The 576,716-nt window shown below is 41.8% G+C and overlaps 4 protein-coding genes and 1 non-coding gene across 5 annotated transcripts in view; 2 read left to right on the top strand and 3 right to left on the bottom strand.

Moving 5' to 3' along the window:
• LOC126295046 (RNA-binding protein 25-like) overlaps positions 1–12,561 on the top strand; it is a gene marked incomplete at its 5' end in the record, with an annotated part of 17,862 nt that extends 5,301 nt beyond the window's left edge. Inside the window, one exon of the mRNA XM_049987295.1 lies at positions 11,938–12,561. Coding sequence (XP_049843252.1) covers positions 11,938–12,561 — 624 coding nt within the window. The remainder of the gene's footprint in view (positions 1–11,937) is intronic.
• A 78,642-nt stretch (positions 12,562–91,203) lies between these two features.
• On the bottom strand, positions 91,204–336,728 carry LOC126295388 (zinc finger protein 658B-like). Its single transcript, XM_049987869.1, has 7 exons — positions 336,542–336,728; positions 283,664–283,729; positions 263,118–263,177; positions 141,265–141,309; positions 126,171–126,235; positions 103,321–103,918; positions 91,204–92,655 (listed from the first exon to the last, which is right to left on the bottom strand). The coding sequence occupies exons 1-7, from the start codon at positions 336,596–336,598 to the stop codon at positions 91,411–91,413; spliced, it is 2,136 nt and encodes a 711-aa protein (XP_049843826.1). The 5' UTR covers positions 336,599–336,728; the 3' UTR covers positions 91,204–91,410.
• Trnas-uga (transfer RNA serine (anticodon UGA)) lies at positions 157,241–157,315 on the bottom strand. The gene has a single exon. It is a non-coding gene; the product is annotated as a tRNA-Ser (tRNA).
• Positions 336,729–360,421: 23,693 nt separating the features above from the next.
• LOC126295045 (F-box/LRR-repeat protein 14-like) lies at positions 360,422–422,849 on the bottom strand. Its single transcript, XM_049987294.1, has 4 exons — positions 422,293–422,849; positions 405,116–405,526; positions 380,175–380,819; positions 360,422–361,046 (listed from the first exon to the last, which is right to left on the bottom strand). The coding sequence occupies exons 2-4, from the start codon at positions 405,514–405,516 to the stop codon at positions 360,422–360,424; spliced, it is 1,671 nt and encodes a 556-aa protein (XP_049843251.1). The 5' UTR covers positions 405,517–405,526; positions 422,293–422,849.
• A 1,700-nt stretch (positions 422,850–424,549) lies between these two features.
• Positions 424,550–464,890, top strand: LOC126295224 (triosephosphate isomerase B-like). The gene is made up of 5 exons (XM_049987569.1): positions 424,550–424,816; positions 439,777–439,890; positions 456,513–456,607; positions 458,470–458,688; positions 464,474–464,890. Exons 1-5 carry the CDS (start codon positions 424,708–424,710, stop codon positions 464,681–464,683), a joined length of 747 nt encoding a protein of 248 aa, XP_049843526.1. The 5' UTR covers positions 424,550–424,707; the 3' UTR covers positions 464,684–464,890.
• Positions 464,891–576,716: the final 111,826 nt, after the last annotated feature.

Raw genomic sequence — 576,716 nt, 5'->3', positions numbered from 1 at the left:
TTCATTTTTGTGCACATTTTAGCCACTTTGTGAGAATTAGTTAGACTGTTGGCGAATTTTCAGTCTCATATTAAGACACATCAATAATAAACGCACCTGAATCATAGTGGCGATGGTTTTCATTGATTACAAAACAGAGACTGCATAATATGATTAATTTCTGTGAGAATATTAACATACAAACAATTCATATAATTGCAGCAAATCTAGAGCAGTCAAGTACATATGTGATGGCTTAAAAGCACTGCAAACATTTAGCAATGAAAAGTATGTATAGTACCAGCATTGCCACAATGTCAAAGTTAAAACTGTAAATGCATGTGAGCATTAAGCAAGATTTATGTCCTCTCATGTTAGTTTGTATTGAACACACATCTACAATTTAATCTTTTAGGTTTCTCACAAGTAGATTGCCCGCTCACTTGACTGTACAACCGTCAGGATGTGTGACAACAGCAGGAAATCCAGTAAGACAAGCTATAAGTAATTTGAAACTAACTTTTGGCTCAGTATTTGGCAACACTAAATGATAAACATAATTTAGACACACCTCAAAACAGATGGAAGCAGGCCGTGGAAGCAGGGAAAAACCATATTTTCTAGTATTTTCCAAACAACCACACAAACATAGTTTTATTTCCATCCATACTGGCAGAAATGAGAAAGTTATGGCAGCAGGTTTTTTTTTCCTTCTGTGTCTTAAGACTCAGTAATAAAACACAGCTGCTTAGAGACTATCCCTTGACACTATTTTCAAGGCAATAACTCTCCCAAGAACAGAAAACACAATTGTTTTCTGCCCTGGCACTGAAAACATACCTGTCAATTTATCTATTTATTGAAAGCTGGAGGACACCATTCAGAGAAAAGAATAATGCATCTTACAAGCAACTGTTGCCAATGGATTGAAATACCATGAGAGCAGGAATCATCACATATAGTTTCCATTTTCATGAATGGAAACAGAAATGACATTAACTTGTACAGAGGCCTAAGTATGAACTGCACAGCAAGACATTTATTTGGCAACATTCGGCATGAGAAAATAAGACAATTTTGGCCCCCATGTTAGAGAAAACTAAAGTAGATTTAGCTAAAACAAATCCTGTACAGACAATCTTTACTTTAAAACAGCTAACAGAGAAAATTATAGCAGAAGAGAAGGAATTACATGTTGTCTTTACAGATTTACCTAAAGCTTGTAACACACTTCTGACAACAAAACAGTAAACAGCTTCGAAAGATAGAGATATGGATTACCATCTTTTACACATTATTGTTAAATTGTACAGAGAGAAAGTACAAATTGAAACAGGGTCAAAGTTAGCAGAACCTATCATTTCACAAAAGGTCTGAGAAAAGTGTGCAGCTTGTAACCCATATTGTTCAAGCAGGTCTCTAAAGGCATAAGAACAGCTTTGCAGGAGTGGGAATCACTGTTACTGATGTATACATGTTTTCATTAAGTTTCACAGATGACCACACAATTCTATTATAAGAAGAGTTTGATCTATAGTGTATGATAAGACATTTACCTCATGAATATGACAAATGGGGAATACAAATATCACTAAGAAAAACCTGGTAGCGGATAGTGACAATAGATATAAAGCAGACATCAAAGATGGACCAATTATGAGAACAGAGGTAAAATTTAAATATCTAGGGACATATATTGACACAAGCAGTTAAGCTCACATAATAGTAGGGACAGAAAGCTTATTGAATCCTGAAATTGATAGCACTGAATTTTTTGGAAAATTTAAGTGTATACTGAAAGAATAGGCAAATGGGAAATGGAGGCAATGTTTTTGTTGTAGTAGACAAACTCAAATCTATTAAGACAGAAACTGATGTAGCAGTTGAGATTGTTTGGAAAAGACTCAGTATCAGGGGTGAGCAAAAAATAAATCGATTCTTTTATCACCGACCAACCTCATCACTTAATGTAACCAAAAACTTTAGAGATAACTTGTTTCCCAAGCATACCGTAATCATTGGTGGAGACTTTAATCATCCAACAATTAATTGGGAAAATTATGTTTTGTTAGTGGTGGGTGTGATACAACATCCTGTGAAATATTTCTAAATGTATTCTCTGACAACTACTTAGAACAGATAGTTAGGAATCCCACTCATGAAGGCTCTAATGGCAACAAACAGACCTGACCTCTTTCAGGATGTCCACAACAAATCATGACACAGTTGTAACAACAATGATTACTAAAGTACAAATAACAACTAAAGCAAACAAAAAAGTATTATAATAGAGAGCTGCTCAATAAAATGCATTTGGCTGCCAAGGCAACAATGTGTGATGCCTCCAATGACTAGTGTAGCAGAAGATTTTCGAATGATTCTTCGTGAAACCCAAAGAAATTCTGGTCATACATAAAGTTAGTGCCTAGTTCTTAGTGTATGAGACAAGAACTGAAACTGAGGGCAGCAAAGCAAAAGCTGAAATGCTATTCTGTTTTCAAATGTTGCTTTATAAATGGAAACGCCCCAATTTAATCCTCATACTATGAGAAAAGATGAATGAAATGAGTGTTGGTGTCAGTGGTGTTGAGGAACAGCTGAAATCATTCAAATTGAGCAAAACTTCAGTGCCTGATGGAATTCCTGTCAGATTCTATACTGGATTTGCAGCCAAGTTAGCTCCTCTCTAGCTACAATCTTTCACAGATCTCTCAAACAAAAAAAAAAAAAAAAAAAAAACCTGCCTTGTTCTTGGAACAAAAAACACAGGTCACACTTATCTCCAAGACAGGTAGTAAAAGTGACACACAAAAATGCTGTCCAGTATCCTTGACATTGATTTGCTGTAGAATCTTAGAACATATTCTGAGCTGAAACATAATAAGTTACCTCAAACAGAATGATCTCCTCAATGCCAAACAGCATGGATTCGAAAATATCGATCATGTGAAACCCAGTTGCACTTTTCTCACTTTATGTAGTGAAAGCTTTGAGTACAGACAGTGAGATAGATACAGTATTTCTTTATTTCTGAAAAGCATTTCACTCAGTATCACACCCACACTTATTGTCAAAAGTACGATCATAATAATAATGTCGTGTGACGAGGGCCTCCCGTCGGGTAGACCATTCGCCTGGTGCAAGTCTTTCGATTTGACGCCACTTTAGCGACTTGTGCGTAAATGGCGATGAAATTGATGATGATTAGGACAACACAACTCCCTGTCCCTGAGTGGAGAAAATCTCTGACCCAGCCGGGAATTGAACCCCGGCCCTTAGTATTGACATTCTGTCACACTTACCACTCAGCTACCGGGAGCGGGCAGTACGATCATATGAAGTATCAAGCAAAGTTTGTGACTGGATTGAGGACTGCAACATGTTACCTTGGATAGAGAGTTACCATCCGAGGTAGAAATAACTTCAGATGTGTCCCAGGGAAGTGTGTTTGGACCTTTGCTGTTCATGTTTTATATTAATGACCAAGCGGACAATATTAATAGTAACCTCAGACTTGTTAATGCAATTATTTACAATAAAGTACTCTTTGAAAGAACCTGAATAAATATTCAGTCAGATCTTGATAAGGTTTCAAGGTGGTTCAAACATTGGCAATTTGTTTTAAGTGTTCATAAATGTAACACTGTACACTTACAAAATGAGAAAACATAGTATCCTATGACTGTAATATCAATGAGTCAAAGTTTGGATCAGCCAACTCACAAATGCCTGGGTGCAACACTTTGTACAGACATGAAATGGAATGTCACACTGGCTCGGTCATGGGTAAAGCAGTTGGTAGACTTAGGTTTGTTGGTAGAATACTGGGAAAATGCAGTCTGTCTACAAAGGCGATTGCTTACACATCACTTCTGCAACCTGTTCTAGAATACTGCCCACACCAAATTGGACTAACAAGGGATATTGAACATCTACAGAGAATGGCAGCACAAATGGTCATGGGTTTGTTTGATCCATGGGAGTGTGTCATAGAGATACCGAAGGAACTGAACTGAGAGACTCTTGACAATATACAAACTATCCCTAGGAAGTCTATTAACAAAGCTTTATTAAATGATGATGCTAGCAATAAACTACAAATCCCTATGTATCACTCACCTAGGGATCATGAGAATAAAGTTAGAATAATAACTGTATACACAGAAGCATTCAAACAATCCTTTTCACATTCCATGTGTGAATGGAATGGGAAGGAAGTCTAATAACTGGTATAGTGGGATGTACCCTATGTCACGCACTTCACAGGGGTTTGCAGAGTATAGATGTAGATGCTGAGGTGGATTGCATAAAACATAAGTAATACAGAATACAACAACACAGGAAAGTAATAGGGCATATGAATTCTTATTAGTGGGACACGAAGATTTCAAACAGTAAGAAAAGATATGGTAGGCTAATGTTTGAATCGGTCCTATGCTATGGATCAGAACTATGGATTTTAAATTCTAACTTCAAAGGAAGACATAACTGTGAAAATATATTATTTACAATGGAGTGCCATGACAACATTATGAATTGAGAGCCAAGTTGAAGACAAAGGAAACAGTGAGACAAAGTGTTGGTATGAACATAGTTATGTTGAAATACCAAATCAACAGAATCCAAAGTAAAATTTTTGATGGAAACCAGCTAGCAGATGGGACATGCGGCAGACCGTGTTGTTCTTGGTAAGACAGTATCAATGAAGGAGTACTGCAGTGCATTTAAGAAGGACGCCCTGAATAGAGAGGGTAGTTAACTGATTAAAAAGAATAGTAAACTTTTGTTGTAATTAGATCTTTGTATTAATTTAAGCTGATTAATAATAATAATAATAACCAGCTTATTTCATGAATGGAAATTCAATATTAACATTTTCAAATGGACGAGCCAAACAATGTTCAAATGCTTCTGTTTACTACACAAAACATCCACCAACAAAAAGTATGTTTGGCAATGTACATAGCCTTCAACAAATATAATATCTAAACACATTTTGAAAATGCATAGAAAATGTTCAATGTAACAACTAGTGGCACGTAATGTGAGAAGATTTCTGGTGGCCTTTCAATAGTTACAAGGTTCAGTTCCAAGCTTAACCAATGTCTAAATGAAATGGTGTTCTAGAACTTTAGAATTTTCAATCAGTTTGAAAAGACTATTAATTTAACCTATAAAATTGTAATTTTTTTTACAAATATTTACCAGCAAATATTGATGAACCTGTCAGTGCCAGCTACATAGACAGATGCATGACATTACCAAAATGATGGGGATGACCCCAGATCAGAAACTCCATTGGCATAAAACATGCACCACACTAAGAATCAGTTATTCTCAATCTCCCATTTGTTCATTTCACCAACTTGCACAAAAAGTGATCTCACGAACAATCTAAAACCTAGGCTATGACACACATCATCTATCAACAATAGAAAAATGAAATAAATAATTTGTTCTGTGCCTTTTTGGGTGGTTATGATGATATATGACATTACAGTAAATGTCAGAGCCAATTTCTAGTGTCTGTACATTTTAATCATCTTATTACTTTGTTGTGTTAGATTATATTCCTATAAATGCCACAGAGTCAGTTTAAGATCACAGTTGTGATACTGTTGGTCAAATTAATTCCAAGCTGATCAATTATTTTGTACAGACTAACTATATATGTGTGCAAATGCTGCACTAATGCTATCACAATGCTTCTGCAACTGGGTCCATGAAGGATGCCAAAGGAAACCCATTTGGTCATTTAAGTTTCTGTTTAAGTTGATGTAATAGATCAGAATAACCCCACAACAAGGAAACATACCATGAATACAAATGGGCAGGGTACTAAGAATTTCTGCACATTTACAGAACATTAAATTCAAACACTCCCCTCTGTCCTTATTATGTTTAACATAAACCATACTTTATTGCAGTGTTTCAAGTGTCATATTTAACATTATCAGATTGCTAAACGTTTTATTATTAGACTGAATTGTGACGGGACACATCCCATAATGCACACAAACATTAAGGAAACAATGGTAAATACAATTATGCCACTTACCATGGAGCCTGACCCATTAGCTGCCTCATCTGTTCCATCTGTCTCTATACCCATAGCTGTGTCCTGGTCCATGACTGCAGTTCTACACCTCTGAAAAACGAGCAATCAGAAAATGTCAAAGCCACTTGCTATTGTTTCTGTGGAGCACAGCTCAAAGAGAACATTTTCGGTCCCTACTGCCTCCAGCAAATGAGCCACTACATAGGAGAAAAATCTGACACTGGCTGATAAACACAATGGCCAATAGCATGAACTAATTCACAGTTCTCAGGTTATGAAGAATGAGAACATACAATCCCAAAATTACATGCAACAGAAACAAATCAATATCAACTTTATACCACTGGTTTGTGGTATACAATTCTGTTGTGAAAACTATGGCAGACATATATAATTTTTCCCATTAATACTAAATTCAACATTATGAACCATCAAGGCAAATTAAATATTAAAATAAATTCACTAAAGAAAGCCACTTACTATAGTTGAACTTAATTTTTCAATTGAACTAAAGGTTAAAATGGGAATGCTTGTGGATTTATTTTAAGGATATCATATGTATATTGTACCCCAATAGTTATGTCACTTATATTAATAAAGATAACAACTGAATCAAATTTGTACTGATCTTACTCATACATGTTGCATTTGATATCTGTAATTTGTTCGTTATATTTTGACAGATAAAATGTAAATCCACCCATACAGACTGTTCATCACTCAGTGAACCATATTTTTTGCACATAATTTAGTATGCATTTTTGACATAGCTGTTACTTTGAGTGTGTCTTCGTCTACATTTACTTACTGTTGTATACATAGTTTAGAGCAACTTTAGTTATGATGGAATCTTTATGCATTCACTAAGGAAAGATAATCCACAGTAAAATAATTGATTCTTGAGTATCATCAAGATTTAATATTATTTAGTTTTCTGTGATGATGTGATTACTGAAATGACATCCTTCTAACAGTGCATGTGATGAATGATCTGTTTAGTGCAGATACAGTGGAATGTTTCCTATTGGTGAAAACTACACTTTGTCCTGACGGAATAACATTTTCTCATCTTTCAAGAAAAGTGTTTCACTGTTTCTCAACATAAAAAAAAACAACATTAAAACGCGCAGTTTACTACGAACTGCTGCTGCAACGAATTTGGTAAATTAGATAGCAGAAAGAAGTACACGAATACTCAAAGCACATTGAAAATCTACATAAAATGCAACATACTGAATACTTTCTTTAGAATTTTCTTCTTATAACTGAAATGATGTAATAACCGTAGGCACTCGTATCGGAAATATTAAGCACTACTACACACCTGCTCTCTTTATAACACATAGCAGCGACGCATCAGATCACAAGAAACACTTATTTTTCCTGGTCGCTCTGCGCTCATATTCCTTACATCACATGTGGTGTGCGAGACAGTACAATCATACTACTTATAGTGACTTGGGGAACTTGAATGCGCCCCTGTTCTCGCCAGTCACGAAGCATTTAGCACAGACTTTCACATTGGCTGGACATCACAGAACAGAGAACTGCTCCAGCAACTTCAAATAACGCACCACAATATCAGGCGTTGGTTTACGAAGTCACGGAAAAGAAATGTAACGATTCAATCAGACACGGTAAAACAGAGCGCACTTGAAAAAAAAAAAAAAAAAAAAAAAAAAAAAAAAAAAAAACGCTAATCATACACGACCACCTGACAGTTTTCGTAATTGAGGAACAGTATAGACACATTAAATTCACTAAAAAACTTGTTTAAAAATTGAGTACCTATCTTCCGCAATTCTAAAAGTCATTGAAAACAACCCAATTTTATACTTGTGAAAACAAAACTTGAAACAATTACATACTAAATTTGCATGCCGTCCGACACCATAATCAAACGTGCTAAAGATGATACAATCAAAGGAAATTAAATACGGAATAAAATCACGTACAGCTGTGCCCAGTAACACTGAACCGATACAACTCTGTCACGAAGAGTCACTGGTACCGCAGCATCAGAATATATCAGTAAACTGTTTCAAAGGTTCAAATCAGCTGTAATAATAATAATAATAATAATAATAATAATAATGAGTTGTTAATTCTATAACAAATATTCATGTTGGTAATCCCAACTCGCATATTACCTGGAGAACGTAACATACGAATATCTGCAAAAAACACAAGGAGACAACTTCTTGCTCCAACAACCGAATTGTCACATCGCAGGATTGAGACGCGCCTGTGTCAGGGTGCGCGCCAGTATCTGACGCTGATTGGTTAACGCTCATGACGTCATAGAAAGGATAACGAGTGCAGAGCCAAAGCCGTCTGTCGACGTTGGGGCGTGACTTGTCTTTTAGCGCAAGTGATGTCACACACTTGCAGGGACAGTCACTTGTAGGTGCATTTCAAGATGTGTACCGTGCAGTGCAATGTGTGCAATAATGAAGTTATGCAGCGATTTTGTATGCGCACTCGAGGAATGTGATGATGATGATGATTGGTTTCTGGGGCGCTCAATTGCGCTGTCATCAGAGCCTGTACCAACTTCCAATTTTTACAAAATCCAAACTAGCCACAAGCACGAATGATGATGATGATGAAATGATGAGGACAACACAAACACCCAGTCCCCGGGCTGAGAAAAATCCACAACCCAGCCGGGAATCGAACCCGGGACCTCCTGAGCCAGAGACAGCAACGCTGTCCACTTTTTTTAAAATCTCATTTTGTTCGTTATTCATCGTTGTATCTGTTCGAGGCGGACGTCGCATAACACCCGTTCTAGTTCATCATTGATCCGGTTACTCAGTTTTTTTCTATTACAGAGGGCAGTTAGCTCTCTGACCGAACACGCTGAGCCACCGTGCCTGCTCCACTAGACCACTAGCTGCGGTCTTGAGGAATGTGCATAAACTACAACGAAATGTGGAAGGTAAAATTAAGCGCTCCAAAAACAACTGTAGCTTTTTGAATACCGTCATTTGAGATTACATGTGTCAGAAAAGCATGTTCTTGAAATCTTCAGAGAAACGATTGTAATCCAGTCACTGGACAGTAAGTAGTTCATATAATTATTAGTTTATGATGCACATGTTTTTGAGGTAGTCTTATTTGTCCCATCAACTGACATAGAACAGTAATAAGTATCGTAGTACATTTATTTAATTTCATCCTTTGTTATTTTGCAGTTTTAGACTGAAAATTTATTTCATTGCATGCACTAAGATTTTTCTTTCAATTAACAGCGTATATTGTTGCGAATCTGTTTCGATTCTTGTTAAGACTGTTTATTTAAAACAAACTACAAGTGCGTAAGATATACAAAAACGTGATTCCTCACAGATACACCGTTACAAACATCTACATCTACATCCATACTCCTCAAGCCACCTGACGGTATGTGGCGGAGGGTACCTTGAGTACCTCTATCGGTTCTCCCTTCTATTCCAGTCTCGTATTGTTCGTGGAAAGAAGGATTGTCGGTATGCGTCTGTGTGGGCTCTAATCTCTCTGATTTTATCCTCGCGGTCTCTTCGCGAGATATACATAGGAGGGAGCAACATACTGCTCGACTCCTAGGTGAAGGTACGTTCTCTAAACTTCAACAAAAGCCCGAACCGAGCTACTGAGCGTCTCTCTTGCAGAGTCTTCTATTGGAGTCTATCTATCATCTGCGTAACGCTTTCCCGATTACTAAATGATCCTGTAACGAACCGCGATGCTGTCTGTTGGATCTTCTATATCTCTTCCATCAACCCTATCTGCTACGGATCCCACACTGCTTAGCAGTATTCAAGCAGTGGGTGAACAAGCGTACTGTAACCTACTTCTTTGTTTTCGGATTGCATTCCCTTACAATTCTTCCAATGAATCTGAGTCTGGCATCTGCTTTACCGACGATCAACTTTATATGATCATTCCATTTTAAATCACTCCTAATGCGTACTCCCAGATAATTTATGGAATTAACTGCTTCCAGTTGCTGACCTGCTATTTTGTAGCTAAATGATAAGGGACCAATCTTTCTATGTATTCGCATCACATTACACTTCGCTACATTGAGATTCAATTGGCATTCCCTGCACCATGCGTCAATTTGCTGTAGATCCTACTCCATTGCAGTACAATTTTCCATTGCTACAACCTCTCGATACACCACAGCATCATCCGCAAAAAGCCTCAGTGAACTTCCGATGTCACCCACAAAGTCATTTATGTATATTGTGAATAGCAACGGTCCTATGACACTCCCCTGTGACACACCTGAAATCACTCTTACTTCGGAAGACTTCTCTCCATTGAGAATGACATGCTGTGTTCCGTTATCTAGGAACTCTTCAATCCAATCACACAATTGGTCTGATGGTCCATATGCTCTTACTTCGTTCATTAAACGACTGTGGGGAACTGTATCGAATGCCTTGCGGAAGTCGAGACACACCGCATCTACCTGTGAACCTGTGTCTATGGCCCTCTGAGTCTCGTGGACGAATAGCGCGAGCTGGGTTTCACACGACCGTCTTTTTCGAAACCAGTGCTGATTTCTACAGAGTAGATTTCTAGTCTCCAGAAAAGTCATTATACTCAAACATAATACGTGTTCCAAAATTCTACAACTGATAGACGTTAGAGATATAGGTCTATAGCACTACACATCTGTTCGACGTCCCTTCTTGAAAACGGGGATGACCTGTGACCTTTTCCGATCCTTTGGAACGCTTCGCTCTTCTAGAGACCTACTGTACACCGCTGCAAGAAGGGGGGCAAGTTCCTTGGCGTACTCTGTGTACAATGGAACTGGTATCCCATCAGGTCCAGCGGGCTTTCCTCTTTTGAGCGATTTTAATTGTTTCTCTATCCCATACAATATGTTCGGTAGTGGTGGGCAGGAAATCACATATATGTTACAAATCACAGTGATTCAGAAGTCACTGATATCACAATAACAATTTTACAGAATCTTACTGCGATTTCAGTCATAATTAGCAGTCGGAAGTAGCATTTCACACTCAACGCCGTGTGCCATCTCTTGGCGGAATTTAGTACTTCGTTATAAGAATCTTGGGTCTCACGAGATCAATGTACTGTGAGTGCCTACTGTATGACAACATGCACTTTCAGCATCAGTTATGGTTGGTCAAACACAGCTGTGACTCCAGATGTATTATATCAAAAAGAAGCAACATCGCCTTTTTCTCCCGAAAATATCATTTAGAGACAAGTAACCTAAAAAACGTGTTTGATTCTGCTTCCAAAAAGACAGTTGTAGTTAATACCCCACATGCCTACAGGACTTAGCAATGTGAACACAGCAGAACTCAGACATCCGTATAAGTACAATGAAATGAAAACAATATTATTGAGTCATATGAATGCCTCACTTTTGTTCTGACACAGTTCTGGACTGGAGAAAAATATTACACCTGGTGTTCTACATGGTAACTGCACACCCAAGAACTTTTTTCTGACATTACTGCCACCTACACAATTAAGCATTTTCTGCGTTACCTTCAGGTACTGCACTTACATTCCATATTTAACTGAAAGACCTGTACTTCCCACTTTCACATCAAAAGTCCCAAAACGCATACTCTAGATCTCATGTTATGCTACAGGTCAGTGTCACCACACCAAGGTTGCGGAGAAAGCGGGGGAAGGGGGGGGGGGACACATCACTCTCCAACAAGTCTTTACCATTAATTAAATGGAAGAAAATTTGCGGGTATAGAATGGCTTAAGACGGGAAAAATGACATTTTCATTATTAACTCATTTAAGATCACCTAATAACTTCAATTAAAGACAATTCAGTCACTCATTCCGCACACTTATTTCACAATTATAGCACTTTTAAGGTGCATGTCCTCTAAGAGTGGTGGGCTATGGTCTCAGGCCCTCCCTTGGGTTTTACTCGGCATCCATTCTGCCCACAAGGATGACCTGAGTGCATCGCTGGCAGAGATCCTTTATGGAGAGCCCCTCCTCTTGCCAGCGGAATTCGTGGAAGACGCACCGCCAGTTGACGCCATCGACCTTCTGGCACTTATGGAATGGGTGCGTGCACAAGTCATTCACCTACGACCACCCCCAACTCGCCCTTATACCACACCGCTGTTGTTCGTCCACAAGGACCTGGCATCATGTGAATTCGTGATGCTGCGCAACGACCCCGTGCGTGTGGCTTTGCAACCACCTTACTCGGTGCTGCATCGCACCTTACGTTGCGGAGTGAATACCATCATAATATATCTCAATGGACAACCTCAAACAGTTTCTGTTAACCGCTTAAGACCGGCATGGTCTCTCTCCCAACAGCATTCCGACGCTTCCGATCTGCCTGCCATCGCCGCCGCCACGCCTGCTGTCGCCGCCGACGTGACCTCGTGCGACGTTTCACTGTCTGTGCAGGAGTCCGACACATGTGACCCTGTCGGCCCGGTTTCCAAGGCGCCCACTTCTCCCGCTGGAGGCAGCTTTCAACCGCTGCTCTGGCACAAAGATTTTGTGTTCGAGTGAAGAAGCTTCCCTCTGCAGGTCTGCACTTGCGTGGGAGGGGGGGGGGGGGGAGAGTGGGGGGGTCGGCCTCTGTGGCGCCTCTCGCGTGAAGCACCATATCTTTGGACTCGATCATCTTTGATTCATCTTTGTCTATGCCCACTTGGCCCACAACGTTTGTACTGCCATGTTGTATTCGCTTTCTTCTGTACTCCGTCTTCAGGACACGAGTGGCCTACCGGTACCATCCGACCGCCGTGTCATCCTCAGAGGAGGATGCGGAGAGGAGGAGCATGGGGTCCGCACACCGCTCTCCCGGGTGTTATGATGGTATTCTTGAGCGAAGCTGCTACTATTCCGTCGAGTAGCTCCTCAATTGGCATCACGGGACTGAGTGCACCCCGAAAAATGGCAACAGCACATGACAGCTTGGATGGTCACCCATCCAAGTGCCGACCATGCTCGACAGCGCTTAACTTCGGTGATCTCACGGGAACCGGTGTATCCACTGCAGCAAGGATTCGCTTTCTGCTGTGCTAAAATAAATGTATATTGGACATCTTAAGTGTGTTATTAATGCCGTATGACACATAATAGCCACAAGTTGTCTTGAATCTTCACGATTCTCTCTCAAGAGCCTTGATGTGGATAAATACATACAGCAACGAGTAATCAGAGTCAGAACTGCGTCTGCAAAATCACAAGGATTATTAAACATTTTTGCTGTCACTAAGTAATGTAATTGACAGAGTAGTATTGCTAATATTTGCTGTAATGAAAGCCACTCAATGGGGGGATGTTTAATATTTGCAAGAATGATCTCACTTAAGTAATTAAGTTCATTGAAACACTAACCATTCATCTAACAAAGACAGTCTAAAGTTGCAGTGGCAATTTCTCCAGATCTGTTTTTGACAACGATATTTTGAATTATGGCTACCTGAGTGACTGAAACGTAGTTCAGGTACCTGTGAACATAATAATACATTAGAATTCGTTTTCTAATCATGAAATATTACGGTACTGTATGGCTACTATTATTACACTATTAATATTGTGACAATTGTTTCTTTAATATAAAATTAAAAGCAACGAAAGAACAAATATAAAACATGAACAGTTTTCTTGACATGCAGTTTTCCGTGTGGAAAAGTGTAACTTTTTCATACGGTGATAAATCGCAGGAGTCACAGAAATCATCTGAAGTCGCAGAAATAGCTGTGGTAGAGTGGAGAGAGTTACAAGACCTGGATTCATTAACTGCGATTCTTAACTGCGACAAATCACAGTTAAGAATAACATATGCTGAAAAGTAGCATTCACAGAAATCACTGATACCGGAAAATCACAGTTTAGCCCTTGTTCGGTTTTGTGACAAGCACGAACACCCTCGGTTCTACTGTCCGAAGATTCAATTGTACACATATGACGCAGATATTAGAATGCATCACATTTTTCTTTTAATATTGACACTTCCTCCAAAGAAAAATAAAAGGTGGGTACTGACTTTCACATGGATTTAATCTTCTGCACTTCAGTTCTTTCACACAGCATCCAGAGTCGAACCCTTTCCAGTGCCTTGGTTAGCAGATCAGCTAACTGGTTGGTCCCATCAATGCGTTCTAATTCAAGATCCCCATTCAAGAATCTTTCTCTGACAGAGAAGCGACAGACTTCTATGAGCTTTGATTTTCGATGATATGTTGGTTTTTTTGGCTAGGTTTACTGTAGTAGCATTGTCAAATACAGTGTGGGAGGTTTCACTTATTTGAAAATTCCAACCAGTTCTTGCAACAACATTTTTAACCAGATTAGTTGCTTTGCTGCTTCACTGACTGAAATTATTTTTGCTTCCATAGTCGATGTTGCCAATGTATTTTGTAATTGACTGATGCATCATACACCTCCATGACCGATAGTTGCAATAACACTTGTCGCCGAACGTCTCGTGTCCTTGTCACCAGCATAATCAGCATCACTGTAGACTTTCAGCCTCTCTTTTTTCTCGTACTTTATTCCATAGTCCACTGTATAACTTCAAGTACCTAAAAACTCGTTTTACTTGTTTCCAGTCTTGAACTGTATGATCTTTCATCGCACTGGCTGTTTTGTTCACTGCAAAAACAATGTCTGGATGTGAGACTGTAGTCAAATACATCAAACAACCCACTTCCTGTCAATAAAGAAATTTAGCTGTGATCTTCTCTTTGACATTATTTTCTTCACATCCACTTGGAGCAGAAACTCCATTAGACTCAGTCATTCCAAACCTTTTCAGAATTTCATTTGTGTAGTCTCCTTGGTTCACTGCTATTGACCCATCTTCATTTTGCTGCATCTTCATACGCAAAGAGGTTCTTGAGAGACCCTCTAGTTGTATAAATCTCTAGCTTCAGCACTTTCATAAACTCTTCAATATCTGCTCTGTTGCTGGCTTCAACCAAATCATCATGAACATAGATTGCAACATATAGACAGTTCTTGTTGCTCTGATGGTAGAAGAGACATGGATCAGCATCACTGTTTTTAAATCCAGCTCTCATTATGAAGTCTAGGAAACCTTTCTTCCAACAACATGGTGCCTTTTCGAGACCATGCAGACTTTTCTTCAGCAAACAAACGCGCCCAGTACCATCTTCAAAACCTTCAGGTTGTTCCACGTATACATCTTCTTCAAGTACCCCATCTAGAAAAGCTGTTTTGGCATCAAACTGGTCGAGCTCCAATTTCTCCGCAGCAGCCACTGCCAAAAGAGTTCGAACTGTATCACAAAGCACGACAGAGCTGAACGTTTCTTCATAGTCGGTTTCTAGTCTTTGTACATGTCCTTTGGCCAAAAGTCGATCTTGATGCGAACTTTCCCATTTTCTTCCGGAAGACTCGCCGATTTTAGAAAATCCGTACACCACTTGGACACTCAACTAATATACAAGAATTATTCTCTTTCAGGGAATTTAATTCTTCGTGAATGGTGTCTAGTCACTGATTTTCACTGCTCGACTCGAAAGATTCTGCATATGAGCTTGTATCCTTGTCTCTGATGATAGGACTTACTTTACTTTTTCGTGTCCGGAAACTACAATTTGTTTGCCCCTTATTGGGCAATGTCCAATGCTTCTTCTTTAGCCAGCCTTAGATCGTCGAGGGTGCATCTGACAGGCAGGGCACTGTAGGAGATGTTCCATGTACTGTCGAGTGCCGCAGTCTCATTTGTCGTCATTTTCGTCCAACAAACCCCATTTGATCAGATTAGATTTCACAGGAGCCACCCCAGTTCTGATGCGGTTAAGCATTCTCCACGTTTTCCAATCACCAGAAACGCCGCTTGGTAGGTGCTCTCTCAGTGGATAGTAGATGGGGGGCTCATCTAAGGCGCAACTTAGGAAACGGCATCTGGATTTGAGTCTGCTGGGGCCACACTCTAGGCCAAATATTGAGTGACGGGCATCAAAGGTTTGTTTTAGCTTCTCGGTATGTTCATGGGCTTTCATACGTGAGTCAGGGTTTGTGAAACCTGCGTCCCTGTGAAGATTTTCTATGGGTGTAGGTTTCATGCAGCCTGTCACTATCCTGCATGTTTCATTGAAGCTAATATCTACCTTTTTTGCGTGGGCGGATCTGCACCATACTGGGCAGGCATATTCGGCAGTTGAGAAGCACGAAGCTTGGGCTGAAGTTCTGACCACGGTAGGTTTGGCACCCCATTTGCTGTTGGACAGCTTTCTTATTAGGGAATTTCGTGCTTCTACATTTTTGCGTGTTTTTTCGCAATGATATTTGTATGCCAATGTTCTGTGCAGCACGACGCCAAGTTAGGTGCGAGTATCTGTGTGTTCTAATAATGTCCCATCCCAGGTAACATTGGGCCTGTACTTTGCCTGCCTCGAGTTCAGATGGAATGCCCTCGCTTGAGTTTTGGAGGGATTGGGTTTTAGAGAGTTCTTTTTGTAGTAGGTTGACATTATAGAAAGGGCGGTTTCTAGTTTGTCCTCGATGGCTTCGAACCTGTTGCCTTGAACTGTTATTGCCAGGTCGTCTGCATATACAAAAGTTTTGGTTTGATGAGAGAAATAACAGCCATGCACACATAATCTCCACTGGTCATCCATTCTGGTTTCTTCTTCTCGCGTTTGCTTCTTCGTCTCTCACTCAAAGCTTCGCTTCCTCCAGAACGTGATACCATATCCAAAACCTTCTTCCTTCTCATTACTTCCTCCATACTTGACATTGTTCCAAGTGTTCTTCCATTTCATTTACTCTTTCTGTTCTCTCGTCATGGCTGACAGCTTCTGACTGCCTTTTCTCATCATAAGTCTGATTAGGCTGAATCTGTTGAACAGTGTCTTCACCAGCAACTTCCGCAGAGCCAACAAATTCAGCAGCACTGGTAAGCAGATTGCATACAACTACATGCCTGAATTTTGCGTCATGACTTGGTACAGCTTTTCATTGAGATGGTATCCAGACCCTAAAGCCACCTCTGTCATTTACGCACCCCACCAGATGTCAAAGCACAGCTTTGTCTTCAAAATTTCGAGGAAAATTCTCATTCAGATGCACATAACATTCTGTTCCAAAGATTCTCATATGATCCAGGTTTCCTGCTGGTCGTCCATATCACAGCTCATACGGAGGCCTGTTTTCAGTAGAAGACTTCCCAGTGCGATTTAAAACATATGCAGCAGTATGCATGCTTCTGCCCACAGTTCCTTTGGCACTCCACTGGGGTTCAACATAGAACGTGCACACTCCTCAACAGTGTGATTTTCTCTTTCTGGAACACCATTTTGCTGCGGTGTGTCAGCTGGAGTGATGCAATGCTCTATGCCTCTGCTTGCCAACGATTCCGAGACCTCCTTGTTACCGAATTCTCTTCCTCCATCGCACATGAACTGTTTGACAACATGGTCATTTGTCTTGGTTTCATTCAGCAACTGTTCCAACACCATCCTGACTGCACTTTTCTGCTTAAGAAAGAAAATTTTACGGAACATGCTAAAATCATCTTTGAGACATTAATAGCGAGCGTTTCCGAGAGACTCTGTAGACCTATGCCAATTTATGTCAGCATGGATTTGTTCACCTGTAGCCATTGGTCGATTCATTCTATTCCTAAATGGCAGTCTTTGCATTTTTACGAGGACACATCCGTCACAGAATTCTTCTTTGCGCCCATCCACACTGATGTTAAAAAAAATTGGCTCGGAGCACTATGCGACTTAACTTCTTAGGTCATCAGTCCCCTAGAACTTAGAACTAATTAAACCTAACTAACCTAAGGACATCACACACATCCATGCCCGAGGCAGGATTCGAACCTGCGACCATAGCGGTCGCTCGCCTCCAGACTGTAGCGCCCAGAACCGCACGGCCACCCCGGCCGGCCACTGGTGTTCATCTGCTTCAAAATGCATTTCACAATGTTGATGTCCAAATCTCTCGTGGTAAACTTGCAGCATATCCGACGGTGTTACCAAATTCATTTGAGCTGCCTTTACTGGTTTAACGACATGGAAGTCAAGAACATAGTGAGCATGGCTGACATGACCAGTCATCATTGTTTGCCCAGTCACTTTGTCTTCAGTTTCGACACTTTCTCAACAAGTCCAGAGAAAAAACCTGTTCGCACAGCTGCTTTGACAGAGAACAAGTGAGCACTCAGTTCAGGGACGTATAGTACATCTCCCAATTCACCGACTTGTCTGGCATTATTCAACTGCATTTCATTTTTCACAGTTCCATGTCCATGAACCAACATTCTTACAGCTCTCTTCCCAATAGAAAACTTTTCAAGGATGGCGAATTTAGTATATGATACGAAATATTGTTTATTTGCAGTGATGCGATGTGTGGCACCACTGTCGGAAAACCAACTGTCAATTTCAACACAGTTTTCGACTGAAGCACTGAAAACACCTGAGAAAAATGCAGCATTCTTTTCCATGTTCTTTTCAGAATGGTTGATGCGAGTGTTATCCGTCTTTTTCGGTGGACACACTGCTCCCCAGTGGCCTACCTGCCCACGTTTGTGACAAGGAAATCTTCGTTTCGCACGTTCAGTATCACAGATTTTATTTCGCTGAATTTTCTTGTTAGTGCAACTGCGTGTAACAAACGCAGCAAGTTCGACCATACTTTGATCACGCAATTCAATTGTGCACAATTATTCACTCAAAAGGTTCACACTTTGCTTTTCAGATCGAATCGTGTTCCACAAGTCCTTGAAATTGTCATTGTTTCCTGGGTCTGGAGAGAATTCGGCCACTTAAAATTCTTTCAGACAAAACATTTTCACTGTGCTTCTGCAATTCGTCGTTCAAATCCACAGAAAGCATCTGCAGTTTCGCGGACGTGTGTGCTCTTTGGCGTCACGTTTAACATGAAAAAGTGCTTCTCTCAACAGGTTCATACGTTGTGGACAGCTTCGTTCGTTTTGTGCATGTAACTTATCCCAAATTTCACATCCATGGGTGCATATTAACACAAGCTTGGCAACAGATTTTCCTGATGCACTTGCTAGTAAAGTTGCTGCTTTCGCTTCGACTTTCAACCACTGCTCATGTGCCGCCATTTTCTCGGCGACCGCATCGTGCGGCAATTCAGGACACTTGTACGTGCCGTTTACGGTCTCTTCGAGCTCACACACTCGCAACAGCATCGACACGTGCCGTTTCCACCTCACCCAGTCTTCAGGTGCTTAGGGTTTTACCACTTGTGTTTTGTAATCACCAACGACCGGTTGTCTTTTTCGTCGCACACACAAACAACAGGCAAATTCGAGTTATTTTAGCCACGATCGAAAAGAATTGCTTCGCGGCTGTTCACACGCGGTCTGGGCCAGTAACCTGCTAAGATTATTTATTTTAAACAGACTACAAGGTGCATAACATTTACAAAAACACGGTTCCTCACAGATACACACAATAGGTTCGGATGACCGCCCTCGGCTCTGGGTAGCACTCATTTCAGTCTTATAGGTGAGGAGAGCCGTACGTCAGCGTGACGTAGGCACGCGTCATCATGAGTTTCACGAGTTGCCCTATCGACTGTTGTGTGCATTCTGTATACATCGACTGTTGTGTGCGTCTTGAATCTGCCCTGTTCATTGTTCCTAGTTGATTTACAACATGAAGCAAAATTAAATGGAACTAGATGGTTTAATATTTCCAGCAACATTCGGAATTACTTCCAACTTCAGTTTCTCAGTTTAACTTTTCTGCCCACATGAATTATGTACAATGCGTTGGCTTTTATAAAAATACGAAACACTAATTTCTCCCTATTTCACGTTTTTATCCACATGATTTATCCACGATTAATCGGACGAAAAAATGCCTACACACTTTCATTATAGTTATGATAACTTCATTCAGATATTCGTAATGTTCATGAAACACACAATAACATCACACATTCTTTGGATTGCAGCTTACTAATTAATTATTACATGTTTCTATCCACAGGATTTAGACACGATTCATTGTGTGTGTTTTTTTTTTTTCTTTTTTTTTTTTAATGGGGTGGTATTCATTTCAGGCTAGAAAAGTAACAAGACACTTTCGTTATGGTTATGATTCCTTCATTCAGATATTCGTCATGTTCATGAAACACACAGTAACATCCCACATTCTTTGGATTGTAGCTTAATAATTAATTATTTCACGTTTCTATTCACACGATTTATGCACGATTCATTTGATTTTTTTAAAAATTTATTAAAAGCTTTTTTTTTTACTTTTGTTATGGTTCCCTCGTTCAGACATTCATTTTGTTCCTGAAACACATAATAACATCCCATATTGTTGGGATTACAGCTTAATAATTAATTCAACTGGGATGAGCGTAACAGATAACTCCTGTTACTTCGCTTGTACACGTGTATTTACATTTAGCTTTGACGTTATCGGCACAACCGCAAAGATCGATATACGCACTCATGTAGTACGATTAGGTTATTTACGTCCGATGACGTAGTATTACGTCACTATGACGTAGGGTTCTCCTCACCTAGCGTGAGATGAATGCTACCCCTCGGTTCTACTACCCAAACATTCAATTGCACACATATGACAAAGATATGAAAATTCGCATTACATAGATATTACAACACATTTCTTTTTTCCTTCAGTAGTGATAATTCTATTCTGAAGTCGCAAACACCCTCATTGACAATTATTCACATACTGTTTATTATGTCTTGTTTTTAGAAACGCTTTTGTGTGTACACTAATAGTTCTGAAAGTTTCAAACTACAACTTTAACTGTAGTTACGTCTAAGATTCATACAAGAATATTTTATACTTTGTCAAAACATAATTTGCAAATAAAGCTGTAAGCAGTTTGATATCCTGCTGTATTCTCCCTCCTCAATACTACCAAACTAATGGCAAGAAAACTGTTTGTAAAGTACTGCTGCTTGGTGTAATACGTAGCATGATGCAGTGTAGTCAAAATAAAGCTTGCCTGGAAAATACCTGAGGGTGAAATGAAATGCATTGACTAAGTTAAGTGAATAAAACATAACAGAACTGCTAATGTGGTATGTTGTCTAAATGTTACCTCAAAATGCCTGTCTCAGGACTTTATACCAATTATTTTGCCCCCACTTACTGTCATACTTTTCTTCCAAGTAGCTCTCTCTGGTGCAAGTTAAGTGTATTACTCTTTGTTCTTACGAAGAGTAGCTCGTTGTTGTTGTAGTCTTAAGTCCTGAGACTGGTTTGATGCAGCTCTTCATGCAACTCTATGCTGTGCAAGCTTCTTCATCTCCCAGTACCTACTGCAATCTACATCCTTCTGAATCTGCTTAGTGTATTCATCTCTTGGTCTCCCTCTACGATTTTTACCCTCCATGCTGACCTCCAATACTAAATTGGCGATCCCTCAGAATATGTCCTACCAACCGATCTCTTCTTGTAGTCAAGTTGTGCCACAAACTCCTCTTCTCCCGCAGGCTTGTGTGGCCATGCAGTTCTAGGCGCTTCAGTCTGGAACTGCGTGACCGCTATGGTCGCAGGTTCGAATCCTGCCTCGGGTATGGATGTGTGTGATGTCCTTAGATTAGTTAGGTTTAAGTAGTTCTAAGTTCTAGGTGACTGATGACTACAGATGTTAAGTCCCGTGGTGATCAGAGCCATTTCAACCCTCTTCTACCCATCTAATCTTCAGCATTCTTCTGTAGCACCACATTTTGAAAGCTTCTATTCTCTTCTTGTCCAAACTATTTATCATCCATGTTCCTCTTCCATACATAGCTACACTCCATACAAATACTTTCAGAAACGACTTCCTGACACGTAAATCTATGCTCGATGTTAACAAATTTCTCTTCTTCAGAAACACTTTCCTTGCCATTGCCAGTCTACATTTTATATCCTCTCTACTTCGACCATCATCAGTTATTTTGCTCCCCAAATAGCAAAACTCATTTACTACTTCAAGTGTCTCATTTCCTAATCTAATTCGCTCAGCATCGCCCAATCTAATTAGACTACATTTCATTATCCCCGTTTTGCTTTTGTTGATGTTCATCTTATATCGTCCTTTCAAGACACAGTCCATTCCGTTCAACTGCTCTTCCAAGTACTTTGCTGTCTTCTGTCGGATTTTTTCTTTTGTTTCCTTTACTGCTTGCTCAATATACAGGTTGAATAACATCAGGGAGAGGCTACAACCCTGTCTCACTCTCTTCCCAACCACTGCTTTCCTTTCATGCCCCTCGATTCTTATAACTGCCATCTGGTTTCTGTACAAATTGTAAATAGCCCTTCGATCTTTGTATTTTACCCCTGCTACTTTTATAATTTGAAAGAGAGTATTCCAGTCAACATTGTCAAAAGCTTTCTCTAAGTCTACAAATGCTAGAAACGTTGGTTTGCCTTTCCTTGGTCTTTCTTCTAAGATAAGTCGTAAGGTCAGTATTGCCTCACGTGGTCCAACATTTCTACGGAATCCAAACTGATCTTCCCCGAGGTGTGCTTCTACCAATAAGAGTAGTTCAGTGGGCACTATTTTGTTGATGTGATCCTCCAGTTTCATGTGGACATTATATACATGCAAACATATTAGTACTGTCTCTCATCCACAGATTAAAAGTAAATGTTGTATATACTATTTTGTTTGAAGAAAGGCATAATTTTGTATATCTTACTTAAATTAGAATCAATCTGTTTTTGTGCTCCTTGATGAGCTTGCTGCAGTAAGCTTTATACCTTGCAGCAACTACACATTATGTCAGATGCTCAGTTCAGCCTTTTTGCTGCCAGCCAGGATTCATGCTCAAAGAGTGACGTGCGATGTAAAATATCATACATAGTTAGTATCATCTTAGTGAGATGTTTATCATTTGGCTAACTATTGAATTGTTATAGTTAAAATTGTGGAAAGTGTAACTTTACTAAGGATTTTGACAATGCGAGAGATTCCCACCATACTGAAGGAGTCACCTTTTTACTTGGCAGGATCTCTACACCTGACAGGGAAGTGCTGACAATGTGTGTTGGTTTATACCATAAGAATTAACGTTATCTGCTCTTGCTTCACATCATGGTTTACAGGGAAATTTAGAAAACTCGCTGTATAAAAATAAGTAAAGCATCATGTTTTTTATGGTGATGTGAAAATTAGTGTTTTTAATAAAGGAAGAAAATGATTTGTGTATTTTGTTTCTGTTCATACCTTTATCCTAGTACAGTAAGCTAACAAACCTTAGTTGAAATATCCAGTTGATTATTTCAATATTAATGTGGATTTTGTGAATTTTCTTGGTTTTGCTACTTTTTGTAATTGAAATGTCAGTACCAACTGAAGTCCTGTATGAAAGTGAATTTGTTAACACTGTTGTACAGTATTGTTAGTCTTTTGGCACTCCATACATTGTACTGAAATCTTTATAATGGCTTTTTTGCATATTTATCATTTGTGGCAAAATGTTGAATTGTAATTTTCACATATTATAGTATTCCCAGAAATTTTTCTTCTCTAATACTCCACAGCTATCTAGGTTTGTTAGCACTCTGAGTATAAGGTATATGCATTTGTAATACCACTGAAAGCACCATCAAAGAATGCTAATTTTGCTGTGAGGGATTGTCCTTAATCAGTTATTTTGCAAATGTCATAAACAATATTTCAGACTCAAAATCTGCCAGGAGCAAATGAATATTAGATAGGAAAACTTAAATATTAAGAGCCCAGCGCGATTAACATTTATTTTGTATTTAATTTTGTTAGTGTGAGAATTATGAACTCTGTGTGTTGCAAAACCCACAAATGAAGCAGCTCAAGACAATTGCATCCTAGTTTCCTTTGATTGCAACACAATTAAAATAGAACCATATTATATTAGTATACATGCTGGAACCAAGTTATAACTATGCAAAAAGTTTGTTGATTATATATATTGCAGTTATCCATGCTAGTCTATCCCATGCAAGTCTCATCATCTCCACATAGCAACTGCAACCTATATCCATTTGAACCCGCTTTTTGCACTGAGCTGGGGTGTGCCTCTACAAGTTACCCTCTCTCCCTCCCCCAGCTCCCTTCATCCCACTGTTACCAAGTTATAACTATGCAAAAAGTTTGTTGATTATATATATTGCAGTTCTCCATGCTAGTCTATCCTGTGCAAGTCTCATCATCTCCACATAGCAACTGCAACCTATATCCATTTGAACCCACTTATTGCACTGAGCTGGGGTGTGCCTCTACAAGTTACCCTCTCTCCCTCCCCCAGCTCCCTTCATCCCACTGTTACCAAACTCATGACTTCCTGATTCTTAAAGGCGTGTCTTAATAATCCTGTCTCACAGTCAAGCTGTGCCATAAATTTTGTACTCCACAATTCAATTCAGTACCACCATCTGATCTAATCACATAATTTTCAGCATTCTTCTGTAACACTACATTTCGAAAGCTGTCATTTTACACATTCCAAAAACAAATGAACTTTTAGATTGCAGAACCACTTGTTTCATCTGCCTAAATGAACAGTGGCATAACAGTAGTGATAAGACCAACCTATAGCATTACTTGAGATCAAAGTTAGGTTGAAAAGTGACAATTTGATTGAAAGCTGACATAAGTAACAAAGCAACATAAATAGTTGCAACATGGTGATATGTAATATAATTTGTGTCCTGTTCATGTCATATTTAATGCACTATTCATTACAAAAACAAACTATAAGGCAAATTCAGATAGACTATATTGGATAATAGACAAATGCATACTAAGTGTTTTGGTGCACCTACATATGTCATACGTGAGTGTTTGTTGCATATACATACCTTGTACTTAAAAAATGAAACAGAAATGTGTGGATAGCTGCTGATATATATCAGTATTGGCATAAATTTGTCCACACCGTATATCAGACTGTAATGTTGAGACATTTGGAAAGTTTTTGGTGGAAATTATCTTATATTTTGAATATGCAAGATACTAACTTTTGGGGATATAAATGATGATGTAGTACTCAAGTCGTGCAAGGAAATTAATTTTCTTAATATGCTAATATCATGTGACCTATATTTCATTAATAATTCAAGTAGACAATTTTCATCTCTTACTAATGTAATCATGAATGTTGAGAAAAAATCGGTAAGAACTTGGGTTGTTCAGTATTTCTGTCTTTATCTCCCCCTAAAAGTAACAAGAGTGTTATGGTGGCCCACCTCCAATACACGGGTTTTAGTGACGGACCAACCTGTTGCATATCTTGAGGGCGAGATGTGGTTGGAAGTTGACAGTTTGGTTGTGAGTGCAAGGGGGCTCCGTTATGTAGCTTTTTACCAATAAAGGTATATGGTTAAAATTAAAAACCAAAATGCCTGCAGCACATATCTGTGAAACATAAACTTCTGAATGATGAGAACATTGAGAATTACAGGACACAGTTAAGAATGAAAAATCTTATCTTGATACATTTACATTATTTATCAATGCACTCAGGTAGTAAGAAATAATAAATCAGCAACCAGGCAACATGAGTTCACAGCTGTGTATAAGCGGTTCATATCTGACCTGCAAGGGCTAGAATTATAGTCAGTCATAGTTTCTCATGAAAAATTTAAAAAAGTGATGTAGAAAAGTAAATTACATAGTGTTAAAAAATAAATACAAGGCAGATATTAGATTCAAAGAATGCAAGGTGAATGTTAAGTCCACCAATAATTATCAAATATTGTAAAGGTGAATGAAATGGATAGAAGTAAGAATAGTGAAATACTTCCTCTATAGTTGGTATCACACCATATGCTTTCAGTAGTTACTTGATTAATGCTTGTGATTTGAATAATATTAATGCACGAAAAAAGTAAATTTAAAAACAACATTACAAAAAGGATAAATTGCTACTCACGTAGGAGCTAACATGCTGTGTTTCAGACAGGCACAATTTGAAAGACCGTTACACTACTAGCTATGCTTTAATCATTGCACAGCTTTTTATATTAGTATGACTACCAATCAGCCAGCCATTGGAATGAGTGGCTACCACTAAGAGTAAAGTGAACCATCCTGTGGCCCAACATGCAGCTGAACATAATATGCTTGATTGCAATGGATGCTCACATAACCTTGGTCATGTGAATCCTCCAATCCACCACTAGCTTTCCTGAAATGCACAGATGGCAGTTACCCTTACAACATACCCATCATTTCCATAATCATCCTGGCCTCAATTTCAGGTAACACACCATTCCTGGCCCCTCTACCCAACGGTTTCCCCTTCCTCCATCCTCTCATCCCCTCCAATTCACATCGCCTTCAGCGTGTGCTGCTTTCCATGGGCTGATACAATCATGCCAGCCCATATGCCTGCCGCCTCTCTCTCCTGTATTCCTGGTCAGCAAACCCTCTTAGCTGCTGGCCACCCACCACCCAGGCCCCCACCTTGCCTCCCTCTATCCTCATCTCCTGACACTAGCCCCATCACAAACAGCCCACCTGCCACAATATAGCATAGGCACTGTCAGCTGGCACCATGTGGAGGCATACATTTGTGTGGATGTGTGTGTTTCTCTCTAGATCATCAAAGGATAACTCCAGAATCTAGCAAGTTTTCCTTCCTTTGTGAGTGCCTATTGAAAACCCAAAGCTTGTGCCTTTCATTGAGTGGTCTCCGTTCCTTAAGCCTAAAGTATTTACATTCTACAAGAACTTTCCTACAACATTCAAACCTCTTTTTATAACACAATTCAGTTACAAACAGCCGAAACGCTATACAGCACTCTACCGAGTATTCGTAGTTCTTGGGGAATTCCATGAGGAATGGAATGGTAGATAGTCAATTATTTTTGCAGTTTAGCAATAAAAAAGACCAAGGATCATTATAAATGACATTTTTACTGTTTTTTCTACATAAGCAAAGACAGACAATTTTCTTCATTTAACAGTTTATTTTTTATACATATGGTGAGGTGTAAATTGCATAAGAAAGCCTTCTAGTACCAGAATGACATAATTCAGACATGCATATTCTTCTCATTTATAGTAGCCTATGACAATAAATCAGATCATGAATTTCACAAAACTTCTTTTATGGATAAGAATAAATGGGGAGTGCATGGTATAGAAGATAAATACATTAAACAAATAATTACCCAACGAAATTTTAAAAATATCTCCAGCAATGGAACCGCACTTTCACTTGAAAATTACCAATATCACTCTGCATTACTAATGCATGGGAAAATGATTTACAATTTTCAGAGCGTAGATATAAAAGAAGTTTATGTTGTGACATATTCCACTTGTAATTTTTGCAAAATCCTAATCACCAGATATGTACGTGTTTCCCAGCTTTGCAGATACTTCAGACTGCATGCTTTACATTTTCACCAATCCTATCCATTACATCTTTGCCATGTGATGTGGCAGTCAAGTACCATGAATTACTTATCCCAGAGCATTCTCTGAAAAGTCGCCAGTTGGCAAAGAGGAAATGCAGCTTAAATAGACTGGCTGCACCATCACTACAATAAACTTCCAATGACACACTACATAAAAATGCCTTTATCACTTAGGCTTAGTTCACTGTGACATTCAAAGATAGCCAAGATTCTGCTGCAGTAAATACAAAGTGAGTAAAGGCTATATTGTCAGTGGGCTACATTGAGTTTATTTGTAATTTGGCGTCTGCAGTGTTTCCCTGCAGAAAGTAGTGAATTATGGAATAAGAACTGTACTTCAAAATAAAGGACCACATTGTACGTATAGTATGCATCCATTTACTCATTTTACACCAAAATTTTATTAAAGAGAATTATTAGCTCACCTGTCAGTAGTAACTCTTCAGACAGACTGTATACAGGCTTCTTCTCTCTGAAAATTATGCCCTTTGTTTATGGCACTTCCCTTCTTTACTTACGCGTTCCCTCCAATTTTTAATAACAGTACAGGAAACATATATCATCCTAATATTGCATTATAGCCAACATGTAACTTCATTTGATGTGCAACATCTTAATGGTTAGAGAATATCAGTCATTCAGTTATAAAATTGTCATTCTATCAGTCCATTTATATCATTAAATTAGGATATGTGTGTCATTCCATTACAGTTATAAAATATAGTTAAAACGAATACTTTTTTCCCTGCTGTGAGCCTTCTATCCCATAAATCTGTACTTGCATGTCTATTTTCGGCCTCCCATATAATTGCACTGATAGCCCATTGAAAAATAAATAGCAAAAGATAGCAATAAAAAGTAAATCAACCTGGGGATTTTTTAATTAAATAAAGTCAATGAAAACTATTAAAATGGACTGGCTTAAGAGAGTCATACGGTTTTTCAGATGTAATTTGTTAACACAATTTATTACAATGCTTTGTTGTGTTACTTCATGAATTAGTCTGCAAGCGTAACTAGAATCAGAAATTCTAGACAAGTTATGAAGCCATTTGGTCAGTTCCATCGCTTCTAAACATAACAATTGAGCTTCAGATTTAAGAAAAAATACAGGGTGTTCCAAAAATGACCGGTATATTTGAAACGGCAATACAAACTAAACGAGCAGCGATAGAAATACACAGTTTGTTGCAATATGCTTAGGACAACAGTACATTTTCAGGCAGACAAACTTTCGAAATTACAGTAGTTACAATTGTCAACAACAGATGGCGCTACGGTCTGGGAAACTCTATAGTACGATATTTTCCACATATCCACCATGCGTAGCAATAATATGGCGTAGTCTCTGAATGAAATTACTTGAAACCTTTGACAACGTGTCTGGCGGAATGGCTTCACATTTAGATGAGATGTACTGCTTCAGCTGTTCGACTGTTTCTGGATTCTGGCAGTACACCTGGTCTTTCAAGTGTCCCCACAGAAAGAAGTCACAGGGGTTCATGTCTGGCGAATAGGGAGGCCAATCCACGCCGCCTCCTGTATGTTTTGGATAGCCCAAATCAATCACACGATCATCGAAATATTCATTTAGGAAATTAAAGACGTCGGCCATGCGATGTGGCCGGGCACCATCTTGCATAAACCACGAGGTGTTCGCAGTGTCGTCTAAGGCAGTTTGTACCGCCACAAATTCACAAAGAATGTCCAGATAGCGTGATGCAGTAATCGTTTCAGATCTGAAAAATGGGCCAATGATTCCTTTGGAAGAAATGGTGGCCCAGACCAGTACTTTTTGAGGATGCAGGGACGATGGGACTGCAACGTGGGGCTTCTCGGTTCCCCATATGCGCCAGTTCTGTTTATTGACGAAGCCGTCCAGGTAAAAATAAGCTTCGTCAGTAAACCAAATGCTGCCCACATGCATATCGCCGTCATCAATCCTGTGCACTATATCGTTAGCGAATGTCTCTCGTGCAGCAATGGTAGCGGTGCTGCAACACGGCGAACGGAAACCCGAGGCCGCTGTTGGATCACCTGCTGCAGTAGCTGCGCGTTGCCCTCTGTGGTTGCCGTATGCGGTCGCCCTACCTTTCCAGCACGTTCATCCGTCACGTTCCCAGTCCATTAAAATTTTTCAAACAGATCATTTATTGTATCGCTTTTCGGTCCTTTGGTTACATTAAACCTCCGTTGAAAACTTCGTCTTGTTGCAACAACACTGTGTTCTAGGCGGTGGAATTCCAACACCAGAAAAATCCTCTGTTCTAAGGAATATACAATGTTGTCCACAGCACACTTGCACGTTGTGAACAGCACACGGTTACAGCAGAAAGACGACGTACAGAATGGCGCACCCACAGACTGCGTTGTCTTCTATATCTTTCACATCACTTGCAGCGCCATCTCTTGTTGAAAATTGTAACTACTGTAATTTCGAAAGTTTGTCCGCCTGAAAATGTACTGTTGTCCCAAGCATATTGCAACAAACGGTGTATTTCTATCGCTGCTCGTTTAGTTTTTATTGCCATTTCAAATATACCGGTCATTTTTGAAACACCCTGTATGAACATGAAGAGCTCAGATGGAAACCCAGTTCTAAGCAAAGAAGGGAAAGCAGAAAGGTGGAAGGAGTATATAGAGGGTCTACACAAGGGTGATGTACTTGAGGACAATATTATTGAAATTGAAGATGATGTAGATGAAGGTGAAATGGGAGATATGATACTGCGTGAAGAGTTTGACAGAGCACTGAAAGACCTAAGTCGAAACAAGGCCCCGGGAGTAAACGACATTCAATTGGAACTACTGACGGCCTTGGAAGAGCCAGTCCTGACAAAACTCTACCATCTGGTGAGCAAGATGTATGAAACAGGTGAAATACCCTCAGACTTCAAGAAGAATATAATAATCCCAATCCCAAAGAAAACAGGTGATGACAGATGTGAAAATTACCGAACAATCAGTTTAATAAGCCACAGCTGCAAAATACAGACACGAATTCTTTACAGACGAATGGAAAAACTGGTAGAAGCCGACCTTGGGGAAGATCAGTTTGGATTCCGTAGAAATACTGGAACACGTGAGGCAATACTGACCCTACGACTTATCTTAGAAGGTAGATTAAGAAAAGACAAACCTACGTTTCTAGCATTTGTAGACTTAGAGAAAGCTTTTGACAATGTTGACTGGAATACTCTCTTTCAAATTCTGAAGGTGGCAGGGGTAAAGTACAGGGAGCGAAAGGCTATTTACAATTTGTACAGAAACCAGATGGCAGTTATAAGAGTCGAGGGACATGAAAGGGAAGCAGTGGTTGGGAAGGGAGTGAGACAGGGTTGCAGCCTCTCCCCAATGTTATTCAATATGTATATTGAGCAAGCAGTAAAGGAAACAAAAGAAAAATTCGGAGTAGGCATTAAAATCCATGGAGAAGAAATAAAAACTTTAGGGTTCGCCGATGACATTGTAATTCTGTCAGAGACAGCAAAGTACTTGGAAGAGCAGTTGAACGGAATGGACAGTGTCTTGAAAGGAGGATATAAGACGAACATCAACAAAAGCAAAACGAGGATAATGGAATGTAGTCGAATTATGTCGGACGATGCTGAGGGAATTAGATTAGGAAATGAGACACTTAAGGTAGTAAAGGAGTATTGCTATTTGGGGAGCAAAATAATTGATGATGGTCGAAGTACAGAGGATATAAAATGTAGACTGGCAATGGCATGAAAGCGTTTCTGGAGAAGAGAAATTTGTTAACATCGGGTATAGATTTAAGTGTCAGGAAGTCATTCCTGAAAGTATTTGTATGGAGTGTAGCCATGTATGGAAGTGAAACATGGACGATAACTAGTTTGGACAAGGAGAATAGAAGTTTTCGAAATGTGGTGCTACAGAAGAATGCTGAAGATTAGATGGGTAGATCACATAACTTATGAGGAAGTATTGAATAAGATTGGGGAGAAGAGAAGTTTGTGGCACAACTTGACTACAAGAAGGGATCGGCTGGTAGGACATGTTCTGAGGCATTAGGGGATAACCAATTTAGTACTGGATGGCAGCGTGGAGGGTAAAAATCGTAGAGGAAGACCAAGAGATGAATACACTAAACAGATTCAGAAGGATGTAGGCTGCCGTAGGTACTGGGAGATGAAGAAGCTTGCACAGGATAGAGTAGCGTGGAGAGCTGCATCAAACCAGTCTCAGGACTGAAGACCACAACAACAACACTAAAAAAAAACAAGGGGTAAAAGTAGCCTACAGGACAGACAACTCAACACCGAGAAAAATAAGTACAACCAACACAAGCAGAGACAAATACAACACATCTGGTATTTACCAACTAATCTGTCAGGACTGTAAATTGGTTTATATAGGGCAGATTCGCAAAAACTTAATTACTAGATACACAGAACACAGAAGAGCATTAAAAAGTAACAGCTGTGATTCCACATTTGCTAAACACCTCATGGACAAGAAACATAACCCAACAAACATCAACACTGATTTGAAAATTCTCAACTGCAGCAACAGCCCCCCACAAAAACTGACAATCGAAGAAAATTGTCGGATACAAAAAGCCATAGTGGAAGGAAAACAAGTGATAAGTGTATACACAGCTCTTTGCAATGGGACTCTGTTCTCTGCCCTCAAAGAATTATTAGACAAGACCAACCTATAGAGCTCTCACCCCCCCCCCCCCACCCCCACCCAGCCCCCCACGCCCCCTACCCCCCCCTACACACAAAATCCTAAAACCATTGTCTCTCTCTCTCTCTCTCTCTGTCTCTCTCTCTCTACACACAAACACACACGCACACACACACACACACACACACACACACACACACACACACACAGACTTAACTAACTTCAGACATAGAAATAACAATTTTCAAATTGTAATTTTGACTTAAGCAGTTACCTACTTTAAGGTGTATGTGGTTACAGATGACAAACTGTGGAACAAAACAGTCAATGTAGAAACACAACACATCAGAAAAACCACACCATGTGGTAAAAAGGTATGAATTTATAATTTGTGGTTTTTCAAATATCTGTAATTGCAATTTAAAAACTAATAGATCAAAAATAAACGCCCACTGAAGATGCTGCAACTGCAGTGAAGCATGTTTCGGTTAAAAAAGAAAATTGTGTTTTGCTAAAGACGGATTCTATCCATAGACATAGGTACTTTTAGATTGGCTGTTTGTTGGGCACTGTTGTTTGTCACCGTCATTTAAGTGGGGACCCTGCATCGCTGTGTGATTACTGCAGCCAACTATTGATAATAATGCTGATTTTATAACCATTAACGTTTCCTATCTGAATTATCAGATACTTTAGCAGAAACAGAATGAGCTGTAGACCACATTTTATGTTCTATTTCTTGTAGTAATGGTGCAAAGGAAATTTAATTTCCAACCATTTGAGCAAGCTCCTCAAAGTGGAGATGATTATTTTTAGCTTAGGCGCTGAGTACTATTGACCAATTTCATTCAGTAATTGGCCTTTTAAAGTAATGACATGGATGCTTATGACCTCAGTGGTTTTGCACTCTAAAGCACCAACGAACAAACAAAAAACCCATTGTTAAAGCTTTCAGTAGCTCAGAAAGGAGTTCAGCAACAACAAAAATTGACCATTTGCCCTCTAATAGAAACATTCTGACAGGTAGTAAAGCAAGTTTGGGATCTCATATACAATCAATTCCCCTGGACGTATTGCTACTTAAATACTGATAGCCAGTATAAATAAATGAAAGGCTAAAAAGGAGTTCATTAATGTTAAACAGTAATTACTTGTACACATCCTGTAAACAAACTTGTTAAATCATTTTGAAAAAAGCATTGTAGAAATGATCTGTCGGCCTTGTGATTAACAAATCATTGGTTTGAAACATTCAAATGTAGCATAAATGTTTTCTTTTGCCATGAATATGCGTGATCATTAGTGTTTTGGCCATGTTAGTTTTATGCAAGATGTGTTAAAAAGCTTCCCTCTCCATCACTTCATTCTCCCCTCCCCTCTAAATAAAGACCCACATAAGAAAAATACAGAAGCTTTGACTGCATCACTTTTTTTCCAGTTTTCTGAAGACCTATTAAATACTGGAGAGCCCAGTCTTCATGTAAAGAAAGATCCAGGACCTGAACTAAACTACATATTGGTGGCCATGACTCTGACCATGACGTAAGTTTTTGTATCAGCATTGTATTATGCACGATATTAAGTTGAAATATCATGACACGTAATGGGCCCTTAATAGTATGGAATTGTAGGTAGTGAACCATTGTAGCCTATGATAAAGTACAGGACCCAGCCACATAAATGTGACCACTGCCTATGTTAGATGTCAATGTGCATTAACTGCACACTGATGGCAGCACTGGATGTGAATTGTATATAAAACATGTCGATGGGAAACACCATAGTTGTTTTCGTAATGTGGGAACAGAAAAGGCATGCAAAAGGACATGATGATTGTCTTCCAGCCAAGTGTGGAAGAATTATACAGTTCAGATGCTACTGTGGTGGTTAAAGTATACTGAAGAGCCAAAGAAACTGGTACACCTGCGTGGTATCATGTAAGGCCCCCACAAGCTCACAGAATTGCCGCAACATGACATGGCAAGGACTCGAATAATGTCTCAAGTAGTGCCGGAGGGAATTGACACTATGAATCCTGCAGGGCTTCCATAAACCCAAAAGAGTATGAGGGAGTGGAGATCTCATCTGAAGAGCACGTTGCAAGATGTCCCAGATATGCTCAATAATGTTCATGACTGGGGAGTTTGGTGGCCAACGGAAATGCTTAAACTCAGAAGAGAGTCCTTGGAGCCACTCTGCAGCAATTCTGGATGTGTGGGGTGTCGCATTGTCCTGCTGGAATTATCCAAGACTGTCGGAATGCACAATGGACGTGAATGGAAACAGGTGATCAGACAGGATGCTTGCATACATGTCACCTGTCAGTCATACCATACTTACCAGGGGTCCCAAATCACTCAAACTGCACACGCCCCACACCATTACAGAGCCTCCACCAGCTTGAACAGTTCGCTGCTGACATGTAGTGCCCATAGATTCATGGGATTGTCTCCACATCTGTACACGTCCATCTGCTTGATACAATTTGAAATAACTCTTCCGACCATGCAACATGTTTCCAGTACTCAACAGTCCAGTGTCGATGTTGACAGCCCCAGGCTTTGTGTTGTGTAGTCAAGTGTATACAAAGTGGATGTTTGGCTCCAAAAGCCCATATTGATTATGTTTCATTGAATGGTTTGTGTGCTGACAGTTGTTGATGCCCCAGCATTGAAATCTGCAGCAAATTGTGGAAGGGCTGCATTTCTGTCACATTCAAAGATTCTCTTTAGTTGTCATTGGTTCCATTCTTACAGGATCCGGAATACTCATGAAATGATCGTACAGGAAAATCCCCACTTCATCACTACCTTAGAGAGGCTGTGGCGCATCGCTTGTGTGCATGCTGTAACACCATGTTCAAACTCACTTGACTCTTGATAACCTGCCACTGTAGCCACAGTACCCGATCTAACAAGTGTACCACACACTTGTTTCTTACATAGGCACTGACGATCGCAGTGCCATGTTCTGCCTGTTTACATCTCTCTGTATTTGAATACACATGCCTGTACTAGCTTCTTTGGCACTTCAGTGCATATTGTGCATGGAAAAATTGCACTATGCAAAACCAACACAGAGGCAGCTGTGGTGTACTATGGGCCATAGTTAAAAGGGGTGAACAGTGACTGCGGAGATGTGTACAGGCAAATAGAAGTGCAACTGTCAAGCCGCTGACCACCCAGTCGAATCAAGGGGCTACCAAACAGTGTCCTATCAATGACTGTTCAGCAAATGCTGCTCTCCACAGCAGATTCCTGGTTTATACACCCATGCCGACTGCAGGTCATCGATGGCATAAAAACGTAGCACAGCTGGCCATGGCACTGTAGTTGGCACAGCTCCACATCTCTTAGTACATTCAAGAAATTCATTGATACTCTTCCTGCCTGTGTTGTTATCGTCTGTGCTGCAAAAGGTATATATTCGGAGGTCATATTTATCAGATTGGACAGTGTGTATCAAAAATTTTCAAGAATCTTTGTAAAATTTCAACCAACTGTTACTTTGAGTTGTGTTTTGGCTGCTATGGACAGCATGTTAACATCTTTGTTAACCGTGACACGTGTATTAATTTTACTATGTGTATGCCTTAACTTCATATTTGGTACCAATGTAGCAATGAAGACTCCTCTTAACAATAATATGCCTGTTTGTTTCAGTAGTGCTGTAGCAGAAAAGCATTAAGAGATGAAGCTGTCAGCTGTAGGCAGTAAGATATACAGGTTATTTCAGCGCAGTGGTAACAAACTTTTAGGACAAACAGAGTACACCTGAATGATGGCAAATAAATTACAAATGTGTGGTTGGAAACTCCTTCTTTGGTGGTGATTACACCAAACCCAAGAAAGGAAGTACAAGAACAGGACAAGAAGACATGTTCATTAAGCTTAATACAGCTAAAATGCTGGGACAGCTGTGGCTGCTGTGCACAGTAGATGGTGATTCACTCCAATATCAGATGTTATACATGCCCACTGTGTCCATGCTCGCTTCGAAGCTACATTTTGCCTACCGCAGAGTGGAAGTAGTATGGCACATCGCACAAACACAGAGCTTGCCTATAAGCATCTGACATATGAGGCTGTTGATAGCGGTGGGCGAAGTGCAGAGCACTTGTTTGCCCAATGTTACACCATCTGCCACGCCTTCTTTGCACAATTGCAGAGGTGGTCATCCAGAAGAATATCGTGTGGCTAGAGACAACAGTGTGAGTAAACAGTAACAGCTGCAGCCAATGAGGAGTCTGCGCTGGGGCTGGTACAGCTCCTTATGCCAGTACACTGGTTGTTGGTCGCTTTTGGGCCTCTCACAGCATTGTCTGTCAGATTCTCGATGACAACCCCACACACTTGTACCACACCCAACATGTGCAGTTCTGGATGAAGACAATTTTGCTCCATGAATGGCCATTGCGTGGTGGTATTTACAGATGCACACAGCAGATCCCCATTTCCCAGCCACCATTTTGTTCTCTTATGTGACCTTCGTCAGAGGGAATGTTCAACCCACTCAACTCCCACATTTGGACAGAGGAGAACCCAGAGGCAGCAAGAATCAGCAGCCCAGACAGTTCTCAGTTACTGTATGGGCCATCATTGTCAAACACCACATTGTCAAACTGTACTTCTTGCCCTGTTTGGTGACAAGTGCAGTCTATTTATTTCATGGTTCTTCAGCAAGTAATGTTATAGCTATTGCACGACACGCACATATATGCTGTTATGAATTCTGCCGCACGGTTTCTGCTTGATTGGACCACATTGCACTACAGCCTTGGTGGTAATTGCCATCTATGTGTAATGTACCATCAACACTGGATCAAATGGAATTATGTTTATTGGCCAGCAAGATTACTAGGCCTCCCTTGTCTTGACAACCTCTTCTGGGGATACATCAAGACAGTGATGTACAAAACCTGTGTTAACAGTGGTGTGGACTTTATTGCACACATTGTGGCAGTTACTGTGGAAGTCCAGGACATGTCCAGTTTTTTCCAGAACATTGGATTATCCATTTGCTGGAAATGTGAGGTGTACAACATGGTCTGCAGTCGTAAGTTCATGTTTCATGTTGTCACTAAATCATCAGGAAATCATATCTGACCATGCTTTGCCATGTGATTTTCCATTGTCTGGGTGACCCTATCTTTCCCGAAAGTTTGTAACTGCTGTGCTGAAGCACTCTGTACCTCAGGCTTGCTTGTCACTGAAGTATTTTTAAAAAAACTGCCGTTATTACAGAAATCATGCATCGGCCATAGATAAGGAAGACTGTTATATCCATTGCACATGGCACAAATTTGCATTGTAATGGAGCATTTAATTTTCTAATCAGCATGCACTGAAGGCACTGTCACTGTTTGAAGCTGTGTAAATATCAAGAAATTTGGTAAAGACTGGTGATACTGTACGGACTGCTTATTAATTTGATTGATGACCAGAAAGTGTTGTGTTTTTGTGGGCTTTCACTTGAGAATGCAATTTGCATCTCACTATCGTCTGACTTTAATTTTGAACTGATATATCACTTTGCTGCATATACACCAGGTTGTACATTGGAGGGCGAATGCTAGGTACAGCAGATCAGTGTGCCACTGAAATAAGAGGTTTTTATGATAGGAGTGAAATTTTGAAGTATGCCAAAGGAGGTGAAAACAGACAAATCAGATTTATATCCTGCTGCAAAACACATACAAGAAGAAAATTGAAAGAAATATGCTCAAATATCTGACAAGGTACTCTGGTGCCTTGAAGAGCTAGGAAAGTTCTCAAATGTTGATTTTTCAGAGGCCTATGGAAAGAAATAAGCTGTTCATTTCTCTTTCTGTTCTTAGCAATAATAACCAGCTTTGTGAAATAAGATGGTCTGGGGTGAGTATTGGAATTATTACTCGATAGATAGTCGTAAAATGGAAGGAACCTGCAGGGAAAATATTGACAGGAAAGGGAGAGGATGACACGATATTGGTAAAGACTTCAGGTAATAATGTTCATTGTACTAGAGGGAACTGTAAAAGGAGAATCGTTAAGGGAATACAGAGATGGGAATATACCAACAAATCATCAAAGATGGTGGGATGTAGTTCCTACTCTGAAAGGAAGAGTGTACTAGAGGAGAGGAACTCATGGCAGACTGCATCAAACTGGGCAGAAATTTCTCACCTGCCCATTACTACTACTACTACTAATAATAATAATAATAATAATAATAATAATAATAATACAAATGTGAATCAGGAACTGTAGAAGGGGTGTAGCTAATTTTGTTTTCTTATGACAGTGATAAAATTGGAGACATTTGAGCATATACAGATTCTCTGTGATGCTCATTCTTCCCAAACACTATATTTCAAAGTACATGGACCATCTTTAGATGATTCTACAGTATTCTCTCTGTTGTGAGAAAATGGGAAATGAAGCACATACAGTACAAGTAGTTCTCTTATCTCCAAAGGCCTCTTTAATTTTCCTGTAAGCAGTATCTATCTTACTCCTAGTGAGATAAGCCTCTACATCCTTACATTTGTCCTCTAGCCATCCCTGCTTAGCCATTTTGCACTTCCTGTCGATCTCATTTTTGAGACTTTTGCATTCCTTTTTGCCTGCTTAATTTACTGCATTTTTATATTTTCTCCTTTCATCAATTAAATTCAATATTTCTTCTGTTACCCAAGGATTTCTACTAGCTCTCATCTTTTTACCTACTTGATCCTCTGCTGCCTTCACTACTTCATCCCTCAGAGCTACCCATTCTTCTTCTACTGTATTTCTTTCCCCCATTCCTGTCAATTGTTCCCTTATGCTCTCCCTGAAACTCTGTACAACCTCTGGTTCTTTCAGTTTATCCAGGCCTCATCTCCTTAAATTCCCACCTTTTTGCAGTTTCTTTAGTTTTAATCTACAGGTCATAACCAATAGATTGTGGTCAGAGTCCACATCTGCCCCTGGAAATGTCTTACAACTTAAAACCTGGTTCCTAAATCTCTGTCTTACCATTGTATAATCTATCTGATACCTTTTAGTATCTCCAGGGTTCTTCCATGTATACAACCTTCTTTCATGATTCTTAAACCAAGTGTTAGCTATGATTAAGTTGTGCTCTGTGCAAAATTCTACCAGACGGCTTCCTCTTTCATTTCTTAGCCCCAATCCATATTCACCTACTAAGTTTCCTTTTCTCCCTTTTCCTACACTCGAATTCCAGTCCCCTATGACTATTAAATTTTCGTCCCCCTTCACTATCTGAATAATTTCTTTTATTTCATCATACATTTCTTCAATTTCTTCATCATCTGCAGAGATAGATGGCATATAAACTTGTACTACTGTAGTAGGTGTGGGCTTCGTATCTATGTATCTTTAGTATGTTGCCTATTCTGTGGACCACTTAGTTGTGGACACAACAACCAACACCAATTCTCTATATTCAGCAAAGTGACCACCACCAGCACAGCCATTCACAAAGATTCTAATCAACCGTTTACACACAAACTAGCCCACTTCCAATATATGCTACATAGACTGTACAACACAGACTGAACAAAACCCCACTCACTGAAAACAAAGACAAGAATGAATTACAGACTATCAGACAAATAGCAGTATGGAATGGATATGACACAAACACTATAGATAAACTCAACCACAAAATTAAAAAGGAGAGGAAAAAAACAAAAGCCTCCTCATTAACTTACAAACACACAGAACCCACATATGAGCACACATGAACAAGAAACACCCACAATGAGAAATAAGTAATTCACTCTCACCTACAACAACAAAGCAGTCCACAGAATAGACAACATACTCAGAAAACAAGGGGTAAACATAGCCTACAGAACAAACATCTCAACACAGAGAAAACTAAGGACAACCAACACAAGCACAGACAAACACAACACATCTGGTATTTACCAACTAACATGTCAGGACTGCAAATTGTCTTATATAGGGCAGACAAGCAGAAACTTTAATACCAAATATACAGAACACAGAAGAGCATTAAAACTTAACAGCTGTCATTCCACATTTGCTGAACACCTCATGGACAAGAAATATAACCCAACAAATATCAATAATGATTTGAAAATTCTCAACTACATTAACAGCCCCGCAACAAAAACTAATAATTGAAGAAAAATTATCAGATACAAAATGCCATAGTGGAAGGAAAACAAGTGATAAATGAATACACAACTATCTCTACAATGGGACTCTTTTCTCTGCCCTCAAAGAATTATTAGACAAGACCAACCTATAGAGCTCTCTCTCTCTCTCTCTCTCTCTCTCTCTCTCTCTCTCTCTCTCTCGCCCCCCCCAAGAAAACAAAATTGCGTTTCGCTAAAGACGGACCCTATCCAAAAACATACTTATTGTTAAAGCAAAGATGGAAAAGAGCTTCAACCCTAAGATGATCAATTTAAAAGTATTTCCTTGCAATGAGAGGGGTGAGAGGCACTCGTACAAGCTGCTGGGAGGTGTTTAATTTCCTGGAGTTTGTTCCCATATACATAAGATTAGTATTCATGCCAGAGTGACAATGGTCCTACGAGAAGCAACACAGAGATCACCTGAAGGGACAGTGTACTTAAAAGGCCTACGTAGTCTGATTGCAGCCTTGGCAGCTTTATTTGTAACAGTGACGTGACCAGGGACCCACATCAATATCGTGTTGGATCCATCATCACTCAGGAAGGGGAGGCATTTGTGGATTTGTTGCACTCAAGGGTGATATATGAGTAGTACGCAGAGGCTCTGGGAGACCGATGACCTTGCTGTTTGGTCTCTTCCCCCAACCAACCCAACAGAGGCTCTGGAGGGCACTAAGTAAATCTGAATATAATTCACAACTAAGAAGCCTGCGTGAGATTTACTGTGTGGCCTGCTGGAGGGAGGAAAGCTCTGCAACAAAAACCTAGCACTGTTCTAGATGCTGCAATCAAATGTTCATTACCAGTGACATAGGCGCATCCGATACCATGGTCGGCCTTAAAGTCATCAGTATAGATCATGGTACTGTCTACGAGTTGCTTGCAAAGTTTGAGAAACTAACAGAGGCTGGTCAAATCTAGAGTAGTGCCTTTGAAGTAAGTCCAAGATGAACGCAGACCTCCAGAAGAAGCCAAGGCAGTAAACAGCCCTCACCCATAGGGACCATGGCGGGTAACTTTAGGTTAAGTTTCCAAAGCGCTATATGAAAACAAACTCCAGGAGGCAACAGAGAAAATACACTTACCCCATATTGGCATCCAGGCCGTTATCACAAAAGGACAAATTGGGTGGATGGTTGGGCAGAGGGGACAGATGATATGCATATCTGCTAAGGAGAACATCACACCATATGGCTGCACTAGTTCAGGAGCTTCTGCATGGACTCCAACTGGGCTGAAAGCTCCAGTGCCATACATACATATTTACAGTGGATCATGTTGAGGTGGTATAAAACAGATGGTCATGCAGATGAACAAAAAAAAAAGACACCAATATTCTATTTTTGATCAGACAAGGAACTGGTATAAGTGGAAAAAGTTTGTCCAATCTGCCCCCCATGAAGTACCACCTTAAGCACTTAGGCTATTTAGAGATTGGGTATAGCATGCTGCCAGGTAAGATATGTGAGAAGACCAACAGAGTTTCCTATTGACTGTGAGTCCGAAGAATTTCACAGTTTCAAGAGACTGAAGAGCAACAGGTTCGAGATATAAGGATGTAGAAGGAACTCCTTGTGCCACCAGAAGTTCCGCCACACAGGTTTTTCAGTGGGAAAGTGGAATATGTTGTCAATGCTCCACGAGTAAAGATGGTTTAGACATTGCTGAAGTCATCACTCAACTAAACAGGCTTGAGATGTCTGGAAAGAGATTTTCTGAGATAGGGTTAATTACCTTGGCAAAAACTCTCAAATAAAATAGGGCACGGGGCCTCAGAAACCCAATGTGTGCAAAGTACAGCAAGTATGCCTTCCCTAAATCAAAAAACACAGTTACAGTATGGCATTTCCACAGAAAACTGCTTGTAATATAGGTTGACACAGTGTCAAAATGATCAAACGTAGAGCGATGCTTATGAAATCCACATTGTGCATTTGTTAGTAATTTCCGAAACTCAAGCCATCATACCAGGCAACCACTGATCATACATTCCATCACCTTACAGACAATGCTCGAGAGGGAAATGGAATGGTAGTTGGATGGGAGAAGTTTGTCCTAACCAGGCTTGGGTATGGGGCTTACAGCCCCTTCATGCCAATATCTCTGAAGTGGACCATCCGTCCAGATGTGATTATGCATATGAATGAGAAACTGTTTGCCGTCAAGAGATAGATGCTGCAACATCTGGATGTGAATATCATCTGGCCCTGGGGTGGAAGACTGTGACGAGGTGAGAGAATATTTGGGTTAGCTCATAATAAAATTTTATTCTAGCATTCACAGTTCTCAAAGGGGGAAGGTAATTCCCAAACCACCTCTGCTCTTTTCAGAGCTAAGAAGGTGGAACAGCAATGGGCAGAGCTCGAGAACTCTGCAAAGTATCGACCCAGAGTGTCAGAAATATCAATAGGATCCACAATGGCATTATTTGCTGTCACAGCAGGAACAGGGAGATGTACCTTGTTTCCAGAAAACCCACATAGATTACACCCAAACAGAAGAGGGAGTAAAATCATTAAAAATAAGTGAAACTGATCCAATTAGCTTTGACAGATGGAGCGACACTAGCGCTCCAAGCGGCAGGTAAGGTGAACGTCAGACGCGTCGTAAGCATAATGTTTGTTTGCATCTATTTCCTAAGTAATTTCCGAATTATTCGAGTTATTTTCTTGCCTCCAAGAGTTTGTTTAGTATCAGAAGACATATACGTTTCTATTAATGATTCTAAAATAAGCGCAAGTATGGACAAAAAACATGAGTAGAGTGGCAAGCTACCAACACATTCGTGAAGAAGCACTTGTGACATTGGACAGAATTGCAGCTTACTACTTTGATATCAAAACAAGATAAACACACAGATTCACACGTAAGAAGCACAGACATGTACCTATACATGCAAAAGCGATCGACAGCTCGTTTATCGTTCTGTAGGCCTGCTGTGTTTGTCACTGTCGCCTGTTGCCACAAGTACGACCTTCATCTTTATATTATTCTAAGTGGGTCAAGCAACTGCCAAATAGTGGCAGAAATATGCTGAAAACATTATAATGAGCTCATTAATTACATTTCACGAAAAACCAAATATTTGAATAATTTTCAAACAATCTGTCTGTAGGCACTTTCCTTGTCCCGTAATAGTTTCGCTCGATGTGCACATTCTGACATTTCACACGCTTTTGTAAGACACGAACAGCTGCACTTAATCTAACCACTTCATCGCCAAAGCAGGCCTGTGTTGATGATTCTCACTAATCTGACACTAATATATCGAGAGTTTAACTGGCTACTTATATCTCATAGGACTGTTTTACAGCTTTAAATTGACTGTCGAATGTTTGTGGCAGTTTTCTCTTCATCGCCAGTTGAGGTGGTTAATTTGGAATGTCAAACAGTGTGGGTACTGCATTCCACACGAGTTTGTTATTGTCTGCGCTCATGAACTGGTTTTCTTCGAAATGTAGCGGAGAAAACCTAATATTATTATACAGGTAAACTGGTCGTCTCGTCCGCTATTAACAGGCCATTTCCTGCTCCTAAAACGAAACATTCATCATTTATACATATATAGTTTGCAAGTGAATCCTGACGATACAGTTTAGTAACATGATTGTATATACCTCTCAGGATCCTTAGGAAACCTAAAAAGAGACAGCTGTGGTGTCTTCTTCCTGTTGTTGCTGCAATTTATTCCGCTACAAACGCTCCCAATGGTAAAAACCATTGTATAAATCAAAATAAAGAATCACTATTTACTTTTACGATCGCGCCGAAGTCCCAGTTCAACCTACTAGCCGCTTGGGGCGCTGCTGGCGCTGTAGGCAAGAAAATCGAGGCGAAGTGTCGCGACTGTTATGTTAGACTGTGATACCGTCTCCTCACTCCTTCCTCTGTAATGCGGTTTGTTTCCTAGCTTGCTTTACTGAATGAAGGAATAGGGTTAGTAAGAGTGCTTGAAAGAAATAGTGGTTTGAAAGAGTGTCTTTTACCTACGATACGTTTTATTTAATTATCACAGGTGGAGTTTAAAATACGTTTAATGTCAGGAACAAAATTTCTACATACAGACAAACGCAAACAGTTACGTAAATTTCCATCACTGATGTCTGCTCTTAAGCGAGACTTATTAATTTACATAACAGAAAAAAATCTCTCACAAACGTATGTAGAGCCAAACACTGACATTATCTTCGCGGCTTCACGATGGAGACGAGGAAACACTTGCTCTGGAAAGCCTTGATAAAAGTCTATTTACACGCCTTGCCAAAATGGACTTGTCTCTCAGACGTGAATTACACTGTAGATCTATTAATTCCATTTGCAAATTGGGATATCATCTACGGAAACAGCAAATGGTCTCGAGAACCATTCAAATGCTTGGGATAAATATGATATATCCCCAAATCGCTTGAGAAATTCCTCTTCTATTGCACTAAGTACGGAAACATATTCTTTGCAATTCTGTTCTCGCACAGTAGACAGAGTAGGTAAATGGACTGTGTTCCCTGACGAGAGCTGTCTTTCCCACAGATCAAGCTTGCTAGTGAAAGCTTGCACCTTTTCAGGCATTTCACAAATTAGCTGATTTTATCCTTGTAAACTTGAGTTCAGCGCGTTCATGTGTCCGGTAATGTCCACTAAAAATGCAAGGGCGGCAACTCACTCTGGATCTTCTAACTTGAGGTCGTACCTTCCTTTGTTCTTTAAGAACTGATTTATTGGTATTCTCAGCTCAAAAAATCTTTTGAGTACATTACCGGGGCTAAGCCAGCAGACTTCATTGTGGTAAGGTATGTCACCGTACTCTTCCCCAATTTCAGCTAAGTATGTGTGAAACTATTATATGTGTAAGCCTGTGGCATCTCAAATAATTAACTGCCCAGGTAACCACTTCCATGACGACCCCCAGTTTTGCTGCTTTTGCACAGAGTACTTGTTGTTCTTGTTGTTGTTGTCTTCAGTCCTGAGACTGGTTTGATGCAGCTCTCCGTGCTACTCTATCCTGTGCAAGCTTCTTCATCTCCTAGTACCTACTGCAACCTACATACTTCTGCATCTGCTTAGTGTATTCATCTCTTGGTCTCCCTCTACGAGTTTTACCCTCCACACTGCCCTCCAATACTAAATTTGTGATCCCTTGATGCCTCAAAACATGTCCTACCAACCGATCCCTTCTTCTAGTCAAGTTGTGCCACAAACTTCTGTTTTCCCCAATCCTATTCGATACCTCCTCATTAGTTCAGCATTCTTTTGTAGCACCACATTTCGAAAGCTTCTATTCTCTTCTTGTCCAAACTATTTAGCGTCCATGTTTCACTTCCATACATGACTACACTCCAAACACATACTTTCAGAAACGACTTCCTGATACATAAATCTATATTCGATGTTAACAAATTTCTCTTCTTCAGAAACACTTTCCTTGCCATTGCCAGTCAACATTTTATATCCTCTCTACTTCGACCATAATCAGTTATTTTGCTCCCCAAATAGCAAAACTCCTTTACTACTTTAAGTGTGTCATTTCCTAATCTAATTCCCTCAGCATCACCCGACTTAATTCGACTACATTCCATTATCCTCGTTTTGCTTTTGTTGATGTTCATCTTATATCCTCCTTTCAATACACTGTCCATTCCGTTCAACTGCTCTTCCAAGTCCTTTGCCGTCTCTGACAGAATTACAATGTCATCGGCGAACCTCAAAGTTTTTACTCTTGGTGCAAAATACAGTGGGTGCTGTACAATGGTTCTTCTGTATGCTGTAGCTTTTTTGTGAGTAATCCAACAAATCCCATTTGTTCCCCATTCATTGCAAGTTCTCCGCCTGTTGTCACTCCCACCAAACGTTCCCAGTTTAAGCCAGCTGAATCGACAGCTTCTTCAACGGCTTTTAGGATGTCCACGCCGGTGGCCATGCTTGCTAAAGATATCATATCTAAAAAAAATCCTCTGTTATGTGCAGAGCAGTGTCCACGCCGCGGACATAAATCAATAATTGCGCGCTGTCTGAAATATCTGTGGATTCATCCAAGTGCGGTAGAAAATGCAATAAACTCCTGCACTGCACTCCTTAATTGATTGTAAATGTCACCTGCCATGTCACTTATACCACGACTTACAGTGCGCCGAGAAAGAGTGATAGCTCGAAACCGATTTGCATTCAGTGGGCAAAGTAAATCAGCAGCGTCATTGATGCACTCCTTTATAAACTCAACTTCAGCAAATGGTTTTCCGGATCTCGCTATGTTAAGCGCAGTCTTATAGCTTGCTGGGCTATCATTGTTGTCGTCCTGAAATCTCTCGTGACAACAGCAACTTACGTCAGATTCATCTAGTATCGTCAGATCGCTCTTCTTAAGCTCAGTCAATTTCCCCATCCGCTCAGAATCCGACAATAAATTGTACTCCTCCTTGTGAAATTTATTATAATGGCCGTTCAATACTAAACTTCCGCTGGCCGGCGAGAATACTGCGACATATTAAACGTTTCGAATTTTCACGTTTTTGTACAAAGAAAAATTGATTCTCCCATTCGTTTTTAAAATATAGCAAATCTCCGCTTCTCCGTTTCCTTGATTCACTCTGCATTTTCCGGTACTTCAAATACAAAGTTCATTACCCAGTGGTCGCTTTGCATCAACGTCCGCAGCTTAGCCTGGCACTACACTGCCGTAACCTGCCAGCTGTCGCCACAGCCCCATTCGACGACTGCACACGAGCAGCACACGTGCAGCGCTGTGCGCTCATCAGCCGGATGCAACGTTTGCAAGCCCCTGATATAAATTGTAGTTGCCTAATTGCTTGGGTGCATTAGACGGGAAACATACCGGTATTGAAAAATTGCTATAAAAAATTGTATAAACAGTACCACTCCACAGTGTTCTGGCATGCATTGAGGCTGGTGGTTTATTCATTATCTTTGGAACCGATTATGCAGGTAGAAATAGTAATGAGAGGGGAGGGGGGGGGGCTATTCCGTGATTCAGCGACCAAAGTCTGGATCATTAGGAGTGATTTAAAATGGAATGATCATATAAAGTTGATCGTCGGTGAAGCAGATGCCAGACTGAGATTCATTGGAAGAATCCTAAGGAAATGCAATCCGAGAACAAAGGAAGTAGGTTACAGTACATTTGTTCGCCCACTGCTTGAATACTGCTCAGCAGTGTGGGATCCGTACCAGATAGGGTTGACAGAAGAGATAGAGAAGATCCAACGGAGAGCAGCGCGCTTCGTTACAGGATCATTTAGTAATCGCGAAAGCGTTACGGAGATGATAGATAAACTCCAGTGGAAGACTCTGCAGGAGAGACGCTCAAATTTTCACGTTTTTGTACAAATAAAAATTGATCCTCCCATTCCTTTTTAAAAGATAGCAAATCTCCACTTCTCCGTTTCCTTGATTCACTCTGCATTTTCCGGTACTTCAAATGCACCGTTCATTACCTAGTGGTCACTTTGCATCAACACCTGCAGCTTAGCCACTGCCTTATTCGACGATTGCACGCGAGCAGCACACGTGCAGCGCTGTGCGCTCATCAGCCGGGTGCAACGTTTGCCCGCCCCTGATATAAATTGTAGTTGCCTAATTGCTTGGGTGCATTAGACAGGAAACATACCGGTATTGAAAAATTACTAGCGACGGGTTCAACTACTTTCAGGTATAAACAGTACCACTCCACAGTGTTCTGGCATGCATTGAGACTGGTGATTTATTCATTATCTTTGGAACCGATTATGCAGGTAGAAATAGTGATTTGGGGGGGGGGGGGCGCTATTTCGTGCTTCAGCAACCAAACTCTGGATCATTAGGAGTGATTTAAAATGGAATGATCATATAAAGTTGATCGTCCGTAAAACAGATGCCAGACTCAGATTCATTGGAAGAATCCTAAGGAAATGCAATCCGAGAACAAAGGAAGTAGGTTACAGTACGCTTGTTCGCCCACTGCCTGAATACTGCTCAGCAGTGTGGGATTCGTATGAGATAGGGTTGATAGAAGAGATAGAGAAGATCCAACAGAGAACAGCGCGCTTCGTTACAGGATCATTTAGTAATCGCGAAAGCGTTACGGAGATGATAGCTAAACTCCAGTGGAAGACTCTGCAGGAGAGACACTCAGCAGCTCGGTACGGGCTTTTGTTAAAGTTTCGAGAACATACTTTCACCGAAGAGTCAAGCAGTATATTGCTCCCTCCTACGTATATCTCGCGAAGAGAACGCGAGGATAAAATCGGAGAGATTAGAGCCCACACAGAAGCATACCGACAATCCTTCTTTCCACGAACAATACAAGACTGGAATAGAAGGGAGAACCGATAGAGGTACTCAGGGTATCCTCCGCCACACACCGTCAGGTGGCTTGCGAAGTATGGATGTAGATGTAGATGTAGATAAATGGAAGATTAAACTTGCTATTGCCTTCGAGATTACCAGCTGATGAAAATGAATATTACTTCCGTTATTCCTTTGTATGACAGGAAGCGTTTCTATTATGACGCTACTAGATGAGTCTGTACTCACAAAGGGCACTCGCTAATGTGAAGAGAATTTATTATTATAGATTAAGCAGAGGAAGGAAAATCTGAGGAATGCGCATCTGGAATGCTGACACAGAAGTTCCAAGTCCTGAGCAGTCCTATTCGTTCTCGAACTACCGAATGCGTGTTGACATCATAAAATACGTGCGCATACTGCGTCATTTCACTCGAAAACATGAAGGTATCCAATACAGTTGTGGTGCACAACAATGCAACAACTCCGAAATGCCAACAGACAGAAAACAGCCAAGGAAAGACACTGCATTGTATCCTCATTCTACTACTTATAATGTAAGGAATTATTTAGCCAACTACCTTCTGATACCTCATGCTTCCCTCCCATGGCAGTGGAAGTACTGCATCAACAATAATCAGGATCTACTATAATAGGCTTTCTTTCCAAAATTTATTATGTTTAATCTGTATTTCTGTAAAGCGTACAATTGAATTTCTGTACATTTTTATATACATATTAATACACAATTAAAAACGTTTTACTTATGTATTTATTACATCTATTGTATAATGGGTGTTTATAAATCACAGATTAGTTTTCCAATAAAATGATCTTAAGGCATAGTGAGTAGAATGCATTTATTTTTGTTAAAATTTTAATTACTGATGAACTTACCTGGTACATCCATGACCTTGGCTACTTCATGCCATGTGCTCTGTGTCACCTCTTTTCTTCAAGACCCTTTCAATTTGTAATTATGTATGTAAGTAGGCTGTTTAGTTTTTTATATTGGTAATGCCACGTAGCGCTTTGTATGAAAATCACTGGCTGTGCTGTGTGCAGTCTGTGGCTAGTTTGCATTATTTTCTGCCATTGTAATGTTGGGCAGCTGGATGCTAACAGCGCGTAGCGTTGAGCAGTTGGAGGTGAGCCGCCACCAGTGGTGGATGTGGAGAGAGAGATGGCGAAGTTTGAAATTTGTAAGACTGGATGTCATGAACTGCTATATACATCATGACTTTTGAACACTATTGAGGTAAATACATTGTCTGTTCTCTATCAAAATCTTTCATTTGCTAACTATGCCTATCAGTAGTTAGTGCCTTCAGTAGTTTGAATCTTTTAGTTAGCTGGCAGTAGTGGCGCTCGCTGTGTTGCAGTAGTTCGAGTAACGAAGATTTTTGTGAGGTAAGAATTCATGAAAGGTATAGGTTATTGTTAGTCAGGGCCATTCTTTTGTAGGGATTATTGAAAGTCAGATTGCGTTGCGCTAAAAAAAAAATATTGTGTGTCAGTTTTAGCACAATCATGCATAATTGTTCAAAGGGGACGTTTCATGTAGTTCCGGATATTTCGCCACTTCTAGCACGAATTTCAAATTACACATTTGTTTGTACATTGCCCAGCCCAATGATACGAATGCAACTCAGCGACTAGCACCTCGAGTTGCATAGGATCCAAGTAGACGCTCAGTCCGGAACCGCGCGACTGCTACGGTCGCAGGTTCAAATCCTGCCTCGGGCATGGAGTTGTGTGATGTCCTTAGGTTAGTTAGGTTTAAGTAGTTCTAAGTCTAGGGGACTGACGACCTCAGATGTTAAGTCCCATAGTGCTCAGAGCCATTTGAACCATCATTAGTGTCTTCTAGTTACTCGCCATTTGCATCTATCATGTTAAGATCGCTCCTTGCGCTGAGGTAACTGTAAGACAGCAAATCGCGCTGCCACCTGTCGACGAGGCCAAGCAACAGTGTGTTAGTTGTACAGCTCGCCGTGCGGGAGCAGCACGGACAGACAGTTGATTCCGTTATGCATACTGATGTTTCACATACAAATATTCTAAAAAGCAATCACATTTATAACTACATTAATTATATATTTTTAACTTGATAATTACAAAGATATAAGTTATGGTGTCTTGTATCTATTTCTGATGAGATTGCTTCATACCCAGCAACTTATTATATAATGTGTTCTATATATTAATGGCAACAACGTATTAAGACCCCCTTCATCGGTCCCAGCGCCTTCTCCAGAATCACCTTGACCTTTCTGCCACATGGTGTAGCTCAAAATCAATCCTTCCAACACCCAGGCAATCATCGTAGGTCATACCATTCGCTCCTTCCGCCTCCTTGATTTTTCTCTTAGCATTTGCGCTCGTCCTGTCCACTTCTTCCCCACCCTCACCCACACTGGACTCACCACTGACCGTCACCTCACCTGGATCCCTCATCTCTGCTCTATCCAATCCAAAGCCCACAACTTCCTCCGTCTCCTCAAACTTCTCTCTGGCCGGACATAGAGGTTGGACCCTCTGCCATCTACACCTACAAATCCTTATTCCATCCCATCCTGCATTATGCCAGTTCCACCAGGATATCCACCCCCCTCCCAAATTCCGTAAGCCTCTCCAGATCCTCAAGCACTGTGCACTCTGCCTCACTTTCTGTACACACCTCCTGTCCCCCGTGCAGATCCTCTATTACCTGATCCTCTATTCCCCATCTGCTCCTTTTCCTCGAACATGTCCACGTCCTCTACAACTCCCGCCGACTTGATTCCCCTGATCTCCTGGTTACTCCTCTGCTCTCCAACCCCCGCCCAATGCCGCACCTTCACAGTTGTGTCCCCCAACCCTCCAACTCTACACCCTTCATCTCCTTTCCCGAAGTGGTTTCCATCAACTCCCCCTCTCGGACAATGCCCCCTCTCCCTTCATTTAGCCCTATGATCCTCACCTCCCCCTCCCTCAATCTGTCCTTTTCCTAGGCTCCCTCTCCCCCCTTCCATACCGTATTTTTTCGACCTATCCACTCCATTCTCCCCCACCCTGAGTCCTTTTTCTTTCCCCTCCACTGTCTTCCCTACTCCTTTCTCGCATCCACCCTTCTATCCCCTTTTTTCTGTGCTCTCTCCCTCCATTGGCTCCTCCCTTTTCTGCCCCTTCTCATCTGTCTGGGTCCTCCCCCCCCCCCCCCCCCCCCGCCATACCCATAAGTAGAAGTCTGCGCGGATAAGAAAATCCGCACCGCATCTGCAAGATCCTAATCTGCATCTGCATCCGCAGCAATTAATCTGCATCCGCAAGTTCCTTATCCACATCCACAGATATTTAAGTTTTGAATGAGTAATCAACAGTAATAGACAATAGTACTTAGAATTATCGTATGTAATGACATAGTAATTGTTAGGGTGCCATTTCTGCGACAACTTAACTACTTTTTATATATACTAAGATGGTATCTGTTCATTCGGGCATGTCGGAAAGAACAGATACCATCGGTGACCATGCAGCCCGTTAGAATGAAATTACGATGAAATGAACATCCTTAGTTTCTTACAGGCGTTGACATACGCCGATGGGGACAGATGAAAATATGAGCCCTGATCGGGACTCGAACCCGGGATCTGCTGCTTACATGGCAGACGCTCTAACCATCTGATGGTAGACAGTGGGCAGGTTTGCCACCCAGAGAGCACTTCACAGGCCACACGAAAGAGACGGTCGCGGAAACGGATTAGGCGCAGGTCTCTTGGGTACAGCTACGTCGGTCGTAGCCAGGGGCTGAGGACAACAGACATCCACTCTAGCCGGGCCCTGGAAGATTCCAAGAATGTCAACACACTTGAAGTATCCAAATAACATTGCAACATACGAACTGGGTTCAAATGGCTCTGAGCACTATGGGACTTAACATCTGAGGTCATCAGTCCCCTAGAACTTAGAACTACTTAAACCTAACTAACCTAAGGACATCACACACATCCATGCCCGAAGCAGGATTCGAACCTATGACCGTAGCAGTCGCGCGGTTCCGGACTGAAGCGCCTAGAACCGCTCGGTCACCACGGACTTACGAACTGGGCAGATGCCTTGCTCATTATCCGCAGATGACCGGCGGATATCCGCGACGGTCGCTATTTAATCTGCCAAATAACAAATACCGCGGATATCCGCGGATATCCGCATCCGCGCAGACCTCTACCCATAAGCCTTCGTACTCCATAGTGCAGTGTTTTCCGTGAGTGTTCAGTGTTCTGCGCCCCCATTTTAAAGTGCTGCGATCAGAAATGAGACTGTCGCCGTGTATTTTAATTGTGCCTGTCTCTTCCCTACGTGTTTTTAATCAGCATGACTGACCTCTTTGTTTTTTACCTTTTCTTCAGAACTTTTCGCCATGCACCAGTTTTAAACAGTCACCGCTTTATCACCTCTTTTTTTTTGTTATGTCTCCTCATTATGTTTTTGACATTATCTGTAGGCTGCAGAGCGGTATATTACGCTGCTGCCAGCCCTCCCAGCCTGGTTGGGGTGGGGGTGGGGGACCGAAATACAATAAAGAAGAAGAAAAGAACTAACACTAGAACGCTCTTTAATGTGTTGTATTAAGTACGTGCAATATTTACCAAGCAAGACTGATATGGGCCGTAGTCTGAAAATAATTCGCACTGTGCTAAACCGTGTTGGAAGTTTGTGTAAACATAATTTACGTCTACTCGAAACGAGTTGGGACGCTAAAATTGATTGTGAGGTAACATCCAACGTGGTTCTCTCTTCCACATCTGTGCAGATCAGTTACCTCACCCAAGCATCGTGGCTTCCCAATTGGTGATTATACTCTATGTTGTCACGAGCGTAATGGATATGGTGGTATTTTGGTCATTCGGATTCAAATTTTGCTTACATACTTGCGAAAAACCTCAAACATGCTGCAGACATTTTATCGGGCGATCGTAATGTAGCCAGGAGGCTGTCCACGATTGTGACTGCATACTACAGTACAGGCCACAATACTGGGTTTTTTTGTTTGAATATTTGAAAACAGACTTGTCAGACACCCAAAATTCGCAGTATAAATTTTGACCGCCATTGGTCAATGGGAAGGTAGCCGAAAGCCTATGCACGAGCATGATTGCTTACCATGCTACTGGCCTCCGCAGTTTTGCGTCTTGTCTCGCAATATGGGGAACAGACTTGTGAACCATTCGAAACATGCTGTATAAATTTTGGCAGCTATCGGGCGATCGTAAGACAGCTGGGTTTCTGTTCATGAGCATGAGTGTGTACTGCACTGCATGCTAAATACCACGTCACGAGCATTGATGGATGCCACACTACAGGCTCAAATTTACAAACGCACTCATGAATGACTTTGAATTTGCCGTAAGATTTGGAAGGTGATCAGGCGATCTGTAGGTAGCCAAATGTCTCATCGTGTGCGTGAATGATTACTGTACTATAGGCCGCAATTCGGAAGGATTTTGATGATCATCACATGATCTTAGGTAGGCTGACACCACGGCTCTAACATGAGTGGTGTAAAGTTATATACAGGGTGTTACAAAAAGGTACGGCCAAACTTTCAGGAAACATTCCTCACACACAAATAAAGGAAAGATGTTATGTGGACATGTCTCCGGAAACGCTTAATTTCCATGTTAGAGCTCAGTTTAGTTTCGTCAGTATGTTCTTCCACCTACGCTCAATGGAGCACGTTATCATGATTTCATACGGGATACTCTACCAGTGCTGCTAGAACATGTGCCTTTACAAGTACGACACAACATGTGGTTCATGCACGATGGAGCTCCTGCTCATTTCAGTGGGAAGTGTTCGTACGCTTCTCGACAACAGATTCGGTGACCGATGGATTGGCAGAGGCGGACCAATTCCATGGCCTGCAAGCTCTGCTGACCTCAACCCTCTTGACTTTCATTTAAGCGGGCATTTGAAAGCTCCTGTCTACGCAACGCCGGTACCAAATGTAGAGACTCTTCGTGCTCGTATTGTGGACGGCTGTAATACAATACGCCATTCTCCAGGGCTGCATCAGCGCATCAGGGATTCCGTGCGACGGAGGGTGGATGTACGTATCCTCGCTAACGGAGGACATTTTGAACATTTCCTGTAACAAAGTGTTTGAAGTCACGCTGGTACGTTCTGTTGTTGTGTGTTTCCATTCCATGATTAATGTGATTTGTAGAGAAGTGATAAAATCAGCTCTAACATGGAAAGTAAGCATTTCCGGACACATGTCCACACAACATATTTACATATTTTTCTTTCTTTGTGTGTGAGGAATGTTTCCTGAAAGTTTGGCCGTACCTTTTTGTAACACCATATATATATATATATATGAAAGGAGGATATAAGATGAAGAACAACAAAAGCAAAACAAGGATAATGGAATGTAGTCGAATTAAGTCGGGCGATGCTGAGGGAATTAGATTAGGAAATGAGACAGTTAAAGTAGTAAAGGAGTTTTGCTATTTGGGGAGCAAAGTAACTGATAATGGTCGAAGTAGAGAGGATATAAAATGTAGACTGGCAATGGCAAGGAAAGCGTTTCTGAAGAAGAGAAATTTGTTAACATCGAGTATAGATTTAAATGTCAGGAAGTCTTTTCTAAAAGTATAGCCATGTATGGAAGTGAAACATGGACGATAAATAGTTTGGACAAGAAGAGAATAGAAGCTTTCGAAATGTGGTGCTACAGAAGAATGCTGAAGAGGAGGTATTGAACAGGATTGGGGAGAAGAGAAGTTTGTGACACAACTTGACCAGAAGAAGGGATCGGTTGGTAGGACATGTTCTGAGGCATCAAGGTATCACCAATTGAGTATTGGAGGGCAGCGTGGAGGGTAAAAATCGTAGAGGAAGACCAAGAGATGACTACACTAAGCAGATTCAGAAGGATGTAGGTTGCAGTAGGTACTGGGAGATGAAGAAGCTTGCACAGGATAGAGTAGCATGGAGAGCTGCATCAAACCAGTCTCAGGACTGAAGACCACAACAATATATATATATATATATATATATATATATATATATATATATATATATATATATATAATGGCACACCTTCCTAATATCGTGTAGAGCCTCTCCAAGCACGCACAAGTGCCGCGGCATGGAATCGACTAATGTGTGAAGCAGTGCTGGAGGTTGGCACCATCAATTCTGCAGGGTTGTCCACCAATCAGGAAGAATATGAGGGGGTGGAGATCTGTTCTGAACAGCACATTGCGAGGCATCCCAGATATGCTCAATAATCTTCATGCTTGTCTGGGGAGTTTGGCGGCCAGCAGAAGTGTTTAAACTCAGAAGAGTGTTCCCGGAGCCACTCTAGATATTCTGGACGTGTGGGATGTCGCATTGTCCTGCTGGAATCGCTCAGGTCCGTCGCAATGCGCAATGGACGTGAATGGATGCAGATGATCAGACAGGATGTTTACACACGTATCACCTGTCAGAGTCGTATCTAGACCTATCAGGGGTCCCACATCAATCCAACTGCACAAGCCCCACACCATTAGAGAGCCTCTGCCAACTCGAACAGTCCCCTGCTGACATGCAGGGTCCACGGATTCATGAGGCTCTCTCCATACCCACACACGTTCATCAGACCATCGTCAGTGTTGACAGGTTCAGGCGAGGTGTAAAGCTTTGTTTCATGCAGTCAGCAAGGAAGGGTACACGAGTGGAGCGTCGGCTCCGAAAGTCCATATCGATGATGTTTTGTTGAATGGTTCGCTTGCTGACACTTGTTGATGGCCCAGAATTGAAATCTGCTGCAGTTTTCGGAAGGGTTGCATTGCTGTCACGTTGAGCGATTCTCTTCAGTCGTCGTTGGTCCCGTTCTTGGAGGATCTTTTTCCGACAGCAGCGATGTCGGAGCACTGATGTTTTACCTGATTCCTGATATTCACGATACACTCGTGACAAATGGTCGTAAAGGAGATCCCCACTTCATCGCTACCTCGCAGATGCTGTGACCCATCGCTCGTGCGCCGACTGTAACACCACCACCCTGAAATTCACTTAAATCTCAGTTGCTTCAAATGGTCCTATCATCAGAGAAATGTTGTTCTGGAAATCTCTCCCCATACGTAGGTTGATTGCCATGGTCTTTGCCGCCTGTTAATATGGGTGGGAAATGAACTTCTACCATCTATGTGGTTGAATAAACTGCACTGGGAACCATTTGACGCTACGTGGTTGCGCAATCTGTGATGAATACCAAACAGTTGATGCTTTGTGTTTGATGCTAGTAGGGCAATGAAGCAAGTCACATGTCAACATTGCCCACGTTCGACTGGAAGAATAACCAGTGGCGGTGAATCTGTTGTTGTTGTTGTTGTCTTCAGTCCTGAGACTGGTTTGATGCAGCTCTCCATGCTACTCTATCCTGCGCAAGTTTCTTCATCTCCCAGTACCTACTGCAACCTACATCCTTCTGAATCTGCTTAGTGTATCCATCTCTTGGTCTCCCTCTACGATTTTTACCCTCCAAGCGACCCTCCAATACTAAATTGGTGATCCCTTGATGCCTCAGAACATGTCCTACCAACCGATCCCTTCTTCCGGTCAAGTTGTGCCACAACCTTCTCTTCTCCCCAATCCTATTCAATACCTCTTCGTTAGTTATGTGATCTACCCATCTACAGCATTCTTCTGTAGCACCACATTTCGAAAGCTTCTATTCTCTTCTTGGCCAAACTAGTTATCGTCCATGTTTCACTTCCGTACATGGCTACACTCCATACAAATACTTTCAGAAAAGACTTCCTGACACTTAAATCTATACTCGATGTTAACAAATTTCTCTTCTTCAGAAACGCTTTCCTTGCCATTGCCAGTCTACATTTTATGTCATCTCTACTTCGACCATCATCAGTTATTTTGCTCCCCAAATAGCAAAACTCCTTTACTACTTTGAGTGTCTCATTTCCTAATCTAATTCCCTCAGCATCACCAGAGTTAATTCGACTACATTCCATTATCCTCGTTTTGCTTTTGTCGATGTTCATCTTATTTACTCCTCTTAAGACACTGTCCATTCCGTTCAGCTGCTCTTCCAAGTAATTTTCTGTCTCTGACAGAATTACAATGTCATCGGCGAACCTCAAAGTTTTTATTTCTTCTCCATGGATTTTAATACCCACTCCGAATTTTTCTTTTGTTACCTTCACTGCTTGCTCAATATACAGACTGAATAACTTCGGGGAGAGGCTACAGCCCTGTCTCACTCCCTTCCCAACCACTGCTTCCCTTTCATGCCCCTCGACTCTTATAACTGCCATCTGGTTTCTGTACAAATTGTAAATAGCCTTTGGCTCCCTGTATTTTACCCCTGCCACCTTTAGAATTTGAAAGAGAGTATTCCAGTCAACATTGTCAAAAGCTTTCTCTAAGTCTACAAATGCTAGAAACGTAGGTTTGCCTTTCCTTAATCTTTCTTCCAAGATAAGTCGTAAGGTCAGTGTTGCCTCACGTGTTCCAGTATTTCTACGGAATCCAAACTGACCTTCCCCGAGGTCGGCTTCTACTAGTTTTTGCATTCGTCTGTAAAGAATTCGTGTTAGTATTTTGCAACTGTGGCTTATTAAACTGATTGTTCGGTAATTTTCACATCTGTCAACACCTGCTTTCTTTGGGATTGGAATTATTATATTCTTCTTGAAGTCTGAGGGTATTTCGCCTGTTTCATACATCTTGCTCACCAGATGGTAGAGTTTTGTCAGGACTGGCTCTCCCAAGGCCGCCAGTAATGGAATGTTGTCTACCCCGGGGGCCTTGTTTCGACTCAGGTCTAAGAATTGGAATTTGCTGTACATTCCAACTACAAGTAGTCTTTGTTTCTGGGATTATGAAGAGAAGCAGAAAATGAGCTCTAACATGGAAATGAAGCGTTTATAGGCGCAAGGAGATATAACTCATCTTATTCCTCTAATTGTTAGGAATGTTTACGCTGGAGTTATTCCATTTCTTGTACTTTGTAATCGCTGGTCTACACCTTCACCTATGTGTCATTTTCCTTAACTTCTGAATGTCACATTAGCGTTTTTTGGAAGCAGTTTGGCAGTTATGTCTGACACACGCCCTTTGCATGTCGATGTGAAAAACTTCTTAACTTTGATCTCTTATTCTCATCATTTTTACCGGTAACTCTGTTTTTGAGTTCGGTTAACACACACAAAATCTGGTTCCCTACATCCACTAGCAACTCGTCCACCCTGAATGTTAGTCTCAGGGCTTTGTTGAACGTAGCATTAAAGTATGCTCTTTTATGTTAGATTCTGTTTGCTTGAGGCCGCTCCTGTAACGCTATCTGAGCACTTACCTTCTGTAAAACCGCCGAGAACGTGGCTTCCTCCCTCCATTCTTCGTCTTTACAAAGGACACATGCTGATATCGCATTATGGAAGCGCACACTGAAATTGCACGTTTCTGTATAATAAGCACTGTAGTTCAACATGTCCTTAAATTAAAACAGAAGCTGCGAGGTTAATTTAAAGTAACTTGTTTTTCGTTTAGTGTTGAAATAAACATCAGGCAAGACGGTATGCAGAACTATTCTGAGTATACTAGGTGATAGTCGAGAACAACTGACTGCGTGAATAGTTTAGAGCAGAAATCCTCAGCGTAGAAAGCAGTTTAAAGCACCTAGTAAAGGCAAGTCTTCCAGTTCAGATAGCAAACAAGAAGGTTCCTTTCAGAGCACACTTCGGAATCATATACAACCATACCAAAATAGCGGAAAGTTCTACAAGTCACACCAATACTCAAGAAGGGATACAGGAATGATATGCTGAATTACAGACCAATATCACTAACGTTTATTTGCAGTAGGATTTTGTATTCGAACATCACGAATTACCTCGAAGGTAACGGTATACTGACACAAAGTCAGCATGAATTCAGAAAATATCGTTCTCTCAGGAAACACAACTAGCTTTTTATTCGCACAAAGTAGTTAGTGCTGTTGACAGAGAATCTCAACTCAATTCTATATTTCTAGACTTCCAGAAGGCTTTTGACGTCGTTAAGTACAATAGACTTCTTATCAAATTGGATGTCTGTGGCGTATCGCTTCAGTTCCGAGAGTCGATCCATGATTCCTCTCAGTGAGTCACAGTATGTGACTATCGACTAAAACAGAAGTCATTTCAAGTGTTACCCAAGAACGAGCTATAGGCCTTCTGCTGTTCCTAATCTACATAAACGATTTAGGAGACAATCTGATCAGCCCTCTCTTTTTGCAGATGATGCTGTCTTTTGCCACCTAGTAACGTCATCAGAAGAGCAAAAACAATTCCAATATGACGTACACACGATACCTGAATGGTGCCAAAAGTGGCAGCTGTCTCTCAGTAAGGAAAAACGTGGGGTCACCCACATAAGTACAAAGATAAATCAGTTAAATTTCGATTACACGATAAATCACACAAATCAAGGCTCGAGTTCTACTAAATACCTAGGAATTACAATTAGGAACGGCTTACCAGAATGAGATTTTCACTCTGCAGCGGAGAGTGCGCTGATATGAAACTTCCTGGCAGATGGTAGAGCACTTGCCCGCGAAAGGCAGAGGTCCCGAGCTGGAGTCTCTGTGCGGCACACAGTTTTAATCTGTCAGGAAGTTTCAGGAACAGCTTAAGTTGAATCGATCACATAGAAAATGTTGTGCGGAAGACAAACGAAAGATTACTTTTTATTGGCAGAACACTAATAAGATGCAACAAGTATACTAAAGAGACTGGCTACATTACGCTTGTTTGTACTCTGATACAGTATTAGTGTGCTGTATGGTATCCTTATCACATAGGATCGATGGAGGACATCGAAAAAGTTCAAAGAAAGACAGCTCGTTTTGTATTATCGCGAAATAGGAGGGATTGTCCGTACATGATAAGCGAATTCGGATGGCAGTTATTAAAAGAAAGGCGTTTCTCGTTGCAGCAATATCTTTCACGAAATTTCAATCATCAACTTTCTCCTCTGAATGAAAAAATATTTTATTTTCGCCAACATTCAAAGCTAGAATCTCCGTACATCCATAGTTGAAATGGGCAGTGGGACATCAGCTGGTATAATTTTATATTAAAACTGAAGAAATTCCTTCAGCTGTATTTAAGGTGTCGATTTTATTTTGGAAACTAGTTTCAACGTCGTAACTACGTCATCTTCAGTCCCTATAAAATATACCGTACATACAACAACTAATGTGGCATTAGTAATCTATGAGTTATTATGTAAACAAATATATTATATACATATTACATAATGGACAAATTCCATAAAATTAATTACATTTTGGCCGTGTTCATTAAATCATTCTGGAAATTAACAATTTATGAGGGGCCAATAAGTACAAATGAAATTATATACACATGGACGTTTTTATTACAGATCAATGTCAAGCATTAAATGAAATGGGAGTATATATACACTCCTGGAAATTGAAATAAGAACACCGTGAATTCATTGTCCCAGGAAAAGTTTCCCCTTCCTGGGACAATGACACATTCCTGGGGTCAGATACATCACATGATCACACTGACAGAACAACAGGCACATAGACACAGGCAACAGAGCATGCACAATGTCGACACTAGTACAGTGTATATCCACCTTTCGCAGCAATGCAGGCTGCTATTCTCCCATGGAGGCGATCGTAGAGATGCTGGATGTAGTCCTGTGGAACGTCTTGCCATGCCATTTCCACCTGGCGCCTCAGTTGGACCAGCGTTCGTGCTGGACGTGCAGACTGCTGGAGACGACGCTTCATCCAGTCCCAACCATGCTCAATGGGGGACAGATCCGGAGATCTTGCTGGCCAGGGTAGTTGACTTACACCTTCTAGAGCACGTTGGGTGGCACGGGATACATGCGGACGTGCATTGTCCTGTTGGAACAGCAAGTTCCTTTGCCGGTCTAGGAATGGTAGAACGATGGGTTCGATGACGGTTTGGATGTACCGTGCACTATCCAGTGTCCCCTCGACGATCACCAGAGGTGTACGGCCAGTGTAGGAGATCGCTCCCCACAGCATGATGCCGGGTGTTGGCCCTGTGTGCCTCGGTCGTATGCAGTCCTGATTGTGGCGCTCACCTGCACGGCGCCAAACACGTATACGACCATCATTGGCACCAAGGCAGAAGCGACTCTCATCGCTGAAGACGACACGTCTCCATTCGTCCCTCCATTCACGCCTGTCGCGACACCACTGGAGGCGGGCTGCACGATGTTGGGGCGTGAGCGGAAGACGGCCTAACGGTGTGCGGGACCGTAGCCCAGCTTCATGGAGACGGTTGCGAATGGTCCTCGCCGATACCCCAGGAGCAACAGTGTCCCTAATTTGCTGGGAAGTGGCGGTGCGGTCCCCTACGGCACTGCGTAGGATCCTACGGTCTTGGCGTGCATCCGTGCGTCGCTGCGGTCCGGTCCCAGGTCGACGGGCACGTGCACCTTCCGCCGACCACTGGCGACAACATCGATGTACTGTGGAGACCTCACGCCCCACGTGTTGAGCAATTCGGCGGTACGTCCACCCGGCCTCCCGCATGCCCACTATACGCCCTCGCTCAAAGTCCGTCAACTGCACATACGGTTCACGTCCACGCTGTCGCGGCATGCTACCAGTGTTAAAGACTGCGATGGAGCTCCGTATGCCACGGCAAACTGGCTGACACTGACGGCGGCGGTGCACAAATGCTGCGCAGCTAGCGCCATTCGACGGCCAACACCGCGGTTCCTGGTGTGTCCGCTGTGCCGTGCGTGTGATCATTGCTTGTACAGCCCTCTCGCAGTGTCCGGAGCAAGTATGGTGGGTCTGACACACCGGTGTCAATGTGTTCTTCTTTCATTTACAGGAAAGTAAAAAACTTACGTGACAAACCATTCCGCTTATGGATAACAAACAGTGCTAAAGAGAATATGCACAGTTTATTATCCGTAAGTGGTGTGTGCGCTGATATGAAACTTCCTGGCAGATTAAAACTGTGTGCCGGACCGAGACTCGAACTCGGGTCCTTTGCCTTTCGCGGACAACTGCCCTACCAACTGAGCTACCCAAGCACGACTCACGCCCCGTCCTCACAGCTTTACTTCCGTCTGTACCTCGTCCCCTACCTTGCCCGCAGATGGCAAAGGTCCTTAGTTCGAGTCTCGGTCCGGCACACAGTTTTAATCTGCCAGGAAGTTTCAGTTTACCATATGTCTGCTCTTCTTCTCCTTTCTTCTTCGTATTCTACGGATTCGGAGCAAAAATTATTTGGAAACCCACATTTGTTTCAGTGTTCAAGGATGTGTGCTGAGATTTCAGGCTGACCTGAATGTTATTAGGTTTATGTTTTTCTAAAGTTGTCTGACAGGTTACGATCGTTATCTGTTTCCCAGGTGATTATCTCAGTTTAATTCGAAAATGGCTGATTGTTGCCTTCAGTGTTGCATTTTGTACGTTTTACTAACAGGTGTAAGGAATTTAATTACTGACTTTGAATTCAATACAGAAGCAGCATTAGAAGTAAGGAATTGCTTACAGGGCTCATAGGGAAACATTCAAACGAAATCAGACAGGAATACTACAAAATGTAAAATGTAGTGGCCAGATGGGATTTGAAAATTGCTCTTTCTCGTTCCTCACTGCGGCGACCGGAAAATAACAAGGAAAAAGAACAGAACCAGTCACTGTGTGGATACTGTTTAGTAAAAAAAGGCATTGTTGTGTAACGTGACAAAATACGTTTCAAATGTCAGTTCACAGCATAACAATACAATAAGCTCTTGCATCTATTAATACAGCACCAAACGTAATGAGCACAGTAATTTCATTTCAATTTCAAATATATTATTCTGTAGAGCAACAATGTGGGTGGTATACAAAAATGACTGAAGGGTAAAGAAAATGAACAAATTACATTCAAACACCCCATACTAGGACGCAGAAAGATTCAATCAGTCAGTCAGTCAGTCCTCAAGATAATGAAGGTGTTCTGCAAAAATATAGCGGCTGATAGAATAAGCTCATGTCAAACAGAAATGGCTTCTGTCATTTAATTTTGCACATAGTTTTCTGTCTCAGTTCACCAAAAAAGACGCCATAACACAATAAAGGAGCTGCGTGTTTGTTCTTAAATTTTAACCAGTGTCTACAGTCAGCAGTGCTTGTTTGCAAAACATTTTTTATCAGTATTAGTTACAAGAGAGAGAGAGAGAAGAAATTGAGTATGGCAACAACCCAGCAAAAAGTCAATAAAAACCTTACATATTATTCTGGTATACAGTGTACTGTTACCTATAAAGACAGAGGCAGAAAATCGTCGTAAATTGCAGAACAGCGCATGTATAATGAAACTTTAAAGCTAGATGTGACATTTTCTAATGTGCACTGTTCAACTGCTTCATTAGGTCTTAGCTTCTCAGTTTCTTTGCTGTATTGTTTCAGTGTTCGCACCTTATTTCTGGTTTGTTGTGAAAGTCAAATTCCTGTTAATGATTTACTGTGAAACATTACGTATTTTTTACTATTTCTTATTGTAAACAGGTTTCCATTAATTATTCAAGCAGCATCCCACATTATTATAAATTATTAGATGTTTATAACACGCCGTATGGGATAAAAATGGTTCAAATGGCTCTAAGCACTATGGGACTTAACATCGGAGGTCATCAGTGCCATAGACCAACAACTACTTAAACCTAACTAACCTAAGGATATCACACACATGCATCCACGAGGCAGGATTCGAACCTGCGACCGTAGCAGCAGCGCGGTTCCGGACTGAAGCGTCTAGAACCGCTCGGCTACAACGAATGGCATGGGATGAATGAAAAATGTAGTTTACATCAAAGAGAATATGTTTGCATAAAAATATTTCACTGACTCTCACTCTCTGTGAACATGGATAGGACGAATTCTACGCCAAGGACAACAGGTTTGGATCCGCATGAGGTGATAAGGATTTTCCTCTGTTGAATCACAACTCTGAATGTACAACATACAAATTCCGTTGCACAAACAATGTAACAGATCAACATATGAACAGATTTCGGACAACTTTTAACTGTTTAACAACTGCCGGAAACAGAACTGTGAGGACATCTTGTGGCGTGTACCTGGATAACTCAACTGGTAAGAGTGTCGTCTGTGGAACGCTAGGTCCCAGGTTCGAAACTTTATCTGTTTCAGAATTTGCTCTGCTAGGAACTTTCACAATATGACTCGCCAGTATAGCCGAGAGCGCTAACGCGCTGCTTCCTGGACTCGGGTGGAGGCGCCGGCCCAAGATCGATTCCGCCTGGCGGATTGACGACGACGGCCAGTGTGCCGAACAGCCTAGATGTGGTTTTTGGGCGGTTTTCCACACTCTCCTGGGTGAATACCGGGCTGGTCCCCACGTCCCGCTTCATTTACACGGCTCGCAGACATTTGAACACATTCACACTATTTCACGATTCACACTAGACGCAGACAGCGGTGCTACCCTAATTCCGTCCCGGGGGGTATGGGGTGGCGGCAAAAAGGGCATCCGGCCACCCCTTAAAATTAACCGTGCTAACTCCCTACTTAACCCTGCAGACCCTGCGCAGAATGCGGGATACAGACTGTAGCAAAAGAAAGAAAGGGAACTTTCACATCATGTAACACATATTTTACACTAATTAATGTGCCTATGGTTAATAGATGTAGAACAAGGAAAAGAATTAAAACTCGTTTCTGTTTACAAATTAATATAAGACTTGTCCCTGGTATGTTAATATAAACATACAGACATTATATGTTTACTTATTCCTGATTAAATTAGTGAACTTCTCATCTGAATAAAAATCAGACCTTCAGTCTGCTCTTAAATTGTAAAGTAGTAGTAGCGAAACATTTTATGACTGCTGAAAAGTTATTGATAATGGGTATACCTGAGTGCAAGCCCTTTCTGGGGCAAAGCGAGTGCCTTTAAATATTTGTGTTTATAGTTCTTGTTCCAGTGTTATGCGGACGTCATATCGAAGCAGTCAGCCGCGACGGTAAACAAACGAGAACTGAGACTGCCTGATAGGAGATGAGCGGTGCGGGAAAATAAGCCCCGCCTCCCTCTGGAAGGGCTGCCATCGTACGGCCGCGTTCTGTGGTTCCACTAAAGCAGAACTGCCATAACGGTCACAGGGAGCGCTGATTCCTTTTCTTGTGGTGAGAGTCGCATTCGAGCCCCTCCATGCAGTATGATTAGTCTCTTCACTTTATTAACGGAGATCCGAAATGTGAAACGATTTGGGTGAAGGTCACGGTTAAAGCAGGCTCAGACATGGTAATTGGATGTCTCTATAGGCCCCCGGGCTCAGCAGCTGTTGTGACTGAGCACCTGAAGAATAATTTGGAAAACATTTCGAGTAGATTTTCCCACCATGTTATTGTTCTGGGTGGAGGTTTTAATTTGCCGGGTATAGACTAGGAGACTCAAACGTTCATAACGGGTGGCAGGGACAAAGAATCCAGTGAAATATTTTTAAGTGCTTTATCTGAAAACTACCTTGAGCAGTTAAACAGAAAACCGAGTCGTGGCGATAACATATTAGCCCTTCTGGTGACAAACAGACCCGAACTATTTGAAACAGTTAATGCAGAACAGGGAATCAGCGATCATAAAGCGGCTACTGCATCGATGATTTCAGCCGTAAATAGAAATATTAAAAAAGGTAGGAAGATTTTTCTGTTTAGCAAAGGTGACAAAAAGCAGATTACAGATAGTGTTGAGGATCAGTGGACAAAGTTCAAAACCATCGTATAATATGCGTTAGATGAGTATGTGCCAAGCAAGATCGTAAGAGATGGAAAGAGCCACCTTGGTACAACAACCGAGTTAGAAAACTGCTGCGGAAGCAAAGGTAACTTCACAGCACACATAAACATAGCCAAAGCCTTGCAGACAAACAAAAATTACACGAAGCGAAATGTAGTGTGTGGAGGGCTATGCGAGAGGCGTTCAATGAATTCGAAAGTAAAGTTCTATGTACTGACTTGGCAGAAAATCCTAAGAAATTTTGGTCTTACGTCAAAGTGGTGGGTGGATCAAAACAAAATGTCCAGACACTCTGTGACCAAAATGGGACTGAAACACAGGATGACAGACTAAAGGCCGAAATACTTAATGTCTCCTTCCAGAGCTGTTTCACAGAGGAAGACTGCACTGTAGTTCCTTCTCTAGATTGTCGCACAGATGACAAAATGGTAGATGTCGAAATAGACGACAGAGGGATAGAGAAACAATTAAAATCGCTCAAGAGAGGAAAGGCCGCTAGACCTGATGGGATACCAGTTCGATTTGACACAGAGTACGCAGAGGAACTTGCCCCCTTGTTGTAGCGGTGCACCGTAGGTCTCTAGAAGAGCGTTGCGTTCCAAAGGATTGGAAAAGGTCTCAGGTCATCCCCGTTTTCAAGAAGGGACGTCGAACAGATGTGCAGAACTATAAACATATATCTCTGACGTCAATCAGTTGTAGAATTTTGGAACACGTATTAAGTTCGAGTATAATTACTTTTCTGGAGACTAGAAATCTACTCTGTAGGAATCAGCATGGGTTTCGAAAAAGACGATCGTGTGAAACCCAGCTCGCGCTATTCGTCCACGAGACTCAGAAGGCCATAGACACGGGTAGATGCCGTGTTTCTTGACTTCCGCAAGGCGTTCGATACAGTTCCCCACAGTGGTTTAATCAACGAAGTAAGAGCATATGGACTATCAGACCAATTGTGTGATTGGATTGAGGAGTTCCTAGATAACAGAACGCAGCATGTCATTCTCAATGGAGAGAAGTCTTCCGAAGTAAGAATGATTTCAGGTGTGCCGCAGGGGAGTGTCATAGGGCCGTTGCTATTCAGAATATACATAAATGACCTGGTGGATGACATCGGAAGTTCACTGAGGCTTTTTGCGTATGATGCTGTGGTGTATCGAGAGGTTGCAACAATGTAAAATTGTATTGAAATGCAAGAGGATCTGCAGCGAATTGACGCATGGTGCAGGGAATGGCAATTGAATCTCAATGTAGACAAGTGTAATGTGCTGCGAATGCATAGAAAGATAGATCGCTTATCTTTTTTTTTGGTCATCAGTCTACTGGCTGGTTTGATGCGGCCCGCCGCGAATTCTTCCCCTGTCCTAACCTCTTCATCTCAGAGTAGCACTTGCAACCTACGTCCTCAATTATTTGCTTGACGTATTCCAATCTCTGTCTTCCTCTACAGTTTTTGTCCTCTACAGCCCCCTCTAGTACCATGGAAGTCATTCCCTCACGTCTTAGCAGATGTCCTATCGTCTTGTCCCTTCTCCTTATCAGTGTTTTCCACATATTCCTTTCCTCTCCGATTCTGCATAGAACCTCCTCGTTCCTTACCTTATCAGTCCACCTAATTTTCAACATTCGTCTATAGCACCACATCTCAAATGCTTCGATTCTCTTCTGTTCCGGTTTTCCCACAGTCTATGTTTCATTACCATACAATGCTGTACTCCAGACGTACATCCTCAGAAATTTCTTCCTCAAATTAAGGCCGGTATTTGATATTAGTAAACTTCTCTTGGCCAGAAATGCCTTTTTTGCCATAGCGAGTCTGCTTTTGATGTCCTCCTTGCTCCGTCCGTCATTGGTTATTTTACTGCCTAGGTAGCAGAATTCCTTAACTTCACTGACATCGTGACCATCAATCCTGATGTTAAGTTTCTCGCTGTCATTTAATTCTTCTTCACTTCCACTCAGGATAGCAATGTCATCAGCGAATCGTATCATTGATATCCTTTCACCCTGTATTTTAATTCCACTCCTGAACCTTTCTTTTATTTCCATCATTGCTTCCTCGATGTACAGATTGAAGAGTAGGGGCGAAAGGCTACAGCCTTGTCTTACTCCCTTCTTAATACGAGCACTTCGTTCTTGATCGTCCACTCTTATTATTCCCGTCTCTCCCTATAGCTTACCCCTACTTTTTTCAGAATCTTGAAGAGCTTGCACCATTTTATATTGTCGAACGCTTTTTCTTTATCTTTGGCCTAGCTTCCATTATTAGCCGTAACGTCAGAATTGCCTCTCTCGTGCCTTTACTTTTCCTAAAGCCAAACTGATCGTCACCTAGCGCATTCTCAATTTTCTTTTCCATTCTTCTGTATATTATTCTTCAAGCAGCTTCGATGCATGAGCTGTTAAGCTGATTGTGCGATAATTCTCGCACTTGTCAGCTCTTGCCGTCTTCGGAATTGTGTGGATGATGCTTTTCCGAAAGTCAGATGGTATGTCGCCAGACTCATATATTCTACACACCAACGTGAATAATCGTTTTGTTGCCACTTCCCCTAATGATTTTAGAAATTCTGTTGGAATGTTATCTATCCCTTGTGCCTTATTTGACCGTAAGTCCTCCAAAGCTCTTTTAAATTTCGATTCTAATACTGGATCCCCTATCTCTTCTAAATCGACTCCTGTTTCTTCTTCTATCACATCAGACAAATCTTCACCCTCATAGAGGCTTTCAATGTATTTTTTCCACCTATCTGCTCTCTCCTCCGCATTTAACAGTGGAATTCCCGTTGCACTCTTAATGTTACCACCGTTGCTTTTAATGTCACCAAAGGTTGTTTTGACTTTCCTGTATGCTGAGTCTGTCATTCCGACAATCATATCTTTTTCGATGTCTTCACATTTTTCCTGCAGCCATTTCGTCTTAGCTTCCCTGCACTTCCTATTTATTTCATTCCTCAGCGACTTGTATTTCTGTATTCCTGATTTTCCCGGAACATGTTTGTACTTGCTCCTTTCATCAATCAACTGAAGTATTTCTTCTGTTACCCATGGTTTCTTCGCAGCTACCTTCTTTGTACCTATGTTTTCCTTCCCAACTTCTGTGATGGCCGTTTTTAGAGACGTCCATTCCTCTTCAACTGTGTTGCCTACTGCGCTATTCCTTATTGCTGTATCTATAGCGTTAGAGAACTTCAAACGTATCTCGTCATTCCTTAGAACTTCCGTATCCCACTTCTTAGCGTATTGATTCTTCCTGACTAATGTCTTGAACTTCAGCCTACGCTTCATCACTACTATATTGTGATCTGAGTCTATATCTGCTCCTGGGTACGCCTTACAATTAAGTATCTGATTTCGGAATCTCTGTCTGACCATGATGTAATCTAATTGAAATCTTCCCGTATCTCCCGGCCTTTTCCACGTATACCTCCTCCTCTTGTGATTCTTGAACAGGGTATTCGCTATTACTAGCTGAAACTAGTACAGAACTCAATTATTCTTTCTCCTCTTTCATTCCTTGTTACAAGCCCATATTCTCCTGTAACCTTTTCTTCTACTCCTTCCCCTACAACTGCATTCCAGTCACCCATGGCTATTAGATTTTCGTCCCCCTTTACATACTGCATTACCCTTTCAATATCCTCATACACTTTCTCTATCTGTTCATCTTCAGCTTGTGACGTCGGCATGTATACCTGAACTATCGTTGTCAGTGTTGGTCTGCTGTCGATTCTGATTAGAACAACCCGGTCACTGAACTGTTCACAGTAACACATCCTCAGCCCTACCTTCCTATTCATAACGAATGCTACACCTGTTATACCATTTTCTGCTGCTGTTGATATTACCTGATACTCATCTGACCAGAAATCCTTGTCTTCCTTCCACTTCACTTCACTGACCCCTACTATATCTACAAATATTGAGCCTTTGCATTTCCCTTTTCAGATTTTCTACTTTCCCTACCACGTTCAAGTTTCTGACATTCCACACCCCGACTCGTAGAACATTATCCTTTCGTTGATTATTCAACCTTTTCTCATGGTAACCTCCCCCTTGGCAGTCCCCTCCCGGAGATCCGAATGGGGGACTATTCCGGAATCTTTTGCCAATGTAGAGATCATCATGACACTTCCTCAACTACAGGCCACATGTCCTGTGGATACACGTTACGTGTCTTTAATGCAGTGGTTTCCATTGCCTTCTGCATCCTCATGTCGTTGATCATTGCTGATTCTTCCGCCTTTAGGGGCAATTTTCCACCCCTAGGACAAGAGAGTGCCCTGAACCTCTATCTGCTCCTCCGCCCTCTTTGACATGGCCGTTGGCAGAATGAGGCTGACTTCTTATGCCGGAAGTCTTCGGCCGCCAATGCTGATTATTTATCAAAATTTAGGCAGCGGCGGGGATCGAACCCAGGACCGAAGACGTTTTGATTATGAATCAAAGACGCTACACCTAGACCACGGGTATCATTTAGCTACAAAATTGCAGGTCAGAAACTGGAAGCAGCTAATTCCATAAATTATCTGGGAGTACGCATTAGGAGTGATTTAAAATGGAATGATCATATAAAGTTGATCGTCGGTAAAGCAGATGACAGACTGAGATTCATTGGAAGAATCCTAAGGAAATGCAATCCGAAAACAAAGGAAGTAGGTTACAGTACGCTTGTTCGCCCACTGCTTGAATACTGCTCAGCAGTGTGGGATCCGTACCAGATAGAATTGATAGAAGAGATAGAGAAGATCCAACGGAGAGCAGCGCGCTTCGTTACAGGATCATTTAGTAATCGCGAAAGCGTTACGGATATGATAGATAAACTCTGCAGGGGAGACTCTCAGTAGCTCGGTACGGGCTTTTGTTAAAGTTTCGAGAACATACCTTCACCGAAGAGTCAAGCAGTATATTGCTCCCTCCTACGTATATCTCGCGAAGAGACCGCGAGGATAAAATCAGAGAGATTAGAGCCCACACAGAAGCATACCGACAGTTCTTCTTTCCACGTACAATACGAGACTGGAATAGAAGGGAGAACCGATAGAGGTACCCTCCGCCACACACCGTCAGGTGGCTTGAGGAGTATGGATGTAGTTGTAGATTTCCAGATTTAAAAAAGCAATCTGCAAAACATGGTAAATTGCAGTATCAAAGCATTTGGTAGTGGTTACAGCATAATTGTTAGTTGCGGTTGCCAGTGATAGTACAGGCCCGATCTCTACCGGTATCTTCCGTAACCACAGCCAAAAACATTCCCTGCCTAAAACTGCCTCGATGTAGTGTCCGTATAACACTAATTCCTCCAGCTGAGCATTCGGGAGGACGACGGTTCAATCCCGTCTCCGGCCATCCTGATTTAGGTTTTCCGTGATTTCCCTAGATGGCTTCAGGCAAATGCCGGGATGGTTCCCTTGAAAGGGCACGGCCGATTTCCTTCCCAATCCTTCCATAACCCGAGCTTGCGCTCCGTCTCTAATGACCTCGTTGTCGACGAGACGTTAAACACTAACCACCACCACCTCCTCCAGCTGATGTACTGCTTGTAGGAAGCTATACTTGACTTACGATCAGTTTCATGTGAGGAATACATAGTGTATGTTGATTTACCATGTAAACAATGCGATGAAAAGTTTTCGGACACCCCCAAAAACATAGGTTTTTAGTATTAGGTGCATTGTGCTGCCACCTATTGCCAGATACTCCATATCATCGATCTTAGTAGTCATTAGACATAGCCAGAGAGCAGAATGGAGCTCTCTGCGGATCTCACGGACTTCGAACGTGGTCAGGTGACTAAATGTCACTTGTGTCATACGTCTGTACACGAGATTTCCACACTCCAAAACATCCCTAGGTCCACTGCTTCCGATGTCATAGTGAAGTGGAAACGTGGACACCTAAAGCAGAAAAGCGTACAGGCCGGCCTCGTCTGTTGACTGACAGAGACCGCTGACAGTTGAAGAGGGCCGTAATGTGTAATAGGCGGACATCTATCCACACGATCACACAAGAATTCCAAACTGCATCACATTTGGTGTGAAGTCTTATGGGGCTTTACTGCTAAAGTCAGCAGTACCTAAGCTTACACACTACTTAACCCAAATTATCCTAAGGACAAACACACACACCCATGCCCGAGGGAGGACTCGAACCTCCGCCGGGACCAGGCGCAGAGTCCACGACTGCAGCGCCTCAGACCACTCGGCTAATCCCGCGCGGCCGCATCAGGATCCACTGCAGGTACTATAACAGTTAGGCATTAGGTGAGAAAGCTTGGATTTCACTATACAGCAGATGCTCAAAAGCCACACATCACGCCGGTAAATGTCAAACGACACCTCGCTCGGGGTAAGTGGCGTAAACATTAGACGATTGAACAGTCGAAAAACGTTCTGTGGACTGACGAATCACGGTAAACGATGTGGCGTTCCGATGGCAGGGTGTGGGTATGGCGAATGCCCTGTGAACGTCATCTGCCAGCGTGTGTAGTGCCAACAGTAAAATTCGGAGGCGCTGGTGTTATGGTGTGGTCCTGTTTTTCATGGAGGGGGCTTGCACTCATTATTTTGTGCGGTGCTATCACAGCACAGACCTACATTGATGTTTTAGGCACCTTCTTGCTTCCCACTGTTGAAAAGCAACTCGGGGATGGCAATTGCCTCTTTCAACACGAAGAAGCATCTGCTCTTAATGCACGGCCTGTAGTGGAGTGTTTACACGACAATGTTGTTGCGGTCTTCAGTCCTGAGACTGGTTTGATGCAGCTCTCCATGCTACTCTATCCTGTGCAAGCTGCTTCATCTCCCAGTACTGCAACCTACATCCTTCTGAATCTGCTTAGTGTATTCATCTCTTGGTCTCCCTCTACGATTTTTACCCTCCACGCTGCCCTCCAGTACTCAATTGGTGATCCCTTGATGCCTCAGAACATGTCCTACCAACCGATCCCTTCTTCTGGTCAAGTTGTGCCACAAACTTCTCTTCTCCCCAATCCTGTTCAGTACCTCCTCATTAGTTATGTGATCTACCCATCTAATCTTCAGCATTCTTCTGTAGCACCACATTTCGAAAGCTTCTACTCTCTTCTTGTCCAAACTATTTATCGTCCATGTTTCACTTCCATACATGGCTATACTTTCAGAAAAGACTCCCTGACATTTAAATCTATACTCGATGTTAACAAATTTCTCTTCTTCAGAAACGCTTTCCTTGCCATTGCCAGTCTACATTTTATATCCTCTCTACTTCGACCATTATCAGTTACTTTGCTCCCCTATTTGCAAAACTCCTTTACTAGCCGGCCGCGGTGGTCTCGCGGTTCTAGGCGCGCAGTCCGGAACCGTGCGACTGCTACGGTCGCAGGTTCGAATCCTGCCTCGGGCATGGATGTGTGTGATGTCCTTAGGTTAGTTAGGTTTAAGTAGTTCTAAGTTCTAGGGGACTGATGACCACAGCAGTTGAGTCCCATAGTGCTCAGAGCCATTTGAACCATTTTTTCCTTTACTACTTTAACTGTCTCATTTCCTAATCTAATTCCCTCAGCATCGCCCGACTTAATTCAACTACATTCCATTATCCTCGTTTTGCTTTTGTTGATCTTCATCTTATATCCTCCTTTCATGACACTATCCATTCTGTTCAACTGCTCTTCCAAGTCCTTTGCTGTCTCTGACAGAATTACAATGTCATCGGCAAACCTCAAAGTTTTTATTTCTTCTCCATGGATTTTAATACCTACTCCGAATTTTTCTTTTGTTTCTTTCAGTGCTTGCTCAATATACAGATTGCATAACATCGGGGAGAGGCTACAACCCTGTCTCACTCCCTTCCCAACCACTGCTTCCCTTTCATGTCCCTCGACTCTTATAACTGCCATCTGGTTTCTGTACAAATTGTAAATAGCCTTACGCTCCCTGTATTTTACCCCTGCCACCTTCAGAATTTTAAAGAGAGTATTCCAGTCAACATTGTCAAAAGCTTTCTCTAAGTCTACAAATGCTAGAAACGTAGGTTTGCGCTTCCTTAATATAGCTTCTAAGATAAGTTGTAGGGTCAGTATTGCCTCACGTGTTCCAGTATTTCTAGGGAATCCAAACTAACAATAACATCCCTGTAATGGTCTGGCCTGCACAGAGTCCTTATCTGAGTCCTACAGAACACCTCTGGGATGTTTTGGAACGCCGACTTCGTGCCAGGCCTCACCGACCGACATCGATACCTCTCTTCAGTGCTGCACTCCTTGAAGAACGAGCTGCCATTCCCCAAGAAACCTTCCAGCACCTGATTGAACGTATGCCTGCGAGAGTCAAAGCTGTCATCAAGGCTAATTGTGGGCCAACAACATATTGAATTCGAGCATTGCCGATGGAGGTCGCCACGAACTTGTGAGCCATTTTCAGCTACGTGTCCGGATGCTTTTGATCACATAGAATACGTTCGTTGTTGTCGGTTATTGCCCGTTGCGTTCTAGGCGCTTCAGTCTGGAACCGCGCGACTGCTACAGTTGCAGGTTCGAATCCTGCCTCGGGCATGGATGTGTATGATGTCCTTAGGTTAGTTAGGTTTAAGTAGTTCTAACTTCTACGGGACTGATGACCTCAGATGTTAAGTCCCATAGTGTTCAGAGCCATTTGAACCAGAAATATTACCAAATGACATTTTAAGTTTTATGGTTTGGCTGCTGTTCATCATTTATGCAAATCACATATGCAGGGTCTAAACATTCATCATAGTGTCTGCTTGTTCTATATCGTGTCTCCCTACCATTTTCGCGCAACGACGCTCTGAGCGTGTTTTTTAGGGAATGGACTAGTTTGAACCTGGGACCTGTTGCTGGTAAGGAGACGCCAGACCACACATGACATGTAGAGTTCAGAAGAGTTCAGTGAGACTAGCGATGACATAACCAAATACTTAATTATCTCAGCGTCAGCTCCACTACACTCCCTGTAAAAGAATCTTAATACTAACTAAATTTAGTGGAAGGGGTTCGAGGCTTTCCTATTTTTAGTTAGCTGGTAAAATAACGTCGAAAAAGCAGTTAAGTTTACCATTGCAAATTTTATTCTACTCACAAAACACTGTTTATAAATTGCACTATAGATAAAAGGAAATGTTTTAATACAGGTCGGTAAAAACCAACTGCGTTCAACAAAACTGTGAACGAATATTCCCTGAATGGGTTTCCAAGTTCTACAATGGATCGAAGGATGACCTACGCCATATCACATCTATAATCTAGGTTTAAGTTAAGTTTCACAATAGAGAAAACTATCAAAATTGGTCTACAGTGACCCTCAATTATCTTTAATTACTTATCTAACTTGTTGTACATTACAGTGGCTGATGTGGTTTCTCAATAACTGTATAACAGAAAAATCATCGCATTTCAGGTTTTTACTTCAAGTGGCAAATGTGAACACCATGAGCTTTAATTGACGAACGACACTAGTATTACTCAAAAACGGGGTGTAACAGATGAGACTTCTGCAGTTCTGAATGCGCTCAAAAATGCGGCATCGCGTGCGTTCATTACCTTGTCGGTGTTTAGGCAGCGTCAGGGCGGCGGCGGGCAGCACAGCTCCGCTCACATCGCCATCTCGGAAGCAACTCTTCTCTTAACTTCTCCTTACTACAATTTACAGAAGTTAGTTTAAAAAACTATCTGGCTATGTTTCATCTGACCAATCAGGGTCTCAATGTTAATCTTAAGCTCCGCCTACAAAAATTCTGTCTATCCAATGGGAAACGTTATACTTTTCGTGGTGGGGCAATGTTTTTAAAGTTTGCAACGTAACAGAGACGCTAAAAAGTCTGACGCTAAAACCTGCAGCTAGTGTGGTCCTTTTAGCGTTGTCGTAAGATCTATACTGTTCTTCTGGAGGGCTCTATCTTTTAACATGGGCTGCGGGGTGGTCCTTGACGTACCTGAGACACGAAAAAGTCTCACGCTAAAACTTGCGGGTGGTAGTGGCCCTTTTTGTGTTATCGTAAGATCTATGCTGTTTTTCTGGAGGGCTGTAGCTTTTAACATGGGCTGGGGGTGGTCCTTGACGTACCTGAGACGCGAAAACGTGCGGGTTGTGTGGCCCTACTGGTTAGCTGGCGCCGTAGGTGTCCAGTCCTTCCCTTATCGTAGGGCCTTCTAGCTTAACACGGTTCTGCTCTCGGCTTCTGTCCTCGTTTCTCCCCTCAGAACTGCTTCTGCCTCACGGTGGGAAGGTACGACATGCATTTAGGCATTCTTGTGTTAGTCTGTGGTATTCCATTTGCTCACTCGTTACTCGTATTACTTTGGTTAATTTAATGTCACGATTTATTCGGAGCTATGTGACATACTACTAGATTTGCTTATGATGTCAGGGTTTTCATGGAAGGTGTTGGATTTGCCTGACACCTTACAAGGGCATTAGACGTTTAATTGTCAGTCTGTCAGCATTCGTTCTCAGCCCAACGTCCACCTAGAGAAAATCTCAGCAGAGTACATTGCGGCTGCGGGTTAAATGTGGCAGCGTTAAATAGACCCTGATTATTGTGCGTGACAGTGCTCAATGAGATGTAGTCCAAGTTCCACAGGGAGCGGACTCTTACAACTTAATAACACATCTTGAAGAAAATGTGTTGCATAATTTACTTCCATATTAAACTTGAGTGGCAGCTGGACAGTAAATATCACTGTACAATAATACTACACAGTCCTACTGAATGCTTCCTTAGACTGATCAATAGAATCATGGTATATTATTGTGCCTTATTCAGTCTGGCTTGAAATGTTAGACAATCAAAAATGGTTCAAATGGCTCTAAGCACTATGGGACTTAACATCTGAGGTCATCAGTCCCCTAGACTTAGAACTACTTAAACCTAACTAACCTAAGCACATCACACACATCCACGCCCGAGGCAGGATTCGAACCTCCGACCGCGGCGGTCGCGCGGTTCCATACTGTAGCGCCTAGAACCGCTCGGCCACTCCGGCCGGCTATGACTGAGGACACAACTGTGTATGCTGTAATGACATTTGTTTAATGTTGCAAACTTTTCACAGATATACACACTTTTATACAGTTTACAATGTGACAATGTTAAGACAGTGGTGAAAATGACGCAACTTGTCCTCTGAAGTTTAACGAATCCTAAACACAACAATATTAAATTTTAACTATAAGTTTCTTTACAAAATTATTCTTACAATTTCGTTATGATGTTGGTTAGTACTACGATAAATCATCCGATTCCGGCTCAAAGTGCGGTACCAATTTAGGATGACAATCAAGTCTACAGAGGATGGTTAGTTTTGTGACATATTGAGCAAAAGATTACCCAAGGTCGCTCGGGTTTACAGTGGGCCAAAGCTGGTGAACCAACAAGTTTACTCCTCTGCACGCAAGTATTTACCTTTGCTGTGATGAGCTATCGTATGCATGGCCGCTCTCTGCCCCTAAAATTCCTATAAAAACTTATTTAAGCTTTGCTGAATTTTCCAGCAGAATCTCTCCCTATGTTTCTCGTCATGTGAGAAAACAAGTACTCATCCCTAGTCTTGGAATATGGCGATATACACGCACATGGCTGGAGCAGCGTGCGTATTTTAATGCCCTCTCATTTCTCTCAAGAACAATTAGCTGGCTGGTTCGTTTCTCCTCTGTTGGAGCTAAACGACGCTAGAGCTAATTTCTAGCTGGATGTCAGCCGCTGTGAATGTAGTGTTTACACACGTTTCTCCTTTGCATCGTACAGAGCGTTATGCTACCCATTCTGCACTTGACGCCTGTTCAGAGAAGATTCTTTCTTGTAGCTGAAGTGTCTCCCACCTGGGTTCTTTCATTCTCTGTGTCATAGCTTTTTACGACCAATTGGATCTGAGTCACCTGGTCAGTCAGCCATTAACTCCCGCCTTGGGACGCGCCCTAAGTGCTTTCCATAGTACCCCCTGTGGTGTGGCCTTCTCCTCTCCTCACAATTGCTTATAAAACAAAACGTTTCATCTCGCTGCTTGTCTCGCGTTCTACTCATAGACATGCATTATATGATTGGTGTGTTAATGCCGTCGATTGTCATCCCTTTTGCGTTACATACACTCCTGGAAATGAAAAAAAGAACACATTGACACCGGTGTGTCATACCCACCATACTTGCTCCGGACACTGCGAGAGGGCTGTACAAGCAATGATCACACGCACGGCACAGCGGACACACCAGGAACCGCGGTGTTGGCCGTCGAATGGCGCTAGCTGCGCAGCATTTGTGCACCGCCGCCGTCTGTGTTAGCCAGTTTGCCGTGGCATACGGAGCTCCATCGCAGTCTTTAACACTGGTAGCATGCCGCGACAGCGTGGACGTGAACCGTATGTGCAGTCGACGGTCTTTGAGCGAGGGCGTATAGTGGGCATGCGGGAGGCCGGGTGGACGTACCGCCGAATTGCTCAACACGTGGGGCGTGAGGTCTCCACAGTACATCGATGTTATCGCCAGTGGTCGGCGGAAGGTGCACGTGCCCGTCGACCTGGGACCGGACCGCAGCGACGCACGGATGCACGCCAAGACCGTAGGATCCTACGCAGTGCAGTAGGGGACCGCACCGCCACTTCCCAGCAAATTAGGGACACTGTTGCTCCTGGGGTATCGGCGAGGACCATTCGCAACCATCTCCATGAAGCTGGGCTATGGTCCCACACACCGTTAGGCCGTCTTCCGCTCACGCCCCAACATCGTGCAGCCCGCCTCCAGTGGTGTCGCGACAGGCGTGAATGGAGGGACGAATGGAGACGTGTCGTCTTCAGCTTCTGCCTTGGTGCCAATGATGGTCGTATGCGTGTTTGGCGCCGTGCAGGTGAGCGCCACAATCAGGACTGCATACGACCGAGGCACACAGGGCCAACACCCGGCATCATGGTGTGGGGAGCGATCTCCTACACTGGCCGTACACCGCTGGTGATCGTCGAGGGGACACTGAATAGTGCACGGTACATCCAACCCGTCATCGAACTCATCATTCTACCATTCCTAGACCGGCAAGGGAACTTGCTGTTCCAACAGGACAATGCACGTCCGCATGTATCCCGTGCCAGCCAACGTGCTCTAGAAGATGTATGTCAACTACCGTGGCCAGCAAGATCTCCGGATCTGTCCCCCATTGAGCATGTTTGGGACTGGATGAAGCGTCGTCTCACGCGGTCTGCACGTCCAGCACGAACGCTGGTCCAACGGAGGCGCCAGGTGGAGTTCTTAGCTTTCAATGGAAGGAGAACTGAAACTATGGAAGAAAAGGTGGGTTGAAGAAAGTGAAAGAGCTGAAACAGTAACTGAAGCATTAAAGAACGGTGGCAAGCAGTTTTTCCAAAATGTATATATTTTACTTCGAATATTTGGGACTATTGCTGTCACCACAAGCACTCCTGAACGAAGCTTCTCTACTTTGAGACGAATAAAGACTTATTTGCGTAACACAATGGGGTTGGTGAGACTAAATGGATTGGCTCTTGCACATGAAGAAAGAGATATGCAAATGGAAAATATCATTGACATATTCAGTAAAAAGAAACAGAGGCGAATGAGCATGACAAATTGGGCAGAAGACGGAAATATACAGTGAATTTTGTTACAGAATTTTCTTTTTTTTTACATATTCATGTCAAGTTCAGGTTTTTACATTCATGTCACCTTCTGTATCCAGAAAATTAATGAAAACTTATTTGTTGACAGTTGACCTTTTTCATGATTTATGTAAGTTATAAAATCTCCGATGTGAAAATAAGTTTATTTTACGCTGAACTCCAAAACAGTTGCAAAAAACTGCATTAAGCAACAACAAATTTTACCAATTTGTCGGCGGAGAACCCCAACTCTCCCACAACCTTCCCACCCCCCCCCCCCCCCCCCCCCTCCGTCACCCAATTAGCCGCTCCTCCTCCTTGACCGACTTCTAGAACCGCCCCTGTCTGTCAGTACTTTCCACGGACGGCGCAATGTTTCTCAGGTAGCGCAATGTTATTTCAAAAGTTCTTGATGTGCTCACAACTATTGCACAACCTCTCAGCCTAACCCACACACTTACCGTGTCACTGCGAATCCACAGATATTCAGCAATAATGTTGGCCATCTACAGGCTGCTTTACGATGAACAGAGTACAGTTTTGTAAAAAGTTGCTGACTTGGCATACATTAGACGTTATCCTCAGGATAAATTTCTGTACGATGAAGCAGACTCGCTCGCAACTATTTGGAAATGGGTTATCTGGTAAGACATAAAAACTAAACAGATCAAAAACAAAACACTTGGCTACAAAATATTTGAAGTAAGATTAAAATAATCACGTCTTCTCAGTGCAAAATTACCTACAGAGTGAGAACAGTGTACTAAACACATTGCCAACACCAAACAGAAATTGTCACCTGACTCTATTTTAATGCTGTTTGTTTACATTTTATACTGAGATTGAACCTGTAGTATTACCCTTATTTGTCCTGTTTTTACACATTTATTCATTAGTAACAGCAGTGTTGAAAAATTGTTGCTGCCGTGGATGCAAAGTGAAATATGCCAAAAGAGGGAAAGTAATTTCTCCTAGGTGAGTACCACAAATATCCACTTACACTCATCACACTGGTAAGATGCACTTTGTGCACTGACAGCGTGCATTGACGGATTTGCTATTTGACAAGTAATGTATTTGATTCCATGGCTCTATATTTCCCACCCAAGTGCTATGTAAATTTGGTAAAGCCGGAGATGTCGGCCAATCAATGTGTAGAAGACACACACATTTCGAGCCATTTTCATATGCTGATAATATGTGTGCAGAGTGTCCCAGGAGGAATGGTCAAAATTCAGGGATGTAACAGGAAGAATCTATATTTTCGATAGTTTGGCAGAGGATATTATAGGGCAAAACAAGAAAAAATTGTCTAGTAAATGTGTGCTTTAAAATGCATTACCTTAACACCTATGAGAACTTGTTCAGTAGAAGAGATGTGTTTCACAGTAGTGGAGCAGAACTGGTGCTCGTAACTCTTAAGGTATGCACTTTAGGGGTCATGTTTACTAGACTTTTTCGGTCTGAATGATCGTTCCTGTCATATTCCTGAATACTGACCGTTCCTCCTGGGACACCCTGTATATGACACTCCAAGTCACTGTGTCTGTAATACAGAGATCTCCATAACGTTGTGCTCATTTCAAAGTAGTATTAGTAGGAAAATGCAGTAGTAGTAATTACAATGTGACTAATTAGTAGAGCCAATAAATATTTTAGTTTCCAAGGATAAAAGAAGATTATGATTATATTCACCACCAGAAAGTCAAAACGGAAAAATTTTGTGCTAAAAATGGACAAGAAATATGATTACTGAGCTTAGAAACCCCAGAAGATGAGGGCCATCACCTCGTTTTAATAAAATAAAAGAGTAAAATGTAGAGATCAAAGAATGGAATTCTCTCTAACTGCATTTAAATAATGTGTTTTGCAGTTTCCATTTTACCTACACACTGAAACTTCATGGCAGATTAAAACTGTGTGCCGGACCGAGACACTGGTCCCGAGTTCGAGTCTCAGTCGGGCACACAATTTTAATCTGCCATGAAGTTTCATATCAGCGCACACTCTGCTGCAGAGTGAAAATCTCATTCTGGAAACATCCCCTAGGCTGTGGCTAAGCCATGTCTCCGCAGTATCTTTTCTTTCAGGAGTGCTAGTTCTGCAAGGTTCGCAGGAGAGCTTCTGTAAAGTTTGGAAGGTAGGAGACGGATACTGGCAGAAGTAAAGCTGTGAGGACCGGGCGTGAGTCGTGCTTCGGTAGCTCAGATGGTAGAGCACTTGCCTGCGAAAGGCAAAGGTCCCGACTTCGAATCTCGGTCCGGCACACAGTTTTAATCTGCCAGGAAGTTTCACATCAGCACACACTCCGCTGCAAAGTGAAAATCTCATTCTGTTACCTACACACTCATTACAAACTTCAAAGGAGTAAGTCCACTGCATATGCACTATTTTGGCTGTGTATCTAACAGACTTAATATTCCGCAGCATTTATCAGCTTTGACTTCACAATAGGACAGTGCAAAATAGGTAGTACAGCAATGTTTTGTATTGTCACAATATTAGTGCAAAAACACAAACATTACGTCCCTGAAGCATCTGCTCTTCTCACTTGGCCTGTTTGAAAAGCCACACGAAGACAAGTGTCGCCTCCATTGCATTCTGCTTGCTGATATTGGTTTTATGTTTGACGATGGCTTCGTTTTCCACGCTGTATGTGGCAGATACTTATTTAAATTATTGTAACTAGTGACACCTCTCCAACATCTCACAATAACAGGCAATAATCACACGAATTACAACTCAAGCTTTTAGTCTCTGATACCTTTACCTCTCGACCAACAACTGCCCAAACACAGTAACTAAACATCTAAAATAACTCAGATGGAATCTTCACCTACTAACGTCCAACAGAAAGCCCACGACAGGCTGAAACAACAAGTTGAACATAGGGATTAAAGCAGCCTTCTATTTTCCATGTCAACAATACATTAATGTGTCCCATCCTAACCTGTGTCAATGTTGCATTGAGCAGCAACCCACCTTAATTATTCCTCCTTGACTGCTATAACCATCTACACTTCTCCACTCTTCATCAGTTCTCGAAGTCCCTCATCTCTTCAACCATTTCTCAATGGAGTCTCAGTCTCTTTCAACTGGGAGGAGCACGCCACAGAACTGCTGAAGCGTCTTAACAAATCTCTATTTGTAATGCGAATTGTGTCAGACATAGAGGATATAAAAATTAAAAATCTGGCACACTATGCTTACTTTCTTTCCATAATGTCATATGGTATCATTTTTTGGGGTAATTCATCAAGCCAAGCTAAAGTTTTCCAGGCACAAAAACGTGCAATAAGAGCTGTATGTGGTGTGAACTCAAGAACATCCTGCAGAAGCCTGTTTAGGGAAGTAGGGATACTAACTACTGCTTCCCAATATATTATTCCTTAATTAAATTTGTCATTAAAAATATATCACTGTTTCAAACCAACAGCTCAATTCATGTAATCAGTGCTAGAAATAAGAATAATCTTCACAAGGATTTAAAGTCACTTAGTCTTTTACAAAAAGGTGTGCATTAGTCAGGAACACACATTTTCAATAACTTGCCAGCAACCATAAAAAGCTTAACAACCAATGAAATTCAGATTAAGAGAAGCCTAAAGGACTTATTGGTGGCCAACTCCTACTCTATTGATGAATTTCTCAGTAAAACCAACTGATATATATATATATATATATATATATATATATATATATATATATATATATATATATATATATATACACTCCTGGAAATGGAAAAAAGAACACATTCGACACCGGTGTGTCAGACCCACCATACTTGCTCCGGACATTGCGAGAGGGCTGTACAAGCAATGATCGCACGCACGGCACAGCGGACACACCAGGAACCACGGTGTTGGCCGTCGAATGGCGCTAGCTGCGCAGCATTTGTGCACCGCCGCCGTCAGTGTCAGCCAGTTTGCCGTGGCATACGGATCTCCATCGCAGTCTTTAACACTGGTAGCATGCCGCGATAGCATGGACGTGAACCGTATGTGCAGTTGACGGACTTTGAGCGAGGGCGTATAGTGGGCATGCGGGAGGCCGGGTGGACGTACCGTCGAATTGCTCAACACGTGGGGCGTGAGGTCTCCACAGTACATCGATGTTGTCGCCAGTGGTCGGCGGAAGGTGCACGTGCCCGTCGACCTGGGAGCGGACCGCAGCGACGGATGCACGCCAAGACCGTAGGATCCTACGCAGTGCCGTAGGGGACCACACCGCCACTTCCCACCAAATTAGGGACACTGTTGCTCCTGGGGTATCGGCGAGGACCATTCGCAACCGTCTCCATGAAGCTGGGCTACGGTCCCACACCGTTAGGCTGTCTTCCGCTCACGCCCCAACATCGTGCAGCCCGCCTCCAGTGGTGTCGCGACAGGCGTGAATTGAGGGACGAATGGAGACGTGTTGTCTTCAGCGATGAGAGTCGCTTCTGCCTTGGTGCCAATGATGGTCGTATGCGTGTTTGGCGCCGTGCAGGTGAGTGCCACAATCCAGACTGCATACGACCGAGGCACACAAGGCCAACACCCGGCATCATGGTGTGGGGAGCGATCTCCTACACTGGCCGTACACCTCTGGTGATCGTCGAGGGGACACTGAATAGTGCACGATACATCCAAACCGTCATCGAACCCATCGTTCTACCATTCCTAGACCGGCAAGGGAACTTGCTGTTCCAACAGGACAATGCACGTCCGCACGTATCCCGTGCCACCCAACGTGCTCTAGAAGGTGTAAGTCAACTACCCTGGCCAGCAAGATCTCCGGATCTGTCCCACATTGAGCATGTTTGGGACTGGATGAAGTGTCGTCTCTCGCGGTCTGCACGTCCAGCACGAACGCTGGTCCAACTGAGGCGCCAGGTGGACATGGCATGGCAAGCCGTTCCACAGGACTACATCCAGCATCTCTACGATCGTCTCCATGGGAGAATAGCAGCCAGCATTGCTAAGAAAGGTGGATAAACACTGTACTAGTGCCGACATTGTGCATGCTCTGTTGCCTGTGTCTATGTGCCTGTGGTTCTGTCAGTGTGATCATGTGATGTATCTGACCCCAGGAATGTGTCAATAAAGTTTCCCCTTCCTGATACAATGAATTCACGGTGTTCTTATTTCAATTTCCAGGAGTGTATGTATATATATATATATATATATATATATATATATATATATATATATATATATATATATATATATAACGTCTGCACAATTTCAGTGCAGTAATGTGTTCACTGTAAATATGTATGTGTGTGTGTGTGTGTGTGTGTAAGTACAATCTTATTTCTGCACCATTTCAGTGCAGTAATGTGTTCATTGTAAATAAGTATTATAGTAGTTGTAATTACATGTTTATTACCTTACAAATAAATAAAACAACTTTTTTATTTTATATTCAGTGCATTAGTATTCGTAAAATGACTCTTTCATATAGTGTTCATTAAAATATGACGATCATTCCAGTTGGGACCTGTGAAATGGAACATTAGGTTATTTGTTTTAATTGTAAATATTTGTCATGTATTGTTGTATTTCTGACATGTTCTACACCCTGGAGGACCTCCTCACTATGGGTCAATTGGAATGAAAGTAAATCTAATCTGATCTAATATGACTGTGAATGCATCCTCGAGATCTACCACTTCTTCCAATCATAACATACCCCTTCAATCCGATCCCAAATGAAGGATGCAGCCCACACTTTCCTCATCCAGCAGGCACCCCACTCCTGTCCTAACGCTGCATCCCAATTATCAGTTCCTTCCTATAAATAAATCATTTTCCATTAAACGTTCTCCTCAGTGCCTCCCACATCCAAATACCCAGTCACAGTTTGTGGCAGCTGCACTATATCATCCTCATTATGGTTTAGAGTATACACGGTGTCTCGCAATAAACATCTAGGAGGGGTCTGCAGGTCACACATCATGCTTGCCAGCTGGCTGTTGCTGCTGCATTTGCTGGTCATTGCTATGCGTAGTCCCCAAACACCAATGTTGCCCGTGCTCCCTACACTTTGCGATTGAGTGTACTGGTGTTTTCTTTTGAGTTTTTTATCCACTTCAATCGCTTCAAATCTGTTACTAGACGTCATTACAGCAACTGCCCCAAGTGCATGGCTCTCCCTGCCCCTGTATCGCTGGGCCTGGTTCCCACACAAAAACACCATGAGTGTGTCTTCTATACTATGCAACTGAGTGTTCTCGGTGTTTTGTTTTGAGTTTTCTGTTAAGTTTCCATTCAGTATGGCATACACAAAGGATCAACGAGTGTTTCTTCTGCTGAAATATGCAAAAACAGAATCATAAGTGGAATGTGCATGTTCCTAACGATTCGACAATACACAGATTAGTGAAAAAATTTGAAGAAACTGGAACTGTGATACACAAATAAAGGCCTAGAGAACATAGTGTTTTAACCGAAAAAAATTATGGAAGATAGGAGAGACCTTGAAAGAACTCCGAGAAAATCTGGCCGCCGCTTGTCACATCAAGTTGGTGTGTCAAGAGCATCTTCTCACAGAGCATTGTGCAAACAGAAATTGAAACCATACACAATAACGGTGGCGCATCAGCTGAGGAACTCTGATACTGTTGCTCAATATCGTTATTGCAACTAGCCAGTACAGTCTGTGCACGATGGGGAAGTTGTGCCTGAGATTGTTCTTTTTTTTCTGACGCATGGCTGTGCTTGTCAGGGTACATAAATTCTCAGAACAATCGACGTTGGAGCCCCGAAAATCCTCATCAACTACACCAAAAACCTCTGCAGGATATGAAAACAGGAGTGTGATGTGTAATTAGTGCAAGAAGAATTATTGAACCACTCTTTTCCCACAAAACAATACATTCTGCCAGGTATGTGAAAAATATAACACACCCATTCTTGCCGCGCGGTCTGAGGCGCTGCAGTCATGGACTGTGCGGCTGGTCCCGGCGGAGGTTCGAGTCCTTCCTCGGGCATGGGTGTGTGTGTTTGTCCTTAGGACAATTTAGGTTAAGTAGTGTGTAAGCTTAGGGACTGATGACATTAGCAGTTAAGTACCATACGATTTCACACGCATCTGAACATTTTTTGAACACCCATTCTTTCGGGAACCAACACCTAACGAAAAGATGTAGTTATTTCATGCAGGACAACGCAAGACCACATATCGCTAATGCTTCTCCAACAGCAATACAAAGTGGTTTTGATGATAGGATATCGACTGGCCCTCTGGTTCTCCAGATCTAAATTAGTATGATTTTTATATCTGGTGATTATAAAAAAGACAAGGTGTATGCAACCAATCCCCACACACTCGAAGAGTTGAAGGACAGGGTTTGGCTAGTCATTTACCCAATCTCGGCAGCCAAACTTCGTCCGAGTGTCTGCTAATATGTTCGAGAGATGTCAGGCTGCTCTTAGCACAGAGGGACATAATTCTGAGCACCTACTGTATATAAAGATAAGCTTAAGTTAATCAGATGGCTACGTTGTTGATGCTTAACTCAGGGAAAGCATGTGCACACCTGTCAATCAGCAGATTACTGTCCAAGAGTCTGTAGCCAGTGGATGCGGTGGCAGTGGCCAATGGCCATGCTGCGCAACCCGTGAACCCCTCCCAGGTGTCTTCCATGAGGCACACTGTACATCTCATCAGTATCAGCAAACCACTAGGATAGTTATCAGGGGGTACACCACCCCAGAGCAAATCCATCCTCCACATTAACTATGAGGGCTGGCGGGCTGGCCAGCCTGGATGTAGTTTCTGGTCAGTTTCCCACATTTCACTACATGAATACTGGATTGGTACCCACATCCCGCTTCAGTAACAGGATTTATAAATATTTAGAATACTTTCACACACTTTCACATGAGGTTGCCTAGAAGAAAGATGGGCTGCACAAATTTCATCTGTGGAGGCAAATATAACAACAGGAAGGGAAGGTGTCACTCTCCGCCATTAGCATTGCCAAATCCAAAATAACAGACCAACCCCATGAAGACAAGGCATAAAGGCAAAGTAAGAAGATCATTTCACCATCAACCTCTTTAGAAATATCATTATCTCCATTTCAACCTTGTAAATTGTATGTTACTCTAAAATGAACTAATTTCATTAAATTCAATGGCTGAAGAGTTGAACCTCAGACACAGCCAACTTGTCCCAACTCCACTGGGGAGAAAAGTAAATAACTTTTAAATGTTAAAAAAAATTCCTATATTGTTCACAGCCCACAACCACAAGCTGCCAGAAGGTAGCTGTTGTTTTTCTTGCAGTCGCTGCACTAAGAGCTTCCGTGTGCTTCACAGCATGTGATGCTCCTTGGAGGAACTCCAGTATGCAAGTAATTATTTCTTAGCAGCTGCCATGAAGCTTATTAAAGCTTTTAATTTCCATTACTGACTCAGTTCTTCTGTGATTTTCCACACAATTACAGTTGAAATCTTCTCTCCTAATACGTTTACAACTTCCGAAAGTGCATTTCAGCATTCTCTGAAATCAGACATACAACTAATTACTGCTCCTCAATCTCATTCATCTCTGCCTCGTGATGACTGGGTGTTGTGTGATGTCCTTAGGTTAGTTACGGTTAAGTAGTTCTAAGTTCTAGGGGACTTATCACCGTAGATGTTAAGTCCCGTAGTGCTCAGAGCCATTTCAACCATCAATCTCATTCAGCACCTGCTGGACTCACACTTTCACTTTCTTGTCCCCTCCACATAGGGCATTCAACCCCACACACCTCGATCCTGACCTTCCTCAACTCGCGTCAAGGCACCTCAGTTATACAGCTGTAGGAAGAAGGCAATAGCAGACCACTAGGACTTCGTCGGCAAGAGTAATGCCAAGTTTCCACATGGTCGCTATGATGCACTTATGAATGTACATCTAAGTAACCTAACAGTGACTATGGCAGTTCAGCTGCTTTTGACAATACATACTGAGCATTTCAGCGCTGTGGCTAAGTCAAGGTGCTGGCTTGCTATGCAGTTCTGCATTTGTTCTCTTTGTACATCTGATTGTTGATCAAATGCTTCTTTGTACGTGGTTCTCTCAGGTATGATCTTTTTGTGCTTCTACATTATTTTAGGTATAGAACTTTCGATTACTGATATACATTGGTACACTGCTATTTGGAAACCTGGAAGCAGTGTACTAATCAAAAGTATATACAAATAATCCTTTGTTTACCTCAGTGTTTCCACGAGTCTTTCCACTGTTGCCAAATTGCTTATTTCATTTGTTATATCTGGCTGTATCATCAGAATAAGACACTGATGCTCTAAATACTTAACAAATTCTAGTAGTTATAAAAATGGTGAACACAGTCCATATTTTCCCTTACAGGATGGATGCAGTATTTCCACTGAAGTCTGTACTTCCTTTCCAGTAACATAGCAAAACGAAGCAGTTCGTCATGAGATTTCCTTTCACAACTTACCCACACAAGTGCACAGCTCACATCACAGAGGCTCGGATGAGCAGTTCACCCATGTGCTATCAATATTTGATTGACAGGTTAATCATACAGCAATCATCGTCTCTGTACAATTCGTATATTTCCATAACTTTTATGAAACATTAGTGAAACATTAAATCTTGATAAAAATTTGAAATTCATTAATTTTTGGGTCATTCTTAATTATATGGCTATAAAAGCTTGAACTATAAAATATTACTAAAAAAAAGATTTCAAAATCGCCTCTACAACTCATCTATCATTTGCAACAGCCACAGGAAGTTTCTATCACAGCGAAATGGACAGGATATAGGATTAGAATGCAAGTGTCTTACAAAATCTGTAACTGTGTGATGTATTCACTTTTTTACAGAAGATGAACATAACATTTTCCTACTCTATTTGAAATCTTGAGATGTGCTGAACTTCTCAAAATACCACCTACATATTAAATATACAACATTAAACATGAACTTCTTAGGAGTGAAATAGGCCATTACTGTTTACACTTTTGCTTAGCACTGAAGGTTCCGTGAGGCTGTGTGCGGATGATGCTGTTGTCTACAGGAAGACATACATCTGTAGTCAAGTGCAGGAAGACAATTGTTGCAGTCAGTGGCAGTTGACTCTGGATGTAAACAATATAGCATATTGTGCAGGAGACCCATTATTGTTTGTTACATTACTGGGAATACAGTATATCATTGGAAATAACAACTACCATAACAGAAGTAAGAGTAACAAACTGAAGTGGAATGACCACATAAAATAAACTGTGGGAAAAGTATATGCCAGACTGAGATTCACTGGGAGAACCTTAATTAAATTTAATTAATCCATGAAGTACGAGGCTTATAAAACACCCATGCAACTGATTTGTAAGTTCTATCCATCAGTCTGGAACCCACAATACGTTTGATTCATAGAAAGGTAGAGATATCCATGGAAGACTGGCGAGTGTCATCATGGGACAGTTCAGTAAGCAAAAAACAATTAAGGTAATGCAATATTAACTACAACAGATGCACTTGTAGTTAACAATCCTGAGCTGCTGAAATGCGAAGAGTGTACATTTTGAGGAATGAAAAGGGCAACACAATACTTCACCTACTAACAACAGTGCTGTTTTTCTGGGGGAACACTAGAGGATGCGTACCCCTAAACTTTTTCGTCGACAAAGTAATTTTTTATGATGTTGAGAACTTGGAAGAGCGCCAAAGTTTTATTTCACGGACGTAAATGCCCTCGTCCGCTAATAGTGGGCGACGGTGGTGCTAAACGGATATGCGTACGCTCAAACGCCAAGCAGACATCTTGCTATTGATAGCAAGAGTACAGTAAGAAGGCCTGAAGACTACAGCAGCCATGAACTAAAGTCAGTTTGGAAACTGTTGTAATGCTATTAATGTATGTTTTATAGTTAATTAAATTTTCAGCTGTATTAAAAACTGGGTCAGTTGAAGCACAGGATACCACTCATCATCTATGTCATTTCGGTAGCCAAACAAAGTTACAAAAGATTTTTGTAGTGTTCTTTCTATTGTTGTTGATGATAGGTGTGGATAGTTTTTGTTGTATTGTGTCTTTTAGTGGCGTTTTATAGGTAAAAATATGTGTTCAGTAATATTTCCTTGTATTATTTTGTATGTCGGAGGGTTGATTGGACCCACCTGTTTCATTTGAGGTGTATTACAGGTCAACTGAAGTGTACGATAAATGGTTCAAACAGCTCTGTGCACTATGGGACTTAACTTATGAGGTTATCAGTCCCCTAGAACTTAGAACTACTTAAGCGTAACTAACCTAAGGACATCACAAGATCTAAGTTCTAGGGGACTGATGATCTCAGAAGATAAGTCCCATAGTGCTCAGAGCCATTTGAACCATTTGAAGAAGGATAAAGCTAATGCTATCGGAAGTATCATTCGCTACAGACTGAAAGGTGGCTTGCAGTGTGTTGATGTACGTGATATATCGGCACGTATCCACAAAAAGAGCAGTCGATAAAAATGTTGAGCTGTGTGGTCTTGTTATTTCCGCTATATTCTTTAGCAAGTACAATAGCACATTTAGACTGTAATCAATACATATTAACAATTTCTGGACCTACAGGTATTACCATTTCTGGTTCACAAGTAAAGGCACTGTTAATGGGCTGCGTGTCACGGTCGAGGGCAGCTTCCGAGCTAGCACCGGGTAGTGCAGTGTACGTCGCTGCACTGTGGCCACCACAAGAGTCGGGCACACCCACCTTAGGATTACCAGAGTGTTCACCTACGTGCCTCCAGTAACTAATGGCGTCAGTAAAAGAGCTCCGACAGACGGTACACTCGTAAAATAATGCACTACTAAAGGCACTGCTGTCGTCGGGCAACGGCGGGGCAGCCAGTGACGAACTGGCGTGCTCCCGGACGTGGATGGCGGAGTCGAAGGACACGGGGCAGAGTGTAGAGTCGCGCCCACCAGTGAGGTGCGTCTTCCGGTGAGCCACCAGGTTCCCGGTGCGCCGGAAGCCCTTGCCGCAGATCTCGCAGGTGTACGGCCGCTCTTCGCTGTGGACGGTGTAGTGGCTCCTCAAGTTGGCCGCGGAGTTGCACAGCTTGCCGCACACCTCGCACGAGTGCGTGCTCTCGCCCGTGTGGACCTTGCGGTGGGCCTCGGCGTTGTGCCGGAAGCGGAAGCGCTTGCCGCAGACGTCGCAGGAGAACTGCTTCGGGGTGGTGTCGAGCCCGCACTTGTGCGCGCAGAGGCTGCTCTCCCACTTGAACCTCCGGCGGCAGCTCGCGCACTCGAAAGTCCTGGCCACCGTGTGCACGGTCACGTGCCTCTTGAGCGAGGAGGCGCGCGCGAAGTCCCTGCCGCACACCTTGCACACGTACGGCTTGTCGTGGCGGCAGGCGCGGCCCCCGGCGCCGCCGTCGCCGCACACGTCGCACGGCTTCCGCTTCTTGCTCTCGTGCACCCGCAGGTGCCGCTTGAGCGCGAACGGGTCCGCGAACGACCTGCCGCACTTGTCGCACGAGAAGGGGCCGGCGGCGCAGGCGTTGTGGGCGCGGTGGTCGCGCAGGCCGCCCTCGTCGCGGAACGACCTGCCGCAGGCGTCGCAGGCGAACGGGTGGTCCCGCGAGTGCACCGCCTTGTGCCTGTTGAGGCCGGTGCGGTCCGTGAAGGTCCGGCCGCACACGTCGCAGCTGAAGGGCCGGTAGCCGGTGTGCTGCCGCAGGTGGATCTGGAGGTGCACCGACTGCCGGAACGCCTTGCCGCACACCTCGCAGCCGTACGGCCGCTCGTCCGAGTGCAGCCGCTTGTGGATCGTCAGGTGCACCTGCAACGATCCGAGACAACTCAAACCGCGTCTGCCAGTTCCTCTGTCAAAAACGTTACAGTACCACTATAACTGTGTATCGCTAGCCTCTATGGACGAGTTTCAGAAAACACAATGGAGCAAAATTTTACACGGTCTTAACACCAAAACATGTTGTCCAGACGGTATTTTCATTCTTAAACAACTAACAGAAAAATGGACTGACGGAGCAAACAGTTGATTAATATACAGGGCTATTACAAATGATTGAAGCGATTTCATAAATTCACTGTAGCTCCATTCATTGACATATGGTCACGACGCACTACAGATTCGTACAAAAACTCGTAAGGTTTTGTTCGGCCGAAACCGCACTTCCGGTTTCTGCCGCCAGAGCGCTCGAGAGCGCAGTGAGACAAAATGGCGACGGGAGCCGAGAAAGCGTATGTCGTGCTTGAAATGCACTCACATCAGTCAGTCATAACAGTGCAACGACACTTCAGGACGAAGTTCAGCAAAGACCCACCAACTGCTAACTCCATTCGGCGATGGTATGCGCAGTTTAAAGCTTCTGGATGCCTCTGTAAGGGAAAATCAACGGGTCGGCCTGCAGTGAGCGAAGAAACAGATGAACGCGTGCGGGCAAGTTTCACGCGTAACCCGCGGAAGTCGACGAATAAAGCAAGCAGGGAGCTAAAAGTACCACAGCCGACGGTTTGGAAATTCTTACGGAAAAGGCTAAAGCAGAAGCCTTACCGTTTACAATTGCTACAAGCCCTGACACCCGATGACAAAGTCAAACGCTTTGAATTTTCGGCGCGTTTGCAACAGCTCGTGGAAGAGGATGCGTTCAGTGCGAAACTTGTTTTCAGTGATGAAGCAACATTTTTTCTTAATGGTGAAGTGAACAGACACAATGTGCGAATCTGGGCGGTAGAGAATCCTCACGCAATCGTGCAGCAAATTCGCAATTCACCAAAAGTTAACGTGTTTTGTGCAATCTCACGCTTTAAAGTTTACGGCCCCTTTTTCTTCTGCGAAAGAAACGATACAAGACACGTGTATCTGGACATGATGGAAAATTGGCTCATGCCACAACTGGAGACCGACAGCGCCGACTTCATCTCTCAACAGGATGGTGCTCCACCACACTTCCATCATCATGTTCGGCATTTCTTAAACAGGAGATTGGAAAGCCGATGGATCGGTTGTGGTGGAGATCACGATCAGCAATTCATGTCATGGCCTCCACGCTCTCCCGACTTAACCCCATGCGATTTCTTTCTGTGGGGTTATGTGAAAGATTCAGCGTTTTAACCTCCTCTACCAAGAAACGTGCCAGAACTGCATCAACAATGCTTTCGAACTCATTGATACGGACATGCTGTGCTCAGTGTGGGGGGAACTTGATTATCGGCTTGATGTCTGCCCAACCACTAAAGGGGCATATATCGAACATTTGTGAATCCCTAAAAAAACTTTTTGAGTTTTTTTATGTGTGTGGAAAGCATTCTGAAAATATCTGAAATAATAAAGTTATTGTAGAGCTGTGAAATCGCTTCCATCATTTGTAATAACCCTGTACACTCCTGGCCATTAAAATTACTATAGTAAGAAGAAATGCAGATGATACACGGGTATTCATTTGACAAATATATGATACCACAAATGACACTGGGTATTCCTGAGAAATTAGTACCAGTACAACCACCTCTGGCCGTAATAACGGCTTTGCTACGCGTGCACATTGAGTCAAACAGACCTCAGATGGCGTGTACAGGTACAGCTGCCCATGCAGCTTCAACACGATACCACAGTTAACCAGTGTATAGTGATGAGCCAGTTGCTTGGCCACCATTCACCAGACGTTTTCAATTGCTGACAGATCTGGAGAATGTACTGGCCAGGACAGCAGTCGAACATTTTCTGTATCCAGAAAGGCCTGTACAGGACCTGCAACATGCGGTCGTGCATTATCCTGCTGAAATGTAGGGTTTTGCAGGCATCCAATGGAGGGTAGAGCCACGGGTCGTAACACATCTGAAATGTAACGTCCACTGTTCAAAGTGCCGTCAATGCGAACAAGAGGTGAGCGAGACGTGTAACCAGTGGCACCCCATACTATCACGCCGGGTGATACGTCAGTATGGCGATGACGAATACACGCTTCCAATGTGCGTTCACCGCGATGCCGTCAAACACGGATGCGACCATCATGAAGCTGTAAACAGAACCTGGATTCATCCGAAAAAATGACGTTTTGCCATTCGTGCACCCAGGTTCGTCGGCGAATATACCATCGCAGGCGCTCCTGTCTGTGATGCAGCGTCAAGGGTAGCCGCAGCCATGGTCTCCCAGCTGATAAATCTTACAACCGTCCCCATCTATTCACTCAGGCATCGAGACGTGGCTGCACGATCCGTTACAGCCGTGCGGATAAGATGCCTGTCATCTCGACTGCTAGTGATACGAGGCCGTTGGGATGCAGCACGGCGTTCCGTATTACCCTCCCGAAAACACCGATTCCATATTCTACTAACAGTCATTGCATCTCGACCAACGCGAGCAGCAGTGTCGCGATACGATAAACCGCAATCGCGATAGTCTACAATCAAACCTCTATCAAAGTCGGAAACGTGATGGTACGCATTTCTCCTCCTTACACGAGGCATCACTACAACGTTTCACCAGGTAACGCCGGTCAAATGCTGTTTGTGTATGAGAAATCTGTTGGAAACATTCCTCATGTCAGCACGTTGTAGGTGTCGCCACGTTGTGTGGATGCTATGAAAAGCTAATCATTTGCATATCACAGCATCTTCTTCCTATCGGTTAAATTTCGCGTCTGTAGCACGTCATCTTCGTGGTGTAGCAATTTTAATGGCCAGTAGTGTATTTCTAAACAAGTTCATGTGCCACAAAATATGGATTGTATTTTGCGTAAATCATGCTTTATTTTTTAATGAAACATCTTAGCTTGTTAAACCTGATCATGGATTTAATCACTAGAAAGCCTGTCAACCCCGATTAACTGCAAATGAAAATTCAGCGGAACACAGAAAGTGCCTGTTAACTTTAAAAGCTGCAGGACAAATCACGGGATGATTTGATAAGAAATTAACATCTCAGCTTGATACAGAGATAAAATTTTGGCTCGATGTGTTAAAACGAGTTGCTGCTGTGGTCAAGGACTATTCCACAGAAGGCCCAATGCTCAGGGTTCACAACTGTGGATTTGTTTCACGACTCTGTGGAAATTTCGATATAGCAGAATTCGATCCCTTTCTAGCTGAACACACAGAACTTTTAGTTGAAAACGAAGCACTTCATACATGAAGAGTTTACATCAGTTATGGCAGAAATGGTGGTGAATTATGTTGTTGACGAAGTGAAGGAGACTACGCATTTTTCCACCGTATCAGACATTCACACATGTGGATCACCTGTCTGTTGTTATAAGGTTTTTATAGAAAGACGAATTTCCTGTTGAAAAATTATCTGTTTTTTACCAAATTCAGAACACAAATCATAATACTGCATTTAGCTGATTCAGTGATAAACGTATTACGTAGATATGATTTGGACATTCCTTAGCTGGGGGTCCGCTACACGACACTGCGATCAGCAAAGCTGGTACTTTCTCCGGTTTCCGAGCCAGAACTAAACAAACCAACCCACTTGCTGTGTGTGTTCCGTGTGCAGCTTTACTCCCTTAACCAAATAGCATCGTGTGCATCAGTGTGTTGCTCTCAAGCGGCTCCATTTTTCCGTTTATTCAATAAATTTGCACATTCTCCTCTGCTTGCCATTGCAATATTTTGCAGCCGAATTAAATAGTTCAGTCTCCACAAAACGACCTTTCGAAACGCGCTGGTCAGGGCGTAGCGATGCATGCTACAGCCTTGATGTTGTTGTTGTTGTCTTCAGTCCTGAGACTGGTTTGATGCAGCTCTCCATGCTCCTCTATCCTGTGCAAGCTTCTTCATCTACCAGTACCTACTGCAACCTCCATCCTTCTGAATCTGCTTAGTGTACTCATCTCTCGGTCTCCCTTTACGATTTTTACCCTCCACGCTGCCCTCCAATGCTAAATTTGTGATCCCTTGATGCCTCAAAACATGTCCTACCAACCGATCCCTTCTTCTAGTCAAGTTGTGCCACAAACTTCTCTTCTCCCCAATCCTATTCAATATCTCCTCATTAGTTACGTGATCTATCCACCTTATCTTCAGTATTCTTCTGTAGCGCCACATTTCGAAAGCTTCTATTCTCTTCTTGTCCAAACTAGTTATCGTCCATGTTTCATTTCCATACATGGCTACACTCCAAACAAATACTTTCCTGATACATAAATCTATATTCGATGTTAACAAATTTCTCTTCTTCAGAAACGCTTTCCTTGGCATTGCCAGTCTACATTTTATATCCTCTCTACTTCGACCATCATCAGTTATTTTACTTCCTAAATAGCAAAACTCCTTTACTACTTTAAGTGTCCCATTTCCTAATCTAATTCCCTCAGCATCACCCGATTTAATTTGACTACATTCCATTATCCTCGTTTTGCTTTTGTTGATGTTCATCTTATATCCTCTTTTCAAGACACTGTCCATTCCCTTCAACTGCTCTTCCAACTCCTTTGCCGTCTCTGACAGAATTACAATGTCATCGGCGAACCTCAAAGTTTTTACTTCTTCTCCATGGATTTTAATACCTACTCCGAACTTTTCTTTTGTTTCCTTTATGCTTGCTCAATATACAGATTGAATAACATCGGGGAGAGGCTGCAACCCTGTCTCACTCCTTTCCCAACCACTGCTTCCCTTTCATGCCCCTCGACTCTTATGACTGCCATCTGGTTTCTGTACAAATTGTAAATAGCCTTTCGCTCCCTGTATTTTACCCCTGCCACCTTTAGAATTTGAAAAAGAGTATTCCAGTCGACATTGTCAAAAGCTTTCTCTAAGTCTACAAATGCTAGAAACGTAGGTTTGCCTTTTCTTAATCTTTCTTCTAAGATAAGTCGTAAGGTCAGTGTTGCCTCACGTGTTCCAACATTTCTACGGAATCCAAACTGATCTTCCCCAAGGTCAGCTTCTACCAGTTTTTCCATTCGTCTGTAAAAAATTTGCGTTAGTATTTTGGAGCTGTGACTTATGAAACTGATAGTTCGGTAATTTTCACATCTGTCAGCACCTGCATTCTTTGGGATAGGAATTATTACATTCTTCTTGAAGTCTGAGGGTATTTCGCCTGTTTCATACATCTTGCTTACCAGCTGGTAGAGTTTTGTCATGACTGGCTCTGCCAAGGCCGTCAGTAGTTCTAATGGAATGTTGTCTACTCCGGGGGCCTTGTTTCGACTCAGGTCTTTCAGTGCTCTGTCAAACTCTTCACGCAGTATCGTATCTCCCATTTCGTCTTCATCTACATCCTCTTCCATTTCCATAATATTGTCCTCAAGTACATCGCCCTTGTATAAACCTTCTATATACTCCTTCCACCTTTCTGCCTTCCCTTCTTTGCTTAGAACTGGGTTTCCATCTGAGCTCTTGATATTCATACACGTGGTTCTCTTCTCTCCAAAGGTCTCTTTAATTTTCCTGTAGGCAGTATCTATCTTACCCCTAGTGAGATAAGCTTCTACATCCTTACATTTGTCCTCTAGCCATCCCTGCTTAGCCATTTTGCACTTCCTGTCGATCTCATTTTTGAGACGTCTGTATTCCTTTTGCCTTGATGTTAGCTGTGTAGAAATGATATCAGCCTCGTAAGTTATTGAGGGCGATGGAACTGAGAAGGCTTCCTAAGATGCGAGCTGACTGGGAACACTGAGCTGTCTGCAGAGTCTGGGAACTGCGAGAATGACAACATTTTGTACAGCAATGTTAAAGAGAGTAAATTTTACAACAAGTTATTGCGAAGCGTTGATACAGCACCCAGTCTATAAGGGGTGGTCGCTGATACCGATAAATTGTACCATTATTTATTATTGTATGTTCGAGAGAATCGTTCTGTGTACGGCAACTGTGAAAAGGCTGGAGTCGAAAAGAGTAAGACAAAGATGTACAAGCCGGCCACAAAAAGGAAAAAAAAATCCAGGAAAAAATCGATGGAATAGTCTAGTTACTACTTCTGACGGAAAGGAATATTTTCGGTTGAATACAAAAAAAATGGTTCAAATGGCTCTGAGCAGTATGGGAGTCAACTGCTGTGGTCATTAGTCCCCTAGAACTTAGAACTACTTAAACCTAACTAACCTAAGGACATCACACACGTCCATGCCCGAGGCAGGATTCGAACCTAGCAGTCTCACGGTTCCGGACTGCGCGCCTAGAACCGCGAAACCACCGCGGCCGGCAGGTTGAATACATTTCTGTTTATTATAGACAGCTTGGTTTTTTGAACTGGAGAAACCAAAATAAATCGTTGGAGGAGTTTTAAAGCAGTTTTGAGGTCGTAAATAATTTTTCTGGGCGAGACAAGAGTGAACTATTTAAATGTGTTAGAAGAGTGCAACAGCGTTATAAAGACGACTTGGAAGAATTTTTGAGTGGCGGGGTAATTAATTTTAAAGCTACGTTAGGAGCGACGACAAAAACCTCCTCCCTAAGTACTTTGTGTAGAGTGTAGCATGAAAACCACGTTCACGAACTGCTTCCTCATTTGGAGACTGCAACTACGCACATTTTTTGTCAACCGCTGAAGCCAATAATTGTTCGGTCGAGTGCTTTCTCATCCCTAAAAAGACTCGAGAGTTAATTGCGGTCGGCCATGTCGCAGGAGCGGGTCAACAATCTTCGCGTCCTCTCCATGAATTCTGACATAACACAGGAACTAGACTGCGAAGACGTGATGGGCGACTTTTCTACAAGGATAGCTACCTGTGAACAGCTTTGACATGAGTATGTTGCGCACAGTATGCATGTATTTACTATTATTATTACACTACTGGCCATTAAAATCGCTACACCACGAAGATGACGTTCTACAGACGCCAAACGTAACCGACAGGAAGAAGATGCTGCGATATGCAAATGATTAGCTTTTCAGAGCATTCACACAAGGTTGGCGCCGGTGGCGACACCTACAACGTGCTGACATGAGGAAAGTTTCCAACCGATTTCTCGTACACAAACAGCAGTTGACCGACGTTGCCTGGTCAAATGTTGTTTTGATGCCTCGTGTAAGGAGGAGAAATGCGTACCATTACGTTTCCGACTTTGGTAAATGTCTGATTGTAGCCTATCGCGATTGCGGTTTATCGTATCGCGACATTGCTGCTCGCGTTGGTCGAGATCCAATGACTGTTAGCAGAATATGGAATCGGTGGGTTCAGGAGGGTAATACGGAACGCCGTGCTGGATCCCAACGGCCTCTTATCACTAGCAGTCGAGATGACAGGCATCTTATCCGTGTGGCTGTAACGGATCGTGCAGCTACGTCTAGATCCCTGAGTCAACAGATGGGGACGTTTGCAAGACAACAACCATCTGCAAGAACAGTTCGACGGCATTTGTGATCTCCTAAAGTGACTAGTTTCAGCAACGTATGCAATCAGAATAATTGCCAATTTTGAGGATGTATAAATTAGTAAGCTAACATACTTTGCATACTTCCACTTTCTGATGTCATACAGAATAATATTCTGGGGCAACTCAAAAGGTATTCATTGCTCAAAACAAAGTAGTTAGAATAATGTGTGGGGTTCATAGTCGCACATCTTGTAGGCATCTGTTTAAAAGGTTAGGAATTCTTACAACTGCTTCACAGTACATTTAATCAATTATGAATTTTTTTCTCAACAGCATGGACCACTTTAAAATCAACAGCGACATTCATGATTACAATACCAGTAAAAAGAAAGACCTACACTATCCTTTAGCTAACCTATCTTTGGCACAGAAAGAGGTAAAATATGCTGCTATAAAACTTTTTGATAAATTACCAGATGAAATAAAATGTCTGAGAGACATTCTTGAATATCAGTAAATAAGTCTGGAGATATAACACATGCATTTTGTACCATTTAAGGGAATGGGATAGATAACAGAAATATTTAGGTATAACACTATAATGTAAAAAAAGAAAAAAAACTTGTTTCCTGTGTGCATTTCTTGTGCATTTGACACGTTACACACCATAACGGTTTTTCTGTGCTATTGATCAATGGCACACATAACTGACTAACTAACTAGCTAACTTGTAGCAGAAGAGGCATCACAGAACATTTTAATTTCCGCTGTCTATATTTGTCAGCGTGACCAGGAAGGATTCAGGATGCATACTCATAGCAGTGAAAGTTCAAAAATTTTCTTTACTTGTGAAATTTCATAATTTTTTCTCTTACTATTGGTTGGATTTGTTGCTATACGTACACTTTTCTTCATAAGTAAGAGAGACTCTTCGATGAGTTTTGCACTGCATACAAACCATACTTACAGCTGTATGACACTCTAGAATTTATTTAATTTATGAAAAAATGAATGAGCTGTTACATTTTAAACTTCATGTTTACAAAGAACTCAAATTTTATTGTTGATTATCTCAATTTGTACTGTAGTTTTTAATAGATGTGGAAAATTCTAGGGTTACATACACCTGTAACTGTGGTTTGTATGCTGTGCACAATTCATTGAAGAATCTATCTTACTTATGAAGGAAAGTGTACCTATAAACAACAAATGCGGCCAATAGAGAGTGAAAAAAAAGATTAAATTTCGCATGCAAAAAAAATTATTTCCTTAAGTTTTTGAACTTCCATTGCTGTAAGTGTGAATCCTGAATCCTTCCTTGTCACGTTGACAAAATTTTATGAATTTATTTGTAAAAGAAGAGGCAGTGGAACTTAAAATGTCCTATGGTTCCTGCTTCAAGTCGATCCATTTGCCATCCTATCCCTTTAAGTAGACACGCTTTTTAATATAGATTCACGCTTAGGTTGTGAAGCATCGTTCCCTGCTGAAATCCCCTTTGTTACTCTCAGTGCAAGAAGTGGGTTGCAATCCAGGATCCACTTTTTGCAGATCAGAGCAAGAAGAGTGGGCCACTGCTAGGGTTCCTTTCTCACGATAGAGAGTGAATAGTGGTGATGATGAGCTGAGAGTTCATACAGTAGCCACTATTCGTTACAGAAATACACTACTAGCCATTAAAATTGTTACACTAAGAAGAAATGGAGATGATAAATGGGTATTCATTGGACAAATATATATACTAGAACTGACATGTGATTACATTTTCATGCACTTTGGGTGCATAGATCCTGAGGAATCAGTACCCAGAACAACCACCTCTGGCCGTAATAACGGCCTCGATACGCCAGGGCATTGAGACAAAGAGAGCTCGGATGGCGCATACAGGTACAGCTGCCTATGCAGCTTCAACACGATACCACAGTTCATCGAGAGTAGTGACTGGCGTATTGTGAAGAGCCAGTTGCTCGGCCACCATTGACCAGACGTTTTCAATGAGGGAGAGATCTGGAGAATGTGCTGCCAAAGCAGCAGTTGAACATTTTCTGTGTCCAGAAAGGCCCGTACAGGACCTGCAACATGCGGTCGTGCATTATCCTGCTGAAATGTAGGGTTTCAAGGGATCGAATAAAGGGTAGAGCCACTGGTCATAACACATCTGAAATGCAACGTCCACTGTTCAAAGTGCCGTCAATGTGAACAAGAGATGACCGAGATGTGTTACCAATGGCACCCCATACCATCACGCTGGGTGATACGCCAGTATGGTGATGACAAATACACGCTTCCGATGTGCATTCACCGCGCTGTCGCCAAAAATGGACGCGACCACCATGATGCTGTAAACAGAACCTGGATTCATCCGAAAATATGAAATTTTGCCATTCGTGCACCCTGGTTCATCGTTGAGTACACCATCACAAGCCCTCCTGTCTGTGATGCAGCGTCAAGGGTAACCCCAGCCACGGTGCCCGAGCTGATAGTCCATGCTGCTACAAACGTCGTCGAACCGATCGTGCAGATGGCTGTTGTCTTACAAACCTCCCCATGTGTTGACTCAGGGATCGTCATTTGGATTCACGATCCGTTACAGTCATGCGGATAAGATGCCTGTCATCTCGACTGCTAGTGATACGAGGCCATTGGGATCCAGCACTGCATTCCGTATTACCCTCCTGAATCCATTGATTCCATATTCTGCTAACAGTCATTGGATCCCGCCCCACACGAACAGCAATGCCGCGATATGATAAACCGCAATCGCGATAGGCTACAATCCGAACAAAGTCGGAAATGTGATTGTACGCATTTCTCCTCCTTATATGAGGCATCATAACAACATTTCACGAGGCAACACCGGTCTACTGCTGTTTGTGTATGAGAAATCGGTTGAAGATTTTCCTCATGTCAGCACGCTGTAGATATCGCCACCGGCGCCAACTTTGTGTGAATGCTCTGAAAAGCTACTCATTTGCATATCACAGCATCTTCTTCCTGTTGGTTACATTTCGCGTCTGTAGCACTTCATCTTCGTGGTGTAGCAATTTTAATCACCAGTAGCGTACAAAGGTATTTTGCAGTCACAGTCCATATGCTTACATTTCCGTCTGTCTTTTTGGGTGCAATTTGGAACAGATTGCCTAGTATCCATAGCGTTGGAGTTATGGCCCTGTGGTCGCAGCAGTTTAGGGGGTGTGCCGTGTTTACGTACCGACTGGCGGAAGCGCTTCCCACACACGTCGCAGGCGTGTGGACGGTCGTCGGCGTGGATGGTGAGGTGGACCTTGAGGTGGCCCAGCCTGGCGAAGGTGGCGCCGCACGCCCGGCAGGCGAACGGCCGGATCTGGCTGACGGGCGGCAGCTCCGCCCTCCGGGGCCCCGCGTCCCGGGCCCCGCCCTCGGCCCCGCCCTCACCCCCACCACGATCCTCGCAGCCGCGGTCGGCCACGTGCCGGCTCAGGCCAGCCGCGTCCGGAAACACGTCGCCACACAGCTCGCAGATGGACGCCGGCGCCGGAACCCCGGGCTCGTGGCTGAACACGTGCTTCGTGATGCAGTACCTCGAGAAGAAGGTCTTCTCGCAGTGTGCGCAGCTGAACCTCTCGGCGACCCTCATCTCATTTCCACGAGGGACATCATTTCCGAGAGGATCACTCGCAGAATCTGTCACAAACGGATCGCTTTCGTCGCAGTCTCGCCTCGGTGACCCCAGTGTGCCACACTGCTCTGGGTAGATTACGTCTGGATGGAGACTGCGTGTTGTCCGGTCAGTGCAGTCTGTCTCGTGGTTCACTTCTAGTAACCTGAAACTGCCAGAAGAGTACACACTTTGTAAGTAAACATGTACTCGATGAACAAGGGACACAGGAAGGTGTAGATACAAAAAATCGAACACAAAGTGGAGAGAGAAAGCCTCACAGTAACCGAGTAGGGCACAGGACCCTGTAGCGAGCAAAATTTTCCAAAGAAACGCTGTTCAGAAATGCACTGTTCTTGAGTTATGGTTGTAAAACGACAACCAACCAGTACCATTATCCTGTATGAGGGGTAGTCGAAAGCTTTCTCGCCTGAGATAGTTAGCATAATACCTCGCACAAAAAGTACCACTAACGAGATCCACTCCAAAAGAAATGCACACTATTTTTTTTAAATCCATCTTTTATTCTACATGTTTGAAAGTTTTACATTGTGTTGATACATCCTTTAGGAACAATATTTTCATTTCTCCATGTAATTTCCATCCCTCTCAACTGCCTTATGCCATCTTGGAAGCAGCACCTGTATACCCGCACAGTAAAATTCTGGACCAACCTGTTGGAGCCACTGTTTGGCAGCGTGCACAAGGGAGTCATCATCTTCAAACATTGTTTCACGAAGAGAGTCTTTCAGTTTCCCAAAGAGATGACAGTTACAGGGAGCCAGGCCAGGACAGTAAGGCAGGTGTTTCAGTGTTGTCCGTCCGAGTTTTGTTATCGCTTTCATGGTTTTTTGACTGACGTGTGGCCGTGCATTGTCGTGCAACAGCAAAACATCCTGCCTTTGCTGATGTGGTCAAACACGACTCAGCCTAGCTTGAAGTTTCTTCAGTGTCATCACATTTGCATCAGCATTTATGGTGGTTCCACTTGGCATGATTTCCACAACCGACAGTCCTTCAGAATCAAAAAACACCATAGCCACAACTTTTCCAGCAGAAGGAGTGGTTTTGATTTTTTTTTTTCTTGGGTGAATTTCCATGATGCAACTCCATTGATTACCTCTTCGTCTCTGGTGAAAAGTGATGGAGTCATGTTTCATCACCTGTCACAATTCTTCCAAGAAATTCATCTCCACCATTCTCGTACTGCTCCAAAAGTTCGCTGCATATCGTTTTTCTTGTTTCTTTGTGAGCCACTGTCAATATCCTGGGAACCCATTTAGTACAAACCTTTTTTATCGTCAACACTTTCACTATTCTGCATACACTTCCTTCCCCTATCCCAACGAGGCGTGACAATTCGTTCACTGTGATGTGTCAGTCAGCAGTCACCAATTTCTTAACTCTCTGCACATTGTCTGGAGTGTGTGCAGTACGAGGCCTGCCGCTGCGAGGACAATCCTCAATATTGCCGTGCCCGCTTTCGTCACGTAACCTGCTTGCCCACCGACTGTCTGTACTGCGATCGACAGCAGCATCTCCGTACACCTTTTTCAACCTCTTGTGGATGTTTCCCACTGTCTCGTTTTCACAGCACAAGAATTCTGTGACAGCACGTTGCTTCTGACGAACGTCAAGTGTAGCAGCCATCTTGATGACACGCTGTGACGGCGCCACTCACGGGAACAGGTTAAACTAAGTTTGAAAGCATGCGGGAAGGATGTATCTACACACTGTACAACCTTCACACATGCGGAATGAAAACTGTATTTTTACAAAAATAGTGTGCATTTGTTTTGGAGTGATCCTCGTACTTTGTGGGTATGCAAGTCAAATTTCGAGGCTCCAGCTTCGTTAGTTTTGCCGGATGGACGCGTTGTATGCCTTAGTATAAGCAAAATGGCAAATACCCAGAGAATCATGAACCGTGCTGTGATTTGAATATCTTTATTTGAAGGGAATGGCGGTCAGGGAAATTGCGGAGGAGATGCGGAATACACTGAAGGACGGTGCTCTGTCTTATGCAACAGTCAAAAACTGGTTGTCCTGCTTCAAACATGGAAGAACGGGTGTGGAAGATGCGCCAAGGAGTGGAAGGCCGGTCACAAATGAAACAGTGACTGCAGTTCACGATACGACTTTGCAGGGCGGTCGAACAACGTTGCAGCACATTGAAACCACATTTGGAGTCTCCCATGGGCGTGCTCGTAACATTGCTGTTGATATTTTGGGAATGCCGAAAGTTTCATGTCGGTGGGTCCCAAAAGACTTGAATGTAGATCAGGGACAGGAGAGTGTGCAGTGTTGTGAAGAAACAGTCCGCCAAGTTGAAGCTGATGAAGATGGCTTTCTTGCAAGGTATGTGACAACAGACGAAACATCTCAGGCAAAACAGCAGTCACAACGATGGAAACAACCGTCATTCCCCCCCCCAAAAAAAAAAAAATTCCAGGTGAAAAATCAACAGGTAAGTTGACAGCATCGGTCTTCTGGGATGCAGAAGGGGTAATTATGGTGGATTACTTGCAAAAGGGCGTAACTATCAATGCATCATACTGTTGCCCCCTCCTGCGCCATTTGAGGGAAGAGATAAAGAAAAAAAAAAAAACACGCGGAAAATTGGCATGCGGAGTTCTTTTGCATGGAGGAGGAGATTAGTGTGTAACGTCCCGTCGACAACGAGGTCAATAGAGACGGAGCGGAAGCTCGGGGGAGGAAAGTATGGGGAAGGAAATCGGCCGTGCCCTTTCAAAGGAACCATCCCGGCATTTGCCTGAAACGATTTAGGGAAATCACGGAAAACCTAAATCAAGATGGCCGGAGACGGGATTGAACCGTCCTCCTCCCGAATGCGAGTCCAGTGTGCTAACCACTGCGCCACCTCGCTAGGTTGCATGTCTGCGGTAGTGTTCTCACTTCCCCGGGTTCGATTCCCGGCAGAGTCAGGGATTTTCTCTGCCTTGTGATGACTGGGTGTTGTGTGATGTCCTTAGGTTACTTAGGTTTAAGTAGTTCTAAGTTCTAGGGGACTGATGAGCACAGATGTTAAGTCCCATAGTGCTCAGAGCCAGTGGAACCATTTTTGAAGTTCTTTTTCATTAGGACAACGCACCGGCGCACAAAGCCCTCGCAACACTGGAAACAACGTGACTGTTGATTCGAATTATTACGTCATCCGCCATATTCTCCAGATTTCGCTCCACTACACATTTTTCTTTTCCCAAACCTAAAAAAATATCTCGAAGGACGAAGATTTGACAATGACGGTGCAGTGATTGATGCTGTGAACGCTCGGTTGGACTTGAAATCGTAGACCTTTCATTTGAATGGTTTGCAGAAGATACCTGACCGTACCCATAAGTGTATTAGTGTACACGGGTATTATGTTGAAAAATCAATTGGTATTGTGAAATTTCTGTCATTCTTTACTTGTTAGGCTAGAAACTTTTCGACCCTCCCCAACGTATTTAAAATTATTTGCACCAGCTGATAACCAGTCATGCTAAAGACTACACTTACTAATTAGATCGGCTCTAGACAATAGTTTCAGTTGGGTTGTAAAGACTTTAAAAACTTTTTTATTTCATTTTACATACCTAATGCTGCAGAACCAGCCTGAGGAGCAAATCTCCATGGTCATGGAACGAGTAAGCACGTCAAATTACCATTATAAAAGTTAATAATAGATAAAATGAAGTTCAAACGAATCTTATGCAGGCGACAAGCTGATGCGTATACACTAGCATAATCAACACTGTGACACAGTGATTGGCTTAATTTTATTTGAGCAACTAAAAATGTTGAAATGTGTGTGACATCCTATGGGACTTAACTGCTAAGGTCATCAGTCCCTAATCTTGCACACTACTTGACCTAAATTATCCTAAGGACAAACACACACACCCATGCCCAAGGGAGGACTCGAACCTCTGCCGCGACCTGCCACACTTTTGAGCAACTCCCCAGCAGAGTATGAGCAATAATCCATGAGCCAACCCTTTAATGTTGAACATGAAAGTGTAAGTAGTACAGAATTGTTTTAATTCTTCAGGTAGCCTATCGAAAGTGGATGCAGATACTGCACGCCGTTAAGCATGAGAGTCAAAAAGGTGCAATTCAAATGTAGATTGGATTATTAAAAAGAATTGATATTAAAGAAAATAAATATTGAGAAACAATTGATATTAAAGAAAATAAATATTGAGAAACTAAGTTCAGAATTCCCACAATCCTGAACAGAGCTCAACAGGAGGTTTGCTCAAACTGCTCGTTTTGAGCTAAAAGTACCATCTGCACATGGTACAAGTTGTGCCATATTATAATAACGTATGTCATAAGCAAAATAGACAAACTGTCATATTGGAATATCACTTACTGCATATACTGTTCTAAAGGAAAATGTAGTAGCATTCACTTCTCTAAAAATTGTCCAAATGTTGGTGAAATCTCATGGGACTTAACTGCTAAGGTCATCAGTCCCTAAGCTTACACACTACTTGTTGTTGTTGTTGTTGTTGTCTTCAGTCCTGGGACTGGTTTGATGCAGCTCTCCATGCTACTCTATCCTGTGCAAGCTTCTTCATCTCCCAGTACCCACTGCAGCCTACATCCTTCTGAATCTGCTTAGTGTAGTAATCTCTTGGTCTCCCTCTACGATTTTTACCCTCCATGCTGCCCTCCAATACTAAATTGGTGATCCCTTGATGCCTCAGAACATGTCCTACCAACCGATTCCTTCTTCTGGTCAAGTTGTGCCACAAACTTCTCTTCTCCCCAATCCTATTCAATACTTCCTCATTAGTTATGTGATCTACCCATCTAATCTTCAGCATTCTTCTGTAGCACCACATTTCGAAAGCTTCTATTCTCTTCTTGTCCAAACTATTTATCGTCCAGATTTCACTTCCATACATGGCTACACTCCATACAAATACTTTCAGAACGACTTCCTGACACTTAAATCTATACTCGATGTTAACAAATTTCTCTTCTTCAGAAACGCTTTCCTTGCCATTGCCAGTCTACTTTTTATATCCTCTCTACTTCGACCATCATCAGTTATTTTGCTCCCCAAATTGCAGAACTCCTTTACTACTTTACGTGTCTCATTTACTAATCTAATTTCCTCAGCATCACCCGACTTCAATCGACTACAATCCTTTATTCTCGTTTTGCTTTTGTTGGTGTTCATCTTATATCCTCCTTTCAAGACCCTGTCCACTCCGTTCAACTGCTCTTGCAGGTCCTTTCCTGTCTCTGACAGAATTACGATGTCATCGGCGAACCTCAAAGTTTTTATTTCTTCTCCATGGATTTTAATACCTACTCCAAATTTTTCTTTTGTTTCCTTTACTGCTTGCTCAATTGAGAACATCGGAGAGAGACTACGACCCTGTCTCACTCCCTTCCCAACCACTGCTTCCCTTTCATGTCCCTCGACTCTTATAACTGCCATCTGGTTTCTGTACAAATTATACTTAACCTAAATTATCCTAAGGGCAAACACACACATCCATGCCTGAGGGAGGACTCGAACCTCCGCCGGGATCAGCTGCGCAGTCCCATTCAGTTCTCGAATAAGCTCCTGAACATGGGCTTCCCAAGGTAGCTTACCATCTGTCTCAGGGGTAACCAAAATTTTTACTTTTGTAGCTGCATTGGTAGTAAAAGTTTGTAACCACCCACCATTTCTACAGTAATGGTGAATTAAAAATAGGGATGTAGCTTTAACGTATAAAATTTAAAAAGCAGAGGTTCGACAAGTTAAAGCATATAGAAATAATTACTTACCAAATACTTCATATCAAAATTTTATGAAATATAATGAAAAAAATTTTAAAACCCCTGCCATCTGCTGCTCACTGTGTAAGCTGGTTTGCCCGCTGGAGAGCAGCAGGGACCAGGTTGACTACCACTGATGTATCTCAAGACTGAGGAATTTGGACTGTTCAGACTCACCAATCATAGGCCCATTCTGTGTAACAAAATGCCAGTTTCCGTTTTACTTGAATTGTGGATTACACTCTCCCATCCACAGCTTTGAGGGGACCTTTCTCCTTTTTCGCTGACGTCCTCATTTAATATCTCCATATCAAGACACTCAACACAAAGGTCTTCACAAATATTTTCTTAAAGTGGAAACCGATGTTCTTTTTCAACAGAAGTTTCTTCTTATTCCGGAAGGCGCTCGTCATCAGTGCTATTCTTCTCTACATTTCCTTAAGACACTCACATTCTCTACAATTGTACAAAATGGTTCAATTGGGTTAATTTCTCTAGCTGCTCATTGCCTATTTTTATCAATTGGGTTAATTTCTCTAGTTGCTCACTGCTAATTTTTATGTCAGTTTTACTTGTACCTCTTTTCTTGTCTATAACCAACACATTCGTCTTCTTGATATTAATTTTATGTTTTAGTTTTGTCGTTTCTTGATTTGGAACCTTAAGCATTTTATTTCGTTATTTTCCTGAGTTTGCCACTATTGCAATGTCATCATCAATATCATTAACTTTGATTTAAGGTGTCTTGTCTTTCAGTGTTTTTAATGAATCTTGGATGAACATATTAAATAAGTAAGGCGATAAAAAGCACCCCTGTGTTATGCCTCTTCTGATTTTTGCTTCTTTTTGTTATCATTATTATCCAGTTCAGTACTTTGACATTTGTACATACTCAAAATAAAACGCTTCACTTTCCAGTCACCTTCTACTTTAAATAATAACTTCCAATCAACCATATCAAATGCTTTCCTGGGAAAACAAATGGAATATATGTTTTTGTGTTTCTCTCTCATTTACTTTCGAAAAATTGATGTAGTGACAATATTGGTTCTCTCATTCCTTTCCCTGTCCTAAAGTCAAACTGATCATTGGCTAGGTTCCAATCTATTTTCTTGTTAATCCTCTCTTTAGCTACTGGCTACTGTTGTAAATGCATTTGACAGAAGGGCTAGTACAATTCCTTGTATTTGGCCTATTGCAAAATGCAATACTCCCTTTTGAAGAAGTCAAGTTGTATCATGCCCTCTTCATAAGCTCTGCATGCCACAATAAACAATTTACTTTTGATGTTGTTACTACTGTTCTATAGGAGCTCTCCAAGGGTGTCATCTATACCCAGTGCTTCAATTTATTCTGACCTAATCAGTGCAGGGAAGAACTCCTCCTTTGTTCTTGGCGGTACCTTATTGTTTTCACTGATTAGTTTTTCATCTTCACAATACTTATCTAAACTTCGAATTTTATCACCACTGTGCAGGTCTTCAATACACTCTTTCCATCCGACACTTACATTTTCAATGTCAAATAGCGGTTTTGCATTTTTATCTCTCACTGTGTTAGTCTTGGTTTTCTGCCTGTACTTAATCTTGGAGTAAATTTCATTCTGTTTTCCATGTTTAAAGTCATCTTTCAGTTCTTTACAATGAGCCACTTTTCTATCTCTAAATAGCACATTGTTCGTATCTTCTTCTTTTAATTCCTTTAAATTGATGAGGACTATTTTTTAGTCTATTCCTTTTGTTAATAAGTTCTAATTTTTGGGGTCATCAAGACTTCCTAGGCGGTAACTTCCTTTTGCCTAATGCATCTATACCTGCATCTTACATCTGACTTGATAACATTCCAACAGCTTTCTTCCCTTTCTGATTCAATTATTGCACACTTCAATTCTTGCACAACCTTTCTGGCCTTCAATTTATATAATAACCTTTTATTTGGATCTTTCATGTGTGTTGTTACAACAGATACCGCACTTTGCTACAAGTGTTTGGTCACTATCTACAGGGTGTCAATATTCGGTGATATGACACCAACGAACACTTGTACCAAAAACCTAATATGGGCACATGGTCTAGTCACAGTTGTTTCTGAGACACAATGCATTTAATGCATATTTTTATTTACTTTCTGTATTATTCAATGCATTTTCAGGTTTGCACATGCACACATGTGGAACTATTAGTAAGCATCGCAACATGTGTTTTACAAAGTATTCATTGAAAAATACGTATTTTTCACACTGCAAGCATTATCATACAATCACATTACGCCTGTTGTAGAGTTCACGACAAATGTTGGAATATCTTACCACCAATTTCAGTGCATTTGTGCACTCTTGGGAGAACACAAGTTGCTTGTCGAGGTGGCTCTGGACGTTCCCTGCTCAAGAGCCCATGATGTGAATAAGCAGTTCATCTCAAATATTCATCTTTTGCTTGTACATATCAGACTTAATCCAACCTCATACACAAAAATTTAATGGCTTAAGGTCTGCCGATGTTTTTTTTATTATTTATTTATTTATTTATTTATTGGTAGCTAGTTCACTGTACCACCACAACCAATCGAGAGGTTATGGTAAGACACATACAGTCACGACACTATAACAAAAACAATTGTATATTAGATGTGTTCTATCTCAGCAACCATTCAGAATAGGGCATATACATATTTTTCTTCAAGTGAGAGTTCCTGTCATACTGACCGTTAAGTCTGGGTCATCCTGTATCTTAGCACCTGGGTAACTGTGACTAAATTACAGTTGGTTCCCGTAACCCTGCTTTACTACTATATAATCAACAATATACCATCCCCCGTCACCAGGTGCTTTTCACACAAAATATTTTCTCTTTGGAGGTTTATAGAATGTGTCTTTTATTTACCATCTCATGTTATTCACAAAATTATAATTTATCACCTCTTGAGTTCATTCTTCCCAATCCAAACTTACCAGCACATCTGCAGTTCTCTTGTATGCCTACTGGCACATTAAAATCTCCCAAGAGAATAATATTGTCTTTCATTTTTATCACTTCCATTAACTTTTCAACAGTCTCATATATATATATATATATATATTTGCTTCTTCATCGTTGCTATTTTTCTTTAGTAAACATACTTGAATTATTGTTATGTCACCTGGTTTATCGTTTAACTTTATTATTAACATTCTATTGTTCAAATGGTAGGCGTTAATTATATTATGCATCCATCTCCTTCTTAATGCAACAGATACCCAGTTTTTCCCGGACTGTTGGTTTCGACTATAAATTATTCTGACATCTCTGATCGAAGGTCACCATTTCCAGCTGATTTTGTCTCGCACAGTCATAGAATATCCGGTAGACACTTTGTGATAGCCTCTTTACTTCCTTCAGTTTCCGAAGATTTAATGGCTTTCACACATTCCAAGTGCCAATTTTATATCCATATTTTCCATCTCTTTGTGGTCTTCCTGCTTCTTCTCCGACGACTGAGAAGCCTCATCTCTTCTCCTACCAGGCCTCAGGCTCCAAAACTCTGGATCAGTAAGGATACATACATTATTAGATGGGATGCTTTCTGCACTTCCATGGCGTCGGTCTTGGTGGCTCATCCGCCTTCAGGGATAGTTTCCCATTCCACGAGGCTGGGGGTGGGGGATTCTTACCTCTACCCTATCCTCCACGCCCAAAGTGGCCGTTGGCACTTCATAGAGGTTGACTCGTTATTTTGAAGGCCATCTGGCTCTCAATTACATTGGTCATCTGAAGCGTTAAAAGGTATGTACAGGGTGAGTCACCTAACGTTACCGCTGGATATATTTCGTAAACCACATCAAATACTGACGAATCGATTCCACAGACCGAACGTGAGGAGAGGGGCTAGTGTAACTGGCGAATACAAACCATAAAATAATGCACGGAAGTATGTTTTTTAACATAAACCTACGTTTTTTTAATGGAACCCCGTTAGTTTTGTCAGCACATCTGAACATATAAACAAATACGTAATCAGTGCCGTTTGTTGCATTGTAAAATGTTAATTAGATCCGGAGATATTGTAACCTAAAGTTGACGCTTGAGTACCACTCCTCCGCTGTTCGATCGTGTGTATCGGAGAGCACCGAGTTACGTAGGGATCCAAAGGGAACAGTGATGGACCTTAGCACTGACTCCTGAGGCACACCTCAATTACCCGTGTACCCATCAGTCTGCACTTCATAGCCGCTCTCATTACTCTTAAGAATGATCTTCACTGTCTGTTCTTAAAATATATTAGAGGAACCAGCTGTTACTGTTATCACATAATGGTCCAACTTCTGCACAGCAGAGCATATTAGCTAAATGATAGGAGACGCTTAGTGTTCAGAGCTTTTTGTTCGATCTGTCCAGTGCCTCAGAGACAAAAGAGAGTAGGGCAGTTTTAGTTCGATAACTTCAGCGAACACTGATGGTACATATATAGGTCTACAATTGGATATATCTTTTTTTAAAGAAGTTTCACTGTTGCGTTCTTTATTCGTTCAGGAAACTGACAATTCCTAAAGGAGATATTACAAAAGTTTTTATTTAAATTCCTATTGATGACTAGTTATGTTGCACACGAGGTTTCTGTTATTTTTGCTGGATATTAAGTCATTAAATTGAATGTATCGTACTGCCATGAAGTTGTTAAGGAAATAAGCTATACTGCAGTAACCGGCATTGTACTGAGATAGCCAACATGTCACAGTGTAAGGAGCGCCGGCCGTTGTGGCCGAGTGGCTCTAGGCGCTTCAGTCCTGAACCGCGCTGCTGCTGCCGTCGCAGGTTCGAATCCTGCCTCGGGCATGGATGTGTGTGATGTCCTTAGGTTAGTTAGGTTTAAGTAGTTCTAAGTTCTAGGGGACTGATGACCTCAGATGTTAAGTCCCATAGTGCTCAGAGCCATTTGAACCATTTTGTAAGGAGCAATGCTATTAAGCATGAAATCGAAAGGTCACATGTTTTAAGTTTTGCTAGTGTGTGTACAGCATAAACAAAGACAGACACCAGCAAGTGTAAACTACGGGAACGGTGAAAGAGAAGTAATAAATTGTGCTTTAGGGGGGCGGGGGGGGGGGGGGGGGTTAGGACGTCAAACGGGCAGACTTGGAGCAGGAGAGGCACCACAGGAGATTTTAATTTCCACTGTCTAGACTTTTACAAATAAATTCATAAAACTTTGTCAGCATCACCAGGGAGGAGTCAGTATTCACACTATTAGCAATGGAAGTTCGAAAACATACGAAATAATTTTTTGTTACATGTGAAATTTCTTAATTTTTTTCACTTACAAATGGCAGCATTTGTTGCTGTAGGTACACTTTTCTTCATAAGTAAGAGAGATTCTTCGAAGAATTTTGTACAGCATACAAACCATGCTCAAAGGTGTATGAAACTCTAGAATTTTCCAAATCTATTAAAAACTGTGGTAAAAATTGAGGTAATTAACCAAAAAAATTGTGTTTTTCTAGCATGAAGTTTAAAATATAATAGTTCATTCGTTTTTCCATAAATTAAATAAATTCTATAGTTTCATACACCTGTGAGTATGGTATGCATGCTGCGCAAAATTCATCGAAGAATCTCTCTAACTTATGAAGAAAAGTGTACCTATAGCAACAAATGCTGCCATTAGTGACTGAAAAAATTATGAAATTTCGCACGCAAAAAAATTTATTTTGTTGCGTTTTCGAACTTCCACCGCAATGGGTGTGAATCCTGTATCCTTCCTGGAGATGCTGACAAAGTTTGGTGAATTTATTTGTAAAAGTATAGACAGTGGAAATGAAAATATCCTGTGGTGCCTCTCCTGCTCCAAGTCGGCCCGTTTGACGTCCTACCCCCCTTAAACAACGCTGTTTTCTATTTCTCAAATCACATTCTCTGCAGAAAATGGTCCTGCCTCTAAACCAGCTACACAGCTGACATTGGCACAGAAATAACAACAGCAGCTCAGTCGGCCAAAACCTCTCTGCCGGATACACCCGCATCTCACCCGATCAGCTTAGCTGGCAAACTTTCGCACGCTGGTCGCTGCGATGTAATCATGGCAGTACTTCCGAATCAGCGCACGCTCCGCTTACGCTTATTTGGCAAACGTGGCTGGGTCCGACGCGCCCTCCGTTACCCTTACATTATTACCACGTTCTTTTGTCCAGTCTATATGCCGATGAGAACTCGAAATGGCGGAAGACATATTTATGAGCTGCTTAAACCGCTATCAAGAGGCGGTCCTGGAAGTATCTACATGATGCAGATTGAGGGGACCACACCGTGGTTCAGGTCGAAAAAAATCGATTTTCCGTTTTCATCATGTTTCGATGGATCAAGGGTTTATTTAAGTACTCTGAAAAGGAATTTTGTGAAAAAAAAATTAACGAGCATTTTCCTACCACGTGTGTTTGTGTGTCACGCCCACTTTTTTGTAAACCCACTTTTCTGCATATATTTTAGATCTTTATATCCCCTACTTTACACGTTGGGGATTTATTTTCTCCCGAGTGTCTTGACTATCCCTGGAATGCAACGGTCGGTATTCTTTTGTTTCTGCTTTCAAACACGAAATTAGTTTTATTCAAGTGTGATTGCAAGTAGTTGTTATAGAAAACTTGCAGGTATACTATGGGCAGGCAATTAGGAGAAATATGGCGCTGAGCACTACGGGACTTAACATCTATGGTCATCAGTCCCCTAGAACTCAGAACTACTTAAACCTAACTAACCTAAGGACATCACACAACAACCAGTCATCCCGAGGCAGAGAAAATCCCGGACCCCGCCGAATTAGGAGAAATAAAGAAAATATGGAGGCAACGAAGAGAGATGTTTGGGCCTTATTCTTTCATAAATCCTCTACTGATGACAAGCCATGTCATAGATTGTGTCCACCAGGAGAAAACTCGTGGTGCAAATACAATAGGGCTCAGGCAACTGGAGAATCTCACCAGCATTCTCTTCCTGCTGCTGTTATTACAGCAATTAAACATATTTTCAGAGACTTGGCTCATTCTGACCTACTAAGGAAATGTCTGCATGGGCAGACACAGAACCCAAATGAATGTTTCATCAGCATAATTTGGAACCGCCTTCCTAAAACAGTATTTGTAGGCATGCATACTAGGAGTTCGTGATGCTGTTATTACATTCAGTTGTCTTAATATTGGAAATTGTTGGGTAATGAAAAAGCTGGGAAATAATCCTGGTGAAAATATGATCACTGGGCTGCAACATTGCGATTAAATGAGGATAGCCCATGCAGACAGGTCTGCATCTAATATGGCTAAGAAAGCAAGAGAAACATCCAGGAAGGTGAAAAAGAAGCTGGAAGACCTGCTAGAGAGGCCAAAGAAGGGCCATCATATGCAGCAGGGCTGTTTTAATTAACTGTAAGTAAAAAATTTCAAAAGTTTTTTCTTTTAAGTCAGTTTTCCGCCAACTAAAATTTTCAGTATATATGCCCCATTATATCAGAAACTATCATAGATAAATGAATGAAATTTTCAGAGACTCTCCATAAAATAAAAAGCCACCTCTGGTACTGCATTCATCAATATTCCCTCATTAAGAAGTTCACAAGAAAATATTATCTGCAGAAAAAACTTAATTTTTTTTTAATAAATTAAAAAATTATTAAAAACTATAAAATGGATAAAGTAGATTTTAGTACAGTTGACTCTATTAGCATCATGTAAGATACAGTAAAAATATTAAGCTCCTGCATCAAATAGTTTTTCCAGAAAAGGGTCAAATACTTGCATAAGTTAACATGGGTTAGGTAGGCGCAACCATTCACCCTGAGGGGTACTCGTTTGAGAGTTACCTGACGAAAGAAAACTAACTATTTTGTGTGACATTCAATAGCATTACAAAAATGCTACATTGTGTTGTGAGGTTGTGGGGTGTAATGGATCCATAACAGCTTCTTGTGCAGAACTTTTTAATTTTTAAATCTTTTTCGAAATGGTTATGATCATTACTTTTATTCAATTAATTGGTTTAAATGTAATTTTTTATTTCTATTCCTTTGTCACACCATTTTAATCACTGTACGAATTTTTTCCTTTCTTTCATTTTCTCTTTACATCATTCTTTCTCCAGTCTGAATTTTTGTGAATATGAATTTCATTATATTTATTTATTGTAATACTCAATTATTTGAAAATTCCAATCTATCAGTTAAAAAATAAAAGACGAAATACTTTTTTATGTTTGTGCAATTGTGTGAGAAATGTATTTTGTTACAAGATAATCAATTTTTGCATGTTACTCGTCGTAAAACCTTTAAAACATATCCTAAATACCCATTGCACTATGGACAAAATTACGCAGATGAAAATTTAAATGAAAGACGGGTTTATAAGTAAAACTAAACCCAAGCAGAGTGAGAAATAGATATAATGAACGCAATAATGTGGACGAAAAAACAGGTTGATAAAACAAATGAAATTACATCAAAATTAATACATAAAATCTATTAAAAGCACTTGAACAAAGATTTCAAGCGGAGAAAGAATGATAGGAAGAAAAACGATATCAAACGAAGAAGTCGATATTATGATTAAAGTTATATGACAAAGGAACGGAAATAAAAAAATTACATTTAAACCAATTTATTGGCAAAAAATAACAATCAAAGGAATTTCGATAAAGATTTGAAATAAAAAAAAGCTTTTTGCGCACCTCACAAGATTTGAGCCGCCAATTTCCTGCACATGGAGCTGTTATCCTATCCATTACACTACACTATCCGAACATATAGTACCATTTTTCGCACAGAATTCCGAATTTCTCTTTCGTCAATTACTCGCAAATGATGGCTCACCAAGGTGAATGGCTGCAGTGAGTGATACCTGGAATCGTAACCTACGTCTACGTCTACGTCTACATCTACATCTACATCTACATCTACATCCATACTCCGCAAGCCACCTGACGGTGTGTGGCAGAGGGTACCCTGAGTACCTCTATCGGTTCTCCCTTCTATTCCAGTCTCGTATTGTACGTGGAAAGAAGGATTGTCGGTATGCCTCTGTGTGGGCTCTAATCTCCCTGATTTTATCCTCATGGTCTCTTCGCGAGATATACGTAGGAGGGAGCAACATACTGCTCGACTCTTCGGTGAAGCTATGTTCTCGAAACTTTAACAAAAGCCCGTACCGAGCTACTGAGCGTCTCTCCTGCAGAGTCTTCCACTGGAGTTTATCTATCATCTCCGTAACGCTTTCGCGATTACTAAATGATCCTGTAACGAAGCGCGCTGCTCTCCTTTGGATCTTCTCTATCTCTTCTATCAACCCTATCTGGGGCGGATCCCACACTGCTGAGCAGTATTCAAGCAGTGGGCGAACAAGCGTACTGTAACCTACGTTACTGTGTAGACAGTTTCAAAATTTCGGTTTCACCGCTGGCGACCTCTTCTTGTAAGTAACTTCCGCCCTTCGTATAACTGCTGCGAGGGCGTGCTGAAAAGTAATGCCCCCACATTTTTCATGGGAAAACTCAAAGCTTTTTAAATAAAACAAACTTCATCAACTATGTACATCTTTATTACCCATGTCTACATATTTATTTGTCAACATAGTCATGCCGACAAGGAACACATTTCTTCTAACGAGAGACCAGTTTGTTGAGACTGTCACTGTAGAATCTTTTGTCGACTCTATGCATTGTCAATCCATGTGCGAACATTACGAAACGCGAACTACTCGCGCTTGAGAGGAATGTCGCTACACGTATTGCCAAGTGCACCCAGGTTGACGGACGTCATTTTCAGCACTTATTGCAAAATGTGGTATTTACAGGTAATCACGCTGTAACAGCTTGCGTTCTCAGAAGTTACAAGTTCACGAAGGTACCTGTATCACATTGGAACAACCGAAATAAAATGTTCAAACGTACCTATGTTCTCCATTTTAATTTAAGAAACCTACCTGTTAACAACTGTTCGTCAAAAATTCTAAGTCTTTTGTTTGTGACTATTACAGCGCCATCTATCACAAAGCGAAAAAAGTGGTCTAACTAAAACATTCATATTGCTTTACGTACTACACGAATATGTAATAAAAAACGAGGGTTCCTATTAAAAAAAACGGTGTCGATACCCGTTTGACCTGTGGCAGCGCCATCTAGCGGGCCAACCATAGCGCCATCTGGTTTCCCCCCTCAAGCTAGACAAATTTCGTTCTTTGTAGTTTTTTCGTTTGACGCTTATTTCGTGAGATATTTGGCCCGGTCACTATCAATGTCCACCCTGTGTAAGAGGGTTGAGTTGGGTTGTTTGGTGGAGGAGACGAAATAGCAAGGTCATCGGTCTCATCGGATTAGAGAAGGATAGGGAAGGAAGTCGGCCGTGCCCTTTCGAAAGAACCATCCCGGTATTCGCCTGGAGCGATTTAGGGAAATCACGGAAAACCTGAATCAGGATGGCCGGAAGCGGGATTGAACCGTCGTCCTCCAGTGAGCTAACCACTGCGCCACCTCGCTCGGTAGAGTATATAAGATTCCGTGTACTTGTGGAAAGTTCTACACTGGAACTACCAAGAGAATCTTGAATAAAAGACCGAAAGAACAAAACTCGTTGCCGACTAGGTAAAACAGAAAAATCATCTGTAACAGAGCACGGTCTTCAGTCAGGAAACCATGAAGTGAGCTTTACGGAATCAAAATTTTATCTACTATGACATACTATTATCCACTAGAAACCATCGAAATACGAGGTACATTGAAGTTCTAAGACCTCCGATTTTTTTTCTAATTAACTACTCACCCGAAATCGATGAAACTGGCGTTACTTCTCGACGTAATCGCCCTGCAGACGTACACATTTCTCACAACGCTGACGCCATGATTCCATGGCGAGGGCGAAGGCTTCTTTAGGAGTCTGTTTTGACCACTGGAAAATCGCTGAGGCAACAGCAGCACGGCTGGTGAATGTGCGGCCACGGAGAGTGTCTTTCATTGTTGGAAAAAGCCAATAGTCACTAGGAGCCACGTCAGGTGAGTAGGGAGCACGAGGAATCACTTCAAAGTTGTCATCACGAAGAAACTGTTGCTTAACGTTAGCTCGATGTGCGGGTGCGTTGTCTCGGTGAAACAGCACACGCGCAGCCCTTCCCGGACGTTTTTGTTGCAGTGCACGAAGGAATTTGTCCTTCAAAACATTTTCGTAGGATGCACCTGTTACCGTAGTGCCCTTTGAACGCAATGGGTAAGGATTACGCCCTCGCTGTCCCAGAACGTGGACACCATCATTTTTTCAGCACTGGCGGTTATCCGAAATTTTTTTGTTGGCGGTGAATCTGTGTGCTTCCATTGAGCTGACTGGGGCTTTGTTTCTGGGATGAAAAATGGCATCCACATCTCATCCATTGTCACAACCAACGAAAAGAAAGTCCCATTCGTGCTGTCGTTGCGCGTCAACATTGCTCGGCAACATGCCACACGGGCAGCGGTGTGGTCGTCTGTCAGCATTCGTGGCACCCACCTGGATGACACTTTTCGCATTTTCAGGTCGTCGTGCAGGATTGTGTGCACAGAACCCACAGAAATGCCAACTCTGGAGGCGATCTGTTCAACAGTCATTCGGCGATCCCCCAAAACAATTCTCTCCACTTTCTCGACCATGTCGTCAGACCGGCTTGTGCGAGCCCGAGGTTGTTTCGGTTTGTCGTCACACGATGTTCTGCCTTCATTAAAGTGTCGCACCCACGAACGCACTTTCGACACATCTGTAACTGCATCACCACATGTCTCCTTCAAGTGTCGATGAATTTCAATTGGTTTCACACCACGCAAATTCAGAAAACGAATGATTGCACGCTGTTCAAGTAAGGAAAACGTCGCCATTTTAAGTATTTAAAACAGTTCTCATTCTCGCCGCTGGCGGTAAAATTCGATCTGCCGTACGGTGCTGCCATCTCTGGGACGTATAGACAATGAACGCGGCCACATTTTAAAACAATGCGCATGTTTCTATCTCTTCCCAGTCCGGAGAGAAAAAATCGGAGGCCTTAGAACTTGAATGCACCTCGTATAGAAGCATATTGATTATTTTAACAGAAAACAAGAAGCCATGAAATTCAATGATATATGGTGAGTGGCTCTGCAGAACCGATAGATCCTTTACAGGTTTTTATGTCTGAATGCGGCGGATCATGTATAAAGTCTACCACGCCCACTTCACATAGTATGTCGCTCTCCGACGTCCGACTCAGGTTGAGCGTCGCTGGAAGCAACTCCGACGTCCGATGCAACTCTGGACGAGACGTCAGGAACCGAAAAGTGTCTTCAACGCCGGCTGTATCTTCGACCACGTCCATACTGCTCGGAAGACTCATCAGCAACTGAGACAATGGAAATGAAATGAGCCTTTGGCGCCATTGGCCGGAAGGTCCCTTATGGGGCAGGTCCGGCCGCCTTGGTGCAGCTCTTATTACATTCGACGCCACATTGGGCGACCTGCGCGCCAGAGGGGGATGAAATGATGATGAAGACAACACAACACCCTGTTCCTGAGCGGAGAAAATCTTCGGCCCAGCCGGAAATCGAACCCGGTCCCGTAGGACGGTAATCCGTCACGCTGACCACTGAGCTATCTGGGCGGACTGGACACTGAGACAATAAAGCCAGTAGATGAGTATTGCTTTTTGAGCAGGAAAATAACTAACGAGTGCCAGAGTAGAGTGTACAGGCTGTACATAAAGTCTAGGAACACTTTCAATTATTTATTGCACAAGAACTAAACATTGCACAGGTGTCATACATCTCGCATTTTGAAGAGAAACTCCGATTTTTTTTTAATACAAACAATCGATATGCGAGCCATGAGTGACCTTGCACACGTCAATACGGTAATCGAATTCTTTACATACCTGTCCCTGTATGGAATCGTCGACTGTGGCAGTCGCTTCCCGTATTCTCTCTCAGAGCTGTGCTACATCACGTGGTATAGGTGGAACATACACCAGATCTTTAATGAGGAATGAAATTTTCACTCTACAGCGGAGTGTGCGCTGATGTGAAACTTCCTGGCACATTAAAACTGTGTGCCGAACCGAGCCTCGAACTCGGGACCTTTGCCTTTCGCAGGCAAGTACTCTACCGTCTGAGCTACCCAAACATGTTTCACGCCCCGTCCTCACAGCTTCAATTCCGCCAGTACCTCATATCCTACCTTCCAAACTTCACAGAAGCTTTCCTTTCTTGTAGGAGTCCTAGTTCTGCAAGGTTCGCAGAGGAGCTTCTGTAAAGTCTGGAAGGTAGGAGACGAGATACTGGCAGAAGTAGAGCTGTGAGGACCGGGCGTGAGTCGTGCTTCGGTAGCTCAGTTGGTAGAGCACTTGCCTGCGAAAGGCAAAGGTCCCGAGTTCGAGTCTCGGTCGGGCACACAGTTTTAATCTGCCAGGAAGTTTCATGTCAGCGCACACTCCGCTGCAGAGTGGAAATTTCATTCTGGAAACATCCCCAAGGCTGTGGCTAAGCCATGTCTCCGCAGTATCCTTTCTTTCAGGAGTGCTATTTCTGCAAGGTTCGCAGGAGAGCTTCTGTAAAGTTCGGAAGGTAGGAGACGAGGTACTGGTGGAATTGAAGCTGTGAGGACGGGGCGTGAGTCGTGCTTGGGTATCTCAGTTGGTAGAGCACTTGCCCGCGAAAGGCAAAGGTACCGAGTTCGAGTCTCTGTCCGGCACTCAGTTTTAATCTGCCAGGAAGCTTCAGAGCTATAATGTGTCCCCACAGTAGAAAGTTAAACGGAGTGAGATCTGGTGATTGGGGAGGTCATTTCGTTAAACTGCTGTCCCCTTCTGTAGAGCGGCCGAGACATCGATGCGTCAGCTCCGTGTTCAGGTACCCACGAACTAAAAGATGAAAATGGGGTGGAAGCCCCATCCTGCTGAAAGATGAACATACGAGACCAATTGCTTTTGAGGCATCAGCCATTGCTGCAACATGTCGGAGTAGGAATATCCAGTGACACTGCTCTCGGCGAAGAAGACTGGTCTGCACAGTTTTCGATGTGACAAGGCACAAAAAATATTTACCTTTGGAGAATCACGCTCTCAATGGATTCGTGTGGATGCTTTGTACCCCAGATTCGACAATTATGCCTGATGCCTTCCCCATTAGTGTCAAAAGTGGCTTTGTCGCTAAAAATTATGCGATCAACAATGCCATCCCAATCCTCATTCAATTGTTGCAACTGAGAATAAAACTGGAAACGCCTGTCTTTGTCATCGTCATTGCGCTTCTGCACTAGCTCCAGTTTGAATGATTTCATAGACAGCGTCTGTCGCAGGACTTTACACACTGTCATTGGAGCCATTTCCAGTTTACGGGATGCACGACGCACTGATCTCTTTGGACTCCTTATGAATGTCTCTCGTACGCGCTCCACATTCACTTCGCTCACACTGGGACATCCGCTTCCTTTGCCGGGCACATGCAACCCGTCGTAACGAATTTGTTGTGCCAGTGGTAAATGGACTTCATTGTTGTGGCTTCTTACCGTACTTGGTTCGCACCATCCGTTGAACAGCTGTAGCACACTTGTTTTTGTCGAACTGCAACACACAGAAAGCGTGCTGCACACCTGAACTCGTCATGTTTGCGACTAGCGCTGTCGATAGGCAAAGTACCAAATTACGCTGTGGCGGTAAACAGGAAAAGAAAACTTTCACGCTTTCTCTTCAAAATGACATATGTGTGATACGTGTATCCCCGATGTTATTCCATCCGTATATTGAGCAAGCAGTAAAGGAAATAAAAATAAAAATTCGGAGTAGGTATTACAATCCATGGAGAAGAAATAAAAACTTTGACATTGTAATTCTGTCAGAGACGGCAAAAGACATGGAAGACAGTTGAATGGAATGGACAGTGTCTTGAAAGGAGGATATAAGATGAACATCGACAGAAGCAAAACAAGGATAATGGAATGTAGTCGAAGTAATCGGGTGATGCTGAGAAAATTAGACTAGGAAATGAGACACTTAAAGTAGTAAAGGAGTTGTGCTGTTTGGGGAGCAAAATAACTGATGATGGTCGAGAGGATATAAAATGTAGACTGGTAATGGCAAGGAAAGCGTTTCTGAAGAAGAGAAATTTTTTAACATCGAGTATATATTTAAGTGTCAGAAAGTCATTTCTGAAAGTATTTGTATGGAGTGTAGCCACGTATGGAAGTCAAACATGGACGATAAATAGTTTGGACAACAAGAGAATAGAAGCTTGCGAAATGTGGTGCTCCAGAAGAATGCTGAAGATTAGATGGGTAGATCACATAACTAATGAGGAAGTATTGAATAGGATTGGGGAGAAGAGAAGTTTGTGGCACAACTTGACCAGAAGAAGGGATCGGTTGGTAGGACATGTTCTGAGGCTTCAAGGGATCACAAATTTATCATTGGCGGGCATCGTGGAGGTTAAAAATCGTAGAGGGAGACCAAGAGATGAATACACTAAGCAGATTCAGAAGGATAGAAGGATGTAGGTTGCAGTAGGTACTGGGAGATGAAGAAGCTTGCACAGGATAGAGTAGCATGGAGAGCTGCATCAAACCACTCTCAGGACTGTTGACCAAAACAAAAACAACAACGTGATATGTGTACAACGTTTGGTTCTTGTGCAATAAATAATTGAAAGTGTTCCCGGACTTTATGTACACCCTGCATATAAAATTCAGAATGGTAACGAGGTCAAAAGTATAACATTTAATTTAAATCATTTCTGGAGATATTTGTTTGCGGTGTAGCCTTGTACAAACTGAAACGTGAATGATAAACAATTCAGACAAGAAGAGAAAAGAAACTTTTAAACTGTGGAGATGCAGAAGAGTGGTGAAGGTCATACGTGCAGATCACGTAATCAATGAGCTAGTTCTGCATGGAATTCGGACGAAAAGAAATATGTGGCAGACCTTAACTACATGAAAGGGTAATGGAAATGCCGTATGGCTAGAACCTCCCGGCGGGTAGACCGTTCGCCAGGTGCAAGTCTTTCGAGTTGACGCCACTGTGGCGAGTTGCGTGTCGATGAGGATGAAATGGTGATGATAAGGACAAGACAACACCCAGTCCCTGAGCGGAGGAAATCTCCGACCCAGCCGGGAATCGAACCCGGGCCGTCAGGTATGGCATTCTGTCTCGCTGTCCACTAAGCTATCAGGGGCGGACAATGAGAGGGTCAATTGACAGGAGACACCCTTAGGCATCAAATAACCGTCAATTGGATGATGGAGGGAAGCGCTGGGGTGGGGGGGGGAGGGGGAGGTAACAACTGTAGTGGGAGACAGTAAGGAGGTTCAAATGAATGTATGTTGCAGTAGTCACTCAGAGATGATGATTCGTGCGTAGTCTAGTGTGGAGAACCTAATCAGATCAGTCTTCGGGCTGAAGACAACAAAAATAGGAACAACAACATAAATCAATATCTCCACCAAGTTTGATAATTTTCAGACCGGTGCTCTGTGGTGTAACACTCTCCATTTCCGTGAGTGTACGAGTATAATGTGGCAGAGATCAGTGTGTGTGAGACACAGTATAAATTTTGAGTGCAAAACAATATGATTACCATTTTCAAATGGATCCTTACCTGGCTTGTTATACATGGATAGGCATAATAAAAGTTGTTTAAGCTCAGACTAACCTCCAAGAACTCGGTGAAGAAGCATTCTCATAGTGGCGAGCTCCGAGACTGGCGTGTTCCTTATCCTGAAAGAAAAAGACAAAAAAGGAGTCAATGTTTGTAGGAAAATTCAACAGGCCACTGCACGTGCAAAGTCAGCAGGAGTCTGCGACACGGGTGAGAACATACAGGGTGTCACACAGTTCATGCTAAACACTTATGGAGGCTGTAAAGGGGACTTACTAGATCAAATTTTACGTAGGGACCCACATCCGAGGCCGGCCCGTGTGGCCGACCGGTTCTAGGCGCTTCAGTCTGGAACCGCGCGACCGCTACGGTCGCAGGTTCGAATCCTGTCTCCGGTATGGATGTGTGTGATGTCCTTAGGTTAGTTAGGTTTAAGTAGTTCTAAGTTCTAGGGGACTGATGACCTCAGATGTTAAGTCTCATAGTTCTCAGAGCCATCTGAACCACATCCAGAAACGTCATCCAATGACGCTACACATGTTTGCACATACGTGGTGATTTCGTGATGATGTTACAATTTCTGAAAGATGATGGATAAATCCATCTATTACATGCATCTATTTGAGGTGAGGGTAGTTTGCCGGAATCGAACGAAGTGAAAGTTATAACGAAAACGATTCTGATACCTCTGACAGTGGAATAGACGTACCGGTAGTTCTGCTGCTAAGATTGTACGGCAGGCAACTTCAGAGATGGCAGTGCCTACATCTACATATACATTCCGCTAGCGGAGTACACAATTCGCGCCAAAGTCATATTCTCCCCCCCCCCCCTCCCCCTCTGTTCGACTGCGCGATGGAAAACCGACTGTCTGAACGCCTCAGTACGAGCTCTTATTTCCCTTATCTTTGAATGGTGATCATTGAGCGATTTGAAAGTTGGTGGTAGTAATATATGCTCTCCATCCTCGGTGAAGATCGGATTTCGGAATTTAGTGAGCAGCCCCTTCCATTTAGCGCGTTGTCTATCTGCCATTGTGTCCCACTTCAAACTTTCTATGAGATTTGTAACGCTCTCGCGATGGCTAAATGTAGCAGTCACAAATCTTGCCGCTCTTTGGACCTTCTAAATCTCTTGAATCAGACCCAACAGGTAAGGGTCCCATACAGACCAACAATAAGACTAGACGAACAAACGTATTGTACGCAATTTCCTTTGTTGAAGGACTGCATTGCCAATAAACCGCAATCTAGAGTTTGCCTTGTCAGTTACTTGTGTAATCTGATCATTCCATTTGAGATCATTTCGAATAGTCACAGCCAGGTACTTGACGGATGTTACCGCTTCCAAAGTCTGGGCATTTATTTTGTACTCGTACATTAATGGGGATTGTCGCCTTGTTATACGCAGTAGGTTACACTTCCTAATATTGACAGATAACTGCCAGTGATTACACCGCGCATTTATTTTCTGCAAATCCTCATTGATTTGTTCACAGCTTTCGTGTGATACCACTTTCCTGTAGACTACAGCATCATCGGCAAACAGTCTCAGCCGGCTGTCAATACCATCAACCAGATCGTTCACGTAAATCGTAAAAAGCAGCGGACCTTTTACACTGCCCTGCGGCACACCTGAAGTTACTCTTGTTTCTGTTGAAGTGACCCCGTTCAGAACGACAAACTGCCCCTGTCTGTCAGAAAACTTTCTATCCAACCGCATATGTGATCGGATACACCGTAAGCGCGCACTTTTTGTAGCAAGCGGCAATGCGCAACTCAGTCGAACGCCCTTCGAAAGTCGAGAAATATGGCATCAGCCTGGGAGCCGGTATCTAGAGCCTGTTGTACATCATGCACAAAGAGGCCCAGCTGTGTCTCGGGTGACAGCTGTTTCCTAAAACCGTGCTAGTTTCTGCAGGTGTGATTCTCAGAGTCCAGAAGGGCCATTAAGTCGATCAAAACAACAAAAAATGAACAGTAAACATAGACTCTAGAATGCATACCCGAAGAGCTATGAGCACTTGTTGAATGCGGGAGATGTGTTTCACATTAGCGAAGAGAAACAATTGGTTATAGCTCTTCGGGTGTGCATTTTAGAGCCAATATTTATCAGACATTTTTTCTCGTCTTGATCTATACTACCTCTTCTGTTAGTTGCATCCTTAGCAGCAACAGTACCGGTACACACATTCCATTATCAGACGGTTCAGAACGATTCCCGCTTGTAACTTTCGACACGTTTCTTTTTTTCTGAACCAGGGAGCCTTCCCTGAAACTGACACATTTATCCGTCTCCATCAATCACGAAAGTTTGTACCATCATCACGTAATCACTCAACATACACATACACTTACAAGAGCCGGCACTTACAACTTTGAGGCTCTGTAGCGTTGTTGGACGACGTTTCCTCACATGGGTTCCTACGGTCTCTTCACCCTCTAGATGTGTGCAACTTGAATTGTAAAACACCCTGTATGTGTTTCAAATGGCTCTGAGCACTATGGGACTTAACATCTATGGTCATCAGTCCCCTAGAACGTACAACTACTTAAACCTAACTATCCCAAGGACATCACACACATCCATGCCCGAGGCAGGATTCGAACCTGCAAACGTTGCGGTCGCGCGGTTCCAGACTGAAGCGTCTAGAACAGCCCGGCCACACTGACCGGTCTGTATATCTTTCATCGCAGGTCATCTCCCAATGTGTTTTTCGAGTGTGTCGAAAGTGTGCAGACTGAAAAGCACATCTACAGTCCGATATTGCACCTCACCTATATGGAGGACTAGGCGCTTCAATCTGGTATCGAGCGACCGCTACGGTCGCAATTTCGACACCTGCTTCGGGCATAGATATGTGTGATGTCCTTAGGATGGTTAGGTTTAAAACACTACTGGCCATTAAATTTGCTGCACCACGAAGATGACGGGCTACAGACGCGAAATTTAACCGATACGAAGAAGATGCTGTGATATGCAAATGATTAGCTTCTCAGAGCACTGACATAAGGTTGGCACCAGTGGCGACACCTACAACATGCTGACATGAGGAATGTTTCCAAACCGATTTCTCATACACAAACAGCAGTTGACCGTTGCCTGATCAGACGTTGTTGTTGAGATGCCTCGTGTAAGGAGGGGAAATGCGTACCATCACGTTTCCGACTTTGATAAAGATCGCATTGTAGCCTATCGCCATTGCGATTTATCGTATCGCGACATTGCGCTCGCATTGGTCGAGATTCAATGACTGTTAGCAGAATATGGAATCGGTGGGTTCTGGAGGGTAATACGGAACGCCTTGCTGGATCCCAACGGCCTCGTATCACTAGCGATCGATGACAGGCATCTTATCCACACGGCTGTAACGGATCGTGCAGCCACGTCTCGATCCCTGAGTCAACAGATGGGGACGTTTGCAAGACAACAACCATCTGCATGAACAATTCGACGACGTTTGCAGCAGCATGGGCTATCAGCTCGGAGACCGTGGCTGCGGTTACCCTTGACGCTTGATCACAGACAGGAGCGCCTGCGATGGTGTACTCAACGACGAACCTGGGTGCACGAATGGCAAACCGTCTCGGTCCCCTCTTGTTGCAGTGACGGCACTTTGAACAGTGGACGTTACATTTCAGATGTGTTACGACTCGTGACTCTAGCCTTCATCTGATGCCTGCGAAACACTACATTTCAGCAGGATAATGCGCGACCGCATGTTGCAGGTCCTGTAAGGGCCTTTCTGGATACAGAAAATGTTCGTCTGCTGCCCTGGCCAGCACATTCTCCAGATGTCTCACCATCTGAAAACGTTCTGGTCAATGGCGGCCGAGCAACTGGCTCGTCACAATACGCCAGTGATGAACTGTGGTATCGTGTTGAAGCTGCATGAGCAGCAGTACCTGTACACGCCATCGGAGCTCTGTTTGACTCAATGCCCAGGCGTATCAAGGCCAGAGGTGGGTAGTGATTTCTCAGGATCTATGCACCTAAATTGCGTGAAAATGTAATCACATGCCAGTTCTAGTATAATATATTTGTCCAATGAATACCCGTTTATCATCTGCATTCCTTCTTGGTGTAGCAATTTTAATGACCAGTAGTGTATCAGTCCGATTTAGCACCTTATCTATATGGAGGAAATAACACATGTGGCTCTCAGACATGGCGACGGGGAAGTAAATCAGGCACGTCACTGTCAAATGGAATGCCCTCTCACTCGCATTAACTGATTCGGGGACAGCGTGGAAGACGTGCAGAGGCTTCGGACGATGTAAGCGCAGAATGAGATTTTCACTCTGCAGCGGAGTGTGCGCTGATATGAAACTTCCTGGCAGATTAAAACTGTGTGCCCGACCGAGACTCGAACTCGGGACCTTTGCCTTTCGCGGGCAAGTGCTTTACCAACTGGGCTACCGAAGCACGACTCACGCCCTGTACTCACAGCTTTACTTCTGCCAGTACCTCGTCTCCTACCTTCCAAACTTTACAGAAGCTCTCCTGCGAGACATGCAGAACTAGCACTCATGAAAGAAAGGATATTGCGGAGACATGGCTTAGCCACAGCCTGGGGGATGTTTCCAGAATGAGATTTTCACTCTGCAGCGGAGTGTGCGCTGATATGAAACTTCCTGGCAGATTAAAACTGTGTGTCCGACCGAGACTCGAACTCTGGACCTTTGCCTTTCGCGGGCGAGAGTCGTTCTTCGGTAGCTCAGATGGTAGAGCACTTGCCCGCGAAAGGCAAAGGTCCCGACTTCGAGTCTCGGTCCGGCACACAGTTTTAATCTGCCAGGAAGTTTCATATCAGCCCACACTCCGCTGCAGAGTGAAAATCTCATTCTGGAAACATCCCCCAGGCTGTGGCTAAGCCATGTCTCCGCAATATCCTTTCTTTCAGGAGTGCTAGTTCTGCAAGTTTCGCAGGAGAGCTTCTGTAAAGTTTGGAAGGTAGCAGACGGATATTGGCAGAAGTAAAGCTGTGAGTACCGGTCGTGAGTCGTGCTTCGGTAGCTCAGTTGGTAGAGCACTTGCCCACGAAAGGCAAAGGTCCCGAGTTCGAGTCTCGGTCGGGCACACAGTTTTAATCTGCCAGGAAGTTTCATATCAGCGCACACTCCGCTGCAGAGTGAAAATCTCATTCTGGAAACATCCCCCAGGCTGTGGCTAAGCCATGTCTCCGCAATATCCTTTCTTTCAGGAGTGCTAGTTCTGCATGTCTCGCAGGAGAGCTTCTGTAAAGTTTGGAAGGTAGGAGACGAGGTACTGGCAGAAGTAAAGCTGTGAGTACCGGACGTGAGTCGTGCTTCGTTAGCTCAGTTGGTAGAGCACTTGCCCGCGAAAGGCAAAGGTCCCGAGTTCGAGTCTCGGTCGGGTTTGATGTAAGCACAGTTTGGTTCCCATCACACAAGACTAGACTCTGCCTCAGATTGCATTAGTATTTTTTTTAATTGGGACCAAACTGCTGAGGTCATCGGTCCCTAGGCTTACACACAACTTAATCAAAGTGACACTAACGTACATTAAGGATAACACAGACCCATTGCCGAGGGAGGACTCGAACCTCCGACGGGGGTAGCCACGCGAACCGTGGCAAGGCGCCTGAGACCACGCTTAGTTGTTGCTGTTGTATCGCAGATACGGCTGTCTTGCCCACCCGAGAGAGGACAGGTAAACGTTTACTACAATGAAGTGACGAAAGTCATGGGAGAGCGATATGCAGATACATGCTGATGGTGGAGGTAACGTGTACACAAGGTAGACATGTGAAAAGGTTTCTGACGTGAGTCTAGCCGGACGACGGGAATTAACAGACCCCGATCGCGGAATGGTCATTGGGACTAGACGCACAGGAGATTTCATTTCGGAAACCGTTTGGGAAGTCAACAGTGCCAGATACTCAGTGACAAAAGTGTGTCGAGAATACCCAATTTCTTGCATAATATCTGACCATGGATAATGTAATGGCCGACGTCCTTCACTTAACGACCGAAAGCAGCGGCGTTTGCATAGAGTTGTCAGTGCTAACAGACAAGCAACACTGCGTGAAATAACCGGAAAAATTAACGTGGGATGTATGACGGTACGGCTATGTAGGACGGTACGGCTATGGCAGCAGCACGACATCGCCTGCAGCGCCTCTACTGGGCTCGTGACCATATCTGTTAGACACTAGACGACAGGAAAGCTGCGGCCTGGTCAAAAAATGGTTCAAATGGCTCTGAGCACTAGGGGACTTAACATCTGAGGTCATCAGTCCCCGAGAACTTAGAACTACTTCAACCTATCTATCCGAAGGACATCACACACATCCATGCTGGAGGCAGGATTGGAACCTACGACTGTAGCAGGAGCGCGGTTCCGGACTGAAGTGCCTAGAACCGCTCGGCCACAACGGCCGGCTCCACCTGCTCAAATCAGTCTCGATTTCAGTTGGGAAGAGCTAGTGGTAGCGTTATAATGTGGCGCAGACCGCACAAAGGCATGGATCCCAGATGCCAACAAGCCACTGTACATGCTGATGATCGCTCTGCAAACTGTTTACATGTAATGGATCTGGTCATCTGCATCAACTGAACTGATCGTTCACTGTAGGTTATTATGTTCGGCTACATGGAGGCAGTCTGCAGCCACTCGTGGACTTCATGTTTCCAAAAAACAATGAAATATTTCTGTACGACAGTGCACCATGTCACTGGGCCGCAACTGTTCGCGCCTGGTTTGAAGAGTATTCTGGACAGTTTGAGTGAATAAATTGGTCACCCAGATCGTCAGACATAAAGCACATCCAACCGTTATGGGATATAATCGCGATGTATGTCTGCGCACAAAATCCTGCACTGGCAACACTTTTCCATAGGGGCTACATGGCTCCAATTTGTGCAGAGCCTACTGACTTGTCGAGGCAATGTCTCATGATGGGAAAAGGAGGTACGACATGATATTAGGAGGTATCGCACGACTTTCGTCACCTCGGTCTATGTTACATTTCAAATCTTCTACGATAGCTTTATTTGTATGCATGAAATGTACTCCCAATTACGAATATGGATAAATATCAGTTGAAGAATGGAATGAAGACAGAGAAAATTTGTGCTGGACCGGTACTCTAACCCGGATTTCCTGTTTATTGCGAGCGGTCGCCCAACCATTCAACTATCCATGCACGACTCACGGCCAACCTCAAACATCCGTCCGTCGTCAGCCATGCGGCTACAACCTGTACTCACACATCCATTATGTATATTTCCGAACTGGTGAGACATTTTACTCGAAAGTCACTTTCTCAGTGTCGGCTGATAAACACGATATTGCATGCTTGTTGTGGATGGATGGTTAATGATATATGGAGACGTGCAGGGTAGCCAAACGGTAGGGCGATAAGATAAGATGGAAATCCAGGTAGAGTTCCGGCCCGACACAAATTTTCATTGTCATTCCATTCAAAAACTGATGATTATCTACATTTGCAATTGCGAATGCATTTAATGTATTTCATAAAGCTGCAGTAGCAGCAGTGCCTGTTCCTCTGGACGTACAAGCATGTTCAAACGAACTTGGCATTGTAATTCAGAATAACACAGGCATTGCAACATCGTATCGTCGTTATTTGAATGGGTTAACACAAATGTGTTCGTTTCATATGGAGTAGGTGACAGCCTGGGGCTTCGTCAGTGGATGCGTATCTTGCGTCCTCGCGGCCCAATGAAAAGATGTTTTACGAGCTGAAGGCCAGAGACCGCGAGAAGGGAAGAACTGCATTGCCGCTGCACTTCATTCTGACAATCAAATAATTTTTTTCAGAATCATTGTGACTTTACTCTCTAATTAACGTAATGAAAATGTTCCGCTTTTTAGTGCCAATGATAATGAACGTTCATATACTGATCATATTTTCATATTATGACAGATTTTAAAAATATATACATAAAATCAAAAAGCATCGGACTAGTTGTCGTACATTTACGAAACCTATATCATGGGATTCATACGAAAATGCTTGCGAAAGCATTACATAAGGCAGACACAGAGGACGCACTTATTATAAAAAACAACAAATGTATGAAGATAATGTATGGAAAATAAAAACTGGTAATAAGCGTTCTTAGAAATTTAGAACAAGCGAAGGCGCGATACAAGGCTGCCCCATGCGCCAGTACAGTTCGCAATATACGAGGGTCACTCCAAAAGAAATCCACACTATTTTGTTTAAATCCATCTTTCATTCTACATCTTTGAAAGTTTTACAGTGTGTTGATACATCCTTTAAGAACAATATTTTCATTTCTCCACATAATTTCCATCCCTCTCAACTGCCTTACACCATCTTCGAACCAGCGCCTGTATACCTGGTGGTTCCACTTGGCACGATGTCCACAAGCGAGAGTCCTTCGGAATCGTACAATACCGCAGCCATAACTTTTCCAGCAGAAGTTGTGGTTTTGAATTTTTTTTTTCTTGGATGAATTTGCATGATGCCACTCCATTGATTGCCTCTTCGCCTTTGGTGAAAAATGATAAAGTCATGTTTCAACACTGTCACAATTCTTCCAAGAAATTCATCGCCACCATTCTCGTACTGTTTCAAAAGTTCGCTGCATACCGCTTTTCTTGTTACTTTGTGAGCCACTGTCAACATCCTGGGAACCCGCCTGGCACAAACCTTTTTTAACGCCAACACTTCCAGTATTCTGCAAAACACTTCCTTCCCCTATGCCAACGTAGCGTGACAATTCGTTCACTGTGATGCGTCTGTCAGCAGTCAGCAATTCGTTAACTCTCTGCACTTTGTCTGGAGTGTGTGCAGTACGAGGACAATGCTCAATACTGCCGTGCCCGCTTTCGTCACGTAACCTGGTCGCCCACCGACCAACTGTACTGCGATCGACAGCAGCATCTCAGCCTCTTGTGGATGTTTCCCACTGTCTCGTTTTCACGGCACAGGAATTCTATGACAGCACGTTGCTTCTGACAAACGTCAAGTGTAGCAGCCATCTTGAAGACACGTAGTGACGGCGCCACTCACGGGAACAGGTTGAACTAAGTTTGAAAACAAGCGGGAAGCATGTATCTACACACTGTAGAACTTTGACACATGCAGAATGAAAACTGTATTTTTACTAAAATAGTGTGCGTTTCTTTTGGAGTGGCCCTCGTATATGTCTCAGGAAATGGTCTCGTAAATGTAAGAGGATGTAGTTCGAGCCAGGAGACGGGATACATATGCGACATTTACTATTTCCTGAGTATCAAGTCGTTATAGCACAAGATGGGGAGGATGCAAATTATACCTCTGTGTGTATTCAGTTAGAAATACGAATATAAAAACTGCAGATTAATTATCCAGAAACAAAATGTATTACTAATGATTGGGTGAACTGTAAGTGGAAGGCAAACAAGTCAAAAAGGACAAGAATATTTGCTACCTTGGGTACACTTTAGAAAAAGGTGGGGAATTCAAACTACACAGCCGAGTCACATGTAGACAGTCTGAATATAACCGTCTTCTCCAGCACGGACCGCTGCGAGACGTGCACGAAGAGACTCAGTCAGGTTCGGAAACTATCGACAGGGATATGGCGGCAGGATAGCTCCTGTGTCGTGGCCAGATGCGCTGCGATTCTCAGCTCAATATCCATAGCACAAACAACCTGATCGAGGTGGTCTCACAGATTTTTGATTGGGTTTGAAATCGGGAAGTTTGTTGGCCAGCGGATTATGGTGAACTATAACGAGGCGCCAAAGAAACTGGTATAAGCAAGCGTATTCAAATACCGAGACATGTAAACAATCAGAATACGGCACTGCCAGAGGAAACGCCTATATAAGAAAAGTTTCTGACGCAGTTGTTAGGTCGGTTAATGCTGCTACAATGATAGTTTATCAACATGTGAGTGAGTTTGTGCGTGGTGTTATACAGGTTGGTCCATTGATCGTGACTGGGCAAAATATGCCACGAAATAAGCGTCAAACGAAAAAACTACAAAGATCGAAACTTGTCTCGCTTGAAGGGGCAAACCAGATGGCACTATAGCTCGTCCGCTAGATGGTGCTGCCATAGGTCAAACAGATATCAACTGCATTTAAAAAAAAATAGGAACCCCCATTTTTTATTACATATTCGTGTAGTACGCAAAGAAATATGAATGTTTTAGTTGGGCCACTTTCTTCGCTTTGTGGTAGATGGCACTGTAATAGTCACAAACATATGGCTCAGTATTTTAGACGAACAAGTAGGTTTTTTAAATTAAAATACAGAACGTAGATACGTTCGAGCCTTTTACTTCGGTTGTTCCAACGTGAATCATGTACCTTTCTGAACTTATAATTTCTGAGAACGCAAGCTGTTACAGCGTGATTATCTCTAAATACCACATTAATGCAATAAATGCTCAAAATGATGTCCGTCAACCTGAATGCATTTGGCAATACGTGTAACGACACTCCTCTCAACAGCGAGTAGTTCGCCTTCCGTAATGTTCGCACATACATCGACAATGCGCTGACACATGTTGTCAGATGTTGTCGGTGGATCACGATCGCAAATATCCTTCAACTTCCCCCACAGAAAGAAATCCGGGGACGTCAGATCCGGTGAACGTGCGGGCCACCTGTCATGAAATATGCTATTCAATACCGCTTCAACCGCACGCGAGCTATGTGCCTGACATCCATCATGTTGGAAGTACATCGTCATCCTATCATGCAGTGAAACATCTTGTAGTAACATCGGTAGAACATTACGTAGGAAATCAGCATACATTGCACCATTTAGATTGCCATCGATAAAATGGGGGCCAATTATCCTTCCTCCCATAATGCCGCACCATGCATTAACCCGCCAAGGTCTCTGATGTTCCACTTGTCACAGCCATCGTGGATTTTCCGTTGTCCAGTAGTGTATATTATGCCGGTTTACGTTACCGCTGTTGGTGAATGACGCTTCGTTGCTAAATAGAACCCGTGTAAAAACATCTGTCATCGTTCCGTAATTTCACCTGTGCCCAGTGGCAAAACTGTACACAACGTTCAAACTCGTCGCCATTCAATTCCTGGTGCATAGAAATATGATACCGGTGCAATCGATGTTGGTGTAGCATTCTGAACAGAGACGTTTTTGAGTTTCCCAATTCTCACACAATTTGTCTGCTACTGATGTGCGGATTAGCCGCGACAGCAGCTAAAAAACCAACGTGGGCATCATCATTTGTTGCAGGTCGTGGTTGACGTTCCACATGTGGCTGAACACCTCCTGTTTCCTTAAATAACGTAACTATCCGGCGAACGGTCCGGACACTTGTATGATGTCGTCCAGGATACCGAGCAGCACACATAGCACACGCCCGTTGGGCATTTTGATCGCAATAGCCATACATCAACACGATATCGATCTTTTTCGCGATTGGTAAACGGTCCATTTTAACACGGGTAATGCATCACGAAGCAAATACCGTCCACACTGGCGGAATGTTACGTGATGCCACGTACTTATACGTTTGTGACTATTACAGCGGCAACTGTCACAAAGCGAAAAAAATAGTCCAAGTAAAACATTCATATATCTTTACGTATTACACGAGTATGTAATGGGGGTTCCTATTATTTTTAAAAAACGCAGTTGATATCCGTTTGACCTATGGCAGCGCCATCTAGCGGGCCGACCACAGCGCCATCTGGTTTCTCCCTTCAAGCTAGACGACTTTCGTTCTTTGTAGGTTTTTTGTTTGATGCTTATTTCGTGAGATATGTGGACCGGTCACTATCAATGGACCACCTGCATATTCTTAGGCCTTAGACAGTACCGGAAAACAAAAAATAGGTCAGTAATCAGAAGGTACGGTAGCAATGACCTTCTTAGAAAGCGGTTTAACTAGTTTCTGTTTTCAGACCTTAGGGAAAATGCGGTTAATGAGTGGCTGAAGATATCTATTATAGTGGGTAGTAGTTGATGAATAATATGCTTCATCATTTGGACTGTGATGCCATCACATCCAGTAGATGCTGATCTAATATGTACGTTAGCTTTTTTTGACGGTACTGGAAGTAACGTGCTTTAGAGATTATTCTTTGTGGCTTAAATCATTTACCCCCATAAAGTGATCAACGAGTATCCCCTTCGTATGTGTTTTAATTATGGTTGTAGGTAATGTGAAGTACCGGCTCACTTCTTCAGCTGGGACAATGGTAATGCCTGCAGCTTTTACTCTGCCTATACCACGACCATTTAGGTTTTTCTATAGTGTAGCTTATCTGTTCCGGCTGTCGTTTAATATATGGGCATGTTTGAGTTTTGCATTCCTCACAGCTTGATTGACTCTGTTCCGCTTTTGCTTCTAAGCAATACGATTTTCAGGAACAAGGCACAATTTGTGTGCCTGATGGGTATGAGATTCATGAGCTGTTTTTGTTCTTCGGTTAGCCATATGCAGGTTTCATTCTTACTTTTCCGATCTTTAGGGAAGCATATTTGTCACATAGTTGAGTAAGTTTGTTACATCCACGAAGTTTTTCAAATATGTCCGAGAAGGGAATATAAGATGTCCCCAAAGCTTTTTCTTGTATCTCGGTTGAAAGTTCACATAAATAAATGCGTCTGAAGTTAGTTACAGTACATTAATGAAGAAAGTCACACGCGTCATAAAACAATGTTTTGTTCTAATTGGTGTTGTTTAAGAATGTGGTCAATAAGTATGTGTTATTTGCATAGAAACTCTGTTACTTGTTCGTTTGTTAGCTAATTACTACAGGTCAAGCAAGAATTAATGCCTACGACAGAAATGAATTATGTCAGGCAGCTCAGGGCAGAAAAGGCAGCTGTCAAACAAGTGTCATAGCTTATTGCCTTTTCCTCGACACAAGAAGCCAGATGGACTTTTGGTACCAGTGAACAAGGTACATCTGCAAAGTTCGGTGGAAAGTCTAGCAAGGAACCCTGTGAGTTGAAGGTCACAAGTTCAACCTTTTATGAGGTTCATTTGCAAGTGCTATGTTAACAATTATGACAGCAAACATATTAGCTGCTAATGACTCACCATGTGCATCAGGTTGGTGACAGAAAACGAATGTTGGGGAGGTGCAGAGATCAACCTTCTATGGGATGTATGTATTACACTTCACAAAATGGACATCGTTGACATTCAAGAAAAGTTTAAAACACGCCACTAAGTTGCACCATGAACACTGGATGAGAAATGGCGCGCCACAGTGATCACACAGTTTCGCACCATCAAGATCGATGGCGAACTGCTTCGGTGCTACAAACTAAGCAGGACGTTCACCTCGGTGTCCTCCTATTTCTCGCAGTACAACACATAATTTACCATCCAGATTAACTGTTGGAATAACTGTAATCGAATACCACACATTCCACTGACTCATCTTGCAGAAACGCTGATGTTTCATCTGCCACTTCTTTCTCAGTCTGTAAAATTCCTTGGGTTCCTTTCTGACGAAATGTCAACTTCACCCAGCCACTGTTGTAGGGGGGTCACTCCAAAAGAAATGCACACTATTTTTGTAAAAATACAGTTTTCATTCTGCATGCATGAAAGTTTTACAGTTTGTAGATACATCCTTCCCGCTTGTTTTCAAACTTAGTTCAACCTGTTCCCGTGAGTAGCGCCGTCACAGCACGTCTTCAAGATGGCTGCTACACTTGACGTTCGTCAGGAGCAACGTGCTGTCATAGAATTCCTGTGCTGTGAAAACGACACAGTGGGAAACATCCACAAGAGGTTGAAAAAGGTGTACGCAGATGCTGCTGTCGATCGCAGTACAGTTAGTCGGTGGGCGAGCAGGTTACGTGACGAAAGCGGGCACGGCAATATTGAGGATTGTCCTCGCAGCGGCAGGCCTCGTACTGCACACACTCCAGACAATGTGCAGAGAGGTAACGAATTGCTGACTGCTGACAGACACATCACAGTGAACGAATTGTCACGCTACGTTAGGATAGGGGAAGGAAGTGTTTGCACAATACTGAAAGTGTTGGCGTTAAAAAAGGTTTGTGCCAGGCGGGTTCCCAGGATGTTGACAGTGGCTCACAAAGAAACAAGAAAAACGGTATGCAGTGAACTTTTGGAACAGTACGAGAATGGTGGAGATGAATCTATTGGAAGAATTGTGAGAGGGAATGAAACATGGCTCCATCACTTTTCACCAGAGACGAAGAGGTAATCAATGGAGTTGCATCATGGAAATTCACCCAAGGAAAAAAAATTCAAAACCACTCCTTCTGCTGGAAAAGTTGTGGCTACGGTGTATTTTGATTCCGAAGGACTCTCGGTTGTCGAAATCATGCCAAGTGGAACCACCATGAATGCTGATGCAAATGTGATGACACTGAAGAAACCTCAAGCTACACTGAGTTGTGTTTGACCACATTGGCAAAAGCAGGATGTTTTGCTGTTGCACGACAATGCACGGCCACTTGTCAGCCGAAAAACCGTGGAAGTGATCACAAAACTCGGATGGACGACACTGAAACACCTGCCTTACTGTCCTGGCCTGGCTCCCTGTGACTATCATCTCTTTGGGAAACTGAAAGACTCTCTTCGTGGAACGAAGTGTGAAGATGATGACTCCCTTGTGCACGCTGCCAAACAGTGGCTCCAACAGGTTGCTGCAGAATTTTACCGTTCGGGTATACAGGCGCTGGTTCCAAGATGGCGTAAAGCAGTTGAGAGGGATGGAAATTATGTGGAGAAATGAAAATATTGTTCCTAAAGGATGGATCTACACACTGTAAAACCTTCGAACATGTAGAATAAAAGATGGGTTTAAAAAAAATAGTGTGCATTTCTTTTGGAGTGACCCTCGTAGATATGATGGGACCTTTGCTATGTTTATTGCTGCAATCGATTGCTGTATACCGACACCCCTAGCACTGTAGCACTGTTGTGAGTTACTCAGCGACTAAGTAGTTCACCTACGCTCTGTATCCTCATATTGTGCTCAGAATTGGATGCCATAAACATTACTGGTTTTTTTCGACCTCGTACTCAAGGGGCTGCTTATCAGAAAAATGAAGGAAACAAGAGTTACCCTTATTTCCGTAAACCATTCACCGACATCGCAGACACACCTTGCATTATTCACAGAACCAGTCGGTTGTGTAAGTAACATGTACAGGGAACGTCACACTCACCAGAGGGTCAGAGCGGCTCCCTAGCTGCCCACCACCTGGCAATACCTGCAACAGAAAAGGAGACGCCATGGATTGCAGAAACTAGTTGGACAGAGTGCATGCATGCATATTTGTGTGTGTGTGTGTGTGTGTGTGTGTGTGTGTGTGTGTGTGTGTGTGTGTGTGCACGCAAAACAGTTTATTTGACGTCAGTTACGAGACGACCAGTTGGAGAACATTTCGCTTCAACCACAGTTGTAAGGTGGAGACTGACAACAAGGTCAGAACACTGTAAGGCAAGTCAAACCCAACAAAACTTTCCAAATCTACAGGGTGAACATTAATAAAACTGGCGGAATGCTGACTGGGAATGGAGGAAGAAAGGCCGTATGTAATGTGTCTGGATGGACAGTGTGCGGACACAGTAGAGAGCTGCATCGCATCCACGTCAAAACAGATGTTCTAACTGCCCTGCAAGGGGATTGTAGGTGATTGGGAAAGTAGCGTTTGTCAGGCAGGTTACACATAATCGTATTCTGGCTTGCACCATGTTAGCGAGACACATGCCTCGAGCTTTTACTAAGGTTCGTCTCACTGTCTTGTAGAATTTACACTACTGGCCATTAAAATTGCTACACCACGAAGATGACGCACTGCAGACGCGAAATTTAACAGACAGGGAGAGGATGCTGTGATATGCAAATGATTAGCTTTTCAGAGCATTCACACAAGCTTGGCGGCGGTGGCGACACCTACAACGTGCTGACATGAGGAAAGTTTCCAACCGATTTCTCACACACAAACAGCAGTTGGCAGTCGCTGCCTGATAGAACGTTGTTGTGATGCCTCGTGTAATGAGGAGAAATGCGTACCATCACGTTTCCGACTTTGATAAAGGTCGGATTGTAGCCTATCGCGACATTGCGCTCGCGTTGGTCGAGATCCAATGACTGTTAGTAGAATATGGAATCGGTTGGTTCAGGAGGGTAATACGGAACGCCGTGCTGGATCCCAACGGCCTCGTATCACTAGCAGTCGAGGTGACAGGCATCTTATCCGCATGGGTGTAACGGATCGTGCAGCCACGTCTCGATCCATGAGTCAACAGATAGGGACGTTTGCAACACAAAAACCATCTGCACGAACAGTTCGACGACGTTTGCAGCAGCACGGACTATCAGCTCGGAGATCGTGGCTGCCGTTACCCTTGACGCTGCATCACAGACAGGAGCACCTGCGATGGTGTACTCGACGACGAACCTGGGTGCACGAATGGCAAAAGTCATTTTTTTCGGATGAATCCAGGTTCTGTTAACATCATCGTGATGGTCGCATCCGTGTTTGGCGACATCGCGCTGATCGCACATTGGAAGCGTGTATTCGTCATCGCAGTACTGGCGTATCATCCGGCGTGATGGTATGAGGTGCCATTGGTTACACGTCTCGGCCACCTCTTGTTCGCATTGACGGCACTTTGAACAGTGGACGTTACATTTCAGATGCGTTACGACCCGCGGCTCTACCCTTCATTCGATCCCAGCGAAACCCTACATTTCAGCAGGATAATGCACGACCGCATGTTGCAGGTCCTGTACGGGCCTTTCTGGATACAGAAAATGTTCGACTGCTGCCCTGGCCAACACATTCTCGAGATCTCTCACCAGCTGAAAACGTCTGGTCAATGGTGGCCGAACAACTGGCTAATCACAATACGCCAGTCACTACTCTTGATGAACTGTGGTATCGTGTCGAAGCTGCATGGGCAGCTGTACCCCTACATGCCACCCAAGCTCTGTTTGACTCGATGCCCAGGTGTATCAAGGCCTTTATTACGGCCAGAGGTGGTTGTTCTGGGTACTGATTTCTCAGGATCTATGCACCCAAATTGCGTGAAAATGTAATCACATGTTAGTGCTATTATAATATATTTGTCCAATGAATACCCGTTTATCATCTGCATTTCTTCTTGGTGTAGCAATTTTAATGTGGTGTGAGCACAGTTCGCCGCATCCCTCGACATTCGTGTGTCTAAATAGGCCCATCATCACACATACGTCCGAAAATAGCTTGATATGGTGTGATGTGGTTGTTGTGTGTGACGGCACGTTTTATGGTGTAGCCGTGCTCCCGCTCGACCATTTCCATTTGCTCGCTGGTGCAAAAACACCACCTCCGCTTGTTCCCGACTTGAATACTGGACCACTCTGACGCTTACGCAGCCACCAATACACCAGGAACACGTGACAGTTCCCCACTGTCGCCTGATAAACAAACTAAGAGCCTACAGAATATCAGACCAGCTTTGTGGCTGGATGGAAGAGTTTTTAGCAGACAGGACACAGCATGTTGTTCTCAATGGAGAGACGTCTACAGACGTTAAAGTAACCGCTGGCGTTCCACAGGGGAGTGTTAAGGGACCATTGCTTTTCGCAATATACCAGGTGATCAAAAAGACAGTATAAATTTGAAAACTGAATAAATCACGGAATAATGTAGACAGAGAGGTACAAATTGACACACATGCTTGCAATGACATGGGGTTTTATTAGAACCAAAAAATTACAAAAGTTCAAAAAATGGGCGACAGATGGCACTTCATCTGATCATAATAGCAATAATTAGCATAACAAAGTAAGTCAAAGCAAAGATGATGTTCTTCACAGAAAATGCTCAATATGTCCACCATCATTCCTCAACAATAGATGTAGTCGAGGAATAATGTTGCGAACAGCACTGTAAAGCATGTCCGGAGTTATAGTGAGGCATTGGCGTCGGATGTTGTCTTTCAGTATCCCTAGGGATGTCGGTCGATCACGATAGACTTGCGACTTCAGGTAACCCCAAAGCCAATAATCGCACGGACTGAGGTCTGGGGACCTGGCAGGCCAAGCATGACGGAAGTGGCGGCTGAGCACACGATCATCACCAAACGAAGCGCGCAAGAGATCTTTCATGCGTCTAGCAATATGGCGTGGTTCTAATAAAACCCCATGTCATTCCAGCACGTGTGTCAATTTGTAACTCTCTATCAACATTATTCTGTGATTTATTCAGTTTTCAAATTTATACTGACTTTTTGATCACCCGGTATATAAATGACCTAGTAGATAGTGTCGGAAGTTCCATGCGGCTTTTCGCGGATGATGCTGTAGTATACAGAGAAGTTACAGCATTAGAAAATTGTAGTGAAATGCAGGAAGATCTGCAGCGGACAGGCACTTGGTGCAGGGAGTGGCAACTGACCCTGAACATAGACAAATGTAATGTATTGAGAATACATAGAACGAAGGATCCTTTATTGTATGATTAGATGATAGCGGAACAAACACCGGTAGCAGCTACTTCTGTAAAATATCTGGGATTATGCGTGCGGAACGATTTGAAGTGGAATGATCATATAAAATTAATTGTCGGTAAGGCGGGTACCAGGTTGAGATTCATAGGGAGAGTCCTTAGAAAATGTAGTCCATCAACAAAGGAGGTGGCTTGCAAAACACTCGTTCGACCTATACTTGAGTACCAGGTCGGGTTGACAGAGGAGATAGAGCAGATCCAAAGAAGAGCGGCGCGTTTCGTCACAGGCTTATTTGGTAAGTGTGATAGCGTTACGGAGACTCTGGAAGAGAGGCGCTCTGCATTGCGGTGTAGCTTGCTGCCCAGGTTTCGAGAGGGTGGGTTTCTGGATGAGGTATCGAATATATTGCTTCCCCCTACTTATACCTCCCGAGGACGTCACGGATGTAAAATTATAGAGATTCGAGCGCGCACGGAGGCTTTCCTGCAGTCGTTCTTCCCGCGAGCCATACGCGACTGGAACAGGAAAGGGAGGTAATGACAGTGGTACGTAAAGTGCCCTCCGCCACACACCGATGGGTGGCTTGCGGAATATAAATGTAGATGTAGATGTAGGCATGTCATCAGCAGAACAGTCATTAGTCAGCGCCATCTACCTTGGCAACGATATATTTCTGGACACATGTTCACAGGACCTTGTTTCCTCCATTTACAGTCAGGAATCTGTGGCTGCAGTTTGTTGGTTTTATTACTGTTCACCCTGTGTATCTACTTCTACACACACACTCTGCAAGCCACCACATGATGGATGGCGGAGGGTAGCCTGCACCACTGTTGGTAGTTTCCCATTTCACTCGCAAACAGAGCGAGGACAAAACGACTGTCTATATGCCTCCATACTATCGTGACTTCTTTTTTCTTGACTTCGCGGTCCTCACACAAGATACACTTTAGCGGCAGTAGAACCGGTCTGCAGTCAGCCGCAATAAGCCTGCTCTCTATATTGTTTTGAATACTGTTTCACGAAAAGGACACCTTCCCCCCTCCAGAAATTCCCATTTCGCTTCAAAGAGCCTTTGCATAATACTCGCATGTTGATCGAACCTACCAATAACAAATCTAGCAGCCTTCCTTTAATCCCAGCTAGTGTCGGTCGCAAACACTCGAGCAGTACTCAAGAATGGGTTGCACCAGTGTCCTTCACGTGGTCTCCTCTACAGTGTGAGCTGTACGTTCCTAAAAGTCTCTCAAAGGAAACGAAGTCGACCATTCGCCTTCTCTACTACCAATTTTAGCTGTTCGTCTCATTTCATACCACTTTGCGACGTTACTCACAAGCGACTATTAATGAAGTTGACTGGACTTGTGATTTCCTCTCAGATACGTCACAGTTTGTCGTGGTAAACGGTAAATCATCGAGTGGAACAGATGTGATACCTGGCGTTCAGCAAGGTAGTGTCATAGGCCCTCTGCTGTTTCTGATTTACATAAATGATCTAGGTGATAATCTTAGCAACCCCCTTAGATGGTTTGCAGATGACGCTGTAATTTACCGTCTAGTAAAATCATCAGACGGTCAATTCCAATTAGAAAATGATCTAGAGCGAATTTATGTATGGTGCGAAAAGTGGCAATTGGCAGTAAACAAAGGAAAGTGCGAGGTCATCCTGTAAAGACATTGCTTTCCCAGAAAGTCAATAATATTTTTTTTTCTTTTGTGCATTACCTTGTCATAGTACGTATGTATCATTTATTTCAACTATTCTTTATTTGTTAATACGTCACATTGTTTCTTCATTCATTTTGCTACTGTTTTATATTTTATATTATACGAATATGAATGTTCTGGTTATATATGCTTTGTAAATCTTTGGCTAGGCTCGGAGAAGTCTTGTGTCAGAGAGAGAGCGAACGACTATCGATAGAGAACGTGCGAGTTGTGGTATCGTGGTCGGTTCGCGGGTGAAAAACGTCGCAAATTTTGGCGTGAAAGACGGTGATACGCGGAGGAACAATTTATTACAGTGCGTCCGCTGTATTAATAGAAGATTGTGCATTATTAAGTGAACAGTAAAACCTGAAAAGTATATCGAGAGCTTGGGGTGACGATTTTACAAACTGTGTGAAATTGTGACAATTAGCCATGAATCAGTCACCATTGTCGTGTGGAGACACTAACTGTTAGAATTGCCGTGAAAGTGGATCGAACCAAAATGTTAAGAACAGTGCTGTGATTTGATCAAGAAACATTTATTATATCGTCCAAACTGTCTTAAAGACGACGACGTAAATTGAACTGATGTTTAACAGACTGTTATAGTGCAAAACACATGTGACTGTTTTCCTGTGGCAACACGATGAAAGAACTGTACGAAGTGTTGGCATTAACCGGATATATAACTTAAATGCTAAAGACGTTGCATAATTCCGACCTACCCGTTCCGTGTGATTAATAAACTTTTAATAATAGAACGTCGCGCGCCTAACGACATCGCACACACCGGAACTATTATTTTTGCGCCAGTGCTGCCAGATGATTCGACTACAACGGAGGCGTGGACCGCCGCCGTAACGGGAATATTAATGAAACAGGATGACCCATCATTATCTTCACGCCACGAACCAGGATTTACTTCACACATCGTCCGCGCGGACCACCGCTGACGTCATCGCACTGCCTGCAGCAACAGTTAAGACATTAAAAGAAAATTATTACGCTCTCTCTCATTTCAAAATTAAAGACAATTGCAGTTAAATTAACTATTTTAAAAATACTGTCACAACATCTCAATTTTGCTTAGTTCCAATAAATATTCTGTCCATTATTTCGTCTTGTTGACAGTGTTGAAAACCCGCCAAAGTTCAATTAATAATTTTCTTTCAAAATTCTTCTCAGACATTTTGCTCTTCATTATATTTTTATTTTAATGTTTGTTTGTGACTTCTGTTGGAGGGAGCACATATTTTATTTTTGTGTAGTAAAATTAGCTACCATAAAATTACGTATATTACCAGCTGATGCTGTCCGCCATTACTGCTTGACAACTGTAACTATTTTCTCATTGGCTGTCAGCTTCAAAACAAACTTACGTATTTCGTGGGCATCTAGCAGATGCGCGATGTCTATGTAGGCTTGGTTCAAATGGCTCTGAACACTATGGGACTTAACGTTGAGGTCATCAGACCCATAGAACTTAGAACTACTTAAACCTAACCAACCTAAGGACATGACACACATCCATGGCCAAGGCAGGATTCGAACCTGCGACAGTAGCAGTCGCGCGGTTCTGGACTGTAGCGCCTAGAACCGCTAGACCACCGCGGCCGGCTCTATGTAGGCCCCTACAATGATTTGTTTTTACTTTTGCAGGTTTACTGGAATTTTATTGACTTTAATTGTTCATTTGGCACCCCATTAAAGTTATTTATCGCTTCCATATAATAGTTGTACTGAATTACCTTTTTTTTTTTTCGTCCTCGACTAACAGGGGTAATCAGATTCCCTGTATAGGTCATGTTTTTTATTTAAAGATTTTTTTTTAGAAGTAGAGAACCAGTTTCTTTACAATCCACATGGGTACTAAAAGAAATCCGATAAATTTTGGGTATACGATAAAGCGCACAAAGCTAAGGGCTGTCAGTTCGTCTAAATACCTAGGAATTACAGTTAGGAACAACTTAAATTGGAAAGACCACAAAGGTAATGTTGTGAGGAAGACGAAAGAAAGACTGCGCTTTTGTTGGCGGAACACTTAGAAGATGCGACAAACCCACTAAACAGAGGGCCTACATTACACTTGTGCGTCCTCTGTTGCAATATTTCTGCGCGGTGTGGGATCCATACCAGGCAGGATTGACGGATGACATCGAAAAAGTGCAAAGAAGGGCAGCTAGTTTCGTGTTATCGCGCAATAGGGGTGAGTGTGTCACTGATATGATACGCGAGTTGGGGTGGCAGCCACTGAAACAAAGTCGGTTTTCTTAACGGCGATATCTATTTACGAAATTTCAATCACCAACTTTCTCTTCCGAATGCGAAAATATTATGTTGACACCCACCTGCGTAAGGAGAAATGATCATCATGATAAAATAAGAGAAATGAGAGCTCGAACGGATTTAGGCGTTCCTTTTTCCCACGAGCCAGTAGAGAGTGGAATGGTAGAGAAGTATTATGAAAATGGTTCGATGAACCCTCTGCCAGGCTCTGAAGTGTGAATTGCAGAGTACCTATGTAGATGTAGAATAGACCACTAGACGTAATAGACATAAATGTGTCAAGCAGCACAGCAATAATACTTTTCTGGAGACTAGAAATCTACTCTGTAGGAATCAGCATGGGTTTCGAAAAAGACAGTCGTGTGAAACCCAGCTCGCGCTATTCGTCCACGAAACTCAGAGGGCCATAGACACCGGTTCACAGGTAGATGCCGTGTTTCTTGACTTCCGCAAGGCGTTCGATACAGTCGTTTTATGAACAAAGTAAGAGCATATGGACTGTCAGACCAATTGAGTGATTGGATTGAAGAGTTCCTAGATAACAGAATGCAGTATGTCATTCTCAATGGAGAGAAGTCTTCCGAAGTATGAGTGATTTCAGGTGTGCCGCAGGGGAGTGTCATAGGACCGTTGCTATTCACAATATACATAAATGACCTGGTGGATGACATCGGAAGTTCACTGCGGCTTTTTGCAGATGATGTTGTAGTGTATCGAGAGGTTGTAACAATGGAAATTTGTACTGAAATGCAGGAGGATCTGCAGCGAATTGACGCATGGTGCAGGGAATGGCAATTGAATCTCAATGTAGACAAGTGTAATGTGGTGCGAATACATAGAAAGATAGATTCCTTATCATTTAGCTACAAAATAGCAGGTCAGCAACTGGAAGCAGTTACTTCCATAAATTATCTGGGAGTACGCGCATTAGGAGTGATTTAAAATGGAATGATCATATAAAGTTGATCGTCGGTAAAGCAGATGCCAGACTGAAAAAAATGGTTCAAATGGCTCTGAGCACTATGGGACTCAACATCTTAGGTCATAAGTCCCCTAGAACTTAGAACTACTTAAATCTAACTAACCTAACGACATCACACACACCCATGCCCGAGGCAGGATTCGAACCGGCGACCGTAGCAGCCCCGCGGTTCCAGTCTGCAGCGCCAGAACCGCGGCCGGCCTGCCAGACTGAGATTAGTTGGAATAATCCTAAGGAAATGCAATCCGAAAACAAAGGAAGTAGGTTACAGTACGCTTGTTCGCCCACTGCTTGAATACTGCTCACCAGTGTGGGATCCGTACCAGATAGGGTTGATAGAAGAGAGAGAGAAGATCCAACGGAGAGCAGCGCGCTTCGTTACAGGATCATTTAGTAATCGATAAGCGTTACGGAGATGACAGATAAACTCCAGTGGAAGACTCTGCAGGAGAGACGCTCAGTAGCTCGGTACGGGCTTTTGTTAAAGTTTCGAGAACATACCCTCACCGAAGAGTCAAGCAGTATATTGCTCCCTCCTACGAACATCTCGCCAAGAGACCATGAGGATATAATCAGAGAGATTAGAGCCCACACAGAAGCATACCGACAATCCTTCTTTCCACGAACAGTAGGAGACTGGAATAGAAGGGAGAACCGATAGAGGTACTCAGGGTACCCGCCGCCACACACCGTCAGGTGGCTTGCCGAGTATGGATGTAGATGTAGATGTATTCGAACATTACAGGATTGTTTTTCCTATTCATCTCCAATAACTACTTTTTTCTACAGCTAGAGCCAGCTACCATTCACTTCACCATACAGAAATTTTGTCTAAGATGTACTCTATCACCTACAGTCAGTCAACGACGACACTTTCCCGTAAACTATATCATCTGCAAACAGCCGCATATTGCTCCTCACTATATCCGTCAGATTGTTTCTGTAAATATAGAACAAAAGTACCGTTATCACACTATTCTGTGAATCTCCTGGCGCAGTCCAGGACAGAGCACTCGGTTCTATTGCCTAAAAGAAGTCTTCGATCCACTCACACTTCTGACAACCTACTCCATATGTTTGTGCTTTCGTTAACACTCTGCAGTGCGTCGCGACATCCTCTTACATATGCTGGCAGATCTTCGTCTTTCTGGCACAATATTTCGTCACTACAGCTCACTGCCATTGTTAGACTCTCCTTGGCAGGCAGAAGCAAGATGGAGCTGTTCCTCCAGTATTCAGTTACGTCTGACACGAAATCAGTCCCCCTCTGTTGAGCGGTACGTCCTTATTTTACAGTCAAGGCTTCAGTTGCTGTCTCAAAGTGTGGCGAGTGTCTTTCGTAGTTGTCAATGCTATTGGAATATTATGTGAATGGAGGAGAGTGTATAGTTTCTAAGCTTCCATTGTAGTTCCCAAATCGGATTAGCTTGAAAAGTTGAGAACACATCGTCAACTGAAAAACCATCTCATATACATGGTTTAGAATCAAGAATTCAGACAGTAACGCGATCTTTAGAGAATATTTAGAGAATATGAACCACAGCAGTATAGACCGACTTCGTCCAACGTGTTTATAAAGGGCGTCGTAAATAATTATTGATTTGTGTCAACCTGAGTAGCCCGGCCGCTGTGGCCGAGTGGTTCTAGGCGCTTCAGTCGGGAACCGCGTTGCTGTTAAAGGTCGCAGGTTCGAGTCCTCCCTCGGGCATGGATGTGTGTGATGTCCTTAGGTTCGTTAGGTTTAAGTAGTCCTAAGTCTAGGGGACTCATGACCTAAGATGTTAAGTCCCATAGTGCGTAAAGCCATTTGAACCATTTTTGAACCTGAGTAGTAGTAACACATTTGAATATTCAGGGGATGGAAAAAAAATGAAACATCAAAAATACCACACATTACCATGGGTCACGCAATGAGCAAAATCGTTGGTATTCAAAACAGCATCCAGTAGTTGCACAATGGATAAATATAGATCCTGCATGTTTTTCATGGGGATCTTAAATCACTCTTCGTGCAAAATAGCCTCAAGTTCAGGTAACGATAACAGAGCTGGATAGCGACTTCTCTCCGAACTAGACCACAAGTGCTCAATAACAGTGATATCTGGTTGAGTGTGGTGGCCGCAGGAACTGCCACAGTCCTTTCTTGTGCTCACAGAACCAGCCCTGGGCGATGCGAGCTGCGTGAACAGGTGTCTTGCCGTCTCTTAACACAGCATCACCACTGGCAAACAAACAGCATACAAAGACATGCACCTCACCAGCCAAAATGGCCACCTACACTATGTGATCAAACCGATCTGGACACCTGACTGAAAATGACTTACAAGTTCGTGGCGCCCTCCATCGGTAATGCTGGAATTCAGTATGGTGTTGGCCCACCCTTAGCCTTGATGACGGCTTCCACTCTCGCAGGCATTCGTTCAGTCAGGTGCTGGAAGGTTTCTTGGGGAATGGCAGCCCATTCCTCACGGAGTGCCGCACTCATGAGAGGTATCGATGTCGATCGCTGAGGCCTTGCATGGCGTTCCAAAACATCCCAAAGGTTTTCTATAGGATTCAGCTCATGACCCTGTGCAGGCCAGTCCATTGCAGGGATGTTATTGTCGTGTAACCACTCCGCCACAGGCCGTGCACTATGAACAGGTGCTCGATTGTGTTGAAAGATGCAATCGCCATCCTCGAATTGCTCTTCAACAGTGGGAAGCAAGAAGGTGCTTAAAACATCAACATAGGCCTGTGCTGCGATAGTGCCACGAAAAACAACACGGCGTGCAAGCCTCCTCCATGAAGAACAGGACCTCGCCACAACACCGCCGTCTCCGAATTTTATTGTTGGTACTACACACGCTGCCAGATAACACTCACTGGTATTCGCCATACACACACCCTGCCATGGGATCGCCACATTGTGTACCGTGAGACGTCACTCCACACAACCTTTTCCCCTTGTTCAATCGTCCAATGTTTACGCTCCTTACACCAAGAGAGGCGTCGTTTGGCATTTACCGCCATGATGTGTGGCTTATGAGCAGCTGCTCAACCATGAAATACAAGTTTTCTCACCTCCCACCTAACTGTCATAGTACTTGCAGTGGATCCTGATGCAGTTGGGAATTCCTGTGTGATGGTCTGGATAGATGTCTGCCTATTACACATTATGACCCTCTTCAACTGTCAGCGGTCTGTCAGTCAACAGATGAGGTCAGCCTGTACGCTTTTGTGCTGTACATGTCCCTTGACGTTTCCACTTCACTATCACACCGGAAACAGTGGACCTCGGGATGTTTAGGAGAGTGGAAGTCTCACATACAGTCGTATGACACAAGTGACACCAAATCACCTGACCACGTTGGAAGTCCGTGAGTTCTGCAGAGCACCCCATTATGGTCTCTCACGATGTCTAATGACAACTGAGGTCGCTGATATGGCGTGCCTGGCAGTAGGTGGCAACACAATGCACCCATTATGTAAAATGTATGGTTTTTGGGGGGTGGGGGCGTGTCCGGATAGTTTTGATCACATAGTTTAATCACCGAATCCTCGGCAATCTTCCCTCTTGGGGCATGCTGAATAATGCTTTTCGTGCTGCCACAGGACGTCGTGTTACGACTTAAACTGTGCGCAATAGGCTGCATGATGTGCAATTCCACTCCTGACGTTCATGGTGAGGTCCATCTTTGTAACCACGACACCATACAATGCGATACATATGGGCCGAATGGATCGTTCAGGATTAGTATCATGTTCTCTTCCCCAATGAGTGTCGCATATGTCTTTAACCAGACAATCGTCAGAGACCTGTTTGGAGGCAACCCAGTCAGGCTGAACGCCTTAGACACACTGTCCAGCGAATGCAGCAAGGTGGAGGTTCCCTGCTGTTTTGGGGTGGCATTATGTGGGGCCAACGTACGCCGCTGGTGGTCATGGAAGACGCCGTAATGGCTGTACGATACATGAATGCCATCCTCCGATCAACGGTGCAACCATATCGTCAGCATAATGGGGAGGCATTCTTCTTCATGGACGACAATTCGCGCCCCCATCGTGCACGTCTTGTGAATGACTTTCTTGAGGATAACGACATCGCTCGACTAGAGTGACCAGCATGTTCTCCGGACATGAACCCTACCGAACACGACTGGGATAGATTGAAAAGATCTCTTTATGAACGACATGACCCACCAACGACTCTGAGGGATCCGGGCCAAATCGCCATTGAGGAGTGGGACAATCTGGACCAACAGTGCCTTGATGAACTTGTGGATAGTATGGCACGACGAATACAGGCATGCATCAAGGCTAGAAAACGTGCTACTGGGTATTAGAGATACCAGTGTGTACAGCAATCTGGACCACCACTTCTGGTCTCGCTGTATGATGGTACAAGATGCAATGGGTGATTTTTCATGAGCAATAAAAAGGGCGGAAATGATGTTTATGGTGATCTATATTCCAATTTTCTGTACAGCTTCTGGAACTCTCGGTACTGAGGTGATGCAAAACTTTTTGTGATGTGTGTATATCACTGATGAATGATTTAGGAATTGCAGTTAGACCGGAAATTACCCGCTTCTGTGGCTCCCTCGTTTTGTTTCGGCATTGGCAGGATTCGCGAGAGCGACATTCAGCTCTGCAGTGACTTTTGTAACTTTTGTCCCCTTACTTTTCGTCAATAGCCGGCTGGCACGATCACTCCACAAAGAATTCCGTCCAAATTGTGTCTGAGCGGATGATGTTTTCTCGCTTTGCTTGTACGCACTACAGATTTAAGATGTGGTGTCTATCAAAACACCACATACTCCGGTCACCTTGGTTATCCAAGCAGCCAGCATACGAGCACCGAACATTTGCCGTGTTAGAATTCACTTAGCTCCTACACAGGGCACTCACGACTACACAGAACGCTGTTCTGACACTTGCAACGTACTGAGGGCACTGCACAGGTGCCGTTCGCGCTGACATGCAACATGGAGCTTGGCTGCCTCTTGCATTTACGTTCAAGCATGCATTTCTTGCAGTCGGCCTTCAAAGCTGTGTGCTCAGTACACATGGCTGTATACTGAATCACCCTCCTCTAACATTCCCTTTATTTCATACAGATGACCGATATCATGTATGCTATTGATTCTTGCAAAGATTAACATTATCTCAGGTGTTTCATTAAAATAATTCATATGATTTTGTATACCATTATATTTCAGGCTAAAATGTAGAAAAAAAGAAATAAAATTTTTTGTGTAATACTTAAAATTCATAATATTAATTGCACAATCTAATGTTAATTATTAAATTTATTTCTAGATTGATTTATAAAATAATGATATATTTTAACGGAGATTCGTCTTTGATAAAGAAAGTTTGTAACTCCCTTGCTGTGTAAACTCTTTGGAATAATGCGAGTACTGCAGAAAGTAAATAGTGGTGGTAATGCCTCTGAGGGTAGTAGACGTTTTGTAAGTTTAACACCAACAATGTAATTATTGTTGTTTTTTAATGTGGAAAATGTCAAAATGGTGTGACTTTGAAAGATGTGACAAAGAATAAAATTCAAGAGTAATACAGGAAAATATTCATCAGTTATTCAGTCATCAAGAACCTACTAAATCGAAATATCAGCTGCAAGAATGTACCCCTAGAAGTAAAAAGTTACTCTTTTGTATATCTTACGCCTCTCGAAGCTTTCAAAATTTATGAAAAGAAGGAGAATTTTAATAGTGATGTGTGGGAGGATAAGGTTACAACTTCCTCGTCACTTTGCAGGATAAGTTCCCTACGAGAAATCACTCCCTGGACCATATTCAGAGACTGGTGAGGAGTAATAGACACTGGGACGTTCCCAAGGCGATCACAGGCACTAAGAGCTGTGGACTGGGTGACAGAAGCAGCTTTGATCAACAGGTAGCCCAACCGCATCTTACTAAGAGACTCCACTTTACCAAACTCGTCTTTGATATTTTCCACACACAAAAAAACAATGGTTTTTTGCCGGTGAATGTGCCCCATCCATTCTACTACAGACAATGTAACAGGGAAAGCGTTTCATCGCAATACAGCAAGTCTGGCCCTCCTCCCATGGTGTAGCCAGGGAAGGGAGGGTTGCCGGGTCATATGAAAGCAGCATTCAATTATCCTTCACCATTCGAAGAGACGGCCAGGTTTTTGCAGCTCGATACGCTTCATGCGCCAACCATACATCCTGATACCACCCACTCCGACCAGCGCCTCTCACCACACACTGATTGAATTACTTTTCTTCGACATTTGCATTATATAAATTACACTGTCATCAACTAGGCAGAAACGAATTATATAGAACCATTTAAACAATTGTTAAGTATTCAATTTGCTATAACCTTAGACGTCTGGTCCTGGCGGAGATTCGAGTCCTCCCTCGGGCATGGGTGTGTGTGTTTGTCCTTAGTATAATTTAGGTTAAAGTAGTGTGTAAGCTTAGGGTCTGATGACCTTAGCAGTTAAGTCCCATAAGATTTCACACACATTTGTTCTTTTTTTTAACCTTAGAGAAATTCTTATACAGGGTAGTCCAAGGAGAGTGACCGGGCCAAATATCTCACGAAATAAGCCTCAAACAAAAAACTACAAAGAAAGAAACTCGTGTAGCTTGAAGGAGAAAACCAGATGGCGCTATGGTTGGCCCGCTAGATGGCACAGCCATAGGTCAAACGGATCTCAACTGGTTTTTTTCCAAATAGGAATCCCCATTTTTATTACATATTTGTGTAGTACGTAAAGAAATATAATCCGCGCATCAGTAGCAGACAAATTGTGTGAGAATTGGGAAACTCAAAAACGTCGGTGTTGAGAATGCTACACCAACATCGATTGCACCCGTACAATATTTCTATGCACCAGGAATTGCATGGCGACGACTTTGAACGTCGTGTACAGTTCTGCCACTGCGTAGAAGAGAAATTACGGAACGATGACAGATTTTTTTACACGGGTTCTATTTAGCAACGAAGCGTCATCAGCAACAACGTAAACCGGGATAATATGCAATATTGGGCAACGGAAAATCCACGATGTCTGCGCCAAATGGAACATCAGCGACGTTGGCGGTTTAATGTATGGTGCGGCATTATGGGAGGAAGGATAATTGACCACCATTTTATCGATGGCACAATGCATGCTGATTTCCTACGTAATGTTCTACCGATGTTACTACAAGATGTTTCACTGCATGACAGAATGGCGATGTACTTCCAACATGATGGATGTCCAGCACATAGCTCGCGTGCGGTTTAAGTGGTATTTAATAGCATGTTTCACGACAGGTGGATTGGTCGTCGAAGCACCATACCGTGGCAGGCACGTTCACCGGATCTGACGTCCCCGGATTTCTTTCTGTGGGGAAAGTTGAAGGATATTTGCTGTCTTGATCCACCGACAACGCATGACAACATGCGTCAGCGCATTGTGAATGCATGTGCGAGCATTGCGGAAGGCGAACTACTCGCTGTTGAGAGTAATGTCGTTACACGTATTGCCAAATGCATTGAGGTTGACGGACATCATTTTGAACATCTATTGCATTAATGTGGTATTTACAGGTAATCACGCTGTAACAGCGTGCGTTCTCAGAAATGATAAGTTCACAAAGGTACAGGTATCACATTGGAACAACCGAAATAAAATGTTCAAACATACCTACGTTCTGTATTTTAATTTAAGAAACCTGAAACTTCCTGGCAGATTAAAACTGTGTGCCGGACCGAGACTCGAACTCGGGACCTTTGCCTTTCACGGGCAAGTGCTCTACCAACTGAGCTACCCAAGCACTACTCACGCCCCGTCCTCACAGCTTTACTTCAGCCAGTATCTCGTCTCCTACCTTAAGCTGTGAGGACGGGGCGTGAATCGTGCTTGGGTAGCTCAGTTGGTAGAGCACTTGCCCGCGAAAGGCAAAGGTCCCGAGTCCGAGTCTCGGTCCGGCACAGTTTAAATCTTCCAGGAAGTTTCATATCAGCGCACACTCCGCTGCAGAGTGAAAATCTCATTCTTAAAAAACCTATCTGTTGCCAACTATTCGTCTAAAATTGTGAGCCATGTGTTTGTGACTATTACAGCGTCACCTATCACAAAGCGAAAAAAGTGATCCAACTAAAAGATTCATATTTCTTCACGTACTACACGAATATGTAATAAAATGGGGGTTCCTTTTTAAAAATACGCAGATGACATCCGTTTGACCTATGGCTGTCCCATTTAGCGGTCCAACCTTAGCGTCATCTGGTTTGCCCCTTCAAGCTACACGAGTTTCGTTCTTTGTAGTTTTTTTCGCTTGACGCTTATTTCGTGAGATATTTGGCCCGGTCACGATCAATAGACCACCCTTTATATGATGTTCTTCATATTGTTTAAAAAAGCATTAACAAAATGGCACTGAGCACTATGCGACTTAACGTCTGAGATCATGAGTCGCCTAGAACTTAGAACTAATTAAACCTAACTAACGTAAGGACATCACACAGATCCGTGCCCGAGGCAGGATTCGAACCTGCGACCGGAGCGGTCGATCGGCTGCAGACTGTAGCGCCTAGAACCGCACGGCCACTCCGGCCGGCAAGCATTAACAACTGTATAGCAATAAAAGTGTAATAATTTTGAAGTCTTTGCTGTTAGATTTAGAAGCATCCCACCCATCTTACATTTCGAGGTGATGGCCTACTGTGTACTGTTAATCAAATAAACAAATAATAAATGCCCCCACAGGCACCACCCAGCCACAGCAAGGGTGGTCTGGCACGGCGGCCGTTGCTGGGAATTCCGATGCTCGAAGAAGACAAGCAACCACTTGTTGGCATACATGGGGAGGGAACAACTCATGTATTAGTAGGGTGATCCGTATGTTGTCAGCCGGCCTGTGTGGCCGAGCGGTTCTAGGCGCTTCAGTCTGGAACCGCGTGACCGCTACGGTCGCAGTTTCGAATCCTGCCTCGGGCATGGATGTGTGTGATGTCCTTAGGTTAGTTAGGTTTCCGTAGTTCTACGTTCTAGGGGACTGATTACATCAGATAAATGACTCATAGTGCTCAGAGCCATTTGAACCTACGTTAGGGGGCTCAGCCATATGGGTATATAACAGCCCCACCACATGGACTGGCTAGACATGCTATAGTTCAATTCTTTTATCTTGACGGCTCGCGCATGGCCGCCCAGACGCGGGAGATTGCTCCGTTGCCAGTTGCACACGACGCACGCGCCAATAGAATTAGCGTCATAGTATAGCATAGTTCGCAAGCTTACGTTTATGGAGGAGGGCGCAGTTCATGAAGTAAAGCCACCACGGCCGCATTAACCCTTTCAGTGCTACAGAGACGTGCTCCCTGCATTCTGCGACGTGCGCGATTTTGTCGTCATTTCACTGCTCGCCTGTGAAGACACATGGTGTTCCGACCGCTTTGACACACTTATCATTCGATTCCACAAAATCTATTTGGCCCAAAAATTTGATTTTCACACATCTTCTTGACTGATACCTTTTACCTGAAATCTACATATCTTGTCCACATTCCATCCTCAACATTGTGGCAACTAAAATCGACCATACGGAAAGTATACGCTATGGACCTTTACCTCTGCAAACTCTTCAAAATTTCGTGCAATGGTTTACTACATCTAATGCTGCACAATAACTGGGTTGAACATCGAAACAAAATTAAGCCATTTAAGGGGGAAAGGTATCAGTCAGTAAGATGTGTAAAAATCTAATTCTTGGGTCAAATAGTTTTTGTGAAATCGAATGATAAAGTGTGTCAAAGCAGTCGGAACACCATGTGTCTGCACAGGCGAGCAGTGCAGTGATGACAAAATCGTGAACAGTGCGGAATGTGGGCAGCCCGTGTCTGCAGCAGCGAAAGGGTTAATGAAGAGATGAAGCACTAGAAATTTCAAAAAATTGCACTCAAACGAATATAATTCGTGAAGAAAGGCACTTCGAAATTGTTTTTAAATAATCAAAATATTAAGCACCGCACAAGGTTTGAAGTCACAACCTTTCGCGTAGACACCCAACACCTTAACCGTTATGCTATCGCACTACGTGTGACTACACCATGCAATGAGCCTCTAATATGTTATGCAAAATACTAACAAATGACTATGAATTACTCACGCTTCGTCGAAGTACAATAGGAAATAAACAATTACCGCCGTTCTTTATTCCGAAAAGGGGTTCGTGAGATTGATACAAACACCTTTCCTTGCTGTCGCCTGAATTAGGAATCTTATCGCTTGTTTGGTTTAATTAATTAATAGAATATGTAGCAATTGGTATAAAGAATGCTTTTTCCAAACTTTCTATAAACGAAAGTCTGCCATCAAGACATTGCTTTTGTTCTATTACCTTATTTATGACTGAACGTTTCTAAAACTGAAGACACTCGTCCATGCTCTGCACTGCAGTCGAGATCTGGCAACGCCGTTCTCTGTTCATTGGCTGACTGTGTTTTGTGACGTCCGATGCGCAGAACGAACCTAAACTCGGCCGCCGTCGTAAATGACGCGCACTTAGTGCCCTGGCACGGTGGAAGGGGTCTACAGTGGGGAAGGGAGAGGGGAACGAAGAGGAGTCAACACCATAGATGCTAGGGAGGAAGTTCTTCCTCACATGGCTCATACTAAAAACAGGAAATGTTGAAGTGGAGATCAAAGCTCATGCGGGCACCTAAACACAAAAAACGATAAAAGATCATGCAGAAGGAACAAAATTGCGAGCAACACAGGAAACCAGGTGGACAGCCAGGACGAGAGCGGGAAGGAGAGGGCAATGGGGAAAGAGCGAGGATAGGGTTGGAGGGCAGGCTGAAGGAAATGCAGCCAGCAAGGGAAGACTTGGCTGCAATAGCTCGGGGTCCCATGTGCACCTTGCACGAACTCGTGAAAGAACTGCGTTCATGTTTGACAAGAGAGCAGATTAGGTGGCAGGATGATTCTGGAAGCCGGCCAGAGTGGCCGAGCGGTTCTAGGCGCTACAGTCAGGAATCGCGCGACCGCTACGGTCGCAGGTTCCAATCCTGCCTCGGGCATCGATGTGTGTGATGTCCTTAGGTTAGTTGGGTTTAACTAGTTCTAAGTTCTAGGGGATTGATGACTTTAGAAGTTAAGTCCCATAGTGCGTAGAGCCATTTGAACCATTTTTTTTTACTTGTGATAGAAGAACCACAACAACGTCAACATTTTACAAGAATGACTGATGCAGATAGAAGAAATACTCTTTACTAAAATGGTTCAAATGGCTCTAAGCACTATGGGACTTAACAGCTGAGGTCATCAGTCCCCTAGAACCTACAACTACTTAAACCTAACTAACCCAAGGACATCACACACATCCATGCCCGAGGCACAAATCGAACCTACGACCGTAGCAGCCACGTGGTTCTGGACTCAAGCGTCTAGCACCGCTCGACCACAACGGCCGACTACTCTCTACAACTGGACTCAAAATTACCAATGTAGATACTATTATGCGTAAAGCCATTAGTGTTAAAGACAGACTGCTTGCAGAACATATTTCTAGCATCAGCTATATTTATTCTCTTTAATACTTGGCAAAGTAACAATTGCGATGAAATAACATCACACCAATTTCATCTTCATAGACAGATGTTCAAAACCCAAGGAAGGCAGATAGCTGATAAATAAAATGTTTTTGGATATAGATTTATTTGAACTTATTACTTGTATTAACCTGAGGAATCACTAGCAAATTCCTGAAGATCTGTTTTTGAACAACCAATATAATACCATCGATAAATACCATGTCGTATAAAATTATAGATAAAGCTGTCTTACTTAAAGGTAAGTGGCAATTTTCTGAGTTCCCAAAATGATTCACTTTCGTTTCTCTATTAATTATTCTATGTTACAAAAATACTTTGCCCGATTCCTCGAATTGTGTATATTCTGGTAAATTTATTCTGCAGAGGTGTTAAAAACTGTAGCCATTTCAGTCAATAAACTTCGTTTCTCATCTCACTTGCTTTTGTCCAACACTGGTAAATTTCGTAACTCTGGCCTCTTCATGTACAGGCTAATTAGATTCACAATTTCGTCTCGAGACCACTTCCTGGTAACTTTCTTCACAACTTTTTTTTATTTTTTTTTTAATTTTTGCCAACACACGGCTGACATTTACTGACAGACAGTACGTGCCTATCACATCAGTAGTCCAACTATCCCTACAATGCCGGTACTCCTTTATACAGAGGCGCTCTGCAGTGTCAGGATGGAGCAGTGGGTAGTGTGACGTCCCCTCTCCCCTCTTTGTTGTCGCTGTTGATGTTGAGCCGCTGCTGCTACAGCTCGGTCGGTGGAATGGAGACGCGACGCGCAGCGATGGTTGCCCCGTCGGATAACGTGGAACACCACCTGAAAATCTGTAAAGAAAACTGTTCTTCGCGTAATGTACGAAAGTCCGTCTGCGAGCCCGCACAGTCTTTTCAGCGATGCGAACTGCTGATTTTAATGGTCTGTTATGGTTCTATGATGATTTGCTATGCCCGGTAGGTTAGTTATTGCAGTGTTGAGTGAACCATTCATCATCGGCGTCGTTTCACACCACTGAAGCGAGGACAAATTCATTTGCGGTTCAGTATCAGTAGTTGTTGCTACGTTGCTAGGCAGAATTGTTCACTACAGCACGACGCAACTCCAGAGATAATCTGTAATGCTGTCTCGCTTTCGTGCGTCGTGGTATTGTTCTTGTTGTTGTGGTCTTCAGTCCTGAGACTGGTTTGATGCAGCTTTCCATGCTACTCTATCCTGTGCAAGCTTCTTCATCTCCCAATACTGCAACCTACATCCTTCTGAATCTGCTTAGTGTATTCATCTCTTGGTCTCCCTCTGCGATTTTTACCCTCCACGCTGCCCTCCAATACTAAATTGGTGATCCCCCGATGCCTCAAAACATGTCCTACCAACCGATCCCTTCTTCTGGTCAAGTTGTGCCACAAACTTCTCTTCTTCCCAATCCTATTCAGTACTTCCTCATTACTTATGTGATCTACCCATCTAATCTTAAGCATTCTTCTGTAGCACCACATTTCAAAAGCTTCTGTTCTCTTCTTGTCCAAACTATTTATCGTCCATGTTTCAGTTCCCTACATGGCTACACTCCATACAAATACTTTCAGAAACGACTTTCTGACACTTAAATCTCTACTCGATGTTAACAAATTTCTCTTCTTCAGAAATGCTTTCCTTGCCATTGCCAGTCTACATTTTATATCCTCTCTACTTCTACCATCATCAGTTATTCTGCACCCTAAATAGCATAACTCCTTTGCTCCTTTAAGTGTCTTATTTCCTAATCTAATTCCCTCAGCATCACCCGACTTAATTCGACTACAATCCATTATCCTCGTTTTGCTTTTGTTGATGTTCATCTTATATCCTCCTTTTAAGACACTGTCCATTCCGTTCAGCTGCTCTTCCAAGTCCTTTGCTGTCTCTGACAGAAATACAATGTCATCGGCGAACCTCAAAATTTTTATTTCTTCTCCGTGAATTTTAATACCTACTCCAAATTTTTCTTTTGTTTCCTTTACTGCTTGCTCAATATACAGATTGAATGACATCGGGGAGAGGCTACAACCCTGTCTCACTCCCTTCCCAACCACTGCTTCCCTTTCACGCCCCTCGACTCTTATAACTGCCATCTGGTTTCTGTACAAGTCGTGGTATTATTTCGGCAAAACACTCCTTTCAATGCTCAATGTTCATCAAGTGACTCTTTCAATTAAAATGTTCACAGTTAATTAATTTTGATCACCAAATATCACACAGTTCAATTAATGACGGTGTCAACACGTGAGATTTCCATTGCTGACGAACAATTTTATTGTTGCTTCTTAGCAGTTAGTTTATAATCATCACACCACACGCACACCGATGGCTCAGATCAATTACGATTCTTTTCAGTTCGGTGATCGTGGCAGTTACGACAGCTTTTACAATCGGCGTATTTGTATTATCTTCGTGTGGTCGTATTATTGTTTCCTACTCCAGGCTAATTAGGTATTGCAGTCTTCGATACTATGCCCATTGTTCGTTGTAACTGTTCACTTTGATGAAGGTTGAGTCCAACATTAATATCTCCAATAATTAAACTTCATTAACTCGTTGTACACTATAAGAATATCACTTCAGTCAAGTTCTCAAGTCAGAATAGCTGAGAACAAAGTCCGCGCATCTCTATCACACAATAACACTTTTTTTTTTTTTTAAGAAACAATCTCTTAGCGTTCCGTTTGTAGTACTATAACAAACGGTGGTCTCTCTCGATTTGATAGCAAGCAAGCCAGCAAGTGACTAACTTTTTCATGATCGAGCACTGAATTTCCCTTTCGACGCATTTAAACCCTCTTTCACAATAAATGCTACCTCTGGCCGACATATTACTCTGGACTTAACTTTCGTCGTATTGATTTGCAGTTATTACTAAGATGTTTGATAGCTAATTAAAAATAACCTTTCTTTCTTTCTACCTTTTTATCATGACATACTCAGTAATTATTGAAACTGGTGTTCATCAAAGTTTTAAGGTGTTATATTATTGTCAAAGTTGTCGTACATGTCAGGATAACACTGTTCCCTACTTTAAAATATCATGACATTCTTATTCGGGTTTTAGGGTTTCTTGGGGTGTTACGGTAGTACAAGAGTTTTTCATTCATATTTCAATATTATACAAGTATAGCTATCACACACAACAGTCAAGAATTAACTGGTGAAATTGTAAATTGATGTCTTCCAAAAAATCATTAAGTGGTTCTCTGCAAATGGGCTCTCACTAAACTTTGACAAAACGCAGTATATACAGTTCCACACAGTAAATGGAATGACACCATTAATACATATAGACTTCGATCAGAAGTCGGCAGCTACGGTAGAATATTCAAAATTTCTAGGTGTAGGCCTATATGCATTGATGAGGGGTTGAACTGGAAAAAACACACTGAGGATCTGCTGAAACGTTTGAGTTCAGCTACTTATGCTATTAGGGTCATTGCAAATTTTGGCGATATACATATCAGTAAATTAGCTTACTATGCCTATTTTCGTTCTCTGCTTTCGTATGGCATCATATTCTGGGGTAACTTATCATTGAGTAAAAGAGTGTTCATTGCACAAAAGCGTGTAATCAGAATAATTGTTGGAGCTCATCCGAGATCTCCCTGCAGACACTTATTTAAAGAGCTAGAGATCTGCACTGTAGCCTCACAATATATATATTCACTTTTCAAATTAGTTATTAACAATCCGAACGAATTCAAAAGTAATAGCAGTGTACTTGGCTACAACACTAGGAGAAAAAATGATCTTCACTACTCAAGGTTAAATCTAACTTTGGCTCAGAAGGAGGTAAATTATGCTGCCACAAAAGTCTTTGGTCACTTACTTAATAGCATCAAAAGTCTGACACATAGCCATATAGCATTTAAAAGGAAATTAAAAGAATTTCTTAATGGCAACTCCTTCTACTCATTAGATGAATTTTTGGGTATAGTAAGTGGGTAATTTCTCTACCCCCACCAACACGAAAAAAAAATTAAAATATTGATGTCATGGAAAATTTTGTGTAATCTAATATCTTGTATAGACACCTTTTATTAACGTGACACGTTCCACATCATTACGAAATGTCGTATTTATGATCTATGGAAGAAGTACTAATCTAATCTAAACAGTGGACGGAGTCTCACCAATGACAATTTTTTTTTATTTTCATTTTCTTATTAAATATAACCTGTGCACGATATTTTTACATGTTATTTGTTGCATAGTACTGTTTAAGTCAAATATTTCAAGATAAGCTAACTGCTCGTGCTGTCCGTTTAGGGTGTAAAGTCTAATTTCTTCGCTCAAACACGCCACAGCCACATATTACAGTTCAAAACACACACTTTTGTGGATATTTTTATTTAATGTGTGAATGGGTACAGCAACATAAATTACAAATATGTAGTCGTGTACAAACCGAAATATGGTCAAAATCGGAGATGCAACATGGCCGCTCAGCACTCTAGAGTGCTCTCAGCTCTCCCGACAATGCCGGTGTAGTTTCTCTCGTCCCAGTGTTACGGTGGGCAGCTGTCACAAGACGGAGGTTGCTGTCTACACAAGAGGTCTGGACTCTCACAGTGAGGCTACCTGAGACATTGCCCCTACTCTGACACTGCCGGCGAGCTGACTCGACGCTTTTTACACAAGACACGGCACGAATCTCACTCAGGCATTGACTATGCCAACTGTCTCAAAAAGCAAAACAACAATTAGAAAAACATAGCCCTCAGTCGAAAATACAATTAATTTGTAACCTAGGGGTCGGTGCCACAAGGGACACCTTCTTCGGACAAAATTGAAACTAAGTGTTACAGCATAACGTACCAAAAAAATGAAAGCTGCGATCATACCTGACAGCGACAGATAGAATTAAAATAAAATGCAACAGAGGTCCAAGCCACTAGGGGTGTCTGCTACAGTCAACACAAAACTGAAACATCACGTGACTTGTGCGCCACGGCAACTTCAAGACAATACCGCCATCTGGTGGCTAATTGCTAAAACAAGCTAGTTTGTAAACATCTCTCGTAACTGCAAAGAGGGAAATAAACAAACACCTGAACGGTGTACATGAAGTGATAACGATAGCGGGATACTGCATGACATAAAATACAACTAATGAATGACTGGCTATAGTACAAAAATTCCAGAATAAATGCATAAAAAAGACACATACGAAATAATCCATTAAATAACATTACTGCTTACTGGATAGATACGTTATAAAAACCAAAAAAAGTTTTTTTAAAAAATACTTTACGTATATGAGCCGTAAAAAGTAGGAAGAAAAGGTATCTCTGAATCTGCAAGAAGCAGTTCGTACACCGAAGTGTTAGATCTCGTGAAGCAGCGGCTTTATACTATTTAAATAACTTCTTCTGCGCAACTGCACTTGCTCGTTGAGAAAAAGTCCGTCATTCGATAGTAAATCCTTGAAAATTTCCAGCTCCTCCAATGTACCAAGTTCACACCCTTTTGTTTCAATATGCACAGTTATGAACTTCTCAACCCCTTTAGGAGAGTGCCCTGTGATTAACAGGTGATCTGCAAAAGAAGAATTAGGGGCACACGAACCGTTTTCCCTCAGAAAATGTTGTTTACAGCGAATTGAAAAGTCACGTCCTGTTTAACCAATATAATAGGCACCGCAGGTGTCACATGAAATCTTGTACACGCCAGAATTCTGCAGAGCGCTAGTAGTTGACTTTAAATTATGGATGACATTATTTCTCAAGTTGTTATTTGTAGAAAAGGCAATATTACATTTGTATTTAATCCGAAGCAACCTTTGAATCTGGTATGACACTGGACCTAAAAATGGAATTGAGAAGAGTTTTTTCTCCGATTCTTCTGGGACGCTGATGAAAGAACCAATCTGAGGATATCATCTACCAACCGAGCTTCGTAACCATTATTGACAGCCACAGTTTTAATAACATTAATCTCATTATTTATGTTTTCTTTCGAGAGGGGAATGGAAAGTGCTCTGTGAATAGCCGAGAAAAAGAAAGCATTTTTGTGAGAGGCTGGATGCGTAGAAGAAGCTGGAACAATTTGATCAGTTTGAGTTTCTTTACGGAAAATGCTGAAGGAAATTCTGTTTTCAAGAGGGTTAAAATGATGACAAAATGAATCATCTCCATATTAATCAATTATAATAATCATCGTAATCACTTTGAAACTACTACCTAATGCTTCTTCACAGGTCTAATCTACATACATACTTCGCAAACGGAAGTACAGTGTGTGATGGAGGATATGTTGCATCACTCCTAGGCGTGTCCCTTCCTGTTCTTCTAGCCAACAGAACGAGGGAAAAGCAACTGGCTATATGCCTCTATACGAACCCTGATCTCTCTTATGCTTGTGAAGGGAAATGTATGTTGGTGGCAGTAGGCTCATTCTGCAGCCAGCTTCAAATGACAGTTCACTAAGTTTTCTCTGTAGCGTTCCTCAAAAAGAATGTTGCATCCACTCCAGGGATTCCGATTTGATTTCACTCAGCATCTGCATAACACTTTAGCTGACTGAACCCACCAGTAACAAATTTAACTGCTCACCTCTGACGTGTTTCCATGTTTTCGTTTAATCTGACTAGGTGCAGATCCCAAACACACCAGCAGTATTTGGGAAGGGGTCAACACCAGTGTTCAAAAATGGTTCAAATGGCTCTGAGCACTATGGGACTTAACTTATGAGGTCATCAGTCCCCTAGAACTGAGAACTACTAACTAACCTAAGGACACCACACACATTCATGCCCGAGGCAGGATTCGAACCTGCAACCGTAGCGGTCGCGCTGTTCCAGACTGTAGCGCCTAGAACCGCTCGGCCACCCCAGCCGGCAACACCAGTGTTCTATACACGGTCTCCCTTACAATAGAGCCATAATTTCCTAAAATTCTCCCTATTAAATCGATGTCTACCATTCGCCTTCCTCACTGCAATCTTTACATTCTTGTTCCATTTCAGATGACTTTGCAATGTTATGCCTAGTTATATAATTGACAAATGGTTCAAATGGCTCTAAGCACTATTAGACTTAACATCTGAAGTCAACAGTCCCCTACACTTAGAACTACTTAAACGTAACTAACCTAAGGACATCACACACATCCATGTCCGAGGCAGGATTCAAACCTGCGACCGTAGCAGTCGCGGGGTTCCTATTTAATTGATAAGACTGTCATAAGCAACACACTTTATTCAAATATTATAAGGTTTGTTTATCCTACTGATTTGCATAACTTACACATTTTTCTACATCTGGAGCTAGCTGCCAGTCATCACATCAGTTGGAAATATTGTCTGTTACCTTGTACCCTCCTACTCACTCAACGAGACTTTCCCGTACACCACAGCATCACCAGCAAACAGCCACAGACTGCTGTTCACCATTTCCATCATAACACTTGTGTATACAGAGCATAATAGCGGACTTAACTTCCTTGGGGCACTCCTGATGAGCACGGACTATCAAGTACAATGTACAGGGTTCCATTACGATATCTTCGAGCCACTTACATATCTCACAACCTGTATACTTGTAACTTAGTGAACAGCCTGCAATGCGGTACCGCGAAACCCATTTCGGAAATGCAGGAATATGGGACCTGCCTGTATCCCTTCATCCAACATTTGCAGGATATCACGAAACAAAAGAAAAAGTTGAGTTTGCATGAGCGGTATGTTCTAAAACCATGTTGATCTGTGCATAAAATCTTTTCCATTTCTAGGAAATTTCTTATATTCCAACTGAGAATATGTTCGAGAATTCTGCAGCAAACCAAGGTCAAGGATTTTCGTCTAATTCTGAAAGTCAGTCCTTTTACCATCCCTATATACGGTACTCACCTGTAGTTTTTTCAGTTTCTTAGGACTTTGCACTGTGGGAGAGATTTGCAATAAATGCAAGCTAAGTAAGGAATACTCTTTGTAAAACTAAACTGGATTCCATCCGAACATGGTTGCTTCTCTAACCAGGGGCACCTATTACTATGTCCTCCATATGGGAGGCTGTGTGATGTTCAAATGACGATTTTACTGTCAATGACATTGTCCTCAGAACCATAAAAACATTCACACACTCTTCCAAATCTTCATTCTCACAAAGGAACATCTGAATGAACAATCATCGTCAAAAACTGCCAAAAATATTTCATATATGTTTATTTCCTTCCATTTTCTAAATCTGGCCATCTCTAAAAGCAGGAGGAACTAGAAGACGAAGATAACAACTATTTAAAATATCACAGTGCTAAATAACCAGAAGTACCTAAAAGCAATCAAGTCACACACTGACTACTGGTGTAAACGTCTAAACAGAAGAAATAGTTTTAATATACCACAGCAGATGGTATGTACAAACAGCGTTGAGAAAACCAGAGTTCTCTGGATTCATCTGTGACAGATGGCATGCAAAATAGGAGTAAACTTGGGATATGTCCACGATGTGTAAAGATCAAACTCACCATGTCTCCTACGAATAATGCCAATACACACAGGTAGTGTCTTTCCACGGAACATTATCTTCAGTCACAGTAATTAATTGCTCTATTTAAGTCCACATCATTTCGGAGGCGACATTCAATCTTTAAGGACACCGCTAACATTTCTAAACGTTACATCAACTTCAGCTCACCAATTTTGACTAAAAAAATGTTTTGGTGAAAAGCTTCATTTGCTCTTATACTTGAAATGATTTAACACAGTACTTAATAAAACTACACCTCCGAATCTTACAACAGAAAGAATAAATGTGAAAAAACAGCAGCAGAAAACAGAAAGAATACTATTAGCAAAAGTATGACCAACCTAAGCATTACAGTAGAGTCTCGATAGTTCGAGTTTCCAATAATCCGAGTATCCTAAAAAAAGTTGCAACGATCAACTTTTTTTTATTGTCATGATAAATAATGAAAATATCATTGCAAAAGATAGATAGGGGGAGTACAGTTCAGTGACAAAGCAGACAACAATGCAGTCAACACCGACGATTCGCTCGCTGCCCTGTTGCACGAACATCTGTTGTCAGTATGGCACGAAATACCCCGACTGCTCCCGGCTGCTACCGATCAAAACTGGGGAGTTCATACGCTGCTGTAGTTCCCAGTACATACCTGTACTGTACAGTGTTGTGTGACGTTTTGTTTGTTGACTGTGTGTTCCGTTGCAAACATTACAAAGATGAGTGCTCTAACAAAAATAGAGGAAATTTATCCCTTTGCATCTAAAATTAGAAGCACTAAGACGACTTCCCAAAGGAGAAACAATAAAAAAAACTTGCTCTCGAATATGGCGTCGGCGTCGGCGAAGTTAGTGTAGGTGACTGGCGAAGAAACCGGCTTAAATTAGAACAGTTTTCTTCACAGAAATGCTCACACGAATCTCTCAGTCGCAGAAGTATCTAGAAGTCAGACTTTGAAAAAACAAGTGAGGCATTGTTCATGGGGTTTACCCAACAGAGACAAAAGGGTGCTGCGATTTCTGGCCCAATCTTGCGAGAAAAAGCTATGTTTTTCAGAAACCAGCTGCCGGAAGGAGATGACAATTTCGCCGCTAGTGTGGGCTGGCTCGACAAGTGGAAGAATAGGTATGGAGTGCGTCAACTAGAGGTATGTGGAGAAAAATTCTCTGGTTTCAAAATTTATCGTCGAGTTTAAAAAAATCATAACTGACGAAAATTTGTCTAATTAACAAATATACAGGGTATTACAAAAAGGTACGGCCGAACTTTCAGGAAACTTTGCTCACACACAAATAAAGAAAAGATGTGGACATGTGTCCGGAAACGCTTAGTTTCCATGTTAGAGCTCATTTTAGTTTCGTCAGTATGTACTGTACTTCCTCGATTCACCGCCAGTTAGTCCAATTGAAGGAAGGTAATTTTGACTTCGGGGCTTGTGTTGACATGCGACTCATTGCGCTACAGTACTAGCATCAAGCACATCAGCACGTAGCATCAACAGATTAGTGTTAATCACGAACGTGGTTTTGCAGTCAGTGCAATGTTTACAAATGCGGAGTTGGCAGATGCCCATTTGATGTACGGATTAGCACGCGGCAATAGCCGTGGCGCGGTACATTTGTATCGAGACAGATTTCCAGAACGAAGGTGTCCCGACAGGAAGACGTTCGAAGCAATTGATCGGCGTCTTAGGGAGCACGGAACATTCCAGCCTATGACTCGCGACTGGGGAAGACCTAGAACGACGAGAACACCTGCAATGGACGAGGCAATTCTCCGTGCAGTTGACGATAACCCTAATGTCAGCGTTAGAGATGTTGCTGCAGTACAAGGTAACGTTGACCACGTCACTGTATGGAGAGTGCTACGGGAGAACCAGTTGTTTCCGTACCGTGTACAGCGTGTGCAGGCAATATCAGCAGCTGATTGGCCTCCACGGGTACACTTCTGCGAATGGTTCATCCGACAATGTGTCAATCCTCATTTGAATGCAAATGTTCTCTTTACGGATGAGGCTTCATTCCAACGTGATCAAATTGTAAATTTTCACAATCGACATGTGTGGGCTGACGAGAATCCGCACGCAATTGTGCAATCACAGATTTTCTGTGAACATTTGGGCAGGCATTGTTGGTGATGTCTCGATTGGGCCCGTGTTCTTCCACCTACGCTCAATGGAGCACGTTATCAATATTTCATACGGGATACTCTACCTGTGCTGCTTGAACATGTGCCTTTACAAGTACGACACAACATGTGGTTCATGCACGATGGAGCTCCTGCACATTTCAGTCGAAGTGTTCGTACGCTTCTCAACAACAACAGATTCGGTGACCGACGGATTGGTAGAGGCGGACTAATTCCGTGGCCTCCACGCTCTCCTGACCTCAACCCTCTTGACTTTCATTTATGGGGACATTTGAAAGCTCCTGTCTACGCAACCCCGGTACCAAATGTAGAGACTCTTCGTGCTCGTATTGTGGATGGCTGTGATACAATACGCCATTCTCCAGGGCTGCATCAGGGATTCCATGCGACGGAGGGTGGATGCACGTATCCTCGCTAACGGAGGACATTTTGAACATTTCCTGTAACAAAGTGTTTGAAGTCACACTGGTACGTTCTGTTGCTGTGTGTTTCCATTCCATGATTAATGTGATTTGAAGAGAAGCAATATAATGAGCTATAACGTGGAAAGTAAGCATTTTCGGACACATATCCACATAACATATTTTCTTTCTTTGTAACACCCTGTATAAGTGTCACGAAACTGGGCTAAATTTTAAAATGTTACCAGCGCGAACACTTGCTTCCTGTGAAGAAAAAAGCGCTCCTGGGCGCAAAAAAAGCTTCAAATGCAACTGGCAACCACAAACTAAAACTAGTTGTGATTGGGAAGTCTGCCAAGCCAAGAGCATTCAAGAACGTATCCATCTCAGCTCTTCCAGTTGATTATAGACATCAGAATAATGCCTGGATGAATCAGGAAATCTTCAAGAACCGGTTTTTTAACTCATTTTTAGCTGACTGCAAGAATTTTTTGAAAGAAAGGGGACTGCCATGCAAAGCAATTTTGCTGATGGATAATGCGTCCTCACATCCAAGTGCAGGAGAACTGCAGGGCGACGGTATCCGCGGCATGTTTTTCCCACCAAACGTTGCCTGTCTCATTCAGCCCATGGATCAGGGCGTTCTGGAATGTCTAAAAAGAAAGTATCGACGGCGATTGCTACAGTCAATCCGGCATTCCGAAGACAACGAAAGCATTGTAAGAGCTTTGAAGAAAGTGACTTTGAAGGGCGTCGTGTACTGGATTAGCGAATCTTGGAGCGAAATAAAGTCAGACACAATTTCTAAGTCATGGAGGAAAATTCTACAGGAAAGTATGCTAGACACCGAAACTGAAGATTTAGTAGATGAGGACGACCAACCGTTGTGTAATTTAATCAGAAGATTGCCAGGGTGTGACGAGGCAGAAGAGGTGGAAGTAGGCAAGTGGTTAAATTCGGTCAAACAGCTGGAAGTGACGGACTCTACAGTAATTGATATGGTTAACAAAAAAAAAATGCTTCAAATGGCTCTGAGCACTATGGGCCTTAGGCCGGTATTACACTATCAAATTTCTTTGTCAAAGATTTGATCAAAGACGTGATCAAATATTCCGCCAAATATATTTGACAAAGATCTTTGACGTAGCGCTAGATGCGGTATTACACTGTCATCATATTTTTCGTCAAAGTTCAAGATGGCTGACAACAGCAACTTATTAACCGCAGCAGTTGCATGTACCACAATTCCACTGTGTGAATGGATGAGCATTCATTCCTGTATGTGCTCAATGAAGTGTATCCTCATATCACAAAGCACAATATTCACTTAAGAACTGCTACATCTGCAGAAGACAGACTCACTGTAACACTCAGATTCCTTGTACAGGACAGGGTTAGCTTAGGTTAGGTTAGGTTAGGTCAGGTCAGGTCAGGTCAGATCAGGTCTCCAATCTTCGTAATCTATTTTTGTATTCAGCGTGCTTCACGTTGTAAAGCGCCTCATCGGCTTCATACATCTCTCTTAATTTTGTAGTAGTCGACACACACCAATTGTATTTACCGGCTATGTTTATAAAAACACTACAGACGACGGAATGCAGCGATGCTAGCGCTCCACGTGGTAACACGTCACATTGCAGTGAACAGAAGACAGTCGACTTCTTTGATCAAATTTACGGCGAGGCCCTAAATTTGATCAGATATTGGATGAGATTTGAAAAAGTTCCCTATTACACCATCAAATATCTTTGACAAAGATATTGGACAAAGAAATTTGATAGTGTAATACCGGCCTTAACATCTGCGGTCATCAGTCCCCTAGAACTTAGAAGTACTTAAACCTAACTAACCTAAGGACATCACACAACACCCAGCCATCACGAGGCAGAGAAAATCCCTGACCCCGCCGGGAATCGAACCCGGGAACCCGGGCGTGAGAAGCGAGAACGCTACCGCACGAGCACGAGATGCGGGCATACCAGACACAGAAACTGAAGATTCAGCAGATGAGGACGATCAACCGTTGTGTGATTTAATCAGAAGATTGCCAGGCAGAAGAGCTGGACGTAGGCGAGCGGTTAAATGCGGACGAACAGTTGGAAGTGACAGACTCTTCTAGAATTGACACGGTTAACATTCCATCGCAGTGTGAGAGTGATGAAGCAGAGGCTGCACCGACGATGAGCCACATCGATGGCTACGCTGCTCTCGAGGCCGCCATATGCTACGTGGAACAACAGCCTGAGGCGACACCAACTGACCTACTGCTCCTGAGGCAGTGGCGTGACATCGCCGCGAGGAAACGTTGCAGCTTCGCCAAACAAAAGACACTTCACTATTACTTTTCTACATCAATAATTATTGTTATTCTGCCAACGCAAATGCATGTGTAAATACTTTTATTTTAATAAAGTTCATATTCTGACCTGTATTACTTACAAGAGGGGAGACCAAGAGATGAATACACTAAGCAGATTCAGAAGGATGTAGGTTGCAGTAGGTACTGGGAGATGAAGAAGCTTGCACAGGATAGAATAGCATGGAGAGCTGCATCAAACCAGTCTCAGGACTGAAGACCACAACAACAACAACATTGCTTACAATATCATAATACTTCTTTTTTCCCCATTTAAATTTCGATAGTCCGAGTTTTCGATAGTTCGAGGTGGTTCCGGTCCCGTTCACTTCGAAATATCGAGACACTTCTGTACTATCCGGAGACTGTTAGAAATGGGTTCGATTTAGCAGTTGCCAGAGAGCACCAGAAATCAGGCATTTTGCACGTGCGCACCTACAGTGGTGTAGGAAGCCCTCATGTTCGTATGTATAAAGCACTAAGAGAGCTTATATTTTTTTAAAAAAGGTTCAAATGGCTCTGGGGACTATCGGACTTAACATCTGAGGTCATCAGTCCCCCAGAGGGGACTCCCAAGAGCATCGGAATTTCGTAAACCACACTAAAATGCATAATTCGGCTTGGAGCGCGAACTGGCTTTTTCCAGATTCACAATGAAGTATGTCCCATCTGATATTAAGCTTTTCAGTGTGGTTTTAGGGATGTTAATTTTATTGGAGTAGCAGCACTCTAAGATTTCAGTTTTGGTTCACTATTATGGCATAATGCCATACCTGGCAGCACTTGATATTCAGCGAAAAGCTGGAACTAACCAATACTGTGGAACGAAACACTTCGTTTCAAATAAAACGATTGCCACAGCGGAAAGATTAACAAATCCAAATTTCTTTAGCAAACTTGCAAAAATAGCTCCATTGTTCTGCAAGGCGATTACTGCTTGACTGCTAATAACTTGGAAATAAAATACAATCCAAAAATTGGAACTAATGAAATATTTTTGCCCCCCGCAATTATGTGAATGTATTTCAATTCACATGATAGCTCCAGGCCACAGAAATCCGTTTTGTTTTCATTTGACATGGGAGCTTAAAACATTTCAGCTCCTCAACACCAAATTAAAACGTTCCACTTCAATTTGTTTGCACTTATAGCGATCCCAGCTTCCTCAACCACATTAAAACGTTGCATTAGGAGGTGTCTGCTTCGTGCAAAAGGTCTTGAGTTCATATTGACGACAACAAGTAATTCTTCATTACAGACGTTTATTTACAAACAGAACTGACAGACTTCACAGACTCAACAACTGACTCTCAGAGCTAACCACACTGCATATCCGAACTGGCAACTGACAACTCCTAGGTGTATTAATATATTTCCAAACAATGAGAGTCTTTGACAATGTTTTGTTTACAATACGATAGCAATTCACGACTTAAAACTAAATTAGACATTACAGAATTTTAGTACAGATTAAAGTAAGTAAAAGGATCAGTACATATAAATTCTTACAAGCATAATTTCCAAATAGATTTTATAACATTTTTCTACCAGCTTCTGGATAACCTTCACCAGATTTGTACCGATGTTTCCAGAAATATCTTGACATTTGATTCTGGATATTTCTTGAGTGATTTAGAACAACTATTTATATGTAAAATGATTTAAATCGTGTTTCAAAACGTAAATAAATCTTTTTAGCAATATTTCTTGATACAAATCGTCTTTCGAAATTAGGTTATGAAACAGTTTTCACAAGTTTTCGTATTTTTGCGATCATAATATAGAATTTCTCCATAGAAAGTTCCAGAAGTGTGCATTAAACGTTCATTTTCAGACTTTCTATTTAGCTGGTGAGTTTTTAAAAGTATCTTGTCCATATTATACGAAATAATTTAGCTCAAAACTGATAATTTATACAATTAATCAGAGCTACAGCAAACAGTGAGTCTTTCTTTTACAAAATGAAATATAATTACAAAATTGAATGAAAATAGGTTACTAACACTAATATATATTTACATTAATTTTATTTTTGTTCTTTCTGTGCAAAATGTCCTAATATTGACACAGTACAATATTTAAACATCACCAAAGTTTCCCTTTACATTTTGCATATCTGTATCGACATCCCCTAAAAGTCTACAGTATCGAATACTTCAATATGTCCCAATATGTCCTGTAATGTTACAAGCTGTAAACGAAGAGAAGCGGCGAGTTCACTTAACGTAAGCACGGGTCACGTGGAGACTAACCACCTTCCCACTACAACTCAAGACAACTCGGCGCATGAGCGAATATGGCAGCTAGGGCGCGCGAGAAAATTTTTTCTCGTTTGCATCTGGCTACTTGCTGCTGCTCCCGATAAATCTAACAGCCACACTTCCGCCGGCCGGAGTGGCCGTGCGGTTCTAGACGCTACAAAAAAAAAAAAATGGTTCAAATGGCTCTGAGCACTATGGGACTCAACTGCTGTGGTCATCAGTCCCCTAGAACTTAGAACTACTGAAACCTAACTAACCTAAGGACATCACACAGATCCATGCCCGAGGCAGGATTCGAACCTGCGACCGTAGCAGTCGCACGGTTCTGGACTGAACCGCCTAGAACCGCTCGGCCACAGCGGCCGGAACAACTACTTAAACCTAACTAGCCTAAGGACATCACACACATCCATGCCCGAGGCAGGATTCGAACCTGCGACCGTAGCAGTCGCACGGTTCCGGACTGCGTGCCTAGAACCGCGAGACCACCGCGGCCGGCTCTAGATGCTACAGTTTGGAACCGAGCGACCTCTACGGTCGCACGTTCGAATCCTGCCTCGGGCATGGCTGTGTGTGGTGTCCTTAGGCTAGTTAGGTTTAAGTAGTTGTGCCGGCCACGGTGGCCGTGCGGTTCTAGGCGCTTCAGTCCGGAACCGCATGACCGGTCGCAGTTTCGAATCCTACCTCGGGCATGGATATGTGTGATGTCCTTAGGTTGTTTAGGTTTAAGTAGTTCTAAGTTCTAGGGGACTGATGACCTCAGATGTTAAGTCCCATAGAGCTCAGAGCCATTTGAACCATTTTTATATTAATATAAACCATAAACTTTTCTTAATAGTGTGGTGGTGCTACTTAACAGTGATCTTGCTATTGACTGACTACATCACGATTCGAACCTGCGACCGCAGCAGTCACGCGGTTCCGGACTGAAGCGCCTAGAACCGCTCGGCCACCCCGGCCGGCTAAATTAATACACATAGCTTTCACATATAATATTTGGTTCTAACATTAATGAGCTGGGAGCTTATTAATAAGCTGGAAGAGAAGCTAAGCTTCCACATATAATGTTAATATTTTTTGCGCGTGTTACACTTCAAGATACATTACACAAATGTGCCAGTAAATTTTTAATAACGACGTAAATATCTGATCTTCTGGGCTCGAAATTCTTCTAAATCGTCATCGTCTAAGAGTTGATTTTAAATGACAGTCAAACGCTTTGTGATTTAAGAAATTCATCGTACATTCTCGCAAGTAGTTCATCTTGCGTAAAAAGAAATTTACTTTTTATGTAACGCTTTTCAACCCACCATTCGCAATATTTTCCCACGACTTGTTAGAAAAAGGTTCGTTCCAGCAGTTGCCAGAGATCGCCAGATAACAGGGGTCACCGCGCTTGCACAGCTACGATGATGCAGGAAGCCCGAATGTTCGTACGTGTAAAACATTAAAAGATCTTACATTACGTCATAAAAGAAACAAGACATCAGAGGATATTTCAGGAGCATCGAAATTTCGTGAACCAAACTAAAATGCATAATTCGGCTTAAAGTGCACAGTCGTACGTAAATTTTCTTGGAGTCCCAGTACTGTATCATGTGATGTTTGGTTCGTTATTATGGCATAATGCGGTACGTACACTTGAAATACAGCGAACAGTTGAAACTAGCTAACAGTGTGAAATTAAACACTTCGTTTCAAATAAATTGACTGCCCCTGCGGAAAAGATTAATAAAAGCCAAATTTCTTCAGCAAACTGACAAAAATACCTCCTTTGTTCTGCAAGGTGATTAATGCTTGACTGTCAGAAAGGTGGAGACAAAACCTGAAACTAATAACATAATTTAGCCTTCCGTAACTATGCGAACGTACTTTAATTCATTTGGTAGCTCCCAGCCATAGATATCCGTTTTGTTTTCATTTAATGTGAGAGCAATAAATGAAGAGGAAACTGCAAAATCACTACACGTAAACACGGGCCACGTGGAGACTCCCCACTGCAACTCAGACTGCTCTGTGGATCAGCCCCGGATCTCCGATATTTCCGAACTGGGGCAATACTAGATAGTGGCGCCCAGCTACACATCTGTAGCCCGAAGCAGGAGAAGGTACTTCTCATACGTGACTCTACTGCGCACGCACAAGAGACCGCCCGCAACTGCTCAAACGAATCTAAAGTAAACAGTTGTGACGTCACGCTCATCGGAGGCGATTTGTTGTTAGGAAGCATTGCCTCGTCTTCCCACAGCCTTTGACACACTTTGAAGTTGGCAAACGCTAGTATGAGCCCTGTGTTTTACTGTTGTATGTGGCGTATTTCCTTTGCGACTTAAGTTTTATTTCCTTTTTTTTCTCTCGTTCATGTTTTGTTGCTGCAGTATTGTTCTGCAGTAGCGGGATACAGTGGTATCCTTTATTAGAGTATTGGTTCTTACCAGCCAAAATCACAAAAAATTAACTGAAAACTAAAACAATGAAATCTCCCGGAATTCTAAACAATTCCCGGGTTTTTCCCGGTTTACACCGGGATGAATAAATTCCCAACTTTTTCCCGGATCTCCCGGTTGTTTCGGGTCGTATACACCCTGCTCCAACAGAGGTAGGATATCAAAATGAATGTGACCTGCCACACAGCCCGATACCCAGGAGTGATGGTCTCGGGTGCCGCTTCTTTTCATAGCATGACTTCTCTGGTTGTCACCATGCCACCGTTACAGCACAGCTGTACATCGATGATATTCTACACCCTGTTTTGTTGACTCTCATGGCAAACGATCCTGGGCTTACAGTTTATCAAGATATTGCCCACCCACACATGCCGAGATATTCTACTGCTTCTCTTCCAGCTTACCAAACCCTATCTTGGCTAGCAAGGTCACCACATCTGTCCCCAATTGAGAAAGTTTGGAGTATTATGGGCACACACATCCAACTACATCAGGAGTTTCACCATCTAACTCGCCAGTTGGATAGAATTTGACATGATATCCGTCAGAAGGACACTCAAGAACTCTTATCAATCAATGCCAAGTCGATTATCGGCTTGTATAGGTGCCATACGTCGACCACCATGTTACTGGGTTCCTTGATTTCTGAAACCATTTCTTTTGAATAAATCATCTAATTTTTCTAAAATTCTAAACATTTGTTTGTCTGTACATGTAAGGACATCTACTGATTTGCTTCCCATTCGGACAATGTCTTCATGGTATTTCTTTTCTCAGAAAGTACTTGTTGTTGTTTCTGTTGTTGTTGTCTTCAGTCCTGAGACTGGTTTGATGCAGCTCTCCATGCTACTCTATCCTGTGCTAGCTGCTTCATCTCCCAGTACCTACTGTAACTTACACCCTTCTGAATCTGCTCGGTGCATTCATCTCTTGGTCTTCCTCTACGATTTTTACCCTCCACGCTGCCTTCCAATACTAAATTGGTGATCCCCCGATGCCTCAAAACATGTCCTACCAACCGATCCCTTCTTCTAGTCAAGTTGTGCCACAAACTTCCCTCCTCCCCAGTCCTATTCAATACCTCCTCATTAGTTATGTGATCTACCCATCTAATCTTCAGCATTCTTCTGTAGCACCACATTTCCAAAGATTCTATTCTCTTCTTGTCCAAACTATTTATCGTCCACGTTTCACTTCCATACATGGCTACACTCCATATAAATACTTTCAGAAACGACTTCCTGACACTTAAATCTATACTCGATGTTAACAAATTTCTCTTCTTCAGAAACGCTTTCCTTGCCATTGCCAGTCTACATATTATATCCTCTCTACTTCCACCATAATCAGTTATTTTGCTCCCCAAATAGCAAAACTCATCTACTACTTTAAGTATCTCATTTCCTAATCTCATTCCCTCCGCATCACCCGACTTAATTCGACTACATTCCATTATCCTCGCTTTGCTTTTGTTGATGCATCTCATATCCTCCTTTCAAGACACTTATATTCTCCTTTCAAGACACTGTCCATTCTGTTCAACTCCTCTTCCAAGTTCTTTGCTGTCTCTGACAGAATTACAATGTCATCGACGAACCTCAAAGTTTTATATTTCTTCTCCATGGATTTTAATACCTACTCCGAATTTTTGTTTCGTTTCCTTTACTGCTTGCTCAATACACAGATTGAATAACATTGGGGAGAAGCTGCAACCCTGTCTCACTCCCTCCCAACCACTGCTTCCCATTCATGTCCCTTGACTCTTATAACTGCCACCTGGTTTCTGTACAAATTGTAAATAGCCTTTTGCTCCCTGTATTTTACTCCTATTTGAAAGAGTACTTATAAATTGTAAAATTAAAAAGTTCCCTTATTAAACTAAAAGAAACAATTTTTTGTTTTCATTCTTTCACGCCCATTTAGTACTCGATTAATGCTTATAGGTAGCACATTTTTATTGAAGGAAGAACTATAGGATCATCCACTTCTATGCACTTTCACTAAAAGCTTTTGCAGGCTTCAGGAATTACCTTAACCAGAAGACAATTGTTTCTTCTGTTAATATTTAACACTGGAAGAAGACTCACAAGTTTATTTATATTACAGAGCAATGTCTATATAGCAACTACACTGCCGGAAAAGTGTACCAGCCTGAAGGAGATGGCCATTTCCTTGACGAGTGAAGTGACACATAGTTCATCATTGTGGCAGCAACGCAGGCGTGTTTACTCGTAGGGAAACGATCACTGAGGTCCCAAATGGGATCCTGCGATAGGCCGTTCCAAGCTTCTAGTACCTTTTGGTTGGAGAACCGACTCGTGGCGACGACATATTAGACCTTCTGGTGACAAACAGACCCGAACTATTTGAAACAGTTAACGCAGAACAGGGAATCGTCGATCATAAAGGGGTTACTGCATCGATGATTTCAGCCGTAAATAGAAATATTAAAAAAAAAGGTAGGAAAATTATTCTGTTTAGCAAAAGTGACAAAAAGCAGATTATAGAGTACCTGACGGCTCAACACAAAAGTTTTGCCTCAAGTACAGATAGCGTTGAGGATCAGTGGACAAAGTTCAAAACCATCGTATAATATGCGTTAGATGAGTATGTGCCAAGCAAGATTGTAAGAGATGGAAACGAGCCACCGTGGTACAACAACCGAGTTAGAAAACTGCTGCGGAAGCAAAGGCAACTTCACAGCAAACATAAACATAGCCAAAGACTTGCAGACGAACAAAAATTACACGAAGTGAAATGTAATGTGAGGAGGGCTATGTGAGAGGCGTTCAATGAATTCGAAAGTAAAGTTCTGTGTATTATCCTAAGAAATTTTGGTCTTATGTCAAAGCGGTTGGTGGATTAAAACAAAATGTCCAGACACTCTGTGACCAAAATGGGACTGAAATAGAGGATGACAGACTAAAGGCCGAAATACTAAATGTCTTCTTCCAAAGCTGTTTCACAGAGGAAGACTGCACTGTAGTTCCTTCTCTAGATTGTCGCACAGATGACAAAATGGTAGATATCGAAATAGACGACAGAGGGATAGGGAAACAATTATAATCGCTCAAAGGAGGAAAGGCCGCCGGACCTGATGGGATACCAGTTAGATTTTACACAGAGTACGCGAAGGAACTTGCCCCCCTTCTTAGAGCGGTGTACCGTAGGTTTCTGGAAGAGAGTAGCGTTCCAAAGGATTGGAAAAGGGCACAGGTCATCTCCGTTTTCAAGAAGGGACGTCGAACAGATGTGCAGAACTATAGACCTATATCTCTAACGTCGATCAGTTGTAGAATTTTGAAACACGTATTATGTTCGAGTATAATGACTTTTCTGGAGACTAGAAATCTACTCTGTAGGAATCAGCATGGGTTTCGAAAAAGACGATCGTGTGAAACCCAGCTCGCGCTATTCGTCCACGAGATTCAGAGGGCCATAGACACGGGTTCCCAGGTAGATGCCATGTTTTCTGACTTCCGCAAGCCCGTTCGATACAGTTCCCCACTGTCCCCAAAGTAAGAGCATATGGACTACGAGACCAATTGTGTGATTGGATTGAAGAGCTCCTAGATAACAGAACGCAGCATGTCATTCTCAACAGAGAGAGGTCTTCCAAAGTAAGAATGATTTCAGGTGTGCCGCAGGGGAGTGTCATAGGACCGTTGCTGTTCACAATATACATAACTGACCTTCTGGATGTCATCGGAAGTTCACTGAGGCTTTTTGTGGATGATGCCGTAGTATATCAAGAGGTTGTAAAAATGGAAAATTGTACTGAAATGCATGAGGATGTGCAATGAATCGACGCATGGTGCAGGGAATGGCAGTTGAATCTCAATGTAGACAAGTGTAATGTGCTATGTGATCCCTTGATGCCTCAGGATATGTCCTACCAACCGATCCCTTCTTCTAGTAAAGTTGTGCCCCAATTCTATTCAGTACCTCCTCATCAGTTATGTGATCTACCCATCTAATCTTCAGCATTCTTCTGTAGCACAACATTTCGAAAGCTTCTGTTCTCTTCTTGTCCAAACTATGTATCGTCCACGTTTCACTTACATACATGGCTACATTCCATACAAATACTTTCAGAAACGACTTCCTGACACTTAAATCTATACTCGATGTTAACAAATTTCTCTTCTTCAGAAAAGCTTTCCTTGCCATTGCCAGTCTACATTTATATCCTCTCTACTTCGACCAGCATCAGTTATTTTACTTCCTAAATAGCAAAACTCTTTTACTACTTTAAGCATCTCATTTCCTAATCTAATTCCCTCAGCATCTCCCAATTTAATTCGACTACATTCCATTATCCTCGTTTTGCTTTTGTTGATGTTCATCTTACATCCTCCTTTCAAGACACTGTCCATTCCGTTCAAATGCTCTTCCAGGTCCTTTGCTGTCTCTGACAGAATTTCAATGTCATCGGCGAACCTCAAAGTTTTTACTTCTTCTCCATGAATTTGGAGGGCAGCGTGGAGGGTAAAAATCGTAGAGAGAGACCAAGAGATGATTACACCAAGCAGATTCAGAAGGATGTAGGTTGCAGTAGGTACTGGGAGATGAAGAAGCTTGCACAGGACAGAGTAGCATGGAGAGCTGCATCAAACCAGTCTCAGGACTGAAGAAAACAACAACAACAACAACAACAATGTGCTATGAATACATAGAAAGAAATATTCCTTATCATTTAGCTACAATATAGCAGGTCAGTAACTGGAGGCAGTTAAATTATATGGGAGTAGGCATTAGGAGTGATTTAAAATGGAATGATCATATAAAGTTCACCGTCGGTAAATCAGATGCCAGACTGAAATTCATTGGAAGAATCCTAAGGAAGTGCAATCCGAAAACAAAGGAAGTAGGTTACAGTACACTTGTTCGCCCACTGCTTGAATACTGCTCACCAGTGTGGGATCCGTACCAGATAGGATTGATAGAAGAGATAGAGAAGATCCAACGGAGAGCAGGGCGCTTCGTTACAGGATCATTTGGTAACCGCAAAAGCGCTACGGAGATGATGGATGAACTCCAGTGAAGACTCTGCAGGAAAGACACTCAGTAGCTCAGCACAGGCTGTTGTTGAAGTTTCGAGAACATACCCTCACCGAGGAGTCAAGCAGTATATTGCTCCCTCCAGCGTATATCTCGCGAAGAGGCCGTGAGGATAAAATCAGATTCGAGCCCACACACAGGCATAGAGACAATCTTTCTATCCACGAACAATACGAGACTGGAATAGAAGGGAGAACCGACAGAGGTACTCAAAGTACCCTCCGCCACAGACCGTCAGGTGCCTTGCAGAGTATGGATGTAGATGTAGATATTCATGTCGGGTCTCCAGCCGGAACATATCGTCATCTGGACACAATAATTCGGTGGTACACCTGGTCGAAATATTGTGCCCAGATGACGATATGTTCTGGCTGGAGACCCGATATGAATAGAGCCAATTATTACGCCGGGAATGTTTACGGAGCCACATCTAGTACCTTTTGTTGCAAGTCGTCAAAGATTCTAGCAGGCTGTGGAGAACGACTAAGGTCCCGCTTCATCATCTCCCATAGGTATTCAACTGTGAAGAGATCTGGTGCCGTTAGTGGCTAGGACAATAGTTCCACACCACGAAGAGCCTGTTGTGTTGCAGCAACCATATGTGGACGTGCATTGCCCGACTGAAAAAAGCACACTTTCCAGTCAAGCATGGGGACAACAGCCCCTGCAATTCAGCAAGCTCTGGCTGTTTACTTACGCAAATACCAAATGTAACCGTGTATTGTTAACTGATGGCCCCCACATAATGAAGCCTTTGATCGTAGGGGAGAGCAGGGGCAGAAGTAACAGCGGATGAAAGTAAGTTCCTCACCCCTCGTCCCATGTAGCTCCAAACATCACGTGATTAAAACAATCCATGTTCTTGAAGGTTCCCCACTGCCTAACAGTCGCTAGAAAGTATTGGAGAGGAACTGTTGAGTGTGATGCAGTGAAGAGTCGTTCAGTGCCTCGAGTTAGTTTGCTCACTTGTCTTAATTCGTAGTGAGGGTAACAGAATGCGTAAATATTAAGTCTACTATAATGATTTAACGATGTGCAACTCTCAGTTATATGCTGCCATTATCAATGTGTCTATTACTTATATAGATTGTGCCAAACATACGAATTAAATAGCAAAGCGTAGTCCAGGACAAAAGTAACATTGCTGCTGTGGCCGAAAGTAACATTTTATTGTCATTAGCAGTCAGTAAATTAGGCATAATACTGTTAGTAGAAAAGTCTTACTCAACAACTCTGTTATTCACTTAATTATGCCACGAACACGACTTAGGATGACTACAAGAGGACTAACTGCTGCCTCTTTGTATCAAATTTCTGCAGATGATGTTGGAAATCGTGAGTTAAGAGTTAGACCAGCCACAAAGAAACGTAATACGTGCCGTGTGCCATCGCCACAGTACATCACAAAGAAAGAGAAGAGTGAGTGATGGCAGCGCGCACAATACAGAAGCGTAAAACGAGTGTTCTCTGATGGACAACAATAAATGATAGCTGAATGTCACAAACGTATAAATGATATTTTACAGACTTTGTCCTATGGACATACGCAAATTAGTTCACGAACTGGTAACAGCAAAACATATATCAATTCCACTGACTTAGCTAGATAACCCAACTGCAGGTCTACACTTGTTTTCAGCATTCATGAAGAGGAATCCCGAGTTGTCTTTTCGGTCGCCTCAACCCGCAAATCTCGCTCGAGCGACAAGCTTGAGGTAGGACGACCACTTTATTCGAGATGGTCTTATGGTTGCACTGGAACAGGATACTCGAGTGGTTGCATGCAAAAGAAGAATTTTTGGTGTTCTCACACCACTCTGAAAAATTTACTAAACCAATTCTTGAGCACAAATGTACGCTGGTTCTTTACAACCAAGTATCTCGTACATCCATCAGAAGCCTGAATTTTTGCAAAAGCAAGTGAATTGTCACACTTTCATACCCACCACACTGTATGCACCAGATTCGTCCTCCACACCATTCGGTTTATGGACCATTCAAAAAGATGGTCAATGCTTTTGCTGAAGCTGGATCAGGAATCATCCAGCAGGGAAGACCATAACAAAAAAAGGTTCAAATGGCTCTTAGCACTATGGGACTTAACTTCTGAGGTCATCAGTACCCTAGAACTTAGAACTACTTAAACCTAACTAACCTAAGGACATCACACACATCCATGCCCGAGGCAGGATTCGAACCTGCGACCGCAGCGGTCGCTCGGTTCCAGACTGTAGCGCCTAGAACCGCACGGCCACTCTGGCCGGCAGACCATAACAATTTATGGCATGCCTTCAATAGTAAGGGAAGCTGTTCCACCTGTTATGACTGCAGCATCCTTTCACAGAACAGGCGTAATTCTGATCAATAGGAATGTGTTAAATGAAACACATTTTCCTCCATCACTGATCGCTCAGGACCACAAACTTCCGGTCATGAAAAGCAAACTGTCCCTTGGCAGAGCCACTGGCGATTTTCAGCGAACCATCTAAAGCTTTTGATGAGATCTAATGCTGATCCTGGAGTAATATGTGAGGAATTACTTACAGCTGTCTCAATTGGAGCCAGTGGTTTACAGTCACCTTCTACAGTTCGCCAACCCTTTTCATCTCAAGCTGTTGTTTCCTTCCCAAAACACAAAAAAAGGACGGAAGAGGGAATCTGGAATGCAGACCAATACTCCAGAGAAACTGCTATACAATATTGTTTGACTGATTGATTTGGGAAGAGGGGGATCAAGCAGTGAAGTCACTGTTCCCATCAGATTAGGAATGGATGGGGAAGGAAGTCGGCCATGCCCTTTCAAAGGACCCATCCCGGCATTTGCGTCAAGCGATTTAGGGAAATCATGGAAAACCTAAATCAGGATGGCCGGACGCGGGTTTGAACCGCCGTTCTCCCGAATGCGAGTCTACTGTGCTAACTACTCGCTCGTCAGTTATAAAAGAGGAGCTAAAAGTCTATTCCCATGCAAAGAAAGTGAAGAAGCCAAATTTGAAGAGCCGCAAGCCAAGAGTGCAACAGCAGAAAACACCTGCAGAAACATCGTCGGAAGATGAAGATAGCTACTGCCTTGTTTGTCTCGAACCTCACCGCCATCGTCGTCCCAAGGAGAAGTGGATTCGTTGTTGGCAATATAAGGGCTGGTCTCATGTTGCTTGTAGCGAAGGAGAGGATATACAGGGTGGTCCATTGATAGTGACCAGTCCAAATATTTCACGAAATAAGCATCAAACGAAAAAACTACAAAGAATGAAACTCGTCTAGGTTGAAGGGGGCGACCAGATGGCGCTATGGTTGGCCCGCTAGATGGCGCTGCCATAGGTCAAACGGGTATCAACTGCGTATTTTTTAAATAGGAACTCCCATTTTATTGCATATTCGTGTAGTACGAAAAGAAACATGAATGTTTCAGTTGGACCACTTTTTTCGCTTTGTGATAGATGGCGCTGTAATAGTCACAAATGTATAAGAACGTGGTATCACGTAACATTCAGCCAGTGCGGACGGTATTTGCTTCGTGATACATTACCCATGTTAAAATGGACCGTTTACCTATTGCGGAAAAGGTCGATATCATGTTGATGGTAAACGTCAACCACGACCTGTAACAAATGATGCCCAGGTAGGTGTTTTAGCTGCTGTCGCGGCTAATCAGTACATCAGTAGCAGACAAAATGAACGAGAATCGGGAATCTCGAAAACGTCGGTGTTGAGAATGATACATTGCGCCCCGTAGTGTATTCCTATGCGCCAGGAATTGCATGGCGACGACTTTGAACGTCGTGTACCGTTCTGCCACTGGGTAAAAGAGAAATTACGGGACGATGACGGATTTTTTGCACGCGTTCTATTTAGCGACGAAGCGTCATTCACCAACAGCGATAACGTAAACCGGCATAATATGCACTACTGGGCAACGGAAAATCCACGACGGCTGCGAAAAGTGGAACATCAGCGACCTTGCCGGGTTAACGTATGGTGCGGCATTATGGGAGGAAGCATAATTGGCCCCCGTTTTATAGATGGCATTCTAAATGGTGCAATGTATGCTGATTTCCTACGCAATGATCTACCGATGTTACTAGTTGCACTGCGTGACAGAACGGCGATGTACTTCCAAAATGGTGGATGTCCGGCACATAGCTCGCGTGCGGTTGAAGCGGTATTGAATAGCGTATTTCATGACGGGTGGTTTGGTCGTCGAAGCACCATACCATGGCCCGCACGTTCACCGGATCTGACGTCCCCGGATTTCATACCGTGCGGAAAGTTGAAGGATATTCGCTATCGTGACCCACCGACAACATGCGTCAGCGCATTATCAATGCAGGTGTGAACATTACGGAAGGCGAACTACTCGCTGTTGAGAGGAATGTCGTTACACGTATTGCCAAATGCATTGAGGTTGACGGACATCATTTTGAGCATTTATTGCATTAATGTGGTATTTACAGGTAATCACGCTGTAACAGCATGCGTTCTCGGAAATGATAAGTTCACAAAGGTACATGTATCACACTGGAACAACCGAAATAAAATGTTCAAACATACCTACGTTCTGTATTTTAATTTAAAAAACCTACCTGTTACCAACTGTTTGTCTAAAATTGTGAGCCATATGTTTGTGACTATTACAGCGCCATCTATCACAAAGAGAAAAAAGTGCTCCAACTAAAACATTCATATTTCTTTACGTACTACACGAATATGTAATAAAAAATGGGGGTTCCTATTTTTAAAAAAACGCATTTGATATCCGTTTGACCTATGGCAGCGCCAATCTAGCGGGCCAACCATAGCGCCATCTGGTTTCCCCCTTCAAGCTAGACGAGTTTCGTTCTTTGTAATTTTTTCGTTTGACGCTTATTTCGTGAGATATTTGGTCCGGTCACGATCAATGGGCCACCCTGTACACCTGTGTCAGAATTGTGCATATGAACAGAATTTGAGATATGCATCACTCTTCTGCGATAGCGACTCACTGAACATTTAATCATAATGTCTGAATTCACTCCACGTAATTAACTGCTATTTCAGTTAATTTAAAATTTGTAAATGTGTATGTACAATTGAAGATTGATTTTTTCGTCGGTTATTGATCTTTGTCGAATGTTTTGTAATGGAAAATTACCTTAAGTTACTCAAGAAATCATTTAGATGACAAAATGAAGCTTGACTTATTATGTCGCTATTGCACCCGACCTTTGTTAATATTGCCCCCGCAATGGAAAGAAAGAAGGCGAGACGTATGCTGATTTACCAAAATCCTTATTAGCTAGTTCGGAAATATGGTAAGTGCGGAAGGCAATAATGTCTCTGTCCACAAAACTTTCAAGTCCTGGAACATTTGGTACTCCTGTACCTCCTCGAACAATGGCTACAGTTAACCATCCGTTGCCATGACCAAATGAATCATTTATATCTAAACTAAAATTAAGTCTGCAACTGCAGAAAACAGCGGGACCATCCAACAGGGGGTGAGCAGCGACAGACTTAACTGGAATACGATTCTTCTTGTCTCCAGCTTTTGTAGCGAACTCGATGTTCTCGATGGTCTTGCAGACTCTGTTTAGATCGACGGCGAACACCCAGTGCTCGCGTGCGGTATAATGCTCCGCCAGCAGGCAGAAATCAAGGTCACGCGTGTTCGGACTTGTTAAAATCCAACAAAACCATGCATCTGGAAACCCTAGCTGAGACAGAAGGCATTAAGGCAAAAGCCACAGGACCTTTAAAACTACATGGGCAGATGCCCAGACATGAGCAACGGCAGCGGCTATGTCGCGCTGCTGCTGCACAGGCAACTGCATTGAACGCTGCCAAGATGCCGTACAGAAGATATCGCCGTCAATCTAAACAGACAGTCTACAAGACCATCGAGAACATCGAGTTTGCTACAACAGCTGGAGACAAGAAGAATCGTATTCCAGTTAAGTCTGTCGCTGCTCAATCCCTGTTGGATGGTGCTGCTGTTTTCTGCAGTTGCAGACTTAATTTTAGTTTAGATATAAATGATTCATTTGGTCATGGCAACGGATGGTTAACTGTAGCCATTGTTCGAGGAGGTACAGGAGTACCAAATGTTCCAGGACTTGAAAGTTTTGTGGACAGAGACATTATTGCCTTCCGCACTTACCATATTTCCGAACTAGCTAATAAGGATTTTGGTAAATCAGCATACGTCTCGCCTTCTTCTACATATTACTCTGTTTTGTTTCAAATATTTATAGGAAGCTGGTAAAAAAAATGTAATACGCAAACTGTTATTTTTGTCCTCGGTGCCCCCTAACTGTGTCTTGCAGGAGAATGCACTGTGGGATAGGCAGTTCACGTGTACATGCATCATTTCCATGCACACTGTAACAGCCTAATGAACCCCAAAGCCAGCATCTCGTGGTCGTGCGGTAGCGTTCTCGCTTCCCACGCCCGGGTTCGATTCCCGGCGGGGTCAGGGATTTTCTCTGCCTCGTGATGGCTGGGTGTTGGTATGGGGACTGATGACCATAGATGTTAAGTCCCATAGTGCTTAGAGCCATTTCAACCATTTGAACCCCAAAACCCAATTAGGAAAGGCCATCATGATGTAAAGTAGGGAAAAGTTATCCTGACAGGTACGACAACTTTGCCGATGATATAACACCAGAAAGTCTTGAAAAAACACCAACATTAAGCATTACAAGGTGTGTTTTGGTAGAAAGGAAGAAGAAAGGTCATCTTTAGTTATTTGCGAAACATCTAAGTAATAATTGCATATTAATAGCATGAAAGTTAGTCCAAAGAAATGTCAGTCAGAGATAACTTTTATGTGGAAAACAGTTGTAAACGTAACGGAGAAATTCAATGCGTCTACAATACTGATTCACGGAAAAGGTTAAGTCGCTTGCTGGCTATCGTGCTACCAAGTCATACGAGAGCAGGTCTTGCCGTAGTAGAGCGAACGGGGCGCGACGAGATTGTTTTACTTTCAAGAGTCGTTGTTGTGTGACGTAGACGCACGGATTTTGTGAACTGATATTCAGACTAGAGACTTGAACCGAGATAGTATGATGACTGTGTATACCGAGTTGTTGGACTTTATTAACGGAAGAAGGCAACATTAGACTCAACATTCATAAAAGAGAACTTAAAAAAAGGAATGGACAAAGTTCCAAAAGACTATTATAGACGTTTGGTCTCGAGTAGGAGACATTGACACGAATACATGAAGAAGATACAATCACGCCGAGGGTTAAAGTTGTTGTAATTGTCACGATACTTGAAACTAACAGAACTGCCAGTGCTAATTGACCGTGTGCGCGTGTGGCGTGATGTTTATAAAGTATTTAGCGAAAAGGAACAATGAAATTGTTCATCAAAACTGGAAATTCAATGTGTCACCTCCATCATTGTATGAATATTCGTTAATTGCACATCAAAATGAACAGTGACTATTCAACTTGGAAGTAAATTCGTGGATTGTTAGTTGTGACAAGGAATGTTTGGAAATACATAATATTACGACGCAAGATAATTAAGACATTGTTCAGGAGTATCTGAGGATCTCGCGTCATACGGAGCGAACAATTTTACTTACAAGGGGAGGCCGCCAATTGTGAAATTCGGATTCGATTCATAATGCGCATAATAAAAACTCATGGCCAGAGGTGTAACGTGGTAAAGCACTTCTCAGCCGTTGTCGAGAAAATCGACAGTTAAAAGAAATCGTTGCGGTAAAGTACTCTCTATGATTAAAAATTTTCTACAGCGTCGTGGCGCAGTGGTAAGCGCTCCAGTTCGTAATCCGAAGGTCGCCGGATCGAATCTCGTGCCTCGCAACATTTTTTTATTATTAGTTTTTTTGTAATTTATATATGTATATATACATACTATTAATGAATTGCTTAAGCATGTTGGTGAAAGCGGATCGCTCCCCAATTGTACCGCCGCCATTTTTCCGTTTGTTTAAGACGGTGTACCAAAGCTCTCACGACTGCACTTATTTTCGACGATGTTATAAGTTGCGCTAGGGACCGCATCTACCTACATTCGAAGTTAGCAGGCAACTACGCTGTCATGCAGCGGCTCGTTTCGGCCCATCCAACATCTGTGTAACGAGCGAATAACGGAGTTTATATTTCATACCTGCCACAGGAAATTTGTGTTCGTGGGGTCTCTATTCTAATTCGAACGTTTAACTTAGCTATACGTATTCATTTCGGAATATCGTTTCTACGTCTTCCGTCAACTATATGTGGTTAACATTATGAAGACAATAACATTTGTGAAATACAACTTTGCGGAAAACATAATGATGTTCGAAGTTGCCAGTTTTTCCACTACAAACCACTTTCAACAACTTATTATATGCATGATTGTTGCAACTGTTTGCCGGGATATATATATTACAAAAAACTAATACTAAAAAGAAAGGTTGAATGGGGTGAGATTCGATCCGGCGATCTTCTGATTACGAACCCCAACGCTTACCGCTGCGCCACGACGCTGTAGAAAGTTATTACAGGGTGTTTCAAAAATGACCGGTATATTTGAAACGGCAATACAAACTAAACGAGCAGCGATAGGAATACACCGTTTGTTGCAATATGCTTGGGACAACAGTACATTTTCAGGCGGACAAACTTTCGAAATTACAGTAGTTACAATTGTCAACAACAGATGGCGCTGCGGTCTGGGAAACTCTATAGTACGATATTTTCCACATATCCACCATGCGTATCAATAATATGCCGTAGTCTCTGAATGAAATTACACGAAACCTTTGACAACGTGTCTGGCGGAATGGCTTCACATGCAGATGAGATGTACTGCTTCAGCTGTTCATTTGTTTCTGGATACTGGCGGTACACCTGCTCTTTCAAGTGTCCCCACAGAAAGAAGTCACAGGGGTTCATGTCTGGCGAATAGGGAGGCCAATCCACGCCGCATCCTGTATGTTTCGGATAGCCCAAAGCAATCACACGATCATCGAAATATTCATTCAGGAAATTAAATACGTCGGCTGTGCAATGTGGCCGGGCACCATCTTGCATAAACCACGAGGTGTTCGCAGTGTCGTCTAAGACAGTTTGTACCGCCACAAATTCACGAAGAATGTCCAGATAGCGTGATGCAGTAATCGTTTCGGATCTGAAAAATGGGCCAATGATTCCTTTGGAAGAAATGGCGCCCCAGACCAGTACTTTTTGAGGATGCAGGGACGATGGGACTGCAACATGGGGCTTTTCGGTTCCCCATATGCGCCAGTTCTGTTTATTGACGAAGCCGTCCAGGTAAAAATAAGCTTCGTCAGTAAACCAAATGCTGCCGACATGCATATCGCCGTCATCAATCCTGTGCACTATATCGCTAGCGAGTGTCTCTCGTGCAGCAATGGTAGTGGCGCTGAGGGGTTGCCGCATTTGAATTTTGTATGGATAGAGGTGTAAACTCTGGCGCATGAGACGATACGTGGACATTGGCGTCATTTGGACCGCAGCTGCAACACGGCGAACAGAAGCCCGAGGCCGCTGTCGGATCACCTGCTGCACTAGCTGCGCGTTGCCCTCTGTGGTTGCCGAATGCGGTCGCCCTACCTTTACAGCACGTTCATCCGTCACGATCCCAGTCCGTTGAAATTTTTCAAACAGATCCTTTATTGTATAGCTTTTCGGTCCTTTGGTTACATTAAACCTCTGCTGAAAAATTCGTCTTCTTGCAACAACGATGTGTTCTAGGCGGTGGAATTCCAACACCAGAAACATCCTCTGTTCTAAGGAATAAACCATGTTGTACGCAGCACACTTGCACGTTGTGAACAGCACACGCTTACAGAAGAAAGACGACGTACAGAATGGCGCACCCACAGACTGCGCTGTCTTCTATATCTTTCACATCACTTGCAGCGCCATCTGTTGTTGAAAATTGTAACTACTGTAATTTCGAAAGTTTGTCCGCCTGAAAATGTACTGTTGTCCCGAGCATATTGCAACAAATGGTGTATTTCTATTGCTGCTCGTTTAGTTTTTATTGCCGTTTCAAATATACCGGTCTTTTTGAAACACCCTGTGATTGTAGAGAGTATTTCACCGTAACGGTTTCTTTTAACTGTCGATTTTATCGACAACGCCTGAGAAGTGCGCCTTGGTGCTTTGCCACATTACACCTCTGGCCATTATCTTTTTTTATTACGCACAGTATGAATCGAATCTGAATTTCACAATTGGTGGCCTCCCCTTGTAAGTCTACTAAAGCTATAAATGTAGGTTTGCCTTTCCTTAATGTACATTCTAGGATAAGTTGTAGGCTGAGTACTGCCTCACATGTGCCTGTGTTTCTTAGGAATCCAAACTGATCTTCCCCAATGTCGGCTTCCACCAGTTTACTGTTTACATGTATGAGTGTCATATCAAATTAGGGGAAACTACATGAAATTATTAATGAATGAATGAATTAATCAATGTGGTTGTCATTACATTTAGAGAAATTAAATTGACAATGGTATATTATCAAAATATGGAATCTAACAATAGTTATGATAAGATCTGTCATGGAAAATAGTAATACTCTGGAGTTATAAAGCTATTTATTTTCAGATGATTCAAAGTACTTTTTCAGGGAAATGGGGCTGCCAGACTTTTTGGTGGTTGTGTCTCACATTTCTCATATACTAATTTGCACATAGGGTCTTGTATCATACTGACACCAATCTATACTGCTATATAGCTGTGGCAGGGGAGCACACACAAAAAAGGATTTAACTTTTACAAGCTTTTGGAGCCAGTGGTTCCTTCGTCTGGTAGATCTCGCGTCATATAGAGCGAACAATTTTACTTAGCAACGAACAAACAACGGCTAATACGATCTGCAACTGAACTTTTTCCTCGCTTTTGGTGATGTGGACGATGTGCATGAGGGAAGATTCGTCAATTACGGCACTGAAGCGTTAACCGGGCACGTAATTCATCTTCAAACCATAAGAGACCATCAGAGTGCGCAGCCCGCATTAATCAGGAAACTGTGCGGACTCGCAATCAGACTTTAATCATTACGCGAGGAACGATTTCTTAAGAGCTTTCTCAGACCTTGTCTCTCGTTAACCGACGGAGACATCCACCACCGCGCATCGCGTCTCGACTCCACCGACCGAGCTGTAGCAGTAACAGCCCCATGGCGTCGACACCAGCACGCGACGGAGAAAGGACGTCACAAGACATGTAACTGCTCTCGTCACTGAAGACAGCAGAGGCCACTCCAATCTCTAGTCAGCTGTTTTGCGGCGCTGGAGTAGGTATGCTTGGCAGTCTCATGGTGTCACTGATAACCTGGTCAGATTCACACGGGATCTTAACGCCGCTCCAAGCAGGCAGTTCCCAATGGGCCCTCGTGACGCAGCAGGTGCGACATATGCTCAGATTTCGTCACTGGATGAGGTTCAGTTGCCCACTGCTGTACACTCGATGAGTCGATCTCGACATGCGACTGTACTGCCCGGATATCTAGAACTTGGGCTACAGGTGTGGAAAAGTTCCAGCAACTAATGTTTAAAGCAGCAACACACCACTGATACATTCTGCCCAAAATGTGCAGCAGTCTGTCGATACACCCACCCAACTTCCTGCAGGTCAGTATTGTGGCCCCAAACAAATCGCTTAAGGTGTTCAACAGTAGAACGTATTCGGCATGTCTGTACTCTACAGTGAATTTTGCAAAGTTTCTGCCTGCAGAGTTAAAACAGAGGGTGCACATACTAGCCCCCTCGGCGCCACCTGATCGCCAATGACCACGACAAATGGATGATTAACAATATAGGCCCTCGGTACACACATATTATACCATGGTGATACTGAACACAGTCCTTTGAGTGTGCAACATTTTCTCCCGACAATGTACGAGGCGAGCTTTTTAAGTAAGTACCGTTCTGAAATTAAAAAAAACCACGTACTAAGATATCTCAATAATTTTATTTTTACATGAAAGCCTGTACTTTAATGTACGCTCTGACGCCATTGCAGTCTGATTCTTCCTTGTTTACGTTGTGTACTGAGTGTTTAAGATGCCTCCGATAATCGTGAGTCTCACCGACTGTGAAGTAAGGGCTGTTATAAGAGTTCTCGGTGCTGAAGGCATAAAACCGATCGATATACATAGTGAGATCTGTGGAGTTTACGGAGAAAACTTTATGAGTGATGGAGTAATAAGAAAGCGGGTGAGAGCATTTAAAGATGGCCGCACAAATGTGCATGATTAACAACGGAGTGGACGTCCTTCGTTCGTTAATGAAAGTTTGGTGCAGAAAGTGGACAATAAGGTGAGAGAAAACAGACGTTTTACGATTTCCTCCGTACGGGATGACTTTCCTTATGTTTCTCGTAGTGTTTTGTATGGCATTGTGACCGAACACTTGAATTACCGAAAATTGTGCGCACGTTGGGTACCGAAAATGTTGACGGATGAGCACAAAACCAAACGTTTAGACAGTGCACTGACTTTCCTTGAGCGGTACCACGACGACGGTGACGATTTCTTAAGCCAAACTGTTATGGGGGATGAAACATACGTGGCCTACGTCACACCAAAATCAAAGCAACAGTACATGGAATGGCGGCATTCAGATCACCCAGAAAAGTGAAGTTTGAGCAGACAATTTCTGCCCGCAAAATCATGTGCAGAGGTTTTTGGGACGGAAAGGCAGTACTGCTTGTGGAATTTCTGCCTCGTAATGAGACAATCAATGCAGCAGCTCACTGTAAGACATTGCATAATCTGCGCCGTTCAGTTCAGAACAAAAGACGTGGCAAGTTGAGCAAGGGCATCGTTTTGCTGCAAGACAATGCCCGTCCGCATGTGGCGAATAAGACCAAAGATCTCATCACATCTTTTCGACGGGAAACTCTAGATCATCCTCCGTACAGCCCGACCTTGCGCCCAGCGACTACCATCTGTTGCTGCACTTGAAGAAACACCTGGGCGGTCGGCGTCTTCAAGACGGTGACGAAGTCAAAACAGTGGTCATGCAGTGGTTAACAAGTCAGGCGGCAGACTTCTGTGAGGAGGGTATTCAAAAACTGGTACAACGATATGACAAGTGCCTCAATATTCACGGAAATTATGTAGAAAAGCAGAATAAAGTACAGGCTTTCGTGCAAAAATAAAATTATTGAGATATCTTAGAACGTCTTTTTTTAATTTCAAAACGATACTTACTTAAAAAAACACGACTCGTATTTTAAAGAAGAAAACTCACTGGATTTAGATTTATTTTAAAGATCGTACTACAGTTCAATGACAGGTAACTAATGCTTGAGGGAGGGAGGGTGGCGGAGCACAAACATTTATTGCATGAAGAACTTCGCACGTGGAAATGACTGAGTAACACTCATCCAAAAGATTGCGGATATTTAAACAGCTGACGGAGCTGCAAACTCGACAAATTTTATCAGGTTATATGTGAAACTGTGTGTTCAAAGATCACATAAAATATATTTCCACACACGTGTAGGGGCAACACATCATTAATCGGCACATGGAGCAACAACACACAGAGGAACATCACTACACACTTTGTGATATAATTAATTGTTTACAGGGAAGTGGATACAGCATGCCAAAAATTATTCAAGGGGTGAGAAGATATATATTTCAAACATTAAGTTAATACATACATGTAGCGAACTGACAGTTTTGTACAAGCTTATTTACAACATGGCACATGTTATATAATGTGATTTTCAGTACTAACTTACTTATTCAGCACTATTACTTCTTTAACCGGCAGTCAATAATTAGTTTTAGTTCTTGCATATGTCTTTCCATCAGCTGCTTACTATTAATGGAACAAGAATTCAACATTGAGAAGTCTTTCAAAGAAATTTACATTGTTACTTCTCAATCTATCATTGTTATACTTTGTCTCGCAGATATAAAAAATAAAAAGTAAGGAAATGTAGAAAATACGTACTCGTTCCATTTCATTACCAATTTAATGAAAAGAATAATGATTTAAGTGTAAGGAAAGAGATTCGTATACATAAATAAGAAAGCAAATAAATTTTATACTCTAGTTCTAACAAATTAAAAAAAACAACAAAGACAATTTAGTCAAACTTTCATTCAACTGATGGTGAGCAAAGTACTGGGTGATCAAAAAGTCAGTATAAATTTGAAAACTTGATAAACCATGGAATAATGTAGATAAATAGGTAAAAATTGACACACGATTGGAACGACATGGGGTTTTATTAGAACCACGCCATATTGCTAGACGCATGAAAGATCCCTTGCGCGCGTCATTTGGTGATGATCGTGTGCTCAGCCACCATGTTCGTCATGCTTGCTTGGCCTCCCAGGTCCCCAGACCTCAGTCCGTGCGATTATTGGCTTTGGGGTTACCTGAAGTCGCAAGTGTATCGTGATCGATCGACATCCCTAGGGATGCTGAAAGACAACATCCGACGCCAATGCCTCACTATAACTCCGGACATGCTTTACAGTGCTGTTCACAACATTATTCCTCGACTACAGCTACTATTGAGGAATGATGGTGGACATATTAAGCATTTCCTGTAAAGAACATCATCTTTCCTTTGTCTTCCTTTGTTATGCTAATTATTGCTATTCTGATCAGATGAAGCGCCATCTGTCGCACATTTTTTTTGACCTTTTGTATGTTTCTGGTTCTAATAAAACCCCATGTCATTGCAAGCATGTGTGTCAATTTGTACCTCTCTGTCTACATTATTCCGTGATTTATTCAGTTTTCAAATTTATACTGACTTTTTGATCACCCAGTACATTGTTACTTCTTAACCTAACATTGTTACACTTTGTCTCACAGATATACAAAATAAACAGTAATGAAAAGCAGAAAATATGTATTGCTAATATCATTAGCAACTTATTAAAAGGGATGATGATTTAAGTCTAATGAAAGAGATTTGTATACATAAATAAGAAAGTAAATAAATTTGGTACTCTGGTTTCAAAGAATTAAAAAAAACAACAAAGACGATTTAGTCAAACATTCATTCAACTGATAATGATCAAAGTAAAAACAATAAATAAATTGAACTGTTAAAGAGAGAGAATTTCATTCACTTGTTACTCGATCAAAAACAAAAAGATTAAAATTTCAAAATCTTCATACAAGTCCATTTGTTGTACCTTGTTCATTTTATATAACATACGAGTGGCGTTCAATAAGTAACAAAACACTACTTTTTCTCAGCCAGTTTCAGTTGAAAAAGTGCAGAATTCGTTGTGGGACATCGAGAAATATTCCCGCTTCAGCCCCTGTAGCTTTATGAAGTTCTGATAGGTAGCACCACTGTACGTAGCTTCAAAATGGCGTCTGTAACGCAGGTGTGTCCCAAGCAGAGAGCTCGCAATGAATTTATTTTGACGGACCACAATCAAACACCTCGCTGCATTACTGGACGTCTTTGTCACTAGTGCTGACACAGATGTCCCCCAGTAGGGGCTCTCTAAATTGTGTGCCCACTGTGTTCCTGACCGCCTAAGAGAACACACAACGAGGAACGGAGGAACATCTGTGCAGAATTGCTTGCGCGGTAAAAGAGTATTCGTGACAAATTTTTGTTAAACATCGTCACAGGGGGTGATGGGTTCATCACTTCGAACTGGAAAGAAAGTGGAAATCCTTGGAGTGGCAGCACACAACTTCTCCTCCAAAGAAAAAGTTCAAAACCGCATCGTTAGTCAGTAAGGTGATGGCGACGGGCTTCTGGGCCTCTGAATCGGTTATTCTATTTGATGTCATCCGTCACAGTGCAACGATCAACTCTCAAATGTATTGCGCGACTCTTAGGAAACCGAAGAAACGACTCCAGTGTCTACATCCACATCTACACTACTGGCCATTAAAATTTCTACACCACGAAGATGACGCGCTACAGACGCGAAATTTAACCGACAGGAAGGAGATGCTGTGATGTACAAATGATTAGCTTTTCAGAGGATTCACAGAAGGTTGGCGCCGGTGGCGACACCTACAACGTGCTGACATGAGGAAAGTTTCCAACCGATTTCTCATACACAAGTAGCAGTCGACCAGCGCTGCCTGGTGAAACGTTGTTGTGATGCCTCGTGTAAGGAGGAGAAATGCGTACCATCACGTTTCCGACTTTGATAAAGGTCGGATTGTAACCTATCGCGATTGCGGTTTATCGAATCGCGACACTGCTGCTCGCGTTGGGCGAGATAAAAATGACTGTTAGCTGAATATGGAATCGGTGCGTTCAGGAGGGTAATACGGAACGCCGTGCTGGATCCCAACGGCCTCGTATCACTAGCAATCGATGATAGGCATCTTATCCGCATGGCTGTAACGGATCGTGCAGCCACGTCTCGATCCCTGAGTCAGCAGATGGGGACGTTTGCAAGACAACAACCATCTGCACGAACAGTTCGACGACGTTTGCAGCAGCACGGACTATGAGCTCGGAGACCGTGGCTGCGGTTACCCTTGACACTGCATCACAGACAGGAGCGCCTGCGATGGTGCACTCGACGACGAACCTGGCTGCACGAATGGCAAAACGCCATTTTTTCGGATGAATCCAGGGTCTGTTTACAGCAACACGAAGGACGCATCCGTGTTTGGCGACACTGCGGTGAACGCAAATTGGAAGCATGTATTCGACATCGCCATACTGGCGTATCACCCGCAGTGATGGTATGGGGTCCAATCGGTTACACGTCTATGTCACCTCGTGTTCGCATTGACGGCACTTTGAACATTGGACGTTACATTTCAGGTGTGTTACGACCCGTGGTTCTACCCTCCATTCGATCCCTGTGAAACCCTACATTTCAGCAGGATAATACACGACCGCACGTTGCAGGTCCTGTACGGGCTTTTCTGGATACAGAAAATGTTCGACCGCTGCCCTGGCCAGCACATTTTCCAGATCTCTCAGCAATTGAAAACGTCTGCTTAATGGTGGCCGAGCAACTGGCTCGTCACAATATGCCAGTCACTACTCTTGATGAACTGTGGTATCGTGTTGAAGCTGCATGGGCAGCTGTACCTGTACACGCCATCCAAGCTCTGTTTGACTCAATGCCCAGGCGTATCAAGCCCGTTATTACGGCCAGAGGTGATTGTTCTGGGTACTGATTTCTGAGGATCTATGCACCCAAATTGCATGAAAATGAAATCACATGTCAGTTCTAGTATAATATATTTGTCCAATGAATACCCGTTTATCATCTCCATTTCCTCTTGGTGTAGCAATTTTAATGGCCAGTAGTGTAGATCTACATCTCCGGAAGTCACGATACGGTGCGTGGCGGAGGGTACCCTGTACCAGCACTTGTCATTTCCTTTCCTGTTTGACTCGCAAATAGAGCGAGGGAATAACGACTGTCTGCATGCCTCCATATGAGCCCTGATTTCTCGTATCTTATCTTTGTGGTCCTTACGAGCAATGTATGTCGGTTGGGGACAGTAGAATCGTTTGGCAGTCAGCTTCAAATGCCGATTCTCTAAATTTTCTCAGTGTTCCACGAAAAGAACGCCGCCTTACCTCCAGTGATTCCCATTTGAGTCCTAGAAGCAATTCCGTAACACTTGCATGCTATTCAAATCCCCGGTAATGAATCTAGCAGCCCGCCTCTGAGTTCTTTCTATGTCTTCCTTCAATCTGACCTGGTACTCAAGAATAGGTCGTACCAGCGCCCTATATGCGGTCTACTTTCCAGGCAAACCACTCTTTCCATCGCCACAGAAATACAAACGAACTTAAAAAGGACATCGCACTGAGCGGAGATCACGTTGAATTATAGGGGTTTGTAGCCAAAAGTGTAAGGAGTAATAGGTTTACAAGAATCCTTTAAAAAAAAAACAGCCTACTTTCTGAAAAAAAAAACAACATTGTATTACTTCTTGAATACCCTTCGTATGAAGTGCTATTTCATGAATCTCATGATACAGTCAAGTACCAGAAGCAATTCCAGGCAGTGAGGATAATTTTGGGTCTATTGAAATAGAATTTTGTGAACTATTGGTTGTCTTATAAGTTCATTCACTTTTTGTTACCATGAAATCACAAAGACCGCCTGGAAACGCACCTCCCAACAGCATAGCTACAACAGTGTAGTTGCCAGCCTGATTGCTTACACACTTCACACACAAGGTTGTGCACAATGTAACTAAATAAAGCGGATCTGTTTTCTAAACAAACTACTTATTTGTAAATAATAGATTTCAGCTACTAGTCGTCCTTTGAAATTTTTACTGGCAGATCTGTATGTCAGCTAGAAACTAGCCATTCTCAATGCACTATCATTGTTGGTCAATGCATGTAATGCCTGTTGGTCGGGCTTTATCCACAGTTCAATGAACTGTGGATGAACTGCAGCCGGGCTTGATCCAAGGTTCAATGAACTGTGGACAAAGCCCGACGACATTACTTGCATTGACCAAAAATGATAGTGCATTGAGAATGGCTAGGTACTAGCTGACTTCCAGATCTGCCAACAAAAATTCCAAAGGTCAACTGATAACTGAAATCTATTATTTACAAATCAAAAGAATGGGCGCTGCGTGCAACAACCTCTGAATGGAGTGTAACCTGATGAAAACTACTTATTTCCTGCACCATACACCAATTTTGTCGACAATATATTGCCATTTCTCTGGGAGCTTAAAAATGCCATTACTCCAAAATGTTGGGGATTTCAGGTTGATGAACCCTTTGAGGGTCAGTCTGCAATCCTCAAAGGAGCTAAGGCGTTTGCCATTTAGGGAATTCTACAGTGAACGGAACAGATAAAAGTGGGAAGGGGCAATGTCTGGCAAATACGGCGATCAGGGTTGCACACCCCACTCAAAAGAACACAGCTTCTTATGAGGCATGATGAAGGTATGCGATCTGGTGGTGGTGTGGCGAAAGACGACATTTTGTGCCAAATCCGGTCGTTTGTAATCACTGGCTGTCTTGAGAAAATCCAACTGTGAACAGTATATCTAAAAAGTGAAAAGTCTCATTCAGAGTTAGTTCGTAATGTAGGGCGTCTCTGCAATTCCACCAGATGCATAGCAGAACCTTTCTAGGATACAACCCTGGTTTAGGAAGCGATAGTGATGGCTGCTCTGTCTTGGGCCACGATTTATTCTTCCAGGCATTGTTGTCCACAATCCGCTTCTCATCTCCGGTTACCCGACAGCCCAGGAAAAGAGCATTCTGACTGTGTCTCGATAAGAAGTCAGAGGTGGGCACACGCTGAATCAAATCCCCTTCACTCACTGGCCGGCCATGGTGGCCGAGCGGCCGGCCATGGTGGCCGAGCGGTTCTAGGTGCTTCAGTCTGGAACCACGCTGATGCTATGGTGGATGCTATGGATGTGTGTGATGTCCTAAGATTAGTTAGGTTTAGGTAGCTGTAAGTCTATGGGACTGATGACCTCAGATGTTAAGTCCCATAGTGCTCAGAGCCATTTGAACCATTCACTCACTTCATGATGGACTCGTACATCACAAATATGTACACAACCCAGCTTCTTCAAGTTCCTGGCTACAGTAGCACAAGTTCCAGCTTTTGTGGATTGTTGACTATCATGTCATTAAGCAGTTCCACATCTGTAACTGTTGCCTGTCCAGATCGAAGTTCCACTGTTAGGGCGAAATTCCCAGCTCGAAATCAACTAAACCACTTCTGACATGCTCGAGCTGTACGGCACCATCCCTATGTAGAGCACTAATCTTCTGTCGGCATTGTGAGGCGGTTTTCGCCTTACGATATTAAAACAGCGTAAGATGTCAGAGATGTTCCTTCTTATTTCCCGTAGCTTGTTAACACAGGTTCACGTTGATGCATCCAACGTTTTAGGTGCAAACACACACTGACATATACAATGCACACCAGGTTGTCGACGTCTGTGTCGTAGGGGCGGTTAGGCAGCTGTTACCCTGGGGTCACGATGAGTGCAGCGTTTTCAGGCACTCTAGATGGAACGTGCGAGCAAAACGAACGAACTTACGAGGCGATTCGAATAGTTATTTACGTACGAACATAGTTTGAGGATTCGCCTATAAAGTAGTTTTACGCAATCATTTCGAAGTGCGTGCAGGTTCTTCGTCGGTCCCCCGTCCACGCGCACTCATACAGTGCCGGGGAACTTTGATGAGAGTGTCGCGCGTGAGGGACTGCAGCTGGCCGTGGAAGATGACGTCGGAGATGAGCTTCTCGGCGATGATGCGCTGCGTGTCGTCCGTGCGCGACATCTCGCGCAGCCTGGCGGCCACGCTCATGCCGAACACGTCGAACTCGTCGCGTCGGCCCGGCGACGGCTGCCGGCGCCCCCCTGTCCAGCCTCGCTGTCCCCCTGTCCAGCCTCGCTGTCCCCCTGCCACACCTCGGTGTCCCCCTGTCCAGCCTCCCTGTCCCCCTGGCTCCCCTCGCTGCCCCCTTGCCCCCCCTAGCTGCCCCCCTGGCCCCCCTCGCCGCGCCGTCACAGCTGGGCCCTCGCCTTGGAGGCAGGTGTCATAAGTGGCCGCCTGAGGAGAGTCCGCAGAGTCGTCAGTTGGTCCGAGCAGAGAGCCACTCAGTTCCGACTCATCAGAGACGTCCTGTGGATGGAAAGATAACTTCATTTTAATGTCATTCAAATGTCAGGCAGGAGAAAGATATACAGCTACAACACGAGGCATGACCAAAAAATAATGGTAATTTTTTCAATTTTGCACACTTTAGACATCCAATTTTCAGAACTTTCCTTTTTATGTTATGTTCCTGATGTACAAGGGACATTTCATAAACTGGCATTACTGTGGACTGTTTAATTCAATAACAATGGAAACTTCATCAGATGTAGTTGGGAGATTGACTAAGAAGCACGCATTTCTGTTTTTTCTGCTGTGTACTGAAACACAAAATTGGCGAGGGAAGAGGTAGAAATGGAGCCTGCAGGGGTCTCGGGTACTGAGACTGTTGAAGACCAGAGGTCCTTTATCGAGATGGAAACTTTACACGGCAAAAACAGGACAGAAATCCATAGTGCGTCAAATGAAGTTTGTGCTCAGTTTACAGTTTCACGTTTGGTCAATCGTTTTCGTGGTGGTCGGATGAGCGTAGACGATAATCCCAGACCTGTAAGGCCGGAAGACGTCAACAGGTGGATGAAGTCTGAAATTTGTGCCAGACGCTGTTAAAGAAGATCGGAGTGTAACTTGTGAGGAACTCTCTGAAGCTAAAATGGTTCAAATGGCTCTGAGCACTATGGGACTTAACATCTGAGGTCATCCGTCCCCTAGAACTACTTAAACCTAACTAACCTAATGACGTCACATACATCCATGCCCGAGGCAGGATTAGAACCTGCGACCGTAGAGTCGCGCGGTTCCCGACTGAAGTGCCTAGAACTGCTTGGCCACTGCGACCAGCCTCACTGAAGCCACGGGTAATTCCCCCAACATTGGCATTCCGAACTCAGACAAATTATTTGAAGATGAGACACGTTTCTGCGAGATGAGTTCCACACTGTCTGACTGCTGAAGAGACGTCTGGAGGTTGCAACCTTGCTCACACAATGACTCGACCGTGAAGGTCAAGGATTCTTGTGTCGTTATTGTTGATACGTGGATTAGAGACTTTGAACTGAAGTTGAAATCACAGTCGAATGAGTGGACAGTTTCAGATTCTCCACGTCCAAAACAATTTCGACGCGCTCACTCAAGAAAATGATAATTTCTGCTTACGATGACCAAGGAATCATTATGACAGATCGAGTCCCATGCGGTACAATTATTACAGAAGCATGTTACATTGACGCGTGCATAAAAATGCACAAAACCCGACCCCAATTGCTCGGGGTCTTGGCCACCCATTCTGGACGACCAGCACATCGCCAATGTTGTCCCCAAAAACAGCGCGAATACGGATCCAAAGTGTTGCTGCAATTTCCCTACAGCCAGAAAATGAGCCCACCGAACCTCAACTTCTTCCCGAGGATGAAAAAACCTCTCTGGAAGAGCTTTCTACCACGTTACCTGTGCCATTCGACAGATGGAGAGAAGTGGTGCCCCGGATTGGGGAACAGAGTTTCCGAGACGGTGCAATTCAGTCATAGTGAAGCAGGGAGAGTATATAGGGAGTCCCATTTTAATCTACACCGGCCGATATCTCTGGAGCGGCACAAAACTGCAAAAAAAAAGTATCTAGTAAAAGTAGTGAGGTTTGAAGGAGGTCATGGAATGGTTACCTCTAAATGACCTTAAACCCTGTTTTCAAGCTCAAACCAACGTCATGTTTGAAATGGTAGCCCCTACTTTGTATTCCATATTCGTATTCTACGTTTGTAGGAAACATTTTTTTCGAAAAACCAATGGTTTGTCGCCAGGGGCACTTCATCATAACTTTCCCAGATTACTGGTATCTCGAGAACGAAGCGAGATGGGGAAGAAATTTCAATGAAAACCTTGTAAGGCTTCTGAACTCTGTTCACTGATGTGATTTTCGTGAACTTAGAATGGCCTTGAACTTCTTCAGCAGGGATTGACCTGAAAGCAAATACCTTTGGCGTTAGCGAAGCCCAATGGGCACCAAAAAAAAAAAAAAAAAAAAATGGTTCAAATGGCTGTGAGCACTATGGGACTCAACTGCTGTGGTCATCAGTCTGCTAGAACTTCGAACTACTTCAACCTAACCTAACCTAAGGACATCACACACATCCATGCCCGAGGCAGGATTCGAACCTGCGACCGAAGCAGTCGCACAGTTCCGGACTGCGCGCCTAGAACCGCGAGACCACCGCGGCCGGCCAATGGGTACCACTTGGAGGGTGCCGAATCAGACGCCAGCACTCTGCTTGTGCCAGCGCAATCTGAGAAGAGAAGGGTGGAGCTTCGAGGCTAACCAATAAGTGTCATTGTCGGAGAATTTGAAATCGTATTGTATAAAACTACTGCTGGAGCCAAGATGTGACACGCCGAGTCCATCCTCTCCGTTCATCTTCTTAGGATGTTTAATTATTTCGATGGCCTATCTAATTTTGCGCTTCGTGACAACCGGCTGCTTGGCCAACACACGGGCTTCGCTGAATTTTATTTCTTTTCCGCAATCTTGTTGATGTTCTGCCTCTGCAGAGTTGCTGTGCTGCCCTAGACGAATATAGCGCTCGTGTTTCCGAATGCGCATTGCCGGCAACCTGAGCCCAACAGACGGCCCTGTCAACACGAGGCACGAGCACTACGGGCGAGTAACTGCCGCCGCGCGGCCGACGTCCAGCAGTTGGTAAACAGCAGCCAACTTCTCATTCGCCGGTGACCACAAATCAAGGTCCACAATACAAGTAGGAATTAACATCCATGGAGAAGAAATAAAAACTTTGAGGTTCGCCGATGACATTGTAATTCTGTCAAAAACAGCAAAGGACTTGGAAGAGCAGTTGAACGGAATGGACAGTGTCTTGAAAGGAGGATATAAGATGAACATCAACAAAAGCAAAACGAGGATAATGGAATGTAGTCGAATTAAGTCGGGTGATGCTGCGGGGATTAGATTAGCAAATGAGACGATTAAAGTAGTAAATGAGTTTTGCTATTTGGGAAGCAAAATAACTGATGATGGTCGAAGTATAGAGGATGTAAAATGTAGACTGGCAATGGCAAGGAAAGCGTTTCTGAAGAAGATAAATTTGTTAACATCGAGTACAGATGTGTCAGGAAGTCGTTTCTGAAAGAATTTGTATGGAGTGTAGTCATGTATGGAAGTGAAAAATGGACGATAAATTGTTTGGACAAGAAGAGAATAGAAGCTTTCGAAATGTGGTGCTACAGAAGAATGCTGAAGATTAGATGGGTAGATCACATAACTAATGAGGAAGTATTGAATAGAGTTGGGGAGAAGAGAAGTTTGTGGCACAACTTGACCAGAAGAAGGGATCGGTTGGTAGGACATGTTCTGAGGCATCAAGGGATCACCAATTTAGTATTGGAGGGCAGCGTAGAGGGTAAAAAATCGTAGAGGGAGACCAAGATATGACTACACTAAGCAGATTCAGAAGGATGTAGGTTGCAGTAGGTACTGGGAGATGAAGAAGCTTGCACAGGATAGAGTAGCATGGAGAGCTGCATCAAACCAGTCTCAGGACTGAAGACCACAACAACAACAATACCACAGCAAACAGACAACAGAGATTACGCTCTCCCTCCACTGCAGTAGCCTATTAAAATAGTTCCCTCTCCTCCTTCCTTAACAAACAATGAAATGAACTATCTTTTTAAAATTATGACGTAACGGCATGCGCAGCGAACAGTAATAACCAAATATAAGGGACACTGCATACCTAGAACGCACAAGTAGACCCAGAAGAAGGCCTGGAAGTTAGCGTCGTTTGCGTGAAGCAATTCAAAGGAATATTTAGGAAATATATACAACCACTCGCTCACAGAAAGTTCGGTACCTAAAGGCCGTAAAATTGCTAAAGTCATACCAATATCGAAAACGGGAAGTAATATTGATCCGCTGAATAACAGGCCCATATCACTAACGCCGATTTGCAGTAGGGTTTTGGAACATATACTGTATTCTAACATTATGAAGTACCTCGAAGAAAACGATTTATTGACACATAGGCAGCACGGTTTCATAAAATATCGTTGTTGTGAAACACAAATAGCTCTTTATACTCATGAAGTAATAAGTGCTATCGACAGGGGGTGTCAAATTGGTTCCATATGTTTAGATCTAGAGAAGGCTTTCAACACCATTCCTCACAAGCATCTTCTAACCAAACTGCGTGCCTACAGGGTATCGCCTCAGTTGTGCGACTGGATTCATGATTTCCTGTCAGAAAGGTCTCAGTTTGTAGTAATAGACGGTAAGCCATCGAGTAAAACAGAAGTAATATCCGGCGTTCCCCAAGGAAGTGTTGTAGGACCCCTATTGAAACTGATCTATCTCAACAACATAGGAGTCTGAGTAGCTGTCTTAGATTTTTTGCAGATGATGCTGTCATTTACCGTCTTGTAAGGTCATCAGATGATCAAAACGACTTGCAAAATGATTTAGATAAGATATCTGTATGGTGCAAAAAGTGGCAATTGACCCTGAATAATGAAAAGTGTGAAGTTATTCATGTGAGTACTAAAAGAAATCAGCTAAAATTCGATTAGGTGGTAACTCACACAAATCTGAAGGCTGTAAATTCAACTAAATACTTAGGGATTACAATTACAAATAACCTAAACTGGAACAATCACATAGATAATATTGTGGGTAGGGCAAACCAAACACTGCGATTCATAGGCGGAACACTTAGAAGGTGCAACAGGTCTACTAAAGAGACTGCTTACACCACGCTTGTCCGCCCTATTCTGGAGTACTGCTGTGCGGCGTGGGATCCGCCTCAGGTGGGACTGACGGATGACACCGAAAAAGTTCAAAGAAGGGCGGCTCGTTTTGTATTATCGCGAGATAGGGGATATAGTGCCACAGACATGATACATGAACTGCAGTGGCAGTCCTTAAAACAAAGGTGTTTTTCGTTGGCACGGGATCATCTCATGAAATTTCAATCGCCAGTCCTCTCCTCCTATTGCGAAAATATTCTGTTGACACCCACCTACATAGTGAAAAATGATCGTCACGATAAAATAAGAGAAATCACGGATGGCGCAGAAAAATATGTGTTTGTTTTTCCCGCGCGCCATTCGAGAGTGGAACGGTAGAGACACAGCTTGAAGGTGGTTCACTGAACCCTCTGCCAGGTACTTTATTATGAATAGCAGAGTAATCAAAGTGTCTGGGTTTAGATGGAGGCGTAGCACGGACTGAAACAATCAGATTTGCGAGTCTCAAATAATAGCTTTACTGAGAAACAAGAGCAAAACAGTCACCGGAATAAACACAGTCTCTATACAACTCTGCTCTAATAGATAAACTAATCCGTACAAAAACTTTGAATCAACCAACTGCTGGATAATTGCTCACTAACAAGAAAAGAATACTTCTAAGCCAACCTTTCCGGGGAAAGTTCTCCTACCAAAATGACAACCTCTTTATATATATATGAGCCTCCTCTAATTAAAAAATCTAATTTAATATTCGTTTGAATCTGATCATGTTATCTGCAATAAACCAAAGCTGTATTTACCACAAGTAAATACTTCGCAAACCTGTTCAGGTAAGAATAAAAATAAGTACTATATTGCCTTGCAGTTCTGTTTAATACAGAGATGGGTCCAAAAAATGTATCCACTGTTTAAAAGTCCATAACTTGCAAATTAATTGACGGAGTTGTCTCTGTTTGGTGAAAGTGTAGCTCAAAGTCCAACTTAAAGATATTGCTGTAGGTGTTCCAAATGGTCACCATTAACATCCACACACAAACGATGCCGCCAAACTGCAGCACGAACTACTGAGTGCAACGTGTTCAGCTGGATATTTGCACACGAATGTAAGCTGGATTCTCGAAGTTCATCCAATGTGCGTAACTTTTGTCGATAACCGACGTCCTTTAGTGTTCCCCACAGGTAAAAGTCCAGTGGAGTTAGGTCTGGGCAACGTGGTGGATACTCCACAGCACCTCTACGGCCTATCAATCTTCATGGTCGATTTTCGTCGAGATACGCCCTAACACGATTTTGGTAGTGGGCTGGGGCACCATCTTGTTGAAAGTAAACTCTTCCGTCTCCATACAAGTATCGGATGGCGGGCAAAATGGATGTCTGACGCTTCTAAAGGTACACCTCACCGGTAACTGTGCCGTCAAAGAATGGCCCAATCAAGCCCCAGTAAGACAACCCGCACCACACATTTACTCCTGGCAAATTCACGGCTATGTCTGCATGGACGTTTGGATTTTTCGGCGGCCCAGTAGAGGCAATTGTGGCGATTTACCGTTCCATTGAGTTTGAGGTATGCCTCCTCAGACCACACAATCATCTCTGCAAACTCTTCATTGTTGGGCACTATGTTGGTGAACCACTCGCAGTACCTCATTCTACGACCTGGGTCGTCCTTGTTCATTGCGTGCAGCAATCGCGGGATGCAGCACTTCCACTTTGCTGTCTTCAAAATTAGCCGAACACTTGGGCGACTCACTCCAGTTTCACGAGCACACTGTCTCACAAACTTCTGTGGTGAGTGAGTGAACTGTTGTAGCACACGACGGGAGTTAGCTGGACTTGTTACTGTTACAGGTCGTCCAGATCGTTGTTTGTGTACATCTTTAACACAGCCTTCGGCTTCAAATTTGTCTCGAATGCGACGAATCGTTAAACGTGTCGGTGGCTCTGTTTGATACTCATTTCGCCATTGCCGTTGAAACTCATTAATATTTTCGTACTTAAAATACCACTTCAAAACTGACTTCCTTTCATCGAATGTAAGTCTTGCGCCAGCCACGTTTACTCGAGTAACTAGGTGCACTAAGAACAAAACACTGACTACCTGGCGACTGTCATATCAAAAAACAAAACAACGCAATACAACGCTTGTGTGGCGATTGCCGGAACTACAAACTATTACACTACCAAAGATGAGAAAACTCCGTCAATTATTTTGCCAGTTATGGACTTATAAACAGTGGATACATTTTTTTTGGACCCCTCTGTATATACATTGCCGGAAAAAAATTTAGTACACCTGGAAAGACGACGTCGGTTGATGTACTGATCATGGTTTCATTGCCGTCCGTCAACAGATAGCATAGTGGCGTAGCTACCAGAGCGCCACCCGTGTCTACCCTTTAATAGGTTCAGTGCGGCACAAACGTGTGAAGCAAGCAGGCAACCATGCCACAGAATGCACTCGTGCTTCCTACAGCCAGCTGAGCGAGTTTCAAAGCGGTCCAATGGTGGCCTTCCGAGTGACGGGACGGTCCTTTCGGAGAGTTGCCACACAAGTTGGGCGTGCTGCGTCACTTGCGCAAAGGTGCCGATATCAGTGGTCACATGAACACCCTCACACCTGTGGACAAAGTTCTCGACATCCACGCAGCACAGACGTCTGCCAGGATGGTAGTACTGCAAGGGCAGCAGTGGAAGATTCGTACAGCTGCCACAGCACTCACAAGAGGGCTTGTGAGCCCAGACATGTCATCATCACAAACTGTTGTGATCCGGCTGTTAGCAGTGGGACTACTGGCACGCACACCTCTAGCCTTTCTTCCACTCACGCCACAGCCTGGTCGACTGGGGCCGTCAGAGGGTCGCTTGGAATACGCAGTAGCGCGCCGCGGCCTTCAGCGATGAAAGCACATTCTGCCCGCATGCAAGAGACGGTCATCTGTGGGTAAAACGCAGACTGTCCAGTGCTGTATCTCAGACTGCATTTGTCGGAGACACGCTGGCCCCACCTCAGGCCATCTGATCTGGGGTGCAACAAGCTGAAGCGTCCCCTTAGAACACTTATACACGACTGTGCTTAAAGTGACACACAATATTTTTAGCGCAACGGAATCTGACTTTCAAAAATCCCTACGAAAGAATGGCTCTGACTAACAATAACCTATACCTTTCACAAATCACTTACCTCACAAAAATCTTCGTTACTCAAGCTACTGCAATACAGCGAGCGCCACAACTGCCAGTTAAATAAAAGATTCAAACTACTGAAGGCAGTAACTACTGATAGGCACAGTTAGCAAATGAAAGATTTTAATAGAGAACAACCAATGTATTTACCTTAATAGTCATAATATATATATCAGTTCGTGACACCAATTCTTACAAATTTCAAAACTCCGCCATCTCTCTCCCCACGTCCACCACTGCTAGCGGCTCACCTCCAACTGCCCAATGCTACGCGCTGTTAGCATCCAGCTGCCGCTGCCCGACACTACAATGGCAGACAACAATGCAAACTAGCCACAGACTGCGCACAACACAGCCAGTGATTTTTCATACAGAGCGCTATGTGGCGTTACCAATAAGAAAACCTAAACAGCCTACTTACAAAGCTACAACTCTCGTTCACCTTTGGTGTTCCTGAAGAGGGCGCTAATCAGCGCTCTGTACTTGCAGAATGCTTTTACATACTTTCTTTCGCCGTTCTTGCAACAGGATAGTGATGTGTTGTTCCAACAGGATATCGCTCGCCCACACACTGCCCGTCAAACTCACGGCAGCAGCATCTCTGGCCTGCACGATCACCAGACTTCCCAAATTGAGCACATGGGGGATACGATGTGACTGGAAGTGACTCATGCTACCCGCCAAACAATAACTCCTAGAGAACCACGTGAACAGTTCGAGCGGGTGTGGCACAACATATTCCAGGACAGTATTCTCCATCTGTACAATCGACTTGATGCCAGAGTCAGCGCCTGTATTGCCGCCCGTTGAGGTTACACCACATACTAACATAGGTGTTTCATCATAGGTCGATGCCTGGTACTCCAGAACCGCTTGTGCTATTCATCTGTAAATGTAAACATTTCATATACTCTGCATGCACTGTTATAGCAAAGTGAAAAAGTCTTGAATGAATTGGAAAACTTTGATATGCTGTACGGCTTTTTTTCCAGCAGTGTATATATTTTCAATAGTAATTGTACTATGACACTACCTTGTGGTGCTCCGAATATCTTTACATCTGTCGATTATGTTCTGCCAAGAGCTATGTCTTGAATTCTGTCTGCAAAGAAGTCTGGAATACAGTTGCAAATCTGGTCCAAAAGTCGGTAAGCTCTTTTTCTGTTTTTCACTAAACGGCAGTGTGCAACAGTGTCGAATGCCCCATGCTGCGAAGTCTGATGTGACTCGTGTCAGGGACAGCGAGGTCAAAAGATTAAGGGGATGTTGGTCATCAGCGATTCAAATGTATGGCAAATAATGGCACCCTTAGGGAGATAATTCCAGTCCTAAAGAAAGCAGGTGTTGACAGATGTGAAAATTACCGAACACTTCCTAATAAGTCACAGCTGCAAAATACTAACAAGAATTCTTTACAGACGGTTGGAAAAACTGGTAGAAGTCGACCTAGGGGAAGATCAATTTGGATTCCGTAGGAATGTTGGAACATGCAAGGCAGTACTGACCCTGCGACTTTTCATAGAAGATAGAGTAAGGAAAGGCAATCCTACGTTTCTAGCATTTGTAGACTTGGAGAAAGCTTTTGACAATGTTGACTGGAATACTCTCTTTCAAATTCTGAAGGTGGCAGGGGTAAAATACAGGAGGCGAAAGGCTATTTACAATTTGTACAGAAACCAGATGGCAGTTATAAGAGTCAAGGGGCAATGAAGGGAAGCAGTGATTGGTAAGGGAGCGAGACAGGGTTGTAGTCTCTCCGCGATGTTATTCAATCTGTATATTGAGCAAGCAGTAAAGGAAACAAAATAAAACTTTGGAGTAGGAATTAAAATTAAAATGGCTCTGAGCACTATGGGACTTAACTTCTGAGCTCATCAGTCCCCTAGAACTTAGAAGTACTTACACCTAACTAACCTAAGGACATCACACACATCCATGCCCGAGGCAGGATTCGAACCTGCGATCGTAGCGGTCGCGCGGTTTCAGACTGAAGCGCCTAGAACCGCTCGGGCATACCAGCCGGCGGGGTACTGTTTACTCATGGTGTGGCAACAGGGGCGCTTTACCAGCCGAACCGCTGGCGGCTCGCCATTGATATTACCTGGGCAACGATATCTTGTCACACTGCGCTCAGCCAAACGTGAAAAGTCGGAACTAATTTTAAACACGTTATAGTTGCCTATTTCGAGAGTCAGTAACAAGACTGTTTTTTTTTTCGGGGTGTTATTAGTTTCGACAGTTTGAGTCGAAGTGAAAAAGTGCATTTTGTGGTATTATTTGTGCAACTTATTTACTATGCGGAAGTTTTTTTGCAACGTGAAAAATGGAGAAGCAGGAAGGAAGAGACATTTCCCCTGTACCATGTGTTTAGAGCTTCTGAACAAGACGTTCTTCGACAGCAAGGAAGAATGCGACTAAAAAAAGGCAACTGAGTTTCGGCGCAAAGCAAATCCTTAATGCAAAGTGTCTTTAAATATTTGAAACATCTAGTACGTGATAACTGTGAAGTGTTAACCAGCACGTACGTTAGGAAATATTTGTGGAAGATAGAATCAGTAGCAACTATATCAAGAAATGCAGTGACATCTTAACCCGAAAAACAACCCTTGCTACCGTAGAGGCTATATGTTCTGCAATGTGTGGCGTTGCTTTAAGAACTATCAAGCGCGTGAGTCGTAAGACAAAGTAACTGAAAAAAAAAATTGTTGTATCTGCTAGGTCTGCCAAAGGCATATTTATACGATATAGGATTTAAATGCAAGCGTCAGAAAGACGGTACATTTTTTTTAACTTTAACACAATGACGTACTGCCCTTCAGAAGTTTTTGCTCACGATGAATGCGCTACGCACTTCAAGTGTGTGGATGAAACTTTGGTTACTCAGAACCAGTCACTGAAGTAAATCTTGCGGAATTCAAGCCCAAGTGGGGCCCTGAACGTTCCTGTTGGGAAAAGGGGCCACGTTGATTGTTTTGTATATGGGGTCGCCGAAGAGTGGTTTCCTTACAGGAAGTAAATTAGTTCACAGGTGTAACAAAATAAACAAGTCAGAGGATCACGATTCGGAAATGAACACAGCTAAATCTGGGCAATTATGCACTTTCGTGAGCTTTCTAATGTGCTTAAAAATCCAGAAATTGTAGTAATTTTTACCCTGCTATGCGTTTTTGCAGAGACTTGCGTATAGTTACACTTCACATAAACATGTAATAACAAATGTTCTCTATAATAATTTTGCACTTTGAAGACTGCAGTTAAGATGTGAATGGCAAGGCTTTTGAAGTGCTTTTAAATTTAAATAATGTACACATACATTCCTTCCATACGGATATAACTGAAAAAACGTAAATTTAATATTTTACTGCAAAAACGTAATTACACTCCTGGAAATTGAAATAAGAACACCGTGAATTCATTGTCCAAGGAAGGGGAAACTTTATTGACACATTCTTGGAGTCAGATACATCACATGATCACACTGACAGAACCACAGGCACATAGACACAGGCAACAGAGCATGCACAATGTCGGCACTAGTACAGTGTATATCCACCTTTCGCAGCAATGCAGGCTGCTATTCTCCCATGGAGACGATCGTAGAGATGCTGGATGTAGTCCTGTGGAATGGCTTGCCATGCCATTTCCACCTGGCGCTTCAGATGGACCAGCGTTCGTGCTGGACGTGCAGACCGCGTGAGACGACGCTTCATCCAGTCCCAAACATGCTCAATGGGGGTCAGATCCGGAGATCTTGCTGGCCAGGGTAGTTGACTTACACCTTCTAGAGCACGTTGGGTGGCACGGGATACATGCGGACGTGCATTGTCCTGTTGGAACAGCAAGTTCCCTTGCCGGTCTAGGAATGGTAGAACGATGGGTTCGATGACGGTTTGGATGTACCGTGCACTATTCAGTGTCCCCTCGACGATCACCAGAGGTGTACGGCCAGTGTAGGAGATCGCTCCCCACACCATGATGCCGGGTGTTGGCCCTGTGTGCCTTGGTCGTATGCAGTCCTGATTGTGGCGCTCACCTGCACGGCGCCAAACACGCATACGACCATCATTGGCACCAAGGCAGACGACACGTCTCCATTCGTCCTTCCATTCACGCCTGTCGCGACACCACTGGAGGCGGGCTGCACGATGTTGGGGCGTGAGCGGAAGACGGCCTAACGGTGTGCGGGACCGTAGCCCAGCTTCATGGAGACGGTTGCAAATTGTCCTCGCCGATACCCCAGGAGCAACAGTGTCCCTAATCTGCTGGGAAGTGGCGGTGCAGTCCCCTACGGCACTGCGTAAGATCCTACGTTCTTGGCGTGCATCCGTGCGTCGCTGCGGTCCGGTCCCAGGTCGACGGGCACGTGCACATACCGCCGACCACTGGCGACAACATCGATGTACTGTGGAGACCTCACGCCCCACGTGTTGAGCAATTCGGCGGTACGTCCACCCGGCCTCCCGCATGCCCACTATACGCCCTCGCTCAAAGTCCGTCCACTGCACATACGGTTCACGTCCACGCTGTCGCGGCATGCTACCAGTGTTAAAGACTGCGATGGAGCTCCGTATGCCACGGCAAACTGGCTGACACTGACGGCGGCGGTGCACAAATGCTGAGCAGCTAGCGCCATTCGACGGCCAACACCGCGGTTCCTGGTGTGTCCGCTGTGCCGTGCGTGTGATCATTGCTTGTACAGCCCTCTCGCAGTGTCCGGAGCAAGTATGGTGGGTCTGACACACCGGTGTCAATGTGTTCTTTTTTCCATTTCCAGGAGTGTATATTGATTTAGAAGAAAGTTGGCCGCGCGGTTTAAGGCGCCGTGTCACGGATTGCGCGGCCCCTCTCGCCGGAGGTTCAAGTCCTCCCTAGGGCATGGATGTGCGTGTTGTTCTTAGCATAAGTTAGTTTAAGTTAGCTTAAGTAGTGTCTATGTCTAGGGACCGATGACCTCTGCAGTTTGGTCTCTTAGCAATGTACACACATTTGAACAACAGGTAGCAGAGGCGCATGTGGCTGACTCAGTCTGGCAACAGCGGACTACCAGCCACCCGCCAATACGTCTGACCAGTGCGCAAAGAGCTGTATAAGAAGTCATTTTCCCCGTTCTGCATGCGGCAGTGGAACGGGAATAAGCCCTAGTAATTGGTACGATGCAAAATACCCTTCTACCATGCAATGCAGTCTTTTGCAGGGTACGAATGTAGTCGCTGGAATCGTCGAAGTGTGAACTCGGAAGTCAGGCGACAGGCATCGTGTTCCACAGCCTGCAGTTGGCTCTAACCTCTCCATCATGTCGACTGAGGCCTATAGGCATACACACACAGTGCACCGTTCCATAGCATACTATTACCCCCCTGTTGTTGTTGTGGTCTTCAGTCCTGAGACTGGTTTGATGCAGCTCTCCATGCTGCCCTATCCTGTGCAAGCTTCTTCATCTCCCAGTACCTACTACAGCCTACATCCTTCTGAATCTGTTTAGTGCACTCATCTCTTGGTCTCCCTCTACGATTTCTACCCTCCACGCTGCCCTCCAGTACTAAACTGGTGATCCCTTGATGCCTCAGAACATGTCCTACCAACCGATCCCTTCTTCTGGTCAAGTTTTGCCACAAATTCCTCATCTCTACATGTCCTACCAACCGATCCCTCCTTCTAGTCAAGTAGTGCCACAAACTCCTCCCCAGTTCCATTCAGTACCTGTTCATTAGTTACCTAATCTATCTATCTAATCTTTAGCATTCTTCTGTAGCACCACATTTCGAAAGCTTCTATTCTCTTCTTATCTATGTTTCACTTCGATGCAAGACTACACTCCATTCAAATACTTTAAGAAAAGACTTCGTGACACTTAACTGTATACTCGATGTTAACAAATTTTTCTTCTTCAGAAACGCTTTCCTTGCCATTGCCAGTCTACATTTTATATCCTCTCTACTTCGACCATCATCAGTTATTTTGCTCCCCAAATAGCAAAACTCCTTCACTACTTTAAGTGTCTCATTTCCTAATCTAATTCCCTCAGCATCACCCGACTTAATTCGACTACATTCCATGATCCTTGTTTTGTGTTTGTTCATGTTCGTCGTACATCCTCCTTTCAAGACAGTGTACATTCCGTTCAACTGCTCTTCCAAGTCCTTTGCTGTCTCTGGCAGAATTACAATGTCATCGGCGAACCTCAAAATTTTTATTTCTTCTCCAGCAATTTTAATTCGGCCGGCCGGTGTGGCCGAGTGGTTCTAGGCGCTTGCGCTTCAGTTTGGAACCGCGCGACAGCTGCGGTCGCAGGTTCGAACTGCCTTGGGCATGGATGTGTGTGACGTCCTTAGGTTAGTTAGGTTTAAGTAGTTGTAGGTTCTAGGGGACTTAACATGTAAGTCCCATAGTGCTCAGAGCCAAACAGTACCACGTGGTGTCACGCATTAGGCGCCCCATCGTTTGTCAGCTCTCGTTATAAAGTCATATATTCTCGCACTAAAATGTTCTGTAGTATTCAGGTATAGTTAACAAGTGTTTTCTGTTGACGTTGCAGTAATGACAGCAGTGCAGCACATATGAATACGAGATTTGCAACGTTCTGCTGCAAAACATTTCTCGGAATTCCACAATAGTAATGGACAAAACGCGTACCACGCTGTTGTGATGCATAAGGCTCCGACAGTGCAGTGCAGGAAAGCGGGTACAAAGAAATGTTCCATGAGATAAAGTTTAACCTAGCATATATAAGGTTAAGTTAATGGACCTTGTAGTGTTGTACAAGTCCAAACTCCACACTACCAGATCCGCGAACTGGCTAACGGTAAAGGGCATAGTTTAATCTGGCTTCCTCCGAATCATGCTCATTTAAATCCTGCTGAGGGTATATGGGCGTAGGTGAAAAGTAATGTGGCAAAAAACAACAAGACGTTTACAGTGATTGAGGCTGAAATGCTGACAAAAGAAGCCACTGCAAATTGAGCCGTGCGCGGCATGCGGCCATGCCGTTTGTTGCTCGTCATCTTGTTTTTGTGGTTATGTCGCCTCGTTTTTCTTTTAATTCGGTTTACTGGCGTCACTAGGTTGCTCGTTGGCTTGCCCGTGAGTGGCAGCAGCGGCGCTTATCCATAAGTGCACTGTCGTACAATGTCTGGAGCGACCGCTAGTAGAAAATCATTAAGTGGTTCTCTGCAAATGGGCTCTCATTAAACTGAAAAAACGCAGGATATACAGTTCCACACGGTAAATGGAATGACCACATTAATAAATATAGACTTCTATCAGAAATCGGTAGCTATGGTAGAATATTCAACATTTCTAAGTGTATGCATTGATGAGGGGTTGAACTGGAAAAAAAAAAAAACACACTGAGGATCTGCAGAAACGTCTGAGTTCAGCTACTTGTGCTATTAGGGTCACTGCAAATTTTGGCTATATGCATCTGAGTAAATTAGCTTACCGTGCCTATTTTCATTCTCTGCTCTCGTATGGCATCATATTCTGGGGTAACTCATCATTGAGTAAAAGAGTGTTCATTGCACAAAAGCCTGTAATCAGAATAATTGCTGGAGCTCATCCAAGATCCTCCTGCAGACACTTATTTAAAGAGCTAGAAATCTTCACTGTAGCCTCCCAATATATATATATTCACTTTTGAAATTTGTTATTAACAATCCGAACGAATTCAAAAGAAATAGCAGTGTACATGACTACAACACTAGGAGAAAGGATGATCTTCACTACGCAAGGTTAAATCTAACTTTGGCTCAGAAGGGGGTTAATTATGCTGCCACAAAAGTGTTTGGTCACTTACCTAATAGCGTCAAAAGTCTGACAGATAACCATGTAGCATTTAAAAGGAAATTAAAAGAATTTCTTAATGGCAACTCCTTCTACTCATTAGGTGACACGTTCCACATCATTACGAAGTGGCGTATTCATGATCTATGGAACAAGTACTAATCTAATCCAGTTTCCGACTCGTCGGGTGTCCGGAGACCTGTGAGAGTTCAGACCGGACGCAGCAGCAGTGAAGTCGGGTGTGGTGTCACCGCCAGACACCACAGTTGCCAAGTGGTAGCCTTTAAATCGGCCGCGGTCCGTTAGTATACGTCGGACCCGCGTGTCGCCACTATCAGTGATTGCAGACCGAGCGCCGCCACACGGCAGGTCTAGAGAGACTTCCTAGCACTCGCCCCAGTTGTACAGCCGACTTTGCTAGCGATGGTTCACTGGCTTCTAGCGCTCTCATTTGCGCGAGACGATAGTTTAGCATAGCCTTCCGCTACGTCATGTGAGTACAGCCTGTAGAGCATTACATCCGCCTGAAATGTAACCAACTGTACTGCAAATGGCTGCTTGATTTGTCAAACGATGCTGCAAGGTTACGTGAATAAAAGTGAAGTTTATAAGCAAGCTGAAGCGCGCGGTAATTTCTGTATAATTAGTTTTATACATCCTGGTGTTAATTTGGATGAAATATCAATGCAGTATCATTGTTAAAATCAGTTATAGCGTAAAATGTGTTTAGGACTTGTCAGCCCCATCAGGTCCATGCCAATGACTTCACCAGTTGAGGTTACATCAACTGTTGGTTGCTTTTCTTTGAAAGTTACAGCTTTTTCCACTTTCAGAACCTTTCCCAAATAAAAACATATCCTTCCTGAGAATAATATGGCAACAACATTGTTGTCATTCCAACGTACAACGGAAATCCCAGATGCTGAGTCAGAACAAACTTCATATGATACAGTACAATTCTTAGCTCTGTTTCCTCTTATTGTTCCTGTTGCTTCCCTAAAGAGGTTATCAAAGTATATTGGATATGGGACATGTGGATGTAACTGGTCAACATAAGTCATTACAACACCTTTCGTTTCGCAATCCTTACCACACATGCCAGCATTAGGTGTTTCCTTACCTTTTGATTCTAACATGTCCAAAAGTTCCATCAGTGTATATCGTTTTCTGTGAATACAAAATGACAACATATTACCCTGACGTCCTTCTGGAAGGACGGTTGAAAACATTATTGAATTACAACTGATGAAAACCTTCAATCGTAATATGAACCCGTAAATAATATAGGTTAATTCTTGAAGATATTATATGAGAAGTTTCAGAATTATTGAAGCAATATGAAAGAAAATATACATACACTTAGATGGCAAGGTCAGTCAGTTCGTCCATGGTAAAATAGGCCCTACTTCCAAGATACACGTTCTCTTCAGTCAAACTGACTGTCGCAGCGCGTAACTGACTCTGCCTACTACATATAACAATGCGTCACAGTCCGTTGCAACAATGAGTTATTCGTAACAGTGAGTGACGCCGTCCTTCCAGAAGGACGTCAGGGTTAAGCAGTAGAGCGTACTTCTCAAGCGTTATGAGAAAATCGCAAGATAATTTCGGCCGTCGAATATGTACCTGTGCGTGGCCATTTTAACCGTGAAGCGGCTGCTGCCGAGCGTTGCCGGCACGGTAGCTCAGCGTGTTCGGTCAGAGCGTTAGCAACTCTTCATAATAGAAAAACTGAGCGAACAAATCACCGAACAAACTGAACAGGTGTCATCGGACGTCCGCCCTGAACAAATTCAACTAACAATATAGAACATTTTTTTTTTAAATGTGTTTGGCATTCAAGCCGCTGGATCGAGTTCCGTTCGTCAGTTTTGTTTTGTGTTTTTTTTATTTTCAACACAATAATTTTCTTCATTATTTACATTACAATTGATGTAATGGGGAAAATACGTGCAATCGGATGAAAGTTTAGTAAATTTACAATGCTATGTGGCAATCTATTAATTTTTATTATCACAAATAATGTAATATTCATAACTATCGACTAGTAAACGACCAAACGCATAAAGTGGTGCAGAAAATGTATGCTTCTCTGTGATCTGAGAAATCCCTTATACCTGAAAGGAGCCCGTAGCGACTTGTTACCTCCAAGTTTTGACCGGCACAGACGGCTTTCGAAAGGTGTCGCTTTCGACATTACAAGTTGCAGGATGGTATTTTTCGTAAAAACATGGAAAACAAAGTTAAACGGCACCAGCTGCATGGAATAAATGCTATATTTCCGCATACGCAAGGTCTTTTGACGTTTTCTGTGGAAAAACAAACCTTGTTAACATTTTCAAAAACCTCTCTTTCAAACGATAGTTTGGAAGCAAACCACACATAACGCAGTATTTCCTTAAAAATCGACGCTGATAACTGGTTATGCAGTTGTTGTTGTTGTGGTCTTCAGTCCTGAGACTGCTTTGATGCAACTCTTCATGCTACTCTATCCTGTGCAAGCTTCTTCATCTCCCAGTACCTACTGCAGCCTACATCCTTCTGAATCTGCTTAGTGTATTCATCTCTTGGTCTCCCTCTACGATTTTTACCCTCCACACTGACCTCCAATGCTAAACTTGTGATACCTTGATGCCTCAGAACATGTCCTACCAACGTCCCTTCTTCTAGTCAAGTTGTGACACAAATTTCTCTTCACCCCAATCCTATTCAATACCTCCTCATAAATTATGTGATCTACCCGTCTAATCTTCAGCATTCTTCTGTAGCACCACATTTCGAAAGCTTCTATTCTCTTCTTGTCCAAACTATTTATCGTCCATGTTTCACTTCCATACATGGCTACATTCCTTACAAATACTTTCAGAAACTACCTCCTGACACTTAAAATCTACACTCGACGTTAACAAATTTTTCTTCCTCAGAAACGCTTTCCTTGCCAAGGCCAGTCTACTTTTTATATCCACTCTACTTCGACCATCATGTTATTTTGCTCCCCAAATATCAAAACTCCTTTACTACTTTAAGTGTCTCATTTGCTAATCTAATTCCCTCAGCATCACCCGACTTAATTCGACTACTTTCCATTATCCTCGTTTTGCTTTCGTTGATGTTCATCTTATATCCTCCTTTCAAGACACTGTCCATTCCGTTCAACTGCTCTTCCAAGTTCTTTGCTGTCTCTGACAGAATTACAATGTCATCGGCAAACCTCAAAGTTTTTATTTCTTCTCCCTGGATTTTAATACCTGCTCCGAACTTTTCTTTTGTTTCCTTTACTCCTTGCTCAATATACAGATTGAATAACATCGGGGATAGGCTACAACCCTGTCTCACTCCCTTCCCAACCACTGCTTTCCTTTCATACCCCTCGACTCTTATAACTGCCATCTGCTTTCTATACAAATTTATGCAGTATCGACTGTATTTTAATAGCGTCTTCCGAGAAGCAATTTCTCGTTCTCTTTCGATTAAATACGAACAATTTTCAAGACACGCAAAAGCATGCATTTTCAGTATCACTTTATGCGTTTGGTCGTTTACAAGTCAATAGTTATCAATATGATATTATTTGTGATAATAAAAATTAGTAGAGTACCAAATAACATTGTAAATTTAGTAAAAGTTGATCCGATAACACGTATTTTTCCCTTTATACCAATTGTAATGTAAATAGTAAAGAAAATGACTGTGTTGAAAATAAAAAAAGTGACTAACGAAACTCGATCCAGCGGCTTGAACGGCAACCACTTTTTTTTTTTTTAATACATTTTGTTCTATATTGTTCGCTGAATTTGTTCAGGGTGAACGTCTGATGACACCCGTTTAGTTTGCACGTTTATCCAATCGCTCAGTTTTTTTAATTAGAAAGGAAAACTGACGCTTTGGCCGAACACGTTTTTTTTTTTAAATCTCATTTTTGTTCGTTTTCGTTCGTTGCATCTGCTCGGGGCGGACGTCGCAAGACACCCGTTTCAGTTCGTCGTTGATCCATTAATTCAGTTTTTATTTTATTTTTTACTACAGAGGGTAACGAACCCCCTGACCGAACACGCTGAGTTACCGTGCCGTCAGCATTCGGCTGCAGCCGCTTCGTGGTTAAAATGGCCAAGCACGGCGACCGAAATTATCTTGCTATTTCCTCAGTAACGCTTGAGAAGTAAGCGCTACTGCTTACACATTTTGTTGTACTCGTGAAGTACTACGAGTGTATGAAGTTTACAGTAAAACCGCGTTCCAAACGTCGTGACCTCCCCTTGTAAGTTTCATGACGCATTGAAACCTTGATTAGAAAATGGTCAGCTTCCATTTCACAGCGTTCTTTCAAATCTTTACCCACTCAGTGTTGTTCCTTGTGTTGTTGTGCTAGCTGTTTCACCACTACCAATGATACTACATGGATACAGATCAAAAGACCTAAGCCACCCTGAAACATCAGAAATGAACTTCCTTAAATCCGTGAAAGGTAGCACAAGAGAAAACAAAATAAGAAATGAGGTCACATCTACGGGCGCAGTCATACAGTCATTCACTGTAAAAGTAATCCAATGAAATCAAAATGGCAAAAAATATGTGCCGTCTACGTCATCTCACAGAAGCAATGGAACACAATCCTGCAGGCCGTTATGGTCGAGCGGTTCTAGACGCTACAGTCTGGAACTGCACGACCACTACGGTCGCAGGTTTGAATCCTGCCTCGGGCATGGATGTGTGTGGTGTCCTTAGGTTAGTTAGGTTTAAGTAGTTCTAAGTTCTAAGGGACTGATGACCTCAGTAGTTGAGTGCCGTCGTGCTCAGAGCCATTTTTGAACACAATCCTGGTCCGAGGAGGTGTGTGGAAAGGCTGAGGAAGAGCTGGTGATGTCGGACCAGCCCATAAAGTCTAATGGCGGATTGGCAGCATAAGAAGATACAAAACCTGATCAGAAGTATCCGGACACCCTCAGGTAATACGGAATTGACCACAATATACGAGGGTGAGTCAAATTAAAACATTAAATTTGTAATAACAAATCGAAATTTCGCGCCGTTATCCTGTAAGTTGGTAATCACGCTACAAACAGCGTGCAGAATGGCCTGTATGTGGCAGCATAGTGCATATGCAAACATACCGTCGCAGTATCAGTATAAAGATGGCCGCCCCACTTGCGACTTCCACCAGGGAAGAACGTCGTTCTGTTATTCGATTTTTGCTTAGTGAAGGTGTGAAACGTATTGAAATTCAGCGACAAATGAAGGTTCAGTACGGTGATGCACGTTTGTCACAGCAGCAAGTCTACGAATGGAGCAGGAAGTTCGCAAATGGTGTGACTTCAGTGCAAGATGCTCCTCGTCCAGATCAGGCACGAGTGACTCCACAGAACATTGTAGCAGTTGAAGCCGTAGTGAAGGAAAACCGCCGAGTGACACTTAATGACATTGCAGCGTGTTTACAGATTAGTCATTGGTCAGCACACCACATTGAGCATGGTGTGCTCGAGTTTCACAAAGTGTCTGCAATATTGGTGCCACGGCAGCTGACTCCTAAAATGAGAGAACGACGTGTTGATGCTTGTGAAGAACTTCTTAGGCGCTTTGAACGAGGAGGTGATGGCTTCCTTGCAAGAGTCGTCACTGGGGACGAAACTTGGGTTCACTTCCACCAACAGGAAACGAAAAGAGCGAGCAAGGAATGGCGCCATTCCTCATAACCAAAACCAAAGAAGTTTCGAACAGAAGCATCAGCAGGGAAGGTTATGCTGACTCTCTTTTGGGACTAAAAAGGCGTCATTTTGGAGCATTAGATGCCTAGAGGGACCACTGCCACCAGTGCATCATACACAGATCTCCTAAAAAAATCATCTACGGCCTGCAATGAAATCAAATCAAAGTGACGTGGATTGCTGGCAGCAGCTGTCCTTTTGCAACACGACAGAGTAAGGCCCCACACTGCCCGTACAACAGTTGCAACAATCACAGACCTGCATCCATCATTCTCACAAGACCTTGCCCCAAATTTCCATATGTTTTGGACCGCTCAAAGACGCAATGGGAGGAAAGTTCCGTTCTGATGAAGAGGTACGCCACGCGGTGCACGAGTGGCTGCGCAGAGTACCAAAAGATTTTTTTTCTAAACGAATTTATGCACTTTGTAAGCGCTGGAGGACATCCATTGAGCGTGAGGGAGATTATGATGAAAAGTGATACAGCTTTGTACAACTTTTGCACAATAAATATTTAAAAAATATTTAAATTTTTCATTTAACTCACACTCGTATCACAAGGGGGAGGCCCGCCAGTGTAAATGGCGATGGGGAGTCTTGCATCGTCAGTAGAACAGCAGTATCCACAGAATGGGGCAGTCAGCAGAGCTCATTCACTTCGAATGCGGAGTACTCATTGGATGTCACCTGCGGAACAAGTCCATCGGGGGCATTTCATCCCATCTAAGGCCCCCCAAGACGATTGTTAGGGATGTTATCACAAAGCAGAAACAAGGAGGAGGAACTGTAGCTAAACTGATAGGGAGTCAGACCTTATGTACCGATGGACGTGGAAAGTCGAGCGTTGCTCACGATAGTTGTAAAATCATGACACTAAATCATCCGAAGGAATGACTCTTGAATTGTAAAGCGCTACCAGCAGTGACTTTGTGTAGGGAGTTACAAAGAGTGCACAACAAAGGTCATGTAGCTCCTCTTAAGCCACTCATCTCCGTAGTAAGTGCCGAGTGACGCTTGCGGTGACGTAAAGAGTGATGCCACTTGAGAGGCAGCATATCTGGGACAGTCGTTTGTGGATAATGACGTTGCTGAAATGGACTGTCCTGTGCAGCATCCCAAGCTGGACCCAATCAAACACTTTTGGGATGAGCTACAACACAGACTTCATTCCAGACCCCAGTATGCAACAACACTGCCTTCAATGGTTTCAGTTCTTGAGCAAGAATAGGCTTACATTCCTCCACAGGCATTCAGAAACCTCACTGAAAGTGTCCACAGCAGGGTTCAAACCATCAGAACGGTGAAGAGTGGACAACCCGCACATTAATGTCCTCTAAGAGATGTCCAGAGAGTTTTGATCAGATAGTGTACAGGTACATGAAGTATTACAAGAGTGAGACTGCACAGGTGTATGAGGCGGGACCCAAAAGTAACCGGAATCGTAATGCTGCACATCGTGTACTTGTAGTAGCAGATTGCGCCGCCAGAGGCTTGTAGTAGGAGCTCTGCTGAGTCATTCTGCCACGCGGCGTCACCCAACAGTGAGAAGTGTGGTTTCTTTGGCACTTCTTTGAGTGTGACAAGAGGAAATGGCTAGTTCTGACAAACAACGTCGGGCAGTGAAGTATTGTCTCTTACTCGGCAAGAACGCAGCAGAAACTGTTGCGATGATTATTCAGACAGCCTACAAAGACCATGCTCTTAGTAAACCGCAAGTGTACGAATGGTTTTCTCGGTTTAAAAAGGGAAAAATGGTGGTTGAAGATCAGCCCCAATCTGGTCGACCTTCAACTGCTCGAAGTTAAGACAACATCAACAAAATCCGTGATCTCATCAGTGAAGATCGACGCAGGACAATCGACCAACTCGAGAACTTGTCTGGGTTGTCCTGCAGATCGATTCGGCGCATCTTGACCATTGATTTGGGGATGCAAAGAGTGGCAGCAAAATTCGTGCCGAAGCTTCTTAGCGGGATAGTCGCGTTCGAGCCTGCCTCGAAATGTAGGACGCGTTCAAAGATGATCCACATTTTTTCAACAAAATCATTACACGTGATGAGTCATGGTGTTATGTGTACGATCCAGAAAGTAAAGAACAGTCATCACAATGGAAGTTACCTGCCTCACCTCGACCAAAAGCAGCTCGACAAGTGAAATCGGTGTTGATCTGGTTTTTTTTTTTTTTTTTTTTTTTTTTTTTTTTTTTTTTTTTTTTTTTTTTTGGCGTGTGGTTCCCGCATCACGACAACGCTCCCACGCACACACGGCTCTCAGCGTTCGCCAGTTTTTGGCCTCAACGAAGACGACTACATTGACCCACGCACCCTATTCGCCGGATTTAGCACCCTCGGACTTCTTCCTATTCCCGAGGATGAAAAGAGACTCGAGAGGGAAGCGTTTTGCGGATGTGGAAGACGTAAAACGCAATGTCATGAAAGTACTAGCAGGTATCAAAGAGGCAGGCACTCCGTCTTCAGGCCGCAAGTGGCCCATCGGGACCCTCCGACCGCCGTGTCATCCTCAGGTGAGGATGCGGATGCGGATAGGAGGGGCGTGTGGTCAGCACACCGCTCTCCCGGTCGTTGCGATGGTTTTCTTTGACCGGAGCCGCTACTATTCGGGCGAGTAGCTCCTCAATTGGCATCACGAGGCTGAGTGCACCCCGAAAAAATGGCAACAGCGCATGGCGGCTGGATGGTCACCCATCCCAGCGCCGGCCACGCCCGACAGTGCTTAACTACGGTGATCTCGCGGCCGTTGCCAGGTATCAAAGAGGACGAATTTGGAAAGGTGCATCGAACACTGGAATGAACGTTTGGACAAGTGTATCAAAGCTAATGGAGAGTACTTCGAAGGAGATTATGGTTGTATTTGAAAACAATAAGGTATATGCGTTCTAGAAAGAAATTCCGGTTATTTTTGGGTCCGCCGTCGTATAAGGCGACTGCAGCAAGTGGCTGTCCACCTACCTCCGATGCTCGCCGCTCTGGATGCCGCCTCGTGGACACGCCGTGGTGACGGGTGGCGCCGCGGAACTGCTTGCAGGAGGCAGTGTGGCGCAGCACCGCGACAATCGGTAACGCAGATCCACAGATCGTCTCCTCCAGCATCGGAATTGTCGCACTCACAAGGCAAGTGCGTGACCTCGGACATTAACAGCTCGAAAATACCGGGCAAATCAGTATAAATTTGAAAACTTAATAAACCACGGAATAATGTAGATAGAGAGGTACAAATTGACACACGAGCTTGGAATGACATGGGGTTTTATTAGAACCACCCCATATTGCTAGACGCGTGAAAGATCTCTTGCGCGTTTGGTGATGATCGTGTGCTCAGCCGCCACTTTCGTCATGCTGGGCCTCCCAGGTCCCCAGACCTCAGTCCGTGCGATGATTGGCTTTGCGGTTACCTGAAGTCGCAAGTGTATCGTGATCGACCGACATCCCCAGAGATGATGAAAAACAACATCCGACGCCAATGCCTCACCATAACTGCGGACATGCTTTACAGTGCTGTTCACAACTTTATTCCACGACTACAGCTATTCTTGAGGAATGATGGTAGCCATATTGAGCATTTCCTGCACAGAGAAATGGTTCAAATGGCTCCGAGCACTATGGGACTTAACATCTTAGGTCATCAGTCGCCTAGAACTTAGTTACCTAAGGATATGACACACATCCAAGCCCGAAGCAGGATTCGAACCTGCGACCGTAGCAGTCGCGCGGCTCCGGACTGAGCGCCTAGAACCGCTAGACCATCGCGGCCGGCTGTAGCGCCTAGAACCGCTCAGCCACCCCGGCCGGCTCCTGTAAAGAACATCATCTTTGCTCTGTCTTACTTTGTTATGCTAATTATTCCTGTTCTGATCAGATGAAGCGTCATATGTCGCACATTTTTTGATCGTTTGTGTTTTCTTTGGTTCTAATAAAACCCCATGTCACTCCACGCATGTGTGTCAATTTGCACCTCTCTATCTACATTACTCTGTGGTTTATTAAGCTTTCAAATTTATACTGACTTCTTGATCATCCGGTATTTGTTTAGAATATACGTCACTGACTGAAAGTTTTTTGAACGCCATAATTCTAAAAAAAAAAAAAAAAAAAAAAAAAATTGTATGTACTCGATAACAGCTTTCTCATGTTTACCGCGTTGACCGTCGCCCAGCTTCTTCCATTTGCGACTCGATTCCAAACATCTTCGCAAACCGAACTCAACACGATGCTCTTAAAGGAACAAAATCAACAGATGTAAACATGATTATAGCAGTACCGGAAGGTATCACGTTTACTGTTTACATTATACATTAATCATCTGGTAGAATGCATTGGGAGCTCTTTAAGGCTGTTTACAGGTGATGCAATTGTCTAGAAGCCAGTAAAAATTTGCTGAAGCGCCTACGAATCGTGCAGGGAGTAGGAGATGACACTGATCGCAAATAATGTAACAAGGGTGGTTTGAAAAGTTCTCGGAACATAATAGTAAAAAAGTACTTACATCACTGAAAACTTTTTTTTTATTTCTCAATGTAGTCTCCTTGTAGATTAAAGCAATTGGCCCAATGATGTTCCAGTACCTTGATCCCATCTCGAAATGAGTTTCCTTCAGGCCTGCAAAATAATTGTCAACTCCAGCTATCAATTCGTTTGAAGTGAATCTTCATCCAGCAGGAAAAATTTTTCAACTTTGGGAAGAGATGGAAGTCAGACGCAGCCATATCAGATGAATATAGCGGGTGTGGCAACAATACACTCGTTGTTGTTGTGATCTTCAGTCCTGAGACTGGTTTGATGCAGCTCTCCATGCTACTCTATCCTTCTTAATCTGCTTACTGTATTCATCTCTTGGTCTCCCTCTACGATTTTTACCCTCCACACTGACCTCCAATGCTAAACTTGTGATACCTTGATGCCTCAGAACATGTCCTACCAACGTCCCTTCTTCTAGTCAAGTTGTGACACAAATTTCTCTTCTCCCCAATCCTATTCAATACCTCCTCATAAATTATGTGATCTACCCGTCTAATCTTCAGCATTCTTCTGTAGCACCACATTTCAAAAGCTTCTATTCTCTTCTTGTCCAAACTATTTATCGTCCATGTTTCACTTCCATACATGGCTACACTCCATACAAATTCTTTCAGAAACGACTTCCTGACACATCTATACTCGATGTTAACAAATTTCTCTTCTTCAGAAACGCTTTCCTTGGCATTGCCAGTCTACATTTTATATCCTCTCTACTTCGACCATCATCAGTTATTTTGCTCCCCAAATAGCAAAACTCCTTGACTACTTTAAGTGTCTCATTTCCTAATCTAATTCCCTCAGCATCACCCGACTTAATTCGACTACATTCCATTATCCTCGTTTTGCTTTTGTTGATGTTCATCTTATATCCTCCTTTCAAGACACTGTCCATTCCGTTCAACTGCTCTTCCAAGTCCTTTGCTGTCTCTGACAGAATTACAATGTCATCGGCGAACCTGAAAGTTTTTATTTCTTCTCCATGGATTTTAATACCTACTCCGAATTTTTCTTTTGTTTCGTTTTCTGTTTGCTCAATATACAGATTGGATAGCATCGTCGGCCGCGGTGGTCTCGCGGTTCTAGGCGCGCAGTCCGGAACCGTGCGACTGCTACGGTCCCAAGTACGAATCCTGCCTCGGGCATGGATGTGTGTGATGTCCTTAGGTTAGTTAGGTTTAAGTAGTTCTAAGTTCTAGGGGACTAATGACCACAGCAGTTGAGTCCCATAGTGCTCAGAGCCATTTTTTTGAATAGCATCGGGGAGAGGCTACAACCCTGTCTCACTCCCTTCCCAACCACTGCTTCCCTTTCATGCTCCTTTACTCTTTATAACTGGCATCTGGTTTCTGTACAAATTGTAAATAGCCTTTCGCTCCCTGTATTCAGAATTTGAAAGAGATTATTCCAGTCAACATTGTCAAAGGCTTTCTCTAAGTCTACAAATGCTAGAAACGTAGGTTTGCCTTTCCTTAACCTAGCTTCTCAGATAAGTCATAGGGTCAGTATTGCCTCACGTGTTCCAACATTTCTGCAGAATCCCAAGTGATCTTCTCCAAGGTTGGCTTCTACGTCCTCCTTAGTTCATGTAACTTTGCTACGGTGACCGCACATGAGGGCGGGTGCGCGCGCTGTCTTGATGGAAGATGACTTTCTTCCTTGCTAAACCTCGTCTCTCTTCACGTATCTTTCGTTACAATTTGTCCAGGAGATTTGCATAGTATTCTCCAGTAATTGTTTGCCCAGAGGGGAGATAATCTACAAACAGAATACGCTTCGCTTTATTTGTTCATGAGACCCAGAAAATATTAGATACAGGCTCCCAGGTATATGCTATTTTCCTTGAATTCCGGAAGGGGTTCGATACAGTTCCGCACTGTCTCATGATAAACAAAGTAAGAGCCTACGGAATATCAGACCAGCTGTGTGGCTGGATTGAAGAGTTTTTAGCAAACAGAACACAGCATGTTGTTATCAATGGAGAGACGTCTACAGACGTTACAGTAACCTCTGGCGTGCCACAAGGGAGTGTTATGAGACCATTGCTTTTCGCAGTATATATAAATGCCCTAGTAGATAGTGTCGGAAGTTCCATGCGGCTTTTCGCGGATGATGCTGTAGTATACAGAGAAGTTGCAGCATTAGAAAATTGCAGCGAAATGCAGGAAGCTCTGCAGCGGATAGGCACTTGGTGCAGGGAGTGGCAACTGAACCTTATCATAGACAAATGTAATGTATAGCAGAATAAACACTGGTAGCAGTTACTTCTGTAAAATATCTGGGAGTATGCGTGCGGAACGATTTGAAGTCGAATGATCATATAAAATTAATTGTCGGTGAGGCGGGTGCCAGTTTGAGATTCATTGGGAGAGTCCTTAGAAAATGTAATCCATCAACAAAGGAGGTGGCTTACAAAACACTCGTTCGACCTACACTCGAGTATTGCTCATCAGTGTGGGATCCGTATCAGGTCGGGTTGACGGAGGAGATAGGGAAGATCCAAAGAAGAGCGGCGCATTTCATCACAGGGTTATTTGGTAACCGTGATAGCGTTACGGAGATGTTTAGCAAACTCGAGTTGCAGACTCTGCCAGAGAGGCGCTCTGCATCACGGTGTAGCTTGCTGTCCAGGTTTGGAGAGGGTGCGTTTCTACATGATGTATCGAATATATTGTTTCCCCCTACTTATACCTCCCGAGGAGATCAGAATGTAAAATAAGAGAGATTCGAGCGCGCACGGAGGCTTTCCGGCAGTCATTCTTGCCGCGAACCATACGCGACTGGAACAGAAAACGGAGGTAATGACACTGGCACGTAAAGTGCCCTTCGCCACACACCGTTGGGTGGCTTGCGGAGTATAAATGTAGATGCAGATGTAGAACACTCATGCCCTGACCTTTCCCGTCAAAGGGATTGCCTTTGCTTTCGTTGGTGGAGGAGAATCAGCATGTGTCCACTGCTTTCACTGTTGTTTTGTCTCTGGGGTATAGCAGTGCAACCAAGTTTCGTCTGTGCTCACAAACCGGCGAAAAAATCTCGCCCGTTTGTACAAAAATTGGCCAAACATTGTTCTTGTTATGTCCATTGTCATGCGTTTTTGCTCCATCATCGAGACTCGCGGCACTCATCTTCCAGATAATTTTTTTTTCATTTCTAATTCTTCAGTTAAAATGTGATATACCCTTTCACATGAGATCTGGCAAGCGTGAGCAAATTCCCGCAGTTTCAACTGGTGATCCTCCATGACCATTTTGTGCACTTTTGCAGTGATTTCTGGAGTAGTGACATATAGTGGCCGACCACTGTGCAGATCATCATCTAAGCTCTGCCGACCAAATTTAAATTCATTTGTCCACTTGGCAACAGTGTGTTCTGGAAATCGGCATCAATGTCCTTTGTTTTCATGCCTTTCTTTACAAAGTACTTAATCACTGCTCGAATCTCGATTTTTACCCACCTTAGCAAATCACTTCGCGGGAACGGCAACAGAGCCACGTCACCGCCACAGCTCTCTCCCAAGAGCACTGACGTGGCACGTTTTTACAGCCAACAGTCCAATGAATATCACGTGAACAACTTGTTGTACTAATGCTGACATCTCGTGGTGATTCCGAGAACTTTTCAAACCACCCTCGTACATACGAAAAGATATACATTACTATACAACTGAAATATTGAGAAATTTCTGGGAACAGTAACCACCATGAAATATCTGTAGACAGATTAAAATTACTTGGCAGCTGATATCTGTCACACTGCTACAGCGTTGCCAAATCCGCTGCCAGCTATCGCTCGCTTACAGGCAACACACGTTGCCAAATCCGCTGCCACCTATCGCTCGCTTACGGGCAACACACAACCATGGCGGATCAGTTCACAAACACTGTTAATGTGTTACGCGGAGCAATGGTGGGAGTGGACGTATGTCGGAAGGGCGAGATGCTTAAGTTATCACTCACTGAACTGCAGCAGACAATGCGTTTTGTCATCCTTAATTTAAAATGCATGCCGTAACGTAATCGCAACCTCGTGATGTGCGATGGATCTGGGAGACGGCGATGAATAGCACGCGACGGAACTAAAATCACACTCGCTTTGTTCACGGCGTTAAAGGCTGATCCATTTGTTGTGGGTACCTTCCCACTCTGGTATCCTCTATAATGATAAAGTTGATGCATCAGCCAAACAAGCGGCAACCTTAGGCACCGTCCTGGATCTGCACCTTCCTTATACAGACTACTTATGTGAAGTCAAGGATCACGCAAGACAACAATGGCAGGAAATGTGGAACGTTTCTCGACAGACAAAAGGCGGTTATTACACAGTGCTACAACCTCGGACTCCTTCACAGCCGTGGTTCATGAAGACACATCTGGAACTATCCACGATTTCTACCATCATAAGACTCCGCTTCAATTGTGCCTCTTTCCCACATTATCTCCATAGGACCAACGTTTACAGTTCACCAGCATGTGAGTGTGATCCTGATTTGGAAACTGATGTCCATCACATCTTATTTATGTGCCCCAAATTTGACCGTTAACGGTTGGTCTTTCTGAAGACATTTGTTGAGTATGGGCTACGATCTTCCTCAATCAATTTCTTCTCTTTTGTGTACTAAAGACGCTCGTCTATATAAAGTGATAGTTAACTTCATCAAGAGTACTGGTTACAATCTGTAGGTTTCTATTTTTTATTTTATTTTTTTATTTTATTTTTTATTTTATTTTTTTATTTTATTTTTTTATTTAACCTGATCAGATTAGGGCCATCAGGCCCTCTCTTACATCGGACAAGTGTTTCACACATGCAGCATTTCACACATCAGAGTTACATCATGACAATACTTTAAATAAGAAAATTAGATTACTCTAGTCACAATATGAATAAAAAATAATGAGTAAGACCTAATAAAGTAAGTACTGGCAGTATTTTTACAACAGGTGCTATACACACAAATTATGATAAAAGTAATAATAGTAACTGTAAAAAAATAATGATAAACATGAGAAAAATGGCAATAGTAATGAAGAATTGTGCAGATGTACATTAATATCTTGGTGTAAAGTAGCTCTTTACTAGTAGAAGGAGTTTTGGGGAAGGGAGACTTAAGGAGGGGGAAAGAGGGAAGTAATGAGGTGAAGTGCATTCGTGTACAAAGGAAGGCATTACTGTTGCTTAAGTAGATACGTCATTAACTGTTTTTTGAAGCTGGACATGTTTTTAAGTTCTCTAACATACCGAGGGAGGTTATTCCATGGTGTACATAAATTATAAATATGTCTTACTGATGAAGATATTTCAGAATTGATATGAATTGTAAGCCAAGACACTTTTAATTATTTTCCAATTCAATTCAATTTTTAAAACATTATGTACAAAACTATAACAGTTAAGCTTTTTATTCTTGTAAATATGCATTTCTCTATTTGTTTATTCAATTATGTGTATATTGTCACCATGTGTTGTCGATGGCTAAATTGAGTACACACTCAAAGGACAAATAAACAAACAAACAAACAAAGTCTCAAGACAGAAAAATTTCATGTGTTCGTTTGCATAATCACATTTGCAGAAAAATTGCAGTTTTAGCGGTAAATGCAAACTGTAATTTCTCGCTGTCATTGGTTACCTGAAACTACCCTCACATTGGCTACATGGTGTGTCACATTACCAACCGATGCGCAGTTGGTTGCTGGTTATTGGCGACACAAACAGATTTCAAACGAAAACTGAATGACAGGAAGAAAAATAACAGCACAAATAAAAAAGTCAATACGTCATGAAAATGACAGAGAAAAGTATTAGATATAATAAAATAGTACATTTAAACCAATTAACTGAATAAAAATGATAATCAAGGTCTTTTGATTAGATTTAGAAAAGTTTCGCTGTATTTGACAATATTCGAACCTTTGATCTTCTAAACGTCAGATTTGTACGCTTTGATTAACGCTGCGTCTGTATTTCATTAGCGTCGTTGTGTGTGTGTGTGTGTGTGTGTGTGTGTGTGTGTGTGTGTGTGTGTGTGTGTGTGTGTGGTGTTCTTGCTGTTGGGGTTGGGTTGGGTTGGGTTGTTTGGGGGAGACCAAACTGCAAGGTCATCGCTCTCATCGGATCAGAGAAAGATGGGGAAGGAAGTCGGCCGCACCCTTTCAAAGGAACCATCCTGTAATTTGTCTGGAACGATTTAGCGAAATCACGGAAAACCCAAATCAGGATGGCCGGACGCGGGATTGAACCGCCGTCCTCCCGAATGCGAGTCCAGTGTGCTAAACAATGTGTGATTACCATGTCTGATGAAATACGAAATAAAAGGGTCAGACCCACGATTTGGTATCCAAACACATCAAGAAAGAAAGCCAGACAAAGAACTGACAGCGAACTAATTGTTGTGGCAGTCTGGCAAAGGCGGAAGGTTCGCCCGTTGAGCGCTCGGATTCGAGAAAACCAACTACAATGCGTGAAGTGTCAACTATGAAGCAATTTTAATCCGACTACAGAAGTAACCATCCAGGGCGACCTTAAATGGGATGAGAACATAAAACAAATTAGTAGCAAAAGCAAATGTCTGGCTGACAGAAAGACTCTCAAGGAAATGTAACTTATCCAAATGACGAAGTAGCTTACAAGGCACTTCTTTGACAAATTCTTGAATACTGTTCATCAGTCTGCGACGCGTACCAGGTAGGACTGATAGAAAAGATTGAAAACAACAAACAACAAGCAGCAAATTTCATTACGGGCTGGCTTAGTCGACGCGGGGTTGTTACAGAGTAGGTGAACTACAGGGACAGACGCGAGAAGAGAGGTGATGTGCATTACGGTGAGGTTCACTATTGAAATTTCCCTGAAAGATGGTTAACATATCACTTCCTCCTACGTACGTCTCGCGAAAGGACCACAACGAGAAAATTCGAGAAACTAGAGCTAATACAGAGGCTTGCCTTTCAGGAAGGGTGACAGGAAAGTATGTGACAACTAAGAAGGCATCACATTCATATCCCAAGTAGCAAAAATAATGGAGAGGATAGAGGAAAGAAGAGTGAGAGAAAAAGTGGAAGGGCAGTTAGAAGAGGAGCAGTATGGCTTTCGTCGTGGTGGATCAACAGTGAACCCAATCTATAGTATGAGATAGTTGATGGATAGATATTGCGAGTATGGGAAGGATCTGGTGATGACATTTCTCGACCTAGTGAAGGCATACGACAGTGTTACCAGGGAAAAGGTGTGGACAATCTACATCTACATGACTACTCTGCAATTCACATTTAAGTACTTGGCAGAGGGTTCATCGAACCACAATCATACTATCTCTCTACCATTCCACTCCCTAACAGCGCGTGGGGAAAACCGAACACCTAAACCTTTCTGTTCGAGCTTTCATTTCTCTTATTTTATTTTGATGATCATTCCTACCTATGTAGGCAGGTATGTAGGTTCGCATTCGGAAGAGAAAGTTGGTGACTGAAATTTCGTAAAAAGATCTCGCCACGACGAAAAACGTCTTTGCTGTAATGACTTCCATCCCAATTCGTATATCATATCTGCCACACTCTCTCCCATATTACGTGATAATACAAAACGAGCTGCCCTTTTTTGCACCATTTCGATGTCCTCTGTCAATCCCACCTGGGAAGGATCCCACTCCGCGCAGCAATATTCTAACAGACGGCGAACGAGTGTAGTGTAAGCTGGCTCTTTAGTGGACATGTTGCATCTTCTAAGTGTCCTGCCAATGAAACGCAACCTTTGGCTCGCCTTCACCACAATATTATCTATGTGGTCTTTCCAACTGAAGTTGTTCGCAATTTTAACACCCAGGTACTTAGTTGAATTGACAGCCTTGAGAATTGTACTATTTATCGAGTAATCGAATTCCAACGGATTTCTTTTGGAACTCATGTGGATCACCTCACACTTTTCGTTATTTAGCGTCAACTGCCACCTGCCACACCATACAGCAATCTTTTCTAAATCGGTTTGCAACTGATACTGGTCTTCGGATGACCTTACTAGACAGTAAATTACAGCATCATCTGCGAACAACCTAAGAGAACTGCTCAGATTGTCACCCAGGTCATTTATATAGATCAGGAACAGCAGAGATCCCAGGAGGCTTCCCTGGGGAACACCTGATATCACTTCTGTTTTACTCGATGATTTGCCGTCTATTACTACGAACTGCGACCTTCCTAACACGAAATCACGAATCCAGTCACACAACTGAGACGATACCCCATAGGCCCGCAGCTTGATTAGAAGTCGCTTGTAAGCAACGGTGTCAAAAGCTTTCCAGAAATCTAGAAATACGGAATCAACTTGAGATCCCCTATCGATAGCGGTCATTACTTCGTGTGAATAAAGAGCTAGCTACGTTGCACAAGGGCGATGTTTTCTGAAGCCATGCTGATTACGTATCAATAGATCGTTCTCTTCGAGGTGATTCATAATGTTTGAATACAGTATATGCTCCAAAACCCTACTGCAAATCGACGTTGGTGATATAGGTCTGTAGTTCGATGGATTACTCCTACTACCCTTCTTAAACACTGGTGCTACCTGCGCAATTTTCCAATCTGTAGGTACAGATCTATCGGTGAGCGAGCAGTTGTATACGAGTGCTAAGTAGGGAACTATTATATCAGCGTAATCTGAAAGGAACCTAATCGGTATACAATCTGGACCTGAAGACTTGCCCGTATCAAACGATCTGAGTTGCTTCACAACCCCTAAGGTATCTACTTCTAAGAAACTCATACTAGCAGATGTTCGTGTTTCCCATTCTGGAATATTCCATTCGTGTTCCCTGGTGAAGTAATTTCGGAAAACTGCGTTCAATAACTCCGCTTTAGCGGCACAGTCGTCGGTAACAGTACCATCAGCACTGCGCAGCGAAGGTATTGACTGCGTCTTGCCGCTTGTGTACTTTACATACGACCAGAATTTCTTCGGATTTTCTACCAAATTTCGAGAAGAGAAAGGGAGTTGGAAAGCAAACACTTGAAGTCATCCAGACAATGTATGAAAAAAGCTCTAGTTGTGTGCAGACACCAGTTTGAAGAACTGAATGAATGGTTTAAGAATGTCACGGGACTAACACGGGGAAGGCCTCAGACACGGCCAATCGATTCGGCTCAAATTTGGCAGGTCGCTTGTGTACAACCTAAAACGAAGGAATCTCAGATATTTTGGGTCAACACCCCCGCGTTCTTGAGAAAATCGCCCCTAAAGGTTATGACGAGCAATCGACTCAAAATTGGCGGGATCGATAGATAATTGTAAATAGAGCATTTTTCATCATCAGGTATGGGGTCCGAAAACGCATACGTTTCCAGAAATCGAGGTAAGAATCTTTTACAACTGCCGCTCCTATAAATCTAGAACGCCGAGAAACAGAACTGCCTGCTTCCGGTAGTGCATTGATCTGTCTTGCAACACTTTTACAAACCAAAACACAGCGTCTGTAAATTCCGGCTTGCCATCGTCTGTGACAGGCGCCCAACTACACAGGGCGATTCAAAAAGAATACCACAACTTTTAAAATGCGTATTTAATGAAAGAAACATAATATAACCTACTGTTATACATCATTACAAAGAGTATTTAAAAAGGTTTTTTTCACTCAAAAACAAGTTCAGAGATGTTCAATATGGCCCCCTCCAGACACTCGAGCAATATCAACCCGATACTCCAACTCGTTCCACACTCTCTGTAGCATATCAGGCGTAACAGTTTGGATAGCTGCTGTTATTTCTCGTTTCAAATCATCAATGGTGGCTGGGAGAGGTGGCCGAAACACCATATCCTTAACATTCCCCCATAAGAAAAAATCGCAGGGGGTAAGGCCAGTGATGAAGTGCTCTGTCACGGGCTGCCTGGCGGCCGATCCATCGCCTCGGGTAGTTGACGTTCAGGTAGTTACGGACAGATAAGTGCCAATGTAGTGGCGCCCCATCCTGCTGAAATATGAATTGTTGTGCTTCTTGTTCGAGCTGAGGGAACAGGCAATTCTCTAACATCTCCAGATACTGTAGTCCAGTTACAGTAGCACCTTCGAAGAAAAAGGGACCAAAAACTTTATTGGCTGAAATGGCACAGAAAACGTTCACCCTAGCCGAGTCACGTTCATACTGAGCTGTTTCCCGCGGATTCTCAGTGCCCCATATACAGATTGTGACGGTTGACTTTCCCGTTACTGTGGAAAGTTGCTTTATCACTAAACACAATCTTTGAAACGAAAGATTCATCTGTTTCCATTTGAGCAAGGATAAAATCACAGAAATCGATTCTTTTAATCTTATCAGCTGCAGACAGTGCTTGAACCAATTTCAGACGATAAGGTTTCATAACTAACCTTTTTCGTAGGACTCTCCATACGGTTGATTGTGGAATTTGCAGCTCTCTGCTAGCTCTGCGAGTCGATTTTCCTGGGCTGCGAACAAATGCTTGCTGGATGCGTGCTACATTTTCATCACTTGTTCTCGGCCGTCCAGAACTTTTCCCTCTGCACAAACACCCATTCTTTGTAAACTGTTTATACCAACGTTTAATACACCACCTATCAGGAGGTTTAACACCATACATCGTTCGAAATGCACGCTGAACATCTGTCGTCGATTCACTTCTGCCGTACTCAATAACACAAAAAGCTTTCTGTTGAGCGGTCGCCATCTTAGCATCAACTGACGCTGACGCCTAGTCAACAGCGCCTCAAGCGAACAAATGTACAACTAAATGAAACTTTATAGCTCCCTTAATTCGCCGACAGATAGTGCTCAGCTCTGCCTTTTGTCGTTGCAGAGTTTTAAATTCCTAAAGTTGTGGTATTTTTTTGAATCACCCTGTATATTACAGCCCTAGTCGAAGTGTGTACATCCTCCATTATTCAGATTATGCACTTGAAAGATATGACAACAAACAATAACTAGTTACTACGTAATAAACAGACGAGCTAATTACTACAAACTACATACAGTACTCGTCATATGTTACTTACGGAAGAACACTGTTTTCGTTCACAAAACTTACTGCATTCGGTGTATTAAAGATGGAAAAATCACTAGATGTATTGGCGAGGTTCGCGGCAGCCTAATGACGGAAAACAACTCTTTCCGATTGATTTCTATAAGGCTCGTGCTGGACACCTTCTCTCTTCCAGATTGACAACTATGATATGACGAAGAGGCAACCGGGACAACATAACTCACCCCGCGTGCATTCTGCCCCCGTGCCTCGCTGTAAACAAGCGTCGCGCTGTTGGCTATCTCTGATCCCTCGTGAGGAAGTCGCAGCTCTCTTACTCGGAGCTGTTTTCATGTGACAAGGCTTAAAAGTTAAATACTTTCGTAACTCACGGCGTTTGGGAAATTAGTTTGCCTGCCTTATTATTACCATTCCTTATTGATTTACTTACCTTATTAACCCTCCTATTCCTATTAATTGAGATACGAAAAAAAACGAAAAGAATAACACCAGCTAGGTTTCTTCGAGATTCGAACCCGGGTTCAACGATTCCCAGCCAGTTACCTTGGCCGCTGCTCTATCGATGATGGCGGCGAGATGTGTTTACCATGTGGGTAAAAAAGCGGCAGTTCTAAAAGTTTCTTACCACGATTTCTGGAACAGTTTGCGTCTGAGAACCCCATACCTGATGATGGAAAATGCTCTATTTACAATTATCTATCGATCCCTCCAATTTTGAGTCGATTGCTCGTCATAACCTTTAGGGGCGATTTTCTCAAAATTGCGGGGGTGTTGACCCAAAATGTCTTAGAGTCCTTGGTTTTAGGTTGTACACAAGCGACCTGCCAAATTTGAGCCGAATCGATTGGCCGTGTCTGAGGCCTCCCACTTGTAAGACAAGGAAGTGCGATATCACCACTACTATTTATAATTTTATATTAAAAATGAAGAAATTCCTCCAGCTGTATTTAAGGTGTCGATTTTATTTTGGCAACTAGTTTCGACGTTGTAACAACGTCATCTTCAAGCCCATACACTTGTTGACGTCAACTGCGTGCAGCTGACACTAGAAGTCAGTGGTGAGATACGGACGTGATCCGTATGGAAAGTTAGTAACTACTATGAAGTTTAGACCGGTAGTTCCAACCGGTCTAAACTTCAAACTAGTTACTAACCACCTTCCACACGGAGCACCATTTAGATAGCCAACGATAAAATGGGGGCCAATTATACTTCCTCCCGTAATGCTGCGCCATACATTAACCCGCCAGGGTCGCTGATGTTCCACTTGTCGCAGCCATCGCGGACTTACCGTTGCCCAATACCGCATATTATGCCGGTTTACGTTACCGCTGTTGGTGAATGACGCTTCGCCGCTAAATAGAACGCGGGCAAAAAATCAGTCGTCGTCCCTTAATTTCTCTTGTGCCCAGTGGCAGAACTGTGCACGACATTCAAAGCCGCCGCCATGCAATTCCTGGTGCATAGAAATATGGTACGGGTGCAATCGATGTTGATGTAGCATTCTCCGACGCTTTTGAGATTCCCGATTCTCGCGCAGTTTGTCTGCTACTGACGTGCGGATTAGCCGCGACAGCAGCTAAAACACCTACTTGGACATCATCATTTGTTGCAGGTCGTGGTTGACGTTTCACATGTGGCAGAACACTTCCTGTTTCCTTAAATGACGTAACTATCCGGCGAACGGTCCGGACACTTGGATGATGTCGTCCAGGATACCGAGCAGCATACATAGCACACGCCCGTTGGGCATTTTGATCACGATAGCCATACGTCAACACGATATCGACCTTTTCCGCAATTGGTAAACGGTCCATTTTAACACAGGTAATGTTTCACAAAGCAAATACCGTCCGCACTGGCGGAATGTTACGTGATACCACGTACCTGTGACAATTACGGCATCATCTATCACAAAGCGAAAAAAGTCGTCGAACTAAAAAAATTCATATTTCTTTACGTACTACACGAATATGTAAGAAAAAAATGGGGGTTCCTATTTAAATAACGCAGTTGATATCCGTTTGACCTATGGCAGCGCCATCTAGCGGGCCACCCAAGCGCCATCTGGTTTCCCCCTTCAAGCTAGACGAGTTTCGTTCTTTGTTGTTTTTTGTTTGATGCTTATTTCGTGAGATATTGGGCCTGGTCATTATCAATGGACCACCCTGTCTGTATATGAGGACCCCAGAGGTCAAGGTGCCTAAGTGACATTTTTGACGAATATGGGTTAAGTACAGGAATGGGACGTGATAATACTAATCTGTTCGGTGGTAAAGTGATCCTAGTGATTTTATCGATAGTACATGTCATCTAGTGTGAAACCCCTTGACTACTTAGTGGGTTGTAGTTAAACAGTGGCTCACTAGAGGTCCAATATCACTAGGACCCCTTTACCACCAAACAGTGGAACCAGACATCAGTGCTAGTGACAAACCGTGTCACCACATTATCTTTTGTACATCACTAGCTGACACGTGACTATTTGGTGCTGTGTTTAGTCACATTTGGGTGTTTCATACAAAGTATTTGTAAATATATCGTTTCTACATAATGAATGGGAACGAGAAAGACGTTCAACCTAAACTGCAAATGGTCGGCGTTGTGTTACAATACCACAATACTGGCCACTAAAATTGTTACACCAAAAAGAAATGCAGTCGATAAATGGGTATTCATTGGACAAATATATTACACTACAACTGACATGTGATTACATTTTCACGCAATTTGGGAGAGAACTCAGTACCCAGAACAAACACCTCTGGCCGTAACAACGGACTTGATACGCCTGAGCATTGAGATAAACAGAGCTCGGATGGCGTTTACAGGTACAGCTGCCCATGCAGCTTCAACACGATAACAGAGTTCATCAAGAGTAGTGACTGGAGTATTGTGACGAGCCAGTTGCTCGGCCACCATTGACCAGGCGTTTTCAGTTGGTGAGAGATCTGGAGAATGTGCTGGCCAGAGCAGCAGTCGAACATTTTTTGTACCCAGAAAGGCCCGTACAGGACCTCCAGCATGCGATCGTGCATTATCCTGCTGGAATGTAGGGTTTCTCAGGGATCGAATGAAGGGTAGAGCCATGGGTCGTAACACATCTGAAATGTAACATCCACTGTTCAAAGTGCCGTCAATGCGAACATGACCGAGCGTGTAACCAATGGTACCCCATACCATCACGCCGGGTGATAGGCCAGTATGACGATGACGAATACACACTTCTAATTTGTGTTCACCGCGATGTCACCAAACACGGATGCGACCATCATGATGCTGTAAACAGAACCTGGATTCATCCGAAAAAAATGACGTTTTGCCATTCGTGCACCCAGGTTCGTCGTCGTGTACACCATCGCAGGCGCTCCTGTCTGTGATGCAGCGTCAAGGGTAACCGCAGCCACGGTCTGCGAGCTGATAGTCCGTGCTGCTGCAGACGTCGTCGAACTGTTCGTGCAGATGGTTGTTGTCTTGCAAACGTCCCCATCTATTGACTCAGAGATCGAGACGTGGTTGCACGATCCGTTACAGCCATGCGGATAAGATGCCTGTCATCTCGACTGCTAGTGATACGAGGCCGTTGGGATCCAGCACGGCGTTCCTTATTACCCTCCTAAACCCATCGATTCCATATTCTGCTAACAGTCATTGGATCTCCACCAACGCGAGGACCAATGTCGCGATACGATAAACCGCAATCGCGATAGGCTACAATGCGACCTTTATCAAAGTCGGAAACGTGATGGTACGTATTTCTCCTCCTTACACGAGGCATCAAAACAACGTTTCACCAGGCAACGCCGGTCAACTGCTGTTTGTGTTTGAGAAATCGGTTGGAAACTTTCCTCATGTCAGCACGTTGTAGGTGTCGCCACCGCCGCCAACCTTGTGTGAATGCTCTGAAAAGCTAATCATTTGCATATCACAGCATCTTCTTCCTGTTAAATTTCGCGTCTGTAGCACGTCATCTTCGTGGTGTAGTAATTTTAATGGCCAGTAGTGTATGTAACATGTTTATTTTTGTGTTTATATTTTAATACAGTTTAAGGTACCACAACGTTGTTAGCCGACATTACAAAAACGCTGATTTAGTACACATTATTTTTAGATGTCAGGAGAAGCAGAAGCAGCAGAACGAAGAAGCTGGTCAAGTTGAGGACTTGCCGGTCGGTGCTATTTTTCATGAAACTCAGCCCGGGAAGAAAACGGTAAGAAGGGAGCACACCTGGAAATCTCAGATGAGGAAGACACTGAGGAACACAGGACAGACTTAATGTTGATCGTAATATGTTGCTGCATGGGGCTAAAAAGTTGCGTGAATACAATCACCTGTGTCATTGCGAATGTAATGAAAATATTCTCCATGAGCAGAGGGAAGTAATATTTAGGGATTATTGGGAACTAGGTAGCTGGGAACTTCAGAAATCGTTCTTGAATGGTGCCGTAGACGTACAGCCTGTCTTGAAGAAACGCACAAAGATTATCATGTATTTATAAACTGGGCGGTTTAGGAGTGTGCAAAATCTTTTTTGTAAAAACGCTTGACATTTGTAACAAAAGGGTAAGAAACGTTATCATTAACAAGAAATCAAACCCATCTGGCATTTCGTCACGTGACTAATGGGGAAGGAAGGAGCCCCCAAATAAAATTCCAGCGAATAGAATTGCAATAATCAAGGAGCATATAAGAAGATTCCCGATGTACTCAAGCCATTATAATAGAACAAAAGCTCCAAACAGAAAGTACTTACATTCAAACTTAAGTGTGACAATGATGTATAAAATGTATGAAACACTTTGCCACGAAGACAAAAAAAGTGAAACCTGAAAGTGAAAGTTTGTACAGTCATATATTCAGGACGGAACATAACCTAAGCTTTCTCAGGCCTCATACCGATACCTGTTTAACCTTGTGACAGGCTTCAAATGAAAGTTGTACATGGCACCTGATGAAAAAAAGGCAGCTGGAGCTGAAAAAAGAATTTCATCTCAAGAAGGCAGAAACAGGGAAAGAAGCCAAAAGGAAATGGAAGGAATTGAAGAACAACCATGCTTCAATACGCTTTGATCTTCAAAAGACGTTGCCCTCACCACACGTGACGAACTCGAAAGCTTGTAGCGGGACTTTGAATTTCGCCGCGCTACACTCGTTCCCTCAGACACAAATTATACCGTCGCAGCGGTATGAGCGCTCGACGGCAGAGGAAATACTAAAATTGTAACTCTTTTCTTGTTTTTCTATCCGTTTCTTTATTGTCTCTCGAGAGCGGAAGCTTAATGCAGACGTGATCTGATGCTGATGTTAAAAAACAATATAGCTAGTCTTGATCTGATTTTAATGTGTAGACATATTGAGGAAGTTGTTATGAAATTTAGAAGAGGGAATCATCATCATCATCATTTAAGACTAATTATGCCTTTCAGCGTTTAGTCTGGAGCATAGCTCCCTTATAAAATTCCTCCATGATCCCCTTTTCAGTGCTAACATAGGTGCCTCTTCTGATGTTAAACTCATTACTTCAAAATTATTCTTAACCGAATCCACGTACCTTCTCCTTGGTCTACCCCGACTCCTACCTTCTACTGCTGAACCCATGAGTCTCTTGGGTAACCTTGCTTCTCCCATGCGTGTAACATGACCCCACCATCTAAGCCTGTTCGCCCTGACTGCTACATCTACAGAGTTCATTCCCAGTTTTTCTTTCATTTCCTCATTGTGTACACCCTCCTGCCATTGTTCCCATCTACTAGTACATGCAATCATCCTAGCTACTTTCATATCCGTAACCTCAACCTTGTTGATAAGGTAACCTGAATTCACCCAGCTTTCGCTTCCATACAACAAAGTTGGTCGAAAGATTGAACGGTGCACAGATAACTTAGTCTCGGTACTGACTTCCTTCTTGCAGAAGAGCGTAGTTCGTAGCTGAGCGCTCACTGCATTAGCTTTGCTACACGTCGCTTCCAGTTCTTTCGCTAAGTAGCCATCCTGCGAGAATATGAGTCCTAAGTACTTGAAACTGTCCACCTCTTCCAACTTTGTTCCTCCTATTTGACACTCAATCTGTTTATATTTCTTTCCCACTGACATTACTTTCGTTTTGGAGATGCTAATCTTCATACCATAGTCCTTACATTTCTGATCTAGCTCTGAAACATTACTTTTCAAACTTTCAATCGAATCTGCCATCACAACTAAGTCATCCGCATATGCGAGACTGCTTATTTTGTGTTCACATAAGGGAAGCAACGTAAAATAAATTGCATTTAATATCAAGACGGTTTTGTGTACATTAGAAATTCCTGGACAATGAAACTTATTGCAAGATTTCGGAGCTGACTTCTCACGCCGAAATAAAATAGGACATTATTGGAGACCTGGACGCCGCACGAAACAAGAAGACATGTTAACACGGTAAAGAATTAACTCTAAGCTACGCCATTCCCCCCTGTCAGTTACATTCCCCCCTGTTCTTTTTCAATAATTTTTGTAGTGGAAATTGGTTCAACTTTTGCTCAAAAACGCCACAAGGACAATCCCAACAATAGCTTTCCCCTAACACGAAGTTCGATTTGCCTTTCATTCTCTGCCTTTTTCACGGTCATTTACGATTTTAAAACCCCTTTTTTACTCACCATTTCTTCCCCACATTTTCTACTTTTTCTTTTCTTCTCATTTTCTTTTTTATTAACCACTACAAGCTCAATATATGCGATAGTTGTGGGCGTACAACCTCAATATTCACAACCTAACCAGTGCTACGGTCCGTATGTTTATGTGGCACGAAGGAGAGGCAAATAGGGGTTGCCAGGAGATGGCATCTTGCCTGCTTAAGTATATCCAGAGTCTTCCTCACACTGTGAAGCACACCTCAGCCTTTAGTGACAACTGTGGAAGCCAGAACAAGAGCCATCTAATAGTAAAATTTGTGTGTTATATTGTTACGAACACTCAAATTCAAACTGTTGATGCACAATTCCCTCATTTCTGGACATCCGTACAATGAATGTGCTCAGGACTTCGGGATCATTGAACTTAAAAGAAAGAGGAACCAAACGTGACGTTTATATACCACAAGACTGGATGAATATGGCTGCCGCAGCGAGTCGAAAATTTGTTGTTACTAAAATGACGGATAAAGACTTCACATTGATCTTCAACCACTAATCCGATACTTCAGGAAGACTGCCAGCGATTCGAGGAATGGAGGTACTTCATTTTGAAAAGGCAAATCCAAATATCCTTTTTTAATATGACAACATCAGCTGAAGGTATTCTGCCTTACCAGAGACTGCCAATGAAAAAATAATAAACAGGAAAAATGTCTAAACAACTTCCCTGTCTACAATCCATTGCTGTGAAAGCAACAATATACAAAATATGAAAACCTGATGGAAATTCTGCAATTTTTGCCACCGATACACCACCGATTTTATAAACGTTTATCCCACGAAACATAGACTGGTAAACCATTTGCACCTAGTACTCATGTGGATGATGATGATGATGATGATGTCACTACGGACTTGTGTAACAACACCTACGACACAGATGATGATTGTGATACATGTTGATGAGCGTTAAACCCGAGTATTTGTATTTTGTAAATCAATCAGTACACTATTCGTGCAATAGTGTATCCTGTTATAACAATAAATGCCTGTTGCGTTGACTATGTACTCTGAGCATTATCATTTTACGAGGCGTGTTTTTTAAGTAAGTACCGTTTTCAAATTAGAAAAGACTTCCTAAGATATCTCAATAATTTTATTTTTACATGAAAGCCTGTACCTTAATCTACTATTCTACATAATTTCCGTCAATATTGAGGCACTTGTCATAACGTTGTACCAGTTTTTGAATGCCCTCCTCAGAGAAGTCTGCCGCCTGACTTGTTAACCACTGCATCACCACTGTTTTGACTTCATCACCGTCTTAAAGACGCTGACCGCCCAGGTGTTTCTTCAAGTGCAGGAACAGATCGTAGTCACTGGGTGCGAGATCGGGGCTGTACGGAGGATGATCTAGAGCAGCCCTTCCCATCCTTTTCAGCTGGCGGAGCCCTTCTTCAGTCGAAAATCGATGGCGGACCCCTAGTCAGTCAAGAGCACAGTAACTTCAGATTTCAGAGCGAAACCCATGGGAACAGAAAGCTTCTTAATGGAGGTGCCATGTTCCCAAATACCTCTCCCCCCCCCCCCCCCCGAAGTATCAATAGTCTTTGGTTTAGAGATGAATGAAAACTTGAAATTAACGATCCAATTTGAATTTCCACAGACAATAGCCTGATTAAAATTACTTGGTAATTGAAATTTCACACGATGGAGCTTTCTTCCTCCAAGAGCAATCAACGTCACGTCCAAACTGTTCGCTGTTGACAAGCTGTCGCTTATGGTCTGTTCACATCCACTATTTTGCTACTGTTGTGTAAGGAACATGCATATTTCGTAATAGTAGTGTGTGTGTGTGTGTGTGTGTGTGTGTGTGTGTGTGTGTGTGTGTGTGTGTTTTTGTGGAATTCGTAGAAAAATGTTAAAATGTATGTAAAATCTTTCTTTGGCCGTCCTCCCTCCTCATTCATTTCAACTGGAAACTTCCCTTGTTGTGAAGACGATGGAGAAACTGCAGCCTTCTTCAATGATCCTGACTTCAGAGACCGATCCATGTTAGAAGTAAATAAACTGGTGAAAATCGACTTATGAAACAGGCAGTGCACTGACAAGGCAAGTTTAACATTTAACGATGCCTGGGGCCGCATACGTGCCAGCGAGCGCTGTGATTGGTCGACAAGGCTCGCTCGGCGCATGCGTAAAAGGTTTCAGCGCGTCTAGCGCCGTGAGCCGGCGGAACACGACCCCCGTATTGTTGCGAAACAGTCGATCAGAGAAGCCGCATTCTCCAGCACTAAACTGTGTATACGTTCTCACTTAGGAACCGCAAAGGCTGCTTGGGGACACGACCTGAAGTAAAAGTACACATGTTGTTGACACGAAAAAACAGTGATGAATTTGATTTTCACATTTTTATTCAATAATTTTACTCATTATTTTACACGATTCGGTGAAAGGGGGCTGCGGACCCCCTAGAAAGAGCCGGCCGACCCCTAGGGGGTCGGCGGACCACACGTTGGGAAGCCCTGATCTACAGTTTCCCATCGAAAAGATGTGATGAGATCCTTGGTCTGATTCGCCAGATGCGGACGGGCATTGTCTTGCAGCAAAACGTTGCCCTTGCTCAACTTGCCACGTCTTTTGTTCTGAATTGAATGGTGCAGATTGTGCAGTGTCCTACAGTGAGCTGCTGCACTGATTGTCTCATTACGAGGCAGAAATTCCACAAGCAGTACTGCCTTTCCGTCCCAAAAAACTGTGCACATGATTTTCCGGGCAGAAGTTGTCTGCTGAAACTTCACTTTTCTGGGTGAATCTGAATGCCGCCATTCCATGTACTGTTGCTTTGATTTTGGTGTGACGTAGGCCACGTATGTTTCATCCCCCATAACAGTTTGGCTTAAGAAATCGTCACCGTCGTCGTGGTACCGCTCAAGTCAGTGCACTGTCTAAACGTTTGGTTTTGCGCACATCCGTCAACATTTTCGTTACCCAACGTGCGCACAATATTCGGTAATTCTAGTGCTCGGTCACAATGCCATACAAAAAACTACGAGAAACATTAGAAAAGTCATGCCGCAAGGAGGAAATCGTAAAGCGTCTGTTTCCTCTGACCTTATGGTCCACTTTCTGCACCAAAGTTTCATTAACGGCAGAAGGACGCCCAATCCGTTGTTCATCGTGCACATTTGTGCGGCCATCTTTAAATGTTCTCACCCACTTTCTTACCATTCCATCACTCATAATGTTTTCTCCGAACACTGCACAGATCTCACGATGAATATCGATCGGTTTTAGGCCTTTAGCACTAAGATATCTTATAACAGCCCGTACTTCACATTCGGCGGGACTTACGATTATCGGAGGCATCAACACTCAGTACACAACGTAAACAAGGAAGAATCAGACTGCAATGGCGTCAGTGGGTAAATTAAGATGCAGGCAGTCATGTAAAAATAAAATTATTGAGATATCTTAGCACGTCTTTTTTTTAATTTCAAAACGGTACTTACTTAAAAAAAAAACACGGCTCGTATTCTACTGTAAGTGAGATGTAAAGGGTTCTAAGTTCGTATTCTCCATTCTTTGTACCCATTAACTATGAACCGGGTGTGTTTAGTAATAAAAGGCTAAAGACTCGAGTATTCGTCTGAAATGTTCGAAATGGCGAAAATCTCATGTCCCCCTCCTACGAAAAAAGTTAAACTTTGACTTGTGTTTTCTCGAAACTATGATTCTGTCACTGACACCCCTTGACCTCTGGCGCCCTCACATGCTCGACTGTGTGAACAATGTACACGAGGAGAACAATGACGACGGTATATGCTTAACAAGTGAAAGTGGAACTGAAGCAGGTGTCGAGCGTGTAGTTTATCACCCTTGTCAGACAGGGAGCCACAAGTCGCCGCTGAAATGTAGCAAGGGAGCCGGCCGCTGTGGCCGAGAAGTTCTAGGCGCTTCAGTGCGGAACCGTGCTGCTGCAGGTTCGCAGGTTCGAATCCTGCCTCGGGCATGAATGTGTGTGATGTCCGTAGGTCAGTTAGGTTTAAGTAGTTCTGAGTCTAGGGGACTGATGACCTCAGATGTTAAGTCCCATAGTGCTTAGAGTCATTTGAACCATTTTGTAGTAAGGGACAATTATTGTCCAGGGAACGGGGACTAAACGTAATTACGTACATGTGATACCATCCGCAGAAAAAAAAAAAAAATATGAACAGATTTCGAATAAGTCCGCAGCAATATGACCATGTAGTGCATAAGAGAAACGATATTCAGCGGTGGGGAAGGCACACTTGTTACAAAAACTGGTGTTTGCATATTTCAATGATGCTACACACTTTAAAGGATGTGCATGACAATGACCTTACTACCTTGTGTGCATCAAATTGTTACCGACATCGATTACGACTGCATACCTTCAAAGAGTGCTACAGAATTGAATGACGTAGCATCTACATCTACATGTCTACATGGATACTCTGCAAATTATATTTAAGTGCCTGGCAGAGGGTTCATCGAACCCTCTTCGCAATTCTCTATTATTCCAATCTCATATAGCGCGCGGAAAGGATGAACACCTATATCTGTCCCTACGAGCTATGATAATTTTATTGAGCTATGATAATTTTATTGTGGTGATTATTCCTCCCTATGTAGGTCGGCGTCAACAAAATATTTTCGCATTTGGAGGAGAAAGTTGGCGACTGGAATTTCGTGAGAAGATTCCGTCGCAACGAAAAACGCCCTTCTTTTAATGATGTCCAGCCCAAATCGTGTATCATTTCTGTGACACTCACTCCCATATTTCGCGATAATACAAAACGTGCTGCCTTTCTTTGAGCTTTTTCAATGTACTCCGTCAGTCCTATCTGATGAGGATAACACACCGCGCAGCAGTATTCTAAAAGAGGACGGACAAGCGTAGTGTAGGCAGTCTCCTTACAAGGGAACCTCCCCAGCGCACCCCCCTCAGATTTAGTTATAAGTTGGCACAGTGGATAGGCCTTGAAAAACTGAACACAGATCAATCGAGAAAAGAGGGAGAAGTTATGTGGAACTATGAAAAAAATAAGCAAAATATACAAACTGAGTAGTCAATGCGCAAGATATGCAACATCAAGGACAGTGTTAGCTCAGGAGCACCGTGGTCCCGGGGTTAGCTTGAGCAACTGCGGAACGACAGGTCCTTGGTTCAAGTCTTCCTTCGAGTGAGAAGTTTACTTTTTTATTTTCGCAGAGTTATGATCTGTCCGTTCGTTCATTGACGTCTCTGTTCACTTTAATAAGTTTAGTGTCTGTGTTTCGCTACCGCACTGCGAAACCGTGCGATTAGTAGATGAATGGACGTGCGTCTACAATGGGAACCGAAAACATTTGATCGCAAGGTCATAGGTCAACCGATTCCTCCACAGGAAAACACGTCTGATATGTTCTATACGACACTGGCGCCGGCAGGTGCGTCACATGACAGGAATATGTTGTCGACCCACCTAACTTGTACACTTGGCGAATGGGTGAAAAGATTCTTCTACCTTGCCTGTTGATGTGATAACCACTCCGAAAAATGTGATGAAAACATAAGAGTTTGTCAAATAATAATTGTCTGAAAATAAAAAAGTGAGCCTTTCACTCGAGGGAAGACTTGAACCAAGGACCTCTCGTTCCGCAGCTGCTCAATCTAACCACGGGACAACGACGCTCCCGAGCTCACACTCTCCTTGATGTTGCCTATCTTGCGCATGGACTACTCAGTTTGTATATTTTGCTCCTTTTTTCGTAGTTGCACACAACTTCTTCCTGTTTTCTCGATTTATCTGTGTTCAGTTTTTCAAGGCCTATCCACTGTGACAACTTATAACTAAATCTGAGGGGGGTGCGATGGGGAGGTTCCCTTGTTAGTAGGTCTGTTACATTTTCTAAGTGTCCTGCCAATGAAACGTAGTCTTTCGTTAGCCTTCCCCACAACATTTTCTACGTGTCCCTTCCAATTTAAGTTGTTCGTAATTGTAATACTTAGGTATTTAGTTGAATTTACGCCTTTCAGATTAGACTGATTTATCGTGTAACCGAAGTTTAACAGATTCCTTTTAGCACTCGTGTGGAAGACTTCACACTTTTCGTTATTTAGGGTCAACTGCCAACTTTCGCACGAATCTGATATCTTTTCTAAATCGTTTTGCAGTTTGTTTTGATAAGACAGAGAAATTTCAAACAAAGTGTCAAGTTGACGATCCACAGCAAACTGGGGAATCAGCCCGAAAATTTGTAGACGGGGTAAACAAACTTATCCCCTCATTCAATGAGGAATTGGTTTTCAACTGCGTTGCATATGAAATGCATATGAAGGGAACCCTGGAAATCAGAGGTACCAAGAGAGTTGTATAAAGGGTCATTTAACATCAGTGCCTTAACGCATTCACATACAAACTGGGCCGGCCGCGGTAGTCTAGCGGTTCTAGGCGCTCAGTCCGGAGACGCGCGACTGCTACGGTCGCAGGTTCGAATCCTGCCTCGGGCATGGATGTGTGTGGTGTCCTTAGGTTAGTTAGGTTTAAGTAGTTCTAAGTTCTAGGGGACTTATGACCTCAGTAGTTGAGTCCCATAGTGCTCAGAGCCATTTGAATACAAACTGGATGGTAAATTGAATAGAAAGTTGTTTATTGTACTGCGGGAAGTTGGAGGTGCTCTGCCCCCTATGAATCTTCTTCGCGTGCGCGATCTTGCAAGAGCAGTAAGGAATACTAGGTCTACAACTTTGCTTCCGCCGTTTTTTCTCGAAGTTCGGGGCTTTATTGTGAAAAACTTACCAAAAAACAAAATTACGATTCATAGTATTGCCCATCGCTGGCCACCACATTCTCCCAACTCTCGGATAGCATACGAATCCCGTGGCGGAAGAACTGGACGCCTTTTGTGAGGATCCACGAACACATTCAACTTTGCACTTGTTCATATGATCGGAAGTGCCGGTCAGCCAGACTGTTTGCCACTGATCGAAAAAGGTGGTAGTCACAGAGAGAGAAACGTATGGAGAATACGGCGGGAGGACTTCTGATTTCAACGTTTCCGTGTATAGTTTGACGGATTTTGCGACATTGGGTCGAGCACGGACCTGCTACAAAATTACCTCTACGTGCCTATCGCTTTATTTTGGCCGTTTGTGTTGCAGTGCTGGGCTCGAACGCATCAACTGCTTTCGATAATGGTGTCGTGTGACTGTCTTTGTCTGTTTCAGTAGCTACCAAAACGTTCTGTCTTCCCTTGCCACGCCGGTCTTCGACATCAAAATCACCGCTGTTAAGGCGTTGAAATCATTGTCTGCACGTTCTTCCACTAGTTGTTCCCTCACCATTGGTCTTACCCAGCATAAGAAGAACCACAGCCACAGATTTCTTCATGTTAAAGCAGAAATATTTAAACTTCCCGCAAAGGGCGAGAAATGGGCACGTAAGTTAATGTACTTAATCGAGAATAACCTTATGATGCAATCGCAAATCGACGGCATTACGTTTACAGATGCATTGCATAAGCTTATTGTCCTCCCCCCATGAACCATGGACCTTGCCGTTGGTGGGGAGGCTTGCGTGCCTCAGCGATACAGATGGCCGTACCGTATGTTCAACCACAACGGAGGGGTATCTGTTGAGAGGCCAGACAAACGTGTGGTTCCTGACGAGGGGCAGCAGCCTTTTCAGTAGTTGCAGGGGCAACAGTCTGGATGATTGACTGATCTGGCCTTGTAACAATAACCAAAACGGCCATGTTGTGCTGGTACTGCGAACGGCTGAAAGCAAGGGGAAACTACGGCCGTAATTTTTCCCGAGGGCATGCAGCTTTACTGTATGATTATGATGACGGCATCCTCTTGGGTAAAATATTCCGGAGGTAAAATAGTCCCCCATTCGGATCTCCGGGCGGGGACTACTCAAGAGGATGTCGTTATGAGGAGAAAGAAAACTGGTATTCTACGGATCGGAGCGTGGAATGTCAAGATCCCTTATCGGGCAGGTAGGTTAGAAAATCTAAAAAGGGAAATGGATAGGTTAAAGTTAGATATAGTGAGAATTAGTGAAGTTCGGAGACAGGAGGAACAAGACTTTTGGTCAGGTGACTAGAGGGTTATAAACACAAAATCAAATAGGGGTAATGCAGGAGTAGGTTTAATAATGAATAGGAAAATAGGAATGCGGCTAAGCTACTACAAACAGCATAGTGAACGCATTATTGTGGCCAAGATATATACGAAGCCCACACCTACTACAGTAGTACAAGTTTATATGTGGACTAGCTCTGCAGATGACGAAGAAATTGAAGAAATGTATGATGAAATAAAATAAATTATTCAGATAGTGAAGGGAGACGAAAATTTAATAGTCATGGGTGACTGGAATTCGGTAGTAGAAAAAGCGAGAGAAGAAAACGTAGTAGCTGAATATGGATTGGGGCAAAGAAATGAAAGAGGGAGCCGCCTGGTAGAATTTTGCACAGAGCACAACTTAATCATAGCTAACACTTGGTTCAATAATCATAAAAGAAGGTTGTATACATGGAAGAAGCCTGGAGATACTGACAGGTTTCAGATAGATTATATAATGGTAAGACAGAGATTTAGGAACCAGGTTTTAAATTGTAAGACATTTCCAGGGGCAGATGTGGACTCTGACCACAATCTATTGGTTATGACCTGTAGATTAAAACTGAAGAAACTGCAAAAAAGGTGGGAATTAAGGAGATGGGACCTGGATAAACTGACTAAACCATAGGTTGTACAGAGTTTCGGGGAAAGCATAAGGGAACAATTGACAGGAATGGGGGAAAGAAACACAGTAGAAGAAGAATGGGTAGCTATGAGCGATGAAGTAGTGAAGGCAGCAGAGGATCAAGTAGGTAAAAAGACGAGGGCTAGTAGAAATCCTTGGGTAACAGAAGAGATATTGAATTTAATTGATGAAAGGAGAAAATATAAAAATGCAGTAAATGAAGCAGACAAAAAGGAATACAGACGTCTCAAAAATGAAATCGACAGGAAGTGCAAAATGGCTAAGCAGGGATGGCTAGAGGACAAATGTAAGGATGTAGAGGCTTATCTCACTAGGGGTAAGATAGATAGATACTGCCTACAGGAAAATTAAAGAGACCTTTGGAGAAAAGAGAACCACTTGTATGAAAATCAAGAGCTCAGATGGAAACCCAGTTCTAAGCAAAGAAGGGAAAGCAGAAAGGTGGAAGGAGTATATAGAGGGTCTATACAAGGGCTATGTACTTGAGGACAATATTATGGAAATGGAAGAGGATGTAGATCAAGATGAAATGGGAGATACGATACTGCGTGAAGAGTTTGACAGAGCAATGAAAGACCTGAGTCAAGACAAGGCCCCTGGAGTAGACAACATTCCATTAGAACTAATGACGGCCTTGGGAGAGCCAGTCCTGACAAAACTCTACCATCTGGTGAGCAAGGTGATATACCCTCAGACTTCAAGAAGAATATAATAATTCCAATCCCAAAGAAAGCAGGTGTTGACAGATGTGAAAATTACTGAACTATCAGTTTAATAAGTCACAGCTGCAAAATACTAACGTGAATTGCTTACATACGAATGGAAAAACTAGTAGAATCCGACCTCGGGGAAGATCAGTTTGGATTCCGTAGAAATACTGGAACACGTGAGGCAATACTGACCCTACGACTTATCTTAGAATAAAGATTAAGGAAAGGCAAACCTTCGTTTCTAGCATTTGTAGACTTAGAGAAAGCTTTTGACAATGTTGACTGGAATACTCTCTTTCAAATTCTAAAGGTGGCAGGGGTAAAATACAGGGAGCGAAAGGCTATTTACAATTTGTACAGAAACCAGATGGCAATTATAAGAATCGAGGGACGTGAAAAGGAAGCAATGGTTGGGAAGGGAGTAAGACAGGGTTGTAGCCTCTCCCCGATGTTATTCAATCTGTATATTGAGAAAGCAGTGAAGGAAACAAAAGAAAAATTGAGCAGTTGAACGGAATGGACAGTGTCTTGACAGGAGGATATAAGATGGACATCAACAAAAGCAAAACGAGGATAATGGAATGTAGTCGAATTAAGTCGGGTGATGCTGAGGGAATTAGATTAGCAAATGAGACACTGAAAGTAGTAAAGGAGTTTTGCTATTTGGGGAGCAAAATAACTGATGATGGTCGAAGTAGAGAGGATATAAAATGTAGACTGGCAATGGCAAGGAAAGCGTTTCTGAAGAAGAGAAATTTGTTAACATCGAGTATAGATTTAAGTGTCAGGAAGACATTTGTGAAAGTATTTGTATCGAGTGTAGCCATGTATGGAAGTGAAACACGGACGATAAATAGTCTCAGGACTGAAGACCACAACAACAACAAGCTTATTCTATTACACCTATCACCAACCAACCGAACCCCACTTGCCGCTACTGCCGTCTATTGCAAAACGGCGGAAGCAAAGTTGTAGACCTACACTACTGGCCATTAAAATTGCTACACCAAGAGGAAATGCAAATGTTAAACGGGTATTCACTGGACAAATATATTATACTAGAACAGACATGTCATTACATTTCCACGCAGTTTGGGTGCATAGATCCTGAGAAATCAGCGCCCAGAACAACGACCTCTGGCCGTAATAACGGCCCTGATACGCCTGGGCATTGAGTCAAACAGAGCTTGGATGGCGTGTACAGGTACAGCTGCCCATGCAGCTTCAACACGATACCACAGTTCATCAAGAGTAGTGACTGGCTTATTGTGACGAGCCAGTTGCTCGGCCACCATTGACCAGGCGTTTTCAATTGGTGAGAGATCTGGAGAATGTGCTGGCCAGGACAGCACTAACATTTTCTGTATCCAGAAAGGCCCGTACATGCGGTCGTGCATTATCCTACGGAAAGTAGAGTTCCGCAGGGATTGAATGAAGGGTAGAGCCACGGGTCGTAACACATCTGAAATGTAACGTCCACTGTTCAAAGTGCCGTCAATGCCAACAAGAGGTGACCGAGACGTGTAACCAGTGGCACCCCACAAGATCACGCCGGATGCCGAATACACGCTTCCAATGTGCGTTCACCGCGATGTCGCCAAACACAGATGCGACCATCACGATGCTGTAAACAGAACCTGGATTCATCCGAAAAAAATGACGTTTTGCCATTCGTGCACCCAGGTTCGTCGTTGAGTACACCATCGCAGGCGCTCCTGTCTGTGATGCAGCGTCAAGGATAACCGCAGCCACAGTCTCTGAGCTGATAGTCCGTGCTGCTGCAAATGGTGTTGAACTGTTCGTGCAGATGGTTGTTGTCTTGCAAACGTCCCGATCTTTTGACTCAGGGATCGAGACGTGGCTGCACGATCCGTTACAGCCATGCAGATAAGGTGCCTGTCATCTCGACTGCTAGTGATACGAGACCGTTGGGATCCAGCAAGGCGTTCCGTATTACCCTCCTGAACCCACCGATTCCATATTATGCTAACAGTCATTGGTTCTCGACCAATGCGAGCAGCAATGTCACGATACGATAAATCGCAATCGCAATAGGCTACAATCCGACCTTTACCAAAGTCAGAAACGTGATGGTATGCATTTCTCCTCCTTACACGAGGCATTACACCAACGTTTCACCAGGCAACGCCGGTCAACTGGTTTGTGTATGAGAAATCGGTTGGAAACTTTCCTCATGTCAGCACGTTGTAGGTGTCGCCACCGGCGCCAGCTTTGTGTGAATGCTCTGAAAAGCTAACCATTTGCATATCACAGGATCCTCTTCCTGTCGGTTAAATTTCGCGTCTGTAGCGCGTCATCTTCGTGGTGTAGCCATTTTAATGGCGAGTCGTGTAATATTTGTGTGCTAGCAAGCGAGAGTGGGAATATGTGCGTAACAGAACTACAACAATGGTATGGGCACTGCTTTTGGCCAACAGCTGGTCAAAATAACTTGCTTTTGCTTGAGTCCTAGTCTGTGTATAAAAATTGCACTCCTTTAGAACAAACTATCCTGAGAAGTGTGTGACATTGCAATTCATCCCGTATGGAGCCACTGGACGAAGTCAGCCTCTGGAGCTCTACGACAGATTGTTTCGCATTCGGCTGCACGCCATCACATTCCATCAGTTCTCACCATCCCATTACACCAATATTATTCTATACGAGTCCTTTATGAGTGGTTACCTAGCTGAACGTCCTGCACTGTTTGTAACTCACAAGGATTTCATGTTCGATCTTCTCGGTGCGAATCTTTGCAATTACTGCGTCGCGCCATTTCTCGTTCGGCATTCATGGTGCAAGTTAATGGTTTGTTTCCAACATTTCTTCAACGTTGACGATGTCCATCTTGTGAAGTGTAATACATACATTCCATAGATGGTTAATCGTGGCACCTCTCGGTCACCCATTTTCTGTCACATTCCAGATGCGCATGGTGAGTCATTTTTGCTGTCATAATTGGTAAAACAATACTTTCAAATGGGTCTTACCAAATATTGCACTTGCAACCTCATGCTCAAGGATTTCCTCTGCTCTACTTGCATTTAATTTTAAATCATTCTCTATGTATACTCATAGGTATTTTAAACACATGAATACTTCCACTGAGAGTGTAATCATACAATAATGATCTTTATTACTATTTCCGCACAATATGTTACATCTGATTGTCTTGTGCGTCGCTGGCCACTGCCTGCATTAAGTGCCGATCCTCTGCAGGTCTGCCTGTGTTCTGCTACAATTTCCTAGCAAGGTGACTTCTCTGTACACAACAGCTTCATCCGCGACAAACCCAAGGAATTTCTGCCATTATCTATTAGCTCATTTATACAGGATAAATCACGTAAAACTTGCATCACAAATTTTGCTATTGATTTGCGGTTTTTCACACAGTGGATTGGTGGTAGTCTATCAACAAATTGTAATAAACTCCGAAAGTGCATTTCTTGTGTAAAGATACACTTTTTTAAATCTAATAACAGCTATTGACATTAACAAACTAAAAGTAGGGAAAATCAGTATGTCAGTGGTGTTTATTGCAACATTCTAGCGCCAGTTGTTAATGAAATATTATATTTTGAAAAGTTTCTACAACAAGACTTGTACAATACTGTGACAGCCCACACTAAAGAACAACACAAGTGCAGTGGATTCCGACCAGAAACGAGACAACTGTCCTTCACAGGTTGTGTACAAATTGACCATCAGGTAGTGGCAATACATGCTTCAAATCTGCTATGCAACGACTACTGTACACATGCTAGCATTTCAGTGGAGATGTCCGAGCAGGCTCCAGTAATACGTCGTTACATTGGTATGCTCTTGCAGACAGCGTCTTTCAGCTTTCCCCACAAAAGAAAGTCTGCAGGTGTCAAATGCAGGGAATGGACTGGCCATGGTAGACGTCCTCTTTGTGCAGTCCAACAATTTGGAAACAATTCGTGGAGACATGCTGCAATACTTTGTGCACTATCGACTGGACAGCCATCATGTTGGTACCAGAGGATTCTTGTAGTCTGCAGAGGATTGTCTTCCAGCATCCATCAAAGATGGTCTGTTAGGAGTCCGCGATATTGTGCACGTTTAGTGTTCCATCTATGAAACAATGACCTATGAGCATATGGTCCACTATCGCACATCACACATTCACTCTCCATGGACGCTGACGTTCAGTTGACGCAGCCAACAGGTACTTTCAATAGACCATTAGTGCATGTATCGGCAGTTTACCTGGCCATGATTGGTAAATGTGGCTTCGTCACTGAACAAGATTTGGCCTATCACACACTAACTGACTAGCAAGTCACGGAACACACAAGCACACTGGATGCAAACATAACAACATCGTACCTAGCAACTACACTCGTACCTAGAAACTACACAGGCTGAAAGGCACAAACAAGTGTAGGTGTGGAAACTTTTCATTAAAAATCCTATGTCGTAAACGAGTCACTCTAGAACCCTGCAACAAACATCCTGACTTTTTAATTTACCCCACTTTTAGTTTGTTAATGTCAATAGGCATTGATCCACTTGAAAAACTGCACTTCTGCAGAAAAAAACTCATTTTCTAAGTATTCTTACAATCTGGTGACTGGCAACAATACGAGCCCCTGACTAACAGTCAATTCTGTGAAAACTACACAACAACAGCACTTTCCATTTCCACAATACTTGTGGTGCAAGTTTCGGGTGATTCATCATGTATATATGTATATATTGTTATAAGTAATTCTCCTATAACACTCTCTTGGGGCATGCCCGAAGTTACTTTTACATCTGAAGTTTCTGTTCACTCAAAATGGTATGCTGTCATGTGTTTGCTAGGATCTCTTCAATCAAATCACATATCTGGTCTGATATTCTGTAGGCTCGTCCTCTGTTCATTAGGTGGCCGTGCAGAAGTGTATCGAAAGCCTTCCGTGGCACCAACCTGGGCGCCATTGCCTGCTGCTTTCTAGGTCTCGTACGCAAACAGAACGAGAGGTCTTCCAACCGATCGCTGTTTGTGGAACACCTGTCCATTCCTGTAGAGGAGATTTTTGGTCTCCAGACATGTCACCACACATGAGCATCAAATGTGCCCTGAAATTCTACAAGAGATTGTAGCAGCAACATAGGTCTATAGTTGTCTCAGTTTGTCAAAGAAGTCACTGCAGCTATTTCCAAAAACTGAAACGTTAAACTAAGGAAGAGTACTGTATTACTGTATAATGTTACAAGGAGAATCACTACTGACCCACACTTTCACACAAACTTCGCACAAAGCTAGAGAGACGAACTGCCCAGTACTTACCTCCTCATCTTTGGGGGATTCTTCTTCCGTTTTCATATCCACACTCTCAGGGAGGAAAATCTGAAAAATCAGAAAAGAACACCTGTTAGTTGTTTGTTTACATTATTACACATGAGAGCTGCGTGGCACATTGTTGAAATTTGCACTTCCCACTCGAATGAAGCTCAGGCTGTAAGTGGTGTGGGTAGATTCCCAAACAGGAATTTGAATAATTGAAGTACCATTTGTTACGAACATAAAACACAAACACCGCCCGAACAGGGCTCGACGCCCAACGGTACCGACTGGCCGCTGTGTCATTCTCTGCCTGTAGGCGTCACCCGATGTGGATGCAGAGGGGCACGTGGTCAGCACACTGTTCTCCCGCCTGCTGTCACTTTCCCCGACTGGTGCCACTACTTTTTAATCACGTAGCTTCTCAACTGGACTCGCAAGGGCTGAGAGCACCCTGCTTGCGAACAGCACTCAGCAGGCGTGGACGGCGACCCGTCCAAGTGCTAGCCGAGCCTGACAGCGCTTAACTTCAGTGATCTGACGGCAACTGGTGTTACCACTGCGACAAGGCTCCTTACAAACACGGCGGTGAAAAGAGAAGGGAGATGGTCTTACAGACTTTTGCATGTACATTGTTTTGAAGCCACAGTGGTCAGGGCCTGCCGCCATTTAAATGGGCTGAAACATTAGCAGACTACAGTTTACAATTGCTTCTTGTTCATCATTTCTGTCGTATGCATGCAACAATGGCAGGAATCTGATAAGTTTTTATACTGTCAAAACGCGCACCCTCCATTATTAATTATTAAGCACATAAATCTTCATACAGTATAAATAATTATTTTCAAGAAACATTATGTAAATTATACCTGACAAGTAACTCCAATTAAGAAAGTCATAATCAAATTCATTTGAACTACATCCTGTTCTACAAGAATCTGGACGCTATGTACATAATACTTATATAAATTTTAGGCACCAAACACAGCATAATAGTTTCAGTCATTGCTACGGCCGCAGGTTCGAATCCTGCCTTGGGCATGGATGTGTGTGACGTCCTTACGTTAGTTAGGCTTAAGTAGTTCTGAGTTCTAGGGGACTGATGACCTCAGAAGTTAGGTCTCATAGTGCTCAGAGCCATTTGAACCTTACACGAGGCTTCAGTCATTGTCAATATTTGTGAATGTACCTATCACTTTCTTTGCGTTGTGCTGAAATATTGCACAATGAATTTATTTAAAAAGCGGTGTTGTAAAAACTGTCAAGAATGTATGAACAGATACTGATAGGTCAAAAAGGAACAATATTGCAGCAGCTTTTACTCAAACAAAAAACCTTGGACCTGTTAACTGGAAAGCATAAACAACAACCACCACCTTAGGCAACAAGACACCCATCACAAGATAAGCAACATTTATCTGCTAATATAATGTTTCTGTCCTTACAAAATTATATACATGTTGACAACACTACAATAGTTAGTTCAACATAGGATCTTTATTTCTGTGCATCTAAGAACATTTTGATAGTAATGGAGATGTCACATTATACACTGAAGTGCCAAAGAAACTGGTATATGCATGCGTGTTCAAATACAGACACACATAAACAGGCAGAATATGGCGTTGTAGTTGGCAACGCATCTCGTGTAGTTGTTAAGTCTGTTACTGCTGCTACAATGGCAGATTATTAAGATTTAAGTGAGTTTGAACACAGTGTTATAGTTGGCGCACGAGTGATGGGACACAACATCTCCAAGGTAGCAATGAAGTGGGGATTTTCCTGTACAACCGCTTCACCAGCATATCGTCAATATCAAGAATCCAGTAAAACATCAGATTTCTGACACTGCTGTGGCTGGAAAAAGCTGGGACCAACAACAACTGAAGAGAATCATTCAATGTGACAGAACTGAAACCTTTCTGCAAATTGCTGCAGATTTCAATGCTGGGCCATCAACGTGTCAGCATGTGAAGCATTCAACAAAACATCACCAATATGGGCTTTCGGAGCAGAAGGCCCACTAATGTACCCTTGATGACTGCACACCACGAAGCTTTACACCTTGCCTGGGCCCGTCAATGCTAACATTAGACTGTTGATGACTGGAAATATGTTGCCTGGTCAGATGAGTGAAAGGACGTCTATGGGTATGGAGACAATGACATGAATCCATTGACCTTGCATGTGAGCAGGGAACTGTTCAAGCTGGTGGAGGCTCTGTAATGTGCAGTTGGAGTGATATAGACCTGTGATAGGTCTAGAGATGACTGACTGGTGACATGTACATAAGCATTCTGTCTGATCACCTGCATCTATTCATGTCCATTGTGCATTCCATGAGAATTGGGCAATTACAGCAGGACAATGCAACACCCCACACATCCAGAATTGCTACAGACTGGCTCCAGAAACTCTATTCTGGGCTTAAACTCTTCTGCTGATCACTAAACTTCCCAGACATGGACATTATCGGGCATATCTCGGATGCCTTGCAAGGTGCTGTACAGAAGAGATCTCCGCCCCTTCATACTCTTACAGATTTATGGACAGCTCTGCAGGATTCATGATGTCAATTCCCTCCAGCGTTACTTCAGACATTAATCGAGTCCATGCCATGTCACAATGCGGCATTTCTGCATGCTTGTAAGGGCCCTACGTGATATTAGGCAGGTGTACCAGTTTCTTTGGCTCTTCAGTGAAGTAAAGACATCGAGAAATTTCGCACAGTTAATTAGTTTGTTTCATGCCCATGGATCATTTGCATGACATAGAACAAATTATTTTACATTCACATCACAAATTAATTTTTAAATATGGCTACATGCTAAACATTAATAATTTTTTTCCTTAATGTGAAGTAACTAGTCTTTTTTCTTCTGGTAGTTAATTATTTACATCATTGTCTCTTTTGAACTGTAGTGGATTATTTATAACAGACTTCATGTGGGAATAATATTCTGTGTTGCAATAGCCAGAGTACCCAACTCCTTGAACAGGTGTCCACAAGATGACAGAGTCAGCACCATGCATTATTCTTACAGCACGTGTTTCTGAAATGAAGACTTACTTTCTTCCAGATGAGTTACCGAAGAACATTACTCCGTATGACACATGGAGTATATGCATATGGAGTATATGCAAAATATTTTGATTTGTCTCTCCCTGTATATTTGCAATGATTCTAAGTGCACATGTGGCTGAACTAAGATGTTTTAGAAGTTCCAAAATGTGATATCCCCAGTTTAAATTCTAATTAATATGAACGCCTAAGAATTTTGGAGTTCTCGCTCCATCACTTCCTCAACATATGTTACCATTATTACTGCCGTATCACCTCTGGATGTGCAGAACTGAATATGTTGTGTCTTTTTAAAATTGAGGGTGAGACCAATCACAGAAAATTCATAAGTAAACATTCATTTATTATTTATTCATTCATATGCACACCATGTTACATTAGTCCATATTTCTTGATTTCTGAAAAGCACATGACACAGTGCCCCACTACAGGCTGTCATTGAAAGTATGAAGATATAGAATGGGTTGGCAGATAAATGAATGGCTCAAAGACTTCTTAAGCAACAGACCTAGTATGATACATTCACAGCGAGTGTTCATCAGAGACAAGAGTGCCGTCAGGACCACCCAAGGGAAGGATAGTATGACAGCTCTAAATCTCTACGTACATAAATGATCAGTTTGCTGATGGCAAAAGGTGTACTGAACAGTTCATCATTTCGATGACAGGAGGAGGATATAAGCTGACTTGGACAGAATTGTTATAAGGGAAAAAAAAGATTACCTAATGCAAATAACTTTGCTTAATGCTCAAATACAGCACAAGGAGTGCGACACAATCATGTCGATTCAGTATCTAGGCATAATGTTGCAACATGATATGAAATAGAATGTGCATGTAAGGACTACAGCAGGGAACGCAAATGGATGGCTCTAGTTTATTGGGAGGATTTTAGGACAGGGTGGTTCATCTGGAAAGGAGACAGCTCACAGAACACTAGTATGGTCCATTCTTGAGCACTGTTCCGGTGTTTGAGATCCCTGACAGGTTGAATTAAAGGAAGACACTGAGCGGCCTGCTCAGTTGGCATAACTTCTGCGTTACAACATTTGTGATATGGGGAAGTGGGTTATTATGAAGCAGAAGCATCCCTTGCCGCAGACCATTCCACTGTGGTATTTTACGACAGACATGCTGCCCACACCCATTCTTTATTGGCTGATGGATATTTACGGGTGTCTGTCCTTTGGCAACTGAGAAAAGAATAACAGTACATTGGTCCTGTATGGATGTAATAATGTCGCTACAGTTCGTGTTTCCACATCAACTGCAAGCACGTCATGGAGACACAAATGCCACACGAAAGCATTGCTTTTATGTCAATGCTTATACTCCCACATTGAAGTTGTGCTGTGTTGGATATACGCTATAGCAATGATCAGAAACTTCTTGATCACCCCTTGTACATTAACACCCAGAAGCAACGACTGCTATCTATGTCTGTAGAGCGTACTGACAACAAATTATGAGTATTGCAAACTGACTCAAACTGATGATTACCAGTATATTAATTACTTACATATTGCTTCATGTCAGGAGGAAAACAGCTGCCTTGGAAAAGGCTACTGCTCTTTCTTCTATGCTGCTCAGCTGCTGTTATTATCTAACACTTCAAACAAAGCACTTCAACATTACAAATATCCTAGTCAGTGTCTGTATATTGGGAAAGTCAAGATCTATCTGACATAAATATTAGATACACAGAATTAACATTTCCTAGTCTCAGTTTTCTGGAAATTGTGGGAGTTGCTAACTAGGTACTCTTTTACTTTGTTCAAATCCTGCTTCGGGCATGGATGTGTGTGATGTCCTTAATTTAGTTAGGTTTAAGCAGTTGTAAGTCTAGGGGACTGATGACCTCCTATGTTGAGTCCCATAGTGCTTAGAGCCATTTGAACCATTTTTACTTTGTTTTGAATACATGGGGATGTTCAGTTTCTCACCCGAGGGTCCAATGACAGCCTGTTATAGACTTTTACCCCAGAATATAAGACTCCATTTTGAAGCTTACACAGTAACTCATACTCTGTATGGAAATTATTTATACTTCTAGTGCTGTGGTTGTGAATTGCTGAGTTCATCCTAAATCTATGCTTGCTATTAACCACAAATACCACTAAGGAGTAAGTGTACTGGCATATAAATGTAAAAATCCCTAGGTCCCTGATGGGAGCTCTGCAAGATTTCTAGTTGTCAACTTTAAGCAATATTCTTGTTGCACACTTCTGTAGAATGAACACTTATTCCACCTTACTCGCAATGACCCACAAGATTATGCCACAGACCAGGATTAACTGTACGCCAACACAGGGAGAGAGATTTCCAAGAATAAAAAAGGCAGAGTTGGCAGAATAGGCAGTTGCTTAAGGCAGCAGATTTTAAGAGCCAGTGGATTTCAATGGGGTTGCTCATAGGCCTTTACATTTTTTCACAAGTCTTGAAACAAGAATGGCAAGAAGCAATAAAAAGCAGCGTATTTTGCGTCCCATGTTTATCGTTTAATGGAACATCACAGTTTGCAAAACCTCATGAGAGATTTAATGACTGGAAAAATGCTCAATCCTGATTAACACCCATGAAAATTTGCTGAACATAGGTAATTTTGGTTAACACAAGGACAATAGATAAGAAACTAAAATCTTAGCTTGAGGCGGAAGTGAAATATTGGAGGGATATGTCAATACGGATTGTTGCTGTGGCCAAAAACCTTTCCATACAAGACAGGTGTCCCAAATATGGGTTTGGATGAACATATCCGGAAATTTTCAAGATAGCACTACAGCTAATAGCAAGCTTCAATCCTTTTCTAGTACTCTGTGGAAACAGAGGAAAAGGGAAAACATCATATATTTCCCTTTATACATCAATATCTAACACAAAAGGTGTTGGAGTATATGATACATGAAGTGAAAAAATCTAAATATTTTTGCACCACATAACAATCCACTCCTGATATTACACATATGGAGAAGCTGTCTTTTGTTAGAAGGTATTTATGAACAGATGGATTTCCTGTTGAAAGATTTATCTCTTTTGTCTCAAATTCAGAATGCAGATCAGAAGAATCAGCTGGTTCACTAATGAACTTATTAAGTAAATATGATTTGGACATTTGGTTATGAAGGGGTCAGTCATATGACAATCCAAGCAGTATGACTGGTACTTACTCTGGGCTCCAAGATAGAATTAAGCAAATCAACCCTCTTGCTGTGTACATTCCATGTACTGTTCGCTCCCTTAACTCACAACAGTATACTGAAGAGCCAAAGAAACTGGTACACCTGTCTAATATTGTACAGGGCTTCCACGAGCATCCAGAAGTGCCGCAACATGGCGTGGCATGGACTAGACTAATGTCTGACATGGTGGTGGAGGGAACTGACATCGTGAATCCTGCAGGGTTGTCCATAAATCTGTATGAGTACGAGGGGATGGAGATCTCTTCTGAACAGCACATTGGAAGGCATCCCAAATATTCTCAATAATGTTCATGCCTGGGGAGTTTGGTGGCCAGTAAGGGTCACATATTTTTGAAGTTTTACATGGAATATAAAAATAGCATTAGCAAGAACTAACTGTATCAGTTGTTCTGATTATGGGCTGTATCATACATAGCTTCACATTAGTCTTAGTCTGAGAAACTGACTGCAGAGGATAAGTGTATTTACTTTGCGAACCAACAATTCACTGTTTTGGAAAACATTGCTAGTAGTGAAGATATCACTGTACACCCACAGTACAACAAGGTGTAGGACGATGAGGTTATGCGGGAAGACATAAAGCATGTACAACATGCAGGTGACACAAACGTAACAGCTTTGATGTCTCTGAGTGTAAAAGAATGATAACATATGAGGCAGACCTACTTCTCCTTACATAAGATGATGAAACAGCAAAAGTTTAAACAACAAGGATCCTAGCTGGCACAAAGATAAAAACATTCATTCTAATAAAGTGAAAAGTGTATGGTCACATTAACTGGACATCATATTTTTAACGTGACTTGTGTTAACAGTGACAGCAAATGGAAATGCATATAAATAGCAAAGAAGACACAATAGTATTATGTTTTTTAATTGTGATTTGGTTTTGGTTTTCATGTAAGAGAACTGTCAAGTCATTTTACAAATAGGATAAAATGTTCTTTCAGGTTTGATTTGAATCAGCAATCTACAGACATCATTATATACATAAAATTTGACAGTTTACCATTCTAACAAATAAGCTACTGAATAATTGAGATGAAGTTGAGAGAAAGACAATTTTCACTAAGTGTTTCATTTTGTTGAACGACACTTTCCTTCGTTGTAACAGTGGGAGAGCTTATCTCAGAGATAAGTTAACATTAACTTTACAGTGCAATGCATTTATAATTAAATTAGTGAGCTTGGGCGTCGACGAGGCAGCAATTTGCCAGTATAGCACAACCACATTTTACACATTTCCTTATTCTCTGGAAGACTCAATAACATCTTTTCAGGAGTTTTTGTAGATGTATGAGGGGAGATCAAATATAAACAGGATTTTTGTTCCTGGACATCAACAGTTGGTTGGACTGGCCCCGCACTTCTGCTGTGCTTAGGCAAGGCCATTAGAAGTGAGGAGAGTGTGCTGTTAAGATATTTCCCACCATTTTGTCAGTAATGCTCACACTGTCTGAGTAACAGGTGCACTCCTCCATAGCGCAATGTATAATTATCAAATTTCTTGCTCGTGAAGGAGTTACAGTGGCAGAAATTTGCTAAAGACTGACTGCACAGTTCGGTGATAAAACATTATCAACGATGTGTGAGTTTGCCTGGCATAAAACGGTCAAGAAAGGACAGAAACATGTGTAAAATCAGCAACACGATCATCGTCGTAGGACCAGCATTAGAGACAAGAACATTCGTGCAGTTAAAGACATTATTGGACAATTGAAGGGCGAGAGTATCAGAAATTACACAAAAAGTTGGAATCAGTTATAGGAGCTGTCAAGCAATCATTACAAACAACCTACGTAAACTGTGTTCCAGATGGGTCCCTAAACCTTTGACTGCAAATCTGAAGTTGAGACGTTTGGGGGTTTGTCAGGGCTTACAGCAAGGTTTTCAGAAGAAGGTGATGCATTTTTGAGTCAGATCATCACCTGTGATGAAACACGGGTTCACCACTACACTTTAGAATCCAAACAAATGATTAAGGAGTGGTGGAAGAAAGGGGAGGCAGCACCAGCGAAAGCCTAGACTCGACTGTCAGCTGGCAAGGTTCTTTCAACCATTTTTTTGATGAGCGAGGCATTTTGCTGAATGATTTTTTGTAAGAGTGACGCACAATCAATGCTGCTTACTACTGCGAACAGTTGAACAAGGTGAGAGTTCCCAAAAGACGAGACCAATCGATTCGACAGGTCATCTTCCTCCACGACAATGCACGACACCACACTGCAGGTCTAACTGCCTCCAAGCTACAGAAAATGCACTGGACTACACTCGATCACCCTCCTTACAGCCCGGGCTTATCGCCCTGTGATTTACATTTATTCGGACAGCTTAAAGAAGCTCTAGGAGGGCGACGATTTGAAGATGACGAGAGTGTGGAAGACTTCGTGTGCATCTGGCTGGTGACACAACCCAGTTCTTTCTATGATGAGGGCATCAAAACGCTGCCCGTAAGCTGGGACAAATGCATTTCCAAAGCAGGAGGTTATGTGGAAACAGAAATTATAATTTTTTCAATAAAAGAATTTAAATAAAAAATAAAATCCCATTTATATTTGATGCCCCCTCAAATTTGTACAGTATGGTACAACACACCACCTGTAACCCATTTTCCGAAACGTTAATTCCAAAACAAGACACCTCTGCGAATTAGCATTATGACAATAGGAGCAGCGAGCAGTGACATCACTGACATCACATGATGAATGAAACATTTTAGCAGACTCCCAAATTATTTTTTATAAAAGAATACTGAAATTCAAAAGGAAAGAAAGCATGTTAGGATCACAAAGTGACAAAATTAATCATTTAAGGCCATTTCCATAAAACAGTCAAATACCCTACTGCAGAAAAGAAAAAAATCATTAAGAGTTTTACAGCAAATTTGCGTTCATAAAAAATTTTCCTGGGCAAGACAATACTATACTATTGAAGTGTGCTAGAAAACTGCAACAACACAAAGTACTTTACACAGAGTGGTGCTTGAAAACCAGAATTTTTTCCTAATTTGGAGATTGCCCTCCCAATATTTTTGTCAACCGCTGCAAAAAATTGCTCAGCCTAGTGTTCTTTCTCACTCTTCAAAAGACTCCACAGTTACTGCGCTTATCGATGTCACAAGATTGAGTCAACAGTCCTGTCATCCTCTCTACGAATTCTACAGCACACAGCACTAGACTATAAAGATTTGATCATTGGAATTTCTATAAAGCATGCTGTAAAAAGTTTTGGCCTTCTTTAGTGGAGTAAACTCAATATGCACACACTTATTATTATTATCATCTTTCCTTTCTCAGACCTTAGGTCTGGTTAAAAATGGAAAGTGACGTGGACCTTGATCAAGCGTGACTTCCTTTTAACTGTACGGTATATGTTACATTGCATTTAGGAACTTTCGGGTAATTGAACATGTATCAATAATTACAGATTTCTGTAGTTGTATATATAAGTTTGGATGTAGCTGTACTGCGTTTATGTACTGGTGGATATTGTGTGGTAGGACTCCTGTAGTTGATAGTAGAATTGGTATAATGTCAACTTTATCCTGATGCCAAATGTCCTTAACTTCCTCAGGCAGTTGGATGTATTTTTCAATTTTTTCTCCTGTTTTCTTCTGTATATTTGTTGTATTTAATATGGATATTTCGATTAGTTGTGTTAATTTCTTCTTTTTATTGGTGAGTATGATGTCAGGTTTGTTATGTGGTGGTGTTTTATATCTTATAATGGTTCTGCTCCAGTATAATTTGTATTCACCATTCTCCAGTACATTTTGTGGTGCATACTTGTATGTGGGAACATGTTGTTTTATTAGTTTATGTTGTATGGCAAGTAGTTGATGTATAATTTTTGCTACATTGTCATGTCTTCTGGGGTATTCTGTATTTACTAGTATTGTACATCTGCTTGTGATGTGATCTACTGTTTCTATTTGTTGTTTGCAAAGTCTGCATTTATATGTTGTGGTATTGCGATCTTTAATAATATCCTTGCTGAAATATCTGGTGTTTATTGTTTGATCCTGTATTGCAATCAGGAATCCTTTGGTCCACTGTATATACAGCCTTTTCTTAGCCATGTGTTGAGTGCGTCTTGATCGATGTGTGGCTGTGTTAGATGATACGGGTGCTTGCCATGTAGTGTTTTCTTTTTCCAATTTACTTTCTTCCTATCTGTTGATGTTATGTGATCTAAAGGGTTGTCGAAGTGGTTATGAAATTGCAGAGGTGTAGCCGATGTATTTATATGAGTGATTGCTTGTGTATTTTGCTAGTTTCTGCTCGTTCTAGAAAGAATTTTCTTAAATTGTCTACCTGTCCATAATGTAGGTTTTTTATGTCGACAAATCCCCTTCCTCCTTCCTTTCTGCTTATTATTATTATTATTATTATTATTATTATTATTATTATTTATTAGCAGCAACAGCAGCAACACAGTTGCAGTATTCAGTTACATACAGGTGTGAGTGACTCAGTGGTATATTTGTGTCGAAATGAGGGGCAGAAGCATTTATTTCTGCCTATGGATGGCAAATAGCTAAATTCGTCCTGGTGCCACCTCACTACATCATCCATCTGAAAAGCATGGCACTTCACACAAGGAGCCCCATCCAGTGTGCGCGCACTGATCTTTATTTCTGGAACCTCTAAGTCATTTTTATTTCTTTGCAATTTCATAATGCGAGTTTTTGCAATATTAAGCAGTAAGATGTCAAGTATGAACTGGTTGTGAGCCTGTTCCATTACTGTACTGGCAGTGTCTGTGTCTGGTACGAATGTGATTGGCCCCTTTATCAGTATACTACTGAACATTGCGGTTTCTGAAGAGTGACCAACAATATGAGAGCAATATTCAACTTTCTTAGAAAACCAAACAACAATTTGTCTTCAAAAAAGTTAAATTATTTTATTGCTTTTGGAATATTCCCCTTCAATATCAACACATTTTTGCATTCAAAGAAACCAGTCTGAAAAGCAATGATGCCACTTTTCCTGAGGCACTTGACAACCCAGGTTTTTATAATATTCTGCTACTTCATTTTATGACAAAGTGGGTCATGCATTGTATCTTTAATTTTTTGGGATGAAAAGAAATCACAAGGTGTTAGGTCAGATCTGTATGGTGGAGTCCTTTAGGACATCCAGATAGTAAGCTATCATTTTTGCAGTGTATGATGATGCGTTATGATGGATTTTTTTTATGGACTTTTTCAAAAATCTGTAGTAAAAAGTCATTTTTGTAACTATCGGTAGTAATGATATATCCATCTTCTAATGTTATAGTGGCAATATTGGCCATTTTAGAAAAAAAAGCTTGCAACTACGTATGTGGAGCCAGCTGACTTTTCTTTTCATGATCATAATAATGAAGCCAAGAGAATGGAGAAATATGAAAATACCCATAGACGGGAAAGAAGCCATTATAATACCACTACACAAGAAAGTACTGAATAACTACAGGGGCATCTCTCTCTTAAACATCGTAGAAGAGCTACTAGGCCAACAACAGGAGAGTACCAGTGTGGTTTTAAAAAGGGAGGAACTGTACATAACAGATATTTGGAAGAAAAAGGATAAGAGAACACAGACAAACGAAAGGAAAAAAAGACAACAGCAACATTTGTAGACTTACGAAAGGCCTACAATTCAGTTGACAGAAGTACTCTACTTGATGAATTAAAAGATGGAGGACTAGATGCTACAACACGTGCAATAATAAAGGAAACGTTTGCATCTCTACTGCCAGGAAAAGGCATCACAGTACAATGTCAGACAGTTTCAAAATAAAAAAAGGTGTGTGGAAAGGGGACTGTCATCAATTTTATTTAACCTGGTTTCAGACGAAGTAGTGAGACAGTGGAGACAACTACATAGCAACATGAAGAACAAAGGTGTGAAAATATGGTACAAGGTCAAACATAATGCAACAGTGGACTGCCTGGCATTTGCAGATGACATGGCACTCTTAAATGAAAAAGAACAAGAGGCAAAGATGGCACTAAAAATCTAGCTGAAACAGCAGAAAAGGTCACACTAAAGATTGTGTATAAGAAGACCAAGACACTAAACACTGAGTGTGACTGAACGGTAGATGGCAAAGTGGTTGAGAAAGTCAACAGTTTTTGTTATTTGGGGGAGAAGATAACTGGTGGCATACAGTGGTTATGAACTGTAGATTAAAACTTAAGAAACTGCAAAAAAGTGGGAATTTAAGGAGATGGGACCTTGATAAACTAACTAAACCAGAGGTTGTACAGAGTTTCAGGGAGAGCATAAGGGAACAAGTGACAAGAATGGGGGGAAAGAAATACAGTAGAAGAAGCTCCGGGGGATGAAGTAGTGAAGGAAGCAGAGGATCAAGTAGGTAAAAAGACGAGGGCTAGTAGAAATCCTTGGATAACAGAAGAAATATTGAATTTAATTGATGAAAGGAGAAAATATAAAAATGCAGTAAATGAAGCAGGCAAAAAGAATACAAACGCCTCAAAAATGAGATCGACAGGAAGTGCAAAATGACTAAGCAGGGATGGCTAGAGGACAAATGTAAGGATGTAGAGGCTTATCTCACTAGGGGTAAGATAGATACTGCCTACAGGAAAATTAAAGAGACCTTTGGAGAAAAGAGAACCACTTGCATGAATATCAGGAGCTCAGATGGAAACCCAGTTCTAAGCAAAGAAGGGAAAGCAGAAAGGTGGTAGGAGTATAGAGAGGGTCTATACAAGGGAGATTTACTTGAGGGCAGCTTGAGGCTGTTGCCAATGGGCACCACTGTGGGGAGCCGGACTCGGGTATCACGGGGAAGTCAACCTCATCCCGTCTGTCCCCAGATCGGTCTGCCGCTGTGGTTGCCCCGGTTGCTGCCCGCAGTGGAGCTGAGCCCTCGCCTGTGGTTGATTGGGAGGTCGTTCCAAGGCGTGGCAGGCGGCGAAAGGCGTCCCCGGAAGCTGACCAGAAAGCCTCCCCGGTGCGTCTGACAAACCGGTTTCAGGCACTGTCTCTGGCTGAGCCAGATGCAGCTGCCTGCCCTGTTTCAGAGGATCATTCTCAGCCTTCAAGGTCCGGGCAATCGCAGAGGTTGGGCTTACTGGTAGTTGGGAGCTCCAATGTTAGGCGCGTAATGGGGCCCCTTAGGGATATGGCGGCTAAGGAGGGGAAGAAATCCAGTGTGCACTCCGTGTGCATTCCGGGAGGAGTCATTCCTGATGTGGAAAGGGTCCTTCCGGATGCCATGAAGAGCACAGGGTGCAGCCAGCTGCAGGTGGTGGCACATGTCGGCACTAATGACGTGTGTCGCTTTGGATCTGAGGAAATTCTCTCTGGATTCCAGCGGCTATCTGATTTGGTGAAGGCTGCCGGTCTTGCTTATGAGATGAAGGCAGAGCTCACCATCTGCAGCATCGTTGACAGAACCGACTGCGGACCTTTGGTGCAGAGCCGGGTGGAGGGTCTGAATCAGAGGCTCAGACGGTTTTGCGACCGTATTGGCTGCAGATTCCTTGACTTGCGCCATAGGGTGGTGGGGTTTCGGGTTCCGCTGAATAGGTCAGGAGTTCACTACACTCAGCTGGCGGCTACACGGGTAGCGGAGGCTGTGTGGCGTGGACTGGGCGGTTTTTTTAGGTTAGAAGGCCTCGGGAAAGTGCGGGATGGGCTGCAATGTCAAAGGGTGCTTGGCAATTACAGGACGTGCTTGGATCAAGGAACAGTCGGAATTATAGTTGTAAACTGTTGTAGTTGCGCTGGAAAAGTCCCTGAGCTTCAAGCGCTAATAGAAAGCACAGAAGCGGATATCGTTATAGGTACAGAAAGCTGGCTAAAGCCTGAAATAAGTTCTACAGAAATTTTTACGAAGTCTCAGACGGTGTTCAGGAAAGATAGATTAGGCAGAATTGGTGGTGGAGTGTTGGTGTCTGTCAGTAGTGGTTTATCTTGTAGTGAAGTCGAAGTAGATACTCTGTGCGAATTGGTGTGGGTGGAGGTTATACTTAACAGCCGAATTAAGTTAATAATTGGCTCCTTCTACCGACCCCCAGACTCCGATGATACAGTTGCGGAACAGTTCAGAGAAAGTTTGAGTCTCGTAACAAATAAATACCCCACTCATACGGTTATAGTCGGTGGGGACTTCAACCTACCCTCAGTATGTTGGCAAAAATACTTGTTCAAAACCGGTGGTAGGCACAAAACGTCTTCCGAGATTGTCCTAAATGCATTCTCCGAAAATTATTTAGAGCAGTTAGTCCACGAACCCACGCGAATTGTAAATGGTTGCGAAAACACACTTGACCTCTTGGCCACAAACAATCCAGAGCTGATAGAGAGCATCATGACTGATACAGGGATTAGTGATCACAAGGTCATTGTAGCTAGGCTCAATACCATTTCTTCCAAATCCATCAGAAACAAACGCAAAATAATTTTATTTAAAAAAGCGGATAAAGTACCACTAGAAGCCTTCCTAAAAGACAATTTCCATTCCTTCCGAACTGACTATGCGAATGTAGACGAGATGTGGCTCAAATTCAAAGATATAGTAGCAACAGCAATTGAGATATTCATACCTCATAAATTGGTAAGAGATGGAACGGATCCCCCGTGGTACACAAAAAAGGTCCGAACGCTGTTGCAGAGGCAACGGAAAAAGCATGCGAAGTTCAGAAGAACGCGAAATCCTGAAGATGGGCTAAAATTTACAGACGCGCGAAATTTGGCACGTACTTCGATGCGAGATGCCTTTAATAGGTTCCACAACGAAACATTGTCTCGAAATTTGGTAGAAAATCCGAAGAAATTCTGGTCGTATGTAAAGTACACAAGCGGCAAGACGCAGTCAATACCTTCGCTGCGCAGTGCCGATGGTACTGTTATCGACGACTGCGCCGCTAAAGCGGAGTTATTGAACGCAGTTTTCCGAAATTCCTTCACCAGGGAAGACGAATGGAATATTCCAGAATTTGAAACACGAACATCTGCTAGCATGAGTTTCTTAGAAGTAGATACCTTAGGGGTTGCGAAGCAACTCAAATCGCTTGATACGGGCAAGTCTTCAGGTCCAGATTGTATACCGATTAGGTTCCTTTCAGATTACGCTGATACTATAGCTCCCTACTTAGCACTCATATACAACCGCTCGCTCACCGATAGATCTGTACCTACAGATTGGAAAATTGCGCAGGTCGCACCAGTGTTCAAGAAGGGTAGTAGGAGTAATCCATTTAACTACAGACCTATATCATTGACGTCGGTTTGCAGTAGGGTTTTGGAGCATATACTGTATTCAAACATTATGAATCACCTCGAAGGGAACGATCTATTGACACGTAATCAGCATGGCTTCAGAAAACATCGCTCTTGTGCAACGCAGCTAGCTCTTTATTCGCATGAAGTAATGGCCGCTATCGACAGGGGATCTCAAGTTGATTCCGTATTTCTAGATTTCCGGAAAGCTTTTGACACCGTTCCTCACAAGCGACTTCTAATCAAGCTGCGGAGCTATGGGGTATCGTCTCAGTTGTGCGACTGGATTCGTGATTTCCTGTCAGGAAGGTCGCAGTTCGTAGTAATAGACGGCAAATCATCGAGTAAAACTGAAGTGATATCAGGTGTTCCCCAGGGAAGCGTCCTGGGACCTCTACTGTTCCTGATCTATATAAATGACCTGGGTGACAATCTGAGCAGTTCTCTTAGGTTGTTCGCAGATGATGCTGTAATTTACCGTCTAGTAAGGTCATCCGAAGACCAGTATCAGCTGCAAAGCGATTTAGAAAAGATTGCTGTATGGTGTGTCAGGTGGCAGTTGACGCTAAATAACGAAAAGTGTGAGATGATCCACATGAGTTCCAAAAGAAATCCGTTGGAATTCGATTACTCGATAAATAGTACAATTCTCAAGGCTGTCAATTCAACTAAGTACCTGGGTGTTAAAATTACAAACAACTTCAGTTGGAAGGACCACATAGATAATATTGTCGGGAAGGCGAGCCAAAGGTTGCGTTTCATTGGCAGGACACTTAGAAGATGCAACAAGTCCACTAAAGAGACAGCTTACACTACACTCGTTCGTCCTCTGTTAGAATATTGCTGCGCAGTGTGGGATCCTTACCAGGTGGGATTGACGGAGGACATCGAGAGGGTGCAAAGAAGGGCAGCTCGTTTTGTATTATCGCGTTATAGGGGAGAGAGTGTGGCAGATATGATACACGAGTTGGGATGGAAGTCATTACAGCATAGACGTTTTTCGTCGCGGCGAGACCTTTTTACGAAATTTCAGTCACCAACTTTCTCTTCCGAATGCGAAAATATTTTGTTGAGCCCAACCTACATAGGTAGGAATGATCATCAAAATAAAATAAGAGAAATCAGAGCTCGAACAGAAAGGTTTAGGTGTTCGTTTTTCCCGCTCGCTGTTCGGGAGTGGAATAGTAGAGAGATAGTATGATTGTGGTTCGATGAACCCTCTGCCAAGCACTTAAATGTGAATTGCAGAGTAGTCATGTAGATGTAGATGCAGTGTTATAGAAATGGAAGAGGATATAGATCAAGATGAAATGGGAGATACAATACTGTGTGAAGAGTTTGAGAGAGCACTGAAAGACCTGAGTCGAAACAAGGCCCCGGTAGTAGACAACATTCCATTAGAGCTACTGACGGCCTTGGGAGAGCCAGTCCTGACAAAACTCTACCATATGGTGAGCAAGATATACGAGAGAGGCGAAATACCCACAGACTTCAAGAAGAATATAATAATTCCAATCCTAAGGAAATCAGGTGTTGACAGGTGTTAAAATTACTGAACTATCAGTTCACGGCTGCTGCAAAATACTAACAAGAATTCCTTACAGACGGTTGGAAAAACTGGTAGAAGCCGACCTCGGGGAAGATCAGTTTGGATTCCGTAATAATGTTGGAACATGCAAGGCAGTACTGACCCTGCGACTTTTCATAGAAGCTAGATTAAAGAAAGGCAAACCTACGTTTCTAGCATTTGTAAACATAGGGAAAGCTTTTGACAATGTTGACTGAAATACTCTCTTTCAAATTCTGAAGGTGGCAGAGGTAAAATACAGGGAGTGAAAGGCTATTTACAATTTGTACAGAAACCAGATGGCAGTTAGAAGAGTCAAGGGACATGAAAGGGAAGCAGTGGTTAGGAAGAGAGTGAGACAGGGTTGTAGTCTCTCCCTGATGTTATTCAATCTGTATATTGAGCAAGCAGTGAAGGAAACAAAAGAAAAATTTGGAGTAGGTATTATAATCCATGGAAAAAAATAGAAACTTTAAGGTTCGCTGATGACATCGTAATTCTGTCGGAGACAGCAAAGGATTTGGAAGAGCAGTTGAGCAGAATGGACAGTGTTTTGGAAGGAGAATATAAGATGAACATCAACAAAAACAAAACGAGGATAATGGAATGTAGTCGAATTAAATCAGGAGATGCTGAGGGAATTAGATTAGGAAATGAGACACTTAAAGTAGTAGATGAGTTTTGCTATTTGGGGAGCAAAATAACTGATGATGGTTGAAGTAGAGAGGATATAAAATGTAGACTGGAAATGGCAAGGAAAGCGTTTCTGATGAAGAGAAATTTGTTAACATCGAGCATAGACTTAAGTGTCAGGAAGTCGTTTGTGAAAGTTTTTGTGTGGAGTGTAGCCATGTATGGAAGTGAAACATGGACGATAAATAGTTTGGACAGGAAGAGAATAGATGCTTTCGAAATGTGGTCCTACAGAAAAATGCAGAAGATTAGATGGGTAGATCACATAACTAATGAGGAAGTATTGAATTCAATTGGAGAGAAGAGAAATTTGTGGCACAGCTTGACTAGAAGAAGTGATCAGTTGGTAGGGCATGTTCTGAGGCCGCAAGTGATCACCAATTTAGTATTGGAAGGCAGCATGGAGGGAGACAAAGAGATGAATACACTGAACAGATTCAGAAGGATGTAGGCTGCAGTAGATACTGGGAGATGAAGAAGCTTGCACAGGATAGAGTAGCATGGATAGCTGCATCAAACCAGTCTCAGGACTGAAGACCACAACAACAACAACAACAACAGAGCAACAGTAATGCATTAGACAGAGCACAGCCTTTGCAGAAGTTTCGGTATGCGGTGAAAACAACATATGGCAAGAAAGATCTGTTACGAAATGCGAAATTGCCACATTACACACCAACTGTAAGAAGTGCTGTACTGTATGCATCAGAAACGATCTCACTCGTCTGGCAAGAGATCTTATATACAGTTGGAGGAGGAGGAGCGGAAAATTTTGAGGGACATATGGGGCACCAAAAAACATGGGGATACTGGATACACAAAACACAAAAGGAACTGTACGAAAATATTGAATCCATATTGAATGAGATACGGAAGAGGAGGTTATGATTTGTTAGGCATATCATGAGGATAGATGAGGAGATGTCGACTAAGAAGATATGGAATGTAACATGTCAGACGGGAAACACCTGGGTGAAGGAAGTCAGAGATGACTGGAAGACTGCACAAATAAAAGAAAGAAATCTGCAGTCAGTAGTACAGGACAGGGAGAAGTATAAAGGGTTGGTTGATCATCACAGGTGGTTGGACACCAAAATCAAAGTTGTCTTGACAGAAGAAGAAACAAACAGATAAAACATGAGAATGAAGAGGTACTGGGAAGAAAGAAGATGTGCAAAACAAGCCACATGTGATCCCAAACCGTCCTAATGAAGTAGAAGAAGAAGAATATGATGATGATGATGATGAATCCAAGATCCATCACCAGTAATGGTATTCCAACCAAGAAGTTCCACCTCTGAATTTTTCTACAGCAATTAATGCACTGTTGTTTCATGATCAGGAGTCAGTCCATGTGGAAGACATCTACAACAACTTTGATGTCAAATGTTTTAGACTAGACTTATACCAATGCCCAATGTCACTCAAATGCATATGTAAGACATCTGTCAATCTTCTTCGAGCTCTGCTCAAACAGTGGCAATATTTTCGCTAGTAACAGCAGTTCTAGGATAACCATCATGAAATTCATCTGAGAGAAAAAACAGATCTCTCTCGAATTCCTAGCACCAATTACGAAGATAATCACAAAAGTAAGGTCTCATATTTTTTTATAAGTACATAGACCTGTTTATTTCTACAATGGTTTACATCAGTTTACAGCTTGAACATTTAGCTATTGTTTGACATAATCACCATTTCTGCCGATGCTTTTTTGTAGACACTGTGGCAGTTTTTGTATGTCCATGTCGTACCAGCTCGCCGCCATGGTGTTCAGGAAGTTATGAACCTCTTCTTTCACCTTGTTGTCGGAGCTGAATCGCTTTCTGGCCAAATCTTCTTTTAACCTACGGAACAGGTGATAGTCACTGGGTGCCAAGTCAGGACTGAGGTGGATGGGTGATTTTGTTCCACTGAATCTGTTGCAAGAGAGCAACCGTTTGCCGAGCGGTGTGTGGGCGAGCGTTGTCATGGAGAATGTGTATGCCTTTGCTCAACATTCCTCTTCTCCGGTTCTGAATTGTCCGTTTGAGTTTTTTCAGAGTCTCACAGTACCTGCCAGCGTTAATTGTGGTCTCAGCGATTCAGCTCTGACAATGAAGTGAAAGAAGAGGTTCATAACTTTTTGAACAGCATGGCGGCGAACTGGTATGACATGGGCATACAAAAACTGCCACAGAGTCTACAAAAAGCATCGGCAGAAATCGTGATTATGTTCAAAAATAGCTAAATGTTCAAGCTGTAAACTGGTGTAAGCCACTGCAGAAATAAACAGGTCTATGTACTTATTAAAAAATATGAGACCTTACTTTTGTGATTACCCTCATATAATTTGTTGCTTCTTCAACAAGTGCATTTCTAATCTGATTTTAACAGAGTTTAGGCATTAATGATGATTTTAATTGCGCAATAGCATAGCCTGGAAATGTCCTCTAATCAAATACATAATTTGGTGTAAATTAAATCTTTAGATGATGGTAATTAACAAAGAAATGGAGTAAATCCAAGAAACTACCCAGTAATCAACTTACAAAACATTAGAGAGCAGCTGCTGAATACAATGAAATTTCATTTGTTTTCAGAACCATGGCATTCTAAAATTTTTCAAAGTCTCCCTCATACCACTGCTGGGTCATTTAAAACATTTTTAGGAGCTGGTAATTTTTGCTTCAGTTAACTTTATAGACTTTTATAACGCTTTTTATGATTGCTGCAAAAAGGGCACATTGCTTCACTCGAGGTCCGTAAAAGTGAGGAGCACGCATTCTCACCATCTCCTGCTTGACCCTGACGGAGTCATCAGCAGCACTGCCACTGCTGCTGGGCACAGGAGAAATCTGTAACAGCAAAACAAACATAGTTACTCCACAGCCTTCAGGGGACACCACAAATGCTGCAAAACTGTTTTTAATGGACACTTTATCTCATCTTAGTCTGTAGATGGGGAAATTTTCGGTAGAATGTGCTGGCCAGGGCAGCAGTCAAACATTTTCTGTATCCAGAAAGGCCCGTATAGGACCTGCAATATGTGGTCGTGCATTATCCTGCTGAAATGTAGGGTTTCGCAGGGATCGAATGAAGGGTAGAGCTACGGGTCGTAACATATCTGAAATGTAACGTCCACTGTTCAGAGTGCCGTCAATGCGAGCAAGAGGTGACCGAGACGTAACCAATGGCACCCCATACCATCACGTCGGGTGATACGCCAGTATGGGGATGACAAATACACGCTTCCAATGTGCGTTCACCATGATGTCGCCAAACACAGATGCGACCATCATGATGCTGTAAACAGAACCTGGATTCATCCGAAAAAATGACATTTTGCCATTCGTGCACCCAGGTTCATCGTCAAGTACACCATCGCAGGTGCTCCTGTCTGTGATGCAGCGTCAAGGGCAACCGCAGTCACGGTCTCCGAGCTGACAGTCCATGCTGCTGCAAAGGTCATCGAACTGTTCATGCAGATGGTTGTTGTCTTGCAAATGTCCCCATAATGTCAATAAATGAGCTGTGTAGCAGTTTTTGTGATGATGTACTGGAAGTAAAATATTGATATCTTTGATGCACCATATTTGGCTGATTTCATCTCAAATCTTACAGGTCAAGAGTGAATGTGTCCCATTTTCTGAAAAAAACATGTGTTGAAGTTCCACAAGGCATCTCTCCAACACTAAAATATTTTGATTTTCTGTTAAAATGTTTTAGACCTCTCTAAATGAGAATATTTGTGAAAATGTCATAATGCAAGGGAAAATAAAAATAACTGTAATAAAAAACTACAAGCAATAGAGATCTGAAATTAATTTGAATATAAACCTTGTTCACAATACTATCAGAGATGATTAAGATGCACTTCTTTTCATCTTCACTTTTGGAAAAATAAACTACAAGAATTTGTAACATTGTGCAAACTTAAAAATTATGTATAGAAAATATTAATAGTCACAGGATGTTAACTCTCTTGAGAAATGTTAGATTGGAAATACTACTAACTTTCACCTATGACATTAATACCTGAAAATATTTTTATATACAGATGAGGGAATCTGAAATTTTGGATTCTGTATGAATTAGGGGCCTACTTTCTCTTAAAAAAGAAAATATCCTGAATACTCTAAAAATTGAATTGTATGTTAGTTGGTCATTGTACTTATGGAAGGTGCAATCAGAGTAGGCAGTATTTTGCGGTGCAAAATTTGAGAAATTTTTGTTACACCTAGCTACTCTCACGGTCAAAAGACTCTTGCCACTTAAAAATTTAAACTAATTACTGATTTTGAGTAAATGTATTGCAAAACTTTTATATCTTAGTCAGAATAATTACTTTACACCCTTATAAGTGAGTTCATTCTGTTCACACATTGCTTAAAAAAATTACATATACAGAATATTGCTTTAGATACACATTTTTCCATTTCTGATATTATTCACAAATTTTTCATTGTTTTCTGTCATGATTTCTTTATGACATTCTATGAATTAAAACTACCTGCACTGCAACAATCAACACTGCGCTCTTAAAAAAAAGAGTTCATTTTTTTAATCTTTTTATTTATTTTTTGTTTTAATGATGATCCAACAATAGCAGTATTTGGGAAATGGGAACTGCAGTGATCTGTTGATGATAGGCATTTCAAAAAATTTGCCATACCATGAGGTGTCATAATGGAGATGGTTACATCTAATAGCTCAAGAGAGACACTAATTATTTGTCCCTCCCACCACTGGAATACACACAAGAAATGAATATATAAGTGGCAGCAGAACACACACATAAAAGACTGGTGACTGGCAAACTTTTGGAGCCAGTGGCTCCTCCTTCAGGCAGAAGGGTTGAAGTGGAAGCAAGAAGGGTGAAGGAAAAGGACTGGGGAGGTCTAGGAAAAGGGGTAGACTTTGGGAAAGTCACCCAGAATCACGGGTCAGAGGAGACTTACTATATGGAATGAAAAGGAAAGACTGGTTGTTGGGGATTGCATCGGACGAGATTTGAAAACCTGAAGGCTGAAAGGTGGAAGACAGGGTAATATACAAGACAGAATTTACTACTAAAACACATCATGCACGAGGTAAGCTGAGTGCATTGTACATAACGGAAGTGGGAGGAGGGGGGGGAGGTGCAAATAGATGGGAAAGCCAATGGAAGATGTAGAAAACTAAAATGGAGTGAAGCAAAGAGTAGTTACAGTGAAGAAAAGCTGAGACAAAAGAAATTAACATATATTAAGGCCAGGTGCGTGGCGGAACCAAGGACATGTTGTAGTGTTAGTTCCCACTGGCAGAATTCTGAGAAGCTGTTGTCTGGGGGAAGAATCCAGATCGCATGTGTGGTGAAACAAGTGCCAAGGTCACAAATGTTACATTGCAACAGGATATTGCGAGTAACCAGTATATACCTTCTACCTATGCCCATTCATCCTAATTGGTAATTTGGTAGTAGTCATGCCGACGTAGAAGGTTGAACACTGTTTACATAATAGCTGGTATATGACATGTGTCATTTCACAGGTGGCTCTCCCTTCGATAGTAGATGTTTTGCCAGTTACAGGGCTGTTATAGGTGAGGGTAGGAGGATGCATACGGTAAGTCTTGCAGTGGGGACGGTCACAGGGGTAGGAGCCATAGGGTAGGGAGATGGTTGCAGAGGGAGCATAGGGTCTGACAAAAATGCTGCGGAGATTGGGAGGGTGACGGTACGCTATTATAGACGTGGTGGGCAACATTATGTATCCAATTAAATAATTAAGTAATTTCATCAATAATTGATTGTTTTCATTGTTACACAAGAAATGAAGTTGCTCAAAACAAAGTCTTCTAATATACCCTGACGTCCCTACATTTCACACACAGTAACAGACTGCATTTTGTGGAGAACTGTTCTTGCAATGTATATGCCACTCCAGGATACAACCTGGCAGTCACTTGACTGAATTACTACCACTAGCTTCATAGCAGACCACTCTTGTCTCTTGTTAAATGGAGTTACCCTCATGTAATTTAATTTAGAGGTAAGAGTTCAGTGTTTTGTAGTAATTTTGACATGGTCTGTACAAATGCAATAGCATCTCTTATAGCATCAACAGCTTTATGCTGGAGATAAATCATCTTGCAACATATTAGCAGAGACCTCCTACCCCTTCGCATGCATTTTCCTGAGACCTGTTGATGAAAATATCCACTTTTTATCTTTATTCGTGTACAGTGTTTTCCAATCTCATAAACCTGAAAGTGGTTTGTAAAATGAGATGCTGGGCATCAGTTACATACACATTTAGGAGATTTATGACCTCTAGATGCTACGTCATGGACAGCATAGCATGCATGCACACTCTTTGACGTAAAACTCGACCGGCGGCCAGCCACTGCACAGGCTAAGTCCGCTGCGCCGATCGCCACAAGGGACAAATAAACTAACCAACTTGCTAATTCTCTAAGTCTGCTAGACCACAGGCGTAAAAATCTACAGTTTCTCTATCATGGGACACGACTTCCTCCAGCAAGTGCCACAGTCTACAGTGTATCCAGGTAGTGCAGATAACCGGACTTAGAGAATTAGCGAGTTGGTCAGTTTATTTGACCCTTGTTGAAATCGGCGCAGACTTAGCCTCTGCAGCTGCCGGGCGCCAGTCGAGTTTTATGTCAAATAGTGAACACTGTAATGAATGAGATCATCACTGACAATAGCAAAACAGTGTGATGTTCCAAGACAGTGAGCAACATATGTGAATATTGACACTTGTGATGTGTGCCCATGGTACCTTCAAACTTCGTTCTGCAAAGCAACGGACAAATTCTCACAAAGTCAAAATGAAGAATTAATATATCAGTATTCTGGGATGTGGGTGATTTTACTTCAGCTATGGTCTGTCTCTGAATCCTGAGGATATGTGAGCTATTCCTTTCATGATCCAATGCCCAACATCCATAACAAATTGCCCTACGTCCACTGTCTTCTGCACCAACTCCCCTCCCTCCCACAACGCATATGCTAAGTTATTGTCAGTATACTAAAGGTGAACTATATGTGTGTGTATTTTACTCTGTAGACTATTGGCTAGAAAATTAATCATAGGTTTTGTTTTTGCATAAGTCTTGTGAATATCCTTGTGTAGGGCTGCTTTCTAGTGTAAACTGTCCCATCACCAGAAAGTCCACTAAATTTTAATTGTGTGCTAGTAGTCAGCATACAGTTTAGATCAGTGCATTCTAGAATGAGATTTTCACTCTGCAGCGAAGTGTGCACCGATATGAAACTTCCTGGCAGATTAAAACTGTGTGCCGGACCGAGACTCGAACTCGGGACCTTTACTTTTCGTGGGCAAGTGCTCTACCAACTGAGCTACCCAAACACGACTCACGCCTCGTCCTCATAGCTTTACTTCTGCCAGTACCTCGTCTCCTACCTTCCAAACTTTACAGAAGCTTCCTGCGAACCTTGCAGAACTAGCACTCCTAATAGAAAGGAGAGCTTCTGTAAAGTTTGGCAGGTAGGAGACAAGGTACTGGCAAAAGTAAAGCTGTGAGGATGGGGTGTGAATCGTGCTTGAGTAGCTCAGTTGGTAGAGCACTTGCCCACGAAAGGCAAAGGTCCCGAGTTCAAGCCTTGGTCCGGCACACAGTTTTAATCTGCAAGGGAGTTTCAGTGCATTCTAGTTTGAGTATTTATCTCATCCAGTAACTTTTTGGTAAACAGGATTTCTTATAACAGGTATCTGTAAATACATCAAGTTTAGTAGAGAAATGCCGGCCTGTGTGGCCGAGCGGGTATAGGTGCTTCAGTCCGGAACCGCGTGACTGCTACGGTCGTAGGTTCGGATCCTGCCTCGGGCATGGATGTGTGTGATGTCCTTAGGTTAGTTAGGTTTAAGTAGTTCTAAGTTCTAGGGGACTGACGATCTCAGATGTTAAGTCCCATAGTGATCAGAGCCAGTAGAGAAATTTATTTCTGTTTAATAGCTTGCGGTCTCATAGTACAGTCAGAAATCTGCATAGAATCTTTTAGTGTTACTTTATTCTCCTTTGGTACATTTTGTAGACATTTCAAACTCAGTAGTGCCATTTGACTTCTTATATCTATTTTAGACACGGTACAATATCGCTAGGGACAGTGCTTGCTGTGACCAGACACAAGGAGAGTTGGCTGCTGTCTGTAAAGAGCTGGAAGCTATGTTGGCTACCGTCTACAAGCTTCTAACTAATGTTCAAAGTTGCAGTGATGTTGAGGTGCCAGTGACGAGACCTGTGACACCTTTGGTGCCACTGGAATCCCCTAGTGACCAGGACATCTCTGTGGCTTGTGATACACAACATCTGACCGGTCTGTTCTCACTACAGAGTGGGTGGCAGACAGTGATAGGTTCACGTGTCACTGGGCGAAAGATGAAAGAGGGAGCAGGTCGTGCGACTGGCTCCTTATATCTTGGCAACAGGTACGAGGTGCTACCCAGTACTGATGATAACTCTGAGCCGGCACAAGATGCCTCTCCTGTTGGGCCACTTTTCTTGTCCAGTCCGGACAAGTACAGAGTGGGTATGCTAGTCACTGGGAGCTCAAATGTTATGCGGGTGACGGAGCCCCTCATGAAGATAGCAAGCAAGGTGGGAAAAAATTCCAGAGTGCATTTGGTATTTTTGGTGGGAGGTCTCATCTGTGATACGGAGGAAGCCCTGCCGGCAGCTACTGAGTGCACTGGGTGCAACCAGCTGCACATAATGGCACACGTCGGCACGAATGGTGCCTGCCGCTTGGGTTCTGAGTCCTCCTCAGCTCTTTTAGGCGGCTAGCTGATTTGGTGAAGGTAAATACCAACACATGTGGGATGCAGACTAAGCTGTCTATTTGTAGCATCATACCCAGGATCGATCGCAACCCTCTGGTTTGGAACACAGTGTAAGGTCTAAACCAGAGGCTCTGCCGAGTGTGACAGTATCGGATGCAAATTTCTCGACCTCCGCTATTGGGTACAGAATTGTAGGGTTCCCCTTAATAGGTCAGGCGCGCACTACATGCAGGAAGCGGCTACTACGGTAGCACAGTATGTGTGGCATGCACAAGGGGCATTTTTAGGTTGGAGGATCCCTCCCTTGGGATCAAAGACAATTTGCCTGTTGAATCAGCCACAGTGGCCTCAGAGAAACTTTGTCCTTGCAGAATGAGATTTTCACTCTGCAGCGGATATGAAACTTCGTGGCAGATTAAAACTGTGTGCCGGACTGAGACTCGAACTCGGGACCTTTTGCCTTTCGTGGGCAAGTGCTCTACCAACTGAGCTACCCAACCACGACTCACGCCCTGTCCTCATAGCTTTACTTCTGCCAGTACCTCGTCTCCTACCTTCCAAACTTTACAGAAGCTCTCCTGCGAACCTTGCAGAACTAGCACTCCAGAAAGAAAGGATATTGTGGAGACATGGCTTAGCCACAGCCTGGGGGATGTTTCCAGAAATGAAATTTTCACTCTGCAGCAGAATGTGCACCGATACGAAACTTCCTGGAAGATTAAAACTGTGTGCCGGACCGAGACTCGAACTCAGGACCTTTGCAGGTCTCAAGTTCGAGTCTTGGTCCGGCACACAGTTTTAATCTGCCAGGAAGTTTGTCCTTGCAGATCAGAGATAGAAAAGATTAATATGATTTTAGTAAACTGCAGGAGCATTCAAGGAAAGGTCTCAGAATTAGTATCCCTTATTATAATGTGCAGGTAGTACTGGGAACAGAAAGCTGGTTGAAACCAGACGTCAATGACAATGAATGTTTATCATATGGATAGGTTAGTCACAAATGGTGGTGGCATGCTTATTGCAGTAAAAATTCAACAAAATCAAGCGTAGATATCACACAGTCCAAATGTGAACTAATCTAGGTGAAACTGAGAATCACAGAAAGGTCTAAAATAGTGGTCAGGTGCTTTTATAGGCCACCTGTTTCAGGATCTGTAGTTGTAGAGCCCTTCAGACAGAACTTGCAGAATATCATTAGTAATTTTCCTGATCATGCTTTTATAATAGGGGGTGACTTCAGCTTGCCAGATAGAGATTGGGAGTGTTTTGCCAACAAAACTGGTGCCAGAGACAGGGATTCATGTAGCATTGTTCTGGATGTCTTGTCCGAAAATTACCTTGAGCAGATAGAGAACCAACTCACGAGGGTATTGTCTTAGACCTCACGGCAACAAGCAGGCCTGAACTTATCGAATCAGTAAACGTAGTGGAAGGTATCAGTGAGCACAAGGCTGCAACAGCATCTATGATGACGGGTCCTACAAGGAATGTTAAGAAAGGTAGGGAGATATATTTGCTCAGCAAGGGAGACAGGACACAAATTTCAGAATATCTCAGTAGTAAGCATCAAATATTTGGTGACAAGACAAAGATGTGGAGAACAAATCGAAAAAAATTCAAAGGCATCATTCAATATGCCCTAGGAAGTATGTTCTGAGTAAGGTTTTAAGGGATGGGAAAGACTGTCCCTGGTTTAACAGCCGTGTTAGGAAATCACTACGTAGACAAAGAGCACTTCATTTCAGATTCAAGGGAAGTAATTACCTAGCTGACAAACAAAACCTGAATGAAGTGAAAATGAGCGAAAGGAGATGAGACAAGCATTCAATGATTTTGAAAGTAAGATGTTGTCAACCGACCTTAGTAAAAACCCTAAGAGATTTTGATCATATGTAAAAGTAGTAAGTGGGTCAAAATCATCTATTTATTCTCTCAGTGACCACACCAGCACCGAAACGGAAGATAACAGAGAGAAGGCCAAAATACTGAATTTGGTCTTCCGAAGTAGTTTCACTGCAGGAGATCATAACACTGTCCCTCCTTTCAATTGTTTTACGAATGTTGAAATGGCAGATATTGAGATAACCGATCATGGAATTGGAAATCAGCTACAATCACTTAGTACTAGAAAGATGTAAGGACCAGAGGACATATCTATAAGATTCTATAAAGATTATGCAAAAGAATTTGCTCCTGTAATTTATCATAGATAGCTTGATCAACGAAAGATGCCTAACGACTGGAAAAAAGCGCACGTCATTCAGGTTTTTAAGAAAGGCCGTAAAACAGATCCACACAATTATAGACCTATATCATTGACGTCAATCTGTTGTAGAATTATGGAAACATGTTTTATGCTCAAGAATTATGACATTTTAGGAAAATGAGCATATCCTCTATAAAAATCAACATGGATTTCGCATCAGAGATTCTACAAAACTCAGCTCGCTCTGTGTATCCATGAGACCCACAGCGCAGTGGACAATGGTGCTCAGGTTGATGCCTTGTTCCTCGACTTCAGTAAGGCATTTGGCACCATCCCGCATTGCCGTTTAATGAAAGAAAAAAAATGAGCTTACAGAGTATCGGAGCAGACTTGTGATTGGATTCAAGACTTTCTTGCAGACAGAACTCAATACGTCGCTCTTAACGGAACGAAATTGACAGATGTAAAGGTAATATCCAGAGTACCAAAGTAAAGTGTGGTAGGACCACTGCTACTTACAATATATATAAATGCTCTACTAGAAAGCATCGAATGCTCTTCAAGGCTATTCGCAGATGATGCAGTTGTCTATACAACTGTAGCAGTGCCAGATGATAGTAAGAATTTGCAGAAAGACCTGCAGAGAATTGATGAATGGTGGAGGCTCTGGCAGCTGACTCTGAACGTAAATAAATGTAACGTATTGCGCACACATAGGGAAAGAAATCCACTACTGTACAGCTACACTATTGACGACAAACAGCTGTAGACAGCATCTGCCGTAAAATATCCAGGCATACCTATCCAGAGCGACCTGAAGTGGAATGACCACATAAAAGAGATAGTTGGAAAAGCAGACACCAGACTTCAGAGGAGGAGGAGGAGGAGGAGGAGGAGGATATTAGCGTTTAACGTCCCGTCGACAACGAGGTCATTAGAGACGGAGCGCAAGCTCGGGTGAGGGAAGGATGGGGAAGGAAATCGGCCGTGCCCTTCCAAGGAACCATCCCGGCATTTGCCTGAAACGATTTAGGGAAATCACGGAAAACCTAAATCAGGATGGCCGGAGACGGGATTGAATCATCATCCTCCCGAATGCGAGTCCAGTGTGCTAACCACTGCGCCACCTCGCTCGCTACCAGACTTCAGATTCATCGGAAGAATCTTAGGAAATGTAACTCATCCATGAAAGAAGTGGCTTATAAGGTGTTTGTTTGCCCAATTCAAGAGTATTGTTCGTCTATCTGGGATCCCTATCAGGTAGGACCGATAGAGGAGATGGAGAAGATCCAACGAGGAGCGGTGCGCTTCGTCACGGGATTATTTAGCTGGTGAGAGAGCGTTACGGAGAAGCTAAACGAACTCCACTGGTAGACGGAGATATTTACTACTGAAATTTCGAAACAACATTATTCAGGAGGAATTGCACAACATATTACTTCCTCCCACATACATCTTGCGTATTGACCATGAGGAGAAAATTTGAGAAATTAGAGCCAATACAGAGGCTTTCTGACAACCATTCTTTCCAAGCACTACTCGCGAGTGGAACAGGGCTGGAGGGACCAGGTACTGAAAGTACCCTCCACCACACACCATTAGGTGGCTTGCAGAGTATGATGTAGGTGTACATGTAATGCTTCATCAGCCATCCCTTCAGCACCAGGACACACTGCACACTCCTGCACCCAACATATATCTTGCAGCACTCGACACATACAGAAAAGCATCAGGTCCACCTCTGTGTACTTCTCCTCTGTGACACTACCTATGTTGAAACAAATAAGTTTCAAATTAGTGATGTAAATAAATGTGCATACTTCCTTCACTGCCTGGTATTTTACACATTTTGGTTGTAAGGAGAAGGATTTTGTGAAACCAATTTTTAAATTTGGTTCTTGTTTTTCATTAGGCGATATGCTTCTCTTATTGTCTTACTGGTCTTGTCATACAGTTTTTTACCTTTTTAACTTTTTCACCATTTTCAATACTACAGCTAAACTACTAAAAGGTATCAGAAACTACTAAAAGGTATCCGACAGATTACATAATGGTAAGACAGAGATTTAGGAACCACGTTTTAAATTATAGGACATTTCCAGGGGCAGATGTGGACTCTGACCACAATCTATTGGTTATGAACTGTTGATTAAAACTGAAGAAATTGCAAAAAGATGAGAATTTAAGGAAATGGGACCTGGATAAACTGACTAAACCAGGGGTTGTACAGAGTTTCAGGGACAGCATAAGGGAACAACTGACAGGAATGGGGGAAAGAAATACAGTAGAAGACGAATGGGTAGCTCTGAGGGATGAAGTAGTGAAGGCAGCAGAGGATCAAGTAGGTAACAAGACGAGGGCTATTAGAAATCCTTGGGTAACAGAAGAGATACTGAATTTAATCGATGAAAGGAGAAAATATAAAAATGAAGTAGGCAAAAAGGAATACAAACCTCTCAAAAATGAGATCGACAGGAAGTGCAAAATGGCTAAGCAGGCATGGCTACAGGACAAATGTAAGGATGTAGAGGCTTATCCCACTAGGGGTAAGATAGATACAGCCTACAGTAAAATTAAAGAGACCTTTGGAGAAAAGAGAGCCACTTGTATGAATATCAAGAGCTCAGATGGAAACCCAGTTCTAAGCAAAGAGGGGAAAGCAGAAAGGTGGAAGGAGTATATAGCGGGTCGATACAAGGGCTATGTACTTGAGGACAATATTATGGAAATCGAAGAGGGTGTAGATGAAGATGAAATGGGTGATACAATACTGCGTGAAGAGTTTGACAGAGCACTGAAAGACCTGAGTCAAAACAAGGCCCCGGGAGTAGACAACATTCCATTAGAACTACTGACGGCCTTGGGAGAGCCAGTCCTGACAAAACTCTTCCATCTGGTGAGCAAGATGTATGAGACAGGCAAAATACCCTCAGACTTCAAGAAGAATATAATCATTCCAATCCCAAAGAAAGCAGGTGTTGACAGATGTGAAAATTACCGAACAATCAGTTTAATAAGCCAAAGCTGCAAAATACTAACGCGAATTCTTTACAGACGAATGGAAAAACTAGTAGAAGCTGATCTCGGGGAAGATCTGTTCGGATTCCGTAGAAATGTTGGAACACATGAGGCAATACTGACCCTACGGCTTATCTTAGAAGAAAGATTAACGAAAGGCAAACCTAAGTTTATAGCATTTGTAGACTTAGAGAAAGCTTTTCACAATGTTGACTGGAATACTATCTTTCAAATTCTAAAGGTGGCAGGGGTAAAATACAGGGAGCGAAAGGCTATTTACAATTTGTACAGAAACCAGATGGCAGTTATAAGAGTCGAGGGGTATGAAAGGGAAGCAGTGGTTGGGAAGGGAGTGAGACAGGGTTGTAGTCTCTCCCCAATGTTATTCAACCTGTATATTGAGCAAGCAGTAAAGGAAACAAAAGAAAAATTCAGAGTAGGTATTTAAATCCAGAGAGAAGAAATAAAAACTTTGAGGTTCGCCGATGACATTGTAATTCTGTCAGAGACAGCAAAGGACTTGGAAGAACAGTTGAATGGAATGGACAGTGTCTTGAAAGGAGGATATAAGATGAACATCAACAAAAGCAAAACGAAGATAATGGATTGTAGTCGAATTATGTTGGGTGATGCTGAGGGAATTAGATTAGGAAATAAGACACTTAAAGGAGCAAAGGAGTTTTGCTATTTAGGGAGCAGAATAACTGATGATGGTCGAAGTAGACAGGATATAAAATGTAGACTGGCAATGGCAAGGAAAGCATTTCTGAAGAAGAGAAATTTGTTAACATCGAGTAGAGATTTAAGTGTCAGAAAGTCGTTTCTGAAAGTATTTGTATGGAGTGTAGCCATGTAGGGAACTGAAACATGGACGATAAATAGTTTGGACAAGAAGAGAACAGAAGCTTTCGAAATGTGGTGCTACAGAAGAATGCTGAAGATTAAATGGGTAGATCACATAACTAAAGAGGAAGTATTGAATAGGATTGGGGAGAAGAGAAGTGCGTGGCACAACTTCACCAGAAGAAGGGATCGGTTGGTAGAACATGTTCTGAGGCATCAAGGGATCACAAATTTAGTATTGGAGGGCAGCGTGGAGGGTAAAAATCGTTGAGGGAGACCAAGAGATGAATACACTAAGCAGATTCAGAAGGATGTAGGTTGCAGTAGGTACTGGGAGATGAAGAAGCTTGCACAGGATAGCGTAGCATGGAGAGCTGCATCAAACCAGTCTCCGTACTGAAGATCACAGCACCAACCATTTTCACCAACAGAGGTAATGTCAGCCTGATTAGGAATTTTCCTGCTGCAATCTTTGTCATCACTTAGGTAATATTTCAGAGCAACATTAAGCATATCATATTGGGATGGATGCCCATAGTAGAGGTCTCAGCACGCCCAAATATCTTTTTCGCCCTTTATTTTACAAACTTCTTAAATTAAATATTGTGAGAAAGTGGGTACGTATTTCTGTATCTGCCATTTGGAGTAGTTCTCTGATATCAATGTCAGTTAGTTGTACCTCCTCAGTATTGGTGGGTGCATGCAGTAATTATTCTAATCTTGTCCTCACAATCCCTACACGAGCAATGCATAGGGCATTATAGTATGTTCCTAGAGTCGTCATGTAAAGTTGGTTCTTGAAACTTTGTTAATAGACTTTCTCGGGATAGTTTACGCTTATCTTCAAGAGACTTCCAGTTCAGTTCCTTTAGTATCTCTGTGTACATTCAATAACTCCTGTTAGTCTCATCTGGTACAGATTCCACACACTTTAGCAATATTCTGGAACCAACCGCACGAGTGATTCATGGAGCTATCTCCTTTGTAGACTGATCGCACTGCCCCAGTATTCTACCAATTCTGCTTTCCCCATGACTAAGTCTATGTGATCATTCCATTTCATATCCCTACAAACTGTTATAACCAAGCATTTGTATGAGCTGGCCAATTTCAACAGCGACTCATTGATATTATAGTCATAGGATGCAAGGTAACTGCATCATCTGCACAAAGTCTGCAAGGTCATTAATACACAACATGAACAGCAAGGGTCCCAAGACACTTCCCTGGGGCACACCTGAAGTTACTTCTACACCTGACAATGACTCCACCCAAGATAACACACTGCATCCTCTCCACCAAAAAGTACTTAATACAATCACAAATTTTATTTGATACCCCATATCATCAGACTTTTGACAATAAGCATAGGTGCAATACTGAGGTCAAATACTTTCCAGAAATCAAGAAATACTGCACTTACTTGTCTGCCTCAATCCAAAGGATTCAGCATGTCATGTAAGGAAAGTGCAAGTTGGCTAATAATACAATGAAGGCTTTCACGACCGGATGTTCCAGCTGCAGAGAATTCTTCAGGGTTGTATGGCTGTGGTCCATGGAACTCTTTCTACATCTACATCTACATCTACATTCATACTCCGAAATCCACCATACGGTGCAAGGCGGAGAGTACCTCATACCACAACTAGCATCTTCTCCCTGTTCCACTCCCAAACAGAATGAGGGAAAAATGACTGCCTATATGCCTCTGTACGATCCCTAATCTCTCTTATCTTATCTTTGTGGTCTTTCCGCGAAACGTAAGTTGGCGGCAGTAAAATTGTACTGCAGTCAGCCTCAAATGCTGGTTCTCTAAGTTTCCTCAGTAGTGATTCACGAAAAGAACACCACCTTTCCTCTAGAGCCTCCCACCCGATTTCCTGAAGCATTTCCGTAACACTCGCATGATGATCAAACCTACCAGTAACAAATCTAGCAGCCAGCCTCTGAATTGCTTCTATGTCCTCCCGCAATCCGACCTGATAGCGATCCCAAACGCTCGAGTAGTACTCGAGAATAGGTCGTATTAGTGTTTTATAAGCGGCCTCCTTTACAGGTGACCCACATCTTCCCAAAATTCTACCAATGAACCGAAGACGACTATCCGCCTTCCTCACAACTGCCATTACATGCTTGTCCAACGTCACATTGCTCTGCAATGTTACGCCCAAATATTTAATCAACGTGACTGTGTCGAGTGCTACGCTACTAATGGAGTATTCAAATGTTACGGGATTCTTTTTCCTATTCATCTGCAGTAATTTACATTTATCTATATTTAGAGTTAGCTGCCATTCTTTACACCAATCACAAATCCTGTCCAACTCATCTCGTATCCTCCTACAGTCGCTCAACGACGACACCTTCCCGTACACCACAGCATCATCAGCAAACAGCCGCGCACATTGCTATCCACCCTATCCAAAAGATCGTTTATGTAGATAGAAAACAACAGCGCACCTACGACACTTCCCTGGGGCACCCCAGATGATATCTTCACCTCCGATGAACACTCACCAGTGAGGACAACGTACTGGGATCCATTACTCAAGAACACTTTGAGCCACTCACATACTTGGGAACCATCCCATATGCTCATACCTTAGTTTGGAGTCTGCAGTGGGGCACCAAGTCAAATGCTATCCCTTAAGTTTCATCCAAAGCTATGTCGGACATCTTCGGAGGTGCTCCTGGTTGTGCTGAGTCTTGCGGACTGACGAGTTGGACATTGAAGAACGCTCGTCCGATTTTCAGAGCAGCTAAGAAAATAGGCCAAGCACTTCATTCTGTTAAGGATAAACGTCCCCCTCTGTCTGCGAGTGGTGTATACAAAATTCCGTGTGCAATTGGTAGGGTCTACAATGGAACTACAAAGAGAAGTGTGAATACACGGTTGAAGGAACATAAAAGTCTTTGCCAAATAGGGAAAACAGGCAAGTCAGTGGTCACGGAACATTCTCTTCAGTCGGGTGATCACGTAATGAAATTTTCGGAAACTAAAGTTTTATGTACTATGACAAACTATTAACCACGGCTATTTAGAGAAGCCATCGAAATATATAAATGTGGGGATAATTTTAACAGAAAAAAGAAGCCATGAAGCCCAGCAATATATGGACAGTGGCACTTCAGAATCAATGAGAAGTTTTTATCTTTGACATACTGTGATCGATAGTTATATTTCATCCTTGACAAGGTTTATCTCTGCTATCACGTGAAATCCAGACCATGCCCACTTTCCACGGTATTTAGGCCAATCTTTGACGTCCAACTCGTCACTCGGCAAGACTCAGAATGACCAGGAGCACCTCCAAAAATGTCCAATGTAGCTCTGGACAAAATGTCAGGAATAGAAGGGTTATATGGACCAGGCCATACAACCCGGAAGAATTCTCAGCAGTGCAAGTTGGGTTCACATGATAGATGTTTTCAGAATCCATACTGATTGCCACTGAGGAGGTCATTTGCTCTGATATACCTCATTATGTTTGAGCTCAGAATATGTTCTACAAGAAATCAATGTCAAGGATATTGCACAGAGTTTTGTGGATCACTTTTACTACCCATCTTTTAGATGGACGTGACCTGTGCTTTCGAAGGACTGGGCTCAGTTTTTTCTTTGAGGGATCTACAAAAGATTATAATTACAAGAGGGGCTAACTTGGCTGCAAATTCGATATAGATTCTGATAGGGATTCCATTGGGCTCTGGAGCTTTGTTCAGTTTTAACGATTTCGGCTGTTTCTAAACACTACTGACACTAATACTTATTTCACTGGTGTTTTCAGTGGTACATAAGTTGTAAGCTAGTTGCAATGAGCACTGTTGGTTGCCATTTGTCGCCATCCACTCTGAGCTTTGTCATCCGTGATGGGGCTAGCACCAACATTTCCTTCATTACGAACATGACCAACTCCAGCTCTCCATTACTGATGTTCATACAATCACCACCGTACACAATTTTTCATCCTTCTATCAGTTTCAATGGGAGGCACATTTTATGCGACTAGAAACTCGATTACAGTACATTGTTTCTCAAATACCAACATAATTACATCACCCCCCCCTCCCGCCCCGCCCCATATTACAAGCTATAATTTGGAGACCTCTAGTGGTAGACAGTTGCAACTTGCATCAGTAAAGTGGAAAAGTTGACCAAGTAATATGCATGACATGCAATACCTCAACCAAAATTGAGAACAGAATAAAAAATTCAGAGGCATTTCTTTTCAGGACACCCTCATACAATAGGAATCAGCAATTACACTTCCTTTGTCAGGAAAGTTAAAGGACAGGTTTTTTTTTTCCTCAGTATGCACTACCGTACTAAAAAGGAACAAATGTTGTTTATATGTTACTGGGGATGTGTGCAACCTTAAAATGACCTTGACCATGTTTCTGTGCACACTCACAAAGCAGCAGGATTGTGTTTAGCAACATATTGTTTGGGTTCTTGTCGCATTACTTATGATGACACAATGCATGCTGATTGTGAGCAAGGAATGAACATTAAGTTCTGCATTAAGCTCGGGAATATCCCTAGTGAAATGCGGACAGTGATTAAGCAAGCATGCGCAAATCAGACATTTTGAAGGACTCACGTTTTCGAGTGGCACAAAAGGTTTCGTGAAGGCATAGATTCAGCACAAGATTATCCTGGAGCTGGTCGCCCATCTATACCAATGCAAATGTGAAGCATATAAAGCAGTTATTGCAAGAAGACAATCATGTAACTGTGTGTATGATATCAAAAGAACTTGATTCGAATAGTGATGTGTGTCGTACGATTTTACATGAAGATTTAGAGAAATGGAAACTTAACGCAACACTCATCCCTCTCACATTAACAGATGAAGAGAAAGAAAAATGGCTCTGAGCACTATAGGACTTAACATCTGAGGTCATCAGTGCCCTAGAACTTATAACTCCTTAAACCTGACTAACCTAAGGACATCACACACATCCATGCCCAAAGCAGGATTCAAACCTGCGACCATAGCAGTCACGCAGTTCCAGACTGTAGAACCTAGAACCGCTCGGCCACTCCGGCCAGTGAAGAGAAAGATTAAAGATGAAGAATTCCTGCTGAAGTACTGTACAGACCAATATGTGAGCCCGAATTTCTGCCAAAGATTATTGCTACCAGTACGACACTGACACGGAGTGTCAAAATGCTGAATGGTGGAGCCCTGGATTGCCAGCCTCAAAAAAAGTCAAATAACAAGCTTCAAGAACAGAGACAACATTGATCACATTCTTTAACAATAAAGGATTAGTTCACCATGAGTATGTGACTCCCGATCAAACAGTGACCCAAATTCTTTACACTGAAGTCTTGAAATGCGTGCGACAAGTAACTTGACGTGGCTCACATGATTTGCGGCATTCTCAGGACTGGTTCTCACTGCACGACAATGCAAGACCCCATACTGCTTTTACCAAGTACCTTACAGGACATTCTATTATTGCCGTCCCGCATCTGCCATATTCACCCGAGCTCTCGTCTTGCAATTTTTTCTTATATCACAGGCATACAACACTGTGTTGAATGAGCTTACAAGAATTGCAGTTGAAAATTTCCCCGATTGCTTCCAAGACTTCCAGAAATGTTGGCAACTGTGTATAGATAGCGAAGGGGACTACATAGATATGAGCTCGGATCATTACTTCCAAGTGCAATTTTCTATTTTTTTTTTTTTTTTTTTTTTTTTTTTTTTTTTTTTTTTTTTTTTTTAAATCCCGCCATGCATCTTTCCTGACTAAGGGAGTATACAGAATTAGATACAGACAAAAAGTGGAATTTGCAATGGCAGTTACACTACAACACACTGGAGGGTCCATCTAACAAGAATTCTGATTCAGCTCCTCACCACAGTTGCAGTTGGAACATGCCGATGGCACAGCTCTGTTGCTGTCAGGGGGGCAATCAACACACTAACGTTACCCGTCTGCGAGCAACTCGACTGCACGTGTGTGACTTACAAATGAGGACTTTGCATTGAGACCGTCACAGTGGGGGACACGGACAGTACTGGCTGACATTGCCCATCACTTGCCTTGAAGAAATACACTACTTGATCAGAAGTATCCAGACACCCCTACGTAGTTCGGAACTGCTAGATGTCACAGGACGTGGACCCACCATTATAAAATAAGGGTGGGAGTGATGTGTTGTCAGTGGGAAGCAGTATCAGAGGAATGGGTTGGTCAGTGACTTTTAACATAGATTAGTCATTGGATGTCACCTGAGTAACAACTCCATCGGGGACATTTCAGCGCCTCTAAAGCTGCCCAAGTTGACTACTGGTGAGGGGGTTATGAAGTGGAAACGTAAAAGAACAACCACTGCTAAACCCGAGATCCAGCATCTTCAAATATTGACAGACACGGACCGTAGAGAACTGGAGGGTGGTTGTAAAATATGGAACAAAATCAGCAGTACGAACCACTTGTGATTTCCTATGCATTACCAGCTGCCCAGCTATGACGGTGACACTGTGTAGGCAGTTAAAAGGAATGGGGTACAATCATTGAGCATATTCTCATAAGACACAAATTTCTGTAGTCAATACTAAGCAAAACTTGAGGCGGCATTAAGAGTGTCAATACTAAGCGAAACTTGAGATGGCTTAGAGATGTTGTCACTGCGCCATGGCTGACTGCAACGGCTTGTGTTTGGTGAATGGCTGGAGAACATTACCTGTCATCATAGACTGTGCAAATAGTGAAATACAAAGGAGGTGGGGTAACAGTATGAGTGCATTTTTTGTGGTTACGGTGTGGTCTCGTTATTGCACTTGAGAAAGTGTTAAATGCAGAATGATGTGAATACATTTTAAAGCATTGTGTACTGTGCATAGTAGAGGAACAGCTCAGACATGAGGATTGTTTTTATGAGCATTACAATGCACCCCATTGTAAAGCTGCACCTGTGAGAGAATGGTTTGCAGTCAATAAAGACTCCTGAAATGGACTGTCTCGCCCAGAGTCCTGATCTGAAGCCAATGGAACACCTCTGCGATGAGTCATAATGTCAAAGTTGCTGCAGGCTGTAGCATCCGACATCACTACCTTCTCTGGTTTCATATCTTCAGGAAAAATGGGCTCTCATTTCAGCACAAACATTCATACACCTAAATGAAAGTCTCCCGAGCACAGCTTGAGCAGCCATAAGGCAAAGGGTGGACCCACCCCATACTAATGTTCACCAACAGGTGTCCTGGTACTTCAGATGGTGTATTGTGGAATACGTTCAAGGTGATCCAGTGGCAGCTGCAAGAGGCATACAGATTTATCTGCCAGGAAAGATATTAATAGTAAGCACATTCTTTTTGTAGATGATGCAGTTATCTATACCAAAGTACTGTCAGGAAGAAGCTGCATAAATATTCAGTCAGTTTTGATAAGGCTTCCAAGTGGTGCAACGATTGGCAACTTGCTTTAAGTTATGATTTTGCACTTCAGAAAATAAAAATATAAAATGTAGCATTCTATGGCTGTGATACCAGCGAGTAACTGTTGGGATCAGCCAACTCGTGCAAATAACTGGGTATAAGACTTTGTAGGGATACGAAATGAAATGACCACATCGGTTCACTCATGGGTAAAGCAGGTGGTAGACAGGTTAACTGGTAGAATACTGGGAAATTGCAATCAGTCTACAAAGGAGACTACTTACAAATTATTTATATGACTAGTCCTACAATACTGTCCAAGTGTGTGAGACCCATAGAGCACCACAAATGGTTGCAGGTTTGTTTGATATGTGGGAGAGTGTTACAGATAGTGAAGGAAGTGAACTGGAAGGCTCTTGAAGATAGATGTAAATTATCCTGAAGAACAAAGTTTCATGAACCAGCTTTAAATGATGACTTTACAAATACACTACAATCCCCTTTGTATCACTCACATACGGATTGTGAGGATAAAATTGAAATAATTGCTTCAAGCACAGAGCCATTCAAAGAATCATTCTTCCCACACTGCATAAATGAATGGAATGGGAAAAACCCTAAAAACTGGTACAATGGGACATATGCTCTGCCATGCACTTCACAATGATTTGCAGAGTGTAGACATACACACACAGATGTAGATGTAAGTAGCCTGAAAACGGAAATTGGCAATATTCGGGAGATGAGCATTTCTGGTGTGTTGACACTGCAGTGAAGAACCTTTGATGAGCAAATAAACCCCTGACAATGATGAAGCTGTGTTTAGAAATGTACACTGATTAAGTACAAAACACTATTAAAAACAGTAGTTCAGCTATATTATTATTATTATTGTTATTATTACTATTTCTTTCCTTTCTCAGACGTTATGTCTGGTTAAAAATGGAAAGTGACGTGGACCTTGATCAAGCGTGACTTCCTTTTAACTGTACGGTATATGTTACATTGCATTTAGGAACTTTCGGGTAATTGAACATGTATCAATAATTACAGACATCTGTAGTTGTATATATAAGTTTGGATGTAGCTGTACTGTGTTTATGTACTGGTGGATATTGTGTGGTAGGACTCCTGTAGTTGATAGTAGAATTGGTATAATGACAACTTTATCCTGATGCCAAATGTCCTCGACTTCCTCAGGCAGTTGGATGTATTTTTCAATTTTTTCTCCTGTTTTCTTCTGTATATTTGTTGTATTTAATATGGATATTTCGATTAGTTGTGTTAATTTCTTCTTTTTATTGGTGAGTATGATGTCAGGTTTGTTATGTGGTGGTGTTTTATATGTTATAATGGTTCTGTTCCAGTATAATTTGTATTCATCATTCTCCAGTACATTTTGTGGTGCATACTTGTATGTGGGAACGTGTTGTTTTATAAGTTTATGTTGTAAGGCAAGCTGTTGATGTATTATTTTTGCTACATTGTCATGTCTTCTGGGGTATTCTGTATTTACTAGTATTGTACATCCGCTTGTGATGTGATCTTCTGTTTCTATTTGTTGTTTGCAAAGTCTGCATTTATCTGTTGTGGTATTGGGATCTTTAATAACATGCTTGCTGTAATATCTGGTGTTTATTGTTTGATCCTGTATTGCAATCAGGAATCCTTTGGTCCCACTGTATATACAGCCTTTTCTTAGCCATGTGTTGAGTGCGTCTTGATCGATGTGTGGCTGTGTTAGATGATACGGGTACTTGCCATGTAGTGTTTTCTTTTTCCAATTTATTTTCTTCGTATCTGTTGATGTTATGTGGTCTAAAGAGTTGCAGAAGTGGTTATAAAATTGCAATGGTGTAGCCGATGTATTTATATGAGTGATTGCTTTGTGTATTTTGCTAGTTTCTGCTCGTTCTATAAAGAATTTTCTTAAATTGTCTACCTGTCCATAATGTAGGTTTTTTATGTCAATAAATCCCCTTCCTCCTTCCTTTCTGCTTAATGTGAATCTTTCTGTTGCTGAATGAAAGTGAAGTATTCTATATTTGTGGCATTGTGATCATGTAAGTGTATTGAGTGCTTCTAGGTCTGTGTTACTCCATTTCACTACTCGAAATGAGTAGGTTAATATTGGTATAGCATAAGTATTTATAGCTTTTGTCTTGTTTCTTGCTGTCAGTTCTGTTTTCAGTATTTTTGTTAGTCTTTGTCTATATTTTTCTTTTAGTTCTTCTTTAATATTTGTATTATCCATTCCTATTTTTTGTCTGTATCCTAGATATTTATAGGCATCTGTTTTTTTCATCGCTTCTATGCAGTCGCTATTGTTATCCAATATGTAATCTGCTTGTTTAGTGTGTTTTCCCTTGACTATGCTATTTTTATTACATTTGCCTGTTCCAAAAGCCATATTTATATCATTGCTGAATACTTCTGTTATCTTTAGTAATTTGTTGAGTTGTTGATTTGTTGCTGCCAGTAGTTTTAGATCATCCATGTATAGCAAATGTGTGATTTTGTGTTGATATGTTCCAGTAATATTGTATCCATAATTTGTATTATTTAGCATGTTGGACAGTGGGTTCACAGCAAGGAAGAACCAGAAAGGACTTAATGAGTCTCCTTGGTATATACCATGCTTAATCTGTATTGGCTGTGATGTGATATTATTTGAATTTGTTTTGATATTGAGTATGGTTTTCCAATTATTCATTACTATGTTTTTGGAACTGTATAAATTTAGGATCTACCTAGTATATTTCCAATATTTGTAGTAACCATGAGTGAGGTACACAATCAAAAGCTTTTCGGTAATCAATATATGCATAGTGTAGTGACCTTTGTTTAGTTTTAGCATGATATGTCACCTCTGCATCTATTATCAGTTGCTCTTTACATCCTCGTGCTCCTTTGCAACAGCCTTTTTGTTCTTCATTTATAATTTTGTTCTGTGCTGTATGTGTCATTAATTTCTGTGTAATTACTGAAGTTAATATTTTGTATGTTGTTGGTAGGCATGTTATGGGGTGATATTTAGCTGGGTTTGCTGTGTCTGCGTGATCTTTAGGTTTCATATATGTTATTCCATGTGTAAGTGTATTAGGGAATGTGTATGCGTCTGCAATGAAACAGTTAAGTAATTTAGTTATATGTGAATGTGTTGAGGTGAACTTCTTTAGCCAGAAATTTGCTATTTTATCTTTTTCAGGAGCTTTCCAATTGTGAGTAGAATTAATTGCTTTGGTGACTTCATGTTGCAAAATTATCACTTCAGGCATTTGTGGTATCATCTTGTTTGTATCTGTTTCTGCTTGTATCCACCATGCATGCCTGTTATGTTGTACCGGGTTTGACCGTATGTTGCTCCAGAATTGTTACATGTCTGTTATGTTTTGTGGATTGTCTATTTTAATGTGTGTGTTATCTATTGTCTGGTAAAATTTCTTTTGGTTTGTGTTGAATGTTTGGTTTTGTTTCCTTCTATTTTCACTTTTTTTGTATCTTCTAAGTCGTTTGGCCAATGCTTGTAATTTCTGCTTCTTTTCATATAATTGCTCTATCGCTTCTTGTTGTGAGATTTTACCTAACCTTTTTCGTTTTTGTCTGATATTTCATTTCTTAGAAATTGTGTTAGCTGTCCGATGTCTTTTCTCAGCTTTTCTACTCTGATATGTAGCCTGTGTTGCCATGCTGGTTTTGTGGGTTTCTTCCGTGAGTTGGCTGGTTCTGATCTCTGCCTAGTGTGTATATTTAGTGTAGTGAGTGCTCCTATATAAACCAGTAGTTGCAACTCTTCCATAGTTGTGTTTTCATTTATTTTGTTGTGCATGTTTGTGTTGATAGTTTTTATTGTTGTTTCGACTTGTGGGTTATTTGGCAGTCTATGCAAGAATGGTCTAATGTCTGTATTTGTGTCTTTGTATTCTATATATGTCAGCTGAAATTATTATTATTATTATTATTTAACCTTGTTTTGTAAGTGATCAGTCAGTGTTGGTGTACAGGGAAGATATGTTTAAACTTTATAAAACATTGCCTAAACGATGTCATTTACTTTAAATGGCTGATTAATTATACTAAAATACATCAATACAGACAGTATTTTAAAAACAAAAACTGTAATGATGTTTTCAAAAGCCCTTTTAATATCTTATGTTGTCTGAAAGGAAGTATGTTTTACAGTGGTGAAAATTTACATATTGACAATAGGTTAACAAATTCAAAAAAATTTTCAATAAGAAGCAATCCACACTTAATTGTGGCTACCAGTTTCTGCCTAAAAGACCATCCTCAGACCAAGAATCCAGATGTGAGGAGTTGCTATGTAGTACAGACTGCTACCCAGTACTGTTGGCAGCTTGTGACATATATCAGGCGGTACTACACACCAGCTCAATGCACTGTCTCCTCGCACCATCTGGAATTTAGGTCTGAGGAGTCTTCTATACCAAAACTGGTAAGTTTATTGCAACCTGGGCTGCTTTTTATTAAAATATTAAGTATAATTGCTTCTTCCATAATGCTGTCATTAATTATTAATTTGTGAATTGGCTCACCCTTAAAAGATTTGAAAACATATTAAAAATTATACTTTTAAAACTAACAAAAATTCTTTTTGTCTCTACAGAGAACCATTTTTCTCAAATCATAATTTATAACTACAAGTTGAGTGTCTTTAGTATCAGTATTTCTGGGATGATCCAGTTTTTAAGGTTTGTTATGGTCTTTGTAGACAATCCATTTCTTTTTCAGAAAATGTGATTTCCAGCATTTGAAACTACAAGAACCATACTGAAAGTTGCAAACAACCCCTAGTTAAAATTCAAACTCCATCAATTTAACAAAAACGATTACAGGGTTGTAATCTACAGATCCCCTAACATATGTTGCCACATTGTGATATCACTAGTGTATCACATGACCACCGGCAGAACTTCTAAAATAGCAGACATCGATGTTTCATTCTGACTGTGTGTCGTTACTGAATTCCTTATTAGAGGGAGAAAATCTGCTGCTGAAATTCACCTCAGTCTTCAAAGAGCCTATGGAGATGTCTGCATGGGTGCTAACAGTGTAAGGAGATGGCTGAAGGATTTTGAAGATGGGAAAACAAGTATCCGAGATCAGCCTCATAGCAGTCACCCACGAACTGCCTCCACGGAACGCAAAAACAAAAGAGCAGGTTAGCCCATTGGAGAAGACAGGTGTGTCATAGTGAATGAAATTGAAGCTATGCTCACAGTAGGACACAGTGCAGTGCAAGAAATGATTCAAAGGTTAGGTAATCAAGAAGTTTGTGCCCATTGGGTCCTACGTTTATTGACCGAAGACCACAAACTTCAGAAAAGAACCACCAACCAAAACTTTCTCCAGAGATTGCAAAAAGAAGGTGATGACCTTTTGACACATATTGTGACAGGTGATGAACAGCAAGATATGGTGGAGGATATTCAGAAAGTAATGTGACAGTACCTTCATGCAGATGGAAAGGAGTTCTACTGTAAGTATATTTTCAAAGTTGCAGAACAATGGGAAAAACTGGTGCAAAGAAATGGAGAGTATGTTGAAAATAATGCACAGGGTGTCTCAAAAGAAAGTTTATGTTTGAAAATCTATGTTTGAACATCTTTCTGTGCAAATTGGAGAAAAAAGGGGGGGGGTACATTCATCATTTGATGGTCCTTTACGAATTCAGTAGGAAGCAGACCGTGTGTTGTGTGTGCGAGAATTTTATAAAAACAGTTATTTGGTGAGTGTACCTTCGTGCAAATTTTGCAGTGATTCACGGATTGCACAATGTAAATGATGCTAGCAGTCACAGACCACATAATGTAAATGATGCTACAAGTGTTCCCCTTATCCGTTTGAGGAGACCAGTCCAACACAGATCAAACCGAAATGCTGGTGACTGAGTTCAAGTAAGGGTGAATCCATGGAGTGTATAAATTGGTCTATTCATTATGATCCTTTCCATTTGTAAGCGTGTTCCTTAAATGTGAATAGATCATCACAGCTTTGAATTCTGCAAAAAAGCTTAAATTGCACCCCTACAAAATCCACGTGGAGCAAGAATTAAAGCCTCAGGATGCCAGACGCAAGCTGCAGTTTGTTAATGATGTGACTGAGTGCCCTTCATTTGACAACATCTTGTTTTCTGACAAGGCTCATTTTCGCCTGAACACACACATCAAAAGGCAAAATTGCCACTACTGGGGTGCAGTGAATCCTAAACAGAAGGATAAGAAACACTTTCATTCACCAAAAGTTACTGTACGGGCTGTGATCGCGACTCCATGAATAACTGGCCCATACTTTTACAAGGACAAGAGTGGTCATGCTGTTACTTCAAGTTCAAATGTTATATCTACATCTACATCTACATTTATATTCCACAAACCACCCAACGGTGTGTGACGGAGGGCACTTTACGTGCCACTGTCATTACCTCCCTTTCGTGTTCCAGTCGTGTACGGTTCGCGGGAAGAACGACTGTCTGAAAGCCTCCGTGCGTGCTCTAATCTCTCTAATTTTACATTCGTGATCTCCTCGGGAGGTATAAGTAGAGGGAAGCAATATATTCGATACCTCATCCAGAAACGCACCCTCTCGAAACCTGGCGAGCAAGCTACACCGCGAAGCAAAGCGCCTCTCTTGCAGAGTCTGCCACTTGAGTTTGCTAAACATCTCCGAAACGCTCTCACGGTTACCAAATAACCATGTGACGAAACGCGCCGCTCTTCGTTGGATCTTCTCTATCTCCTCCGTCAACCCGACTTTTTGTTGCCTAAATTGCAAAGCTTTCCTGGTTATAATCAAAGAACATGGTTTCAGTATGACAGAGCCACAGCACACACTTCCAATGTGCCTATATTGCAAGTTCGAGAAATTTTCCCTGGAAAATTGATCTCCAGGTGGGGTGACACAAATTGGCCCTCACGCAGTCCATACTTGAGTCCCTGGATTTGTTCTTATGGGGATATGTCAAATCTAAAGTGTTTATCAGTAATCTGACTTCTCTGGTACAACTGAAAGAAAATATATGCAGTGAGTAACAGCCAACTCATTGTCTTCATGTCAAATTGTCATGCAACACTTTGTTCATCACTGAAATAAGTGCAGTATGCAGGCTGGGTTGCATTTGAATGACTTTATTTTTAAGAAGTAAATTCCTAAATGGTATATTTCAACAATAAATAAAGATTTTGTTCATACACTTCTATCTCTATTTTATTTTGACATCTCAAATATAAACTTTCTTTTGAGACACCCTGTACTTGGTGTGCCTAAAAGTTAATATTAAAAGGTTTAAAAATTATTGCAAACAGCTTGGTGGAATGGCACAGTCAAGGCAGCCTGTAAAAGGAAAAAGAAGGCGTATCAAAAATGGCTACATACTAGAACTCAGGTAGACAGAGAAAGTTATGTTGAAGAAAGAAACAAAGCCAAACAGATAATTGCAGCATCCAAGGAGAAATCTTAGGAAGACTTTGGAAACAGTTTGGAGACTATGGGTCAAACTGCTGCAAAACCATTCTGGAGTGTAATTAGCAATCTTCGAAAGGGAGGTAAGAAGGAAATGACAAGTATTTTGGGCAGGTCAGGTAAACTGCTGGTGAATCCTGTGGATGCCTTGGGCAGATGGAGGGAATATTTTGAAGAGTTGCTCAATGTAGGTGAAAATACGATCAGTAATGTTTCAGATTTAGAGGTAGAATGGGATAGGAATGATGATGGAAATAGGATCACATTTGAGGAAGTGAAGAAAATGGTCAATAGATTGCAGTCCAATAAAGCAGCTGGGGTGGATGAAATTAAGTCGGAACTCATCAAATACAGTGGAATTTCAGGTCTTACATGGCTACACAGAATAATTGAAATGGCCTGGGAGTCAGGACAGGTTCCATCAGACTGAACACAAGCAGTAATCACACCAATCTTTAAACATGGAAACAGAAAAGATTGTAACAACTACAGAGGTATATCTCTTTAATCAGCGTTGTGGTAAAATCTTCTTTGGTATTGTTGAAAGGAAAGTGCGAGTATTAGTTGAGGACCAATTGGATGAAAATCAGTGTGGGTTTAGGCGTCTTAGAGGTTGTCAGGACCAGATCTTTAGCTTACGGCAAATAATGGAGAAGTGTTATGAATGGGACAGGGAATTGTATCTATGCTTTATAGATCTAGAAAAGGCATATGACCGGGTTCCTAGGAGGAAGTTATTGTCTGTTCTATGATATTATGGAATAGGAGGCAAACTTTTGCAAGCAATTAAAGGTCTTTACATGGATAGTCAGGCAGCAGTTAGAGTTGACAGTAAATTGAGTTCATGGTTCAGAGTAGTTTCAGGGGTAAGACAAGGCTGCAACCTGTCTCCACTGTTGTTCATATTATTTACGGATCATATGTTGAAAACAATAGACTGGCTCGGTGAGATTAAGATGTGTGAACACAAAATAAGCAGTCTTGCATATGCGGATGACTTAGTTGTGATGGCAGATTCGATTGAAAGTTTGCAAAGTAATATTTCAGAGCTAGATCAAAAATGTAAGGACTATGGTATGAAGATTAGCATCTCCAACATGAAAGTAATGTCAGTGTGAAAGAAATATAAATGGATTGACTGCCAAATAGGAGGAACAGAGTTAGAACAGGTGGATGGTTTCAAGTGCTTAGGATGAATATTCTCACAGGATGGCAACATAGTAAAAGAACTGGAAGTGAGGTGTAGCAAAGCTAATGCAGTGAGTGCTCAGCTACGATCTACTCTCTTCTGCAAGAAGGAAGTCAGTACCGAGACTAAGTTATCTGTGCACTGTTCAATCTTTTGACCAACTTTGTTGTAAGGGAGCGAAAGCTGGTTGGATTCAGGTTACCTTATCAACAAGGTTGAGGTTACGGATATGAAAGTAGCTAAGATGATTGCAGGCACTAGTAGATGGGAACAATGGCAGGAGGGTGTCCACAATGAGGAAATCAAAGAAAAACTGGGAATGAACTCTATAGATGTAGCAGCCAGGGCGAACAGGCTTAGATGGTGGGGTCATGTTACACTCATGGGAGAAGCAAGGTTACCCAAGAGACTCGTGAATTCAGCAATAGAGGGTAGGAGGAGTCAGGGCAGACCAAGGAGAAGGTACCTGGATTCGGTTAAGAATGATTTTGAAGTAATAGGTTTAACATCAGAAGAGGCACCAATGTTAGCACTGAATAGGGGATCGTGGAGGACTTTTATAAGGGGGCTAAGCTCCAGACTGAATGCTGAAAGGCATAATCAGTCTTAAATGATGATGATGATGATGATGCTCACTAGTTTCAGTATGACCCTCGTAGGCTCTCAGGTGGGAAGGAATTTGCATGTATCAGATACTGTGTTGTTCAAACAAATTTTGCGTATACACATCTGCAATTTCCCTGTATCTCTAAACGATTTGCACCACAACTGGAGGGCTTCAGGGGTTGCGAGTAACGGACACATCTCCGAGTCTATGTTCGCAATGTGGCCAGAAGGTGCTCCCATCTTCCTGGTCACGTTCACTGTGAGGGGGTGGTGCAATCATAAGCTTGTCAGACAAAACATTAGGCCACCATTAAAAGGGCATGCTGCTCTCTTTGAAGAGCTGTAGACAGCACAGAACTGGTACTGAGCAATGTGATGTAAGTCAGCGGTGAAGTGGTATTCCCCAGTTGATTGTATGCGAGCAGTGTAGTAACATGATTTGAACACATGACAGAATGGCAGAAAGGAGCATCCGTGTTTGGATGTGCCCAGGACCACTCTGTGAATGGACACTGCTGCTTACCCTGTCTGCCAGATCATTTACATATGTAGAAAGTAACAGCAGTCCTATCACACAGTCTGTGGCTGTTAGCTGGTGATGCTGTGGTGTACGGAAAGGGGTCGTCGTTGAGCAACTGTAGGAGGATACAGGATGACTTAGACAAAATTTCTAGTTGGTGCGATGAATTGAAGATAGCTCTAAATGTAGCAAAACTGTAAGTTAATGCAGATGAGCATTAAAAATAACCTTGTAATGTTTGAATACAGTATTGGTAGGGTTGAGGTAGGGAAGGCAAATGGCTGACTTTGCTTTATTAGGAAAATTTTAGGGAAGTGTGTTTCATCTGTAAAGGAAATCGCGTGTAGCAGCCCATTGTTGAGTACTGCTCCAGTGTTTGGGATTTGCAGCAGGTCAGATTAAAGGAAGACATCAAAGCAGTTTACAGGCAGGCTGCTCGTCTTGTTACCAGTAGGTTTGAAAAAAATGAAAGTGTTACAGGGAAGCCTCAGGAATTCAAATGGGAATCATCAGAAGGAAGACAACATTCTTTTCGGGGAGCACTGTTGAGAAAATTTAGAGAACCGGCATTTGAGGCTGAATGCACATTGATTCTACTGTCACCAGAGTACATTTCACATAAGGACCATAAAGTCAAGATTAGGGTTCGTACAGAGGTATACACACGCTCATTTTTTCCTCGTTCTATTTTTGAGTGGAACAGAACAGGACCAGCGGTGGTACAGGGTACCCTCCTCCATGCACCATATGGTGGCATGCATACATGTAGATGTAGCTGAACGGTGTTGCCCAATTGTTTATTTATCGAAACAGACTGCCCAAAAAGTCTACAAGGAATGGTGTACTATTCACAACCAAGAACGGTACTGGAAATAGTGCTTTAATGCCAAGTGTATCTTCTGTGAAGATGTACTATAGTTGAAAAACTGATTCATTCTATATGATAGTGACAGGTCACAGTTGTGAGGCAAAGAATACACAAACAACTAACTTACATTAATCAATTGCTGTGTTTTTCTAATACATTGCACTAAGTGTATACAATATTTAGCTTTACACATAATGCTATGTATTGCTACAGTTAAAACCAGTTTAGGGCAAGCAATACTGCAATTTACACCTTTCAGTCCATTTATTCTTATGAATGCAAGAAAGACTGGCTAATGAGTTGTTCTTTCACTGTGGTTTTCCTGATGTCTGGATGTTTTTAATTTTCTGCCTGATATCTATATCTATATCAGTTTAATAAGTCACAGCTGCAAAATACTAATGCAAATTCTTTACAGATGAATGGAAAAATTGGTAGAAGCCGACCTCAGCGAAGATCAGTTTGGATTCCGCAGAAATGTTGGAACACGTGAGGCAATACTGACGTTACGACTTATCTTAGAAAATAGATTAAGGAAAGGCTAACCTACATTTATAGCATTTGTAGACTTAGACAAAGCTTTTGACAATGTTGACTGGAATACTCTCTTTCAAATTCTAAAGGTGGCAGGGGTAAAATACAGGGAGCGAAAAGCTATTTACAATTTGTACAGAAACCAGATGGCAGTTAGAAGAGTCAAGGGACATGAAAGGGAAGCAGTGGTTAGGAAGAGAGTGAGACAGGGTTGTAGTCTCTCCCTGATGTTATTCAATCTGTATATTGAGCAAGCAGTGAAGGAAACAAAAGAAAAATTCGGAATAGGTATTAAAATCCATGGAGAAGAAATAAAAACTTTGAGGTTCACCAATGACATTGTAATTCTGTCAGAGACAGCAAAGGACTTGGAAGAGCAGTTGAACAGAATGGACAGTGTCTTGAAAGGAGGATATAAGATGAACATCAACAAAAGCAAAACGAGGATAATGGAATGTAGTCGAATTAAGTCGGGTGATGCTGAGGGAATTAGATTAGGAAATGAGACACTTAAAGTAGTAAAGGAGTTACGCTATTTGGGGGGCAAAATAACTGATGATGGTCGAAGTAGACAGGATATAAAATGTAGACTGGCAATGGCAAGGAAAGCGTTTCTGAAGAAGAGAAATTTGTTAACATCGAGTATAGATTTAAATGTCAGGAAGTCGTTTCTGAAAGTATTTGTATGGAGTGTATCCATGTATGGAAGTGAAACATGGATGATAAATAGTTTAGACAGGAAGAGAATAGAATCTTTCGAAATATGGTGCTACAGAAGAATGCTGAAGATTAGATGGGTAGATCCCGTAACTAATGAGGAGGTATTCAATAGAATTGGGGAGAAGAGGAGCTTGTGACACAACTTGACAAAAAGAAGGGACCAGTTAGTAGGACATGTTATGAGACATCCAGGGATCACCAATTTAATATTGGAGGGTAGTGTGGAGGGTAAAAATCGTAGAGGGAGACCAAGAGATGACTACACTAAGCAGATTCAGAAGGATGTAGGCTGCAGTAGGTACTGGGAGATGATGAAGCTTGCACAGGATAGAGTAGCATGGAGAGCTGCATCAAACCAGTCTCAGGACTGAAGACCACAACAATCTATATGCAGTCTGTTATAGATTTTTGGACCAGAATATGAAACTGTATAGTGAATTGTAGACTGTGATGCATAATCTGTAGTATATATGGAAATTATTTCTACTTCTAGTATTGTAGCTGCGCACTGCTGAATTCATCTTAAGGTCACTCCTGCTATTAACCACAAACACCATTAGAGAGTATATATATTCTTATGTGAACAGAAGCACATCCAGGCATTCCTCATCCACTGTCTTAAGTTCTTTGTTTACTTTACATTTCCATTTATGAAGAACGAAGTTTATGTAAATATCAATTTCAAGAGTACTGTGAAAATTGGAGAATGCCAGGTCACACAATTCCCCAGAAGCTCCTGAACTACAAGGCAAATGGGAAACAAAATATTGGAAGACCTTGGAAAAGATAGTAATTATTTTTGTCATGAGTTTGGAACAGGCAATAGCATAATCCTTGAAAGGAAGATGATGATGATGATGAAGTATTGGCATGAAACTGTGAGAATCCCCAGGTCCCTGAAGTGTGTTCTGCAAGAAGTTCAATTACAAACCCTACACAAAACTCTCATTGCACACTTCTACAGAATAAACACTTCTTAGATCTTAGCTGCAATGCCACAGAGCTTAAGTCATAGGACAGTATTGATCAAAGGTCTGCAAAGTACATTGTGTTGAGTTTCTGGATGTTGACACACTTGAGAAACATTTCTGAGTGTAAAGATAGCTGCAGTGAGATCTTTGGTTAGCTTATCCACAAGCTGGTGCCATCACACAAGGAGAGCTCCTCAGTGGTGATATCCTCATTTGTGAGTAATAAACAAGGGGGAAAAAAAATTCAGAATTTTGCATGATGCTCAATAACATTAGGTAAGTCATCTTACGTGGACTGGTTGCATGTTGTAGTGGACAGAATAATAGCATTACATGCAGATGGTTGTGGGTTCAAATCTTATCAGGTGCAGTAAGGCTTTTATTTTTAAACCTTTATCAAAAGGACTTTGATCATCATTTTTATTCAATTAATTGCTGAAATATAGTTTTTTTAATTCCATTCTCAAATCTTTTTAATCACCATATGAACTTTTCATTTGTTTAATTTTTTCTTGGAATTTTTGTGAATAGGAATTTAATTATATTTAACTACAGTAAAACTCAATTACTTGAAAATTCCGATTTATCAGTTAAAAAACGAAAGATGAAATAATCTATTTATACTGACAGTGCGATGATGTGAAAAATGTATATTTCATTACCAGATGTGCAATTTTTATTTGCACTTTAATAGTCATACAAACATATAACACATGACCTAAATACCTTTTGCACTATGGACAAAAGAATGCAGATGGAGACTTAAATGGAAGAAGGGTTTACAAATAAAACAAAATTCAAGCAAAATGAGAAACAGTACACTTCCGCATGAATATATCGAAAAAACAGTCAGGCTTTTAGAGCTAATAACAGAACAGAATTATTCTCAGTTCTATAATGAATTATTAATGAATTATATTTACAAAGTGAAGGATTATCAATGTGATCTCCAGTGTCTGGAACCATAGCAAACATATTTATGAACCATAAACAACACATTATTTTTAACAAAATAATGCCAAACAGGTACAACATCCTACACTGGATTAGATATATGGATGATATCTTGTGCCTGATAGATGAACCAAACAATGAAATTGACCACTTACAAACAGAGATAAATTCTATTCATGATAAGATACATTTTACAATAGAGAAAGAGCAAAATTGAAAATTTCTTGGACATCGCCATAAAGATTCAAAACAACCAACACACATTTGCCGTATATCGAAAACTGACAACAGACACAATTATACATGACACACCACAACACCCCAATCCTCAAAAGCAGGTAGCACTTACATACATGCTCCACAGACTAAACACAGTGCCATTAGATACAGACAATTACAAAAAAGAAATGAATACTATAATACAAATAACCACAAACAATGGATACAAAGAGAACTTAGTAACAAAGCTGAACAAGAAAATAAAGAAACAGAAAAGAACAAACACCCAAGTGTCACCAACACAAGGACAAAAATCACACACAAACAAATACACAAAATACAAGACTAGAAACAACACAAAGTGTGAAAGAATCAGACAGTAAAAGATGGTACACAATGACATACAACCACAAATACACACATAGAATATACAATAATTTCAAAAAACAAAGCATAAAAATAGCACACCAAACCAACAACTCAATTCAGAAATACTTCCCAAAAACAACAGCAAAAACTGATCTGCATCAGAAATCAGGATTATACCAACTGAAGTGCAGTACATGAGATGGAAGATACATAGGTCAAACCAGGAGGACATTTGACACCAGATACAAAGATCATGTAAGAGCATGGAAGTGCAGGACTAATCATTCAACTTTTGCAGAACACTTACACCAACACCAACATAAAGTTACAACCAGAGACACAGACATGGAAATCATAAGGATAAACTACAACAAAAACACCTCCTCACCTTACAAGAAAACTACCACATCCAAAAAACATAACAGAAAAGAAACAGCTCATAAATGATCAGATGAACTTGGCAAACCACACACTCTTTAAACGGATTGACTGCTTAATACAACATTAAAAGGAAAAATATAACCTCAGCCTCCTTTTACAACTACCATTTTCTCCCAGAGGTTGGCACCACTCACAACATGAATGAAAACAAACGAATAGGCATAAACACTGTAGCAGTGATGAATGAAAAACAGTTAAGAAAGTCAATTATAAATAGTGCAGTGCAGGACATAATGAAAAATGCCAAAAACTGCAGATGTGAAATGAAGCCTGTTGACGTCAACCACTGCTAGAAAGAGTGGAAGGTGCAGACTATATAAAGAAACGCCGTAAGTAGCTTACAGATCAACTTCAAAAAGAAAATGCTGTTTTTAACGTAAAAGAATCAAAAAAATAAATGTAAAAATGTGTGTATCCAATTTGCAGAAAACCACAGAAGATGCTTTGTAAATAAAAGCGAAACACGTCTGGTGTAATTCTTTTTAATTACATTGCAATCAGCTGGAGACAGATAACCTAGAAAAACAAATAAACAACTACATAACCAGCTCCTAAACAGCACAGACTGTGGTAACTAAAATCAAAACACACACACACACACACACACACACACACACACACACACACACACACACACATATCCAAAGCCACTCACCCAAAACACCTAAGTACAGATCACCATCAACAATATAGGGAAACTACGAAAGAGCAATTTCCTGGAGAATTACAGTGAAAATTAACTCACTCCACCCCTAACACACTCAATTACATTGCAGGACAGGTATATTAATACGACAGAATATATAGAGGACATGACAATTGATCAATCCACTGCAAGGTGGCAAAGGAAATCAAAAGACAAATACACTACTGAATAAACTTCCAAGTAACATTAAATAAAAGGATAAATGAATTGGAAGATGAGCTTAGATATACTGCGTACAAGAAAATGTACAAATGAAACTGACACACATGTACACAATTTCTCCAAACTAGAGTACATCATATCTCACACACACACACACACACACACACACACACACACACACACACACACACAAGGTGCACACAAAGCGGAATCATTATCACAATGAAAATCTATGACGCACATAAATGTGAACAATATATATAACCATTCAAATTTGTCTTGGAGGGCACTTTCCACCCTGGACAATAAAAAACGAGTAGGCAGATACATAGAACCTGAACAAATAGACATTGAAACAACAGACCACAAACACAAAACTACCAAACCCAGGCTTATAACAGTGGACACGTTAGATAACGGCGAATTTGAGGGAGATATGTGACATTTGTAATGACAACAATGCATATCTGGCAACATCCACCACCTCCTACATCAACAAAGACAGCATGACATGTACAGTCAGTACAGCAGAAATCACTAACATTGTTAACACCAGACCAGCAAGCATCGCTGACATCAGTGAAAGACGTGTGAAGGCAAAAAGTGTTGAAGTGTGTGACAAAATGCAGTGCAGTCTATGGCATCCTGAAAAGATCTTTAACTGTCTTCCAGTAAGGTGCCAAAACCAAATTACACTCCATCTAGCATCACAACAGAAACCGGCAACAACAAGAAACCAGCTACACCCAAATAACAACAATTTAGATTGTAGTTAGATCGAAGAGGTTGACAGTGTTAAATTTCTGGGATTACAACTCGATAATAAATTCAGTTGGGAAGGGCACACCACAGAATTGCTTAAGTGCCTAAACAAGTCTGTATTTGCTGTGATAATGATGTAAGATGTAGGAGATATAAATATAAAAAAGTTTTTAGGATGCAAAAGTGTGTGATAAGAATCATTTGTGGTGTAAATTCAAGAACATCTTGTAGTAACCTGTTCAAGAAACTTTGTATTCTAACCACTGCTTCTCAGTATGTTTATTCCTTAATGAAATTTGTTGCAAGTAATACATCTCTATTTCCAACCAATACCTCAGTACACAGGAATAAGAAGAATCTACATAAAGGCCTAAAATCACTTACCTTGGTCCAAAAAGGGATCCAATATTCAGGGACACACATTTTTAATAAATTGCGAGCAACCATCAAAAAGTTAGCTTCAGATAAAGCATGGTTTAAACAGAGTATGAAAGACTTTTTGATAGGCAACTCCTTCAATTCCATAGATGAATATCTTAAGAGAGACCTTTAAGTCAGCTTAAGTAAAAATATCTGTTAGATTTCAGTTTTGACAACACTTCGTCACAACAGTTGAGATTAGGTATTTCGCAAATAATAAATTTATTAATAGTGGATAAGAGTGTTTGCCTCCCCCGCATGAACCTTGGACCTTGCCATTGGTGGGGAGGCTTGCGTGCCTCAGCGATATAGATGGCCATACCATAGGTGCAACCACAACGGAGGGGTATCTGTTGAGAGGCCAGACAAACATGTGGTTCCTTAAGAGGGGCAGTAGCCTTTTCAGCAGTTGCAGGGGCAACAGTCTGGATGATTGACTGATCTGGTCTTGCAACATTAACCAAAATGGCCTTGCTGTGCTGGTACTGCGAACGGCTGAAGGCAAGGGGAAACTACAGCCGTAATTTTTCCCGAGGACATGCAGCTTTACTGTATGATTAAATGATGATGGCATCCTCTTGGGTAAAATATTCCGGAGGTAAAATAGTCCCCCATTTGGATCTCCGGGTGCGGACTACTCAAGAGGATGTCGTTATCAGGAGAAAGAAAACTGGCGTTCTACGGATCGGAATGTGGAATGTCAGATCCCTTAATCGGGCAGGTAGATTAGAAAACTGAAAAAGGGAAAGGGATAGGTTAAAATTAGATATAGTGGGAATTAGTGAAGTTCGACGGCAGGAGGAACAAGACTTTTGGTCGGGTGAATACAGGGTTATAAATACAAAATCAAACAGGGGTAACGCAGGAGTAGGTTTAATAGTGAATAAAAAATAGGAGTGCAGGTAAGCTACTACAAACAGCATAGTGAACGCATTATTGTGGCCAAGATAGACATGAAGCCCATGCCTACTACAGTAGTACAAGTTTATATGCCAAATAGCTCAGCAGATGATGAAGAAATTGAAGAAATGTATGATGAGATAAAAGAAATTATTGAGGTAGTGAAGGGAGACAAAAATTTAATAGTCATGGGTGACTGGAATTCAAAGAGCAGGAAAAGGGAGAGAAGGAAACATAGTACGTGAATATGGATTAGGGCAAAGAAATGAAAGAGGAAGCCGCCTGGTAGAATTTTGCACAGAGCATAACTTAACCATAGCTAACACTTGGTTCAAGAATCATAAAAGAAGGTTGTATACATGGAAGAATCCTGGAGATAATAGAAGGTTCAGATACATTATATAATGGTAAGACAGAGATTTAGGAACCAGGTTTTAAATTGTAAGACATTTCCAGGCGCAGACGTGGACTCTGACCGCAATCTACTGGTTATGAACTGTAGATTAAGACTGAAGAAATTGCAGAAAGGTGGGAATTTAAGGGGATGGGACTTTGATAAATTGACTAAACCAGAGGTTGTACAGAGTTTCAGAGAGAGCATAAGGGAACAATTGACAGGAATGGGGGAAAGAAATACAGTGGAAGAAGAATGGGTGGCTTTGAGGGACGAAGTAGTGAAGGCAGCAGAGGATCAAGTAGGTAAAAAATGAGGGCTAGTAGAAATCCTTGGATAACAGAAGAAATATTGAATTTAACTGATGAAAGGAGAAAATATAAAAAAGCAGTAAATGAAGTAGGCAAAAAGGAATACAAAAGTCCCAAAAATGAGATCGACAGGAAGTGCAAAATGGCTAAGCAGGGATGGCTAGAGGACAAATGTTAAGGATGTAGAGGCTTATCTCACTAGGGGTAAGATAGATACTGCCTACAGAAAAACTAAAGAGAGACCTCTGGAGAAAAGAGAACCACTTGTATGAATATCAAGAGCTCAGATGGAAACACAGTTCTAAGCAAAGAAGGGAAAGCAGAAAGGTGGTAGGAGTATATAGAGGATCTATACAAGGGATTGTACTTGAGAACAATATTATGGAAATAGAAGAGGATGTAGATGAAGATGAAATGGGAGATAGGATACTGCGTGAAGAGTTTGACCGAGCAATGAAAGACCTGAGACGAAACAAGGCGCCCGGAGTAGACAACATTCCATTGGAACTACTGACAGCCTTGGGAGAGCCAGTCCTGACAAAACTCGACCATCTGGTGAGGAAGACGTATGAGACAGGCAAAATACCCTCAGACTTCAAGAAGAATATAACAACTCCAATCCCAAAGAAAGCAGGTGTTGACAGATGTGAAAATTACAGAACTATCAGTTTAATAAGTCACAGCTGCAAAATACTAAAGTGAATTCTTTACAGACCTCGGGGAAGATCAGTTTGGATTCCGTAGAAATGTTGGAACACGTGAGGCAATACTGACCCTACGACTTATCTTAGAAGGTAGATTAAGAAAAGGCAAACCTATGTTTCTAGCATTTGTAGACTTAGAGAAATATTTTGACAATGTTGACTGGAATACTCTCTTTCAAATTCTGAAGGTGGCAGGGGTAAAATACAGGGAGCGAAGGGCTATTTACAATTTGTACAGAAACCACATGGCAGTTATAAGAGTCGAGGGGCATGAAAGGGAAGCAGCGGTTGGGAAGGGAATGAGACAGGGTTGTAGCCTCTCCCCGATGTTATTCAATCTGTATATTGAGCAAGCAGTAATGGAAACAAAACAAAAATTCACAGTAGGCTTTAAAATACATGGATAAGAAATAAAAACTTTGAGGTTTGCCGATGACATTGTAATTCTGTCAGAGACAGCAAAGGACCTGGAAGAGCAGTTGAACGGAATGGACAGTGTCTTGAAAGGAGGATATAAGATGAACATAAACAAAAGCAAAATGAGGATAATGGAATGTAGTCGGCTTAACTTGGGTGATGCTGAGGGAATTAGATTAGGAAATGAGACACTTAAAGTAGTAAAGGAGTTTTGCTATTTGGAGAGCAAAATAACTGATGATGGTCGAAGTAGAGAGGATATAAAATGTAGACTGGCAATGGCAAGGAAAGCGTTTCTGAAGAAGAGAAATTTGTTAACATCGAGTATAGATTTAAGGGTCAGGAAGTCATTTCTGAAAGTATTTGTATGGAGTATAGCCATGGATGGAAGTGAAACATGGACGATAAATAGTTTGGACAAGAAGAGAATAGAAGCTTTCGAAATGTGGTGCTACAGAAGAATGCTGAAGATTAGATGGGTAGATCACAAAACTAATGAGGAGGTATTGAATAGAATTGGGGAGAGGAGGAGTTTGTGGCACAACTTGACAAGAAGAAGGGATCAGTTGGTAGGACGTGTTCTGAGGCCTCAAGGAATCACAAATTTAGCATTGGAGGGCAGCGTGGAGGGTAAAAATCGTAGAGGGAGACCAAGAGATGAATACACTAAGCAGATGCAGAAGGATGTAGATTGCAGTAGGTACTGGGAGATGATGAAGCTTGCACAGGATAGAGTAGCATGGAGAGCTGCATCAAACCAGTCTCAGGACTGAAGACCACCACCACCACCACCACCACCACCACCAACAACAACAACAGTGTTTGATTCTGACAGTGTGTTAATTCTGTAAATATTAGCTGTCCCAGTTTACTGCATTGCATTAGCTTATTTTCGACTATCTCCTGACAAATGATCAGGGTAGTAAGTATTATATTCAAATGTTTTATGGTTTTATGTCATACTTTCTGATATGTTCCACAACCATGAGAATCATCTCATTTTTTGGTCTATGGAACGAATACTGAATCTAATCTAATCTAAGTTACTTTAAACAGACTCGAGAAAATAGATATAACGCAGACAGTGCAGCAGTTTTGCTTCAATTGCATCAGCCAAAGAATGATTCTGTCTGATTTCCAATAACAGAGCACGCAGACAGGACCATCCCAAGGACAAAGCATATTCCTACATCAGCAGAGCCGCTGCTCGACTTCATGCTCAAATATGTAGAGATCATGTAAGAGCACAGTGATGAACATATTTGAGTTACAAACACGCAAGTGGTAAATGCTTTGTATACTTAATTAAAACACCCAGAACACACAGACATAAAATGAACATATTACAACATTTGCTGCAGTTAGTGCAGAAATCCCATAAAAAAGCACAAGCTCTGCAGGCAAACACAATGTGCTTATAAGTACCTTATAACAGAAATGGGCAACTAGTACATCTACCAACACTTGCTACCACAATTAATAGGCAACAATGACTATAAGGCTGCTATAGTAATTTTGCATAAAACATGTAAGTAAGATAACACAGTTATGCATTCAACATTTAGTTAACATAGAACTAACCAATGAGAAGACTATGCAGGTGACCCATGTACGCCCAATAAAAACCAATACAACCTTAAGTAGACCATATCAGAGACCCAGAAATGTATGCAAGAGGCAAAACATTAGTGATAAGTGTTGACATTAATTCAAGATCCATCCTCTGGCATTCAGACATATGACAAAGGAGACATAATCAACGATCTCACACAAAAGACACAATTACATGTAACAAACACTGAGGGTCCTATACCAATGTATACTGGGTTCGACAGTACGAGCAATAATATTGACTTTACGCTAGCAAATAACGCAGCAATGGCATACCTGGCAAACTGGACTGTATGCGACTATATGACCAGTAGTGGGCACAATGTTATAGTATACACGCTAACACAAATTCACAACACCAATAAACACACCAGACATTTATTGTTCCACAAAGCAGACTGGAATGAGTTAGCAGAAATTATACAACAACACGGTCTAGAAAACATCAATGGAAGGATCAAAAACAGAGCACACAAACTAACACAGGTAATACAACACACACAAAACACATTGATACCAGCGGCAAAGACCACAAAACGCTGAGCAACATCTCAGGCCAACAAACTTACGAGACTCAAACAAAATGCCAGACACAAACAAACATTATATCAAAGGACAATATTAGACAGAGACAGATGCGTAACACCTGAGGTGTATAGGCAGGCACAGACTTATACCAACAGATCCTATAAAACACAGGTAAACAACACTGGGAATGATTTGTAACAACACAAACAAAGCAAAATATGTGTGTGTGCGTGGGGGGAGGGCATACAACACGCTGACAGAGAACACAGAAACACCATTAGTTTTGGGAATATTAAAACAGGGTGAATGCACAATGACAACTGGATGGAGGAATACAGTGGAGTTTCTGCTCTATAAACTGCTCCCTGACGACATCACTGATACAGACACACAGTGTCAGACAACACTAGGAGATGATCTACGCACATCACGCAACACTGGCATTGTCAAGTGTCCTTTTGCACAAAAAGAGGTTTTACTAGCAATCTCAGAGATCAAAAACAAGAAAGCACTTGGACCAGACGGTATCCACTCGGTAACACTAAAAAAATTAGGACTGCAGATCACCCTGTTCCTAACAACGTTACTAAACAATGCCTTATGGCTGGGCACGATACCTACAGTATGAGAAACCTCCATAGCTGTCATTAGTAAGAAATCAGCAAACAGGCATCCTTCAGATCCAAAGACCTAAAAACTTATGTGCCTAATAAACAATCTGGCAAAGATTTAGGAGAAGCTACTGTGTAACCATTTGCAAACCGACAGAGCTCTCAGGGGTATAAGCCAACACCTATTTGGCTTCAAAACTGGCAAATCCACAGACAATGCCATCAACCACACTGTACACATAGTTAATAACACAACACAGAAATACACTGTGGCAATAACGACTGACATTCCTGGAGCACTCGATAACCTTTACTGCCCCACGATGTTTCAATGGTCCAGACTTCCAGGAGTAACACAATCACTGTAGTACAGTTTTTAGAGTACTGTAAAGACCGAGTAGTTGAATGGCAGATGGACTGTCAGAACGTAATTAAAAGAATTACCAAAGACTCTCCTCAAGGTCAATCTGCAGCCTCATCTTCTGGGACTTAATAACTAAACCCTTCCTACAACTTCTAGATAGGGATGACACGTCACGCAGAATTGTTGCATACACAGATGACCTATTAGTAGTAATCACTGCAAACAACGGAGATCATCTAGAAGAGAAAGTCAGTTGAATACTACAAACAATTACACAATGGTGTCACAACAATAAACTCAGAATTGCCAAGCACAGAACAACATACACATTACTGAAAGGGTCATTCCAAACGAGTCCTTCAGTTAAAATAGGGGGCACAAACATCAAACGAGCATATGTAACATTATTTTGGGTTTAGATGAGAAATTGACTTTCCACAAACACACAAGGCTAACAGACAAAGCAGAAAAAATACCACATAAACTAGTGAGGCTAAATTCAAAATGTACAGATTACTTCTACCAACCATATGAACTGTGCGCTCTTCAAATCGGTACTCAGTTTCACAGCTAGAACATGGACACACAGACAAACTTGTCACCAACAAAGCATCAGTCAAAAAATGGTTCAAATGGCTCTGAGCACTATGGGACTCAACTGCTGTGGTCATCAGTCCCCTAGAACTTAGAACTACTTAAACCTAACTAACCTAAGGACATCACACACATCCATGCCCGAGGCAGGATTCGAACCTGGGACCATAGCAATCTCACGGTTCCGGACTGCGCGCCTAGAACCGCGAGACCACCGCGGCCGGCAAAGCATCAGTCAGATGAGGGCAGAGATGTGTCCTGCTTATGCTATCAGAAGTCTTCGGCACCACCTCAGTGGATGCACTGTTTATGGTGCTCAGAATATGCCCGTCTGATATCACAGTCAAATACAGAACTGCAAGGTACTGGTTTAGGATGGGGAGACTAGATAATGTACACACAATATCTCATGTGCGATACTCATGACATATCACCTTAAAAGTTGGTGTTTGGATACAAGGCAAGGTGAGTGAGATGTAAGTGATATGGAACATAGACTGCACGACTTCCTCCCTGACATAAGGGAGTGGCTGAGAGTGTTTCTTGACTTCCGCAAGGCGTTTGACACAGTTCCCCACAGTCGTTTAATGAACAAAGTAAGAGCATACAGACTATCAGATCAATTGTGTGATTGGATTGAGGAGTTCCTAGATAGCAGAACGCAGCATGTCATTCTCAATGGAGAGAAGTCTTCCGAAGTAAGAGTGATTTCAGGTGTGCCGCAGGGGAGTGTCATAGGACCGTTGCTATTCACAATATACATAAATGACCTGGTGGATGACATCGGAAGTTCACTGAGGCTTTTTGCAGATGATGCTGTGGTGTATCGAGAGGTTGCAACAATGGAAAATTGTACTGAAATGCAGGAGGATCTGCAGCGAATTGACGCATGGTGCACGGAATGGTAATTGAATCTCAATGTAGACAAGTGTAATGTGATGCGAATACATAGAAAGATAGGCCCCTTATCATTTAGCTACAAAATAGCAGGTCAGCAACTGGAAGCAGTTAATTCCATAAATTATCTGGGAGTACGCATTAGGAGTGATTTAAAATGGAATGATCATATAAAGTCTGATGCCAGACTGAGATTCATTGGAAGAATCCTAAGGAAATGCAATCCGACAACAAAGGAAGTAGGTTACAGTACGCTTGTTCGCCCAATGCTTGAATACTGCTCAGCAGTGTGGGATCCGCACCAGGTAGGGTTGATAGAAGAGATAGAGAAGATCCAACGGAGAGCAGTGCGCTTCGTTACTGGATCATTTAGTAATTGCGAAAGCGTTACGGAGATGATAGATAAACTCCAGTGGAAGACTCTGCAGGAGAGACGCTCAGTAGCTCGGTACGGGCTTTTGTTAAAGTATCGAGAACATACCTTCACCGAAGAGTCAACCAGTATATTGCTCCCTCCTACGTATATCTCGCGAAGAGACCATGAGGATAAAATCAGAGAGATTAGAGCCCACACAGAAGCATACCGACAATCCTTCTTTCCACGTACAATACGAGACTGGAATAGAAGGGAGAACCGATAGAGGTACTCAGGGTACCCTCCGCCACACACCGTCAGGTGGCTTGCGGAGTATGGATGTAGATGTAGATGAAACACATCGATCCCAAGTGTGGTATGGTACATTTCTTAACTGTAAATGGACCTTACCCCAAGCACTTAAATGGCATGAGTCTGAGACAGACACCTACATGTGTATGCGGGGGGAACATCCCCCAGAACACACTATCTTCTTCTGTGACAATATGTTAACAACAGATACACACTACACTTAGACAACACAGCAACAGAAATACATGTATATACAGCAATATGAGACAAAGGAAATGGGCACAACTAAATGCATTAACAGACAGTATTTCACAAACAGCACATGAAGAGTACCTGCAAACAGGACACAACAAACATGCCTATATGCAATGTAACAAAAACCTGCAGAGGATGGATGACAACATCCACAGTGACAGCAGCAACGGTGACATTGAAGGGGATGAGGAAGATGATAAGTAACAGTAAAAACAGACACCTAAAACTATGAATCAGAAATAACGTGTCAAAATGCAGTGACAAATTATACATGTGGTTGCTGTTGTTGTTACCTTCAGTCTGAAGACTGGTCTGATGCCACACTCCATGCTACTCTATCCTGTGTGAGCCTCTTCTTCAAATAACTACATTTTTTCTGAATCTTAATGTATCCATCTCTTGGTCTCCCTCTACGATTTTTAGCCCCACACTTCCTTCCAATACTAAATTGGTAATCATTTGTAGTCTCAGGGTGTGTTCTATCAACCAATCCCCTCTTTTAGTCAAGTTGTGCCACAAATTTTTTGTCTCCCCAATTCTATTCACTACCTTCTCATTAGTTACATGATCTATCCATCTAATATTCAGCATTCTTCTGTAGCACCACATTTCAAAAGCTTCTATTCTCTTCCTTTCTAAACAGTTTGTCATCCATGTTTCACTTCCATACACTGCAGACAAATGCCTTCAGAAAACGCTTCCTACAGCTTAAGTCTATATTCGATGTTGAAAAATTTCTCTTCTTCAGAAATGCTTTCTTGCCATTGTCAGTCTACATTTTACATCCTCTCTACTTCGGGCTTCATCAGTTATTTTGCTATCCAAATAACCAACAAACCATCAGCTACTATAAATGTCTTATTTCCTAATCTAAATCGCTCAGCATCTTGTGATTTAATTCAGCTACATTCCATCCTTGTTCTGCTTTTGTTGATGTGCAGCTTGCACCCTCCTTTCAAGACACTGTCCATTTTGCCCAGCTGCTCTCCCAAGTCCTTCGCTGTTTCTGACAGAATTACAATGTCTCAGCGAACTACGAAGCTTTTATTACTTCTCCCTGAACTTTAATTCATTCTCCAAATTTTCCATTTGTTTCCTTTGCTGCTTGCTCAGCGTACAGTTTGAATAACCACAGGTATAGACTACAACCTTGTTTCACTCCCTTCTCGACCACTGCTTCCCTTTCATGGCCACCAAGTCTTATAACTGTCATTCAGTTCCTGTATACATTGTAAACAGTCTTCCACTTCCTGTATTTTACTCCGTCTACCTTCAGAATTTCGAAGAGAATACCCCAGTCAACACTGTCAAAAACTATCTATATGTTTGAAAATGCTATAAATGTAGATTTACCTTTCCTTAACCTATCTTTTAAGATAGGTCAAGGGTCAGTATTGCCTTGCGTGTTCCCACATTTCTCAGAAACCCAAACTGATCTTCTCCAAGGCCAGTTTATACCATATTTTACAATTCTTCTGTAAAACGTTTGTGTTAGTATTTTGCAACCATAACTTAGTATACTGACAGTTTGGTAATTTTCATATCTATCAGCAACTGTTTTCTTTGGAATTGGAACATTACATTCTTCTTGAAGTTTGAGGGGTATTTCCCCCATCTCATACATCCTGCATACCAGTTGCAGTTTTGCTACGACTGCCTCTCTCAAGCTATCAGTAATTCTGATGGAATGTTGTCAACTCCCGGGGCTTTGTTTCGACTTAAGTCTTTCAGTTCTCTGTCAAATTATTTTCGCAGTATATGTTCCATCTTACATTTATCTATCTCGCCATTTCTGTAAAATAGCCTTTAAGTTCATCTCCCTTATACATATCTTCTAATACCCCTTCCATCTTTCAGCTTTTATTTCTTTGCTTAGGACTGGTTTTCCACCTGAGCCCTTGATATTCTTACAGCTACTTATGTTTTCCTCAAAACCTCTTTAATATTCCTGTAGGTCGTATCTATTTTTCCCCTTGTCAAATATGCTTTTAAATCCTTACCTCTGTCCTCTAGTCACTCCTGTTTAGCCATTTTGCAGTTCCTATTAGTCTCATTGTTTTAGATGTTCATATTCCCTTTTTCCTGCAACATTTGCAACATTTTTATATTTTTCCTTTCATCAGTTAAATTCAATATTTCCTGTGTTAACCAAGGATTCATACCAGTCTTTGTCTTTTTACCTACTTGATCCTCTCCTACCTTCACTATTTCATCTCTTCAAGCTACACATTCATCTTTCCACCATTCTAGTCAAACACTGCCTAATGTCCCACTAAAACTCTCAGCAACCTCTGGCTCTTTCAAATTATCCATGTCCCATCTCTTTAATCTACTACCTTTTTGCAATTTTTTCAGTTTTAATCTATTGTTCATAAAAGAAATTGTGGTCAGAGACTACACCTTACAATTTAAAATCTGGTCCCAAAATCTGTCTTACCATTATATAATCAGTCTGAAGCTTTCCAGTGTCTCCAAGTCTCTTCCGCATATATAATCTTCTTTCATGATTCTTAAAACAGGTGTAAACGATGATTAAATTATGTTGTGTAAAGTTCTACCAAGTGACTTCCCCTTGCATTCCCTCCCCCCCCCCCCCCCCCCTCCATATTCACCTACTGTCTTTCCTTCTCTTTATTTTTGTAGTTTCAGATTCCAGTCCCTCATCACAATTAAATGTTCATCTCCATTAACTACCTAAATACTTTCTTTTATCTTACCAACTTTTCTTCAATCTCCTCATCATCTGTGAAGGTGGCTGGCATATGAACTTGCACTGCTGTGGTAGGTGTGAGTTTTGTGTTTATCTTAGCTATGATAATACATTCACTATGGTTCTCATAGTAGCTTACTCACATTCCTATTTCCTTATCCCTTCCTAAACCTACACCTGCATTACCTCTATTTGATTTTGTATTTATAACCCTGAATTCACCTAACCAGAAGTTCTGTTCCTCCTGTAACTGACCTTCACTACCTTAAACTGCATAGTAGAACACCATGGGTCTAGTGTGGTCACTACGAAGATGGCAGAGGAAGGTTGATTCCCACTGGGAGAGGAAGAGGAAAGAATGCCACTTAGGTATGAAGTTCATTAGACAGAGGTGTAGCCTCCAAAGAGTTGGCCCACAATTGAGCAAAAAGGGATTTGATGTAAAGCCACAAATCTGTGCCCAGAGGGGTCACAGAGAACAGGAATAGGTAGCAGACCCCCTCCCTCCCCTGCACCCCCACCAGCCAGACGATAACGAAGTTCCTTAGCCAGGATGTCTGGATGGTCAGGAACACAAAGGAAATCAACAAAAGAGCCAGCGTCTCCAAAATCAGAAAGGTGGCAGAAACTGAGGGGTGGTGGAAAAAACACCAAGCGATAGACTGAAGGCCATTAACTGAGTATGTACATAACAAAATTCAGGTGAGTGAGAACCATTTAATGAAGCAGAGAGCCCGACAGATGGCCAGCAATTCTGCAGTGAATACTCCACATATGGCAGGCAAGAGATGGTGTTCTGTGCCAATAGAAGGTGTGAAAGCATATGCCATGTTACTGGAAGATTTAGAGCCATCATTGTAAAAAAAAAAAATAATAATAATAATGGCATCCTTAAACTCCCATAAGAGCATTTGGAACAACCAACAGAACACCATTGGAAAACGAAGAAGATGACTTGTCCTACAACATAATCTTATGCACATAAAAACTATTTATTCTATAGAAGTGTGCAATAAGAGTATTTTGCAAATGGAACATCTTGTGACAGCCTCTTCAAGCGACCTAGGGATTCTCGCACTTACATTTCAATGCATACACCTCCCAGGTGGTATTTCTGGTTAACAGCAAGACTGATTTAGGATGAACTCACCACTTCACAACCGTAATACTAGAAAGTAGATGTAAGTCCCATTTAGACCAGACAGAACAACCAATTTTCACTGGAAACTTGTAAATTACTTAAATGTAGATGTTGTGTGTGTGGTGTGTGTGTGTGTGTGTGTGTGTGTGTGTGTGTGTGTGTGTGTGTGTGTACATTAAAAGAAATACTTAACTCTATCTCAATAATACATACCCTGTCTTATACCACCAATATACACATTTATTTAATTATGAATATAATAGAGGGAAACATTCCACATGGGAAAAATATATCTAAAAACAAAGTTGATGTGACTTACCAAACAAAAGCGCTGGCAGGTCGATAGATACACAAACAAACACAAACATACACACAAAATTCAAGCTTTCGCAACCAACGGTTGATTCTTCAGGAAAGAGGGAAGGAGAGGGAAAGACAAAAGGATGTGTGTTTTAAGGGAGAGGGTAAGGAGTCATTCCAATCCCGGGAGCGGAAAGACTTACCTTAAGGGGAAAAAAGGACAGGTATACACTCGCACACACACACATATCCATCCGCACATACACAGACACAAGCAGACATTTGTAAAGGCAAAGAGTTTGGGTAGAGATGTCAGTCGAGGCGGAAGTACACAGGCAAAGATGTTGTTGAAAGACAGGTGAGGTATGAGCGCCGGCAACTTGAAATTAGCGGAGGTTGAGACCTGGCGGATAATGAGAAGAGAGGATATACTGAAGGACAAGTTCCCATCTCCGGAGTTCTGACAAGTTGGTGTTAGTGGGAAGTATCCAGATAACCCGGACGCTGTAACACTGTGCCAAGATGTGCTGGCCGTGCACCAAGGCATGTTTAGCCACAGGGTGATCCGTTTGTGTATCTATCGACCTGCCAGCACTTTTGTTTGGTAAGTCACATCAACTTTGTTTTTAGATACATTTATTTAATTAGTAATATGTACTCTAGAAACATTTAGTTCAAGAAATTTGTTAATAATTGAAAACCCTGAGATGAAACGTAATGTAACATCACTTCCACTGTTAAAATTCAATTAATCAACTCACACAATTAGCAAATTAAAATAAACTGAAGAATTTATCATGTCACTACAGTTTCTTGCAGAAATTATTAAAGATACACAGTCAAGTAACATTGACCAATAACATCGACTACAGTTACATAAAATTTATTTTCTGATAAATGGAGAGCACAATTAGGTTCCAGGAGAGCAGTCCCATTTGCAAGGGCACAGAATGGCCACGAGTCAACTAACAGGGATTCATACAGTGATTCTTTGGTACATGGCATGTAGGCAGAACATCGAGCTCATATACTCGTAGGCCAAACGGAAAATGTCTCGAAGAACAACGCAATCGCCTAGACTTAAGGATGCCAATAACAACTCCTGCATAACTGACATTCACCCACAGTAATGTATGCACACCCATCAACTACCACCGCATGTGAACACTGGTGGGCGGTTGCTGTGTTACTTGACGGACATGTATGCAGTACTGCGTGTGAATGTCCAGTTATCTCACTTTACTGAAATTCAACAAATTAATTTTGCACAAATGGTTGCTGATTTTTTTTCAATAAATATAATTATGGGCTAGGCTGACATTTTACCAGAAATACCTTTATTTCCGAAAATATTATTTGCAACAGTGAAAAAGTATGTAATACACAATCACCAAAAAGTAACAAGATAAAAGAAGCCAGTTATTCATGGAAGCTTACATGCAGATGTAAAACTACTATGAGGTGGTTACAGTCACTGTAAGAACTGCTGAGTATCGCATCAATGTGCTGCCTTTCCATTGCATATACTGAACCCATACAAGGCGCATATAGGTCAACTCCTCATCAGTCATTTCCATGCTACTGTGTATCAGTGTTAACCAAAAAGTCACACCGCCACAAAAATAAACCTGAGACAGAACCGAGAAGTACTGAATGCAATCTCGAGGACTAAAATTAATGTAGGTATTACTTCTGTCAACAGCAAGTACTGTAAGTGAATGCAACAAGTTTGTTTTCAAACATGACACACCGTGTATTTAAGGCGTAAGAAATCAAAGAAGCTGTAATTACTCTGTAATGAGTTACCAGGGGCCACAGGTCTCTTATACTAAAAAACTCAAAAGGTGAAGTTCAGGTTTTCTCTCTCTCTCTCTCTCTCTCTCTCTCTCTCTCTCTCTCTCTCGCTCTCTCTCTCTCTCTCTCTCCACCCACATCTACACTCTGTGCTCCTGCAAACCATCGTGAAGTGCATTGCAGAGGGTACGCTCCATTGTACCAGTTATTAGAGTTTCTTCTTATTCCACCCATATATGTAGCGCAGGAAGCATGATTGTTTTAATGCTTCTCTGTGTGCAGTAATCATTCAAAACTTATCCTCACAATCACTGTGTGAGCGATACGTAGGAGGTTGTAGTATGTCCCTAGAGTAAGCATTTAAAGCCAGTTCTTGAAACTTTCATAATATACTTTCTTGGGATAGCTTATGTCCATCTTCAAAGTCTTCCAGTTCAGCTCCTTCAGTATCTCTGCGACATCTCCCACTGAGCAAACAAACCAGTGACCATTCATGCTCCCCTTCTCTGTGTACGTTCAGTGTGCCCTGATAATCCTATCTGCTGTGGGTCCCACACACTTAAGCAATATTCTAGAACCAGTCATACGAGTGATTTGCAAGAAATCTCCTTTGTAGAGCGATTGCACTTCCCCCAGTATTCTACCAATAAACCAGAGTCCACAACTCTGCCTATGTGATCATTCTTCCATTTCACACCCCTACAAACGGTTGCACCCAAGTAATTGTATGTCGATTCCAACCGTGACTTACTGATATTATAGTCACATGATATACTTTTTTCCCAAAGTGCTCTATTTTTTTTTATTTTTGAACATTTAAAGCAGGTTGTCAGTCTCAGCACCACTTTGAAGTCTTTTCAAGATCTCACTGAATTTTGACACAGCTTTTTTCAGGACAAGATGGGGGTAGGTGGTCAAAGAGCTGCCTACAAACTTCTGTGCAACAGCACCCTTTTCTTCCTCAGCAATCAGTTTCCCCTGAATATAATGCTGTAAATGTTGGTGGATAAAAACAGAAAAGGTAGATCAAATTTTGGACAATTTTTCAGTTCCAAAATCTAGTATTACCCATAATGCAAAAACTGCGAAGCTTAGACATTTAAGATTTGTAACATGTGACTCCCAGTTCAGGTTCTTATCAATATAAAAATCTGTTTCATTTATTGATTGATCCTCATAAGTTATTTTTAATGGTGTCATCAGGACATGTGCAGTACTAAATGGCATGTATTGTCTTTATTCCAAATTCAGTGACAGTCCAGTTGAAGAGAATCAATTTTTAATTTTCAAGAAAATATTATTAGTTTTTCAAGTGTGGAACATACTCCATTAGACTTCACTATAGTGGTTGTATCATTAGCAAACAGAACTATTTCTGTTTCTTCGGTATATGATAGAATATCATTTACATATAACTATACCAAGGGCTGACCCAACATCGATCCCCTTATGGGGAAAAGATGAAGTAACAATTTGTCGAAAATGCTGGCTATTTGTGCTTGTGGATTTTCAGAAAATCACTTAGGACAACTGTGCTTCAAGAACTCAAAAAGTTCAAGTGCAACTCAAAACAAGCCTACTGCATTCACGTTGCTGGTGGTAATTGTTCAATCAGTATTAAGCAAGAGTTCATGGAATTCCCTTTCTCTCATTGTATGTATAAAATGAAGTTCCTGATAAGCAGTGCTTTTTTTTGTTTTTAATGTTACTAAAAGAGAGAAAATACAGAATGTCCAGTACTTGAATGGGGAATCATTCATTTATGTCATTAAATTCCATATTTAGTGGGCTACTGACTCCTGCACTACCTTAAGTGTGCCACAAATTCTAAATGCAAGCAAACGTCACAACTTCCAATCGTTATTTGATATTCGTTTCCCTAATGACTAATGGTATCTGATTTTAATGACATGGTTTCATCATCCGAATTTATCGCAAGACGTGGCTGAAATGAAACTTATTTCTTTGCAGTTTTGATGCACAAAAGTTTAAATATAAGTAAGTTTAAGATAATTTACTACGCGTTTTCGTTACTGTACCACTGTGGTGTGACAAAGGAACTCTGGAATTAACGTAGAAAATACTAACAAAACAATTCGACTTCAACTGCAAACTATCGAATTCTTGACTTAATTTATTTGATGCATCCAACCCGCCAGAAAAGAGGTACTGTAAATCAACGGCTAAATGAGATTAGCACAAAAATTCATTTGACGCGTGGTTGTTTACAAGCCTATTTAAAAGTTACGCCCACATACTGCAGGCAAATGAAAGTAAGATTTACCTCTTCAGAATTAGGTGACAAAATTTCTGTCTTGACGTAAACAGGGTCGAAAGTCATAATGTGTATTAAAACTTTTCAACGAATGTATTAACTTCAACAAATATTCCGATTAAACGCTCTGTCCAGATGACACACCACGCACAAAACACTACAAAAAATAAAAAACAAACGAATGCAGAGTCTTCTAATGCCAACGTGACACAAGTGAACCATAATTGAAGTAACCCCAAACAGAATCAGATTTGAAGTATGCGGAAACCAGTTCCAGAAACAGGACTATAAATTTCAGTTTCGTGAATTTATTTCCGTTTGTACAACGAATGCATTCCCTTAAAGGCACATTATGGGCTTTTCTCATGCCACGGCCTTCTTCGACTATTGCAGGTGTCCGTGGATGTTTAAGCTGTATGATGTTAAAAAGCAGGCAATATCATTGGCGTTACAGGATTTTTTTTTTTTTTTTAAGTAAAGCAACAGGGCAGTTATGTGACTGGTCAGTGGTCATTAATCCAAGGCAGACAGTTCTATCACAAAAACTTGTACTGGAGAAATGTATGTCTAAAGGCGAGAAGACTAAGCTTTTAAGACTCTGGCACTGTTATGATACATACGAATGATTAACCGGAGTCACGGAAAAAGTTTTTGGGAATGACAAAGAGTTATACACTTCATCTTAATTAATTGCGACTGTCTCAATGAAATATCGTTACGTTTTGATCTATGGCACTGATATTAAATTCATCCAAAACATATAGTATCCAATGTGCAACTTGCCGTACTCTTGTAGTTCGTCATGAATAACCGAACAACGCGAATGTTTCACCAAAAATTCTCCAAGGTGGCGCCATTCCCAAACATCGCGAATTCGTGGGAAAGTGTGTACTAATTCAAATGAACCCCGTCGCAATTCTCACCCATGGCCGACACTTGTGAAGGCATTTCCACGCTTGAAGTTTACGCACCATAGGAGTAACTACCTGTAGCTGGTCGAGAAGTGAGCTAATTGCCTTTCACGGAAGTGTGTTATTCAGTTAGTACCCTTTAAGTTCCTTACTTAGCCATGGGAGAAATACAAGTTTCATTACTATTATTTATCTGGTCCAGTAAATCTCACTACATTAATATTGGACAAAAGTTCATGTACAGAAGTCCTTATCAGTATGTTGGTGTTATGTGTAAATTTTATACATGTCCTGAATGGGGTTACTGTGTCTAAATCATTAATAAAGCAGGAACAAGATTGGACCTAGAATAGAACATTCAAGCAGACAATATTATTAACATTTTGTTTCTCTGATTGTTGTGGATAACCACACTCATGGTAAAAACTTATTGACAACAGCAGATATAAATGTGATAAGTGCCCCGGTTTAGCACACATGTAGATGGTAGAGGCCAATAAGGTTTTAGACATCATTCAAGAACTTGATCTGTTAGACGTGAACCATCAGTGACAGGGCCGACACAGCTATAACATAGACATTAAGTTGTAAGTAATATTTTCAAGTGGTCGGTCCAGTCTGGGTTGATCGGCAGTGATCACAATGTACTTACATTCACAGTAAACAATATAAATAACAGTGATGGAAACCTAATTTTCACAGAAACCATACAAGGCAAGCTGGGAGAGGTTATCAGAGGTCCCCTCCACAGCCATTGAGGCAGCTTGACTGGCATATTACAGAAATCATAAGACCCAATACCAAGAACAATGCGAAAGCTACCTGAGAAACCACCTGAAGACCAATGTTCCACAATCAAAGATGAAAATGGCTCGATGACCTGTGGATGGAGACAGACAGCAGAATATCTGCTTGGCAAACTCCTCACAATTAATGGTCAAGAAGATAGTGTTGTTGATAATTCTTCCGGGTTATATGGCCGTGGTCCATGGAATTCTTCTATTCCTAACGTTTCGTCCAATGCTACGTTGGACATCTTCAGAGGTATGGCTGGTCCTGCTGACAGGACCAGCCATACCTCTGAAGATGTCCAACGCAGTATTGGACGAAACATTAGGAATAGAAGAATTCCATGGACCGCAGCCATATAACCCGGAAGAATTATCAACAACAGTACCATCCAGTCGTGAAAGCCTTCATTGTATGATCAAGAAGATAACAAAACCAACAGGCAACACAGATGTGCACTAAGTAATAAATACAATAATTCTTTAATAACCACATAGTTTACGGAACTGAAGAAGAAATAGCCTAAGCCATAATGAAATTGAAAAACAGACAAGCTCCAGGACCAGATAATAATCATGTTGAACTTCTGAAACAAATAAAAGCACAAATTGTTCCATTTCTACCAGATCACTAAATGATTCCTTAACTCTGGATAAAGTCCCTGCTAGCTGGAAATTAGCAAAAGCTGTTACAATAAAAAAGTCCAAGGCTAAAAATCTGGCTAATCCTAAAAGCTATAGAGCAATATGTTTGACTAACACACTTGCAAAGTTTCAGGAAAGGCTCCTCTGTGACACATTTCCCCTATGTGGAGAGCTTCACTGACTTAATCATCGCCAGTCTGGTTTAAGAAAAATGGAAATGGATTGAAGATCCATATAACAAGGTAATTGAAATAATAAACACGCATAACAAAAAATATACACTAGCAATATTAATTGAAATTGCAGGAGCATTTCATTCTTGATGATGGCCTACTATTTTTACCTGGATGGGTTCTCCAGTGTCTAAATTACAGCTTCATAGATTATTATAGGGGTAAAGCTGTGGACTGGTCAGCCAGGACACAAACTAATAAAAAGAACTACCAAAGGGTGCCCACAGGGGTTGATTTGTGGGCCAGTATTTTGGGACCTGGCAACTGAACCACTCTTGTGCCAACTAGAAGAAGATGACCAAGTGGATTGGTTGGTGGCATATGCTGCCGACATCTTGGCTGTGGTGTCAGGGAACTTGAGAGCTCAGCTGGAGGAGGTGATGAATGGGGTCCTCTCCCAGATGAACTGATGATGCGTAAACAACAGACTTGCAATAGCCCCACTGAAAACTACATACATACTCCTTAAAGATCAAGTTTCATTATGCAGAAATTCTACAGTTAAATTAGAAAGCATCTCATCACCAGACAGTCATGCAATACCCTGGATTTCAACTGGATGCAAAGCGGAGCTTCACACAACAGGTTCAATCAGTCATAAACAAAGTAAGCAATATTACGCAAAAAATTGCCTGTGCCTCAACAGCAAACTACAAGTTACTGGTGCAAGCAATGATAACCTGTCATGATGCAGTTTCCACATCCGTCACAAGCTATGCAGTTTTGGTGCACAGACTTTGGTGCACGTGGAACAGTCAAATACTGTGATGTGCATAGAGGAGTGTGCTCTCCTCAGACTCACAGGGCCTTCAGCACTAGGCCAAATGATGCTTTACTCATGATACTCGGACTCTACTCAGTAGACATCATGGTAAGATGCAGTGCAGCCTCCTACTGGTTACATAAAGGGGACTCGACGAAGTCCATGAAATCTTAGACTAAAGAGTAACAGCCACGCCCCAACTCCTAAACTGGAAAGTGGGCACATAGCAGAATGACTGGGATAAAAGTGGAACAGGCCAAAGAGTCTACCAACTATTCCCTGAGCTGCTCATGAACTTAGTTGTAAATAATCCACTACAGTTCAAAGGGAACAATGGTATACATAATTACAACACAAGAAGGAAAAATGACATTCATTACTACACATTACGGTTGTCTTTAGCATGAAAAAGGGTGCACAATGCTGAAACAAAAATTTTTAATCACTTACCCAATGACATAAAATGTCTGACAGGAAGCAACGGAAGTTCGTATAGCTGTCACAGTTAAGGATAATGCGGTCTGGTGTCTTTACTAGGATGACCTTCCTTATGGTAATATTGTAAAAGATAAAACCGCTTGTTGTACTTAATTAATTGTTTACATAAAATGAATTACAATTCTTGACAACCTAATGACTGTTTGCATTGCTTACTTTGGCAGCGCCTGACTGCCGCACCATGTCGTCGTACACATCCAAAGTTTATGTTGCTCCAGTTCATCCATTTCTCAGACCATCACGTTGATGTCAGTAATACTCAAGCGAGGCTGTGTACCCTCAGTTGACAATGTAAACAGATATGTGTCCACTATGAATGCTATAAATACATTTATTTTAGGAATACAAAAATAAAGAACATGATACAACAACATTTCATTAGACTCTTTTGTGAAGAACATCAGGATGTGCTTTCTGCATAATTTTGGCAGCTTATGCTATTTACACCCTGTACATACAATGCCTGAAAAACAAAATAGTGAAGCACCCAGAAGATATTGGTGAATGTCAATGCCTCACACATGTACAGACTGTTAATGGGTATGTATGTCTTAGAGTCATAACTCTCTGTGACAAATAGAACAGGCACCAGAGTGCATCAGCGTTGTTCGTTTTAGTGTTGTTACCAGGCCTGCTACCGTATGTAATGAGTGTGAACAGGATCAGATATTGAACAGACACTCGTGAAGGAAATAGAGATACCGCATACTCGTGTGAGACAGTGTTATCGTCCTTCCACATCTGCACTTACCATCTGAGGACATTCCACCTTGTCATAGACTAACATCAGCCAGAGTAGGGAATTACTGTCTTGTGTTAACATCCCAACACAAAAGTTCAGAGATGAACTGTGGTTCTGCATTATAAAATATGACCATTGTCATGGCAGCTCCTTGGAAAGAGGTCCCATTCTTCGGCATGGCAGCTTTATTACTGCCATCACATTGTGGGTAACCATCGTCTATGACTTTAGGTGACAGTTGGTAGTGATTGAGGGAACTCTGATGGCACAACCATACGTCAGGGACATAGTGATGTGTTGTCTCTTACATGACAGTACCGTAGTGCCATTTTTCAACAGGATAATGCTTGTGCATGACACATGTGCCTATGAATTTCAACAGGACAGCACTTAGATGTGGTACACATCTGTTTGAAATTCAACAGAACAATGCCTGGACATGGTACGTATCTCTATGAACTGTCAGTGTGTTGTGGGGCACTCCTGCAGCCACCAAAATCATCAGATTTGTCCCCCTTAGAATGTGTGGGGGACCAGCTCAGTCAAAAACTCCATCCCTGTGCCAGTATCCAGAATGTCAAGGACCAGTTACAACAGTTGTGGGCCAGCTTGCCTCAGAAGGGGGTACAACAGTTTAATAACATCCTTTCCAACTGAAATATTGCATGTCAAGTGGGGGTGCAATGTTGTACTCATAAGTAGATTCATACTTCCACTTTTTTAAATCTCTTGATTTTGTAATCACAGATATATCATACACCTTCTCATACCGTGAAGTTTTATTTCCTTCCCCTCCTCCCCCTGCCTCCCAACTCTTCTCAGTCTTCATTTTCTTTGTCAGGCTGTATTTATTTCATTCCTAAGTTCAAAAAATATCTCAAAGACTAAGTTGACTTGGCCAGCATATATCACTGGCAAGGCACATCACCATACCTGCTTTCCAGATCTTCCAAGAAGGCTTTGATCTGATGATGTTTGAGAGCAAGACAGCAGATGAAATTTGTTCTACAAGTCACTACACTTATCACTTCTCTTACATTCACACTATTTACAACCAAATTCTTTTGCTGAAGAAGGCAATGTAATGTAAAAATTTTATTTGAAATGGTTAACGATCATAGTGTATTTGTAGAAGTAGCAGGAAACCAACATTTCAGCCAAATATGGCCACTGCACCACCTATAGCCACAAAAGACAGATTACTCCACTGCAGACCCAGATTGTCAATATGCTTGCTTGCCTGCCTCTCTCTCTCAATTATTATGTGCTATGGGAATGTAGAGTGCCAACTGAGCAGCATCAGAAACATCTGTGCCAAGGGAACTGCAGCAGCAATAATAATAATAATAATTATTATTATTATTATTATTGCAAGAGCTCTTACATTATATGAAACAGTACTGGATATTCTTAAATTCTGTGACAAACAGTTAAATGCTAGAGACACTAGAGACCCTAAATCCTTAGGTCTGTCAGAAGCTATATGTTCATGTAAACATGTCTTTTTAAATCTTCCTTTAGTACAGCTTCAATGTTTTAGCAGTTTGAAAAGCAATATGATAACTTGCTTGACCTGCAAGTGCATTTGTTGAGTGTTTTTCCAGGAAAAATATACAAGTGCCCATAAAAGAATGTCCCAGTTTCAATGGTATAATATAAACAGTTTTATTTAGATAATTTACAACAAATCATACATCATTTGAAGGTAAAACTCATCTATTTTTTCTTACAACTGATACGGTACACACCCAACCTAAAATTTAATTCTTCCCACACTTTGGTTAACAAATCCAGAGGATTGGATGCAATAGCTTCTTCAATTCTGTCTCTTAACTCTGGCAAATCATTAGGTAGTTGTGTAATGTAAACACAACCCTTCATAATGCCCCAAAGGAAAAAACTCACTGTGGGATGTCAAAGTGAATGTAGAGGGGAGGGGGGAGGGGGGTCAATGCAACCAATCCAACTGCCAGGAACATCAATATTCAACCACTCTCATAAAAAGAGATACCAAGATCTCCATCTTGTTGCCAAATAGTTTGTACGTTCACTTTCTAATTGGGAAAAAGAGACATTCTTGCAACGTATCCACATAAGCCACCGCTGCTATGATAGCTTCAGCAGAGGGGGGAAAAAAATTGTGCACTTGATGTTGGTGTTGGGACACAGCAAAGAAAATGTTTAATTTTGGGGAATCTGTTGGATACATAAAAGTGCTTGAGGATATTTTGACCCCCCAATACCAACATTACCAGTATTTACCTTCCTGCTTAGAAGCGACACTACCCAAGTGCCACTTGCTGATTCTAAAACACTTCAAATGTGTTGTAGTCTAGAACAAAATATGACACGTACTTTTTTATACATGTCCAAATGGCTATTGAAGTGGTGAAAACCAGCCCATAGAAACCGCGTTGTTATCTTTTATCAATTTCAACCATATGTGATAGAGGTACACCCCAAAGTCGCAGTAGTCAGATATAAGTTGGGAGTACCCTTATCTACTGCTATATGCACACTGTGTGGCATATGATGCTGGTCATACATGGCGGTAGTGTTGTTTTCAATTTCACTGTGCAACCAGAAAAGAAGGGCTCCTGAAGGAATTTATTAAAACAATAAGGTCTGGCTCTCTGTCAATTACGAGAATAACCAACGTGGAGGTGGCGAGTGGCTATTCCCGTTTTGTTTTTTCTTGATCTTTGTTTTATTTGTTTTGTTTTATTTCTTTGGTGTTGGATATTAAGTTTGACATCTACTTTGTTACTTTACAGTATTTAGGTTGTGCTGCATTATCTTTGATAGTCAGTGCAATAATGAGAGACATTGCATTATCCATTGCAAAGAAGTGTTGCATGCACACACACATTGTGCACTACACACATCTGATTACTGCTATATTATTGCACAATTTACAGCATGTATCACAGTTTTTAAAACAATAATTAATAGGAGGTTAACATTTATCAGGTTTTTTGGTCATGTATCCGCTCTTGAACCATGCATACCTAAACTTCTTCACAAATTGAGGGGATCAGAACTGATTATGAATCATAGATTGAATTTCCGGACATTATTCATCACATGCAAATTTACATCAGAGCTGTATAGTACGATTAAATCAGAGAACTGTGTTAGAAAAGTCTTCCAAAGTCTGTATGGGTAAATATCAAGTGGCTGGATTATGCTGGTTGTTCCAGCAGAAATCATCATACATTGTATGTTCTTGTTTCCTTATTAGACATACTTGTAATAGATCACCAGAAGAAAGCATTACGGAAAGACTAATCTACACTATAAATTATTACAATGGCTACAGTAACTATGAGCATGTAGGAACCATTAATAAGGATTGGTTAGCTGGCTGATTTGGGGAAGGAAGCGACATCATCGGTCCCAACAGATTGACTGGGGAAGGAAGTTAGCCATGCCCTTTCAAAGGAACCATCCCGGTATTTGCCTGAAGCAATTTTAGGGAAATCACGGAAAACCTAAACCAGGATGACTGGATTTGGATGTGAACCGTTGTTCCCTCCGAGTGCAGTGTGCTGACCATTGCACCACCTCGCTTGGTCATTAGTATGGACTTATAGTGACTACATGTATATTGCGATATACTGTGACCCTGTACTCTGGAGGGGGGGGGGGGGGGGGAGTTACAAGAGCACGACACCCTCAGTCTACCCAAAACCTCCGCACATGCGCACCACATGGCTGCCTCATATTTATACCAATACACGTCATGCGGCTGGGTTGGTATGGACATTGAATTGCTTGGAGGAAACACAATGATGTGGATGTGTTGGATGGCTGGATAATAGGATAGATATGCATTAATGTATGCATGCATTTCAACTGCATATGTCATTCAAAATACAGCACGATGAATCCACAGAATGTATTAAACCTATTACATGAAAACTTTGATGATCCGCAATTCAATATTGACTCTATCATTACTGATAAAAAAAACCATCATTCACATAACATTTAGTCTGTCAACATAAACATATTTGTAGGCAGTTATAGTACTTTGACCTATGATGGCGAAAATGTATTTTCTGAGGCTGTCACAGTGGAAGAGGTGTACGAATAGGAGTATGAGGATGTTGTGGAAGACATTAAGAAGAGTCAAATGGTAATATTGGAATACAAAAAAAGGCAGTTACATTTTGGCACAGAAAGAATAAGAATAAGAGTTTAAAAACAGTCCAACATAAGTTCAGAAAGGCTAAGGATACAAAATCACTGTATAGATGAACAACACAAGTCACTAAGGAGGGACACAAAGCTACAAATTTCTAAATATGTATTGGAACAATTCCAGAAGGCATGCAATAAATCACTAACCTACTTATGACTAGGACCTGAAACAATGGGCTCTGAGGGCGAGAGATGGAGGTAATTCGTTGTGCCATCTATTCACGACATCTACAAAATGGGCTCACCATTTGAAGTAAGACACAGAATAATTTCCAGAAAATGCATTTGTGGCAAACATAAAATCTAATATTGCATCATTAGGAGATGAAAATATTTACAACTTGGACCAATCTGGATTTAATTTCCTTTAAAGGAACTCTAAAAATTGAATTCATTAAACCATAGCTACACAAGACAGCCAGCCCTATCTGCAAGTGGTATTCTACAATACACTTGCTCATAGTCATGCAGAGGGAACAGGGGGCCAGTTTGGACCCATTGTCCAACGAACTATGTACAAAGCTGATAATATTGTTGCATTTGCTTCAACATCTGGTAAATTAACATCAGTTCTCACTATGGAATGGTTTGCAAATGTTTCCTTACCTACTGTCAGTGGATGATCTGTCCTGTGTTGAGATTCCTGGATAGGACAAATGGAAAATAAATTTAACAACACAGACAAAGGTATTAAGGACATAAAGACTATAACTGTTTCTGCTGGAACAACTGGCATAATCCAGTCTCTTAATGTTTACACATACAGACTGTAGAAGAACTTTCTAAAGCGGTTCTCTGATGTAATCCTACTAAATTTGCACCTGAGGAGTTATATCCTGAAAATTCAATCTTCAATTCATAATCAGTTCTGATCCCCTCAATTTGTGAACATGTTTAGGTATGCATGGTTCAAGGATTGATGCATCACAGAAAAACCTGATATATGTGTACCTCCTGTTAATTATTGTTTTAAAAATCATGATACACGCTTTTAAATTGTGCAATAATATTGCAGTAATCAGATGTGCGTGGTGTGCAATGCGTATGTGTATGCAGCACTTCTTTGCACTGAATAATATAATGTCCCCTCATTATTGCTCTGACTATCAAAGGTAAAGCAACACAACCTAAATACTGTAAAATAGTAGATGTCAAACGTAATATCCAAAACCAACCAACCAAAGAAAGAAAACAAAACAAAGACCATGAAAAAACAAAACCGGTGTATCCTATCGCCATCTCCACGGTTGTTATTATCATAATCCACAGCGAGTGAGACCTTACTGTTTCAATTCAATCCTCCAGGAGTCCTCCTTTCATGGTAGCAAACAACACCATCGCTGTGTATGATGTGTCATACTGCGTATAGAACAGGCATATAGCGGTATATAGGTATACTTCTCACTTATATCTGACTACAGTGACTCTGGGATGCACTTTTATCATATGTGGTTGAAACTGTTGTTAAATATGCTGTTAGATTTACTACACACAAACATTTTACCATTTCAAAAACTATGAGGTGAGGAGAGGATTTCAGAATACACTGTGTATCAAAAAGAACCATCCGATTTAAAGAAATCATAACTATTATCTTATTTGAGATATGTGTGTGTGTACAACATACTGTTGGATGAGCGAACTCTCAAGTTTTACATGGTTCTCACTGGGTAGCAGCAGTAAGCACCCACTTCAGTTCTATTAAAAATGGTGTCTGGACAACAGAAAGCATTTTGTGTTTTACATTTTGCGCAGTGCGGGTCAGTAATAACTGTTTAGTGTGACTTTCATACTATGTACGGTGTGCATCCTCCTTCAGTACAGAGCATTAGACGATGGCATGAACAATTCCGAGAAACAGGTTGTTTATGTAAAGGCATATCGCTGGCCCGCTACCAAGTGTCTGACACAGACTTTGAATGCATCCACCATAGTTTCACATGGAGTCCGCAGAAATCAGTTCGTTGTGCAGTTCGACAGCTCAACATGCCCCCTATGTCCATCTGGTGTGTGTTTTGCATAGACATTTACACATTAAACCATACAAAGTTCAGCTACTGCAAGTTCTTTGTGAAGGTGACAAACAGTGTGTAGCGTTCTGTAATTTCATTCTTGGGGCAAGATGGAGGATGACAGTTTTCTTCCATGCGTAGTGTCTAGTGACGAGGCAAGATTCCACTTAAATGGAAAGGTGAATCATCATCATGTGAGAATCTGGGGTACAGAACAATCACCTGAAGTTGTACAACATGAGAGGGAACACTGTTTCACGAAGCTCATATCTTGATATGCTTCCGAACTTTCTTTTCCCACAGTTGGAGACTGATCTGAATGAAATCATTTAGCAACATAATGGGGCACTGCCGCACTGACATTTGGAAGTGCGACAATTTTTAAATCGGAGGATTACTGTATGATGGGTTAGTCGCACTGGCCCAAATTATTCAGCCTTACATTACTGGTCTTCAAGGTCACCAGACCTGCTTGTATGTGGTTATTTCTTGTTGGGGTTTGTAAAAGACTGTTTATGTGTGTCCGTTACCAATAACAATGAATGAACAGAGACATTGCATAACAGCAGCTGCGGAAGCTGCAACTCAAGATAAGTTCGTTGCAGTGTGGGAACAATTTGAATACTGCATTGTCATATGCATCCATCTCAATGAGGGCACATTGAACACTTATGAAAAGATATGAAGGGGAAAAAAAGCTTTTTGAGTTTACCATTCACCAAACAACAAAATTCGTTGTATTTGTTTATTATATGTTTCAACATTTTTGTGGTATCTCCAACTGTTTCAGTGATATGTGCTCAAAAACTAAGAACTGCGTTATGTTTGGGAGGGTTTTCAATACTTGAGTGACCGTATGGGTGCACATAAAAAAAAAAATTATGTCTCATATTTTGACCTAGACTACAACATACTGTATTTGAAGTGTATCAGAATCGGAAAGTGCCACTTGGGTAGTGTTACTTGTCAGATGAAAGGTTGCTTCATCACTGAACAGCCCTTGATACAGAAAGTCAGCTTCCTGCTGCAACACTTCACATGCAAAGTTATAATGTCATCTAGTTTTGCTGCATGTATCAATTGTAACCGGTATGGATGCATGTGTACACATTTTCTTAAAACCTTCCACACAGTCATCTACGACAACTGAAGTGCAAGACTTGCTATCCAAACAGACTTCTTAAGACTATGAAGGCAACGTAGTCTGACACAGTTGACATCCTCTTCAGACACTTTTGGTCATCCCACTCTTGTCCCTTTCAGTTTCGAACTGATCATATTATTGGCAAGTGTTTTTTGCCACATGAGGATCACAGTTAAACAAAACACATGTTGAACAGAAACTCTTATTAAACTGCAGAGCGCAAAAAGATTTACACACGGGAGTTGCCATATTGCAAATGTGGCACTGCAATAAGGGAAACAACAAAGAAGTACTAACACATACTCTTATCTAAAACTGTTCCAGTTGGTAATTGTGACCCTGAATCAGAACTCTATAATCCTCACAACAGATATATTAAAATTTATAGTTGTGACATTCTTTTATGGTTACCCTGTATTTTCACAGTGGAAATGTAGGGGAAAATTATTCAGGCATTTATTTCTCTGCTCCTACATGACTTGTGTCAGGCACATCTCTTAACAGTGTTTTCTTTAATTTTTGCACTTCCAACTTCTCACTCATACCTACTAGTGTCCATAAGAATTTGCATGGGAGGTTTTTTTTTTTTTGTGGAAATTGATGTCCGTGTGTCTGAGTTTTGTTTTGAAGTTCCTAGCACTACCATCATGCTGCTTTTGCACTTCACCTGTGCTACGTACTGACATCTGACTGCCTGATTTTAGGATGGGCACTCACCTCCCAGGAGGTGAGGGAGTGCAAGTGTAACAATACGAGTCAAGATAGATGTAACGGGACTTGAATAGCGTATTTGCCTCTATTGGTTATGGTAGACAGATTGATCGTTTGGCCCTGTCTGTATATTTATATATAATATTACATGAATAAAGGCTGGGTGATTGTAAAGCTATTGTTAAAAATGCACACCTTGTAATTTGTTATGATTTGGTCAATCATAATAATAACAGCATGCTTTTGAATACAATTAAAATATAACGGCAATACCTGTTCAGTGTTATTGGAAATAATATGTAGTAAATTAATGAGTAAGGTAGCCGATCCTATAAGAAGAGGTAAAACTGTGCACATTGAGGTGTTTTGCCTTATATCGACGAAGCCGATGATACGGCATCATTTTTTCGTTTACTCTTAGAAATAACCAAGTAAAGAAGTGCTAATTGTGCATTGTTAAAAAATATAGGGTTTTAAATAACTACGGTATACGAACAGAGAAACAAAAGACATTTAGTTACACGAAATCACGGATAGCGAAGTGTGGTCATTAGATTGAGTACAGCTACAGGGCGGTCAATTCCTGGATAAATCTATACGTATCTCACGAGGGATGCGGTATTGAGACTTTTTTTTTATTATATCACAGAGCTGGCTCCAATTTACGAAAAGGAGAAAAATGTTATCTTTTACGTGAACTCTTAATAATAGCGGACTGGAGAGAAAAGTGTAATTGTCTTACGCCTGACAAACATTCGTGGAGGGCAGTTACTAAACTAGAAGAGTCAATTACAAAATAATGTATCATCATCATTGATTGTTGGTGTCGAGCAACCAAAACTGTTCATCAAAGGGTTTCAATGGAACTTGTGAGTTAAGAGTTCAGACACTCGCATATACTCCACATCAGTTTGTGAGTGAGTGGTGAATGTGAAATAAAACTGTGAACAAAGTTACGTTAAATAAAACAGGAGAAACAAGACAGTTTGGCCATATCTGTTATTATTCCATAAACTGTAACATTTCTTATCATTGTACAAAGCCTTTATAGACAATTCTTATGACAATTTGCTTTGAAAGGGATCTCGTTACGAGTTAAGTTTTGGGGACCTGGTCAAGAGGGGGTAGTTCGTAGATCCTAACTACTGCAGCTATTCTGGAATCAGGTGTTACCGTGACCATTGTGTGTTGTCAATGACTTAAGGTTACCGTATCTCATACTCTAAGATCGACGCGCCTTTCCACTTGGTATAATGGTGCCTCACGGTAACAACGACAACGAAGGAAGATACAATAGAAAAGTGTGAGTGTGGGTGTGAGTTGCTGGTGCTAGTACTTGCCTAGCATCCTCGTGAATAGGGCGTGTCTCGACTCACGGTGAAGAAGAACTACTCCACTTTCTGAATCATCGTAACTTCTTTTCCCAACTCAAATTCGCCTGATCCTTTTCCAAATCTACAGCCACCTTTGTTGACATACACGGTGATGCATGAAATGTGCCACCACTTGTTTTGTACACAATTTATGGGTCACACTAGATACCCCATCAAGGATTCAACAGCAGTAGCAGTAAATTTTATAAAGTTACGACATGACTCTAACTCATGATACATTTGCTAGGACACTAATGTTTGCAACATGGCCAATAATGGATGACTAACAATGTAGCAGTGATCAATAGCTGTGTCAATATTTTACAAAACAAAAAGTCCTGTTGCAATTCAGAGGCAGTTTCGATAACAGTTTAGGATGCACTGGGCCCCTTGCAAGAGAACCATTTAGAGGCTGTATGATAAATTTGTGCAGAAAGGATCAATATTGGAATTGAAGCACCCTCGGGTGAATTCCATTTGTTCACCAGAGAATACTGAAGGGGTGAGTTTCTCTACAGAGAAGAACCGGCAAATCGTGCAGAAAGGCAGCATGCAACTGGGCATATTGAGACACTCCACTCAACTTATTCTTAAAGGTGACCTCTGCTGGTACCCATATAAGATGACCTTTGCTTAGAAGCTCACTGTCAAACACAAGTGACATAGCATACTGTTTGCTTGCTGGGTGGAGGACAAACTATCAACAGTATTTGGTTTTCAGGTGAGGTGCATTTTCATTTGGACGGCGTGGTTAACAAACAAACTGTACGCCTTTGGGTTACTACAAATCCGGATGTGCTTCATGAATGACAACACCACAATCTGAGTATTACTGTGTGGGTCGCAATTTCCAGTCACGAACTGACTGGATCTTTTTTCTTTGAAGAAAATGAAAAATGTGTGTTATTTGAGCAGCTCCACAATAACTTCATTCCACAGTTACTTGCTACAAAGTTGCCCTCCAACACACAACAATTTATGCAAGATGGAGCAAGGCCACATACTGGAAACAATGTGTTCAACATAGTCATTTCACTCAGATTTTCATGTCATTTCAATGAAAGAGAATTTTGGCCTTCGCAGTAGTCCAGATCTCAACCAATGTGACTTCTTTCTTTGGGGGCATCCAAAGGAAATAATTTTCCCAAAATGTCCACATGATTGAATGGAGCTCAGACACCTTATTCTTAAAGCCTGAAGTAAAATCACATCAGACATGTTGCAGGGTTATCTCTAACATCAGTGTTTCGATGAAAGGAGTTAGGAATCAAAATGGTGGACATCTTGAGGGTGTACTAAGTTAGAACAATTCTCCATAGAGCATTTTCCATGGTAGTATATATATTCCTTGGAGTTTGTCTTAACTGTAAAATGTTTATTCAGAAAATCAAAATGGTGACACCTTGTGTGTACCACAGTGTACGTCTTCACCTCACTAGAACCCATATTCAAACCCTGTTCATACAAAACCAACCAATAAACAATGTTGTTGTTGTTGTTGTTGTTGTTGTTGTTGTAGTCTTCAGTCCTGAGACTGGTTTGATACTGCTCTCCATGCTACTCTACCCTGTGCAAGCTTCTTCATCTTCCAGTACCTACTGCAGCCTACATCCTTCTGAACCTGCTTAGTGTATTCATCTCTTAGTCTCCCTCTATGATTTTTACCCTCCACCCTGCCCTCCAATACTAAATTGGTGATCCCTTGATGCCTCAGAACATGTCCTACCAACCGATCCCTTCTTCTAGTCAAGTTGTGCCACAAACTTCTCTTCTCCCCAATTCTATTCAATACCTCCTCACTAGTTATGTGATCTACCCATCTACTCTTAAGCATTATTCTGTAGCACCACATTTCGAAAGCTTCTATTCTCTTCTCATCCAAACTATTTATTGTCCATGTTTCACTTCCACATATGGCTACACTCCATACAAATACTTTCAGAAACGACTTTCTGACACTTAAATCTATGCTCGATGTTAACAAATTTCTCTTCTTCAGATCCTTGCCATTGCCAATCTACATTTTATATCCTCCCTACCTCGACCATCGTCAGTTATTTTGCTCTCCAAATAGCAAAACTCCTTTACTACTTTACGTGCCTCATTCCCTAATCTAATTCCCTCAGCATCACCCGACTTAATTCGACTACATTCCATTATCCTTGTTTTGCTTTTGTTGATGTTCATCTTATATCCTCCTTTCAAGACACTGTCCATTCCGTTCAACTGCTCTTCCAAGTTCTTTGCTGTCTCTGACAGAATTACAATCTAATCGGCGAACCTCGAAGTTTTTATTTCTTCTCCATGGATTTTAATACCTACTCCAAATTTTTCTTTTGTTGCCTTTATTGCTTGCTCAATATACAGATTGAATAACATCTGGGAGAGGCTACAACCCTGTCTCACTCCCTTCCCAATAAACAATCATACCCACATTTTTATAGCATTCACTCCTTCCACATCAAATGCTCGCTTTCCAAAAGCCTATGCATCCGAGGCAAATATATCGGTTCCAGTACCAAACCCCTTAACACGTACAGTTTTCCCCAGGCTATCCTCCTCTGCCACTTCCCTAGAAACGTTACTCACAAACAAATTTCTCAGACAGAATCCCTCTCTCACCTTCTGATTAGTACAGCTCCCACTTCCAAAATATCACAAGGACGTCCCTCGTTACTCACTACTAGTCTGGCATTGAGTCCCTCTATAGTTTACTACACAAAGACTACAACTTTCTCAAGTCGGGTCCTGAAATGAGATCCTCCCGCTGATATATCTTTGTTGTTCTCTTTTTTCTGCTTTACACAACTATTTCTTCTACTCTGGTACGCAAAGAGTAATATCTTTACTGGAAAAATTGTACAATGGCAAAATAACTTGAGAGACATTGCATGTTGTTATACTGATTTACTTGTGTCCTCTGCACAGTATTTTATACAGGATGATTTTTTTCCACTGTGTAAAAACTCCAGGGATTGATCAATGAGACAATAGAGAACAAAAAGATCTAATGAATTTATGTTCAGAAATGCATGGTTTCAATACTAGAACCATTTATTCAATCATACATTGTTACAGAGACTGTGGATTACTAGGTGCTGTACCATGCAGCCACAGTTACAGTATGTGTTAAAAATGGTTTCCACATGCGTCGACACATGCGTGTATGCACTGCAGCATGTTCTGTCTTTCATGCTTACATCAGCCAGGCTGCATCCAAACAGTATGAATGGCAGCGCGAATATGCTGCTGCGGTGTATCCACATCTGGAATGGGCTCTGCATACATGATACTTTTGAGATGGCGCCATAACCAGAAATCAAACAGGTTGAGATCCGGTGAATGAGCAGGCCACGCACCCGGATCCCCTCATCCAATCCACCAACCAGGGAAGACACGATTGAGATGCGTCGGGACATTAATGGTGAAGGGTGCTGTAGCACGATCATATACGAGGGTCACTCCAAAAGAAATGCACCCTTTTTTTTTTTAAATCCATCTTTTATTCTACATGTTTGAAAGTTTTACAGTGTGTAGATACATCCTTTAGGAACAATATTTTCATTTCTCCACATAATTTCCATCCCTCTCAACTGCCTTACACTATCTTGGAACCAGTGCCTGCAAACCCACACGGCAAAATTCTGGACCAACCTGTTGGAGCCACTATTTGGCAGCGTGCACAAGGCGGGAGGGGGAGGAGGAGGAGATTACTGTTTAACGTCCCGTAGACGACGAGGTCATTAGAGACGGAGCACAAGTTCGGATTAGGGAAGGATGGGGAAGGAAATAGGCCATGCCCTTTCTAAGGAACCATCTTGGCATTTTCCGGAAGCGATTTAGGGAAATCACGGAAAATCTAAAGCAGGACGGCCGGGCGCGGGATTGAACCGCCGTCCTCCCAAATGCGAGTCCACTGTGCTAACCAATGCGCCACCTCGCTCGGTTGCACAAGGGAGTCATCATCTTCAAACCTTGTTTCACAAAGAGAGTCTTTCAGTTTCCAAAAGAGATGATAGTCACACGGAGCCAGCTCAGGACTGTAAGGTGGGTGTTTCGGTGTTGTCCATCCGAGTTTTGTGATCGCTTCCATGTTTTTTGACTGACATGTAGCTGCGCAGTGTTGTGCAACAGCAAAACATCCTGCTTTTGCCACTGAGGTCGAACACGACTCAGTCGAGCTCAAAGTTTCTTCAGTGTGATCACACATATGCATCAGAATAAATGGTGGTTCCACTTGGCACGATGTCCACAAGCAAGAGTCTTTCGGAACTGAAAAATACCATTGCCATAACTTTTCCAGCAGAAGGTGTGGTTTTGAAATTTTTTCTCTTGGGTGAATTTGCATGACTTCACTCCATTGATTGCCTCTTTGTCTCTGGTGAAAAATGATGGAGCCATGTTTCATCACCTATCACAATTCTTCCAAGAAATTCATCTCCACCATTCTCGTACTGTTCCAGAAGTTCGCTGCATACCGTTTTTCTTGTTTCTTTGTGAGCCACTGTCAACATCCTGGCAACCCACCTGGCACAAACATTTTTTAATGCCAACACTATCAGTATTCTGCAAACACTTCCTTCCCCTATCCCAACGTAGCTTGAGAATTCGTTCACTGTGATACGTCAGTCAGCAGTCACCAATTCGTTACCTCCCTGCACATTGTCTGGAGTGTGTGCAGTGTGAGGCCTGCCGCTGTGAGGACAATCCTCAATATTGCCGTGCCCTTTCGTCACGTAACCTGCTCCCCCACCGACTAACTGTACTGCGATCGACAGCAGCATCTCCGTACACCTTTTCAAGCTCTTGTGGATGTTTCACACTGTCTCGTTTTCACAGCACAGGAATTCTATGACAGCACGTTCCTTCTGACAAATGTTAAGTGTAGCAGCCATCTTGAAGACACGCTGTGTCAGCGCCACTCGCGGGAACAGGTTGAACTAAGTTTGAAAAGAAGTGGGAAGGATGCATCTACAAACTGTAAAACTTTCACACATGCAGAATGAAAACTGTATTTTTACAAAAATAGTGAGCATTTCTTTTGGAGTGACTCTTGTAGCAGCCACATAACCCTCGAATCATCAAAGGCGCTTCTTCCAGCAGGGGAGGCAAAGTCATCAACAAGAAATGCGTATAGTTTCAGCGTGTTAGGTGATGTGGAAGGAAGACTGGTTCCAAAATACAGTCACCAGTTATCCCGGCCCACCCATTCCAGCTACACTGATGCTGAAGATTCAATGTCAAAATACCATAGAGATCCTGCAGATTATCCCACAGATGACTGTTATGAAAGTTGAAGATACCACTCCATCTAAAGCTGGCCTCGTCTGTGAACACGATGGATGACACAGATTCTGGAAGTGCGGTTGCCTACCGAAGAAACCAGCGACAAAATGAAACTGCTCCCAAGGTGGAAAGTCTGTCACTAATAAGCCCTGCAAACACTGTAGGTGATAAGAGTGGAACAACTGTCATGGAGAATGTTCCACACAGTCATCTGGCTTACCCTGTATGGGTGGGCCAACTGCCTGGTACTGACACGGTGGTCCTCTTACACACTGTTAATCAAGTCTTGTATCCGAACATTTTGGATACGTTCTTCATGATTTCCTGCTTCCTCAAATGATGCTGTCTCAGACAAACTACAAAACACTGTTACAAACATTGAATGCTGTGGTTCTTGTCAGCGGGAATAGGTCTCCTGACACTACCTTGCTGCCTGCCGCCTGTTGCCATTTGCCTATCTGTAAGTAAACACCATGTTTGCAAGCTCTCGATTCGAATATAGAACTCTTGTATAAAATGCTGTATCACATCCACCAAAATATGAGTCAGCAAGAGAAGTGAACTGGACACAACATTATCAATTACTATGGCAAGAGAGGGACTAGGGAATGACATATGAGAAACAGTACCACCCTCCAGGAGGATGCCATGCATACTTAACTGTGGCTGCATGGTACAGTGTGTATTAGACTGCAGTCTCTGCAACAGAGTATGATTAAATAAATGGTCTTTGATGCTGAAACTATGCATATCCAGACATAAGTTCATTAGACCATTTTTGTTCCATATCCTCACATGGATCAAACCCTAGAGTTTGTGCACGGTGGAAAAAAATCGCCCTGTATAGTCGTGACCACCATTAAACTGGCTGAGCACATTAACAGATATAAAACAACTATCTGCCTTGGGGACACTGAGTATCCATTTGTCAAGCATGCTCGAGGGGCTTCAGAGCCTGTTACACCACACAGTCTATTTTGATCTTCTCACCCCATACTAGTTTCCCTGAACTCAGATGATGGACGTTTCTTTCTCTCAGCTGATCACAGGCTGTGTTCGAAAAATGAACAGCTTAGAGAAAGTAGTGGTGACAGCTTCTGTAGGACCCACACTCCCCATACTTCAGCCCTCAGGACTTCACCTCGATTCCTAAACTGATGGAAGCACTTCACAGGATTTGCTTTGGAACTGTCACAGAGATAATTCGAGCAGAGGTAGACGGTTCCATTCAAATTACCGACACAACATGCACTGCTAAGTGTATCCTATGACTTTCATATCACTGGCAATACATTATACACAATGCTAGTGACAACATCGAAGGACAGTAAAACTTTGAAACATATATCTATTATGTATAAGTTGTGCATAAATAGTTGTCATTATTAAGCTACAAAACTTGTACAAAACAAACAGAAAGGGTCCCAATACACTTACCTGGGGCACACCTGAAGTTTCTTTAGACATTTGCTGATAATTAACCATCAAAGATAACATGCAGTGTCCTCTCCACCATGAAATTATGAACCCAGTCACAGAATTCATTCTATCCCCGTATGATTGTAATGTCTTTAATAAGCACATCTATGGTACTGAGTCAAATGTCTTTTGGAAGTTATGCACACACCTGACTCCCTTAATCTACATCTACACCGACATCCATTCTCCACAAGTCACCTGATGGTGTGTGGTGGAGGGTACTTTGGGTACCTCTTATCGGTTCTCCCTTCTATTCCACTCTCGTATTGTTTGTGGAAAGAAAGATTGTGGATATGCCTCTGTGTGGGCTCTACTCTCTCTGATTTTATCCTCATGGTCTCTTCGCAAGATATACATAAGAGGGATCAATATACTGCTTGACTCCTTGTTGAAGGTATGTTCTAGAAACTTCAACAAAAGCCCTTACCTGCAACTGAGCGTCTCTCTTACAGATTACAAACTGATCCTGTAATGAAGTGCAATGCTCTCCATCTTCTCTATCTCCTCTATCAACCCTATCTGGTACAAATCCCACACCGGCGAGCAGTATTCGAGCAGTGGGCGAACAAGTGTACTGTATGCTACTTCCTTTGTTTTCAGACTGCATTTCCTTAGGATTCTTCCAATGAATCTCAGTCTGGCATCTGTTTTACTGACAATTAATTTTATATGGTCATTCCATTTTCATTCATTCCTAATTCCTACTCCCAGATAATTTATGGAATTAACTGCTTCCAGTAGCTGACCTGCTATACTGTAGCTAAATGATAAAGGATCTTTCTTTCTATGCATTCACAGCACATTACACTTGTCTACATTGAGATACAATTGCCATTCCCTGCACAATGCGTCAGTATGTTGCAGATCCTCATGCATTTCAGTAGAAGTTTCCATTGTTACAACCTCTCGATATACTACAGCATCATCTGCAAAAAGCCTCAGTGAACTTCCGATGTTATCCACAATGTCATTTATATACATTGTGAGTAGCAACGGTCCTACGACACTCCCCTTCAGCACACCTGAAATCACTTTTACTTTGGAAGACTTCTCTCCATTGAGAATGACATGCTGCGTTCTGCTATCTAAGAACTCTTCAATCCAATCACACAATTGGTCTGATAGTCCATATGCTCTTACATTGTTCATTAAATGACTATGGGGAACTGTATCAAACGCCTTGTGGAAGTCAAGAAACATGGTATTTACCTAGGAACTCGTGTCTCTGAGTCTTGTGGACGAGTAGCAAGCTGGGTTTCACAAAATTGTCTTTCTCGAAACTCATGTTCTGATTCATACAGAGTATATTTATAGTCTCCAGAAAAGTCATAATACTCTAACACAATATGTTTTCCAAAATTCTACAACTGATCGATGTTAGAGATCTAGGTCTATAGTTCTGCACATCTGTTCGATGTCCCTTCTTGAAAACGAATGACCTGAGCCCTTTTCCAGTCTTTTGGAACGCTACGCTCTTCTAGAGACCTACAGTACACTGCTCCAGAAGGGGGAAAGTTCCTTCATGTAGTCAGTGTAAAATCAAACTGGTATCCCATCAGGGCCAGCGGCCTTTCCTGTTTTGTGCGGTTTTGATTTTCTATCCCCCTGTCATCTATTTCGATATCTACCATTCTGTCATCTGTGCGACAATCTAGAGAAGGAACTACAGTGCAGTCTTCCTCTGTGAAACAGCTTTGGAAAGAGACATTTAGTATTTCGACCTTTAGTCTGTCATCCTCTGTTTCAGTACCATTTTGGTCACAGAGTGTCGGGACATTTTGTTTTGATCCACCTACCGCTTTGACATAGGACCAAAATTTCTTAGGATTTTCTGCCAAGTCAGTACACAGAACTTTACTTTCGAATTTGTCAATGGCTTTCAGGATTTCATGTCGAGAAAAGCATAAGCCAGGTTTCACAAAATCAATCTTTTCAAAACCCATGGTGGTCAGCATTCCATTCATGATATCTCATTTCTTTTGAACTCAAATTATGCTCACTGCCTGTTCTCTCTGTTGTGCCCTCACTCCCCTGGCCCCCTTCATACGTGCCATCTCTCATCCTCATTACAGGTGGCTTTCCATCTTCCTGGGGTTTGAGCAACCTGTCCTGCCTTTTTAAGCTCCCCAAAATCATTTCTCTCCCCTCCCAGCGAAGGAATTATTCTTTTGGTGTGATAAAAAATTTGGCTTTGAATATCTTTTGCCATAAAATTATTACTGGGTGTTCACTATATTCACACAATACATTTTTGATGCCAACAATTATTTTGGGATTAGCGAAAGTGTTTTGAGGCAGTGAAATTAGTGAACCAGCAGTTTGGCTAAACAAAATGAGTATAATTCTGTTCTTTTTTTATAGCTGTACTGGAAGATGAAACCAATTTAGATGATTTACTAAGAAGCAAATTGAAGCAAAACAAATTATTGCGATGAAGGTGAAGAGCACTCGAGCTTGATCCTTGATCACCTCGAGTAAAACATTTTTTATTATTTCTGGTTTACAAACTAAATCATCTGAGTAGAACTGCTGTAGATTTTGATGAAGACATAGATGTAAGCCTGACTTTATTTTAATTCTGGCTTACCATTCCTCATGCAAGGTGCTGTGAGTGCACTCTAAATAAATTTTACCACATATCATAACCGTGCTGAGCCAAAATGTTTTAAACAGTGTTACTGTGCTAATTAAACTACTCTGAAGGAAAAATCACAGTTCATAAATAACTGTCACAGTACACGAAACATTTCCATTTCACAACAGCAACCAGAAGAAACCTCCTTTTGGTTATGTAGTAGATACTTTTACACGAAGTGTCTAATCAGTTTGTTACTGGGCAACAAATATTCTGTTGGGTTTACTTTGTTTGTTTTTATTTGTTGTGTAATATCATTAAATGTTTGCTACCTGGGTATAGTCTGAAGATAGCTTAGAAATTCACCTTATGATAAGAATAGATAGTATTTCAGTATTGTTCCCAATAACTTTGCATTACATCAATTACATAACGTGACATTTTGACATAAATGTATACAGGATGTAAAGGAGCAAAGTTTCCTCGGCCACGCAAGTGCACACAACACTCGACGCAAAGGCACACTTCACAGCCGCACCTTGCCCTTTATTGACAGTTTCGGCACGAATGCGGTGAGCTGTTGCAGTTCCTCCTGTCTGACACCCCGGCACCCGTAAACGGTGAGTGTCTCGAGTTCAAACAGCCGTCCCACCGTCTCTTGCAGCGGCACACCCTCCAAGTCGGAGCCGTGCAGGTCGAGGTGCCGGAGGCCGGACGCGTGCCGCAGGTCGGAGTAGGCGGCGGGCGGCAGGCCGGCATTCTCGCCCACGTCCAGGGCGCGCAGCTGCGGGCAGTGCCGCAGGAATGACAGGTCGCGCACCCCGTCCCCTGCGGTCCCGCCTACGCCCGACACATCGAGCCGCTCGAGAGCGGGAAGGTGGGGCAGCAGGTCCGCGGCCAGCTGCTGCCAGCCAACTACGCCACCGCAACGCGAGAGGCGCAGGGCACGCAGCCGTCCCAGGTGCCGCAGCTCCCGCACCACCGCCGCGTCCACCCATGCGCACCACGACAGGTGCAGCTCGGCCAGCCCGGGCGGCAGGCTGGCGGCACACGACTGGCCCCCCACGACCGACGTCCCTGACAGGACGAGCTCCTCCAACTGCGGCAGTGACCCCAGCACGGCGTCCAGCGAGACGTTGCGCAGGTCGCACCTTGTAATTAAAAATTATTTAGTTTTATTAAAAAACAGTTGTAATTGAAAATATTTTCTGTTAAAATGCTAACATTGAAAGCAATGGAATAACTTCATGTGGTGTGCATACTGTAAGACCTTCGGTACACACACCATCAGATTATTTGACCTGTCGCTCTAACGAAGTAGGCGAGTGTCAGCAATATGTCTCGTGGTCTTATTGTGGCGTGTTTATCTTCTGCCGTTAGGTCAGACGATAGAAATGCCACTTGCACGCTTAAGAGTAGCATATTGACAGTGACCAACTTTAAACAGAACTTGATTAATTTTCACACACATTTATTAAAATAATAGACATTAGATGATGATACCTCACCTGTCATCAACATCATCTTTGCCTCAGCACTTCCGCCTTGACTGACATCTCTGCCCAAACTCTTTGACTTTAAATATGTCTGCTTGTGTCTGTATATGTATGGATGGATATGTGTGTGTGTGTGTGTTTGTGTGTGTGTGTGTGTGTGTGTGTGTGTGTGTGTGTGTGTGTGTGTGTGTGCGCGCGCGCGCGCGCCCGCGCTTATATACCTATCCTTTTTTCCCCCTAAGGTAAGTCTTTCCGCTCCCGGGATTGGAATGACTCCATACCGTCTCCCTTAAAACCCACATCCTTTCATCTTTCCCTCTCCTTCCCTCTTTCCTGACGAAGAAACCGCCAGTTGTGAAAGCTCGAAATTTTGTGTGTGTGTTTGTGTGTTATTTTATTGTGCCTGTCTACTGGCGCTTTCCTGCTTGTTTAGAATATATATAATGCTACACATCTAATCTGTATTACCTCTGTTAGCAGAACAAAGAAATGTGTTGTCATTAAAAACTACCAGTGAAATTTTCAGCAAGTTTTTGTTTATTCAATTGGCCTGTTCACTTAAAATAATGTTTCATTATACAGAAATTACACACGGCTAAATCACAAAAAAAAAAAAAAAAAAAAAAAAAAAAAAAAAAAAAAAAAAAAATGCGGTAGAAAATATAATTTCTTACTGGCAGTAATGATTGTGTTGGCACCGGATGACTTTATGGGAGATGCACAACAAATGATATCCAAGTTATTTCCTGCCCTTTTGATCGCAGTGCTGAGTTAGCTGTGTGCAAATGAACATGAGTTTTTCCCACGTTGAACATGTGTTCATTCTTCAAAGTTACTTCAAATCAAAATCTTTCTCAAAATGTCAGGAAAACTTTAGTGTAGCTTTTCTTAAAAGTAGGCTGCCTAACAAATCAATGATTTGACACACAGTAGCTTGTTTCAGAATGACTGGCAATTGGAAGTGTGTATGAATGTGAATGTTTTCTGGCCAGACTTCAGTCTTAAGTGATGCCTCATTGGAAAATAATAAGCTTCATTGTTACTTTCACCAAGGAAGTCAATACGAAGACTGTCTCAGCAAACTGGAATGTCTTACAGGAGTGTTCGCATAGCTACAAAGAAGCCGAAACTCACAAAGAAGCTGAAACTCCGCCTTATCGCTTTCACATTTTTGCATGAACTTCCAGAACCTGATAAGAGGAGAAAGTCTACATTACTGTCAATGATTCTTGCACCACACTCCCAACTGTGTTTTGGTGATGGATTCTGTTTTCTACTCTGATGATGCATGGTTTCATCTATGTGGCTATGTAATCATCAGAAGGACAGATATTGGAGTTCAGGAAGTCCTCATGTTTTCCAAGAGACCCCGCCACATTCACAGAATGTTGGAGTTTGGTGTGCAATTTCATCCAAAAGAATATTAGGCCCAACTTTTTTCTTGGAAATAACAGCAGCTGAACTTTACCACGACATATCATGCAGTTTACTGCAATGTTAGTGGATGATGAATTATTTTGTTGGTTGCAGCAAAATACTGCAACAGTGCACAAGGTGAATAGCAGCACAATAATGATGTGCATGTTCTTTGGGGGGACATTATTTTACATGATCTGTGGCTGCCTAGATCCCCAGATTTATCTCTCTCCAACCTTTTTTCTTTGCGGAAATGTCAAGGATACTGTCTATAATAACAGCTCTCACACAACTGACCAACTGAAGCACAATGGAAAAGGTGTAATATACCGCAGAAGTGTAGTGACCATCCAAAAAGTAGCAGCTAACATGAAGAAACATGTTGAGATGTGTGTTCCAGGACATGAAGGACATTTCCAGCACCTTTTATGATAAAATATATATTGCGAGTACACTGATCATTCAAAACATTATAACCACTGCCCACCACAATGTTGGATGCGACCTGGTGTCATTGTGGAAACATAATGAGGTAAGAAAGGTATGTAAGTGGAGCAGATGTGGACGCAGAATCACCCGAGTGGAGATACGGGCTACAAAGAAGGGAATCCATTGAGATAAGTGTCTTTGACAAAAGGCAGGTTATAATCATTATGCAGAGACTGTCAAAGAGTATCCCAAAAATGGTGAAACTGGTTGAATGTTCACAAACTACTGTAATGAGCACCTGTGGAAAGAGGCAGGAGGACAGTGAACCTACCGCTAGGTCAGAGGCGGGCAAACGTTGCACGCGGCCATGAGCGCACTGCGCTGCATTTGTGCTGCTCGCGTGCAATCGTCGAATGGGGCAGTGGCCACAGCCGGCAGGTTGCGCCAGTGTAGTGCCAGGCTAACCTGCGGAGCGACCACTACGTACTGAGCGTTGTATTTCAAGAACCGGAAAACGCAGAGTGAATCAAGGCAACGGAGAAGTGGAGATTTGCTATCTCTGAAAAAGGAAATGGAAAATCATTTTTTCTTTGTGCAAAAATGTAAAAATTCGAAATGTTTAATATGTGGCAGTATTCTCGCTGGTTAGCGGAAGTTTAATATTGAACGCCATTATAATAAATTTCAATATGTTCCCGTACTTAGTGCAATAAAAGAGGAATTTCTCAAGCGATTTGAGGATATATCATACTTATCCCAAGGTTTTGAATAGTTCTCGAGACAATTTGCTGTTTCTGTAGATGATATTCATCCCAGTTTGCAAATGGAATTAATAGATCTACACTGTAGATTCTACAGCGTAATTCTCGTATGAGAGACAAGTTCCTTTTGGCAAGATGTGTAATAGATTTTTATCACAACTTTTCACAGCAAGAGTTCCCTCGTCTCCATCGTGAAGCCGCGAAGATAATATGTTTGGCTCGACATACGTTTGCGAGAGATTTTTTTCTGTTGTGAAAATTAATAAGTCTCGGTTAAGAACAAACATCAGTGATGAAAATTTACATAACTGTTTGCGTTTGTCTGTATGTAGAAATTTTGTTCCAGACATTAAACGCATTGTAAACTCCACCTGTGATAAATAAATACAACGTATCGTAGGTAATAGGTACTCTTTCAAACCATGATTTCTTTCAAGCACATTACAGAGGAAGAAGTGGAGAGATGGTATGGTGGGGAGGGGAGAGAAGCGGGTGGCCAGCTTGACCCTGTGTGCACGCAGAACACCTGTTAACTGCACGTGTGCAAGTGCACCGCACACATGCAGGATTCCTGCCCGCCCCTGCACTAGGTGCTAAATGGTGGGATGTCAACAACTCTTCACAGAATGTGGGTTTCGAAGGCCTGTCTACCAGTAAAGTAGGATAGCTGGTGATCTGTGGCATCTCTGCCAAAAGAGCACAATGGTGATGCACACACAATTGTTTCGGAGCACACTGTTCATCGTACACTGTTGAACGTGGAACTCTGCAGTGTACCACCCCTACATGTTCACATGTTGACCTAACGACATCATCAATTACAGCTGCAGTGAATTGCAGTGGGTACATGACCATCAGGATTCGACCATCAGTCAACGGAAACATGTCAGAGTGAATCACATTTTTGCTACATTAGGTTGGTGGTCATCTCGACAAATGCCACCATTGAGGCGAATTGCGGCTCAAAACATGCAGCATGCCGTGGATGAAACTTTGCCCTTGATATGTGTGTTTCAGGTTGGCAGGATAATAGTTTACCGAGTGAAGAATGAGAAGCATGTGGTGCCAGGTGTGTGGCATGAATCAGTCCCAGTGCAGTAATCACTTCCTGTCATGACGTCAAAGCTCCCACGTTGCTGGCTTTGTTTTGTGTGTACATAAGCAACACATATTGTGGTTGGTTTCTCCTGTGTGATTGCATTGTTCTATGCTTCAGGAAATTCTGACATGAGGAAAAAGTCACAGAAAAGAAATCATTTATACAATATGTTGTGTCAAGGTGTGCCACCAAACAGCCAGGCACTGGAGTTATTACAGAGAACTATTGAGTTTTATGAGCAGGGAGAGTATATGTAAGTATTCACGAACGGCCATCGGTTCCTGCCAATAAAGTAGTAAAATACACAGGAAAAACTCTTAGACTTATTGGAGGAACGGTAATAGGTAAAGGAGTGATACTGCAAAAGTTGAGAGATGGAGATGCGGACCGTAATGATTCAGAGGCGTCTGGATTGGATAATGTAATTTTAGTAACTCCTGGAAAGAAGAAAAGGCAGCCTGCTCTGCTCCCCCCCCCCCCTCCCCCTCCTCCCGCCCCAACAGACTTAGATTCCTTTCAGAGTGGTGGTATTTGCAGCAGGAAAGAGTAGCCTACCATAGCAAAGTTGCAATTATCGTTAAAAGAAAGTGAACTTTTCAGGGGTGGGAAAACTTCATTGAAAATTGTGCTGGAAAGTATAGGTTTCCATTACAAAGTGCTAGATGGAAAGTCCTGTTAGAAAAGATGCATATTGTAACAGTTCAAAGCATATTCTTGCACAAAGTTGTGGGCACAGACATTAATTCTGTAATATGGCTAGACAAAACATGGGTTAATGCCAGGGAAGCTGTCAGTAAATGGTGGATGCATGACACTCCAAGCAGTAGTGGTCATCACACAATGGTAAGAGGAGCTAGATTAATTGTAGTCCATGGGGTTTTCTCCAGTGGTTTTGTTCCCGACACACTTTCAGCTTTTTGGTCGAAAAAGACAGGTAGTTACAATGAGGACATGGATCACACATGATTTGTTGAGTGGTTCTGGAAGATATTAATGTGTACTCATGGTTTTCTTCAGCAAATCTGTACATACTGTAAGGTCACATCGCTAAATATTATCATGTCCTATTTAAGGACAGCAGTGATTGAAAAGGGAGCGTGACAGGGCTCTAGCCTATCCCCAATGCTATTCAATTGGTACACTGAGCAAGGAGTCAAGGAAGCAACAAAATAAAGAGTGTCCCAGGAGGAATGATCAATATTCAGGGTTCGACAGGAATAGCAATTTGAAACAAAAAAAGGCTAGTAGCCATGGACTCTAAAATGCATACCTTAGGAGCTTTGAGCACTTGTTCAGTACAAGGGATTTGTTTCACAATCATGAAGATGAACAAGTGCTCATGGCTCCTGGCTTATGCACTTTAGAGTCAATGTTTACTACATTTTTTTGCTCTGAATGAGCATCTTATCATCTCCCTGAACACTGATGATTCCTTGTTGGACACCCTGTACATGAAGAGAGAATTAAAGTTCCAGCAGAAAAAATAATAAAAAAACTTTGAGACTAACTGATGCCACCGATATTGTGTCACAGACATCAAAGGACTCGGCAGAGTAGATGAATGGAATGGTTGTTGTTGTTGTTGTTGTTGTTGTTGTTGTTGTTGTTGTTGTTATCTTCAGTCCAGAGACTGGTTTGATGCAGCTCTCCATGCTACTTTATTCTGTGCAAGCTTCTTCACCTCTCAGTGCGTACAGCAGCCTACATCTTTCTGAATCTGTTTAGTGTATTCATCTCTTGGTGTCCCTCTACAATTTTTACCCTCCACACTGCCCTCCAATACTAAATTGGTGATCCCTCAATGCCTCAGAACGTGTCCTACCCACCGATCCCTTCTTCTAGTCAAGTTGTACCACGAACTCCTCTTCTCCCCAATCCTATTCAATACCTCCTCATTAGTTTTGTCATCTACCCATCTAATCTTCATCATTCTTCTGTAGCACCACATTTCGAAAGCTTCTATTCTCTTCTTGTCTAAACTATTTATCGTCCATGTTTCACTTCCATACATGGCTACACTCCATACAAATACTTTCAGAAACGAATTCCTGACACTTAAATCTATACTCGATGTTAACAAATTTCTCTTCTTCAGAAACGCTTTCCTTGCCATTGCAAGTCTACATTTTATATCCTCTCTACTTCGACCATCATCAGTTATTTTGCTCCCCAAATAGCAAAACTCTTTTACTACTTTAAGTGTCTCATTTCCTAATCTAATTCCCTTAGCATCACCCAACTTAATTCGACTACATTCCATTATCCTCGTTTTGTTTTTGTTGATGTTGATCTTATATCCTCCTTTTCTTCTTTGCTTAGAACTGGGTTTCCATCTGAGCTCTTGATATTCATGCAAGTGGTTCTCTTTTCTCCAAAGGTCTCTCTAATTTTCCTGTAGGCAGTATCTATCTTACCCCTAGTGAGATAAACCTCTACATCCTTACATTCGTCCTCTAGCGAGCCCTGCTTAGCCATTTTGCACTCCAGTTGATCTCATTTTTGAGACGTCTGTATTCCTTTTTGCCTGCTTCATTTACTGCATTTTTGTATTTTCTCCTTTCATCAATTAAATTCAATATTTCTTCTGTTACCCAAGGGTTTCTACTAGCCCTCGTCTTTTTACCTACTTGATCCTCTGCTGCCTTCACTATTTCATCCCTCAAAGATAACCATTCTTCTTATATTGTATTTCCTTCCCCCATTCCTGTCAATTGTTCCTTTATGTTCTCCTTGAAACCCTGTACAACCTCTGGTTTAGTCAGTTTATCCAGGTCCCATTTCCTTAAATTCCCACCTTTTTGCAGTTTCTTCAATTTTAATCTACATGGAATGGTTAGTGTCTTGAAAAGATATTATAAGATGTACAGCAACAAAAGTAAATGAGGGTATGGAATGTATGATCACTTTGAATCAGGTCATGCAGTGAGAAAATGAGTTAAGACATTTTGGGCAGCAAAATAACTAATGCTAGCTGAAGTAGAAAGGATATAAAATGCAAACTGGCAACAGTAAGAAAAGTGTTCCTGAAAAAGATGAAGTTCTGTATGCTGAATATATGTTTAAGAATTAGGAAGTAATTTTTCTGAAGGCATTTGTCTGGAGTGTAGCTTTGTACAGAAGCAAAATATTGACGATATGCAGTTCACACAAGGAGAGAACAGAAGCCTTCAAAGTGCAGTGCTACACAAGAATGCTGAAGGTTAGATGGGCAGATGGCATAAATAATGAGGACATATTGAACTGAATCAGCGAGAAAAGAAATTTGTGGTACAATTTGACTAAAAGAAGAGATCAGTTGACATAAAAAAATCTTGAGGCATCATCAGCTTGTTAATGGTGGGAGGATAAAAGCTGTAAAGGGAGACCTCGGCTGGACTACAGGATGTAGGTACAATTGGGGGTATGTTGCAATGGTTCATTCAGCGATGAAGAGGCTGGCAGAAGATAGACTAGCATGGAGAGTTTAATCAAAGCAGTCTTCAGACTGAAGACTGCAGCAACAACATCATTTTTGTTTCAATACAAACCACATGTTTTTGCACTAGAAAAGGTTTTTGTTTGTTTTGGAGACTCTCAGGATAAGGTTAAAGGAATGAACTCTTGATAAAGAAAAAGCATCCAAATGAAGAAAGCTCACAATAACTGTGTCCATTCTGCCAGAATGATGTTCATGCGAAATCTGTTGCTCTCTTACCATCTTGAAAGGCTTCAGATGCCGACAGTGTTGCTGACAAACAGATAGAAACTGCAGAAAGGGTCAAATCAATTTTGCCAAGCCTTCTCAGAGGTTTGATAGATGATACATTTCTATAGCAAAATTGAAAAGCTTACATCTGAAACACATTAGTACCAGCTAGGACACTATTTGATACTGAAGACAGCTCATTTGTGGACCCATATCTACTGGTACGATTTTGCTTCTTTCACTCTAGTCAGTTTATACTATTAGATATGATTAATGACCAGATTTACATGCAAATGTGTGATGCAGCCAGGTTTGCACAATTTTCCCATTTGGGGAGTAAATGTACATTCGACAGTTTTGTCGATACACCTGCATGAAGTTAGACAGATATATTGCATACTGTATCATTTTATGGCTTCAGATCATACACTGCAATAACTTCCATGACAGCACGATTATTAACATTTTCACTAGGCCTATATGAATTAAGCTGAGAGTGCAGAACATCAGCAATTCTACATTTTTTTGTTACAGCCTGTTAACTCGTAGTGGGCTAGAGTGACCCAGTTTCAGCTGGGCGGATGCATTTTGTGTCAAAAAATGTAAATGAAATTACGGTCATACTGTTATTAAGTGATGCTGTCTCAAATGTGATTAAGGCAAGGAACATAATTAAAATATTTTATCCTAATACCCTAAAGCATTAGCCCACATGATACACTGTGTAGCTGACCCAGTGAGTCTAACATATGACAATGTGAATAAGATGATATCCTCGACAAACAAGGTAAATAGACACACAAAAACAAAGGTTTGATAAGTCAGGCAGCATTAATTAAAGTCACATGGGGACTTTTTTCCTACTGAAGGTATCCTTGAAAGCACCTGGGCCACCGCACCCTATTTTAACCAGGTGGGGTACCTGAATGAATACCGCCATCTTTAACTGTGATAATTTTGATGAATATAAGTTGATAAGAAACCATAAATTCCCACAAATTTATTGAAATTAACATCTGTTTGATTCATTCTATTGAAAAACATTAAGTTACTGTCTGCTGATTGTTTTTTCCACTTTCAAAGTTACTAATGTAGTTTGTGGAAGTGGCATTCAACAACACACATTTGAAGAATGACCCAACTTACATCAAATCAGATTTTGTGCATGTGCCAGCAGCAATATGTTGGAAGCCACAAGTAATTGGTGGAATCTCTGACAAGTATCGAAGAGGTTGAAAAATCTTTGCAATCATTCTGTGGAAAAGTGAGTGTTGCAGCAAAACATAAAAAATAAAAGTTATTACATCAAATGCTGATTCTGAATTTTTGAAGTTAACAAAAAAATATAAGTGCTCCTAAAATAGTGTAAAACATCTTGGATTTATTTTATGAGCATAACATGGAGTCACAGGAGCAATGACATACACAACATAAAAAAAAATCCATAAAATACTTGAAAATAGCCTAAAGCTGAAACTGTACAATTGTATCTAAAATAAAAAGAACCGCAGCTGAGGACATAATGAAATTTTTCAAAAAATGCGACACAGATGCAGACCCTATCACAGTGAAAATGATATGACTTGTTCAAAATTTCTTCATTTCAGTACACGTCTGTCATTTATTGTAATACAGAAAGGTCATTTTCCATGCACAAAAATGTTCTGTCTGAGAAATGCAAGAGACTACATGACAGAAATTGTAGAAATGGCTGTTGTGTCCTATTTTAGAAGAAAATAGAAACAAACACAGAACTGAATTTTGATATCAAATATTTTTATTGTTTTGCTGCTTCAATGTGCATGCTTACATATGAAATACTGCTTGATGCAAGCGCATTTTAATACTTGACCATCTGTGAAAATACAGGTTCTAGTTATGATATATACTTTCAGCCTGTACTTAGTGTCAGTAGTGACAAATTCAAAAAACCAGTTCTTTTATTTTTCATTATTCAATCATATGAGCATTTTGCAATGCCATAAATGGTTTCGACCAGCAAATGATCATCTTTAGACTAAAGACACTGTGAAGGAACACTAGTGTTCACTCACAAAATTTTTATTCTATATCTTCTTTTTCATACTAATAAGCTATGGTTTTCTCTTCCTGCTTGCAGGACGATATTTGATTCACATTTTATAATACTGTATTTCATGATAATACATAGTTAATGCCGGACAAATGATGTGGTGGTGCCTCATGTGGGCAGCAATGACAACTGGGAGAGTATGATGGATTGACGGAACGGAGCCACTGGCCGACAGATGCCACTAGTGAACTGGTAGCGTCAGGTGGTGATACCAACAGACATTAAAGGGAATTAACTATGTTAAAAAGAATAATCTCTCTTTGGTGAGATAGAAAAGACAATACATTATACATGAAAAAGAATGTAACTTGAGATGCTCAGCCATTTTGTCAATGTATGAAGCGTAATTTAATGTTAAAAGTGAAAGATACAAATGTATTGTTTTGTCTCTGGCATTCTCTGTACTGAAAAAGGAATGGTATGTCAACTGTACTGAAATTTGTGACTATTGCACCTTGTCTAAAAAAACTGTAAAAATTAATTCAACACTGTTTTCTATTAAATAGAAAACAATCCAGCTAGTTAATGTTGGTATATTGTCAGAGTCTACTGTAGTGAGCAAACTGAGTGGAAATCGACTTTGAGTTTAATTTGCAGTAAGATTACTTCATGACAAGTTAGACTACTGTGAAGAATTATCATCGAGCAGTGCATTGATTTTTTTCCTCTCTTCACTGACATTGCCAAAAAGCACAAGGGGAAAAAATCAAGGCTCTTCCATACTGCACATTTGTGGCAAAATGAAAATTCGAAGTGCAGCATGAAGTTTTTTACTGGCAAAGTTTCCTTACTGTGTAGCTGGATAAAGCGTCTCACTAAAAAGTAAATAGCACTATACTCACACGATGCTCTCACCATAATTAATATTTTTGTCTCTGCTAGTAAACAACTGCAGATGACAAGTTCAACAATTTCAATGTGGAACTGCTATTTGCAAGGCTTCATAAAAAAACTCGCAGCACATGCTGGAAGCAGTGTGCATTGTACCACGTGTACCGGTATAAAATGAGCGTTAAGATACAAATGTGTTGGTAGGGAACATTTGTTGTGACATTTTTTGGTATGACATTTGTCAAAGATATTTAGTATACATCAAGTCATGGAACAAACAACGTAATATGTTTTCATCATGTTAACAGTGTTGAATTTTGTACCAGAAAGTGACTATTTGCAGAAAGCATTAATTTTTTGTTTTCATTTGAAAAAAAGTATTGCAGAGTTGCGTCGAATGCTTGTCAAGGCATATGGTGGTCGTGCTCTATCAGAAGCAACATGCAAAAGATTGTTTCAATGATGTAAGAAATGAAGAACGTGGAAGGCCACCAAAAAAGTTTGAAGACGCCAAATTGCAAGCAATGTCGGATGAAGATGATACTTTGAGTCAGAAGCAAATAACACCAATGCTAAATGTTGAACAACAAACAATTTCTGAGCGTTTGAAAGCTATGGGAGAGATCCAAAAGTGTGGAAAATGGGTGTCGAATGAATTGAATGAAAGACAGATGGAAAACTGAAAAACCATTTGTCAATCAATTTTACATCGAATTGTTACTGGCAATGAAAAATGGATTTATTTTAAGAATCCTAAACGGGAAAAATCATGGGTTAATCCAGGACAACCATCAACATCGACTACAAAACCAGATTGATTCGGTGGGATCAGAAAGGTGTGGAGTATCATGAGCTTCTAAAACCCGGTGAAACTGTGAATACTAATCACTACAGACAACAAGACAACAAATGATCAATCTGAACTATGCATTGATCGAAAAAAGACCAGAATGGGCCAGAAGACATGGCAAAGTAATTTTTTTTTATTTTTTTACACGACAATACACCTGCACACAAAGCAAACCTGGTTCAGGATACAATCAAAACATTTGGCTGGGAGCAGCTACCCCACCCACCGTATTCACCAGGCTTGGCCCCTTCCAACTACCATTTGTTTTCATCATTGGGACACGCATTGGCTGAGGAACACTTCGATTCCTACGAAGAAGTCGAAAATTGAGTGTCTGATTGGTTTGCTTCAAAAGATAAACATTTCTATTGGTGTGGTGTCCACAAATTGCCAGAAAGGTGATCAAAATGTATAGAAAGCAATGGTCAGTACTTTGAATAAAATGTTTTTTACTTTTCAGTTCAAAATTAGTGTTTCATTTTCACAAAAAAACGCTCATTTCATACCAGTACACCTGGAATAATCAAAAACACAGTGCAGTACAACATGAGAGTATTGTTGATGACATAAGGAAAGTAGCTTGTGGGTTTTTGCCATTGGAGAGACACTGTTCACCCAAAATAATGTACCAGTGTGGTGTTACAGCTCAGATCTCAAAACTGCTGGAAGGTGCATGCCACAGCTGGGGTTGACAATGGTGTGGCAGACTGGAAGTTGTCAATAACACATACAGCACAATACAAGAATATTGTTGATAACATAAAAAACTGTTGGCAGCATATGCCTTTAGTCTGGCGACAGCCAATAGCTGGTCAACAACGGTTATGGCACTGTGAAATGTTCATGCGATTGAGTTGCAATAAGTGTAAAAACACAGAATTACTCATAAGTATGTCTGGGATACATGGAGGAGGCTTAGAGACACTGAAAGGTTTCGGATAGATTATTTAATGGTAGGAAGGAGATTTAGGAACTAGGTTTTAAGTTGTTAAGATATTTCCAGGGGCAGATGTCAACTCTGACCACAATCTATTGGTTATGAACTGTAGATTAAAACTGAAGGAACTGCAAAAAGGTGGAAATCTAAGGAGATGGGGCCTGGATAAACTGAAAGAACCAGAAGTTGTAGAGCATTTCAGAAAGAACATTAGTAAATAATTGACAAGAACAGGGAAAGAAACACAGTAGAAGAAAAATGGGTAGCTTTGAGAGATGAAATGGTGAAGGCAGCAGCAGATCTAGGTAAAAAGACAAGGGCTAGAGGGAAACCCTTGGGCAATGGGAGAGATACTGAATTTAACTGATGATAGGAGAAAATATAAAAATGCAAGAAATTAAGCAGACAAAAGGAATACAAACGTCTCAAAAAACGATATCGACAGGAAGTGCAAAATGATTAAGCAGGGATGGTTAGAGGACAAATGTAAGGATGTAGAGACTAATCTCCCAAGGGGTAAAATAGATACTGTCTACAGGAAAATTAAAGAGACCTTTGGAGAAAAGAGAACGACCTGTACGAATATCAAGAGCTCAGATGGAAACCCAGGTCTAAGCAAAGAAGGGAAGGCAGAAAGGTGGAAGGAGTACACAGAGGGTCTATACAAGGGCGATGTACTTGTGGACAATATTATGGAAATGGAAGAGGACGTAGATGAAGATGAAATGGGAGATAAGATACTGTGTGAAGAGTTTGACAGAGCACTGAAAGACCTGAGTTGAAACAAGGCCCCGGGAGTAGACAACATTCCATTATTACTAACTGACAGCCTTGAGAGAGCCAGTGCTGAAAAAACTCTACCGTCTAGTGAGGAAGATGTATGAGACAGGCAAAATACCCTCAGACTTCAAGAAGAATATAATAATTCCAATCCCAAAGAAAGCAGGTGTTGACAGATGTGAAAATTACTGAACTATCAGTTTAATGAGTCACGGCTGCAAAATACTAACGTGAATTCTTTACAGACGAATGGAAAAACTAGTAGAAGCCGACCTTGGGGAAGATCAGTTTGGATTCCGTAGAAATATTGCAACACGTGAGGCAATATTGACCCTACGGCTTATCTTAGAAGCTAGATTAAGGAAAAGCAAACCTACGTTTCTAGCATTAGAGAAAGCTTTTGACAATATCGACTGGAATGCTCTTTTTCAAATTCAGAGGGTGGTAGGGGTAAATTACAGGGAGTGAAAGGCAATTTACAATTTATACAGAAACCAGATGGCAGTTGTAAGAGTCAAGGGACATGAAAGGGAAGCAGTGGTTGGGAAGGGTCGTAGCGACTATAATGAGGGAAAAGAGAGTGGACTGGAAAACCAGAAGACTTATAAACTCATTATATCTTAATCAAAAAGTTTCAATTAAAGTGAGAGGCGGAAGTACAGACTGGATCAGACTAGGAAAAGGAGTAAGACAAGGATGATGTTTATCACCTACTCTTTTCAACCTCTACTTGGAAAATATGACTTACCAGTGCTCATTAGATGACAAAGGAGTAGAAATTGGAGGAAGAAGAGTAGGGTGTTTGAGGTGTGCTGATGACATGGTCCTTCTAGCCACAGGGGAAAAAGAATTACAGGATTTGCTGGACACCATTGCAACTAACAGAAACAAATGTGGAATGAAAATTAACACAAATAAAACAAAAGTATTGGCACTAGGAGGAAATAAGGAAATAAAAATTATGCTGAATGGAGAAATACTAGAACAGGTGCAAAATTTTAAGTATCTTGGAAGCAGGATAGACACCAACTGGAAGTGCACCACAGAAATTAAAACAAGGATAGCAATGGCAAAAGAGGCGTTTTATAAGAAAAGGAGAATCTTCAACAGCGGTCTGGACAGAGTACTCAGGAAGAGACTCATAAAATGTCTTGTATGGAGTGTCCTTCTATTGGGCGCTGAAACATGGACTATGAGAAAAAAAGACAGAGAAAGGTTGGAGGCTTTTGAGATCTGCACATGGCGGAAGATGGAAAGAATAAGTTGGATGGACAGAGTAAAAAATGGAGAGGTACTGAGAGAAATTGGATTGGGCATACATTAAGATAGAATGACGGACTGATAAAAACAGTTTTAGAAGGTTATGTAGAAGGGAAAAGGAAGCGAGGAAGGAAGAGATTCCAGATACTGGGTGACATGATGGACGGTACAACATACAGCAACCTTATGAAGGAAGCAATGGATCGCAGAAAATGGAGAGGCAACGGACCTGCTAATTTAGCAGATAACCGATGATGATGACTGAGCAAGCAGTAAAGGACACAAAAGAAAAAAATTGGAGAAGAAATAAAAACTTTGAGGTTCGCTGATGACATTGTAATTCTGTTAAGAGACAGCAAAGGACCTGGAAGAGCAGTTGAACGGAATGGACAGTGTCTTGAAAGGAGGGTATAAGATAAACATCAACAAAAGCAAAACGAGGATAATGGAATGTAGTCGAATTAAGTCGGGTGATGCTGAGGGAATTAGATTAGGAAATGAGACACTTAAATTAGTAAAGGAGTTTTGCTATTTGGGGAACAAAATAAACTGATGATGGTCGAAGTAGAGAGGATATAAAATGTAGACTGGCAATGGCAAGGAAAGTGTTTCTGAAGAAGAGAAATTTGTTAACATCGACTATAGATTTAAGTGTCAGGAAGTCGTTTCAGAAAGTATTTGTATGGAGTGTAGACAGGTATGGAAGTGAAACGTGGACGATAAATAGTTTGGACAAGAAGAGAATAGAAGCTTTTGAAATGTGGTGCTACAGAAGAATGCTGAAGGTTAGATGGGTAGATCACATAACTAATGATAGGTACTGAATAGAATGAGAGAGAATAGAAATTTGTGGCAGAAGTTGACTAAAAGAAGGGATCGGTTGGTAGGATATGTTCTGAGGCATCAAGGGATCACCAGGTTAGTATTGGAGGGTAGCGTGAATGGTAAAAATCGTAGAGGGAGACAAAGAGATGAATACACTATGCAGATCCTGAAGGATGTAGGTTGCAGTAAGTACTGGGAGATGAAGAAGCTTGCACAGGATAGAGTAGCATGGAGAGTTGCATCAAGCCAGTCTCTGGACTGAAGACCACAACACATCTCTGGGATTTGTGAAGACGACTGCACAAAAACTACTGTGTGTCATGCACATGAAAATGAACACATCTGTAATGAGAAGATGTACCCCATTAGTTCCATCAGCTACCACAACATAGTACCACATGTATTACCAACAACAAATGAAGATGCCAATGTAATGGATACAGATCATGTAGAGTACACAGTATTTCACAGTTCACTGCTCGGTAAAGATGACATTTTCAGAAGACAAGTTTTGTAGTTGAACAGTATTTTCCCAATCATTGATGATGATGTGTGTTTTAGGACACTCAACAACAAGGTTATCAGCGCCCATTCCCAAAATAAATGTTGACGAGTGCAACCAAGATCTTTTAAACAAGGATCAATTCAGAGCCGATCTTTGCACGAATTGTAAATGCTCAAATTTCAAGATTGGACACAGCACATCAAAATAGGTAGACAAAACTAAAAATAAAATACCAGTACAAAACAGGTAAAAATAATTAACTGTGGCTGGGTGACCACTTACAAATAATGGGTGACCAAACCACTTTACAGCACATTAAGATCTCAATCCCAATATTTTGGGAAGAAGTCCAGGCATCACACAAAAACGTAAAACTCTAGCCACACTCGCCTCATTATTAGTTAATATAGAGGGCAGGTCTGGTGGGAAACTTAAAATCTTCCCTAAAACCCACATATAAAACACACTCAGTTAAAATAAGTTATATCGACAGCTCTGTCCCACATGTCTGACACATTAGTGGCTCCTCACTATGTAACAGGAAACCATGTGTCAATGGACAATGTCCTTTTCGAAGCCGTGTAAGGGCTACTTCCTCAGCTCGTCATGGGTGGAACGAGGTAAGCCACGGTCGGACAGAATCCTTCACCGCTCGCAACTTATTATCCCTCACTTTCAGCCACTGAGCCTCCCACCAACACATGATCTTCCGAGTCACGAATGATGTTATTGCCTGCAGAGGGACGTAACAGTGAGGAGGAGGTGGGATGAAGCAAGCCTCCTTGGCAGCCGCGTCTGCAAGTTCATTTCCAGGAATTCTTATATGCCCTGGAACCCAGCAGAAAATTACATTCTTACCCTGCTTTTGCAACAGCAGGAGTGCGTCCTGCACTTCTTGCACCATCTGATCTGCTGGGTAAATCTGTTCAAGAGCATGTAGAGCACTTTGGGAATCTGAGCAGATGATTAAATTCTTGCCATGATGTCGTCGCATATGCTGTAATGCTTTCAGAATGGCAAACAGTTCTGCACAGTAAACTGAGAACTGCCCTGGGAGCCCAGTCATTGACATGCATGTGTTATTGACAGGTTTTCTGGTAAAAATCCATATGCCACAGTGGCGAACAATTCAACATTAACAAAATTAATCATCTATTTCTGTGACTGCAGATCAGTTACAGACAAGAAGAGAACTGGACGACCAGCCACTCTGAAAGATGCTAAATTGGCTGAGATGGAGGATGCATTCACATTCAAAATGTATGAAGACAGTATCTGCCCAGTCTCAGATACTGATGCTCAAAAAGAAGTTAAAACTTCATGAATGTTCATGGTGTACATGAATTGATGACACATGGTTGTTGTGTATCAATACATCATTAAACAGTTCACTTCATTGCTTCAGGCAGATGAACAGGATTGTCAGTTACTGCACAGCAGTGCCAGCTGTCACTTTTTTAATGAAACAACTCATATGTTAGGTGAAAATTTTGGTGATCGAATCATCTCCAATGGATTACAGACCCCACTTTCTCTTGATTTAACACCTCAGAGCTTCTTCCTGTGGAGGCTACCTTAAAGGATGGGTCTATATCAGTGGTTCCCAAGGGGTGGTCGACAGACCCCCAGGGGTCTGTGAGCTCTGCCAGAGGGGTCTGCAAGATGCTATTAGAATAAAAATTATTAAATATATTTCATATGACAACAGATTTTTTGTTATGGCCGCTTCCTGCATGAGGAGAGCTTTAGCGAACGCTAACTTCTGCGTCTAGTGTTTTCCTTAGAGCCAACTGACACTAGCACACTCTAGTGCAAAACTAGAATGTAATAGAGACAAATAGTTCTGCTGTATGCCGTTAGACAGCGTGCGCTGCCTCTTTGAGGCTGACAACTGACAGTCACTTTACACAGAAACTCACATTTCAGATGACAATTGACCATTATGAATTTATTGCCAGTGCTTTCACAGACCGTGTTGTTTAGATATTAGTTAAAAATGGACCGTTGATTAAAACGTGGCTCGTAAAAACGAAAAAAGGCCTACAGAAATAAAGGACTCAAAGGTCAGACTGAACTCATCTCATTAAGAACTGAAAATTAAAACTAACTGTGTACTGATGGAGTACTCTGTTGTAACTGCATTTTTTCAAATAAATAATACCTTGTATGAAATTAGTGTTTTCATATTTTTCACACGTCTACTCAATGCAATCTCAAGTGTAGTACACTTGAAAGACCAATACACTCAGTTTTAATTTTTTCCTGTCATTTTCCGTTCATACTCAATTTTTATTTTTTTAAGGGGGTTCGTTATACTAAACACCCAGATTTGAAGACAAAGATTTTGAGCAATAATCAAAAATTTAACAACAACAATGATGGCTAAATTGAAAAAGTTTTAAGTTCAATATTTTTTTCAAAAATGAATATGTACATATTTTTTCTAAGTACTAAAAATAGAAAACGTATAAAAAACTCTTAACTTGGCTTTTTTAGGTACTTGATACTGTGAAATGACAAGGTAACAATCGTGCTCGATGAGGAGGTCCTCGATAAAATTTTGTTGGGAACCCCTGGTCTATACAAAGAGACTGCACATATTGGCAGAATTGAAAAATCAACATGGCAATGAAGATTGACAACATCAGTGGTAATGTGCTCTGCAAAGAGGCTTCAAACACAGGAAAGTGGGTTTCTGCATATGGTACTGAACAGGGAAACTAATTTCGAGTACATATAATAAAAATTTGTGTGAAGTTCTGAAATAATATACACAAATTACTTTATTTCTTTTTATGTCCACAACTTTTCAATCACCCAGTACAAGGCATACAGAAAAATGACATCGGCAGATAAAGTTTCTGTCCAAGTTTCAATTCATAATGCACACTGTGCAGAGCACACCACTAGGGAGCAGGTGTGTCGGTACATGTATACGAATCATCTGCTCTGTACGGCCACACCAAATAACTTTGCACCTACAGACAGGCAACTCAATGAACGCCTTTCCAAAGTGGGCTACTGCAGTTGCAACTCCCAGGGTAGCAGCAGGTGACATTTGCAGGTCACAAAATGGTTCCATCTTGAACACCTGCAATGTGAGTTAAAAACTTGGCGGAGGCATAATGTATCTAATGATATATGTCTGTTTTCTGTACGTCTCGTACTTTGCACACAGCTGTCATCTGAAATCTGGGGGGTACTTACAAATAACCCTCTATATGAACATACGTCCACACACACTTTGTGACTTTTCCAAAATTTAGACAAACTCTCTTACAAAGGGACAGAAACAATACGTGGAAAGAGGTACCTGCAAAGATTCAGAGACCGGAGCTGCCCAAGGAACCCGAGAGTGCCGAAGGTGTCCCCGTCGAAGCTGTCACAGTCCGCGAGATCGAGAGTGCGGAGGCGCACCCAGGGACGGAGGAAGGAGAGGTCGCGCAGGCGCCGATTGCCCGCGAGGTTCGCTTCCTCCAGCGAGGCGAGCCGGCCCACCGCCCCGACCAGGTGCTCCCCCTCCAGGGCGCAGCCGTCCAGCACCAGCCTGCGCAGGGCGGGTCCCGCGGCGAGGCCGTCCAATCGCACGCCGTGACAGCGGGACAGCTCGAGCTCCTCGAGGCCGGCCGGGAGGAAGTCGACAGCGGGCAGTGTCGCGACGGAGCTGACGCGGAGGCGGCGGAGGTCGCCCAGGTCGGCCAGCCCCGCGAGGCCGCGCGCGCCCAGCCTCTCCGTCCACTGCAGGTGCAGGCGCTCCAGATGCGGGCAGCCGCGGCACGCCGCCAGCAGCGGACCGTCCATCTCGACGCCCCGACTGCTCGCGCCTTCCACTGTCAGCGAACGCAGCTCCGCCAGCAGTCCGGAACCCAGCAGCCGCGCCAAGGCGTCCGACAGTTCCGCGGACGGCCAGTCCGTCACGCCGTTGTCAACAGTCAGTGACCTCAGCTGTGGCGTACACCTTCCACACGTTAAAGGTGAACCGTTACGGCCCGGCTTTGACACGACACTGATACACTTATTTTTGCAGAATGTCGAGTACAAGGGCATTTCGAAAAGTAAAGATACAATGGCTCGCAGTCCTTAAATAGAACATTTATTTAAAATTGTCATTTACATCTTATTAACTGGATTATTTGTTATTTTTTGACATAATCACCCCGTTATCCAAACATTTGTTAAGTCGGTGCGCAAGCTTTTGTATCCCACAGTCATAGAAGGTTGCCGCCTGTTGTCGGAACCACATTTCAACTTCGCCTTTGATCTCTTCGTCGTCGTGGAATGATTTTCCACCAAGATGTGACTTCAGGTAACATAAGACGTGGAAGTCGGTGGGTGCAAGGTCAGGGCTGTATGGCGGATGGTTCAATACATCCCATTTGAATTGTCTGAGTGGTGCTTTGGTAATGGGCACTGTGTGAGGCCGAGCGTTGTCACGAAGCAAGTGGACTCCACTTGTCAGTGTCCCCCTGCATTTGTTTTGAATTGCCCTTCGAAGAAGGTTCAAAGTTTGGCAATATGCATCAGCATTAATTGTCATTCCAGGAGGCATAAATTCCAACAGAAGAATGCCTTGTCTGTCCCAAAAAACAGAAGCCATGATTTTCTTCACTGCAATCGACGTTTTGCATTTCTTAGCTTTTGGTGAATTCGAATGGCGTCATTGCATCGATTGTTGGTTGGATTCAGGTGTACGGTGATAAATCCACGTCTCGTCACCTATCACAATGTGCTCGAGGAACTCATCACCTGCTTCAGCATAGTGTGTGAGGAAGTCGAGTGCAAAGCTCATCCTTTTCTGTTTGTGTTACTTCGTTAAGAGTTTTGGAAGCCAGCACACACACAATTTCCTGTACCCTAACTCGACAGTCACAATGTCATAAAGAGTTGTCATTGACATGTCCGGTGTGATCTGATACAATTCTTTCAATGTGAGACATCTATTCACACGAATTGCTTCCTCTGTTCTCCGAAGAAGGGCATCAGAGATCACAGATGGCTGACCTGTTCTTTGTTTGTCATGAACATCGGTCCTACGTTTAGAGAAATGATGACACCATTTTGTTATATTTTGTCAATTCATAATGTTCCAATAAACAGTAACAATTTGTTTGTGAATATCCACTGGTCGCTGACCTTTTGCATGAAGGAAATGTATGATGGAGCACACTTCGCATTTGGCGGGATTCTGAAGCCTACTACAACCAGAAGCAACGTTCAACTGCCGAACGACCGCGAGGAGAAAGCTAACAGTTCAAGGTTAACACCAGTGTTGCCAACTTGCTCGCCAAAACTCTTGTGTTCCACTGGTGTACGGTGTATCTTCACTTTCCGAAATAACCTTGTAATAAGCTCAGATTCATGTAGGAGTATGTGAGATTAGATTAGATCAAGTTTACACTCTATGCACCCAAAAATGAAGGAATTCTTGTTGTGGAACACATCAGAAAGTATATCACAAAAAACAAAGGACATCTGAATATAACAGTCACTTCCCTGAACACCTCTCCGGAGAGTGTCAAGATACATGAATACGTTACAATACACTGGAACCACTAATATTTATAGAATTAATACACTGTCAGTATGAAATCTAGTTATGCACTATTAATAAATTTATCATACACAAAATAGCTAATGTTGACTGTTGTGGCCAAGCACTGACAAAACTGAAATCTAGCAGACATTTTTACTTAAGGTGCTCTAACAATCCCTGTTTTCATTTATAGAGTAGCAGGTGTTCTCTACCAAAACGTCTTTCAAACTCCGTTTAAGCTGTGCCTTATATGGAGCTAAGTTTTTAATGGTTGTTGGTAGTTTATTGAAAATTTGTGTTCCTGAGTATTGGATCCATTTTTGGAACAAGGTAAGTAATTTTAGGACTTTATATAGATTGTTCTTATTCCTAGTGTTGATACCATGTATTGAGCTATTGGTTGGAAATGGGCACATATTATTTGCAACTAATTTCATCAAGGAACAAAGATACTGACAAGCAGTGGTTAGAATACCCCGTTCCTTGAATTTGTTGAATTTACACCACAAACAAGACTTATAATACGTTTTTGCACTTTAAAAACTTTTGCTCGGTTTGATGAGTTACCCCAAAAATATGATCCCATGTGACATAATAGAATGAAAGTAAGCACTCACTACAGTGTATCAAGTATTACACTATAATATATTTCTGATTGTGCTTATTTCTTTCACATTTATCACCTGTTATCCAACACTAACTGAAATTTGTAGGACATGATATCATCAGGTAAGAGACAGATAGTGATCTGCATTACTTACTAGAAATTTTAATTGTTCAATCACAATATATTGTCATAACAACTACATGATAACAGGTTTCGATTGACTAGCGACCATCTCTAATGATGCTTACACTTTAATTGTTACCAAAGTACAGTACGGACCACAGCAACTTCATCACTAAGTGTAACTTGCCAATATGCATAGGTCCATGCTTAATAATCTTTAACATATTTTACATGTTATTTGGTTATAACACTAGCTGTGGTTAATGCCATAGTTTGATAGCTATTACAACTTAAGCATATGTTGCTATTAGCGTTTTAATACTTCAACAAAAATGTATGTTGTTTAAATATTTTTAGGACGTTTTGACATTAACTGAAAGGCAATTTTTCTGCCTCTTTCTTTAGATCTGGTGACAGGTGCTATTTAATTGGTACCATGTTTTGGGAAACTGAATGTGCTCTGTGTATCAAAGTTGGATACACTATTTCATTTACAGGATTACAAAACTTGATAATCTGAAATTTTGTGTATACACACTCCATTGCAACAAAAATTTGCAGTCTAGAAAGATGACAATTCAGTTATGTAATCCAGCTTTTGCATCAAAATGGAAAACAGTCAAATAAAATTTCTAGAAAGAAATTGAGACCAGTTTTTAAAATTGCTCATAGGTCCATACTTGCACATTTAAAAAACAACTGTTTAACATTCATACCTTAAGAACTTTTGTGGAAGAAATTGTATTAGAAAACAAATGGTGTAAAACATTTTCCTCGTTATTCAAAGGATAGCACTTTGTAATGTTCTGCAAAATTATATTCATTTGATCACAAACCAGCTTCCTTTTTCTTAGGCCATCTTCAGGTCACAAACACAGATAAACATGATATATCTGTACTTACTTACTTACTTACTTCCCGTGTGAAGAACTAGACTTCAGACTTCCAAAAATCAGCAGGCAATATGGCCTTGTCATTTGCCTCCCACAAGTCATTCATTGTGCAGGGCTGGTCTAAATATGGACAGATAAGCAGGTGTTGAGGATCCTGGACAGAACCACACAGACAGAGTGTGTTCTCATTCTCTTTTAGGAAACCCCATTGCTGCAGGTTTGTCTTACACTTTGGCACTTCTACCCTCATACAGTTTAGGGTTTTCCAGACTGTGTATGGTAGGTCTCCACCAGGCGCCAGTTCTTCTTTTACATCTTTATGGGGGTTTCTCAGGTCGATTTCCCACCTTTTCAAACGATTCTCTGCAGCCGACCCTTCCAGGGCTTGGGTACGTGACAGGAAACTCTTCCTCGAACAAAGCCCTCGGTCAGCAGGCTGGTGTCCATATAAGAAGATACAAAAATGACAGTGTGTTTACATAGGAGAACATTACTTTTTGTCACACAGAAATAATTACATTACCTTAAAAAGGAGGAATGGGTAGAAAGTAAAGTTTTTATGTGGAGTTACATTTAACAACAGATGAGAAACAAGTTGAATATACAGTTTGACTTTAGTATTTGTAATGAAAACTTAATTTAACAAAGGGGAAAACAGGTGGAACTGAGTGTGAACCTTTAATACTAGGTTGGTATTCTGTGTTATGTGTTTGCTGATTTTCAATATTTCTAGTAAAGCCATTTTTATGCTTTTTTTAAAAAAAAGGAACTTAAAACTTCACATTCTGCCTCATATGCACGGTTTACAGCTAAAATATGATCACAAAGGTTGAATCATTTGTTCCCAGTTTCCAGCTTCTCTCATGTTCACATAACCTAATTGCCACAGCTGCCCCTGACTGACCAATAGACACTTTTATACACTGCTTGCAAGAGATTTTATATACACTACTCCATGCCAATGGTTTTAAAGAGTCATACTGTAAATTCAGCTATTTCTCATGTTTTGTTAAATGTGACTTCACACGAAAACTTTGTTCATACCCCTTTTTTAATTAAGGTAATTATTTTTAAGTGAGCAAAAACAGTGTAATGTTCTCCTATGTAAACACTTTGTCATTTTTGTATCTTCTAAAAAATAAAATCTGCCTAAGTCGCACATCATGTTTGTCTGCATTTGCGACATTCAGCTGTCACCTGAAGATGGCTTGAGAAGCCGAAAGCTGGTTCGCAGCCAAATAAACATAATTTTTCAGAACATTAGGAAGTGTTTTCTTTTCAAGCATCATCATCATGTTCTCCAAGCACCAATGAAAGACTCAGTTAATTTTTCTCATTATTGTTACACTTAAAGTTTACATTAATATATAATTTTCCCACTATAATTTTACAATACTATTAATAGCAGTAATGAACTTCTGAATGGGCTGTTACATTTTTATATACAGGCCAGTGCAATGACAAGTGAGTGCAATCAGTTCTTTTTATTGTTGTTCAGGTTAGAGTTGTCTGCTCTGTTGTTGTAAAAGATTGATACAAAAAATGTACAGATTATTTAACAAGCCTCAAATTATGTGTATGAATACATGTTTGAAGACAGCACATTGCAATACCACATGAGCTAAAAAATCAGTGTTTTGTTCTACAGTTTAAAAAAGTGACATTATTCTCTCACTTAAAAAAAAGCATTTGGCCAGCTTCCTCAAATAAGTCTTTCAATTCAACATACTCCCCTTCTTGTAATGTAAAGTATATAATATGATTACTTTGGTTAATCTGCACCATGGTGCATGACTGGAGACAGCCGGAATTATATCTGAAGTGCTTGCCATTACAAGTGAATGTCAAATTGGCTTGAAGTCCATGTAGTACATGCTATTATTTGCATTCCAGCACAACTGCATACGTTATGTAAGAATAATGGCATCCACAGGATATCCAATGAAGAAAACCAAGATTTAAAAATTGAATATCTTGAAAACTAAGACTGACATACAACTGCAACTAACATACATTTATTGCAAAAGCTATATAAATTTTACACAGAAGTTTCGAAATAGATGCTAACAGATGGTGATGCATGTCTCAATGCAAATACACTACTGGCCGTTAAAATTGCTACATCAAGAAGAAATGCAGATGCTAACATGCAATTTGGGTGCATAGATCCTGAGAAATCAGTACCCAGAACAACCACCTCTGGCCATAATAACGGCCTTGATACGCTTTGGCATTGAGTCAAACAGATCTCGGATGGCGTGTACAGGTACAGCTGCCCGTGCAGCTTCAACACGATACCACAGTTCATCAAGAGTAGTCACTGGCGTATTGTGACAAGCCAATTGCTCGGCCACCATTGACCAGACGTTTTCAATTGGTGAGAGATCTGGAGAATGTGCTGTCCAGGGCAGCAGTTGAACATTTTCTGTATCCAGAAAGGCCCGTACAGGACCTGCAACATGCGGTCGTGCATTATCCTGCTGAAATGTAGGGTTTCGCAGGGATCGAATGAAGGGTAGAGCCACGGGTTATAACACATCTGAAATGTAAGTTCCACTGTTCCAAGTGCCGTCAATGGGACAAGAGGTGACCAAGATGTGTAACCAAAGGCACCCCATACCATCACGCTGCATGATACGCCAGTACGATGATGACGAATACACACTTCCAATGTATGTTCCCCACGATGTCGCCAAACACGGATGCTACCATCACGATGCTGTAAACAGAATCTGGATTCGTCCGAGAAAATGACATTTTGCCATTCGTGCACCCAGGTTTGTCGCCGAGTACACCATTGCAGGCACTCCTGTCTGTGATGCAGCATCGAGGGTAACCGCAGTCATGGTCTCTGAGCTGATAGTCCATGCTGCTGCAAACGTCGTCAAACTGTTTGTCCAGATGATAGTTGTCTTGCAAACGTCCCCATCTGTTGACTCAGGAATCGAGACGTGGCTGCATGATCCGTTACATCCGTGCGGATAAGATGCCTGTAATCTCGACTGCTAGTGATATGAGGTCATTGGGATCCAGCAGGGTGTTCCGTACCACCCTCCTTAACCCAGCGATTCCATATTCTGCCAACAGTCATTGGATCTCAACCAACAGGGGCAGCAATGTCACGATACGATAATCCGCAATCCTGACCTTTATCAAAGTCAGAAACGTGATGGTACGCATTTCTTCTCCATACACGAGGCATCAAAATGTTTTACCAGGTAGTGCTGGTCAACTGCTGTTTGTTTATGAGAAATCGGTTGGAAACTTTCCTCATGTCAGCACGTTGTAGGTGTCGCCACCAGCACCAACCTTATGTGAATGCTCTGAAAAGCTAATCATTTGCATATCACAGCATATTCTTCCTGTTGATTACATTTCATGTCTGTAGCAAGTCATCTTTATGGTGTAGCAATTTTAAAGGCCAGTAGTGTAGATTCAGAAACCACAAAGCCTGACTGAAGCTCAACCATTGTGACGGGACGATTCTGGTAGACGGAGCCATCCCATGTGCCCCACAAATTGAGTAGGATCAGGCAAATGAGGATGCCAATTCATCAGTGCACCAATAAATTTCCAAGAGACCAATGTAACAACACTCTTCCTGAAGTGTTCATCAAGAAAGCGAAACACTTGTCTGCTCCCATAGTGCATGAAGAACTCTGTGCCTGGGTAATCCTCCAATGTAGCCAAAATTGCAATGTAATGGTCACTAGTGATTCTTTCTCACACGAAAAAAGGGTAAGTAATGCTTCTGCAGCACAAATTTTAAGTTTGAGGGAATACAGAGGTTTGTTTTCACACAAACGGGATTTTCAAAACCTCAAAATTACCAGTTCTGTTTATTCACCACTCAGTTCAAGTGGAAATGTGCTTCATCTGCAAACCAGATGCAGCCAGCATCAAATCCTCCATTATCCATCAGTGTGAGATTCTGTTTCGCTAAGTCAGACCTCTGTCCCACAGCTCGTATAGGTATGGAATGGTGGCTTTGCATTCTGAATGGAAACACATGTAAGTTCTGTCTGAGTATTTTCTGCATTCTGAAACACTTCAAACTAGAGTCTGTTGCAATTCATCTGATGGATTTCCTCAGATTTCACCAAATAACTCCAGAAACCTTAGTACCGTTTTCAAACGTAATTTTTAGTTTGCCTCACATCAACATTCCCTGAGTAAGCGAAGGAACTTGGCCCCCCTTCTTGCAACAGTATACCGTAGGTCTCTAAAAGAGTGTAGCGTTCCAACAGATTGGAAAAGGGCACAGGTCATCCCCATTTTCAAGAAAAGACGTTGAACATACGTGCAGAACTATAGACCTATATCTCTAACGTCACTCAGTTGTAGAATTTTGGAACACGTATTACGTTCGAGTATAATAACTTTTCTGGAGACTAGAAATCTACTCTGTAGCAATCAGCATGGGTTTAGAAAAAGACGGTTGTGTGAAACCCAGCTCACGCTATTCGTCCACGAGACTCGGAGGGCCACAGACACAGGTTCACAGGTAGATGCCGTGTTTCTTGACTTCCACGAGGCGTTCGGTACAGTTCCCCACAGTCATTTAATGAACAAAGTAACAGCATATGGACTATCAGACCAATTGTGCGATTGGATTGAAGAGTTCCTAGATAACAGAACGCAGCATGTCATTCTCAATGGAGAGAAGTCTTCCGAAGTAAGAGTGATTTCAGGTGCGCCGCAGAGGAGTGTCGTAGGACCATTGCTATTCACCATATACATAAATGATCTTGTGAATGACATCGGAAGCTCACAGGCTTTTTGCGGATGATGTTGTAGTATATCGAGAGGCTGTAACAAAAGAAAATTGTACTGAAATGCTAGAGGATCTGCAATGAATTGACATATGGTGCAGGGAATGGTAATTGAATCTCAATATAGACAAGTGTAATGTGCTGCAAATACATAGAAAGAAAGATCCTTTATCATTTATCTACAGTATAGCAGGTCAGCAACTGGAAGCAGTTAATTCTGTGAATTATCTGGGAGTAGGTACTAGGAGTGATTTAAAATGGAATGATCATATAAAGTTGATCGTCGGTAAAGTGGATGCCAGACTGAGATTCATTGGAAGAATCCTAAGAAAATGCAATCCAAAAACAAAGAAAGTAGGTTACAGTACACTTTTTCGCCCACTGCTTAAATATTGCTCACCAGTGTGGGATCCATACCAGATAGGGTTGATAGAAGAGAGAGACAGAGAGAAGATCCAATGGAGAGCAGCGCGCTTCGTTACAGGATCATTTAGTAATCGCGGAAGCGTTACGGAGATGACAGATAAACTCCAGTGGAAGACTCTGAAGGAGAAATGCTCAGTAGCTAGGTACGGGCTTTTGTTGAAGTTTCGAGAACATACCTTCACCGAGGAGTCGAGCAGTATATTGCTGCCTCCTACGAATATCTCGCGAAGAGAGCAAGAGGATAAAATCAGAGAGATTAGAGCGTACACAGAGGCATACCGGGAATCTTTCTTTCCACAAACAATACGAGACTGGAATAGAAGGGAGAACCGATAGTGGTACTCAAAGTACCCTCCGCCACACACCGTCAGGTGGCTTGCGGAGTATAGATGTAGATGTAGATGTATCATCAGCAACACTGCTCGTCCACTGGAATTTGGCGAAGAGCTTGCGAATAATTTTTGCGTCGGGTTCTTTTGAACTGCACCTTGTTAGTCTAGGACTGTGTTCTAACCTATAGTCTTCCAGAAGCACCATGTTGATCAATGGAATACAGGATCTCAACTCCTCCTTTTGGTTCGCTAACCTCCTTTCAGATTTCAATGACGGAACTGATTGCTCTGATCCGCGGCACACTATTTACAGGCACTATGTATTGCAATCATAGTGCCGTCTGTTAGGGGGTTTCCAAACTATTTCTCAACTTCTGTACAAATTCTTTATAAAATTTTTATTGCTTTCACAGTAAACATACCATTTGTGGCAGTTGTCTACCAATCTAAGTCTATGAGATACTTAATTTTGAAATGAGGTACTCATTTACTGGGCACCGTCATTCTGTATGTAAAGAAAGATTACAGAGCAGGTTGCTCATTCGGAAATTGCATTTCAGTGTTTTGTTTCTGAGAAGATCGTCTTATGCCTCGCATACAAGGAAGTAGCATCTATTGTAACACGAGTCAGTCTGCGAGCTTTGAAATTGGCCATTTCCATGAGCAGCCAAGGAGGCAGGACCGCCATTTGCAGTGCCTCACACTTCACAAACCACTATGCCGTCACCACGCAGCTTCTGTTAATCCGCCTACCGCGACCTTGCTGGACACTGCCTGCCTCACGTCCTCGAGTGTCGTCGGGCACTGCTGTTGCACACCACAGACCTGTGCCTCATTGGACTGGGCAGTTACAACCTCTAAGAGACAATCCCTCTTTGGTCGTTAAACCGAGCATCTTCTAACTGGTGGATACAATGGAATTTTAATTCTAGTTGTCTAGAAGTGATTTTATTTTCCTAGTACTAAGGCTTCGTGTTGACTGACTAAATAAACTGTTGTTCTTCACTACCACTGGCACATCAATCAGCGATTCCCCGTTGTTGTCACAGACGTACGAGGTATGTTCAGAAAGTTCCAAAACATTCATAATTTCATGTTCAAATGGCTCTGAGCTCTATGGGACTTAACATCTGAGGTCATCAGTCCCCTAGAACTTAGAACTACTTAGACCTAACTAACCTAAGGACATCACACACATCCATGCCCGAGGCAGGATTCGAACCTGTGGCCGTAGTGGTCGCGTGGCTCCGGACTGTAGTGGCTAGAACCGCTCGGCCACACCTGCCGGCCATAATTTCACGCCAATGGTGTGTTGGAGTGAAATGCATTTGGCATTGCTGCACCTGTCTGTGTTTAATGTGCAACTGCCGGAAGTTTCATTATAGTATATCTATTAGTTATGGTTCAGTGCTGTGTCGAGGAGGACGTAGTGTCGTATAGTTTGCAGATTTCGAGATGGCAGAGTTAAAGAAGCAATGTGTCTGCATTACATTTTGTGTAAAACTCAAGAAAATATTTACAGAGACACACCAAATGATGCAGGAGCCCTATGGTGATGAGTGATTAAGCCATACTCGATGTTACAAATAGTTCACACAGTTAAAAAATGGCCAAACAGAAGTTATGCATGGAGCAGCGTGGGCAAGAGCCGATTTTTGGAAGGTGCCATGGCTCACGGTGGGCAGCCCTCCGGGGCTATTAATATGCACATATAGAAGACAACTCTTGTTCAGGATTCTCTTCAATATCCACTGGTGACATTCATCTCAGGAACATCATCAAAATTGTGATTGCCAATCAAAGACAGACTGTCTAAGAGATTGCAGAAGAATGTAACATTTCAGTTGGGTCATGTCATGAAATCCAGACACAGCATCTCGGAATGCAGCGTATAGTCGCCAAGGTCCCACAGATCATGACTCGAGACCAGAAAGACAGTCATCTCACCATTCCCCTCTGCAGTCATCCTCTGTAGTCTCCAGACTTGGCCCCTGCGGACTTTCTTATAATTCCAAAGTTGAAAACCCTGTTGAAAGGACAATGTAGAGAACCCCATTGAAAGGGCAATGACAGATGAGATAAAAGAAGATTCGCAGGTGGCACTTCATACGATCCAGCAAGAGACATACCAAGACCGCTTCCAAAGTGGAAATGGCATTGGGAGTAGTGTGTCAACTGTGGAGGATTTCAGAGGAGACCATGTATAATAAGTAAAAGATAAAAAAATCAAACAACTGAAAATCCAGGATGGAATGTAACAACATTATGAAAAGGAAAGTTGCCGTTTAACTTATAGCGGACATGCTGAGTCACTGGTTGGCACAACAAAAAGACTGTCACAAATAAAGCTTTTCGCTCGTGGGACCTTCATCAGAAATACACACACACACACACACACACACACACACACACACACACACACACACACACACACACAACTTAACACTCACAGTGGCTATAGTTGCCCAAGACTGCAGTTGTTTGTGTAAGTTCCGTTAGCATGTGTGCATGCACGTGTGTGTGTGTGTGTGTGTGTGTGTGTGTGTGTGTGTGTGTGTGTTTTTGACAAAGGCCTTAAGGGCCAAAAGCTTTAATTGTGACAGTCTTTTTGTTGCCTATCTGTCACTCAGCATCTCCGCTACATGGTAAGTGGCAACTTTCCTTTCCATAATACTGTTATAAGTAAAAGTACGCACAGAAAAATTTTGTGGAAAAAGTTCTGGAGTTTTTTGAACAGACCTCGTATAAACTCATACACAATTTATGAATGTGAAACTTACTGCATACACTGGATTGACCAAAGTCATGGAATACATCCTTTTGCCCAGCACAGTAAAGCAATTCAGCATCACACAGACTCAACAACTCGTTGGAAGTCCCCAGTGTCTATAGCCGTCCATAACTGCAAAAGTGTTGTTGGTGCAGGATTTTGTGCTCAAACTGATCTTCTCTATTGCATCCCATAAATGTTCAGTGGGTGGCCAAATAATTCGTTCTGTCCAGAATGCTCTCTAAACCAACTACGAGCAACTGTGGTCCAGTATCAGGGCACATTGTCATTCATAAAAATTCCATTGTTGTTTGGCACCATGAAATCCACACATGCATATAGTCTCCAAGCATCCAGAAATAACCATTTCCAGCCAATGATCAGTTCGGAGTACCAAGTCCATTCCGTGTAAACACAGCCTACACTATTACGGCACCACCAGCAGCTTTCACAGTGCCTTGTCGACATCTCGGACTCGGCGCTTCATGGGGGCTGCACAACACTCCAACCATACCATCAGCTATTACTGGGATCCATCTAACCAGGCCATGGTTTTCCAGTCATCTAGGGTCCTACCAATATGGTCACGAGCCCATAAGAGGCGCTGCAGCCAACATTATGCTGCAGCCAACATTATGCTGCAGCCAACGTCACTCATCTGCTGCCCTAGCCTGTTAACGGCAAATTTTGCCACACTGTCCTAACAAATATATTCGTCATTTGTCCCAAACTGATTTCTGTGTTTATTTAACGCAGTCCTGCTCTTCTGTTAGCACCGGCAACTCTAAAACACAGCTGCTCTGTCATTAAATGAAGGCCACTGGTCGCTGCATTTCCCATGGTGAAAGGAAATGCCTGAAATGTTGTATTCTTGGCACACTGTTGGCACTGTGGATCTCGAAATATTGAATTCGCTAATGATTTCCAAAATGGAATGTCCCAAGCATCTAGCTCCAACTAGCACACCACAATCAAAGTCTGTTAATTCCCATTGTGTGGCCGTAACCCCATCGAAAACCCTTTCAGATGAATCACACGAGTACAAATGACAGCTCTGCCATGCACTGGCCACTAATACCTTGTGTCCACAACACTACTGCCACCTGTATATGTGCATATTACTAACGCATAACTTATCACTTCAGTGTAATCTTTCCTTGTAAACACAATGTGTTTCTCCTACCCAGTGCTTGATAAATACCCAGTCGTGTGACCTCCTGTAGTGCAGAGGGGAGGGGGGGCTGAAATTCATTATTTAAACTTTTCTGTGCATTTTAAAAGTGCAAATATAACATTTGTACTAGTAAAAAATAAAGTTATATCATACCAAATCTCAAAATTTGCAGTTCTGATTTTTTCTCATCTTGGTGCGTACTATCACAAATCAAGCACTGCTCCTATCTACACTACTGGCCACTAAAATTGCTACACCATAAAGATGACGTGCAGCAGATGCGAAATTTAACTGACAGGAAGAAGATGCTGTGATATGCAAATGATCAGCTTTTCATTGTATTCACAAAAGGTTGGCGCCGGTGGCGACACCTACAACATGCTGACATTAGGAAAGTTTCCAATCGATTTCTCATACACAGCAGTTGACCGGTGTTTCCTAGTGAAACATTGTTGTGATGCCTTGTGTAAGGAGGAGAAATTCGTAGCATCACATTTCCGACTTTGATAAAGGTCGGATTGTGGCCTATAGCGATTGCGGTTTATCGTATCGTGACATCGCTGCTTGTGTTGGTCGAGATCCTATGACTGTTAGCAGAATATGAAATCGGTGGGTTCAGGAGGGTAATACGGAATGCCGTGCTGGATCCCTATAGCCTCGTATCACTAGCAGTCGAGATGACGAGCATCTTATCCACATGGCTGTAACGGATCGTGCAGCCACATCTTGATCCGTGAGCCAACAGATGGGGACGTTTGCGAGACAATAACCATCTGCACAAACAGTTTGACGACATTTGCAGCGGCATGGACTATCAGCTCCAAGACCGTGGCTCTGGGTTGCCCTTGACGCTGCATCACAGACAGGAGTGCCTGCAATGGTGTACTCGACGACGAACCTGGGTGCGCGAATGGCAAAACGTCATTTTTTCAGATGAATCCAGGTTCTGTTATTACAGCATCATGATGGTCGCATCCGTGTTTGGCGACATCGCGGTGAACACACATTGGAAGTGTGTATTCGTCATCGCCATACTGGCGTATCACCCGGCGTGATGGTATGGGGTGCCATTGGTTACATGTCTCGGTCACCTCTTGTTCGCACTGACGGCACTTTGAACAGTGGACGTTACATTTCAGATGTGTTACGACCCGTGGCTCTACCCTTCACTCGATCCCTGCAAAACCCTGCATTTCAGCAGGATAATGCACAACCACATGTTGGAGGTCCTGTACGGGCCTTTCTGGACACAGAAAATGTTTCACTGCTGCCCTGGCCAGCACATTCTAGATATCTCTCACTAATTGAAAACGTCTTGTCAATGGTGGCTGAGCAACTAGCTCCTTACAATATGCCAGTCACTACTCATGATGAATTGTGGTATCGTGTTAAAGCTGAATGGGCAGCTGTAGCTGTACACCCCATACAAGCTTTGTTTGACTCAATGCCCAGGTGTATCAAGGTCGTTATTACTGCCAGAGGTGGTTGTTCTGGGTACTGATTTCTCTGGATCTATGCACCCAAATTGTGTGAAAATGTAATCACATGGCAGTTCTAGTATAATATATATGTCTAATGAATACCCGTTTATCATCTGCATTTCTTCTTGGTGTAGCAATTTTAATGGCCAGTAGTGTATTTGGAGTGGTTATGCAGAAATGCATCTCTTTTGCACATCCAAGAATGTAGTGCACATCCTGCCAATTTGCCTTTTGTTGTCAGCTGTCCTCACAGGTTTGCAATTTTAATGACTAGCAGTGAATAATTCAGTCATTTTATAGCAGTTTTATGATCAAAATTGCTTGATGCAATGGGTGATTATGAGTAAATACAGTACCATTCAGAAATAGGATGAGACCATGGGAGTACTACAGTTGTCCTTTAGAGCAGTCAGTGAAAGAGAGAGCAGCTTATTCTTGTACTGTTGTAACAAATCATTTGCTGCATATGCCTGCATGTTAGTCCTGTTTCATACTGTGGTCACCGCAACCAGTTTCCAGCTGAAGGAGAAAGCGAGTGTTCGTCCTGCTGAAGATGATCATCTGGTCTTACTTTAGTCCTTCTGAATGGGTGGTGGTCAGAGCCACCTAGCCCGATTTCAAAGTGAGTGATTTTCCCACGATAATTGTTTTTTCCCTACGTCCATTCCAGGGAAAATGACAGGAAGCAGCACCCTACAGAAGTGCTGTAAGTAGGAGCAGTGTACGACCAATAATGAAATGCCTAGGTTATGCTTCTGTTTACGATTGACTGAAAGGCCTAAGTGTTAAACAATTTTGTGGAGCAGTTTCGAGCCCACAAAATGAGGGAGTTGGCCGGCAGTCCTCATGGGACTGAAATAGAGGACTGTGGACCCGCTGGGTTGGAGTTTATGTTTTCAGGCATTTATCGTTTCAGATGTCTGGAGACATTTTATATGCATAAATGACCTAATGGATAGGCCAAGCAGCAATTTACAGCTCTTTGCTGATGATGCCATGGTGTGCAGTAAAGTGCCATCATTGAGCAACTGTATAAGGATATAGCATGCTTTAGGCAGAATTTCTAGTTGGTTTGATGAATGGCAGCTTGCTGTAAATGTAGAAAAGTGTAAGTTCATGCGCATCAGTAGGAAAAACAAACACTGCAACATTTAAATGCAGCTATAGTAGTTTGCTGCTTGATACAGCCACATCAAATGAATACCTAGGTGTAATGTTACTTTCTAACACGAAATGGAAAGAACATGCCAGTTTATTAACAGGAAAGGTGAATGTTCAACTTCATTTTATTGAAGAATTTCATGAAAGTGTAGCTTATTTATAAAGGAGACAGCATATAGAACACTAGTGCGGTCCATTCTTCAATATTACTCAAGAGTTTGAGAACCTCATCCGGTACGATTGACAGAAGATACTGAAGCAATTGAGACGCATGCTGCTACATTTGTCAGTGGTAGGTTTTATCAGCGGCAAGAATTACATAGATGCTTCGTGAACTCCAATGGGAATCCTTGGAGGAAAGACGACATTCTTTTCTCAAAGCACTATTAAAAAATTTAAAGCACTGACAATTGAGGCCGACTGTAGACCTCAAAGATAAGATGAGAGAATTAAGTGATTGTATGTAGGCTTGTAGACAGTCATTTTTCCCTCGCTCTGTTTGCAAGTGAAACAGAAAATAAAATTACTAGTACTAGTATGTGGTACCTTCCACCATGCATCACATGGTGGCTTGTAGGGTATGTAGGTATAGATGTAGATTTCGGGACCCTTCACGGTTCACGAGGCTGCTGTTTTGGTACAGAAATCCTACAGAGTATTCAAGAGTGTGTTCCCATGTGTGGCTCTGGAATTCTGCTTGGGCACTTGGCAGATTTTCCCATCGAGTGTTGCGAATTGGTGGGCATGGGCTGGTTTAATAGAAAGAGATCTCAGAGCAAAGCGTAGAGAAATTAGCTGGCTGGAGGTGATGTTGGATAAAGTGATGGGCTTAGCTACTCGTGCCAATAAATTTCATTTATTTCTGTGAAAGTTTGAGTCTAGTGTTGGTGTGTGTCTTTTTCCCTACTGACAATCTGTATTCCTGTTTTGTTACCATGGAAATTATCAGCAGAGAGATTGCTTGGAGTCAGTTGGAGGCCGTGATGTACGAGGGTGGTTTGAAAAGTTCTCGGAATCACGACGAGAGGTTAGCGCTAGTGCAATGAGTTATTCACGTGATCCTCATTGGACTGTTGCCTGTAAACACGTGCCACATCAGTGCTCTTGGAAGAGAGCTGTGGCAGTGACATGGCTCTGTTGTTGTTCCCATGTAATGATTTGCGAAGATGGGGGGAAAAAAATAAAGAAAGAAATAAAATTAAAAACAAAATAATCGAGATTCGAGTAGTGATTAAGCACTTCATAAAGAAAGGTATGAAAGCAAAGGACATTTATGCCGATTTCCAGAACACTCTGCTTCTTCATATTCAACTGTTGCCAAGTGGACAAATGAATTTAAATTTCGTCGGCAGAGCTTAGATGGTGACCCATGCAGTGGTCGACCAAGATGTGTGACTACTCCAGAAATCATTGCAAAGGTGCACAAAATGGTCAGGAAGATTGCCGACTGAAAGTGCGTGAAATTGCTCGTACTCGCTAGATGTCATCTGAAAGGGTATGCCACATTTTAACTGAAGAATTAGAAATGAAAAAAAATTATCTGCAAGATGGGTGCTGTGACTCTTGACTCTGGACCGAAAACACATGAGAATGGACATATTGGAACAATGTTTGACCCAATTTAGGAGAGACAAACAAGATTTTTTGCACCGGTTTGTGACTGCAGATGAAACTTGGGTGCACTACTATACCCCAGAGACAAAACAACAGTCAAAGCAGTGGAAATACGCTGAATATCCGGCACCAGAGAAATCAAAGACAATTCCTTTGGTGAGAAAGGTCATGGCATCAGTGTTCTGGGATGCAAAGGGGATTCTGTTTTAGCAGTGCTCTGGGATGCAAAGGGGATTCTGTTTTAGATTATCTTCCCACTGGAGTATAATATGCCAACCTCCTGGACAAGTTACATCAAAGGTACGTCAAAAAAGGCCAGGTTTACCATAGAAGAAAGTCATCTTCCACCAGGACAATGTGCACCTGCACACATGCTGTTGCCATGGCAAAATTACATGAACTAAGGTATGAATTGCAGCAACACCCACCTTATTCACCTGATATGGCTCTGTCAGACGTCCATCTCTTCCAAAAACTGAAAATTTTTCTTCGTGGGTGAACATTCACTGAAAACAAAGAACTGATAATAGCTGAAGTTGACAACTATTTTGCAGGCCTGGAGGAAACTCATTTTCAAGATGGGATCAAGGCTTTAGAACATTGTTGGATGAAGTGTATTAATCTAAAAGGAGACTACATAGAAAAATAAAACAAAGGTTTCAGTGCTGTAAGTACATTTTTTCTATTCCGCTCTGAGAACTTTTCAAACGACCCTCGTATCAGCAAGTACAAAGTAGTGATTGAACACTAAGATTCCCTGTTAGTAAACCACCTGATACTGGGTGCATTTTTTCATACTTACATAGTTTTATTCCACTATGCTGAGTTGTACTTAAATGTATTCCATACATGTCACTCTTAGTTTGAATTAATTTCAGTTTTTATATTATATTACATATTATTGTTAGTCACTTCTAAATATAAAATATGCACAATTTTAATGGATTTTCATTAAGCTTTCAGGAACAATAAGAAACAGAAGGGGGAAAATCATGTATCCACACATGTAAAGAATATTGTATAACTGCTGTGAAATGTTACTAATGAATTTGAATTAGATTGTATATGAATTATTATTATCAACATGAAATCTGTGCTTGTAAATTTACAACCCTTTACGTAATTCATTATTTATTTATGAAACAAGGGAAAATCCAGAATGGAATGTAACACCTTATTCACATTCCTCCAGAACCTCAACAGCTTCTCCCCTACTTGCTTCACCTGGACCTACTCCGTCCAACAAACCACCTTTCTAGATGTTGACCTACATCTCAGAGATGGGTACATCGGTACCTCTATCCATATCAAACCTGCCAACCACAGGCAATACCTCCACTTTGACAGCTGCTGCCCATTCAATACCAAGAAGTCCCTTCTGTATAGCCTAGCCACCTGTGGTTGTCACATCTGCAGTGACGATCGGTCTCTCTAGAAATATACCAAGGATATCACTGATACCTTCACACATCATAATTATCCTCCCAAACTTGTACAGAAACAAATCTCGCATGCCTCATCTTTCCAGCCTCCCACTGCTCAGTGTCTGACTACAGAAGAGCATTCCTCTCATAACTCAGTACCACCCAGGAATGGAGCAACTGAATTACATTCTCCACCAGGGTTTTGACTACCTCTCATCATTCCTTGAAATGAGAAATGTCCTGTCCACTATCCTTCCCACCCCTCCCACAGTGGTATTCTGCTGTCCACAGAACCTACACAATATACTAGTCCATCCCTTCACAACCCTGCTCCTAATCCCTAACCTCATGGCTCATATCTCTGTAATAGACCTAGACGCAAGACCTGTCCCATACATTCTCCCACCATCACCTACTCCAGTCAGGTCACAGACATCACCTATCCCATCAAAAGCAGGGCTACCTGTGGAACCAGTCATGTGACTGAAATTTGTAAAGCAGATTTGTTTTCACTGATAGTTTCCCTGACACAACTGCTTTCTGTTACTATTGAATAGAGTCTGCAACTCAATTGATTTACATTATTATTTCCAGTTGCTTTTACAGTAATGGGAAGTGTTAACTGTTGGTATTCATTGTGTTTTCTTCTCCTGAACACCTGTATTTGTGTTATTCACTAGTTAATATCTCGGACATTTATTTGAACGATGTCACCATTTTGTTAGAAACTGTGGAAACAGTAGAAGAAGTAGGAAATAATTGACAATTCCATGAATTGTACTTCAAATGATGACTGTTGAGCCAATAAGAGTCTGGAATAAGAATAAATAACTCATCAGGTCATTTATGCACAGTCCAGTCACATTATTGTGATCACCACGTATGTTTGATGCCAACATACAACAACCACACACAGATGCCCTGTGGCAGCAATAGCAGTGGAGAGTACATAAAGTGTGACAGAGGGACACGGAACAGATTGCAGTTGTTGTCGTAATGCAGAAACGGAGCAATTTATCTGACATCCAAAAAGACCACGATCATTGGCTTTTGGGCCAAGTGTGGAAGCATTTACGAAATGCCTACATTTGTAAACTGTTTGCATGCCACCCTGGTTAACTCTTTCGGGACACTGTGCATTTCCCCAAAGCGGAGCAATTCGGTGGCACTGTGCGAGTTCCATATCCCTTAGGTTTCTTTCGCCTCTTATAAAATCTACAGTTTTTGACTTATCAGTGTTTCTTTTCTTTTTTTTTTTTTGTAAATGAAGCTTAAAACATGCTCTTTACTGGCATATTATTTTCATTATTCCATATCGCACACTTTTTGACTTGGCAATGGTGTGCAATAGAAAAAAATGATAAATTTGATTTTTTTTACTTTTTTTTTTAGTTGAGAGGTGATGCCTTGAATTAGACATATTAAAATTAGTTGTATCTTATTCTTTAAATTTTTAGCTTTAGAACGACATATAAAATACAATTTTATCTCTTATAGGACGTCTGTGGGAAGAAAAGCAAAAACTCCATTTTGAGGGATGAAAAACTTGATTTATGTCAATTAACTACTACATTTCATAAAATTTGCTTAAAACAAACTTTACAACATTGGCATATCGATTTTTTGATAGGCAACCATGTTTTACAAGTCCTTTTGGTAAATTTGCTACTTTTTGATACCTGTTGAAGCACTCGGGCACACGAAGAGAAGAGTCGGACAGACAAGTTTCGCCTAAAAAGGGGGGACTGTTTTCGTCGTCCTGGTTTGGAGCAATCACTGCAAATGACAGTAACCTTGTTTTCTGGTATCCATTCTTGCGATATCATGACACAGGCCGTCCATCCGGTGTAGGTCACCATGCTCAGAGCACGGCCTCTTCCTCAGTGGGGTCGGTTGAGCCCTGACGACACCCACAAGTTCCTTGACGAAACTCTTCCGAAACTGCAAATGACTCTTTGGTGTCTCTCCTCTTTTCTTTGCTACGACGACATATAACCTGAAATTAGCCAGAACAATTACCCTTTTGCCAAAATAAAAATTTACTATGTAGGACCAGGCCTACCAGAAAAGTGAATATTGTACCTCGAATAACCAGAAGAAAATTTTCCTCGACCATTTGAAGGATTTCGTGGCAAAATGGAATGCAGTGATTGGCTCCGTCTACGGCTCCCATATTTGCCGTGTAGTCACAAATAACTAATGGCTTCTGACGTGACAATCAGGCCACGCACACGGGCCTCGCGTCCTATAGTGAGTGCCACATCGGGCCATGTATACGGGCTTCACATCCCGAAAGGGTTAAATTATACTGTGCACGACAAAACGGTGCAATCCAAATCAGCACTGAGGTAGCTGTTGTGCACCACAGGGCACGGATGACAGGGGTGAATGACAGCTGTGGAGATGCAACTGTTGAGCAACTGACCACCCAGACTACTGACAGAGTTTCCTCAATGACCATTCTGCGAACATTGCTACATACGGGCCTCCCGAGCAGGTGACTAGTTCGTGCAACCGTGCGACTGCTGTTCACTGACGAACAAGGCTGGAATTTGCACAACTGGATGTCCACCAAGTGTCGAAAAGTGGCCTTTTCAGATGTGTCACATTTTCTTTCCATGGAACACACAGCTGTTAGCGTGTGTGGTGTGAAAATCTGACACCAAAGACCCTGCAGCAATCGTCACAAGTTGCCGGGCCGAGGGCATTCCTCGAGTGATCTCGTCATTCTGGAAGGTACAGTGGGTCGACAAGAATGCATCTATCCTCGGGAATCACATCCAAGCATACATGCAGTTTAAATGGTAACTAACTGAAAACCTCAGCTGTCGACAGGTGGTGTTGATATACCTCGATGTGGACAGCTGAAAATGTGTGCCCCGACCGGGACTCGAACCCGGCATCTCCCACTTACATGGCAGACACTCTATCCATCTGAGCCACCGAGGACACAGATGAATAGCGCGACTGCAGGTACTTATCCCTTGCACGCTTCCTGTGAGACTCACATTCCCAACTGTCCACAATTCTACATATGTATTGTACCTTATAGACATCTTTCGAGAACGAGTTACTGTCTCTTCGTATACATAGTTAAAGGCTACCCAGCCACTGACCTTCATCTGTGCGAATGCGTGCAGGTTGCCCAAACTCTTACAGGAATCGCCAAAAGTGTGCGAGAGTAATGAATGGGTGGGCAAATGTCTATAAGGTACAATACATATGTAGAATTGTGGACAGTTGGGAATGTGAGTCTCACGGGAAGCATGCATGGGATAAGTCCCTGCAGTCATGCTATTCATCTGTGACCTCAGTGGCTCAGATGGAAAGAGCGTCTGCCCTGTAAGCACGAGATCCCGGGTTCGAGTCCCGCCCGGGGAACACATTTTCAGCTGTCCACATTGAGGTATATCAACAACACCTGTCGGCAGCTGAGGTTTTCAGTTAGTAACCATTTATTCCAGGGAAAAGCTGCACGGTCATTAACACTAACTGTTCTTTCGAGAACAAGTTACTGTCTTCGTATATACATGCAGTTTGTTTTCCTTTAGCGTGGTGGCATCTCCCAGCAGGACAATGAGATATGTTGCACAACTAACTGTGTACATGATGGTTTGAAGAGCACCAAGATGAATCTAAGATACACCCTTGGCCACCAATCTCCCCAGATCTAAAACCGATCTAGTACCAGTGGGACCACCTGAATTGGGCTGTTTGGGCCGCAGATCCTCAATTGAGAAACTTAGGACAGCTTGCCACGGTACTGGAGTCGGCAGGCCTCCACATCACTGCCGGTACCTCCCAGAAACTAATCAACCCTCTTCCTGCACACCTCACAGTGATCTACAGCGCAAAAGGTGGTTATTCAGGCTTTTGACAGCTGGTCACATTAATGTGACTGGACAGTGTATATACTGTGGAAACTAATAGACCTATAACAAGGGCAACTACCTTCCAGGGCTTTCATATGGTTTAGGCACAGTTTCTCGTGCCTTTAACAACCTCTATATCGATACGGTGTTTCTTATAGAATTTTAAAATTTTGTTTGAATGTTTTCCTGCATTACACTGTTTACTGGCTTTTTACATTTTATTGATTTTTCCAATATATTTTCCTCTTCTCTTATACGAGGGTAACTCCAAAAGAAATGCTCACTATTTTTGTAAAAATACAGTTTTCATTCTGCATGTGTGAAAGTTTTACAGTATGTAGATACATCCTTCCCACTTGTTTTCAAACTTAGTTCAACCTGTTCCTGTGAGTGGCGCCGTCACAGCACGTCTTCAAGATGGCTGCTATACTTTACGTTCGTCGGAAGCAACATGCTGCCATAGAATTCCTGTGCTGTGAAAATGAGACAGTGGGAAACTTCCACAAGAGGTTGAAAAAGATGTATGGAGATCGCGGTGCAGTTAGTCAGTGGGCAAGCAGATTACGTGATGAAAGCAGGCACAGCAATATTGAGGATTGTCCTTGCAGCGGCGGGCCTCGTACTGCACTCACTTCAGACAATCTGCAGAGAGTTAACGAATTGGTGACTACCAACGGATGCATCACAGTGAACGAATTGTCACGCTACGTTGGGATAGGGGGAAGGAAGTGTTTGCAGGATACTGGAAGTGTTGGTGTTAAAAAAGGTTTGTGCCAGGCGGGTTCCCAGGATGTTGGCAGTGGCTCACAAAGAAACAAGAAAAACAGTATGCACCGAACTTTTGGAACAGTACGAGAATGGTGGAGATGAATTTATTGGAAGAAGTATGAAAGGTGATGAAACATGGCTCCATCATTTTTCACCAGAGACGAAGAGGCAATCAATGGAGTGGCACCAAGCAAATTCACCCAAGGAAAAAAAAAAAATTCAAAACCACACCTTCTGGTGGAAAAGTTATGGCTATGGTGTTCTTCGATTCGGAAGGACTGTTGCTTGTGGACATCATGCCAAGTGGAACCACCATAAATTCTGACGCATATGTGATGACACTGAAGAAACTTCAAGCTCAAGTGAGTCTTGTTCGATAAAATTGGTAAAAGCAGGGTGTTTTGGTGTTGCATGACAATGCACGGCCACATGTCAGTCAAAAAACAAACATGGATGCGATCACAAAACTCGGATGGACAATACTGAAAGATCCGCCTTACAGTCGTGACCTGGCTCCATGTGACTGTCATCTCTTTGGGAAACTGAAAGACTCTCTCCATGGAACAAAGTTTGAAGATGATGACTTCCTTGTGCACGCTGCCAAACAGTGGTTCCAACAGGTTGGTCCAGATTTTACCGTGCGGGTATACAGGTGCTGGTTCCAAGATGGCGTAAGGCAGTTGAGAGGGATGGAGATTCTGGGGAGAAATGAAAATATTGTTCCTAAAGGATGTATCTACACACTGTAAAACTTTCAAACGTGTAAAATAAAACATGGATTAAAAAAAAAAAAAAAATAGTGTGTATTTCTTTTGGAGTGACACTCGTACATTCTATGTGCCCACAATTTGTTCTCTGTCTCTGTCTGTCTGTCTGTCATCCCCCCCCCCCCCCTCCCTGTCCCCACAGCCCCTGCCTAATTTTGCAAAATTGATGTCACGCCATTTAAATCAAAGATTGTTTTTCTCTTAGGAAGGTGCATTGTGTGAGGCAAAAAGTGTCACTGACGGATTAATCAAATAAAAAAAAATTAGTTTTGCAACCAAGGCTGTCTGTTACTTTTACATCTGAAAATCTCTCTCTGCTGAGAATGACATACTGTGTTCTGATTGGTAGAAACTCTGCAATCCAATAACACAGTCAGCCTGAGGCCACACACACTCATTTTGTTCATTAGGTGGCAGTGATGACTGTACCAAATGCCTTCCAACAGATACTCTGTCTGATGTAAACATGCGATTGTAGGGTCACCGGTGTCACTCAGCTATTGCATTCCATTTGCAGACAGAATGAAATCCTCTCACCTGGCCAGGCTGGTGACGTTGGACCAGACGAGGAAGTCACCCGGGATGCTGAGGCTCCGGACGCGGCTCCCGGCGGTGAGAAGCTCGAACTTCTCCTGCTGGAAGATGTCCCAGCGCACCGTCACCGAGTCCTCTGTGGCCCGCAGGCAGAAGCGGTTGCCCGCCTCAAGGGTGAGGTCGCGCCCGGTCGACAGCATGCGGGCCACCAGGTACGCCTCTTCCGCCTGCGCCTCGTCCGGCGCCTCGTAGGTGCGGCCCCGCCAGGGGGCGCGGAATCTGAACAGCCGGCGCCAGTGCGCGCACACGTGCAGTGCGCACGTTACCGCGTCGGCGAGCGGCAGCCGCGAGAACACCTCGAGCAGGACCTCGTCCGGCAGGTCGGCCAGAACCGTGTCCTCCATCGTGGGGATGCTGCGGGTGGGCAAACGGCCTGTGAGGACATTTTCTCAATTGCAGGTGCTGGGTAGAGTCTCATTTACACCAGATATAAAAACACATTTCTGTTTATATGTGGTGTCTGTTCTTTCCTACATCCAAAATAACAGACTCTATTTTGATCCAACAGCCATTACAAGTTAAGACACAAAGGAATTACAGACATTGACTGTAAGCAGGCATTGATTAAAATCAATGTAGTTGCAATGACTGCTGCATCCAGATGGCTCAATGGTCAGAGCATCTGCCTATTAAGCAAGAAATCTACGTTTGAACCCCGGTCTGGCACAAATTTTCTACTTTCCCCATTGATTTCAATCAATGATCACGTGCAGCCAATCTCTATAATTCCTTTGTGACATTTCTGTTTGCAACATTGTTTCTGACAGAATCTACAATACATTTTCAACTATATTTGTTATTTGTCTCCCTGTCCACATTAGTGACAAATTGATTGTAATCTAACGTACCTAGATCCTCATATAGGTGTAGGTCATTCATCTTTGTAGCGAAGAGGTCGATACATTATAACTTTTGTCATAAGTAAACTACATGAACATTATTGCGGATCATCCTCATCGCTTCATGCTTGAAGTCCCCCCTCCCCACCCCCTTTAGGCGATGACATCTTCCAGCAGAATACCTGTCTGTGTTGCAAGGTCAGATTCATGACACAGTGACCTGAGGGGCATTACAGTGAATGCACATTGACGTCTTGGGCATGTGCCCGATCTGTATCCACTGGAATACATATCGGGAACTAGCTGTGTGCCCGTAAACCGCCATCCCATAATTTGCAGGAATTGCTTGACTTATGCACAGACACCTGGTGCCACATACTTCTGGATTCCTGTCGAGGACTTCTGGAATCTGTGCCGAGCAGACTCTCTGTTGTACTGTGTTTGAAAAGTGGAACGGTACGCTATTAAAGAGGTTATCATCTTGCTTTGGCTAATCAGTGTAAATTACTCGATTTATTTTGAAGACATTTACACAGCTTCACAGTAATTGTTAAAATTTCACATTTTATGAAATTCAGTAGAGTAAATTTTTGCCCTTAAATCAGAAATATGTATTTCAAAATTGTCTGTCCCTTGTGCAGAATATGTAGTCACAGCAAATACTTGTTAAATAAATGTTTTATCATTGTAAATCATGATAAATTAGAATTGTAATAATGTAGTAAGAATCATCAATTGTACAAATCATTTATATAATGGACAGAGCTGGCCAAAGAGTCAGATGCAGTCAGTGATTTAATGGGCTATTGTGAGTTAATCAATTGTAGAATGAAATGTTGGTCATGATGGAGTTTATCAATTAATGGAGAAATTACACAGCATATTTATCATAGTTTATTTCAAATATGATGTATGTAAAGTTATTAAAAGTCCAGGACTTTTTGTCTGTGAAAACAAGAAATAGCTACATTACACTTGACACTTGTAGGGAGGTGGCAGCAGCAGTTTTGTATGTGGTGCTGACCACTCACATCTTGTGACGCCACTCATGCCTGCAGCAATCCAGAACTGCTCGAATTACCTTCTGTGCATTCATCACTTCAGCCCTATCTGAAATGTTCAAGTTGCTGCTACTGCATTAATATGAATGAAACACCTTGCTAGCACGGGTCGTTAGCGATTAACTCCTGACGACAATGGCAAGAGACAGCTATCAAAAGCTCAAGCGTTTTATTCGAAGTTACACACCTTACAAAATGAAACTATTTTATTGAACCGTGCAACAATGAACAACTCAGGGTACACGAGAAATAATTACAATCAACAATTCCCAAAAGCATCGAATCTTCATTCTGTTCTGTTTTCTGCTCTTATTCTTTTACACACTACTAAACACTCAACATGTTATTTGAGCAAAAGTTTTACAGTTTCTGTCTGTTTATCTGTATCATCTTCAGCATTGAAGCTGGCGGCAAAAATTTCACAAGTATTCACATTGTATGCTACACTATGACCAGGGGACAGGATGAATTAATAATATGTAATGGTTTATTATTAATATTTGACAATAAATCTGGAACAAATACTAACAAAGAGAGAGAGGGGCTGGCCAGTACTTACCTCAGCTCAGTACAGCCGATAGATACACAAAAAACAACCGAAAATTTACGTTCCTAGCTTTCGGAATAAATATTTCTTCATCAGGGAGGAGAGAGGGGAAAGAAAAAGAAGAAGGGAAAGTCGATTTAGTTACTCACAACCCAGGTTATGAAGCAACAGGGAAAGGGAAACAGGGAGGGTAGCAAGGATGGAGGCATGGTTGTCAGAGGGAAGCCAAAGATATTCTACTGTAAGTACTGTGCCAGCTTCACACCAAAGAGGATGCATACAGAAGTAAAGAGGTATATAGTATAAAGATAAACACAACTATGTAGGATGAATTTATGCGTGAATGGCTAAAGAGGAAAGGGAAAGAGTGGAAGACTGAAGAGTAAATGGGAGTGAGGTTGTTTAACGTAGGTTAATTATGCTGGTAGCGGAGCATGCCCTCCAGCATAATTCTAGGGACCAAGGAACCTGCTACACCATATGTGCCATTTGTCTTCTCCCACCAAACACCAGTCCCTCTGAACTGCGGAGATGAGAACTTGCACTCCAATACATCCTGTCACCCCACCATCCCCCTGGACTGAACCTACGTTAAACAACTTCACACCCATTTACTCTTCAGTCTTCTCCTCTTTCCCTTTCCTCTTTAGCCATTCACGCATCTTTTCATCCTACATAGTTGTGTTTATCTTTATACTAAATACCTCTTTACTTCTGTATGCATCCTCTTTGGTGTGAAGCTGGCACAATACTTACAGTAGAATATCTTTGGCTTCCTCTGACAACCATGCCTCCATCCTTGCTACCCTCCATTTTCCTTTCCCTGTTGCTTCATAACCTGGGTTGTGAGTAACTAAATCCACTTTCCCTTCTTCCCTTTCTTTCCCCTCTCTCCTCCCTGATGAAGGAACATTTATTCAGAATGCTAGGAACGTACATTTTTGGTTCTGTTTTTTGTGTATCTATCGGATTTACTAAGCTGAGGTAAGTACTGGCCAGCCCCTCTATCTCTTTGTCAGTATTTGTTTCACGTCTTTATATGAGATTTTCCATTAATCATTTACAATACATCTGGACAAAGACAAAGGCTTGAAAAGAGTGTTGGACAAAACTCACTAGAGCAAAGCTGGCAGACATGACACACTATGTGATCTAAATGTAGAAGAAGGCATTCCTTCTTTCAACTTCACTGTGATTTCAGTTCCCAATTTTAAAATTATAATGAACTGAGGTGTGACATCATTTCAGGGAAAATGATAGGTCACACCTATATCGTCCTAGATGTGGAAAGGTGATTCTGAAGTTAAAGTTGTCATATTTTAGAATTAAGGCAAGAACAGCCCACTGAGTGGGAAATGGTATGCTGTTATGTGCATATGTCGCGGGTTTCATGGGTGCAGCATAATATGTGGGCAGAACGATGAACGGGCGGCACCTCTTTCTCACAGAAGGTGCAGCCCAGAGAGGTGCTATGGCCATGGAAGGCCACCATAAATAATCCATGAAAGGTTATAAAAGGTGGGAATTATTTTATTCTGTCATTAATAATGAATTGTATAGCATAAGATAACTAGTAGAAGCCGACCTCGGGGAAGATCAGTTTGGATTCCGTAGAAACACTGGAACACGTGAGGTAATACTGACCTTATGACTTATCTTAGAAGAAAGATTAAGGAAAGGCAAACCTACATTTCTAGCATTCGTAGACTTAGAGAAAGCTTTTGACAATGTTGACTGGAATACTCTCTTTCAAATTCTAAAGGTGGCAGAGGTAAAATACAGGGAGCGAAAGGCTATTTACAATTTGTACAGAAACCAGATAGCAGTTATAAGAGTCGAGGGACATGAAAGGGAAGCAGTGTTGGGAAGGGAGTAAGACAGGGTTGTAGCCTCACCCCGATGTTATTCAATCTGTATATTGAGCAAGCAGTAAAGGAAACAAAAGAAAAATTTGGGGTAGGTATTGAAATCCATGGAGAAGAAATATAAACTTTGAGGTTCACCGATGACATTGTAATTCTGTCAGAGACAGCAAAGGACTTGGAAGAGCAGTTGAATGGAATGGATAGTGTCTTGAAAGGAGGATATAAGATGAACATCAACATAAGCAAAACGAGGATAATGGAATGTAGTCGAATTAAGTCGGGTGCTGCTGAGGGAATTAGATTAGGAAATGAGACACTTAAAGCAGTAAAGGAGTTTTGCTATTTGGGGAGCAAAATAACTGATGATGGTCGAAGTAGAGAGGATATAAAATGTAGACTGGCAATGGCAAGGAAAGCGTTTCTGAAGAAGAGAAATTTGTGATCATCGAGTATAGATTTAAGTGTCAGGAAGTCATTTCTGAAAGTATTTGTATGGAGTGTAGCCATGTATGGAAGTGAAACATGGACGATAAATAGTTTGGACAAGAAGAGAATAGAAGCTTTTGAAATGTGGTGCTACAGAAGAATGCTGAAGATTAGAAGGGTAGACCACATAACTAATGAGGAAGTATTGAATAGGATTGGGGAGAAGAGAAGTTTGTGGCACAACTTGACCAGAAGAAGGGATCGGTTGGTAGGACATGTTCTGAGGCATCCAGGGATCACCAATTTAGTATTGGAGGGCAGTGTGGAGGGTAAAAATCGTAGAGGGAGACCAAGAGATGAATACACTAAGCAGATTCAGATGGATGTAGGTTGCAGTAGGTACTGGGAGATGAAGAAGCTTGCACAGGATAGGGTAGCATGGAGAGCTGCATCAAACCAGTCTCAGGACTGAAGACCACAACAACAACAATAACATAAGATGAGATGTCTTGTGAAATAAGATTATGTATGGAATAAGATCTATCAATATCAGAAGAGAAAATATATGTACAGTTAACTTAAAATGCCTACTATCATTTAGTTTGTTGCATAAGATAAAAAAGCTTCTCTCTTTTAGCTTTAGAGCACAGCCTAAACTGACAGAAGTAGTAGTTTGATGCCACAAACCAATTCGGAACAGATTATCTAGTCGGAAAGAGAAGGTTACTGATATTTATTTACTTCCATTGCATGGATGAGAAGACTAAACCTAGACTTATTCTACACCAGAAGAGAGACAGGAACAGTTCAAAATTTGATGGATCTATTTGTTTCAAAGAAAAACACATATCTCAAATAAGGAATACCCGAGACGCAAAGACTGTGGTGTTCTGCATCACCCACATGAACCAAACGCATTTGGCAACAAACACATTACGACAAGTAAATAATCAATTTTTGAGAATATACTGTAATTGGATAGATACAAAATGTACTCACCAAGCGGTGGCAGGAGAACATACATATAAAAAAAAGGTTTTATCTATTCAAGTTTTCGGAGTCAGTGGCTCCTGCTCCTGGAAGAAGTGTTGATGGAGAAGGAAGAGGGGCGAAGGAAAAGACATGGAGAGGTTTAGCAAAGGGATAGGTTTTGGAAGAGTCATCTAGAGCCTCAGGTCAGAGGATGGGATGAGAAGGAAAGGCATTGTTAGAGCTGCACCAAATGAGGTTTGAAAACCTAAGAGGTTAAATGTGGAAGACGGGGTAATATGTGAGACAGAGATTACTGCTAAAACATCATGCATGAATTAATAAGAGTGGAGGGAGGGGACAGCGAAAAACAGACAAGTCAGATAACAAAAGATGTAGAAAACTAAAAGGGCGTAATAAAGGAACAGTTATAGTGAAGAAATTCTAGGACTGAAGAAATTAATGTAATTTAAGGCCAGGTGAATGGTGAGAATGAAGAGCATGGTGTAGCACCAGTTCCTACCTGTGGTGCTCCGAGAAACTGGTGCCTGGGACAAAAATCCAGAGGGCATGTGTGGCGAAACAGGCTCTGAGGTCATCACTGTCATGTTTCAGAGCATGCTCTGCAACAGGATATTGTGTGTTGCTGGTATACAGCCTCAGCCTACGCGCATTCATTCCGGCTGATAACTTGGCGGTAGTCGTGCCGATGTAAAAGGCCAAACAGTGTTTACATAACAGCTGGTATATGTCATGTTGTTTCACATGTGGCTCTCCTTTTGACAATGTATGTTTTGCCACTTACATGGATAGTATAGGTAGTGACAGGAGGGTGTACAGCGGAGATGGTCACAGTACTAGGAGCCACAGTGTAGGGAGATGGGTGCAGAAAGAGCATGGTGTTTGAGAAGGATATTGTGGATATCAGGAGAGCAAAGAAAAGCTATTCTAGGTGTGGTGGGCAAAATCTCAGGTAGAATAGATCTCATTTCAGGGCACGATTTTAGGAAGTCATGGCCTTGTCGAAGTAGCTGATTAATACATTCAAGACCAGAATGATACTGGGTGACAAGTGGAGTGCTCCAAAGTTGTTTATTGGGGGGATCAGCAGAACCAGGATTGGATGCGATGGCCTGGGAAATCTGCTTCTGGGTGACTTTTTCAAACTCTACCCCTTTTCCTAAACCTCTCCAGTCCTTTTCCTTCACCCCTCTTCCTTCCCCTTCAAACTTTCTGCCAGAAGAAGGAGTACTGGATCCAAAAGCGTGCATACATAAAACTTTTTTATGCGTGTTCTCCTGCCGCCACTTGGTGAGTAGATTTTTTTATCTATCCAATTACATTACATCACAACATGTGTCTCATACAGCTACCATTCAAGTGAATGCAAGCTTCAACATGTATCCTCATGGATATCTGTACATATTCAAACATTCCAGGCATATTCTGAATACACTGGCAACTGACCACAGTGCCTTTCCAGAGTTTGTCAACTATCAACAGGAATGGAATACACCGAAGCTTTTAAATATTTTCACATAAAAAAAAAAAAATATCCAACTTGTTCAAGCCAGGACCTGGGAGGCCACAGTATCAGCAAGCCACGATAGATAAATATGTTGTTGAAATGCTATTCACCAGCATTTAGGCATACAGCAAGGTGGCCACCTCTCCCATATTTCATGGGATGTATTATGTCAACATCCCGGCTTCCTTACTGACAGCCTCTCTCCCGTATATTTCATCAGTGATCACTGGAATAAATATTAATCCCACTAAGCACTACTGAAAGTTAAAATTCCCTAACTTGCAGATCTCTAAAAGCTTTTGTATAATAATCAATACTATTCTCGACATAGTCTTTTTCAGTAATGACAAAGCTCATGTGCCTAGAAGAGTTGTCAGAGGGGAGAATGTTTCTCTGTCAGTACTGGCAACCCACATATGCACTTGCCTTGTACCGACCAGCAGTTGCAATATAAGTAAGACACGGAAGTAACAAGAACTCACGAATGCAGATTACACAGATATTATTGTTTAAACACACTCATTACATAATTTATTCCTTGACCGACTCACACAACACAACAAAATTTCAAAGTATGATACTCTGTGGCAAAATGGTGACCTATTTATCTTGCTCACAAAATAACTTATTTCTGACGTGTTAAATGAAAAATTGTTTCAGCCAGAGTTCTTTAACATCAGTGGGTAGTTCTTGCTGAGGATATACATTTTGTGTGTCCCCACAGGATGTAGGAGATATGTGGTACAGGTTAAATTTTGTAAGTGAAACCATATACACTTTATTCAGAAGCACACTTACCCTTTCTCCAAGAGCTATTGAAAAATGTGTCACAACATACCATTTTTGTCAACAAATCGTAGATGTGCAAATGGTAAAGAGTACACAGTTTGTGAAGAAAAGAGCTGTTTACTGCCTCGATTGTACACCTTGTGTACACAATGTGGAGCTGTAGTAAAGGTGTGGGTGTTTGTTTATGATTTCTGGGTGGTATAAACATAGGTACTCCTCTGCCCTCAGTGCACCTCATCTGTTGTTGCCTTAGCATACAAATACACTGCATACTAGGGTAGTCGAGCATCAGAGTAACTTACTAACTGCATGGTGGCAGTGCACACTGTGAATACAATTTTTGTTGTGTAAAGTTGTATGATGTACAAGTATAACGAAAAGGTTGAAATGCTGCAGATCTACGGAGAAAGTATGTTGGCAAGAAATAATTTAGTAACTTGTATTTTTATAATTTCTTTGTTGTCAAGTTTTTATTATCGTTATGCTATTATGCCTATCTTGTACTCTGCTCTAAATACCTGTATGGTAATTTACTGCAGGTGAGCGAAATTGTTTTCAGGCACAACTACTATACAGCAGACGATTCCTTTTTGCTAGATGTTTGGTCATCTCATTTCTCATCTACATGGAACAGTAAGTTGAAATGCAAGAGCTCGAAATCATCATAGAACATGAAGAGAAGAAGCTGCTGAGGTCACTGTGCTCACTGCCGTAGCTGTGAATCCTCAAGTCAGCACACGATGGAATTCAACATGAAGTTGTTGTTCCGAAAACAAGTACACACAATATTCTGCAACATCGTAAATTCCATCCTTCATTTACACCAAGAACTTCATGGGAATGACTTCAACAATAGGGTTCAATTTTGTCAGTTGGTTCAGCATCAAGACCTGACTTATCCTAATTTCATTTCAGATGTTCTTTTTACCAACGAGGTGTCATTGTCCATTAAAGCAATTGTCAATATGAGAAGTATGCATTTTTAGTCCCTCAATAATCCAAAATGGCTCAGACAGGTAGAGCATTAACATCTGTGTTAATTTTTGCTGCAGAATTATTGCAATTACCATTATCGGGCCTTTCTTTGTAAATGGCAACCAAAATGACAATAGTCAAATTTAACACAAAATCTTCCTGTTCTCTTACACAATGTACGTTTAAATGAGAGAATAGTCATGTGGTATCAGCATTATGGATGCCCTGCACATAACGCCTTATGAGCACGATGAATTCCAGACCATAAATACCCTGGTAGGTAGGTCAGTTAGTTGACCTGCCCAATCTCCAGACCTTACATCGCTGTTTTCGTTTGTTCCCCCCCCCCCCCCCCCCCCCCTCGCATGGTGCAGGGAATGGCAATTGAATCTCAATGTAGACAAGTGTAATGTGCTGCGAATACATAGAAATATAGATCCCTTATCATTTAGCTACAAAATAGCAGGTCAGTAACTGGAAGCAGTTAATTCCATAAATTATCTGGGAGTACGCATTAGGAGTGATTTAATATGGAATGACCATATAAAATTAATTGTCGGTAAAGCAGATGCCAGACTGAGATTCATTAGAAGAATCCTAAGGAAATGCAATCCGAAAACAAAGGGAGTAGGTTACAGTACACTTGTTTGCCCACTGCTTGAATACTGCTCAGCAGTGTGGGATCCATACCAGATAGGGTTGATAGAAGAGATAGAGAAGATCCAACAGAGAGCAGCACACTTCGTTACAGGATCATTTAGTAATTGAAAAGGCGTTATGGAGACGATAGATAAACTCCAGTGGAAGACTCTGCAGGAGAGACGCTCAGTAGCTCGGTACGGGCTTTTGTTAAAGTTTCGAGAACATACCTTCACCGAAGAGTCAAGCAGTATATTGCTCCCTCCTACGTATATCTCGCGAAGAGACCATGAGGACAAAATCAGAGAGATTAGAGCCCACAGAGAGGCATACCGACAATCCTTCTTTCCATGAACAATACGAGACTGGAATAGAAGGGAGAACCGATAGAGGTACTCAGGGTACCCTCCGCCACACACCGTCAGGTGGCTTGCGGAGTATGGATGTAGATGTAGATTAGTTTTAACAAAACAGAGGAACTCTGTATTTATGGGTCATTGAAAAGAATACTATTATGTAACCTGAATCATCTGAAACTTTGTAATCTTACCCATTTACAGATTAAAATTAAAAGAAATACTGTCACTGACACTACTATCCTCACAGATCCAACAGGTGGAGAGGTCTCTCTCATATTCTGTACACCAATGATCCCAATGATTTACCCACTAATTTTAATCAAGGTTTTGTTTGCAACAACAATAAACAAAGTCAGAGAGAGAGGGGGGAAGGAGGGAACAGGTAGGAGGGGGAGAGGAGGGGAGTGGGGAATGGACATGGAGAAGGAAGCGATGTACAAAGAGAGAGAGGAAGAGGAGGAAGAGCAACTGCAAAGTACTGCAAGGTTTGCTAAAATTTGTGTATATGTTGACTGGAATACTCTTTCAAATTCTGAAGGTGGCAGGGGTAAAATACAGTGAGCGAAAGGGTATTTACAATTTGTACAGCTAGCAGACGGCATTTGTAAGAGTCGAGGGGCATAAAAGGGAAGCAGTTGTTTGGAAGGGAGTGAGACAGGGTTGAAGCCTATCCCCAATGTTATTCAAGCTGTATACTGAGCAAGTAGTAAAGGAAACAAAAGAAAAATTTGGAGTAGGAATTAAAATCCATGGAGAATAAATAAAAACTTTGAGGTGGCTCAATGACATTGTAATTTTGGCAGAGACAGCAAAGGACCTGGAAGAGCAGTTGAACGGAATGGACAGTGTCTTGAAAGGAGGATATAAGATGAAAATGAACACAATCAAACAGATGATATGGAATGTAGTCATATTAAATCAGGTGATGCTGAGGGGATTAGATTTGGAAACGAGACACTTAAAATAGTAGATGAGTTTTGCTATTTGGGGAGCAAAATAACTGATGATAGTCGAAGCAGAGAGGATATAAAATGTAGAATGGCAATGGCAAGCAACGTGTTTCTGAAGAAGAGAAATCTGTTAACATCGAGCATAGATTTAAGTGTCAGGAAGTCTTTTTGAAAAGTATTTGTATGGAGTGTAGTCATGTATGGAAGTGAAATATGGACGATAAATAGTTTAAACAAGAAGAGAATAGAGCTTTTGAAATGTAGTGCTACAAAGAATTTTGAAGATCAGATGGGTAGATCACATAACTAACTAACGAGGAGGTACCAAACAGAATTGGGGAGACAAGGAATTTTTGGCACAATTTGACAAGAAGAAGGGATCGGTTGGTAGGACACTGTCTGAGGCACCAAGGGATCGCAAATTTAGTACTGCAGGAAAGTGTGGAGGGTAAAAATAATAGAGGGAGACCAAGGGATGAATACACTAAGCAGATTCAGAAAGATGTAGGTTGCAGTAGTTAGTCGGAGATGAAAATGCTTGCACAGAATAGAGTAGCATGGAGAGCTGCATCAAACCAGTCTCTGGACTGAAAACAACAACAACAACAACATCAAATGTCAAAAATACGGATCAGACCGACAGTACTTTGCTGAAGTGAAAATTATACAGCATGCTAGTCCAAAGGTGCTATTAGATGAATGATGAGAAAGTACATAAAATAAAGCAAAGGCAACCTCAGGTGTGAGCATTTGGGTGTCTGTGTGGTTGTGTGTGTTGATGTGTGTACTTTTTCTAAAGAAAGAGGAATAGCTCAAAAGCTACTGCAAATACTGTTGTCTGTTGCGCGTTTCTATGTGCCACACATTAGCCAGCTACAGGTGAGCAGTTGCCTTCCATTTATTTTACGTATTATTCCATCCAGGAATCTCCATTGTCAGTATGAAAGATAATGCAGACTGACTCTTACAGAGAAGAGAACAGCAATCTGTCAGAGTCAACCTGTATTTTGTACACAACAAACGGCTCAGAATGTCAGTTTTTGACAAAATAGCATGAAAGATAATACTGTTACTTAGACACTAAGTAACAATAAGCTAAACTACAAATCAGAATATAGGTTGGAAAAAGCTTTACCAACAAAAATAGCATTTGTAAATTTAGAAACAGCTGCTGATGGGTATACTTTCTTTAATATTCTGATGGCAGCATGGACAATATACGTGGAGCAGAAGATTACCTCCACATTGTACAGAAATCAGATTGAAGTTCTAAGTGTCAAGGGATGTGACCGGAAAGCAGTAGTTGCGAAAAGAGAGGGACAGGGTTGTAGCCTATTCCTGATGCAATTCAATCTGTACACTAAGCACGCCACGAAGGAGAGCATAAAGAAATTTGAAAAGAATAACAGTTCAGGGAAATGAAAAAAACTCTAAGAGTGTCAAAGTCGTCATAATTCTGTCAGAGGTGGCAAAGGGGCTTAAAATGACAGCTGAATGGGACGCATAGTGCCTTGAAAAGAGATTATGAGATGAACATCAACATAAGTAAAACAGGGGTAATGGAGTAGAGCCGAATTAAATCAGGTGATGCTGAGGGAATCAGGTGTATTGTGTTTTTGGAGTAGCAAAATTACTGATAATGGTTGAAGTAGAGAGAATATAAAACAGAGATTGGCAATAGCAAAAAAAATATTTGTTAATAATATATAAATTTATAACATAAAATATAAACATAAATTTATCTCTCAATAGGAAGTAAACTACAAGACGTTACATAGATAAAATACTAATGAGAAAAGTAAAAAGTAAAAATATCTCAGATCAGGGTTCTAGTTAACAGGCAAAGCAGTCAATAAGCTGAATTCCATCATTTGGTCAGACAAAATTAGGGAGAAAAAACACAAAAAGAAGGTTGTATGAATCAGTAATACAAAGCATTTGTTTACTCAGATACACACATGCCCATGCAACTTGCACACACATCTGTAGTCTCAGACATGTGTGCAAGTTGCATTTGTGTGTGTGTGTGTGTGTGTGTGTGTGTGTGTGTCTATTGCTGACAAAGGCCTTAATGGCTGAAAACTATAACTGTGTGAATCTTTTTTTGTACCTAACACGACTCAGCATTTTCATTTTCACTATATGGTGAGTGGCAACTTTCCTTCTCCAAGTGTTAAATTCCTTCCTGGCTTTTCCATTGTTTGAAATCATTTATTTATATGGAGCAGATTCCTGAGGAACAACAAAACAACTCTTAAGAAGATTTGAGGCTGTGCAAATGGATTTTCTGAGATGAAGCTACATAGTTTCAAGGAGAGAGAAGATCCAAAATAAAGAAATCAGGAAGTAAATGAAAACTCCCATATTCATCACTAAAGAGGTGGAAAAAATGACGTTCAAAATCGTGTGGGTAGGTGGGGAGACTAAAGGGATGAACAATGGCCAAAACAAAAAAATAAAATAAATAAATAAGAAATCTACACTCTCTCTCTCTCTCTCTCTCTCTCTCTCTCTCTCTCTCTCTCTCTCTCTCTCTCTCTCACACACACACACACACACACACACACACACACACACACACACACACACACACAGGGTGTCCCACCTAACACCGCAACTTTATATTTCTGAAATGAAACAAAATGTGAAAAATACAATTGGCCAGGGATATACGAATCTCATGGGCTCACACAATGGGCAGGACAGTGCAAGCAGCCTGCATTGCAGCATCATGGCACAAACTGTGGAGCTGTTGTCATCCTTTAAAGTTAAGTATTTCAGTAGGAATGAATTATACAACAGTGAAACCGGGTCTGCCATCACTAATTGTGCCTCCCGTTTTCATTTAGATATGGGGAAAAAGACATACTTGTGTCATTTAAATATACGTAACTTTGTGTTGAAAGTGATATTTGTTTACGAAACTATGATTCTTGCTTCATTAGAACAATTTATTAATTTGCTACCAATTTCAACAAACAACCATCATCTGACATAAAGAATTAGCTACTGCCAAGCCACATATCAATAATGTAGAACCACATTGTACAATCACATTAATTGCTAATTACATGAGTAATAATACAAAAGAACAACAATTTTCAAACATCAGCAACCTTTCTCATGCACACACATGGTGGTTTGCAGAGAATGGATGTAGATGTACATGTAGAAATTGTGTGAATGAAGAAGGTTGCCGATGTGCGAAAATTAATGTTCTGTATAATTATTCCTGAAACTGACACTTAATGGGATTGTATGATGTAATACAACTGAAAAATGAACCGAAGTAGCCAATTTTTTTTTTTGTGTGTGTGTCAGATGATAGTTGTTGACTAAAATTCTCAGCAAATTAATAAATTATGCTAATGTGACCAAGTGCGAGGAATTTCCTGAAACGTATAATACTGCTGACAGTTACCTGAAGAAAAAGACACCTGATATTTGTCTACTTTTATGTACTGTGCATTCCTGTACCAATGAGCAAGCCCCTGACATACATGCACCACTCGCCAATTGAATTTTTCACATTTTGTTCCATTTTGCAAATATGATATATCGCAGAGTTAGGTGGATACCATACATACACAGGGTGTTCGGAAATTCTCAAGTTCTAGGACCTGTAGAGGAAAGTACGTACATGACATTCTGAACAGGAACCTAGGTTTGGAAACTTACCATTTACGTGCTACAGCCATCTGAAAACACTTTTGCTAGCTAGGTATGCAACAGGGCAGTCACAGTGGGGGACAGCTGCGTAGGATTGGCCAGTGTCATTTGGCATCCATCCTACTTCTGTGACCTGGTTCAAGTCTCAGTCATGTGACTATAAGTCTTAGAGCACACATTGCAGAATACACCAACATGATCATTCTGAACGGTGAAGCTCACAGCGACGTAAGAGCTGATTATCGCCTGTGTCAAAACCATTCTCCACAACGTCTGACTATCATGTACCCTTTTTGCCACAATTATGCATCAACTTCGAGAAAGGGTACCTTCACCAACAGCAGGCGCACTCCAAGGAGATGCTGCACATCTGAATTGAGAGAGGCCACGCTGCATCACATTGAAGAACACCCGTCAATGAGTAGATGAGCAATTTCTTTGGATATTAATGAGCGGAGCTGTAAAACAAGTGATGCACTGGGTAACGCCTACTCAATTACTTGCAAAAGTAGTCATGTTACCAACATGTTTCCAAATGATTTTAGCACAGAAAAGGAACATTTCCCGACATGAGTTCCAATTCAAAATATTATCTATACATGATCAATGTGTAGAATTTAAATGTTACAATGTCGTTTTTAAAGGTATTTGCATGGAGTGTACCTTTGCATAGAAATGAAATGTGCACAATAAGCAATTCAGACAAGAAGATAATATGATCTTTTGAAATGCAGTTCTACAGAATAATGTTGAAGATTAGATATGTAGATCAAATAACTAATGAGTGTGTACTGAATTGAACAGTGGAAGAAGATATTCATGGCACAACTTGATGAACAGAAGGGGTCAGCAGATAGGACACATTCAGAGACATCAAGAAATTATCAGTTTGGCAATGGAAGGAAGTGCATGGGTGGGTAAAATTATGTACTGGTCTCCCCTGATATCTTGGATGTGGTGACAAACTGATCTATACCACAGTCCGAGGTCTAGATTAGGTTGAAACATCACAATTTGATTGTTAGTTGGTGAAGCTAATGAATGTGAAAGCAGAAAAATCTGGTTGTGACAAAAAACTGGCTGGTAGTAAACCCTAATGCTTATGTATGCACTATATTGAAAATATGCAAGGGAGGTCCAATAGCTAACTTTTACTGCGTGGGCTAAAAGTCATAGGAGGAAACAAAGGCTTGAATGCAGTATGTTGATTCAAATGGGTGTAGGTTCCAGTAACTATGCAGAGATGAAGAGGCTTGCATAGGCAGACAGCTGCAACAAACAGACTGAAGACCACAACAACAAAAATCATACAGTGATTATGGCAATTCAATGGTAGTTAAATGATTTTCCTTTATTGCTGTAAAACTGGCTCATTCCACAGTCTTGAACGTTCTCAAGGATGATGAAATCCCTGGAACATAGTGAATGAAGAGGGAGCGCAGATCACATTCCTCTGCCTTGCACATAAGTTTTGCCATCTGATCATCAATGTACAAAGAAATATTAAACAAGAACTTACTAAACAGCAAGACATTTTAAGTAGATACTTTTCTACTACCCTGAGCAGCAGCTAAAGTACCAACTATAAGAGGAACATCATTTCTTACACCCCCTCCTTCTGAAACTGTCACTGACCACCATTCCCCTCAGATCTTGACTAAAAGCAAGCTCTTCTCAAAAGATTACTTCTACCGCGATGACAGTGCAAGAGGCTTCAAAAAGGAGTTTTTACAAACATATCTCTATCAGTAACATAGTTTGTACAGTAATAAATAAATAGTAAACCCACGACTTCCATGAGTTATATAGAACATCTGCTGTTTATCTTCTTTTGGTCGCTTAGTACTTATTTGATTACATTGGTATTGATATCTGTAAAAACGTGAGTCCAATTTCCAATACCTTATTTTTTATCATGTAGCATATAATGAACACTGCCACTTGCTATGTAGGTACCAGAAATTTTCAATTATTAGATAATTTGTCGAAGAGACATTTTTAAAGAAAATTTGACATATGACTTCATAACAGCTGCAGAATCCAATTATTTGAACTTTAAAAGTTTTGTAGTCTTAGAAATGGCATCTTTCATCTCTCCTATTTCATTATAGACGAGATCTGCTGTTAATTTATAAGTATTTGTCATTAAGTCAGGTACAAGAGATATCAGTATGGAAGAAATTTTGATGCACATACCGTAATTCTGTGGAACAACTGCCTGAGGGACACAATTAATTCGTACTTTGAAGAATGTTTCCAGTTTGGGAAAACACAGTTCAGCTCGCTGTCATATTCTGACGAGTAATAATAGGTAAAAAATTCCAGCCCTTTATCTAAAATAATAGCCGCTCCGGAGCGGTGTGCATGAAAGTACGTGATTAAACATTTGCCCTAATACCATATATAGATGCCTAGCGCACTTTTTCGAGCTTTAGCACCAATTTTAATATACTAAATCACTGATACAAATATTGAATGGGACTAAACTGTAATACGATACTTACACAGTTCTACATCCAGTTATTAAGGATTTAGCTGAGGACACAATACTGCTGGAGAAGAGACTGCGCTTTTCCTCCTAACGGACGTCTTGCGCAAAATTTACATTACCCATCACCATAAAATGTTCAATTCACATGACATTAAGGCTGTAAATTAAGTCGTCCATTCCAACTTTTAAATTACATACATGTCGCAGGTAATAGCGTTAATAATTTGCATGAGAGGCCCTGATCTGGTATTCCATCTTGCTGGTGTGAAACTTTGCTGACCAAATAGTTCATTTAATTTAATCAACTGACTTATGCAAGTTACGTGAACACTAAATAACAAATTTAATTCGTTTGTATAATATTTTTGCGCAAGATTAAATGTCTAGTATAGTACTGCGCAATTTGGAAACGCCGCGTCTGGAATACATTACTTTCACGCAATGCAAGCATCAAACCACACGAGTCGCTTAAATTTATTGTACATGTCATGAAAATCCATGGCGCAAATCTCTGAATCAACAGCAGACGAAATTTAAACAGCCTATTCTCACTTGCAATTAAAATCAGCAGCATTTACCATGATGCCAACATTGGAACAGCATCTACTTCTATTAAAAGCGGGCGTTCAAACGAAGAACAGAAGTGACCTAGAAATTCTATGAAATGTTAGTCATGAAATCGGAAGCTTATGTCAGGTTGCAAAAAAGAGATGGGTGGCGTGACTTTTATGACTGGGTAGCACCCATTTTTAATATAGCTTAAGATGAAGACAAAACAATGCGGCACGAATTACTGCGAATATGGTCGCTAAAGTAATTTTCGAGACTGTCTATTACAGAGAGGTAAAAGTATTTTTTGTTTTGTAAAAAATTTGTCTGGTTTCAGACTTATGATGCAGTTTACTTCCCAAAAAATTAAGTATTTACGAAAATCAATTTACAGCCAATCTAAAAAAGTAAAGCTTCAAAATAGCAGCTCGCAAAACGCTAACGCAACGGATTTTCGTTATTTCTGTGTGTAATTTAAGTACTTGATAGTACTCTTGCTTGGACCAGCCCTTAGTTTTACCAGACCTAAAGCTTCAAAAACTTCTGTCGAACAACATTTGAGCTTTTTGCTGGTTTGATTTCAGTGTATTGCTTAAAGGCAGTGAAAGTTCGTTTTACCAGAGGGAACAAAACTGCATGTTATGTTAATATCTCTGCAGGCGCACCATTTATTTACACATAGCCATAAAAAGATAGAAAAGAAAATCTGTTTGACTCAAAATTATTAGTTTTAATCTAGATCTGAATACTGAGAATTCTGTGAAACGTGCATCTGTAATATACCACTATGGCTGGTAAGAGTTTTCCCATTGTTATAAACATTGTAGTGTGATTAGTTGGTCTTGCTTTGCCGTTCGTTCTTGGTATTTCGCAAATATTTGTGATGGGACATATCCAGTGATTTGTACGTGTTGAGCGGCTAGTTTAGAAAGTATAGTAATATAATTTCCGTAAAAATGTTCTGATACGCAAGGCGCGTTAATTTGGTGCAGTCTGATCCGAGTTACGGAATACTATGATGTAATTATGTTAGCTCAAAATATGTTTTTAAATGGCAAATGAAAGCCATCAGGTGCATTCTAGGACTTAACGCAACGCGAATCATACAGCGTATATTTCACGGAGGAGGAGACTGGTGCTTAACATCCCGTCGACAACAAGGTCATTAGAGAGGGGCGATTATTTCAAACAACAATGCCAAGTACCAGTACAGTGCCAGCTAACAAGGACATACAGTGTTCGGGTTGGATGTTGCGTGAAATGCTCAAATCGTGTTATCTTCGAATGAGATGTTCTGTCTCATACGTACTGTTAGAATGGACGTACAACGCACCGATCAACAGAAGATTTATCAGTCCTCTGAAATGGAATAACTTAATTCTGAGAAATGGTAAGACCTGAAAGTTAGCAAGAAGTATCAAAATGATAGCTGGTTGTAGGTTAAAATTGGAAGTGAAATGACATTGACCTTTAGACGATTCGTTTAGGTACCAAGCGTAGCATTACACTGTGCACAGTGTGCATGTTAATATTTTGGTTTGCTATCAGATTAATTCACAGTGTGTTCCAGAATGTTTATGCTTTTCATTTTCTGAGCTATATCGATTTGCCGCTGATCAGTTGTGTCACACTAATTAATTGTTATATTCAAAATAATATAAATCGGAGAAGGTCGATATAACAACGTTGCACAAGTCGATTTGTAATCCCATCGATATGTGTCTGTCCTTGCGAAGGTCAGATCCTGTAGTTTGCAGGTGCACGAAGGGCAGCAGCGGGTTGCTTGAGAGCTTGGCTGTTATTCTTTACAGCTTGCTGTGATTGTAAACGACGCCCTCAGTCGGGTCCTTGTCCGTGTGTTGGTGGCGTTCCAGGCGAAATGGGTCGAAGATTTATTGTCGGTGGAAATTGGAAGATGAATGGAGATAAGAAGAGTATCGAGGAAATCCTGGGATTTCTGAGGCAGGGCCCGTTGGACGAAAGTGTCGGTAAGTTGATACCTTAATTACATTCAACCTCTTTGTTTAGATCTTCACCATAACAAATGTTTGTAAAAAGGTACACAAGAAAAACTTATTTTTCCCTTGGTGCTTCCTCCCACAAAACCTCTCCCCTTTCAACCCACTTTTCGGCATTATGAACTCTATACACCCACATTGGAGAAAGTTTCAATAATCTTCAAAACGCAATATAGTAATAAGAGTCACCTGCTACTACGTTATGTCACGCACACCAACAGTCTGTGAGCAGGGAAGAGCCTCAATATGTGTCTCTATCAAGAATTTTATTCACCGTAGATCATTTTACAATCATATTGGCTTCGTCATTCAAGATGTACATACTACAGAATAATAAAATAAACTTCTGTCAATACATTATAGAATACATTTGAAACATGGCAGTGTACAAATTAAAAAGGATAGCTTTTAAAAAGTTAATGCAACAAGCTATCCTATAATCTAATATAATATGGTATTTTATTGTTTATAGTATAAACTTTGTAATTACACACGATTAACCACAGAACAAAATAATATGTTTAACTACAGACAACTTTTAAATGCTTATATTCTGCTCAGGCATCTCAAAGAATTCTTTAATGTCATAGAATGGATGATCTGACGGCCACCTGTACCACTTAATTTTAAAAGAATTTGTATCCATAGACTGAACATGAACTGGCAGTTTATTGAACATTTTGAGTGGGTTAAATTTGTGTGAATTTCCTGTTCTCGCTAATCTGTGGCACGGTATGTCTAAATTACCGTTAGCCGTGGTGTTTTGTTTGTGTATTTCCCTTCTGGCAATAAATTCTGAAATATTATTTTAAATATAGAGTACAGACACACAGATGTATAAATTTGAGAGGAGTGCCCCCATATAATCAGACCATATGAAATATGTGATTGGAATAGCCCAAAGTATGTCACCCTGAGATACTCCAAGCTCACTACCTGCCTTAGTTTCAAGAGATTGTAGGCTACCAGAGATATTTTTTCACATACATGATTGATATATTCCTACCAATATAGTTTTGAGTCATTGTGAATACCTAAGAGTTTTACTGACTTATTGCCTACTTCATTTGATGTTCCCATTAAAAGTTGTTGTTTTGTCAGGGTTGCATAGGTTATTGGCTGCAAACCAGTCCAGGGCCTTAATCTAGTGTTTCTTTTGTTAGGTTATTCAGATCTGAAATGTTCTGATGTGTGGTAAGTAGTGTTGTATCGTCAGCATAACACACAACAGGGTGAGCTATATTTTTAGGTAAATCATTAATAGCGGCAATGAAGAAGGGTCCAAGGATAGACACTTGTGGTACACCTGTGCTGATTTCCATGATGGAAGAATTTAAATTTCTGACTAAATCGAATTGTTTTCGCTTACTTAAATAAGAATTGATCACAGATAAAGTGCTCCCTCTCACCAAATAAAACTCTAGTTTCCCCAGTAGTATGTCAACAGGAATGCAATAATTGAAAGCTTTGCTTAGGTCACATAATACCAATGATACCATGTTGTTATTTTCAAAAGCTTTTAAGGTTAGGTCAATGATTTCCAAGATGGCCCCTGTTGTGTTCTTCCCCCTTCGAAAGCCAAACTGATTGTTACATAGGATATTGTGTTTTTCAGAGAAGTTGCTTATTTTTGTGTGTATCAGTGCCTCAAATACCTTTGAGAATATTGGAACAATGGAGACTGGTCTGTAGCTTTGGGGGAGGTGTTTGTCTCCTTTTTTAAAAACTGGGACAACTTTTGATACCTTGAGTGCATTCGGAAAAACTCCAAATTCTACTATTTATTAAATATAGAAGCTAATGGTTTAGCGATTGAGTGTATTGTCTTTTTAATTATGTTATTTGATAACCAATAACAGTCCATACTTTTTGAACCTGAAAATTGGGATACAGCTTTTATAACATCAGCAGGTGTGACAGCCCTCCATTGAAATGCCATGTTAACAGGCAGTGGTGTTCCAACAAGGTTCATTGCAGATGAATTTGTTGCTTTGATACTGTTACTTATTTTTTTAACTGAGTTTAAAAAATACTCATTTAATTCTTCAGGATCGAGCAGAGCTGTTTCTTTGTGTTTCGTTGTATTCTCTTGTTTTATTATTTGCCAGGCTGCCTTGCATTTATTGGGAGCTCTTTCTATGTAGTTCTCCGCTGCTTGCTTTTTTGCCAGAAGTAGTTTAGCTTTATAGTAATTTTTGCATTTCAGATATGACCTATGACTGTTCACACTCTGTTCTGCCCCTTGGTCAGAGGCTTGTTTATGCATCTGGTACAGCATATGCAAGTTTCCTCTAATTTCTACTAGCTCTTGTGTGAACCAGTTCAGACTTCTCTTTTTCATTTCATTTGGATATCTAATTTTATTTACTGGTGAGCAGGAATACCACAAATCTGTGTACTTTTTAAAGAAGTTACCAAAGCTAATTTCAGCTTCCTTTTTTCCAGATTGATAATTATATGTAAAGTCCCAATCTACACTTCCTAATCTATCAACAAACATATTTATGTACTCTTCCTTCTGCCTTCGTACCACTTCTACTTTAGATTCTTCAGTTTTAACTGGCTGCCTCTTACAGAGTGTAAGGAGTAGTGGCTTATGATCTGCAAGTCCACTTCATGCAAGTCTAACTGTAAAATCCTCCCTATGGAAATTCACAATAATATTGTCTATACAGGCATTCTTACGTGTGGCACACTTTGTGCTAAATCATGAACTGAACCTGTTGCTTAGAATTTGTTAATTAAATCATGTACAGTGTTACATTTTGGACCCCTGAAAGCTGGAAAATGCAATTTAAATTGCCACCTCACATGCTCCGTGGAGTTTCCTTCTGTACAGAAAACCTCTTCCACTAAGAATGCTCTGTCTGCAATTGTAAGCATTCTTAGTGCACTCAGCTTACAGACAAGACACAACTAACAGCTACAATGCACACCCAACACTACTACCCATTAATTGTGTGTCGGTATTGGACTCAAATATCTGTACGGCAATGCAGATGTCAATAGTGTACCCTGTGTGTCTTGCTTAAAGACAGGCTTGTTCTGTTAATTCAGCTATAGCTGTTGACAAGAGTAATGCCCACTTTATTCTTCACCTGTGGCCAACCTATTGATGGGCCATCTAGAGGAATCCTTCCTAAACACCCAGAATCCTCAACCTGTCACCAATTTTGATTTGTTGATGACATCTTTGCAATCTGGGTTGGGGGTGAGGACATCCTATCCACATTCCTCCAGAACCTCAACAGATCCCCTGCGGGTCTGGGGGTTAGAATAGGCCCGAGGTATTCCTGCCTGTTGTACGAGGAGACTAAGTTTCACACGTTTCGGCTTTTATGTGATGGTCCCCCTGTAGGGTTTGACCTCCATTCTTCACAATTTTTCCGAAGAGCAAGCCAATTGGAGAAGGGTGTCATACAAGGTACATCATATCCATTGTGCATTGAGATCTTTAGCCCACTTTCTCGCCATCACATTGCAGTCCTGCCCATTCTCATGCAGTGTCGATTTCTGCGTTGACGGTGACCATGGACTTATTTGCACCTGATATCCAGCACAGTAGCCAGTCCGTTGTGGTGGTGCCGCCATGTACCCTGTTGGTTGTAGCCTCCTGACCACACGGGGATTGCTGTGCTGATGCCTGTGCCATTAACTCTACCCATATGCTGAGGGGTAGATGCCCATCCTCCTGTGGCATCGGGACTCCCGTCAATGGCCATCCTGCCAGGTGGCCTTTGCTGCGGCTGGGTAGTGCCCGTGGGGAGGGCCCCTGGTAGGAGTGGGTGGCATCAGGGTGGGTGACACAAGATGATGCATAGTCCATCATTTCTTGCTGGTGGTGAAACACCAGTAGTCTCTAAGCAATCACGAGCTCAATTCAATGCACAGAAGTACACCCCAGATTGTTCACCTCTCTGGCCACACCGTGGGAGGAACATCAGGCTAAGGATGGCAGCGGATCTTATTCGCCCCAGTACTTTGTATGCTTAGAGAGCTGATGGGGAAGCTTTCATGATGATGAAGCAGCTTCAGTTTTTGTTGATCACTTAGAGTACAAGTTCGGGGAGGTGAAGGTCTTGTCCAAATTGAGATCTGGGTCAGTCTTGATCAAAACAGCATCCTCTGCCCAGTCATGGGAGTTACTCGCGTGTGACGAGCTGGGGGATGTTTCTGTAACCATCACGCCCCATAAGAGCTTAAATATGGTCCAGGGTATCATATTTCGCAGAGACCTTCTTTTGCAGTCTGATGATGAGCTGCGTGCCAATTTAGAGGAGCGAGCTGTACATTTCGTCTGGTGTATTGTACTGGTTGTTACCTATATCGTTTCTTAGCTAACTGAAAAATTGTGGAATCTTACGTGGTATATTGTGGTAGGACCGCACTCTCACCATGTGTTCCTTGAATGAGAATAATATGAGTAGTTCCAGCACAATTTCAACAAGACTTATTTTTTTTAGTAGCTGCTGAAAGATTACACACTGCAGATCTCGTTTGTCTATGGGTTCTTAAAGTTTTGTCTGCAAAATAATCATTCCAACAAGCATGGCCTGGGTTTTCTTCCTGTTTGGAATAAACACTACCGGATCTGAAATACTTTCAGCTAAAAATTATATTTATTCGTACCTTTTGTTAGTAAGTACACCATTTTCACTATGAACATTGATACTCTAAATGCTCTATACCGCATTTGTGATATAAACACGTCCATCTCCTTCCAATACATACAAAGCAGTGGCGGGCAAGCCAACATGTGCCTGGAAGTTGCAGACATTCCTGCATTCTAGATTCTTTGGTCTACTGACCTTATCAAACTCCAAAGATACATATAAATAAATACATATAAATATACAGCATTTAACATCTCAAACGAATCCATTATTTATCATAAAAGAAAATATTCATAATTAAATAAATTAAACACATTTTCTGGCAACATAATGAAATTGCCTTAACTTTTTACTGTGGGCATCGTACTTTTCGCATGAGATAAACTTTATCCCCGACAGCTAATTACATTAGTGTCCACCGGGGTCTGAAGGCTAATCAGGTTGCCACCGGTGCCTTCATCTTGGCCTTTGAGGGTGATGCATTGCCTGAGAAGGTCGAGGTGATGGTCTACTGGAGTGATGTCAGGTGGAGTTTGCTTTTATGTCCCATGGAGTAAAAGACCCAGGACCGACTGACCTACACATAGGCTAAGAGAAAATTTGAACGCCTGCATCCTGTGCGTCTGACATCATCTTATGCTGCCACTACAACAGTTCTGGCAGCATCAGCTCTGCCAATCCAGGTCTCCTCTCAGAGCTGGAAGACTACACCTGCCCTCTTGATGATGGGGGGCATTTCCCTGCTTGTTGCTCCTGTACTACCTACTTCGGGAGCAACACCACCCTCAACCATCGGGGACATCCATCCCCACTTCTAAGCCAGAGAAGCATAAGTTTTCTACAGCTTCTCTTGCTAGGAAGGTTCCATTGGGTCACTCATTTCCCAGGTTTCTTCTAGTGGGAAAGACAACACCCACCAGTCGCGGAAGAGCGCAAAAGTAGCTGGTCGGAGGGCTTCGTGCTAATCCTCAGTCCCGGAGATGGAGCCAGTGAAGTCATCCCACACAGGGAAACCCAAGGAGCAGCGAGAGAAATCTAAAAAGAAAACCTCTAATACCAAGGAAATTGCGGTGGCGCCCACACCACCACTACCTACAAGCTCTGTGGCTGGGAATGGGGTGGAGATTTTGGCGTCTGCTGAGGACTTAGATCTCGCCAGACCATCAGACACAATGGATACAGACTGCTCAGGCAATAAATCGGTGGCATCAGGTGACTCTGAGGTGTAAACTGCCTCATTGAATGTTCCATGCCTTCCCAGCCTCACGATGACGTCGTCCTCCACTGGAATTGAGGCAGTTTTTTCCACCGTCTGGCTGAGCTATGGCAACTGTTAAGCTTTACACCTGCTATCTGCATTGCCTTCCAGGAAATCTGGTTCCAGCAATGTGCCTGCCCTCCGCGGCTTTAAGGGATATTACAGGAACCGTAGCGACTATAATCGAATGTCAGGTGGAGTTTGCTTTTATGTCCCAAACTCGGTCTGTAGTGAAAATGTGCCTCTTCAAACTCCTCTTGAAGCTGTGGCTGTCAGAACAAGGACGACACAGGAAGTAACTGTGTGCAATGTATATCTTCCTCCAGATGAATGTATTAGCTGCGCTTATTGAGCAGCTCCATAAACCTTTCCTAATTAGATTTTAATGCCCATAACCCCTACTGGGAGATGTCGAAAATTTACTGCCACAATTCGACTTCTGCCTGTTAAATACTGGGGCTGACACACATTTCAGTGTGGCTCATGGTAGTTACTTGGCCATTGATTTATCAATTTTCAGCCCAGGACTTCTCCCATCTGTCCACTGGAGAGCACATGACAGCCTGTGTGGTTGTGACCACTTTTATTTATTTATTGTTCTGTGGGACCAAATTAAGGAGAAGTCTCCATGGTCATGGAACAAGTCAATACATGGGATTTATAACACTATAGTAGAAAAGATAAAATGAGATATAAAAAACATATTCAGGCGATAAGTCTTAAGTTTAAATAAAGAAAATCAACAATGTAACACTTCCGCATCTTCCTGTCACTGCCCCAGCATCAGGCACACAGACTCCTGCCCAGAGGGGCCTTGAACAAGGTGGACTGGGGAATTTTCACCTCTGTTGTCACTGCTGAATCTCCCCCACACAATAACATCGATGTGATGGTTGAGCAGGTGAATAGCACAGTTGTTTCTGCAGGAGAAAATGCGAACCCTTGCTCTTTTGGGTACCTGATGCGTAAGGCAGTCCCTTGGTGGTCGCCGGAAGTCGCTGAAGCAATCGAGGAGTGTTAGTGAGCTCCACAGTGGCATATGCAGCATCCTTCCCTGGAGTACCTCATAGCCTTTAAACGGCTCCGTCCCCGTGTTTGCTACCTTATCAAACAATGGAAGGAGGAATGTTGGGAGAGATAAGACTCCACCATTGGGTGTCACACGTCACCTTCCCAAGTCTGAGCAAAGATTAAACATCTTTTTGGGTACCAGGTCGCAACGGCTGTCCCCGGTGTTGCCCTAAATGGCGAGTTATGTACTGACGCAAACGCGATTGCCGAGCACTTTGCTTGAGCCTCTAAGTCACAGAATTACCCCACAGCCATTGACACGCTCAAACGGCGGCTGGAAGGGAATGTCTTCTTATTCACTACATGCTACAATGAATCCTATAACGCCCCATTTACAGAGTGGGAGTTCCTCAGTTCCCTTGCACATTGCCCCGACACAGCTGCGCCTGATCGCATCCACAGCCAGATGATTAAACATCTCTCATCCGAGTACAAACGACATCTTATCATCTTCAACAGACTCTGGTGCGATGACATCTTTCCATGCAATGGCAAGAGAGCACCATCATTCTGGTGCTCAAACCTGGTAAAATTCGCTTGATGTGGATAGCTATTGGCCCATCAGCCTCAATAATGTTCTTTGTAAACTGCTGGAACATATGGTATGTCGGTGGTTGGGTTGGGTCATGGAGTCATGTGGTTTGCTGGCTCCATGTCAGGGCAGCTTCCGCCAGAGTCACTGTACCACTGATAATCTGGTGTCCTTAGTCTGCCATCCGAACAGCCTTTTCCAGACGGCAACACCCGATTGCCGTCTTTCTTGACTTACGTAAAGCATACAACATGACTTGGCGACATAATATCCTTGCCACACTGTATGGTTGGGGTCTATGGGGACCACTCCTGATTTTTATCCAAAAACTTACTGTCGCTCTGTACTTTGCGTGTCCAGGTTGGTGAGTCCCATAGTTCCATCCATATCCAGGACAATGGAATCCCGCACTGCTCTGTATTGAGTGTGTCTCTATTTTTAGTGGCCATTAGCGGTCTAGCAGCAGCTGTCGGGCCATCAGTTTCACCTTCTCTGTACTCAGCAGACTTCTACATTTTGTACTTCTGCTCCAGTACTGTTGTTGCTGAGTGTCGCCTCCAGGGAGCCATCCACAAGGCGCAGTCATGGGCTCTAGCCCACGGCTTCCAGTTTTCAGTCGCAAAGTCGTGTGTCGGCGTTGTACCGTTCATCTGGAACCTGCACTTTACCTTAATGATGATCCACTCACTGTAGTGGAAACATATCAATTCCTAGGACTGGTTTTCGACGCTCGATTGACTTGGCACCCTCATCTTCGTCAGCTTAAGCAGCAGAACTTCAATGCCTTCCGTTGCCTGAGCAATGCCAGTTGGGGTGCAGATTGCTGTACACTGCTGCGGCTCTACAGAGCCCTTGTCCAATCCTGAATTGACTGAGAGTGTGGTTTATGGTTCAGCAGTGCCTTCAGTATTGCACTTACTTGACCCTGTGCAACACTGTGGGGTTTGATTGGCGATAGCAGCTTTTAGGACGAGTCCAGTAACCGACGTACTGGTGGAGGCTGGCGTCCCTCCACTGCAGATCATACGTGTGCAGCTGCTCCCCAGTTACGCAGCACTCATTTGCAGTTTCCCTGAGCATCCGTATTAGCATCTCCTTTTCCCGCCCGCGGCAGTCCATCTCCTGCATCGGCAGCCCAGATCGGGACTAACGATTGCGGTTCGTGTGTGGTTTCTTCTTCCCGAATTGGTGTCCTTCCCTTTACCACCTCTACTTGCGAGCTGTTCACGTACACCTCCATGGTGTACGCCTCTGCTGCAGCTTCGTCTGGACCTTTTGCATGGCCCTAAGGACTCCGTTAACCCTGCCGCTCTCCACTGTCACTTCCTCTAGATTCTTGACGTGTTTCGGAGCTCTGAAGCAGTTTACAGCGACGGCTCAATGGATGATGGTCTCGCAGGCTTCATGTATGTTCGTGGAGGACATATTGAGCAACACTTCTTGCCAGTTGGCTGCAGTGTTTTCACTGCAGATCTGGCAGCCATATCTCGTGCTTTTAAGTACATCCACTCATGCCCTGGTGAGTCATTTCTCCTATGTACTGACTCATTGAGTAGCCTACAAGCTATCGACCAGTGCTACCCTCGCCACACTCTGGTAGCGTACATTCAAGAGTCCATCTATGCCTTGGCGTTTGTATGGGCCGCAGGGCACGTCGGAATCCCCGGCAACAAGCTTGCCGACAGACTGGCCAAACAGGCGACACGGAAACTGGTTCTGGAGATAGGCACCTGTGAAGCTGATGTGCGTTCTGTCTTACACCACAGGGTTTTCTGGCTTTTGGAGATGGAATGCCATAGCAGCACGCAAAACAAACTGCGTGTCATTAAGGAGACTGTGAATGTGTGGAAGTCTTCCATGCCGGCCTCTTGCAGGGAATCAGTTGTCCTCTGCTGGCTTCGCATTGGCCATATGTGGCTAATGCGAGGTTACCTGCTGCGTTGCGAGGACCCACCTCAGTGTCGCTGTGGCTCCCAAATGACAGTCGCACACCTCTTGCTGACTGCCCACTTTTAGCCGTTCTGCGGCAGACTTTTAACTTTCCCAGCGCCCTGCCTTCGATGTTGGGTGACAATGCCTCCACAGCAGCTTTAGTTTTATGGTTTATCCGTGAGGGTGGGTTTTATACATCTATGTAGGTTTTAGCGCATGTCCTTTGTCCCTCTGTGTCCTCCACCCCAGTGCTTTTAGGGTGGAGGTTTTAATGTGTTGCAGAGTGGCTGGTTTTCCCTTTATATTCTCATGGTTGGCCAGCCACTGTAATCTGCTTTCATGTTTTACTCTCTTCTGTTTCTAGCATCTCTGTTGTTTTCTTGTCCTCTTTTGTTCATTTCAGTTTTCATTGCCTTCCCTTTGTTCTCGTGGCTATTCCTTTCTTTTCGTTTTGTGTTATATTTATCGTCCGTTTTATTCTCACACCTGTGGCATTGTTTTATTAGGAACAAGTGACCGATGACCTCGTAGTTTGGTCCTTTCTTCCGCCTTTAATCACCCCCTCACCTCCCAAAGTCTTACTGTCGCCCTCAGAGGAGCGTTCCCCTCGTAACCCAGTACCACTCAGGACTGGAGCAACTGAATTACATTCTCCGCCAGTGTTTTGACTACCTCTTGTTATGCCCTGAAATGGAATTGTCCTGCCCACTATCCTTCCCACCCCTCACATAATGGTATTCTGCCGTCCACCAAACATCCACAATATACTCACACCCCCCCCCCCCCCCCCCCCCCTATACAACCTATGCTCCCAACCCCTTACCTAATGGCTCATATCCCTGTTATAGACCTAGATGCAAGACATGTCCCATACATCCTTTCATCACCACTTACTCCAGTCTGGTCATAAACATCACTTATCTCATCAAAGGCAAGGCTACATGTGAAACCAGTCATGTGATGTGCAAGCTAAGCTGCAACCACTATGCTGCATTTTATGTGGGCATGACAACCAACAAGCTGCCTGTCCGCATGAATGGCCACAGACAAATTGTGGCCAAGAGACAACTGGACCACCCTGTTACTGAGTACTCCGCCAAACACGGCATTCTTCATTTCAATGACTACTTCACAGCTTGTGCCATATCAGGGTGTATATGACCTGGGAGATCTGGGAAAAACCCAGGAATTTTTTCATCTGGGAGAAAACCAGGAAAATCCCGGGAATTTTTCATTGTTTTAGTTACCAGTTAAATTTTTGTGATTTTGTCTGGTAAGAATCAATACTCTAATGCGGGATATTACTGCATCCCGCTTCTGCAGAATAATACTGCAGCAACAAACCATGCACGAGAGAAAAAAAAATACTAAAATAAAACTTAAGTCGCAAAGGAAATGTGCTGCATACAACAACAAAACACAGTGCTCATACAAGTGTCTGCCAACCAAAGTGTGTCAAAGGCTTTAGGTAGAATATGCAGTGATTCCCAACAACAAATTGCCTCTGATGAGCGTGATGTGACAACTGATTACATTAGATTCATTTGAGCAGTTGTGGATAGGCTCTTGCGCATGCGCAGTTGAGTCCCGTATGAGTAGTACCTTGTTCCACTTCTGGCTACAGATGTGTGGCTGGGTGCCACTATCTAAATTGCTCCGGTACGGAAATATCGTAGATCTGGGGCTGATGCACAGAGCAGTCTGAGTTGTAGTGGGGAGGTGGGTAGTCTCCACGTGACCTGTGTTAATGTTTAGTGATTTTGCAGTTTCCTCTTCGTTTGTTGCTCTCACATTAAATGAAAACAAAACAGATTTCTGTGGCCGGGAGCTACCAAATGAATTAAAAAACGTTCACCTAATTAAGAGAGGTTAAAATATGTTGTTAGTTTCGGATTTTATTTTCATCTTTCTGACAGTCAAGCACTAATCGCCTTGCAGAACAATTTTTGTCGGTTTGCTAAAGAGATTTGGCTTTTATTAATCTTTTGCACTGAGGCAGTCAATTTATTTGAAACAAAGTGTTCAATTTCACACTGTTGGCTAGTATCAACTGTTCACTGCATTTCAAGTGCAAGTTTTCCATCTTCTAGCTTATATGGCATAATGCCATAATAAAGAACCAAACATGAGATGACTGGTAGTCAAGAAAATTTACATCCAAATCTGGACATACTATTCTGCACTTTAAGCCGAATTATGCATTTTAGTATGGTTCACAAAATTCCGATGCTCTTGAAGTGTCCTTTGATGTCTTGTTTCTTTTATGACATAATGCAAGATCTTTTAATATTTTACACGTACGAACATGCGGGCTTCCTGCGTCATTGTAGCTGCGCAGGCGCAGTGACGCCTGTTATCTGGCTCTCTCTGGCAACTACTGAAACGAACCAATTTCTAACAGGTCACGGGAAAATATTGCGAATGGTAGTTTGGAAAGTGCTACTTTCAAAGTAAATTTCCTTTTACACAAGATGAACTATGTGCGAGAATGTACTCTGAATTTCTTAAATCAGAGTGTTATACTCTCATTTAAAAATCAACTCTTTGAGGATGATCATCTAGACGAATTTCCAGCCCAGAAGATCAGACATTTACGTCGTTATTAAAAATTTTACTAGCACATTTATGCGATGTACATTAAAGTGCAACACCCGCAAAAAGATCACCATTATATGTGGAAACTTAGCTTCTCTTGCAACTTATCAATCTTAAAGACCAATATTATTTGTGAAAGCTTTGTTCTTCTTGTATCAACACTATGTATATTAATTTAAACCATTAACTTTTCTTTTTTGTGTGTTCACAGTACTTAAGTTTTCTTGCCATTGGTTGACTACATCACGTGTCCTATGCTGTCATCAGCTAGCGAGATCACGTGACGTGAGCTATGACTGAGTTACAAAAGCGCGTCGCAATCTCGATTTCATTGCTTCTGAAAGTAACGTGCAGTGTTTGGTGGTATTCGAATTTATACCTCCGTAACATGAAAAAATGCAGCGTACATGTTGCTGCACATCAAAGATCTTTCCAAAACATGTTTTTTCCTCCCCTGGGTTTAGTTTTCTAAAGTGTCGGCAAATTCCTACGTCTGTGTAGAAAACCATAAACATTCTAAGGATGGATAACTTTTACATTGCCAAGGAAAAGTATACTGTCACTTAACACGGAAGAAATGTATTTTCACCTGGGAGAAAGTCTATTTTCAACCGGGAAATCTGGGAAAAATCCGGGATTCCCCCCCCCCCCTCCCCCCCCTCCTTTGTTCATGTATACACCCTGCAGTGTGTGTGTGTGTGTGTGTGTGTGTGTGTGTGTGTGTGTGTGTGTGTGTGTGTTTTGCGCGCATGCCCGATGTGCCCTGAAATGAGAATTGTCCTGCCCACTATCCTTCCCGCAGTGGTATTCTGCCGTCCACCGAACCTCCACTATATACTCATCCATCCCTATACAACCCATGCTCCCAACCCCTTACCTAATGGCTCATATCCCTGTAATAGACCTAGATGGAAGACCTGTCCCATACATACTTTTATCAAACTTGACAGTAAGTGTAGATGTGGTACTAAGTCAAATGCCCTTAGGAAATATAGAAATACTGCATCCACCTAGTTGCCTTGATCCAAAGCTTTCAGTAAGTCGTGTTGAAAATTGCAAGTGGGGTTTCGCATGATCAGTGTTTTCAGAACCCACGTTGGAAGCCTTTTAGGAGTTCAGTCTGTTTGAGATATATCATTGTGTTTGAGCTCAGAATATGTTCTAAGGTTCTACAATGAAACGATGTCAAGGATATTGGATGGTAGTTTTGTGGATAACTTCTACTACCCTTCTTGTAGACAGGTGTGACATGTGCTTTTTTCCAAGAATTGAGCACGGTTTTTTGTTGAAGAGATCTAAGACAGATTACAGTTAGAAAAGGGGCTAGATCAATGCTAATTCAATATAGAATCTGACAGGGATTACATTGGGTCCTTGGAGCTTTGTTTGGTTTTAACAGTTTCGGCAGTTTCTCAACACCACTGACATTACAACCTATTTCAACACTAAAACTTATTTCATTCATCTTTTCAGTTGTACAAAGATTAAGTTGGGAAGTTATTTGTACAGTGCGTCTGAGTGCTTATTAAGAATTGTGTACATGGCCAGTGTATGATATCTATCCTTTCTTCCCCTACACATATTGAGGTGAACTTTCCATCAGTTGATAATATACACTGTTACTCCAAAGTAATGATGAAAAATTAGTATTATTTGCATACATTGTGGTAAACAGTGGTAAATTCTTCAGTGTAGGAAACATACACTTGATGGTGCACGGGACTTCACACCTGCATCTACATTCATAATGTGAAAACCACTATGGAGTGATTGGCAGAGGGTGCTTCCCATTTTATCAGTTATTAAAGCTTCTTCCCATTCCATTCATGTACGGAGTGTGGGAAGAACGACTGTTTAAATGCTTCTGTGTACACTGTAATTACTCTTCTCCTTGGGTACCCTACAAGAATGATACATAATGGATTTTAGTGGATTTCTAGAGTCATTGCGCAAAGTTGCTTCTTCAAATGAAACTTGGTGAGTAGGCTTTCTTCAGATTTTGTCTCTATCATCCTGTGTGGCAGTTAAGTTTCTTCAGCATTTCTGTGACACTCTCTCAGGTCAGACAAGCCTGTGACCATTTGTGCTGCCCATCTCTGCAGACATTTTATATCTCCTGTTAGTTATTCGGTGTAAGTTCCATCACACTCGGTCAGTATTCTAGGATCAGTCACTCAAGTGTATTGGAAGTGATCTGCTTTGTAGACTCACTACATTTCCCCAGCATTCTACCAATGAAACAGTCTGCCACCTGCTATACGTATGTCAGAGCCTGAGTCATAATTCCATTTCATATTCCTACAGATTTTTACACCACCCAGGTATTTGAATCGGTTGGCTGATACCGATTGTGAATCATTGATATTGTATGCACAGTTTTGTAAATTGCAAAACTTTATATTTGTCAGCAGTTAAAGCAAATTGCCAATCTTTGAACCAGTTTGATATCAAGATGTGGTTATATTGTTGTGCAGCATTTGCCAGACAGTATGTTATTACCGGTAACTGCATCATTTACGAATAATCTGCAACGTCATTAATGTACTACATGAACAGCAAGAGTCCCAACATACTTTCCTGAGCACACCTAAAGTTACTTCTCCATCAGTTGATGACTCTCCATGTGAGATAACATGCAACATAATCCTACCAAGAAATCCTCAGTTTGGTCACAAGTTTCACATGATACATGTATGATGTTACATTTAGCAATAAGTCTAGGTGTGGTAATCAGTGAAATGCTTTTATGAAGTAAACAAATACTTCATCTACCTTAAGGTGCCTTGAGTCGAGGTGTTCTTAATGTCATGTGAGAAAAATGCAAGTTGGATTTTGCACGATAGATTTTTGGAATGAGGTCATGCTGTTTGACATACTTCATTACCACATCCATCCTGTGTTGCTGATACCCATTAATTTACTGTTGCAGAGATAATAGTTGGCGTGCCAGCTATATATCTGGACTACGTGAACCAGAAGCTGCCTGGAAATGTTGTGGCTGCGGCACAGAATTGCTACAAGGTCCCAAAAGGTGCTTTTACAGGTAGGCTGAATGAAAATTCCAGCTGTGTTACTAATTTAATAGTAGTTCACATTTTAGTATGACATTTAATGTTTTGTTTGTTTTGTCCGAATGACTCGGGCCTTACGTATAGCTGTCGGTGCAAGCTGGCATGTGGGATTCGCACACATTTCATATGTTCAATAGTATGTTGATATTTAAGAGAAAAGTTTTATTTATACAAAATCCAAAATTTTGAAGTATATGCTACAGTTGCTGAAAATTACAGCTCAGAGTAAAATAAACGAAATTCAACATAACACCTTCTGTTGTATTTATGTGGTTACTTAAGACTTCATGTCACATTTCATATGTGAAATGACAAATAATGCCTCATTGGTAGATGGTGTGCATATTGATGTGTGGATCGTCTCAGGTTTATGGCGTTTGCCCTCACAGTGGCCATGTTTTCAGGTGTCTTAAATTTATTAGGACCTGGTCACTTTTTCCTTAAAATATTGTTATTCTGAAAGCTGTACCCCGTTGTAGGACAGTATTGTGAATCACAGCTTTACAATTAAAATAATGTTGATGTCTGTCACGTTGCATCAACTGACAAGGCAATTAGGTTTAATGTATTATTCACTATCATGCAATTGTCCATTGCAACAACATGTCTTCATCCTCGCTACTGACAGTGGTGTAGTGGGCAATCTGAAAACATTAGTTTCCTGTGGGGCACTTCTGTAGTTCTTAGTGTGTATTGGTGTGAGTACCACTTCACTGTTCTGGTTTGGCCTCATTCACCGTCAGAGTACTTATGCATCTAATATTCATATCCATTCAGCCTTGACACTTAACAACACAATTCTTAGATATTCTTTGATGTTTTGGGAATGTTGCCGAATATACCATAGTTAGTGGTTCTGTACTTCAACCGTGTTCAAAGATTTCTAACTCGTGAAGTTGTTGCTGAGGCTCAGGTTTGTATTTGCAATGTTGAGTGTTCCTACCTCATGAAGTGACCTGTCACCCCGATGCTGTTCATAATATCAGTTGCCTCGAATATCTTCTGACGGTCGTCCCTTCTTTTTTTTTTTTTTTTTTTTTTTTTTTTTTTTTTTTTTTTTAATTCTCGATGCAGTAGTCCTGGTATGTAGTGCCACTAATTTTACTGTGGAACTTCTCCATCTGTGGGGGGTCAAGTGCAGTAAGGAAGCTCATATTCTATAGCAGCTAGCTAAGAAATTGCATAACCACTCTTTAAAGAACTCTTCTCTGTGTAACAATTATGAAAAGTAAAGTTTCTACTCACCAAATAGTGGAGATGCTGAGTCGCAGCTAGGCACAACAAAGATTTTCACAAATTGTTGTGCCTACCTGCGGCTCCTTAACATTTTTCATGAACTCAAGTGAACATATCGCTCATTTACAACTTGGTCGTAGCCGTCGAGACGTAATGTTCCGAATGACGGATAGTAAGAGATCACGTGTTATAACTTCTTTCTGGGGTTTGACCACTATCATCAGACTCCTTCTCTGGAGTCCACAACATCCCAAAGCACGACTGCAAAGTATAAGTTCCTTCTCTATAGCAAGTAAAGACACTCTATTCTAACGTTCTAATTTTACATCTAAATCTACGTGGATACCCTGCAAATCACATTTAAGTGCCTGGCAGAGGGTTCATCGAACCACCTGCACAATTATCTATTATTCCAATCTCGTATAGCATGCGGAAAGAATGAGTGCCTATATCTTTCCGTACGAGCTGTGATTTCCCTTATTTTATCATAATGATCGTTCCGTCCTATGTAGGCCGCTGTCAACAAAGTATTTTCGCATTCGGAGGAGAACGTTACTACTTGGAATTTCGTGAGAAGATTGCGTCGCAATGAAAAACGCCTTTCTTTTAATGATTTCCAGCCAAAATCCTGTATCATTTCTGTGACGCTCCCTTCCATGTTTCACGATAATACAAAATGTGCTGCCTTTCTTTGAACTATTTCGATGTACTCCGTCAGTCCTATCTGGTAAGGATAACACACTGTGCTGCAGTATTCTAAAAGAGGACGGACAAGCATAGTGTAGGCAGTTTACTTAGTAGGTCTGTTAAATTTTCTAAGTGTCCTGTCAATGAAATGCAGTCTTTGGTTAGCCTTCCCAACATTTTCTGTGTTCCTTCCAATTTAAGTTGTTTGTAATTGTAATACCGAGGTATTTAGTTGAATTTACGGCTTTTAGATTAGACTGATTTATCGTGTAACCTAGGGTCAACTGCCACTTTTCGCAACATTCAGATATTTTTTCTTAATTGTTTTGCAGTTTGTTTTGATATTATTAGTCAATAAACAACAGTGTCACCTGCAAACAACCGAAGACGGGTGCCCAGATTGTCTTCCAAATCGTTTATACAGATAAGGAACAGCAAAGGACCTATAACTCTACCTTGGGGAACGCGTGAAATCACTTCTGTTTTGCTCGATGACTTTCTGTCAATTACTACGAACAGTGACCTCTCTGACAGGAAATTGCAAATCCAGTCACATAACCGAGACGATATTCCATAACCACGCAATTTCAATAAGAGCCGATTGTGTGGTACAGTGTCAAAAGCCTTCCGGAAATCCAGGAATATGGAATCTATCTGAAATACCTAGTCAGTAGCCCTCAGGAACGATGTTTTCTAAACCCATGTTGACTCTGTGTCACACTTAGTGTGAGTGTGAATCTGGGTTTATTTCGGTTTATTCCCCCAAACCACCTTCCACATCTTTAGAAGGTGACTTACTTGGAATTTGCAGCCACTCTTCTCAACTGGATAGCCATAGAATAACGGTAGGGACAGGAATTTTTAGACTCTTTCTACTTATGAAATAAGTAGACATACAAACTTTACTTTTCGTCAATTAATGATGCATTTAACCTCCATACACAATAAAACTCTCACTTTCTACATAAATATGTAACTTCCTGAAAGTATCTTGTGCAGCCGAATGTCAGAAACAAATTGAGTTACAGTTAAAAGAAAGTTGGCTTAGGTACCATAACTTTTCTTAACACGAGTCAGAACAAATGTCTTGCCCATAGCAAGAGTTCTGTTTCAACGATCTTTGTTTTAATAACAATAGCCAATGACACACAAAGCTCAGAGCTGCATATAAACTCCACGGTTCTTCCTTGCACACTCACTAAAACATCTATGGATTTCCTGACAGGTACTTGCCGTTGCCGTTCGTCCGCCACTTCTACTTTCTTCCCGCGACTGATTTTAAACCTGCATGCACAGACATGTGACACGCAGTAGGTAGGATTCTACCATCCCACACTCATATCCAGAATATCATGTGTTCAAGACAGTAGAAGGCTGAGTGGTTCTAGAATTTCCATAGAAATTCTCGAATCACCACATATCCCCCCCCCCCCCCCCCCCACTCCCACCCCTTAGATCAAACACGCGATATTTTAGACATAATCATTATGCAAATAGTATCACTCATAACAACATTTCATATCTTAACAGTACACGTCTTACATATATTTATATTCATATCTTTCCTTTCAATAACAATTCTGTCCTCTCCTGAACAATCTTTCGCTTATTGTTTTTTACTCTTATTTTAGTTTGATATTAAGATATGAGCATTTACTCATAGTTTTAGTCGGCGTTACTAATATTTAGGAATTGTGGGGACCTTTTTTTTAAAAAAAAAATAAATGAAAGTGCTCTTTTGACACTCATTTGTTTCCACAAAACCTAATAATGATAGTCATTCATAGAATTTACACTTCCCAGAATAATCCCTATAAAATTTGTGACTTTTCTCACGATGCTGTCCCCTTGTCCTAGGATCAGCACTTATTTCTTGCTTGGGGGTTGACCTTAAGAGAGCACTTCCCTCCATTCTGGTAGGGTACGCCCTTACAAAACATCCCTATTTTTGAGGCCACAGATCATCCTATCTCCACGTAGGTATGCCTGTCCTTTATACTTGGTGAATGCCAGGTATACACCCCCCTTATCCTTTGAGTAGGCCTCACGGTTTATTACCCTAGTATACATTTCTATGTATACCATAATTAAGTATCTTCTGGTAAAGATATAAATCTATTTTAAACTTCGCATTCATTCTTTAATGTATCATTTACACCATCGAGTCCTATAGGTATCAACTCATATATTTTCAATAGATACTACGTCTACATATACTATTTATGTCCCACTATCATCTAATTCATCAGACTACTTATTGCACTGACATTTCTCAATGATCAACATGGCTAATTTCTATCTTAATTTTGTTTTCTTTCTTTGCTCACGCCTCTTTCTTATTTATCCATTACTCATTACTACATTATATATGCTTTTTTTCTCTCCTTGCACATGAGTTCATTTTGCCTACTGTTATAGAAATTTAGAACTGCCACTGTTCTTTGTTAATGTGTACCTCTTCTAATGTACATTCAATGTAGAACCGTCTTAGCTTCCTATATATTGGTGCAAATTTCCATATGTACACACGTTTTTCCCCTACAACACCTGGTGGTTCTCACATCGTGACAGGCTCTGTTTTATGTAATTTAATGTTAATGTAGAATTGTATATTTGTGTATATGCGGATGCGTTTTTGTGTAGTCTGATTTTTCGGACTTCTTATCTAAAGATAAGATTAACGTTTCTAGTAAACATGGAAATAAGGAAGGACTTCAGCAATAGAAGTTTGTGGATATGAAAAGAGGGAAAAAATAGACAGATCCTCAAATGAGAAGTAAGAAAAGAAAAAATAGATGTGGTTGTTAGGATCGAAGAAGAAAAATAAGATACCCCTAAAGACAAGAGACCCTTCCAACCTCCCTTGCCGAGGATCCCTATCCCTCAGGTAATTGAATGAGACACCAGAAGAAATCAGGTGTTAAATCATCCCCTACAGAACAGACTTGTCCCACTTTCACCCTTTGAGGTCCCCGAAGGAAATCCTAGCAACCCTATGGAAATGGCAAGTGATGAAAAATCAGGCACACTTGTTTGTGAAGGTTGTTTGAAAGGTATGTGTTTTTGTGTTAGTCATGATTTATCTGTTCTTGTATATCATGTTTTTAGCTACAATGCCCACCCATTTCAAAATGTGTACAAACCCCCTCATCTATATCACATCTCGTAAAAGGTATAAAATACTCTATACAAAATAGAAAATGTATACACTATGGTATAACAGTTGTTCAGCTAGTCACATCGTATTATATTTTCCACAAATATAATACTCTATTCAGTTTATTTCTTCTGAATATCCCCTTTTTTCTGCGATTCTCTTAAGTTGTTCTCTATTTTATAATCGTATCCGGTTTTCTAAGCAATAATATTAGAGAATAGTTACGGATTTTAAAGGAATTTGGTGCAGAAAAACTATTTTGGAAAAAAACACAAAACATCTCAGGATCCGTCGGTCGTTACTCCGCCCGTTAACTCAGATTTACATCCTTTACATTGTATTACCCCTTATCTAGTCCAATAGTGGGATCTATTAAAAATAACGTCTTAGGATGGACCACTTTTTGTACCCGGTACAGTCTGTCATATTTTTTTGGAAAAACTTTATCAGTCTCTTTCTTCAGAGTAGAGCTGTGAAGATGATGTTTTATGAGAACCAGGTCATTGACATGGTACTGAGTTTCCACAGCCTGTTTGTTATGTTTACGCACTCTTTGTAGTGCCTTTTCAATTAAATTCTTAGAAACTATTTCCTGATTTACTTCGTAATTGACACTAGGTTGTTCGAGCCATTTGAAACACTTAGAGGTTCTGCTATAAAAGGTTTGCCTATAACTTCTGAAGGTGCCAACCCATTTGATAAATGGGGTAATTCATTTAGGATAAGTTCAAAGTCCTTAATTTTTGTTACCCACAAAGTATATTTTCCATGGCAGTAAGTACGACATAATTTTCCAATTTCATTCATTACTCATTTACAAGGATTTGATGACAGGTTATAATTGGATATTAACATTTGTTGAGTATTTTTCCATGCTAGGAATTATCTGAATTCGCTACTCTCAAAATGTGGTCCATTATACATAGGAAACCATTTTGTTTTACTTACTTCTTGAAAGTATTGTTGTAAACAATGTATAACTGTCTACGTATTTGCTCTTTTAATAGGATATAATTTAACATATTTTGACTAGCATTCTATGATAACCAAAATATATGATACTACTCCCCTTTCCTTGTGGAATTGGTCCAAAAAAATCTGTTGCTGTGAGGTCATGTAATGACTTGGGAATAATAGGATATATTTTGTATTTCACATGAGTATTATTCTCTTTTACTTTCTGGCAAGTTTCACAGGTTCTAATCAAAGATGTTATTTTATGACCTAGTTTCTTGGAATAATAAAATTTATTCATATGGGAGTTACATTTTTTTGATTCAGACGTGTCCCTATTCCGTGTGAACGTGCCATACAAGTTCGTCTTCCATTACTTTTCGTATGCATGAGCGTCATCGCTGTGATGTTACACTGTCTCTTAGACAAGTTATGATCTATAATTTTCCATTTTCCTAGTTGACTTGGAGGTAACCAGTTCTGGATACACAATTAAAATATTTCTGTGAAATAAGGATCGTGATGACATTTCCTGTTATTCTTTGAGCCATTTCCTTTACCGTGATGTTCGAATATTCTGCTGACATAAAATATATGGCAAAAAACACACCTGGCCCTTCAGTACATTTCAATTCTTCCATTTGTATGGGTAGCCTCGATAAAGCATCAGGTACAATATTTTCAGAACATTTTGCATATTGTATCTTATAATCGTATTCCTATAGGAAAAGCATCGATCGTGTCAACCTACTGTGTAGTAATTGAGTACTCATTAGAAAGGATAAAGCTCGATGACTGTATAAATATGGATTTCTGATCCCCATACTAGTGTTTGAAACTTTTGAATACTCCACACACTCGCCAATAGTTCCTTTTTGATAGCTGTGTAATTTAGTTCATGCTTATTTAGGCTAGAGCTATCAAAATATATGGTTCTGTGTTCTAAATTACTTGGATCCCATTGTCCTTTGAAAAGTTCAGCAGCGACATCGTAATCAGATGCATCTGTTGAAAATTTAAATGGTTCGCCCATAACTGGATGATGTAATATGGGTGACTCAGGAAGTGCTCTTTTAATGTTTTCAAACGCACCATTTGCACCTTGATCCCAAGTCCATGGTACTCTCTTTCTTATTAAACATAAAATTCTTAAGTCATTTAACTCTCTCTCTCTCGTACGTACCGTCGATAGTATCCAGCCATACCTATAAATCCTTTTAATTGTCTTACATTTTTGGGGCGCGGGGCATTCTTTGATAGCTTTTTTGCATTCCGGGTCCGGTCTAATTCCCTTTACCCATGTAATATGACCTAAGAACTTAAGTTTTTGGTGTGCAAAAAAACATTAGACAGCTTCACCATAATATCTTTTTCTTTAAATTTTTTCAGTGTCTTGCACAAAGTTACACAATGTACCTCCCAAGAAGCTGATATTATTAAGATGCCGTCTACTTATATTATCAAATTCTTCAAGAAGAGTCTCCCTGTTGCTTCATCTAACGCACATATAAATATGGACACAGAGATATTAAGTCCGAATGGCAATACATTGAAATGATAAGATATTCCATTAAAAACAATATCTTATCATTTCAATATAAAAACACACAAAATTTCGAGCTTTCGCAACCGGCGGTTGCTTCGTCAGGAAAGAGGGAATGAGAAGGAAAGATGAAAGGATGTGGGTTTTAAGGGAGAGGGTAAGGAGTCATTCCAATCCCGGGAGCAGAAAGACTTACCTTAGGGCGAAAAAAGGATAGGTATATACTCGCGTGCGCACACACATCCATCCATGATGGATGGGTGTGTGTTGTATATTAAAAACAAAGATTCCAAGACTTACCAAGCGGGAAAGTGCCGATAGATAGGCACAATAAATAAAACGCACAAACACACACAGAATTTCGAGCTTTCGCAACCGGCGGCTGCTTCGTCATGAAAGAGGGAAGGAAAAGGAAATATGAAAGGATGTGGGTTTTAACGGAGAGGGTAAGGAGTCATTCCAATCCCGGGAGCGGAAAAACTTACCTTAGGGGGGAAAAAGGATAGGTATATACTCGTGCGCGCCCACGCACACACACACTGGATGTATTTTTATATGCTAATATCCCGCAGTCAAGTCCCTTGTGCTATAGTCGATCTGTCTCCGTCTCTGTATGTCAACTCAATGTACGAGCCTCTAAGACTAATCGTACCCCAACTGTAGCTTTCTTCACTACAACCAGAACATTATTCATTACTTCATTCCATAATATTATTATCAATCATTTTGTTAATCTCATCCCGAACTGCTTCCTTCAAGCTCACTGGTATTGGATATGGTTTGCAAAAGAATGAAGTGTCATCGTTCGTTTTGAACTTACAGATATAATCACTAATGTTACTTGGACAACCGAATACACCACTTCATACTCCATTAAAATTTTATAGAATTTTCATCTTTGTTTGTTGATTAATAACAGGGATTCATTAACTTTGTCTGGTATATCAGTTAAATTTGTTACTTGATCGATATTATCGATTTTTGATGATAATTGTGCAGTAGCTGTTAATCGTAAGACACTGACATTGTTGTTTGTTCCTCAATGTGGCTGTTTGTCACAAATCGTGTCCAGCATCTACTGTCCCCTCTAAAAAAAACAAAGAGCATCGAAATGAAGTTATTCAGCATCAATGTGACCCTCCCAAAGGTGATGTCTGCTGTAGTTTGATGGAAGATCGTGTGATTGGTCATTTCTGTTTTGTGGAAAAAAAAAACAATAAACAGGGACGTTTGCTGTGGCATGTTGACAGAGTACGTCTTTCCCCAAATGGATGATATTGAGTCGGAAAAGGGGCTTGTGTTTTTCCAACAAGATGGCGCCCCACCTCATTACAGTAAACATGCGTGTGCGGCTCTTGGGACTCGCTTTCCAGGAAGGTGGATAGGAAGGGCTGGCCCAATGCCTTGGCCACCACAAAGCACAGACTTAACCCCACTGGACTTTGGGGCGAAATAAGAAATGATGAAATGTTGGTGAATACGTGGTGAGAAATAGAACATCGTCTTGCCGTATTCAGGGCAACAAATGGATTCGAAGTTGAAGTCTACAAACAAGTCTTGAAACAAAACTTGAAGGAATTGTCTTTCATGATATGTACTCATTGATGTAATTTTTCATTTATTTCCCCATTAAATTTATTCTAGAAACTAGGGAGTTCTTTTTCAAACAGCCTGTATAATAACCAAAAGAAATGCTTTCGTATTTATGAGAACACACAAAGCTATGAATCTGTAAATGGAGGACAAGGTTGTAAATGAAATGTGGTTAAACTTTAACAGTATATTTTATTGAAATAAAAGTCAATCTACACAATTCCACACAGCGTAGTATTTAAAACAAAAAATGCTCTACATGAAATGCGCAGTATTCAAATCCACGCATATGCTATTCTGATTTCTAATAACAGTTCCAGTTGCAGATAATTAAGTAAAAGTTGAAGAAAGATCTCCTAAGATCATTTCATCGAATCAACAATTAATTGCGTAACATGAATCGAGCTAACCGACAGAGACAAGCACAGTGGAAAAAAGAAAAGAGCAGAGCAAAAAAGAGGAAACAGTGGTGCCCTTGTTTCACAGCTGTTTATTATAATTACACATAATGATTTTTGTATGGTTATCAATTTATTATCCAGAGGTATCTGACATAGTTACATAAATTTTGATAAATTTCATGTAAAAGTTGGAACATTACACACTCCAATTCTGACTCTCACAATGTGAAGTTTTGTACATGTATATGGTCACAGCACATAAAAGCTGTATTCACAGAGTAATTAAAATAGAGATGTTCAATTTTTGTATGGTTTTTGCTGAATCTGACTGCTTGACTGCTAACAAAATGGAGATGGCCACAATTTAATAGGGGAACTTGGACTGGCTGGCTGACATTCTGCATTATGTGCAGTTATAGTTATAAGAATAAATTTCAAATTCTGTCATTATATTTTATATCAAGAAAGCGAGCAAATTTACAGCATCAACATTATGCTTGGCAAAATATCGAATCTTGTTTAGTTGTGTGTTGGATAGTGAAAAAATAAACATTATAGGAACTGTTTTGTGATAACAGTTTCTGCTTCCACGCGGATTGACAAATCCCAACAAAAAAAGGCTAAAAAAAAGGCAAACTAAAAAAAAATTCAGAATCAGAAAATTCAGAGGTACAAGACTACAGTTCTGAATTTTGGAATAACAGTTTTAGATTGGAACGTTCTGGCATGCAAGAATTTTAATTATGAATATTTAAAAAAAAAAGTGTTGGAAATAGTAAAATGTTTTTCTGAGAAGTGTAGCAAAGGGGCTTTTGACTGAGACCTAATGATGATATAAACAACCAGATATTTGGTTCTTGAAAACCTCATCTTCATCTGTTCTGTAGGGATTGAAACTTCAGAAATTAGTCATTGAACATAACTATAGTAGACGTGTTACATACAAAAAATTAGGTAAATAAGGAGTAGAATTGTAGCAAGTGAATGTACGCGCAGCTTCCAATGTCTCAACTTGCCATGTCAAGTAAGGCCTATACTAATTTTTTCACATTAGTGATCGAACTTGACAAAAAAAAAACCTACCTGAGTAAAGTTTTAGCTACTGACATGAACAAAAAAAAAAAATCTGAAATATCATTTTCCATAAGATTTCTGTGCTTGCAACTGCCTGATGTACAGTCCTGAATCTCACGCCGATATCTTGTCACTGTCACCATTGTTTTTCTGATGAGAGTGGTGGATCACCAGTTGAAAGCGATTGAAAGTTAACTATATATTCATGGAGAAAATCACATATATTTTGCCTGTAGCATCGGTTACAAATTTCGTGGAGCATATGCACATAACTCAGAATTTTCAACTCTTCTACATTAATTTTCTTTCTTCTAACTTTTGCAAATAGTGTATGAAATATTGGTATAATATTCCAGACATACAGTTTTTGTGTATCATAAACATAAATTAAGTATATTTATTGACAGCTATAAGTAGCAGTCCGTCTTCGTTTTTAGATTAAGTAGCAGTATGTCTTTGTTTGTAGAGAAAACGGCCTTAGTTAGGAGCGAGACCTGCTTAATATCACTGTATTTTGAGGCCTGCTTTCTTTTACATTGCATTCCATTTTCAAAGTTGAACTTATCTACAGTGTACATCCAAGATTCTCTGAAACCAGATATTTTGTTGTTCGCATCTATAACAACCATTTCATTTCATCCTGTAACTACCACATTATCTTGTGTACTGAGGCCTTTTAGCTTCTGTCTTTTCTTTTGGAGTTAAGACTCTTCAGGAATATAACTATATTTAATTTTTTTGCAACCAGTGGGTTTGTGGTTTATACAAGGTGCATTCAAGTTCTAAGGCCTTCAATTTTTTTTTTCTAATTAAGTACTCACCCGAAATCGATGAAACTGGCGTTACTTCTCGACGTAATCACCCTGCAGACGTAAACATTTTTCACAATGTTGACGCCATGATTCCATGGCAGCGGAAAAGGCTTCTTTGGAGTCTGTTTTGACCACTGGAAAATTGCTGAGGCAATAGCAGCACAGCTGGTGAATGTGCGGCCACGGAGAGTGTCTTTCATTGTTGGAAAAAGCCAAAAGGCACTAGGAGCCAGGTCAGGTGTGTAGGGAGCACGAGGAATCACTTCAATGTTATCACGAAGAAACTGTTGCATAACATTAGCTCGATGTGTGGGTACGTTGTCTTGGTGAAACAGCACACGCACAGCCCTTCCCGGACGTTTTTGTTGCAGTGCAGGAAGGAATTTGTTCTTCAAAACATTTTCGTAGGATGCTTCTGTTACCGTAGTGCCCTTTGGAATGCAATGGGTAAGGATTACGCCCTCGCTGTCCCAGAACATGGGCACCATCATTTTTTCAGCACTTGCGGTTACCCGAAATTTTTTTGGTGGTGGTGAATCTGTGCGCTTCCATTGAGCTGACTGGCGCTTTGTTTCTGGATTGAAAAGTGGCACCCACATCTCATCCATTGTCACAACCGACGAAAAGAAATTCCCATTCGTGCTGTCGTTGCGTGTTAGCATTGCTTGGCAACATGCCACACGGGCAGCCGTGTGGTCGCCCGTCAGCACTCGTGGCACCCACCTGGATGACACTTTTCACATTTTCAGGTCATCATGCAGGATTGTGTGCACAGAACCCACAGAAACGCCAACTCTGGAGGCGATCTGTTCAACAATCATTCGACGATCCCCCAAAACAATTCTCTCCACTTTCTCGATCATGTCGTCAGACTGGCTTGTGCGAGTCCTAGGTTGTTTCGGTTTGTTGTCACACGATGTTCTGCCTTCATTAAACTGTCGCACCCACGAACGCACTTTCGACACATCCGTAACTCCATCACCACATGTCTCCTTCAACTGTCGATGAATTTCAATTGATTTCACACCACGCAAATTCAGAAAACGAATGACTGCACGCTGTTCAAGTAAGGAAAACGTCGCCATTTTAAGTATTTAAAACAGTTCTCATTCTCTCCGCTGGTGGTAAAATTCCATATGCCGTACGGTGCTGCCATCTCTGGGACGTATTGACAATGAACACGGCCTCATTTTAAAACAATGCGCATGTTTCTATCTCTTTCCAGTCCGGATATAAAAAATCGGAGACTTTAGAACTTGAATGCACCTCGTAACAAGGTGTCTTTAGTTGTTTCTAACTGTTTGTCTATACTATTTAACCATTTTGCAGGCCACAGCCAATACGCTTATCACTGTTTCTTTACCCTCTTCCTGGCTAGTAGTGGTAGTCCACAGCACAAGCTGTAGTTTGTTTGTTGTGGATTACAGCATTTGTCATGAAACGTCTCGGTATGTCTTTTGTGGGCCATGGGAAATATACTTACCATAAAACTAATACTTCCCTTTGGGGACTGTACGAGATATACTTACCACCAGCTTAATTGTGTTACTATGATTTTGGGAATATGTCTTACTAATTCAAAATGTGGCCGGCATCTTTTGGTAATACATTGTACCAGGTGCGTCAAAATGACTACAGCAATGAGTTGTTGAGAGATTACTAGCTTTGTCAATTGTGAACTTGGAACACAATTGGTTCATTTCTACAGTATCCCGCACTCGTGGGCTCAAGCAGAAGTTGCCAGATTTTTAAATCTGGTACATATCAAGTCGTCTTCCCCAGATGTGTTTAGTGTCAATTCAAAATTTGTGTAATCGCATCCTCCAACAGCACACAAAAGGACTGTGGGAAGAATACTGCCCACAATAGTTTTAATAAACGTCCAAAATAAAATGATCAGAAATTAAATATATTCAGTTGATCATTATCCTAATAAGATACAAAAAAGAAAAAATAATAATTCGCTGAGTCCTTACAAAAACTGTGCCCAACGAAGGGTTAAATATTTTTGTAAGTTTAACCACCATTTTGCGTAAGACAATCTTCATGCATTTTATGTTGATGGCTTCTCTTGATGTATGCTGTATCATCATATTGAGCAGCAAAAAATTCACAGGATTCCTAATCACCACTGTGGTGACATTAACTTTTTTGGACTCCAGAGTAATGTTACAGTGACAGGAGTCCTAACTTCTACCAGAAATTGAGAGAAAGTACTTCAAGAAAGTAATATTACCTTCTGTTTTCAACGAAGTCTTGAAATGACATTTCCCTTCAGTGTGCATTCTGCCAAGGAATATGTTAGTACACAGTAAGAGACAGATACCCCCCAATTATCGCTAGCTGCTGTTATACTGTGCGCAATCGGAGAATTCTGCATTTACGTGATGGGAAAATATCTTTTTCAGATACGGACTTTTTTCCCTGATTCTTCACTTAACTGGTCCAGTAATGATTCATAATACTCTCCAGTTATTATTCATCCTTTTGTAAGTAGTCAATGCGGATGATTCTGCATGCATCTGAAAAACCATGGCCATCATCTTGCCAGCCAATTTCACATTCTTTTCCATCTTTGGGGTCCATTAATCTTTTTTAAAAAAAAAAAAAAAAAAAAAAAAAAAACCACGCTATTTTGATTGTTCTTTAATCTCTGGAGTATAGTTGTGTACCTATGTTTTGTCCTCAGTTAGGTATTCAAACAGAAACCTGTGTTGACCGCACAGAAGGGTTTATTCTCCACTGTGCATGAATAATTGGCTGTCAATAAGACCTCAGCAAGATTGGTGCCATGTTTGCTCAAAGTTGAAAACACTGTACCTTGTGAGATGAGATGCATGTGGCTTCAGTTATTTTATACACTTCCATCTGTCAATCACTCAAAATCATGTTGTCGATTTTGTCAGTAATTTTGGTGGTGGTCAGGTTTGTTGGATGTCCCAAATGGAATTAATCTCGTGTGGATGTACAGCCACATTTAAATTGATTTACTCAATTGTAAACAGTTGCAACACAGGAGCAGATGTCGTGAACTTCATCCAGCTCAACTTCTGATCGGTTTCACTGTTAAGCCTTTTAAATAGATGTGTTTAATCACCATTTGAAACTCATTTTTTCCCGTGTTTTGAAGTAATCATATGCTTCTTACTTAAATCGACTGGAACAATGAAGCTAGGTGATGGATACAGCTATAATGTAACCTCCCCTCTAGCAACAGATGGTGCTTACTACCAGCAAACTGTTTTGATACTAAGACTGCCATCTCTTGTACTTTATAAGGACAAATAGGATGAGCTTTCAATAAGTAGTGCACACTTTTTTTTCAATCAGCCGATTTCAGTTAAAAAACACAGAATTTGCTGTGGGACGTTGTCGAACATTCTTGCTTCAGCCCCTATAGTTTCAGGAAGTTTCAGTAGATGGTTACACTATACATAACCTTCAAAATAGTGTCTGTAACGGAGGTGTGTTCCGAGTAGAAAACTGTCATTGAGTTTCTTTTGGCAGAAAATCAGAGCATCGCAGAGACGTGGTAGTGAACTAAAGCGTGAGGAGTCGTCACAACAATGTCACACAAACCGCTCCGATCTCCAGCATGTCGGCCGGTTACATACAGGTGTGCTACCTGCCGGAAATTAAAGAAATGACTTCAGTGCATTCTTCACCACAAAAATCAAAACAAACTTCTCCTCTGTGATAATGCAAGGCCTCACAAGTCTGCACACATCCATCCTGTAGCCCGAATCTCGCACCTTCAGACTTTCATCTAGATGACCCAATGAAGAGTGTGCTCTGTGGGAAGCGGTACATAGATGATAGAGGTTATTTATGCAGGAAGAAGTTGGCTCAGATGTCGATCAGCAGTATGGTACCATGCAAGCATACAGACCTTCCCAGTAAAGTGCTGTAAGGCCGTTGCATTCAGTGGAGTTGATGTTGAAAATAGGGTTTTGTAGCCAAAAGTGTGGGAAATAATATGGTGTACTGGATTCATGAATGAAACCAAACTGCTTTCAGAAAGTAAATGTGTCGCATTACATATCGAATGCCACTAGTGATTTTGAAACAAATACTCACCTGTTTGTCAAGTCGCTTGTTTGTTACTGTTTAGGCAAGTTTTCTAAGAAACCTGTAATCCAAAAATGTGAGTTTTGCTTGCCTAGTTTTTGTACCTCTTTGTGTGTGCTTACTTTCCTTGGTGTCGTCAACATGACTTTCAGTATAGACACACCTGTGAAAAGATCTGTTAGCGTAACTTTCACGATACTGCAAGGTAAAATAATAGCTGGTATTTTGACAGTCTTCTTTGATGGCTCTGCCTGGGAATTCATTGGGATATTATCAAACTGTGTGATCTTTACTTGTTTTGATGTGTACAGGTCATATGGATAGAACAGCTTGCACAAGTATTAAATTTAGGTGCTGCAGGGTGGTCGGAGGAACTGTAACGGTGCAAGCAAATTAGTGACACACACACGCACATGCACATGCATAGGAACTTTATTGTGCTGTGATACTTAACTGAAGTTGTGCAGCAACTCGCTGGATATACTTGCGGAAAGATAAAACTAAGCAGTGGCCTGTCAATGTGTGCGTTACTGAATACAATGTCAACAAGACTGTGTCTGTCCAGAAGCCACACTGTCAATCACTGTAGTAAACATTTGTCTCTATGCAAAGGCTATCTATAGATGACTACTTGAAGACTATCTCACAGGCTTCCACTGTGAACTCTAGCTACGAACAGCAACCCTGGAACTCCGTATTAAAATTGTTGTACACAAGAGCTGAATGTGAATCGTCTCTTGCTGCCTGTGGTGCCGCTTATCACAACAGCGGAAGTCCATCTCATTGCCAGCAGTGCAGAGATTGCCAATTGCGCTGCAGTTGTGGTTGGCAGTGAATTTAGTGCTGCCTCTGGTGCCAGTTGGAAAGTCTCAGCAAGCCAACTACGATTGTGTCTATTGGCATGGACACACACTTTCAGCAGAATGTTATTGTGCTTTGTCCTGAAGGATTTTATCTAGGATCGCACAGTCCCTCGAATCCTGCTTACTTGTGCTTCTGGGTTTCTACTTCCTTGATCTTTAAATTACAGGTTTCATTGTCCTCTGATGATTATTGTTTATTGTTTCAGGTGAAATCAGCCCTGCAATGATCCTGGATATTGGCGTTAAATGGGTTATTATTGGCCACTCTGAGCGAAGAAATGTTTTTGGTGAAACAGATGAAGTAAGTACTATTAATTACTTGTATCTTCCCCCCCCCCCCCCCCCCCCCCCCCCCCCCTCTCTCTCTCTCTCTCTCTCTCTCTCTCTCTCTCTCTCTCTCTCTCTCTCTCTCTCTCTCTCTCTCTCTCTCTCCCCCCCCCCCCCCTCCCCCCTGTCTCCCCTCCATAGACTACTGTTTTTTCACTATATTATTTTCAAAATTTTTCTCAGCGCATAGTTCCTCAGCCAGAATAAATTTTTTGAAAGAATTGGTTGATCACTTGTGAATGTAACATCTTAATTGCAGTGTGCCATTTGGAGCCCACCTTCTGTACTTGCTACCCTGGCTGCCAGATTTCTGCCCCATAGCAGAATACTGTATTTATGTAAAATGCTTTTTCTTACATGTAATTAACTATTGACAATAAACCTCACAAGGGTACAACCTTTAACAGGGTACAGACTGTAACACACACATGTAGCGAGTGCAGTGTGAGAAAAAGTTTACTGAAATAAAGCATAAAGAGACATTAACCTGTCCTGTGGTCTTCATCTGTGTGTGGTTACTGCAACTTAAACCCGTTTCAGCCTGTTTGCTGTATTCATGTGTAGGTCTGCCTCTGCCCTCTCACATTTCCCTCTGTTGCTAAATTTACCACCATTGATGCCTCAGGGCGTGTCCTATCGACTGGTCCTATCTTTTGATCAAGTTGTTTCCTCAGTAACGACTCTTTTCATTCCTTGTCTAAACTTTGTATCATACATGCTTCACTATTATATATGGCTATGCTCCAACCAAATACATTCAGGAAATACTTTCTACCACTTAAATTTATATTCAGTGTTAACAGCTTTCTCGTTTTCTGGAATACTTTTCTAACTATTGGGAGTCTGCATTTTATATTTTCTCTACTTCGGCTATTGTCAGTTATTTTACTGTCCGTGCAGCAGAACTTGTTTACATCTTTCAGTGTCTCATTGCATAATCTAATTCCCACTGCACCACTTGATTTAAGTCCATTTCATTGCTCTTAGATTACTTGATGTTCATCGTATAACCTCTTTTTAAGATATTACCCATTCCATTCAACTGGTGGTTCCAAGTCATCCTCAATCTCTGCCAGAATTAACGCTGTCATTGAAAAACGTGAAACTTAAAATTTCTTTCTTATGTGCATGGGTAAAAGAACATGCTAGTGACAATCCACAAATGTATGCAACACTTACAAAATGTATTTGCTTACTGCAAATTCTAGTGCATCAGTTGTATTAGGTCTAATGGACCATAACGCGAGGATGTAGATAGTGTCGCATATGGAAGTTTGGGTCAGTCCAGGGAGCATGCACAGATAGCCGAAGTTAAGTGGACCACAAGTGGGAAATGTGCGTTCGAGTACTGTGTGGCACAATTTTTCATATTTCATTGGGATGTACAACTATACCTAACTCAGTTGATGTCGAGGAATTTTAAATTCTTGCCCACGATTTTTAATTTACTTTCAAAATCTCGCTTTGGGCTCTTTTACTGCTTTCTCTGTGGATGGCTTGAATAACGTGAGGGTAGGTTTCAACCCTATCTCACTCCCTTCTGAAGCACTTCTTTCTTTCCGTATTCTTAGTCTTATAACTGCAGTCTGGTTTCTGCAAAACTTGTGGAGTACCTTTTGCTTCCTGTTTTTGTCCATGATAATTTCAAAGGGTGTGTACCAGTCAGCTTAGTCATAATTGTTCTGTATTTATAACTGTTATGGGTGTAACTGTATTTATAACTGTTATGGGTGTAAGTTTTTCTTCCTTCAACTATTTTCTAACATGTCTTAACATCAGCACTGCCTCGCATAGTCCTACATTGTCGTACGAGTAACTAAATTACGTGGTTTGTAGCTGATTGCAGAAAAATGTGCGCACGCTCTGGAGTCGGGCCTTTCGATTATTGCGTGCATCGGGGAGAAGCTGGAGGAACGTGAAGCGGGACGTACCACGGATGTCGTGTTTGCACAGACAAAGGCAATCGCTGACAAGATAACCGACTGGAGCCGCGTCGTGCTGGCATATGAACCTGTATGGGCAATCGGCACTGGGAAGACTGCAACCCCTCAGCAGGTAAACTGTGTGTGTGTGTGTGTGTGTGTGTGTGTGTGTGTTTACACTTCTGTGTCAACTACAACAGGTAGTTATTTTCACAAAATATTCTGTCCTGCTTCCTTGGTTTGTCTGCCCACCTCCTTTGTCACAAGCTACAGGGTGTTTCAAAAATGACCGGTATATTTGGAACGGCAATACAAACTAAACGAGCAGCGATAGAAATGCACCGTTTGTTGCAATGTGCTTGGGACAACAGTACATTTTCAGGCGGACTAACTTTCGAAATTACAGTAGTTGCAATTTTCAACGATGGATGGCGCTGCAAGTGATGTGAAAGATATAGAAGACAACTCAGTCTGTGGGTGCGCCATTCTGTACGTCGTCTTTCTGCTGTAAGCGTGTGCTGTTCACAACGTGCAAGTGTGCTGTGGACAACATGGTTTATTCCTTAGAACAGAGGATTTTTCTGGTGTTGGAATTCCACCGCCTAGAACACAGTGTTGTTGCAACAAGACGAAGTTTTCAACAGAGGTTTAATGCAACCAAAGGACCGAAAAGCCATACAATAAAGGACCTTTTTAAAAATTTCAACAGACTGGGAATGTGACGGATGAACGTGCTGGAAAGGTAGGGCGACCGTGTACGGCAACCACAGAGGGCAACGCGCAGCTAGTGCAGCAGGTGATCCGACAGCGGCCTCGGGTTTCCGTTCGCCGTGTTGCAGCTGCGGTCCAAATGACGCCAACGTCCACGTATCGTCTCGTGCGCCAGAGTTTACACCTCTATCCGTACAAAATTCAAACGCGGCAACCCCTCAGCGCTGCTACCATTGCTGCACGAGAGACATTCGCTAACGATGTAGTGCACAGGATTGATGACGGCGATATGCATGTGGGCAGCATTTGGTTTACTGACGAAGCTTATTTTTACCTGGACGGCTTCGTCAATAAACAGAACTGGCGCATATGGGGAACCGAAAAGCCCCACGTTGCAGTCCCATCGTCCTTGCATCCTCGAAAAGTACTGGTCTGGGCCGCCATTTCTTCCAAAGGAATCATTGGCCCATTTTTCAGATCCGAAACGATTATTGCATCACGCTATCTGGACATTCTTCGTGAATTTGTGGCGGTACAAACTGCCTTAGACGACACTGCGAACACCTCGTGGTTTATGCAAGATGGTGCCCGGCCACATCGCACGGCTTTAATTTCCTGAATGAATATTTCGATGATTGTGTGATAGCTTTGGGTTAGCCGAAACATACAGGCGGCGGCGTGGATAGGCCTCCCTATTCGCCAGACATGAACCCCTGTGACTTCTTTCTGTGGGGACACTTGAAAGACCAGAATCCAGAAACAATTGAACAGCTGAAGCAGTACATCTCATCTGCATGTGAAGCCATTCCGCCAGACACGTTGTCAAAGGTTCCGGGTAATTTCATTCAGAAACTACGCCATATTATTGCTACGCAAGGTGGATATGTGGAAAATATCGTACTATAGAGTTTCCCAGACCGCAGCGCCATCTGTTGTTGACAATTGTAACTACTGTAATTTCGAAAGTTTGTCCGCCTAAAAATGTACTGTTGTCCCAAGCATATTGCAACAAACGGTGTATTTCTATCGCTGCTTGTTTAGTTTGTATTGCCATTTCAAATATACCGGTCATTTTTGAAACACCCTGTAGTTAGCACAGGCTCTTTCCTACAAGTGCTTGTTGGTTTTGTACCCTGAACTTTGTCTAAAGTCCACAAGACTTGCACATTAAGTTTGTTGTCCTCTTTTTTTTTCTAATTTTTGTAACATACATGTCAGTTTCTTCGTGTTTGTTTATTTGTTTTGGAAATAGGTGCTAGTTGGTGTTCCTATATGTGACCAGAAAGTCTGCCAATCGGATCATGACGAGACGTACGCAATGTAGTGGCAACCCCCAAGTTTTGCTCAGAAGCACCTATATGGTCTTTTTATCCACGAATCAGACACTCAGTAAAAAAAATATGAAATTGGAGATTCTTGTGTTCTGTATTGAAATATCGACATATACAGAATGCATTATATAATACACAATTTGTTGACCCTTTTATAGTTTTTCTTCATATAGAATAACAACTCAAATATTGGTCTGCCCGCTCCACTCCTTTCATGTATTTGTTATAGTCTAATAAGCTTTCAGGTTTTTTTTATTGTGTAATTGGTTTTTCTACATTTCCTTTGAGTGTCAGTCAGTGGCATTATGTATTGAAGAGATTATTTGTATCGTTTTAGTTTTTGAAGTTCTCTGTATCTGTGTGAATACTTCACCTTTCTGTTGACAAGCTTCAAACACATTGACTTTTGCACGTTATAATTTTTCTAGAAATCCTCTATTTTGCCATATCATTCCACAAACTCAAATTTTCTTTTCAAGTAACTTCTCTGCAAGTTCTACACTGTTATAATAATTATACATGTAGGAGGCGGGGGTATCAAGTTCTGCTTTTGTATATCACTATCACAGTTAACAAAATCATCATGTATTTGTAATTCCACTTCCTCTTTATGATTGAATCCCAGAACCCATGGTACGGTGCAGTACCTTTGTCTGTTCAAAAACAAATGTGTGTTTTTATTGATGCTGTGCTCTGTCACTGCAGACATCCATTTGGCAGAGTTGCAGCTTCCTCATGTGCAGCACCCAAAGGTGCATTATTGCATCAGTTTTAACCATTGAGTGGAAAATGGTTTTTATGTTGTGCTTCTCTGTTATTCTGGCAGTCTTGGCTGTTGGTGGCCTTTCACACAAATGGTTCAAATGGCTCTAAGTGCTATGGGTCTTATCTGATGTCATCAGTCCCCTAGAACTTAGAATTACCTAAACCTAACTAACCTAAGGACATAACACACATCAATGCCTGAGGCAGCATTCGAACCTGCAACTGTAGTGGTCGCGTGGTTCCAGACTTGAGCGCCTAGAACTGCTCGATCTCACCGGCAGGCCCTTTCACACAGGAGGGACACCAGGTGGTTTGTTGTTTATTCATCTATATTGTTTCTTTCTTCTTCCTGCTCGGCTGGAGCGCATATCTTATTTGTGTCTCTAAGTAGCCATTCTTGTGAAAGATTTGTGCAGATATTGTAACTTGATAGGCAGACTTTCCTTGTCGCATAGGGCTCATATTCTACCAGGATGGTGATTTTGGATTTGTGCCGTGCACGATGAAGGGAGCTTTGCGCCGTGCTCGATGAAGGGAGCTATTGGTGTTTGGGTACTATTTTTTTCCTGTAGATGGATTTTCCCTGTGTGCCATCGGGGTTCTTCATCAGAACATCTAGGAATGGTGGGTGCCTGTTCTCTTAAACGTCCATGGTGAGTATGACATTGCTGTTTATGCTGTTAAGGCAGCACAGGAATTCCTTCTATTACCTCTACCTTCTGGCCAAACCAGGAATGTATCACCTACATACCTGTGGTACAGATCAACAACTCAGGACGAGGCAAGGATATGATCCGAAAGCAGTGCCCCATAGCATCAGTACCACAGTGGCTTTATGACTTCCCAAAAATATTCAGAGGGAGTTCCACTGCATCAAAATAGCAAGCTCCAGAAATTTGCAAATGTGTAGCAAAGCCAAATACATTGCATAGCAACTGAAACCACTTGTGTATCACTATCCACACCATGTCTATAACTTGACAGAGTTTTTGAAAATGCTTAAAGTGATTTGTCTGAACATGGGTGATCTAGACATCTTAGACATCACATTCTCTTAACAAAGGATATTACCGTATACCGCTTCTGCAGAATATTACTGCAGCAACAAAACATGAACTAGGAAAAAAAAGCAAAACTTAAGTCGCAAAGTAAATACATCATGTACAAAAATAAAACACAGTGCTCATAAAAGCAGTTTCCCAACTGCAAAGTGGGTCAAAGGCTTTGGGAAGACTATACAATGCTTCCTAACAACAGATTGTCTCCGATGAGTGTGACGTCACAACTGTTTACTTTAGATTCATTTGATTAGTTGCGGGCAGGGTCTTGTGCATTTGCAGTTGAGTCGGTATGAGAAGTACCTTCTCCCGCTTCTGGCTACAGATGTGTGGTCGCTTCTGGCTACAGATGTGTGGTTGGGTGCCATTATCTAATATTGACCCAGTTCGGAAATATCAGAGATCCGGGCTGATCCACAGAGCAGTCTGAGTTGTAGTGGGGAGTCTCCACGACCCGTGTTGACGTGTAGTGATTTTGCTGTTTCTGCTTCATTTGTTGCTCTCACATTAAATGAAAACAAAATGGATATCTATGGCCGTGAGCAATCAAATGAATTGAAATAAGTTTGCATAATTACGAAAGGCTAAAATATGTTGGTTTCAGGTTTTGTCTCCACCTTTCTGACAGACAAGCATTAATCGCCTTGCAGAACAATGAAGTTATTTTTGTCAGTTTGCTAAAGAAATTTGGTTCTTATTAATCTTCTCCGCTGGGGCAGTCAATTTATTTGAAACGATGTGTTTAATTCCGTACTATGGGCTAGTTTCAACTGTTCGCTGCATTTCAAAAGTGCATGTTTTCATCTTCTAGCACGTATGGCATTATGCCATAATAAAGAACCAAAGATGAGATAATACAGTTCTGGTACTCAAGAAAATTTACATCCGAATCTGGACGTACGAATGTGCACTTTAAGCCGAATTACGCATTTTAATATGGTTCATGAAAGTCCAATGTTCTTGGAGTATCTTCTGATGTTTTGTTTATTTTATGGCATAGTGCAAGATCTAATGTTTTACACCTACGAACATACCAGCTTCCTGCATCATCGTAGGTGTGCAAGTGTGGTGACACCGGTTTCTGGCAACTGCTGAAACGAACCTATTTGTAACAGGTCACGGGAAAATATTGCGAATGGTTGTTTGAAAAGTGTAACTTTCAAAAGTAAATGCAAGATGAATTATCTGCAATAATGTATGATGAATTTCATAAATCAGAGCATTTGACTCTCATTTAAAAATAAAGTCTCTGAGGACGTACCTTAAGAAAAATTTCAAGCTCACAAGATTAGACATTTATATCTTTATTAAAAATTTTACTGACACATTTGTGTGTGTACCTGAAAGTGTAACATGCACATAAAAATCGACATTATATGTGAAAATATAGCTTCTCTTGCAGCTTATTAGTCTTAGAGACCAATATTGTATGTGAAAGCTTTGCTTTTCTTGTAGCAACACTGTGTATGTTAATGTAAACCATTAACTTTCCCTGTTTGTGTGTACGCGCTACTTAACAGTGATATTGCTATTGGCTGACTACATCACATATCGTACACTAGGAGATACACTGTGGAGATACACTGTCATCGGCTGGCGAGATCACGTGATGAGTTGTGACTGGCTACAGAAGCGCATTGCAATCTTGATTTCAATGCTTTGGAAAGTAACATGCGGCATTTGGTGGAATTTAAATTTACACTTTCATAATACAAAAACATGCAGCGTAAATGTTGCTGCACATCAAAAAATTTTTTTTTTCATATATAGTGGGTTTGGTTTTCTAAAGGTTCGGGAAGTTCTAAGACAGTGCATAAAACCATAAACATTCAAAGGATTGATAAGTTTTACAGTTCCGAGGAAAAGTATGCTGTCACTTAACACGGAAATAGTGTATTTTCACCTGGGAGAAAGTGTAATTTTAACCGGGAAATCCGGGAATTTTTTTTCTTCTTGTCCACGTATACACCCTGTTACAGTACTATTCATAGTTTGTCACTCCTTTTTATCTGTGTTTTTTCTGGAAACTGAGTGCAAATGCTGTAATGTGCAGGCTCAAGAGGTGCACCAGCAGTTGCGGTCGTGGCTGTCGACGAACGTGTCCCCGCAGGTGGCGGAGCAGACACGCATAATGTACGGTGGCTCCGTCACAGGGGCCAACTGCAAGGAGCTGGCGCAGGAGGCAGACATCGACGGCTTCCTGGTGGGTGGCGCCTCACTCAAGCCGGAGTTCGTCAACATCGTCAACGCCCGTGTCTGTTGATTGGCCCAGTCGACGGGTGTGCTACGCTACTGCCAGTTGACCTGTTATTCCTTTCCCATTCTTACGTTACCTTCGTACCCGCACAAAGGTTTCGTTGTTGAGTTGACTTCCTGTGCATACCATCAGAGAATGTTATTCAGTGGCTATGCCATTTGCATGTATAAATGTTGCTGAAATATTAAAAAAAAGTATTTATCGGACAAAATATGAGGTTATTTTCTTCCTCTCATTCAACATCAAGTGGTGTAATGTATTCACTGTTTTGTTGTGTCTAATCTTAGATTCTTTTTGGAATCTTGAAGTTATCAGACAGAATATGCAGCAAGCAAAAGGTTGTCTTAACATTGTACAGAAATTGAGTTGAGCAACATGAGAGGAAGACAGGCAGACAGTTTTGTAACCAGTCACCTATGTTACTCATTCTGTACACAGTGCGCAGTATAAGATGGAACTATAAATAAATCTTATCCTGGCAGTGACATTGTAATTGTTGGAATCAGCAGAGGACAAGGGATCAGCAGTACAGTAAATCCCATTAGCAATAGAAGAGATGGTTAGTGATGTTTTTCAAATAATCAAGCTTTTCTCTGAAAACCGAGTGTCCCAAATTTCTGAGAAAAGGCACTATGTTCAGTTATCTACAACAAATAGTCATACCAACAAATGATGTAGCACATGAATAAAAGTGATTAGACAAAGTAGAATAGTCCAAATTTTTGGGTGCACATATTGTTGGACATTTGAACTGGAAGAATTGTATTACTGAGCTGCTCAAACAGCTAAGTTCATCTACTTTTTTCTTTATATAATTGCTAGCCTTGGGAACAAACGAGTGAAGCTTCCTACATATTTTCACATTTCCACACAATAATGTCATATGGAATCATTTTCTGGAGTAACTCACCACTTAGAAAAAAAGTATTGATTGCACAAAAATGAGAAGCAATAATAATGTGCTGTTCACCCACGGTCATCATATGTAGGTACCTCTGCAAGGAGTTAAGCTTTTTAACTGCACCATCAGAATGTATAGGTTGACGAATGAAATTCATCCTAAATAATCCACCAAATTTTGAGAAGAATATGATGTCAGTGCCCAAAACACTGAATGAAAAGACATTTAACAGTATTACCGATTATTAAAGTTTTCAGTGGGTCAAAAAATTTTTGATCATTGGCCAAAAACATAAAATGTTAGATAGCAAAGCAATTTTAAATCTAATTTAATATCATCTCTTTTGGTCAGCTTCTTCTGTTGCTTTACTGGTAGCTTAGAAACCTTTTTTACAAATTTAGTTTCAGGAGTAGGACTAAAAAGTATGTTCATTAAAACATATACATATGCTGTAAACTGACCAGTTTCACATTTCAAAAAAAGATAACACTCCAGTGATCTACTTAACATGTAACCAACTAATGGAACGGATAACATCTTGAAAAGAGGGTACAAGTTAGAAATAAGAAAACTGAAATGAGGGTAGGGGAATGTAAATTTAACCCTTAAGCGGGCGTGCCTGTGTGTAAAGAGTGCCAACCCCAGATAAGATTGCCTTGTACTGTTCCACTGTTTTACAATTGTGAGCCTGTTCCTATTTCTTCATTATTGCTTCATGTAACACAGTGATCAGTTGTGTTATACATCCAAGTAGCAGCAGTAATGTAAAATAAACAGTGAGCTGGGTGAGAAAGCAATTATGATTTGTGCAAGTAAATGCTCCAAATTCCAAGCATGCAACACAATCCTACAATAAGTTAGTTGATGATGAAGTCCCATACTCCTTGACAGAGCGTGGGGGAAAGGTGCAGGAGACTCACACCGCCGTACTAGGCAAGGTCCTAGTGGAGATGGTTTGCCATTGCCTTCCTCCAACTGTAATGGGGATGAATGATAATGAAGAATGAAGATCACATAACAACATCCAGTCATCTCGAGGCAGGTGAAAATCCCTGACCCTGCCGGAAATCGAACTTGGGACCCCGTGCTCGGGAAGCGTGGACACTACCATGAGCTGCAGACAGGATATAGTTGCCTCATAGATAATTACTGAATGAATAAGCGCTGGGATCTGATGCAACTGCACTGTTTAATGCTACGAGTGGGTCATTACTGTGAGTTAACCTTGTATGCAGCAGCAGAGTGGCGTAATGAAAGTTTATTTTATTATTGTTTTATTAAACAGTGATTAGGTCATATAATGTAAGTTTATTGTATTGCTGTTTAATTAAACTAAGAATAAACTATGATTTTGCTCATATTTGTTTACATTGGCAACATAGAAACAGCTGTTCTTTTGCACGTGTGCAAAGTACACTACGCACCCGCTCGTGTAACAAAAATTGGCATGCCTGCTCAAGGGTTAAATCGGCTGATGCTAAGAGAACTAGATCAACTAACAGATGGGTTGAGCTATTTGAGAACCTAAGTAACTGATGATGGGTGAAGTAACTGATGAAGTTGCAGAGTGGCAATCGCAACAACAGCATTTATGAAAGAGAGATGTTTTAACTTCAAATATAAATTTGAGTTTGAGAATGTCTTTTCTGAAGGTGTTTGTCTGGGTGTAACCTTGTATGGAACTGAAATGTGGACAATAAACGATTTAGACAAGAAGAGAACAGAAGCTTTTGAAATGTAATGCTACAGAACAACATTGAAGATTGGGTGGACAGAGTGAGTATCTAATAAGGTGGCACTGAATTAAATTTGAAAGAAAATTAGTTTGAAATGTTCTGATAAAAGAAGTGGTGTTTTTCTTGTTGGTGTAGGGTTTTATGTAGCTGCTGGCTCTCTCCTTGTAGCCAAAGGTGGATCAGAGCACTTCATGAGATGTGTCAGCCAACGTAATATCTGACCTATTACCTTTTTTTTGGTCGCCGTAGTCGTTTTTCTTGACGTAGAGGTACCGGTAATCACTGCCTGTAAAATCCTATGTGTAGTTGAGGAAAGGCTTGACCTCTTCACATTCTGCAAATGTTATTGGAGCAAAAGAAGATAACTTCTACTCATACCGCAAAAAAAGCATGTCCTTTACTTTCGTTTTACAAACATGTACACTGCTGGCCATTAAAATTGCTACATCATGAAGATGACATGCTACAGACGCGAAATTTAACCTACAGGAAGAAGATGCTGTGATAAGCAAATGATTAGCTTTTCAGAGCATTCACACAAGGTTGGCGCGGTGGCAACACCTACAACGTGCTGACATGAGGAAAGTTTCCAACCGATTTCTCATACACAAACAGCAGTTGACCGGTGTTGCCTGGTGAAACGTTATTGCGATGTCTCGTGTAAGGAGGAGAAATTCATACCATCAAGTTTCCGACTTTGATAAAGGTCGGATTGTAGCCTATCGCGATTGAGGTTTATTGTATCGTGCCATTGCTGCTCGTGTTGGTAGAGATCCGTTGACTGTTAGCAGAATATGGAATCGGTGGGTTCAGGAGGGAAATCCGGAACTTAATGGGTACCAATGGCCTCGTATCACTAGCAGTCGAGATGACAGGCACCTTATCCGTGTGGCTGTAATGAATTGTGCAGCCACATCTCGATCCCTGAGTCAACAGATGGGGACGTTTGCAAGACAACAACCATGTGCACAAACAGATCGACATTTGCAGCAGCATGGACTGCCTACTCTGAGATTCTGGCTGTGGTTACCCTTGACGCTGCATCAGAGACAGTAGCGCCTGCGATTGTGTACTCGATGACGAACCTGGGTGCACGAATGGCAAAAGTCAGTTTTTTCGGATGAATCCAGGTTCTGTTTACAGCATCATGATGGTGCATCCATGTTTGGCGACATCACGGTGAATGTACTTTGGAAGCGTGTATTCACCATCGCCATACTGGCATATCACCCAGCGTGATGGTACGGGGTCCATTGGTTACATGTCTCGGTCACCTCTTGTTCGCACTCACGGCACTGGGAACAGTGGATGTTACATTTCAGATGTGTTACAGCCCGAGGCTCTTCCCTCCATTCGATCCCTGCGAAACCCTACATTTCAGCAGGATAATGCACAGACTCATGTTGCAGGTCCTGTATGGGCCTTTCTGGATACAGAAAATGTTAAGACTGCTGCCCTGGCCAGCACTTTCTTCAGATCTCTCACCAATTGAAAACTTCTCATCAATGGTGGCCGAGCAATTGGCTCGTCACAATACGCCAGTCACTACTCTAGATGAACTGTGGTATCGTGTTGAAGCTGCATGGGCAGCTGCAACTGTACATGCCATCCAGGCTCTGTTTGACTCAATGCCCAGCCGTATCAAGGCCGTTATTACGGCCAGAGGTGGTTGTTCTGGGTGCTGATTTATCAGGATGTATGCACCCAAATTGCATATAAATGTAATCTCGTGTCAGTTCTAGTATAATATATTTGTGCAATGAATACCCGTTTATCATATGCATTTCTTCCTGGTGTAACAATTTTAATGGCCGGTAGTGGATTTCCTTGAATGGGGGTGCAGATGATTAGAATGACTCGCGAATTAGAGTAGAACACAACTTCTCATACGACATGAACCCCCCCCAGGGGGTTCGCGGTCCTTTCGTGAGTACGTGCGTGGCGAGCACGGGGCCCCGAGCTATTGCAGCCTTCCTTCTTTTTCCGGGCTGCATTTCCTTTCCCTTCCCCTCCTTTCCTGTCCTTCATCCTTCCCTCCGACCTCTCCTCTCCCTCTCTTGGTGTCCCTACTTATGGTGTCCTTCCTTATGTTGGCCCTGCTATTCTCCTGGTTCTGTTGACCTTGCAATTCGGCCTTGTTCTGTAATTCCTTCATCCTTTTGGTATTCTCTGGTCCCCTCTGGGGGTTTGACCTCCATCACTAAATTTTCTTCCGTAGTGTGAGCCATTTGGGGAAGAGCACCTTACCTAGTGTCTCCGGCGTGTGCCATCATCATTGATTCCATCGTTTGCTTTACGTCGTTGTTTGACGCTAGGGTCCATAGCCAGCACGGTAGCCAGCCCGTGTGGTGGGGTCGCTATGTACCCTTTTGGTTGAGCCCCCTGAAAACACAGGGATCACACGTCTGATACCTGAGCTGTGACCTCCTCATGTAAGCCTAGGAGTGGTTGCTTGTCGTCCTGGAGCATCGGAACTCCCAGCAATGGCCGCCGTGCCAGACGGCCCTTGCTGTGGCTGGGTGGCGCCCATGAGGAGAGCCCCTGATCGGAGTGGGTGGTATCAGGGCGGATACTATGCTCATGAAACGCATAAGAGTCCACAACTCTGGCCGTTCTCCGGCCGTCTCTTTGACTGGAAAAGATTCTTCACGTGCTGCTTCCTCTGCCCCTTCCGCCTTCTCTTCCGTGGCTACCCCCTGGGAGGAGGGCCAGGCTCGTCGGCTGGGGGCGAAACCTTTCCCTCGCTATCTGGTTTGCGCCAGAACTGATGGGGATACTTTTACTCATACGAAACCTATGTTTTTTGTTGAACACATCGAAGACAAGTTTGGCGAGGTGGACTCTATCAGCAAGATGCGGTCTGGGTCGCTGTTGATTAAAACCGCTTCAGCTACCCAGTCTGCAGCTCTCCGTGCCTGTACCCATCTTGGTACGATTCCTGTGTCAATTACCCCACACCAGTCCTTGAACATGGTGCAAGGTGTAATTTTCCATAGAGACCTCCTCCTTCAATCTGATGAGGAACTTCGGGACAATCTAAGCCGGCGGGGGGTTCACTTTGTTCGGCGGGTTCAGAGAGGTCCGAAGGACAACCGCGTTGACACTGGTGCCTTTATCTTGGCGTTTGAAGGGGACACCCTCCCTGAGAAGGTCAAGATTATGGTCTATCGGTGTGACGTGAAGCCATACATCCCACCACCTATGCGATGTTTCAAGTGTTTGCGTTTTGGCCACATGTCTTCGCGCTGTTCGCAGGCCCCCCTCTGTGGTGACTGTGGACATCCGTTCCATGAGGGAAGTTCCTGTGTTCCCCCTCCTGTGTGCGTAAATTGTCGTGGAAATCATTCTTCACTGTCACTGGATTGCCCAGTGTATCAGAAAGAGAAAAAGATACAGGAGTATAAGACTCTTGATCGTCTCACCTATACCGAGGCCCGTAAAAAGTATACACGCCTTCATCCAGTGACCCTGACAACTAGTTATGCTTCAGCAGTATCTTCACCCCCCTCCTCCTCCTCATTCCTTACCCCAGTCCCGAACCCCTTTCCTCCCCCCTCCCCCTGCGGTTCCCACACCATCCCCCCCGGGCACCGCTTCCTCTCCCCGGCTGGAGAAGTGTCCTGCTTCTTCGGCGTCTGCCGGTCATGGGCGCCCCTCGCGGGATCCCCCTTCCCGGCACCTTCCAGGCCAAAGGTCTGCTGCCACGCGGCCACCACGAGAACCACGGTCTGCGGGCCCTCAGATCGCCCGCTCTCTTTCTGTTCCCGATCTTGCTGTGGCTGGCTCCATTTTGTTGCACAGCCCTCCACGATCCCAAACAGAAAGAAAGAAGAAGCACAAGTCCCGGGACAAGGAGTCTCTGGTATCGCCAGAGGTCTCGTCCCCATCTTCACAACCTAACTCTGACCTGTTATTCATGGATGTCGCCCCCTCCTTGTCGGTGACGGGTGGTGACCCACCGGCATGACTGACATTAGCCTGTTCATCCCCCAATTGACTCATCGTTCTTTGGCTATCCAATGGAACTGTAATGGCTATTACCGTCATCTACCGGAGTTGCAATCCCTTCTTTCGTTTTACTCTGCGGCTTGTGTGGTTCTACAAGAAACTCATTTTACTGGTGGTCACTCACCAACCCTCCGTGGCTTCCGTGCTTTCTGTCGAAATCGGGTCGGCCCCCTACGGGCGTCTGGCGGAGTTTGCACGTTGGTCCGAACGGACATTGCCAGCACGTGGATTCCTCTCCAAACTACATTGGAAGCAGTTGCTGTTAGGATCCACCTGGACTCTGGAGTCACAATTTGCAATCTGTATCTCCCTCCTGACAGAACTCCTACACCTGCCTCCTTAAGTGCCCTCCTTCAGCAACTTCCTCCTCCCTTCCTTATACTTGGCGATTTTAATGCACATCATCCCTTGTGGGGCAGTGCATTTCCATCTAGTCGGGGTCATCTCATTGACCAGTTTATTACCGACCACGACTTGTGCCTTCTTAACGATGGCTCCCCTACCCATTTCAGTGCCGGTCATGGTAGCTTTTCTGCCATTGATCTTTCTCTCTCTTCTCCCTCCCTCCTCCCTTCCCTAAAATGGTCACCGCACGACGACCTTTGCGATAGTGACCACTTCCCGTTGATTCTCTCGCTCCCTTCCCGCTACCCCATGGACAGATCACCTCGTTGGTCCTTCCAACGTGCCAATTGGCCTCTGTATACTGCACAGGTCGTTTTTTCTCCCTCATTGTCGGATGGTATTGATGATGTCATACGTGACATGTCTGACGCGATTGTTCACGCTGCTAGCCTTGCTATCCCGCGCTCATCTGGACCATTTCGCCGCCGGCAGGTCCCTTGGTGGAGTTCGGACATTGCCGTTGCCATCCGTGATCGCCGTCGAGCTTTGCAACACCTTAAGAGGCATCCATCCGTTGCCAATCTTATTACCTTTAAACGCCTTCGCGCAAGGGCCCGTTACTTAATCAAACGGAGCAAACGGATGTGTTGGGAACGCTTTGTTTCTTCCCTCGGTTCTGCTGTCCCTCTGTCGCGGGTATGGGCTACACTTCGCTCTCTCCAAGGTTGCCATCGGCAGTCTACCCTCCCGGGTCTTCACCTCCCGGATGGCCTTTGCACGGACCCGTTGATTCTCGCGGAACACCTTGCGACCCATTTTGCAACAGCGTCGGCATCAGCCTCCTATCCGGCTGCTTTCCTTTCCCAGAAACAGCGGGCCGAAGCTTCCGCCTTATGTTTTACCCCCAGCCAGTCAGAATCATACAACGACGCTTTTACTGAATGGGAACTTCTTTCCGCACTCTCCTCTTCTCATGATACGGCCCCTGGCCCAGACTTCATTCATAACCAACTGCTTCAACATCTCAGTGCTCCACAACAGCGACATCTTCTCCGGGTATTTAACCGTATTTGGCTCCAGGGTGACTTCCCTTCTCAATGGAGGGATAGCATCGTGGTTCCCGTCATTAAGCCCGGTAAGAACCCCCTGTTCGTCGACAGCTATCGGCCAATTAGTCTGACGAACGTTGTTTGTAAGTTACTTGAACGGATGGTAGACCGTCGGCTCACTTGGGTCCTCGAATCTCGGCGTCTGTTGTCCCCTTACCAGTGTGGCTTCCGAGAGGGACGGTCTCCGATCGATCATTTACTTCGCTTGGAATCCGCAGTTCGGCAGGCCTTTTCCCAGCGCCGCCATTTGGTTGCTGTATTTTTCGACCTTCGCAAGGCCTATGATACGGCTTGGCGCCATCATATCTTACTTACACTTCATGAGTGGGGTCTTCGGGGCCCACTCCCGATTTTTATCCGCCAGTTCTTGTTTCATCGTTCGTTTAGGGTTAGGGTTGGTACAGTTTTAAGTTCTCCGCGAACCCAGGAGAATGGCATCCCTCAGGGTTCCGTATTGAGTGTACTTCTGTTCCTCATTGCTATAGATGGACTTGTGGCCTCCGTCGGTCCTTTGGTCACTCCTGCTCTGTATGTGGATGATTTCTGCATTTGGGTTAGTTCCTCTTCGATGGCCGCTGCAGAGCGTCAGCTCCAGGGTGCTATACGGCGTGCCTCTGCATGGACCATATCACGGATTTCAGTTTTCTCCTTTAAAATCGCGAGTGGTCCACTTTTGTCGCCGTGTGACAGTCCACCCCAATCCAGAGCTCTATCTCAATGCACAACGATTACCTGTGGTCCCACAGTTTCGTTTCCTTGGCCTTCTTTTCGACAACAAGCTCACTTGGCTGCCTCATATCAGACGCCTGAAGATAGGATGTTTCCGTAAACTAAACGTCCTTCGCTTCCTTGCCCACACCTCTTGGGGTGCTGACCGTTCCACTCTCCTCCACCTTTATCGGGCCTTAGTGTTGTCTCGCTTGGACTATGGTTGTCAAGTTTACAGTTCAGCTGCCCCTTCTACATTGCACCTCTTGGATCCGGTCCACCATCGTGGTATCCGTTTGGCCATCGGTGCCTTCCCGACTAGCCCTGTAGATAGTCTCCTGGTTGAGGCTGGGATCCCCCCCCTTTCCGTTCGGCGCTCCCAGCTTCTGGTTTCGTATGCAATCGCTGTCCGTTCCTCTCCCACTCATCCTTCCTATTCTATCCTGTTCCCTGCCCAAGGAAGTTGCCCACCTGACTCCCGCCCTCGGGCGGGTTTACCGGTTGGGCTCCGCCTAGCGTCTCTTCGCCGTGATTTTCAGCTTCCTTCCTTTTCCTGTATCCCACGTTCCCTCCCCAACACACCTCCTTGGTTAGTTCCTCGGCCCCGAGTTCGGATGGATCTCTGCCGAGGTCCGAAAGATTCCGTTCCCCCGATGGTGTTCCGTTGTTTTTTCCGCCGCATTTTATCTGAGTTTCGGGATGCTGTTGTTTTTTACACTGATGGCTCTAAATCTGCTGATCGTGTGGGCTATGCCTTCACCTCCTCTGTAGGCATGGAAAATCATCTCCTGCCAAATGCATGTGGGGTGTTCACTGCGGAATTGATGGCGGTCTCCCGGGCCCTGGCCTTTATTAAACAGTCCAAGCTCAATCGCGTTTTGTTATGTACAGACTCAATGAGTGGCCTTCAGGCACTTGACCAGTGTTTCTCCCGTCATCCCTTGGTCTCCTCCATCCATGACCATCTCGCTGATCTCCACCATGCTGCTTGTTCTGTTAGCTTCCTTTGGGTCCCTGGCCATGTGGGCATCCAAGGAAATGAGCTTGCTGATCGTTTGGCTGGGGGAGCAGTCACTTACCCCCCATTCCCTGTCACCCCTCCTGTGGCGGATTTACGGCTTCATCTCAAATCCCACTTTGCGCAATCATGGGCCACATCCTGGGAGGCTACCTCCTTGTCTAATAAACTTCGTGCGATTAAGGTGACACCTGTCCCATGGCGTTCTTCCTTACGCCTCTCGCGAAAGGACTCAACCACCCTCTGTCGTCTTCGCATCGGCCATACCAGGCTGACCCATGGTTTTCTTTTGCGTGGTGAGCCACCCCCACTTTGTGGTTGTGGAGCTTTCCAGTCAGTGGCCCACATTTTGGTGGAATGCCCCCTTCTTTTAGCTCTGCGTACTAAGTACAGACTTCCCTGCACTTTACCCTTAATATTAGCAGACGATTCCCGGATGGTTGAACTGGTTCTCAGTTTCCTCCGTGAAAGTGGTTTTTATTCTCAGTTTTAAGGATTTTCATCTCCCTCTGGAGTAGGGGCAGGGCGGTGAGGGTTGGGATGTCTCCCACTGTAGGCTGTGCTTGGAGATTCCTGACTCCCCTCCCTGGCCATGTTCCTTCTTTTTTCCCTTTTACTGTTTTTATCGCCTTTTAGGTTTGTTTAATCCCTTTTACAATCCGCCCTTTTACACTCTGGCGGTTGAACGCTTTTAAATAGCATGTGGTCTTGCTTGTACTGCTTCACAGGTGGGATATTTCCTCTCTTGAGTTTGCCCATTTACTGACTTCCCTCCTTGTGTTTTTATCATTGACGACAGAACTGCACTTTTTTTTAGCCTTTTACCTTTTACCTTTATCGTTTTTGACTCTTCTGAGCTGTCCCTCTGTCGGAACTGACCGTCTTTGTAACAAGGAACTGATGACCTTGCTGTTTGGTCCCTTCAACCCCAATCAACCAACCAACGACATGAACCTCAAAGGCTGCACATGACAACAAAACCATATTGTCTTTTGTTTTCATTCTTGGTGAGCGTGGTTGCTTCTTGTCAGTTAAGCCACTGCCAAGCAGCAGTGCCAAAATGTAAAAGGACCACCCACAGCAGATGAAGCTGTTTACTTGTTGCCACACTCTGCCATTTTCTCATCTTCTACACCTCCTGTTTAATGTTTGCAACTACGAAAACAAATGCCTGTGCACAGTATATGTTCCCCAACACACACCCTACTTAATATTATTTTGTCAAGATCATCTTTGAAATGTCATTTGCCTAAACAGTGTCTAACACTTCGGAAGGGATTGGTTAAAAAGATACAGCTTGAGACATCAAAGAATTGTCAATTTTGTAATGTAGGAAAGTATAGGTGGTAAACATTGTTGAGGCAGACAAAGGGAAGAATATAATATACGGTTGAAATGCTTTAGTTATTCAGAGATGAAGAGACTTGACAGTAGACACTGGAGCGGAGGGTTGCTGTCTTTGGTTTCAAATTAGACAAGAACAAAAATAGTAGTAAGTCTTTAGTACACACACACACACACACACACACACACACACACACACACACACACACACACACACACAATGTGATTGAACACAAGGTCAAACAGCGTGAAGTCCAGGATGGAATAACAACAATATGTAAAGGATATCTTGTTGCTCAGTACGTAGAGGAGGGATTTAATCACAGAATTTTGCAGTGAACAGAATGCTAGAAATATTTCCGCTTTTAGACAAAGAAGTGGAATACTCACTCGAGCAGCATTCTCAGCAATTGGGTCGTCCAGCTGTTCCTCGGCCACAGTTTGTTGGTGGCCATTTGTGTGTACAGCTTGTCGGTTGTCATGCCCACACAGAACGAAGTAACTGGTTGCAGCTTAGCTTGTAGATCATATGATTGGTTTCACAATTAGCCCTGCCTTTGATAGGACAGGTGATGTTTGTGACTTGACTGGAGTAGGTGGTGCTGGGAGGATGTATGGGACGGGTGTTGCATCTAGATCTGCTAGCAGGGATATGATCAAAGAGGCAATGGGTTGGAAGCAAAGGCTGTGTAAGGATGGATGAGGATATTGTATACAGTCAGTGGGCAATGGAATACCACTGTGGGAGAGGTGGGAAGGGTAGTGGGTAGGACATCCCTCACAATGGGAGGTAGTTGAAACCCTGGCTGAGACTGTGATTCAGTTGCTCCAGTCCTGGATGGTATTAAGTCCTGGGATGGTGGGACTTCAGGAGGTGGTGGGTACGAGAGAGAGAGAGAGATATATAAGGCACAGGAGATCTGTTTCAGTACAAGGTTGGGAGGGTAATTATGGTATGAGGTGTTGTGTGTTGTTTGTAGGTTTGATATGGACAGAGGTACTGATATAACCATCTTTGAGTTGGAGTTCAACATTGAGGTAGGTGACATGTTGGGTTGAGAAGGACGGGGCGGAGCGAATTGGTGAGAAGATGCTGATGATCTGGAGGACTGTGGACAGGGTGTCTTCACCCTCAATGTAGATTGTGTAAATATGTTCTGAATGAAACTGAACAAGGAGAGGGGGCTTGGGATTCTGGTTGATTAAGGAGGATTTCTGTTGGTGGCCTATGAGTGGGTTGAGATAGGATGGTGCCATGCAGGTGCCCATTGCTTTATCATGGACTTGTTTGTAGTTGATCCCTTCAAAGAAGTAGTAATTGTAGATGAGGATGTAGTTGGTCACGGTGGCCAGGAAGGAGGCTGTATGTTTGAAATCAATCAGGCATTAAGAAAGTGTTCAACAGCAGTTAGACCGTGGGAATTACGAATGATCGTGTAAAGGGTAAAGGGAGGTAGGAACAGTAGTGACGAGCGGGTCACCGCGTGGTAAACGAGCAGCAACTGTGGAGAGTAGGTGGAGGAAATGGTTGGTACCTTTTCTGTTGGATAGGTTGTGGGCAATAGACTGAAGCTGCTGGTCTACAAGAGCAGAGGTTCTCCCAACGGGGGCACGGCAACTGGCCACTAAAGATTTGATGAGAGACTGGAGATAATGTTGGATTTAAGGAATGCAATATGTCTTACATTCCCATAACCCTCCTGGTCTCAACATCTGTAAATCATTGTCCTTCACTCACCTATCCCCTTCCCTGTTTGCACTCCAGCAATACACAGCCTTCCATTCCATAAGTGCACCCACAGACTTTTTTTTCTCCCCCCCCCCCCCCCCCCCCCCCTCCAACTCGTCCTCCATCTAACCTCCTGTCTCCACCTAGCTTTCTTACCCTCTCTCCAACTCATCCCTGTATGCTCTCACAAGCAGCACTTTACCCTTACCCACCCCTATGCTGCTATCCCCGCCCCGCCTTACCCTCACTACCCAGATTGCTTCTCCCATCACGCGCAGTTACTTGCAGTCTCGCCATGTAGCCAGAGACAATGCTCGTGTCTGTGTTTGTGGGATTGTGTGGAGGTGTATGTTGTCTGTTTCAGAAGAAGGCCTTTTGGCGGAAAGCTTACGTATTTAGTAGTCTTTTTGTTAACTCTATTAATTACTTACCTACGTAATGTGTAACTTGCATTAAAGGTTTATCTAGCACTCATTTACACTCTCATTTCTTTTCCTAGTTGACGTAACGCAGTACCACAAAATGTCAAGTTCTGTAGGTCATTTGAACTAGTTATATATATTGTTATATAACATCAACAAAAGCAAAACGAGGATAATGGAATGTAGTCGTTTTAAGTCAGATGATGCTGAGGGAATTAGATTAGGAAATGAGACACTTAAAGTAGTAAAGGAGTGTTGCTATTTGGGGAGCAAAATAACTGATGATAGTCGAAGTAGAGAAGATATAAAATGTAGACGTGATGGCAAGGAAAGCATTTCTGAAGAAGAGAATTTTGTTAACATCGAGTATAGATTTAAGTGTCAGGAAGTCGTTTCTGAAAGTATTTGTATGGAGTGTAGCCATGTATGGAAGTGAAACGTAGACGATAAATAGTTTGGACAAGAAGAGAATAGAAGCTTTTGAAATGTGGTGCTACAGAAGAATGCTGAAGATTAGATGGTAGATCACATAATTAATGGGGAGGTATTGAGTAGAATTGGGGAGAAGAGAAATTTGTGGCACAACTTGACTAGAAGAAGGGATCGGCTGGTAGGACATGTTCTGAGGCATCAAGGGATCACCAATTTAGTATTGGAGGGCAGGGTGGAGAGTAAAACTCGTAGCGGGAGACCAAGAGATGAATGCACTAAGCAGATTCAGGAGGATGTAGGCTGCAGTAGGTACTGGGAGATGAAGAAAACCTTGCACAGGATAGAGTAGGACTTAAGACCACAACAACAATCACCAATATGGAATGAAGAAAAAATGCTACAGTTGGAGATTGGCATGAAATACCTCCTACAGATCCCAGACAAAATCAAACAATGGAAAATCCAGGATGGAGTGTGACAATATTACGAGACAAGGAAATGCATGTCCACCGTGGAGCTATGGTTCAAATCTTAGTCAGGTTCCTTTTTTTTTTATTTTATAGCTCTCCATTCCGTAGTTCTCATTGTTTATAAGCAGGGCATAATTTTGTCACATGCCAATAGCCTATCACATGTCAGTGGATCTATTAAACTGCATGCATGTGTCTACTAACTGTGTAGTGTACAACCATAACTGGTCCTATCAAGTTCATTTATTGGCAGCTTTGAGATGGAGTACACAAATGTTGAATACGTTGATGTGCTTTCGGTGCTGGGTGGATGTGATAACCAAGCTGTTGCTGCACTGCTCCTCCTCTGTGCATAATGCATGGTGCCCTCAAAAGTGTCGACCTGATAAGAATGTTTTTCATCACCTGGAGCAATGCCTTCAGGAAACTGCTAATCTTTGTCCACAAGTACGGACGGAAGTTATCCCAGGACTAAAAGGACTTATTCCACAAATAGAAAACATGATTCTTGAAGCTGTTCAACAATCATATCCATGGAGTATCGGTGATATTGCAAAGCAGTTCCAGGTATCTCAATGACCGGTTGTTGAAGTGTTGTACAATGAAAAATGCAACCATAACATTACGCACAAACTTGACACCAGCAACCAGAGGATCGCACTCGGCGAGTACAGCTTTGTGACTGGGCTTTTGCTCCAATTGGAAGATAATAAACATTTTATAAATAACATGTTACTGACTGATGAATCTAGCTTCATTTGTGAAGGTATTTGCAACCTCCAGAACAGCATTATTCATCTGAACTAAACCACATCATCTGTGAATGTCGCTTTCAGGCACACTTCGGCATAAATCTGTAGGCTGGCATAAGGAGAGGAGTGGTTTGGGGTCCTTACGTATTGCAGACAAGTTGAATGCACCCCTGTATCGTTCATTTCTTTGTAATACTTTGCAGAGGTATTAGAAAACGTTCCACTCGACATGTGGCGACAGCTGTGGTTACAGAATGCCGGTAACTTTTTAAATGAATCATTTCCACTGGAATGAATTGGTCTTGGAGGTCCAATGTTCTGGTCTACACTTTCCCTGTACTTTAATCCAGTAGATTTTTGTTTCTGCGGTCAGTTACAGGAACAACTTTTTAGTACCCACACACAGATGTACATGACCTAATCGCTTGCGTGCATGCTACTTCAGCAGTAGTGGGGTGCAGGTGTGTTGTGCAGGGTCCAGCAAAGCACAATCCAGCGAGTGGCAGAGTGTTTGCAAATTCGAGGTGGTCACTTTGAACATCTTCTCTAAAGTGAACATTGCTCATACGCATACATATCTGCTCTCTGAAGATTAGACTTGATGCCAAATGTACAGAAGGAAATTATTATGCATAGCACGATATGCAATACGGTGTACCTCTCTGAACGCAGACAATGTTACTGTATCCACTATATTTTCTATTTGATTTATTTGTGTCACGGATGAAGCAAAGTGATCATGTCTGTAAGAAGTTCAAGTTATGACTTGTGTTTAAATAAAGATAACAGTAACAAAGAAATACACAAGATACTGCATTGTGGAGTTGCAAATTGGATAGTATTTGATGATTTAACTAAAAAAAGCCTTCTTTTTTTTTTGATGCAATTTCTGTTAAATCTGTTTTTGGGACTAGGTTTTGCTTTGTTACGAACTGTGATGAGGAATGGCATTCTGACCACCAGGTGCATCATTTTTTCTTGACCCTATATATGGCCAATGAGTAAAGCAGAAATTTGCCTGACATACTTCAATGAGCTAAAAACCACACTAAGAAACTTTAAGAAAGTAGTACAGAAGATTAGAAATTGTATGTGGATAAGTAGAGACCTAAAAGTAGAGACCTAAAATCCAATAAAAAAAAATTAACTATTGACACAGTTCACTAATACAAAGCCATTCCATGTCAAGTGGTCTAAATTAGGAAAAAGCTCCCATATGACTGTCATGGATTTTGCTGAAATTTTATGTAAATTTTTGCACAAATTATTAATGAACACTGACAAAGTTTTACTTTTGTCAATATAATACTTCCAGAGATTAGTCATTTGTTTGACTCCATCTACAGCTGCATCTATATTCTGCAAACCAATGTGAGGTTCATGGCAGAGGGTAAATCTCATTGTGCCAGTTATTAGGACTTCTTCATGTTCCGTTCATGTAAGGAGTGCAGAAAGAATGATTGATTGAATGCCTCTGTGCATGCAGTGATTATTCTAATCTGATCCTCGTGCAAGTGACGAAAGTGCACTCCTGAGTTTTTGGCAGCTATGAGCTTTGAGACTTGTCATCTCCAGCAATATTTTCTGGAGGGAAAACCACACACACACACACACACACACACACACACACACACACACACAGAGAGAGAGAGAGAGAGAGAGAGAGAGAGAGAGAGAGAGAGAGAGAGAGAGAGAGGGGGGGGGGGGGGGGGGGGAGAAAGGCCATCTTGTACAACTCTTTGCACTGTCTTAAGAAAAATAATACATTTCTTAAGCAGTTTTCATGTGGATAATTTGAAGCAAAGTGAGACAATAAAATAGATGCTAAAAAATATGAAGTTTATATTTTTATATTTCAAGAAGTAATTCCAAGATAAACCTGAAACTTTGCTAAAATAACCAATGACGGACGGAGCAAGGAGGACATCAAAAGCAGACTCGCTATGGCAAAAAAGGCATTTCTGGCCAAGAGAAGTCTACTAATATCAAATACCAGCCTTAATTTGAGGAAGAAATTTCTGAGGATGTACGTCTGGAGTACAGCATTGTATGGTAGTGAAACCATGGTACTAGAGGGAGCTATAGAGGGCAAAATCTGTAGAGGAAGACAGAAATTGGAATACGTCAAGCAAATAATTGAAGATGTAGGTTGCAAGTGCTACTCTGAGATGAAGAGGTTAGCACAGGAAAGGAATTCGTGGCGGGCCGCATCAAACCAGCCAGTAGACTGATGAAAAAAAAAGAAAAAAAAAACTACAGAATCAAGCTGTATATAAACTTCAAAATTTAACTGTGCATTACCAAGGCAGTAAACATAATGGTAGTAAAATTGTTCCATAACAGCCTGCAACACACACCATATAAACTTCCTTCAAGTATTGTACCACTGCCACATTGTGTAAGTTTTAGGGTCATTCATGACAGTCTGCTGGACATTTTTTGAAAAGGAGTCGTGTTACAGAGAATACTGAGTATGTCTTTTAATTATGCAATGCTGTTGACTTGCTAGATTAATTCCAGTTGAAAGTATAGCATATTTTGTGTTGACATTGTTTGCAGTTAATGTGAAATGGTGAGAATTGGGTAAATGTGGTGCTATGGTTCATTGTGGCTTTATCCACTGATGGTTTCTTTTAAGGTGAGAAAACCAGCATCCCCATACCCATTGCCGCAGGCGGGTGCAACAGCAGTCATCTGTAGGATTTTTTACCGCAGGTTCCCAAACCTGAAAGGGTTTCTTTGCGCAGCGTCCAAAGCCTCGTGATACATTTTTGCTTGTATCAAGAGGACAAACCTAGAAGAGTTGGCTTTTAGCGTCCTGAACTTATGGTTCCTTCAAGGTACTTGAATTTTTTATATATTTCATTTGATTGCTGTAGAATGCCATGAGGAAAACTATACTGCTGGCCAGACTATGTCACTGAGACTGTTGTAATATCTGCAATAATCACTGTTCTGGAACCTGGCAATTGTCACTTCTTGATTGGCCCATAAAGTGAACTTGCTGGATCAAGTCAGTGCATAAAGTGTATTAAAGCATGTTTCTTTCCAATGGAAGTCTCACGCCTTTTTCTTAAATGCATGCAGCAAATTGTCTTTGCTGCCAGTCTGATGTTAATATATCTGTTTCACTGCTGTCTTTAATTTTTAGACAGAAGTTGTGAGGCAGCATTTGAAAATTTGTTGACCTGAATTGTTGTATCATAAATCGGCAAAAATGATGATTTTTTTCTAGTTCTTGCTAAAGTATTGTGGGGCAGCGGGTGGAAAATTATTTCAATTGTATTGTTGCCGTCCTGAACACAGGCTTTCTAACTACAATGTTGGCAACCAGAAAGTGATTAGCAAAAACGTGATGCCTGCAATTAAAGTTCACTGTGCCCACTCTGATGGAGAAATAAAGTTCTTCACCATTGAAGTTCACTACTCTGAGGATTTAGGATTATGTCTGGGATTCATAGAAAATGCAGTTTACTATAACAATTTTCACTATATTCTGCAAACAATAAAGCGTAAAGTTCCAAATGAATATTTAACCAAGCAATGGTACTATTAGCTATTGTACTATTAGAGCTGTTCAGAGTCTATTGCGCAGATCCTATTAGCCTAGATAACGAAACTGTTCAATAACCATTATTGATGTAAATGTTCAAAATGAATGCCCGCCAAAATTTGATGTTAATACTCAACAAACGCTACGATAGTAATGATAGAAGGCCTGTCCTGTGGCAACACGTGAAAATACGACATACACAAACTGAGAATAAATCATTGGAGTCATTCTGCAATTAACACTTTACCCAATGTGAACTCATTGTTACGTGTATACCGAGTTACGTAATGTGGCATCCAAGGCTATTCCTTGCAACTGCACTAATGCGACATGGCTTTCGACACGGAGTGCGCGCTGACACGAATCTAGAAGAGAACTGGGGCCTGACTCTAGCTTATATGCTCTTATTTATATATCCGCGGGGCGGACTGCTGATGGCGCAGTCAACACCATTTGCCTTCAACTAGCCGCTCGGGGTAGTAAAACACCACTTCAAGATACCAAATAATTAATTGCTTCAGTCACTAAAGGCCAATGAAGCTCTCAATTTAATTGTGCAATCAGCACACAGGTAAGTATCTATAATAAAATTCTGATGTGGCTTGGTTAAATACTTTTGGCGAGAGAATTATTTTAGTTGCACTGCACGCAATGGATGAGCTCTGAACTTGCCCTTTTGAGAGACACTTCAGCTATAGTTTTATAGCCACCTTTTGGAGACTTGTCACACCTTTGTTATTATAGTGTATCTCTATTCTACCAAAATCTAAACATCCGAGCTTTATCTAATCACTTACTTAATCTATCTTGCTTCCATACTCGTAGGACACAAAAACAGAAAATCATGAATTTCAACCAAAATATTACTATGTGAGATCCAGCATGCTGTTTCCATTAAATGACAATGAAAAAGGAATCCGAATATAAATTTGGAAGTTTCTAGCTCCTTCCTGTTGCGCTGATGATTTTTATGTAAAACGTCCAAATTTCGAAAACTGTTAAAAGTTACTAAACTGAAACTTAACACATCATTATTTTAGCATCGCTCCTGACACGCTATTAACTTCTCAGATTACTTACTTTTCTTTTAAGGTATTGTGCAACATTCATGACTTCATAGCTAGTTACAGCGGACGTCGTAGCTAGTTACAGTGGACTAGGCTGGCACACAATTTTTCATCAGTTCACAGAAAACTGCAAAGTATGCAAACACAAAATATGCTGTACTTCAAACTAGAATTAAACTGACATGTCAATAGCATTGCACAATATAAAGACAAGCTCAAAATTCTCTGCAAGATGAATCCTTCCCAAAAAATGTTAGGCAGACTGCTATGAACTTCACCAAAATTTACATGTGACAATGGTGTGAAACGTGACGGCAATATATATGTTATGTGTTGCAGCTGTTATGTAATAATTTTACTACCATAATCTGCTCCATGGCAACACACTGATAAATTTTGAAGTTTGTAACCAACCGTCGGAAATTCCAGGTGTGAATATAAAAAATATAGGAAAAGACACATTGCTACTTATCGATAAGAAGGCACATTAAGTTGCAGCAGGCATAATTAAAAGACACTTACGTAAATCTTTTTACCACAGCCTTCACCAGCAAAAGAGAAACTCATATCATTCATACACACAAGCAAGCACACCGCATGCACACGACAGCCAACTCCAGCATCCTGTGCTGGAATTTATAACCAGTTTGATTCCAAGTTATAATAGAAAAACAGGCTGACAGGCTGAAATTTGGCAACATGAGCCAGCCACCAACATTCTTTTCACCACCTCCCATTGCCCCCTCACCCCCCCCCCCCCCCCCCCCACCTCCGGTCACCTCTAAGCCACATCCCCCTCCCACAAGGTGTTCTTGCTTGATCTCACTTCACAGGTATCAGATTTGATTTGTGTACAAGTGGAACATGAGATTATTTTAAATTGTTATTTAGGGCTTTGTGTGCTTGCATCGCAAAACCAAATAAAGTTTTTTACATGTTGTTAAACATGGTCTTTCTAACAAAAACAGTTTTAAAGAGTTTGCAAAAGTGGGTTGGACATAGTCATTTTGGCTGCTCTTTCAAAACTAATGCCCTCAATTTGTAAGTTATTAGAAAGCAGTAGGAGGATGAAATTTTGTGTTCTAAAACCTTGTATTGGAAAGTTATTATATGCAAAGCTTCATGTTATCCTGCAATTATTTCTGAAGATATAAAAAGCTAAACTTTGCATTTTTTTGGGTTAGTTTGCTGCAAGTTATCCATACAAAAATTCCTAAAGATATTTTTATTATTTCAGTTAAGACAGCACAGAAAGTGTTACAAGATAGCCTAACTTTGTTAGTGTCAAGCAAATATTGCTGGAGATGACGTCTGAAAGTTGCTGAAATCTCAGGGGTGAACTGTTGATAGTTGTGCTATGAGGTCTAACAAATAACTGTACTTCTGGAAATATTATATTGGCAATAGTAAACCTTTACCAATGTTCATTGGGAGCATGTACAAATGTTCAGACAAAATTTCAGCCAACCTACATTAAAAAGTATCACATTTTTCACAGCACAATGATAGGATGTACTGAAATATAGCTGTAAGTGTACTTGGTTCTCTGTTACTCAGAACCCTCCAAGACACAATGGAAAATGGCTTATTTGCAGTATACAATAAAATAATCAAATCTACTACAAAACAGAAATTTTAACCCTTGAGGGAAGGGTCTTTTAGTATCAACAAAATATTTGATAAAGTCCTGTCCCTTTGTTTCAGTTGCTGATCACTAAACATATTATATACAGTTACGATATACATTTTACTTCGTGTGGCAATTACTGTTGCATCCAAATTTAAATGCTTGCAATTCATTATGTGTGATCTTTGTTAGAGTACAGCATGAAATGAGTATGACTATATCAGGCTTCCCACTTGTTCCTTCACAGAAATTACTCTTGCTCCCCATCATACACATTTTGTGATTCTCATGAAATTTCAGCAAGTTCTTATGTAGCCTTCGGGATGTGTTTTCATGAAGTGTGCCCTCATTGGACTGCACACACCTTAAAAAGGTGACACCTCATCTGCCTAGTGTGTCATAGTTTGTGTTTTGTTACTCTAACAAGTGTCTTCACAGAATTATAGGGGAGAGACGCCGAAATTGTACCACTTTTGATATTTTATTTATTGCAACCTAAAAATTAAGTTACAAAATGATTTAAACAATGCCATCTTCAACTGTACAATGTTCTTGGTATCTGATTTAAAGAGAGGAAACTCTGAGAAAATAAAAACACTACTCTTAATTTTCCAAACATCTGCAAGTGGTACAAATTAGGAGTTTTGTTTCCTAATTTGTACCAATAGGTACAGGTACATAAACTGTACCACCCATAGAAACTATGTCCCTGACCTTAAATGTATGAACTAGTTAAAGAAAGTGTTTCATATTTTAGTTCTTACATCACTGTTTGCAGGCATTGCAATACAACTTCTTGACTCCTGCACACTTTGCATGAAAGCACATTTCATGCAGCTGATCACTTATTCCATTTGATTTTCCTTACACAGCTTGCTCTCCATTTTCCTGTTTCATGAGAGAGTTTCTATAGTGGCTTTCCTACAGTCTCCAAAACACTTCCTTTTCACAGGTGCCATTGTGGTTCCAGATTTCTTCTCTTCTGTTTCAGATTTTTTTTCTTTTCGTTTTTATGGACTGCTTTTCAGCTCATAGACTCCTTGGCTAGGCCTGGGGAGTTTTGTTTGGAGCTTTCATCATTTCCCTCGGATTCAGCTATATTTATTAGACAGACACTTTCAGCCCTTTTTTTGTCTGCCTTGGCGTCTTCTGCATTAAAATTACAGGGCAGTCTGTTTCATTCTGCAGTGTACAAAGCAAGTTTCCTTACATCAGACTTGCTTAACCAAACATTATCACCTCAAATGTAGGAATATGCCTTCCAGTTCATCGGAAAACACTGCATTGTGAGCAGAAATTTTTATGTCCCTGATATATTCCAACAGGCCTATAAATAGTTGGCTTAGGCATATTTTAGATGTGTGCATATTCATTTAAACTATGATCCCCTGTTTAGATATCCTGTTCTGTGTAAATTGAAGGTGAAGGGGGGAGGGGGAGGGGGAGAAGAAAAGGAAAATGAAGGAACTTACAATGCCAGCTGCACTGAGATTTCACACAGTCAGTGGCACCGAGTGAAAATATGTGCTAGGCCGGGATTAAAACCTGGGATCTCATGATTACTAGGCTCTACCCAGACACTGTGTTCATTACGATTGCTTGGACTATTTCAGCCGACCCACATTCCCACCTAGTGATAGCTATCCACAGTCCCAGTCCAAAACTCCTTCACCAAAGAGGACGAAGTAAATATTCCTGAATTCCAATTGAGAACAACTGTCAAGATGACAAACATAGAAGAAGATATCCTCGGAGTAACGAAGCAGCTTAAATCACTTAATAAAGGCAAGAATTCATTGGAACCACAAAGGGAAATGAATGGAGGCATCCACTACCATAATCCATTCTCTGGTGACACCGCCCGTATGACTTCTCGGTGTGGCAAATTCTGGGCTACATGCCATATCTGGAATAGGTTGTCGATCTATCGACGCCTGTGGTGCTGCCTGGTGGTGTGTGCTGCGCTTACGACACCACAGTTTGAATGCCTTTGCGCATTGTAATGTAACGGACTACTGAAGAGTGCGATACCACCCTTATAGTTGCATCTGCCCTTGCAGGGTCAATGCTCCAATTTCATTTCTATGATTTTTTTAATTTAATATTATTGTATGTAGTATTTAATTTTGCCCAAATCTTTTTTATTATATTATTCTATAATGTGAACTTTATTTGTTTATTTCTGGAGAATATGTTGGCACCAGTGTGAGCCAAAGACATTCGTGTGTGAAAGGTAGAGTCGGACATTGTTAAGGTGACTGTTGGAGTGAGTTAGTTGGACTGTTGTGGGAAGAGCGTGGTTTTTGGTGAGGTGGACTGTTGATGGGGAGTACGGAAGGAAGTCTGTCGTCTTATATAGAGAGTATCTATAAATAGTATGTGATATGAAGATGGGAATTATTGTGAAAAAGTTAAATTAATAAAAATGAAGAATCAATAGTAAAACAAAAAGCGAGTACCAGTTTTCATTAGCACACAAAGACCTGGACCTAATATTAACAATGTTAGATGGATGGAACGCACCATGGCGAGAATCAAGACAATGAGACCAAATTCAGCATCTAAAGGTAAGGTATTTTAATTAGTTTTAGTATTCTGTGATGTATCATTCTTTTGTCTAAATATTAAGCTTAACATCATCTGTTGTAGATACAAACCACCCAAGCTGGCGGGGTGTCGTCAATTGATCATCATAATCTCAGGGTTTGAAATAGCATTTAAATGAATTGAAAGTTTGTCACTTGATATTTGATTTTCACCCCAGACGAAAGAGGGTACATTACAGCATTCTCTAATTATTCTTATCTTTTCCTAATGATCCCTATGTGAGTGATACATAAGGGACTGTAGTATAATCCTAGTCATCATTTAACACCACTTCTTGAAGCTTTGTTAATAGGCTTTGTTGGATTAGTTCAAGAGTCTTCCACTTTAGTTCCTTCAGTATCTCTATGACACTGTCCCATGGATCACACAAATCTGTGACCATTCATGCAGCTCTTCTCTGTATATGTTCAATATCCCCTGTTAGTCCTACTTGGTGTGGGTCCCACAAACTTGAGCAATACTCTAGAACCGTTTGCATGAGTGTTTTGTAAGCAATCTCCTTTGTAGACCGCTTGTAGACCGCTTGTATTCTACCAATAAACTGAAGTCTACCACCTATTTACCCACAGCTGAGCGTATCTGATCATTCCATTTCATATCTGTACAAGGTTTTACACCCAGTTATTTATAAAAGTGGGCCGATTACAGCTGTGACTCATTGGTGTCTTAGTCATAGTATGCTACATTTTTGCATTTGTGAAGCGCACAATTTTACATTTCTGAATATTTAAAGCAAATTGGCAATCTTTGCCCCACTTTGAAATCGTATCAAGATCTCACTGACTATTTACATATTTTCTTTCAAGCAGCACTTCATTGTAGATGACTGCATTATATGCAAAAAGTCTGTGGTTACTATTAAATATATTGTTTGCAACTTCATTAACATACAACATGAACAGCAAGGGTACGAACACACTTCCCTGTGGAACACCCGAAGTTCCTTCTCTCTATGCAAGACATCATGCTGCCTGCTTCCTACCAAAAGCTCACTTGATCATACTTTTGACAATAATCGGGTAAAATGCTTTTAAGAAATCAAGAAATATTGCATCTGCCTCAGTGCCTTGATCCATCTCTTTTAGGATGCCATTGAGAAAAATGTAAGTTGGGTTACACATGATCTATATTTTCGAGAGCCTTGCTGATTGGTGTAAATTGATGACAAGGATACTGGGTGGCAGTTTTGTGGATCTCTTCTAATTAGAAGAGGGGCTAACTCAGCCACAAATTCTGCATAGAATCTGACAGAGATTCCGTCTGGTCCTTGAGCTTTGTTCAGTTTTAACTACTGCAGCTGTTTCTCAACACCACTGACACTAATACTTGTTTAATTAATTTTTTCAGTGGTATGATGTAACAATGAAAATAATCAATTTTTGGCAATATAATGTAATTGGATAGATAAAAAATCTACTCACCAAGTGGCAGTAGGAGAACACGTTTTTCTACCACCACTTGACGAGAAGATTTTTTTTATCTGTTCGGTTCATTATATTTTAAGTGGTATGAGGATTAAATTGCAGCTATTCTCCTGGGTTTTCCTTTGTAAAGGAACATTTGAAAACCATGTTAAGCATTTCAGCTCCTGTTTTGCTACCCCCAATTTCAGTTCCTGTCTCATTTGATAGGGACTGCACACTGACTTTAGTAAATAATAATTAATTGAAACCCTGAGCTGCCGACAGGTGGTGTTGATATACCTCGATGGGGACAGCTGAAAATGTGTGCCCCAACTAGGGCTGTCCCAGTCAGGGCACACATTTTCAGCTGTCTCCATCGAGGTATACCAACAACACCTGTCGGCAGCTGAGGGTTTCAATTAATTATCGTTTATTCTAGAGAAGCTGCACGGTCATCTATGGTGTCTGTTCTTTTGAGAACAGTTACTATCTTCATATATACTGACTTTAGTGCCAGTAACAGCCTTTACACATAACCAGAAATTTTTTGGGTTTTGTGAAAGGTCAGTTGACAATATTCTGCTATGGTAGTGACTGATGGCGTCACACATTGCTCTCTTGACAGCCAAACACGTTTCATTCAGCATCTCTCTATCTATAGGCCTATTTTTTGTTTCACACTTATTATGTAGCAATCTCTCTTTCTTTGGAAGCTTCTTTACAGTGACTGTATACCATGGAGGTCCCCTCCTGTTATGAACTATTCTACTGTGTGCATATCTATCCAGTATATGGTCACCTATTCTTTTAAACCTGAGCCAGTGTTCCTCATCGAGATACGAGATTACTGATATATCATCTGTTTTACTGAACATGTATAGCTTTCTGCTTGTTTAACTTGTCCTTTGTACTCTGGTAGTCTTTGACGAGTTAATCAGTGGGCAGGCAGCTTGCAGATCTACATCATCAAAGATTACCGAAGGTGTCTCCAAAACCCAAAAGGCCGTCATTCATCGAGGTTCAAGACGCAAGCACAATGGTGGCATGACACCCTGCCTTGAGCCCTGAAACTCAATTATTCATGCACCTATAGCTGTGCTTCTGACATATTCCTACTGGCAGTGAAGGTGGGGGTGGGGTGAGGTGGGAGGTGAGTGGGTTTGTCTCATTACCCATCCTGTCAGCTTTTTCTAGCTCACTCTACACTGGGCATCAGTTGCTAGACCATGTTAAATTTGCAACATTTGAGTTTCTCAGTAGCATGCAAGTGCTCTGTGTTCCAAAACACTACTGCACTCTCGGTCACACTGTGTTGCAGCGTTAGCAGTTCTGTGCCTCAGTTGTGGCCATTGCCACTAACCCCGTCTTTCTGGAGTGTTTTAACCTAATGTCAACAATACTACCCAGTAGCTTACTTGGGTAGCTGGCCTCTGCTACCTGACCATCTCTGGAAAAACTTTAAAAAATTTACAATTTGTGTCCCGAACTTTTTTAGGGCGCAACAACCAATACCCAAAAATATTCTACCATTGTTTAGTGTGTATTAGTACAACTTATTTATACTTTTAAAATTGCTTTCATACTAGATGTGTGGGTGAAGTAATCACTAATGTTCTAATATTCTGCAGATATTGCTGCAGCCAGGAGATGCCAGTGTTACTGGTCAGCCGTCACCGGCTGTGATTATACGAGGGTCATTCCAAAAGAAATGCGCACTATTTTTGTAAAAATACAGTTTTCATTCTGCATGTATGAAAGTTTTACAGTGTGTAGATACATCCTTCCCGCTTGTTTTCAAACTTAGTTCAACCTGTTCCCGTGACTGGCGCCGTCACGACTTGTCTTCAAGATGGCTGCTACACTTGACGTTTGTCACAAGCAACGTGCTGTCGTAGAATTCCTGTGCTGTGAAAACGAGACAGTGGGAAACATCCACAAGAGGTTGAAATAGGTGTATGGAGATGCTGCTGTCGATCGCAGTACAGTTAGTCGGTGGGCAAGCGGATTACGTGACGATAGCGGGCACGGCAGTATTGAGGATTGTCCTCGTACTGCACACACTCCAGACAATGTGCAGGGAGGTAACGAACTGGTGACTGCTGACAGACGCGTCACAGTGAACGAATTGTCATGCTACGTTGGGATAGGGGAAGGAAATGTTTGCAAAATACTGAAAGTGTTCGTGTTAAAAAAGGTTTGTGCCAGGTGGGTTCCCAGGATATTGACAGTGGCTCACAAAGCAACAAGAAAAATGGTATGCAGCAAACTTTTCGAGCAGTATGAGAATGGTGGAGATGAATTTCTTGGAAGAAGTGTGACAGGTGATGAAACATGGTTCCATCATTTTTCACCAGAGATGAAGAGGTAATCAATGCAGTCGCATCATGCAAATTCATCCAAGGAAAAAAAAAAATTCAAAACCACACCTTCTGCTGGAAAAGTTGACGCTACGGTGTTTTTTGATTCCGAAGGACTTTCGGTTGTGGAAATCATGCCAAGTGGAACCACCATAAATTCTCATGCAAATGTGATAACACTGAAGAAACTTCAAGCTAGACTGAGTCGTGTTTGACCACATTGGCAAAGGCAGGACGTTTTGCTGTTGCACGACAATGCACGGCGACATGTCAGTCAAAAAACCGTGGAAGCGATCACAAAACTCGGACGGACAACACTGAAACACCCGCCTTACTGTCCTGGACTGGCTCCATGTGACTATCATCTCTTTGGGAAACTGAGAGACTCTCTTCATGCAACAAGGTTAGAAGATGATCATTCCCTTGTGCACGCTGGCAAACGGTGGCTCCAACAGGTTGGTCCAGAATTTTACCGTACGGGTATACAGGCGCTGGTTCCAAGATGGCGTAAGTCAGTTGAGAGGTATTGAAATTACATTGAGACATGAAAATATTGTTCTTAAAGGATGTATCTGCACACTGTAAAACTTTCAAACATGTAGAATAAAAGATGGATTTTTAAAAAAATAGTGTGCATTTCTTTTGGGGTGACCCTCGTACATGAGTAGGAGGTAGTGGCGAGTGTGGAGATAAGAATGCTTTCTAAACAGGAACATTCTGCACTATTAGTTGTCTTTCCTAGAGCATTTATTGGTGTACAAGGAGCCAGTGTGGCTAGTAAAAGCGGCAGAAGTCACAAGTGGAATGCCGAGGCAGCTGGCGACGACGGTTCCCTCGCCGATGCGAGTCAGGTGTCAGCTCCTCAGTGCGACAAAGCTTGGTGGCTGGGCTAGTGAATTCTACGTGCAGCCCAAGGTGGTTGGCAGAAATATGCAGCTACCCCGACCTGAACACAGGTCCCTCACGTACTGGCTGTAGTGTCACGCGACACACGTGATTTTGAGTTTCATCTGTAGTATACAGAGAAGTTGCAGCATTAGAAAATTGCTGTGAAATGCAGGAAGACCTGCAGCGGATAGGCACTGAGTGCAGGGAGTGGCAACTGATGGTTAACATAGACAAATGTAATGTATTGCGAATAAATAGAAAGAAAGATCCTTTATTGTATGATTATATGATAGTGGAACAAACACTGGTAGCAGTTACTTCTGTAAAATATCTGGGAGTATGTGTATGGAACGATTTGAAGTGGAATGATCATATGAAATTAATTGTTGGTAAGGCAGGTACCAGGTTGAGATTCATTGGGAGAGTCCTTAGAAAATGTAGTCCATCAACAAAGGAGGTGGCTTACAAAACACTCGTTCGACCTATACTTGAGTATTGCTCATCATTGTGGGATCCGTACCAGGTCGGGTTGACAGAGGAGATAGAGAAGATCCAAATAAGAGCAGCACGTTTTGTCACAGGGTTATTTGGTAACCGTGATAGCCTTACGGAGATGTTTAACAAACTCAAGTGGCAGACTCTGCAAGAGAGGCGCTCTGCATCGCGGTATAGCTTGTTTGCCAGGTTCAAAGAGGGTGCGTTTCTGGATGAGGTATTGAATATATTGCTTCCCCCTACTTATACCTCCCGAGGAGATCACGAATGTAAAATTAGAGAGATTAGAGTGCGCACGGAGGATTTCTGGCAGTCATTCTTCCCACGAACCATGCGCGACTGGAACCGGAAAGGGAGGTAATGACAGTGGCATGTAAAGTGCCCTCTGCCACACACCATTGGGTGGCTTGTGGAGTATAAATGTAGATGTTGATGTAGATGTTTATTTCTGTACTGTAGTCATTCCAGTCATGAGACAAGCCACAGTACAACCATACAAAATAGGCATGGTGTGTATGTTTAAGAGCAGATTACATATTTATAAATCAGATTGGCAGAAAGGCCACTTTGAAACTTCGAGCTAAACTGGGTACGCGGCAGCGTGCAATTCGCCGCAATGACGTGGTTGTTGAAACAGAAAATTAGAGAAATGCAATGGATTTTGACAGATATCAGAACAGTAAATGACACTGCATGAATGGCAAAATAAAATGGCATTACGTAGTATATGAATTTCTTTACAGATGAGTATCATTTACAATGAAAATACTCAGATATGTAAATGTAACAATACATATTATGTTTTAGTTGATTATTCATAAAATAGTAAATATAATTTCGTCAAGGCATGTTTCCTAGCTTTAATAAAAATATGCTTCATTTCAGTAGTAACAGTCTTTTGAAAATAAGCCTAGCAGACAGAATAATGCTTTGCAATTACATAGTACGACCCATATTTTAATTTGATTCTATTCCCTGCTTCCAAATAACATCAGATTTAAAATAAGTGTCATAGACAATGACGACAACTGTAGTTAAGTGATTTTAAGATAGTAGTATGGTTTGAAACATTCCTACTAATTACAGTGCCATAGGGTTTATTTCATCATAAAAGTTCCTAAAGTATAGTATTACTTACACAAGGTAAGTTTGAAAAAATCCGGAACATTCATTATTTCGCACCAATGCTTTGTTGGAGCAAAATACAGGGTGATTCAAAAAGAATACCACAACTTTAGGAATTTAAAACTCTGCAACGACAAAAGGCAGAGCTAAGCACTATCTGTCGGCGAATTAAGGGAGCTATAAAGTTTCATTTAGTTGTACATTTGTTTGCTTGAGGCGCTGTTGACTAGGCGTCATCGTCAGTTGATGCTGAGATGACGACCGCTCAACAGAAAGCTTTTTGTGTTATTGAGTACGGCAGAAGTGAATCGACGACAGTTGTTCAGCGTGCATTTTGAACGAAGTATGGTGTTAAACCTGCTGATAGGTGGTGTATTAAACGTTGGTATTAACAGTTTACAAAGAATGGGTGTTTGTGCAAAGGGAAAAGTTCTGGCCGGCCGAGAACGAGTGACAAAAATGTAGCACACATCCAGCAAGCATTTGTTCGCAGCCCAGGAAAACCTACTCGCAGAGCTAGCAGAGAGCTGCAAATTCCACATCGACTGTATGGAGAGTCCTACGAAAAAGGTTAGTTATGAAACCTTATCGTCTGAAATTGGTTCAAGCACTGTCTGCAGCTGATAAGATTAAAAGAATCGATTTCTGTGATTTTATCCTTGCTCAAATGGAAACAGATGAATCTTTCGTTTCAAAGATTGTGTTTAGTGATGAAGCAACTTTCCACACTAACGGGAAAGTCAACCGTCACAATGTCTGAATATGGGGCACTGAGAATCCGCGGGAAACAACTCAGTATGAACGTGACTCGCCTAGGGTGAACGTTTTCTGTGCCATTTCAGCCAATAAAGTTTTTGGTCCCTTTTTCTTCGAAGGTGCTACTGTAACTGGACTACAGTATCTGGAGATGTTAGAGAATTGCCTGTTCCCTCAGCTCGAACAAGAAGCACAACAATTCATATTTCAGCAGGATGGAGCGCCACCACATTGGCACTTATCTGTCCATAACTACCTGAACGTCAACTACCCGAGACGATGGATCGGCCGCCAGGCAGCCCGTGACAGAGCACTTCATCACTGGCCTCCGAGAAGCCCTGATCTTACCCCCTGCGATTTTTTCTTATGGGGGTATGTTAAGGATATGGTGTTTCGGCCACCTCTCCCAGCCACCATTGATGATTTGAAACGAGAAATAACAGCAGCTATCCAAACTGTTACGCCTGATATGCTACAGAGAGTGTGGAACGAGTTGGAGTATCGGGTTGATATTGCTCGAGTGTCTGGAGGGGGCCATATTGAACATCTCTGAACTTGTTTTTGAGTGAAAAAAACCTTTTTAAATACTCTTTGTAATTATGTATAACAGAAGGTTATATTATGTTTCTTTCATTAAATACACATTTTTAAAGTTGTGGTATTCTTTTTGAATCACCCTGTATGATTGGCAACCTTGTTTAACGTGTAACTGCCAGAAGTTACATTTTTTTATGTCTGTTGGTTATGTTCAGTGCTGTATCGGGAAGAACATTGTGCTGCACAGTTCGTAATTTTGAAGCGGCAGAGCTAGAGGAGCAACACATCTTCATGAAATTTTGTGTGAACCTCAATGAACTCTTTACAGAGACACACCAAGTAATGCAGGAGGCGTACGGTGATGAGTGCTTAAGCCATACTCAGTGTTATGAATGGTGCGCATTGTTTGAAAATGGCTGGACAGAAGTTAAAGATGACCCTCATTCAGGAACCCATTGACATCTACTAATGACGCTCGTGCCAGGAACATCAACGAAACCATGCATTCCGACTGAAAACTGACTGTCCGATAGACTGCGGGAGAATGTAACATTCCAGTTGGATAATGTCATGAAATCCTGACACAGCATCTTGGAATGCATCGTTTTGTCGGCCAAGTTCATCCCACGGCTGATGAGTCAACACCAGAAAGATTTTTGCATCACCATCTGTGAAGAGCTTATGGATTGCGCATATGAGAATGAGATGTTCCTTAAGAGAATCATAACTGGTCATGAGGCAAGAGTCTACAGTTATGATGTTGAGAGCAAGGTTCAGCCTTCACAATGTGTCAGGAAAAGTTCTCCAAGACAGAAAAAAGCTCATCAGGTCTGGTCAAATGTCAAAGCCATGTTGATAGTTTTCTTCAACTTTAAAGTATTAGTTCATCATGAATTCGTGCCACAGGGACAAACTGTTAATCGGTGATACTATCGGGACAAGTTGCAATGCATGCGAGCAATGTAAGAAGGAAATGCCCTGCTGTGTGGCAAGATAATTCATGGCTCTTGAGTCATGATAAGGCACCTGCACATTCGTCCCTGTTGGTGCATGACTATTGCACAAAAAACAAAATCACTGTGCTGCCTCATGCTATGTATTCTCCAGATCTGGCCCCTGCAGACTACACTACTGGCCATTAAAATTGCTACACCAAGAAGAAATGCAGATGGTAAATGCGTATTCATTGGCCAAATATATTATACTAGAACTGACATGTGATTACATTTTCACCCAATTTTGGTACACAGATCCTGAGAAACGAGTACCCAGAACAACCATCTCTGGCCGTAATAACGGCCTTGATATGCCTGGGCATTGAGTCAAACAGAGCTCGGACGGTGTGTACAGGTACAGCTGCTCATGCAGCTTCAACACAATACCACAGTTCATCAAGAGTAGTGACTGGCGTATTGTGACGAGCCAGTTGCTCCGCCACCACTGACCAGACGTTTCCAACTGGTGAGAGATCTGGAGAATGTGCTGGACAGGACAGCAGTCGAACATTTTCTGTACCCAGAAAGGCCCGTACAGGACCTGCAACATGCGGTTGTGCATTATCCTGCTGAAATGTAGAGTTTCGCAGGGATCGAATGAAGGGTAGAGCCATGGGTTATAACACATCTGAAATGTAATGTCCACTGTTCAAAGTGCCGTCAATGCGAACAACAGGTCACTGAGACGCGTAACCGATGGCACCCCATACCATCACACCAGGTGATATACCAGTATGGCGATGACGAATACACACTTCCAATGTGCGTTCACCACGATGTCGCCAAACACAGATGCGACCATCATGATGCTGTAGACAGAGCCTGGATTCATCCGAAAAAATGACGTTTTGCCATTCGTGCACCCATGTTTGTCGTCGAGTACACCATCGCAGGCGCAGGCACTCCTACTGTGATGCAGCGTCAAGGGTAACCGCAGCCGTGGTCTCCGAGCTGATAGTCCGTGCTGCTGCAAACATTGTCGAACTGTTCGTGCAGACGGTTGTTGTCTTGCAAACGTCCCCATCTGTTGACTCAGGAATCAGGACGTGGCTGCACGATCAATTACAGCCATGCGGATAAGATGCCCATCATCTCGACTCCTAGCGATACGAGGCTGTCGGGATCCAGCTCTGCTTTCCGTATTACCCTCCTGGCCCACCGATTCCATATTCTGCCAACAGTCATCAGATCTTGACCAACGCGAGCAGCAATATCGCAATACGATAAACCGCAATCGCGGTAGGCTACAATCCGACCTTTATCAATGTCGAAAACGTGATGGTACGCATTTCTCCTCCTTAAACAAAGCATCACAACAACATTTCACCAGGCAATGCCGGTCAACTTCTGTTTGTGTATGAGAAATCGGTTGGAAACTGTCCTCGTGTCAGCATGTTGTAGGTGTCGCCAGCGGTGCCAACCGTGTGTGAATTCTCTGAAAAGCTAATCATTTGCATATCACAGCATCATCTTCCTGTCAGTTAAATTTCGCATTTGTAGCACATCATCTTCATGGTGTAGCAATTTTAATGGCCAGTCGTGTATTTGTTTATTTTCAAAGTTATTTCAAAAGGACAAAGATTTGCAATGACATATGAGATAAACGAAAATTCGCAGACGGTGCTTTGTGCGATCCAGTAAGAGGTGTACCAATACTGAATCTGGAAGTGGAAATGGCAGGTGGCAGAGGGTATGAATTGTGGAGGAGAGTATTTCAAAGGGGACTGTGCATAATAAGTGAAAGGTAGGTGTAGATCAATCTTCTGACAGGCTTGATATGGGCTGCCTCGAATTCTCCTCCAGTGCCAACACAACTTTATGATCTCAGAGTAGTACTTGCAACCTACAGCCTCCGCAACTCCATCTAGTACCATGGAAATTATTCTGTGATATCTTAATAGGTGTCAGCATTTTCCATATTTGCTTTCCTCACACCTCCTCATTTCTTACGTTAACAGTCCACCTTGTTTTAAACATTTTTCTGTAGCACGACATCTAAAGGCTTCAGTTTGTTTGTGTTCCGCTTTTCCTTAAGCCCAAGTTTCACTACCATACATTTAACTACCGTACAGTGCTGGGCTCCAAATACACATCCTCAGAAATTTCTTCCTCAAATTGAGGTCTACCTGTGATACAAGTAGGCTTTTATTGGCCAGTACAGTGTTACATGGCTTTATGCTTAATTACAGACTTACTATTTTATCAGTCAATTTGTTTTCACCACGTAATGCCCGCGGTTTACGTCCTCCTTCACTGCTGAGCGATGTATCACTTTTCATTCTGATGCCGCAACTCTTCCTTTCCTATATCTTTACTACTTTTTATGTATATAAATCATGGACTATTGGTTTTGATACTTAAGAAATTTTTAATAACTGTGGCAGTATTACAGGCATCGGGTCACCTGCCTAGACGTTTTACGTGAACCTTTCAAGACTCGATCGATCTGTTTAGAAAGAGAAAGCAGAATATCTCCTCCTTTGACGGTGTCCGATAACGACCTAGGAAGCTCGACGGCCTCACGGCCCGGGCGCTTCCGTGGCTCACGGTAGTTTGCCGCATTAATTTTATTCCTTGCCCACTTGCCGCTACGTCGAACTTTCGTGGTGATTGTTGGGCAACGTCTTCCACGTTATCTGCAACATAAATAAACTTTCTTCCCACAGTATTTCTGAAAACCCAAAAACAAACTTAAAGAACATAATAATAATAACTGTTCTTACAATTATTCGTACGAGTCTTGGTCGATTTAATGAGTGGTGGGACAGGCCTAAGCTTTGTGACACAACACCAGGGATGCCCTTTTTGCCAGTGCTAGCCTGCTTTCAAAGTCCTCCTTGGTCTGTATTATTTTGCTGCATAGGTAGAAGAATTCCTAAACTTCATTTGCTTGTTGATCACCAATCCTGATATTAAGTTTCTCAGTGTTCTCATTTCTGTTACTTCTCACTACTTTAGCCTTTCTTCAGTTTACTCTCAATCCCTGTTCTGTGCTCATTAGATTGTACACTCCACTCAGCAGAGCCTGGAATGCTGCTTCAGTTTCACTGACTATAGTAATGTCATCAGTGAATTTCATCATTGATATTCTTTCGCCCCAAATCTCAGTTCCATCTTTGATTCTTTCTTTTATTTCGATAATTGCATCTTTGATGTGCAGATAGAAGACCTCATCCCTGAAACTTCCCAACTGATCAAAACTGTGTGCTGGGATGAGGCTCGAACTCGGGACCTTTGCCTTTCGCAGGCAAGTCCTCTACCATATGAGCTACCCAAGCACGACTCACGCCCTGTCCTCACAGCTTTACTTTTGCCAGTACCTCGTCTCCTGCCTTCCAAACTTTACAGAAGCTCTCCTGCAAACCTTGCAGAACTAGCACTCCTGAAAGAAAGGATACAGCGGAGACATGGCTTAGCCACAGCCTGGGGGACATTTCCAGAATGAGATTTTCACTCTGCAGCAGAGCGTGCGCTGATATGAAACTTCCTGGCAGATTAAAACTGTGTGCCTTACCGAGACTTGAACTCGGGACCTTTGCCTTTCGCGGGCAAATGCTCTACCATCTGAGCTACCCGAGCACGACTCACGCCCTGTCCTCACAGCCTTACTTCTGCCAGTACCTCGTCTCCTACCTTCCAGACTTCACAGAAGCTCTCCTGCGAACCTTGCGGAACTAGCACTCCTGAAAGAAAAGATACTGCGGAGACATGGCTTAGCCACAGCCTGGGGGATGTTTCCAGAATGAAATTATCACTCTGCAGCAGAGCGTGTGCTGATATGAAACTTCCTGGCAGATTAAAACTGTGTGCCCGATAGAGACTCGAACTCGGGACCTTTGCCTTTCGCGGGCAAGTGCTCTACCATCTGAGCTACCCAAGCATGACTCATGCCCCGTCCTCACAGCTTTACTCCTGCCAGTACCTCGTCTCCTAAACAAACATCCCCCAGGCTGTGGCTAAGCCATGTCTCCGCAGTATCCTTTCTTTAAGGAGTGCTAGTTCTGCAAGGTTCACAGGAGAGCTTCTGTGAAGTTTGGAAGGTAGGAGACAAAGTACTGACAGAAGTAAAGCTGTGAGACAGGGCGTGAGTCGTGCTTGGGTAGTTCAGATGGTAGAGCACCTGCCTGCAAAAGGCAAAGGTCCCGAGTTCGAGTCTCATTCTGGCACACAGTTTTGATCTGACAGGAAGTTTCATATCAGCACACACTCCGCTGCAGAGTGAAAATCTCATTCTTGACCACATCCCTGTCTTACACCCATTTCAATCTGAGGACTTCATTCTGGGTCTTCCAATCATACAGTGGCAGGTGATCAGAGAAGGCAAGGGAGGCCAGGTTTCCTCACTTTTCTGTAGTAGAAGTAGTAGCAGTAGTAACTGTAATAGTAGTATTAGCAATTCAGTGAGAGCAAAAGTCATTACTTACTTTGTGTTATTTCTTTTAAACCACCATCACTAGAGGGCAAGCAGACGGAGGCACAAAGCATATGGTGAGGAGACAAGATACGAGCAAAGCCACCTGTAAATGCTCGGTTGCCATGGTAACCGTTATGTGTCTTCTGGAAGCAGAAGGAGGGGTACAGGCTGCCTTACCCATGTTGCTGTGTTCCTCAGTACCAAGAGAGGCAACTTGCCACTATAGATTTCCCTTACATTAGTTTCCTCTGTGCAGTGAATACAGTTGGGGCCAGGCCTTGTACAAGTGCCGATGAACACTTTTGAGTGAGGACAACATTACTTCCGTGTAGGAGCTTTTGTTGTCAAGGAGATGTGAAACTGAACATGAAATTTTGAAGAAAAGGTATCAAAAACTCATGTTACACCCTCTTTATAAAGGTAAGTTTAAAACAATTGCACTCCAAACTTCACGGTATGAGCACCTTAAGTGGTTATGTGCTAGCCTTACAGAAGAAAAATTATCCTGCTGACCATGTATCCTCTAAAGCACAAGGAAAACTATGTGCTCTACTGAGGGCTTTGAAGATCTGAAGAATCTGTGTAGAGGTTTAGCCAGGCATGATTCTTCTACGGATCATCTAAGTAGTTTTATTTCATTTAAAGAACTATCCTAACAAATGTTTAGTAGCTCGGAGCTTTTTAATGAACATCACAAACCAATGAAAATCAGGCAGAACAATGAAGTGAAAGCTAACAGAGAGATTGCGAAAATTCAAACTGATGTCACAAGTCTCTTGTGTAAACCAAAGTTAGCTTTCAGAGGTCATGATGAGACAAAAGTTTACTTAATTCTGGAGAGTTCATAGCCATTTTTAAACTTGACCTAAACAGAAACAAAGATTTGGAAGCATACTAGAAGAGAATCGGCAGTTTCCAGGAGTTTTCAAAACTGTGCTGAATGAACTGATTGGATGTACAAATGAGTCAATTTGTGAATATGTACTTTCAAGTCTGGATAGAACCTCATTTTCTGCTTGCATTTTGGATGAAGCAAAATACCTTTTGGAAAAATCACAATGTTCAATCGCTGTGGTGTCGGTGCACTGAAACGGTGACATTCGAGAACATTTTCTCACTTTTCATTATGTTAGCTGAGCTATAACTGCTGCTGCCTTACCCACTGTGCTGACTGGCATGTTTCAGAATTATGATTTGAAGAACACATTTGTGGCCCAAAGATATGATGGTGCTTCTGTTCTGGCAGAAGAATTAAATGGCCTGGAAGCTAAGATCCTTGAAATTGCCTTTGGAGTCATCTCTAATTTTTTTTATATTTTGCAAGAGGAAGAATGAAATTTTTTGTCAACAATCTTGGAACATTTAGCTATTCATTGAGCCAACTCAGTGTAGCCTCCATTAGCTGTGACACATCTGACCCAAAGTTCTTTCCATGATGTAAATGCACTTTGGTGAAATTCTGGCGATTGACTTTTACACCATCGCTTGACAAAGGAAATAAGGTCTTTCTCACTATCAAATGCTTTACTGCGCAGGTGGGCCTTTAGACGACGAAAGAGGTAAAGATCAGAGAGAGCCTGGCTGTAGGGAGGATGAGGAAAATTTTCCGACCCATTTTACTGACATTTTCCTGTGTCATAAGGGCTGTATGGTGTTTGGCATTCTCATGATGTAGTCTGATGAGCTGACTCTGAAGCTGTGGTCTGTGGGTCTCGATGGCACGTCACAGCTATTCCAATGACAAACAGTAATGGTCCTGGTTAATTGTGGAGCCAGGTTTCAAAAAGTCAATGAAAATGACACCACACTGATCCCAGAAGAAAGAGGCCATCACCTTTCGGCCTGCTGTTCGTTAAATTCGTGGTTTGTTGTTCCGAGGGGAACCCATATGATACCACTCCATGGATTGTGTTTTGCTCTCAGGTTCAGACAAAAACATATATGTTTCATCCTGGGTAACGATGCTGTCAAACTACTGTTTACACTCTTCAGTAAAAGTCTTCATGAGACCCTTCACACACATTCTTCCTCGTCGTTTTCATTTCTCTTGTCAATAATCTAGGCACCTAACGTGCACAGATTTTTCTGTACCCTAGTGAGTATACCAGTGATATCATACTACCCAATGACAAATGAGTCATTTCAGCAAGCTGTTATGTCATCAACGTCTGTCATTTTGGATGATTTGATGATGCTCTCCTTATTTACATCATTCACTGCCGTCGACAGTCTACCGCATCGTGGATTGTCGAGTAGAGGGAAATCACCTTCTTTAAACCTCTGCAACCACTACTGGATACTGCTGTGATCCACTGTGTCCTCCTTGTAAACAGGGAGCAACTTCCTGTGAATCGATGTGGCAGTCATTGCCGGTCTTGAAGAGGAACTCCATCACCGACCATTGTCGCAACCTGACATCTACTTCATGGTCCATTATGGCTCACCTGTAAATAAAAGAAAATACTTTTATATATCAACTTATAGCTAAGTGTTCCAAGTATGTTCTCAAAAAATTTCATTCTCCTCCTGCAAAAAACAAAAAATTTAGAGACGACTGAGCAAACCTTTTTAAACGCCCTTTGTAAATGTACTTTTGCAGCAAAAGTTGTTATTGTTGTATAAAACCAACAAGGATTTTTTCCTCCATGCTTCAAGCTGTCCCTGCTTTCTTCCACCAGTCTTCCAAACTCACAGCAATTCTGAACAGTATTGTTGGTAAATAGAAACACGTTCCTTGCAACAGTGAAACAAGACGGAACTGTAAGGCTAGAATAGCACCTGCCATTCTCAAAAACCGTTAGGAGCTAATTGAGGTTTCAAATGAAATAATTGACAGTCCATACTCTAGTGCACTTACTACTAGAGAACTGTGGTTTCCAAAACAGACTCCTAGACTTTGTTTTTGTTTTTCTTCTCCCTGTTTTTCAAAGCATATTTTTGAAGACTGACCTGCTTTGCAACATTCTTCAAAAAAATGTCAGTGATGCACAGCTGTCTCAGAATGCATTGCTCACATGGAAAATATAAGAAATGAAGATAAATTGATCAGCTTTCTAAATTCTGTGAAATGCTTGACTAATTCGCAATTTGAAGCTTTCACAAATGGAGCTGAAGTGATGGATGACTGCTGCAGCAAGCCATTGGTGTCAAAATACAAAGAGGGGTCGTTCAAGGTATTGGGTAGTATTGTAACTCAACTGTAAACAAGATTTTCACACTGGGATAAACTGCTCCATAAATTAGGTGATACCACTTAGTTCACTAGTTAAGCTCAGCATTCCCCTGCAAATGGCATGGATCCGTTATTAGCATATGGCGTGTCCCTCAGTTGCTCGCAGTTGCATTAGATGTGGACACTGTATTTTCTTCCCAGCATAAATAAACATTTCACTCTGTCAATTTGGGAGGTGTAATGAAAAAAAAATGGCTGATAGTGAAACAGGGCAAATTCTTCCAGAAGCTTTGACATTATTTTGTCTAACTGCTATCATTCCTGCAACAACTGCTTCAGTTGAAATGAGGGTTTTTTTTATTTTAAAAGTGTAAAAATGTATTTAAGGAACAGTGTGGCACAGGGTCACCGATCAGCCCTTGCTTTTACCTCACTTGAAAAATGAGTACTGTGAATACTTTAAAGCAGAGATACATTGTATGACGATGGCGTTGAAAGATTAGGGGAGAAGGAGGACTGTCGAGTATCTTGCTTTACAAGTAACAATTCTCAAATGGCCAACATACCAGTCTTTTGAAAATTGAAGGGTAATTATTACTACAATTATTATTATTAATATTAGCAGTAGTAGTAGTAGTAGTAGTAGTTGTTGTTGTTGTTGTTGTTGTTGTTGTGCTTGTTGTCATCTTAGTGGTGGCCATCGGGAATGCTAGGTATGCATACATTAAAATGACCTCCCCAGAATTTAGGATCATGATCTGCTCCTGTATTCTTATTATTGTGTCTCGGCCGGCTCTTCTACATGTTGTATATTACTCATATTTTCCTATAGCTTACCCCCTATTTTTCACAGACTTTTGAACATCTTTTCAGGTTGACAAACGCTTTAAAAAAAAAAAAAAAAAAAAAAAAAAAAAAAAGGCGTCTTGTGAGTAGGGCCTCCCATGGGGTAGACCATTTGACAGGTGCAAGTCTTTCAATTTGATACCACTTTGGCAACTTGCACATTGATGGGCTGAAATGATGATAATTAGGACAACACAACACCCAGTCCCTGAGCGGAGAAAATCTCTGACCCAGCTGGGAATCAAACCTGTGCCCTTACGATTCACATTCTGTCACACTGACCACTCAGCTACTGGGGGGCAGACGTTGACAAATGCTGTGAATGTGTCTTGCTTCCATTGTCAACCGCAAAGTCAGAACAGCCTCTCTGGTTCTTTTACCTACCCTGAAAGACAAACTGATTGTCATCTAACATGTCATCAATTTTCTTTTCTGTTCTTCTGTGTATAATTCTCGTCAGCAGCTTGGATGCATAAGCTGTTAAGCTGACTCTGCAATAATTCTTGCACCCATTGGCTCTAGGAATCTTTGAAATGGTGGTCAGATGGTATACTGCCAGACTTGTACATTCTACACACTGACAAAAATAGTCACGTTGTTAACGCTTCCCCCAATGATTTTACAAATTCTGATGGAATGTTATCTAGCCCTTCAGCCTCATTTGATTTTAAGTCTTCTAAAACTCTTTTAAATTCTGGTTCTGATACTGGATCCCATAACTAATGTGTTACTAGCTATTCTATTGATCAATGTGAGAGAGAGACTGCTGGTAACACACTTTAAAGAAGCAGGAAGCTCCTAGCTGTTACTTTTCAGTTAGCACCCCCCACATGCAGCCCAAGGTGGCTGGCAGAAATGTGCAGCCACCCCGAGTCAAATGCAGGAGCCTCCGAGACCGCCTAGAGTATCAGGCGGCAGCACCCAGAGTACTTCCTCATCTCGGTGAATCCAATTAGAAACTTGGAGCCATCAGGGACAGCAGATGGTCATAGACAGCGCCTCTCCCCACTTAGTGATGCCGCTGAATAAGGCCACAGTAGCTCGACAGCACATTCGTCTCGCAGCTGGCAGGGAGTCTGAACAGCACCCTAGCAGTATTGCTACTGGTCGAGCTGGAAGCATTTGTATTCAATAGGGCTGGTTATTGCAGGAGCTAGGTTTCCATCACATATCCAGACACAGAAGTGTCTAGGACTCACTCTGCTAAAATTTCCCTAGTACTCTATATGGGGTCATACATGACCACTATCAATATATAATTGACTGTGTGTACTAATCATTCAGAGAGCAACGTACTGTCATTTAATACTGTTTGTTTACATTTTATTTATCATTTAGACACATTTCACAGCTTTTTTAACAGGTATGTACATAGTAGAATTAAATTACAAATGGTAGAGTAATTACATATCAGAAGTTACAATATTAATCTAAGTCACAATTTGTTTCACTCATAAATGTTTAACAATGGCTTTAAATTTACAGAAAATGTGATGAACAACTCAACAGGAAACATAATTGTAACCGGAATCCATTCCATAGTCATCTGCACATATTTTGCAAGTAGTAACTATTTCAGAATGTTCCTTGCAAACAAATTTGTTACACTTTTTGCATGTTGAACTGTATTTTGTGCCCTTTGATCAGGGGAAAATGGAGCATCTGCCTGGCTTTCTCTTCTGATTGTCGGGTATAATGTCTGGATGTCCATTGTCTAGCAGATCATCAAATCCACACCATTTGATATTGCTAATAATATCCTTTTTCCTTGCTTGTGGCAAACTCAAACGACGTTCCACTTGTGGCTTTGCCATTTCTTTGGCCAACTTCATTAGAAAAAGACGTCTCTCTGTTTTTTCAACAGCAACACAGAAGAGTCTGTAGGCACTGAGTGCAGCTAGATCGACAAGATCATAAAATACTGCTAATGGCCAAAGTTGTGTACCCTTTTTCACAGAATAGTAAGAGCTCATTTGATCTAGCGTATTAACACCTGATTTTGTTGAGTTGTAATACAGCACTACTTCTGGTTTTCATTTCAAGTTGTTTTCTTTGGGCACTTCAAATGATTGATGTTGTGTTGACAGGAGTAGCACAGCCTTATTTCTTTTTGGAACATACGAAACTAATAGGGTTTTAGCACTGTATGCAAATCTGGTAGTGCATTCTTCCCCAGTTTTCGAAAGAAAAAACTCTTTTGGGACTTCTTTTCTTGTAGAACGTAGAGTACCTACAAGTGTCAACTTCATTTTCAACAATTCTTGGCCAAGGTCATAGCTCGTGACAAAATAGTCAGTGGTAATATTCCTACCACTGCCAGCCAGATGACGCACTAAATCTAAGACCACTCTCTTGCCTTGATTCACTTCTCTCACATCACCACTCCTTCCAGTGTACATTTGAAGATTTGTCAGATAACCACGTTCACAGTCTACTGCGCACCATATCTTGATGCCATACTTTCCTGGCTTCGAAGGAATGTAGACCTTGAAACTGCACCGACCTCTGTATACGCAAAGATGTTCATCAACAGTAATGTTGCTGGAAGGTATAAATGATGTTTGACATTGCTCAGCAAACAAATCAGATATTTCCTGTACAGCTTCAGCCTTATTTCCAGTCCTCTCTTTCCGTTCAAGTCTTGTGATGCGGTCGTCAAAACGAAGTGAACGCAGAATGTCCTGATATCGCCTCCTCGACATAGTAGCACAGAATAGAGGAGCGCCATATGCGGAGTCGCAAAATTCATCAGTAGGTTTCCCCCGGCTCTTCTGTACGCCATACATAATCAGCAAGCCTAAAAATGAAAGAAGCTCGCATCTGTCTGTATCACACCAATCAACTAATTTTCCAGACACTTTCAATTCATTTCCTCATTGATTTGTGAACTGAACTATTACATCCCGCAATTCATTAGTAATAAACTGCCTGAAAAAGTCAACAGCTGAGCTAACAGTAATTGTAGTAGGAATAGCTGCTGAAAATCGTTGTATGTTGCGGATTGGAAATCTATGAATTGATGGTTCTTTTGTACTCCGTGCAATATCCCGACCCTTGCTTGCCAGTACTGCACTTTCATCTTCTCCACTGTCATCATTTTCAGCAAGAATATCATTTTCTTCTAATTAATGTAAACAAATTTCATCACTTTGGTCTACCTGTGTCTCTGTTCCATCATCTTCGGCGTCACTACCTTCTGAATCACTACTGCTACGAAATAAGTCTTCCATAGCTTGTTCTACACTATAGCCAGGAGCAAAACGTATTCCATCCATGCTGAAATTACACTGCAACAACAAACGTACAAACGAACTTCCAGTTTGAGGTTAGTTCTGAGTAACACCTGAATAACACCTGAATTCAGTGTTACCAACTCAAAATACCTAAGAAAGAGATTGATAGTTGATAATTATACATTCTATGAATGTTACATATAATCTATCTGGGGTCATAATTGACCCCAACAGTAGTTTTTGTTAATCATTGATTTAAATGTTGCGCCAATCGCTATAAAATTTGTTGTGAGAGAACTACAATACTGTGTGGTAAAAGTCATAAAATTCTGGATTTTTACAAGAAATAGAAATATTATTTTATCCATAGTAAAGATGATTGGGGTCACCTATGACCTCAGAGTGAGTCCTAGGGTTAAGTCAGGCACTTGGATCTAGATAATGGCGAGCTGCACACTGAGCAATATTGAGATTTGAGCACTTTTCAATATCTGCTGGAGGATGGCAGGCCACTGCTGTGGTAGTACTTGAAGAAAACAAAAGATGTCAGCACACACTCTATTGTTATGTACTGCACCAAGACACAGCATGTCATTTTTGTGCTTTAGTATGATAGGCCAGAGCAAGATGGTGTCTTGTAGAGGAAACGGAGTGAGTTGTTCACACGGAAATATGCATTATGTGACTGATAAGCAAACCAGTTGTTTTGAGAGTGAATCTTTGTGTGATGGGAGGGTTGTATATGTGTATTATCAGTCAGATGCAACTACATCATCACAGGTAAACAACAACAAAAAGTAATTACTTAGCACACTATATAGCATGTGACTGTGGCTTATCGCGATAGTGTGGTACGTGAAGTACTCTTAAACAATACTAATATTTCATGGAACAATGATTGACAGGGCAATTTCTTAGATATTTATTTGGAGCCCATTAACTGTAAATGGTAATTATACTTGTGATGGACATTACTATATGCCCGCTGTAGTTGTTATTGTGGCTTGCCGTTATATAGCTGCTAAATTCTTATATCGTTCAGTGTAGTTTTGTAGATTCATGCAATTAATAATTACAGCACATTTTGTGTTGTGAGGACGAAAACTATGCAGTACTAAAAGACCGTGATGTGTCTGCTTGGCAACAGACTTCACCATTCACAGAAACAGATGCTGAGAGTTCCTAGTGATTTGAGCTACTAAAATCACATGTCACTTTTGTGATAATTCATCTGTATTATAAACTAAATCTTTCTACTGTATAACTTCATTTACATCTGCAGGAGAACAGGTCTCTCTTAGCCTGTAGTTCAAAATAGGTTGCAACATGTATTCATGAACTGACATGAAGTTACACAAAACAGTTTTCATATACATGACGAACATAAAGTCTGGGAACAGTTTCACTTATTTATTGCACAAGAACTAAACATTGCACAGATGTCATACATATTGCATCTTGAAGAGAAACTCTCAAATTTTTTCTTACAAACATTCGCTATACGAACGATGAGTGATCCGGCAGACGTCAATACGGTAATAAGATCGATTAGTAGGCACTGGATGAAGTGCGCCTGTCACAAGAAAGGCCAAAGACACACCCCCAAGCAACATGCTGCCAAAGCCCTCTCAACAGCTGGTATTTAGGCCACCGCCACTGACCAGAGGGCGTCACTCAATCATTCAGTTTAGCATCTGTTGGTTTACTTGCAGAACGGGTTTAGTTCGCCACAGGCTATGACAGCAGACAGTGACCAGATTAGTGACTATAGAGGGACTAGTTTACCGCAACCAGAATTGTACTTTGAGAAACTAAAGTTTGTAATAGCAAGATTACTGATGTTGACATTACATCATTCTGCAAATGGCTCAAATGGCTCTGAGCACTATGGGACTTAACTTCTGAGGTCATCAGTCCCCTAGAACTTAAAACTACTTAAACCTAACTAACCTAAGGACATCACACACATCTGTGCCTGAGGCAGGATTCGAACCTGCGACTTTAGCGGTCGTGCGGTTCCAGACTGTAGCACTTGCACGGTTCCAGACTGAAGTGCCTAGAACTGCTCGGTCACCACGGCCGGCTCATTCTGCAAGATGACTATTGCTGATAAGGCTGTACCACAAAACATGGACTCTATTCAAGTTAAGGAAATGTTTCCAGTTCATGTAAATAAAGAACCGCATTAATCCATGTGTGCATTTGTTTTGTAGAAAGAGGATGCTGGCCGCCCATAACAACATCCTCTCCCTCACTTCCTCGCGGTACAAGACTCTTCAGTGGCAAACAAGTATAATTCAGTGGTGGATGAAGATAATCAACTTCATTGAAGATTTTGCTTGCTTCTCTTGTGTTTTAGCTTGCAGGTGTGATTCTGTTCAAGTGTTTCAGTTTGCTAATTTGGTGTTGTGTTCTTGCATGTATTCCAGGATAATCAAATTTCTCTTTTCAGAGGATTTCTCGTTTTTTGATATAACACATTTGTGTAAACCATGAATTCCCATCCCCTCCACCCCTGCCTCCACACCTCATTCGCAGACGGCCAGTGTGATACATCTTACACAAGTTTTTCAATTTCAGAAGTAATGAATCACTACAGTTCTGATAATGGTACAATTACTGGCTGAACAAGTTGCATCGACCACACAGCCGCAACTCACCAACCAACCAGCCCAACAAGTGCTGCCGACCCCTATACCAATGTTCTGGCAATTTAAGGAAACAGAGGAGGAATGGGTTGAATACCTGATTCAGTTCCAAGCACATTGTCAAGTTCATCGTGTTCAAGATACAGTTGAGTTACAATACTTCCTCTCAATTGTGGGATCCCAAGTGTTCAGGCTAATACAAAAATTATTCCCAACCACGTCTCATGATGAACTCATCTCCGACCAAGTAATCACTGCATTAACTCAACACTATGACCAGCAAGTCCAAGCAGCTGCAGCTAGATATCAGTTCTTTCACCTGCAGAAAAAGCCAGAACAGACGTACCACAAGTAACACACAGAGTTAACGGACATGACTAGGTACTGTAAATTTAAGTGTAGTTGTGGCAACTTTTCCAGTGATTCAATGATAAGTGAAGCAATAAGTTTCAGTGTCCGAGATAGCAGAAAAAATGAAATAATGTCGTATGGCTAGGGCCTCCCGTCCGGCAGGCCAGTCACATGGTAGAATTGCGTGTTGATGGGAATGAGATGGTGATGATTAGGACAACACAACACCCAGTCCCTTAGCGGAGAAAATCTCTGACCCAGCTGGGAATAGAACCCGGGTCCCTAGGCATGACAGTCCATCGTGCTGACAACACAGCTATAGGGGTGGACCGAGATAGCAGAATATGGGAACAGATCTTAAAGTACACTGATCCATCACTTTCACAAGTTTTGAAATCTTAGAGCAATGTGATCCGGGTGCCGTATTGGTCGATAAATTTGACCAGGCCCGGATTTGTCAGGTCGAGTTGCCCCCTGTTTGCGACTGCCCCAAAGCAGCCACAACCATGAGGGCCCAATAAACTGCGCAGACAGCCATGTAGATATGTAAACAGCCCGTGATTTTAGTGAAGTCTTGTCCTAGATGTTTTGCTCGTGATAAAAGACAGGTCTGCCCATCCCGTAACACAATGTATTATGGTGTGTGGGGGAAAAAAAAAAAAAAAAAAAAAAAAAAAAAAAAAAAAAAACGCCATGTCCAAGCAGTTTGTTTAAAATGGCACAAAAACACCTATTTTGCCCACTCCCAGAAAAAAAAAACAGGATCGTGCACATGCAGTGAACATTGTGTTTTCAAAACCTACAACAGGTTCCGACAAAAGTAAGATTATGGTTGGGCCATCTTCTTGCCCTAGTGCTGTGCAACAACATTGTAATAAGCTATTTCTCTCATTGTGGATTGCTGGCCATTGTGTGAACTTTCAGTTAGACACAGGTGCTGCGGTCACTTTGCTTTTTGTGCCATGGGTGAAAAGTTAGGCTCACCACGCCTTTCTAAATCTAGAAAGTGCCTCACTGCTTACAAGGACAGGAAATTCCAGTGCTAGGGCAGTGTAGTTTGCTTGCCACTTTCAAATCTCACACTAGGACAGCGAATTTTACTGTGTTTAAACTGAGTGTCAGCGAGAACATATTCAGTTTACATGCTTTTGATTTTTTTGGACTTAGGATCCAAGACAATGTGCTTTCAGTGTCTGCAAAGAGAGTGTAGCTAGCTTGCTTAAAGAATTTCCTGAATTATATTCAGACAGAATGGGAAAAGCTAATAACTCAGTAGAAAATTGTACACTGAAAGACAATGCACAGCCTAAGTTTTTCCAGGCCCACCCCGTTTCAATTACTATAAGGGACAAAGTATCCTGTGAACTGAAAGAATTGTGAGATAATGGTGTAATTGCTCCCATTCAAGTGTAGTCCTCCATATTTTGCATAGAAGGTTTGCCAGAAGTGCTCAATGGATCATAGTACACTTCACGTGTTTTGAATGGTTTTGTGAATGAAATAGCATTCATCATATGACAAGTGCTCTGTTTCACTCCCAACCCAATGGAGAAGCAGAACACTTGGTATGCACTTTTAAACAAAAGATGGCCAAGCTTCGCACCATCCACACATGAGAATAGGTACTGCAACTCTTTTTTTTTTGCCTCCTATTGCTCCCACCCATGAGACAGATCATGACCAGCAGAACTTCTGCACGGCCGCCGCCATCGGACACTGCTACACCCACTGCAGCATGTGGCACCTCCAATGGTCCACAAAATCTTGTTCTTTACAGTGTTGATGACTACTGTGGGTGCTGGGGAAGAGGAACACATCGGTTCTTTTATGTACACGATTGCAGGTCCCGATGGTTTGTAGCGCTGCCACCAGAACCAAATTTGTGCATGTCATCTGCCCCATGATTCTGCTGTTTTTTCTCCCCTCAGATTCGTGGCCTAACAGGACCGTGCGGCCTTCGCAGCTGCCCACTGGTGCCACCAGAGCACCCCACAAGGAGTGAATGGACGATGCGCCCTCGCCTTCGCTGTCCCCACTCGCCCACCTGAATGATGTGGAACCCTTGTCGGTGTAGCCGTCATTTACTCTGGACACAACGTCAGGCCCAGATGTGTGCCCAGATAGCAATTTTCTGGAGGATGTTCCTGTTGCCTTGCAAGCCGGATGGCGGGTTCAGTCGGAAGTATGCGGTCCTCCACAGTCACGACTCCCGGCCCATCCCTACATCCAGGTCTTGCCTTCCTCCACCCGTTGTTGTTTGCATCCTCCCTACATGACAGCATTGTGGCATTTTGGGGTGAGGAGATGGGGTGGGGGGGGAGCTGTGCTGGCATAAGCTGGCACCAGCACACTTGTTGGCAATGAGGGAGTGCAAAGATCGATTAATAGGCACTAGATCAAGCGTGCCTATCACAAGAGGGGCCAAAGACACACCCACAAGCAACATGCTGCCAACGCCCTCTCGACAGCATTTATTTAGGCCACTGCTACTGACTGGAGCGCTTCACTCAATCATCCAGTTTGGTGTCTGTCAGTTTACTTGCAGAGCGTGTTTAGTTTGTCACAGGCTACTACTAGAGATGGGCAAACTCGTTCATTCTTGGGATCTAGTTCACTGGTGATCGTTCGTTTTTGGGAATCGTTCATTTTTACTCGTTCACCGTTCATTTGTGCTTGGTATATGGTTCTTATGAGAAACTGAAAACTAGTAGTGTAGGTGATGGAAGGATGGAGGGCACCAAGAGGGGGCACTTGCCTCCCCCCTGGTGTATAGAGTTTTCATTCATGACACACTTTTGAAAGTAATTTCTGTGATTCTGCAGAACTTATCGTTTAGTCAACCATAGCCTTCTGTGGCTGATCGCAGGGAAATAATATAGGGTGGCGCATGGAAAACCGGCCCCGAATACAGACTGCTCGCCAATTACAGACGGTGTGTTGTCCGTCACGAGCAGATACGACAAACAGACAAACATGTAATAACTAGGCAGTGAAGAAATAACAAGCTAATGCAAGCAACAATTGCGAAACAATCAATGACGATGTGTAGAGAGCTGGAGAAGAGAACATGAAAATCTCACGCGACACGCATGGGCTATAGCTCGTGTAGTCTTGTAAACCTGTTGGTGACTGTTTCCCAACTTAATAGACCACAAGTGTCTTGTATAAAATTCTTCATTTCCACTTCCACTACATAGCTATGCTACATTGTAAACAATAATAGTTTACACCCTACATATACTTCACGTTGTCTCTGAGTTCGTACGTGAAGTAGAGACTTTAGGGAAGCATAAAATAAAATGTGGTTTTCTCATCATACTTGCGTCACATGCTTAGTAAAAATTAGGTTTTTATGTTGCATTATTAAAGTTAATGCAGCAATAATAATAATAATAATTAAGTTCACAGTAATAAAGTTTTTGGTTTGAAAGCTCCTTCTGAACAAATGTTTTTGAGATAATAAGTAAATACGATTTTATGGCAATCTATGTCTTTTCAAATGGAGAGGCACCGCTTTTGCTATTGAGCCAAAATGACCCACAACCCACTTTTTTTCCCCCCACAGAAACCAAACTAGCAGGTAATGCAAATCGAAAACAACCAAACTTAAAAATAATTAGAGCCTTCCTAAATGTAATGTTTTGTATATGAAAGATACACAAAAATCATTTTTTATGAATTTTCTTACACTAAAAATTAAGGAAATTATTGAAAGATAGTTGCGAAATCAAGCCGATGAAACCAACAAATATATGAATAACAAAACAAAAACTTGCCTTGTTATAAGTATGTCTTCTGCTGTTCATCGATATAATGAAGTGAGCTGATATGCCCTTTTGTTACCTTAAAAGACGTATGTATTACATACAATGTAATTTTTAAGTAATTTACGTAACTATAAAATACTTTTCGATTATCGGTCGTGGACGCTGAATAGCCAGAGCCAAGTGCAAGAACCATTTGGAACACATGTAAAATGGGCGAGCGCAGTGAATGAAACAAACAACTGGATACTGAACTAACTAGGATCAGTGGGCAGTGGAACTGCGACAGATGGTCAAGCAAAGAATGACGGGTGAGGCCGAGGGAGGCCGAGACTGAGACGAGCACGCGACCGAGGCTGGAACGAGAACTGCTGAAGTGACAGCCGCAACCGAAGTGAACTATGAACCGATAGTTCCTCGTTCCTGGGAACTGTAAGTAGACCGCCGTGACCAAAATGAACTATGAACCGATCGTTCCTTGGAATTCGTTCCTCAGTCCTTTCATTCATCTTGGTGAAACATTCCACTGCATCTGTTCATTCGCGAACTACCCATCTCTAGCTACTACAGTACATGGCAACCAGATTAGTGACTATAGCAGGTCTAGTCTACCTGAACCAGAATTGTTTTCAATTTATGTAAATAAAGAACCATATTAATCCACTTGTGTATTTGTGTTGTAGACCAAGGATACTGGCCACCCATAACATCCTATCCTTTGCTTCCTTGCAGTACGAGACTCTACAAAGAATATCCAGAAGTCCTTATCACACAGAAAGCTCTACCCCTGGGCTCCCATCCAGACTGGCAATACAGGAGAAAGTAGAATCAACTTCGTGTGGGCACAGAGTGATCGAAACAATTTACAAAATTGTGGGGCTATGCAAACTCTGACATGTGTATGTGGTGAAACATAAATTATGAAACACCTTCTAAGATGCCCATTAGCAGATGCACCCGTACAGTGCACTCGAGAGGTCCTCGTGAATCATACCCAGACAGCTGCAGCTTACACTGAATTCTGGATGCGTAAAATACAGGGTGGCACATGAAATGTGTTACCATTTTGTTTTTGAATATCAACTTTATTGTCAATACAGTCTGAAAGGAAAATATACTACAATGAAGAGCTGTCCATGGAGATTTGTTCTAACTCAACACATGCTCAATATGTCCACCATTTCGTTTCCTAACTTCCCTCAAACGAACACTGAAGTTAGTGATTACCCTACAACACATGTCTTCCATAATTTCACTGCAAGCTTGAAGAATAAGTCTTCTGAGCTCCATTAAATCACGTGGATGTTTTGGGAAAAAATTTTCCTTTAAGTACCCCCAAAGAAAAAAGTCACACAGTTTGAGGTATGTACTATTGGGGGGCCAATTTTGTCCGTCAGTGAAGTGACCTGGAAACCTGAGTGAAATGATCCGCATGTGGAAATGCTCGTGTAAAAACTCCAACACAGTGTTTGCAGTATGTGTCCTTGCTCCATCTTGCATGAACCACTGCATGTTGAAGGGCAAGGCAGTAGCAAGAAGCTGTGGAATGAAGCTATTGCGAAGCATGCTCACATAACGCTCGCTGTTCACAGTTTCTTCAAAGAAGAAGGGTCCAATAAGTCTGTGACTAGAAATTGCTACCCACGCTGTAATCTTCAGAGCATAATGTTATCGTTTGTGAAGCACTTGTGGGTTTTCAGTGGCCCAAAAGTATACATTTTGTTTGTTAACCATACCGTCTAAATCAAAATGTGCCTCGTCTGAAAACCAAATGTTATTGAGAGTTTCTTCCCTATCCTCTGCCCACTCAGCAAACAGTAGCCTCTGCTGCTTGTGTTCTTCAGTGAGCTTCTGTGCACAGGTCATCTCGTATGGGTACATATGGAGGTCACTTTTAAGAATGCGTTGAACGGAGCATCTGGATATTCCCAGTTGCACTGCTGCCTTTCTACACGATTTCCCGGGACTTCTCTGTACAGCAACTCGTACCGCTTCAATATTCTCCAGCGAACAAACAGGCTTAGGCCGAGGTCGCTTCACTTCCAATACTGTTCCTTCCTGTACAACCTGTGGATGGTCTTATTGCAAGGGACTCGTCGTGTGTTAAACTGTTGTCGAAAATGCCTCTGGGTCACAACAAGGCTTTTCATTTCATGAAAAAGTAACACAATTGCCGATCGCTGCTGTGTCATCAGTCTTCCATTGTCAGCCATTGCTGCTTACTAGTCTCCTAGCAACAGTATCGTGAATTTCACGTCATTTCGTAACTCATTTGTTTTTCCAATCTCTGCTGGTACTGCTGTTGAGATCCCAGCGGGCTATCTAATGTGCGTCGTAAATTGTGAAAGAAACAATTGGTAACACATTTTGTGCGCGACCCTGTATATCTTGTATTATGTATCTCTGTTTTTGATTAATATGTTTATACATATCTTTTTATAAATATCCCTATGTTGCATTTTAAATTATGTACTTTGCTTTTTTTCAGTAGATATACATTTATTGATGTAGGTCATAAACAAACAGATAAATAAAAGGACTATTTAGAAAGTAAAGTGACTGGTCTCAACATGGAAACCACAGTGAAAATCAAAGCTCTTTTATTTGCAGTAGTTAGCTATACCTTCCAGCTACTTCTCTACATCGTGGCTGCGCTGATTTAGACATCTGTCATAGTGTTGAACCAAATTTCTGGCAACCTCATCACAGGAGGCAGCCTCCGGTCCTTTCTGACAATTTTCTACACTGGACTGCAGCTTGTTGTATGAGACAAACTGTTGTCTTCATAGCCACGTGTTCATCAGAGCAGAGATGAAAATTAGAAGGACCATAGTCCGGGCTGTGTGGTTAGCGTATTTACTCGAATGTAAGTCGCAATCGAATCTAAGCCCCACTGAAGAATGAGACTCGAAATCAAGGGAAAAAAAAATTTCCCGAATGTAAGCCGCTCCTGAAATTTGAGACTCGAAATTCAAGGGGAGAGAAAAGTTTTAGGCAGCCCCTCCAAATCGAAACAAATTTGGTCCATTGTAATATGAGACACAATTTAGGTCGAATGGATGATGATACAGCTACAGTAGTTTGGTTCGAGTCGTAAGCTTAGCAGTTTAGCTTTACCAGGTAGCCATTGCTATGCATCAGGCGCTCCATCCGTATTTATACGGGTACCCTTCCTTTTTCACGTGCTTCGTCAGGTTTGAATCGATTGCTTATTTTTATTTGATCTGATAAGTGCCGTTCTCTTTGTTATAGGTGTTTACGTCACTCTAAGCTGAAATTGCATTATTGCACTGTGTCATGCATTGTTTGTCGCATTCTGATACTGTGTGTTTACGAACTATCGCCGCTCGCGGCATGGCTTGCTTTTGGGCGCGCAACCGCCGCTTACAATTAAAAAATAAATAAATAAAAAAAAGAGAGAGAGGGAGAGAGAGAGAGAGAGCAATTGTCTCATTAGCGAAACAATGGCACGAGATTGCTATTTGTTGTTACTTACACTGCTGCTTTCTTTGATAATGATCAACAAGAACTAAATAACAGACTGCGTATGATAGAAGATGTCCTGAACGAGAGTTTAGCTAAAATTTTTCTCCGTTTGAAAATGTTTGCAGACACCTCTTTTGTACATTACAATCTGCACAGAAATAAGATTCATCTTAGATTTAATAATTTAGTCAGTTGCCATGCTTCATGTCTGACTGTATCACTATTAGGCACAAGAATACTACAAATATAAACGTGACACGATATGTATATTCTTCCGCATTTGCTGCTGTCTCACTCTAGTTTCGTAGTTTATTAGACAGACAGGATTTAAATGAGATAGCAGCAAACACGAAAGAATACATGGCAAAAAATTTATATTCATATTATTCTTATGGTGAGGAGAATACTGTATGTGATTCACATTTCATCAGGTTCCTATTAGCAACCATCTCCTCTCACAGGTAGGAAAAAATTCAGAACGTAGAGTTGGCCATATTGACAAACATCCGAGTCTTGCCAGTCGGATTTTCGTAGTACATTGAAATTCTGCTACATCCGAAGATGAACAACACGGAATTTGTATTTACTTCGTTGGATAATGTACGAAAATTCAGTGGTCGAAAAAAGCACGTCTTCCACCTTTTTTTTTTTTTTTTTTTTTTCAAATTTATATATTGACGCAGAGGTTTTGGCGCCAGTATTTATCTTTGTGCCTGCAAAGCATGCCTGTGTAGCGTTACGTATATTCGACGGCAGAAGTTAGTTGTGGCGGCACCTACCAACATTTTTCAGAACTTCCGCGTACTTTGCACTCGATTCTAAGCCGCAGGCGTTTTTTTGGATTACACAAACGGGAAAAAAGGTGCGGCTTAGATTCGACTAAATACGGTAAACATTCCTGCTAAAAAAAATTGCAGGAGCTTCCTCATTGCCCCTGCATGTTGATATGTAGTGTCATGACACTATTCAGAATGTAGCACGAACTTTGGCTACGAAATTCGCGTATGTGGCCAAGATATGTCAAAAAAGAGGAGCTACACAACATTTATGTTACATTGGGTGCATGAAATTATTTGAAACCTCGCAGTAGGTACCCATACTTGGCAGGAGGCACTAATGTTCTAGTCACCTTGATGCACTCACTGTGAGCTCAGAACTGAGCACCGTAATGTTGTGCTATCTACAGGCACTGCCCAACACGTAGGCGCAAAGCTTCGTCAGATTTTCACAGTAGCTTCCATTGTGCGACGAATCATTTCTTACTCTCTGATGAGCCCGCGTAAGTGAAGATGGCTGCCATTTAATGGGTTTTGTTTGACGCCTGGTACTAAGTTGGATTTTTCCTTGGCAGGAGGACTGGAACAGGGTCCACTCGGCCTAGTGATGACAATTGATGAGCTACTCATCAAGTTTTCTTTCTTTTTTGTCCCCCCCCCCCCCTATTGACGACTAAAAACTTCTGCCTTCTGGGAGTGGTCTCCTTTACTCCTAAAAAATTCTAACTCTAATATCTGTACTAGGTAGGTTCTGTTTTTTTTCGCCAGCGTATAGTACTGGCGGTCTGTGTAAAGTTAAGATGCTTTGTTTGAAGTGATAGATAGTAACAGCAGCTGGATAAACGTACAGGAGGAGGAGGAATAGTTTTTTTCTCAAAGTAGCTGATTTTGTCGTGGCATACACACGTAACATTGTCTGTAAGATATTGCAGAAGTAGCCATCCTGGATGGCACTTGAAACACCCCCGTTTAATTCCTTTACTAGATTTTGTGTAATTTATCGTAGCCGCCAAACAATTGATTATTATGATTATATGACCGTGTGCTTAATGGAAGAAAGGCTATCAGTTTTTCTGCCATGGTTTCGGGGGTATTTCAACCGAGTGCGGCTATTTTGCAACTGAATAATGGAATGATTGAAAGTTTGTCTATTATCAAGGACCACAAAGGTTGTGATGTACAAACTGAATTGTATTTTCTATGAACACACAAATTTTGAGGTAGTTGCTACCTTCGCCTTACACGTATAATCACAGTTATATCTTTTATATTGGTTGTTGATCTTCAGTACTTGGTCACATGCAATGCTGATGGTTAACATTCACAAGAATCCTCACTGCAATCCATGGTTGTTGCTAGCCGACGCGGTTGATGCGAAATACGTAATTCGGCACTTATCACTTCCTGATTCATATCACTTGTGAATCGGTATTAGTGAGGGTCAACCCCACAGCGATCAGGGGGTCATGCTCACTCGTCATACTCCGGTGAATTTTCCTCGACCACCATTCTTGCCCGTCTTTCCCGCACACTGTTTGCTCGACACTCACCAGTACTACTATGCACTCAACAATAGCTCTCACTGCCTCCTGCAGCACTTGACAATCAACTCCTGTCTGCTATTGACCTGGGCGTCAGATACTAGCATCTATGTTAGTGGGATCACGGATCCCTTACACGCTCCACTGTGGGTGGATATATGGAGCACACTACAGGAAAAAAATGAATCAGTAAAAAGCTGTACTTACATAAATAAATGCTAGACCTAATGTGATGTTTGAAGCTTTCCCGGCGTACTGATTGTTCCATAAAAAGACGGGAGAACTGACGGATATCAGTAACTTCCTGCCACGATATTTCGGCGCAGTCTTCTGGCCATCCTCAGGTGAGTGCCGCTGTATAAGTACTGTCGAGTACGGGCTGAGCTCCGCTATTTATAGCCTTCTGAGGTGACACTGCGCATGTGCTGCTCAGCGCGCGCGTTCATAACAACTGCGCCTCGCGCCCTCTACTGTGAAAGCCTGGCGTATCAGTATCAGGTCGATTTCCATTTTTATGCAGATAACTACATCTACGAAGTTTCTCTATAACAGGATTCCAAGCAGAGTTTAGCTGATAACCGCTATCTCGACTGATGAGAGTCTCATTGTCAGACAGTCTTATTTCCACAGATTCATTGATAATCGAGCTCCAAAAGTTTGATGTATGGGCCAAAATTTTTGTGTTGTTGTAACTCATGGAATGGTCTCTGGAAGTAGAATGTTCGGCGATTGCGGACTCGGTGGGTTGGAGAAGGCGAGCTTGCCGTTGGTGTTCCACAATGCGTTCCTGCACAGTTCGTGTCGTTTGCCCTATATACGATTTGCCGCATTCACACGGAATTTTGTAAACACCTGGGTTACGCAGGCCCAGGTCGTCTTTAACGGATCCCACCAGTGAAGAAAATTTTGGAAGGAGGGCGAAAGATGACTCTCACTTGATACTTTCTCAATATTGTGCCTGTCTGTGAAGAAATATTCCCAATAAATGGTAGATGAACAGTCGACCTGAAGGCCTCTTCCTCTTCCTTGTTCCGTCGTTTGTAGGTCTGGATACCTCTGTTCACTTTCGTAGTTGAAAAGCCATTCTTCAGAAGTACTATTTGCAGGTGTTCCAGTTCCGCTTGAAGACTGTCGGCGTCAGAGATAGTATAGGCACGGTGGACCAAGGTTTTGAGAACGGCCATTGTTTGTGCTGGATGGTGGCAACTAGTACCTTGTAGATACAGGTCTGTATGAGTGGGCTTTCTGTGCACTGAGTGACAAAGTGTGCCGTCACTCTTCCGTTGCACCAAGATGTCTAAAAATGGCAGACAACCATCTTTCTCTACCTCCATGGTAAACTTTATGTTTTCATGTATGGAGTTCATGTGACGTAAAAATTCTTGGAGACGGTCCAGACCATGAGGCCACACTATAAAAGTGTCGTCAATCTATCACCAAAATACTGTCGATTTAAAAGTGGCAGAGTCGAGTGCTCTCTCCTCAAAATCCTCCATAAAAAGATTGGCCACAAGGGGAGACAAAGGACTCTCCATGGCGACACCATCAGATTGTTCGTAAAATTTGTTGTTAAATATAAAATATGTAGAGGAGAGAGTGTGCTCAAACAATGCTGTAATGTGTGCACCAAACATATTGCCAATGAAGTGTAGTGACTGCACCAGAGGCACCTTTGTGAACAGTGAAACCACATCAAAACTGACCAATAAATCACTACTTTGCAGTTGTAGGGACTAAAGCCGACTGATAAAATCACCAGAATTCTTTATGTGATGTGCACGCTTGCCTGTCATTGGTTTGAGCAAAGATGCCAAGAATTTTGCTAGGTCGTAGGTGGCTGCTCCAGTGTTACTCACAATTGGACGTAATGGCACATTATTCCTTGTGGATCTGCATAAAGATGGAAATCGACCTGATACCGATACGCCAGGCTTTCACAGTGGAAAGTGCGTGGCGCAGTGCATGGAGCCATTTTGAACGCGCACGCTGAGCAGCGCATGCGCAGTGTCACCTCAGAAGGCTATAAATAGCGGAGCTCAGCACGTACTTGCCAGTACTACTACAGGGGCACTCACCTGAGGATGGCCAGAAGACTCTGCGCCGAAATATCGTGGCAGGAAGTTACTGATATCCGGCAGTTCCCCCATGTTTTTATGGAACAAATGCTAGACCTAAGTTTAGAGTCTGGGTCATCTTTATTTATAGACTAATACAAGATTTGATTTGGATTGTAGACTTTTATCACAGTTCATGTCATATTGTGATTGATCTCAATCAGTTGGTGCACACGAGGGTAATCCATTCCTGTGAGAAGGATTTGTAATAATGTAAAAACACTAAATACCTTTATGGGTACTTAGATGTTTGTCAAGCAATTTTATCCAAATGTGATAGGGAATGTTGTCCACACCTTGTGTGTTTTCCTGTTCCAGCTGGTAACCATTATCTCCCCTGCTATACAGCTTACTTTAAATTACCATACTGCTTGTATCTCAAAGTTAAAAAGTGCAATTTTAGAACAATATGTTAATTCCTGTGCCAGTTGATAATCATTTTCTCTCCTGCTGCTGTACAGTTCCATTTAAACTACTATACTGCTTGTATCTCAAAATTAACTGTACAATTTTAGAAATATATGTTAATTGCAGTGTGAGCAATTTCTTACTTTTGAATATCCCTTTACACTATATATTTGGGATTACACAGAATCCTAACTACCTTTTTGAAGGATAAATAGTTCAGAAATTGTGACATTGTTTTCACTGCATAAAAAAACACATTGTACCTGTGTAACATTGCATTAAGGAGGCAGCTGTGCCATCCAATTTTATTTTCATACTATCACCCAACGCAACAGTTCATTGCATTCTATCATCTTGACAGTTTAGTTGAAAGTACATTAGACTTATTTTATGAAGGGTTAAGCTTAATTTACTTTTGAAGAAATTCTGCACACCATTTATAATACTAGAACTGTCTAAGGTGTATTAGTGAGTAGTATAGAAAAGAACGAAAGATGTGATAGAAATTATGGCAGTATAATAGTACTTTGTATTACGTCGTAAACAGCAGTTGTAGGGATGGCATTTTCGAGTGTACACAAATGTTGATGTAGCATTTTACGCTGGCATAGTTAGAAGGTAAAATTATGGAAGGTGCAATCTCTCCAACGCATTTCTTGCGCACCATAGGTGTAGTGTGGGCCTATTTTTGCGTACCATTACACAGCAAGCCCTTGTTTACCTTCATTTACGACTACTTCATTTACAAAATCCGTCAGAAAGAATGCATAAAGCTCACCACGGCAACAGCTGTAAGCTACGCACGTCAGCTAACTGATATATTCATTTAATAAATTTAAATGCCTTTATAAAACGAATACCGTATTTATGTTCTTCCTGCGGGTGATAGCCATACAAACAGAACTGTTAATTAACAAAGAGATCACGGCACAGGATATGCAAGCAATTGAGAAGTTTCCCCAAGTAAAAGAAAATTCAGAATAGCATTTACAAACACATATATTCCACCAAGTGTAGGAACATTCAGAGCAGCACAGCAACGGTTGCAGTTGTTCGACATTGGAGGTTCTTTTTTTTTTTTTCTTTATTGTTATTTTTAAACTTGTGTACAGGCGGGCCTGCAGCAGCATACTACACCGCTCTTTGGCCTCAGAGAAACACACAAGATACAAATGAAGACAATGTGAGATAAAAATACGGTGGACATAGAAATGGAGACAAATACTTATTAAAATACATGGAGCCATTTACTGGCTTAGAGTCCAAGATAAAAGATGTTCAGACACTTGGACACATACATAGACGAAAATTGTCACATGTGAACGGAGGTGCACAAAACAAATAACATTGAACCACTTAAGCACAAAACGACGGCATACACAGAAACGCGAGGTGTAGATCTCCAGCGCGCGAATGTTCACTAACCATGTACGAGTCCGGGGACCTGCCAAGAGGAGGGGAGGGGGTGTGGGAGAGGGAGAGGGGAGAGCAGATGCCATGGGCAGAGGAGATAGGGGGGGGGAGGAAGGGGGGAAAGCCCAGGGGAAGAGGGGTGGAGAAAGGAGACGGGGGAAAAGGAAAGAGAAGGGAGGGAGGGTGCCTAAAGGAAAGGACACAGGAAGTGGGGGTGGGGAGGATCAAAGTTGATAGGAGGGGTAGATGGAGGGGAGGAGGATATCATCAGGAAGGGGGAGCTGGCGGGAACCACCTTGGGAGAGGGTAAGGAGGATGGAGAGATGGAGACCGGGTGGGACGTGGGAATACAGGCGCGTCAGCCGGCAGGGGTGGGAGAGGATGGGCGAGACAAGTGGGTGAGGAGGATCGAGTTTGCGGGAGGTGTACAGGATCCGTATCCTTTCAAGGAAAAGGAGGAGGTGGGGGAACAGAATGAGGTCGTACAGGATCCGCGTGGGGGAGGGGAGTCGGATGCGATAGGCGACGAGGAGAGCATGGTGGTTGAGGATGTGCGGGGATTTGTAAGAGGTATGAGGGGCGGAGATCCAGGCAGGATGTGCATAACAGAGGATAGGGAAGATGAGGAATTTATAGGTGCGGAGGATGGTGGAGGGGTCCAGACCCCATATACGGCCGGAAAGTACCTTGACTAAATGTAGTCGGGAGCGTGCCTTGGCTTGGATTGTCCGGAGGTGGGGGATCCAGGAGAGTCCATGATCGAGGGTGACACCAAGGTACTTGAGGGTGGGGGCGAGGGCGATAGGATGGCCATAGATGGTGAGATAAAAAATCAAGGAGGCGGAAGGAAGGGGTGGTTTTGCCTACAATGATCGCCAGGGTTTGGGAGGGATTGACCTTGAACCGGTCAAGATGGGATTGGAGAAGGTGTTGGGAGCGCTGCAGGGTGGGGGCAAGGGCGAGGAAGGCGGTGTCATCGGCAAACTGGAGAAGGTGGACGGGGGTTGACGGCAGCGGCATGTCCGCCGTATACAAAAGGTAATGAAGGGGGGAGAGGACGGAGCCTTGGGGCACACCGGCGGAGGGGTAGAAGGTGTAGGAGTCCGTGTTGTGGATGGTGATGTAGGAAGGACGGTGGGAAAGAAAGGAGCCAATCAGACGTACTTAGTTAATGGGAAGGGCGAAGGTTTGGTGCTTGAAGAGGAGACCGGAATGCCATTTGCGGTCACAAGCTCGTTCGAGGTCCAGGGAGAGGAAGATAGCGAAGTGACGGGAATTAAGCTGTTCGGAAAGGAGATGTGTGAGGTGAAGGAGAAGGTCATCGGAAGAGAAGGACGGCCGAACGCCACACTGGGTAACGGGAAGGAGGCGGTGCTGGCGGAGATGCTGGTGTAGGCGACGGGTGAGGATAGATTCCAGGACCGTGCTGAAGACCAAGGTAAGGCTGGGAGGTTCTTCCTTTCCTCATGCTTATATTGAAACTCCGCGGTCCACGCATATCGTTGTTAGTTTGTTACATATTTATTAATGTTCGTTTGTTTTGTTACGCAATGATCACCTGATTTGGTGTTGCGATGTGCTTTTTTTTTCCCTCCCCACGAATTGTTGAGGTCTCGCTCCTGGAAATACGTTATTGTGTGGAACTGCGTGTTTCTTAATGTTGAGTACATGTCTGACGTTGTTTTGTGTCTCTTGTGAATATCTTAAAGACAAGAAGTGTTCATGCAGTTGGGAAAATACGTCTGGTCTGGCCATAGATTTCTCTGAACTGGGCCTCAGAAATGTATGGTGTGAGCAAAACTAAAGATTTGAACAGCTTACGTAATCTTAATTGTGACGCAGCTGTCAGTTTGTTGTCTTGACATTAATATTTATTAAGAATGGCATATAAAATAAATGTGAAGCCAATGGACATCACGAATGATGAATGCAGTTCGACTTTATGACATAATGTAGAACTTAATTTATTATACACTCATTTTCCAAGCATTTTAGAATTTTCACTTGTTGGCTAGTCATTGTGCGGTGTCTGCTCTCTACTCATAATTGCATTATAAGTACTTAAACGTTTTCTTGCTCTGGAAAAAAGCTAATAAAATGTTACAATAATGTTTCTGACCGAAACCATCATCATTATTGAAGAACAGAAACAAAAGCATGACTTCATCTGAACTATAAATGAATCGCCCAACCAAAACTTTCCCTGCCTTTCAAGACATATTAAAAACTTTAAAAAATTAGTTGGTTTTATGTGTTACACAATTATTACAGTAACCCAGTGGCTAACGCAATTACAAACATGTAGCTATTTAATATTTTGTAATTAATCATTTCTAAAGTGTAGAGTCTTGTGAAGAATTTCACAAGTACCTTATTTATAATACTGTCCGAAACTGGAGCATTACCGTTTCATGTAATGTAGCCCAGTATAAACAGTAAAAAATGGGCTATGAAAAAATCTTTAACAGAGAGGTTGATTTTCTAGTGGTTGCAATTTAGCGCCAAAGCGTCAGTAATAAATACTATACATAGTATGTAGAACTGTAAAATGCGGAATCAGAAAGAACAAGATCATCTACTCTTCATAAAATTATTGATGTAAACAGTTAAAAAACAACTTGATTTTAAAAGGAATACATAGAACCAGGAAAATAGAATGAGAAGGAATTCATGGCCTGTCTGGTACGGAGGTAGCCCAGAATAATGTGGAGGCTGAATCTAGTGACCTTGATGAATTTCTCCTAACCAGGGCAAAAAAGTAGAAACTGTGGAACCTCATGTACAACACAGCACTGAAAGTGATACATAATTAATCTAGATGTGCTGTACCAAGGGCATTAGGTAAGCATTTAACTCCACCCATCTGCTTTGATGCACGACATCATCTGTATAGTGGAAACGCCTATCTCCTGTATATACAAAATGAAAACTATATCATCATCGCATACACATGCCAACAAATGCGGACAAAAATAAAACCAACACAAGAACATCTCATCCAACAATAAAACGAAACTGTGAGAAATAGGGGATTTAGGCCGAGGGCAAGCTAAATGTATAGCAATACAAAATGCAGCACCATCCCAAAACAAAGATGATTTATAAAAAAAGTCAATTTACAGCATAACACTACAGCCACAAAACCACCAGGAAACGTTCAATTTGGACATTTCCCTTTACCTGTATATCTCAAACAAAGCCCTTGATAGCAAAAACCAACACCTGCAGCTTTGGAAACTGGAAATGGTCATTTCCTTTGGCCTATATAGCTGAAACACAGCTCTCAATACCTACAGGGAGGGGGGTGAGGGAAAAACCCGCTAACTTCGCATGCCTGCATAATTCATAAAATATTATCAAAACCAAAACCCAATAACTCATAAACCCGAAACCCCCATATTCACTAGATGAATTAAAACACAGCCTAAATAGTCAAAGCAACATTTCCACAGTGATAGCCAAGACTGGAATGAACCCAATATCAAATGTCAAACTCAACATGTCAACATCCACCACCAGAGGCCACTTCAAATACAGCAACACAACACCTACAAACTTGGACCAACTCAGAAACACCGTACCATAGTGACATCACACAGCACACCATTATATCACATGTCAAACCAGAGGTGGGAATCGGACGCTTCCAGTGTCACATACCAAAGTGATAAAAAAAATGTAACCGAGCGAGGTGGCGCAGTGGCTAGCACACTGGACTCGCATTCTGGAGGACGATGGTTCAATCCCGCGTCCAGCCATCCTGATTTAGGTCACTTCAAATTTTTTTTTCCTCTAAATCTCTCCAGGCAAATGCTGGGATGGTTCCTTTGGAAAGACATGGCCGACTTCCTTCCCCAACCTTCCCTAATCCATTGAGACCGATGACCTCGGTGTTTGGTCTCCTCCCCCAAACAACCCAACTAAAAATGTACTGGTATTTACCATGCTACATTTGTAACTAATTAATACCAACTCTTGCACTGTTGTTTGTGAAATAGTATGAATTATGTTCTCGATGTTTTATAGCCTGTATTTATGACATCTACATCCATATTCCGTAATCCACCTGACGTAATCCACCTCTATCAGTTCTCCCTTCTATTCCAGTCTCATATTATTCGTGGAGTAGTATTCAAGCAGTGGGCAAACAAGTGTACTGTAACCTACTTCCTTTGTTTGTGAACTGCATTTCATTAGGATTCTTCCAATAAATCTCAGTCTGACATCTGCTTTACCGAAAATTAATTTTATATGGTCATTCCATTTTAAGTCACTCGTAATGCCTACTCCCAGATAATTTATGGAATTAACTGCTTCCAGTTTCTGACCTGTTATATTGTAGCTAAATGGGAATAACAGAAGCGTCCGATCCCATCCGTCTGCTTTGAGCCATGATGTCACAAATATGGCGGAAACGACCATAAACCACGATTCCAATATGGAGCACATAAAGTCGGTACATACACGTTATAAGGACGAAAATGCATCGAAAAACAAACACACACACACACTTTCCACAAAAACGTAATGACACTAACGAGACAAGGGCAGATAATGCAGTGTTTTTGGGAGGGAACAAACTAAATATAAATAAATTTAGATACCCACCCCCATAAAAAACCACACAAAACGACGAAAAAAAAAAGACTTCACAAAACTCCCCAAATACCACTAAACACATCATGTGGAATCGGACACTTCCCTTGACCTATATAGCTCAACAGCAGCTCCTGATCCCATAAATTAGGATCCAACACTTCCCTTGGCCTATATAGCTCAAAAACATCTGATACCAATATCAACATACACAGCCACATATTGGTATTGAACACTTCACTTGACCTGCGCACTGTTAATTTTATCCGTCATATCCATTCCTCAACAAAAACAACAATCGATTAATTTTACTAAAATTACCACATGATGTACAGCGAACAACACTAAATTAACCTTCACACAAAATCGTTAACTCACTGAAACGAATTCCACTACAAACTAGAGATGCAGGATCTGCTCCTGAACTGATTCATAGAGTTGAATCTTTCAAAGGAGTGAACAATCAGTGATTCAGAAAAAAAGAACGGTAGCTCCAAATGTTTCCCCCCCCCCCCCCCCCCCCCCCACACACACACACACAGAGAGAGAGAGAGAGAGAGAGAGAGAGTCGGAGCAGATCAGCGGGGCCTCTGCTGGTCAGAGCACACTGCACGTCACACAAAAGAGCCAGCGCCGGCCTCTGCCCTGCTTCTGCCTTGGCTGCCTGCATTGTGAAGTGCCCCATTGAATTTTGTGTTTCACATATGCCGTGCTGTCTCTGTGCTTCCTCTGCCGCATGCAGTGTCTGCCGCACCTTAACTTAACTCACAGTGAAGAACAACTCCAGAATTTCCTCTCCAACCTCAACTCCTTTGGTTCCATCAGATTCACCTGGTCCTACTCCAAATCCCATGCCACTTTCCTTGATGTTGACCTCCATTTGTCCACATCAAACCCACCAACAAGCAACAGTACCTCCATTATGACAGCTGCCACCCATTCCATATCAAATGGTCCTTTCCCTACAGCCTAGGCCTTTGTGGCAAACGACTCTGCTCCAGTCCTGAATCCCTGGACCATTACACCAACAACCTGAAAACAGGTTTTGCATCCCACAACTACCCTCCCGACCTGGTACAGAAGCAAATAACCAGAGCCACTTCCTCATCCCCTCAAACCCGGAACCTCTCACAGAAGAACCCCAAAAGTGCCCCACATGTGACAGGATACTTCCCGGGACTGGATCAGACTCTGAATGTGGCTCTCCAGCAGGGATATGACTTCCTAAAATCCTGCCCCGAAATGAGATCCATCCCTCATTAAATCCTTCCCGCTCCACCAAGAGTGTCTTTCCGCCGTCCACCTAATCTTCGTAACCTCTTGGTTCATCCCTATGAAATCCCCAAACCACCTCCCCTACCCTCTGGCTCCTACCCTTGTAACCACCCCTGGGGTAAAACCTGTCCTATGCACCCTCCCACTACCACCTACTCCAGTCCTGTAACCTTGAAGGCGTACAAGACCAAAGGCAGAGCCACGTGTGAAAGCACCCACGTGATTTACCAACTGACCTGCCTACACTGTGACACTTTCTATGTGGGAATGACCAGCAACAAACTGTCCATTCACATGAACGGAGACAGGCAGACAGTGTTTGTTGGTAATGAGGATCACCCTGTGGCTAAACATGCCTTGGTGCACGGCCAGCACATCTTGGCACAGTGTTACACTGTCCGAGTTATCTGGATACTTCCCACCAACACCAACCTATCCGAACTCCGGAGATGGGAAATTGCCCTTCAATATATCCTCTCTTCTCGATATCCGCCAGGCCTCAACCTCCACTAATTTCAAGTTGCCACCGCTCATACCTCACATGTCTTTCAACAACTTCTTTGCCTATGTACTTCCGACTCGACTGACATCTCTGCCCGAACTCTTTGCCTTTACAAATGTCTGCTTGTGTCTGTGTATGGGCGGATGGATATGTGTGTCTGTGCGAGTGTACACCTGTCCTTTTCTCCCCCTAAGGTAAGTCATTCCGCTCCCGGGATTGGAATGACTCCTTACCCTCTCCCTTAAAACCCACATCCTTTCGTCTTTCACTCTCCTTCCCTCTTTCCTGAAGAAGCAACCGTCAGTTGCGAAAGCTAGAAATTCTGTGTGTGTGTTTTATTTATTGTGCCTATCTACCGGCGCTTTCCCGCTTGGTAAGTCTTGGAATCCTTGTTTTTAATATATTTTTCCCATGTGGAAGTTTCTTTCTATTTTATATATATATATATATATATATATATATATATATATATATATATATATATATATACCAAGCGGGAAAGCGCTGGCAGACAGGCACAATGAACAAAACACACAAACACACACACAGAATTACGAGGTTTCGCAACCGGCGACTGCTTCGTCAGTAAAGAGGGAAGGAAAAGGGAAAGATGAAAGGATGTGGGTTTTAAGGGAGAGGGTAAGGAGTCATTCCAATCCCGGGAGCGGAAAGACTTACCTTAGGGGGAAAAAAGGATGTGGAAGTTTCTTAATAAAAATCATCAGGTCAGGTCAAATGTCAAAGCCCTGCTGTTAGTTTTCTTTAACTTTGAAGGATTAGTTCATCAATAATTTGTGGCACAAGGACAAACTGTTAATTGATGATACTATTGGGACATGTTGTGATGCCTGGGAGAAAATGTGAGAAGGATATGTTCTGAAATGTGGTGAGACAATTCATATCATGACGACGCACCTGCACATTCATCCCTGTTGGAGTGTGACTTTGCACAAATAACAAAATCACTGTGTTGCCTCATCTAGTGTATCCTCCAGACATGTCTCCTGCGGACATTTTTTATTTATAAGGTTAAAAATCCTTTTAAAAGGCCAAAAACTTGCAACAATGGATGAGATAAAAGAAAATTCACAGACTGCGATTCACGCAATCCAGCAAGAGGCATACTAAGACTACTTCTAGACTTGGAAACAGCATTGAGAGTAGTTATCAATTGTGGAGGAGAGTATTTTAAAGCAGACCATGCACAGTAAGTAAAAGGTAAGAGTAGAAAAATTTTGTTCCTCTAAGACCAATTGTTAGCGCTCATGGCTCACCGACGTATAAGCTGGCAAAACACTTGGCTTTTCTGCTCCAGCCGAACTTGGGGAAGACGGACACATATATAAGGGACTCAAGACATTTCATTGAGAAGCTGAAGAAACTGAAACTTGCACCAAACAATATCCTGGTCCTGCGATGTTGTTTCTTTCTTTACGGTTCCATTTTCCCGCAAGACATCACAAATCTCTTCCGTGCATGTCTCACCATGAGCTATTTCACGTGGAATGGCAATTTCTATGAACAGCTGGAAGGCTTCGCCACGGGTAGTCTTCTCAGTCCAGTGGTGGCCAGCTACTTCATGGAATATTTCGAATCACAGGTACTAGATTTGGTGACTTGCAAACCTAAGGTGTGGCACAGATACACTTTCGTTGTGTGGAGCCATGGCAAAGAACAGCTCGGTGACTTCCTAAGACACTTAACAGCCTCCATGCCAACATAAAATTTATCCTGGAAGTAGGAAAGGTCAAAAAACTGCCATTTTTATACGTTCGGGTCACAAGGGATGTTGAAAACCTGAGATACAGCGTGTATCGAAAACCGACACCTGCACAAACTATCAAACCACCACCTGAACCAGGATAGAGGTATGATTAATATGCTTGTAATGCGAACAGTACAAATATGTGAGCTGCAGCATGTCTCACGCGAATTGCAACACCTCGAATGGATACGCCACAAATTACATTAGAAGTGTAATGGAGCCATACACTTGGTGAAGTAAGGAATCAGGAAAAGAAATGTCGGGTACAGCCTTTCTACCATACATTCCCAGAGTGACGGACAGATTTGGCTGTATACAAGGCGTAAAGATGATTTTCAAGCAGACAAGGAAAATCAAAGAGTGTCTTAGATCAACAAAGGAGAAAAGGGAGCAACCTGCTATATCAGGAATATACTGTATGCCATGCATATGTGGAAAAGTTTATGTCAGAATGATTGGACAGTCAGTCAACACCAGGATCAAGAACATATGACACTGCAGGTTGGGGCAGATGGAGAACTTGGCTGTGGCGGAGCACGCACTGAGTGAGACCGACCATGTAATAAAATTCATTAACACAGAAGATCTGGCAGTTGAGAAGCACTATTACACCCACTGGTTCAGAGAAGCTGTAGAAATACAAAAACACGTGATCATGATCGACAAGAAAGAGGAGAGCCTTAAGGTAAACGGATCCTGGCTTTCCGTACTGCAGTGAACGACTGTCGGAGGTAGCAAGAGGAGAATCGCACCGGAAATTACCGCAGAGAAGCCCTCGGACATTGGCACGCCAGGTACATATAGTCTGCAGTGCAGCTGCGAGCTCGGCTCCAGTTCACCAACGGCAATGGAGGGTGAAGCTTTGACAATTCCAGACACCCGTGCTGGCGAAATGTCAGTAAAATCATCAGATGAACGTCGGCCTAAGAACCAAAGACAGGAGCCAATAGGCAGTTTGTCAACAAGTGGCCACGAAAGCCTTAGCAATTTTGTTTGTGGACAAAGTTTCGGAATTTTTTGAACATGTCCTATAGTATTTGCTTTCTATGTCAAATTGCTTTTAGTAGATGCCATATTTGTTTCACCCAGTTTGTGTGTGATAGTGGTAGGAAAAGGTAAATTGTACGAGAACATGATGTAAAAAGGCACACCTCATAAGAATTCCAGGAGGTTTTGGGAGTTTTGCAATCAAAGCAGCGATGTTACATGTTCAGCTGCTCTGACAGGCACGAGCACATATTGAAACTTATTGTTAAAACTTACAGTTATGAACAAGGCAAACAAAACAACTGTTGAACCCATGCTAAATAATGTTCTGAAACTAATTCTTCGTACAGATTTGAAAAATCTGCCATTGTAGATAGGAACAGGAAATCACCCACTGCTGCACAGTAGGATCTGTCAACTTTATCTGATGAAGTTTAGTGTTCACTGATCATATCTGCATTTAGTCACAAATTTGTCAGAACAACACTCCTTATTTTGGTTATTGTTGTTACAAGAGCAGGCAGAATTGGCATTCTTTTTCCGTTGCAAGCAACTGCTTGGACATGGCCTTTCTTTCCACACGAGTAACACGTCGTGGGCGAGGGCAAAACTACACCAGATTTACAGGCCTGGCTATTTGTTTACTAAGCTGTCTGTGCTTCTGTGTGTGCTCATTGGGGCAGCTGAGTGGGGAAGTCACAGACGGGAGGCGACTCGACTTGACAAATTGAGATCTGATCAAATTCATCAGCGTCTGTGGTGCCTGAATTGTATTGTTCTAATATTTGCAAGACTTGATGGAGCAAAGGATCTGAGTACTTGAGAACCTGTTCTCTAATTGTGCCATCAGAGACATTGTATGCGATCGCGTCACAGATCATGATGTCACTGTAAAAGTTGCCACAACTACACTTGAATTTACACTTCCTAGTGAGAGTCTGGAAGTTGGTATACGACTGACAGAACATCTGTTCTGGCTTTTTATTTAGGCATAAGATCTTAAATCCGGCTGCCACAACTTGAATCTGCTGTTTGTAATACTGACTTAATGCACCTACTACTATAGCATAGGAGAGTGCATTGGTAGGTAATGTAGGGGAGAGGTTTTGAATTAAGCTAAATACAGGGATTTCGCGATGCACAGTAAATAATGAGGTTTCACAGTATCTTGAATTCAATAGACGTGACAGTGGGCCTGGAAATATGTGAGATATTTGAACCGGTTCTGTTCTTTTTCATCAAAGTGCCAAAATGGTAGAATGTTGTTTGGTCACACTTGTTGGATCAGTTGGTTGGTTGTAGGGCAGCCGATGCAGCTTTTGCGGCAAGCAATTGCTGTACAGTAGACAGCAATGTGGCAGTTTGCTGGTTCTGAAACTGAAAAATCTGATTTAGTTCCAGAGCAGGAGCTTTCTGCAGCTGATGCACAGTGGCAGGCGGTGGAGGGAGCCAGGTAGCCAAGCTAACACTAACAAATTACATTGAAATATGAGAAGACAAATAGCAAATTAATGTGCAAAGCCTTTGAAAAGAGAAATAGATTAGCTCTTCTGCACCCTTCCTTTATAATACATGCAAGAACGAGAACAAATTAGCAGATAGAATCACTGTAATGACAGCTCCCATGCAGCAACCTAGAACACATGAAAAGCAAACAAAACTTGTTGATCAGACTCATTGCCGGTTGTTGTGGCTGTACCCTCTTGTAATGTTTTGTGGTTCCTGGATGGATGAGGAGAGAGTGGCATGATAGGTGGGTGGCCAGTTTCGTCTCACTAGGACACAAAATGCACAAATGATTAAAATACACTTTATTACAGGAATGATGTACAATCTGAAGTTCGGTGGTTAACAGCAATCTAATACATGTACTAATTCTCGAATCTTGTCTGTGTCCATATTACAACTATATACAATGACTAATGTTCCCTCACAGCTAGCTAAGGTGCAAGGTGACGACTATCGCCGTGGAAAACTAGAGTACAGTGCGACGTATTGAGGTACAATCTGAACTGGGTCCCGATGCGATGTGCTGAGATACTGAGATTGAGACACTGAGCAGCTCGGTCGGTGGTGGTGGCCTACGTCCACACTACACAGGGGGCATTATAAGTGCGTAGCTTGGAGTGTGTCTTGGTCTTCTATTGTCATAGGTGTGCATAGTTCTGTGCCTGCTATACAGTGTTTCCTAGTACCGACCGGTGTGCTGGTGAAGCCATACGCCAGTACACCCGACATATTTTCTCCTATGTCAGGATGAGCTAGGATGTTGACTTCAGAAGAGCTGCTTTAATGTTGTCAAAATCAGTTTGGCATTGTTCGGTCCACAACCAAGACTGTACCTTGTGTAGAAGATTCATTAGAGCATCACTATTTAAAAGCTGCTGTGGTATAAATTTTCTGGAGAAAGATACTAATCCAAGATATCCCTTCAACTGTTTCTTATTTTGAGGTGCAGAGCAATGTCTGATAGCATGATAGGGTCTGGAAGTATGCCTTGAGGTAGTATTATGTACCCGAGGAATTTGACCCTTTCCATATAACCAAATGTGACTTGAAACTTCCTGGCAGATTAAAACTGTGTGCCGGACTGAGACTCGAACTCGGGACCTTTGCCTTTTACAGGCAAGTGCTCTACCAACTGAGCTACCCAAGCACGACTCATGCCCCGTCCTCACAGCTTTACTTCTGTCAGTACCTCGTCTCCTACCTTCCAAACAGGAGAGCTTCTGTAAAGTTGGTAGACCACTTGCCTGTGAAAGGCAAAGGTCCCGAGTTCGAGTCTCGGTCCAGCACACAGTTTTAATCTGCCAGGAAGTTTCATATCAGTGCACACTCCACTGCAGAGTGAAAATCTCATTCAGGAAATGTGACTTCATTAGGTTGGATATGAGTCCAAACTCTGAAAACCTATACAAGAATTTAGCCAAGAGCCTTAAGTGTTCTGACCGAATGGGGGTAGCAATCAGTAAATCATCAACGTACACAATGACTATAATTGAGGTCCTATGACTTATCTAAAACAGAAATAAATGTGCCTGCACTGACGTTTAAACCAAAAGGGAGTCTATCCCGACATACAAAGGGAGTGTACTGATGGCTATCTTCATGTACTGCAATTTGCCAGTATGAGGCTCACAGATCTGTCCTGGAGAGGTTGTGGAATGTTAGAAGTTGTTCTCACAGGTTGGCAGGGTGTGTCCTGACAGACACAATAATTTTATTTATTTCTCAAAGTATGTCGAGGACGAGGCGGACACTATCGTCTGATTTGTTAATGGCCAAAATCGGGCTACAGTATGAAGATAAGGATTCTATTGACCTCTTTCCTCACAGCATGCTTCTTGACCCATGGCATGGGGTAAGATGAAAAGCAGAAGGTTTCATGTGGGCACACCTCCAGTTTGAATTTATATCCTCTGATTATGTCAGGGCATCATTAAAAACATGAGCATAACATGTTAAAAGCTCCTGCAGTTCTTCCGTAAGACGTGCCAACTCACTTACCTTGGCGTGCATGATCTCAGGGCCTGTTTCCCTATTTCCTCTTACAATGATTGCTAAAATCCCTGTGTGTTTAGAAACATGGTAGTAGGATACAAGAATTGTATTCTGGTCGTTCACAACAAAGTGACACTTCCCCTTAACAATGTCAATTTGTGCTTGCTATTTCCTAATTGTGCCCCTGCTGATATGGCAGTTTACTATTAGCCTTTCAAGAAAAATACATTGTAAAGAGAATCTATCAATCTGAATAGGAATCCATGCCTGCAGTTTTACTCCTTTAGATTTACCTCCCACAGCTGTTTGGATTTTACAATTTTGGACTGAAAGCGTCAGTATGTGTTCTCGGTTTTGTAATTGGTGAAACTGGCTCTGGGAAATTACATTCGTGGTAGCTCCAGTGTCCAGTACTCTGTGTACCCTTAAACCAAGTATTTGTGCATTGATTTCTGCCTGTACCGTGTCTTCATCTACACAGCTGGCTGTATCTTCTGGACACAGGTCATCTTTGACAGCTCCACAGTTATTATATCTAAGAAAACAGCTTTTAACTGGTTCCATGCCCCCAGTCTTATTACTGGTCATTGAACAGCGGCCTGTTGGGACCGGTTGAAGTTTCCTGAATTACCCTAAGCACTGACCACCTCGTTAGGGACAACCTCAACTGTGTGCACATTCTACATCTGGTTTAGTCAGTTACTATCTTGCACAGCCCTCAATTCAAAATTTTGTTGCCCCTGCCGCTATTTGAAATGTAATTTTGATTGTACTGATTATAGTCAGTGCGGCGGTGGATTATTTTGTTGCTCAGTTGCATTCTGACCTTGCCAGTAGCTGTTCAGGTCATTGCTCTCAGTTGGCAATGCATTGTACATTTGCTGACTATAATGCCTCCGGCCATTAAATCCTGGCCCATTGAAATTCTGTCCTCGGTTATTTTTATATCTTCGCTTGAATTTATGTCCCTTTCCATTACCAAACTGGGTCCTGTTGGTATTGCTGCAGGGGGTTTGGCTGCCAACCGTGTTAGTTGTTATTGCCATTCCCATTTGTTTGTGTCATGTCTGCCTGCACATTGTCACTTTATGGTTGTTCAGGTCTCTTGTCATAGATAACATTGATGGAGCTGAGAACTGAGAGAAAATTCTTTATGCCATGTTCAGGAGAGCTGATTAATTTCTCATGTATGTTGGTGGTAGTTAGCTTTTCAAAATTTTTAGGACATCTGTATGTGATATTGGGTTTGTCCAGTAAAGGGTTTTATTTAGATGCTTCTCAAAGTATCTTCTGAACCCTCCGTGTTTACTGCTGAATGGCCTCAATTTCTCTCATACTGTTATGAACGAGAACTTGTCTAGGAATGCCTTTTCAAACTGTCTGTAGGCGTCACAGTTTTCCACCATGTCAGTGGCCCACAGCAAAACATCACCCTGTGTGTAAGCTAGCACCAAGCGTATCTTTTGTGCTTTGGTCCAGTTCCTTGGCAAAATGTTCTGGAAGGCTCTTACAAACACGACTGGGTTCATTCACTTACCATAGGAAGAAAAAACCAGAAACTGCCTGCCTTGTAATAAGCCTGTATCCACAAGCAAAGTAGAAATGCATGCAGCACTATCCGTTGCTGGCGTGGCATTGTTTTGGTGTACTGCATCATATTCTGAATACATCTGCGTGACAGGGACAGAAGTCGGCAGTGCCTGCTGCATGTTATGGGTGCGATCTATTTCACCTGACAGGTTAGAGTTCAAGTGCGGATAGATGTTCAGATTATCTGTCCAGTCTGTTGACACCTGATAAATTGGGGTTGAATGTTCCCTTTCCTTTTCAGTGTTACTAACAATGTTAGTCTGCAATTATTTTTCCACCATTGCGTTATTTCAGCACTTAGTTCTACCTTCTGTACCTTCATTGGTTCCTCAATCACATCTACTTAATCCTAGTGTTCCTGGACTACCTTCTGCACCAGGGCACTTCCTAGGTATAGCATTTGAGCCTCAGCCCTGTCCTTTATTTCCTTCACGTCTTTATCTGTCCTCTCTTTCTCCTTTTTGATGAACTGAGTATTTAAGCTTATGTTACCTAGTTGCAATGACAGGTCTTACTCCTGTTCAGGTAGACCTTTGTACACTGTTTGCAGTTCGTCAACAGTACCTGTAAGTGTATTTATATTCTGGCATAATTGTGACTGCTGCTGCTGCATTTTTGTCTTAGCCTCTGATACCACCTTCACCTTTTCGCAAACTGTTCTTGTGTCTCACCTACTGATGACACTTTTGGCTTCAATGAGTTATATCTTGTGACAAATCACTGAGCAGTTGTGTTTTTAGATTTTTCTCCATACCTACAAGTTTATCCGATAATTCATTTGAAAGATCAGCATGCAAATCTTTTGCTGAGTTATGTCAGTTTTGAAAGCTTCAAGAGTTTGTTTTTGCTATTCAAGTAATTCCTTTAGTGTATCTGCCTGTTGTTTTGAAAAATCATTAATTTTTTTGTTTTGAAAAATCATTAAATTTTTCATCAGTACTTTGCTTAAATTTTTCATTTTTCTCCTTAAGATTATTAAATGTTTGTTTTTGATCTTCCTTAAATTTGTGCTTAGAATCCTTGAAGCTTTGTTTTACTAACTTTTGTAACATTTGCATAATGATAGGGGTTTCTGGTGTGTGCAATGCACCGTGTCCAATCACGTTTCCATTAGGCATAAATGTGACAGGTGAACAATGATTTAATAAGTCTGTCCTGTCTCACGTCACATTTTCAGTTGGGGAAAGAATACTATCTGGAGAAAAATGTGACTCGGCCTCTGTCATCAATGTATCATTTTGAGTGATAATGTTACTAAAATCTGTTTCCATGTTAACTGAAAAATGTAATCGTCCCTGTGACTGACTTTTCAGTTTAGATTTCATTTGTTGTCATGTCCATGTTGGTGACATCTTGTGTCTGACTATCCAGCCATGGACTGGCAACAGTGTACCTATCTCGTGTACAGAATAACAAAATAAATGAATACTTATGAATATCAAACATTCTGTTTGTAATAGCAAATATATCACTACTAAACCTGGTCAGTGATGCCTTATTAACATGCATCAAAATATGTAGTCAGCATAGCTCAATTGTATGCACACATTTCTCTCCCTAAAAGTAATTTCCTGTCCAAATGTCGACATATTTTATGAGAATGCTTCAATTTTGGATTTGGACTAGGAAAGGTACTACAATCACTATTGGCAGAGACACTACTAAGCACAGTTATGCACAGAATGGATTATGAATTTTTCTACCTTTTCGTTGGCTTTCTCACTCCTCCTGGAATTAGTTCACCAATTGATTACGTTTTATCTTTTTTCACATCGTGTGATTTCCATTCTCACTGCAATAACATAGTACCCCGTTCACAAAACAGAGAAAGACGACATTTAGTAGAATAGAAAATTTACAAAATGATATAATTATTTTTAATTATTACAAATAGGCTAACACATCTACCATCTGGTGAGCAAGATGTATGAAACAGGCGAAATACCATCAGACTTCAAGAAGAATATAATAATTGCAATCCCAAAGAAATCAGGTGTTGACAGATGTGAAAATTACCAAACTATCAGTTTAATAAGTCACAGCTGCAAAATACTAACACGAATTCTTTACAGACGAATGGAAAAACTAGTAGAAGCTGACCTCGGGGATGATCACTTTGGATTCCGTAGAAACTTTGGAACATGTGAGGCAATACTGACCCTACGACTTATCTTAGAAGCTAGATTAAGGAAGGGCAAACCTATGTTTCCAGCATTTGTAGACTTATAGAAAGCTTTTGACAATGTTGACTGGAATACTCTCTTTCAAATTCTGAAGGTGGCAGGGGTAAAATATAGGGAGCGAAAGGCTATTTACAATTTGTACAGAAACCAGATGGCAGTTATAAGAGTCAAGGGACATGAAAGGGAAGCAGTGGTTGGGAAGGGAATGAGACAGGGTTGTAGCCTCTCCCCGATGTTATTCAATCTGTATATTGAGCAAGCAGTAAAGGAAATAAAAGAAAAATTTGGAGTAGGTATTAAAATCCATGGAGAAGAAATTAAAACTTTGAGGTTCGCCGATGACATCGTAATTCTGTCAGAGCAAAATAACTGATGACGGTCGAATCAGAGAGGATATAAAATGTAGACTGGCAATGGCAAGGAAAGTGTTTCTGAAGAAGAGAAATTTGTTAACATCGAATATAGATTTAAGTGTCAGGAAGTCATTTCTGAAAGTATTTGTATGGAGTGTAGCCATGTATGAAAGTGAAACATGGACGTAAATAGTTTGGACAAGAAGAGAATAGAAGCTTTCGAAATATGGTGCTACAGAAGAATGCTGAAGATTAGATGGGTAGATCACATAACTAATGAGGAAGTATTGAATAGGACTGGGGAGAAGAGAAGTTTGTGGCACAACTTGACCAGAAGAAGGGATCGGTTGAGGCATCAAGGGATCACCAATTTAGTATTTGAGGGCAGCGTAAAGGGTAAAAATCGTAGAGGGAGACCAAGATATGACTACACTAAGCAGATTCAGAAGGATGTGGGTTGCAGTGGGTTCTGGGAGATGAAGAAGCTTGCACAGGAGAGATTAGCGTGGAGAGTTACATCAAACCAGTCTCAGGACTGAAGACCACAACAACAACAACAACAACAACAACAACAACAACAACACAATCTTGATGGTGATGTCCTAGTATAGGTCACGAGATATAGTGATCAGATAGAGAGGTAATGTGAATTGCTCAGAGCTGAGGTGGTTATGCTGATGCATGTTTAGCCCGACCAGAAATTGTAAGCCCAGAAACACACACAGGAACAGATGGATGCAGGTTAAACAATGTTGTGGCAGTTCTGGAATATTGATTCGAGATTAATTTCTTTGAGTTTTGGTGTACGGATTGATATTTACTTTGTGTACCCAATGAGGTACTACAGTACCGGCACAGCTGCGTCAGCTATTCTCTCTTCATGTTCACTTTGTCTCTGAAAAGGTCCATTTAAGAACGCAAGTCCTCATCACACCGGAATGTGGAGAGTAGTATGTAGCTCGGTATGAGAATGAAAACTTGCAACTTCTGTGTATTATAACTTTTAATTAACAGACTATTGGGAGAGTTCAAAAATGTTCAAATGTGTGTGAAATCTTATGGGACTTAACTGCTAAGGTCATCAGTCCCTAAGCTTACACACTACTTAACCTAAATTATCCTAAGGATGAACACACACACCCATGCCCGAGGGAGGACTCGAACCTCCGCCGGGACCAGCCAGGCAGTCCGTGACTGAAACGCGTTAAACCGCTCGGCTAAACCCGCGTGGCTTTTAGGAGAGTGCAAGTACATACATCTTTATCTCGCCAACTCAAGAGACCGACAACCACCAAGATCGGTGAAAAAAAACTGTTGAGGTATGAAAAAAATTGATAACACCGCTTTCAGTGTTCTAACAGTTTAGTCAGAATGATCACACCTTCATACGATATCTTTGCCACGTGGGGATGATGTGAATAAGAATCGTTACAAATGTTTATTTATATGTGTAGCCATTTAGAGAACCTACACACAGTAGTTCTCTAGCTCACACACCTGGGTAACTGCAAGTGTCTGTAAATTGTTTCGATACTGCATAGCAACGATATGGCCTGACTGCCAACATCCAAAAAACAAAGGTACTAGCACATCCAGCTTCTGGAAATGCCTTTCTGAATTTTAATATCGCTATTCCAGTACACCTTTGGAACAAGTAGATAACTTTCGATATCTAGGAAGTATATTATCAACTAACTGCTCATTGGGAAAGGACATGGAGAACAGCATGCATGCCAAACACATCGCATTTCAACGTCTCCAACGTCAGATCTTGCTGATTAAATATCTGACACAGTGCGCCGAACTGATGTGTGTCATTGCTTTTTGACACATCAGACATCGGGTCTTTCTGAGTAAAGATCTGACACTATGCACCAAACTGATGTGTGTCGAGCAATTGTTGCTTCTACCCTTCTCTACGGTTGCAAAATCTGAGCACTATATCACCGTGCTCTTAAGAAACTAGAACCCTTCAACCAACAGAAGCTTAGATACATTATGAACATCTAATGGGATGACTTCATATCAAATACTACCGTACTTGAGAAGGCAAGTTGGTGACCAACAATGGTGGCTTCTATACAATACATAGTATAAAAGCCACCATTGTTGGTCACCAACTATACATAGTATAAAAGCCACCATTATTGGTCACCATCTCAGCAGATGAAAAACAACAAACATCCTCACCAAATTGTGTATAATGAAGTGAGCACAGCTAGGAGACCCCATGGAGCACCTCTGAGGTGCTATAAGGACCAATTCGAGAAGAACCTAAAAAGTCTAAACATTGACCCAAGTAATTGGTGTGCCACTGAAGAGGGTCATAAACATTGATGCAGAACTACTTCAGCTGCTGTCTTACATTTTGAACAGGAATGTTGGAGGCAGAAAAAATCATAAATGCAAACTTTGTTTGGCCCAGCTATGCCTTCCTCCTTCTAGTATCTGTAATGTACATGGCCGCATGTTTCATGCCAGGTTTGGTCTGGGAAGTCATCATAGGCATCTCCGTTCTTGAACTGTGATGCAATAATGGGAATGCGTAAGAAAAATGAAAGCTTGGACAACGATGTCTTTATTAAAATAATTGGTTATACCTCTTTTACTCTACTGTACACAATTTTCATTGTTGTGTTGAAAATTTTTTGTCAAACCCTACCTCAACATCAAGAGAAATTTAATAATGGCTGTTTGCATAATACTCAATTAGACAGAAACTAAATAACATGATAGATAATGTGATTGCAAGAATAATGTCGACTCTCTGTGATACTGTAAGTGTATTTGCATTGCATACTTTGACTGTGTTGTCTCTCATGATATCACACTCTAGGGACAATTCTGTGCATTCGCAAGGAATATTGTCCCCCCCCCCCCCCCCCCCCCCCTCTTTCTCTCTCTCTCTTTCTCTCTCTCTCAAACTCTATCTCTGTCACACACAATATATATATAAATAAAATAGAAAGAAACTTCCACATGGGAAAAATATATTAAAAACAAAGATTCCAAGACTTACCAAGCGGGAAAGCGCCAGTAGATAGGCACAATAAATAAAACACACAAACACACACACAGAATTTCTAGCTTTCGCAACCGACGGTTGCTTCTTCAGGAAACAGGGAAGGAGAGGGCCTTTAAATATGTCTGCTTGTGTCTGTGTATGTGCGGATGGATATGTGTGTGTGTGCGAGTGTATGCCTGTCCTTTTTTCCCCCTAAGGGAAGTCTTTCCGCTCCCGGGATTGGAATGACTCCTTACCCTCTCCCTTAAAACCCACATCCTTTCGTCTTTCCCTCTCCTTCCTGAAGAAGCAACCATCGGTTGCGAAAGCTAGTAATTCTGTGTGTGTGTTTGTGTGTTTTGTTCATTGTGCCTGTCTGCCGGCACTTTCCCGCTTGGTAAGTCTTGGAATCTTTGTTTTTAATATATTTTTCCCATGTGGAATGTTTCTCTCTCTCTCTCTCTCTCTCTATATATATATATATATATATATATATATATATATATATATATATATATAGAGAGAGAGAGAGAGAGAGAGAGAGAGAGAGAGAGAGAGAAACATTCCATGTGGGAAAAATATATGATGATGTAACTTACCAAACGAAAGCATTGGTATATTGATAGACACACAAAGAAACACACACACAAAATTCAAGCTTTCGCAGCCAGTGGTTGCTTCATCAGGAAAGGAAAGAGGGAAGGAGAGGGAAAGACAAAAGGATGTGGGTTTTAAGGGAGAGGGTAAGGAGTCATTCCAATCTCGGGAGCGGAAAGACTTACCTTAGGGGGAAAAAAAGGACAGGTATACACTCGCACACACACATATCCATCCACATATATACAGACACAAGCAGACAGGACTGGAGTAGGTGGTGGTGGGAGGGTGCATGGGATAGGTTTTACACTGGGGGCGGTTACAAGGGTAGGAGCCAGAGGATAGGGAAGGTGGTTTAGGGATTTCATAGGATGAACCAATAGGTTACGAAGGATAGGTGGACGGCGGAAAGACACTCTTGGTGGAGAGGGGAAGATTTCGTGAAGGATTTGAGGAAGTCGTATCCCTGCTGGAGAAGCACATTCAGAGTCTGATCCAGTACCTGAAAGTATCCTGTCACAAGTGGGGCACTTTTGGGATTCTTCTGTGGGAGGTTCTGGGTTTGAGGGGATGAGGAAGTGGCTCTGGTTATCTGCTTCTGTACCAGGTCGGGAGGGTAGTTGCGGGATGCGAAAGCTGTTTTCAGGTTGTTGGTGTAATGGTCCAGGGATTCAGGACTGGAGCAGATTCGTTTGCCATGAAGACGTAGGCTGTAGGGAAGGGACCGTTTGATATGGAATGGATGGCAACTGTCGTAATGGAGGTACTGTTGCTTGTTGGTGGGTTTGATGTGGACGGTCGTGTGAAGCTGGCCATTGGACAGATGGAGGTCAACGTCAAGGAAAGTGGCATGGGATTTGGAGTAGGACCAGGTGAATCTGATATATAGACACACACACACACACACACACACACACACACACACACACACACACACACACACACACACATTTTTTCTTTTTACAAAAAAGTGTCACATATTTTTACACAAGATAACATTGGTTAAAACTAGAAGAAAAGTCCTAACAGTCACGTGTCTGGAATCAATTACCTTTGAGATATGGACCACTCTCTCTTGTCATTCTGTCCCATCTCTTATGTAGCTGTCGACACTACAGGCATTAGGCATTGCTGCAAGTGGTTACCATCCATACTGACACATTTTTTAGACCTTCTTGACAGTAAAATTTTCAAATATATTTGGCTCCATTCATATTGTGTCCCTTCTATTGGTCATATGCTCCTGTAGTGTCTGGACATTGTCAATGGGTTGTGTATAAACCAATGCCTTGAAATGACCCCTAGCCCTAAATCCAACAGATTAAATTCTGGAGAAGGGTATGGTTGCAGAGGGGGGGGGGGGGGGGGGGGCAGACATGCTGCTGGACGTCCTTTTGTCCTTGACCAATCCATCACCCGTGAAAAGTTGCCGTGAGGTACTGTCGCACGATCCACGCTAAGTGGTGTGGTGCCCTGTCATCCACAAAACAACTGTCATTGTATTCCTGTGAGGATAACATTCTCCAATGGTGCTGGTAATTCATTGCACAGAAATCAGTGATACAGACCACCTGAATGAGATTTTCACTCTGCAGCAGAGTGTGCGCTGATATGAAACTTTCTGGCAGATTAAAACTGTGTGCCAGACGGAGACTCGAACTCGGTCTGGCACACAGTTTTACTCTGCCAGGAAGTTTCAAATCAGCACAAACTCTGCTGCAGAGTGAAAATCTCATTCTAGAAACATCCCCTAGGCTGTGGCTAAGCCGTGTCTCTGCAGTATCCTTTCTTCCAGGAGTGCTAGTTCTGCAAGGCTTGCAGAAGAGCTTCTGTGAAGTTTGGAAGGTAGGAGATGAGGTACTGATAGAACTGAAGCTGTGAGGACGGGTCGTGAGTCGTGCCTGGGTAGCTCACATGGCAGACAAAGGTCCCGAATTCAAGTCTCAGTCCAGCACACAGTTTTAATGTGCGAGGAAGTTTCATACAGACAACCTGTTAATCTGCTTGCAGCGTGTAAAGTATAGAGCCCTGTGAGTCTGTTAACAACAGCATGTACGTCACCACTAAAGCAATCATTTTCTTCACCTTGATGGCTGCTCAAGAATATTCATTAGCATTATCAATTTGAACTTTCCCATGGGCAAATGAAAGAAAAACACTTTTGTAAAATGTTAGACAAAACCTAATTAGTTTACAGTTTTATTAAAAATCAGCCGTACAAGCACAGTAGTTTTGTAGTAAGAAGAGCATGAAAATCCAATGATTTGTTAAGTTTACACTATTAAAATTCACCAAATTTTGACATAAAATTTACACAAACATCAATTTTACATTCTGTAAGTGAATAAATGAGGGGATTTGAGCTAAAATCTTTTGCTGTGCAAACGCACTGTACCTCAAGTGCCTTTTGTAGACTGATTCCTGGCTTGATAAACCACAAATGTCTTATATCAGACTGTTCATTTCGACTTTACATACACCACTGTGGCACACAGTAAATATTTATCATTTACGCCCTGTATGTATATCACAAAATGTGATAAATTTGTATGTTAGTGGCATAAATATGTATATAATTAACAACAGAATCTCATGAACCATCCCTCTGGTTTATTGCTTAGCATGACTGGCTACTGAACTGAAGGTACTGTGTTCAGTTCTAAAAATTTTCTGTTGTGGTAAAGTGTAGAACAGTATTACATCTACTTCATAAGTCCAAATGAGAAGAATGAATGAAGTAATCAGTAAATTGGCACACAAGCTGCGAAAATGAATTGGAAAGTTTATACCAGGCTGGAAACCACCCAACTCACATTCATTTGTATAGGGAGTGTGATACGGGATGTTTGTAATGGTAGTTCAGTTTCCTAATGATGTAAAAAGGGAACTACTATTCAGAATGACATCAAATTTGAGCGGCATATTATTGACACAGGGGGAAACATAATAGAAAATAAAAATTTAACACACATTGCATCAATAGATGGCACTGTAAGCATCTTCACATAAATGAAGTTTAACTTTAAATGTGAACACTTTAGGTTAGGCTTTACCGTGATTGTTATTGACATTAAATGAAACAACAAGTTTACTGTTACCAGTTACCATTTTGTTTATCTCCGCAACGCGTTTCAAAGGTTTATACCTCCATCATCAGGTGGATTTACATTAGTTAGTATGGCATTTGTGTGTATGTTGTGTTACAATTTTTTGGAGCAACTTGTGGCACTGCCTCCAGTGGTCACAGGTTCCTTTCGCTTCATAACACACATGACAGTATACATGTGATATGTTATGACAACGAAAGGACACAGTGCCACAAGTAGCTGCAAAAAATCGTAACACAACATACACACAAATGTCATACCAACTAATGTAAATCCACCTGATAATGGAGGTATAAACCTTTGAAACGCATTGTGGAGATAAATTAAACAGTGACTGGTACCTGTAAATTTATTGTTTCATTTAATTAATGAAGTTATCTAAAAATGGCAAATGAATCACAATTCATCATCTATGATTTGAATTGCACATTACACCAACCTTACTGCGCATGTTTGGCAGTCAACAGTTCATTTCATTGCCTGCACAATGTGTGGAGGCGTGCCATCTTTCATAACAATTATTCTACCCACACATCCACACTGTTGTAGGGTTGGAATGATGCTGGTGTGCAAAAGACTCTCATAGTGTTTACCAGTGACGGTACAGGAAACAGGACCCCCAGGATTCATCTCTTTGAAATAACGTGGCACTACAATATATGATGCCGTCAACCTGCACTGAGCAGTCACCTTTGCAGAATGAAGTGGTACCAGCTGATGTGTGCACAGCTCTTCCATTGCCTGTATTGTGCAATTCTGCGAATTGACATGTCCTCAAAGATAGAAATGGACTTTGTTTGTCCACAGAATGTTCTGTGGCCATTCATTGTCCATTTCCAAGTGAGCAAGAAATTACACAAATGTTGATCTTGCTGGCAAGTCACCAGGAAGGGTGATTTTGTATGGATAGCAATGCAGGCTGTTTTGTAGGATTTTATGCACCATGCCCAGAGTCAAATCCTGAATTCAGGCAACTCCCTGTGTACTGCATGTTTGTACACTACTGCTCAATCTCTCCTGCAGTGCTGTGGCCATATTTTCAACATACAGACATCAAAAAATGTTTTGCATCACCCCGGTTCCCAGAACTCCTGAAGATAGATGTTGACTGTGGATACTGTTTCACAGACGCAGTCTCTTTGATTGTTCAGAGCTGTCACTAAACCCACACAGAGATGTAAACAACCATGCATTAGCAGCACCTATCAGACAGAGGGGGGTCCCACAGCTGATCAGTTCCATTCATTCCACTAGGAAGGAAGGACACGGCTTGTCTTGTCTGTAGTTTAACCATGCCTAGATGCTCAATACCACAGTTAAATCAAGTCCACATTGAGGAAGGGCTCTCAACAATGGAAGTGTCCAGGCGTCTCACAGTAAACCAAAGTGATGTTGTTCAGACATGGAGGAGATACAGAGAGACAGGAACTGTTGACGACATGCCTCGCTCAGGGAGACCAAGGGCTACTACTACAGTGGATGATCGCTACCTGCAGATTGTGGCTCAGAGGAAGCCTGATAGCAATGCCACCATGATGAATAATGCTTTTTGTGCAGTTACAGGATGTCATGTTATGACTCAAACTGAGCACAATAGGCTGCACAATGAGCAATTTAACTCCCGACATCCATGGCGAGGTCCATCTTTGCAACCACGACACCATGTGGCGGGGTACAATTGAGCCCAACAACATGCCGAATAGACCGCTCAGGATTGGCATCACATTCTCTTCACCAATGAGTGTCGCATATGCCTTCAACCAGACAATTGTCGGAGATGTGTATGGAGGCAACCCGGTCAAGCTGAATGCCTTAGACACACTGTTCAGTGAGTTTACTCTTAAAGCTTCAAGGCTACGTGTTACAGGATGAGGCACTAAACATACTCCTTAATTTTTTAAATAAACCACTTTTTTGTACCCTATTTATCTGCAAATGCATGGCAGGAGCAAGGAATAAACAATTATGGCTTATCAAACTACAATAGTTACTTTGCTGTGAAGTAAAAGGAAAAACTGACTACATCAAAAGGTCATTTGTAAAAGCAAATAATATCGCTGGTTAAAAATGAGAATCATTGGACATTGTGACAGACTCAAATCATCCTCGGTAAACAGGGAGAGACATCGCCGCTCGAGACTGCTCTAGTCTCCAACAGAGCCCCTCCTGTGGCCATCCAGTATGTGAAGAGGATTCCCGCACTGACACAGTGCAATTTCCAACTAGCTCTGAGCATCGGCAATTGTGTCTGTGTCAGCAGAAACAGTAGGCCATTACATTTGTTTGTTTGCCGACTGTTGCAGGAACACATTCACAGCGTTGCCGAAGTGTGCTCGTGTGTTAACATCTTGAAAGAGGAAGCGGCAACCAAAATGTTGACTGTAGAACTGGACAATATGCCAGATCCCATTCAGACACTTCACAGCCCTCATATTACCCTCTATACAGGGTAGAGGTATCTGATATCCCTATGTGACAGGGTGGCAACTCGGCCTGGATCTTTCAGGTATTTCTGGAATTTTAGTTCATATGTTTAAAACACACAAGCTTTTGTAATGTCGTACAGATTTATCATAAAAAAAACACTGAAATGTTTGAACTGTGCTACTAGTGGCGAGTGTTAGAAAGGAAGGTCACATTACACTGCTCACTGAGAGACGTTTTGCTGAGTGGTGGCTGAAACTATTCTGTACATGTGAGCCTTGCAACTAGGTGGCATTGTGTGGAACAAGATATGTGTCTTGCAGTCCAATAGGCATCTATTAGTTTTTTGAACCAGATTACATCAAAAGTTGTGCTGTTTCCCCACAGGACAAAACCTGTCTTAGTGAGCCGTACTTCATTATTTCACATCAACAATTTCTTTTCAGCATCTGTTGAATGCTAAGTGTACTTTCAACCAATTGTGATAGCTGTAGGAAGTCTACTTTTGGCTAATTGTGATTACTCAATAAAGAATATTCAGTATGGTTACATGAAACGAGGAAAGACAAATATTCTGCGTACTGTAAGATATTTCTGACATATTGTGCTTTATTCAGTGTATTGAAATTCATTTTGCCATTTAGTGGGACATGGAAATATCAATTTGCCCAAAATGTGTTAATATTTTCAGTTATCCATGAACATATCAAACCAGCAATTTTTTTAAAGGCAATAAAAATACTGAATATTTAAAGCATGTTCAACTTTAAGTTTCCACCCCTAATATGATTATTTGGAAAAAATATAACAAAAATATAACAAATATAACAACACTATGGAGAAGTCCTGGAAAATTCAGGGATATTTAAAAATCCAATAGAGTGGTCACTCTGCATTGTTATCATTATAATCTTGTCCAGTTTCCAGTCACTCACTGGATGTGTTTGGAGCATAGGCCCTTCCATTGTCTTCTGTATTCCCGCCATCTCTCCATTTCCACCTGGATGCAGTCTTCTCCTTTCTGTCGCACATGGTCCTTCTCTCCTTTCAGCCACCTGTCTCTTGGTTTTTCCCCTTCCCTTTCACCTCGTGTATCTTTCACGGCATCCCCTTTTTGCTCTATTCACTTAATGCATCCGTGCGAACCTCAGTTTCTCTGTACCAATCCTGTAATGGTTCCTCCTTCTTCTTGAATCTCTCACTCCTTAACTTGTCCATCTTTGTCTCTCCGGTACTATTTCTCAACAATTTCATGTCAGTAGTGTGCATTTTGCTCCTCTGTTCCTTTCATTATGCAGACCTATGAGGCATACATCAGGATTGAATCTAAGTATGGCTGGTATCTAACCATTTTGTTGTTTTAAATGACACCGTTGCTCCATATAGGGCACCTAACACACTTCCAGAATCCTTCTGCTTGTTTCCCCCATTCTACATATATGTCTGCATCTACATCTACATACATACTCAGCAAGCCACCATATGGTGCGTGGTGGAGGGTACCTGTACCACTACAAATCATTTCCTTTCCTGTTCAGCTCACAAATAGAGGGAGCAATAAAGGATGGTCTATATGTCCGCACTGATTTCTCGCATCTTATCTTTGTGGTCCTTACCTAGAATGTATGTTGGTGGCAGTGGAATTGTTCTCCAGTCAGCTTCAAATGCCGGTTCTCTAAATTTTCTCAACAGTATTCCTTGAAAAGAATGTTGCCTTCCCTCCAGCGATTCAAATTTTAGTTCCTGAAGCATCTCTGTAACAATTGTGTGTTATTCGAACCTACTGGCAGCATATCTAGCAGCGCACCGCCCAGTTGCTTCGATGTCTTCCTTTAATCCGCCCTTGTTTGGATCCAAACACTCAAGCAGTTTTCAAGAATAGGTCACACTAGTGCCTTACATGCAGTCATCTTTACAGGTGAACTACACTTTCCTAAAATTCTCCCAGTAAACTGAAGTCGACCATTCAGCTTCCCTACCACAATCCTCATGTGCTCATTACATTTCATATCTTTTTGTAACATTGCATCCAAATATTTAAGTGGTGTGACTGTGTCAAGCAGGATACTACTAATGCTGTATCTCAACATTAAGGATTTGTTTTTATGACTCATCCACATTAACTTACATTTTTCTACATTTAGAGCTAGATGCCATTTGTCGAGTCGAAACAAGGCCCCCGGAGTAGACAACATTCCATTGGAACTACTGATAGCCTTGGGAGAGCCAGTCCTGAGAAAACTCTACCATCTGGTGAGCAAGATGTATGAGACAGGCGAAATATCCTCAGACTTCAAGAAGAATATAATAATACCAATCCCAGAGAAAGCAGGTGTTGACAGATGAGAAAATTACCGAACAATCAGTTTAATAAGCCACAGCTGCAAAATACTAACACGAATTCTTTACAGACGAATGGAAAAACTAGTAGAAGCCGACCTCGGGGAAGATCAGTTTGGATTCCGTAAAAATACTGGAACACGTGAGGCAATACTGACCTTACGACTTATCTTAGAAGAAAGATTAAGGAAAGGCAAACCTACGTTTCTAGCATTTGTAGACTTAGAGAAAGCTTTTGACAATATTGACTGGAATACTCTCTTTCAGATTCTAAAGGTGGCAGGGGTAAAATACAGGGAGCGAAATGCTATTTACAAGGGGAAGGGAGTAAGACAGGGTTGTAGCCTCTCCCCGATGTTATTCAATCTGTATATTGAGCAAGCAGTAAATGAAACAAAAGAAAAATTCGGAGTAGGTATTAAAATCCATGGAGAAGAAATATAAACTTTGAGGTTCGCCGATGACATTGTAATTCTGTCAGAGACAGCAAAGGACTTGGAAGAGCAGTTGAACAGAATGGACAGTGTCTTGAAACGAGGATATAAGATGAACATCAAAAAAAGCAAAACGAGGATAATGGAATGTAGTCAAATTAAGTCGGGTGATGCTGAGGGAATTATATTAGGAAATGAGACACTTAAAGTAGTAAAGGAGTTTTGCTATTTGGGGAGCAAAATAACTTATGATGGTCGAAGTAGAGAGGATATAAAATGTAGACTGGCAATGGAAAGGAAAGCGTTTCTGAAGAAGAGAAGTTTGTTTACATCGAGTATAGATATAATTGTCAGGAAGTCTTTTCTGAAAGTATTTGTATGGAGTGTAGCCATGTTTGGAAGTGAAACATGGACGATAAATAGTTTGGACAAGAAGAGAATAGAAGCTTTTGAAATGTGGTGCTACAGAAGAATGCTGAAGATTAGATGGGTAGATCACATAACTAATGAGGAGGTATTGAAAAGAATTGGGGAGAAGAGGAGTTTATGCCACAACTTGACTAGAAGGGATTGGTTGGTAGGACATGTTCTGAGGCATCAAGGGATCACCAATTTGGTACTGGAGGGCAACGTGGAGGGTAAAAATCGTAGAGGGAGACCAAGAGATGAATACACTAAGCAGATTCAGAAGGATGTAGGTTGCAGTAGGTACTGGGAGATGAAGCAGCTTGCACAGGATAGAGTAGCATGGAGAGCTGCATCAAACCAGTCCCAGGACTGAAGACAACAACAACAACAATGCCATTTGTCACACCAACTAGAAATTTTGTCTAAGTCATATTGTATCCTCCTCCAGTCTCTCAACTTTGACACCTTCCCATAAAACACAGCATCATCAGCAGACATCCAGTGGCTACTGCTTGTCTTGTCTGTCAGATCATTTATGTATATAGAGAACAACAGTGGTCCTACCACACTTCCCTGGGGCACTTGTGACTGTACCCTTGCCTCTAATGAACACTCACTGTCGAAGATAGCATACTGAGTTCTATTACTTAAGAAGTCTTTGAGCTACTCACATACCTGGGAACCTATTCCACATGCTTGCACCCTCACTAACAGACTGCAGAGAGGCAGTGTGTCAAATGCTTTTCGTAAATCTAGAAAAATGAAATCTGCTTGGTGCCTTTCATCTTTGGTTCACAGCATGCAATGTCAGAAAAGGGCAATCTGAATTCTGCACAATCGATTATTTCAAAAACTGTTCTGATTTGTGGATGCCTCTAGGAAATTTATTATTTTCAAACTGAGAATTCATTCAAGAATTTGTGATGGTTGCCTGCTTTCTTTATTTCTTCGTTTGTTATCCTTGGTGTCAATGTATTGGCTGAAAAGCTAGGAGATGTCTACTGCCTACTGTAAATGACGTAGCCGACAGGTGCACAGTTACATTTCACAGTACTTTACTTTCACTGTTTACCACCCCCCAATAACACACAGTTGTATATGGCCAGTGCGCTGTTGTTTAACTTTCGATAAGGCTCATGAATAGTTTGAAGGCAAACATCCCCATACTGCTACGATAGTTTACTGTTGAACATCTAGGAGCAGTAAAAAACATAACCACATAGTCCACAGGTCTTTCAGAATAATCAGGTTCGTATGGAGCAGACACTGTCATTGTTTTAACATGCAGCCTATTGGTGTAACACTTATTTCGCTGTTACATTGCTGTATTGTTGTCGTTTTAACCACCACACATTCCTTGTCTGAAACTCGGCCATGGACTGACTGTCCAGTGACCAAAAATTGGGCTCTTATAATATATCATCACAATAATAGGTACTGAAATTACACATTGTTCAAAGTTAAATTTACAGAAATTACAATTAAAACTTAACTTGTTTAATTAATTGAATACATCGAAAAATTAGTTCCTTTTAACAGTTTCCTCTACTACAAGGCTTAAGCCAAATTATTTGTTTAAATCACGAAATTAACATGTATAGTTATGATAACAATACTTTTGACAAAACTGTTAATTACTTTGGAATTAATTAAGGACTGGCTTTGCTAACATGTTTTCGAATAGAGCCAAATAGTTGCTTTAAGATTACTTTTAGATGTTCCCCGAAATGCTTATAATTAATACAGAATTTATCTATGTTTATACATCAACAATAACATTTAAGTAATGAAACAATTACTGATTTCACCCTATAACAAAAGATACTAACTAGGAATAGTCGAAATAAATTAGATAATCAATTACGTACATAAAACTAAGCACAAAATTAGATCTGGTGTTACATTCTTTAAGTCTAAGGGCCAACCTTTCTCTTTTATGGGAATGCAAATTATACTCACAAATGTTAATGGTAGTTAAAAAAAAAAATCCTGCTTGCTTCGTCACAAATTCTGCAGAGATCAGTCTTAAGATACTGGTGTGTAATTCTGTGGGTCCGTTCTTTTACCCTTCCTATACACTGGAGTGCCCCATGCTTTTTTACAGTTGTCTGTGACTTTGTGCTAGGCAGGAGATATACTATAAATGCAAGAGGCCAATGCTGTAAAGTACTATCTGGAAAAAGAAGGAAAAAGGGGGAGGGGATTCCATCTCATCCTGGTGGCTTATTTGTTTCCAGCTCTTTGAGGTGTATATGTGGTGCCTGTTCTTTCAGACATGTCCAAAAGAACAGTCACCAAATGTATAATTAAGATGAGGATGGCCAGTGATCACTTCAATGTGGACACACACCACACTCACATTCCTACTTGAATTGTCAAAAAGTTAAGAATAATGTCATCCATACGGGAGTCTGTGCGCCAGTAAAACTATAGTGTTTTTTTAATTGTTTTTAAATTTTTTATTTGAGGGGATCTGCAGCCTCCAGATGCTTACTAAACGTCATCTGTTGTAGGCTGTAATGCAAAGTTAACTGCACAACAGGATAAACATTGCATTACACCCTACTATGTACCATGTTTATGTTTGTACGATCCTCCTTTGTGAACGATTTCTTAAACATGGTATTTAAAACCTTGGCTTTCCTTTTGCTATCTTCTATTGGCACACCAGACTGGTCAATGAATGACTCAGTAGAAGTCTTAGACCCACTTAGCAATTTTACGTAGGACCAGAACTTTCTCGGGTTCTCAGCCAAAGCTTTTGCAAAGGTATGACAATGGTAGTTGTGGTACACTTCACACAGAGATATTTTTACACGTGTACTGATCTCTAGTAACCTTTTTGTGTCATCATTTGTGCGTTCATTTTTGAACTGAGAGTACAACGGCTTTTACTTCCTCAACATTTTCCCAATTTTGGTGTTGATATCACAAAAAGCAACAAACATGAAGTGGTTTGTCACACTTTACACACATAGTAGTAGTTTTTTTGTGGCAACTTTGACATTTCAGCTGCTTCTTCATTTTTGTTACCTTGTCCGTTGATAATTCAGCAACCTAATGTTCTCTTCCATCAAATCTAGAATCTAGTTTTGCTCTCTTACTAGGATGTCCTCTGCTGGCAGTGACTCTTTTGTTACTTTCAAGAATTGCAGTGACAATTCGACTACGAAATGTCAGATGATCTATAGATTCTTCGTTGTGCATGTAAAGATCCCGGGCATTTTGCTCTGCAGTGTCTATAAAATGTGCAATGATTAGGAAATACCACTTTTTCCCTCTTACAGAGCATCTATGTAGAGATACATTTTGGTCAGCTCAATCTATGCCTCCGATATCAGTATTGTAGGAGTGTAGTAAGTTAGGTTGAGACACGCAAAACCTTTTCTTTTGTTCCTTGGAAAATCTTGCTAAGGAGCGTAGTGGTTGCACTCTGTCAAAGTTGGTGGCTACAGTAACAACATTGTTGTCATTCCAACGTACAACGGAAATCCCAGATGCTGAGTCAGAACAAACTTCATATGATCCTCTATTTTCTTTTATCTACAGATGATACAGTACAATTCTTAGCTCTATTTCCTCTTATTGTTCCTGTTGCTTCCACGCCCCTCTCTTTTAGGTCTTGTAGTAGTTTAACGCTGGTAAAGAGGTTATCCAAGTATATTCAATATGGGACATGTGGATGTAACTGGTCAACATAAGTCATTACAACACCTTTCGTTTCACAATCCTTACTACACATGCCAGCATTAGGTATTTCCTCATCTTTTGATTCTAACATGTCCAAAAGTTCCATAAGTGTACATCGTTTTCTGTGAATACAAAATGACAACATCTTACCCTGATGTCCTTCTGGAAGGACGGTTCAAAACATTATTGAATTACAACTAATGAAAACTTTCAATCATAATATGAGCCCATAAATAACGTAGGTTAATTCTTTAAGATATTATATGACAAGTTTCAGAATTATTGACGCAATATGAAAGAAAATATACATAAACTTAGATGACAAGGTCAGTCAGTTCGTTCGTGGCAAAATAGGCCCTACTTCCAAGACACAGTTTCTGACTCACTGTGAACGACAGCGTCAAACTGACTGTCGCAGCGCGCAGCTGACTCTGCCTACTTCTTAAACAATGCGTCACAGTCCGTTGAAAAAATGCGTTATTCGCAAAAATAAATAACTTCAATAGTGAGTTATGTCGTCCTTCCAGGACGTCAGGGTTATCTGGGTTAAAAACTAAGCTCCTCCTCCATGTACATCCATGAGGTGGTATGATGGTGATTTACTGGATTACCATCTTGTACACACAATAAAGCATAGATACACAGTTCCATATAAGTGTCTACACGTTACTAAGGACCAGTTTTGTGTACATTAACATATAGTTCAACTCAGAGAAATGTATAAGTTTTATGTATAATGAGAGCACACACAAACGAGACAAAAGACATGAGAGAGAGCATTATGCACTTATGTGGATAGTGATACTATCATGTACCCAAGGTATTAAAGGGCAGTGCATAGATAAAGCTGTGATTTGTACTCAGATGATTCATGTGACAAGGTGTCCAATGCGATTGTGGTCCACATGATGGAATTAATGGGCTTTGAATGTGGAACGGTAGTTGGAGCTAGACGCATAGGTCATTCATTTTTGGAAATTGTTAGGGAAGTCAATATTCTGAGACCCACACTGTTAAGAGTGTGCTGTGAATACCAAATTTCAGGCACTGTCTCTCAACACGGACATCACCGTGGCTGACTGCCTTCAGTTAATGGCAGAGAAGAGCGCAGTTTGCATGTCTTTTAGGATAGTGCGGCACAATTTAGTGTTAATGCGCTGTGGCAGCAGATGACCGACACAAGTGCCTTTGCTAAAAGCACAATTCACCTGCAGCACCCTGTGGTGTCACCGTCAGACACCACACTTGCTAGGTGGTAGCCTTTAAATCTGCCGCAGTCCGGTAGTATACGTCGGACACACGTGTCGCCACTACCGGTGATTGCAGACCGAGCGCCGCCACACGGCAGGTCTAGAGAGACTCCCTAGCACTCGCCCCAGTTGTACAGCCGACTTTGCTAGAGATGGTTCGCTGACTAAATACGCTCTCATTTGCCGAGACCGTAGTTAGCATAGCCTTCAGCTACGTCATTTGCTACGACCTAGCAAGGCGCCATTATCAGTTTCTATTGATATTGTGTATCACGTAATGTCAAGAGCTCCGTTCGTCATTAATAGATTAAAGTAAAGTATTCCACCAGCTAAGTCCATTGTTTCTCAATTCTAATTCCCTTGCCCTGTTCCAGACCTCATGCCACGCTGCGTGAGCTAAATCGCGTGCCTTTCGGCCTCCTCTAGTAACACGGTGTTGGCTCTCCTGCCAACCACAACATATCCCTCCTGGGCTTGTGCCATATTGGTTGGACCTTAAATGACTGGAAGAACGTGGCGTGGTCAGATGACTCCCCATTGCAGTTGGTAAGAGCTGATGGTAGGATTCGAGTGTAGCACAGACCCCATGAAACCGTGCATCCGAAATGTCAACAGTGCACTGTGCAAGCTGGTGGTGGCTCCATAATAGTGTGGGCTGTGTTTAAATGAAATGGACTGTGTGCCCTGGTCCAACTGAACTGATCATTGACTGGAAATGGTTATGTTTGGCTACCTGAAGACCATTTGCAGCCATTCGTGGATTTCATGTTCCCAAACAACAATAGAATTTTTGTACAATACTGGCCACTAAAATTTCTGCACCATGAATATGACGTGCTACAGACGCGAAATTTAACTGACAGGAAGTAGATGCTGTGATATGCAAATGAGTAGCTTTTGAGAGCATTCACACAAGGTTGGCGCCAGTGGCGACACCTTCAACTTGCTGACACGAGGAAAGTTTCCGACCGATTTCTCATACACAAACAGCAGTTGACCAGCATTGCCTGGTGAAACATTGTTGTGATGCCTTGTGTAAGGAGGAGAAATGTGTACCATCACGTTTCTGAATTTGATAAAGGTCAGATTGTAGTCTATCGCGATTGTGGTTTATCGAATTGCGACATTGCTGCTCGCGTTGGTCGAGATCTGATGACTGTTAGCAGAATATTGAATCGGTGGGTTGAGGAGGGTGATATGGAACGCCGTGCTGGATCGCAATGGCCTTGTATCACCAGCAGCTGAGATGACAGTCATCTTATCTGCATGGCTGTAACGGATCGTGCAGCCATGTCGCGATCCCTGAGTCAACAGATGGGGGTGTTTGCAAAACAACAACCATCTGCAAAAACAGTTTGATGACTTTTGCAGCGGCATGGACTATCAGCTCTGAGGCTGTGGCTGTGGGTTACCCTTGATGTCACATCACAGACAGGAGCGCCTGCGATGGTGTACTCGACGACGAACCTGGGTGCACGAATGGCAAAACGTCATTTTTTTGGACGAATCCAGGTTCTGTATACAGCATCGTGATGGTCGCATCCGTGTTTGGCGACATCACGGTGAACGCACATTGGAAGTGTGTATTCGTCATCACCATTATGGTGTATCACCCGGTGTGATGGTATGGGGTGCCCTTGGTTACACGTCTCGGTCACCTCTTGATCGCATTGACGGCACTTTGAACAGTGGACGTTACATTTCAGATGTGTTACGACCCGTGGCTCTACCCTTCATTCGATCCCTGCGAAACTCTACATTTCAGGAGGATAATGCACGACCGCATGTTGCAGGTCCTGTACGGGTCTTTCTGGGTACAGAAAATGTTCGGCTGCTGCCCTGGCCAGCACATTCTTCAGATCCCTCTCCAACTGAAAACGTCTGGTCAATGGTGTCCGAGCATCTGGCTGGTGACAATACGCCAGTAACTACTCTCGATGAACTGTGGTATTGTGTTGAAGCTGCATGGGCAGCTGTACCAGTACACACCATCCAAGCTCTGTTTGACTCAATGCCAAGGCGTATCAAGGCCGTTATTACGGCCAGAGGTGGTTAATCTGGGTACTGATTTCTCAGGATCTATGCACCCAAACTGCATGAAAACGTAATCATATGTCAGTTCTACTGTAATATATTTGTCCAATGAATACCCATTTATCATCTACATTTCTTCTTGGTGTAGCAGTTTTAATGGCCAGTAGTATAGATGACAGTGCACCATGTCAGAACATTCTGGACAATTTGAGTGAAATATTTGACCACTCAGATCATCCAAAATGAATCTACACGATCAAGAGGTAAGTTTGTGCACAAAATCCTGCATTGGTAACACTTTCACGAATACAGAGTGCTATAGAGGCAGCATGGCTCTAATCTATACTTTCAGTGGCTTGTGGAGTCCATGTCACATTGAGTTATTGCACTACACTGGGTAAAAGGATGTCTGACTCAATAGTCAGAGCTATCTCATAACTTTTGTCATTTCAGTGTATATAACTTTGATAAATTTCACAGGATAAAATATTTATGATGTACATTAGAGAACCAAGGGAATTATTAGGCTCACAGTATGTTAAATGAAGACAAGAACTTATTGTAGAGCTCTGCGGCGTGAAATGTCTGGTATGCGATGACTTCACAGCTGTTAAAACTTTCCACCCCTGGAACTTTATCGACGTTATGTCCACGGACGAGGGCTATGGTTACCCATCCATTACCTTGCTGCAGGGTATCACTGTTGCTAATAGTAAAGTTGAGAACTCCACCACAGAACACTGATGAACCATGCAGGACGACTTGCGCACCTAGATAGTTGGAAGTATGAATTGTTATTGTAAAAAAAAATTAAACTTGTTGGTGATCTCACCCATTATTACAGAAATTAAATAAAATCCATCCCTTCCCTATTAGTTACAAAAAAAAAAAAAAAAAAAAATTAATTACAATGTTGCATCAGCCACATGCGACGTACTCTGTGTGCCCGTTGACCTCGGTTGTTATGTTGACCTCGGTTGTTATGCAACTGCTTATTGCTCTGTGTTTACAAAGGTGTCAAGCCAAATGAGACTCGTGCTGCTAGCGAGACTACAGCACGCATCCGGGATAACCACCCAACTTCAGACTTAGAAAATTTCCGACTAGTAGTGTCAGCCGAGAACCTGTTGTTGGACATCTAGAACTGGGGGATCAAGGAGGCAACAATTTTGTCTATGCTGTTGTTGTTGTTGTGGTCTTCAGCCTCAGAGCTGATAGTCCATGCCGCTGCAAAAGTCATCAAACTGTTTTTGCAGATGGTTGTTGTTTTGCAAACACCCCCATCTGTTGACTCAGGGATCGCGACATGGCTGCACGATCCGTTACAGCCATGCAGATAAGATGACTGTCATCTCAGCTGCTGGTGATACAAGGCCATTGCGATCCAGCACGGCGTTCCATATCACCCTCCTCAACCCACCGATTCAATATTCTGCTAACAGTCATCAGATCTCGACCAACGCGAGCAGCAATGTCGCAATTCGATAAACCACAATCGCGATAGACTACAATCTGACCTTTATCAAATTCAGAAACGTGATGGTACACATTTCTCCTCCTTACACAAGGCATCACAACAATGTTTCACCAGGCAATGCTGGTCAACTGCTGTTTGTGTATGAGAAATCGGTCGGAAACTTTCCTCGTGTCAGCAAGTTGAAGGTGTCGCCACCGGCGCCAACCTTGTGTGAATGCTCTCAAAAGCTACTCATTTGCATATCACAGCATCTACTTCCTGTCAGTTAAATTTCGCGTCTGTAGCACGTCATATTCATGGTGTAGCAATTTTAGTGGCCAGTATTGTACAAAAATTCTATTGTTGTTTGGGAACATGAAATCCACGAATGGCTGCAAATGGTCTTCAGGTAGCCAAACATAACCATTTCCAGTCAATGATCAGTTCAGTTGGACCAGGGCACACAGTCCATTTCATTTAAACACAGCCCACACTATTATGGAGCCACCACCAGCTTGCACAGTGCACTGTTGACATTTCGGATGCACGGTTTCATGGGGTCTGTGCTACACTCGAATCCTACCATCAGCTCTTACCAACTGCAATGGGGAGTCATCTGACCACGCCACGTTCTTCCAGTCATTTAAGGTCCAACCAATATGGCACAAGCCCAGGAGGGATATGTTGTGGTTGGCAGGAGAGCCAACACCGTGTTACTAGAGGAGGCCGAAAGGCACGCGATTTAGCTCACGCAGCGTGGCATGAGGTCTGGAACAGGGCAAGGGAATTAGAATTGAGAAACAATGGACTTAGCTGGTGGAATACTTTACTTTAATCTATTAATGACGAACGGAGCTCTTGACATTACGTGATACACAATATCAATAGAAACTGATAATGGCGCCTTGCTAGGTCGTAGCAAATGACGTAGCTGAAGGCTATGCTAACTACGGTCTCGGCAAATGAGAGCGTATTTAGTCAGCGAACCATCTCTAGCAAAGTCGGCTGTACAACTGGGGCGAGTGCTAGGGAGTCTCTCTAGACCTGCCGTGTGGCGGCGCTCGGTCTGCAATCACCGGTAGTGGCGACACGTGTGTCCGACGTATACTACCGGACTGCGGCAGATTTAAAGGCTACCACCTAGCAAGTGTGGTGTCTGACGGTGACACCACAGGGTGCTGCAGGTGAATTGTGCTTTTAGCAAAGGCACTTGTGTCGGTCATCTGCTGCCACAGCGCATTAACACTAAATTGTGCCGCACTATCCTAAAAGACATGCAAACTGCGCTCTTCTCTGCCATTAACTGAAGGCAGTCAGCCACAGTGATGTCCGTGTTGAGAGACAGTGCCTGAAATTTGGTATTCACAGCACACTCTTAACAGTGTGGGTCTCAGAATATTGACTTCCCTAACAATTTCCAAAAATGAATGACCTATGCGTCTAGCTCCAACTACCGTTCCACATTCAAAGCCCATTAATTCCATCATGTGGACCACAATCGCATTGGACACCTTGTCACATGAATCATCTGAGTACAAATCACAGCTTTATCTATGCACTGCCCTTTAATACCTTGGGTACATGATAGTATCACTATCCACATAAGTGCATAATGCTCTCTCTCATGTCTTTTGTCTCGTTTGTGTGTGCTCTCATTATACATAAAACTTATACATTTCTCTGAGTTGAACTATATGTTAATGTACACAAAACTGGTCCTTAGTAACGTGTAGACACTTATATGGAACTGTGTATCTATGCTTTATTGTGTGTACAAGATGGTAATCCAGTAAATCACCATCATACCACCTCATGGATGTACATGGAGGAGGAGATAAGTTTTTAACCCAGATAACCCTGACGTCCTGGAAGGACGACATAACTCACTATTGAAGTTATTTATTTTTGCGAATAACGCATTTTTTCAACGGACTGTGACGCATTGTTTAAGAAGTAGGCAGAGTCAGTTGCGCGCTGTGACAGTCAGTTTGACGCTGTCGTTCACAGTGAGTGAGAAACTGTGTCTTGGAAGTAGGGCCTATTTTGCCACGAACGAACTGACTGACCTTGTCATCTAAGTGTATGTATATTTTCTTTCATATTGCGTCAATAATTCTGAAACTTGTCATATAATATCTTAAAGAATTAACCTACGTTATTTATGGGCTCATATTATGATTGAAAGTTTTCATTAGTTGTAATTCAATAATGTTTTGAACCGTCCTTCCAGAAGGACATCAGGGTAAGATGTTGTCATTTTGTATTCACAGAAAACGATGTACACTTATGGAACTTTTGGACATGTTAGAATCAAAAGATGAGGAAATACCTAATGCTGGCATGTGTAGTAAGGATTGTGAAACGAAAGGTGTTGTAATGACTTATGTTGACCAGTTACATCCACATGTCCCATATTGAATATACTTTGATAACCCCTTTACCAGCGTTAAACTACTACAAGACCTAAAAGAGAGGGGCGTGGAAGCAACAGGAACAATAAGAGGAAATAGAGCTAAGAATTGTACTGTATCATCTGTAGATAAAAGAAAATAGAGGATCATATGAAGTTTGTTCTGACTCAGCATCTGGGATTTCCGTTGTACGTTGGAATGACAACAATGTTGTTACTGTAGCCACCAACTTTGACAGGGTGCAACCACTACGCTCCTTAGCAAGATTTTCCAAGGAACAAAAGAAAAGGTTTTGCGTGTCTCAACCTAACTTACTATAAATAATGTAGGTTTTTTGAACCTGAAGTAGTAGTATGTTACAATAGAATGTATAAAAGGAGGAAGGACTTACAAACAAAAAAGAAGTTTTGCAGTCCAGAATCTTCGTCGTTCGTATGGCTGAGGTGGTGTCTCGTTTCGTATCGTAATCCATTCAATGAGACATGAAGCATTGCTTCCATACGATCATGTCACCCTGCTGTGAAGAACAAACAGATTAGTTGACTTTAAATAATGTAGGTATTTTGAACCTGAAGTAGTAGGATGTTACAATAGAAACTATAAAAGAGGAAGGAGTTACAAAAAAAAAAGGACTTTTGCACTGCAAAATCTTCTTCGTTCGTATGGCTGAGGTGGTGTCTCGTTTCGTAGCGTAATCCATTCAATGAGACATTAAGCAGTCCTGCCATACGACAATGTCACCCTGCTGTGAAGAACAAACAGATTAGTTGACTTTAAATAATGTAGGTATTTTGAACCTGACGTTGTAGTATGTTACAATAGAAAGTATAAAAGGAGGAAGGACTTACAAAAAAAAAAAAGAAGTTTTGCAGTCCAGAATCTTCGTCGTTCATATGGCTGAGGTGGTGTTTCGTTTCGTACCGTAATCCATTCAATGAGACATTAAGCAGTCCTGCCATACGACAATGTCACCCTGCTGTGAAGAACAAACAGATTAGTTGACTTTAAATAATGTAGGTATTTTGAACCTGAGTAGTAGCATGTTACAATAGAAAGTATATAAGGAGGAAGGACTTACAAAAAAAAAAGAAGTTTTGCATTCCAGAATCTTCGACGTTCGTATGGCTGAGGTGGTGTCTCGTTTCGTACCGTAATCCATTCAATGAGACATTAAGCATTGCTGCCATACGACCATGTCACCCTGCTGTGAAGAACAAACAGATTAGTTGACTTTAAATAATGTAGGTATTTTGAACCTGAGTAGTAGCATGTTACAATAGAAAGTATATAAGGAGGAAGGACTTACAAAAAAAAAAGAAGTTTTGCATTCCAAAATCTTCGTCGTTCGTATGGCTGAGGTGGTGTCTCGTTTCGTACCGTAATCCATTCAATGAGACATTAAGCGTTGCTACCATACGACCATGTCACCCTGCTGTGAAAAACAAACAGATTAGTTGACTTTAAATAATGTACGTATTTTGAACCTGAGTAGTAGCATGTTACAATAGAAAGTATAAAAGAGGAAGGACTTACAAAAAAAAAAAGAAGTTTTGCAGTCCAGAATCTTCGTTGTTTGTATGGCAGAGGTGGTGTCTCGTTTCGTACCGTAATCCATTCAATGAGACATTAAGCAATCCTGCCATACGACAATGTCACCCTGCTGTAAAGAACAAACAGATTAGTTGACTTTAAATAATGTAGGTATTTTGAAACTAAAGTAGTAGTATAATACAATAGAAACTATAAAAGGAGGAAGGACTTACATAAAAAAAAAGAAGTTTTGCAGTCCAGAATCTTCGTCGTTCATATGGCTGAGGTGGTGTCTCGTTTCGTACCGTAATCCATTCAATGAGACATTAAGCAGTCCTGCGGTACGACAGTGTCACCCTGCTGTGAAGAACAAACAGATTAGTTGACTTTAAATAATGTAGGTATTTTGAACCTGAGTAGTAGCATGTTACAATAGAAAGTATAAAAGGAGGAAGGACTTACAAAAAAAAAAGAAGTTTTACATTCCAGAATCTTCGTCATTCGTATGGCTGAGGTGGTGTCTCGTTTCATACCGTAATCCATTCAATGAGACATTAAGCAATCCTGCCATACAACAATGTAACCCTGCTGTGAAGAACAAACAGATTAGTTGACTTTAAATAATGTAGGTTTTTTGAACCTGAAGTAGTAGTATGTTACAACAGGAAGTATAAAAGAAGGAAGGACTTACAAAAAAAAAGAAGTTTTGCAGTCCAGAATCTTCGTCGTTCGTATGGCTGAGGTGGTGTCTCGTTTCGTACCGTAATCCATTCAATGAGACATTAAGCAATCCTGCCATACGACAATGTCACCCTGCTGTGACAAACAAACAGATTAGTTGACTTTAAATAATGTAGGTTTTTTGAACCTGAAGTAGTAGTATGTTACAACAGGAAGTATAAAAGGAGGAAGGACTTACAAAAAAAAAGAAGTTTTGCAGTCCAGAATCTTCGTCGTTCGTATGGCTGAGGTGGTGTCTTGTTTCGTACCGTAATCCATTCAATGAGACATTAAGCAATCCTGCCATACGACAATGTCACCCTGCTGTGAAGAACAAACAGATTAGTTGACTTTAAATAATGTAGGTATTTTGAAACTAAAGTAGTGGTATAATACAATAGAAACTATAAAAGGAGGAAGGACTTACATAAAAAAAAAGAAGTTTTGCAGTCCAGAATCTTCGTCGTTCATATGGCTGAGGTGGTGTCTCGTTTCGTACCGTAATCCATTCAATGAGACATTAAGCAGTCCTGCGGTACGACAATGTCACCCTGCTGTGAAGAACAAACAGATTAGTTGACTTTAAATAATGTAGGTACTTTGAACCTGAGTAGTAGCATGTTACAATAGAAAGTATAAAAGGAGGAAGGACTTACAAAAAAAAAAGAAGTTTTGCATTCCAGAATCTTCGTCATTCGTATGGCTGAGGTGGTGTCTCGTTTCATACCGTAATCCATTCAATGAGACATTAAGCAATCCTGCCATACAACAATGTAACCCTGCTGTGAAGAACAAACAGATTAGTTGACTTTAAATAATGTAGGTTTTTTGAACCTGAAGTAGTAGTATGTTACAACAGGAAGTATAAAAGGAGGAAGGACTTACAAAAAAAAGAAGTTTTGCAGTCCAGAATCTTCGTCGTTCGTATGGCTGAGGTGGTGTCTCGTTTCGTACCGTAATCCGTTCAATGAGATATTAAGCAATCCTGACATACGACAATGTCACCCTGCTGTGAAGAACAAACAGATTAGTGGACTTTGAATAATGTAGGTATTTTGAACTTGATGTTGTAGTATGTTACAATAGAAAGTATAAAAGGAGGAACGACTTACAAAAAAAAAAAAGAAGTTTTGCAGTCCAGAATCTTCGTCGTTCATATGGCTGAGGTGGTGTTTCGTTTTGTACCGTAATCCATTCAATGAGACATTAAGCAGTCCTGCCATACGAAAATGTCACCCTGCTGTGAAGAACAAACAGATTAGTTGACTTTAAATAATGTAGGTAGCTCGAACCTGAAAAAGTAGTAAGCTACAATAGAAACTATAAAAGGAGAAATGACTGCCAAAAAAAAAATTAAGTTTTGCAGTCCAGAATCTTCGTCATTCGTATGGCGGAGTTGGCGTCTCGTTTTGTACCGTAATCCATTCAATGAGACATTAAGCATTGCTGCCATACGACCATGTCACCCTGCTGTGAAGAACAAACAGATTAATTGACTTTAAATAATGTAGGTAGCTCGAACCTGAACTAGTAATAAGCTACAATAGAAAGTGTAAAAGGAGGAAGGACATACAAAAAAAAAAGAAGTTTTGAAGTCCAGAATCTTCGTCGTTCGTATGGCGGAGTTGGTGTCTCGTTTCGTACCGTAATCCATTCAAAGAGACATTAGGCGTTGCTGCCATACGACCATGTCACCCTGCTGTGAAAAACAAACAGATTAGTTGACTTTAAATAATGTAGGTATTTTGAACCTGAAGTAGTAGCATGTTACAATAGAAAGTATATAAGGAGGAAGGACTTACAAAAAAAAAAGAAGTTTTGCAGTCGAGAATCTTCGTCGTTCATATGGCTGAGGTGGTGTTTCGTTTCGTACCGTAATCCATTCAATGAGACATTAAGCAGTCCTGCCATACGACAATGTCATCCTGCTGTGAAAAACAAACAGATTAGTTGACTTTAAATAATGTAGGTATTTTGAACCTGAGTAGTAGCATGTTACAATAGAAAGTATAAAAGGAGTATGGACTTACAAAAAAAAAAAAGAAGTTTTGCAGTCCAGAATCTTCGTCGTTCGTACGGCTGAGGTGGTGCCTCGTTTCGTTACGTAATCCATTCAATGAGACATTAAGCAATCCTGCCATACGACAATGTCACCCTGCTGTGAAGAACAAACAGATTAGTTGACTTTAAATAATGTAGGTAGCTCGAACCTGAACAAGTAGTAAGCTACAATAGAAACTATAAAAAGAGAAATGACTGCCAAAAAAAAAATTAAGTTTTGCAGTCCAGAATCTTCGTCATTCGTATGGCGGAGTTGGTGTCTTGTTTCGTACCGTAATCCATTCAATGAGACATTAAGCATTGCTGCCATACGACCAAGTCACCCTGCTGTGAAGAACAAACAGATTAATTGACTTTAAATAATGTAGGTAGCTCGAACCTGAACTAGTAATAAGCTACAATAGAAAGTGTAAAAGGAGGAAGGACATACAAAAAAAAAAGAAGTTTTGAAGTCCAGAACCTTCGTCGTTCGTATGGCTGAGTAGGTGTCTCGTTTCGTACCGTAATCCATTCAATGAGACATTAAGCGTTGCTGCCATACGACCATGTCACCCTGCTGTGAAAAACAAACAGATTAGTTGACTTTAAATAATGTAGGTATTTTGAACCTGAGTAGTAGCATGTTACAATAGAAAGTATATAAGGAGGAAGGACTTAAAAAAAAAGAAAAAGAAGTTTTGCAGTCCAGAATCTTCGTCGTTCGTACGGCTGAGGTGGTGCCTCGTTTCGTTACATAATGCATTCAATGAGACATTAAGCAATCCTGCCATACGACAATGTCATCCTGCTGTGAAGAACAAACAGGTTAGTTGACTTTGAATAATGTAGGTATTTTGAACCTGACGTTGTAGTATGTTACAATAGAAAGTATAAAGGGAGGAAGGACTTACAAAAAAAAAAAGAAGTTTTGCAGTCGAGAATCTTCGTCGTTCATATGGCTGAGATGGTGTTTCGTTTCGTACCGTAATCCATTCAATGAGACATTAAGCAGTCCTGCCATACGACAATGTCACCCTGCTGTGAAGAACAAACAGATTATTTGACTTTAAGTAATGTAGGTATTTTGAACCTGAGTAGTAGCATGTTACAATAGAAAGTATATAAGGAGGAAGGACTTACAAAAAAAAAAGAAGTTTTGCAGTCCAGAATCTTCGTCGTTCGTATGGCTGAGGTGGTGTCTCGTTTCGTACCGTAATCCATTCAATGAGACATTAAGCAATCCTGCCATACGACAATGTCACCCTGCTGTGAAGAACAGACTGATTAGTTGACTTTAAATAATGTAGGTATTTTGAACCTGAAGTAGTAGTATGTTACAATAGAAAGTATAAAAGAGGAAGGACTTACAAAAAAAAAAAGAAGTTTTGCAGTCCAGAATCTTCATTGTTCGTATGGCAGAGGTGGTGTCTCGTTTCGTACCGTAATCCATTCAATGAGACATTAAGCAATCGTGCCATACGACAATGCCACCCTGCTGTGAAGAACAAACAGATTAGTTGACTTTAAATAATGTAGGTATTTTGAAACTAAAGTAGTAGTATAATACAATAGAAACTATAAAAGGAGGAAGGACTTACATAAAAAAAAAGAAGTTTTGCCGTCCAGAATCTTCGTCGTTCATATGGCTGAGGTGGTGTCTCGTTTCGTACCGTAATCCACTCAATGAGACATTAAGCAATCCTGCCAGACGACAATGTCACCCTGCTGTGAAGAACAAACAGATTAGTTGACTTTAAATAATGTAGGTATTTTGAACCTGAGTAGTAGCATGTTACAATAGAAAGTATAAAACAGGAAGGACTTACAAAAAAAAAAAGAAGTTTTGCAGTCCAGAATCTTCGTTGTTCGTATGGCAGAGGTGGTGTCTCGTTTCGTACCGTAATCCATTCAATGAGACATTAAGCAATCCTGCCATACGACAATGTCACCCTGCTGTGAAGAACAAACAGATTAGTTGACTTTAAATAATGTAGGTATTTTGAAACTAACGTAGTAGTATAATACAATAGAAACTATAAAAGGAGGAAGGACTTACATAAAAAAAAAGAAGTTTTGCAGTCCAGAATCTTCGTCGTTCATATGGCTGAGGTGGTGTCTCGTTTCGTACCGTAATCCATTCAATGAGACATTAAGCAGTCCTGCGGTACGACAATGTCACCCTGCTGTGAAGAACAAACAGATTAGTTGACTTTAAATAATGTAGGTATTTTGAACCTGAGTAGTAGCATGTTACAATAGAAAGTATAAAAGGAGGAAGGACTTACAAAAAAAAAAGAAGTTTTGCATTCCAGAATCTTCGTCATTCGTATGGCTGAGGTGGTGTCTCGTTTCATACCGTAATCCATTCAATGAGACATTAAGCAATCCTGCCATACAACAATGTAACCCTGCTGTGAAGAACAAACAGATAAGTTGACTTTAAATAATGTAGGTTTTTTGAACCTGAAGTAGTAGTATGTTACAATAGGAAGTATAAAAGGAGGAAGGACTTACAAAAACAAAGAAGTTTTGCAGTGCAGAATCTTCGTCGTTCGTATGGCTGAGGTGGTGTCTCGTTTCGTACCGTAATCCATTCAATGAGACATTAAGCAATCCTGCCATACGACAATGTCACCCTGCTGTGAAGAACAAACAGATTAGTGGACTTTGAATAATGTAGGTATTTTGAACCTGATGTTGTAGTATGTTACAATAGAGAGTATAAAAGGAGGAACGACTTACAAAAAAAAAAAGAAGTTTTGCAGTCCAGAATCTTCGTCGTTCATATAACTGAGGTGGTGTTTCGTTTTGTACCGTAATCAATTCAATGAGACATTAAGCAGTCCTGCCATACGACAATGTCACCCTGCTGTGAAGAACAAACAGATTAGTTGACTTTAAATAATGTAGGTATTTTGAACCTGAGTAGTAGCATGTTACAATAGAAAGTATAAAAGGAGTAAGGACTTACAAAAAAAAAAAAGAAGTTTTGCAGTCCAGAAACTTCGTCGTTCGTACGGCTGAGGTGGTGCCTCGTTTCGTTACGTAATCCATTCAATGAGACATTAAGCAATCCTGCCATACGACAATGTCACCCTGCTGTGAAGAACAAACAGATTAGTTGACTTTAAATAATGTAGGTAGCTCGAACCTGAACAAGTAGTAAGCTACAATAGAAACTATAAAAGGAGAATTGACTGCCAAAAAAAAAATTAAGTTTTGCAGTCCAGAATCTTCGTCATTCGTATGGCGGAGTTGGTGTCTCGTTTCGTACCGTAATCCATTCAATGAGACATTAAGCATTGCTGCCATACGACCATGTCACCCTGCTGTGAAGAACAAACAGATTAATTGACTTTAAATAATGTAGGTAGCTCGAACCTGAACTAGTAATAAGCTACAATAGAAAGTGTAAAAGGAGGAAGGACAAAAAAAAAAAAAAGAAGTTTTGAAGTTAAGAATCTTCGTCGTTCGTATGGCTGAGTTGGTGTCTCGTTTCGTACCGTAATCCATTCAATGAGACATTAAGCGTTGCTGCCATACGACCATGTCACCCTGCTGTGAACAACAAACAGATTAGTTGACGTTAAATAATGTAGGTATTTTGAACCTGAAGTAGTAGTATGTTACAATAGAAAGTATAAAAGGAGGAAGGACTTACAAAAAAAAAAGAAGTTTTGCAGTCCAGAATCTTCGTCGTTCGTACGGCTGAGGTGGTGCCTCGTTTCGTTACATAATCCATTCAATGAGACATTAAGCATTTCTGCCATACGACAATGTCATCCTGCTGTGAAGAACAAACAGATTAGTTGACTTTGAATAATGTAGGTATTTTGAACCTGACGTTGTAGTATGTTACAATAGAAAGTATAAAGGGAGGAAGGACTTACAAAAAAAAAAAGAAGTTTTGCAGTCGAGAATCTTCGTCGTTCATATGGCTGAGGTGGTGTTTCGTTTCGTACCGTAATCCATTCAATGAGACATTAAGCAGTCCTGCCATACGACAATGTCACCCTGCTGTGAAGAACAAACAGATTAGTTGACATTAAACAATGTAGGTATTTTGAACCTGAGTAGTAGCATGTTACAATAGAAAGTATATAAGGAGGAAGGACTTACAAAAAAAAAAGAAGTTTTGCATTCCAGAATATTTGTCGTTCGTATGGCTGAGGTAGTGTCTCGTTTCGTACCGTAATCCATTCAATGAGACATTAAGCAATCCTGCCATATGACAATGTCACCCTGCTGTGAAGAACGAACAGATTAGTTGACTTTTATAATGTAGGTATTTTGAACCTGAAGTAATAGTATGTTACAATAGAAAGTATAAAAGGAGGAAGGACTTACAAAAAAAAAGAAGTTTTGCAGTCCAGAATCTTCATCGTTCGTATGGCTGAGGTGGTGTCTCGTTTCGTACCGTAATCCATTCAATGAGACATGAAGCATTGCTGCCATACGACCATGTCACCCTGCTGTAAAGAACAAACAGATTAGTTGACTTTAAATAATTTTGGTATTTTGAACCTTAAGTAGTAGTATGTTACAATAGAAAGTATAAAAGAGGAAGGACTTACAAAAAAAAAAAAAAGAAGTTTTGCAGTCCAGAATCTTCGTTGTTCGTATGGCTGAGGTGGTGTCTCGTTTCGTACCGTAATCCATTCAATGAGACATTAAGAAATCCTGCTATACGACAATGTCACCCTGCTGTGAAGAACAAACAGATTAGTTGACTTTAAATAATGTACGTATTTTGAAACTAAAGTTGTAGTATGTTACAATAGAAACTATAAAAGGAGGAAGGACTTACAAAAAAAAAAGAAGTTTTGCATTCCAGAATCTTCCTCGTTCGTATGGCTGAGGTCGTGTCTCGTTTCGTACCGTAATCCATTCAATGAGACATTAAGCAGTCCTGCGGTACGACAATGTCACCCTGCTGTGAAGAACAAACAGATTAGTTGACTTTAAATAATGTAGGTATTTTGAACCTGAGTAGTAGCATGTTACAATAGAAAGTATAAAAGGAGGAAGGACTTACAAAAAAAAAAGAAGTTTTGCATTCCAGAATCTTCGTCATTCGTATGGCTGAGGTGGTGTCTCGTTTCGTACCGTAATCCATTCAATGAGACATTAAGCAATCATGCCATACAACAATGTAACCCTGCTGTGAAGAACAAACAGATTAGTTGACTTTAAATAATGTAGGTATTTTGAACGAGAAGTTGTAGTATGTTACAATAGAAAGTATAAAAGAAGGAAGGACTAACAAAAAAAAAGAAGTTTTGCAGTCCAGAATCTTCGTCATTCGTATGGCTGAGGTGGTGTCTCGATTCGTACCGTAATCCATTCAATGAGACATTAAGCACTCCTGCCATACGACAATGTCACCCTGCTGTGAAGAACAAACAGATTAGTTGACTTTAAATAATGTAGGTATATTGAACCTGAAGCAGTGGTATGTTACAATAGAAAGTATAAAAGAGGAAAGACTTACAAAAAAAAGAAGTTTTGCAGTCCAGAATCTTCGTCGTTCGTATGGCTGAGTTGGTGTCTCGTTTCATACCGTAATCCATTCAATGAGACATTAAGCAATCCTGCCATATGACAATGCCATCCTGCTGTGAAGAACAAACAGATTAGTTGACTTTTATAATGTAGGTATTTTGAACCTGAAGTAGTAGTATGTTCCAATAGAAAGTATAAAAGGAGGAAGGACTTACAAAAGAAAAAGAAGTTTTGCAGTCCAGAATCTTCAACGTTCGTATGGCTGAGGTGGTGTCTCGTTTCGTACCGTAATCCATTCAATGAGACATTAAGCAATCCTGCCATACGACAATGTCACCCTGCTGTGTAGAACAAACAGATTAGTTGACTTTAAATAATGTAGGTATTTTGAACCTGAAGTAGTAGTATGTTACAATAGAAAGTATAAAAGAGGAAGGACTTACAAAAAAAATAAAGAAGTTTTGCAGTCCAGAATCTTCGTTGTTCGTATGGCTGAGGTGGTGTCTCGTTTCGTACCGTAATCCATTCAATGAGACATTAAGCAATCCTGCCATATGACAATGTCACCCTGCTGTGAAGAACAAACAGATTAGTTGACTTTAAATAATGTAGGTATTTTGAAACTAAAGTAGTAGTATAATACAATAGAAACTATAAAAGGAGGAAGGACTTACATAAAAAAAAGAAGTTTTGCAGTCCAGAATCTTCGTCGTTCATATGGCTGAGGTGGTGTCTCGTTTCGTACCGTAATCCATTCAATGAGACATTAAGCAGTCCTGCGGTACGACAATGTCACCCTGCTGTGAAGAACAAACAGATTAGTGGACTTTAAATAATGTAGGTATTTTGAACCTGAGTAGTAGCATGTTACAATAGAAAGTATAAAAGGAGGAAGGACTTACAAAAAAAAAGAAGTTTTGCAGTCCAGAATCTTCGTCGTTCGTATGGGTGAGGTGGTGTCTCGTTTCGTAGCGTAATCCATTCAATGAGACATTAAGCAATCCTGCCATACGACAATGTCACCCTGCTGTGAAGAACAACAGATTAGTTGACTTTGAATAATGTAGGTATTTTGAACCTGACGTTGTAGTATGTTACAATAGAAAGTATAAAAGGAGGAACGACTTACAAAAAAAAAAAAAGAAGTTTTGTAGTCCAGAATCTTCGTCGTTCATATGGCTGAAGTGGTGTTTCGTTTCGTACCGTAATCCATTCAATGAGACATTAAGCATTCCTGCCATACGACAATGTCACCCTGCTGTGAAGAACAAACAGATTAGTTGACTTTAAATAATGTAGGTAGCTCGAACCTGAACTAGTAATAAACTACAATAGAAAGTGTAAAAGGAGGTAGGACATACAAAAAAAAAAGAAGTTTTGAAGTCCAGAATCTTCGTCGTTCGTATGGCTGAGTTGGTGTCTCGTTTCGTACCGTAATCCATTCAATGAGACATTAAGCGTTGCTGACATACGACCATGTCACACTGCTGTGAAAAACAAACAGATTAGTTGACGTTAAATAATGTAGGTATTTTGAACCTGAAGTAGTAGTATGTTACAATAGAAAGTATAAAAGGAGGAAGGACTTACAAAAAAAAAAGAAGTTTTGCAGTCCAGAATCTTCGTCGTTCGTACGGCTGAGGTGGTGCCTCGTTTCGTTACATAATCCATTCAATGAGACATTAAGCAATCCTGCCATACGACAATGTCACCCTGCTGTGAAGAACAAACAGATTAGTTGACTTTAAATAATGTAGGTATTTTGAAACTAAAGTAGTAGTATAATACAA

Source organism: Schistocerca gregaria, chromosome 11 (genome assembly GCF_023897955.1).
Source record: "Schistocerca gregaria isolate iqSchGreg1 chromosome 11, iqSchGreg1.2, whole genome shotgun sequence".
Taxonomy (NCBI): Eukaryota; Metazoa; Arthropoda; class Insecta; order Orthoptera; family Acrididae; genus Schistocerca; species Schistocerca gregaria.
This window is presented reverse-complemented; position numbering and strand designations above follow the sequence as displayed.

What these genes read in the sequence shown, in the direction of transcription:
- LOC126295388 (XM_049987869.1), bottom strand. Translation starts at nt 336,598, where the DNA reads ATGACTTTCGACCCTGTTTACGTCAAGACAGAAATTTTGTCACCTAAT. An exon ending in GGAGCCGCTCTGACCCTCTG is followed by an intron (nt 126,236 to 141,264) that starts GTGAGTGTGACG and finishes TTTTTCTTTCAG; the next exon opens with GATAAGGAACACGCCAGTCT. An exon ending in GGAAGCGCTTCCGCCAGTCG is followed by an intron (nt 92,656 to 103,320) that starts GTACGTAAACAC and finishes GGATCGTTGCAG; the next exon opens with GTGCACCTGACGATCCACAA.
- LOC126295045 (XM_049987294.1), bottom strand. Translation starts at nt 405,516, where the DNA reads ATGGAGGACACGGTTCTGGCCGACCTGCCGGACGAGGTCCTGCTCGAG. An exon ending in AACGTCACCAGCCTGGCCAG is followed by an intron (nt 380,820 to 405,115) that starts GTGAGAGGATTT and finishes AACGTGTGGAAG; the next exon opens with GTGTACGCCACAGCTGAGGT. An exon ending in CGGTCTCTGAATCTTTGCAG is followed by an intron (nt 361,047 to 380,174) that starts GTACCTCTTTCC and finishes TTTAATTACAAG; the next exon opens with GTGCGACCTGCGCAACGTCT.
- LOC126295224 (XM_049987569.1), top strand. Translation starts at nt 424,708, where the DNA reads ATGGGTCGAAGATTTATTGTCGGTGGAAATTGGAAGATGAATGGAGAT. An exon ending in CCCGTTGGACGAAAGTGTCG is followed by an intron (nt 424,817 to 439,776) that starts GTAAGTTGATAC and finishes TTACTGTTGCAG; the next exon opens with AGATAATAGTTGGCGTGCCA. An exon ending in AGACTGCAACCCCTCAGCAG is followed by an intron (nt 458,689 to 464,473) that starts GTAAACTGTGTG and finishes TGTAATGTGCAG; the next exon opens with GCTCAAGAGGTGCACCAGCA.